General features: G+C 42.7%; 3 protein-coding genes and 1 long non-coding RNA gene across 23 annotated transcripts; 2 read left to right on the top strand and 2 right to left on the bottom strand.

The window, feature by feature from the left end:
• Positions 1-15,709: 15,709 nt before the first annotated feature.
• Positions 15,710-331,537, bottom strand: BRSK2 (BR serine/threonine kinase 2). 15 transcript variants are annotated; one of them, XM_056354309.1, is made up of 23 exons: positions 331,089-331,537; positions 174,928-175,022; positions 123,782-123,867; positions 110,694-110,834; positions 100,381-100,497; positions 90,170-90,203; positions 89,202-89,270; positions 86,120-86,266; positions 78,576-78,607; positions 72,964-73,128; positions 72,239-72,336; positions 67,005-67,155; positions 63,091-63,156; positions 59,090-59,113; positions 53,182-53,242; positions 48,591-49,203; positions 47,414-47,462; positions 42,531-42,654; positions 39,955-40,135; positions 39,188-39,277; positions 30,649-30,696; positions 18,981-19,045; positions 15,710-18,314 (listed from the first exon to the last, which is right to left on the bottom strand). In XM_056354309.1, exons 1-23 carry the CDS (start codon positions 331,180-331,182, stop codon positions 18,042-18,044), a joined length of 2,823 nt encoding a protein of 940 aa, XP_056210284.1. In that variant the 5' UTR covers positions 331,183-331,537; the 3' UTR covers positions 15,710-18,041. The 15 variants fall into 15 exon arrangements, with proteins under 15 accessions (XP_056210284.1, XP_056210286.1, XP_056210287.1 ...); XM_056354311.1 differs by having other exon boundaries at positions 18,981-18,997; XM_056354312.1 differs by lacking the exon at positions 30,649-30,696.
• On the top strand, positions 110,843-116,582 carry LOC130156109 (uncharacterized). Its single transcript, XR_008824326.1, has 3 exons — positions 110,843-114,358; positions 115,120-115,184; positions 115,269-116,582. It is a non-coding gene; the product is annotated as an uncharacterized LOC130156109 (long non-coding RNA).
• A 2,044-nt stretch (positions 331,538-333,581) lies between the features above and the next one.
• Positions 333,582-400,272, top strand: TOLLIP (toll interacting protein). 6 transcript variants are annotated; one of them, XM_056353887.1, is made up of 9 exons: positions 349,438-349,516; positions 350,089-350,240; positions 368,695-368,799; positions 382,640-382,789; positions 386,695-386,877; positions 387,981-388,133; positions 388,798-388,888; positions 392,662-392,682; positions 399,090-400,272. In XM_056353887.1, exons 4-9 carry the CDS (start codon positions 382,751-382,753, stop codon positions 399,302-399,304), a joined length of 702 nt encoding a protein of 233 aa, XP_056209862.1. In that variant the 5' UTR covers positions 349,438-349,516; positions 350,089-350,240; positions 368,695-368,799; positions 382,640-382,750; the 3' UTR covers positions 399,305-400,272. The 6 variants fall into 6 exon arrangements, with proteins under 6 accessions (XP_056209863.1, XP_056209862.1, XP_056209859.1 ...); XM_056353888.1 differs by lacking the exons at positions 349,438-349,516; positions 350,089-350,240 and adding an exon at positions 333,582-333,683; XM_056353884.1 differs by lacking the exons at positions 349,438-349,516; positions 350,089-350,240; positions 368,695-368,799 and adding an exon at positions 371,092-371,111.
• Positions 400,273-408,430: 8,158 nt separating this feature from the next.
• Positions 408,431-453,868, bottom strand: LOC130156221 (mucin-2-like). The gene is made up of 37 exons (XM_056354525.1): positions 453,796-453,868; positions 447,831-447,884; positions 447,183-447,444; positions 446,663-446,777; positions 445,944-446,034; positions 444,996-445,105; positions 444,588-444,804; positions 443,523-443,648; positions 442,940-443,057; positions 441,980-442,118; positions 440,856-440,966; positions 440,210-440,279; positions 439,231-439,368; positions 438,982-439,146; positions 438,429-438,523; positions 437,509-437,635; positions 436,495-436,747; positions 434,356-434,408; positions 433,870-433,970; positions 432,865-433,016; positions 432,305-432,443; positions 432,104-432,217; positions 431,399-431,578; positions 429,854-430,093; positions 428,988-429,144; positions 428,593-428,721; positions 428,139-428,265; positions 427,383-427,426; positions 427,084-427,294; positions 415,290-425,893; positions 414,181-414,404; positions 413,562-413,736; positions 412,370-412,422; positions 411,406-411,528; positions 410,686-410,808; positions 409,757-409,905; positions 408,431-409,269 (listed from the first exon to the last, which is right to left on the bottom strand). Exons 1-37 carry the CDS (start codon positions 453,866-453,868, stop codon positions 409,026-409,028), a joined length of 15,606 nt encoding a protein of 5,201 aa, XP_056210500.1. The 3' UTR covers positions 408,431-409,025.
• Positions 453,869-461,553: the final 7,685 nt, after the last annotated feature.

Below are 461,553 nucleotides of genomic sequence, written 5' to 3'. Positions count from 1 at the left end.
GGCTACCTCTGGCCATCCCTGCACAGGAACTGCCACTGCGTCTTTTGCCCAGGGCAACAGCCACCTTTAGCTCTGGCCTCAAGGCAGTGAAGCTGTGCGGAGATCACAGGACCAGCCTCCCCCAGCCCTAAGGGAGGTCCTGAAGTGGCAAGGTGTGAACGGAGCCAGACAGCTTCTAATTCAGCCAAGCAAAATCAAAGCGATGCCTTTCTCCCCTGAGAACTGCAGAAAGCTATCAAGCCTGAGATCCCATAGAGCATGCTCATTTTATATATGAATAACAACCTTTTAATCAACGCTCTTAAGAAAACACCTTGCTTCTTATGGAACACTGTTCTGACAAGAAAATCTGAAGAGAAAGAAAGAAGTATTCCGGCCCTGAGATGCCACCAAACATGCACATACCAAGGTGCCCCTGGAAGTGACGGGGGGCTAAAGGTGGATCTGCCGGGTAGCAATTAGCTCCTGCACATTAGCACAAAACTAAAAAGCCGTCACAGAAACAAGCAGTCCCATAAAAGAACAAGCCGATTGTGTGAGCGCTGACCAAGTACGCTGATCTCATGCATCCAAAGCCACACTTCCACGAACAAGCCCTTACTCACATCTGCCATGCAACGTGTCCCAGCCATCCTTAGCTCTCCACTTCAACTGTCAACAGAGACTTGAACCCAGACATACCGTTACCTAAACTGAGCACGGAGGAATAGGTGGCTCTTTTCTTCTGTTCAAAGCTACTAAACAAATGAAACGGATGTTTGTGTCTGTAGCACAACTGGCAACACCAGACAGTTTAAATCTAGTTGCAACGCCGGGGCGCTGGCCACGGTTACTGCGGAGTTCGGTATGGCCGCGTTACCCACGCTGCTGTGGCAATACGAGCGCCTCAATACACATCAGTACCTGGAGGGTGGAAAGACAGATCTGGTCTCTTTACAGGGTGTAGCTATATGCAGTACAGACAAGTCCCAGTATTTCCAAGGGAACTGATGATATAAAGCCAGAAAAACACCAAACAGCTGGCAAAAAAACCCTCACTGTGCTCATGAGGGGGTCTCCATTCTTTTCATGGACAGAGGAACTGTTCTGGTTGTGACAGCTGTCACAAACAATAAGGCTTTTTAAAGCTAGATTAGCATGTGACTGTCAGAGAAAACAGGAATTATGGCCAAGCACTCAGATGAGAGAACATTTAGAGAGCTTTGTCTAGCCAGAAGAAAAAAGAAAAAAAAAAAAAAAAAAAAGGAAAAAAGAAAAAAGGGGGGGAAAAGGGGGGGGGGGGGAGGGGGCGTCGCCAAAAAACGGGGGGGGGAAAGACTAGCCTCACTTCTCTGTCTCTGTGTTACCATCTACTAATTCTTTCCATAATATTTTTAAAAAAAAAAAGAAAAAAAAAAAAAAAAAAAGAGAGGCAGGCATTAAAATACTCAGATGCTTTCCCATACACCAGCAAAGATAGTTAACATTTTCCCACAAAGTGGTGCAGGCTCTTCCCTAAAACTCCTCCTTTTAATGGTCTCCGGGACAGTTCAGAAGAGGCGTACGAAGGCCAGCCTGTCCGCCCAGCGCAGCGGCCCTCTGCAGCAGCAGCTCCCGTACAGAAAGGTCACACGCTGCCTTGCAAAGGGCTCGGGCTCCTGTGAAACCACTGCCTCAGCCTGACACCAGTAAGGCTTAGGAGACACTTGCCCCAAAGCAAGCAGTGCCCACCAGGACCACTGAAGGGAACCAAAACAAGGAAAATAAAGTGGTCCTTGGCACCAGCCACTGATTTACCTACCGCCCCGAAACAGCGAAATGGCCTGGTGTTCCACCAGGAGGGTTTTAATGCTGCTGTACAGGGGGTTGAAGGTGAGTCCTCAGCCTGGTAAAGAGCAGAAAGGCTGCGCAGCTCTCCAGTGCCGCGCACGCACTGGGCCCCCCATAAGGCCCCAGCGCTTGGAGTCCTGTCCTGCTGCTGCCTGCATGGGCTGGATTCCTTTAGGAAATGAAAGCTCTATTCCCAAGCAGGTGAGACTCCTAAATTCCTTTATTGCCCCCTCTTAACTGCAATTGACCAAGTGTCAGACACAAAAAGCCGACCTCCACAGGATTCATTCCCAAAACCATCTCAAGAAATACTCTTTCTGTTCCTGAGTATCAAAGCTTACGGAGTAGCCAGGGTAGAAGAGCTAACTCCTGTAGTCTGTCAGACAGTGAAATAGCTGTTGATACAGAAATTCATCCCAATTCTCAGTCTTGGCCAGTGTGGGGGTTCTGTTTAGTTTTACTGCAAGCTAATGCTAGAGCCTTTACTGGTTCTGGCACACCAGCATGCGGAGGCAGATAGCATGCATAGTTTGTAGTTTTGGATGACTAAATGTAAGCGGTAATTTTACTTTGCAAGGTAGAAATACATTGATTGGGACACTGGTATTGCAGACAACCAGGATACACATCTGCCTACTAAAAGAAATTACTTTTATGAATAAGAAGAACCCTGAGCCCAGCTCCACTTAAAAAGGATAATCCAGGACAGAACTGGGAACTGACATTGAGTAATCTGAGATTTTTACAGTTACTTGAAATCTATATAAAACCTGTAAAAGAAAGAGCTCTGTGTCCTTTTCAGCCAGGTTTACTGACACTCAACAATTTGGGAAGGTGAATTTGAATCCTCATGGCTATAAAACCTGCCTTCTGCTTGTATTCGCTTCTGCTGAGATGAATTGTGCCTGAAGACAAGCAGTACCCACTGCAGCAGAACTGTGAAAACGTTACCTACTTTAAGATAATAATAATAATAATAATGATAAATATCTTTGAATAACCTTATCAGTTGTTTTGAACTGGCTTAAGTGAAATCTACAGATTTCATATATACAGAAAATACAGATGCTGTGCTGTGGTCAGAGTGTCACAGTCTGGGCACGTGGAAAGGACTGCAGCTCGGTCAGGTAGCTCCTAGCAAATCTTGAAATGAGATGTGCATCCAGACCTCGGTACTATGCATCATTGTAAAACTGTTATACCAGTGACACTCTCCATCTGCAGAGCCACAAAGACCCAATGCTTCCCTGAATTTGCACCTACTGACCCCATAAAGTTTGTGCACATACTACGTCCCTCATTTCGCTCCCAGAAGGATGGCATTAGGAAGGTAGTCAGGCACTGCAAAGCCACATTTGTCGGCATCCCGCTGTCAAACAGACATCACATTGAAGCCAAGACACTTGGGAAGAATCAGGTGAAATCTATAGAGCAAAAGAAAGCAGACACACCATTGCCAGGTGGACAGGTAAGGCTCCTTCCATGTGAGATTTTTCAACTGCAAAGCCGCTACTTGAGGGAGTAAGCCAGGCCAGCTGAAGCTCACACCGAGCTCAGCACTGAGGCACCAGGAGGCTGCATAGCGTCACCCGCACGGCACAGCACAGCCCCTTGCAATTACCAGCAACTCTGTGGTGGATGTTCAGCACGTTACAGGGCACGTTTGTACCCCACACCCCCGGCCACAAACTCCACGCTGCACGCCGTGACGGAGTGCACTTTGCCACTCGCTGGCTCATTGACCTGCATGTGCTCAGGGCTGGATCACAGCTGCCAGGAACCTGTGGGTGCTGCTAGGACTGGGTAGGACTCACATGCTGCTTCTGTGGACTCCCATCAGCACCGGGCTGAGAGCTGGTTTGACACCTTCACAAACCTGGCCCTGCCACACGGCTGTTCACGGGCCATTGTGGGCATCGGGTACCCTGGAATCACTTTTCTTCTGCCTACGTAAAACTATTAAGCTGAATTTAGTAACATGATGGCAACGCCGTGAATGAAGTTAAGCTTGTGGTATAACCACTGCTTAAATGTGAAAGCACAATGAATGCTCCAATCCATCAAGGAATTTTGATTGGATTAGAAGCCCTCTGTGCTTCATTTTAATCTCCCTGATGAAGGCAAAAAGCAAAACTACATCTGGATGAGAGATTAAAAAACCCATTATAACAGTTTAATTATCTGTTATTACTGGATTAGCATTCATTTCTTATCCAGGTGCTCCTCAGATAAATAGCTCAGGTGGTTTATAAGAGCATTGTTTTATTTTGCAGTGAAAGACTTCTGGTACATGAAACAAAAACACAGGGCTTTTTAAAGTCAGAGAGCTAAACCAAAGACAGCTTAAGCAAGACTCCATCTGCCTGTCCCTTCTTCTTGCCTGCGCCAAACACTGGAACTGCTGGCTGACTTCAACTAACCTGGGAGACCGGTGGGGGTTTCAATGCAATTCGAAAGTTTTTACAAGTTTTACAGAAGCAAGCAACCATTGGAAAGAGACCAAGCCTGTAAATAAACCCTTGAGTTTCCTGAGCAAGGAAAAAGTTGCAAGCTGTGCTCCTATGCTACTGGATACCAAGGAACCTGTGTGAGAGCACACACTCATAAAAGTCCCCAAACACAAAGGGATAGAAGAGCTCAGAATCAACCGCAAAAACCACAAATCATGCAAATCCAGCTGCTGAAACGTGTGCACTTGTTCCACTGCTTGCACAACTGGGCCAGTCTGCGTGACCCAGGCTTCCTCTGCAGTCTCTCTGTTTGCAGATACCAGGCTGGATCATAGTGTACACCACAAGAGAGAGAAGAAACGCCGAAACAACTTTTCTTTCATTATCAAGATAGAAATGTAGCATTTGCATCTGCAAAGGGCTAATCTGAAGTGATGTGCAGAGAAATGAAAGAACCTGCCTTTAGGGACAGGCCACCGCGGAAGGCTGTGGACCTGCCACTGAAACGTGCCGTTGCCAGGTTAAGATCTGGATTCAAGTTCCAGCCCAAGCCACAGAGCTCCTATAAACAACTGGGAGAATCACCAGATTGCTTGGCATCTCAGTTCCTGAACCTGCGTAATGTGGACAACCGATACCTCCTTTCCTTCTCCTTGTCTGTCACACGCACACAAAGCTGTCCCTTGCTGCACTACCGAAGAACGCAAGGGAACAGACGCGTAGCTGTCACGTGCTGCTGAAACAAGCCTCAACAACACGCTGCAGAGTTTATCTGCCCAGGCTTCTGTGACAGTGGGCTCTACTTGACCTTTCCCTTTGAGAACAAGTAGGTTATGCATGGTCCTTCCCCTCACACAAACGCAGACTCTGACGTTCAGCTGCGTCCCTGTCATACCGAGACTGAGCCCTGTCGTGTCTCTGCAAAGCTACGCAGAAGCCAGACAGGCTAGAGAGGGGCACGTTCCACCTCACTGTCATCCTCTCCTGCCTCCGCACGGCACACCATACAGCTTGTAAAAGCCTTTAGGAAGCAGAGAAAAGACAGCGTCTCTGTTACCCCATTCTCTCCGAGGAAGGTCCCATGTTTGCTCTTCTCCATAGTAGCTCTTCAGCAGGGCATCGTACGAGGCCCGGCACAGAGCACGCCTGATCCCCAGCTGCTTCACGGAACATCTAATGGGTGACACCATATCCTGCCTCCCTTCAGGACTTTTGCATGCTACAAAGCTCATCTGTTTTCTCCACCCCTCTCCTGTGGGGAGCAGAGCAGCAGCAGCTGTGGAAGCCATGGGTGGACTGGGAAGTTTATCTTCATGCAAAACACATTAGTAACATGCAAAACGCACTGTCTGTACTTTCAGGTGGCGTCACGACACTTGGTTCTACCCTTACCACTCACCGCAGGAGCTGGCTGTGGCCGGTGCTGATCTGCAGGTTCTGGCTGACTCCCCTACTGCAGCCCACCACCCCAGGAGATGGAGCAGGCAAGCGCAAGCAGGAACCTGCACAAACACAGCCTGGGGCCAACTAAGCAGAGACCAAGCACAAACCACACACATGGCTCAACAAGTAGTTAGCCCTTTCCATTACAGGGCAGTACAAGGTAAGGAGACCAAAGCCCTCTGTCCTCCTTTCTCAAATCAGGCCGTTGGGCAGCAGGCTGACGTGCTGTCAGGCTCTCCTCTTTCCTCCCTTCCTCTAAAGCAAACCTCCAGTGCAACTCCGCTGAAATGGGCGGTCAGGGCTGTGTCTGCTTTCACACCCCTGTATGATCGCGCAGCCCAGATATGCTGTGAAGTATCTGGCAGAGCTACTTTTAGAACTACTTTATTTTTAAATCAATGGCTGTAGCTGGCCCTTGGCTGGGTGACTAACCAAAACCGAGCCCCCACACGCTAGCAACATGGTTAAAACCAGAGCTAGTGCATCAAATTCAATTAAAACTGCACTGAAATTAAGAACTTTTCTAAAAGTTTTCGTTCTTCTCAAGTGTAAAATGCTCAGGGTAGGCCCTCATATAACCTGGGCTGAAGTTCACTGGTTCAAAGCAAGCCCACTTTTGTTTATGAGACTTTCAGGCTCATTTCAGGGTCAGGAGGGGACACTGCGAGCCACCGCTCTGAACTCCCAGGTACCACAAGGCACCACAACAGCCCCTGCGAATCCCTGATTTGCAGCATTGCTGAGGGAACTCTCCCTGAGCAACACCGTTTCCTTCTCCACTTGAAGCTGACAGCTAAGCCCCAACCCAAACGTTTTCCCTGGGGCCGTTTGATAATCCAGCAGCTGTGTCAGCTGCAGTGTTCCGAACTGGGCTGAGCACACAACACAGCACAATGAAAGAACAGTGGTGCAGAAGTGGAACCGGGAGCCAGAATTATTGCTCATTCAGGGTCAGCTCTACAGCCAGTTTAACCCAGCGAGGCCAATGGCCTTCTATCGGCTAAAACCAATTACTCATCTGTCTTGAAATATTTCCTGCTAAGCCCCCTTTAGTATGTCTGGCTACTATTGCCACGTTCATTTTACCAATTAAACTTACTCAGTCTTTTTTAATGCATAAATCACGGCATTATTGGTCCTCTTTTAAATTTCAGGCAGTACAAACGTGATTCCTCCATCCCTCAGGGTTGATTTGTGTCTCAGTTGCCTGAACCGACATGCGCAGCTCCCTGTTGGGGCAGTGGCTATGGGAAAGCCTGTACCGCTACTTCCTATGACCACCCCTTCCTAGGACAGGGCCAGAAACGCGCACACAGTCTCCACGTGCTCCTCAAAAGGACAGCACAACCCTGCTCCAAAGCTGTGTTTTTCACTGCCTCCTTTAAACCCTCGCCCTGGCCGACACACCTCCGCGGCATGCGAGAGGTCAGCATGCTGCAGGGGCACGCGCCAAGCCGGGGCAGCCGGTCTGCGCGCTGGCGAGAGGCTGCGGAGACACATACCCCGTTCCGGCCACACAGCGGGATCAAGGCCATGCCAGAGCACGGCACGGCTTGGCTGGGGCTACTCAAGCCAGAGTCTCTTCTCATAACAATTTTCTCCTCCGTCACTGCCTTGCAGATCACGCAAACCTGAGCTCAGGGCTTGGTTCAGCTGCTACAGTAACACGGCATTTTCAGAGGGTTTGAGGGTTGCTTAACTATGTTCCCATGGAACAGCAGGAAAAAATTAAGTCAGCACTTAAAAAGCTCAGCCGCAGTAGCTGGACTAACCACTAAAACCTCTTTCTATGCAAGGGAAGGTGCTGCAACTTCAAAGTTGGTGGAAATCCAAATGGTGCTCTCATACCACCTGATACACCTAAACAAGAGCTGACGTACCACCACCGCCTCAGCGGCTCAACTCGTAAGTGGGGATGCCGCGTGGTGAGTACACGGAGCACCGTGCAGCAGGACAGCCTGCAGCCATGCCACCTTGAATCCTAACGGTAGCAGGGGAACCTCCACCAGACAGAGAACTTGCTGGTTCTTTATCTGTGGGCCTCCCTACCTGCTGCCAGGACACAAACCTCAGGTGTGCCAGGATTTTACAGGGAACAAGACGACTACCGGCTGCTCAGACTCGCATATACGCCTACTGACCTATGCTCCCATTTGGTCCAGGCTTCTTATTTTAAACTGTCTTAGGGTAGAGTGAAAGACTGACTAAAATTTACCCAACCAAGGAGGAAGACACCTCCAAGACAGGGAGTATGCCTGCGCTGCCTCAAATGATACACGGAAACTTCAGCTCCTGGGAACTCTGAAGCAGTAGTGAGTGAATCAGTTCTGCATCACATGGCGATACCTGAAGCACCAGCAGATAAGCTGGCTCCCGGACTGGATCCAGTTGAGCTGCATTAGCCTGGCGCCGTGCCAGCTAACATAGCTCAGCCACCTCCCACACCCAAACCAGCTCATTTACAGCAAGCTCAGGCATCTCTAAGCAGAGGGCTGTTCCCAGCCTCTCAGCAGACACGTGTCTGTGTGCTCTGCTTTTGGCACCTACGCGAAAAGCAGCAAGCTGCCTGTCCTTACTGCAAGAAAAGGAGTTACCAGACTCACCACCAGATTTACTATCCAATGCTCAGGCTTGCTAGTTCGTTGCTTAGTGCAGTGATGAGAAATAAAAGATATTATGCAATATTTATTATTTGGATAACAGCAGCATTTAAAGTCTGCATCAAGGTCAATGCCAAACGTCATTCCCAGACTAAGTCGTAATCCCTCAGCAGAAGGATCAGACCAGTTGACAAGCCAGTCGAAGGAGGCAACATATAGAGAAAGATGATAGAAACAGAAGGGATGAAGCCGCCTGGCCACAGTCACCAAGCTTATCAGTTCTGGACAAAGAACAGATCTCAGCTCTTCCACAGGCCGTCTCCTACTTCAGCTGCACCCTCTGCATTATCAGTTATCACAGAACACGTGCACCGCAAACACTGCCCTTAAGAAACAGAAGTTTATCAGCATCTTTATCAGAAACATAATGACCACAATCCCCCTCTCTATGAGGGGCAGAAACTCATGGGACTGGTCCTCCAGCTCCATCCCCGTGGTGGGACCTGCTGTCCAAAGGGACTCACGCTGCTGCAGGCCTGTTTCTGGGGCTGGTGGAGGGGCTGCTGTGCCATCCCCAGAGCTCCCTGCACCCCACCACTTACACCGCTACATGACAGGATGAAGCATCAAGGGCTGCTCCTACCTCCTTCTCTCGCTGTCAAACCAGACACCAACGTATGCCTGGTCAAGATGTAGAGGACAGCATTTACCCAGTCAGCAACTGCTGAGTCATTACTTGTACATGAATGACAATCAGGAAAAGCAGAGAATGGGGGAGAGTGGATAAAACGCAGTATAATAGCTGAGGAAAAGTTTGGCAGGGGTGAATAACGTGATCTTGTGCTGTAAAGTCACCTGTGCAATATGCCACGTTAATAGTAATGTATTGAGTAGGGTTACCCTGGTGGTAAGCAAGCCACGTGCTAAGCAGGGCAGTGGCATAAGCGTCTGCCCTCCGTGTGTGCTCCCCACGAGGCTCTGCTCTTGGCTGGCAGCCCAGCACTGGGACGGCACCCTCCACAGGTCACCCCTCCCGGTGCAGGCGGCAGGGAAGGATCTGCCACTTCACAGGTGAAAAACACAGTTGCAGAAGAAAAAGATGCATTGGGAAGCTAATGGGGCAGCAAACAGGTCTGGGTTTGGCCAGGTGTTACCACCATCGCAGCGTGGCGGAGGCAACGCTTCAGTCTCAAATTGAGCACTGACTCCTCCACCGCTGACTGAGCACGGTTGCCTGCAGCGCCAAGCTCTAGCATGCTAAACTAAACCTAAACACAGAAACAAGGAAATAGCACCGTGGACCTTCACCTCCCTCTTTGAATGCAATTCTTAATCCAGCCAACCCAGGCCTCTGCCAGGTGTGGCTGCTGGGGCCCTCCGGTGGCCCTGTTACACCCAAGAGTAGTGCTGCCAGCAACAGCAGCGCCACCAGCTCTGATGGCACAGGCTGCACACCGCACAATCTACCTCTCAGCTTTAAGTTATGAACTATTTAGCCCCCCCCCCCCCCTACACTTACCGGGTTACACACTCAACACAAGGCAAGGGGCAGGGAAGGGAAGAGAGCTGTGCTTTCTCTCAGATGCCGGCTCTCACGAGCTCAGCAGAGCAAGAGGCATCCTTCTTTACTGCTCTTATCCAATCCAATTAAGATTTCAGCCATCCCCTCTGTAAAGTGCTGACAAAGCCGTCATTGCTGTGCCATCCAACTACCTGGCAAATAAACATCTTCACACTGAATGGTTAAGGTTAACTGTTATCTGAATTTACATTTGGATTCCCTATAGGAGAATAAACTTGAGAAATATAAGACACTTCCAAGCCATAGCGTGTGCCACAGACCCCTGTTCTGGGGCCACATCTCCACTCCAGAGATGTTTCTGAGCTATCTCAGTGCAAGCAAAAGAGTGTGCCCGAATCCCATGCGAAGTATAACAGCATCGGAATAGCTCACATCGAGATTCCTCTCTGAGAAGCCAGCAGCGTCAGGGACCCACGGCAAACTCGCTGTGTTTCAGACAAAACGTCAGCTTCCCATTCAACGCCCAGTTTCTGCTCCTCAACTGCAGTAAAACAGGAATGGTCTAACAAAATCACCTATTTCTTATACCACACTTTCAACAGTGATCCTCAAAGCTCATTGCAAAGGAGCTGCTGCTGCCTTCCTCAGCATCTTCATCTCTGCAATGGTGAGAAGGGGCGAGCCCGCTCCCACAGCAGGCAAAAGTGAAAGCCAGGACACTCTGCAGCCCCAGCCCAACCCTCTTTTCACCATCCTGTGTAGAGGCCCTGCTGCAGAAAGGTAACACCACCCATCAAAACACCGGCCTAAAGCTGGGTTGACAGAGACTGGACTTTGGGACAGATTTTAGTCCCAAGACTCTCAGGGTTTTTTTAAGCTTTTCTGTAAACACAAGCTCTACCTAGTCCACACAAACACAAGCTCTACCTAGTCCACACCCATTTCTGCTCTCATTGTGCAACCGGGTGCTAAAACTGCAGGCTCTTGGGCAGCAAAACAACTTCCTACATTGCATTTATGCACAAGGGTGTGGATCAGGAGCGCTATATGAATTGGAGCTCATAAGCACTCCCAAAAAGTGACATGAGCTCTCAGTGAGGACTCCATCTGTAACAGTCTTAAAAATAGCTTTTCGCATATCCTCGAAGCATCCCTAACGTATGTAGCTCCAATATATTCCCTCATGCATTCTTGCACCTAATCGTGAGCAGTGTGAGTCAGTAAACTGTATCAGAACCATGGAAATAATTTGCTTCAGACAGGAGAGAAATCAGTATTCACTGTACGATTTATATAAATAATAAGATTTGACCGAGCCAATTGCCACAAACAGCATAATACTGGAATGTAATTCCAGGTAACTCCAGCGTGCACACCCTGCTACCAAGTCAGGAATGCCTTGTTTCAGCTTAGTTTCATCCATTCTAAAACCCGATATTACTTTAAGAACAAGAATGTCCCGCAGAGGAACTATGCGGAACAGACACTGAGATGTGAAGCCACTATTTGAATCCAAGTACTTTTCAAGAGTATACGAGACTTTACTGTAAGCACAGCTGCTTTTCTGACAGCCCTTCTAGCTAGAAGTGCCTCCTATACCAAGGCTGGCTACTGCCCTAGCCCAGCCTGGTTTCCTTCTATTCTGGACAGCAGAGAATGTGCCACACTAGCAGCGCTGGGCCAGTACTGCCTTCTAGCCCCATGTACCTCCACATGAGAGAGAACGCTCAGTAGAAGCACAAAAGCCACAACAAAGAGGTCGTCAGTGAGAAGCTGAGAAGCAGAGAAATAAATTCCTCTCCTCTCCCCAGCAGCTGTTGCTGGAACAGGCTCTCCTGAGAGGTGGTGTGCCTCACCTCAGAGACACTGAGAAGCCATCCAGACAGAGCAGCAAGCAGCCAGTTTTGAGCAGGTCTCCAGAGGTCCCTGCCAACCTCAACTGCTGTGTGGTTCCGATTCACATCTAGACCCCTCTGCCCAGGCAGATGTCCCTGACTACACCAGCTACGGAAACAGCCTGACTGCAAGCAAACTCTTCCTTCTGCTAATGCTGTTGATGAAAGCTTGTCTTCCCTGACCTTGAAGCTGTGTTATCTGCTTTGGCTGCAAGAAGGCGATAATAGCTCCTGACAATGGCAAGAGTCAGCTCTGAGCCGGTGGAACAGGAAATCCCATTTCTCAAGCCCTTCAAAGCCTGCCAGCCTGCCTGGCACAGTTTCTCTCAGCAGCACTCAGTGAGATTAAAGCACTAAAAATAACCCACACAATAAGCTGTGCATTTAGAAGAAGAAAGGACTTGCCCTCAATGTGGGTTTCCCTTCCACTTGTGGCCTCAAGTATCCCCAGACAGTTGAACTGCTAGGGTTTTGTTCTCCAAATTAAACAGGAGCTGCAGCTGCTGAAGTGGTTTTAAATAAAATAAGAAGATTAAAGGGTACAACAAAGAACTAAGATACATTCCAGTTTTTAAACAAGTGTCTCTCTTCCCTCCCTGTTGTTTTCTATAAGAAACTCAGAGCTAAATCTGCTTCCTTACCAAAACACTCTGCTGTTCTATCATGAGCTCACATAGAGTTGGTTGTATACAGCCAAAATGCAGCAAAGGTAGGGGGGACCAGTCCTGCAGACCTCCGTACAGAAGACAATCCCTGTGGGCATTCTGCTGCAGTGTTTAAGAAAGTGTCCAAACCTGTTGGGTTAAATGCAACAGCCCCGCCCCGCCCCCCCCCCCCCCCCAAAAAAAAAACACAAACCAAAAACCAAGACATACCTCTTAACAGCAGGCACCCGAATTAGCACTACTGAGAGGCCTTACACACATTTTGGTGTCTTCACAAACGCTGGTCTTTGCCTATGCCTAGTGTGAACCATTAAAGCTCAGTCATTTGTATCAGATCACTTTCATTAAAGAGAACCTGACTACTGAGGAAATTTTCATGCATCACTTGCAAAGTCTGGACAATTTGCATTAGTACTCTCAAACAGAGCTGACTTCTTTCTCGGCCCCCGAACAGACGTACACTGACATGTGGCAACGAGAATCACCTTTATGACTACAGGCTCAGCTGCTCATTCGATGCATACACACTATTTATTGCTTATACAGCACATGTCAAGTACTGGCTCAATTAATAACAGTTCACCTTGAGCACAAATACATTTTTCATGTATGCATGTATCTAAACAAAGTTATTATCCACATGCACGCAGACAAACAGCAAGTGCCAACCACTCTCACACACTTACCTTCAATTTACACTCAGAAGGTCATACGCTGTGTTGTTTTACCCAGAGGAAATCAGACAGATGAACGTTGAATGTACTACATTTTTTAGGTACTGGGTCCAAGGGGCTGGGCTCTCCAAGAGAAGCAGAGAGCAGAGCTCAGAATCACAGCAAATGAGGCGCAGGTGTCATGGCTCACAGCAGCCACTCCTGGTTGGGGGTTTGGGCGAGGACAATAGCCACTGCCTGACAGCAGAGATAATCCAACTACCTCAACGACAGAGGCAAACCAAAATTCTCTGCTGCATTTACTACTTGCCTTTGGATTTAAGCTACAAAACAGGAAGGGTGTTTTGCAAAGAATACTTTAAACATAAACTCAACTCACCCAGAAGTACAGCTCCTCCTGCACACTACAGGTGATAATATAACACCATGGAACTAGAGACTGTGTTATAACATGGTCAAACAAGAATGCAGAATAAATGTGGGTAGGCCCTAAGCATGAGGTCCTTCACTTTGCAAGCTCATTGTTTTCTTCTTAGAGCTTTTGGAGACCATCGTTAGCAATTCTGGGGACCCTAACTGTGAATACTGCTAGGGACATAAAAAGATCATACAAGTTTATGAACATTTCTGGAAACATAAGAGGGAGAAGCACCTGTAGAAGATGCACACACCTGTTGCCATGCTGCTGCTAAATCCCATTGCCCTGTGTTACCCTCCAGCCCAGTGCATCCTCTGCCTTTCAGAGCTGCAAATGATACACAGATAGTTCCCAGTTCAGGGTTTCCAGTGTTACAGGGACCAAATTCTGCAGCACTTGTGATTCTCCTCATCTTTTGGTCTTTGTCAGCTTCTCCACTCCCCTCATGCTTCTCCTCCCTCCCCTTTGGCTTCAGCAGACCAATAAATCTCCTGAAGACCTCCAAACCACTGTCTTCTTCCCAGATAAGAGTGTATTCTGTATGAATAACATGCCTGATATTGAAGCGATTGTGCTCCTGTCCCCCTTCGCCCCTCTGACACGTGTGTGTGTCCCTCCTGCTGCACCCTGCCCGCACAACATGGCTGCCCAGGGGCTGCCAGCCGGGGCACAGCCACCACAGCTGTATCGGGCACTGTCCTGCAGCTGGTGTGTCCTTGCCAGCCCCCTGCCAGCCTGCCCGCAGAGCTGCCAGGCTGTGCCAGCACCTCCTATGCGGAGACCCGCAGGCCGGCGCGCCAGGCTGCGGGAGGTGTCGCAGGCCGCAGCCACTGCCACGATGCCCCTGACAGGCGATGGCCCCAGCGCCCCCAGGCCCTGTCCCCACTCCCCAGCACCACCACCCAGCACCCTGCCCAGCCTCAGGCGCAGCGGGGGTGGGATGGCAGCAGCTCTGTGAGGCCCTGCAGATGGAGGGAGGCCCCAGGCCCCCGCCCCCCGCCCTCGCCTCGCAGCCGCAGCTGGGTTGGCCCTACAGAACCTTCCAGATGGTGCCACCCACCTGGGGACAGTGCTGCCCCAGCCCACTGCCCTGCACTCCTGCAGGCCCACCTGCTCCTCACCGCCCCCTCCAGCGGGCTACCCCCGGAGCTGCCCCTGCCACCCGTTGCCTGCCCGGGGTCAGCGCTGCTGGGCGCTGCTGGCTGCGGGCTGAGGCGGGTGCTGCTGGTGGCGGCTGGGCATGGGAGTGTGGGGCAGGGGCTGAGTGCCTGTGGAGGCTGCTGGGGGCCTGGGCCAGGGCCTGCGCCTGCCATGGGCCTGCCCTGTGCCTGGGCCTGCTGCAGGCCTGGGCCTGCCGTGGGCCTGCCCTGCGCTTGGGCCTGCTGTGGGCCTGGGCCTGCCGTGGGCCTGGGCCTGCCCTGCGCCTGGGCCTGCCCTGCGCCTGGGCCTGCCGTGGGCCTGGGCCTGCCCTGCGCCTGGGCCTGCTGCGGGCCTGGGCCTGCCGTGGGCCTGGGCCTGCCCTGCGCCTGGGCCTGCTGCGGGCCTGGGCCTGCCGTGGGCCTGGGCCTGCCCTGCGCCTGGGCCTGCTGCGGGCCTGGGCCTGCCGTGGGCCTGGGCCTGCCCTGCGCCTGGGCCTGCTGCGGGCCTGGGCCAGCCAGGCCACATGGGGAAGTGCCCACACAGGCCTGGGTGCCCCTCTAGCCCACAGTGGCCAGAGCTCTGAGCCTCCCGGGCAGCGGCCAGCCCAAAGCTTGGAACCCACTGCCCCGGTGGGCCCCACAGACTGACTGGCCCCCCATAAACCCCCACCCAGCGCAGGCCGGGACCTACCTGAGGAGCTTTGTCAAATGTGTGTGACTGTTTCAGGCGGGCGGAGGAATCCTTCCTATGCTAAACCCGGAGGCACCATGAGCAGCTCAGGCTACAGAAAAGGTCACAGGCAGCAAAGGTTTGTGTCGGTACCCGCCGTTTCCATCCAGCTCCCATCTGTAATGTGGGTTAATTCACACGTTACAGCAGACAAGCGGCCCTGTGGGGCCAAGCGGCCCTCGCAGACAGGGTGGGTGTCTGTGCAGCGAGGAGATGGTGGCAATTCCACGGCCAGGAGGATGCTGCCCCATGTGCCCATCATCCTCGACTCCATCGGCGCAGGAAGGTGCGAAATGCTACTTACGGGCCTGGTGCTGGCCGGAAGTTTGTTTTCATGGACATAAACAGGACACTCCACAGCTCGTATCTTTACTGAATGAATTTATTGGTTTTTGAACTAAAGTTGCTCACAGTTATTTAACAAGGGATACATCAGATTTTTTTGTCCATTTTAAACCATTAAATAATGTCAGGTTGTGTCTGTATATGTGTGTGTGCGCGCGTGTGTGTCTTCAAAGTACAAAATAGGAAGGATAACAAGAGGTATTGCTTTCATTTATTCTTATATCTTGTGTAAGTAATCCCCTTCCTGCTTGTACCACATGGGTTTTGCTGATATAGGTATTTTTAAATTATTATTATTATTTTGTATTGAAATCCCAGCCTTTTGTAGAGGTACAATGTAACAGAAGCATCAAAATCTATACACAAGGGAAGAGAAAAGAGGGAAAAGAAGGACGGGGGTGATGGGAGGGGAGCTTGGAGGAGAAGTAGAGAGAGGGAGGAGGCAGGAAAGACAACGAAAGCAAAAGAGACTAATTTACAGCAATGTCATGCAATTAAAACTGCCCCCCTCTCCTGCACCCTTGCCTCCCCCCCTCCCCAGCCATCACCCCCTGGTGTCTGACATGCACACAGCAATACGAGAGAGAAAAGTTTAAGAATAGGGAAAATAAATAAATAAATAAAACAAGAAAAGAAAATAAATCCCTCCCATTTGGGGGAATGGGGAAACGGGGCAAAAGTCAAAGGTCTTTGCCCCAGTTGTGTCTTTTAAAAATTCTTTTTAATCTTCAAACCTATGTACAAGTAAAACTGGTCCAAGAAGGGGAAAATGATTAAAAAAAAACAACAACGACAACAACAACAAAAAAGAACTCATCCAACATTATCATTAAAAAAAAATAAATCTTGCGATACAACATACACCCATAGGAACCCAACGAGCAGCAATCGAAGGTCATAAAAGAGCTGAACACTAATGCTAAGCCTACATTCTTAAAATCTCAGTCAAGAAGTACTTCTCACTGTGTTTTGTCTTCCACGCGTAAAACCACTTTTTTTTGTTTGTTAAACCTTTGAACTTGGGCCAGAATAAGTTACACTTGGTCACATAACTCTTGAGGAGGGGGAAAAAAGGCGGCAAGTCTTCTTTCTCAAAGTCACAAGATGAACGCTTACAAGGTTTCTGTGTCTTTTTTCCCCCTCCTCCCCAAAATAAATAAGAATCAATGTTGCCTCTACACAGTTATTAAACAGAAGATATATCTAACAGCTTATTTTTTTAAATATATATATGTATATATAAATAACCAAGACCTAATAACTGAAACACAAAAAAAAGGTCCCCATCCACCCAAGCCCACCCTCCTCCCCTTCAAAAAAAAAACCAAACCAAACCAAACCAAAACCAAAACAGAAACAAAACAAAAACTTTATAAAAATATCTTGCAGTAATTTTTAAAGTTTACAGTAGCTTTGTGATTAAGTCTCCCATTGCCCTGACTCCACCTTGTCTTGCTCTGATGAACTAAGTGCCAGTGATTTGCACACACACACACACAGGAAATAAAACTCAAGGTAAGTCTCTTTACTTCCTCCTCTTCTTCTTTTTTTCTCTTTTTTTTTCTTTTTTTCTTTTTTTTTAAGAAAAAAATCACCCAAGCCAACAAATGAAACTGGTAACTTAAAAGAAATAATAATACTGATATCAATGCAGCACTAGCAACACAACAATTGCCTCTAAATGCAGGGTGTGGTGGAGGATCCAGCTGGTCGAAGAAGGTCCCAGCGCGGTGGCACAGTGGCAGGGAGTTGACAGGTGGGGAGGAAGGTGTCGAAGGAGGAGCAGCAGTAGCAGCAGTGGCAACTGTGCCTGGTGGCGGGAGAGACAGTCCTTGGCAGAGTCTTGTCCCTCTTCTTTGCTACCAGAAGTTGCCTTTTCCCTAAGTTTTAATGTTTTGTTTGTATGTGTTTATTCATTGAACCCCCTCTCCCTCCTAAGTTTACTCCTTTCCCCTTCCAGCAGGTCAAAAAGCAAAATGATACAGTATAAAAAAAACAACCGTTTTGTATATAGATGTATGTACGTATGCATATTTATATATAAATATACACACATATATACATGTATATATAAAAAAAGGGGGCAAAAGAAAAGGAAAAGGTGGTGGGGAGAAAAAGAAGGTTAAGAAAATCCCGTAATGAAGCTCCCCAATATTGTCTTGGTTCAACGCTTAGTTTTGAGTTGCTCCTGGCTGGTTTCTGATGAGAACGCGCTCTGGATTCATGAAACACTGCGCTCCCGCTACACCCGTCTCCTGCCCCGCACCCTCCCGCTCCGGGCTGAGAGTTCACCTGCGTGGACAGAAGTTGCCAAGGGTAAAGGTTTCACTCCAACAATTTGCAACCTCCTTTCAGCCCAGACTCTGCAATCCCATAACTGAGCAGATCTCTCTTGTGGAGCACCAAAAAAGAAAGAGGGGGGTGGGGCAGGGAAAGGCGTGCACTGGGGAGGTGTCTGGGGAGAAGTGGGGGAGAAACCCACTTCCTGAAGGGAGAGGGGAGGCTGGGAACCTCAAACAGGACTGGTCCTTGGACAGTCTACATCGGTTGCCTTCCGTCAACAAGTGTCCGCAGAGCACAGAAGGTGAAGCCGTGGCTGACATGTTAACTTTTCGGGATAATTCCTGGTAGCAGAGCGGAAACAAGTGGTGTCGTCAGAAACACAGAGAGAGCATGAACAGAACAAGAAACAAAACAAAAGAAAACAAAAAATAATAATAATAATAATAATAATAAAAAACCCAAAAAATCAGGAAGGAGGAAAAAAGCAAAACATTCAAAAAAAGGGAGGAAAAAAAAAACCAATTGAAAAAACCACAACCCAAGATCTGGTGAACTGGGTTTGTCATCTGTGCTACCTTTTCTTTTCTTTCTTTTCTTTTCATTCTTTCATTTGTTTGTTTTTGTGTTTGTTTCTGAGATATATATTATATATCATATATAAATATATATATGTATATATATACAGTCATTCCTTCATACAAAATTTGTCTATAGACAGTTTTGTACTGTTGTGGCAAGGTATATACATCCTTCTAGTTTAGAGGCTAGCTTGCTAAGGAATATTCTTTCATTCTTTCTTGCTTTTTTTTTTTTTTTTCCTAAGTTATTTAATTTTTTAATGTGTTTATTTAAGGTTGGTCTTGTAGGCCGACTGATGAGACCATCTTTGCCTTGTCTTTGCCAGCAGGGTACTTATTGTCTCCTCTAGACCCATAGTCATTAGAACCGGAATCGCTCCGCTTGCTGTTTGCGCTATGCTTGGTTGGCGTGCCGGGGGGATGGCTCACCTGCCCGTTCTTCTCGTCTGAAAAAAGTTGTTTAATTACGTCAAAGAAGTTACTCAATGGGCTGCCTGGGTACACAAAACAGAGGAGACAAAAAAAGAAAGAAAGAAAGAAAGAAAGAAAGAAAGAAAGAAAGAAAAAAAAAAAAAAAACGAGAGGGAAAGAGAGAGAAAAAGAGGAGAGAAAGAGAGAGAACAAACAAACAAATGAACAATGGGGTTTTTAACGAGAAGAACATGATGAGGAGATCCAGAGCCACGTGCGTGGGGGTGTGTGGGGGATGAAGACAATGAGCAGGAAGAGGAAGAGTGTTTAGGATGGGAGACCTACAGAAATAAAGAGGCTGGGACCAGAAAGCATCTAAGGAAAGGTCCTGGGCTTCTCCTGAGCGGGGAGCACTGCTGTCTCACCTAGCAGGAGGACACAGTATGGTGTGGCTGAAATAGGTCAGTCTATTACTTGGAGTCACTTGGCCACTCCACGCTGAAACGTCAGTGAATGTAATGCTGGATACAGGCAAATCCCATCTTACTGCTGCTGTTACAAACACGGGGCATTTCTACGTCATCGCCAATTGATGCTTTGCTAGACAGCCTTGGGCTCTAGCCTCTGGCTACACTGGGCATCAGGCTTTCTTTGCTTGCATTTCCTTTCTTTCTGAGCTATCTCCTTGCTCACCTTCCAGTCACCAAGCCTGAAGCACCTGAGTGCTCCAAGGGAAAGAGCATTTGAAAAATAAGCTACGGCTGACGTATTGCCACCTGCATGTACGGTTGTGGCTTGCACTTGGAAGCTTCTAAGCACCTTCAGAACCTTCTTACGAGAGGTACCTGGAAATGAAGATGCTGAATGCATGGTGGAAGCAGGCTGTGACGCATCTAGCTATTCCGGGACCTGCCAGCATCAAGAACTACTTCCCCACTGTCCTGAATTCACGTTCTTTCTACGGTACAGCCTCCGTGGCTCTGACACCCACTGTGGCAGAGCTGGAGGTGCAGGGCTGCCTGCCGGCACAGCAGGGCTCCCCTGACGCCAGCCACTCCAGCAGGCTGGGTGCTGGGCTAACACAACCTCTCGTGCCGTTTGCCCCGCCGGCAGCAGGGCTGTGTGCTGTTCATCTCGTCCGGCCAGGGGACGTGTGGAAGGTCACACCGAGGAAAGGCTCTGGGGTGCTACCGAGGGAAAGGGACCAGCTACTCCTGGAAAGGGAGCCTTTGGGGGGCATTTCTCGTCCCTTTTAATTTTCTTGAACTGCGGGATTAATCCTGATCAGACATAGGAGCGGTCACACTGAATTCTCTGAACACAGATATAGAAGGTGTTTTTTATCTAACACAGACCACGGAGGCGATGCCTGTGTGTAAGCATTACAACCGCACGATGCTTTTCTCAATATTATGACTGTTGGCTCCATTGTTCTAACAAATCCGAATTATTTATATCTCACCTAAGTAATTTCATTCTCCACCTCCCAGAAAGGAACAGGCCCCTTGTATCTGCCTTCCAACACTGTGGCATGCTGCGTAGAGTGGAACCTTTTGTCCCCAAGATGGGAACATTCTGTTGGGAGCAAAGGGCTTTCTTCATAGCAGAGATTGCCACTTATCCCCAGCTGGTGGCACGGGTGGCTTGGCAATTACTGTATTTCCCTTCACTTTCATTACAAACAGAAGCAAGCAAGTTACTGCGGCAGGGAAGTACCTTCTATGCACGGTAACTTGTCTGAGGAGCTTGTTGAGTGCTTGCTTATCCTCCAACGGAAAACGCTAGACAGACATCAACTGGCTTTTATACAAAGGAAGAGGAAATACATAGGATTTGTGCCCTGCAACACTAAACGTGTCACTCTTTGTTTTTCCAGCCCCACGCTGATCAGGTAGTTGCACCTTTCTCTGCGTGTGAAGAGGCACCGAGAAAAATCAGACAGCTGGCATATACAGCGAAGGATCTCAATCTTATTAATTTAATTCATTCCTTGTCTTCCTCTACTTGCTGCTGTGTGGTTAACTTCCTGCTAGCCCTGGTTCTGCCTGTGCATTCAGTTACACCAGTGCCACAAGAACTGGCTGTCAGCTTCTGGAAGGGCATCATTCAGCTGACTGACACCTTAGAGACGGGCCCAAACAGCCAGGCAAAGCACATGTCTCAGTTTCTGGCCAGGAAGAGAACGGCTGTCAAACTCTCAATCGCTTTGGGGTCAGACCTGCATGAGCTCCACCTGCTTCCTTCCACCTGCATGCAAATGCTTTGGAAGGGGGAAAGCTGTTCCACAGCTATGCCTTCTGTATCCAAGCTTTCCCCAAGCCTCCCTGAAACTCTTTTAGGTTTGTGGGCGCATGCTCTGCTCAGACTCATTCCTGCTTCTTTTAGGCGGATACTCTTTTTTTTCAGTGAAAAGAAAGAAAAAAAGAAAGCAAACACTCAGCCTTGAATGCAGGAATGTGGGCAGATCTGGTTCTTATGTGGCTTTGGACCCCTCATCTTCATAAGCAAATGGAGTCAGCAGAGAGAATGAAAAAAGAGCACTGAAAAAAATGCTGGAGAGGGAAAGACTGCTAGGTTGGGAGAAGAGGGGAGAGGAATATCTCTAGTTATTCAGCTGAGCAGTTTATTCAACAAGCTTAGAGGGAAAGAAGAGGGCAGAGTAAGCAGGGCTCTGCAGGAATCAGGGAGGCTTTTTGTTTTCATGTAGACAGGAACAGCAGACAAAAGTACAACTTGCAAGAATGGAGCAATAAAACATTTAAAAAAATATATTTATATATCTTGTATTTGCTGAGTCCTGATACAGGATTTTTAACCATCCTATTAAAATATGCAGCCCCTGTTTCATCCACCCTTTCTCCTCCCCATGCCCTACTGGCTTTCAAGTGCCTGGAGATTTATTGCAGCAAAAGTATTTAACAGTCTGCTTTTCTTTGCCTGTATCACCACTGGATTCCTTACAATCAGCATTTTCAGTTAAAATTTTAATGGGAGGTAAGAAATCCTTGGGGATGTTTAAAGAGAGCTACTGAAAAATAAAATAGGCCATTTCACTAACCCTTTCCTTCCTTTGCCTTTTGTAGTACCTGGTCTTGTAATTAAATACTAGGTAATAATGCTCTCCTACCCTGCAGTCAGGGAAGAACTGATCCTACACCAAGCAATACAGACCATCACTGCACTGATGCTGCCCATGTGACAGCTAGTTAGCCCACTCTCTTGGGCTGGCCTAGATGCTGGTCCTTGGATAGACAAAGAGTCCTCACATTTTTCTCTGGAGATACATAAACATGGGTCAGCTACGTTGGAAGCATGAAAATGGTGTGTGGCGTTGCTTCTCTTAGTTCTCAGTTCCCTTTGGGCTTATACGTCCAGTAAAACAAGACTTGAAAATGAAGGTGATGATGGATTAGAAGAGCTTTTTCAGCAATCTTCCGCTCCTAGCATTCAGTGCAGTATGTGTCATAGGCTCTTACATCTGGAAGTCCACCTGGGAGCCCCAAAAAGGCTGCCTCTCTTATTTCGGGAAGTGACATGACATCCCATTTCCTCTGGACAGGGATGAAGTTTTGGCTCACTGATTCTTCAAAACTTCTCTGGTGTTTCATGCATCTGTAACTAAGGTCTTCTTTCCCCTTGAGAGCAAATGTTCATCAACACAGAGCAAAGAAGGCGTGAAGGGTAGCAAGGGTGAGAAACCGTGAGAAGGATCAGAGACAGGAGGGGAGATTCAGGGCATCGGGTTTACATCTATTAGGAGGCGATGGATGTGTGCATTTTTGAGTTAGACCGAGGAGCTGTAATGCTGCAAGACGGGGAAGGGGAATGGTTTGAAAACAAGCACTGAAGCTTATGAAAGGGTCATGTATTGAAGGGATGCTAGAGAGAGAGATTAGGGAGGGGGTGCGGGGGTGCGGCACCTGTGGGTAGCACTGTCACGGCCAACTATCACAGAAGTCAAAACTGTGAATGCATTTGGATACAACAGGCACTAAAAGGAAGAAGCCAGGCTGGAAACAGACACCAAAATGTAAAAGGAAGCCGGGCAGGTGGCTTGTATCAACCCTCACAGTCCTCAGCGTTTCATCTGCTGTTCTTAGGAGGTCTGTCCTGACACTGACCTAGCCCCAGTGCTGTCTCGGTTTGAGAAGCTAAGTGAAAGTGGAGCACCCAGGGAAAAGAGGAAAGAGAAGATGAGGTGATTCACTCCAGGCCCCAGAAGTGACACCAGGAAAGGATGCACCTTGCAAAAATCTGCCCTGACCTTGCAAAGACCCGCAGAGTCCTCCACGGCAAATGACGGGAGGTGGTGAACAAGCAGCTTCAGGACAAGCCTGGAGGCTTCAGCCCCTGATTAGAGCCTGCTGTTTTGTAACATTTTAAGACAGTCAGAAAAGGACTTGATCCTCTTTTCTTTGAAACAAATAGCAACATTCCCATTGACTTAATGGAAGCAAACCCTGAGGCACTTCCTTCTCCTGTGAAACCACCTCTCTCGAGTCTATGTATTTTTAATGCACTAATCTTTGTGGTGCTGAACACAAAGTTGCACAAAACAAATATGCCATCTGTGAGATTATCATCTTGCCTTTCCTTTCTGCATAGCCGGAGAAATTTTGAGTTTCTGCATTTTTAGCTTAGGCTTTGGGAGAAAGTGACTGGGGAAAGATGGGTCTCCACTGGAAACAGACACTCTTTGTCAACCTGACTTCCCCTGTGCCTTCCCTTGTTGCTTTCACATCCTTCCTGACTGTCTTCTGCCCGCCTCTGCTGCTGAGGTTTTCCTCCTGTACTCACTCCTTTCTCTTTACCCCTCGTCCTCTTCATCCCTAGCTTGCTCTGTATTCCAATAGTAGCTGTGGTTTCAGTGAATCGTGTAACAAAAATCCAACTCTGTTCACACGGAGCATGGAAACACTCTCTTGACGGGTGATCATCCATTCCCTTTCACACGCATTTTACTACTTTGACAGAGTTCTAGCCCTCCCTGTGAGGACCAGGAAATTTTTGCCTGTTTGTTTGGTTCCTGTTGGCAGAGTCCCTTCTACCTTTGAAAACAGAACACTTAAAATACACAACGCACTCCAAGAGTATATGCTGTGAAAGGCATGACAGAAAAAATTGGCCCGTTCCTCTTTGTTTAGTTGTAATATCACGTAGGGGTCTTCCTCTAGACTATGGAGCCCCCAGCCTAGGCATTGTACAAATACAGATCAGAGAGGTACCTCAACAAGCTCACCGACTGCTGAAGAAGGCTACAGAAATATTTTTTTGTTTCTAACGCTGGAGGAAGACCCCTGCAGAAGACTGCAGAAGGGTGACAGAAAGGCCATTGCAATGCCTTGCTGGAGGCCACCACACAGAACCTCCTCCTGGTCTGTGAACCCATCCTAGGCCACCTGAAGTGAGCTGAACAAACTGCAGAAATGCCAGGATGGGTACTTGTCTAAAAATATAGGAAGTCACAAAGTGTTTCAAGACACACAGATGTGGTTTTTACCAGAAACATAAACTGTCACAACAGACTGACCGGAACAAGTTTTCCCATTTATGTTTCCCCCCCGCCCCCGTTAGTAACCTAATGGGACAGTTGTTCTGATTTGATTTCAGTTCAGGACTAGAAAATGGAGACGGCCAGTCCCCAGAACAACTCCAGTTTTAGCAGGACACCTGAGCTGCACCTGGGAAAGGTGACGTCCAAAGGTAACACCGGAGGGGCTTATGTTCCAGAGTCCTTGGACTCTGCCAGTGAAAGTGCCAACTGGGACCAGTGTTTGCAGGCACAGACTGCTGGTAGGAACTACTCAGATTATCACACACTGTCAGCACAGGTGTCTGTGCTACCGGCAGAAGGTGGGAACTTTCAATCACTACATACCCGGGCAGATCTGAACCAACCCGACATCCGAATGCACCATGACCCATCCTTGTTCTTACTCCCCTAAAACACCCCACCTCCTTTGCAGGAGGGTGGCCCAATATTCACGGCTAGCCAGATGCATCCAGAAGGCCATTCTGCCTCCACCTTGTACTTTTTCTCTCTCTCGTACCAGCACAGAGAAGCTGAGGTCAGTTCAGCCTCTCCTGTCATAGCCAGCGTAACTGAGACAGGGAGCTCTCGGGTAATGACTCAGGGAACGGTGCACACAGGCAGCAAAGACGCAGACAGCCGAGGCATTATTTCCTTGCTGCTGCCTTCTCAGAGCTAAGGCATGAGCGATGAATCGGGAAAGAAACGTGTCCCTCGCTGGCGAAAGCTCTGCCCGATCCAGCACCACCACGTAAAGTTCAGCGAAGGAGACTTGGTGACGGGAGCAGGGAATCATACATAGTTCGGACAGCTGGTGGCACTGAAGGAGCAGGCAAGGACTGCGGCGGGATGAAGAGATGCCAGATTCCGTTGGAATCACACTGTTCTGGCAAATTGGCTGGTAAAGGACTCGGCCCAAGAATTCTTTGTATTTCCCTGTCCTTTGACAAAGATCTGCCTGCACAAGTGTGTGCTGAGAGGGGAAGCTGGTGACCTACACTCGTAAAGCCACAGCAGATGACAGTATTCTGCTACCCATTCTCTCAGAGGCTACTGCTTGCTTCATTCCGATTTTTTGTCTTTAAAAATGTCAGAAATCTATTGGCACTTCGTAGTATGATTTTTTCCTTTCCTGCCAGATGGATGTTCAAGTATTATCTTACGGGTTTTAAGTTCTCTGACCTGTTCCAAAGGAGAGAAATGACCTGTGTCTGCTGGTGAAATGTTGCCTCCTCATTTCCTCTGATTCAATCCCTTCAAACTCTGACTCAATCTTCCAGGGAGGTCATCTCAAATTTAGCTTAGCACAGCAAGCAAATATTCACATACAGTATCCTGAAGCACTGCCTGCTATAAATAAAGTACTGTGATCCTAATTAAAAAAGATATCTGTGTTTTCTGTATTAAATATTATTACAGAGAAAGAGGGAAAGATCTTGTATTGGGCAGCACAAATCTAGCCATAGCTGCCCAAACAGGCTCTGACATGTACCAAATAGCTCAGTACATCTGGATTCATCTTCAGTGCCAAGTTGCCATTTTTGTTGCTACCTTCTTCTACAGTGCAAGAACTTCAGTCATGAACCGGAAAAGAAATGTCTCCCCAACATAACACTAGAATGAAGACGCATGATGACAGTGTGGGGGGAGCCATCCATCCATTTGGACCACCCAGGATACTAGTGGAATGGGCAAGGATAACTGGGAAACCTGGCTTGAGCTCAGGAAAATCTGACTTCTCTTACTTACCATGATCTACCCGTTATGAATGAATACGTGACCTTTCAGGTGGGTCTTCTTTCTTTAATCTCTCATTTGGGTCATAATTTAGACAGAAGAATCAGCCATGCTCAGAAAGACGAGCAGCCAGCACATTTTCCAGAAATGCTAATAAAAACCCCCTGTTCTGACCACTTCACAGTGCAACAGTGCTCACAGAGCTACATGCTGCAACCACAACTCAGGTCTGATGTAACCAGTTTTAAACTACAAAATGTACCCTCATTTCTTCAGTAGCTTGGGATAGGCTTGCATCTGTATGAATCAAACTGTGATTGCGAGGAGCTACGAAGAGAAGCCTTGACTGCAGTGCAATTGCTCTGTGCACAGAGGATGACTGGCCATAGGGGACAAGGTCAGATGGCTCTGAACAGGAACCTACGTCAAGTCCTAAACACTGGAAGCAAGAGATGTGAGTGGGATGCATTGGGAAGATCAGAGAATCACAGAATGGCTGGGGTTGGAAGGGACCTCTTGACATTGTCCTACTTGAAGAAGCCCTTCTTGTTGACCTCGACATCCCCCGCCAGATTTAATTCCAAATGGACCTTAGCTTTCTTTGTCGCAGCCCTACATACTCTGACAACATCCCTATATTCCTCCCAAGTGGCCTGCTCCCTTTCCACATTCTGTAAACTTCCTTTTTCTGTTATAATATGAAAGATCTGAAAGGCAAGTGGAGTAGTTTCTGCTTCGATCAGATCATTTTGGTGATGGCTGCTGGTACACACAAGGATCTGTAAAGCTTTTTGTTTAACTCTGGTGCAAGGAATCAAGGTTTTGAATTGTAAGCAGCAACACAGGATATTTACAAATAAACATTTGTTGTCCCAGGGTTATGGTCTAAGACTTTGCAGGAACCTACGTTTGTGCAGTGCCTAACATGATAGCGTGATGTGACTGGAGCTGTACTAGTCAGATGTACTGACCTTTTCCTCCTCTTACCATCATCCAGTTCCATGGAAGTGCCGCTGATGCAAGCGAAGACTCCCCTGAGAGTCATGAGGGATGGAAACCAACAAGCCAAGATTGCTTCACTTGGAAGTAAAATTAGCCCCAGACAGCTACAGCGTGGAGACTGGAAAGTTTACAGGCTCCCTGGTGCTTCTCGGAAGGTGAAGGTCAAGAACCAGGAAGGCTTCGCTGAGCCTCCTGCCAGCAGCCAGCCCCTTGGCAAAAAATACTGCCTAAGGACCCCCAAAAAGAGGGGATGGCTGGGAAGGGGAGCTATCAAAGGCCAGACACCAGCTTTACTACTAGAGTCAACCACTCCAAGAAATTCTCAGCTCACTACCTAAAGGACTTAAAGCCGTTAAGGTCTGTACAGACAGATGTTTTTCTGAACAAGGACTACTGAAATGGCACGGTGGGCTTCTGTGTGGTGCATCAATGGCTCCAGGTCCCATGTGCCCAATCTACAATGATGCTTTCTAATTCCCCGCTTCGTGGCTGAAGCTGGAGGGTTTTCCAGTTTGTGTATTATCTTGATTTTTTTTTTTTTTTAATGTAAAGGCTCTGCGGAACCTATTAGAACCTCATTGTCAATTATACAATGTACTCTGCAGTGAGACAGACATAAATACCAGATTAGATGGTAGTAAACATCTCAATCCTGCCTCAAAAGAAACAGAATCCAGCATGTTCTTTTACAGCTGTGTTGACTTTCTAAGGCTTAACTGCAGCACATAAGGTGGTAAAGCTCATTTGTCACTAAACTGATTTGGCTCTGAATACACACAAGGAATAGATCAGCAAAGTCGGAAGGCATCACTCCTAGAGGCGGTTTTCAGGTTACAGCTGCATTTTAAAGGTAAAGGTTTTAATTTTTACAAGGTAAATTTAATCTTACAAACAGATATGAAAGACTTCAGGGAAACCAGTTGAGTCTTTCTGACAACAGAAATGCCCATTCCCCTGCTTAAATGGGTGGAAACGTAGACTAAAATATTCCACCCCAATGTGCATTTCAACTTTATAACGAGCCAAATTATTTTCTACTGTTGTGAAATACTAAGAATTGGCAGCAGCTTTCTAGTGTGCACAGGTAAGGTTTGATACAGCAGCTATTACATCATTCGGATATTGGCAGCTCCTATGACATACCTCTGCTGCTCAACATTAACTTGTTTTTCAGTGCCAATGGCTATATGCAAAGTCACTTCTCAGATTGATGAGCGCTGCTAGCAGATGAGATAACGTTTAAAGGACTAAATAAATTTGCTTTGCTGTTAATTACAACATTCAGTGGTTTATAGTGGGTGAAAAGACATTCCGTATTCCCACCAGAGCTTTCCCATGGCTGAGCCAGGCATCAAGCATCTGGGCAGCTCTTCCTGCTCCAGTGTTAACTCTTCCGCAGGAATGACCCCCTGTGCTCACTCTCAGAATACAGAACAATGATGAGGTCAAAAGCCCCACACGGTATAGTTTTTCTTACACTATTTGTTGTTACTAGCTGAACACTGCATCAACTTCACGGGGGGTTCCCTGTCCTCAAAGCCATAGAGGACAGTTCACCAACAACAGGCTAATTGCTGGTGTCATTCCCTTTCCCTCCCCTGTCCACCTTGCGGGTGAGCTCTCCTGCACACAAAATAGCTCTTCATTCGTACGGGAGGGTGGAATTCAGCACGGTGCCCTCACCACTGCTTATGTCGCGTGTGAGCACACCAACAGGAATATGATTTAAAGCAAGCAGCTCCATTAAAGCCCTATAGCCCATCCTTTCTCTTTCTGGATGGATGTATGTGTTCTGTCTGTGCTGTAGCTGCCACTGAATAGTGTCCCTGCTGGCCTTCACCTTGTCCTCTTTGTCACTTGTTGGATTGATGCTGACACTGTGACAGCTGGAGGGTTTGCCTGAAATGGGAGTGGGCAGTAATGCTCTCTATTTAGAGAACGCAGAGCATTGGCTGCTTATCTGTACAGCTCAAATAACTTGCAAGCAATCAGCAGAATCAGCGTTTCAGTATTTCCATATGATGTGAATGCCTGATCCAGGCAAGAAACAAAGACTTGAGGGAGAAGAGGGATTTGCTGTCTGAAGACTTCAAGAAGAAGCTGGGAGGTCTGCCTACAACTTAAATGAGTTTTCACGAGGAGATCCGAAATAGTATAAGCCAGAAAACTCAAATCAGAAAGTAAACAAGCTCCTCTCAGAGCAAAGAAAAGACTCCCGCCAGCAAAGCTGCAACTTAAGGGAAAGAGATCACCTGAAACACAAGAAACGGGCCAAATCCTGCCTCAGTCACACATGCATAAACCTAATACTATCTCCACCGCGCCAACCTTCCTTTGTTGTTACAGACTCCACAACAACTCCAGAAGTTTACAAAGAGATGACACAGGAGCTGCAGGTCCAGCTGGAGAGTGGTACTAGCTCAGTGATGACTTCTCAACAGCTTGTGCTCCCTTTCCCACAGATATCTGAACTCTACCTAGGCACCAGACGGGAAACCTACAGAGAACAGAGTTCTCTTGTACAGAACCTTTCCGTACAAGAAATGAGACAAAAACCTCTCTTACAGTATTTGGGTATTGTATTTGGAGGTGTCAGGAGGGGCACAGGTAATGAAAGAAAGAATACACTCCACGTGTGGATAGAGGGGAGGGAAGGCAAGGGACAAGTTAACCAAAATTCACGGAAGTCCAAGCAAGTTGAGCTGCAAGTTTTGGAAGAAACTCTTTTTTTCCTCATTCCTAGCAAAATTCTGAATCTCCAGTAGGTTTGCTACTCCTCCAGCTAGAGACACAACATCCTTCCCCAAGCCCAGACTGGAACTATAACAATTTACACTAGCTAAGTGTCTGACAGATAATATGCAATGGGCCCTACAGAAGATTTAAAAGGGTCTTACCCCAAGGATATCTGGGGAAGAAGGGAGTGGATGCAAAATGGAACTAAATAACATAGCAATCCTGTCTCAATAAATAGCGGGAAACCAAGGGACACAGTAGCTAGCAGGGCAGCATTCACCTTCACTGTAGAAAAGGCACCGAAGAATCATGTATCAATGGCAGCAAGTAAACAAAAGAGGTAAAAAAAAAACAGGAAAGAAAAAGAAAATCACTGGCCTGGGTTACAGTGAGGGAGGGAATCTCCAGTGCAACACCACACACTTGTGCTATGAAGGGGAAAGCTGTGGCGGAGCCTGTGCATCTGTGCATGGATGGGGAGGAGCAGAAGAAGGGGTACAGGCTCGTGTCCACCAGGTCAGTGAAAGACACAGCGGGCTGTTAGGGGGTGGGCAGTCTTGAAAGAGCGTGGGGAGCAGGGGTAGGGAAGGGGAACAGGTGGAAGGGAGAGGACGGCGCATTATTATGTTGCTCAGCAGGGGCTGGGGAAGGAGAAAAGGCAGAAGGGAAGGAAGTTCTTACCACATTTGGAAAGTCTGCCAGTCATCAACTCCATACAGTTAGTGGTGTCTGGATCACAGAACGGAAAGAGGAGGGAGGGAGGGAAAAACATAAAAAAAGGTTTCCACACCTCTGTGCATAAAGTAGTAACTTAGCACATTATTACCTGAAGCAGGAAACATGTACACATCTCTGTCTTTACACAACCCAGGCCAAATTCTGCCACCCACTGTGCGCCAGTGCAAACCTGGCCCTGTGGCTGAGGGGATGCTGCCCCAGCCCCGCTGCTTCCACTCACCTCTTTATCGGAGCTATAGGTATCGATGAGACATGGGAAATACTCTGCCGCTACATTAGCAAACTAAAAGCCTCCAATACACTCTTTCACCTGGCCAGCTTTGCAAGTTAGCTTGCAACAGTCAGGACATGCCCAGCCAGCTGACCTACATGCACCAAAAACCCGGAGGGAGGAGGAAATGCAGCACTGTGCTGTTGGACGTGGAAAGAGAAGGCTACTTACGCAGCTCAAAAACATCTTTTAGACCCCAAAGGATAATGTGCAAGTATGAACAAAACTCTGCCTCTCTCATTCATGTGTAGTCTCTTACTCCTCTTGCTTTAAACACCGCTCTTCCCAGGCAATGGAATTACTTCTGGAAAGGGTGGCAGAATCTGGCCCTAAGACGTTACTGTCCACTTTGTGTATAGCTCCCATTGCCACAGCCTCTGAGCGCTACTTACTCAGGTGCGATAAGCAGAAGGAGCTCTACGTGTCAGCTTCGAAGCAGAAAGGACCAGCCCTGCTGGACACTTCCATGTGGAACCTGCTGGCAAGCCAGATCTGCGGCTGTCAGCCAGGATCCCCTCGCGTTTGGGGTGTAAATTGTTGTGTCCACGAGTGCTGGGTGAAGGGGAGCACTCGGTGCTGAGCAAGGCTAACAGTTACAGCACCCAGTGCGGTCTCAGGTTGCCTCTGGCCTGGCCTCTCGATGAACACTTTGGTATTCAAGAATTGGGCTTCTTGGAAACACGCACACATATGCTGAAAATCCCCACTGCTGGGAAGCTCTACACTCCCTGTTTGCTGAGAAGTCTGCAGGACAGAGGGAGGGATCCGCTCTCAGCATTCCTGCCCTTAAAAACCGAGGAAAGCAATACCGAGAAGGGGGAAGGGCTGCTCGATGCGCCCCGGTAAGCTGAACCCGTGCTAGAAGCGTGTGGATGCGTGTGTTTGCTGCTGCAGCCAGACCCGAGCCGCACAGACCAGCTGGGGGAACGTGGAGCGCAGCGGGCAGGTGCTCAGGCTGGTGATGCTGCTCCAGGCACCCGAGCAGCAACGACACGCTCGCCGTCCCCAGGGTCAGAGGCAGGCTGGTCGGTGGGAGATCATACCCACAGAAGGTCTCTCAGAAAGGCACAAGACTGAGAAAAAGAGAAAGGGGGGAAAGGAAGGAGGTGAAGGAGAAGGGAGGCTTCAAGAACTGGGACGAGGCATCCGAGGTGTCAGAGCCAGGTGCTTCCCTGCCTCAGAAATTCTTTGGCTGCTCTGACTGAATCTGGGCAGATTAAGCCCCCAAATTACATCTCTCCCTGAAGATGCCAAACAAGTTTAAGAAGTACCCACAGCTGCTGACTAAGCCAATGATCAGAAGTCGCGATTAGGAGTTTGTATTGTTTTTTTTTTTCCTTTAATAACTTGGAGAAGTTTGTGGCCTCATGCCTTTTAGTGGTTCCTGTCCAGCTCCCTCTGAGTCACCTACACTTTGCCATACCGCAGTGCAACACACGTCCATAGTGGTAGAGCTCAGGGCATTCACCCAATCATTAGCAGAACCTACGCTTTGAAAAAACACCCAAGAGCAAGGAAAGCCTCAAATATGACCACAAGATTGCTTCTGACTCCAACACCTGGAATTTCCCCCTCAAGCCTGTCCAGACTGACTGGCCACACAGCTAACTAGCAGTCTGGAAACAACAAAGGCAGTATTTGGATCATGTCAGAGCATGTAAACATTGTGACTGGTTTACTAAGATTCTCCTGAAATGGGTATTTCTGTTTTCTTGTTCATTTTAGCAAATTAAAAATCATCGTGTCTCCTTAATACTTCAGAATACCGTTTTTTTTCCAAGTCACTCGCAATCAGTATAGCTCTTTTTAGTATTTCATCTAAAGCTAACTGTGTAACAGGTCTACATACATTAATTGTGTGATCAGAATGCAAACTGACAGATCTACACCAGGAAAAAAAGGATTGTAACGTTGACTTTTTGACTGCATAACATCTTGGGCTCTGTACTTCATTTTGTTCCTAAAAACTAGGTTTGCAGGTTATAGAATTGGTTTTGATGGAGAGGGAAAAACACAAACCCTTTCTTGAAATAAAAGACCATGGAAAAATATCAAAGTAATGCTAATAAAACCTCTTATTTGTCTTTCTTAAAACTTCTAGACACAACTATAATTTGCATTCTCTACATTGCCATGGCCAGTCCCAGAAACTGCGAGGGAATTTATTTATTTTTAATGTCTTTCCAACCCATGAGCAGGTGGTTTTCCCCCCATTCCTAAGGCACAGCAAACATGAGCGCACCAGACACAGCAGCTCATGCCACATTGCCTGAAAGAATAACGGAGTTAATATGCCTTCAGCTTCTCTGTTATAATTACTTTAATACTTCTTTAATTTCCATCATATTGTAACATCTGCTTTAGTAAATACTCTTCTATATGATAAAATATTTCATCATTTTAAAGTAGAATTTTCATTCTAATTAGAAAGGCTTAGACTCTTGGCTGTCAGCTTCTGCTCATGGATAATAATCCATCACCCAGTGACTGTGGGATCCAGGTGTTCGGCGGGATGAATAAAGCCAAGGCCCAAAGGCTTTTAGCTGTCTGAGAAGTGTTGATGGGTCATCTAACTGCATTTTTAACGTGTGCTGTTTCATTTTTTAATTAAAGCATAGTGTCAGTGTCAGATCTCAATCCTTCTGATGACAAGGCAATTCCTTATTTCACAGAGATTGCTGGCAGTCACTCATGCTTTGGATTTGACCAAGCACCCTCACAAATGACACCCAGTACAGTTCATTAACAGATGGAAAACGCTTTGGTTAAAGCAAGACCTTCCTTCAAAAGGCTAAACAAGCTCTGAATCCATTAAAAAGTGCTAGTGTTCTGCTGAGCTTTCTTTCCCAATTTTCTTTTAATTTCTGTGTTTCTGTCTTACATAAATTTCACAATCAAGCTGCCTAGTTTGTGATGCTTCTGATATCTGTGAGACTGAGACTTGTCCCAGCCCAGAAAATCTCACCCAAACAGCTGCTCCCCTGAGATCTCCAAACACTGGGCTAGGTCCCAGAAAGCACTGAGCATCTCCTGCCAGATGCTCATAGTCCCCAGTAAACATTTCCATTAAGGGAGACGATGTCAAGGGAGCCACCAGCTCCTCTGGTCCAAGGCAGTTATCATTTAGTTGGAATTCCCCGGTGTTTGGGTGCCTATTTGAAATGCACTGCTCTCCTATCAAAACTCTGGAGAGCTTGGACTTTTTTCCACATGCTTCATTTCAGGACTATTCAGTTAATTTTAATGAAGGCTGTTCAGTATCAGTACTAAAGCTCTTTACCAAACAAACAGTGCTCTGCCAATCCAACCAGGCATTACACGGCACCTTTTGTAGGTGGGAACCACGAGAGCAAGATGAAGTGATTGCCCCAGACGCTACAAGAGTGGCAAGATGTGAAGGATCGCACAAGAATGCAGGAAATTATAAACCTGGGACCTGGATGAGCACCGGATAAAACTGACGTGTTCCAATTCCAAGCTGGCATTTGCATAGGTCTGTTTTGAGTCGGCAGCTGGAGGTTCACCTTGCAAAGCACTTCATTTGCTCCTCACTCCCTTTTCTGTCTTGACGATAAAACCCATCACACATTTAGAAACCGTATGTTTCTTACACATTTTTTGTAGCAAATTGGCCAGCCTAGACCCCTTGTGAGCCGTGAAGATGAACACCCAGAATCCACAGACCAATACCCTAGCAAAGTCGTTGGAGTCGTGTGAATGTGTTTTGCTTTCTGAGATGTACACCAGCACAGTGAGGGAGCGTGGGTGCGTACACAGGAGACACACAATGAGCAAGAATTTGCGCTGCCCTATTTTGAAGCTGGATATGGTCTCTGAACACTTGTTTCTGCTGAGGAAAGGCATTTCCAGAAGTAACACTGAGATGCTCTGAACTTTGAGACGCTAATGGCTAAAGTCTGAAAAGAAGCTACTAAATATAATAAAGAAACAGAAAACCTATTATGAGGAAGTTATAAAAGCTATTTCAGTATTGCTGATTGCCCAGAACATGAGAAAATAGGGAAAAATAAGAATATGCAGCACCCCACACTTAAAACCAAAGCCCAAAGAGGCAAGAAAATATTAGGGAAATAAAAATTGATACCCTGTGAATGATCACAGATGGCTTTTGCATGTCCCTATTCACCAGCTGTTTCTATTACTCTTTTGTGCAAAGGCATTGGAGGAAAACAGATTATGATTTAATGGAAAGAGCATTGGGCTGAAACAGGCACAAATCTGAGATGTTTTCCTCCATGGAGAGAGATCCTTCTATCTCACTAAAGGGCAGACCTGCCCAGGGATCACTTCGGTAGAGAGTACAAGGCTCCGGGACGGAGCTGTGCACGGACAAGACAAGCCCAGCTGCTCTCATGGACAGCAATCCTCGCTCTTGATGCAGAAGGGACCATCCTTTCACGGCCTCCCTGGGCTTATGGCTTTTGCCATACCAGTAACAAGAACACACGGACAGCTATTCCAGTTCAGATCAAAGACCAAAAGTGTCTAGTGCTCTGTCTCCACCAGCAGCTACACAGACGTGCAGGAGCGTAAGGGCAGGCGAAGCACAGGAGCGCTTCCTCCTGGCACTGCCTCACCCTCACCACTTTCAGGTCAGAGACCTCCCGAGCCTGCTGCGGCTTCTCTCTTTAGCAATCCTCATGAAGATCTCTCATCCAGGGAGTTGTCCAGCCTTCCTGTGAGTAAGAAGTACTCAGGGGAAGATGAGCATCTGGCAAGCTCCTCGCATTCGGAACCTGCTGCAGCGAGGAGTTCCACAGGTCTTACCCTCCATGAAGACACGCCTCCCAGTAATTTTTTGGTACAAGGATCCCACTGCTTTCATATGATGGCCTCTAGCTCTTTCATTAGGAAGAAAAAATGAACAACCAATCCCTATCTACTTGTTCCATGCCAGTCACGAGACCCAGTATTGTCGCAGCAGTTACACCACAGCGGATTTAACGTCCTGAAACGTTAAGGTCAAAGGCTGATATGTTGCACTAAACGTGGCCAACTGGACAGTGGATTTTAGAAGTATTACATTAGCTTTTGGGATAATTTCATTTATTTACACTTATTCAGGTAAGGGAGGGAAGCTATTTTCCTGCTTCAGAGTATGCCAGAAGAAATAAGCACAGCCAGTCTTAGGAAGGAAAAATGGAAGTGGATGGAGGGATACCCAGGGGGAAGGGAGATTGTAAGGTGCTCAAGTGTGACACAGAAACACACCTGCCTAAATCAGGTAGATACCAGGCTCACATACACACACACACAGATGCATGGGCAACACGACATCTACAGACACTGTTGTGAGCTGGAGGAAATGAGAAAGAGGAAAGTGTGTTCTGAAACCCAGGCAAGCCGGCGTAGTGGGCTGGCATGCTGCTTAACAGATCAAAGAGGGGCAGGAGAGAGAATGACTATCAGTGCCATGTGCTTATCAGGCCTTGCTTTACAGGCTTTATACTGTGTTCATTGAATCTTCCCCTTCTGCAGGCCTTCCTCTACATGCATGCACCTTTCACAGGTGGTTTTCATCACCCCGCCTGTAACACCATTGGAACTAGAAGGCCGGGGAGACAACTGCGCGGAGGATACACCTGTGCATGATGACCTAAGAACATCTCCCATGATGGGCCAGTATTGCTGGCCAGAGCCAGCAGTACCCTCAGAGATAGAGGAGGAGAGGCAAGGTGAGCTGCGAGCTCCTCCCGTTGCAGCAGCGGACTGCCTACAGCATCCTCAAACCAGGCACCTGAATAGGAGTCCAACCACCACAATTCTGTGAGGTGTTCAGGGCTGGGGATATGGGAGAAGAAGAGAAACAGAGAAGACTCTGCCTTGTTTCTAGTGAGAAATGCTGCATAATTCCATGGCAATTTCTAGGAAGCTCCTGCACACATCTTCCCAGCCACAGCTAAGCAAGGTGCTGAATGCAAACTCTTGCTGTCCCTTCATCCCTTTGTTTCCCATCACTCTCTGACTGGCTGGGAATGTGAACCACGGGGTCTCCCTACTTTGATACACAGGTGTATGTTCTTCGTAACAATCCTTTTCCCCCTTTTCTCGTTGTACTACGTGCTCCAACCTATTTTCAGGTTGAATTACTTCTCTCTCTTTCAAGAGACTTGCTTCAATATTCCTGATCAGGTCAGGTGATACGATACAGGATAGTCTGGCATCCTGTCTCTCCCGAGTATCCTGCCTGGATAACTCCCTAGCTGAGGGAATTCTCATTTTTAAGTTTCAAGAGACCACTTTGGTTTTGCTGCATGTGGAGTTGTCTGTTCCTCTGGTGTTAAAGATCAGGCTGGACCTCCCTTGCTAGAATTACATGCTCTCATGTAGCTTTAGGCAATAGAAAGAGATTCAGTGAAAATAATATGATTTCTCCATTCTAGAACCAGAACAAAACTAAGTCAGATACATTTGTCACAGCACAGTTTGCCCTAAACTTCTCCCTTAGTCAGACAAATGGGTTTTATTCCTGCTATAATACGACTGTCTTAGGGAGATGCCTTGCTTCACGTGCAAGTGTGCAACAAGGTCCAAGTCTTTCTAGAGAGCCTCAGTACCTAGCACATACTAGGGTGAAGAAGTTAAGAGAGATCACCGTCTATTTACTTAAGTTTTTTCCTCACTGGAAAGCAAGGGTACACTTCCTTCCCTATGAAACAAGGAATGCCTGAACATCGTTGATGCAGCAGGGGTAGTATGAACTAGATTTAAAGGATGCTTTTCTGTCTAATTTCCCTCACTCCCACTTGGCCCCAGCACTCCCCAAGAGTGAGGGCTGGCTGGCAGAAAACTCTGGTTGCTTCCTTGAGTTTGATTTAATTTCAGAAGTCCAGACAGCAAAAACCTGAATCAACCATAGTTCTCGTATCCTCACCTTTCCCGTTTCCTAACAGAATAACCCATGTGCTGGGCACCCTTGCAATCCAGCGTGCAGAAGGTCAGGCAGTGCTGCAGGGCAAAAGCAAAGTGGAAAACAGCATTTCCTGAACTGAGCGTACTTCTCTGTCATGGAGTAAGCATACACTCTTCTAGATGGAGTTTTTTATCTTCAGCTGTTAAAGCCCTACTGCTAGACCAGAAGGATGTAACCCATATGTGCAATGAGCCAAGGACACCTGGGATTTAACTGCAGGATGCAATGCCTACTTCATTCCCCCACTTTTGTCTTGGTTTGTTCACACAAAGGTCAAGCGTGGAATTTGGCTCTCACACATAATATTGTTACTACCTTTTCATCATCATACAATGGGAAAACTCTTCCCACTCCTCCTGCCTCTGTCTTCTTCCTGCAGCCTCTGTTCTCTACCTTGCCCCTACTTCTCCCCCTGTTACAGTCTTTCTGCTTCTCTCCATTTTACCCTCCCTGAAGAACTCCCAATAGCTGAGCTTCCTTACTTTTTCAATTTTCACCTTCTTCTTTGTCCTGTCCTTTTAAAGAAGAGTTAACACTGATAATTTTTCATGTGTGTGTGTGTGTCACCGCTCGTGTTCACAGTGCTACATAATGGAGGGATAAGGCCAGTTTCTGAATTATCAGTTCAGGCTTGCCTGCAGATTCACATTGATGCCATTGCACAGGGTCACACACGTAAGACTTTCTGGACCACCATGAGGAATTGAAATTTACTTTAAAAACAGGTAAAATATAGCTTCTGCAGAACCTTAGTATATAATTTGTGCTACCACAGTATCAGGCCAAGAATTTGATCACGCTGCTGGAAACTATTAGCCACCTTTTGACCACCTCAAAATGCTGCTGTTAATGGCTAAGTTAAAAAGTAGCTCTCAACTTTGTTCTGGGACCCTCTGAAGTTGGAGGTTTCTAAAGTGTGTGTGAAGGGTTTGAAAATTGGGTGTCTTCTAGAGCATGTCCCTGTTCTGGGAGATTTTGGAGCTGGAGAAAATCTGGAAGATCTATTGATGATGCAGCTTTGGATGGAGGAGTGGGCAAATGGCTCTTTGGGTGGGAGGAGGGCAGAAGCTGTTCAGCTGGGGAATGCACTGGGAGTACTGGCGTGGGAATGAGAGAGGGAGGAGCAGGGTGGGTGTGGGGAGTTACTGCTCTGTCTGAACGGAGCTCGTCGCTTGCTGTAATCAGAGGGATGGCCTCCCTCTGCCTCCTGGTACTGAGAGGCACTTGACCTTCCTGTCCCTGCTGAAGCGAGGTGCTCAACAGTAGAAACTACTTACCTGATAACTGCTGCACTGAAGGCTGGTCATGTGTGCTTAACAACTGTGCCTGAATGGTTTCTACTACCCTCTTAAAACGACGGCTCGGACCTGCGAGGAGAGAAGAGGCACAAACGGCCGTGAGAGGAGCAGGAGCCAAATCCTCACACAACCCAGGGGCTGGAGGGGAAGGATCACAAGCGTCTGCCCTTCAGCCTTGTCCCCAAGAGCGTATCTGTCCTTCGGGCAACGGCACGGCTCTGAGGAACTCTGGTGCAGCCCCCCCCCCCCCGTGAACAGGGACCGTGCTGTGCTGGAGCTAGCAGGAGGGAGGATGGCTTTTGTGTTCTTTGGTAAAGACAGCAAGGGGGGGTTGGTTGGCTGGTTTGGTTTAGCCCCATGGGGGGCCATGTGGCTACCCAGAAGAAAAGGGTCAAACCACAACAGGTGACTGCACGTTTCTGTTCCAGCGGCCTCACGGTGCCCAGCCGAGACACCGAGACCTTTGTGTGAAACAAGGAGACAGCACAGGGAGGGCTCAAATCCGATGCACAGAGCAGGCATTTTAGTGCTAATCACGGTGGCGGCAGCTTCACCTCTTTGGGAATCTCTTTCCCTCCCAGCATGATCAACACCATTTTTGTTCCTGACGTGCTTCTTGCCCAGTCTGACTCTCCCCCCAGGTCAAGACAAGTTATGTTCCTTCCCTGGCAGAGCTCTCTTTGCAGGTTCTGTCTCAGCAAAGAACGAGCCAGCCTGCACCCGCCGCACGGCTTTGCCACGGTTACCTGATAGGAGTGTGAAAGTGACAGAATAGATCCCGTTCTCCTTCTGCGCCTCTCCCCCTTCTGTGTATGTTATGTCCACCTGGAACTTCACTGGCTTCTGGAAGACAGCAGGACCTCCTGTGGACTTGTATTCTGCACGGAAACTTGTCTGTGAGATGACACTGTGACTGAGGCTTGGGATCTGAAACAGGTTGACAGAAGGAGATAGTAGAACCAGAGCACAAGGGGAACAAAATGGCAAAATTTGATTTAGAACACCACACGTTTCCAGAGTGGGTAAGATTTGCCAGACTTGCTTCTGGACTTGGATTTTTAATGCACAGAGCGTTCTTGTGAAATCCGTCAGAGTGTAGGTTGCTTGGCACTGCAGAAGAATGCACTGCTCCTCACAGGACTGACCCAAATGTAAAGGCTGAATATTGATGGAATACCCACCATGCTTATAAAATCACAAATATATTACATTATTATAATGTAAAATATTTTTTACATTATTAATGTAAAAATACAATTAATTTATATTGCACTACAGAATTACAATATAAAAATACAATGTTGCACAACTTCATACACTCAGCCTTCCTTTTCCTAGTCATCTGTCGCAGCACTCTCCAAACCATCGTTACACTCAGTCTCATAATCTGAAGGTCGTGACTTCGAGCCTCACATGGGGCAGCAATTGTCGCAGCACTCTCCAAACTATCGAGCTGCAACAAGGTCTTTTACCATCTCATCCCAGCACACTCTTCATGCCAGTCCCTCTGCTGCCTTCGCCTCATCCAGGGCACACTCACTCTCTCTCACTTTTCTCTGTTTCTTCCTCGGCTGCCCTCTCTTCATCAGCTGCCCAACCCCCTACCAGAACCAGCCACAGCTGCACCTTAGCTACGTCGGCCAACGCGCCGCCCCTGAAGCCAGCCCACAGCTGTATATTATCAGTGCTAATTAACACAGCTTCGTTCCTCTACACTCATCTACCAGTTCCGAGAAATGTCTTTTGCTGAATGAAAGCTGATACTAAGGAAGAAGGCAGAGAAGTCAGTGGGATGTAAGACTGGATATAAAAAACCACCTGAGTAGCCTGGTCTGATCTCACAGCTGATCCTGTTTTGAGCAGGAGACCTCCCCAAGTCCTTCCCAGCCTCAGTTGGTTGGTGGTTCTATGATATCAAATAGACATCAGGACACAGAGCAGACACTTAGACAAGCGCCTGGGATATCCACAGGGAAAGCATACCTGCAAATAACTTACCCAAACCACAACTCCTATCAATGTGTAAAAGAACTCTGAGAAGCTTTCTGGTATCAACTGTATCTTCAGACCCATGGTAGAATTTCATAACTGCCTAATTTTCAAGCAGTTACCATTCACAGTTCCTGCCAAAATGTAACATGCTCACGTTCTATTTATTGCTCCACAAAGGACCAGATTTTTTTAAAATATAAACTCAAATCACTTGGAAATCTGGCCTCTAATTTAGGAAGAAAAATGAAGACGAGTTCTTTGAGAAGCTGACCTTAAGGCTTAGGCTGTGACAATGCATTTAAGTTGACTGTAGGAGACGATTCATAGGGTTTGCACACAAATCACTACATCACACCTCAACCCCCCCGTGAGGGGTATGTACAAGATCACCAATATAGACAGCAGTGCACGCTACGCAGAAGCACAGCTAAACGCTCAGAACCGATGCAGTAACATGGCTGCTGCAAACCACTCTGAGATGGATCCCAGGGCCTGACGCCTGCTACTATACTGCATCTGCTCCTCGTATGCCTTTACAGATAAAAGGATTATAGCTGGGTTTTTTCTGGAAGAAATTCATTGCAGCACCAGAAACGCTAAAAAGGAGTGCAGTATTTTGTGGAAAACAGTATCAATTCAACAAATGATATAAGGAATTAAGTCTCCTTCTCTTAATTCTATTGAAAAAAAGTCTTAATTATATTGTCAGCTACCTTGAATTGAAAAATCTCTTGAATTAACTTTACTGTGCTGACATTTTCCTCATTGGTACTTCTAGATAGTAAGAATAAGGGCTTTCTACAGGAAAAAACCGACAATTTCCCTCTGTTTTCCTAGACTGTATATAAACAGCTTCTGCAACAACTGAAACTCCGGTCACCAGAGGAAATGCCCCTTCTTTCTGCCATACAGCACTGAAGAGGAGATATAAAGTAACAAATGCAGATGTGAGACAGGATTTTTGTCCAGCTACAGTGGTGGAGGGCATACCCAGCAGAGAGAGACCCAACCCGCTGTCCCAATGGTGACTGAAAGGTTAGTTTGACAAAGCAGCAAATCACTGTCTCGATGCCACATCAGCAGTGTGCTCCGACTGCAGCCGTATCCCAAGTGCTGGCAACCTGGAGACCCTGCCAAGGAGGCTGAGACCTTTTCTTGCTTCAAGGAGTACTATCTGCAGTTAGAAATTCAGACTGAGAGCAGTGGAGGCCCGACTCAAGAGGCCATGCAAACGAACCCCGCTGAGGATGCACTCGACGGAGCCGAGCCGCTGCCCTGTAACACGTGGCACAAGGTGCCCTGGCTCCAGCGGGCAGCTGGGGTGACTTACCGAGAGGAAAGCGTGGACGATATCAGCCTTAATGGAGCTTAGTGGTTTGTCCTTAATGACCACAAAAATCTGTTCTTCTTTCTCCAAGTTGATGAAGTTACCGAACCAGGATTTTTTGGCAAGCCTGACGTGATGAAAAGAAAAGAGATGGTTTAAAATATTGCGTGCTGTTTCTCACATACCCCCAGCTAGAAGGAAGAAATATTAAAAAAACACGCATGAAAGTTCTGATAACCCTCCAGATGTGATACTATTACTAACAGTGAGTAGAAAACAGTGTCGGAGACTATCCAAAACAACATTTCGCTTAGTGAAAACTGCTAAAATGATGGACTACCCTGCGTTAAGTCTGGCAGCATGTCACCAACAAAGAGAAATCAGGAACAATGGTAACCCTTTTGACTGAGCCAATATACCAATTAATACTGCGTAGATAAAGTGCATGTAAGGCAGGGTTATATAGTAACCTTAAATAAATAAATAAATAAATAACACATTTCTGGTTTGTCTCCGGGGATCTCTCAATTTCTTGTGACAATAAGCAGATGCTGGTAACACAGGGATCTAAGTTTCCCCCTACCCAATTTCAACCCCTTTGGTGTTTTAGGACTCAGAAAGTTCCTTTTCTGAAGGTGGCCTGTTGGGGTGACAGTACAATCACAGGATCTTGCTTTAAGTCAAGCTGTAGGCTTCACTGGACCTCCAATCTGTCAGTGAGTGAAATCCACGCCTATGCAGAGGGCCAGGACAAAGGCTGTCCCATGCATTAGTCCCATTCAGGGTGTCTGTATAACGAGTGAACTCCGGCCATCCCACAAAGGAATGAATTTTCAGTACTAAGGGAGAAGGTATCAACACCATGCACAACGCAGCCCAGGCTTTCCACTGACAGCAGTTCCACTTCGCAGTTCCTTTCAGCATCAGATGGTGGTTTCATCATAAAATGAAATTGCTCTGCTTTTTCACACTGATCGTACCAACAAATGTTTGATTTTGCTTCTTGTTTCACCATCTCAATGCACTTTGTTGACATTTCCTTTTAAGTAAAACAGGCTAAAGGAAAAATGCAGAGACATGAACGTTACTGGGAGACATTACCCAGAACTTGAAGGTGGCACCTCTGACAGGTATAGTTTTGATGGCACAGAAGACGCTGTCAGCTATGACATACAGCCAAAGAATTGCCGGACCAACATAAACCCAGGAAAAATTCCACTGAAATCAGCCATATTCTAGTAGGGAAGAATTTAGCATGGAAATGTCAGAAATAAGAAGACCCGCCACCAAGAGATCGCAGGTTTTTTCCTCCACAGGGTATTTTATAATGCCACGACAAGTCCAGTTTGCAGCATGGCAAGCAACAGCCTTTCACTGGTTTTGGCGGACATTCACTGCTGTGTGGAAGACAACCTCGGCAGAGAAGGGGAGCCATCTGCAGAAAGGATTGCTGTACCTCCGCTTCCCAGCAAAGCAATCAACAGCTGGAGGGAGTCATTAGTAGATTCACTTGCTGCAGCAAAGACTCGGAATGAGGAAGGGCAGAGACTAGGAGAGAGAGGAACAAACTAGCAAACTAATTTGAAGTCTAGACCTTCGGGATAAAGAACAAAGCTTGACTTCAGCAGCATCCAGCAATTTGCACTCATTGCTCCACGGATGGCCCAGCTGTCGGCTCACCGCCCATCTAATGCGCACGGCACAAAGCCCACCACCAGAAGACCGCTCCACTGTGCAAACAATCATTTGCTTCTACTTACTGCAGGCAACCCAAAATAAGGGTACAGGAAGATGCCCTTGCAATTTGGTAAACCAGTGCCCCCCACTCAATTAAAGTGGGCTGGAAAACTGTCACTCCCTAAAATATTCATAGGCAGCTGTAACTACGCCGGTGAGCCAGATATTAGCATAGGGAGCAGTAAAGAGAAAGGGCCTCTCATTTAAATGGGTCGTTAAGGAGCCAGGGTTAGAGTGTGAAAGGAAATTACATACTAATTAGCTCATGTGTCTCACACACACCATAACAACTCTGCAAGCCCCTGGAGAGCTGGGGCAATAGCTCCCTGCATGTAAAGGGTCTATGCTCATTAGTAAATTAGCACCTGGTTATCCATCTAAAACGGCTGGTTGTCTTAGGCTTGCGTGTGCCACGACCTGACCCGGGGCTGGCTATGGGGACTCCAGGGGCCCACGTGGGTCACACATGGACGCTGGGCCCGGAAACCGCGTGCGTATTTAATTGCAGGTCTGCCGTGTTAAAATACGGCTTTTCATTTTTCTGTTTTTGTTAACGGTTTTGTTGGTCCTTCACTTATAGGTCTCTTAACAGGTTCAAGGGAGCCTGGGCCACAGGGGTCTTCTCCTGCTCAGCTGGGAAACTTGGTCTGGGGTCTCCAGAGTCCGGCTGAGCTCTTCTCTTTGGCAAGGTTATCGCCAGTAATACTGACCCGGGAAGATTCACTGAGTCTGGGCTACGCTCCAGCTTGTTAATCACTGGAACTCACGAAATAATTTTGCTGGTGTCACATAAGATGGAATAGATGCCAGTGGCCTCTCCTGTTCCTGGAATGAACAAAACCAGGCCAGAGCACACATGCTTTTCTCCCCCCGAGCAGCAGAACTAGCTGTGCCCACACCTGGGAAACACGCCGCCGAAGAAGGGGGGGCAGCTGTTACGTGCTGCTGGCTCGGGTTAGAATGGGCATGCGCCAAGGAGCCTCGGCACCCTGAACGCGATGCTCTAGCATCTCACAAGATCAGGCTGTAAGCAGTATCAAATGCACTCAAAATTCACAATCTTCTCTCGTCATGGCAAACCTCCTAAGGGGGAGGGAGATGGGAGGTATGTGTGGGAGGCTGGGTATGTAGATTACTCTAGGGAATCTAATCAGGTGTCCAGTTGATGAAAAAGCAAATAGATTAGCATGAAAATGGAGGCTGGTGCTTTATTACTTCACACTGAATTTCTCACTGCTATAATGTTGTTCCTTTTCCTACTTCTGGAGCATCTGACTGCGTCGCCTTCTGGAGAGCCTCACTGTGTACCCTACCTGTTCCTGAGCGCCCGGATCCATAACCTCCAGAGGTGTACCTGCTTGGCGTAAATAACGGCATTTCTCCCCCAGCAAATGCAGCTCTGCAGCTTTAATGCAGCCGGAGCGATGTCTAAATGCCATCCCTAACGCATTCTCTAGGACTTTTCATATGAGGAAGCAGAGCCCTTCCCAGACATGTCAAAGTGCATTACCCACTCATCAGCCCCGTTAAATGAACGGCAGTCATCGCTGTACCAGAGCCGGGGCATGTATCTATCGCTCAACCATGAGCTCAATACAGCTCCTGATAAGGGTATCTTATTTCTTACAGAAAAGGAGAAAACACTAGAAAAAATAAAGACATGTGGAAGTGGGCACTGAGCAACAAGACATCTATCGTTAAAATATAAACCAGTTCATTATTTTTTATGACTTTTATTATGTTTACTGCGGGGTGCAGCTCAATTGAACTCATTAATATGGCAATTATACAGAAAAAGAAAAAGGGCCTTAGGCTTTGACTTGCATCCAAACTGCCTCAAATGACAGGCACTACTTCCCTACACCAGCTTTTAAAGAGTGAGTGGGAAGCAGAGAAGGCAATAAATTAACAGAAAAACTTCCACCGATATACATACATGAAGAGGAGAAAATTAATTCTGAAGATTTTCTGCTTTAATGGCCTTAAAAACATTTGAGATGAGAATATCATATATTTCTTTGATAAGGATGTGTTCATTTTATGAAATTCTCTCATGCTTCTCTAATAGCAAATGCTCCGAAGTGTTGGAAACACAATTTATTCCGTTTATCTTCCTGGATTTCTTTTTACTAACCTTTACTATTCCCTACCTCTCCCTCTCCTGAAGCCTTCACCCCCTCCATTCTGCAGCATTAGCTATAGAGTGCCCATCTTATACCAGATAAATGCCAGGTCTGGGGAAAGTTGTTAAGGCAATACCATTGTCACCAATTATAAAACTTTGGGCCCAAAATCTCCATCTAAGACTCATGAATATTTCACACAAGTATCTTAACAAAAGGCCAAATTGCCTTGGTTGGCAGGGTAGGTCTATGGGCACTGGGTGCACAAACACAAGCTGTGAAAATAGAAAGGAATAATTTGGCATCTGTTGCATATATTAGGAAGTGTTTGGAGCCGCACTCCCTGGCAGGGACTTCCAAACCTGCCATGCAGTGACGCACATTTGTGCAGCAAAATGGCTGAAATGTACGTTGACTTTTAGGGAATGAGTCTGGTGAATATGAAACAGCTTCTGCATGTCCCAGTGCCGCTGCCTAGAATTAACACTGCGTTTACTATTGCAGCCAAAGATTCCTCTGAATTATCTTAGCAGAGGCTTCTGCATGTTATCCTGAGGATGCAAACTCTCCTGTACTAAGAGGAAGACTTTTTAGTGCACAGTTAGTGCCAGTATAAGCCACTGATTACCCTCTCCACTCCTCAAGAGTGGTCTGCTCGACAACCAAATGAAATAAGAGAGAAGGAACATGTTACAAACCTAGTAAATTCAGCGAGCCATGAGAAAATGAGGTGGTTACTGGGAGACTGTTCCATCACCTGTTGACCCCACTGCCATTACTGAGGTATAGACTTTATCCAGGTCATCCCATCCCATCCCATCCCATCCCATCCCATCCCATCCCATCCCATCTCCATCCAATGGTCCTTAGCAGAAGAACCATTTCACATCTCTATCCCGTTCACAGGACAACAGGTTACCATCAGATATTGACCCAGAACAGGAGTATATTGCCCTATGACATTCAGGCAAGGAAATTACATTGGTATGTGGTGGAAAAAAAGTAACGTGCTGGCAAATTACTTACTCTGGGGATGATTCTGGGGTTAAATTAGACATCTCCTCTGGTGTAGGTACTGCCCATGCACGCACAGCCAAAGAGAGGGAGGGAGAAAAGAAATTGCTGATTCAGTAACCCTTCCATTTTCTGCTGTATACCAACGAAACAATTCTGGCTTTACACCCTCCTGCATTTGCCCACTGCCTCTGCAGACCAGTTCTGACATTTGAACATTGGCCGTACGTCTCTAGATCACTGTATCTAACCGAGTGCTGCATTTCAAGGCTCGCCCTACCCCTCCTTAAATGATGCTATGAATCTGACTGTAATCTTGCACTGGCTTCAGTGGTTTACAGTTCAGACCCAGCCCCTGTGCCAATCTCACTGCTTGACAACTGCTTCAAAGCCCAGCAGATGCAGCTCAGTCACTGCTGCAATCCTCTGCATTTCCCTGAGACAACGCCCCTGACCATCACGGTTCAAAATCTAACTCTTCCGTGGCTGTAATCCTCCTTTCCCACGGGATCACATCCCAGTGCCCTGTAAAACCACAGGGTGCTGGGATCGCTGCTCATGACATCTGAGGATAACGCATGTGACTTTGGGTGCCCTTTGCCTGAACGCAAAAAGCCACCTGGAGCTTGAAGCAGAAAATTTTGCACATCTTAACACTCCAGAGACTCTCAAAAACTGAAATAGGCCAGCAGATACGAAACCACTGATTATATTAAGGGGATTTTTATACCAATTACCAAAGGAGGTAAAAAAAGCATTAACCAAGATCAAACAAGCTGTGCTTCAGAAGGACAATTTCAACCTATTGCCACGGGCTAGTTTTTCTCAGCTGAAGGCTCAGCCCACGGCTATGGAGAGGCAGTGCACAGCCATGGGGGAAAACAGCAGAACTCCAGGTTCGCTGAACAAAATGGGTGGAGAAGCTGGAGATAAAATTTTCTTGTGTTCTAAGAGCCACAACAGGGATAGCAAGAGGGCTCAGGAGATGCTGTGGGAGCAGGTGCAGTGGCACGACAGAGCCTGCTCACATGTGCCTTGGGTTAGGACTGGCTGATGCCATCGCTCTCGTTTTCAATAGCAATATTCAGGCCTCAGGACCTGAAATCTGCAGAGCCACGGAGAGGTATCAACTCGCTGCCGAATGTCTGCCCAAATCAGAAGGACCCTGAGCGTCTGGGCGAGCACTCACCTTGCAATTTCCGGCGATGGAAGCGAGGAGACCCCAGGAAACTATTCTTGATTGAGTTGAGTCGTGTCCTCCATGGCATTCCTCCAATGCTGGGGCTGGATGGTGGTGTTGGGTTGGGTGTGCCTGCTGGGCTCTCCTTTGGCGTATGGACAGGTGTCCCCTTGGGGGTAGGGAGGGGACTTCCCCTTGGAGAGGGGTGAGGGGTGACCTGTATGATGGGGATAGATTTGGTGCTTGGGTCAGTACTAGAAGGGAGCAATCTAACAGGAGACATAGGGTTGGTCTGCACTTTAGGAACAGCCAGCTGTGGGTTAAAGCCGGCAGCAGGCGAGCGGCCCTGGGCGTTCTGCACAGGGGTGTTCTGGGAAGAGGGCGCGCTGGTATTGCTGGTAGGGAGTGGGTTGGATTTAGTAGACTGGAGTGGTTTTTCGGCCAATTTGCTCTTGGATGGCAAAGTCTGCGTCTTTGGGTTGGGCTGAAGTGCTGGCTTTGGTTGGAGTACATGTCCAGGCCTGGAGGCGTTCCTACAAGCATCAGGGTCCAAGGAGACTTGGGGTCGGGGAGAGAAAGGGAGGTCGGAGGTCTGAGGGGGGATGAAGAACTTTCTGATAGGCTACAAGACAGACGCAGAGTGTCCATGCACATCAAAAACAGTGAAATACGCATAGAGCGGGCGAGCAGAGAAAGGAAAGTCAGAATAAAATCCATCCAAGTCACAAAGATGCACCATGTCACAGGGAGACACAAGAGATGGAGGTGAAGGGGTAGTGGGGGGAGGGATTTTGCAAAGAAACAAAAACGAACAAACAAACAAAAAACAAAAAAAAAAGACATGCAGTTAGCTGGGAACACAGCATAATCAACAACAGCAGCAGCGGCAGCAGCAAGAACAACAGTGTCATAACAGGCTTCATCATATTAACCAACCATGTGTCAGCAAAGGAAAACAACAGAAAGAAAAGTAAAACAAAGGAAAAGTATAAAAAAAAAACAAAATGAAAGAAAGTAACCAAGAAAAAAAGAAGAGAGAAATCTCTCTGGGATTGTTCTGATTGCCCTGCAGTGAGAGAAGCACGATGCTGTAGGGAGGTGAGGAAGGGGAAGAAGAACCACTCAAGCCACAGACAAATTGAGATGTGCCAATGGGACCACCTCTTCCAGCTCCAAGTGCCTGTATGCAAACCCAGCAGAGAGATGGAACTCAAAACAGGTGTGTGATACACACGGGGTGGTAGGCGATACACACAGCTACTGCACACAGCGGTCAGAACCTCTTTCCTTCCTCTTTACCCCCGTCTTTGGCTAATGCGCACCCCGGCTGCGCCAGACATGGCAGAAAGAGGGGGCGAAGGGAGAGGGACCCCGCGTGGGCATCGCCTCTCCTCCCCTGGCCTGGCAGGTTAAACTGCTCAGCCTTCTCTTGGAGGCTTCCGAGCACACACCACCACGGGAAAAATACGAACTCAGGTGGTGTTTGGTTTGTCCGCAGCTACAGCCAAAACTTGAGTGAGGCCTGGCAAATATTTTGTTTATCTGGGAAGAGATGATACTTCCCATCAGACTTTATGCTTCTCCGGCAACATCCCTCATTGTACTGAAGGACAGCTTGACAACTGGAATTTCTGTCATAAAGTCACAGCAATATTTGCCATTAAGTCCCAATTCTATGGAGGGGGTGGGGTGAGCCATTGTTTTGCAAGACACAGTTTAAAAAGAAAAACACAACCAAAGTTCATAATCCATCACCGAGTTACCAAAATGGGATTATGATTTTTTTTTTTCCCAAACAAGAACATATACACACGTTAGAAGCATTTGGGAAACCAAACAAACAGCAATACACAGACTTGGGAGAATAGAAGCCTTTTAAAGGGATATTAGCAATCTAAAAATCACATTTAAAACAAAGGTCCTTACAAAACATTGCTGTTAACACCTTAGATTACAAGCACTGGCAGAATTGTAAAAATAGAAATCACTACTCAAAGTCTTTCGGTTTGGACTGTGCTCAGATTGTGAAGTCTAGAAATTACTATCCATTATAAATGATTTACCATTATAATTTTTATTTTTATTATTATTACAATTATAATTATCATTATTACTATTATTATTATTACTATTACTATCCATTCTTAACACCTACAAGCTGTAACCAAGCACTGTCCATACATACCATGTACACATAACGATGCCTCAAATCTCAGTCCCAGGTAAGCACACTCACTATTGAGTTTACTTTCTGGGTTTGATGGATTAGCCCAATGCTGTCATATTCAAAAAATGCAGAAATGTATTGAAGACTTAAGTCCTAAAATTGTTTGCATCAAAGCTGTGTAATTACTTCAAAGGACTTAGGGTTAGGCCACCAAGACTAAAAGAAAATCACTACATCAAAACATTTGTGTTAGGATTGTAAAGTTAAAACTAAAGTGTGCCACGTTGGTAATTCGGATAACCCGTGAGAAAGGAAGGGGAAAAGAAGAGGAAAGTGGTTAATTTATGGAAGTCACTATCAGCATCTGACAAGTCATCTTTTGCAAATGACACCAATGGATAAAAGTCAAAGACTGTTGATTGCAAAAGTTTCCTTGCAGTTTTTGTATCTTACATGTATGATGATTTGAGAAACAAATTTGAAAGAAAGTCGGTCAAATGCAGCTCCCTCTCAAGCCATTAAGAATCTGAAGGGGCACCCTTAATTACCACATTTTCAATAATGAAATAAAGAACACGATCAGGTCTGTTGTGCTGGTGCGATGGGGAACATCACTGAGATTTCAGAACTCCTAGTTGCTGGAGGATTCAATTCATCATAGAACTGAGCCTCAGCAGCACACAGAGTGGAATGTGTATTTGCTTTTTAAAGTATGTTCTCTTTCAATAATCTAAGGTGCTATTAGAAGCATAGGTAAGGACGTTTAAAAAAATATGATTTTTATTCCAACATTTCCTTTTAAGCCTCACATGTGACCTGCCTTAATATTCTTAAAAAAAAAATGATTTTTATTCCAACATTTCCTTTTAAGCCTCAAATTTGACCTGCCTTAATATCGTTATGATCTGCTGAAAATGCCATCTGGTTGCTAAATCCCTTTGAAGACTATTTAATCAACTGCCTCTTAAAAGAATAATGGTAAGATACAGCAACGATGGGACAGATCTTGTCATCCTTATTCTTTGATGTAGTCCTACTGAGATGCCAGAAATTGATCCCAAGAGATCAATTAATGAGATTAAGATTTTGGTTTGCTACACTGGATGCTTATTTTGTGCACACAACTGTTTCCATGCTCTTTTTCAGTACATTTTGCAGTGGTGTAAGAATTCTCAGGCTCCTGCTTCATTCCACTGACACCCAGGAGTCCCAGTGCAGAAACAAGGAAATGGATCTTCACTGGTTCCTGGCCCGTTAAAGATGCAGAGGAGACCACGAACACATTTATGCCAGTTGCAAAACAGCGTAACAACTGATGCAAACCCAGAATGTGTTTCAGAAAAGAGTTCCACCGAGCACGGAGCTGGAAGCTGTATCAGTCTATAAACTTACAGCTGACAGCGTGTCTTTATGCAGAAGAATTACACACGATGCTACTGGGGAATTACAATGTTAAACACTTGGAAAACTGATGTTACCTTCATATACCTAAGAACAGATCCAGAGCATCCGTACCCTAACACTGTATCCATTTCCAGTGGGGGGATGGCATCTTCTCCTGAAGTCATGAAAAGTGTGGAGAAATCCTCCAAAGACTCGGCCAGGCAACTGGGTAACCTGCACGGCCACAGCCCCCCAGGCTCCTTGATGAGGCCTCGACTTTTGTAAGCACTGCAGCCTTGGGGTGACTAAATGGCCTCGCCAGACACGAGGAATGCTCGCTCTTATCCCTAAAGAGTTACCAAGGAGAGGGACGCCTCTGTCACTGCACTAGGAAACTGTAGTAACTTTGCTACATGTGTACGGTCAAGCACGTTTTGTACTAGCTGAGGATCAGTACTGGCCGAGTATCCGTATTTAGCTGACTGTATACTGAACAAGGGCAGTGAAAGTACCTTATTTAGAGGGCTTTGAGTGTTCTTTTCTCATCTTAATTAGCCAGCTTCTTCCTCTCCTTTTAAATTTGCTAGCCCTCAAATTTGTACAGCCTATTTTCTCTGACTTTCTAATACAAGCTATTCTGAGGCAAAGAGCATCCAGCTGGCTGTAACCAGCATGGTTTGGCGCTCTACTGTGACCTGACTGAAGACAGCGACGAAACCCTTCCCGATGCACGGTCTGAACCCACGCCGCACACGGATCCCGGCTGGATCTGGCGGTGTTTAGTCACAGCCACGTTATCCTGCATGCTGATGAGACTGGAAAAGGGCGAGGGCACAGCGAGACCCCTGTAACAGCGCTGGGAGCATGTGAGAAATTCTCTGCTCGCATTTGTAAATAGCATTTCCCTCACCACTCATGAAAATTTACAAGCTGCCAAGGAAAAACAAAACATCCCAGCTAAGAGCCACAGCTCTGGAGCAACAGATGTCAAAAAGCATCAAGCATGTGTGAGTGAACTGGACTAACAGATCTTGAAGCGGCACCACTTACCCTTGGACTGCTGAGAGGACTGGTGGAGAGCCCAGACGACGCTCCGCTGATTGACCGAGACCTGGATGGACACAATAAGGAAAACAGCCCTCAGAACACTTGGACAGGTAAGAACCCTGAACACCAGCCACCACAGGCACAGGCATGAAGTGAGGAGGAGGAGGGAGGCTGTCACTGGAAAAGCACAGGACTCTTTCCTTTCACTACTGTCACCTTTTGCAGTTGCCCCACCCTCAAACCAAAGAAGCGCTGCTGCTCAGGGAGGACGCTATAATCCCTTTTCACTAAGGGAGCTGCTACCTTCTTTTTGGTCATCAAGCACCTGGAAGCTACTGCGCCTGACCTGTGCAAGCTGAGCTGCTGGATTCCAACAGGACTGTCAAGACATCCGTGTTGGTGCTGAGAATTCTCTCCCGCACAGTGCTGGTAAACACAGAATGAGGCATTCTCTGTCAGAAGCAACATGGAAAAGCACCGTCTGTACAAGGCACAAAGGTAGGGGATTCTTCCAGATATGAAGAAAAAGCGCCAGGTCTCCATGCCCCAGGCACAGAGTCATTTCCTACGGGATGAGCTCCCGTGCTGGCTTAACCCCTGCCAGCCCCCCACCGATGGAGCTCGATGGGGTAACCCCTGCCAGCCCCCCACCGATGGAGCTCGATGGGGTAACCCCTGCCAGCCCCCCACCGATGGAGCTCAGGCCTCCCCTCTCCAGCAGGACTTCCCACTGCCCGGTCTGCTCGATGGGTAACGAGTTCTGCTGTGGTTGGTGACCTGACTGCTATCAAGATAACAACCCAGGTGCCCTCAAAAAGAGGCCAGTCAAGGGAGAATAAACCCTCCTGCTATTTGCTGACAAGGTCACCTACACTGTAATGCTCTTACGCTCTCCAGCGAAGGCCACCTATGAAAAATATCAGCTGTAGACAATAAAATGTACGAATGGGCTATGCTAAACGCGCTGAAAGGGCAGACAGGCCCAACGCACAAACATCTCAGCAGCAGAAGTTTCCAGGAGGAGGGCTGCCCAGCAGGGAAAAAACCCGCCTGTGTGACTGTGCCTGAGTAAGCCCCAAGGGCAGCTGCCTCCTACCCTTTTCAAACAGAACGTCACCTTGAAGACCGAACCATCTGACAGCAGAGGACCTGGCTAAGAACCTGGTTGTCCAACAACCACCATGCAATGTCAACGTAGCAAACCTACCAACGTTTCACCTGCAGCAAGAGCCGTGAAAGCAATTACTTGCCTTCAGGTAACAAACATGAAAAGGTGAAATCCTCTAGAAGCTCGGAAAGCAGAGTGCCAGTGTGCATGTGTATACACATACATATTTAAACTTGACATAGGTCAGAGAGTTCATGTCAGTTTATACATAAAAGCATTGAGAACACAAATTGTCTCAGTTCACTCTCTTCTACTGTTATAGAAGAATCAAACAAAAAAATCAGTTTACAAAATGGTGTCCCTGATATATTGTAAATAAATTTGAGTAGTAATGTTACTAAAAAAATGTGAACTGCAAGGGGAAATATTTCCAAGGGAAGAGCAAGCTACAACTGAACACAATGGCTGGTCCTGTTCTCTCTGTTTGTATCCTCTGCAGAAACTACTCACTGATGGTTGTCTTTGTATCTCATCGCAGTCTGTCCATCCCAGTAAGCAGGTGAAACCCAGAAGCCCTGCCTCAGCATGCTTTTTTGCCAGATAAAATATAAATTTGCGCCGTGAAAATCTGGGGCACTCATTCTACGCAGAAACTCCCCACCTACGTTCGTCCTTGTACCCTGCTGCAGTCTGCCCATCACAGTGCAGCAGTCAAAACCTAGAAGCTCAGTCTTGGCATTCTTTTGCACTAGATAAAACCTAAATTTGTACCATCATGATCTGGGGCACTCATAAAGGTTTATGCAAAGTAATTTTGAGGGGAGAACCGTCTGCCCCACTTTCAAAAGGCTGTTTTACGTGCCTCTCCTGTAACTGACGTAGCTGAGCGCAACACAGATGTGTCATGCATATGGGAAGTCCATGTAGTTAAAGTCTTCCTCGTATGAGTCATCAGAAAAAGCTTCTTCCAAACCATAAATTACAAGAGGAGCCTATAGGTTATCTTGGACAAATGTGGAAGGCATTTAGGTGCCCAGCAATGCAGCTAAACAACCTGCTTAGGAGTTAAACTCCCACTAGGAGATGTTCCCACCAACTCTCAACAGTGGTGGGAAAGTCCTCTCTCACACTCACCTGAATTCCAGGATACTTGATTAAAAGTTCCAATCTGCTATTTCCTTTTTGCAATCAGGTGTTTCGAACAGTCCTGAATTCTCCCCTCCCAACCCCATTGCCTCCTATGTTTTTACAAAAACGATCACACGCATGGAGGGCAAAACATGGCAGGCCCCACCTCCCAACTCCCAGTTCCTTATTGGAAGCAATATTTGAAAAAAGAGTTGTTGTGTACTGTGTTTTCATCCAGCCTAGGAGCCTGAGGTAGGGGACAGAAGAGAGAGTTAGTGTGAAATCCTCCTGGAAATGCATTCAGTATCCACATGATTGCTATCAAACAAGCTTTATCTCTGCTGCTGATTTACATGCAAAATATGTAAGAAGTAAAGTAAGCCCTATAGCAAGTTTTAGTTTGTCCACACTGGAAATGGTATATAGGAGCAGTGGAAAGAGTTTAAAGAATCCCGGGTTAATTTTAAGTGTTGGAGTGAAAAGAGAGCTGTACATATTCAAAACTTTTCCCCTTTACCAGAGAGTGCTGGTATGGGATATGACACCCAGACTGAGGAGCTTTTCCTTGCATCTCCTTCAATTTAATAAATCTCCCATAATTTACCTTTACAAGTGGGACACAGTTCCCAAGCTGGCTATAAAATCTCAGTACACTGACAGGTTCTATACTCCAGTACAGAAATGCTAACGAGCAAAAATGACAGATTTGTCCTTCCCAGCAAGATCATCTTAGCTGGGAAACGCCAGAATTCTGGTTTTTTTGGGTTTTTTTTTTTTTTAAAAAAACACACACATGCACTGCTCCTGTATCTCAGAGTCAGGTGGACAGAACTGGGACAGGGCCAAAAGTAATGAAAACGTTGCATTATGCTGAAACGCTGTAATGAAAAAATAGAGAAAATTTAAATTTTTATCCCTCTCACCAGAAAATGAAAGCATGAGGCCCTACAGGCAGCACATTAGGATGGCAGACCCTGGAAAATCTTATGTGGGGAATGAGGAGAAAAATATGACATCATCTTATCTCTGTGGCTACAAACTACATTTATTCAGTGGGAAGTATCTATTAGTAAGTAACATCCTATGTGTCTCTATAGGCATTACATATCATTGGAAGCATTAAATCTATACTTATTCCAATAACTTAATACTAAATGCAACAATCTAGGAAACTACAAACATTGCAATGTGGCTCCTTTTTCTCTGTGTTTTGCACTGCTGCATGCTTGGGCACTAACTCGAAGGAAGCCATCAAAAAGTTGTTGAAACTGCAAGCAGGGAAGTCAGTGCAGTTGCTCGGATAAAGAGCATTCCCTCAAAGACACCTGCCAGGTTTAGAGACCCAAGAAGTGACTCTTTAGCCCCTTCCAAAGTGACACAGTTGTTTTGCCAAGCCTGGAGAGAGGAGTGGAAAAAACCCAAACAGAAGGGAGCTAGACCCAAGGCTTAGGAGGGGGAGGATGTAGAAGACACTCTAACCACAGGATGGGCACTGAGACCATTGCAGGCTGCTCCTCCCTCTCATGGACTGACAATAACCTGGAGACGTCTGAGCTATGAAAGAGAGAGGCCAAGGACTGACGAAATGTGCCTGTGTGGGCTGTGCTTTGTAGCTGTGATGATTTTATACCTTATTCAATCTGTTTGATACCTCAAAGTCAAAAGGTCCTTTGTTTTAAAGCAGTTTCTTACTGATTTTACCCAGCTGCTTGTCAAAGGGGAAGCCATGTGAGGCCCAATTCGTGTTACACCAGTGGTCTCTTACTGGTGAAACGGGGGAGCTGGAATCCAGTTTCCAGCTGGTTTCAGAGAACGGCAGCATTTCTTGAGAGCTGTGAGAGGTGAAGGGCTGAAGCCTCACGCTGCTGAGGTGCAGGCAGAGAGAAATACAAGAAGGAAAAGCGCAGCTGACCTGGCAGCCGCACCCCCCAGCACCCGTACAGCGCGCCCCTCGCTCCATCAGCGTCCAGGTGCTTTAACCAGTGCAGCTGCTGGTGCACACCAGGGCAGTACGAAGGCTTCACAGCCAGCAATTAACGTTTGCGTGGGATTTGGCATTTGTTTCTTCCTTGAATGACCGTCTCACAGAAATTTGTCTTATAATCAGCGGGGGGGGGGGGGGTCTGCGCTTGCTGCAGTCCCAGCAGAACCTGCTTTCACAGCACAGTTTTACCAGGACGCTGATACAGCCTCTTAGCTGGCCAAGCTGGAGCCATGCTTCCAAGGAGGGCAGCCTGCAGCATGCATGCAGCGTGCAGTAATGCATCAGGCTTGTGTCCCTGGGTGAAATGCCTTAGAAACTTTGAATTGGGTTGATTCCACGTGTTGTTTTGAAAGTCATTCCCAAAATATCCAGCCAACCTCTTATTTGCTTCAAGCATAAATTGGGTGGAATTTGATACTCCTCTTTGCTTGCTCACTCAAATGAAACCAAAAAATTCTAAACTGTATTGCAGGGTATGAGACCCCTGGAAATGACCTGAATTAACCTGCGATAGGTGAGCAGCCTGGCATTGCGTGTTACAGCATTTCATCGCTATTACTCTTGGGTGTCTAAAAGATACAACCTGTGCTTCCTTCCTCTCTGATCCAGGGAATACGAACAGAATACCTCTGATGGTCCAGTGACTTAACAGTCCCAACTGTGCAAATAATACTAACTGTAACAGCTCTTACTGGGAATACTTATGCTTAGGTCAGAAGGTCTACTCATGATAATAACCACTTGTAAGATGAAGCCTTACAAAGAGTACAGAGAAAGGACTTGCAGGTGTTGGTAACACACCTCTTCTTCCTTTTAGTGCAGACAGAGGGTGACGTTGAACAGCACCACCTTCCTTAATTGGCCAATTATACTAAAGTTCCATTTATAAGTGGTTTAGAAAGAATTAATAAATAGTAAAGCATGCTACAAACATGAGAAGCTACTGGTGCTAATTAGCTTTCTCAATATGTATCCTCTCAATAAGCTTTTGCTGGAGTCTGTAGTGATCTATTACAATGTTTTTATTAAATCATTTACTAATGAAATATTCTCCTTCTGTTAAGTACTTATAAATGGAACTTTAATTTGAAGCGTGACTGCATTCCTAGTTGTACGTATATCCACTTTATTGAAAGTAAAGACCTTTGAAGACGTGTGTGTCTCTAGGGCCATCTGTTCACCTCTTAAAAAAACATATACTAAAAAGAGAGGGAATACCCAGCATTTTTTAAATAACACGGATGGGATTCAGCTTCATCTTAAAAAAAAAAAAAAAAAAAAAGAAGAAAAAAGGATAAATTAGGATAAAAATTAACTGGAGGGTACCAAACAGATACAAAAAGTGCTAAACAGAGAAGGGGTTTTCATTCTTGGAGGGTGTCCTGGTACCTGCACAGTGTCTGAGGATAGTTCTCTGTGCCCACAGACATTGAGACATCGAGACAAACAAAAGAACAAAAGAGAACCCAAAAGTAAATTATATGGAGTGTGACTCCAACATAAAAGCATACAAACACACACAAAAGCACCAAAAATGCTTCTTCCCACATCTCTCTCTCTCTCTCTCCCTGTGTAACGCCTCGTTCACTGAAGTGTGTCAGCCTGTATTGTATTTGTAAAGTGCAAATGAAAAGTTTCTCTACAAGATACAACAGGTCCCGCAACAGGAATAATCCAAAACTAGAGCTTACCCCAATGGATCAGCACTCGCCATCCTCGGAAAGGGAAAACGGAGAGGGAAGGAGAGAGAGAAAGAAAGAGAGAGGGATGCGGAGGCAGGTGGAGAGAAGAGTAGGAAAAGCAGAGTGAAATACTGTTCGGAGAACTGAACGGTCATAATTATTGCCACCGGTGCCTACATCTTCAGAGACCAGGAACACTAGGGGGACAGTTTCATTTACCAGAAAACAACTTTTGTCCTGCTCATAATATTGCAGACACATCCAACTTTGGCACTGGGGAGTACGGAGAGGGACATACTGAGGCTGTAAAAAAAAAATTCCCAGCCAAATCCCAATTCAAGCAGTCAGCAGAGCAATGGGGTTCATACTTCATGCTGCATTTCTTTTCTGCCTCTCACATAAGGCACAGTTACATCAGACTGTTACCAAGGAAATTGTTCTTTTTGTCCCCAGTTTGCTCCGTGTTGTGTCCCTCTGTCCCCCAAGCTGGCCTGGTAAGAAGTACTTTTTTTGCCACGAATGAACTGTGAAACGTATTGGTTATTAAAGCATGCATTTCTGAGCCAGCTTGGGAGCCCAGGGTACAAGATTGTAGCTCAAGCTGTGAATCCGCTTTGAGACTGGCTTATTAGTCATGATGGCCTTATAGTCAGGAATTCAGATCAGCTAGAACATACCAGCTCAGCAACCCAGCACTTATCTCTGTGGATGCCATCTTGTGCTCCAGGATCTCATTTTTCATTTAAAATAAATTCAGTCTCTAGGTCTTAAAGGTTGCAAAGAAAATCTTTCAAATGTGAATGGAGAATAAATCAATGCTGTGCTGAAAAGAGTCTGAAACAGCAGCTCTGAAAGCAGAATGAATCTCTGGCATGTTGACTTTGAAACCTAGCGACAATCAAAAACTTCAGTATTCTTAATTTTTCACTACTAACCAAAGCATTCAAAATCAGAAAGAATAGTCAGGTTATTAAGTTTTCAGAGGTGCAGGTAAGCCAACTCAGGAAAGTATCACCACCTTTTCACATTAAGAAGGATCAGATTAGAAATAACAAAAATTCGGGTGTTCTTACACCAAATTATTTTCAAGTTGGATGCAGCGCTTTTTTTTTCCTCTCTGTCTCGTTCTCTCTCTCTTTCTTTCCATTTTCAGTAACAGGCTCCCAAGCTGCCAGAGCTACCTCTGGCTGGGTGAGGAAAATCCATTCTCCACAAGACGGTCACCAACAGAAATGCCAAATTTAATATATGCCCAGTAGATTTCACAGTTTCCTGCTCAGTGCAACTAGCCATGCTTCCAGTTACATCAACACTGCAAATGCTGGGCTGGGCAGCGCAAGGCAGTTTTGAGAAAAGTTAAAATTAAAACATAGTTAGAATAGAAAGAAAAAGTTGTTGTGCTACGCATTGATAGAGAAGTGGAAAGAAGCATTACATTAAGTTCTTTTTCATGTGTTTGAGCGACACTCCATTTATATTTCGGCCTGGAGTGCAAATTTGGGTAAGATCTAATTCATATACATACAAATACATATATATGTATATATTCAGGGACATACACTGTCCTCGATTGTACCTGTACAAATCTATCTACAGTGATGTAACTGAGAAGAGCAAATTGACACCCATTGTATACTGGAACGTGTGTGTATATTTATACAGAAAATACACCCATATTCACACATGCAGAATATTAAAACGTAAATAGAATGGGTGCAAGAAGGTTGATTAATTTTTCTTTCAAGTCATTTTCCCAACAGGGAAGGCACTGAAGAGGTTAACAAAGAGAATGGAAAGCAAATTGACAATAGGGAAAAGGAAAAGGGAAATGAGGTTTAAAAAAAATGAACAATCCCAGGACACAATAGACCCAGAAGCGCAGACATGTGCATTCCCTACAATACTGAAGCAAGTGAACTACGGAGCTGCAGCAACCCAGATACAGAAGAAGAGAAGCACTGAAAGAGGGGGTGAAAGAGAAAGTCAGAAAGAAAGAAAAAGAAAAAGAAAGGGACAGTGGCCTCAGCTACTAAGACAACCATGTGCATCTAGAGGGAAGGGACCCTTAAAGATGCAGTATTCCTTTAAAAAAGACATCATAAAGTTGGATAATTAAACACTGGCCAAAAATTTAATGGCCACCATGATTAGCTGGCCCCATTTTGCTGGGGTCCTCTTTGCTGCCTACCCCTTGCTGCCGTGTGGCTGTGCGCAGAGCCAGAGTCCAGGCCCTCTCACTTGCCCACCACTGAGGTTCTGCATCCTAACTCTTCAAAGTGGGAGGGAGGCAAGACCACAGCAAACGTGGTCCTCCAAAAGTCAGCGTGGTCCTTCAGAGAGAAGGACCTGGGGGACCCCTGTGCAACGCTCTAACCTTCTCCTGCCGGACTCTGACCAGTGTCACCTCTGAGAGGGAACACAAAACGTCCGTGTGTATTTTGAAGTTCCCCCAGCGGTTACTGAAGGGTCATTCCCTTTGCTCGCACCACAGCTGCAGCAGCTGCTAGAGAGGGACAGGGCGACAACAAATGGTGCTGGGAACATCTGCTGGCAGCCCCTTCTCCTGTCACAGGTATCATCTCTGCACTTCTCTTACTGGACCTGAGTTTTAATTGCTGTGGAAAAGCTCATCTTCCGAGGAGTCTCAGACTTAACTTTTAATGCAAGAAGTGCCACGTGGTCAAGAACAGGATTTATGTATCGGGGGAATCAGAGAAAGGAACAGGAATTCCTGTGTCTGTGGTAACAGTCCAGGAAAGCCCACACACGAGAGACTGTATCACCACGGCTTCTTCACGGCTGTGAAACTGGGAGCTTTCTAAGTTCGGGTCCAATGCTTGTTCCTATCCCGGCATCTTAAAGAGGGTGCTGGACGCCCCGCGCCGGGCACAGCCTCTCCTGCAGATGTTCTTCACCGTGGCGGGTTCAAGAACTGAAGCACTGCCCACAACGGGCTGCCCCAGCCTGCAAAAGGCCAACACAGGGGCTGTCCCTCACACATCCTACAAGTCTCCTGACGCTTAAAAGCCACTTTTTATATAGAAAGTTGCTGTTAGAAGGGGAAATGGAAAGAAGAATGGTTTGCCCGGTCCAGAGGTTCCTTTACGGAACCTACTGCTTCCCCCTTTTTGAATCATATGGAATACTCCTAACCATTCAGTAAGCTAAGTGTTTGTCCAAAATGTATAAGGATTACATTTTGATGAAGAATTATCCATTGGGATGCCAGGTTTTAACATTAGAGAAAAATTCTCTTCCCCTGAGACTCAAATTTTAGGAACAGGTCAACTAAAAACTTCCCCAAAAGTCTAAACTTTGTTGTTGTTGTTGTTTCTGGGCCCACATGAGTCCACTTAAACTCCTAAATCTGGTGGCCTGCGTGTCTTCCATTGTGCCTCTATTCACAGTTGGGAGTTACGCTTTCTGTCACTCTTTGTCTGCCACTTGAACTGCTTGATTGGAATCATCCTCCGAAATCTGTCTCTGGTCACCTTTTCCTCTGGTGTTCTCTGGTGCAGCTGCAGCCAGGGTAGTCTTAAGGAGTTTGTCTCTCACCTACAGGCACTCAGTATTGTGCTCTGCCGCGCAGGATTTCCCAAGTTTCCTACCATTGCTGTCACTGACTCAGTTGTGCTGCTGTTTCTAGTGCTGGGAGCGAGGCACTCGGGGCTTTTCTAGTGTTTTATATTCCAGTCGTTCCCAAAGCAGTCTTAGCAAATATGTCTTCTGCCCTGGGCGTCCTCGCTCATGGCAGAACCGAACCAGAGGTAGCAGTAGGATGAAATTTTAGGGGCAGAAAACGTTGGTACAGTCAAAAGCTGCATTTGGGATAGCCTCAAATGAATAGTGCTATAGAAAAATATATGTAGTGTGGGGCTGTAAGTATCCCACCCTCTGAGTTTGTCTCTAAAGAGAGAACGGCTGGGTCCCCACAGGGAGAAGGTAAGTACTGCATCTTTAAGGTCTCAGCAGTGAGGTAGAGGAGAGGAACATATTGTCAGTGTTTATACCTTTCTTCTTTGTTGAATTTGGGATTGGCTTCAGAGATATCCAGGCTTTTACTGAACATTGTTTTACTATGGCAGGAACAAAGCGAGAAAACAGAGTTACTGGTGTGGACATTTATAAAAAAGAGTCACCTGAAGCAATGCTGGACACCCAGCCCCCCAACCCCTCCTCCTCCCCTTTTTAAGCAATTCTCTGACAAACCTTTCTTTTACTTTCCAACTATGGCTCCAGCCTACACACAGTGCTGAAGTTCATTATCTCCCCCTGACTTCTGAGGTCTAAGATGACGTCCCCCACACATTCCTGCAAACTCTGTTCTCCTTTACACAACTGAAAACCCAGGTACCATCTACTTTGTCACGTTGTCCGGGGAAAATAGAACATGCCTGAAGGCACAAATTGCAAAGTGCTCATTACTCAGACTTTTCTAGAAGACCTCAACGCTAAGCACAATCTGGGAAAAGGTTAAAATCAGACCACAGAGCCTCTTAGAGGAACGGTAATCCATTCTGTAGTCTAATTTGTAGGCTCCATTACCACTTAGTCCCAACTCTCTTCCCTATACTCAGGGTATAGAGAAATGCCCTTCTTGGGTCTGAATCCCTGAAGCTTAGAAGCAAAATTCCCCGTGCTTTGCTAAAGAGGCAGCTCTCTGTAATATATTTCACTGTAATATGCTTCGCTGTTTCACAGAACACTGCTTCCTAATGTTAGCTGATCTCTCATGCAAGCTATCCACTTCAATAACCAGAAGAAAATGAATAGTTAATGAAGCCCATTTTAGAACAGTTTTTGGACTCTCACAGCAGAGCTGCTGAAAATTTCTGGCATATCCCTGGGGGAGGCTAGCTCCCATGGAATTCTTCCTAGTCTGTGTGGTTTTGGCACCAGGGACAAATTAGCTGGTATTGAACTAAGCTCAGAATCTACCTCTTTTCTCTTGACTTTTCAATGAAATACCAGACAGTCTGAGAGGCGTGGATACCACAAGAGCAGAAGCAACTAAGAGATAGTTATAAACCCGTTTAGTTGACAACTAGCAGGGAAAACCAAGAATTAACAAAACTTGGTCACCAGTTTTAGGGTGGCTGCTGTTTGTGCATACTAACTTTGCCTTGTACGAAGACCCAACAGAGAACACAGGAGAGGTCAGCACAAGCATTTCAAGGAGTCTGTAAGCTCAAGGAGCAGCCTTTGTGCTGAGTTGCCCTGCTCCATTAGCCAAAACTAAGTCACTGAAGGACCAAGTTTTTCGCTTCATACTTTCTCAGCCTGTAGGGCTGAAGGCTGCCAAGTTTCAAATCTCACTGGGAAGATGTGCCCTTCAACAAGCCAAGACCAGACCCTTGTTGGGTTCCCTCATGGCTACCAAAAGCACAGTTCATCACACAGACACATATACCAGAGGTCATAACATAAATCCCCATTATGCAAGCAAACATCTGTTTACTACTGGGAAAAAGGACAATAGGACTAAATCACAAGACACATGGGCGTTTGGCCCACTGGTTAGAAGAGTATCTCTGTCAGCTCAAGAAAGAAGCAATGGCTCTGTGTTTCTGGATGTTTACAAAAGTCATCTGTGTCTAAACAGGAGACCTGGTTCCATGGTCCACCTCCCTGTCTTCCCAGTGTTGTAGAATAAAAGCACTGCGGAGTCATCTGTTGAGACCGAAGAATGTCATTCTTAAAAGAGCACCCACCCCTGGGATCTAAGCCCTACTGCTGTAAAATCCATCGTCAGTGGGTCATTTCATGGACATAACATGCGACCAGCCATTAACGCCCCACCCCCTTGGTGGAAGGCACTTGTCATTTTGTTACTGATTGCTCTGACAGATGGTGCCCCATCAGCAATGCATCGTCCCCAGACAACCCCCATGCAGTGGTGTTCATTAATGAAGCCAGTTCACGTTATAAACGACTGTGCTGCCAGCAACACAAAATGTGCCGTTGTCATCTGTGGATGTGGATGGTATGAGTTATGGAAGCTCACACATGGAGTAAAATAACATCTTCCCTTTAACCCCTTCCAAAACAAGCACTACTAAACCCATCGTCATCAATCACGGTGTCAATACGTCCCTGTCTCCACCCTCCATCACACCTTTACGGCCAGCCCTGAGCTGTGGTATGCACTGCCCTGTATCTCTTCTGTGCCTGGCAGGTTTTGCTTCCTCCTTAAGCCAAAGTCCTTCTCTACCGATACGTAGCCTGGCCACGTCTCTGCTCTGAACCATCTCGGACCTTTTGACTTCAGTTGTTTCCTCGTGTGCAGAACTGAGCGAGACATTTAAAAGCAAAAGAAATACTTTGGACAGCAAGACACAGCGTTGCCTCTTCAGACTTCTGAATCCAAAGTGAAGGCTGAGAGCTGGAAGTGAAGGTTCCAGCTCTCAGCAAACTTGGGGATCAATCTAACACCCCCTGTTTGTTCCGCCCAGTTGGACACTTGCTGTAAGCTCTGCAGAGCGCTGAGCCTCGCAGGCAGCCTTGGGGAGAGGGAAAGTGATTCACCCTGGGTGGCTCTGGGAGCTTCACGGCCTGTGCACCTGCCAGGTACCAGCTCAAACGCTGCAAGCCCAGTAAGGAGGCAGCGGCTCTTTGTCGGTTTTGTTCATCCTCATCCCTTTGAGGCCCGTAAGGAACACTGAGCACACCCTGTCCTGAACATTTCCTTTGCCCAGCCTCCACGTCAAAGCAAACCAATTATTCAAGACAGGTTTCCAACCTACACTGCGATGAAAAATCTTTATGGCAGAGTATTTGAAGGCCACGTAGCTAGTCTGAAGTAAGTCCTAGCAGATTCTGGAAATCACCACTTTTTCCTCACTGTAGACAGAACTGTAACAGCTGCCAGCAAAACTTTCCAGCAATACTAGGGGCCTCTGGACATGAAATTATTTCACGTTTTTACCCAGTTCTCAATCAGCAGAGGGAGTTTCTGAGCACAGCAGGCTCTTTTTGAGCAGATCTTAACAGCTGAACAAAATAATCACGTCATAAAGCTGAAACAGAAGTTACAGCAGCAGCATCGTACATATACGTGAAGCGTTCTTTTATACTGATTGATTTATGCAAATATGAACCCAAATGCCTGTGCTTCCCTTAGGCTAGTCATACAGATGGAGGGAGCAACTTCCATGGTTCACAGAAGTGAACTTCCACAGTTCACTCACTCTCCCACAACCTGCCTTGAGGAGACGCTGCTTTCCTCTGCTGTTTCTCCACAAGACTGACACTTTCTTTGATAGAAAAGAGGCAAAAATATGTATTTTCCATCACTTTAGAGGCATGTGGTAATTTATGTGGGTCAGACGCATGCTGGCTCTGACAGCACATTTTAGAGGCATCCACAGATGCCTGGACAGGGCTTTCCAGATTTAAGCTGTTCTGATGACACAGAGGGTGGGGTTCATCTTATTTAAATTCAGGTGCCCAAAATCTAGGCACCTAATCCAAGACAGTCATCTAGATTCCTATTGTAGGCTACGGAGACAGAAAGGAACAACTGGAGGGTAATTTATCCCACCTAAGATTGCTGGAACAGAGGACATACGTATCTGAGACCTTCCAAAGCCCTCGTCTGTCCCCATTGCCTAGAGCCTGTATCACGAGCTTAGACCAAACGCCTGTGTTCTCGACAATTAAAAAGAGGTGAGATGAGTCTTGCCCAGAGGACACGGTGGTTTCCTGAGCAATAGCTGCAAGCGAACAGAACCCTTAAGCCCCTGGCAGGACTTCTGGTCCTGTGTGCATAAGTGCTGCTGGCTGCCAGATCATGTGGCACATGTGCTTGGGAGTTGTCATGAGTGCTAGTGCCAACAGAAGAGCTCCACAGCTCCTTTGTACGTGTAACACAGAAAGGGGCAGCAAACCCAGAGAGGCAAGACTCCTGGGTAAAGGAGAGACCCACCTCTGTCCGTGTTGTGCCATTTCAATAGCTCTGCGAGCAGGGACTGGGGAGCCACCGTCTGTCACGCTGAGAACCTCCATCGACTTCCTCTCCGGCCGCCGCTTCCCATGCCTGTTCAGCATTGGGGAGTCCACACGCTTCCTGGGGGGATCTTTATGGAAAGAAAACACCGTCAGCTGAATTCGGCTGTGACTTACCTCACACAGGTTGGCTAAACCCTTCCTCAACCTCACCCCCACACCTCCCCTTACGGAGACGGGGATCTTCATGACGGAGACAAACTTTTGCAGTCTCTCCCTTCCTCCAAATTTGCAAACACTAAGACCTAAGTTGCAATCCACCGACAGAAAGGAGCACTGCTACTGCCCTGAATGCACAAGCACTGTAAAATAAAGGTACCGCTATAGCGTAGCTCGCAGAAATAACCTTACAGGGCTTATAACGGTAATAACAAGATGACAGCATGGGCTATAGCACAAGCTGTTAGCCAGAGCATAAGCCATGTAGGGATCCCGCACATGTACTCGGGTTGCTGGAGCTTGCTTTCGATGTCCCTGCCAGCGAGATTAAATGTCACACAGGGACAGGAGGACACTCTGAACTCAGAATTGTATCCTCCTCTGAAAACGCCCTTTTTTGCATCTTTAAGATTAGATTTCAGGTTTCCCCCACTGCTTTGTATTTTTCCTCCCTTCGACATTAGAAATTAAACATACTTGATCACCCAAAATGAATCTCCAATGAGAGCTACTAAAATTTATCTCACAGGTCAGTGTACAGCTTTTACTGCTACAATAACTGAAGCGCTTTACACTTTTTAATGTGTAACATTTCTATGAGGTATTGAAGTGCTACCTTCACTTTACAGAGTGAAACTGAGGTCTAAGAATGACATATTTAAAGGCAATTCATTCCTAAAGGTGCTAAGAAACATTTATTAAGGTACTGAGGAGCACACCTAAATTGCTTTGAGAAGAGTAGATACCAGGCTGCATTGCAGAAGGGGGCTGGCCAAGCCATGCACACTTCCATGGTGCAGCAGGAACCAAATGCAGACCCGCTGAGATGTTTTATTACCGACATCTCTCATGGCATCAAAACAGTAAAAAGGAGGAAGGCAGAAAAAAACTACAGAAGGATTTTCTTTCCTTTGGCTGGGCTATTTCAGTTCCCTGTCTCTATTTATAGACACAGTTTTAATTTTAGTGGGGAGTGACCACCTGTAAAAACCAGCATTCTTCACCCCTGCAGTTAGACAAAAGCTCACAGTGCCCAGCCCCCAAGGCTTCTTCCTCCGCCAGGATTCCTTTATAAAACCTGAAACACCACACCTGACAGTGGTACTGCCTAGTCTGATGGTATTATTTTTATTATCCTGCCCTCCTCACCCCCGCCTCCCTCCTGCTTGTTTCTTCTCTCACCTAATTTTTTCCAGAACAAGATCTTTAAGGCAGGGCTTATACTTGAAACGATGAGCAGAGACGGCTCACATGCAGATGGGCTAGTGATAACAGCTGACCCCATCACAGTATAACCCAAGTATTCTTTGTATTCATAGTAATAACGTTCCTCTTAAAAATTAATTAAAAAAAAAGCAGTTGTATCTCACTCTATTTCAATCTATGTCCAGTCATAAAAAGGTAGTAGAAAATACTAGCAGGGGCAACGGCCTCCAGATTAGGAAAAATACATAGTGCATACAGTTGAGGGAAAAATAAAGGGAGATGAACCTAATAAAGCAGTTCTACTGGGTGACTTCAGCTGCACACATGGAAGTGGTCCAAAGGAAGCTGGGACAGGGTTTAAACATTTCAGACTCCGGCTTCTTCCAACAAGTTCGAAATATGAGAAAAGATTCATCCCACAGGACAACTGCTGGTACCACAAGTGTGACTAGAGCCATGTAACACAAGTAACGACAATGAATTACGTTTGGTATCAACAACGGAGAGCTGATACTAGTTTTGCAGAGGGATATCAGACATTAGAAAGGAAGGTGGAAGAGTGCAGTTTAAAAGAAAGGAAAAGGAGGCAGGAGAAGGGAGATGAAGAAAGCAGCTAATGTCAAAAGAACGGACTTGAGCGAACTCATACTGCATCCATCTTAGTTGATATTACAGTCCAAACAACAGAGATGGAAAAAGGCAAGAAAAGCATTTAACGAACTGATGTTTAAAAAGGCAATTTGATCCAAGCATGTTCAAAACAGAAGACTTCACCAAAGGGAAACTCAGCTGAGTGACACTTACAGAAGTGGACATTAAAAGACAGAGAAGAGATCTGAAGAAGAATTAACTAAAGACTTGAATATCAGGTTTTTGTACAGCCATCAGGAAGAGAAAGCTTGAGAGAAGGACAGTTGCCAGAGGGACCATGAGGGAATCCACAGAACAATTAAGGAGGAGAAGGATATCGCTAACAAGCTAAATGGTTCTTATGTATCAGCCCTTGCTGCTCAAGATGCTGGAAGATACTGATTTACAATCTGTATTTTAGACTATCAAAGAGACAGACTAAGCAAAAAGAGCAGGTGGTGAAACACACCTATAAATTCAGCAACAGCAATTCACAAGAAGTTTGATGGAAAATACATCCAGAAGCTTGCACAAAAGTGGTTGAGCTTTTAATAAAGGTATTTGATTCCTCTTTAAAACTGCCTACAGTCCTACACTATACATGGCTGAGTGTAGCAAGTAATACACATATTTTTCAAAAAGGTTTGAGTAAGAACTGACAGGGCACCAAATCTGTCATCCCTGTCAAGTCGAAAGATACTAAAGAAATAGTTCAATACACAGCCATCCTGCCATAAAGACTAAAATGGCATCATCATATGAAAGCAGCAGAAGATTTTGCAGAAGTACAGGAATTAAAAATCGGAAAACCTCCCATGTTTGCCCTTCTCTTCCTGACCCTGGAAATATTTCACATGGGGAAAAAAAATCAAGTCCTAGTCTGGATCTATGATAGTTTTGAGGATGCATTTTCCTCTTATTTCATATCAGAGAAATGAAGCCATTCCTAAGGATTTTTACCGAGGAAGAGAGAGTAATTTAGGTAATGATCCAATTATAAAGGCATTCATCTGGAAGGTGGGAAATAAAGGTTCAGCTTCCGAGTTTGGACGGGGCACCTATATCCTATACGGCTATTCTGGCCCAATCTCTTGTTCTCTGGTTTGTTAAAGAAACTCCACCCCACAAAAAGGTGTCCCCTCAAGGAGACATTAGTTGACATTCATTCATTTTAATAAGTTTCTCATTTCTGTGTTTTCAGGTAAAGAAAATGGGGCTGGACTTGAAAGGCAGTGAAGGCGGCCTTTCCCTGGCCCTTTGAGAAAGCTTCATATACCTCAGACAGGCAGAAGGGCCACCAGAAGAGAGTGCTAGTCTGAGCCTGCTGTATGTGTACCCGCATCCATCCTTTCTGAGAGCCTACATGCAAAGAAAGAGGAAAAAGCAAAGTACTCTGGGATGCACTTTTCCCCTCCCTTTTTTTTCCACAAGAGCTTGGGCAACACGCAACTCTTATGAACGTGGCTTCCTCAAGCTGCTATTATTAAATCTGTTACTTTTTCTCTGCTCTTCTTTGTGCAAGGCCACGGCTAATGGCTAATGATGAGATATTCATCAGAAGCAGGACTGCTCTTAATTAAACCTTGCCCCATGTTCTCAGAGACACTGCTGGGAACAGAGGCAGTGGAAACCTCCTGTGGAAGAGGAAATACAACCTACAAACACTCAATAATGCTCAAAGATTCTAAAATGAGCCGATAAGGCACAATGCTACATTCAGAGTGGTGTTTCCCTGTTGGGGAACATTTTCACTCCTCGCACAAAAAAATGCAAGAGTGGAGCATAACAGTTCAGTTCAAACCATGAAAACACTTTGCCACGTACACGAGAGATACAGGATGTATTTAGGGTATAACACTTACGTGCTGGATATGAAGATTCTAGAGTCACCTCGATTCTTTTCTTATGACAAAAATATTTCTAAAACAAGATGGTAGTGTCCTTATGTGGCAGGCTAATCTGAGTCAAAAGCTCATTAGTAAAGTGCCAGACTATAAACTGCACTGAACAAGGGGCTTTTGACCACAGGACCTGCAGCTGGCACATCTAACCATCTTCATCAGGATCCCTGCTAGTGTGCTCTCTGTAGCTCTAACCGGGGTAAGCTTTTAAAAACTACTGTGTTGCATAAAAACTTCCATCTCTTCTTCCATAGAAGAGAATTCCCTGCAAAATTATAGAGCCTGGAACCCGGATAAGGTAATAATCCAACAGAGTATTAACAAACTCACAGTTCAACATACCACTGCCCCGGAGGCTTGGGTGATTCCAGGTGAAAATAAAGAGCACTTTGCTTATAGCCTTCAAAGTGCTGAAATAAAATAACTTAAAATCACAACTCTACTATGTAAAAATGCTATTTCAGGTCATTGCTAGAAATGGACTAATCCTTTAGTAGTTAAAACTTTTGTCACTCTGCACAGCAAGAGCCACTTACACAGTTAGCTCCTTAGGGAAGCATTTTTCCTTTCGTCTAGATTAGTGGAGTCCTTGGTGATGAACAGTACCCTAAAATACTAACGAACAGTTCTTTGGGAACCAACAGGTATCACAAGAGCTTTATAAGATATATAATCTTACTGCATATTAAGCTTTTTAGATCTTCCTACGATAGTCTAAAAACATAGGATTTTGATGTGTGTACTATAAACAGGTAAGTGATATCATTCATACTTCCACCAGTGCATGCATTTGCCTACGGAAAAGAGCTTGTGTACCTGCATAACTCCTTGGGGATGCAATGCTACACAGTCTTCCTAGCTCAAGTCTAGAAGCATCATTTCTGCAATACTGCATGTAGATGAGTGATTAGAAAATTCCACCACCAGACGATGCTAATTCTAAACCTCGACTGCTTGCGCAGAGGCAGCCTGTGAGTCCACACGATATTTTCTAAGAAAAGCCCACATTCAAGATCAGATTGGATGTTTCTGCGCTTTGAGACAGACACACCCTGAAAAACGAAGCCTGCGAGTTTAATCACAGCCCCGGCCTGCCTGCCTCAGGCTGAGCATTCTCCAATGCTGGACACTGTTTCACTGGGAAGGTAACAGTGATGCTAGGGTTTATATTGATATTACAAAAAAAAAAAAAAAAAAAAAAGGTGAAGAGGAACTAGTTGAGATGGGTTCATGGTGACAGAGATCATATTTGTAGTACCTATTTCATTTCTGGGGGGAAGATCCTCATCTTCATGACTGGGATACCTCTCCTTCCGGTCAAGCAGAAGAAAATAAATCATTTTCTCTTGGTTTTCCCTGAAAAAAAAAAAAAAAAAGAAAAAAAAATCATTAAATTTGAAGAAAAAAAATCCACATGTAGATAAACCCTTCTCATCAAACACTCGGTTACAGTTATTCTACATAAGCTGGAAGGTTCACGTGCCTGCCAGCGAGATAAACAACCCACAAAGCCTTCGAGAACCTCGCTCCCCAGCAAGCCGCTCGTGAGCAGAGGAGACACGATCCCCACGTTACACACGCCGAACCGAGGCACAGGACAGAGGAGGCAACGCGTCCACAGAAGTCCAAGGAGGAGGGGCAGCCAGACAGGTTTCCTGAGCGTCTCAGCGCTCCTTCCACTATGTGGCCCTTTTAACACCTCAGGAAAGACACCAGCTCTCAGTATAAGCTTGAAATAAATAAAAATCTGCCAGCAAAGGCACAGCCAACAGAAATGACAGCGACGGCAGCTCCCCGCCCGGCGCAGGAAGGCTCAGCACGTGTGCCCAGCACCTTGCCGGCCACGGGGCACCGGGGGGGTGAAACTGCTGCTGGTCCCTCCCAGGAGAGACATCAGGCAGAGCACTCGCTCCCGCTCCCCAGGTTTATAAGCATCCCAGCCCGTGGACACCCAACTGATATGAAGACTGAGCAAGTGCTTACTCTTCCGACAACAAGTCCTGTAAGAGTTTATTTCGGTCACGGAAGCAGCCTAACGAGTGCATGCTATCTAACACGTCTGGGTCAATATCCTCCAAGGAAGGGAGAGAACGAATCTGCACCTTTCGAGGGATTGGTTGCTCTGGTTCTGGCTCGTTCTTACCCCCTCTGCAGAGGAAAGAAGATGAGAAAGAGAAAGGGGGACAGGGAAAGGAGAGAAAAGAAACATGAGTCACAACTGAACCCGTAGTCTGAAACACAGCCTGCAGCAACGGATGGAAACGGCTTGTTAAATTCCCACTGGGAGACCAGAGCTCCCGACCAGACAGATAATTCTTTCCAAAAAAAATTGCCGTGAAGGCTCAGAGTGACCAGCACCTTGTGGATTTGGGTCTTTAACGAGAAGTGCCTGTGTTCAGTCAGCAAGGCAGTAGGCACCTCACTTACCAGCACCTTCACAGTTTAAGCAGCTGCTCAGCGTCCTGATGCCAAATGTTTCTAACACACTAGGCAGCTTTAGAGGGGCTGGCCAGACCTCAGGCCATCAGGGTGAAAGGCACAAGCTGAATGATTCCCTTTCAAAGAAGGAGCTGCAAACAAACCGCCAGTGTTTGTCACCAATCCCGACTACAACGGGCATTGCAGCAGCTTCTTTAAAGCTTCCGATGGGGTTAAGAGACCCCAGTGTTCAGGTCCCCACTTGACACACTTTAAAAAGGGTTTTGGGGGAAACAAGTGGTTTATTTATGTGCCCTAATATCACAACCTCTACTTCTCTTCAGACATGCCAATTTGAAAATTGTGGCTCAAGCGTGATGGCCAAGGTCAGTGGCAGACCTCAGAATACACCATGAGTGGTAGAGCATATACTACTTTAAAAAGAGTTAACGCAGGCTTCCTGCATAATTAGCTCATCCCGTTCGCCAGGCTCAGGAAATATTATTCGTTGCAATTGAAGGCCCTGACTGTAAGAAACAGGTCAAGGTCTCAGAGTATCTATAACTGACCGACTGATGCACATTGCAGGCACCCTGAATAGCATTTCTTTTCATTTACAGTGAGCAATTTACGTAAACTCTACCCACCCAGAGAGGTGGGTTTGGTGTGTGTGTGGGTATTTTGGTTGGAGGAACTACCTACCCCGAACCTTTGCTATTTCTCAGTGGATGCTTTGTGCGTGTTGAGGTGAGGTCCTCCCTTTCCTTTATGTGGGGGAAATGTGTGACTGTTGGGTCCAGGCTCCCTGGGTGGGCAACAGGCATCAGGAGTATTTAAATTGCATCAGATGTCAACATTTGCTGTTTATGGGGTTGTGTTTGCGCAAGAGAGTCTTCCTTTTGATGCTGGCAGAAATCAGGCGAACACAGCTTGGGAACTTACTCGCACTGTTTAAAATGCTCTGGGCTCAGATGTGAGATATCCACGTGGCTACACAGAAGAACGAGCTCCAATTCAAATGCCCCTAATTTTTCTTGGGTAAGTTAGAAAGCAACTCTGGTAGGGGATACAGATGAGATCAAGGTCTCAGCCAGCGTACCAAAAGGAAAGCCAATGCAGATCATCTCCTCCAAGGTAAGAAGGCAATGCCGTCATTGCAGCCAGGGCTCTGACGCTGGGCAGGGCAGCTACATGCCTCACCTCAAGCACAGGAGATTGCTGGGTGCTACTTGCAATTTCTTTTTAAGCAGCTGAAATGCAGTTGTGAGGCATCTGCTCTGTTAACTGCGTTTGTGGGACGTCACTTGCAGAAAGACTCCTTGGAAATTTTCATTTTATCTTCTCTTGAAGCAATGAGAATGTCTTCAGCCCGTAGGGGATACATGCCATGGAATCAGACTCCGGTGTGCATTACAGAGGGTCATGACAAGATGGGTCAGATCCCTCTTCTCTTACTCTGAGCACTCTCACACACCCTGCTCAGTTTTATTCACTTTAGGAGGCTGGAAGCAGAATATACAGGACAGAGAAAGAATCTGCTCCTTGGGACTTGTTCCTATGCATCAAACCCCTAAAACACAGCTTCTGATGTCCTCCTGGAATCTTGCAGAAGTGTCTGTGTCTTCTGCAATGACACCATGGTCTTAAATCTAAGGGCTAGATTCAAAAATCCTTGTTCAACTAAAGAAAAAGCTTATTCCTTGAGTGCCCTGCTTTAAGAAGTAGCGACTCCTACCTCTTAGGATCAGGATCTAGCTCTCAGCAGGTAAGAAGCAATGATTAGATCATAACCTTGCACTCTTAAAGCCAGCGATGACCTTGTCAGTAAGATAAATTCTTGCGGGATGGACCTTTAGACAGCAGCTGAGTGGTTTTGGTTTTTAATGATCTGCAGTTCACTGTTAAAAGGTATTGACTTAATTAATCACTCATTATGTTACAAGCAGATGACCTTAAGGTAATTTAAAGAGATTAAAAAGAATTCTTGTTCTTGAAAATTTCCAGAAAATCCGGGTTCCCTACTAGTTGCCCCAGCCTACAGCAGAGTACCACCTGCAAGCTCTTTTTGTATCAGCCAGCGCGGGAGCCACTTCCAGAGAGCACAGCTTGCCATCTTCTGTAGCTTTTCCTTACGCCCTGCACCTGATCAGCCTCAGACCTAGGCAGGAATTTCCACACCTCCTCATCAGGTAGAAGCAAAACCTCCTAAGAGGCACCTCGGCGTTCGGCAGCGCGATGCCAAGCTTCGGGCAGCGGCACCCGCCGGCTCTGCACTGCGAGTGCCACCGCTGCATTGCCTGTGCCGTCTGCGTCTAGCAGGGAGTGATGAATGCGTGGCATTTCAGCCCAGAGAGACATCAAACAATGTCACACGAGAAATACTGCAAATCACGGGCATTTTTTGAAGGCCCACATGAATGTAATTGCTGCTTTGAAACCCATCCTCTCTTGTGTGCGTCGGCGCACGCCGCCGGCTGTGATGCCAGAGCCGGGCAGACTTCTTCAGTCTCTCCATGAAATTCCCTTGTGCATCTCACCAAGATGCACATCTGCATCAGTGCAAAGCAAAGCAGAACCAGTACAGTTTTTCTTTTTCTGGTTTTAGTAAATTTGGTACCTTCCCAATTAGGGCAATAACTCAGTGTTACAGGAGTATGTATTTACCATATCAGCTAATTTTATTTGCCCTCTTGCCTTATTAAAAATATGTGAAAATAACTGCTGCTTATTTGCTGATTAATGATAACCTGTGCTTGAGGTAAAAGTAAATAATTTCAATTACAAAGGCTTAAAAAACCCTTGCTGAATTAATTTGGGTGGGAGAGCAAGAAGAACTGGAGGTTGGTGATGAAAGGTTTCTCTTTGGTTTCTTTTTTCCTTTTTTAGGCTTGTGAATCATGATTTCTGCTTTCAAGACCTCTTCCTCTGTCTCCCGAGTCTGCAATTAAATCTTTTCCTCAGTTTTACAGCAGCCTTAATATCTATTTGAAGAAGTAAGTGAAATCAGTTACGTGTTCCGAGTACAACTTTCAGGTCAGTAACCTACATATGACAAAGAATGAAGATTTTACGTAGAATAGTAGTGTTCCATGAAATAAGGAAAAACATGAAAGATGTGGGCAAAACAGCCACAGAGTAAAACACTTCTAACCCCTCCTTCTCTGTCAGCATCAATATTTCGAGGCAAAATGAATGCAAAGAGGCTGTGAGACATCACCAGATGAAAGTAACTGAGTTTTGGAGGTGGCAGGGTTATTCACAGACTAAATTTAGCCAAAGGAGGTTAACCTCTTTAGGTCAATCCATGGCCAGTACAGAGAAAATGAGAAAGCGACTCATTAAAAAAGCTATTTTGAGCAGAAACTTCATTTTAGGCAATCTGAACAGACTTCTGGAAGAACCTTTCTCTCTCTATTGACTACACTCGGAGTGAGTCTAGGGGAGACTTGCTTTTGCAAAACTCAGTTTCCACTTCTGAAAACAGCCTCAGATGCTATTTCCATCAGGGTAAAAAAGCTGTTTACTGTGTCAATCATCAGAGCGCGTGACCTTCATGGAGAAGTACATGAAAATGTTCAAACGCTTATGTCTGCAAAGAAATAAATCTTCCAATTCTAAATAAATTAATGAAATAACACCTGCCTAATCGTGCATGTGAGCCTGGGACAACAGTCCTCCGACAGGTGGAAACTTCCAGGCAAAAATCTTGAGGAGGGTTAGAATAATAACTTAACTGATCGATGACATATCATTTCAGTTCCTATTCCAGTCCTGATCAAAGCACATAGAAAGTCAGCTCATTTCACTCCACGAAGGAACAGGGGGAGCAGCTGTCCAGTGTGATGGAACCAGCCTTTACTGCTGGAATTGCTAGTGAGACATTACAGGAAGGGCAGCTCAGAGGTTACAGTTAGAGATTTCCCCTGTCCCCTTCTCCTACATTTATCCGTAAGAGTTTTACAAAATAGTATCTGCAGCAAACAACGCTCTGATCCTTCTCTGGTTTAAAAAGGTGCCAACTCTAGCAACTGCAGAGAGCATGAGAGCGCCATGGGCAGAGGGCTGCCACCCTTTAGGTGAACTAAGAAAAAACCATGTTACTCAACAAACTGTCGAATGCCCCTCAGGTCCTGTCAAGGTCAGGTAAATCCAGAAGTGAACATTACCCACGAGACACAATCAGAGAAAACAAAACGAATCAGAACAAAGGTGTATGATTTTTTTTTTCCTGGTGATAGGCTTAAATACCAGTTCATATCATCCTCAAGTATTTCCCAAGAGCAATGACAGGATTATGAAGGCTGAACTTCCCTTATCGCCCACCTGGGGAACCTGTAGGTATGCTGACCCTGAGAAGCATGTATCAAAGCATCATTTCTTTGTTTAAGATGTGAAGTATTCACCTTAGTTTGATTAGGTTATCATCAGTATAAAAAATTACTTTATTTACTTAGGTTCCTTGAAATACTATCAATGCTATGCAAAGTGCAAGGTCACTTTTAAAAGCCATCAATCTTCCTTATACCCAAACCACTAGACAGGCGTGTACCTTTCCCACAGACCTCCTGTTTCACTGTCAAGACCGCTGCTCTTAATCAAGTCACAGAACTACTCTCACATCAACAGGTTACAAGGTCACAAGCAGCCTCTTAGCTTGCTGCAAAGGAGGAGGAGCAGGGATTAGAAGACAGAAAAGCTCTTGTTCACAGGTACTTACTTATCAATATCATCACTTTTGTTTCTACTTCTGAGAAAAGCCAAGATGCCAAGAAGTAACAACTGAAGGCTTTCTTGTCAAGAAGGTATTACAAGGGATTGTATGTAGCTCTTCGATGGAAAACTAAATATGGTTGGAGTTGGGGCTTTTTTTGCTGATCACCTGCAGGTATCTTTTCAACACAGCAAGTTGCTGGACTGAATGTCTTAGTTCAAACAATTGTTAGCCGCGGTATGAAAAGTTCCTGGCTTGGTATGTATATATCTACAGATGAAATTATATGAGTAGCAAAGGATAAAAAGAAAAATTAGATGCCTTCTGTCCTCTGCCACTTTCTCCACATGTGTGAAAGCTGCTTTCAGACTCCAGTATCTCCCTTCAGAGATCACTAGAATATTAGCTCCTGTAACAGAACCAGTAACGAATACATACAAAAGTGAATTTAAAAAGAGTTACTTACATATACCATATGTGTTTCTGAATATGTTCTAGCTGTAAAGGAAAAGAAAACAACAAATTAGTGCTGTAAAATAGAAAAGTTAACTCCACAAGACATCCTTATTCAAGGCTTATTCAAGTTAAGTCCAACATTCCAGAGATGGATCCGTGCAAACAAAAGGAACCTTATTTTGCATAAAGAGCACGCTCCTCCTCAGCCACCCCACTGGAAAGGAGCCTGTAATTCTGGACATAAGGAATCATTCAGGAGCAAATCCCAGGAAAATGCACACAGAACCCTAGGAAAAGTACAAGGCTTCACAGGGAAGTATTTTGGCAATGGAAGTTTTTCCCTTCCTAAGCCTTTCCTCTGTAAAACTTAATTGAAGCTTAGAAACTGCTCCTTTCTGTATGTGCATAACAGCTGATTCTTTACACCTCAAGTTCATTTCTAGGTTGGGGGGGGGGGGGGAGGACAGGGCAAGGGGACAGAGAGAGAGAAGGAAGGAAACAGAAACAGGTTCAAACATAAAGTGAATAAACAAAATACGCTGTGCATGTGATACAACCTCCCGCCACGACCCATTCCTGACTGGCTTCTCATTTATGAATAAAATCTGATGACCCACAGAATAAGGTTCTATGTCAAAATAATACCAGTTATTGTTCCAGGGCCTGAACACCAGGCTGCAAATTCCTTGTACTTCCCTCTTTCCTGTTTCGCACATGAGCACTCTGCCATGCAACGAGGGACCTGGCAGAGCTGAACAGTGGCCCTGTCCACCTGTGGAAGGCAGATCCCAGCAAATGTTACGTGATGACCATGTTTTCCACCAGTATGGGGAAAAGAAAGTCGCAGCCTTTTTCCAAGAGAAACTCTTGACCAGTAAAAGAGAACACACTGTTCACATGACATAGAGCATGTGAACCTTCCTAATTGTTTGGTTTTTTGTGTTCTTTTTTTTTTTTTGTGGTTTGTTTTTAAGCATCATCACAGTAGAAAATAACTTTTTCTAGATGCCCAGGGATTATTCATTATGTGGACAATATTTCTCATATTACTCGTTATGAAGCACCTTTGTATGTGCAGAACAATATGCACACTCACCGCACACAGGCTTGCATTTGTGCAACACGCAGGTGAGAGACAGGGGAGGGCTGGGAGGAAACTCAAGTGCTAACAGCTATAAGATGAAATCACAGACCCATTAAACTGGTCAGGAAGAACGGAGATAGCTGTCCTGCTCTTATTACTTTCCACTTCAATTCCAGAATAATAAGAATCAGAGAGAAAAGAAAAAAAAATAAAAAGAGGAACACACAAACAACAAAATCATAGAGATAGAAAGTAGGAGCAAGAAAGCTCAGAGAGCAAGGAATCCGAGACCTCTGTGCTATGGAACAACAGCTCCATGCCTGGGCAACCAGGGAGATCTGAGGTCGGCTCTGTATGAGATCATTTTTCAAGTGAGACAGGGCTTTTCCTGAAAACAAAGAAACAAGGGAATACAGCTTAGGAAAGCATGACAGGAGTCTGGAGGGATCTGTAGGAGACAAACAGCCTCCTTTAAAACCAAGACTGTACCAGCACCGTGATCAGAAGTGCAGCTGGTACTCACGTACCTTGCTGTCCTCTACCCAGCCCAGGCACTGGGAGCACCAGTACCCCCAGCACCCTCCCTGGGCTCGGGCAGACTCGCAGAGCTTCCAGCCGGGAGTTCACCAGAATCCCCCTTCAGCAGAAGGGGCAAGAGATACTATTCCTGTATTAGGTAGTCCTTTCAGCCCTGCCCCGCTAAGAGAAAGGTGGATGTTGCTGACATGCTGCCATCTCCCCCAGCAGCTTAACAGAGCGAAGAGACACCGTGGGTGCGCCCCCCCCTCCCTGGGATGCAGCCCCCTTCCTCTGGCTCTTTGCAAGCTGCAGCACAGACACAGCAGAGCCTGGTTTGTACAGTTTCCATGGGACGGGATTTTAGCGCGGTGTTTATCGGTCCCTAGCACCGTGAGGATCTGCTAAGGAGTGCACCCTACCTCCTCCGCTTGGTACAGGCACCCTGTGAGATGCGCATCTACTCGTTATTTCATATACACTGCACGGAGGGTTAAAGACATTAATGATTTCAGACAAGATGCAGATGATAACAGCTAAGCGATGTCCAAGCCTCTTTCATGCCTGTTTCTCCTGCTGCATTTTCTGTCTCCATGGGTCACATTGTTCTTTTGTGTCTGTGGTACACAGAAATGCCATGGCGAAGCAGACAACTGCACATCATTTTCTGAGTCAGAGAGGGGGAAGAAAGGCGGGTCACCAGTTCATGCCTTAGTCACAGAACCCCTGGGCTCCGTCAGAGATGTCAAGGAGAAATCCCTTCTGCCCATCCTTGCTGAGCCACCTCCTTCAGGCTAAGGGATCCCTCGCATTTTTCCAAAAGAGAAGCCCCGTAGCACCTTGACACACATTGGAAGGTGTGTGAGAGCCCCCACGGCTGCCGCTCACCCACACACCCGCCGCCAGCCCACAGCAAACCCACCGCTGTGAAGCGCTGGGACATCCCAGGTAGGAAAAGCACTCTGTGAAACCGATTTCTATTCCGATTCAAACATAATCGCACTGAAATGTTACTACAAATGTGCTTGCTGCTGCCAACACCTTCTCCGCTTTTTTAAAGGTAATTAATTAATGCTTTGTTGCTTTTCATCTGCATTAAAGTGACAGGAGGGTTATGGGAGGGCGATTGGTTTTGACAAGGAGAAGTCTGTACGCTTTTTACTATGCGATGCAGGGGAGGGAGATACACAGTGGGAGCTAATCTCACTCCTCCTGCCTTCATTTAAACACAATGTTTAAATGCATTTAAGTGACGAAGGCATTTAACAACCCTTCCCAGAGGGTTCTTCTTGCTGTTTGCACATGAGTTTGCCAAATTTAACGCCATTTTATGGAAGTTGTAAAAATGCTGCTTCCTAATATCTCCTAGCCACCGAAGGCAATTGTCTCATGATGCCATCTCTGAAACGACAAAACATGCTCAGATCCATTGCACATGCACAGTCAGAGGAGAGACTTCTGCCAGCTCAAATGCTGTGATGGAGGAAGAGGGGGAATTCCTTTATCATGGTTTTATGCAAAAATACTTCCAATATATATTAAACCTGTATACTGAAGCAGCACCTAGGAGCCCCGCTCACAGGTGAGAGACCCGCTGCGCTCCAGAGCTGTATAAGCTCATCAGAAAAGGAGGTCTCCTCCCCCAAGGAGCTTACGTCTGAATCCTGAGGCAGGGAACAACAGATGGAGACAGACAGGCAGATGGAAAACAAGACAGCACTGTCTACATCCTCGGCACTGATCTCAGCAGAGCGGTTGCCAAGCTAAAAAGTTCTGACCTGAAGAAAAACTTTCTCAAAGTCTGTGGATAATGGATGAGGGCTTCTGGGCTCGAACTCATGTCAGATTTCAAAATTCCCTCTCCAGGAAGGGAACAGTCTGAAATCCATCTGTGCACTAAAACAGACCCACACCTCAGATGAATCTTTCTCATTCAGAAGATCCTCTAGTCTGAACTTTAAACCTACTGTAGAGTGTCAAGAGAGAGGCTTTCCTGACCGAGGGATTCACGCTGGCAGCGCAAACAGCGCTGGTAAAACCGTTATCTGTGTCAGTAGTAGCAGCCGTCCTGTAGCAGCCTCCAGGGACCTTGACAAGGGCAAGGTATCACTGTGCTACGTGCACGGTGCATGAAGAGACCCTTGGCAGCCACAGGCTTACAGCCTAAATATATCAGCTGGACAATTACCTCCATTCCACAGGCGGTGAAGGGAGATAATTTAAATGATGTGATAGGCGCCTTACCATAAGACCCTCTAGAAAAATGAAGAAGGAATTAGATGAGTTTTCCCTTGTTCATTTTTTTTAACATTCTTTAGATGCCGTGGTCCACCATTAGCATGCATTAGATCCAAGAAAAACCAAAACCAAACAGACAGCGGAGAGGAGATTCTGCCAACGTGTGTAATTGAAGTTGGATAACATTCGGGGTCAGGTATTTCAGGGTATGTGGACACCCTACATGGAAGACCCTGGAATAAAATGCCAACAGTGGAACAGTAGCAGCTTTATCAGAATAGCTTATTCTGCAATATCTGCTCTGATACACCTTGCTCGACAGACAACATTTCAATAATGCTCATCCACCTTGAAATGGGAAGCGGACCAAAAGCTCCTTACTCTCCCTCTTTGCCTTTGTGTTTCTGTGGAAGAAAATATCAGCTGAGAATGCAAATGGGTTCCACTACAGGAGCTGTAATTCTCTGCTGTAGAGATGCTGAATCATTTGAAACCTCCAAGGAAAAAAAAACATTCATGTTCTGAAGAGCACGTAACTAAAAGAAACCTCAACCTGTGGTACTGCAGGCACTGAGAGCATTCATTCTATTCCATAAACCATCTCAAACGTAAAACTTAGTTCACTTTTCCCTTTGACTACTTCCCTACTAGGAAGATGCCCCAGAATATGGCTAAAATGCTTCTTCTAATTTCTAGCCTACTTTTATGTAAGGCCATTTGACATACATTTGGGTTTGTGCCTGTATCTTCCTTTAGTTTCAGTAATCCTTCTCTCCCTAGTAATTACCTCTAATGAATATGCAGACAAGCCGTACAACCTTTCTTAGACATCATCTGTGCAGACTACACAGAGCTCTTTTGGGCTGTGCTATTCAGACAGGCTCTCTGACCGCCTTTGTACTCTTTCTGGGTTTGATTTCATCTTTCATGAGTGCGAGTGGTCTGAAATACCGTCACCAGCAGCTAGCACCAACTTTTGCCATCTACTGAAAGAAAAACATGGGTTCTTTTATTTTAAAGCATGTTTAGTAAACCAGGCCCAGTAAAGGAGGGTGGTCAAGGATGTCCCATGAACCCTACTTAAGGCTACGTAATACTGGGTGAACATGAACAATATTCCGCTAAGACATCACAAACTCGGTTTTCCATAATTGAATCATATACAAAGAAAGGTAATGACTATTTCTTAAGGCAGGAAAGGGCTAGTAACAATAATCCCGAGTACCCTCCTCTCCATTAATCCTCTGAAGCTCTAACACTGAAGCCGAATGATGACAGTTAAACGTGAACGCTAGTTCTGTTTTTGTTGATCATTTTAACAGATGGACTGGGGAAGGTGTGGGTGTGCTGTGAAATGGCAATTACTGCAGGGAGGGAAATGCAGTTGGATGAAAAGGAAAAGAGATACAAATCAAAAAAAGGAACAAAGCAGAGAGAAAGGGAAAAATGAAAGAAAAAAATTCTAGTGACCTTACATTCCACTGTATTTTTCTGCTGAATTCACCAGTGAGATATTGAGGAAATGATCAGTAATGATAACAGCTACATCTGTACTTATTGTACCCAAGCCACTATTCCGCTCAGATCTTTGTAGAAATATCAAATTGATTCAAGTGAGATACTTTCTAGGAATGGAAGCTTCCAAAACCCCCCATATTTATACCCTTTTTGACAGGACACGGCTAAAATAGAATTCAGATCTCTCCTCAAAACGAACTGTCTATTCCCAGCTCCTGCATGGTAAACAAAGAGCTCCCTTCTGCCTGGCGATCCGAGCAGCACACGCAGTGACAGCAGCAGGGACAGCAAACCAAGAGACCCTCCAATAATGAAAATAAGATTGCTGCTAGTAACAAAGAGCTATCCTTTTCTCCTCCTGGCTCTCAGCTCTTGAGTATCTTCTATTTCAAATTCTTACTCACAATTCACTGGTTAGTGCTTGTTATTAACTACCCGATCTGTTTTTTTCCCTCCCTAAGGAAATAAGAGCTTAATTTTGATCAAGAAAAGGAGCAGGGGGAGTGTCACCCTGGGACCCTGATTTAACTTCACTGTTTTCTCTCTCATGCGTGTACATTCTCTGCTGTACTGCACCACTCAAAACATTTAGGGGCTGTGCTCCACGGAAAAACTCAGTTAGAACAATCTGGAGATCCAACCTCTCGTGACCTGCTCCCTGGCATACTCAATCCATCAGCACTAAAATCTTTCAGAGAAAAAAAAACAACAAACCCAACAGAAAACCCGTTATGTTTATATTATGGAAACTAAGCTGGAGAGGGACTCGGTGACTTTCTTGTCATGAAGAACAGCTGTCTCATGCCCCAGGGTACAGCCTTAACTTCTGCAGTGTTCTTTCCGTAAAAATGCTTGGGAAAATATTTTCTTTCTTTCTTCAAAAATCTGTTTAAAAAAGCCCTTTTAAAGTGCCTAATTTTTTTTTTTTTCTACTTATTCAGTCAGTGCTACTTATGTATTGCAAATGTGATGGCTACCGGGTTTGGAAAGGTAGGGACATTAGTAATAGCACGAAGAACTTTTCACCTGTGTCACCAAACAGAGCATGACCTGGTTTCGTACTGAATGAAAGCAAAACCAGCTGCAGCTGTCAGGTAATGCTGTAAAGAGAGTTGTGAAGGGAGTTTCAGTTCCCTTCTTAGCAGACAGGTGTCTGCATCCCAAAAGCACCATCACAGCTGGCACAGACTGATGCTGTTGTTAGCAATCTCAGCAGAGAGGCCAAGCAGTGATCCGAGAGTTTATTTATAAATATTTTAGCAGACTGAAGAACCAGGAGGAGTTTTAAATTTACATTTCTTTATACATACTCCCACCCAGAATCTGTGAGCTTAGTAAATCTGTATAAAATCATCACCACAGCCTGACAATGGGATTTACAAGGGCAATGTACCCATAAAGGCAGACGCCTCCACTGACAAGCAGGCAATCTTGCCTTCCAAAATGATTTTAATTGCTAATTTTTTTTAATTCCCCAAAACATTAACACAGTGTTAATGAAGGATACAATCACTACGCAGTGCTCACCCTTGCAGGGTCTCTGTGGTAGTGATGGGATGTACCCTGGATGCAAAGGCTCAGTGCCGAATGCCAGGAGCTCAGCACTGTGGGACTAATGGTGCTCAGGAACACGGGGCACAAGAGGAAAGAGCAGACGGGAAGACCCTCGCTCTGAAGGCTGCTGGAGGGTAATGCCGAGCAAATGCAAGAGGGAACACAAGGCAGGTTGTGTGCCACGAAGTGAGAAGCCCTCGCTTTTGTCAGGAACGTAAGAAAAGCATACTCTCTCCAATAGCGAAGCTCCAAGTAACAGTCCTAGCGGTTTTGACCTGCCAATGGTTCTATCACATCCCTGACAAACTGCGGTACCAGCTGGGAGAGCCAGACAATTCCGGCGGACTCTGCAGCGTGCTAACAGGTCAGCAGCACCGAGGGATTTCTCCTGAGTGCCCACTGTTACACGGGCGGAGAATTACGGGGCTAGAGAAGAGACACAAAGATAATCTGCCCTCATGATTCAAAAGAGAAGGTAACTGACTTCTTCCTAGACGCTCTACCACCTCCACTCATCCTTCGGTCAGGAGCAAACACACAGCAGTGGCAGCAAATCAACAAGCTACCTTAGTTACTCGACTGTAAACGCAACAAGGTGGCAAATGAAGCCTTGCTCACATGACTCACAGCAAATGCCTTCTTACCGTGAGACGTTTCGAGGCATCCACTTCAATCATCCCCCGCAAAAGGTTCTGACAGTCTGGGGGGATAAAATGTGGCATGTGGAACACTCCACGTTTCACCTTCTCCAACAGTTGCCGCAAGTTGTCGTCATCAAAAGGCAGGGCACCCTGCAGGGATGTGACAAAGTGGTGGATGGGAGAGACGAGCGAAAGGGAAATGGAGTGAGCAAAAGGAGAAAAGCCAGGATAAACGTGGTGAGAGAATGGAAGAGACGAAGTCAGCTCATAATGATTTATTAGAATAAGTGAAAAAAACTTTTTATTTACTGAAAATAAATAATTTCTTGGTGCTGCTATATTTTCTCCAACACAGGAAACAAAACCGAGGACAGTTTTTTTATTAGACCTTTAATTAGAAAATAACTACCAGTATAAAACATAATAAAAAATATGAAATTGCCTTTCCAGGCAAATTCACCAAAGATGCATGGATTCACTTAAATTCAGCTCAAGCTTTTGATCTTCTGGTATTCCTCCTGGGCATACTTTCACAGCAGCAATGTTTACCATCTCCTTATTTTTAATCTTCCCGAGACACATTTATTGCAGACATTGAAAAGGAGGTGAACAGCATTTGAGAGACTTTCCATAAAGAACATCCTCTTCCTGATGGAGCCGTGAAATGACACATCTGAAAGAAACCCTAACCAACACTAGCCTTTGGAAGCTGCAGACGTTCTACCTGTTTAATACACTCTATCCAGTTCTCATGCTGTGGTCAGGTCATCAGTTCCTATTGCTTCCCTACTGCAGCTCACTTACATGAATGGCTTGAGGTTTTTTTAGCGGAAATTACATTTTGAATAGCTCATCAGCTTGCCACAAAAAGTGGCAAAAGACCTACCCTTGCTGCAAGGACAAAAAAGAAAAAAAGAAGTTGAAATCTTTAGGATAACGCCACCAACTGAAGCTGATATCCTTTTATAGCAAGTCTGCACCTTCCTAGATATTCTCACTTCCTTCTTTCACTGCCTAATTCCAGTAAGTGCCGAGCTTCCTCCATTTCCAGGATGGCTTGTGGGAAGCTGCAAGCTGTCAGCTGCTGTGATAATGAAGCTTTAAGTTGTCAGTTCTGGCACCGCTTTTACTACAGTGAGTAGTGCATCTGTATAAGCAACCCTCTGTCTACAGCTTACGGACCAACAGCTCTGTTTACGGCCGCCTCAGAACACCCACCTGATGGACCCGCGGCTGGGCACTATTTACTGTCGTCTGTTCGGTCCAGCGGCCTCGAAGAGAGAGCCTCCCTTCTGCACCACCCCCTGCGCTACCTACTTCTGTCTTAACCCTTCCAGACTTAAAGAAAAATCAATTCTGATCACTCAGGACACTGGCTAACGCAATTTAAGCCCCGATGAAGTCAGCAAGGCTGCTCTGTGGAATTTCCTGAAGGTAACAACTACAGCTCTTTTATTACCACCACCCGCCGTTATAGCTTGAGACTTCTTGTAGGGTTTGTCCTGACATAATTAACCGGAGAGCTCCGCGCTCTCCATCTGTAATAGATGTATTTCGATCATCTCGCAGGCTCGTGTATCTACATAGGAACAGACAAAGATGTACCGACAGAGGGACACCAAATCTTGACAGAGAATCTCCCTGAAAATGAAATGCCCGCTCCTACAAACCCTAACCATCTTGACACCTTCTCTCTTCTACTCTTACGAACTCAAGAAGTTAATACTAAGAGCTCATTATACAGCTCTATTCTGTGATGAGCCATGAAAATAGCTGCTCAGGAGCAATAGATGACCGGGTGCTATGTAGTTAGATGGTTAAAATTCTTCCCTAGCAACATCAAGATAAAGAATCTACAACTTAAAAAATGTCAGTGAATTTTAATGACTAAAAAGAAAAAAAAAAGGAGTAAGCTCAGTTAAGGGGAATTAAAGCATCATACTGCGACTACTTTGAGGTATTTTGATTTGGGCCATTAAAAAATTATAATATTTTTTTAAACAAAAATCTTTTACAATTTTCAAGTATTTTAAGGAAAAATAATGTGCAGAATGTAACTCTGATTGGACGTTGTACAAGTGCTTTTGCCAAATAAAACATTTAAGTGAAGTAATTAGTTTTACTAGTAAATCTACAAGGCCATCCAAATTTGACTTCAGGCTTGTTATTTTTATAATTGTAGATGATCATCTCAACTATTATAGATATTAAAAACTTAACATGCATATAAAATCTATTTTCATATACAGTATTCAATCTGCACATGGAATACGCTTATATGAACATAAAGTATATTTTCCTACATTATACTATTGAAATTGAGAACAAATGCCAAGCCTATCTGCCTTCAGCTGGACATCCAGTTGCTGTATATTTAGGAGTATTACATTACCACTGCAAATCAGAACAAATCCCACAGAGAGCTGAAACTTTGATCGAAAGAAGGATAAGCTACAAGATACCACATTTTGAATACTAAAGAAAGTATTACTGAGCCAGATGGAAACTAATTTAAACTTTGTACTACTGGCTCAGTTTTATATTCCCAAGTGTACCAAATTAAAATGTAGCTCAATACTTGCATGAAGCAAAATTGTTGCACTCAAATCTTCTCTTGATAAAACACTGCAGTTAATGTATGCATATACCTACTGAAACACATCTATACATACAGCAGAAAAAACAAACGCTTCCCCGAACCAGCCATATTTTGGTCCTGTGAAGGACAACTTATTTGACACTCTCTGTATCCTGCAGCTGTAATCCTGCACATCCTTTCCAGCCAAAAAAATGTGCTGCAATATCACAAAACAGCAAAGAGCTTTTATGGAGACAAGTTTTTGATGCTTGCCTATGCTCTCCTGTGCAGGGCAGCAGCATTTCAAAGCAGCAGTGAAATATTCCTCCTGCTTTTCCTTTGGGACTGATGTAGAAGTAAGAGAAAAGGATGCAACTGAGAGGTACAAAAATAGAGGAAGTAAAAAAACCCATCTGTTCATGATGTCAATAGAATCGCCATTACATACAGCAGCATTTTTGGATTTTTCTTTTCTTTTTAAAGGATAGTGCAAGGAAGATGACTCACCACTAGCAACGCAAATAAAATGACTCCGCAGCTCCAGACGTCTGCTTTCCTTCCATCGTATTTTTCTCCCTGCGCAGCAATGACACAGAGGTTCAAAAGACTGCTCGCTAGTAAATGAATTAATTATCCTTGAAGAACATGAGAGGGGAGAATGGGAAACCCCACATTTCAATTCAGCTACGTGCTTCCCAAGTTGGCCTTCCCAACTAGAAGGCCATGACACAGCCCATTAATTGAATTTTTATGAACATCAGTTTACAGCCTTTTCTGGCATCTGTGAGAACAGGCTCAGAAGTAGGGAGCAGGGTAGGAATGGTCAACAACTCACAAATGACTAGACCTGGCACTCAAACAGTGTCAGAGGGGCATTAAGGACACCAAGAAGGTGTTTTTCTCTTCCCTGGTTCTTCAGGGAGCTTGTCACCAGTCATATTATTTGCGAACTCACAGCACTGTCTGGACAGTCTCTTCTGTACGCTCCCTGCTCAGCTTTACATTAAAGGTACGCTTTAAAAGATGGGAACCTTGAGCACTGAAATCTTGGGATACTGATTTTCAGAGGACAAAGGGAGAGTAGAGGGAAAGGATAGTTCGTATTATTTAAGAGAAGCCAACACCACTGACAGCCAACCCCCGTTCTACTGAAATGACAGCTACATCAGAGACAGGGAAGCGTAGGGGACTGCGTCCCCTGGGCGGAGAGATCAAGCTCAGCAAGGCTTCTGTGTTTCTGTCTGATCACATGGCATGAAGGGTACTGCGAGAACAACACACCATCATTTCCCTCATATGGTCGATGTGGCTTGATTCAGGGCTGAGCCAAACAAACAAGACCATAGTCAGGTTCTTGTGTGCTTTCCAGTGTTGTCTGCCTTGGACGGACTTGCTGTACAGAGGGTTCATCTGCGTCCTGGCAACAAATGACACTTTAAAAAATATATTTATACACACCAGTGTTAACAACTTACCCGAATGACTTCAGGGCAAGCATAATGTGGTGATCTGAAACACAAAATACAGTCAAATGAGCATGTAACAGCCTGGTATTTATGGATTACGTGCATTTCCATTTTGTTTAGCAGAATCACGATTGGCTCGCTTATACAGAACGCAAGTGTGCAAAACCAGCAGATTTTTCCTTAACTCAACGAGAAAACATTTCTAAGAAACTCAGAAAATGGTCAAAAACTAGCATAATTCACAATTCTGTGGCCCTACTATGAATTTCTTAAAAGCAAGGCAAGAAGAGAAGACGCGGCATATTCTGTGACTATATAGAATTCCAGCCTTCTAATGCCACCCTTGAGCTTGGCCTTGTATCTAATTAGAAGGAAGGCCCACGCTGGGTAGCCTTTTGTAAGAAAAAAGACAGAACAGTATTTTCAGACCAAACACATGCATCCATAAAGCACGTTTTGCATTTCGTCTGCTAAGACTGCTCTCAATTACTCCAGCGCTCATAAAAACTGCTGATTTCAAGACTTCAACATCCTTTTTTTTCTCTTTTAAAACACTAAAAAAGATGGAAAGTAGTACTATTACCTAGTGGGTTAATATATTCTTTTTGCATCCTTCTACCCATATATTTCCAGTTTGATTCCTCACTGAAAATAGTTAATTACTACAGCTTGCCAGGTAATCATTTTAATTCCTAAAGATTATAGCCATGGCTATTTATTTTATAGTCTTCATTTAAGTAACTTGACAAGTAAAAGGGATGCAAACTGTCTGAGATCTGTGTGCAAATCACGCTATTGTTTATACTGACACCTCCCAGCAGTCTCTGAGCCTGCCTTCATTTGTGCATTTGTTTCTTGTGACAAACGCAATCATGGCTGGGCAATACCTGTCGCACGAAGTAATGAGCAGAACAGAAGCGCAGTGAGGTTAGCTTTGTGCTAAGGTGCTAAAATAATGCCCAGTGAGACAGCCAATTAATTGAATTTCCATACACACTACATTTATCTTATGGCAAAATACCATCCCGTGGGCACGGAACGCCCTGATTTGGTATCACAGCTTTTGGCAGACCATGATAATAAACTCAGGGCACACTTGGGACTGCAGCTGCCTTGGCAGCAAAGCTGAAGCAGGGAGAGAGAAACGCAGTTGATCCCTCACCAGTTTTAGGAAAGATGGAATTCAGAAGTTTAGAGCAAAATTTAATCCACACACCCCCATTTAAGAGGTTATTGCAGGTATTCTAACCAGGTCGCCCTGCTCAGTAGTGATCCCAAGTGTCTTAATTTAGATTGGATTTTAAAAACCTCCATCGAGAGTAAAAGCAGACAACGAAAGGAGAGCTGCCCTCGGGGTGCTGGCCAGGGTGGGCTCTTGGGAGACCAGAAGGATGGACGTGTGCTCCGTGGGCAGGACGGACACCGGGGCTCTCCTGGCAGCTCTGCCACTGGCAGCCATATGGACACGATTACCTGACATTTGTAAAAGCTGCAGCTGCCCACAGTTTGGAAAAGGTGACCAGACCCTCACCACAAGTCTACTCCCCTGACTAAAGCAAGAGCAATGCCACCACAGCTCTCGTACCTCACAGAAGTCGGCGTGACTGAATTCACAGGGATTCGTATAAAGCTTTAAATTTTTACAGCAAAAGCTTCTGTAGTAACAACGAGTGTGATGGCAACAATAATGAAATAAAGCTAAAGCAGTCAGTAATGTTAAAAAAATTATTGCTTCTGGACTAAGCGGGGGCTGATTCAGGGGACTTGCAGCATACTGCTGGCCACTGCTGGCCACTGCTGGCGTGAGAGTGGGGCCACAGCGAGACACTGAATTCCTTCATGTTATATACGTGTTCCCAGCCCTCCAGTGTGTATCGATCCCTGTGAATTTGCTTCTTTACAGCAACCCAACAGCTACTCTACACCTCTTCTTTTTAATACCCCTGAGCCTTAACCACTAAAGAGTCATGTCACTGGACTAATACATGATTTCACAAGCTTTTAGAAGCCAAGTTAAATTATTCTTGTGAGCATGCTTGGCTATGGTGGTGTCTTTTCTTCATATCATAAAACCAGTGTATATTGTACAGGTCATCCTTAAGGTACACACAAATCGGAATGAAGGAGCAGCACCAGAACCGGGCCTGCAGCCCAGGCCTGGAGAAGCAGAGCCCGCTTGCCTTTCCTACAGAGGGTGACTCGTGAGGACACACGGTACATTAAACAGCTACTACAGGTGGTGTCTGCGGCTGAGCTAGAAACTTAAGCCAGCCCTCTCAAATCCTGCCAAGTATCCTGTACAGTTCAGCATCGTCCTTCAGCACAATACTTTTTGGGTGGCCATGCCATCTAGGGCGCACTGGAAGAGTCGGTATCAACTTGCAGCGTACTTCTGAGTGTTTATTTATATATGACGACTCCAACAAAGCTTTCAGAACGCTTAACTGTGGATGCTGAGCAAGGCAACCAACCTGACAGCTTCCTGTGCTAACATCTTTGAAAAGAAGGTGAGTGTTGGGAAGAACCAGGACAGGTATGTACCTCTTCATGTGTCCCACTAGCAAATGTACTCAAAGCCTTCACCCTGCTGAGGCCAGCTGTAGGGCAGTGGAATCTGCTAGGTGTCTTACAAGGCACAACTGAAATTCTGCTAAATTCTAGGAGAACGCGTGGAGAAAATGCTGTAATAAATCCTTTGAGCAAGTTGGATTGATTCAATCATTCAACAGCTGCACTGCAACTGCCCAGAGAGCACAGGTTTCTGGCACAGCCACTTGGAATTCCTGCCAGCACACACTAGCTAGGTATCTGCAGCATTGCCTTGGCTAACAGCTCTAAAAGGGATCCTCTGGCCAGCCACAATCCATAGAAAACTCATTTCCATGCTGCCAATCACAGAGCAACTTCAACTGCCTTAAAGAGAAACCTGAAATTTAATAAAAGATCTATTTATCTTTCTACAGAGTCATGAATATTTCTTTGGCTCTTATCACTAATTATTCAATATACGTGTGTCAAGAGCAACATTCCCTGCCTCTTCCCCTAGGCCATCCCCTCATCGTTCAGCGACATCTCTGTGCAGCAAAAGCCACAATCTGCCCTTGATAACAAATAAGTGTATCGCTCAGCAAGATCAAGAAGCAGTTGCTGCCTGCGGGTACTGCTGCAAAAAAAGCACTGATGCTGGCAGTGTTTATTTCAAGGGTGATGTGGATTTTCCCAGGCTAGTCTGCCTGGGGCAGGAAGGGCTCTCTGAACGGTCATTCACAGCTATGACTCTAGGACACTAATCTTAAGGACCTTGGGAGACCCTAGCAAAGCATTTACGTGGGATTTCAACCAGAGGAAATAAGCCAGAGTGCCATGGTGAAATCCAGGACAGCCCTGGGCAGGTAAGTCAGGCATTCAGAAAGAAACCTATATATCCTCGATGCATCTATCCTGAATTTCACCTGAGAAACTAGAAAAGTAGTTCTTGATCTGTGCATAGCAAGATACAGCGCAGCTACAGTAGACCTGAGACCACCGGGGCCACGTCTTCAGAGCAGAAGTGACGTGCCTGTGACCTGCGGGTCCCATTATGCAGGTAAGAGAGACCTGCACCGTGCACACACAGATCAGCTGCCCATGCACGGTTTCTCTGGGGACTGATGGCAACTGCTTTTGCAGAGAAGCAGCTGGCTGATCAGGAAGCACAAGGAAAGCTGTGTGATCCTACTCCACAGTGTGACAAATCATGTGTTACATTGCCTCATGGGCTCCCAGGTCCCATCAAAGACGAGTGTCCATGCCTGGGTCCTTTGGTCCTATATATAGATGGTACTATTTGAGGAAGAAGAAAAGCTTCTTTGAGTGCCATTCTTCAGGCCTCGCAGCTGGAGGCACAGCTTCTGCAGAGAGGGAGGAACAAGAAGTCGCCTTCCCTCTGTTTTTCTTATGCATGAAGTTACCTTGATACAGGAGGTTGTACAGGTGCACTGAAGTCCTCCCACGCCTCGCTGTTTTTGTTGTTGCTCGGATGCTGGAGTCCCTTCCTTCCCCCCTGTTAATCACTGTCTCCAAGCTGCCTTTCAGAGACAGGAGCTACCCACGAGCGTAAAAGGCTGCCTGTGCTTTCCCCTCACGCTGGGTAGCAGAGGGCTGAGATGAAGGGGAACGCCAGAGGAGTAGAAAAATAGATGAAGGGAATTCTTCAGGAGAAGGACATACATTAGAGCATCCTGAGTGGAGAAAGTGACAGCCACAGATCACAGAGAAAAGAAAGGGAGAGACTGAAGAAAGGGTTCCAGTAGCAGTGGGTAGTTAAGGCTGCAGTGAAGGCAGTAGCTGTAGGTAAGGCTGTAATTAAGGTAGCAGCTGTAGTTAAGGCTGAGTGCTATTCTGCCATTAAAGCTTCAACTCAGTCATTTAGCTTTATATGAGAAAACTCAGCATCTAGCCCTCAGCCATCTTACAGTTGTTTACTCCTTGAGTGCAATTACATTTCCGGGGAATCTGCAAATCAGTTCATCAATTAATCCATCAGTTCAAATTATTAAGACTTGGAACCTTTAAGAGATCTTAATTTTAAAAAATGAAACAGACCCCTGTATTAAAAGGGCACAAAGATTGCAAAGTTAAGTATTCAGAAGTTAAGACTTGCTAAAGCAAAGCTTGCCAAGATGACACTGCCCTCAGCGGTCAGCCAGGCGGGCCGGGGACATGCTGCTGTCCCCGACACCTCTGCTCTGCTCGTGGCCGACGTCGGGAAGTCTGTACAACGTGGGGAAGTTCAGCGCCATGAAGGACAAGCCTGGGATAGAGGCAGCTGACTGACGGACTGGAGAACCAAATTCTCTCTGCCCCTGCCACAGAACCCTTCTGTGAAAGAAAATGAACAGGTGCCTTAAACTGAGATGCTCACAGGTAATTATAAGTTGCAGGTTCCCCGTTTTCAAACTCACAGTGTGACACATCTGAAGTTTGATTTATGGTGTTCAGAAGTGTGCGGAGCCGCGGCTGTGGTCGGTAGGACTCTGCTCTCCCAGCAAAGGACTGTTATCAGGCCCTGAGTATTCTGATACCAGGCCCCAGAGCATCCAACTGGTTGTTAATTTTGAGTTTCATTTTGCAGAATCATGTGTCCTCATATAAATCAGATCAATGTGGCAAACGTAATACGAGAACAGTCTACTTCATATTTGTAAACCTAAGACACTATGATGAAAATCCTACCTAGCATTCATAGCAAGGCTTGAATGCAGTGAGCAGAAATTATGAATGGATCCATAAAATGAATGATGAGGAAAAATCAAATATTAAAAAGCTGTTTATTCAAAAAAGCACAGCATCCAAACACCAAATGAGGCAAAGATTTGTTGGGGAAAAGCTGTACAAGCTCGTAATTAATGGCCATACCCTAATGTGCATGGGCTAAGTTAATGTTATGCTGGCAATCTGAAGAATAGCACATCTTAAATTCTCAGTTCTTGATTTGGCAGACTTAAACCTCTTTTACCATACCCTGGGATGTATTATAGGGGAGGCTGGTATTAACAGTTATTAATAAGGTTGTCAGGTATTTCCCTTTATAATCCTCATTTTAAGTTGCTTACGACTTACAATCAATTTAACAACTTAACAACAATTTTCCTTGCTTTTCGTCTGCCTCAGACTGGTTTCATGTTTGTGTGTGCATGCTACCTAAGCCTAATCTAAATTAAATGTTTTTTCCCATAATGAAGGGAAAATTTCTATATCCTCAACTGCAAAGGGAAATCTTGAATATTTGTTTGCATCCTCTAGAAAAATGTACTCAAACTGCCACTAGAAAACTGCAGTTTGCATTTACTAGCTAAAACACTCTGCAGCATCAGGATCAAAATTCTACCTGCACTGTTAACACTTCACAGAACAGTTCTACCTGAAACCGACACTGTGAGCTGGCAGCTCGTATCACAAGGTACCAAACCTCAAACCAAAGGGAGTGCAAAACCAACAGGAAACAGATCTAGGATTGACAGCAACTGACCGGGACAACCAGGTAGGGGAAACTAGAGCTGGAACCTAAAAAGGATCTGGGATCTGAGGCCAAATATGGAGCTGAAATGACTGGGAGAAGTTGGCAAGACTGGAGTGTAAATCAGGGAAGGAGACGGAAACAGAGTGCTGGGAATCAAAGATCTCCATGAGATGGGGTAAAAAGTACTAATTCTGGCATTTCCAATTTTAAGAGTCTAACTTTGAAACCCTAACAGTAAGTGGATGCAGGACATCTGCATATGTTTTGGACAACATGCACCCATTTATTATAAAGGGGAAAGGATACAGAATCAATCATAGAATCGTTTGGGTTGGAAGGGACCTTAAAGATCATCTGGTTCCAACCCTCCTGCCATGGGCAGGGACACCTGCCACCGGACCATGTGCAGCATCTTGTCTTGTCATTAAAATCAGAAATGCTGCTTGGACACCGAGGTGTGTGGCAAGTGTGTGGCTCTTCTGAATTAACGGCTCATCACAGGTGTGCTGACACACCAAACACAGATGTAAGGGAATCTGGAGCTAGACGACCTCTGGTAGCATTTCTAACAAACACACAGTGCATTGGTTGTTATAAATACCCTGAGCTAAAAACGAGCCAGTAATCAGTCCTAATGAGAATATGTCCTTTTTCGTCTGATCGATCCAGGCAATCTGTGGGTCTGCAAAGTGCTGCTAGGAATTGCTAGGGAGAGCTGGGAGCAGGGTAATCGTGCTGGAGTTGGAAGTTGCTGTTTTCTGCCATTATGCCACTGACAGGTGCAAGGCTTTCTTCTCACTCTCAGTGAAATCCTAACCAGCATCGCTCATCCCACATGCACACAGCTTTCTGTATCAGGCCAGGGGTTCTTCTACAGAGACACCAACACAGGGAAACTGTTGCATACGGTCAGTTGTGGGAATGTCAGCAGTGGTCTCAGCCTCCCTACTGACTGCCTCTGCAGAGATGGGAGCTGGTGCTGGAGAAAGCTCCATGTTCATGTCAGCTCTGGCTGGCTCTTGGTCGGGATACGTTTGGAGGCAGGGAGCACAGAGGCTGGTACTGCTGTGGGCTCTCAGCCACCTGGCAGCGTGCAGCAATCTCCGTGCAGCAGGACTCAGTGTTTCAAAGTTGTGATGAGTGAAACAGAAGCGAAGAGATGGCAAAAAGGTTTCTGCAAGGGGCAATGAGGAATTTGGAAGGATCTTTGCAAACTCACAAGAATAGTAACTCAACAGTTTCCTCTTAAAATCCTTCATTTTAGCCACAGGCCCTCTTAGTTCACGAAAAGGGAACAAGGATCAGGGAATGCCCCAACCGTTTCTACTTTTCCAAGACTCCTATAGAAATGACTGCAATTTATGTTCAGAGCAACTTGAGCACTGCAATGACTCGCTAAGATGGAGAACTGAAGCAGAGAAAGGTAATTTATCTTGTCTAAGACCACCCTGAATGCCTTCAGCAGAGACAGAAATCAAGCTCAGATCACCTGGGTCTCAGTCCTGAGGTTTAACCATGAGGCACTCGCTCTTCTTGCCTAGTGACAACTCAGGATAGATTGGACAGTATCTACCATTCTGAAACGCTGCAAGGCAGCAGGCTGGGGAGAACTGTGGAAAGAGACGGGGAGTGTCTCTGCATGCCATTGCCTGGATGGGTGAAGAGGAGAAAAAGCCAAAGAGATCTAAAATACTAGCAGCAGCATCCTACCACATCTTCTGCTTCTCCCTTGTCCGCTGTTTGCTCGCAGACCTCCCCTGCTCCTGGAGGAATGCAGAGACTCACTGTGTTACTTTGGCATTGCAAGGACCATCGCTCCGTGAGACTGCCTCGCTGTGCAATGTCTGCCATAAACAGAATTATTCCCGCAGACCCTACACACAGCTCCTCTTCCCCTCAAGGGTCTAAAGCCACGTGTTTAAAATGATGGCTTATTCCTCTGTGCTGCGTATATGCAGGATTCACACAATATACATTTCCAGTAACGGGGATTCATTACAATCAAGGCCTAACGTGCAGTCTGTCAGTGACAAATTATGTCAATGAAACAGCAAGTCCATCCTTACCTCCCTCTCCTACACAAACACAACTGGACTGAACTTTTGATTGTTTCCCCCAGGTAGGCACCAGTGCTGGAGAAAGCCATGCAGATGCGAGGAGCAGCTCTCAGAAAACACTAACTCTGAGGTATGCAATACAGCATACTTCAGGCTACGATATTATCTTCACGAGGCCAGACAAGGCTCTATGGTGACCTACAGCCTACCCAAACTTTGGACTAAACTTAGCACTTCACTTGTGACAGCAAAGAATTTTTGACTGCACTGTGCTGCACTGACAAAGTTAGCTGCATCACATGGCTCAACCCCATCTGATCCTCCCACTCTGACTGACAGAAATACCTGGAGACTCCTTGTGTGACTGTCAATGGAAATGTTACAGTTTCATCTCATTATCAGTGTTCACAGCACAGATAAAACCATTCTGGAAATTAACTTCTGGGTGCACTGAGGAGCATCTCATTAAAGCTCTGTACCTCAGCCATGATTCACTCTGTTTTGCTCCTTTTCATGCTGGCTGAAAGTACCAGCTACAGGGGTAGGTAAAACTGTTGCCTTGAAAAGCTCTGAGGTTGGTTACTGTGTGTGCTCCAAGGGAAAGGGAGTCATAACTGGATTGCCTTTCTTTGTGAACAGTGCGGCATATTGTTATATACTCCTTCCTTCCTTCCTTCCTCCCTTCACCCCCCAAACCAGAGAGATCACAAGACACCAGTATCAGCCATGCTGGGCTCCATGCCAGGAGAATTAATGAAGTGGTGTAATAGCTCACACGGAGGCCTAGTGATTGGCACCACACTTAAAATGCATCTGCAAGGCAGGAGATCATAGCGTTGCTGCTGTGTTCTGTTTATTACAGGCACATCTCTTCCGTCCCATTGATTTCTTTACTAGCGCGTTTTAAGGCCGCAGTGTGGGGGCTGGCTCTGCTTGAAGCACGGAGGTTTGAATTCCAGCACAGCTTATGGGAAGGAGCTCTCTCTTTGAGACTCTAGACCTGGATGACAGAGCCCGGTGCTAACAAGAACAGGAACCCTGCCGAGAGGTTCCCAAGGAGTTTGAAAAATCTTACAGGGCAATGTGAGCCCAGGTTGGTTTTTATACTTCCTCTTGTTCTTTCCATGGAAGCAAGTGGGGAAATTTTCTGTAAAGAGTGTAGAGGCGTTGTGGTAACTGCAGGGAGGACTTCATTTCCTAATCTAGGGGGGAGGTTTGAATGCAGCTACAAGCAACAGAGGTGCAGACTTGTAGCTCCTTGCTTTTCATCTGTGTTGTTAAGAGGTCAAATCCTGACTTGACACAGACAGAAGGAACGGGTGGATCTCAGTGTACTCATCAACCAGCATTCGATCACATCATGAACTTAAAATAATTTTGCTATCCATTATTCATGACTCGGAAAGCAGAGCTGTGCAGCTCGGGACTGAGAGGCAGTGGCTGGGCTGTGCAGGGGACCACGATGGCTCCACGGCTGCCCCGGCTGCCTGGGCTCAGAGCACGGACTGAAGGAACACGGACTGCAACCCGCTGGGGCCGCAGCGGGCCTGGAGTCACCGGAGTCACCGGGCCGAAGTCTGGATGGGAGGAGGCGGAAATCTGCCGGTACTGTCTGCAGCTCCAGTTGCTGCTGGATGCTGTAGCAAATTCAGACACAGCTGAAAGCTGGCGCAGTGGTGCCAGGCTGCAGCAGCTCAGTGCAGCTGCTGCCCTTGCTACAGCTCAGCGCAGCAGCCCCCTGCACAGTCAGCATGGCACCAAGGCTCAGCTCTGGGGGGCTTAGGGGGCACGGTCCAGTGGTGCCTCTAGAGGTGATGGTGATGAGAGGGCACTGCCCTCAGGGAGCGCGTCCCCAGCCAGGGACCCAGGATTTGCTCAGCTCTTGGGCTTATTATTGCTGGCTCCCTTAGAAATACCTAGAAAGGTCTTGAATTGCCATGGAAATGTTTTTAGATTGCCCCTGCAATAATCCTCCTAGCAGTCTCGCCTTGCTTGTAATTGCAAAGGACCCTGCTGCAGCCATGCATCACGTCAACTTACTGTCTTGCTGGGAAATAACGATGCATGGTGTAAGTCTGCAGGTCTTTATTGAAACCGTTACTATAGACAACTTTTGTCTGGAAGCTATCACTCATTTTTGCAACATGTTCTGTGACACTTACCCACAACTGGTTTCTAACAAGCTGTCCCCAACCTGCAGTGATGCCATCCCAAAGTCTGCTATCCGGATGTTGTTCTTTTCATCCAGCAGAAGGTTTTCTGGTTTTAAGTCCCTGTGGCTGTAAAGAGAGGATCAAAATGTGAGTTAAATTATCCACGACAGCTTTCCCACTCCAAAGCTTGTTCCTTACCCAGCACAGCATCCAACCTATTACATTTTAATTGATTTCAGGTTTTTTGCTGTCCCAGGCAGGAGAACACACATACCCAATATCCAGCCTTTGCAGTACTCTAAACGCACCCCAAATGCCCACTCCTGATGAATGCAAGGCTTGAGCCTGCAGTGTACTGCCAGGAAACGAAAATCTTCAACTTCCAGCAATACCAACACAATCTGAGGGAGAGACTGAGAGAAATAGGTAGGAGGAGAGTTTCAGCTTGGATTTAGGGCTGATACACTCCATCACACGCCTTGAGGTAGGAGGCAACACCATCAATACATTCTGTCAACAACAGGGAACAAAAGGAGCGATATCTAGAGAAAAAAAACATCCTTGATGTAAATGCTACTGCAAAAAGCCCCTATTAGGAGTTGTTTACATAGGCACATGGCTTTGAAATAATTTTGGGTAATTAGGTCTGATAGAGAAATCCCTTCAGCCCAGCACTGCTTATAACTGAGGGCGCCAGCAGTGGGAAATTAAGAGAGAGGATTCCCTCCTTTCCATCAAAGCTCGATTCTCTTATTATTTGGTAACATGGGAAGAGCCAGGCAGCCATGACCTTCAGGATGGCAACTCCTGCTTTCAATCAAAGGTTTCATAATTGACTAGTTTATTAATCTCCATTATCCGCAGCCAACACCACTGTGCAGCCACGTCTGCTTCTTAGTACTCAAGTGCCTCTGTACAACTATAACATTTACATGATTTTATATCCAAAGACAAAAATCTCGCACAAAATTTGTGATGACTTTGCTTTTTCCCCCCTTTTTATTTGCAACTCTCAAAGAGTCACAGAGATGAGAGAAGCACTTTGAGCAGACTAAAGCAGCAGCTCTTTTCTTGGTTTTGCCTATGAGTAGGCAAAACGAGCCTTTGATGTCTTGCTAATAAAAGGTCCAGATAGGAGCACTGACACCTCGCAGGCAGAGCGGCCAGCTCTGGTGGCCAGTCCCAGCTGGAACCTGTGGAACATGGGCAGCTGACAACACGTGCAAGGATCAGGCAAACAACAGTCATTTGCAACAAGGGGTCACTAAAACCATCACCCTGACCAGAAACTGAACTCAGTAAAAGAACCAGCGTTAGGACAGTCTAGTCCAGTGACACCCACGACGCAAGGCAGCCTTATCGTCAAGCCATGTCCTCTTCACTTTTTAAGACGTTCCTCTAGTACTCCTCCTGTACCAAAGTGTGATAGTACCTCTACACCACTGTAAAGAAGGACAGTCTCTGCCTTCTCAGAGAAACACGAGAGGTACGACAATGTCTTGGAAATTATCTCCCCTGCTCTGACGAGAAGATGGGAATGATCAGTTAGAGACAACTGGTGAACAACGCACAGCGATTCTGTGCAAAACCAGAGCACACTGGAACAGCACAGCTGGGGAGTGTAACAGGTGTTTCCAAGGCAGACTTCCAGCAAAACAGCACACATTCAAAGCAGGCACTGGTCATTTACCTTATCACCAAGTCCTATGTTTCCTTCCCCCCTCACTTTTTAAAAAAGCATAGAATTTGGTCTCCAATCTTATATAAACAGGATGAACCCTGCATGTTAACGTGGCCTTGTTAACCATGGGCAGACAATCCAGTAGATAAGGGTGCCATTCAGATTTGCACATATTTTCATCTGACAGAGCAAAGGTGCTTTATCAAATCTATCTTTCTCATAGAAATCAAAGTTTCAAGGTAACTGGAGACAGTATACTTATTAGCCATATAATAACTATCAAGATAGTCATACCTACTTGACAAAAAAAGCATGAGATCAGTGACAAGGAGATGTTCCAGAGGCAGTGAATGACCAAAAGAACCCCTGCATGCCACCATCAAGGACAGCAGTCCTGGACAAACGCAAGATCATCAACATCTGCCAAATGTGAACACGCTGCAGCTGCAACAGTGCAATGGAGAGCTCACAGTCCTGAGGCAAGCTGGGCAAGCTGGACACTAATGAGACAGTAGTGTGTGATTTAATCTTTCCTCCAGCAGACATCCTGGACAGTTCTCATCTTGCAACTGGTTTCATTAACGAGGTGCTGGGAAGATCTCATCTGACTGGGGAGATGCCCTGAAGTTCTCCTGTCTGAGGACAGTGGCAAGGAACAGCTCCCTGTAAAGCGAGCAGTGCCTGTTTGATGTGATGAAACAAGAAACCTCCCCATAGCTCCGGTGTGTCCTTCTGCTGTGCAGTGTGTGGTTTTTCACTGGCTGTGGTTGGTTTCCAGTCTTGACCACTGCTCCTGGCTGACTGCTGGACAGGTAACATAGTGCAGAAGCTGAGGGTGCTGCTGTCTGTGCCTGTTCCACTGATATGCTGTTTGTGCCCCGACTGATATCACTCATACACGTTCAATCTATAGCAGGCATACTGCTGGCATGTGCCTTTTGTACCTAAAATTTGAAATTCTTTGCTTATACTAAACTCATGTAGCTCTTTTAGAAAGAAGAAAGAGAACTTGAAGGAATGATCAAGGCAGAGCACGACCTAAGTACAGGATGTCCACAAGCGTTTCTCCAGCCTGGATGCATGCTCACTATAACACATGTTATTTCAGGAAAATAGTGCAGCTAAAGGAAATGCAAAACTGCTCCCCTTCCGTGCCCCAGAGCTACCAGCCTTAGCAGACCTGCCACAGGCCCTGCCTGGAGCGGAACCTACACGAACCTTGAGCCAACCCCACTCCCAGTCCACCAAGAGGCAAAAGGAAGGGATGACACCTCTGAAAATGAGAACAGGATTCACTGGTGGAAAGGAGTCTCTGCCTCCCTATTTCATCCCGTCTTTGCATCAGCTGGGATCCACAGACAGATAGTTTTAGGCCTGGGTTATTAGGGAGAATCGAGTGGGATGATCAGGTTCCTATAAAGTGGTCAATATATTCAGGGTTTTTTTAGAGAGCCACTGCAAGGGAGAGAGGGAAAAGGGGGAGCCACCATCCACATTCCAAACACGGAGTAAGCCAAACCTCCTCTGCTGTGCGATGCTCTTCCATGAATGCTCAGCCTGCAGGGGCTGATGGTGGTCTTCAGGCAGAGGCCCTGACCCACCTCCCAGAGGGCATTCTGAAAGCTTTAAATTGGGACCTGGGGATCTGTGGGACTGGGATAGTATGTGTGAAAGGAAACCTGGGGTGGCAACACACCTTAAAGCTTTTTTTCTTTTTTGTCCTCTGGACACTCACCAAAATAAAAGCGGGAAAAATTATCAGCTCTCCACTATAGCCCACTGAGCAGAGAGGAGAGTGGGGACTCCGTCAGGAATTGTTACATTCATTGCTGACTGGGCCCTAAAATGCAGGAACTGTCATACCACAGTTTTGCGTTTCTCTGACCCTCCTCCACCCCTCTTTCAACACAGTCCCTAGTGCCCGGTACGGATGGTCCGCACAGGAATGTCATGGCAGCCTCAGTATTTGTTTTATATTGTGCCAGCACCCCTCTCAGAGATCAAGGTGCTGGTGGGATCAGGCAGTTGCTTGCACATTCAACCACAAGAGAATTTTATGCCCCAATGAAAATTTTCTTCCAGCTGGAACATTTCTCTGCTATCCATCTTTAGACCACTTCGAATTTGCCGAGGCAGCACCCTGGGGGGATAGAAGCCAGGCCAGGAGTCTGCACCACAGTGGCAGAACCAGCACCACTGCCACCGAAAATGAGACAGTGAAATGCATTTACATTTCCCATCTTTGTATTGCCAGCTTTTCAAACGCCAGAAGGAAGGGAGAGGAACATATGGGAATAGGGAAGGTTTGTTATAATTTACCTAAGAGCCCAGCAGCCTGGATAGCCTCATGCATTCATATTTGGGAAGAATTCTCTTGTGCCAAAATCAAACAAAACAAAACAAAACAAAAATCCCACCGTATGTGGTAATTACTTGGCATTAATGGAACATTGCAGAGTAAATGCATTTAATTTGGTCCCATTCCAGCTGATCTCTCTGGCTCTCCATGTCTTATATGACCGCATCAACTCCTCTCTCTGCAGGTGAACAGAGGACTCGTTACCCTTTCCTTGTTCGAAAGGCTCTAAAGCTGTAGGGGCTTTATCACATGGCTGGAAAATCAGAAGAGAAGAAAGCACCTTCTTTATTGACAAACACGGCAAACTCTCCTATTGAGCCCTGCATGTGCTGAGAAAGAACATGAAAGAGAAATGCAGCACTGCAGAAGCAGTCAGTGCAACCCTGATCGAGGGTGGCCACAGACTCCCAGAGCTTCTCAGCCAAGACAACAGAGCAAGAAGTTAGTACCAGGAGCCTGCGTATGGCAGGCTTTCGAAGGGAGAGCGCGTGAGTAGAAGCTGTGACAGGGGAAGCACACACCGTCAGCCTCTCTGCAACGTCCCTCTTTCACAGATGCCAGCAAAGGCTGTACAATTCTCTTGCAGAACAAGATGGATACAGAGAGAGGTCTGAAAAAATTGTCCCATGGAAATGGGCACAGTTCTCGGTGGTGATGCATAGAAAATGAAAGGCACACACATGCGTTACCATGTTCCAGCTTCCCGCTTACGCACCAGCCATGCTTGCTTTCCAGTCACTCCCAGCGATGCTATTCAGACAGCTCCTCTAGCTGCCTCCATCGCCTTTCCAGTCTGTCCTCCTGCTCTGGGAATACCCCCGTCTCTGTACTGCAGGCAATCGCAGCATACGTAAAAAAGAGAAGTAAAGCACTCTCCCTGTCACCCAGGGTTGGCAGAAGATTTTTGGAATCCAAGACTCCAGACCTTGGATTCAGAGGAGCTATGTCACCTGGCACGAGACGATGAACTAACCCATTATTTTAAAGTGATTATTGAGCTGAAACGTTCATATCAGTTTCTATGACAACTTATTGTAGGTCACAGATTTCTAACCCAAGAAACCTCCTAATTGGAGGAGTTGCAGGTCGTTTGTACTAATCAAATTGTTAGCTACTTTGAAAATGCTTTTCTTACTGACCCCAAACTCCCAGAAGGGCCAGACCACAGAATAATTGTTCTGTAGTATGCCTCTTAAAAGTGCCTGATGTGATGCAAATAATTTATCAGTAATAATTAATAGAAACAATATTTTTTTATTTTCCTGAGCAGAAAAAGCCTTTCATCTTATTTTTCTCTTGCTTCTGCAAATCAGATCCCAACTTTTACCTACCTACAGAAGAATCTTTGTTGAAAGCCATGGTTGCTATGCACAAATTTAGTAATTTCACAGAATTCTGCAGAAAAAGTAAATATCGTTATAGCTAGGAAAAAGGACAGCATCTATAAACCTATCAGGAGACCTGGAGAGGGTTTGTATGCATAAAACCTTGCTTACTTTTTAACAAATACTTCCACTATCTGTTAAAATACATTGTTTCTCCCTACCGACCTCAGCTGAAAACATATATTCATGTATTTCAATGCCGGAACAGACTGCCAGGTCTGATCACCACTACTGTACTTGCCAGAGAATGTCACCCGGTTATGCTTATGATACGATAATGCCATTTTTGACTTTTCAGTGGCTTATGTAAAGAAGTAAACTTACAAAAATACATGTTCTCTGACTTTAGCTGAGCTGGTAACTTAGCCCTTGGCATTGCAGATGCCGTACTTGATGGCTTTTCTCTGGTTCTCTGTACAAGGGAAATCTCAAAATTCCTCACTGTATTAGAATAAGTCTCAGTCACTGAATCCAGATCTGAAACTCCCAGATTTGGGCAATGATTGGTGAATCTTAGCTCTCAACAGGGAAAAAGGTACCCTTCTCGCTTCTAATGGTCCGAAAGAAAACTTGAAAACCTAAAGACTTGATGACCAGAAAAAAACAAACTGAACCAGAAACCAACCTGATTAAACACCACAATTTCTAGACCAGTTTCACATCTGGAGGCCTTAAGTCACGATTTTGAAGCGCCCAGCTGCTGCAGTCCTAAGCTCGCGACAGCCCATCCCTGCAGAACGCCCCAGCGGGCTCCTTACAAGCGACGCAAGGCAGAGCAGGGGTCCTGAGGGGGGTGGCACCACCTGACAGAACATGGCACCTGGATTCTTTGGCGTTCTCTGCTCCTTGAAGACACCCCAGGTTTCTCCCTAAAAGCCTGCTGGCAGTGCTCTGCAGCTCCTGCCTGCGGGAATGTACCGGCGGCGTTGGGACTACTGCTGTGAAATCCTGAAGCGGTATTTGATGAGAAGCTGTGTGCCCCCTGCACTGAGGGAAGAACTCAAGGCAAAGTCAAACCAAGCTCTTCCTCACTGCCTCAGCCCTCCCAGTCACACAACCCCCCTCCCAGTCACACAGCCCCCCTCCCAGTCACACGGCCCCCCTCCCAGTCACACAACCCCCCTCCCAGTCACACGGCCCCCTCCCAGTCACACGGCCCCCTCCCAGTCACACAACCCCCCTCCCAGTCACACAGCCCCCCTCCCAGTCACACGGCCTCCCTCCCAGTCACACGGCCCCCTCCCAGTCACACGGCCCCCTCCCAGTCACACGGCCCCCCTCCCAGTCACACATGGACGCTTCAGCCCTGTGCTACTCAAGCACAGCCCCAGGCAGTGAAAGGAGAAAGGACCCTCATAATTGTCATTTATCAATATTCATAGAGAACCTGCCTTAACCCCTCTTGTGCATGATCGGGGAAAAAAAAAGAAAAAAACCACCTCAAAATGAAACCCAACCAAAATAAAAATAAAATGAGCTAATCATCTGGCTGCTCAGTACCGCGGGGGATTTCCTTCCCGTGTCACCGCTGCCCCGCGCAGTAATTGGCATTATCTGTTATCTCTGAAGCCCTAATCAGGTTTGCCACGGGGCACTCTCTGTAATCATATTTTTATTTGTCAGCCTGCCAGCCGCAGGCCCCAAGCGCGAGCTGGGCCGAGGCACGAGCCCGCCGCCCCCCGCGCGCGGCGCCAATCCGGGCTCGCGCCGGTGATGTCACGCGCGGCCAATGGGGCGCGCGGCAGCCCCCGGCCCGCCCTCCTGCAGCATCCCGGAGGGGGGGGGGGGGGGGGGGCTCGGCCCGGGGCCGGGGGGCTGCGGCGTCCGGGGGGGGATGGCGGCGGCGGGGCCGCGCTGAGCCGCCCCGAAGGCCCGCAGCTTGGGAGACCGGGCCCGCGCCGCCGGGGGAGCGGCGGCCGGGGGGGACCGTGGGCTCATCGCCGAGGGAAACTGCCCCGGCCGGGGCGGCCTCGCGGCGGCGGCCTGGCAAGGCCAGGGGTGCTGAGCGCCCCGGCCCGGCGCGGCGCAGGGCGGGAAGCACCGGCAGTGGCGGCGCCCGCTGAGCCGGCCCGGCCAGCTCGGGCACAGCACCGTCTGCGGGAGCCCGTGGTGCCTCCGCACGAGGCGGGCTGCTGGCACCCACGGGTGCCTGCGGGTCCTGGCACCTGGTGCTACGTACACAGCAGTGGCCCTAAAGGGCCCCACAGCGCGTTGCCTATAAGCTTTCCCCCGTGGCCAACCTGTACCACAAAACCCTGGTAAGTGGCTGCACCTCGGAGCGAGGCACATCAAATACTGCCCCGCTGCCTCCATTAAATAAAGTAAGAACGCAAAGCTCATACTTTGGGAAAACTGCACACAAACAGACTAAGCTCCAAAGTGTATTCTGCTTCCTGGTCTGAGCTGCTTGCTTGTAAACACCTCTCAGACGCAGGCGATCCCTCCACGCAGTAGCAGCAGAAGCCTTTTACTGACGGGAGGATTGGGGAATCCTTTCTGATTCTTTGATCCAGGAATCCTGCTGCATCAGTACATTTTGAGCGCTGAAAGCTGAATGCGGTTACATACTGCTGTGAAAGTAAGCCACAGGTATTTCAGTGTTTTGGGAGGTCCGGGAAGAAGATGGGACAGTGACATGGGGCTGGGGACACCAGGCTATCAATCTGTTCTGCCAGTAGGTTAGAGGCACCCACGTTTAGTCATTAACCAAAGCTGAAGCCTTCATTTTTCAACGTGGTCATAACTGGATAACCTGGCTGATGAGATGATTTGTCATTTCACTGCCCCACGACAGGACAAGGTCAGGCTTCATTGCTTAGGAAAACACATTAACTTTTATACTCACACACATGCACACAACTATATTTATGCATGCTTTGATTTTTGAAAAGGGTTTAATGGTAACTGTCCAGAATAGAACACAGAGTCTAATATAACACAGACCACACAAGTCTCAGAGTGACCTGGAGGGAGGGAGAGCTTATGATTTACTGCTAATTTATTCAGCACAAGATGCTAGTCAAGTGGGAGCTGGCAAGGAGACAGGGGATTTACTTCTAAACAAGACTACTGCCCACAATCCAATATGTTTAACAGAGGAAAATGGGTTCCTCAGGAGAGATGTGCACTCTGTCTTGGAAATTGCACATATCGTCAAACCTGCAGAGGTGCTTGTCTGTCTGACAGCCTCACCAGAACCCTCACTCAGTTTATTAAAGTCTGCCACATCAAGAGGCATCCATCACATGCCCAAAGGACTAGTATGTATGCGTATATAATGCATGTTCTCATAGAAACTTCTATCCCGATGGAAATTCATGTTTTTCTGGAATATTCATTTGGAAGAGTAAATAATTTCTCTTCAGTTGTACTTCAACATTTCTGAGTCTTCTTGGATTGGGTCTCTAAGCGTTAAGCCAAGTAGGGAACAGAAACATGTCTGTATGCAATCCGTCAGTGCTTACGCTGCCTAGCCTACACAAAAATTAACAGCTGTACAACCTCCCAAGGATTATGCTGATTGTAAGAAGGTCATGATCACTCAATGCAGTTCACTAGCAGGGAGGAAAAATTGTGGAATTCCGGAATTAAACTTGACAGAGGTCTCTGCCAACAGAGAAAACTTAGATCCTCTGGGTAGGGCACGCGACCTGCCCTTGGCTCCTCTGAGAATTTCTCTGACCATGGTAACCCTGCCTGCGCCAGGCAGCCGTTATCCTCAGGACCTTCTCACCCAGATCTACCACCTCGGAACTGCATCTCTGGCTAACAGTATACTTTTCTTAATATATCGTCAAGAAAGGCTCTTACTTCCCTTTCCATTTATTAGAAACATGCTCTCTTTCAGATTAACATTTCCTGTTGAAATGAGTCAGAGATGTAGAGGGAGGGGGCTAGAAGACCAAGTGAAACATTTAGGCATCCTTTTTTGGTGCGAATACCTAGTTTGCAAGTTCTCAGCACAGAACTGGGGGTGCAGAGAATCCCTGTACAGTCACTGAGAAGTAACCGCACAGTGACCGTGCAAATCCAGCTCTGCAGGATCTGTCAGTGGCCCTCGGCCGCTTGGGGGGGGGGGATCTGTGGCCGTCTGGGGCTGTGGAGAAGCAGCCACACGGACATAATGCAAATGGTCTCCCTCCGCCAACCTCACTGCCAGGAGCTGCATTTCTGAGAAATAAGTGGGCGGTTGCGGGCCAGCCACTATACAGAAACTCTTGTGCTCAGACTGATTATAACAACTTGATTTCAGTATAATTTAAATTACCTAAACTTGCTGAAGATGAAGGAGAAACTGGTCCAATTTAAAACGCCACCTGAAAAGCACAGGTTAAACCACACCTGATGGTCAAATTGTACGATGGAGTTAGTGAGTATCAATAGCAGTCAGATCAAGGAAATTCTTCCCTACTGGAAAGGAAATTAAAGGCAACAGTGACTCAAATGCCCAGAAGGGACTCAGTGAAGGTTGCCAAAAGCCAGCAGGTTTCCAAAAACTGAAGGAAGCCACAAAATGACTTTGCTGTATTTGTAATTGTCCAAAGTTTCTTCAGGGATTCATTTTGATATAGTGCATGTAATTCTTGGTTATTAGCAAGTGCCACAAGAATGATGGAAATTCAGCTGCTTTTCCTTGGTGGTTTTGGTTGTCCTGGTTAAAGCATTCCCTGTGAACGAATTCTCCTCCAGCGAGAAATGACAATCTTCTCCATGAAATGTCTATCTGTGACTGATGCACTGTCTCACAGGTGGCCAAGAATCTAAAAACACATCAGCACTTTACACAATGCTTTTAGAGCTTTACAACATCAGTTACTTAAAAGTATCAAGAAATAAGAGCTCTTTATCCTGTGCTTTTATGTAACGGCTAGCTCCCGTTGGAAATGGCTGTACTCACCATATTGAATGACTATGGCAGAAGTCTAAAGCAGAGATGATTTGTCGGAAGAACTTCCTGGCTTCTTTTGGCGTCAGTCTTCCCTTTTTTACGAGATAGTCAAAGAGCTCGCCACCTGACACATGTTCTAGCACCAAATACCTAGAAAATAACAAAGCCAGGATTTTGTAAGCACATTATCATACCACGTCACTCACACAATTATACACAAACACACGGTCAAGGAGAACACTTCTGTAAAGAACAGGGGAAGAGAATCAGAATTTTAAAATCAGGGGTGATTAATATTTTTAACAGGGGTTCTGCAAACTTCAGGCATGCCACTGTTGGATTCAGTGTTCAATATAACAGTGAGGGATAATCCAGAAGCCAAAATTGCCTCAAAAGACCAGGAGGGGAAGAAGAGAATAATCAGGTATAAGCTTTCACAGCAGCTCTTAAACCTACAGTGGAATAAGACGGCATGCTAGGAAGCCTTAACCAAGCTGTCAATTCCTTTATAAAACTGTTGTGGTGAAGCTGCACTCACATACTGTTCTGTCTTGCTGAGAACCAGAGAGATGTCAACAAAATAGAGGGAAAGAAAAAAAAAAAAAGAAAAAAGGTGAATAGTTTAGAATATGAAAAAAGATAAGAACAACTATATGCATGCAGCCTATGTAAGGGCTTCAGCTTTTGCTGCTGAACAGCAATGATTTGCTGGAGTAGCTGCTCTCCCTTGCAACTCACATGTGAAAAATGTGACACTGAGTGAATAAATGTGGCACAACAGGGACCCAGGAGCAAGAGAAGAAACCTCAGACCTCACACAGCACTCCTGGCAGGCAGAGAGAGAAGCAGGAGATCTTCTGGAAGGAAAGGACTTGCCATAGATGGGCTATCTTGTTGTAAGTAGGGGTAATGAAAGGCAACTAAGCAGAGGAAAACTTAGTATAAATCTCTGGAATGTTGCCTAATAGTGGGAACGAAAGAGTTTCCCCACGGCAGTAGCAGGAACACCATCAACTGAACCATTTAAAAAGAAACCAGATATAATATGGACAAAGCAATAGGCTTCTGTTGGCAAGAGGATTGCTGGAAACCTCCGTGGACTTTTTCCATCTCTACTGTGATTTTGTGCTCTACTGTCTCCTTGCTTGTTTGCCCAGCTTACACTATTCTAATACAGAACGAAGAAATTACGCAGTGAGATTACTTAGTCAGAATCTGAAAGTATAGTATAAACAACAGATTATTATTCTTTTTACTGAAAAATCGCTTTTGTTCTTTGGCTCTGCTAGCTGGTTACACCCTGAAGGAGAGGCAGGAACCTGTACCCTCACTGCCTGACCCCCCTGATGCGAGTTACAGGGTCGCATGGCAAGGCTTGTCATCTGAAAGGTGCTTTCTGTAAAGCAAGAGCGCAAGGGGGAACAGGGCATTCCAACCTTTGGCAGATGGTTTGAGAAACATCACCAGAACACTTGCAAACAAGAATTAGGTCTTTTTCCAAATTTTGAATGTAATTCTCCGTCCCCTCCTCCAACAGCACAGCAGCCCAGGCTGGACATGATGTGCTGCGTGACCCCCATCCCTCAATGCCTTGCTTTACAGCAAGCTAGTTTCACTGCCAGTATTAATCCAACTCTTCAAATCTGTGTGGACAATGAAAATCATTAATTCAGGATACTGTCTTTTCTGTACCTGACGCAGTATAATCTCAGAGGAAATTTCTAAATTTGAAATGGAAAGAGGAGATTATTATACATTTGGGGGTTAAACTATTCCTTTTTCCCAACGTTTCCGAAAAGATGGAACAGTAGGAAGACTAAAAGCTGCTCTGAGGAAAGTAAAATTGTCTTAATGATGACAGCGTTAGCCTTGAAGTTGCAAAAGTGGGATGTGAGCTCCTGGTCCATCATCGGCTCCTGTGTGAGTTCCTTGTGTCAGCTCCCAGCCAGCACAAGGAAAAAGCACTTCCCTGCCTTACAGAAATGCAGCAGGAGGCAGACATTAATACTGTCTTGCCAGCTAAGTAGTACGAAAGCACAAAAAAGGGGGCAATAAAATGAAATTATAAACTTTAGGGAATTAAAATGGTATTTTCTGCATTTTTTTACCAAAATAGAAACAGTTACAAGAAATATGGTAGTATTGACATTTTTTTCATTAAAATGACTTAAAAAAAAAAGAGAAAAATCTTGACTTGAAAATCACATTTGGAATATGTGGATTATCTTCTCTCCAAGCACTGCCTACTGAGTACACCGGTAATTCAGAGATCACTGTTTATCCACACTACGTTTTTTGAGCAGGACATAGAACTGTGCAGACGGAAACCATGGGCACTGGGGTGCCCACATGTTCAAGTCCCAATCCTCACTTTCCCAAGCCTTGGCTAACGTGGTCTGGTAAGGGGGTTTGCTATATAACTCATTCTCCTTCGCACACTAGCGACAGATCTGGCTAACTATCCCATATGGCAGATCCAAGCCTGGCACAGAATCAATCCTAAAATTCTCCTTGACAGCTCCCTCTCTCGCTGTGCCCAGCAGAAGCTGGATACAGCAGTGCATCTTGCCCCCAAAATTCAAATTGCTAGCTGCTTTCTTTTTCTGGGAGCTATTTTATGAAGCTGATTGCAGTTACAGGCATACGAAACACCCTCCACGCTGGTTTCAAATGCTCAGTTTTGGAAAATTACAGACCCAGCATTTCTGTCACCCACAGCAGGAACTGCAAAGCAATTTATTTTCATCAACTTCATCTTATTAAAAACACTCAACAAAAATGCACTGACACGTTGTATGAAAAATAAAACAAATTGAAAGACAGGGAGCATTTACAAGGTTATTCATTTCTGCTTGCCACCTAGAAGCACCAGATATAATAATGGAAATGAACAGGGGAGAACATTTGAAAAAGATTTGTGCCTATGACAAGTCAAGGGACGCAGAGAAGCACAGCGACGATGTATTCTGATCTGACAAAGCCCCCAACGTGACAGGAGTGAGAAGGACGACAAACACATTTCCCAGTGGTCAAGTGCAAGAAATAAATGCTGCAGGGATCATTCCACAAGTACTATGTGGTTATGTTGCAGCTAGGATTTCTGAGTTTGGATCTGGAGCTGGCCACCTGCCAACCCTATTACCTCCAGTGCGATGCATTTTATTTTTTTTAGGACAGCCCCCAAGTAGAAGATTTTTGATTAAACAAGGGCATAATTCAGCACCTGCCTCCATCCCTATGCAAGCCAATGTTTTGCTGGCGCATTACATGGCACAATAGTAGTACACATGTTATTTCCAAACAGGCCAACAAGGGGGGTTTAAACATTTCCAGGTGTTGCACCGATTCTAACCATCACTGTGCAGCTTACACAACCCCCACTAAATGCTATGTATCTGTCCATCTGTGTACGTGTGAGTGTGTTTGAGTGACCCCATAAAAGAAGAGAATACGTGCTCTGAAAAGCCGAACAGAAAAAGCAAAGGAAAGAAAGAACATTATTCCAGAGGCTGGAAAGTAAGGCACACAGGCACTACGCCTTCCCTGAGAATCTGTGGCACAGAAGAGAATCCAGATCTCCTGAGTTCACGTCAGCATCTAAAATCCTTTACTTTAGCAAAGTGCTATAGGATTGGAAGTATGTCAATGCCAACTCTTGGAGGATCCAGGAGAAGGTAAATAACACATAGCCTGCAGGGGAGAAAAACACTAAGAAGTATTTTCCTGAGTTTCCCCTTACCTTTTATCTTTCCCAGATATGATAGGTTCTCATCTCGCTACAGTACTCCTTTTCCCATTTATGCTAAGGAGGTGAGTGAACTCTAAAAATCCTAGAACAGTAACCAGAACTAGTCTCCTTTTCCATTAGGAGATGAAAAGTAACTTACTGGTGAATTAAGCTTTTTTAAAAATCCTGTCTACATAAGATTGACAGCATCAGTCTTCCCACTGTAAAAACATAGGAATCCCTGCTCTGTAATAGCCATTGCAGGAAGGTTCAGGGAAAGGAAAGAGCCAGCCTCTGGCTGGCAGCATGCACGCTACCTGCTGTGATAATACAGAGAGGAGCTATATTAGGACAAAAGACTCTGTAAGAGCACTTAGCTCTCAAATCTTGGATGCTCTGGACACACACCAGCTCTTCTAATCCTTACATTTCACATGACAGAAGCTTTACACGTTATTAACCTCCTGTTCTTTACTGATAGGGAGTTGCAAAGCCAAGTGACTTGCCCAGGGTTACAGCCACCCAGTATCAGAGCTGGGATTAGCACCCATGGTCCCTTTTGCCTTCTGCTCCACGCTGTCCCCATCACCAATTTCCCCTCTGCTTGCTAGGAGACTAGAAAAGCAAGAAAACATGATGTTTCTGCAACTCAATATGAAGCCGAGTGCATGTGGTGTTAAATTCTCGATTACTGGCTTTCCTCACCAGATACATTCTTCAAGAGGTTGCAAAACTTTTCACGGGCCACTGACTGCTTTCAAACAGACACCAAGGTACACATCTTGCATCGTATCTCATGTCCTGCCAAGACGTGAACCTAAAAAACTAACTCTGGTGAAATTTTTTTAAATACCCAGGCAAATGATTCGGTGTTCTCACAAGACACCCTCCTGCACTTGGAAGAGCATAATTATTAATGACAGAGCTACATCATCATTTTTCGTCGGCTCCTTCCTGAAGACTGCTGTGATGCCTGACAACAGCTTGGACTCCCCCATCACAGGGTCTCCCGCAGCTGCTTTGTGTTTGGAGGGCAGGCTGACCCGGGCATTGGCTCTGTTTTGTCCCATTCTCATCCAGTGCCAGCACAGCAAGGTATGACCAGATTGCCTTTGCACTACAATACTGCGAAGACATCACTTAAAACAGCAACAAAGAGACTTTTGGTGATGATTCCTCCTTCCCATCTGGTGGACTATGCTACAGCTTCTTAAAGGCTGCCTTCGCTGAAGCCCTAGGGAGCTTCGAGGAATAACTCACAGAGCTCTCACCGAGGCAAGGCAGCTACATGCTACCTCCAAAGCAGGACTGTTAACAAAAGAAATAGGCTGGCTCTGAGCAATGCCTACAAAATGCTGTTAAAGAAAGACTAACTGGCACAAAGGCCATCAGGGCTATGCATCATGGGATATTTATGGTAAAATAACAACAACAACAAAAAATCACCCAAACAAAACACACCAGTTGTGATCTGTAAAGAACGAAAAGCCATTAGCAAGAATGGTGTGAAATACTAGAATTCTTGCCTGTCCTGGGTTTGGCTGGGATAGAATTAATTTCCTTCCTTGTAGCTGGTACAGTGCTAGGTTTTGTGTTTACTATGAGAGTAACGCTGATAACCCGCTGATGGTTTAGTTGCTGCTGAGCAGCGCTTACTCTAAGTGAAGGACTCCCCCGTTCCCCACGCTGTGCCATGAGGAGGTGCACAAGGAGCCGGGAGGGAGCAGAGCCAGGACACTGACCCGAACTGGCCAAGGGGCTATTCCGTACCACAGAGCATCACGCTCGGTACATACACTGGGGGTGGGGCTGGCTGGGGGCTGCCGGTCACTGCTGGGGGGCTGGCTGGGTGTCAGTCCGCGGGGGTGAGCAACTGTGTTGTGCACCGCTTGTCTTTCTTGGGGTTTATTTCTCTCTCTTTTTCTTTTTGTTACTATTATCATTATTGTTATGACTATTATAATATTTTGCCCTATTTCAATTACTAAACTGTTCTTATCTCAACCCATGGGGTCTACCTTTTCCTGACTCTCCTCCCCATCCCACCAGGAGAGGCAGTGAGCGAGGTTGTGTGGTACTTACTTGCTGGCCGGGGTTTAACCACGACACAGCCAGATGGGATTGCCACAGCAGCCCATCACCGTACACCCCAGTGTGGGTATGCGGCTCCAGTTTTCTCAGCCTTATAGATGAAGACAACTTATGAGACATTCACAGCTACACAAATGAGGTCCTCTGGGACAATACAAATGTATTTATTATAAAAGTGCTAAATGAATAGAGGTCTTTAGATGAAAGCTCATACTGGAACACAAATATTTCAGGTAAGCATTATAACTGCAAAAAACCAAGAGTAACAAGAAATACTCTCTGGTGCTCTAGGAATGGCAGTCAATTCACATAGCTTCTTGTTTTGCTCAGGCAGTAGAGGGTTTCCTCATACGGGCATGTGCTTAGCTGTCTGTTAGGGAACCAGTTAATAATCCATCTTTTTATTAAATGCTATGATATTTACACATATGACACACAACCTCTCTTAAACCTAAACGAGTGTGCTGGTCTTCTACATGAGCCCGAACATACCGCGGGGTACATCACACACTGCTGGGTGATGTTCTAGGACTTTTACTGTGCCAGAAGTCAGACTGGATATTCACGTGGCACTGGCCAGCTTTTAAGATGCCCAACTTCAGGCGTGCACTCCAGCACCTTGCAAACCCCAGTGCAGTTATATAGAAAGAGATACACAAGAAGACATGAAAAATCAGAGTGTTTCTGTTTGCTTTCTGTATGCTCAAGAGTTTACCGTTTTGTGATGCCTATGGCTAAGACCTTTCATGAAATGACCACCCCTGCTGAGAAGCTCAGGTACCCTGGTTTATCACTTAACAGTTGATACTTGAAAATCACGAGCATAACCCTAAAACTGCGGAACACGGCATGGCGCAAGACACTGCGGAGTTGATGCAGATGTCTAAGCAATTACCGAGGGCAGGGACACATATCAGGCAGGGATCTCCTTTGTAAAGACAGATACGTCTTTAGTTCTTTCCTGTGCCTATGTTTGTTAGTGCCAAGAGCTGTAAAAACCTCTTGAAGTTTGGCCACAGAACTGAATACTGATGGCACCGGCTGCCGCACAAGCGGCACGTGCTCGGCACTGCCACCAGTCCTGCTGCGCTCTGAACCATCCCACCGTAACCCACAATCCTCGGCAGATTATTCACAAGAAAATCACTCCTTTTGACCAATTCAGCGAAGAGCTAGAAGATTCATTACATTTCAAAGCTGTGGTGAATCAGCAAGGGATCTGTCTGGAGCAGCAGGCTGCCAAAGAAAAGCCTCTAGAAGAAAAAAAGTCCTGGCAATTCCTCTTCCATGCTACCACCCTACTTGCAAAATGTCCTTCCATACATATATGAAGGGATATATGTGTAGCAGGCGGGAGGTTAAAAGCTGCCCAGCCAAGACTGACATGTTGTAGTTCTTTTGACAGTTTTTTCACTGCGCTGTTTTCTATTGATTAAATAATCTCTATCAGATATTAAGCCCCTTGTTATTGGCGCAGCCTATAAATTATTCAGAAGTTATATAAATTCTTATGGCGGGCATGAATTTTTAAACCCTAATTTGGCACCAGGCCAGGAACTCTGGGTTTTTTATTTTATTTTTCCTCGCCTGCAAGAAAATGTGCATGCATTAATTTTTTTAATTTTTTTTTTTCAAAAGACAATTTTAACTCCAGTCTGCTTGTTTGAATGGAGATTATATTTGATTGCTCATTACCTTTGGACATGAACAGGTTGGAGCTTTTGGAGAAAAGAGAGGTAGGAGATTATGCTGGTGTGCTCTGTACCTTTAATTTACTGGGGCTGACAGGGGTCTGAGCAGCACCTTCATGGTGTGTAGTCATGCATGCCGTGGCCCTGCAGCAGCCCTCCTTTTGGGCACACGAGACTGAACGGCTCCAGCCGGAGGATCCTCAGCACAGGACAGGCAGAGCTGAGACAACACTCATCAGCTCACTGCTGCAGTTCTGCTGTTTGAGTTTCCCTCTTCAGAACCAAGTGGCCTTTCCCTTAACAACGACGGCCCAGACACACACCATCGCCTACTGCAGCCTGACAGAGAAATCAGGCACGTAACGTCCTGTGGCCCTGGAGCTCCATCCCCCCTTGTCCTTTGCTCACGTCACAGAATTGCTCCACTATGGGCCTGTTTTCTCCCAGGCCCAGCATCCTGGCCTGGATGGTGCACGAGCACATCAGGCAGTGAGCAGAAGACACCGTCAGGCTTTTGGGAAGAGCTTATTAAGACCGGTTGCGCAAGGTGTTGCATTAATCATCACCACCGCCTCTGTGCGAGCCCTGCTGTGTGCCGGCCGGGCATCCCTCCTGCAAGCGGTGCCGCCTGTCCTCGGCGCAGCGCCCTCTCCCCTTGCCCCCTCCAGCCAGCCCCGGGTCCCCAGGCCCACCTCACCTGCCAGCCTGGCGCTGCCCCCTCCTGCAGCTGAAGGGGCTTCCCTTGGCCACACCTGCTTGTGATTCATCACAGGGCTAAACCAAGTCAACAGCAGAAGAAAAGGGGTCAAAGTAGCTGGTTATGAATATTTCCCTTAATTCTAATCAAGGCTCAGGTGGAACACCCTTTTGCCTTCCAATTCTGTTCTATTTTCTTTTCCTGAATCCATGGCGCCTGACACCCCACAACCAGACTACCAAGAAGCACACCTACCACAAAATTAATTTTCAGCGCTGAGCCCTGGAGCTGCTCCAACTTTCTGAACCTTCCTTTTGCTTTTAGGTTTCCCTGCAGATGGATCGAATGTCAAAGTCCTGGGCTACCAATAACCAAAGAACACACAGAACCCTTTTTTCTCTTTTCTCGCATTCTCTGGCATCTCACAATCAGTTTTCAGCAAAACTAAACAGAGTTACAGGAAAACCCTGCAGGAGAGGACTGGCAGCACAAATGCCTCTGCAGACACCACCAGAGTGTAAGGCGTTGACTCCTGCTGTCAGCTGATCTTGTACAAGCCAGAAACGTGAGTTGTGCACAGGTAAGAGATACTTTAATTTTGTTATCCGGCTGATTGGGAAACACTTTCACCTCTGAAATCACGAGGTGGTGTGTTGTGTATATCGCAGTGAGGCTTGGGCACCTGCCCAGTGAAAGCACCGTACTGCTGAATGGTGAGAAAGGGACTTGTGCTTGGAAAAAGAGCCAACGAACGCATGGTGCATTTCAGAGAACAACATTCTGATGCCCACTCCTTCTGTTGAAACAAATGCTTGTTTCAAATGCTGATTAAGTTGGACAACACAGAGATTTAAAATAAATGCTCCCACAAAATTTGAGAATTGGAAATCTTCAGTGTGAAAATGTGAAAATTAATCGATATAAATCTAGACATATATATACAAATATCTGTATGCACCTATAGATAGAAATTTACATATATATATACACACACACTGACACTGATGGACAGGGAATCATGAAATACTAGTATAAACATCTGAAAGAAAAGGGCATGGAGTGGTCCTAGGATGTCTTTATTCTACCTCATCTCCACTCCTTGCCAAACCACCAATAATTTAAACCAAATAGCTAATCAAACGAAATCAAACAGATAATGCCACCCCTGTTGGGAGTTCTGCAATAAACCCACCGGTCAGCTTATCCCCTTTGGAAAGGGAAGGCCCATCTCCTGTGGATTATAGGATGGCACTTAAGCTGCCATGCTCACAACTCCAACAATGGGACAATTGCTTTTCTCAGATCAAATGGAAAGCTGAATTTACTGCATAGAATACAGTAAATGTACATATCAGAGATTTAAGAATAAAGCAAAAGATTGTTTCCTAGAAAAGACCCGAGCCAACCACTTTGCTCATGAAGGACTGGGCTTTGTAGGTTTCCTCTTACTTAATCCTCAACATGTCTGCTCATGAGAAGCTCGGTGCTGCGAGCAGCGTGTGAACCCTGCCTGCCTCTCCATTGCTACACCAACTCTGCCCAGGTAAGACCTTTTCTCTACCTAGCACAGAGCACAGAGGACCAGCGCCCAGGTTCACACAGTTCATTGCAGTGCAGGAACCGAACGACCAAAGGAGGGTTTCCCCTCTGATATGCACTACAGAACACACCAAAACGTTATGAGCTTTGTTACCACCTCGCTCATTCCCTTAGTTTATTTACATTTCCCTAAAATTCTTGACTGCTTGAACTTGGTTAGTCAAAATGACTGGTGCACACACAAATTTTGGTAGCTCATTGATCAGTCCCTATTAGGAACCAGCAATGTAAGTTCTTAAACAACTCTGGGCTTATCCCACACCAGCCTACTTTAACTCATTCTTGATCTTTAAAATGGGAGGATGATCCCCCCATTCCTGGATGTTTTCTCTATTAACATTATACGATGGCAGACAGGGAGGCACAGGTCATCTATAGCTACTTCTAAATTTCTTCTTACTGCGGACTCCCAATCTTGCTTGAAGGCCATCAAGTATGATCATCCAACAAATATGAAACACTTCAACTGTCAATAATATTGCTAGTTTAGACAACATAATGTATAGCTGAGGTGGTATATCAGCACACAGACAGAGAGCCACAGCGCAGCTGTGTTTTCCCCTATGCACCTAGAACTGTAGTCCACAGTTTTACTAAATGAGACAACTAAAAATGCTGAATAAATTGCTGGAAGTCTTAGAGCTCATAGCTATCTTCATCTCCCCGACCATTCTGGTAGAAAAAAACACAAAACAAACAGAAAATTACTGCTAGGCTAACACACATATGCTAACAGATTTTTATTTTTATTTCTTTAAAACTCATTTTCAGTGTTAAATAAACTGTGGAAAAAGGATTTGATTCATGGTTGCATTAGGAATCTACTCAACCAAAGCCCCTTGTCACAAATTAAATCATAAACCAAAAGTCAAACATGATTTGTGAAATTAACATTTATCGAGGAAATACTCCCCAGCGCTGCATCGTGATTAGTCTCTGGCTCCTGAAATATCACCCATAATTCATAAGCTTCTCTGAAACCATGCCACTACCATTACTGCTGAGATGGCACGTGTGATGGAAAGGCGCTTCCACAACCAGAGAGCAATCCCTTTAGCGATGCTAGTGAGAACTGGAGGTCACTGTGTCTTATTATTTGGGAAAGTACGTGCATGCACAGCTCTCAGCCCCCACGCACGTGTCACACCTTGCCCCTCCACAGGCACTCTCTTCCACCTCTTAGATTTATCCAAGGCCACGACTGTTTCTAATTTTGAACACGGAGGCTTGCCAGAAGCTCTGCATTGTGCCCTTTCTTTAAAATAGTGACTAATAAAAAATGAAACATAATTAACAGTCACTGGCTCTTTCAGAGTCAGTGCCTTTCAGCAGAGGGATTCAGTCAGTGCCCTGGCGGGGAGATGCAGACAGCTCAATCTTGCAGGCTGAGAAGCTGCAGCACAAACAAGACTTAGTGATTGTTGAAGGCTAAACGGTCACTGGCAAAGCACATTTTGGAGCCCAACAGTTTTTAGAAGCCAGGATAACCAGATATAACTTAAAAGATATGGGATGCTTCCCTTTTCAAGGTGATTTTCAGCAGGAAGATATTTTCCTGCTAAGGAATGCAGTCAGCTTTTGGAAATCTTGGTGTAAGGCCATCCCCACTGCTCTGGGCACTAGATATTTGTCACTTGGAACAAAACAGCCCCCCAGCCTTCTGGGGCAGTGAAGGAGAGCTCAGCTGAGCTGCTGGCTTCAGGGGCATTCAGAGCAAGAAGAAAGCTTCAGCACCTCTATAACCCATCCCCTCACTCCAAGTGACGATCACAGCCCTTCTCCTTCACGTATTCAGACATGGTCTCCACCACCCAAGTACACTACACCTGCTTGGAACACATCAGCTGCGTGCTCTGTTTATGCATGTGTGCATGTATTTATGTGTGTGTATACCACAGATTACACAACATACAAATAAGCCGGGATCACAAAGAAGAATATTCCCTCTTTCTTAACCAAAAGAAAGCCTGGGGCCTCATCCTACCCCCGGCTTTAAACCAGAATACAGAGGAATGTAGTCCTACATTTCAGGATTAAAGGAGAATTTACTGGCTGTAAATCCGCATTTCCCTTTGCCATCCTTCTGCATGCAGAGCAGGCTGCATTACATCTGGGCCTCTGTCCTCAGCTGGGGCAAACTGGGCTTAATGGAGCCGTGACCATTTATGCCGCTGAGGATTGAGCACTCGGCATGCAGCTCAGCGAACATCTGAGCCAGCCTCCATCCCGTGCCTGCCTGAGGTCACTCTGGTGACCGCACTTCACCGTGGATGGCAGGCTCTGCCCCAAAGGAGGATGGAGAATCCAGAAGAAATTACTGCCTGCTCTACTAAGCTACCCCACAGGCACAGAGGCCTCACTTCTCAGAACACACATTCATTGCTCCAGTAACGAGACCGGCTGAATAGTCCGTAAGGGACTGCTACCTCCATTCAACACGCTTTCTTTGGGTAAGCAGCCATTCCCTTCTTGTGTTGTGACATTAAGGAGAGGTCACCAATGGATGGTGGGCTTTAAAAATAGTTTAATTCTTTTTTAACCACTCTCCTCTGCTTGCAATAACCTGTTAAAAAGCTGAAAATAACACAGAGTTCCCTACTGGGTTGCCCTTTCCCATTTGGAGAACATTGATTTTTTTCCCTGTTGTGCCAAGATTAATGTGGCCTGCTTGTTTGACAACAGATTCAACAGATCTAGTGCCCTGTCAAGCTAAAATGACTCTGTCTGTGGGCAACATCCCTGTCTGGCACTGGCAATGGTGGGGGGTGGGGGTGGGGAGAAGGCTTTGCTACTTAACTGTTACTGCAGAACCATCAGGAGATTTCAGCAGCCCTTAAAACCAAAAAGTGTTATTGATGGGGCAAATTCAAAATATTGCTAGCGAGAGTCAGCAGTTTCAATGAAAACTATTAGGCAAGGGAGGTTATCCAAATTATCCACTGGAACAGTCTGTGACAGCTTTGATTCAAAACACTTCCAGATCTTACATGTACAGATCTTCTTCCCATCTTGCTGTTTTGACAGAAAAAGTTGGTTTGTCCTCTCTCCTCCATTTAAGTAAGAAAAGAAACAGCATATAAGTAAAGTACAGAGAAGAAAATGAGAAAAGCCAAGGAAATAAGGAGTGTCCCTTCCTCATCCAAGTACCAGATATCACATGGACACCAGCTGAGGGTGAAAGCACACCCTGCTCCATTCTTTCAGAAATGTTACCAAGTTCCAAAACCCTCTTGTCCCTCCCTTCCTTCCTCCTTCCCTTCCCCTTCCTCTGGCAAAAGCCAGTAATACCTACAAATATTTTTTATTTTCGTAAACATCATGCAGCTTTAAAACGTGGGGATGTTCTATCAACTTCAGGATGGCTATTTCCCGCTCCACCTGGAAGAAACAAAAAGAAATAGAGAAGATTAGAAGCTTGGTCTTAGAATACATGAGATATTGTCACACATTTTCTTCCCATTTATCCATTTTCCACTCCTCTTTATATGCAGAGGGTATGGCAACTTATAACAATATATCTTGTTTAGCACTCACATCATTTAAGAGCACTCCCTGCTCTGCAGAACACAAAACCAGCAAAATTTCAAGGTTGAAAGAAAAGTCCCAAATCTACCAAAGGGAATTAGCTGTAGGAGTTATATGAGCATTCAAGGCTGTTCCTGCCTCACAATCCAAAGCCAATGGCATATTCTCAAAGTACAGAAACTCCAAGATGTCACTTAGGGCTCTCCTGACCTCCTGCAGGCACCGGTGTGGCTGCACCATGTATTGTGTACTCAGTTAACATTAGAAAATCCTCACCCCGAAGAACCTGGAGTGTATACAGGGGAGACAAAGAGCAGAAGACAGACAGCAATGTGATTTTGTAGCTGCACAACTGAGGCACAGAAAAGGAAAGAAATACATGAAGTGATGTAAGAAGTACAAGGCACAACAAGAAATTAAACCTGATTACTGAAGACACGGTGTTCAGAGCCTTAAGTGTAAGGCTGCGCTTTCTCTCAATTCCCAGTATGACCAAGCATGGCTACTTCTAAGAGCATGTATTCAACACGGAGTTAACAAGTTGTGACTAAGTCCCTGTAATTAGTGCAAGCCCTGTTCTCACCCAAAATTCCTATCATAACTGCTGTGGTGCTTTAAACTTGAATTTAATCAGGGTATTCATTAGAGATGGAGGCAGCGCAATTCCTCAGCTGTGAGCAGAATCGCTCTGTGCTGCTTGAAGCCAAGCTGTAACTGCTGGTTTGACCTAGGCTAAGTCCAACAGAGTTAATGCAGCACTGTGGAGACTGTAGATAACAGAAATAAATTCTGCAACAAGACACAGTCTAAGCATTGCACTGTCGGGCATGACAAATTTCCAAGAATCCACAAAGGCAGGAAAAAGGCCTAAAGAAGCGAACAAGGAAAATGAGGTACGGTTCTTTCCAGTCCTTCGAATAACTGATTGTCCTGGAGTTGCTAAGCTAACAAGCAAAACACAAACAAACGACACCACCATCCCTTAACATCTCTCCTGCAGGGCCCAGGCGAGTAATTAGGAAGTCACCCCAGTACACATTTAGTTCTTGATGTCCTTTAATTTCCTGAGATATCACCCTCTGCTAAACCTGAACAGACAACTTTCCCTGAATGCCAGTAAGATACTCGGCAGGAAATTAGAAAGCGGTAGTTTTCCAGCGCTGTGCAGAGGAGGAAGATTTCCCGGCATGTTGGTTATCACCCCAGATCTCTCTTCCTCTGCACCACCACACAAAACCAGCAAAAGCAACTCTCGCACCACATCGCCCTTGGCCTTCCTCGTATATCAGGATGGAGAAAAGGGTGTTTGTACATCTGTCAGTCTTTCAAAGATGCCTATTCCTCCCTGCAGAGTCAAAAGTCATTGGAGAGATCCACTTCCACACTCGGGATCTCTGGGAACAGCTCCTTCAGGGAAGTGATTAATGCATTTAAACATGTATGTACACAGTTCAGCACTGCCAGAAGAGCTATGAATTCAGTGATACACAGTACTCGACGGTGACAGCTCTGTAGGCGCCAACTTACTCATGACCAGCACTTAGATGAAAGCCGCTTATACAAATAGGAAACAAAAGTTGGGTCGATTTCAACTGTACAGCTATTCCATCAAAAAAACAGGGGGAGCGCTAGTTTATTCCATTTTTGTCTCCTCTTCAAAAAGATCTGTTACTCTTTTCTCTTATAAGATGCACTGGTATTTGCAGAAGGCTTGTTCAGCCCTATAATTGATAAAGTTGGATTTGCTTCAAGAATGAGGAAAAACAAACCAGAAGAAGCACCCACTCCCATAACAGTCCTCCAACGGTACTGTGCTTCAGCCACAGCACCATGTACCACAGCTGCTCAGAAGCTGCAGCTCTGATGAACTTCCCTTTGAGTGGCAGAGCCCAGGTATTTCATGGGCAATTGGACCACTGCATGAGCTACAGCAGGGATCACCACTCACCCGTTCTCCCTCCTGGGCCATATCCTGCCTGTGAAAGATTAAATTCCCTGCAGGTGGGCTGTCTGAACCGCCTTGGCAATTCAGTTCTGAAAAACCTCTCGGTGGGTATGGTGGCAACGGATGTTCAGACCAAGTGAGTGATGGATGGCAGCATCCAGCCAGCGCCCTGCTTGGTTACTGTCCTAAAGCAGGAGAAGAGGCAGTGATTTATGAGTGCCACTTGGACAAGGGGATTCGGTCACACCACTGCATGGCCTATGATCGATAAGAGAAAATCAGACCAGAAAGCAAATATCCACTTACTACCTACAGATTTACACCAGGAACCAGTCAGAAAGAAATAACTCGAGTTACTTGAGTTTCATCATTTGAAGTGTGTGAGTGGGAAAGGTTCTGTGCACATTTTTAACTTCCTGGGAACTAAACCCGGAGAGGAAATACAGTTTTGGAGGTCTTGATTTCAACCCCAGGCATGCAGAAAGCATCCGCCTTGGTGTGCCTGGCAGCATTTCTCTGCGCTGGATGGGGTTCAGCGGCGTGTTGTGCTGCGCCACTCCAGCGCAGGCAGCAGGCAGCTTTCCACAGCCTGCTACCTCTCCTAGCTGTAAACCAAGGACAAAGCTAATCTACTCATCTCAGTAAGACTTTATATAATCCTTCAGGAAAAGGCGGTTTTATGAAGGAAGAGTGTCATTACTGTAGTTCTCATAGCCCAGGCCTTGGCCCCATGTAGAGGAGCAAGACACTAATGGCTGTATTATTTCAAGAGCTAGAGATTCCCAGCTCTCTAAACAGCAATCTGATAAAGATCATCCTCAAAAATCTTACAGCAGTGTCCTGCCTCTTCTCCCTTCCAAAGAAAAACAACAGTTCACAAAAATGTGCAACAGACCACCTTCTCAAAATTACTGCTGCAGCCATTACCGGTGGGTGACTCCCCCGAATCCTGCTCGGTTTTGCATCTGCCAGTAATTGATACGGGTTGGACACAGGCTGTAGGTCTCGATAGCGATTTTACTGACGCATGGCTCGGGAGGACCCAGCAGCCTCTGTGTCATTAGCAAAGGAGCGGTATCCGAACTCACCGGCAAGATAAAGGAGGCCTGAAATAGCATGCGGCTCTCCCTGCCGCCCCCGAGTTTCCCGGCCCTGGCATGCCTTTTTTTGCGCATCCCTGTGCTTGCAAGCCACAGAGTGTTGTCCAGCTCAGAGCTGGCAAGGACAGCAAAATGGAGAAACCCTGCAGGGTTGTTTGCTTTAATGCAGATGCAATTATCAGAGAGCAGGCCAAGCTCAGAATAGCCTGTCTAGGGAGGCTCAAAGTCTGCGATAAACAGGAAATGTGGAAAAAACATTTGCATAATAGTTAAAAGGGAAAGGAAAAAAGTGAGGCTTTCTCTGTCACACAAACATCAAGTCACATCATAGGGTCCCCACGAGAGCCAGGGTGGCCTCATGCCCACCGCTGGTTACTGACTGCGCAGCACCTTGGAGCTGGGGAGAGAGCTGTGGAAGGGTGTGCAAGGCAAATGGAGACACACTGCTAACTCCTCACCTTGCAGGTGCCAATTAGAGATTTTAAAAATCTATGCAGGAGGCTGATTTGACAGGATGCTCCAGTGATTCGGCTAATGAGAACATGCAACACAGGGGCAACGCAACCCTTTGAGTAATAATGCAAAACTCTGGTTTCCTGTCCTCCATCCCTACTCCACGCTCCTTCTCCCCCAGACAAAATGACATCTCTCTGCTTTAAGCCTGTCTCATCAGCACAGTTTTTCCTGGTGACAAGTGCTCTGCTCTCTCACCTCGTGACTCACAGGCACACCGGGTGCTAATTCACCTGGAAGGCAAGAAGGGCAGGTCGAGAGAGCTTGATAGTTTGTCTCAGTGATGAAGAACATTTCCTTTTCCGTTACATTCATTCGCTCAGTAACAATTGGGTCACCCGTCGCCCATGTGGTGCTGTGAGAACTTGAAAAATGAACCGGACATCCGTCTTGTATTACCAGGTTGTATTTTATCTACCAAATCTGTGCAAGCAAAATGCAACAGTCATTAATAGCAGTGTTTCTCAAAGAACACCTACATGCAAAAAGCTGAGGGACAGCAGATGATAATTCTCCTTGGATGCTTTGAAGTTCACCAGCAGCACACCACAAAGCTCTCTCTCTCTCCACTGACACCAGTGGCTCCCATACTGCTCACAACGCTGGCCTGAGAAGTACGGCTGGAGCTACAGAAGTGGCAAGGGGCCACGAAGCCCTGCAGGCTGCAAACGTGCTGGACTGCCTTTCCTACTCAGAGCAAAATGGTGGAGGGGGGATGGAGGTGGTAGGTGTTCATGCGAAAATCAGGCTCGCTGATGTCGACCCTACTTTGCTTTGAAGTAATTACTGAAATACTTTTGAGAACCAATGGCTCAGTTACTAGAAACTCAACCAGGACATGAACTTTCTTTGAGTTCAGAATTATTTAGATTCAGGATGAACTTCAAAGGATGAAGAGATTTGGATGCTCATCCAACTCCTAAGGCTAGAACTCCAGTTGGAAACCTTGTACCAAAGTACTAGTTTCTCCAGCGTCTGGCTTGCTGCGCAGTAATTTGCATTTCCATGATGAGAGCACAGAAAGCAGAGCATAAATCACTGTGATACTTCACTGAGTTGAAGTGGCAAAACCAAAGGTATCAGATAGGAAAAAAACTAATCTCAAGTTCTCTGGAAAGTCTGTGTTCCTGCTGTAACAGAAATATCACAGGAACAGACCCTGGGATTATATTCATTTGCTACTTTTGCTTCTGTGTTATGTGGGACTGAAAGTTAGAAATGGTGAAAAATTACTGGCTTTGGTGAAGACCATCTAAGTCACCTGCTCACTCTTCCTCATAATCACAGAATAAATAAGCTACTTTTGAAATGAGACAACAGCATTAAAGCAGAAATGGCTTTGTACAACAAGTAGCTGTAGGCCTACTATGTCCCGTAGGGTCAGCACTGCTGTGGGGATATCGGGCTTCCAAACAAACTTAAGCCATTAAGAAATCTAAGCAATACCACACTGCATCAGTTGCATCCTTGTTTTCAATGGGAGCATAAATCGAGTAAAAGTGGAAAAACCATCAGGTTTTAAAGGATTAAACATTAAAGTATCTTCCTCTGAATTTAGCTGATTTTTCACTTGAAGTGGCCTTTCATTACATATACCCCAAACCCCTTCAGCAGGCCATTCCAGGCGCAAATGGAGAACCACAAGTGTCCATCTGCGGAAAGGATTTCCTGCTGGCGGCACAGCCATTCGCGTCACACTGCTGAAGACAGGAGCCAAATTCAAAATGTGTTGAAGTCAACAGAAGACCTCAATTGACTTAAGTGGGCTTTGAATCAGAACTTCTAATGATCATTAAGTGGTATCTGGAAGAAATCTTCTATTACACAATTATGACTAATTAAATGCTTTAACATGAATTCAGGTTTTCTGCTAAGTACTAGTAATTACAAGAAGATTCTATAAAAAGTGGATAAATGAGGGGGGAAACTATACTTAGATCTCCACAGAATCAGGCAGCTAGACAATGCTGTACAAAATACTTAAAACAGACAAAATTACTGGAAAGCTGAGCAATTCCTCATTTTATTGAAAGCTCTATTATGGGCTCATTCCACCACAGTTTTTGTTTGCATGTATGCTTCTCAAAGCTATTTCCCCATAAATGAAAATGAAAATAGGTATGTGTGAGAAGCAAGTGAGATGCATATTTGATGTTAAAATTTGCATGTGCAAACTTCTACACCATGAAGCTTTAGTAGGAAAATTTATTTTCCACAAACTACTGTTACAACAATGTCAGTTTCTACTTGTCTTTATTGAAACAAGTATTTTTCCATATTCTTTCAAAAGTGCAAGTCTAAAGCTCCACTGAATTTCAAAATCTGCCATAAAGTCTAAGGGTATGAAGTCAGCTGAACAGACACTGTGAGAATTTTCATGGAAATCCTTTCTGCTGGTACCAACAGACCTCCACAAGAGGAGAGGTCTCCTAGCCTGGCCTGGCGTATTGATTCCAAGGACTTGAAGTGACAGGGCTTGGATCCTACGGGCTCTCTAATCATGGAAAATCCTACCCAGGAACTCTGTGGTTTAACTCGCTAGTTAACACCTGCAGTGTTCCCCGGCACTCTGCCATAGGCGACCGAGTAAACATGGCATTCAGACTTATCTGCAGCCTATGCTTCTTTAAGAAGCATCAGGGCTTCATGCAAGAGACAGTGATGGGAGCTGACAAGGAGTGGATTTATTCATTCAGCACTTCAGATTATCTGCTGCCTGGTGGTACACAGCTAACGAGTGACTGACACGCAAGTCTCTGCCAGCAGTCAGCAGGACTGGCCCCTTATACCAGAAGGCAAATAGCCTCCCTGTGCCTCCTGTCACCTTTGGTGAGTGCCACATCCTGGCTGCCATCACCGAGCAGTGCAGGACACAGGACACAAACCAACCTGATCTTTGACTGCCCTTTCCTTTTCCCTCCTTATCCTGGTTTTTAATGTTAATGCAGACTGTGATTTCTTTGACCCGAAGCAGAATGTTTGCACAGCTGGTTTGTTTGTTTTTGGTTTTGTTTTTTTTTTTTTTTGCTGGTCAAGAAAAACTAACTGATGTGTAGCCAGCCCAGTGTTTATGAGAAACCCACCACCCCTGACCAGCAGCCTTGCCAAGCCTGCTGAACACCAGCATCTACTGCTCCAAAGCAGCACGCTCAGACCCTCTTGCACGAGCCCCCCCTGCCATGCCAGACCTGCAGTGCTCACCCCAGACTTAGAAATACAAGCAATGCTGCAGGCAGTACTCCCCTGCCCCTTCCCCGTCTTGATGGACCAACAAACTTACGCCTGGCTTGTTTCAGGGCCGTATATGTTAAAGAACGCAGGAACAGGAAGCCAATGGACAGGCCCTGTGCCGGGAAGGAGTGTAAGTCACAACTCATTTTCCCCAGTAGAAATACTTCTGCTGAAGGTAGGAGGGGCATTCAAACAGATTTAACGCCTTGTGGGCTGCTATGCTCAGCTGTGGTAAAAGTTGCTACAGACTGAGAAGAAACAAGCTGCAAACTGAGGGGTATGGAAAGTTCAACTTCAATTAGCACAAGTGCATAGCTCCTTGTATTACTTGAGACACCACAGATTTAATATGGGCAGTACCAAAGACAACACTGGAATGTCTGAGCCAAACAGTGGATGGAGGATGCAAGAGATAAGGGAATATGGGCAAGCACAAAGGAGGTGGTAGAGCACAGCACAGCATAACACATTCTGCCAAAAATTTAGTGTAGAGCTTCTGAGAGCATTGGTTGAGGACACGATAAGGCATGAAGGGCTCCCAAGAGCATCCAGGAAAGGGACTGAGACAGTGAAGCAATGCTGACAGTACCATGGACTGGATGCTTAAGGGTGTCCACCATCAGTAGGAAGAGAAATTCAAAAGCACAGTTTTGCAAAAGGTCCAAAGGATAAACTCTCCACCAGTTCCTATGTCTTGGCTAGCCTCTTTCCCCCTCTTGCTCTTTTTCTCCATTAGTCACAATGGCCTTGTGTAGCTCTTTGGCATTGTCTTACACAACTGTCCTTTTCCTCCAGTACTCTTCCAGAAGCAATCGATAGGATTGCCGCTGCTTCCTTTTCTACATCTTTCCTTAATGGCCATCTCTGGTTGCCTAAGAAATAATGGAGGTAACAAATGCTCCTGGAGAGGGCAGAATAGCTGGAGCTTAGCAGAGATGGGAGGCAGGATGCCAGCCAGCCTTCATCTCTGCCTTGCCCAGCTCCACAACCAGCCTAATGACATCAATCATTTCAAAGAGCGGAAAACAGCTAATATGATTTTTGTTATTCTACTGTGTTCTCCTGTGCTTCACTTTTGGGTGCCCCTTGTCTCTTTAGATGGAAATTTATACGTACTTGTATATTAGGATCTCATTTCAGCTGCGTTAATAAACTCAGCGGGACATAAATGGTTGATACCTAGAAGAGATTCTCCATCTTGATAGTCTCTCACAGCTGGCAGTGGTGGAAGCAGACACTGAAGCAACCTACAGCTTTCCCCTTTGTTTCCCCTGTCTAAAGAAGCTGTTGAAGCTCAACAGCACCTCCCAGAGGGACATGGTCCCAGACAAACAGCAGCGTGGACCTCACCCAGGAGCAGTGGGAAGGCCAAGGGCAACACAGACTCGCCAAGTTCATGTTTGCACTTCATTCTGCAATGAAAGAGGGAGCCCTGAGGGGAGGCCTGGCAGCTGCAGGCAGAGCGATCACCAGCTGACTTTCTGCCAAACTGGAGCCAGTAGCTGTGTGCTCGGGGGGGGCGAGCAACCCTCCAGCCCAGCTCTTCTACCACAGCAGGACAGCAACAGTTTCCATCACACTGCAGCAGAAATAGCAGCTCCCGTCTGATGCGCACTAGCTCTACATTAGCACTTCTATGTCCATCCCATCTTAGGGATGTGGATCCCAAGAAACACTGTCCTTATCCATGATGTTAAGGTTACTCTGCTTTGTCCATAAGTGCTGTGAGCGCAGACACATCTGAGGAGCGTGCCTGTCCAACGTCTCTCTATAACAACATGACCATAACTGGTGTACCTCTATAACGATATGAACCAGCACTTCAGTTCCAAACATCCCTGCCCACTCATCTATATGATGATTATAACTTAAAAAAAAAAAAGAAGTTTTCTAAAAAGGGATTATAACTTTTTAAAGCAGACCCATGTCAACCACAAGCATGTCTCCTTATACCTTGCAGGACAAAACTGAACAGCACGGGAAATCAGCAGTGAGTGTCACTGCCTTCCTCCCTGGGCCACCCCTGGAGCTAGCCAACAGCAGATGGGCTAAAAGCCCCGTACTCTCAGCTCTTCAGTAACTCACACAGCAAAATCGGCTTTATGGGCTCAGCCTCAGTCCCAGGTCAGGAGTAAACTAGAGGTGGACAGTTAAATGCCTGTTTTGTAAAACTGTTCCCTCCCTTCAACAACCTACTGCACCTCAGCGCTGAGAGATGGCACAAGCTTTCAAGACGATGCTAGCTTTGTCCATGCGGTCTGACACTTCTTCCTTCAGCATCAGGGCTGCGTCAAAAATAGCAACATTGGCTGGGAGCTTGCCATCAGGTTCTAATCTACAAAAGGATGGCTAATAGGGCAGGAATCGTAGTACAAAGCAAGAGGCAGGAAGAGAGAGGGAGAAATACAAGTGTATAACTCTTGAGGCTGCCAGTGCTCACTCCCTGCCTCTCCTCAGGTTCAGCCGGCAGCAGAAGACATTACAGCAAGACTTGTACTCCCCTCAGTGAAGACATCGTCTTCCTCTGTTTTGTACAAGCAACAAAAGCAGCAGAAAATTAGTCGATTGCTGCCATCAGCATCCAGGATCTCTCACAGCTGGGAGTTAAGAGATCAAAGACAGCAACGAAGGAACATTTTGTTTCTCAGTTATTTTATCTCTGCTCTTCTTATATCCTTCCCATCACACACCAGTCCGTTATGGCTAGGGGTGCTGATGACATCTTGCAACCTATCAACATCAATATCAGGATCAAGAAACCTCTTGGCAAGGGAGGCTTACAAACAACACTGTAAAGATAGGCTCTCGAGCATCTCGGAACAGGCGATGACGGTAAGCCAAGTCATTCCTTCTCCGCATTGTCCAATGCTCCTTTAGAAAGAGGGCTCAGACATCTCTTGCCACGTTCTTGCAGATGGGCCCAGCATATTCTCTGGAGCTGAAAACAATTGTTTTCCACATCTTCCTTGTATTTTCCAATACATCATTCAGCCTGGTTGGACTTTCAGAAGTACTTAGCATTGGCCTATCTCTTCATCTCAAAGTTCACGGGACTATTACTACTAAATGAGACCACAGTCAGCCAGCAACAAACAACAAATTCCATCTTTTAGTTCCAAGTCCCTAGAGACAGGTCTTGTAACATGAGGCCTGTCTCACTATTTATGAAACTACGCCTTGAACATTACATCCCAGATCCCGCAGTATTCCTGAGCCCTAATGGCGAATTCTTCAGCTTCACCACACTAAACTAATGCCAAAAGCATTCCCTGTCCTAAAATAGATCATCTTTTCCACATAGTGACAATCACTTCTGCAGTACAGAAAACCTCTCCCCCGAGTTACCTGCGTTGGTCTGAAGCAACCTCGACGTTTATGAGCAGTGGCACACCGCAGTGCAGACGCGCCCACCAACATGGCATTATGGCATGGAGACCAGGGAGAGCTAAGAAATGAAAGCAGTTTAAACTTGAGGAAGGTGGTAATTTTCTTACTTCTAAAGTTGGTGTTGTGGGTTGTGCATCTTCAGAATAGTCACCTTTAAGTGCCATTGCTTACTTGAGACTCTTCCCATTCCTTTGTATCTGCCCTACACAGCACATCTAATACAGAGTTCAAAGCTATCTGGCTTCTGATGAAGAGCAAAGACAGGATGCAACACTTTGTTATGTCAGGTGATAATGCATTGCTATAGAAAGTGCTAATGACTCAAAAATTACATAGAGGAAGCAACAGGAAAGTTCTAACTATGAGCAAATTAGCTTAATTCCCTGAAAAGAGTGGACTTGACTGGACACACTTACTCGAGCTATTCCTGAAAGCAGCAGAGCAAGGATTCCAAAACCAGAAGACATTTGAACACTGGGCTTCACTTAAATCACAGCACCTTAGGCCTGTACACCTTGGGATGCTTTGGCACATACACAGGCATCCTTGCTTCACGATCCAATCCAAAACCCCCTGCACTTGCCAAATACTTACAACACTTACATGTGCAGATTTAAAAGTGCTCGCAAACATTTTCCTAGGAAGATGGCTGGCTAAATTTGAAACCAGCAACATTTGAAATGGACAGCTGGGCTACATCTACCCCCCTCCCTCCCCAACTTTTCAGCATTTTCTGCCAGAGAGCACATTCATCAGCCAGCTGAACCTTGTTCCCAGATGTTTGGAACACGCAAAAAACAACCTGTGAATCGGGGATTTTCCAAGACTCAGCAATATGGTCACAACAGAGTTTTGGAATGAAAAGGCAAGGGATGCTGTTCATGTTATCCTCTCTACAGAAAAGAAAACCAATTACATCTCTTCACAGCAGACATAATTAGCTTCCTTCTTTCCAATGGAGAAAGCCTTTCCTTCCATGAAAAGCTTATACTGCTTCCCACACAAACACGGGACAGACAAAAACCCTCCCAAAATCTTGCTGAGGCGGATGCCATGCTGAGGAGACCCAGCGCTGACCTCAGACAGGAGGGAACAGTCCTGTGCTGCCAGGCTCGTGTCAAATCCTGAGTGACACAAACATACTTGGGAGGAAAGTACCGCAGAGATGCTCTCCTTGCACCATACAGAACTCAGTGAGTTTGGATGTGAAACCTCAAGATATTCAGGGGCAGGTGATCGTTACATTAACAGATATATAATGGCAGGGATTGGAGTGCATCCTACTGCTGTATAATATGGATTTGTGTGTGGTCAGAATTTTCATTTGTGTACTGCCTCCTTCCCTTAACTCATTCCTGTACTGAAACAGCACTAGTCCCTATTCGGTGTCCCTCCTCTGAGCAGGAAATGTGCACTTCAGTTAAGGGATTTGCCTCCTGTGCTTTGTTGCTAGATGCTGCGGGACAGCAGGGCAGCACTTTCAGATGCTCTCTGCTGGGCACGTTTTGCCAGCTCCAAGGAGCTGAGGCGAAATAAAGACATCTGCCAAGCACCCTTGCAGGGTACCCTGGAAAGCTCTATGGAAATTTACCCCAGTCCCACCTCACATTTTTTTTGCCAGAGGAACACAGTGACGTTGACAAACCCCTTTTGTTTCTGAGAGTGCTGAAATTGTTGCTGGGTACCGTTCAGTGAGAAAGGCTGTGACAGCAGCTGATAAGGAATCCTGGTGATTTTAGGAGGCCAGCAGCATTCTCTGCAGAGATCCCCATACATAACTGTTAACAGAGCTGAGGCAATTTTCCCTCCCTCAGTAACAGTCTTACTCCACCCCAAGCGGACCACTTGAAGGTTATCTAGAGTTTTGTCATGTCCTTCAGTGTCATTCTGCTGCCCACATGTTCCTGTATTTAGAGCAGGGTAATGTTACACATCCAAACTGGGAGCCTGTTCTTTATTTTGGGGTAGATTCCTTATGCCACCACAGAAGCCACTCAAGAACAACAACGTTCTGCGAAATCCTAGGGACTGTGAGAGTTTTTTTCTGACTATTCCTCTTCTGGTTTTGCATTCTTATGCTTGCTAACATTTCTAAACCATTAACCTTTACTGCTCCATACTACTTTTTTCTGAGGGAGAAGTGATTTTCCTTGCAATTTTCCAGACCTTTTTTCATATTCCCTTCAGGGTGGCTGGCGACATGAACTTGTAGAAAACGTTTTACTTCCATTTCATCAAAGTGTTGAAGCGCATGCTTTGGTCTGTACCACCACTATATAGTCTAAGGTCTATGCATAAGCCACAGAGAGACAGCCAGATGATGAAAGAAGGTGATGAAAAAATTGCATTCTAACTTCTAGCAAACCTATAGGAGAGTAACACATCTAGTTTGAAAGCTCTTGGTGGCCAATGCGAATGTTTTTGGTGGACAACCAGGAAGTGGGGATAGTCCTTACTTCTGACCCATTAAACAGGCATTTTGCAGAGGTACTTTTTTGATGAGATTCCTTTGGACGTGTCTTCATTTAGCCAGGAAGCTAGGCACTGTCAACCCCCTTCCATCCGTGGGAACGGTGACCTGTTTGAGAAACCTGAGATGTCTCCACAGGCTATAATTTAGCACTCTCCAGGCACACCAAGACCCCTGAAGCACTGTTGTGTCTCTCTGATCCCTGATCTTGTTCATGATCTGCAAATGATCAGTCACGTAAAACCCACAGGAGAGGAGGTTGCTGCCTACCTACTGAAGGCCTGAGTTTGTCAGTTCTATCTCACTTAGGGAAAATACATACAAGTGTACAGTTCTGATACATTCTCGTTAGGGAAATATGAAGCAGTTCATTAAGTCTGAAACAGGAAATTAGCAAAAGATGAAAACCCCAACAAACAGCCCTCCCTTAAAAGTGGTCTGAATATTTTCAAATAAGACAGCATCCCTTGTAGAGGGAAAGGAAATGTGTAGTGCACAGCTGTGTTCTTTCCTCGATCTGAACTGTAGTGGCTCCTCTTCATCCTTTTCCATGATAAGTGTGCCTATTCTCCAAGCCTCCGGATGGGAGTCAGCACCTCTGTTCAGCTCTTCAGTGGCATCACGCTGCTGCTGATCTCCTTTAGACCTGAGGATTCACTAAACCACCCGGTTTGCAGCAGGTTCCTTCTTCTGGGGAAAGTGTCTGATGTTACAAGTGAACCCAGGACCTCAGAGATGAAACAGGACTGCAAGAATCTACAGAGAGTTTACATGAATGAATGAGTCTAATTTTCAAATTCAGGCCAGAAGCAGCCCACCCAGCCTAATTTTTTCTCCCTCGTACTGTTTATTCAACCAAAAGCATTTTCAGACCACCTGAGGGCATTGCTTTCATGGGTGACTGTGCATTTTACCCGAAGTCCCATTTGGCAGAATGACTTTTATTATAAGCATTTTGGTTCTGCTGCCCCTGCTGCATGCTGCTTTTCTCGGCTTTCTGGCTGTCTCCAAGTCCTGTGCAAACCTCCCTCTCCACAACGCACCGGGGATCCAGCAGATGCACAGACTACGTAGCTGAACAATCACTCTGTGCCTCAAGCACTGCCAAACGGTTTATTGTGCAGCTTAGGAGGGCATAAATATACTGTTGTTCTGCTACAGAAAACCAGGCCGCCTTTCTAGAAATGCCCTCGTTTTGCTGGAAACACCACCTGCATTTTACTGGAGTGATCCTAAAACAGCAGAACGAATCAGGCAAGGGGTTAAAACAGGATTTGTATTTTATTTTTAACCCAGGCTGGAGAATTCCCTTCTTTCCTTTTTCTCTTCCCCTTATGACACCTCTTTAAATAGAGTTGCTTTTTCCAGCCCCAAACCCACCTAATGCCAAGGGGTCAAGCTATGTTTCTCAAGTCCTTTGTTCCCTGGAGCAGTATGGGGGCGCGAGATAAGTCTTCGCCGAAGCCACCAACAATTAAGACATCAGCACCATTAAGAGCTGCCGCCTTCTGTGCAGTCAGCTCCCTGTAAGCCGCCCCCAGTCCCCTGTGGTGTCGGAGCAGCCTGCCTCTCCCTGGGGATCCCCCCAGCCAGCTCTGCACCGGGGCTTGTGCTCTGCTCCTCACACCAGCCTGCCTGCTCATTAATCATTCGGGATGCGACTGCTGCTGCCACTGCTGCAGACACCGAAAGACTGAAGATGTTGTCTCCTCCTTGCTACGCAAGGCTTTCTCCCTTCCCCAACTGCTTTTAAAGGGAAACATCCTTATTTTTTTTTTTCTTTTCCTGCGACAGAGGAATATAGGTTCTGACCTTAAAAGCAGGGAAAACAGTTGTACCGCAGTCCTCACGGTGGCTGTGGCTGGCTCGCTGCTACACTGACGTTCCAGCAGAGCCAGGCCATTAAAATCTATTCATGGAAGAAACCTCTCATGCAAAAGGCCACTGTAATTGATGCAGAGCTGGACTAAAGACTCTGTGCCAGTTTCCCACCCAGGTATGTCAGGGATACATGAAAGTGCCAGCTGTTGGTTGAAGCACAGCTGCTATTCTCCTTCAGTCCCTGAAGTACAGAACTCTGGGAACCAGAACAGAAGTCAGAGCACTTGTGAGGCTACTCTAACTTACCCTTAGAGACAGGAATATTTATCTCTGCTCCCTCTAATGCAGCAGAAACTCGAGAAAGCAGACTGTGCCCTTCAAGCTACTGACAAACATAACTGCTTGGCAAAATGCAGTATGTAACACCAAAAGGGAAGTCCTCTTTCAGTAACAGCTTTTCCAAAGCAAAGATGGGTCAGCAGCCAGAACAGGACTGCCAAACATTTCCAAACTGTAAGGCATGTTCCCTTTTTTCAACTAATCAACAGAAAAATGAGGGAGCTGCACATGACCTGATGTGCTGGTACAAAGCAGATGCAGTGATGTCAGAGCTCCTATTCCCTCTGCAGCACTGGCTGAGCACAAACAATAACAACAACCCCTTCACTGTCACAGATTGCCCTTACAATGTGGGTATTTTGTCCTGCAGGACAAATAGAAAGAAGCAGGAATCTAGAGAGAAATGCAGAAAAATGACTGCTTTCCACAGACTCCCCGGGCAGCTCTGATGCACTTGGGGCGCTTCTTCTACCTTTACACAGGACTTGGCTTGTACAACAGCTCCACTCAAACCCAGTGAGAGGATTTAATGTTCCTTTGGTATTAACATCCACCTGCATCTCTTTCCCTCCCTCCAGTGACCCCCACCCCCGGCCCGGCTTGCCCAGCTCTGGAGTGGCCAGGCGCAAGGTGGTCTTTTCAAGAATGGTCGTCATCCTTTTCTTGTCTTGTTCCTTTGTGCTTTCCAAACAATTTTTCTTCAGGACCCTGGAACAAGCAGTCACTTCAGAAGAGTGTCACTATCACATGGATGGTGGCCCAGGCCCTGCAGGGCACGTGTGAGCAGGCAGGCTGTATTAGAAAGCATCAGCCCTGACCACCCCGCTGGCAGGTTCTCCTCGCTGGTGCCTGCTGTCAGGCATGCAAAGCAGCTTCCTGCTGCGGGCAGAACCTGGCTCAGGCCCCTGACACATACTAGCACCCTTTTTATTCCCAAGAAAAATACTCCTCAAACTGAAGCGCAGGGGATCTTCTTACAGAAGGATTAAGGAGTTTTCAGTGTCTTCTTAAATGAGTTTTTTTCCAAAACTGCCATCATAATTTTTTAAAAAATCACCATTGAGAAACACAAAAAAGCTTTCTGTAATACTGCTGACAGTTAGCATTTGTTTCCCTCTGGGAATCCAGGTCCTGCCAGTGGGAGTTTCATCAGATGCTGACAACTCCCCCCATCAGGCGTCCCCCTAAGGAAGGATGCTTCCCCCTGGCAGCTCTCCTGCTGGTGACAGCAGCAGGTAATGCCCACGTTTTCAAAAGGTTCAGTAATTTTGGGTTCTCCACACTTAAGCACTATGGAGACAGATTTTCAGCTGCTGAACTGTTTGCAGCTAAGGTTTTAAGAAGAATCCCCTTTATGATTAGGTTATGATAGGATTATGATATAAAAATCGGATTTACAAGTTGCTCAGACACTATAGTTGGCTGGGTCTAATGGAAATCTGGCCTAACAATGGAGGTTGAGCCCCTCTGAAAAGTCCAGGCCTATGCCCTGAATTTTGGAGGTGCTGAGAGGCTGCTGCGGGGTCCCACAGATGGTGGGAGCAGTCAGTCCCATCACAGCAAATGTCTTCTATATATTCCTCAAGAAAGCACCCCAAATACTGGAGACATCTACACTGTTTTGTGTAAATACCCATATAGAACAGAGAGATTATTAAAATGAAAGAAAAGGTGAAGTACCTTTTACTGTATGTACATACATAGTTCCAAACTTGACTCTGAAGGAGGCCTGCATCTGATCCCACCTTTGGCATAACTCTCAACAAAATTATAAGCATCTAAAACCTGGAGGTTTCATGGGTGGGGTTAAAGTTGGAATGATTATCTGAAATGATATTCAAAGGAAGCCATAAAGCTGTCTAAGGATCTCATAACTTAGTCTGGATTCGCTGGGTCTGGAATGACTCTGGTAAATCTCTCTGGGAAATACCGTATCCATGCTGGCTTGCTCCGACAGGGACCAAAGGGGGGTGTGAGGTGCTGAGCTGGGATTCAGAAAGTGTAGCTTCACTTGCTCATTTTCTTGATAGCTTCTTTTGCCCTGGATGGGTTACTTAATCTATCCTGTCTTAGTTCAGTATTTAGAGAATGGAGGCAGTAAGGTATTGCCTTTTCCCACATTCTGCTGGCCTTTTCCATGCACCGCCTGTTCAAACCGTAAATGCTTCCGGTCAGAGATGGTCCCTTGCTTTGTTTTTAAACACAGCTACAGTGCCTAGTATGCCAGGACACGCGCTAAGACACACCCTCTGACAAACACAGACAAAAAATGATGTTCCAAATGTCACCACTAACTCAACTTACAGCCTGCGGAGAATGAAGCAGTGGGGGGTGAAGTCTGCAGTATGTCATATGGAGCAAAACGCAAGTTCAAAGCACGCTGTCACAGCCAAGCACCTGACTGTGGCTGATGCTGGTGCTCTTCTCTACTGCCCTGGCTCCATGCAAGGAATCAGGAGTCAACAGCTACCCTCACCTAAGTCAGAAGTAAGCAGAGACACTGCACCCCTGAGCACAGAAAATACAGTGCCTCACAAGCTGGGAGGGGGGCAGGCGGCATTACAGGTGGACCAGCAATAGTAGAGCGAGCTTCCTGCTGAAAAGCAGGGAATCTTTGTCATGACAACAGAGAGAGCTGTTAAACTCTACAACATGTGCAGGGAATGTAAAGCTAGGCAGTATTCTGGGTCTCCTGCTCTCAGCAGGGAGGAACTGGCAGGACTGCAGCAGTGAATGATGGTTTATTTTTAACTACAGTTTCTAAAGCTGGTGATTTTGTTTGTTTGTCACTTTTTATTTCATCCAATGCTCTAGATGGATACTAGCTCATTTTGCAAGATTTTTTTTTATATTATTATTGTTTCTCCCTGAAGCAGGGGCTGCAAATGCTGTGATAAGTAGACTGAAAGGTTCACTTAGTTTCAGCTGCAGTTTCCCTAAGTGCTTCTGTGTCCCCTGCTGAACTGCTGTTTTGTAACGCTGTGGAGGTGGAGCACATTTTGGAGATATTCCGCAGCTCTCCTCTTGCCTCCACCACACCATGGAGGAACCATTTTTCTTCTCCCTTCCCTTCTGTTAGGGGGGTAAGAACCACCAAGGAAGGAAGATGTACCACCGCCTTCTTCAGGCCTTTTTGCACTGACCAAAGTCTGAAAATCTAAAACATTAACGAAGCAGTTTCATGCTTTGCTCTTGCCCCATGTCCTTCAGGGTGTGTGAACACAGCTTGCCGCAGACTAACAAGCCACACAGCAAACACTTCACATCGTGGACTAACGTCAGGGGAGCAGAGGATCGAGAGCTGCAGCTCAGTGGTCTGAGGAAAAAGCTCTGCCAGTTTGTGCCCCTTAATAATGGGCAGCGAGCACAGAGGGCAAGCGTGACTAGGTAGGAGAGAAGAGGCTATCTAGGGAATCATGGAACACGAGTGCTGGGCTTTGCAGTCCGTAATAGGGGTGAGTCAGCCTCTGAATTGCTGCGCTGCTATCTTGGTTACAGTAGATGCTAATTCAGCTGGTCAGGTAAAGTGTGCTTTTAGGAGGCTAATACAAGCAAGCATATTGAGGCTCTGGGACTTTTCCAGGCTTCATCGCTGTTCTGCCTGTCCTAAAGCGAAGAAGCACTTGTGAAATGCAAATCCGCAGCAGGGTCTGCGACACTAGCCTCCTTCAGTTTGCTGGGACTGGGGATAACACAAGACTCTGGGCTGTTTGGCAGATCAGTGGGGCAGTTTATCCTGCTTTCTGGGGAAGGGCTCACCTTCTAGCAGGCACCTTCCACCAGCTTCACAAAAACATATGTGGAAACTTTTAAAAGACTGATTTCAAAACCCACAATTAACCATTGGGACAAAATGACACTGCTCCCTACCCTGCTTCTTAAGTACCCAGCACAACTTGAGGGTCTCCTCTGAAGGACGAAGTGCCCAAACTAAAGCCTACTGCACCCCAACTCAAAGGACTCAGGCACTGGATCAGAACCTACCAGGCTTTTGGACTCACACTGCCAAACCTGCAAACTCCTAGCTGGTCTTACTGCCTGGAGGGGAGGTGAGAAGGTAATAAAGAGGGACAAGACTCCCAAAGGGAGAGCTGACATGTAGCAAGGGGCCAGGTAGTCCCCTGGATGCTGCTGCATGAGGCAGAACAGACACAGCTCTGCCCTTCAGTAGCTACATGGACCTGCAGTGCTGACAGTAACAGCTCGTCGCTGTCAGCTAATGAAGCAGCTATGATGACGGCAGTGCAGTCAGAGCAGACCCAGGCAGAGGCAAGGGGCTGTTTTTAGGGTTATTTTATCCAGACTGGGACCGTGCTCCAGCCCCTTGGGAGCTGACCCTTTTCACTGAGCTTTCTGGAGGGAGCAAAGGAAAGGAGGTGAAATTCTAAGTCGAGACACCAGAACCAAGCTATTCTCTGAACCACTCTTTGTTGCCATCTCTTCGTAAGCCTTCAGCCTCCGCTCCCTCCTCCCCTTCCCAAAAATAAAGCACCATGATGTAAAAACATTCCTTTGGGGCTGGAGGTGGAAAAACTAGGACACCACAGTTCGGAAAACGCTCAGCACTGCATGAAATATTCACTATCAACCTAAACAGGTTTTACCCGGAGGAGGGTATGATGAAGAGGGAACGGGGAATCAATTTCACTGTCCTATGGTTTGTTATTCTGGCTGCTTCTTCTCTTCTCCAAATAAACTAAGCTTTTTGGAAGCTCCTGTCTGACCCAATTCTCATTCCCTCACTCTATCCATCCTGTTTTATGAGCAAACAAACATGCATCCTAAAGGCATCCTTGCCCAATCCTAAACACCGCTGCTCTCCAGAACAGGGCTAATAATGTAATGATGCATCAGAGGGAGAAAGAGAGCGCATGTGCGGCTGAACGATCCATCATCATCTGTGCACCAGTGGGATGGGGACCCAGCAGTGCCCCCAGCCCCTGTGAATGGCCTTCGTGATCCCTTCGCAGAAATGGCAAAAGCAAAACAAAGGCTGCAGGAACAGCTTTTCCTTCCTCTCTGCTCTTCAAATGTTGCACTTCAGGATTGGGAGTGAACCGAAATACTTCTCTCTATAACTGATTACCAGATTTTTCTTCTGGGTTTTTTTCAATGCAAATGACAGGAAGAAGACGGGGAAGTATTGGAAAGCAGGAAAAAAGACTCAGTGACATTGTCAGCCTCATGTGTTCACATTCCACCTGCTACAGTTATAGGTTTCAGTGCAGCCCCAGCCCGAAGCAAAATTAACGGGGTGACTTTGTGTCTAGGCATACAGGAGGTTCAGCCACGTCACCAGAGAGACAACATCCCGAGCAATCATGAGGTGTTCAGATAGTGTAATAGGAAAAGGGTGAAGATCAGGAGAGGTGATGAGAGGGATGACATGAACTACATCTGTGGCTCCCTGGGGGTATCCCAGGATGGGAAATCAAGGCGAAGCCAAAATGCCCAGGTAGAGCTGCAAGGAAGGAAGATGACGTTCCTCTGCCTGGGATACAACCCCCAGACTCTCATAATGCCTGACAAGAACTGAACCCCCCAGGATTTTCAGCACTCAGTGCATTCAGACAACACATATGGGAAATCACACATTTTTTTCAATGAGCTCTCGCAGAAAATGGGGCTTATACACAAAGCCAGCTCCCATACATCGACAGCTTCAAAACCCTACGACTGAAAACTAATCTGCAATGAATACATTTTCCACTCAACCGAACCCCAAACCTGCTCCAAAGGGCATTTTCCTAACGGCAAAGAGCATGCGCACTCGATACTTTTTCCATGTGTGAATGTAAGGAGCTGCATCACCCTACCAAAGCAGGGGCACCAAAGGGGGCTATGCTTGTCCCACCTGGCGCACGGTACCCTCTCCTACCCTCGCAGCTGGAGCTGCTTTGCTCGCTCATGTCGTACACTTGACGGGATACCCCAGGGTGTCCCTCGGAGATACCCGACCAGGCCAGTGGGCCTACAGCTACGGCCAAACAGCAGTAGTGTCTGCAACCTGGATGTGAATAGTCAGTCCCAAATTTACCAATGCCATACAAAAAGGAGGATTTAGGCACTCAGCTGAGTCTCCTTAAAATTTAATTCTCTGTGTTGATAAAATCATTTTTTTCATATTTATCAATTATCATTTTACTGTTATTTTGCTAAGGCCTCATTTAATATCATGCCTTTGTTTGGATAACTGTAAGTACAAAAAAAGACAGTTCTAGCCTTACTGAGACTGGGAAAGCAGTTAAGAGGTGGGCCTTAGACGAGGGGCCTGACTAGTCCAGAGGTTTCCCAGCAGATGCCAGCAGCCACTTCTTATGGAAACACGCTAACAAACGGAGCAACTGAGGAGCGCGTTTTCCCTCGTTTATCTACCCCTTTCAGCTTCTGGCAATCAGCAAGGACCATTTGACCTGGGACATCCACCCAAGGCTCTCTTTAACTCTTGAACCTATATGTGCTTTAGGCTCCCATTATTTTGCAGTTTTATGCTGGGGGCTTTGTTCATTTTAAATCCTCTACCTCAATCATTTAATTGATTCCTCACTTGTTCTGGCAGGTCATTCCCTCATCACCTCTCAAAACCAATGTTCTCATGATAGACCCATGGTCAACAGTAGCAAGGACAAGGACTCAAGATTTCAAAGAGTATTTGAGAAATGAGATGAAGGCTACCTCCCAGTACCTATTTTTCATCTTTTTCCCAGGAGTTCACTCACTTCAAGAATTCCACTTGCTAAAAGTGGCAGTGTTTTCTGCTCTGTTAAGTGAAACTACACAGTAAACGATTGTATATGGTTGTCTGTCTTTTTTCCTCTATAAGGACAAAGAAATCTTTTTCTACTCATTAATGGGAGGTTCCTAAATGCTAATGTGTTCACTCTCTTCACTGATGCTTTTCTAGAGGAGTAATCATTGGAAAGTAAAGAAGACTCTTTAATCAGTAGAATGGAATGAATGGATGGATAACAGGTAAATGTTGTGCCTAGCTTAGATGGAGGAAGAGGACAGGTGGAGAAAAGTCACAGACGAGTTCATATTTATACCAGTGAATTAAGTTGATAAGTATTTATTACTAACAACGCTCTGCAAGAAAGCTCTACTTCTTTTTACTACCTGCTGCTTCTGTTTGCTTTTAGGTATAAAGTTGGCCTTTATGATCTGAAAATTTGCTCTTTTACTGGAATTAATATACATAAGAACAGTTTTTAAAAGGATTCTCCTTTTGAAAAAGGTCGGTTCTATGCTGTGTCCCTAGAGGGCTGCAGCAGGAGGGGCTACTGGCGGTAGCATCAAGGAAGACTGACCAGCTGCATGGCAATAGTGTATTTGACGAATGGCCCACCTTCGCTGTCCAGGCAGACCTCTCAGACTAGGCTTCTCGCCAGGGGATGGTTTATTTGCTCTCTGTACAACGTCAGGAATATGAAGAAGTCACGTGGCCACTGTTCCATTCAGAATTACAGTCTCTGCTAGATACAAACAAGCAAAGCCTTACTACCTGCACGAACCACTACGCGGCTTGGTTCTGGTGGCTTCTGCAAGAAAAATCAAGAATGCTCCCAGGGGTGTACAAATTGCTTAAAGAGACACTGCCTAATTCCCACATACTCTGCAGGGCTTATTGAAATCCTCCAGGAGACAGCCACAAGCACAATTAGAGCTGGTTCCAGTAGCACACAGCTGCATCCTGCGATAAGCAGGGGATTGAGAGCATGGCAACACAATTTGACTCAGCCAAAACGGCTATCAGAGGGACTGATCACCGCGATCTTCCCCTCTCCTTGCGGTATGCTGTCACTGTGCTGGCAGCAACAAACTTCACAGGGAATAAGCACACCTGGGACAGGGCAGAACTTGGCAGGCACCTGGAACTCAGCAGATGTCAGGTGTTTTATATAGCATGCATTTTCCCTGGGAAGTCAATCCATTTGGATAAACGTTCACTGACATAAATGGGGACAGCAAGCCTGCTCTCTTCCACCTGCTAGCTGCATTGTTCGGGAAGGGTGGCCACCATTTATTTACTCAGGAGGAAACTTCCCTGAGAGCAGATCTACACCCTTTTGTCTCCAAGCAGAAGTCATCACTGCATGTTCCTTCAGGGGCAGCTGGTGGTTTGCCTTCATCTGTTAACTGCAGGCACAGAGACCAAGCTGAAACGCCTGTCTCGAATTCAGGACTCTGTCATTTCACTAGTCAAAATGCCCCAAAGTCTTTTGGGCCCTTGTGCAACCTAAAACCACTAGAGTTTGGGTTTTCTGGGGCAAAAACACCAAGAGGGAAGGTGAAGAGAACAAAAATCAGTCTCAGTCTTAGGGAAGGTTTCAGTGGATGGATTAAGCTTTATTTGACTTACGCGGGCCCCACCAGACCTGTGCCTCCCAGTCACTGGGCTCCTTGTACTCTACAGCGACAAGGTAATTTTCCACATAAGGAAGACCATATTAAATGTGAATAATGGCAGTCTATTGCTGACTGATTCCTTCCACGTGAAAAAGAGGAACGTTAACTCTGGCATCACCTAATAATAAGCAATCTGAAAGGGATCTGAAGTGAAAACCTTGAGGGTTTGTTTGCTTTTGCCCTTTGGGTTATTAACTTGTGTCTCCCTACAAACTGGGAACAATAATACTTAATCTGCAGGACTGTGATACAGTTTCATTCATGAATTCTTCATGGAATTCACAATGTCTTGCAAAGCAGTGTGAAACTCTACTGAAAAGCAGTGCTCACACAACGTGATACAGGGGAAATGCATTATGCCAGGAGCAAGACAACCTGATGTCTTCTCTGCCTCTGCCATTTACCTTCCACGTGACGCCAGGTACATCACCTTCCCCTGGTCTATCCTTCAACTGGCTGTTGAGAAAGTAAAGTTTTGGAGTGAGGATTGCCTGTTCCTATCTGTTTGTACAATACCATGTTCACACTTCAGCCAAGTCTATGCGACATAACACAAATAATAATTTCAAAGACAACATCTGCCCTGCATCATTCTGGTAACGTGCTTTAGATAGAAAAGATACTGGATTAGGAAGTGTCAATCAGAAATACAGAGGGCCAGCCCCTCTGCAGCTGCCCAGGGAGAGCTCTGGAGATAAATAGCTCAGCTATATCTAACTGGCATGTATTGTTCTATGGGATTATTAATGCCTGCTGCAAACTTGGCTTCCAGTGGGTGCCTTCTCTGGGATCAGTGGGTGTTCACAAAGCTTTTCCTTTGCAGAAGGTGTTAACAGCACTGCTTACAAGTAATATCCCCAGTGTCTGTATTGTCATGGGGATTTCTGCAGATGGCTCACAGTGATGACTGTTAGTAATTTATTACTCTTCCTTGCTCTCCTTGCTTCTTTCCCCTCTGTGCAGGCGCTTTCTAACATTGGCCGGCCTGCCTGCCTTTACCCGTAGCAGATAACCTGCAAGGAGCCTTGGCAAAGGCAGGACACTAGTCCAAATGAGACAGACAGAGCACCTCAGACAGGTGCACAGCTCAGGGGCAAGTGACAGCACAGCCTTAAGTCAAATACGTCAGCCCTGGATTAGATAAACTGGCGGCCAGCCGCCAAGAAAAAGTGCCTGCCTCTGAATTCAGCGATGTCAATTGTCACAAAGTTAAAAAGGGATGGAGGGAAGGAGAGCAGGGATGGCACAAGCTGGTGAACACATGCAGGTGAACCAAACTGGACAGAGAAAAAAAAGACAACAAGGACAACACATGATAAACATACTCCACTAGCACAATCTCTGTCCTGCTGACCTTGGCCAATGATTAATGTTATTTTAGAGCACATTCAGGTCTGCTCTTAACATGAATCCCTCTGGACTGGAACTGGGAAAAACGCCACTCAGGCTGCATGAGGGAATCTGGGAGGAGTGGAATGAAGCTTTAGTGCCATTTAAATAATTTTGTTCCTGCCTGAATTTCATGCTGTGCAACTTTCTTTCTCTGGACCAGATACCACATCTCCCTGTTACAAAAACAAATGGCACATCTGAGTCGGTCATGCTGCTTGCAGAAAGTGGAAGAAAATGAGGGTGGAGAGGGGAACTGCTCAAACATCCAAGATCTTTTCTTACTGTTATTCTTCCTGACAGGTTAAGATGCATCTACCAAGCTATTTGTGAGATGCAATGAGCCCATATCTTCATTTACCAGAAAAAATTGCACAATGCGAGTTGCTGGGGAGATTCAGAACTTCAATGAGAGAAGTCGAAGGGCTGTGGTAGGCTGGTAACCAGCAGCCTGGAGCTACAGGACCGAAGTCAGAGAGAGGTTCCTGACCCAGAGCCTGAAGCAAGGCCATGAGAGAAGCTGTCTGGAGGCAATTTATGCACCTCTGGACTAAGGTGTGCTTAGCTCTAGCTAAATCACAGACTGACCAAACATGCCAGAATATTTTAAAGGAAATTGTAGCCACTGGGTCTAAAACTTCCTTTTTACTTGCTTTTTTCCTGAGATTTGCTTTCACACACCTACAGCGTAGTACCTACTCTCTTCCCCTCCTCTTCCTTCTTTCCTTTTTTATATCACAGTTATAAGTAAATCATAGAGAATTGAATCTACTGAGTTCTGCCCAATCTATTTCTATTTAATCTCATAGTCTCCCAATATTCCAGAAAAATCAGGAATGCCCCAAACAGAGGAGAACAGATCTTTAAGGAATACAACAATAAAAAGCATCCCAGCGTAAGCAGAGCAGCCGTTCACTAAACTCTAGTCACAGCTGGCCACTGCCTCCCATGCAAACATGGCATGTGCCTGGCCTGAGACAAAATCTGAGTGTGCTTTGCCCTAGGGAGTGCTGCCATCAATTTCTGTCACTGTTCTCTACGTGCACCTGGGCACCAGCTATTTACACCAGTTGGCACTTTCAGTCATCCACATACTTCACATAATTCATAAGCCTAAAGCAGTAAACACCCACCTTCCTGCCATTTATATCTTTCCCCAGGAGAACTGAGCTCAGACACAGCATTAAGGTTTCTGCTTTTTACCCAATTTTCCAGCTGGGTTAACTGAGGCATGCTGAGGTCAAGTGACTCGCCCAAGGCCACGCAGTCAGCTGCTTAGCCAGCATTGCATCCCAGGCGCCACCAGTCCCGCGGACATTCGCTCCAGCTGCCGGACCGTGAGGCTTCCCTCTGCATTGTCATATGGTGCACACAACACCTACGGGCCAGAGGAATCTTTGTCTTCGACTTCCAGCGAGGAGAGGCAGAGGAAGGGAAGGAAGCGAGTGGGAGGCACTATGGTGGGGATGTAGCTGTAATGAGGACAGGCGCAGGTGTGGGAATTCTCATTTAGGAGACAAACAGCTGCTCTTGGTGACAGACAGAGACTATAAGTGATTAACTTTAATAAGAATGACACTTAAGTATGCATCAGAGCTTCGGACAGGCAGATCCATGCAGCTTGCTAGAGATGTGCCTTTCACAGCGCCCAAGAACACTAAGCATCAATGGGAAACTGCCTTTAGACTGTGTTGGGGACTTTTCAAATTGCTGACCTCAGTTCACAGGAAAAGTAGCTCCCACGGAGAAGAGAGAGAAGTAGAAACTGCATCACGCTGCAGCTACAGGGTTTATTAGCAAGAGGAATACTGGAAAAGAAAACTTCACAGACGGTGCTCAGAAACGTATCTTGCCTTTTGGGAGAAGCCCCGCTAAATACGTTCCTCCATTTGTTTAAAATATATAGAGCAAAATGTATCAAATAAACAGGAGGAAGGCTGGTGACACAAACTAAAGCCAAACCTGCTCTGCTCCAAGCAGTACTCTCCCACACCTTGTTCACTCCCCCAAAACCAACGACAGATTACAGGAAACAGCCTGCTCCCTCCTGAGGATAAACAACCTCATGGCCCAAAAGCAGTAGATTTACTAGGGGTTGTAACTGGAACTGCAGTCCTAACCCTTACCTTCACCTGATCAGCTTCTCCCAGCATGCCTTCTGAGCTTTCAGGCACACGTGAAGTGGTTGCAATCACACGGTTGCACTTACTATGAACTGAGAACGTGACAAGATCAGGCTCTGAATCTTAACCATAAAGGCCACTCATTCGCAACTGGAAGTGTCTATGCTCCTGTATCTTTGAATATGCCTTTGATTTCTTTGGGAGCTGGACTTAATTTTACAAAGCAGGTTTCTTTCTCCCCTAGAATTTACAGGGCAAAACACATTGCTGTCACAGCTATATGCCTGGTTTCTTCTCTATGCAAGAAAGCAAATTTTAAAAACAAACAAGTATTCTCAAATTGCTTTGTACAGGGAGCAAACTAAAACTTGTCTTTTCCCATTCAGCAGAGATTTGAAAGGGTATTAAATCCTATGACAAAACCAAATTCTTGGTCCAGAATGATATGTTCTACGTGCAGAGTTAGTTCTGAGGTGCTGGAAGAAGTTAACATTTCAACAGCTATTCCAGCTACTTCCCTTATCTACACAAGTCCTATAGGTAACCTCACAAAATTTCAAACAAGCCACAGGAGAAATATTGTTGTTGCTGCCACTGTGCCACACCAGGGATTAAAATACAGATCTGTGAGCCAAGACTCTAGACGGGTTTCTTTTTTGACCTTCAGAAAGGTTAAAACCCCCCAACCTTCCCCAAACCAGCCACTACTGAGGACCATAATGATGTTAGGCTGCTAGCACCTCCCTCTTACCTTCACTGGTCTGTCAATAGTGTCCACCTACCCACTTTACTCATCCTTTTAGTCTTTCAGCACAATCAACACAAGTGAACCCTGCACCTCTGCCACTCCCACTCCCAGTCCAGCATATCAATTTAAATCACAGATAACGGTAAGCTAATGTGCCTGATGGAGCCTTCTTTTCTGCCAGCTCTGCAATGGGAACAGTAACGAGCAGTAAGAGGATGCTAATATCTGCAGCCATTTGCTTAGTGCTGCAGGAGACCAGAGCCCCTAGTTCCACTTGGTGCGGACAGCGAAGAGCAGGCTGTGACTGCTGTCTGGTGTATTGGATTATCAGTAAAAATCTGGAGATTGTTTCTTTTCTCCCACACTCAGCCTCTCTGTCTTGGGCAAAATATCCTTCAAAAACATATGTTGATTTAGCACATTATGGATCCATGAGAGAAAGTGAAGAGCTGAGAAGCAGAAGTTTAAGACATCACTGCAAAGCCAAATGCCATCAGTAAGCATGTGACTGCAAGAGAAGAGATCTTAGTTCCTTCTAAGCTGCACGGTTCGTGAGCTACAAGGGAAAGCATCACCAAGCTTGTGCATGCTTCCAGTTTCCACTGTTTGTCTGGGTTTTTTATTACCAGACACTTTTGAGTGAGTGACACACCCCATTATTATTATGCAGGAATACAGCAGTCAAACAATGCCTGTGCAGAATCTACTGCTCACCTTGTTCTCTACGTCTGTGCCCCTTTCTATCTGGTCTTTCTAAAGACCCCCAGGCAAAGACGTTTTCTCATTGTCTGAGGGATTACATTATTTTCTGTGCCTACCCACTACTTATGTGAGAAGAAGGGCATGCACTGTTCATTATTTACTGTAACAACCTCTCCTCTCGCCTGTTTTAAAAGGTTACAGTCAGCTAATGAGAGGGTAGCCCATGCAACCAAGATAACAAGGGACAGAAACTAGAAACAGTGAATACACACCAGCAACTAATATAAATGGTTTTGCTGAGAACATATTTCTGAAAAATTGGCTTAGTTCCAAACGCGTCACCGAAATCCTGACAAACAGATTCAAGGAAGCTTCAGTAAGTTCACAAACTAGCATCCTGATCATGAACTTGGAAGAGAAACCAGACCTACATTTTCTGTCAAATTAGTTTGAAATGAGTATCATAACCAAATTTGCTGAGGAATATACTTCAGGGGACTTTGTGTTTATGTCAGCAGGAAAGACAAGAGATACCGGCAAGGCATTTCCCATTTCACAGTTCTTCTATCACCAGTGCAGTTTGAAGCCATGGGTATATCTACCGTACCTAAACACCACAGCGGGTATATTATAACAAAAGCAATGTATTGATTGTATCTCACTGATTGCCAAGCAAGGAGGGAGAGCCTGTTGTACAGAGCCCTCTAATACCAGCCAGTAGATCTCTGAAACGAAGATGGAGACCGTAAAGGAAAGTCTCACTGAGGGAAAGCAAAAATGCGTTTCCTGGAAGCTGGGTGCTGGCAGGAAGGGTCCTCAGTAGCGCATTCAGGCCGTGCCCAAGGACTTGGAGCTGGAGCACACAGGCAGCTGCAGCGATGTACAGCCTAGCGCAGCAGCGGGTGCAGATTACAGTCGTGCTGACGGAGGCAGAGTGACTCCTGGAAATGAGATGGCAGCCAGTACCCAGCAAAAGGCAGATGAAGGCCCTTAAAGTGCTTCAGATTGGAAATGACATCCTCCTTTGCCACATGAATAATTGTTTGGCTTCCATTAGGAATCCTCTCCATTTCTATCACAGTTTTGTTGACGTACAAACAATTCTTTTTTAACAACGCGGACATTTCCTCTCTCCACTAATGCTCTTAGGTTTACCCTTGGTGTCAAGATTCCTCCTGCCTGCTGGTTATGAAGTCAAGAAAAGGCAGTTAACAATAATAAAATGGAGTGGTAGACATGGCTCAAACAGAACCAAAATGCTTTGGAAATTAGCTGCTTCCCATGCAAATTGTCTAATACCTTCACTTGCATCACAATTTCTAACTCAAGAGCTCAAAGCATAGCAATTTATGAAAAACAGATTTTAGTTCTGAAGGCTCCTTGAAGTTAAGGCAGGTAAAATTTCTGTGGACAGTCTGCAAGCAGTGAGGTAAAGGCTGTGAAGAACATTAAGTCTGAATCTTGGAGCACACTCATTCAAATGATCGGTAATTTTGAATACCACCTATTTAAGTACTCAGCTATGAGATACATTGCTATCTCCCAGGATTAGTTACCCTTGAACATTTGATGACAAGTGACATATCTAAGAAGGCAACTGTGATTCTGTGTTGGAGCAGAGCATTTTTATAAGTGACTACTGTATTTGAACCCCCAGTCGGAGACCTCACTGAAGGTAGTTTTTGGACTGGGTGACTGAAACGTAAGATACAACAACTTCTGTAGAGATGTCAGGCTTGCAAGGCTGGACTCAGTGGAGATAGGCACACCTCCACCGAGGCTGCTCCCCTTCCGTCTCGAGGCTACAGCAGGATAAAAGATTGTCAACCATATTTTGTTCACTGGTTGTGGCTGAAGACGGTAAGAGGAGAGGGAGTGCAGGGCTCTGTAGACAGACTTCTGACTTTCAAGGTATTTCTTTTTACTGTCAGCCACTGTGGCGTAGGGCTGGCTAGCACGGTAAGGCCCTGTGCCATAGCACACACGTGGTAAGGAGCGGTGAGCGTGCTCTCGCACTGTCTATAAAGTCCACCTGCCTGGAAAGGTGGCACCAGGCTGCTGGATTCTCATCCCAGGCTTTGCCTTCTGCTCCTGCACTGAAGTTCATGGCTATTGTGCCTAATCCACACACATCAGAAGTTTACTACAAAGAGACTGATTTTTCTTTGTGAAACTGATAGAAAAAGATGAGTACTGCAAAACTTGCTCTGATACCAACTGGAGCTGAACTTACTGGCTAATTATTTTATTGCTGCCCATGTCAACACCATTAAAACTTCTGTCCAAGTGCAGGAAAGGATTTTTAAAATGCTGAACACAATTATTAGAATACATTTCCAAAGTTCCAAACGATCGTGAAACACATGTGCTAAGATGAATCATTTGCTACTAACAAGTCAAACTTTATTCAAACTACAGACAGGGCTCTGGACTACAAACGCTGCTTTTATAGGAACATTTTTTTCAACGGAGGCCAAATAAAAAAAAAACCCAAACCACCAAAACACAACTAACCATCAACATCATGTGTTCACTCAGCATAGCCAGAATGAAATAGATAGAAAGAAATTAAAAATAAATTTCAATACTATAAATTCAAAGATGCCACAGAAGGTATGCAAATTGTACGCCACAAGGTCTTGTTTTTTGTTTACAAAGAATGTGTTTTCAGTTTGATGGAGAGGCATCATTACGGAGGGAATTTGAGGCATTTTAAATAGCAGAAGCACTCATTAAGAATTCATTTTTAGCAGGAAGACTGGAAAAAAATTAAAATTAATGAGCAAGATGAAGTTGGGGGGGAACTTTGAAGATGGCAGCTTCTTGCTAAAAAAAGACACACGATATTAATCACAAGCAGCTCACATGCATTTATTACCCCCAACCCCACTGTCACATCTCCAGGACTAACTCACAGCTGCTTCAGGTTCACTTTGTGTTTGGCTACTTGGCGAAGCATGGTGTGGCCCCTCAGGCATAGTGGTAAGAAAGACAAGGAATACATCACCAGGCAAAGGACAGGGTATAGCCTGTTCTTTAAGTCGAGGTGATTCCATATTCCTGCAGTGGCAACTACACAAGACCCTCGGGAAGTGGTACAACTACAGTCTATACCAAAAGGTCAAACTGACTACAGCAGTTTCCAAGCAGGAAAAGCACAAGTAGTTTTGCTGCACCCACTATCATGTACCTTCTGTAAACAAACGGCATTTATCTGGGCCATTTTGTACCTGGCATATTAAAACACTATAGGACCTTTTAAGTCTCTTCAAACATCTGCCTGGTTTAGGACCTCATGATGTGGACATCAGAGAGATTTTCTCAAGCATTCTTTCCTATCCCTTAAGTCTTAAAAGGAGGAAAAAACCCCACAAGTCACCTTTCTTTAAACACACACACAGAGACAAGACTGCTTAACTAATGCACAACACCACAAAAGTTTTAAAACATTCAGTGTTGTGCAACCATCAATTTATCCTTCAATACCCTCACACAGTAAAATCAAGTTCCAATTACTCCTTCTGTACAAAATCTTGTTTGTTCCTTTAAATTCTTATATTCTTGACATAGGTTTTAGGGGGGGCTCTGGTTCAGGCTTGCTATAAAAAGGGGTCATTACGAAGAGATGTGGGCAAGCCTTTGCTCTCTCTGGATCTCTTCGTTTAGACTAAAAAACCTGAAGCTGGATCTGAAAGAGAACAGACTAACCCAAGCTGAACCCCCCTGGCAGTGGTAGTGTGGAGGGCAGCCTGGGCAAGCGTGAAATGCCTGGGACAGAGAGGAGCAAAAGCAGCAAAGCCGAAGTTACTGGAGTGAAGCAGGAATAACGGGAGTTTCATGAAAACGTTTGAGGGACTAAGCATTTGACTTCAGTTTCATTTCACACAGAGAACATGCCAGAAGTTCACTTCACGCTAAGCATCTTTCTTACTAATATGATGTTTTCTCAGTGTGATACTCCTCTGCGTTTGACCATTCCCCACTCGTGCCTGGCGAGTTGTTTCATCTCCTTCTGACCCTGCTGAACACCATGCAGAAGAGGTGCCCTGCACAGCAGACACGAGCACAACCCTACTGAGGGACAGCTTTCTGAAAATGATGTCCAGGTCTGTTCCAAAGTCCGCTTTGTGATCCAAAGATCACAGAGAGCTGTGGATCAGGCCTAGATAAAGCCTAAGCTCGTGTGGAGGAGAACTAAGACATTTCCATGCTGGGCAGAGATGTCTCAGCCAGCTCCAAACAAGCTGCCTAACGAGCCTACGCCGAGTACTGCCCTCATGTTTCTGTCCCCAGTGGGCACACTTCAGGGCTAACTGCGGCGTCTCGGCATGACCCTGTATTGCATCATGCAGACGTACCCCAGCTGCTTTTTGAAATTACAGCAGCAGCAACAGAACGGGCAGATTATAATTATAGGATTATTCCTTCTTAATATTTGCCCCTTTAAGATGTGGTATCTTCAACAACCACATCTGAAAATGGGTTGAAAAGACCGCATGAAAATTCTCCTTTAGGACTCGGCTGACCCAAATACACAGTTCTCTTGCTCTGAATTCCCCTATGTGGTGCAGGGAGACAAAACTGCTCTGTTTTCTCTCTCTCTCTCTTTTTTTTTTTCCCCTTCCATAATACTGCATTGCAGGACCGAATTTTCTGATTATCATGCAGTATCTTATTTTGATTGTTCTTTCCTTAAACAAAATGATTCTGGTATCCTCAGGATAATCAGGAAAGATCCGTCTCCTGCTCCAAGGGGGTAGGTAGTGCCTTTCTGTACTAGGTGAGCTTAAAAGCATACGTGCAGTCAGAAAAGTGGTTGCACTTCAGGGCGCTGCCAACGTGACTGTATCAGACAGTGGCATGACAACATGTGACTAAAAAAAGCCGTGACCGCAGAAACCCCTACCATCGATGCAGTGACAGCATGAAAACACAATTTTCACTGGTTTAGCTTGCCTTGCATAGGGTGAGGGTAACGAGCAAGGCTGTATACCCAACAGCAGTGCTGTGCTGGTATTGCATAAGTAACTTGACAGTGCGGTTGGCACAGCTTTCAAAAAAACCTCCTCTTGCTCCCTACTGTATATTCGGAGACAATTTTGCATAGCCAAATGACACAAACAAGGTTTAACGCTTCCATCATCCTTGCAGAATAAGCACAGCTGTGACAGAAGAAGTAATAGCTTTCTTGATCATACAGGATCCAAAGTAGTTAACCAACTAACCTTCAGGTGCAGAAGCTTTACCTTCAGGTATCACTCTACCAAGTAAGTGAGTTTCTGGAACCAGCAATTAGAAAATTCTTTTTCTCACTTGCAAACTTGGACATATTTGGTCTACAAGCCACGGAGAGAAAAAAACAGACATAAACCCCTAAAATACCATGGGTTTCTACAGACACATTTAGAAGCAGAGTCATACTGCAAAAGTGGTCTTCCAGTTCCTCAGCAAACCTGCACAAGCATTTAACAACTGCAAGAACATTCAAGGTCAAAGGCAAGCTCTTTTTGAAGATAAGTTGTCTTCCAGCTATAGTGCTAAACTCTGCAAAGTAGAGCCTGTATTGCAGATGAGATGACTGGGGGATCCCTAAATCAAATAGCAAGCTCTACGAACAATATACACAAATGAGAGCTTTATTGAGCCCTCTGCTTAAACTTCATATACAACAGGAGAACTGGAACGGGAAAGCTGGCCATTGCTCTGCTTTGATGAATCTCTACACACCAGCACCAAGCCTGCTCTTCTCATTTCAGCACAGTGCACCTACTCTAGATTTCAAGACTGAAGCAGCTGAGGGATAGGAAAGCACAAACCCCACCTCAGCATAGAAAAGGAGGAGAAGGCAGCACTGGTTATAGTTTACGTCTACCAAGCTAACTCTTTGCTGGCCCCTTATTGTAAGAGCTTTACAAAATGCCAGAAGAGCATGAGGAGAACGGTCCTGAACACTTGTGGGTACTGCCCGTCTATCCACGTGATTCTGGCTGAAACTCCTGCAGTCCCATCTCAGCAGTTTCAGTAAGAAGGCAGAAGGTAAGTGAGAGGTAAGAGCTTTCTGTTCCCAAAGTGCTGGGCTGATGTCTCACAGCAGTGTAGGCTACCGCTCCTTCTCCAGCCCAAGCTCTGGACTCCAGCGAAACATAGAATATTGTCCTACAACAACACAAAGTGTAGCTGTAGACAGTGGGAAACTGTACATAAAACCCCCAACAACCTGTTTTTGGCATCTGCTTTGTTTAGATTTTCTATGAAAAGATATATTGAGCCAGACTGTGAGTTACGCAACCTGCAGTTACTCGGCTGTTGACTGGCTTTGGCTGAAAACCTCCACAGCAGAGACTTCCCAGGCTGCTTAACACCGTGCAGAATCAGGCCTGGGATGCAACAGAATGGAAGGTGGGATCAGTCTGAGGTTAATAAATGAGGAGGAAATGCAACAAATTAAAATGCACTACTGGTAAATGAAGGATAATGAAACATCGGAAGAGCACAGTTTTCCATAATGCTGAGCACCTTAGCTGAGGTGGGACTGCAACATGAAGCCCAAGAAGGAAAAAAGACTTCTGGTAGCCTGATTAGTCGCTCACAGTATTTCTGACATTGTTGTGACATGAAGAACTACTTGGAAAGTCTGATCTGTTATTTGCACAAAAAAAAAAAAAAAAAAAGAGTAAGGCTAGCAGAAAAGAAGGAAGCAGTAGTCTGTCAATTAAGTATAACATTTATTCAACTTGGAACAAATGGATGGAGAATGAGAACGAAAATCATAGAAATCAGCTGTGGATGTGCTATCAGACTACAACCAGAGCCCAGGGTGAGACAGGGAGCAGATTTTTCTTGTTTCTCCTGAAGATATGAACACCAACAAAGCCATTTCAACTTGCCTGGCATTTTGCTCTCCAAAATCAAGGCAAAATAGGTAAAATGCAGTCTCACCCTGCTTCAAACCTGAAATGTGTATTGTCCTCCCACCAGCAGCTCCAAGTTTTCTTACAAGTAACAAGTAATTTATAATGCTGCAGCACAGGCAGGAGTCCCAACACGCAAGCCGAAAGCTGGCCCCATTTTCCACTCGTGCTAATTCATCAGCATAGGGACTAATAGAAAAAGAAATGCAGTGCACTTGCAGGTACTTAAGACAACTTTGCAGGACTGGGGAATGTAAAAGCACGGGAAGAGAAAGACACACAGAGCATAAGGTTCAGAGGCTAAACTGTTCCAGGAAGAAGAAAGGTTAGCCTTTGTGTATGATTAAGTGGTTGATTCTGCAAAGCTGGGCAGGTATCAAGAACTGGTTAATTGAGGGCAAGAGAGAGTTAGAGTACAAAGTGAAAACAGAGCAGTCAAGGGGAGAAAAACAGCTGCCACAAAGTCTGTTTTCCCTTAGGGTTTCTAGTTATCATTTGAAGATAAATATACTTTTCAACTAACCTATTCTGTGCAGCTAATTCTCTGGAAGTGACGAGAATCCACTAATACTGTTGCCTAGTGTATTCAGGAGTTGATGGGCCTGTACCTATGTAGTGTCCTTTCAGATTTTGTACCTAATAAAACCCCAAAGAACACAGCAGTGACGAAAGCATTGTATGCATATATTCACTCATCTCTTGTACCAGATGGCCAGCAGGCATCCCAAAGCAAGTGCTAAACTTATTGGGATGTGTGTAACAGTGAAGAGGAATTAAAGGCAGGTTTCTGTACAAAGAGGGGAAAAACGTGCCACCTCAGGTTTTGCAGCTGTGGACAGCTGAAGGACAACAGCCCCTCCAATGAAATAATTTGATCTTTGCCGCCTCCAAAGTTTGCTTTTCAGAAGGCAGCCAGATGTCCCCCCCAGGAACTGAAGCTATATATACATAGCATCAGGTATGACACACCGGGCATGTTTCATACTGCAGTGTATTTTGGGAGTCAAAGCACTTTCCGTCCCTCACATAGTGCTTTTTCAAAGGCAGAGTTTCTTAAGTATACGTACACATTTACAAACAACTGCTCAAAACTTATTCCCGTTCTACTCTGGTTTTCTGATCTATGTATTTTTGTGGCTGCATTGTACCAGCAGACCCATCGGGTGAATTCAGATCTATAGGAAGAGACTCACTCACAAACCCATGCCGTCCATGCCCTTTGGTGCTTTGTGTGAGACGTCAAGATCCCACAGAAACCTCTGCGTTTCTTCTCACATCACTGTGGCGCGCACAGAGAGGGAGGTGCCCAGAAGCAAAGAACATTTAGCATAATGACTCAGATGGGTGGTCAGCAGTTTAAACCAGCCACTTGATGTTACTATAATGAGGATTCAGTTTAACAGTTGTTCTGCATGCACAGAAATCCCACCCCACCCCCCATCCCCAGGAAATCACTTTAAAATAAAACGAATAAATATCGAATCATCTGTTTGAGAAGAAGGAGGTTATGGCTTGGAAAATGCATATAATGGGTGGAGCAAAAATGCCCATGGGTGAGTAAAACTCATTTCTCACAGCAAGAGGATCAGGGAGCCTTTGAGTTTTATCTCAGGGATGACACAGCATAAATAAAGCTCCAGGGCCAAATTCAGACCTGTGGAAAATAGCTGCAGTTCTGCTGAATCCAACAGGAGTAGAATCCTTTTACGATAACTCTGAGCTTAGGCCAGTATCCATTATACACATTTTAAGCCACAGAAATCTTGCTTAAAAATGAATGAAAGTTATTCTACGATGGTTAGCAGAATTACATCGTATGTAACTTACTCACCAAGCAACAAACACCTGTTCTACTACTGTCTGCTTAATCAATCAGAAAATTCCTGTCCAGCGTCAACACATTCTGATGCATATAGGATGAACCCTGACCTTTCAACTACTACATCATTAGCTTCCTAAATCTCATAATCACACCCAATTCATTAAAACTTACTCTAAGGAATATGCCCAGCCCATAAAAACCTGAAACACATTCTTTATTTCTATAGGGTTTAAGTACAGGCTTTAAGCTTAGGATATCTAAACATCTATATATGCATTAAATCTATCAAGCCATAACCTTTGTGCCAGGCCCTGAATTTTTCAGTTCTGCTCAGATCGCTCACATTCTCCTGTTACGCTGCGTGCTGTGGGTCTATATATTTGTAGTCCTGATCATAATAATGCTTAAGTTGTTGATATACACTGGTTGAAACACTGTAACTTTAAAAATTCATATCTGCGTATGCAAATGAATAAGCTGATACTTCTGACTGGCTATTAACAGCATTTTTTTTTAAAATCAGGCTGTGTTAAATTCTGTATTAAGTCATGTTGAAGGTCGCAGAGCTGGTACCACACCATTAGGCGTGATGGCAGGACATGTGGCATCTTATTTCAGGTTAAGAACGCACACAAATAGAACCTAGGTTTGTTTGAGTTCCATTAGTTTTGAAAAAAAGGTAAAGAAACAGCTCTTAAGGTACAAGGGTATTAGCAGACCACAGCTAAAGGCTGAGCTGAGGTCTGAGGGTACAGAACTAGCAGAGAGGTTATAACTACAGTAGCTGTAAAGGACGACAGTTGTGGGGCAGTCTGAATAGAGGTACACAGAGGACCCAGAATCAAAGCAGAGAAACAAAAATGTATTTGCAGTAGTAGCAGACAGACAGCTACAGGAAAAGGGGAAGAAGAAATTAAGGATGATACGAATGGCATTGCTGTTCAAAAGATGTGTAAAAATAAGGGGAGAGAAACCAAGCAACCCTAACTGGATCTGCACCTGGAAAACAAGTGGAAGAGAAACAGGAACTGTGATGAAAGGGACAGCTGGAGAAATGATATCAGAGGATGGAGGTCAAGCCTCTGTGAGAACCAGCAATTTGAGAGAGACAGAAATGAAAGAGTCAGAAATATCTAAGACCTCTTTAGAAGTGCAGTGAAGGTATGTCAATGTATTCATTATTTAATCTATTATCTGCTAGTCGTTCCTCAAACTACAGTTACAGAACTTTATATTTAAAATTTGATTTGTATCTAACACTTAAATCACAGAAATTGAGTAATCATGTCTTTTATTCCAGCCCAGTGCATTTATGATCACCGTCCAGTGTTGCCTCCTACAGATCGCCAAGATCTCCTCTCAAGACTCCAGGCAGGCTCTAGGAAAGCATTCCTCCTTTGCCTGCTAATGTGGTTGCTCTCTTGTCAGTACTCAAACCACAAACAAGATGCAGTCATTACCTGAGTTCCTTTAGGCTGCTTAAGCCTCAGCATCCCCTCAGTACAGCAGCCTTTGACCCAGAGTCCTAAACCCTGTCCATGCTGCTGCTGAAATGTCTGTTTTCACCTGCTGAGACCCCCATTCTCTGCATGCTAGTTTGTCGAGTCTCAGTTTTACTCATCAATTTTGTTTCCGCTGCCCCTTTTCATACTAAATTTTCCTGACATGGCTCTTAATTTTACTGATTGGTTGTTCCTACCATGAGGCTGCAGTGTTCAGTATTCTCCACAGTTGTCTGCAGCATTTTTTTTCCAACTTTGATAGATTTTTAAAAATTGTTTTAAGTCTGTATTTGATGACTGACACAAAGTTACTCATTACTGAACACCTGAGATAGCTGTCCAGTCTCTCTCCTCATATCTGCACTGGGGTTCAGGTTAGACATCAGGGATGAATTAAATCACTAGGAGTGTAATGCAGCACTGGAACAGGCTGGCCAGAGAGGCTGATGAATCTCAATCCCTTAAGGTTTTCAAAACCAAGCTAGACAAAGCCATGGCTGACCCTTGTCTGACTGGGAGACTGACTGTGTAACCCCTCAGCATTCTTCTTACTTCTACGATTCTACACATTTGTCCAATATTTCATTCCTGTAGCCAGTAACAACCTGGCCATCTTAGATTTCTTCATCCTTGATGAGGATGATGATGATGAACTCTTCCTCAAGCAGTATATCACAGCGCCAGCCTTGCCATTTGAAAGTCCAAACGCTGGTTCAATTTCTATTGCGATGCATTTGCAGCCAAACGGATGCAGAGACACTGAATCATTGCTGTCTGCCAAAACGTGGGTGACAGGTTGCCAGGTGGCAGGATGACTCAAGAAACTAGATGCCCTCTTGGTACACAAGCAGCAAGTGGCTGTAACCCAGAGGATACTCTGTCCTCAGTCACTGGTGACTGGTACCGCGCTCTCCAACACTAACTCGAGCAGTTTTCAGCAGTGCTTTTACGTAAAAGTGTGCTCACGCTATCAGTGGTGCTCAGCCATGCAGGAGGACAAAGGCACCTTTCCTCTTAAAAACAAAGGCTTTAAGGTTAACAGATGTCCGAGAGTTTTTTACAGGCAGTATTTAGATATGTTTCTACCTGTTGTTAGACTTCCATGTCAGCCCCAGTGAAATACATCTTACTATTCTGCTAGGCTACCAGGAGGGCCCAGATGCCTTGTCTCTTCTTGTATGTATATTATGGTACCATGGAGAAGTCAAACCTACAATGTGCACTGCGCTGCTGCCCAGAAGGGGTTTGCAGCTCTTAGGTATCCCCCCAAGACTACCTGTTGATCCAAGTTCCTCTGTGGCTGCTAAACTCACAACTTACACCCCTAGACGAAAAAGAAATGAAAACACGACCACGGATGACTGTGAGAACAGCTGTGTGCCGTTGTCCTGTGTCCAATGATCTTACCCATTTGTTCTTAAGTAAATGTTATTATTTTCTGGATTTGATAAATCAGGGATTGATATAAGAGGTGGAAATGAGGATAAAATGAATCCGTAATACCTAGAGGATAATATGCACTCTCCTACTACGTGCGCCTTTCCTTTCTGCTTGGCAAGTGCTGCAATGGATGGTGAGGGACAACAGGAGGTTAGCAAAGGACAGAAGGGATTTAGGAAGAAAATTCAGGGACAGCTGAGGGAGCAGGAGTGAAGAGAGGAAATTCATCAAAGAAAAGCAATAAGAACATTAGACTGAGGGGATTTATTTCATGGTATTAGGAAGGAAATGTAAGAAGAAAAATCTCTAAAAAATAACTTTATGCTAAAGTATTTCACAGCTGGGGGAAATTATCCTGCCTCTATTGCCAGCAAATTCTTTCTGCTGGACCTTCTCCACGCACACGAAGTCTAGGCACGCACACCAGATTTTTGCCCACGGAGCAAGAGTACATTCCAGTCTGTTACAAGGATCCACGGTGACAGGTTTCTGACCGACAAGTGTGACTGGATTTCAAGAACACCGTAAAATGTAATCTATCAGCAGTTCTTATAGGACAACTATATATGTGTATCATAACTTGAAAATCTGCTTCAGGTACAACGGAGAAAACTAGTAACATAACCCCCGTCTCCTGGCATGTTTATTATGACAGTTTTTGCATATTCTGGTGACTCCAGTTTACAACTTCTCACCTAGGTTACTTAGTTATATAGACCTGTACAGAAGGGTGCAACAAGCTATTAAGAACTGGAGGAATAAGCTAAAATACATACCCCATTAAAAGACAGGAGCATTCCTTACGAACAAACTGGAGATGAAACTAGGTGTTGCTGTCTTGTTTATACATGTTGCTATTATTTATTTCCTGTAGTTAGGCCTGCATCTAAGGGATACAGACGATGAAGAATGTTTCTGTCTCCTGGAGCAACAGGAAACCTAAAAGGAGAAAAAACCTACAGAGCTGCACTCTGTCATGTTACACCTTGCATCAGTGATGTTTCCTCACCACTTTCCTACTGAATGTGTAGAAGAGGAGGTACTTAGGAGAGCTGCAAGCGATGTAAGAACGTTTCTGCCTGTGCTGTATGCCGGGAACAGGAAGAAGCGATGACGTTTCTTACACCAGATCCTTCTGCTTGAGTGTTGACAGCTGTCGCCCCTGCCTTACCAACGTGTCCTAAAACAAGACTTTGAATGTGTTAATTTTAGCATAATCTGGAGCATCCGTCCCAAGCTTCCAGGAAGGGCAATGATTTTTGTTGCCTGACTGAGTTTTCACAGAGCATTCTTGAGAAAGCCAGCCTGCACCCCAGAATTTCTTGCCACTTTCGAAAGTCCCTATTTCCCCCAGGGGCAATGCATGATAACGTAACAGAGATGTTACTGAGCCATCGTGACAAGCTGAGAGACTGCAACAGATGCAGAAGTTCAAGATTAAACTCAATCTCTCCTTCCCTATGGTTTGTAGAGAATTAAGGTAACATCTCCATTATCCCTCACAGCACAAAGCCATTGCTGCTGCCTCCCCATGCAGCTGCAGAGTGTACCGTATCATATTACACCGCAAGGTTCAAGAATACCAGGTGTTCTGACAAAGCAGTGATTACTTCTCCCGCATCGGAGCAAAATCAACTGCACCATGGCTACAATTTTGCCACTGTGTGGTAGCTGGACCGCTAGAGCATGGGCCTGAGCTCTCTTAGGATTAGCACACCTGGATGATTCTCTTGGAGTTGGACAAGAAACACATTTTGAACTAAAACTCTGGAGTCTCCTCTATGTGAGATGTGTGCATGCACAGGAGGACAGCCGGGGAATGCAAAGACTGGTTTATTGCTATGGGAGTGCTCTTGACGAACAGACCAGCATATTAAATACGCGCTAACCGTGTCATGTCAGAATGCCAGGAGGCAAGGCAGTGAGTTCAAAGGTAGCACCTAGTAAAAGTGAAAATGCCCAAGTACCTAAAGACTTACCACTAGAGAGATCAATGTGCTCTAACAGCAGCAAAGCAAAGCCATGGCATATTGTATCCAGCTCCATCTGACAGCTCTGGAACGAACAGTTAATTGCACTGGGATTGAGCCTTCCCAGATTTTTCCTAAATTTGTGCCAACTACTTAATAGCATGAACTGCAGGGATAGACTGAGAGAGGCCTGGTTTACACTTAACAAATGATCAGCAAAATGTTCACGTTGGACAGAAGAATACAAAACAAACAAAAAGAGCCTGCATCTCCTAACTGACAGTGCAACGCCAGTCCTTGGCTCTCAGTTGTACCAGTTAAATATCCATTAGGTGACACATTTTGTCTGAGCTGGGAAACTCACAAGTTACATAGGGCTAAGAAATGCTTCTTAACAGAAAGGCACTGCTGGTGCACAAAGCACCACCCAGTTGTGTCAGCAAAAATTTAAGATAATCGTTGAACAAAGCCTTTGCTCAAACGGTTGCCTGCTATATACAGGGATGGACTGCATCCCTTAATTGGGATGAATCAGTATATTGATGTTTACAGTGCTTATTCTACATGATAGATGAAGGGTCAAACACCTGAGCCAATTCTGGTCTCGGTCAATCTACTTCAGCATTGATGTCCCACTACTGCTACAGCTCTTCTGATGGAATGCTGGTTCTCTTTTCAGGAGTAAAGAAAAAAAGAATTGAAAGGTTTCCAGACAAGATTTGGAATGTGAAATACAAACTAATGTAAAATGGAGTCAGAAGTATTTTCATCTGCAACCCCCCAAAAAAGAGTTTAAGATAGAAAAGAAAATATACAACAACCTAATCCACCCTTGCCAAGTTACTCTTGGTCCTCAGTAAAATCACACTGCAAAGCACACACTGTGTTGCAGTGCTGAGATCACAGCATCTTCCTCCTCCTTAACTGTTTACAAGCTTTTCCAATGACACCAAGCAAACACTGGCACAGCAGAATCATGAAAACAGGATATAATAGTCTTAAAAAAAACAGAATACATCCTGGCACAACACACACTCATTCAATTCCAGCATGCATGGTAGGATGAGGAATGATTTTTTTAAAAATCCTATACTATTGCTTTGGTGCTTAGAGATCTGGGTTTCATATGGTTCAGTCAATATTGCATTCACACTGCTGACTGTATCTGAGTTTCACTCTGAGCTTTGCTCTCAGTCCAGGAAGAAATAGTGCGAGCAAAGACGACCATTTTTCTATAAGGAGCTGCGTAACTCCAAAATCTCTCTGCAGTTCAGGAGAGAAAACATGCCCCCTAATTCTTTTTTTGCTTAAAAGATTTGGGAAGTGATTTTATCCATAATTTAAAACACATTTCCTATCTGTAAATGTGGCTAATTCTCCCCACGGCTCAACCAGAACCCTCTCTCCTGTGGCATCCTCTGCTCTCTTCAGACTGATTAATTAACCACAAAACAGAGCTGGTTGAAGTGCCCGTAGAAAATGTCAAAAGAGGTTTTAGCTTAAGTCAGACCAAAATCCAAATGCTTTGTAGCATTTTTCGTCAATTTCCAGTGAGTTTGGAAAAAAGAAGTAAAGTTTTAAATGCACCCAAGATCCTGCGGCTGCAGGTTGAAATACCTAAGCAGACCCAAGGTTCACATCTGGAGTCACAGAGACCCCAGCTCCAGGCAGCTCTGCTAGAGACCACCCGGCTGGGGGAGTCTGCAGTGTCAGTTCCCAGACCGACTGGGTGTCCAGCCAGCCAGAAATTCTGGATGTACTGCGGGATCTGACCAGAGGTAACAAGCTCTGGGTGCCTGTCTCAAGATTTTCACAGTCCACATCTCAACCCTACAGACTGAGCCTGGAAGCCAACCTACACCCGGGGCCCCCCTTGCCTTTCAGGGTGACTCCCACCAGTTGTCCCTTCCAGGAGACAGCACCAAGCCTGACAACAGCTGAGGACGCCGGTGCTTTCTGCCACCCCCCCCATGTAGCAACGCTTTTTAGGGTCACATCTCTCTAACTGGGGATGCTGGGTCTGCCCCACAGCTATGGACTCTTGGAGCTTCTCTCAAGCCTTCCTACATCTTGGCTTGATAGCCTGGGGCTCCAAGGTGGTGGGAGTCTCTGCAGAGCCTGGGCTTTCAGGGTCTCTGCTTTGGAGATGGCAAGTGGGACTCACTAACAGCCTGCTACGAATCCAGAGAGAGTTCAAAAGAAACCTAGTCTTTGATACATTGGGAGTTCACTGAGCCAAAGTTATTTCAGAGAAAACATTTTAGTGAATCAGCATCTTTTGATAAAACTAAGCTTTGGCAAAGGAAGAGGAGAATTCCCAGAAGCTTTGGTAGAGAAAGCAACATGAAGTCAAACCACGGTCTGTCTCACCCCAAGCACATGCATGGTGCAATTACAGCGGAAACAGTTAATGAGAAAGCTGAACAGGAAAGGTTTCTACAGGCTAATTACTGACAGCAGCTTCACAGGTGGATGAGGACTGGGTGGCAGAGCACATTTAGACATCTCGTCTCTGGGAGCAGTTATTTCTCTATCCAGGCATTATGGTTATGATCAAGTGAAATGAATGGAAAACACATTCCTTGACTTCAGCTAGCTCCGGCCAGGGCTCCTGAGGGACATTTGCTGCTGTACGACCGGTGCGTGAGGACGGCAGACTGACGGTGTCTATGTGTTTGCACACACAGGGCTGTCGGTACAACATGTTTGGTACAACAGAGGTTTGAGCCAGACTGCTGCAATACAAGTCTGTGGAATTAAAAGTAGGGTGGAAAAAATAGGGCCAATTATTTTTATAGCTTGCCCAAATGCCTCAATTGATCATACTAACTTTAGAAAGCAAAAGGCACTGTGAATACTTGACAGGTTTGCTCCTCTGACAGGTACATCATGTGCTCATGATTCCTGTTTAATTTCCTTCTTTAAGAATACCTCAAACTGTGTTCCTTGTGGGTGTGGTGGAAAGTGGAGGCGGAGAGTGATTCTTCTCTGAAGGAAAATACAATTACCAACTTCTTTAACTGCTCAAACAGATGACAAGTGAACAGGCTTTCAGTGCTCCCCACCAGCTCCACTTTAAAACAAAACACTCTGCATTATACATTCAGTAACAGATCCCTACTCCCAAACTCCCTATAGCAGAAGGGAGCCAGGGAAAAAAGCAGCCCCTTTTATTTTCCCTCTGTTTCTCATATTGCAAGGTGCTTTTTTATCTCTTTGAACTCCGAAGAGAGACTTGTACGCATGAAGATGTGCTGCGTTAACTGGGTTGCTACTGGAATACGAACTAGGGTCACAGAGGTGGGGGGTGAGTGTGTGTTTGTGCACTCACGTTCTTTGATGAGTGCCAATCATTCCTGCAGTTTGTTCACCACCTACGCACTGTCAAACATACACACAGAGAAGCGCACACTTGTAGTCTGCTCTCTTCCAGTGCTAAAAGCAGACAAGCATGTGGTAATTCTCCAGGTTAAAGATAAACCACCATGAGGGTGAGTGTGTTTTTTTAACAAGCACATGCAATGAACGATCCATGTAAGGGTGATCACATTCATTTGTACATTGCAACCTGCATGTTCAACAGCAAGTAAAAAATACAAGTATCAGAGAGTACATACATGTTGGGGGGGGGGATTTAATTTCCTTTATCCTTTCATCTTTTTTTGCCATGAATACAAGGTCCTCTGGGTTATTCTCCTCTCACAGCAATACGTCAATCAATTGGGAGAATAATAGATGAGTATCAGCAAGTTGGCACAGTGTTTCTTAATCAGGGAGTTCTGGGAAGTTTGATGAATGCTTTAAAACCTTTTCTTTGGGACTTCTGTTTAATAAATGGCAATACTTGCCCTCCTATTTGCTACTTTTAACACAACAGACTCTGAAATCTTGTGTGCCAGTATCCCAGATTAATTTAAACACATTTCACTGGTGAAATCATATGGTCTCATTTCTTTGTTCATTGGTACCCAGTGGTAAGGGTATTCAGTGGGGTTCAGCGGCAGCGTAGCACCATTTCCGCTGCTGTCAACAGTAAACCTCCTAAACACTGCAGCTGGAAAACAATTAGGCTACTGAATACATTAAGAAAATATTCTGATTTGGTGAAATTCAGTTTGATGTTGGTGAGTTGGCTTTGGTAATGTCAGGGAAACCGCCCTTGTTATGATCAAAGCTGAATTTGAACCAAGTTACACTATTCCATTCATTTCTGTCTCAGATTTAGCTTCTCCCTGACACTCTTCTGATATTCTGGTAATGATTTCTGTAGAGCAGGTCTCCAGTCAGCAGCTGAGGGCAGCTAGGTCAGCCAATATCATAGTCTTTTGTTTGAAAAGTCCAAAAAATAAGTATTCCAAAGCGAAGATGCTGCTCTCCAGTATTCTCTTCTTTAACTTTGCTTGGGGGAGCCTAAACTTCTGCTTCTGCAGATACCTTGCACAAGTGCCTCTCCCTGTGCGCCAGACAGAGATAAGTGACTTTGTACAAATTTCAAGTGTGTGATTAGAAAATCCAAGCTCTGGATTTTAAGACCAGAGAGCCTGTTGCATTAATCTAGTCAGAGATAAGGCACAGCATGGATCAGGAAACCATCCTCAACTATTTCCTGCAGCTGAAGCTGAACTAGGACCCAAGTTTTAGAAAAAACACAGAGCAGTTAAAGATGAAGTTTAATTGTCTTTCAGGGGGGAGAACTCACCAGAACTTTGGGAGGCTTGTTCCAATCAGTAACTTCATCCAGTGGTCAAACAGGCCTAGAATTCCTACATTTAATCTGCCTACCTACAGCTTACAACTACTAGTTTACAGTAAGATTTTTGCCCCAAGACTGTAATATCCTCTATTATCAACCGTTTATTCTCCTTATCAGTATTTACAGACCCTAATGAAGTTATGTCTTAACCTTTTCTTTAATAAACTAGGTAGATTGAGTTCCTTGAGTCTCTCATAAAACATGAACTCTTGATTCTTTACTTAGTCTCTCAGATAGTTCCAAGTTGTGCCCAATTTCTGAACTTTTTCCTTGAGGAACAGGCACCTCAACATGACATGCTGCATTTCAGCAGTTTTTGCAACAGTACAATGACAGTTATTACGTGACTTTTGGTAGCAAAAAGGGAAACAACAGAGATTAAAGGCAGAAAAAACAGAATGGGGGAGCAAAGAAGAATGAAAGGGGTTAAAACCAGGCAAAATAACAATTGAAAGAAAATGGAGAAGGAAGGAAAGACTCAAAAGTAGGACAAGGTAGTAAAGAAATCAGTAGCTATTGAAATAGAAGCTCAGGAAGAAGCAAGAGATGACGAAAAGACCATGCAAAGCAGTACCTATTTTTACAAGTATGCTTTCGTAAGTTATCCTGACGGTTCCAAGAGGCTGGCACTCGACCCTGCTACCTATCCCGCCACTTGATTATTTCAGGCAATCAGTAGCTTCCAACAGTAATCACTACACAATCCTCTCTGCTTATGAACACACACTACACTTCTGAGGAATTTTTCGCTAGCAGAGCTCATTAGCACCACAAGGTGCTAAACCAGCCAGCCAACCTCCCCGAACCCACCACCCAGGTTTCAGTTGAGCTCCGAGGGAGAAATGTGGAAAGGCCTGTGTCTCTTCCCTCCCCCACCCTGGAACTACCTGCCTCGCCCCAAGGCCAGGGCTGGAGGCCTCGGTCAGAAGAAACAAAGGGCACATACACACAAAGCACACATATGGAGCTCTGGGCTCCAGTCATCAAGCCTGGAACATCTGCGGCTTTCTCAGGATGCGTGTGCAAGTAATTAGTCCAAGGCCAGCTGTCCCCTTCTCACTCTCCACCCTTTATGCTCCCATTGCTTTCACTAACACTGGCTGTCCAAAGAGTATTTTATCTGACGGTCCACCAAAAGAGCAGGTTTTTCGTTGTTTATTCTTTGGAAGGAGGGAGTGGAAGAGAATTGGTGAGGTAGTAAAGAGGAAAGGACTCTTCTGAGTACGTCTCATGAGACACCTCAATGTTTCCAAACAAGCTTTTGCCACATCAGAGGAAAGATTTGCTTTAACCTTTATATTCTGAAGTTATAATCTCCAAATGCTTGTGGCTGGTACTGAAAATGCAACGATCAGCAGTGAGCCTGGCTGTGCAGGAAAGCTTACAGCTTTACAGACACATCCACGTCTTGTATTCTGGGCCTAATTTCCCTCTCAGTGATCCAGAAGTAATTCAGGGAAATTAATGAACCTTATTTCAATCTCAAGATGCTCCCTATAATGCACTCATTTCTGAAATCTTTCTGCTGATTTGTGCTAGAGCAAGCTGGAGGTACCACGGGAGGCAGGTCTCCACATCAGTGGTGCAGCTGAAGAAACCCAGCTGAAGCTTTTACCAGTTGTATGAGAGCAGGAGTGAGACCAGAACCAGCCCTTCTGTTCTCATCTGTGAAATTACATTTATAGCTTTGCCCCAAAACCAGGCTCCCAAAGAGGCCCAAGGTGGAGCTGGGGAAGGAGCACCGCTCCCCGGCCGGTGTGTAGCAGTTACAGGCATGACCAAGCCCAAGGCTCGCATGTGCATCGGGCAGCCCTGTCCTTCAACGGGGCAGCAAGCGCCTGGATGATACATTCCCCGCAGCTTGTGCTGCATCGTGCCTTCCCCTCTATCATCTCCATAGCAGCAGTTCTGCTAATTGAGACCAGCTGCTTCAGTTCCAAATTCTTCTCTCCAGAAATATCGATACTACGACGTTATGATTAGAAAGCACTTTACCAAATGCCTCTCAATTCTGCACAGCTCAGATGAAGAGCAGCTGCAGAAAGAAGGGACAGTTCCCTGAATGTACAGAATAAAACACTGCAAAAATACTGGAGAAATTAAGGCTATAAGCAGCAAGTCAAAATAGAATAATGATGGCAGAGAAAGCAGCCTGCTGTATATGCTTGTGCCTGTCATTTTAGATGTCAAAAGGACTGTGAGCAGACTTCTTCCTTATGCTCTAGGATAAATGGCCACAGCACTGCAGCGTTACAGCTTCATGTGGCAGGTGTGAGTATTTGTTGGATCCAGTTTTTCTGTCCAAGGATGGATTAAAGCAAAATCCTTCAATCTGGGCCTGGCTTGGGAGAGTAGTTGTGGTATTGAATCATTGGCTCCAGGGACTGTTCTGCACAGCCCACTGGCAAAGAGACTCACTGGAACTGATAAGCTAGTGGGAAGATTTGCAAAGTAGGAATGCCACCACACCACCATGACTTGGCTTCACTGTTGGCTGTTTCCCTGTGGCTGCTGACTGTACGCAGCAAGCTGTCAGCTGGATGCTTCGCAACGGCCACACTGGGACTGCCAAAAGCTGCAAGCATTTCTCCCCTTCAGGCAGGCTGGATTAAGCTGGCTAACAGTACAGTCAATTCCAAATTCACTTAGAAGTCACGGGCCCTGCTTGTGAGCATCAGACACAGGACATTCTCAAAAAGACATCTGGTTACTGAGTTTATGCAAGAACTGGGCAAACCAATCCCATCTGTTGTTCCAACCTCCTGAGCACAAAGAACATAAACCTTGAAAGAGAAAATCTCACCAAGAATGATCTGAAAGTGAGACTCACAACACAACACGTCATTTCCTCCTGAGAAGGATGCTGTGCCATCGTACAGAAAGCATGGCATGCTTCAGCACGCGGCTGTGTAAACGAGGGCCTAACACACCGTTTCGCTGCTCAGATTTCATACTACAACCAAGGTAATGCAACACAAATAAAGCAGAGAGATCACTTTGCTATGCTAAATGATTTGCCTCCTACTCTGAAAATCAATGAGGTAAATAAAATGTTTTATACAGATATCAGACAGTGTCTCAGCAAACAAAATGCTCATGTTTTTTAAAAATATTCCTGCGATGTTACCCTGGGAAATATACAAAGTGTTCAGAGCCTCATTCAGTTTTTACCATTTACACACTTTTTTTACTTTTGTGGTGTTCCACTTGTCTGCTGTCCTTTCAAAGTTGCAGTTTTCATATCTATTTCACTTTCTAACTTTTGGTCTATACTAGAAGTCTGAATCCACAGTACTGTGGGAGAGGGAATACGTCAATGAAATTCCAGAAAGGTAAGTCTGAACACATTACAACTGAACATAAATTTTAAGAATCCTTCTCTGAAGAACATAAAATTTACACTGTATAGATTGTCTGCATATTCTTTTAATCTCCATTTTCTTTTTGGTCTTAGTAAGGTTGCTGTACTTACTTGCTGCTGGAAAACAGCTGACACAGAAGTACGTATAAGAAGCAACAGTGTAAAGATATATGCTCCATGTGCTTATAGGGAAGTTACCTCAATAAGTACGCTGCATGCAGACCTGTTAGCGTCATTTGCAGGTGACAGCTTGATGGAATTCTGTTGATTGCAGCGCAGTTGTGTTCCCTCCCATCAAGCTGAATTTAGCCTTTCTACTCACCAAATCACATGAGTAAACTTTTAAGCATACATTTATTTTATTTTTAGGTTTCCAAGATCAATCAATGACGCTCATGTAAGGAGACTGGTACCACAAGGCTAGGAAAAAATGGAGTTAAGCTTTTCTGAACACTGGTGTCATTGGGACCATCAGGACAGACATTTTGTTGGTTTCCAATGGCACAGCTCTGTGGATTGTTACCAGAATTACAACAGCTTTAAACAGGCATGGACCTTGGCGCATCAGACCATAACAAACTCATGCAGCCGAGCAGGCAGTAGGAGTATTCAAACAACAGATGCACCGGCCTCTCTTAAATCTCTTCCTACTGACATTTGTACACCTCAGTCTGCAATGTACCATAACTATTACGCACTGCTGCAGTGGTGGAAGTCAGATGCCCGACACACATCTGCCCCAGCAGAGAAGCCACAGCTTTGCAGCTGACCATCTATTTTGGTCACAAAGCACGGGCATACTCCCATTTAATTTCAGCTGCCCTAACCTCCCCCATAACTAAATCATTGTTATTATGCTCCACATAATCCTAGTACTGACAGGGATGTTTGTTATACATAATTAAAGATATTAATTTTGCACGGAACAGAAGACACAGAGCCAAGATTTTTTTTTTTTAAATCTCCCATTAGAAAATTACCTTCATTAGCACCGACTCGCTGAGCTTCTCTCTGTTGACTATTTTTATCGCGACCTTCTGACACGTGACACAGTGAACCCCCAACTTCACAAGCCCTGCAGAAGAAACAGCAAAATAGAAAGGAAGAATTGGTTAGAGATAGTCACTGTTCAGATTTTTGCTATTTGCATGCCACCCAGCAGTTGGCAATTTATATGCAAACAAATCTTCACTAGTCCCTCCTCCAGCCAGATAAGGTCTTGTGAGTAATGAAGACCCTGAAGCCCACATGGTGACCATTTTGCAGTGAAGCCATCAACATTCTTAATGCTGCTGCCGTTTCTGCCATTAAAGCTGTATTTTTGGTGAAGCACTGTATTCCAGCTCTCACCACTCGGTGTATCCTACCAGTAAGAAGTGAACTTCTCCCAGTTTAACTGCACTAGGCTAAGGCTTTGGCTGACACCTGACATCAATGGATGCTCGGAAATCATCAAACTAGATGGTCAAATGTCGGCAGTGTAGAAATAGCCTCTACGTTTTTCTAGCTCCTTCCAGAGCTTTTATGATCATAATAGAAAGGTTAACACTGTGATGAATGGCACTGTAGCATGAAGGAACATCAACATATGCAGATACAATTCTAAGTTCTTTTAACTTGTTATTATTTACTATATCCTTATCCTCAAATAACTTAAGAGCGCTGTTAAATGATTACATTGGCAAAAGGATATGGATATCCCTGACAGGATCAGGATGTCCAAGTGATCACCAAAATACGGAACAAAACTCCCATGAATTAAAAGAAAGATGTGAGTAACATACACGAAGCATGAGCTTCTGCCAAATTTTGATCTAAACCTGCTGACCTGTGTGAAAATACCTTGAGATATCTCCCACAAGTGTGTTTATGACAGTCCCCCGAGCTCTCAACTCTATCGCCATTAAGAAAACTTGTACCTGGAAAAAATGTACTTTGTAGGTCTATTCGAGTGAGATCTTGTTTCCTTCAGCTTTTGCTCTTGTCAAACATACACCTGTAGCACAATACCTGGTGGGCTGGATCCCACCCCACTCTACACACAGTATGCTAAATTGCCATTCAATTTAATTCAGTCAGAACTGAAGTAAGAAGACATGGCACCTCTCTGGTGTCGGCAAGACCTGCTGGGCTTCACAGAGCATTTATGGGCAATGACACCGCACAGTAAGAACAAGCCTAGCTCAGCTCACCGCTCCTAGGTTGGGTTGCCATTAAGATCCCAACCTCTCTACTGATGCAAACCACAAACCAAACATGTTGCTTTATCTGCAAATTGAACACAACGGATCTGCAGTCCAGTGAAACAACAAACACAGCGCTTCATGCTTCGTATCGAGGGATGAATATGCAGACTATTGCCTAACTACAAACTGTCCCCAGTAAAGTGAACTGGAGTTTCATCAGGGACTCCAGCAATCTCCTGCAGATACTCGTCTATCTTCTTGCTACACAGTTAATCAGGAACTTGGAACCATTAATCGCTGGTTATTATGCTGAGAAATAAACTTCTGACTTGCTTCCAGTTGCATCTCTTTTATGGCATGCTCAAGTGTTCTGGGTATTTCTAGTCACATAATTTCTCGGTTTCATCTGGTTAAATGCTGACATCCTTACTTTCAGCCATGACATAAACAAGTCACAAAAATTAAGAATGCAGCACACTGACAAATCCATTTGCAACTGTGTATAGCAACAGCCTGTCCTCTGCCTGAAGCGGCTGAGCAGCACAGCCGGGGGAAGGTGCTGCCATGTCCAGCCAACGCTCACTCGTATGTCTGAATCTGGTCTGTTCAATACATTTACAATATCACCCGTAGCGGTACTGGCTCTGTGTTCACCGTTCATAGCAGCTGCAGACTTACTTATGCTGCTTCTCTTTAGCTTTGTTCTCTGTTTGGACAGTGGCTACTTGGCACCACCTTGTTGAAAATGTGCATGGTTTCAAACCGTGCCAATTGCTTCCTTCCTGCTTCCAGCACAGATCACAGCCCTGCGTCACTCACAGCACAACCCTGTCACTCTACATCATTCTTAGTTGCACTTTCAAATCTCAGCAGAACCTCTTAACTTGGTCCTTTGTACCTGGACTGCCAGGATCTGCAGCACAGTGCTGTACAGTAACACGCTGCAGACAAATTATTTTCAGAGGTCAATAAAGGTGAAAAACAACTACTCTCTGTAACTGGTCCTTCACCCTGAAGGAAATATAAAAGCTTCCAGTATCTCACACTTCAGGGTTTGATTTCAAATGTTGTTGCTCCCAAATCAAGACATCTGTTCCACTGAACCCAGCTGATCTGTAAACTGTTTTTCCTTTGTCCTCCCCAAAGCACCCCATCGTTGAGTCATAAAGGGTTTTACCCATAAACTTCTGGGACACCACCAGGCTGTACAGGCAAGCTTCTCAGCACCCTCTGTCCTTCTGGCTACTAACCTACCACAGACTCAAAAATTAAGATTAAACCATTGCATTTACTCCAATCAAAAAGTTAATCAGCTGTTAGAAGACACTGCAAACTTTGCAAAAACCACACTGATACCAAATCACACAGATTTTATGTTGAATTAATTTCATCAACCTCAAGAAGTCGTTCTTGATTTACACCACAGTACCAGAGGACAGAATGAGAAAACACGAGTGAGATTTAATGTATTTTTCCTCTCTTGATTTGCATTTTGAAAATCAAGGAAAAAAACGCACTGTCACCACTGTGTGTTCTGTGGAGACAGAACTTTAAGACAACTCTCTGAACAGCCCAAGACAGCACTTTTCACTGTATTAAATTCCGTGTAATTTTAGGATAAAAATAAAACAGGTCACTCTGCCTTGCCTCCTCCCCAGTCCCCTAGCCACATCCTTTTGCCATCTGCATGCCAGCCTAATAAACAAGTAATTAAAAATTAATTAAAAAATAATTTAAAAATCCCTCTTAGCAAGTCCATCTATAGCATAAGGCCCTCCTGCTACTACGAGGAAATCCTAATTGAGCTTGGTCAGGAAGGGCTTGTACTCAGGAGTGCCGTTTCTGTCCTGTAATTTCAGTCGAGGATCTTAACCCTTCAGAGATGGCTTACATGGGGATTTGAACTCCTGTGGGCTTCTTAATGCTTAGGAAGCCCTTCTACCGACACAGAGAAAATAAACCATTCAAGAGGCAGTACGTAACTGCTTAATGACAGACCCTTAGAGAGAATAAGAAGCAACGATGTGAGCAAACTGCTGAGGTGTTAACTGAAATGGAAGTGGCAGAAATGCCCACTTAGAAACAAGCGTCCAAGGTGCGCTTACAGCATTGTGACAGAGCCGGTGGATCTTCCAGTTCTTCCTCTCCTGCATATGCAGCTGTTCCAATCTATAGGAAACCGCCAATACAAACATGCCATTGAGTTAGGTACTGGTAAAGTTTATCTATATATTCAGGCCAGCACAGGTACCTGTGGGGTCCTCAAAGGAGAACAACCAAACCAGGCTGTGCTAAGAGGGTATTTTGCACTGCCTTGGCTTAAAGCAAGTCTGCCAGGCCACAAACAGACTTTGAACTGGTCAGCTTAATGAGTAATTAACCCCTCAGATGCAGGCAAGTAACCTTCAATAACTCCATCTGAGATGCTGTGGGAATCAAGCACTTGAAGTTCCCCCCCAGGCTGTCACAGGCACGGATTCCTTCAGGCACACTTCAGATTTCCCTCCGTCGGCGGCTCCGGGGGTCGCAGGCGCTGCCGTGCTGGCACGTTCGAACAGGCTGTTACAACCTCTGGGCTGCCAGCATTGGGCTGCTTTTGATCTTCGTCACTGAACTGCACCAGAAGCAGCCCTACAATTTCAGGTTGGGGAGTAAAGAAGAAACCACAAGCTTTTTGAAAAGCAAGGGGATGTGTGAGCTAACATTGTCTTTTAATTTGTAATTAAAAGCCACGATTTGAAAACCAATGAGCATGAGGAACCCCGGATGACACAAGGGAAAGATGCCATTCAAGAAAGAGCAGCAGAGGGAAGCATACAGGCCTGACAGTGCTGCAGCATTCGACCTAGTAACAACCACGGCTGCCCACTCTGCTGCTAGTAAACTCCCACTCTGCCACACTTAAAGATACACAGATCTTTTCTGAAAAAGACAGGAGCTTACCTGATGAGCAAGGGACAGATTTAGATCAGCTGGACAGCCCATCCTGAAGCACTACAGAGAGGAATCCTTTATTTTACCCAAGAAGAATGCACCATGGGGATGGAGAAACAAAAGTTTCCCTCCTGCTGAGACAATATATTTACTGTGAATCCCTGATCACAGCAAGTCATCTCCACGGCCTATATTGTAACCGGCAATCAACTCCATGACTTTTTAGCCAAGGACAGGATTTCAGAAAAGGCTGATTTACTTTCGCCTTGCATTCTGCGCAGTTAGAAAATTCTCTAACACAGACTGAATAAAACACAGAGTTCAGAACTGGTGCTATTTCATATCCACTTTACAGTTGTGTAAATAACAGCATGAGGGAACACAACTGTGGATAGTAACACCTCACTAATGATCCTGTTATTACAACTCTTCATTAAAGAAAGAAACGTTCTGGGAACAAGACAGAAATGTTTTTCAATCCTATCCAAACTTGCAGTCTGCCAAAGACACCGATCTGAAACAAATTACCACTTTGAGAGAGACTAATAAATAATGAAACAACATTGTTGTTTAAGTACAGCACTACTGGTATATTCATTGCTAATGAATAATGTTCCCACAGTTTTTCAGAAATGCTAAACACAAGTAACTCCTTCTCCCGATTTTTAACTTAAGGCCAATAACTGCTTCAAGAAGTGGAATGAAAAATTAGGTACATTTGCTACATTTAATACATATGATTTTTCCAATGGTAAATGGAAGTCTTTAATTTTCTTTTAAAATAAAACCAACCCAATGCCCTATTTGTAAGTAATGACAAATTTCTGTAGTAGGGAAACTAGCCACTGATTTCAGAAGACCATCTGCACGTTGCTTGCTCTTCATTCCACTTCAGAGTGCGTTGTCAAAAAACTTCTCAAAAGATCTGAGCAGAAAGCCCTGGTCTGGCCAGTAGTATCTATTTTGGCTGGATGAGCAATTAAAGGAATGTCTAGAGAGAAATATCACTCCTCTTTTAACTTGAGTTCGCTAATTGCCAATTAATTCAAGTCAATGAATACTCTGCAAATGTTAATCTAGGCACTGCAGGACACAAACGTTTGTGGTTTACTTCAGGGCTCAGACTAGTACTGGTAACAAACTATTTGGATTAAAGGAAGAACAAAAATCTCAGGCCAAACAAACTCAAAAGAAAGCTTAGTGTGTGTACACTGTCACTGCGTATGAGCTTTGGACATATGATCTTTACCTTATGAGTAATGTTATTTATCCCCACAAATCGGAGGTTGCCGTTGTAAATCTTAGAAGTACTTATGGATGCTCATTCCTGAAAACTACATATGCTAGCATTTGCAAGATCTGCAAACCTTCAAAGATGCCAGCTTAGAAAATCAATGCTTAAAGCAAACAAAAGCATTAACATAACTCAAGTGGAACACAGGACAATACCTAAAATGTAGTATTCTTGCTCTTTGTTCTCAACAGTTATCTTCACAAACACTGTAGTTTCAATTAGGGTTACATAGTTCAGTTACAGTGTCTAACTCTGCTGACTGCAGTGAAGTTGCTTTAGACCTACAATACTGGAAAATGGATTAAAATTTGGCCCATAGCAAGATGATTTCCACAGCCATAAAATAAGGATAATAACACTTACTTACCTTGCAAGGGCTGTAGAAGGATTAACTGATTAATCCTTACAAAGAGTGCTGAAAAGGGATCTAAACCCTATGGAAGTTTTATATATTACAACCAGGAAAACTGCATCTTAAACACAACCTGGAAAAAAAGCTCTAAATATTTTTTGATTAATAGCTTCCACTTCATTTCCCAATTCTTAGAGCACATAGAATTCTGGTCTCCTACAATATGCATCTTATGCTCTTCTTAGCTGCACTGGAAAGAACTTTGTTACTGAGCATCCTACTTATGGAAACCAATAATTGCCCTTAATTACTCACTCTTCTCATTGAAGAGCTGTTTATTTTTCTATAGCAATTGTTATCTCTAATTATTGCATTTAAATAAACAGAGCCTTATATCAAGTGACAGGGAAATTATACAGTATCAATTTATAATTGTATATGGGGAAAGGAGGTATAGGGTTGTCAAGAAATCTAAAAGGATGAGGATGGAGCTACCCACATTGGTAATGAAATATTTTGACCATGGGTTCTAATACAGAGAGATTCCAGTGCTACAAGGCTGTTCTGAGGGCTCATGCAATAACTGCTTCTAAATTGAATAAACTGTAATTACTGTAGGACTAAAGCCAGAGTTCAAAGGAGATGTTCATCAGTGCCAGGATTCACGTGCCTCAGCTCAGAGCGTAGGGAAGCTGCACACTGAATTGCTGTAGCCTGGATTTGTTGTCCTGAGCTACGAGCACTGTCAAATGTACACTGGCTCGGCCAGCTGAAGGGGCACAATCCTAAGCTCAGAGATTGGTGAGAACAATGCAGCAGCTCAGATGTGACTGGATCCACACGCCTGATATTAGAGATCAAGAGGCACAGACATGTATATGTACACACAGCAGCTCACCAGGAGCAGGTTTTACACTGTATGCCTCAGAGATTATGGTAGGATCATCCTCCAGGCTCAGCAGGATCAAAACACACAGAACCAACATCACCTCTATTGATTTTTACCTTGGTCTCTTTCTTACAATATTTCATAAATCAATATTTCTCAGAAACTCTTAGTGCCCCCTGAATATAGCAAAGAACGTGACTGCTGAGTCCCTTTGACATGCTCTCCTTCCCATCTCACCGTACATGCTCACGTGCCTAAAGAGGCCCCCTCAGGGAACCGGGACACAAACCTGGATGGGCACACTGGTTCTGTCCTTTGCAAAATGCCATTATTTCATCAGCCAAGCTCTAACAAACTCTCGAAGTCCTCTTGGATCTATCAGCAGCTTGTGATGTCTGGTGGGCTGAGCTCCTATTTCAGATCAAGTCTTTGTTCCCATATAACACCACTTGGGAAGCTACGCTTTCCTGGCACGGGAGAAGTGCAGACTTCAGCTTCCAAAGCGTACAACTGAAAGCGTTTGGGTAGCATCCCCACCCCTTGCAGATGGGGTAAGAGAAGAGTGGTTTCATTGTTTTCAAATGAAAAAGATAAATTAAATTAGAACAGATCTTTCCATTGATGCACCAGGAAAAAAAATAATCTCTTTTTTACATCTCTGCATGGGTATTAGGAAAACTCTGCTTTCGCCCACAACTCTTCTAGTCAAAAGCTTTTCTTTCCACTTTCCAAAAGCTGTACGTGTACATCTCCTTGAAAAACTCTTCTTGAGGAATGATGAGATCCATGTTCCCCTTCAGTTTTCATTAATCCTTTGTCAGGAGATGACCAAAGGTGGCCATTTTCAGGTACAGCAGGAAGCCAGCAGAGCTGTCTATCCTGCCTAAGATATCTTTTAGAAAACATGTCATAGTAATTAGGTAACATCTGGGTAATGAGCCAAAACATCTCTGCTTGGTCCAATCACCTATGGAGAAGAGCTGATGCACTAACAAGGAAGGAACACTGCACGGCAGAGGAAGAGGAGGTGAGGAAGGAGGAGGGAAAAGAGCAGATGAACTGCTCTTTATATGTGCTTTAGGCTGATGTTAATCCCATTTGCTATGCTCGTTCCTTACATCTCCCTTCTTCACCCTACCTTTCCACCGCCCCTCCATCAGGAAGTCCTCACCCCCTTTTGACCCTCCCATCAACCAAGGTTGCTTCAGCTAGGTTATATGTATATTAAGAACTTATATTAAGAAAGGGGGTTACCACGGAAAAAAAATACAGAAGGCAGAGGTCACACTCTTCACAAGATTAGGCTCCCCACAGAACACTGCATCCACCCAGCTCCGTGCTGATACAGCTTACTCTGCCCCCTGACATCTCTTAATCACCCGCTGACAGATTCCTAACGGGATTTCACTGACTGCCGACATGCTGCGCCTCAGTAACGGCCCACGGGGTGATCTGGATTAGCTGTATTTGCACCCGTGCTATGCACGAGGCACCAAACAGCAAGTCACGAGCACGTGCAGCGCATCCCAATTCCCACGAACTCCAGAAGGGCCTGCTGGTGGCAGTGGGGTATGGCCCGTACACAGCAAAGGAGAAAGGCGCTGGGTAGCCACTGCATACAGGGTTCTACAGCTACAGGTTTTTTTCCAAGGACAAATTGTTCTGTACCCAGTAGAGCTAATAGGGGCTCATCTCTTGCAGATCCACACCCTAAATTTCATTTCAATGTCCACCACAAAACCCTGGATCCTCTTCATGTTCCCTCATGAGATCTCCAGTCCCATGCCAACAGGTCCTCACCACATCTATGGACATCCTACTCTCCCCCCCAATGTCATAACATCTAAATTTCCTGCCATACCTCGTGCCTCTGCCCCAGTGTCTCTAGCTTCTCACGTCTCCTGCAGTAACACCCTCCACAGTTTTACCCATTTGTCCTGTGGTTCACTTCTCACTTGCACAGTTTCCTTCCACATAGCTTACTCTCTCCTTTCTCCTATGTAGATGACGACAGACGCTGTGGCTAGTCCAGACCTGTGAGCCCATCATGCTGTTGGTCAACCAGCATCTGCCAAACAGAAGAATATCTAACACCTGAGTTGTCCTTGTATTTCCCTCTCAGATTTGGTTCTTTCTCCAACTCCCAACAAAGCCTGAAAGGACTTAGTTACCTTTGATGTTTGAGACTGTGAGACCTTTGTTAAAGTCATTCCATATACTTCCATGAAGATGCTCCTGCCATGCGCTACTGTGTTATCACAGACAAGAGTGCCTATGGCCATACAATGCTGGGGTTTGGGTGGCAGCACAGCAGGGACACCTTGTCTTCCCCGTTCTGTACCTGGCTCCCACAGTATGGCCCGAGCCGTTTTCAAAACGATACTGAGACCTCCCAAGGCAGCAGTAGGCTTTGGAATTGAAACCCTGTTGGGTTAGTACCTGAATTCAAACCTCTCCCCTTGCTAATGCAGTTCCTCTTATTACAGTTTCAGACTTCTTGTGTTTCTGTTTGGAAGCATATCTGGATTATTTTTTTTAAAAAAATGTGGCTTCCTAGTGAAACAAGGTTAATACAGACACCTTGCACGTCTAGCTGTCTATACATGCTCCATCTCCAACAACTTTGGATCCCACTGGCCCACACCAACTAAACTGACAAAATCCTGCAGCTGGCTACAGAGAGACCTTGTAAGTCGCCCCAGTCCAGGAAAGGTAAGGATACAGATTAGCCTGCAGGCATTCACCTGGCTGAGATGGTATCTGGCTGGTCAGTCAGCAGGAGAGTGAACTCTTGAGCAGAGCCCAGTTGTACTGCCTTGGCTGCAGGCTAGACAAGGGGATAGGGATGGGGAGGGGGTGGCCCTGAGGCTGTTGGAGGGGCAAGAGATTGGGAGGAAGGCCTGGGGACTCATAACAGCAGACTTATGGACCTACAGAACACAGGTCCATAGGATGAAATGGAAAGAAATAATATTAGTAAGATTCTGGTACTTTCCCATGACTCCCACAGCCCTACAATGTGGGCCTACGTAGTATCAATTTGAGCAACTGTTCCAAGTGCTTTCTGTCCCCTCCAGTGCATCATGCGCATTGTAAAACGTGAGGGCAGAGATCTCACGACACAATTGTTAACAGACCGCTTTTCCCATTTTGCACTCTGTTCCTCTGTAAAAAGTATATGAAATGCCACATTTTCTTAATTGTACTGAATTTGAGAAACCCCAACCCCCCAGCTTAGGACAATAGAAAGAAAGCCCATATGAAAACTGATTAAAAAAGGGAAAGTTACAGCAAAAGAATTAAAGGTCAGAAAAATTAGACTGTTACCATTTTAATGAACAGAAACAGGCGTATTAAAAAAACAGTTTTCAAAAGTATTTCCTTTAACGTGAGAATAATGGCTCAGGTCACAGCATGGAGCTGAAAGCATTTATCGACTTCTACACCAAGAAGAGCAGGAGGTGCCTGCTCACGTAGTACAAACTTCACTGCAGCTGGTTCACTCTGTTCCTTACAAAGAGAAGAAAGCAGGGCGTCATATTCAGTGGTTGTGAAAAAGGCTCAAGCACCTCATTAATTTAAGGTAAGGTTCACAAGAAACAATGTAATACCTAGAGAGCGCGGTCAGCTGTGCCTCCACAAAAAAAGAAAGAAAAGTGTATTTAATTTCCTTTCAAAAGAGAAGTCATTGGATAAATACAAACACGCACGTCACAATCCACCTTCAATACGCAGCTTTATCACTTGGAAATGCATACCAAAGTGGCTGATGCTAAGCATATCCTGAAACAGAGTTCAATTTCAAACCCAGGCAGGAACTGGTGATTATAAAAGGACATTGGCACGAGAACTGTGCTGTCAAAACACATCTTTGTGTCCAGGATTTCTATGCAACAACCCCTGCCTGGGTGGCTGGAAGATCCCACAGTGAATTTTTCTCTTCTGGAAGAATTCACTGGAGAGGATGATGAACAACCCCATGGGTCTGATCTAAAGCCCACTGAAGTCAACGCAAAGCCTCATCTGTTTCAGGAATTTGCAGACCAGTTTCTTCATCAGCAGCTTACACCTATCCAAACCTTGCTTCCTCTGATGGGTGTTGCTGTAGAGAATGAGTTCGAAGTGCCGAAGAATCTGGCTGTAGAAGACCTTACAGCTATGCCAGAACCAGCTGTTCTTTACCAAAGTGTACAAACCCCTGTATACGGTAACTGTAACTAAGGCAAAACAGATCTGCAGGCATTGTTATTCTTGGATCTACAGCACCTTTTACTGTACCACTCCCACACACAGGAAAGGGTTCCACCTTTACTAAGACTGGTAATTTCTTAGTATCAGAATAAAATCCTTAAATTAGGCTCCCTACAAACACTAGTTCAAGACCAGAGCCACAATAAAGAAAGGTAAAGAGTGGATGAGTTTTCTAGATGTCAACAGAGAATCTAATCCCCAGGGCTTTTCCTCTGATTACTTTCTATTCTATTAATAATTCTATTTTTTGGCCCCACACAGTTAGAACAAGGTGTCTGAATACTCAGGAAGATTCAATTAAAAAAAAAAAATATCTTAAGAAGAAGGACAAGTTCTAAGCCTGGACAAGTTCACAGAAATAAGCAAAAGACCAATAAGTATCTTCTCCCTACAAGCTCCAAAGCCTGGGCAAAAGTTAAAAATACCATCCCTCAAGAACAGCACTCCCACATGAGGACCCAGTTTTCCCCGCACGTACACTACTGTGATCCCATTGGCTTCCCTGGAATGATTCCCAATTCCCGAGAAGAGCTGCAGCCCTCCCAGCCTCCCCAGGGAGGTGACACAACACAGCGCAGACTACAAACAACGGCCACAGAGCAGCTCAGTGTTGACTCAGAGGCGCTCACGCTCAGAAGAAGAGGCAGCTCAGAAATAATTGAGATTGCTGTGCCTGTTCAGTGTCCCGACATACACAGGGGGATAAACGTGCTAAGGTAATGCAGTACTACGCAGCAATAATGGCATTAGACAAATCACCTATCACTTTCTGCAAAGCCACTGGCCTTAAGGGATGCTGCCTGTAAAGAGCACAGAAAATAAGTCTTGTCCTGATGAACATTACACACACTTAAGTTCTTTGGCTGTGTATTATGAGCTCCTAAGTGACTAGAAACTGCTGTGGTATTTTTTACTCGTACTGTGGGGTCAGGCCACTCACACATTAAGGCTATGGCCAGGTCACGTAGAGGGGTATGCAGGAGTCTCTCCCTGAACACAAAAATCAGCAGCAGCTCAGCAGGACAGGTATCCTGTTGCAGCACTCTCCAAACTATCGAGCTGCAACAAGGTCTGTTACCACCTCATCCCAGCACACTCTTCATGCCAGTCCCTCAGCTGCCTTCTCCTCATCTCGGGTGTGCATTCTCTCTTCTCTTGCTTCTTCCTCTCTCTCTTCTTCCTCGGCTGCTCTCCCTTCATTGGCTCTCGACCCCTTCACAGAACCAGCCACAGCTGCACCTTAGCTACATCGACCAACCCGCTGCCCCTGAAGCCAACCACAGCTGTATATTATCAATGCTAATTAACACAGCTTCGTTCCTCTACAGTATCCCACAGAAACATTATTTGTCTGTGACCCTCTATGCTTAAGACACCAAAGGTTAGAGGTTGCAGTCAAAATCTTATTAGGGGAATAATTTTAAAAACTGTCAGCAAGAATAGAAAGAGACTCTCAAAGCAGGAACTCTAGCAATGACCAAACACAGAAAAGCCTCAGTCTTCACAGCTGGAAAGTCCAATTCTGGTAACTCAGCCTGCAAACCAACGAGCACGGTTCGGTCAGCTGGACAAACCAAACCAGTATGGGAAACTGTGAGCTGGAGTAACCTGCGTTCTGTCACCAGAAGGTGAATGGCAGTGCCATGCCCACAGGGTCTGCTTCCCGAGGGCCAGGCCAGGCCGCGGGGGCCTCCCGCTCGAGCCGGATGGCTGCCTACAGCCGCAACAGGAGTGCCTGAAAGCGTGTGTGCGGTGAGCCTCACAGTCGGCTGTGCAGTGGATCCAGCCCCACAGATTTCAACTGCACAAGGAGCTGCCCTAAGCTTTGTGAGGGACCATTTTTACTTGCAGATACGAGACTTCGAAAGTGCTTAACACTGGATCCCTTCCCTTTCATGGGGATAGAAGCCCTCACAATCTCCAGGAGACAGACAGAGGAACTACAGAAAGAGAAATTTACTTCTCAGATAAGGTTTGTCTAAACAAGAGGCTTCTATTCTAGTTGCAGTTGAGAAAACCAGAACTGAGAAAGAGCAAAGGTGCTCCCCTCTGGTCAGATTAAAGGGAATTAAGGCAAGTCTGTGCCCTTGTGTGATTACAAGTTGTTGAATATGATGGAGAAACCTTCTGCCCACAGCATCAACTGTAAATCCCCACTAACAATGATGCAAGAAGCCTAGAATAAAGATTCTTTTGAAAACCTTTGTCTCTCTTCTCTGCAGTGCACTCTACTCCAAATTTACCTCTGCAGCTGTATGTGAATGTTGCTGTGTACTGTACTGGAAAGAAAAGGAACCTCCTGAAAGCAGAGGCAACTGGGTGAGTAAAGCAGGAACATCCAGACTGCACTTGGTGGCAGATCACTGGGAACAGCATTAAGAAAATCAGGGCAGCAGACGGTCAGTTATTCAGCAACAGGGTTAAAAAAACAAGTCAAGGCTTCTCTAAACATTCTGCCTGGTTTGTGCTAGTGGTCCAGAATCCCCTGATGTAGAGAAAAGAGAGAAGAAAAACAAAAATCTAGAATCTGCTGTTCATTTCAGAGTCACAGAAGCACACACGTGGGGAGGGACCTCTCAAGATCACCTAGTCCAGCTACAGCAGGGTGCCCAAGACCATGTCCAGCTGCATTTTTAATACCTCTCCACAACCTCTCTGGTTACCTGTCCCGCTGTCTGACCACCCTCACAGTAAAAAAGTGTTTCCTTGTGTTCAGACTGAATTGCATTTTAATTTGTGCCCATTGCCTCCTGTCCTGTCAGGAGGCACTACTACAAAGAGTCACCTACCTCTTCCTTCCCTCCCATCAGGTATTTGGTCACATTGATGAAATCCCCTCAAGCTTTTTCACCAGGCTGAACACTCTCAGTCTCATCTTACAAGAGATGCTTCAGACCCTTCTCTTAATCTTTGTGGTCCTACTCTGGATTCACTCCAGTAAGCCCGTTTGTATCTTGTACTGGGGAAGCCCAGAACTGGATGCAGTTCTCCAGTCGTGGCCTCATCAGTGCTGCAAGCAGAGGGGAAGGATCACTTCCCTCGATCTGGCTGATCCTACAGCCCAGGGTACTGTTGTCCACCTTTGCTGTGAGGGTGCACATGCTCTTACAAGACACCCAGCCATACAAACAGCTCTCTTAATTCTTCCTGCACAGTAGGAAAGACACGCTGCTGGACTGAGTATTAATTTGCTCACAATAATAACTTCCCTTTTTCCTACCCCAGTGAAGTTCTTACCCCTACCTTCAACACTCCCAATAAATCCATTTTTGGGCAATTGGTAAGAGGAAGAGTAACAATACACATAACTGAAGGTGAGACTTCCTCCTCCAGAGACCTGGCTTTAAGGTCTGGTTGGTCTCATTCTAATTCCAAGTGGGGATCCCCACTTGCTGCAGATCCCAGAGCAACACGGTCTGTTATCCAGAGCCCAGAAAGGTCAGGTGAGCAGTAAGGTGCACTGTGAAGTAAGCAGAGCAAGCTCTGTACAGTGTCTGCCCACAGGTACCTCACGTGCTGTTGTAACTGTTCCCAATGAACTATTTAAAAATCATTTTTTCCTTTACATTTATTTTTAAATGGAACCAGCACACCTAGATAATAAATAATAATTTTTATTTTTTTAATCTAATCTCACTTCACTTTCCAAACAAACAGAAGTCGATGCAAGTTACCGATAAATAATATATATCCATCTACACTGAGTAGAAAATGCCAGTCATCAGTCTATTGTGAAACAAGAAATTATTAAAGAAAGCATGCAAATAAATGCACATTAACTACACTATGACTTCAGTGAATGTGCAGTGGTAAAGAATGTCTTCTCAACCACAGAAAAGAAATACTAAATTTTATGTAAAGAGAATTTTTTTTGCAAATCAACATACCTGGATGGCCACCACCTTGAAAATCAACCTTTTCTTAGGAAAATAGCCAAAATGTACAAAGGATAAGCAAGTATGGAATCAAAAAATGAAATCAAGATTTTGCCCTTGCTGATTTAAACCATAATAAAAAGCCATGATTTTAATTACCTTGATTTAAATATAAATGATATAAATTAATCAACACTGCTTTTCAGATGGTAATTCTCCTCACAGCTAGATCAGCCCCACATCAGAACGTAACAACAGTGCAAACAAGAATGCATTGCTGCGGCCAAACCCAAGCTCCTTGCTGGCATCCTCGCCACTTCTGCACTGACCCTACTGGCATTGAAGACATGGAGCCTTGCTCCATGGTTCCAGGTTCACATTTCCTAATCTGCTGTTGAATGTGGGAACTCAGCTGATCAAGACAAAAAAACAGGGATGCTACGGGAAGTATGTCAGACCTTGAGGCGTGTTCCAGCTTTAAGCAGAGCTTAAGCTTTAAGACAAAGTCAGATAACTGTCTACAATTTGATGGAGCTCGTGAGGTGAACTAGGCAGAATCAATGCCAACCAAGAAGCAAAGACATGTATTTAAACAGATCACAAAATCATAGAACGGTTTGGGTTGGAAGGGACCGTAAAGATCATCTAGTTCCAACCCTCCCGCTTTACATACTCCTATATATAGGAATTGGCACTCACCTGCCCACACATGAGCAGACAAAGCGTGCTTTACAATACATTTAACACAGTAAGAATAGGATGTGCAGAAAATAATTTTTTTTCCAGTCATTTTCAAGCCTCATGAACATACTTCAGGACTATGGAGAAATCTGTCTTTAAAGAGAAAATACCTAACAGAACACAGAACTAATTATACGAGTGACAGCCCTATGGAATTATGATTGCTGTTTATACTGAAAGACTCAACCCAAGACTAGGGCTCTACTGTGATCAGCATCACACATACACATAATAGGTGCTAGGCCCTGCCTTGGGGTAGATGTTTATGATCCAAACAGATCAGGCAGTCAAAGAGTACACCTAATTATACACTATTTTTCTGTGTAGAAGATAAAGACTTTAGGCATGAAGAAATTGGGCAACTTTCTGAAGGTCACACGGAAACCCTGTAGCAGAGCTGGAAACCAAGCACATGTCACAATCACATTTTAGGTTGGTGGGAGTTGGTAAAGTAAGAAAACCATTATTAATGTATTTTTGACTACAAACTATATGCTAGAGCAGAAATAATTGGCCAGTAGACCATCGTTCTTAGTAAATTCCAGATAATAAACCTCACAGCTACCCCCTGCTACAGCGATGTAAAAGGAGAATAATTCCATTTGTGCCACTACATCTGCTCCTGACTTACAGCAGAAAATCTGACAGCAGAAGTGGGGTGGTTCCTATGTTATATGTGAATGTATAAATTTGGTGAGAGAGCTTTCAAACTTATGATCCATTTAATGAAAACAACAGTAACAAAATTGCAACGCTGTATTTTAGCTAGGAGAAAGGTTGTTGTTTTCTAGCAGCAACGACAGAAGAACAGAATAAACCATGAAGGAAGATTTCTCTCACCTATCATTTTAACCACGCCGCTCTAGGAAAAAGACGGGTCTGTAGCAAAATGATAAGCAGCATCGATAAACCAAGCCATTCAAACGGAAAGGGTTAAGCTGCTGAATGACTGTGTTAGGAGGGATGTTATCATCAGCCAGTGCCCATATCATGCTCTCACCGGCGGCAGCAGAATGGCCGCCACAGCTCGCGTTCTGCTTGCTTAGGTTGGTTGAGTGTCCGCTCAACACAGCGGCAGGGCTAAGGCAGGTCATTGTGCTGCGTGTGCTCTGGGACAGGGAGGGCTGACGGGGATGATAAGTGCCGCTCCGCAGAGCAGCAGGAGTACCGACTGGCACATGCAGGGAGGTACAGTACAATAATCTCCCATCTGCACGGTATAGCTTTGAATCCCTTCCCTTACAGCTCAATAGGTGCATCTGCTGCCCCTCTGCTAATCCTCGACATTGTTTAAAATGCAGATCAGTGGAGATCATGCTTTTTTCTTTCCCATTACAGACCATAGCCTAATAAAAGAGCTTTAATCACACAGACAATATTCTATCTCTTGCAGGGTCTGCTGCTTCATTCTTTCCTCTGCCTTTGTTTGGAAGCCAGATCTTCACCAGGCACTAGCAGCCGCAGAATATAATTTTGCAATGCAAGGTTTGAAGCCAGTTGCAGTGACTATAACCTTTCCCAAAACTGTGGCATTATAATTAGAAGACTGTGACTGAAAAAGGTAAACAGCAGGGAACTCAGGTCATAGGAACCCCCTGAGAAAATGCATCCTAAACCCCTGGATATTTTGCATGATTTTAAATGTAAAAAGCAGCATCAGCAGACTTCTTTACTTGTCTTTGTCTTCCTAGCACTAATGCACTATGACATATTTTTAGATGTCAGAAAGTACAAGAGCTACAGAGGGAAGCTATGATTACTTATGAGACTGAGAAAAACGACTTTATTTCACATAAAGAACATGTACATGGACATACGTATATGTAAATGCTAACCTGAAATAACTAGCTCTTTCCAGGCCATTCTACAGCCAAAGGAATGAGCCAGTAAGCTGGAAAGCTGTTCTTGCTGTGATGAGAGGGAGATCATGCAAGTCGTCATTGTAAAAATAAGACCGTGAGATCCACTGTAGTTAAGCCCTGATCCAGCTGTGAATCTTCTGAGGAAGAGGTGACATCCCTCCCTCATATGGCTATTGCCATCAATGCATTTCAGAGTGAAGGACCAGCCTGCAATTCTCCTCATATATGCTTAACCTTAAATTAATTTTCTTCTCTGGCAACCTTAAATCCTGCTAATAACTGTAAAGCATAACACGATAAATCTTGTCTATCCCTCTATCTGTAAATTGGAGCAAGAAAGATAAGTAAACCCAATTATTTTACTGATCAGGATATGCCTGTCTTCCACAAACATACAACATATGGTGGAGAGGAGGGCAAAGGAATCCTTCCTGTGTTCTTACGTTCCAAGAAACACGTTCATGGCATGATGATAAAACACAGCACAGCACTTCCCCTACCACAGGGAGCAAGACAGATACTGAAGGAATAAAAACCACAGAAGGGATGTGGCTAAGAGGGGTGTACCCCTTGCCATTGATACTTCTAGAGTCACCAGATCCCCAAGAGACTGACTGAGGACAACTCACTGCTTGCAAGACTTCCAGATGCTATTTGGAGCTTGGCAAACACCAAACCTGCTTGCTGAAATACCAGCTGCTCTGCAGTGACTCTCTGCTGTAGCAGAGCCAGCTGGGCATCACAGAGGGTCTCGAATGGCATGATCCTACGGGCAGACACCGCCAAACCCATTCAAGCCATTCATTCCTCACCATAAACACATATGCCCGCTTGGGTTACGAAGCCTGAGCAGCTGCTGTGCTAGCCACCGACTTCCTAGACAGCAGGAAACCCAACATACTCTGCCCTACTTCCACATCTGTACGGAAATTGTTGGAAGCAGCAGTCCTGCCCGTCAGAGCCTCTTTTATTTGAACTCAGGGGAGTCCCTAACAGGAACTCTGCGTCTGTTAGATTTGCTGATCAAGGACAGCCCAGCACGTTGTCCTCTTCTGCCAGTTGCCATCGTAGCAATTAAAGGGAAAAAGACGACGGGACAAGTCATTTCATCAGTGCACAAACGCATATATTATTTGTCTCATTATGTAGACACAATGTGATTTTCAATTAGCTGTCCAATGGTATGATCGAACATAAGATACTTTAATTATGTATTTCATGGACATGCTTCAAAGGTGCTGTTTCAATCTCAAAATAATTAGCTGCATGCGCAGGCAACTTAGAGAGTTCCAGAGGGCCTGTGGTTACTTTCCTTTTTAAGGATACAGAAGAGATATTTAAGTTTCCTAAGTGCCGCCTGGTTGCAAGAGAACTGCACCTATGTATCTGTCTGGAATAACAGGTGCCCATGCATGTGTGGATGGCTGGGTTCCTAAAGAAACCCGGGAAGCAGTCGAACCAAATCCAGGAAAGGAGAAGCAAAGCTGAAGAGGGCAAAAGGTGGAGAAAGTCTGGAAATGAACCAATGAAGACAAGTCACCCTCACTTCCCCTCTCACCAAGCAGCGGTGCTGCCCTATAGTAGCAGTGTCTCATTTGGTGTTTGTATAAGCAGTAGTAAATTACTACCTCCTGGTGAAAAAGGTGAGGAAGATGCTATGAAACAAGTTTTCTCCAATTAACAAAGCCTCCCAGGACCACTTATACACTGTCCCCTCCTAATAAGGGCACCCCCAAAGTCATAATCCAGTTCTCCTCCATAATTAACATCTGTCATTACTAGTATACAACACTATGGATTAACTAACGGCCCTGCTCAGAACATTAAATATTTATATCTGCATTTTTGTGCATATTAGATGCAAAGCACGCAAGTTTCATAGCAAAACCCCCTTTTTTTTTCATACCAGATTTCAGTTTCAACTACTGGCTAAAGTATCTCAGTACTCCTAACAGAGTCTAGAGGGAAGGTTAAATTCTGGCAACCCTACACATGCATATGTGAATATGAATTCGTTTTCTTGTTACGAATAGCAGTGTCTTAAAGGACCCCACCTGCCAATGATCTCTACCAAGGTGACCAGATGACACATACCACCAATGTATCTAGAATATTTTGCTTAAACACCTATTCCAGAGTCACTTAAATTTGTGCCAAAAGTAATTAGGAGTATTAACTGAAAGGGGAGAAATGGCAAGTATAAATGTTGCCAGAGGATACTTATTGTTCCCACAACCAGAATGCCACATGACATCTCTCCCAAGAAACAGTCAACTTCTACACTAACCCCCAATAACTCAATTACCTGTGTCAATGTCAAGGCAGAGCTTTGCCCTTTCACATCTTTTGTCATATATATTTATCTCCTCCTACATTACAGCAGTCCTGCTGGCCTTATAAAAGAGATCCCTTGGTGGAAATGAGGCCTGACAGGAAAACAAGGCAAAGATTTTGAATGCATAGAGGCATCTTTTGTAAATAAGGGGTTTGGTTGTTTTTCCTGTAGGTATTTATAGAAGGTTTGTTTGTTTGTGAAGGGAAGCTACTAAGCTTCAGGGAGTCATTTCAAAATTGTTACTCCTTCAGATTTAAAGTGATTTTTCTGCCACTGAGTTCTCTGTAAATTATCACATAGAGAATGGAAGGACATAGTGTGTACCTTCAGAATATGTGAGATGGCGAGGGGTACCACACAGGCAGAAAACTAAAATTTGTCCATGCATCCCTGCATTCTGCCAGCAGAATTAGCTGGGTGATCCTCAGCAGCAGCGAAAATGTCAGTGAATCTTACTGACATCAGATGCCGGTTTCCATGGAGGATGGGTATTCCAGTACAAAAGGTGTATTAAAGCAGAGAAAAAATTGTTTACCAACCCCAAAATTTGGACAAAGTCATGTGTTGTAGTTTCATATACGCTTCAAACTCACAGAAGCTAACAGTATTGCTACAAGCAGCAGTTCAACCTTCTCATGTCACCTCCACGCATTTTCTTGTCCTTGTAGTAAACCAGCTCAGAGAACTGATGCAGGTGAAAGCCAATCCAGGAAGGAAAAAAAAAAAGGGGTTTAACTCACTCAGGTCTGTACCCAAACCCAGCACACCGAAGAACCACAGAACCTGCAGGGTCACTTTGCCTACCAGCAATGCCAGCTTAGCCACACTGACATGTACACACACAGTGCTGCAAGCGTAGCTCCATAACTTTCAAATTCAATTCATTTCTCTGTTACAAGCTCCCTTTGCATCATTGATTAATCAGTTTTTTCCCAAGCCTCAGTTGCCCATCAGTGACATGGTGCAACTCCTTTGTTCTTCCCATCTACTCGGAGCGTAGGGGCTTTAGCACCAGGGCGACAGGTTAGTACGATCTGTACAGCAACAAGTACAACACATAGCCAGTTCTGACCAAAAAGCGTAGGCACCGCTGCATTGCAATTATGATACAACAGTAAAAGAAGGAGAGCTGACAGCTCTGCCCCTTCCTAACTGAAGGCCATAATCACTTCATGAATGTGACACTAGTTCTTTTGGAACCCAGGTGAGACAAACTCTGTCTTGCGTGTTTGGTTCTGGTGTCAAGTAAGACAAGGCACTTTTTCTGGACTAAGGCTGACAACAAACAACTTATCCTGTTAAACACACAAGACAGGAACTCAAAAGACCTACATTCCCAGCCTTATGGAAACTATCCTGTGGGACCAGCTATGTAAGTGCACCACTGAACATGGACGTAACTACCTCAAGGTCTTTTTTAATCTGGGCCTCAATCTTCCTATGCCTTTGTTTTTTTCATTGGTAATATTAATCCTCCACACAGAAATACTAAGGATTAACGTACTCAGGTTTGTAAAAGGTCAAAAGTACTTTGAAGGTGTTTTTGTAAAGGTTCCTTTTCTTCCTCCTTAGAACTGAGCTGGAAAGATATTTGCTGAACTTGCTATTGCTAACTGTTCTGCAGCAGCAGGTGTACAGAAGCCATCAATTCTGACTGACCAGTCTGCACCTGTAACACATCCACCCCAAGTTCACATTTCAGTCTTTACATACCCCACTCCACCCTCCAGAATATATTATGCCCCTTAACACCAGAGTGGGTCAGCAAAACGGGTAAGCATAGGGGTCTCTTCTTGCACAATTTATGTCTTCACTTAAAGCAAATTACTTTTCTTCTCTTTCAAAATCACAGAGGTACAGCGAGATTCAACATGCTAAGTCAGGTCTAATAATCATACACATACCATTTGTAATCGCTTAGACTGATGGCTCATTGGCTTTAGGGATTTCTTTTCAAAGTTGCTTCTTAAAAATAAATGTATTTCATAAAAAGGTACTTAGTCTGTGCTGCCTAGCATGTATGAGCACATACTACTGCGAGACAGAAACATGCCATCTTCCCTTATCCTTCGGACACAGCTCTGAGTTCCTTAGTTACATAAACCATTACCACGTTGTGCAACTTACTATGACAGCAAATGTTCTTGTCATTTGTCCTTTACCATATATTCCCCTTTTCCGTATTACAAGTTCTCCTCCATTGTATTAGGAAATCAGCAAATGATTCATTTCCAAATAGCACACCAGAATTCCCAGCTATGTACTGAAGGATGTACCAGTTCTCATAACCTACATATTTAAGTTGGTGACACTGACAGCAGTAAAGCAAAGAGTTCAAGTCGATAAACAAAATAGGTGCAACTGAAGAAAATACATAGTCTGATCTTGGTTAAAAGCATGTGAACAAGGAGAAGGCTAATTGAGATTAGTGGAACTACTTATGAATCAAATCAGTATTAAAAAGGGAGGACTACAATCACCCTTTGTAAGCAACTGAGAACCCTGACAGTACTGTCACACTGCTCGACAAGTCGATAACTCATCTCCTGAGTGGAGGGAAACTATGCCAAAGATTTCATCCAACTGAGAAAGCCAAGGGGCTAAAAGGTGCGTGTATGCCATTCACCTACAGAGTGGGAAATCCACTTTTAGACCTATGCTTCCTATTGCTCAGCCTACAGATTAATTTTAAGCTTATTTTGAATTTTAAAAAATCCCAAGAAAATACATTTCAGTCTACAGAGCAGAAGAGCATCACCAATTAATAACTGGGATCCCTTTACTGGAGACAGTCAAGCTCTAAGCTTTCTGTCAAGGATATGGAGTGCATGCATACACACAAAAATATTATACAAATAAACCCTCATCAGATTATGCAAACAAAAATTACTCTGCTACGCACAGGCTCACGTTAGTCTTTATGACTAAGAAAAAACAAAGGAATGACTAAGAATTAACAAAGAAAAAAACCCATCTAAATCTCTGGCAATGTCCTCCTAGTTGTCAAGCACCAGGAACAACTGCCAGAAATTAAAGTAACTTAGGTGAGCTCCATTTGATCTGCATATTGTACTACACATGCATTGCTAAATCTCTTGATGTCCAATTCTAGGAAGTCACACTGGCAGGAAACCTCCCCTGCAGGCAAACATGGCTAAAAGACTTCAGCAGCGCTCAGCATCTTTTGGCCAAGCTACCAAGCTCAATGTTTTCTGTACCAAAGTGCCTAAATAATAAAAGCCAGTGAATGGGCAGCAGAGGCAGCTATGAAAACAGTTTCCATAGTGAAAAGCATCAAAAATGGCCCAGGAGTCACAAACTCCCTTTTCCTTGTGCTCAACTGGAGGCTGCCCATCTGTGCTTCCTTTGCAGAGACTGGCTTTTTCTGTCTCCCCTCCGTAACCATCTTGCTTCCAACCCCTACAACACAAACTTCTAACAGTTTCAGTCTTCCCCACTATAATCAGACACTAGTGCCTTTGCCCCAGTTATACTTTGAAGGCTTCTGGAGGGGCTTAAAAGCCCCCTTGAAAGAAAAGTGAAATAATAACATAAGGTTCTAAATCATACCAAGAAACTGAAGTACTGCTGCAGATCCCAATGAAAACAGAGAAGCAGAATACATTGCCTGAAACTCAGATTTCTTTAAGCCAAGGCAGAAATAAGGATTGCCTTCTGGCAAAGAGGCAGGGTATCTGTTCCACTGCCTGCCACGTAACAGCGCTAATCCACCCATCTACAAATCCCACCATACACACAATACATGAAACCTAACTAATAAGCAGAGTGTGAAGCAGAAAGAAACAATCTAGTTCAGTTTTCCAGGGAGATGAATGGCCAACTGAGCCATTTTTCAGGATTTTACTTTCCAAAGTAAAAAAGCAGTTCCAATGGTTGGAGGGGTGTGTGTGTGGGGGGGGTGTTGGTGTGTGTCAACACAGCAGATCAGCAGATGATGTTCAAAGAGATATCTTAAAATCTCCTATGAATACAAGTTATTCTGGTCTAAAAAGAAGACGTTCTTTTCCTATTGCCTCCCAGCCTCCTCCCAGATATGCTGACAAAGAAAGATGAATGGGAACTGCAGTATCAGAAAGCGCCTACAAGGACTGGAGTTTCTCAGGTAGAGATGCAAGATTGAGGAACAAGGGGGTCAAATCACCACATCATTTACTTGAATCAAAATTAAGATTAAAAATTCTCTCTCTGGACCTAGTGCCTATGTGAAGTAGAGGCGATGGATAATGGCAGATCAGCATTCTCAATCTTTTCCCTGTTCTGACCTGATACTAACAAAAAAAGGCCTGGGGACTCCTATGCACCGATGAGTGTGAGCTTAACTCAGCAATAAACTTAACCAAATTTCAATCAATAGTACTCAGAGATAAGCAGTCCTTTAAATGAAAAGATTTGCTTTTCTAAAATCAGAACAAAGAAGGAGATCTATAGCTAGTGATGGACAATGCATTTCAGCCAAGATTATTTTTCAAAATCCAATGTGCAGATTTGGTAACAATAAGATATTTTCAATTTCCTATCTTTCTGCCAAACAGTTCAGAACATTATTTAAAACAATAAATTGAAACACATGTTCTTTCTGAAATCTATTTTTGCATTTCTTTCTTCCGAGAGCATACTCATTAGTGCCACTAACTTTTCACAAGAACATTTTAAAGTGTCTAATTTTACTACTTTTCCATTATTTTTGCTTTCTGCTCTGCTTGACAAACCTAAAGAACAGCAGATGTGCAGGGAGAAAAATAATCTATATTGCTAGTACGGTGTCTGATAAAATAAAACCAACTCAGGGGACTTTTTTTCACCCTATAACATGCAATATGATTAACATTCTCCCTAGAAAGATGCACTTTTCTTCCAGGTCATGGGGCCATCTGACTAATTTGACTCAAAAAAACCTCCTCCAACTATGACCACCTTGCAATATAGTAGTGGAAAGCATCTAGGTCACACAATCCTGTCTCATCCAATGTGGATGTAGTTCTTCCAAGGATATAAATTCATTAGAAAGACAGACTGTAAACAAACACATACACACACAAGGAAAAAAAAAATGCAGACAGACTCTGCCTGCTTGCTCTGCATATACATGACTACTTGACCCAGAAACCAAAGGTATCACTTCTAGTCACTGGGTTACAGTCACTCACCTACATAACCAACTCAAGAAATTTAGCCTCTCTACCACCTTACAGACCATCGCACAGCATTTCGGAGGAGATTCTCATTCCCTCCAATTTATTTACTACTCAAAATTATCCCTAAAACACCAAGCTGCCAGTCTTACAATGAATTAGTGTTTCACCCCACTGAGAGGACACTGGGGATTCCTGAGGACTTCTCTTGAAGTACGATGGTAAGCAAACAGTGCTGGAGATATCAGATTCAGCTCTGGATTAGTTCTGAGAGATTTTTAAACACTCCACAGAGATCCAAAATAATTTGCAGCAACTACACAATACCCAAAACGCAGTTACTGGTTAGTACCATCAGCTGATCTCCTATAAAAGAGTAACTAACTTTCCCCAATCAGCTGAGCACAGCTTTCAAAATTAGAAGGGCTTAAGGAATGTCTGCGCCTTTGGACATCTCACAGAAAGCTACAACTTCATGAACAAGTAGAGATCAGTGCCATGTTAGGGATTTAAAAGTACATATTATTTTTTTTTTTCTTCTCTTAGTCACCTGTGTTTTGCCCAAGACAGGAACCGTAAAAACCAAGCAGCTATAAGATGTCTTCAACCAAGAAAGAATACAGATCAGGTTTTCTTGCAACTTCCAAACAAAATCATTCCGCATACCTGGGCAGTTGCAGCTGCAAGGATATTTCTGTATCACTACTATGTCCACGAAATTCCCTCCGTTCCAGGGCTCCCAGGGAGCCCCGATCCAACCACTGCATCATGCGCAACTCTGCCATGTTAAAACCTCCTGTGTGGATGAGTGAATTTACTGGTTTCTAATTTTCTGTCATCGCTACAGTCAGAGACAGAAATTAATTAATCGGGCATACACAGTGCTCTTGCTTATGCTGCTGTCTAGCGCAATTAATTACCTGTGCTAGGTTTGGAAAAGTTGATCGACCCCCTACTGCCTGTCCCACAGGAAGCGTATCACTCAGTGAATCTGAACACAGGGAAATCAACTTTCTGCAGTCCTACAGACATTTCATTTATGATAACAAAAAAGAAAAAAAAAGTGGAAACCAAAGCTTGTAAATATGTCTATACTAGTTTAAAGGTCAAGAAATCATTTAATTGAAGAGAAATAGATGTATTTCCTTAGTATATGCAGTAGTATCTTGTATTTCCTGCAGAAAATTCCTGAAACCTGCAAGTACCGATGTCTACTCAATCCAACCTATATTTTGTTACCCAAAATAAACTCCACTTCTCTGCCATATGCTCAAGGAGCGTAGGGAATCCTACACTGCCAACATTAGGCGTTCATCCGTTGTTGCAATAAGTCTGAGATATCACAGGATGCATTCCCATCTGCTTTTGAATTTTGCTTCGACTAGCAAGGCTAATAAATTCTCCAATTTGCCCCATCATTTCCCGTAGGAATGTCACACCCAACCCAGCCAGCATTTTCTGTCCACAAAGACAGTACAGAGCAGCAGGGGCACTGGGATGGATAGGAAGTGCCCAAGTTACCTGATGGGAGGACAACCTGCACTGCAGCCCTTGTCACAAACACTGCTGCTGGGAATGTGCCTCCGAGGGACGACGCTGGGAACAGTGGGTCCCTGCAGGCTCCAGTAACTTTGGGACTGGACTGTACCGATATGACCCCTTTGGGTAAAGGATGGTATTGGTTGAACCACTTTGGGAACCGGCCAACGAATCAGCCTTGGTTAAAAGTACTGTTTTCCCAATTCCCCCTGCTCTGACAAGAAAAACTAGAAATTCACATCAAGTACAGCGACCCTTTCCCTGTAAGCTCCTGGCTGGGTCACAGACCACATTCTCCTTCTCTGCACGGCCAGCACATTGAAAAGAATTCAGGCATTTAAAATAATGCCAGTCTGCTAGGTGCAAAATCAAGAGTAGTTTCTACTGCAAAGAAGCTCACAGCCTGAGTTCCACATCTCAGTTGCTTGCTTTCTTACACATGGACTAACGGCATATATATATCTACACATGTATGTGTATATAATTGCTCTGTTTGTCTTCGCTTGCATATCACAAGACAGATCCAGGCTTACTGGATTTAATCCAAAAAATGTTTTAAAAATATAAGATAAAGTAATGAACATAGGACAGTCCGTAACATTCAAAGGAAGCCTTCAAAATGCAATTTCTGTATGCTTTCCTAAATATAATTAAAAATAAAATAAATGCATATTTTGCTTTTTCTTTACAGTAATTAATACACTGGGGGCCTAAGGACCTTTATTATCACTATGAGAATTTATGGTTTTGGTAGAAGAGTTGTTCTTTTTTCCCCTTCAAAAAGATATTCACAAATCAGAGGAGAAATCCTTTGAAGTAGGCGGCAGGGACTTCTTCTGCCCACTCCTTACGCATAACTCTTCTAACGTGATCTGACCAAGACGCAGTTTCTCCCCTCCAGCCCTCAGCAGCATGAATCTTGCATCAGTCAGATGCAGAGGATCTCACAGCCCAGCACCTGGGATCCACTGAGGTAAGAGATAAGAGAATTGAAGCTCTCCAGGGGGTCTCGGCAATTCCGAGCACCATCCCAGCCTCCTGCACCACAGGTACCTGGAAGTGGAGTTCAGCCCCTCGTGTAATTTGGCTATGACACATCACAGGCCTTTTCTTCTTGACACAAGCCACATACATATAAACTAAGCTGGCAGCAAAAAGGTGGGGAGGGGATGAATAATTTTGCAAACGTTTTCTATTTAACTTTCACTGCAAATAATCTAGTTCAGAAACAGAGTTCAGACCTGGGTGGCATTTTCTGGAAGCCACTGAAACCGGGTGGCAAAGAAGTCCAAATAAATAGTTCTGGTATACAAGCATGGACATGGGGAAAAACAAGGTGGGCAGTCATTCCTGGAAACATGCTAAGTATCTCAAATGCAAATTTTAATGTTCATGAGTGACAGACACTTTAAAATCTGAGATCCTGCCCCCAGCAAAGGCAGAAAGCATTCAGGCCCTGATCCAGCAAAACATCTAGGTGTGTGCTGACCCTGGAGCACATGCAAGTCCGTGGCCATGGAACAACTCAAGTGAGCAACTGCCTTGGATCTCTCAGTGCTTCTGAAGTCAGCAGAACACAAACAGTGCAAGGTTAACTGGGATGACTTGGGGCAATCAGTACAAGATACAACTTCTGACTGGATTTTATGAAGCATCTTGCATTTCTTGTACTGGAGAGACAAAGGAGTAGCATGTGTATGTATACTCTGGATAGAGTGATGGCTTCAGTTTAAATGAAAGGAATTTCCTCAGAACAAGAAAACTGGTCATCACTGCTCACTTTAAAAAAACCCAGAGGGATTCACACAGAAAAATCAAGAGCAGATAAATCTAAGAGAGAGAAAGGGGCTTGATTTCCTAACTTGGTTCAGAAGGGTTATGCATATGACAGAACTTTTACTGGTTTGTCTATCTGTTACTATCTACTTCTGTTCTGATTAAATGTGACTGGCTTTCAGTCTTTCTCAAAGTGTGTTCCTTTGAGTGTCACGTGTCCTTTGAGGAGTGAACTAGAATCAAGTCCCTCCACAGGTGGAGGTCTGAGATCATGTGCTTAAACAACCTGGAGAACACAGCAACGTTACGCTAACATAAGCGTGCCAGATACGTGCAACAGGACTGTAAGAAAGCTTCAGCCTGTCGCATTGCTCCTCATTCTCCATTTCTGTCTAGCAAATCCAGAGGACCCTCTACCATGTTCTAGGGACCAGTTGTAGACAGACAGGGAAGAGCTCCAAAGCAGCATCAGGGCTGAATGGTGTTTGTGTGTTTATGGCCCCTCTTGACAACCATTAATAAATTAATTAAATAAATAAAAACCAGCTTAGTCTGCATTATTTCTGCTACAAAGCCTTTTCCTCACCACGCAAACACTCCCTCCCGTGAAGACAAAACTCTTCTGCTGGCAGAACAGTTCTTTTTTCAGCTGTGCCTCCTATTATCCAAAAAGGTGAGCACTGCTTCTGTGCAAGCAGTATTCTAAAAAAACATGGATTGCTGAATCAACCACATCTGGATTGCACTGGACCTGAACACAGACCTTCCCATACCCGGGTCAGTATCTTAACTCAAATTCTCCCACATCAGTTATAAGTACACCTCAGAAAACCGGAGCAGAAATAAATGTATATTAGGAGAATGGAACGGATTATCTTATCAAGCTGCCTGTGTAGCTCTTGCAGCTCCTGTAGGACACAACAATAGCTCTCCCAAATGGACTTTTGAAATCTTGGATTCCTATATCCTGGTTGGCAATTATGATTCGCAAACCTAAATAATTTTTTTGCTTGTCCTTGGGCTATTTGGCAACGACGTACGAAGCAGGAAGACAGAAGCCCAGTTCTCATGAGCCAGGTTGGTGCTTCAGGGCTGAGGGTAGCAGAAACTAGTTTTGACAAGCTAGCCATGCAAATATTATGCGCCAGTCATTGAGCAAGTATCTCTGCGCTGCTCCGCTGTGTCACTGTCACAGAGACCAATGCATTGTGACAATTTTCATACCCAGAGTTAAACTAAACTAATTTCAACAGTGCTTTGAAAGAGAAAGAATTAACACCAAACTTCCATTTGCTTCAGCAAAATAAATACTAACAATTTAGAGAAGCAAAACATTTATGAGCCAATCCAGATAGCCACCAACGTATGAATTGCAAAGCTATCTGTTCACCCACGCTAAGCCCCCCGGAGTCCTCATCAGTCCAGCACAGCTTTAATGTACCTTCCTGCATGTGCCTCCCACCCTGGGTGACACATGAAGTGCAGGTAAAGTGCTGCAGAACTTCAGCATTGGTTATGACTAAATAGGATCGGGGACACTAAATATGCATACAGCACCTAACATAACATAGCCCTGCTTCCTCCAAATGAATGTTTAGACATCATGATGATACGAAAAAACTATTATAGCAGTCGACTAGAAACAGGAATGAGAATCCTGCAAAAACTATATCAGTTTTTTATGTTATAATTAGGCATGTTCAGTTAAAATAAAATCCTGATTAATTAACAATTGCCAGAGGACCTCACCTCTCAGTGCTTTTCCGGCCAGTGCAGAAATCTTACAGCTGTTAGACAGAGAATGAAATAGGTCATTTGGGTCACATTTCCTCATAGGACACAATATCATTACAGACAACACCAAAACCAAACAGAAGCAAGGGTTACAGTGGTTCAACATCATGTACAGAGGGTAGAGGCCACATCACAGCCTCTCTGGTTTCCACCAAAGGTCCTTTTGGGTGAATGAAGTTGTAAAAGATTCATGCTCTGATTTTTCTGAACTTCTCCAAGCCCTGGCCGTTACATTTAGGCATGGAAATAACAGTCATACTTCTCACAGCCTTATGCACTTTACACACCATTTTTCAAGCAGTGGAGGCACATGCTACTTTTGGAAGGTCAGCATGGAGACTCAGTTGGATGCACTGCATTCTCTGCCCTTTAGAGGCTATGCTGAAAGCCACTGTCACCATTTCACTCTGTGATAGAGGGCAGATAACCTGCCACAGCCAGAAATCAGGCAGGCTCCCTCCCTGTGTCTATTAGTGACGGGCACTTAACTCCATTTCATTCAAAATGGGAAACAACCTGATCCTATGGCTTTCCACTTGAAATAGTAACACTCTGCATAGTAACAGCAATGATGTCAGCATCCTCAGCTGTGAGACAGAAATATAAGAAAGCCAGCATAATGGAAGAAAGTTTCCAAAGGAAACAGTATTTTTCATAATTTTATTTATGTTTTATTTACTTTCCAGGTTCTACTAATGGGAAACAGAAAAGCTCACAGAAGAACAACCAACTGTAATGAACTTTGAATTGGTGCGGCCTTTCCATTCAGAGCTTAGTATAAACATCCAACGTGCAGCGAAAAGAGGTTTAAGATACAGCCTTTACCAAGGGTTACATAACAGTGAGAAGTCTTTGTACCATCACAAGTTTCCATCCACAGTTCTCCCAGCGGGAGCCAGTAGCGGAGGCACAGCAAGAGCTGCCTTGACTCGCTGCCCAGTATCTGTCTGTACAGAAAGACTGATACTCGCTGTCCAATATCCTGTTTTTACAGAAAAAATGCTACCCACAAAACATCACTAGCAGCAGTAGGCTTATTATTTATACTATAGAGATGAGAGGGTAAATCACAAATGTATAAAACTTTAGGGCAAACCAGAAAATATTTTACACTGGGTGGTAAATTCTTCCTTCCAAACAGCTTACCTTTTCAACAGGTGTGAAAAGTAGAAAGTTTCAAAAGGAAAAAAATGCACGATAGGTTCTATTCAAGGAAAGAAAGGAGAGGGATGGAGGGCAAGTTTCCAGTTACATTAACCCCACTTCTTCTTCAAGGGTCTTTATTTTAAACTGTTGAGGTGTATTAGAAACCTCCAGCTTGGTTTGCCATTAAATTCTCCTGTGTCATTGCACGTAATAACACAGAAAGCTTTAGAAATGTTTCTGCTTTCATTATTTTCTCCTACTGGATGCCTAGGTATTTAATAACTTTATCATTTTACAGTTATTTGTATTCAAAATAATCTGTAAATCAAATTCAAATATAACAGCACAAAGTGGGGGCAGACAAAAACAATTATTTAGTATGGTCTGGAGTAATAACTCAGTTTAATGTGACAGAATTTGGCACAAGAAAATGCAGGTTAAGTACCAGGCACCATTTTTTAACAGCAAGCTCTATCAGACTGAAAAAAAAAACCCTCCCCGCAGAAAAATTCTTTTTACTTGCTTTTCAAACAGGACAGATGATGGCACGTATCACATGGAACCACCTGCAAAGGAGAAGTGACCTAAACCAGCTTCCATTTCCATCCTCTGAGAGCGATCCACAATCCAAAAGGTGAAGAAAACCCTTTCAGGAATCCATTATAACCCACCCCAACCAACTGGAAAGCCAGACAATCACAGCCCAACCACTGGCAATCCAACACTCGTGGAACACTACTAAGATCCTGAATTTTATTGTGCCCTGCTCCTGCTTTTTAGGACTCTACCTGGGAAACTACCCACACCATGAACTGATTTAAAGATCTGATCTAAATTTAGTGAAATTGCAGATGTTTACTCATATATTCATCTTAAGCTTGTTTCCAAGTTCTATGCCAAATAGATACAAACTTCCTATTGTGTTCTCCTGAACTGGGGCTCTCCTGTATAAAAAGCTTACAGAATTAACAACTTATTATACATATACATGTAATAAACATGCACGTATTGTTAGATTATATGCATTTGTTATTCATTTATTATTAAATATCATCTATTTGATGTAGGAGCCACGTTCCGTTTTCTGATTCATTGAAGAAAGGTGTCTACTAAAACCATTTTTTTTCAAACTGAATTAAATAAGTAAAAACATGTCTAAAATGAAGAATACAATGTAGTAGTCTCTCAGAGCAAAATAATATTGTGCTGTGAGTGCAACACTATCTATTTAAATTTCTCAACAGATTTTAACTAATTCCACAATAGCCATATGAATTTTCACCTTCATTTCAGAGGTGAGAACACTCAGGCTCGGAAAGATTAGATGTCTTGCCCAGTCCCATGCTCTAAAGCTAGCAACAAAGACTCATATGCGGTTAGGAGTGTATCTAATTTATTTCTATCTATGTTTTTATTACACTCAGGAGCGTAGTATTTCAGTCCTTTACAGTACTCGCAATCAATAAATCCTCGTATTTTTCCTGTCAGAAGGGATTTGTGACTTTCACCATTACAGAAGCTGAGAAATGAAGACACAGAGGTATGTGCTGACTTGGCCAAAGCAAGTTGCCCAGGGGAGCTGGTGCCTGAGGCAAGAACAGAATCTGGACCCCCAGAGTCCCAGTTCTTCTTACCTTCATGTTCCTCCTTTCCTATGAAATGTATGTATTTCCTTCTTTTGCTCTCGCTCCCTCTCCCTTCTGTCTTAAGTGGGTCAGTCCAGTAATCAGTGAGATTTTCTTGGAGATTCTCTAACTGTACTTTTCACCAAAAAGACATCAATATATACAACAAGAATTAAATCAAACTGATATTTGATAATATTGTGCAAAAATAGTCATGATTCATGAGGTAACACCACCAGAAAGGGGGGGGAGGGAAGGCCACAGCTGAAATACATCCACAGGCCATTAGCAGAACAAACCAACTTACGCTGAAGTTTTCTCTCTTACCTCTGTGACACACTGGATTATTTTCTCTTGTTAAGAGCCATGCCTTGTAGTTACTGGACTGCTTTGTAACTGAAGCAGCAGGAACAGGCAAGAGGTAATTCAAGATCTGTTTCCAAGCAGTTTATGTAAGCCTGTCACTCCACACAGCCACTTTCCACAGGTCAACGGGAAATGAAACCTGGACTACCAAGTTTTGCAAGACTTGTGCATCATTATATCACAAAGTGTTGCATTTACAACAAAACCCTTAAGCTAGCTGACTTGCACTCCTACAGCTTCTCTTTGTCTTGTAGGGTAAGCAGAAAAAACTCTGACACAGACAGACTTGGGGAAGTCTCTGCTCACTACTGCAGTGTCTCAGACACCACTTCCCACCCTCTGGGTACTAAAGTAAAGGAGTAAGAAAATCGCTACACAGTATTAAAACTTGACTTTTTTTTTCTTTTTTTCTTAAGCCTTTTACTCCAGCAAATAGCTCAGGGAACACCAAACTGTTTGATGTTTTAGTATCCTATAGCATCAGCTGGGTTTAGGGAACTAGCTACAGCTTCACTCAGCACAGTAATCAACCTTGAGCCACTTCATGCTGTAATGATGGCACAGAAATAGCATTAACATGTGGCCAGAGGTGCGTTTTCCTAACTGCTGATGAAGGGAGAAAGGCAGGCCCATGGGCAGCTTCCGGAAATGTCCGCGGGGACAGCCATATATCACCTTCTCCGAAGTGCCTGTAGTCAGGTTACACGTTGCACAGCTGGCACTGCAGCAATGAACCACCCTCTCCTACCTCTCTTTTAAACACCCCCCCCCCAGCCCTCCAAATCACCTTCTCGGCTCGGGGAAAGGCAAGGAACTGCTACTTCTCTGCTGTTTTAAACCTCGTACCATCACCAGCGTTTCGCAAAGCTGTAGGTGACAATGCAGTGGGTGAGCAGCCCCGGTAATGCCAAGGCATGCTTTCAGGTCACAGCTTACCCTGCTGTTTGGTCTCTCACTTCTCGCAGTTATTTCTACAATAGGTCACTCAGCAGTTGGCATCCACAACACTGTTCACCGGACACCGCATTCCCAATTTAAAAGCAATGCGACCTGAGCACTCACAGTCCTTCGCCCTGTAATCAACTGGTACAACACTCCTACGTGAAACTTCAACATCACCAACAGGCAAAACTCTCTGCTAAGCTTTGCATGAGGAAAGAGACGAAGTAACTGCACTTACAATAGAAATGGACTTCAGAAAACTTACTTATAAACCATGATTTAAAATACATGGAGGGTTTTTTTGTGGTGGCACAATGGCAAATTTGAGTAGGGATGTGAATCTGGAGAGATCTCAGTCACAAGGCACCAACAGAGTTGGTGTGCTGCACTGGAAATTCTTATCTTGGCATTAGAAAAACCAAAAACCAAACTAATCACGCCCTACTTGTAGGACCTGTACATGGCAAACTTTCAGTAGTGATGGATGTGTCACCTTCTGAGTACACCATAACTAAGAAAAATACAAAACGCCACCTAACATCAACATTTTGTACCAGTTTAACATCCCCCTTTGAAACAGAAGCTTTAACTAGGCATTTTCCCTCTATTTTTAATCTTTGGTCATTCGGCCAAAGATTAATCATTTTCTTTTAATCACTGGCATAAACTCTGAATAACTGTATTTTTTCAAAATTACTTCTTTGGTTGGTAGCGAAGCTGCTCTCATGCTGTGAGCCTCTGTTGGTGGTGTTACCTGCTCTAATTGTGTACTACAGGTGAGGGCAACCAAACTTTTACTGCTGTGGTGCCTGATGGGCTGAAGCCCACTTACAACATTACAACATTAGGGTTTTATTTGTAATGCAGTATTTTTATGACACTTTTCCAAACCACAAAACAATCTAACTATAAAACTGTCAGGATATGAAACCTGTATTTTTAAAATTGCTTTCTGCTACAACCATCCCATTACATTATCAAAATGGAAAAACTATTAAGATTAAATTATGCTTTACCATTTACTTGCTGCTAGTTGATTACTTATCATTTTCCCCCTCAATCTAGACAATGGAAGTAGGTAGCCACATTCAAGTTTAGATCATATTAAATTTTAAGCATTATGCTGTATTTTCCAGTTCTTCAGAGAAATACTTAAGACTGAAATCTTCCAAAATCTTCCAATTCTTTGTAACTGCCACCTATTTCCATACGCATGAGAAAATATGTCAAAGGTTACTGCAGAGTTATTTAAATTCTTAGTATGAAAGGACAATCCAATCTTGCATTTGATTACACAATAGAAAATCTGATAGTTAAGAAACAGGAACAGGGCTTTGAAGATCTCATTCTGAAGCTCAGTTTACTTTCTTTGATACTATGGCCAAGTTGGTAATTTTGTGATGCTTTTAGTTTCCCATTTATACAGGAGGGTCATGATACTTTTCTCACCTCCCATGCCTGCTGTCAGTATGTTCATGAAAAACCCCATGGGACAATGACCACCCCTTATTTTACATGAAATGGTCCTAACTGTATGTCTCTGGAATCTGGGTATTATAAGTATGTCAACAGGTACAAAGACCTTCCACAAGCCGAACAGTGCTCCAAAAATTCTTACATCAGCAATTCTTCATAAAATCTGTTCTAAAACTTTATTTCCCTAAAATCTATATACATAAAAAAAAAAAGCAACCTCTCATAAAATCCTGAGCAAACTGTTATCAACTCGGAAGTTATTTAAGCACCATTTGCCTTTCTCTCAAGTGTTAGAAGACTCTCTAGCTGTCCTGTCTTGGTCCCACTTCCAATGCTAAATTAATACTACAAGTCCCAGGATTTTAAGTAACATGCGAGTTTTTTCTATGCTTTTTTTTTTTTTTTCTTTCATGTTCTGTACCTTCCAAGCTTGAAAGCTGATGTCTAAAATTGAGGGAGAATAAAGCTGTACTTGTGACATCAGCCAGATTAGTGATTTGTTTAAATTGTTGTCATTGCAGAACAAAGTATCTATCCTATGGTAGATTAGCATTTACAAGCTAAAATTAGGTATTTTGCTTTCACTGAAAACACTCTTCCAACATCTTCAAAAATAAATAAAAATAGAAAACACAAAACCACCCTTTTTTTCTGAGAACAACAACAAAATTCCAGGACATCAAAGTGTTTGTTGTGGATTGGTTGAAGCCACAGAAACTACAGATTCAGAATTATGATGCCAACTCAAGTGTAACTGTAATGAAAACCTGTAATAATTAGAGGCATTCAATCCAGACACGATAAAAATAGCAGCGTGATGCAGACAGAGAAACATTCTGAGAGGTAACCAAGAAAATGAAACCCAAATGAAGGATTATTCTTGTTTGTAAAGAATCTATTCCAGTGAGAAATTGAACCATGACCCATGAATCCAAAAGTGGTGAAGGAACCTATTGAACTAAGATAAATGTGGGTTATTTTCCTGGCAAGAGATCTATCTGAGACCTGTGAACAAGAGAGTAGGAACAAAAGCTACATATATGTAACAGACCCCTTTTTAAACCTTATAGATGTCTTAGCCAAGTACTGTCTAGACCAGACATTGCTTTTCTTTTGCAACTAATAGAAACCAGAGATGCTCAAACCACAGTCTCATTCTGTCAGACACTCCTCGGCTCTTGCCTTTCACTTGCAGCAGTCTGCAGCTCTCCAGCATTGATATTCCCCAGACGACAAATGAGTGGTAGAGCCTAGCCTCTACAGACCAGCCACAGCACTTCTTAAGTATCAAGACAAGGCAGAACTGTTGGTATGTAATCTGGCTGCATGAAGTTCTTTGATCTGAAATTCTGTTAGGTCAAACTATTTTACCCTTCTCCATGTCCTCCTTGCTTCTTTCTATTTATTTAATGACAAACTTTATTTGTAAAAGGAAAAATTTTGCCAGGCTTTAATAGTACTAAGACCTCATTCAGCAAAGCACTTATGTACAGTCCATATACCCAAGGCTATAGTTAGCTGTCCTGTTAAATGAAGACCTGACAAAGTCCCAGAAAATAACCTATAGACAACTAGACCAGATCTTTTGCATATACCCCCCAATTTAAGAAAGGCATGCTCCATCCCAAAGAAGGTGGCAAGCACACGTGGGGACAAGGCTTCCTCTGCACTTTACTGCTAGCCCCTTCCAGCTCAGTAGTTGAAGCAACTTCCACATATATGCAAAACCCTGGAAGAAAAAGTTGTACCCAGAGGCAGTGCAGAGGAACTCCTTACTCATTCCTGTACATGTGCGTGGCTGCACAGTACCAGGTAAGATCTGTCTCTGAACAATTTTCAAACATATTAACAGGAAGGAAATGCGTTCATCTTCCTTCAGAATTACAATTCTGACATTTTCTGAGTTAGTCAAACCCTTTAACAGGAAAGAAAAAAGGAAAAAAAAATCACTCAAAGAAATTACCATTGCTGTTTTTAAGAGAAACAAGTTTCTCACCTATGCAGACCTCTACTTCTTGGCAGAAAGCACATATAAAGCTTTTAGCTTGAAAGGTATTGTTCTGGGAAAGTTGTAAATGACAGAGATGAAAATGCCGATGAAAATGCCATCTCAACCTTAAATACAGCGTTGCTACAGCAAGACTATAATGAAATGATAAAGTGGCTGCTGGCTGAGGAGAGACAGAGGATTGAGTCAGGTAGAAATGAGATACATGAGAAGTAATTTCTTTGCTTTTCAAAGATTTGAAAAAAGACCAAAAGCATTATTTCCCCACATGAAAGAATTTTGCCCCTATATAATAAATTTCAAAAGGGAAATGTCAATGCTACAAGTTCTTAATGCAGCCTCTGGAACATATTTAAAAATAACTGGATTAAGTTCTCATATGGCATGTTTGTGAGAGCAGGAACCACAGATAATTACTATTTACTTAAGGGCTGGATGTAGCACATTAACAACACTCACCACTTTGGATCCCAGAACTGTTAGCATGCCAATATTAATACGGTGAAACCCAGCAGGATATAGACACTGTCATTAGCACTATTAGACATGCTACATGCACTAATAAAGAGTTGTTGCTTTCTCCAGTGTAAAGCTGCCTTTGCCCACCATACAGCTGTGAGACACACTTTCAAGCTTTTGTCTAATTTTTGCATCCTTATATTTAAAGATTTCCATTCACAGTGCTTTGGGTATGTTATATCACTTTTTTTTTTTTTTTTTTTTTTAATTTGGGGTTGGTCTTTCCACTTTATAGTTTATCTTTTACACTAAGACTAACAGTTAAGGCTGGAAAGTAGCAAAGAAAACTTACTGGAAGTAAGAAACACCATAATAGGGAAGTGGTGGCTGCTACCACTATAGGCCTCCATAATCAAAGATGACACTTCCAGAGAGCATTCGAATGACTTTCCTTACTTGGAAAAGGACCCAAAACATACCTCTTGACAATGAACCCTTCTGCAATTCAATGTTAGCAAACACCCCCCTCTGATCCGCCCTGCCGAAGCCCCGAATCCTGACTTGCACTGCAACTGGGCCCTCAGGAACCCCCATCGCTACAGGCCTTTTGCTGTGGAAACACTGTTGATTATTTACCAAAAATTCCAGGTGAAACATGACTCTGCTTGCACACCATAGAGAGCACAGAAAAGTCAAAGGGACTATGATGGGTCAGCCTGTTCTTAGATGGTGGGAGGGAACAGCAGATAAACGCACAAGAGCCTAGGGACTATGCCACTTCATGTGGGACTCGTGTCCACACCAGCAGGTACCAGCACAGCCCTATTTCACTTGCAAACGTTTTTTTCTCCTAACTGAACTGCAAAATTCAAAAGTTTTGAATTATTTCATAGTCACATAAGACTATTTCAAGAACGCTTGCTATCCTACTAGCAGATGAGAGGACTCTGAGAGCTTCGGTGAGGGAAGGTTACCAATGGCATACACCGGCTGCTCTGTCCCCGCGGGTGTCCAGTGACATAGCTGTATGCGGTGGTCTTGCAAGGATGCAGAGCTGTTGCACCCCAATGCCAGTTTTCCTTTCAGCTCTTGGTGAGAAGACCTATGGTGTCCTTCCTGCTTTTCTCTGGAGCTGAAAAACATGTTGTTGTTCTTTTGTGTATTCCTCTACTTATTTTTTCAAAGGCTTTTCCCAGTGGGTTTCCATGACTAAAACAGGATGCTCTAAAAATTTGGATAGAGTCCCTTCACTGCAGGTAACATTTCAGTGCCCCTTTAGCCATCATATCAGAGGAAAAGGATCTGAAAAAAACCTACGGCTTTTAGACTGCATCAGTAATGAAAAGAAGCAACCAAGACATTTTATTCAAGCAAAACAGCAGAAAGAATTTGCCTGATAAGATACTTAAAAATATTTTATTAAGGACAACTTGATCTCTCTATTTTTAGGATACTTAAGGAAGAAGTTTCCCTCAAAATGATTTAGCGTATCTTTAAAATTTATTTAATTTGATAGGTTAATATTATAAATTAACAACAAACAGTAAAGAAATAAGAGTGACTAGTACAGATGATGGTCAAAATTATGTAAGGAAAAACGGTAAATAAGATTTCAGAATAGTTTTCCAATAGCACTCACGTGGACAAACAACCAAGGAAGCAAACACCTGTCGAGCTCAAGCTTGGCAAGTCTTTGGAAGAAGATTAGTTGGCGTTGTTGTTTGAAAAAGCAGAGGAGTAACTTCGGCTGGTAGATGGTTCCTTCCAATGTCTTGTTTTAAGCTACGACAGCGTAATGACTTATGGGGTCCTGTACCAACAGTAAAGCTGAAAACAATTCTCTCCCTGCTCTGCAAGGGCTATACTGCAAAAATCCCAAAGGAATTTCAGTGATAACCAGAACTTAGGTTTAATTCTCTCCAGATGCTGACAGTCTTCCAAGACAGGCATTTTCTGGATTTCTGCTGAAAGTCATCAACAGAGACAACTTTTTGTGTTACCCACCTACCTTTTCAGCTACTTTGAGCTCAAACATGCTAGGTCTGCATTCTTTAAGGTGAAGGACAAGGCATATATTAATTACACTGGTTAGAAAAGCATGTCTTTGTCAGGAAAATTCTAGAGCATCCATAATTAATATCAGCATAAAGATTTGAAGAGAGACAGACACAAAGAAAACCCAACTGAAAAGGATAAGAGAACTTCTGATCCTGTCAGCTCCACATGCAGACGGAAGACAGTGGTCAGGACCAGGCAAGGGCACAGTGCTGGCTCAGGGATGAATCGCCAGTTACCCCCCTGTTTCTAACCAGTGTGAAGAGAAACCTACACATAAAGGCTGCTGGTTATAAACTTATTTGCAAATGCAATAGTTGGATGCCAAAATCATTAACATGTCCTAAAATCCAAGTCACTGGGCTCTTAGGAAACACACAGGAGCCAGGATTCACTACTACTTTATGACTATTTCATTTAACTTGCTTGACACAAAAATCTACTTTCCATAGGCAAAAAGGGCTGAGACAGCAAGAACTGTTATTTTTAGATATATTTGCTTGATTACAGAGAACTCATTTTTTCTTGTGTTTTCCTCTGGAAAAGAAAGGGAACTGAAGGCTACAGAGAAAATTCCCAGCCCATCACTCCGCTTGGCTAGTTATCGTGAAATCCAGCTTCCAACCTTTCACTCCCTCGTTTTGGAACAGGAACCTTGTTTTTGAACTTCATAAATTCACAATAAGTGACTGAGATAAAAGATTCAAACTCATCACCATTAACAGCTTCTGGGAGATGTGAGCAAGAGTGAGCATGAAAAACCCAGCTGAGCTTGTTTTAAGATATGATGCTTTGAGGACTACTAAAGCTATCGCTCATCATTCTTCCACACACAAATAGGAAGCGATAGGAAAGGAAGACTATTCTGTGGTGGAAGAAATAAGGTTAAAAACTGAAATGTTTTAAGCAACATGGGACATCAAGAAGCAGGATACATTAGCTCAGGCCTTGACCCAGTGTAGCTTCTCTCCATCCCTCATTTATCCATCCAGGCAACCCGAAAAAACACATTACTCTAAGATGCTCTGCTGAAATTGCAAGTGAAGGAGTTGTGAAAGAATGAGAAGGGCAGGACTCATCCCTTGGTTGTATTGGACTAGACTGTCTGAGGCAAACTGAATGTTGCTGTTCTTCCACAATTTCAGTGCATTTACCCCACAGATTAATTAAATCTGCTATGTGGAGAAATAGAGCGTGGGATGATACTAAATGCTACTATCAACATCTGACCCTTGAATAATAAGAATTCCAAATAACCTGCCTGGAATATCCATAGCCACTTCATGCAGTCGATTTTATCTCCTGGATTCAAATAACCCATCAACAGGATCATGGGGTTTGTTTGTTTGGTTGGTTAATTTTAAGTTTGATTTTCAGTTGTGTTACAACAAGTGTTAGCTAAGCAATTTCTAATAACTGGAAAGATCAAGTCTTGTATAGCAAATTTTGTATTTTTTTCAGCAGAATATAACTATTATATCCTTCAAAGAGAGGAAAAACTCAAACAAAATATTAATGGTGGAAATCTGCTTGCCCAATCTTAGGAAATATAATTAAACACATAGCAATCGCTAATACGAATGAACTTGCCACCTTAAATGAAGATACAAAGGTATCACAATGAACTTCGGTCTGAACATTACAAACTCCTACCTTTATACCTCACTACGAGGCATAACGGTATTGAGGGACCTTTATTGCAGCAATGACCAAGCTGAACTTCCGAAGTAAAAATAATTGTCTGCAGTCAGCACGTTGTTCTCATAGTCACAGAAATTATTTCCTCTTCGAAAGGCTTTCTTTTCTTTCTCTTCCCAGACTTACCAGCCTCACTTTATAAACCTGTAATTCTCTATTGCATTAAACCCAAGGAAGTCTGTTCCTGGAAAGGTACAGACCATTACTTCTTTGTTTTCCATTAAAAGAAAATGAAAACAAACTGTGCTCATTCAAGTGTGTGGAATGGGAGAGTATAAAATTGAGGCAGAAAACACACCACCTCCTGCTCTTTATAGTTGGTGAGGTTCCTGATGCAGTTCTTTGATACTTATTACCTTTCAAATGAACTCTTGCTCTAAAGTTAGTTTTTTTCCATATATTTTTTTTTTTGTAAGAAGCCCTGAGGCTTCTAAACACCAGCGCAACACAACCCCTGTCTCCAACCCCAACACCACACGGACAGAAAGTAATCTTGTTTCCCTTACAGTTCAATAAAAATAAACTTGTTAAGACATATGAATAGGTACAAAATCTAGACACTTTGCCTAGTAGTGGCTGCAGAATTTGACATCTTGACTAATACTGCAAAGGCATTGTTTGGCAGATTTAATCATGATACTAGACTCAAGGGGCAACAGAGGTGTGAAGAAAAGTAGCTGCGGCCATAGTTCATTCCATCAGTTAAGCTATGACCAGCTGATACAGAAGATCACAACTCTCTCTTGACCCCAATAGAAGGTTTTCATATACCATAAAATCCTGCTGCGCTGTTCTTGCATAGACAGCAATTCTAGCAGAAACAATATTGGCTACTCTTACATAGAAGTTTCTCTCTCTGATGTTTCTATCTCCCATTTACCTTATTAACCTGCTATATCCTAATCACCTTGTTCTTTAACAACACGAAGTACTGAAATGCTACGGCACCCCAGAGTTCTTTGACTTGAATCAAACATGACATAGCAATAGGTGCTACAACAGAACCAAAGTTATCACGGTTTAGCTGTTCTGCAGTCCCAGCCTGCAACACTGGGAACGCAGTGTTAATCTCTCAGATGCACACATCCATTTTTCCGCAGCTTAAAACTTGAAAATTACAGCCTGTTCAAAGCCAGATACATAAAGGAAGTTACGTGAAGGATGTGTCAGTAAGGACCTGATCCTACAGTGCCCAGAGAACCAATACGAGAGTTTCCACACACTTAGTACAAGGATCAATCCTGAAACACACTGGTATCTGCTGAAAAGTGACAAATCCATCTGGTTGCCAGAAAAAGCCACAATGCTTCAGTGCAGCAGCACAGACGTGGAATCAACACTTAATGAAACAACAGAAAAGGTGTCAGACACTACTCAAGAGGAGTTTTTCATAGGAAGCCAGAGGCCATCCATACATATTCAAAAGGATTTGGATAATTTATTTGACCTGTGCCCCAGAATGCTGAAAGCTGCTTCTGGTCTATCATTTATGATACATAATGCCAAAACATCTCTACTCTGCACACTGCAAGTACAATACACCCTACTCAAACATTCTCTTTTTTCTAACAGTGGGAGAGAAGAAGAAACAGGAAGATAATTAAAAAATGGTAATGAAAATAATACAGAAAAATGTATAGGGCCTGGATCACAGCACAATTTCAAATGTAGCATTAGAAAGTGAGGAGGAGAGAGATCTAAAGGAAATGTAAATATGAATAAATAAAACCAAGCACTCATCGCACTAGCCGCTTCTAGCTGAGGAAAAGGTGCTGCTATACTACATCCTGATTCACTACTCTGTGTAATTACTTGGGGGTTGAACTTTGCAGTGGTCCAACACGTGCTGTTCAGGAAAAGCAGGACATGAGCAGACAGAGTAAATGATGAGTTCCTGCTGCGTGACAGGGCTTTAGAAAAGGCACAGAAGGGCACAGCAAAGAGATATGAATGTGTTCACCAGACTCAGCTCTGACGTCTCCCAGCCCTGCTGCTGGTGAATCCAGCAGCGAAGGAGTGTTCCACGTTAGCAGCGCTGGCATCACAAACCATACCAGACCGCAGCAGCGTGCAAGGTGGCCTCAGCACCAGGGAAGGGGGAACTGCTGCCCAGCTCTGACATGGCAGCAACTGCTCACCTCCCCCAGCGCACCCAAGCATGGGGAGTCAGAGCTCAGCGAGGCCACCTGCCAGGTACCAGCTCTGCTGTTATTAGTACAGAGACAGACATCTGGTGACTGACGAGGAGCCACCGATCCTAAACACTTTGTGTTACGTCATTCATCTTCTTTTACTCCCTTCTGCTAAACAGCACCACCTTCCAAACAAAGCCTTAGCCGGGGTTTGCCAGTCTGCTTTGCACCCAAGGGAACATATGTGGCACGCATGAGACAGACCAGCAGTTTGCAAGTGCTGATACACTCTGAAACTAAAATTCAGGCTCCAGCACTTGATACTGACAGTACCTTCCTGACACATTTGTGTATCAGTGCCTTCAAAATTGCTGCTGTTCCTCTCACTTTTGCTTGCTCACGCTCCAGCCAGCCTTGGAATAAGGGGTGCTCTTATAACAGTAGTCTCAAAACCCTAAGATTAATGAAAGCTACAAGCAAACATGAAGGAGAAGCAGAGGTGAGGTATTCAGACCCACTTGTTTCACTCAGCCAACGCAAAGGACCTAGGCTGTATGAATAAATACATTTAGTCTTAAAGTCTTAACCAAATAACTTCATCATCTAGAAAGATAAGGAAATGCTGACTAGTCTAAACTAGTAAATTCCCTAAACCTGACAGAGAAAAATACTTTCCCTATACAGTTCATATAAGCGGAAGAGGGACTTGCAAAACTGAAACCAGCACCTATTCTTACCCATTGCATTCTCCACACTGGCACAATGTCTTTGTGATTGAAGGCATGAAAACTAACTCACAGAAAACTAGTATTTAGCACAGGAATGAGGCTCTGGTTTCTCTGGAAAGAGAAATGAGAACTGACATCTTTGTGTCTTCTGTCCAACTATCCTCTAGAATGAGCAGCACACAGCCCATAAACAACGCTGTGAAATAAGATGAGAGACCAGAATGGTAAGGTAAGTCAATCCATGCTTCTCATTGCAAGAGGATTTGGTATTTGCTCCCTTCTGTTTTTCATGAAAAGCAAGTAAATATTTCATTACATGACTCTCGTATGCCCAGCAGCTGAGTGAAATAACAGTGATCAGTATATACAATATATAACCAAAACACAATGCCAAAATAGACTTCCATCACAAACTGAAACCAGAAAACTAAAATATGCTAAAACGATTTAAAAAAAGGTGTTTATGGCAACCTAGCAGACATGAAATTGGATGCAATGGTTTGTGGAAAGACTATATAAGAACAAAAAAAGCTGCCTGAATCATGAAAATAAACAAGGTAACACTTCAGAAGTGTTGCATTATCTCTCAAGGCATTTTCTGATGTTGAGCAAAGAGCAATTCTACATTTCAGAGAAAAGAAGTTGTGCTCATTAACAAAACTTCAGGAAACTAATTCCTACATCACTTCCTTTTGTGGTTTATTATTTCTGTGGTTATTAGTTGTTTACTGCTGACTGTTTCTCCAATGAAGTCAATTTCCACTACTGAAATCAGTAAAAAGCTGCCTGTATCAGGGCTTGCAGAAGTGTTCAAGCAGTGTGGCAACTGGCAACCTTACTAAAATGTATACAAATACCTAGAAAAAAGTTAATAAAGGCCTAGACCTACACAGGTTCTTCAAAATAAACTAACTGAAGTATTTATGTTTTTCTCTTTTCCTGAGTTATCTTTAATCATAAAATAAAATACTGTTTTCTGTAAAATACAATGCTTGAATTTATTCAGAATACAAATTTTGCAATGCATATTATCAGAAGACAGTGAAAATGACTGAGCAAGCAGCACAGTATCTCATGCAATTCTCATAACTAAGAACCAAAACCTACAGGAAGCATGCCATGCAACACCCAGGTACCTCACAAAGCAAACTGAAATGACAGCCTAGTGACCAATTCACTTTTTGCAGTAGCCCATAGCTAGCAAATCCCAAGCTCCTAAGCAATAACAGAAAACACTGACAAAGGTCCTATGCTCACACACAAAATTGTTTGTGCTGGAACTGTACTGGAGTACCTGCGAGCACTTCCCTGCTCTCCTCTCCCTCCTATTGTTTCGTTTGGTTTTAGTCTAGAATTTCCACCAAGTCACAGCCCGCAGAGTACGTGTAAGCAGAGGAAACTGAGCCCACAACCCATGGCGCTGTACAGGAAAGCTCCCTGGCATCTCAAGTGCTTGATCTCAACATGAAGAGAAGCGAAACAAGGAGTATAATGAGTATAAACGGACCATTGCAATTTATAGGCTGTATTAATAATTAAATGCTGGGTGTGCTGTTAGCACCTTCTCTTCATCCCCACCCACGGGTTCTTTAATCATCCAGCATCAGGGAACTTGTATTTCGAGGTATTTGTTCTTAATGCTTCGGGGCATAAAACGCTACCCTGTCCTGAAGTGCTACAGCCCTTGTTTCTTCAGTGTGGTGACGGGTTTTTTGTGTTGCTGTTGGAGTTTTGTCTTTCGGAGTTTTAATTGTTTAAAAAGAAGATCTTTCTATCTGGCCGCACATGCAGGGAAGAGGAGAGCTCACAGTTCTTTGCAAAAGGAAGTAAGAGACATGAGCAAACAATATATTTTTTTAACAACTGGTGCTCTTGTTTAGGACACCAGTTTTGCTCATAACAAAAAAAAAAAAAGCTGATACAGAACGGGGAATTAAGCCAAGAGAGACTTGCAGTTCTGACCCTCCAGAGTAAAACAGTCAACGGCCATTCAACAAGCAAAATTCACTGCTCCAGAGGGATGGAAAGTGGTTCAGACTGACATATTTCATTCCCTTCAAGGCTACCAGTGACCACGACTTCCCCAAAAAGAAAATCACCAGCTTAATTAGGCTCCTGTAGCAGCCTTAAAAATGGAGCTATCCATTCTCCCCCTCACCTTTGCAGCAGACACTTAAAGCACTTTCCAGGAGTCTGACAATGAAGGTGTTTGGCTTTGTGAGGCTTGCAACACAGCAAGAAGCCATCTGCAGCCCGGGAAGACACAGGGCAGCGCCTGATTAGGAATTCTGCGCAGGTTTCCTATCTTCTATCACCGTTCTCCCCTCCCCCTTCACATCCCTTAGGGAGACCAGTTCCATATTCAAAGCAGCCTGGGGTCTTCAAGCAGAGAAATGTGCATGATTTGTACTTGGCATTAAAGCAAGGAAAGAACTCCAAAATTATAGCAGCTGCATCCAGCCCCTGAGACGGCCCAGCACCGAGAAGGGATTCAGAGGGTCGCATAATTCATTTCACCTGCAGCAGCAGCATCAGGGGAGGTTAAATATGTCACTCCATCACAGTGAGGCAGTGGGTTGGGGGAAGCCTTCATCACTCATCCTGTCAGCTCTACACCTCCCTTCACCTCGCATCAGCAGGGGGAAATGGGGAAGATTTTCTATAAGCATACGAACACCACAGTGGGGGACACAATGACCTTATGAGTTTCTCCTTCTAATTCGTGAATTAATTGTCAACACCTGCCCTGCTCTACCAACTCCCCTCCCTGCACTCCATCTTTCTTACAGTACAAAGGGCCTGATCCTGCAATACCAACTCCAGTACATAAGCTCAGCACCCTCCTGGGACCACGCATGCAAACGACATTGCAGAAAGGTCAGGTACTAAAGGATAAGATGCCCCATCCAAATACAACCAACCACATTTAAATGACACAGGGACTTTGTTCCAGGACACGTACATCTTCCTTATTTGGCATTCCTTGTAGAAAAAGGTATTTTTTCATTATTTTTACTTTTGTGGAAACATTTTGTTGATTCTTGACAATTTGAGGGCCTAGTCTTTTCCTACAGAAATTTTTCTAAGCGGATCTTCTCCACAGCTTTAATTCCACCCAGGCCTAACACTACTCTTCTCTTTGTTGCATTGCTGGCCAGAGCTCAACTTTGAGCACTTCAGGAGAGGATGTCTGTCTTCAGGTACTGCACAAGTTCGTGGATATTTGCATTTTGGTACAATAAATAACAACTCCCCTGTATTGGGGTCTTTGGGAATGTAGTGACCTCAGCTCAAGATTTTCTCTAGAGAATTCAACTTTTGAGGTATTTCTGTGACATGTCAGTTGTCCATGATCATTGTGCAATAAAAGCAGAAATGATACCAAGATAAAGAAAGAATAAAGGCAACATTTAAGTTTTCTGATAAGATGCCATGCCATCACAAAAGATCCATTTGATACATAGCATAGATCATTGTCCTTTAAAAAAAATAAAAGGTGTTTAATTTTGTATATTTCATAAATGACAGAGTAAACCACAGAAGGACTTTGGTAAGAAAACACAAGCATTTAGATGTTTCGATTTCTGGTATAGATAAGTACATAGAAAAGTAGTACATTTCTTGAAAGTCTAGGAATTAAAAGGGATATTTTGAATATATAATTCAAGCACAGCAAAACCAGAGACAGCCAACTGAAATCAGTACAAAATTAAGTATTATTAACATACAAAGATTAAAACCCAGTAAGCGTGCAAGTCTTAATTTTTCTCCTTTCTGTCCTATCTCAGACATACAGGGCTTTATAAACAAATCAAAGTATTAAGAGATATACTCAAGTAATTTATGTACCTACAGTTTAAATCTTCCAGCACTCATGAAAAATGAAGAGCTCGTTCTGTTTCGCTCCAGAAGCTACACTCTTAAGGGAAGAACTAGCCCACTAGCCTCCTGCAGAAAAATTCAGCATAAGGTATTTTTTGATGTCTTGACAAAGATAAAATGCAGTCTCATTTGGTGCTTTTAAATTAAAAAAAAAAAAATCATATACCTGTTTCAAGATGTTGGTTTTGATGCCTTGAAGCTACGTTTTTGACTGGTTTTCACTGTGTTTTCTCCCCTGATTTGAGTTGCTAAACTTAGTAGCCATGGGTCTCTAGCAATCTGTTCTGCTCTGCCACTGGTAATGCTCCAAACACTACAGAAAAACTGCAGGATGAAGGGAGGGTTCATAATCAAATGCATACTGGGAAAAAGGTTTCTTGCCTCGGCCAGTTATCTACAGCTCATGTGTACCTATCTGTAAATTAAGTGATACATCAGCAGGTGAGTAATTCAAAGCATCCTTTACTTCTCAAACACGAGACTACAGAGCAGTAGGCAACTGAGCCCGATTACCAGTGGAGTTAAAAACTGATATATAGAGAGGGAAGAATAAAATGCCCAGCTACTTCATCCTTCAGAGACTATTTCAGCCAAGGGCTGGACTGGCAGTCTTGTTTAGGACACCAGTTTTGCTCATAACAGCATCTATGACTCACAGCTGGGAGTTGTTCGCTGAATTCCAATGGGATTTCCACAGGCCAGTGCGGAAAAGGAGTTCATGTCTTTTTCACAGCATATATACTTTTAGAGGGTCCAGACTGGCAAACAATGATTTTAGCCATATTATAAAACTATTTTACAACATGGGGCAATTTTCACTCTTTCAGAAAAGCTTAAATTACATTCCAGAAACTGAGGTGGCAGCCTAGGACTCAGCTGCTTACAGCACAGCAGGGTCACCAATTGCTAGAGCATGATGGCACGAATGGATACATCATCTATAAGCCATGCTCCTTCTGCAACACTCCTGCCTATATGTTTTATACTGCCAAGGACTCAGCAGCATCACGTATCACACTTCCAGAAGGTCGTGGGTCAACTGGCGCGAATTCAAAGGCGTATAAAAGAATCATAAAAGATGTTTATAAGGGTTTAAATTGCAGCAGGAAAGTTTCAGTCCAGGAAAACTTTTCTAATGGTGAGATCAGTTTAATACTGGAAAAGTCACAGAATTCTCCATGTTTGGGAGGTCTTTCAGAACAAGATAGGCAAAGTCCGCCAGAGATTGTTTGGATAAAGGATGCAACAGGTATCTCTTGAGGTCCTTCTCATATTCCTATCAAACCTCTAACAGCTGACTTGTGTAAAGTCTGTGATGGAAGGCAGTAAAATGGTACGGGTTGGAAGTTCTGAGCAGTGACCAAATAAAGTACTGTTGACTTTCATTTGCACTTTCAGGCCCACTTTCACAAGCACTGAAGCTGAAGACATTTAGAATTAGACTGATTTCATTCTGATTCAAAGGGAATAGAAAAACTGTAACCAACCAAATACAAAGTTGTTAATGAACAATGACCACAGCATACCCATCAGGGAATCAAGCCTCTTTTTCCCCCGTTATCCATTGGAAGTGCTGAACCATGTAATTTCTTGGAGCACAGCATGTACTACTAGTGCTGTCCCACAGTCTCACCTCTACTGCAACAACTGACTTTATTCCCCACCAACCAACCCAAACAACACTTTTCACACCCCACAAGTATCCCCGTACAAACCAGAAATATTCCAAAACCAAATCCCATTATATGTAACAACTATGGCTAAAGTTTTTTCAGGATTCCAGAAAATCATGTGCACACCTACATTCCTGAGCATTCTTGAAAATCCTAGGCTAAAACTGTACGGTAATAGCAATAGCTATCACTTCTGTCATTCAAGTTCAAGCTTCCTTAATTGGGATGAGGACCTCACTATGCAAGCTGCAGTATAAAGGCTGAAAAGGACAGGCCACTAACTTTGAAAGTTTAGAACTAAATCACAAAACAAATTAAAATAGAAGACTTGGATAGAGACTGAGAAGGAAGATGAAAATAAGGATAAGGTTATCTAGATCACCTAATCACAATCAACTGGGTGTTTTATCTTCTGTAAGGAGCATGAATAAATAAATACCATTAGCAATCCCTAGTCTGCTGCTAAACCTTGCCATCATTAGCAAGCTGATTGCTTCCAGACACTAAATGAGAGTCAGTCTTAAGGATGTCTTAAAGGAGGGAAGATGATGTCAGGTGGGCAACTGTGCATAAAGGACAATGTGCCACAGGCAGTGAAGACACAGACAAACACAGTGGGGGGGCACAACAGGAAAAGACAGAAGGAGGAAAGCTAATGGGCTCTGATGGTGGGAACCAGAAGCTTGAACTTGATACAATAAAAAAGCAGAGTAACTAGAGGAATCAAGGAGACTGTGACATGATCAGAGTTACAAGCAAAGTGGAGGTTGACAGAGGTGTTTGAGAGACCAGTGAGGAAAAGGTTTCTGTGATTAATAACCAGTGGGGTAGGGAGGGGAAGAAAACGGAGTTATGATTTTAACAACGTAGGCAGATACTGGGAATTCAGCTTGCAGCCAAAAGAAACTATTCCTCAGAGTTTAGCTGCCTGGATTTGCTTAATTATGCTCTCCAATGACAAACATAGGACATGTTAAAGAAGTTCCCTGTGCCGGGATCTCCTCACCACCTTAAGAAGCCTTAAGAAAAGCAAAACTTTCAATCTAAAATTGGTGGTAAGCAGACTACAAGAGCTGGTAGAGTGTTATCTGCTTCGTGGGCATTCTTTTTCAGGACTTCCTTTGTTCAGAAGTCTGAAAAACTTAATCAATAAACTTACATGTGAAGAACTGTTTCAAAATGTTGTACACAAACAAAATGCCTTTTACTCAAGCCTGCAATCTTTCACCTACATTAAATGCACTCTTCTTTTTAAGCAATGGAATGTGAGTAACAGCTAGAAGCAGCAGGCAAACATTGGTTTCTGTCCCATAATATGAACTTGCCAGAAAATGATTCCACCAGCAGTCGACCCAGTAGATGCACAGAAATCACAAGAACTGTAATGCTAATTTTGCAAAAATAGGCAGGTGCCATAGACACCTAAGATAGAAATAAGAGGGAAAGGTCTACTGGAATAATCTTTCAAGAAAAATTACTACAAGAGGGAGTCCAGTGAAGTTGGTCTGTTTCTGATTGCCTCTCCTGCTTTGATGGCACCTTTATTGTTTCTTCATTTTAAAACTATTTACTGTACTATATACTATTTACTGTGAGTGCAGTAGAACGTTGAGTTTTGCATGGTGTGTTAAAACACAGTACAAAGCCCTTATCAGATGGCTGTAAAATTCCTGTGGAAAAAACCAACAGTATTTTGACAGGCATAGAACAGTTGAGTCATTGGGTTATGTCCACTAGAATAACTTCCGTTGTGCTAAGTTTTCTGAATGCAAACCACTGCCTACTAAACTTAATCTGTTAACTTGGCTAAACTATTCTCTCTTGGGAGAGTTTGTCAGTCACTAAACTAAAACTGCCTTCAGCAGAAAAAACACTCCTCCCCCCAATCCCAGCCCACGAAAGCAAAGCAATGAAACACCCAGAAAAGCAAAAGAAATCCAAGAGAGGATGATCAATGTGAGTTTTGATCTTTTATCTCTCTGAAGCACTGTGCTTGATGCATTTGATGAAGAGAGGCAAACTTGCCGTTAACAGCTCAGTGATTTTAAGTGTCTTGTCTTAGGTATGTGTCTGGGACTGCTGCCTAGCATCTCTTATTTGTTTTTAAACCCATTTTTTTCTTCTTTCTGAAACTGATTTCTGAATGTCATGCTCACAATCGTCTATGTATCCAACCATGACTATGGATCTTCTGCACCAAGTGGTTGTTCAGCCTCCTTTAACACTGCTGATGGGATGGCATTTAAACAAAATACCAAAAGAATATCAGTGCACATGAGCACAGAGAGATTCCAATGATGAAGCAGCTAGCTCACCCGTACAACCCCAGGCAACAAGCCTGGGAACACACTTCTCTTGCTTTTCTCAAGAAGGAAAGCAAACGCAACATACTGGGCAGTCATCAGCCAACAATGATTCTAGTCCCATCATAAGAACTTTTTATTATCCCTGTTCTCCCTTAGCTATATACAAACACCTTCACAGGAAAACAAAGTCTACAATCTCTTTTACAGGAAAGAAAATTCAGGACCATACATGAAGTTATCAGCCTCAGCCTGGAGAGCCCCAGCAGGAGGTTTTGCACAATCTGGAGTTTTCAGCAGTATCTGGTGGAGAAAAGAAGCAACGTTCCTTGTACTGGGGGAAGCAGCAGGCTGCTCAAAGCACACCAGGGATGATGACCAGACTCAGGTAGCCCAGCCCACACTGCTATCAGATAGTAAAACGCAACTACAGCATAAAAGTTGTGGTCAGTGTGACCTCACTGCTTCCAACAGTTGAACTAGATGGATTAAAGCCAGCTTGGTTAAACCTGCCTGTGCTACAGCCTTACTGCAGATACTCGAAGGAGGAAGAAACGTAAGGACTGAGGACTAGCAGAGCAGGACACGGCAAAAGCGAGAAGAGCTGGAATCACAGTGCAGCTGCACACAGCTTTAGAAACAAATGTATGAAGTATAGACTGCTTGCAGACAAAGAAAGAGTATCAGAGGTTTGTGGTTGATTTTGGTAAAACAAAGCCAGACGTATGAAAAAAAATAAGTGAATTGATGCATTTTGGAAACATGGCGGGCAGAAGGAAAGAGGCTAGAGGACAGGGCTGAAGAAATTTGGTTGTAATACATGTTACAGTTTAACAGCAGCAGAATATAATGGATAAGCTGTGGCAACATAGCAAAGTCAAGAGTAAACCTGAAACAATGCAGCAGCTGTTAGTGTGGGGGGAAAAAAGTATGCATTCTGATAGAGAAGACCAGCCTCTGTTCTTTGTGCTTTTAAAGAGAGGTGAGAGCTTTGTAATGTGATTATTTACATCTCCATGTAGTAATGCTTACTGCTGCCAACTATAAATATAAAAGGGTAGAAAGTTTGCAATAGAAAGGTCAGAAAGGAGAGTCAATGGTAAAATTTCAGTGAATGAAAAATTTATAGTATGTAACTTCCTATCCTGTACAATGCATCCCTAGGCTTCCACATGGTGCCAGTTCCTACCCTAAAGATTAACAACTGGATTCTGGGGTTTTGCACTGCTGTGACTTTCACAGACACAGACTATCACTTGAGACAGAGTGTGAATCAAAATCACAGTTCCGTCCTATCCTGGCCAAAGAGTAAGACAAAACTGGGTCCTCCAAAGCACTACAAGAAATCACTTTTCAGAAAAGGCTGTTAGAGCAGGGCAGTCCATCACAACTCTATCTAACTCTGTGGAATTAAACAATGAAAGAAAATATCACGTATTACTATACCACTCAGAGTAAGAAGTGCCCCTCAGCTTCAAAACACAAGTATACAAGCATCTAGAAGCATTTGACTGAACTGTCACTCCCACTGTAGTGCCAACAGTGATTATCACGTGTCCCTCCACCATATCATCCTTAGCAAGAGATCATGGGTTCTCATGGCAACAGAGGCCACCATGAAAAGTCCGAACCTGACAGGATGTCCTCTAAACCAGCACAGGGTTGGATGGAGTGTTGGCATTTCACCCTGAAGTGCTTCAGCAGCCCCCAAAATACACTGCAGCACATAGCCTTCCATGAGCAGGACTTTGACCAGATGAATTAATCTAAATGTATTTCAACTCTAGTTTCCTGGAATTAACACCTGATTTGCACTACAACTCCCAAATTTAAGAAACCAAAAGCCATTTGTAGGGACAGAGCAGCCATGACATCTGAGGAGGCTACTCAGTAGCTTCTTGCACCACAGCAAGCCATAGTTACATAAAGATTCTTTTCTCATCCCTATTGGCACACTACAGCCCAGTAAGTACTAGTAATCAAACAGATGTGCATCTGGCTCAAAGCTGAGAAGTGTTACACAGGAGCCATCGATTTCAAAAGGGACAAGACCCGTGTTTGACATTCTGACAAGTCAAAACCATTCCTCTGCTCCTTTCTCTTATGTACCCAAGAGTGAGTCTATTCTACTTGGAGTTTCTGAAAAGCTCTTCCCTTATGTTTGGTTTATACAAGCCAGCGGTTTCACTTCAAGCATAGGCCTCCTAACCCTGAGTTTAATTTCCTGGTATCCTGAAAGTGCGTGCAATACAAATACCAGTGATATCTTGCCTGTGTTTCGTATCATTAAAAGTACTGGCTAGCAAAATTAAGTGAAATTTTAAGAGATATCCCAACTACAAAATTTATTCTATCTCACTTCAATCCCTTTGGTATACACTTTTGGTAATCTACGTAACCTCTTTACAACCCTGACACACAAGCAGGTCACAGCATCAGTGCTGGACACCTGAGTCTACTTTGGGAGCAATCCTTCAAAAGGACTAGAGGAGCCAGAGCTCAAACTGGCTGGACACTGAAACGGAAGGGTGTCCCTTGATCTTGGTACTGGAAAAGGGTGGCAGTGTCAGGAAGTCACCGCAAAAATCCTTTCTTATAGGCCACATGAATCTATTGGTGTTCCTAACTGACAAAGCTCTCCTCACTAGAACAAAAAGCCATGGAAGATTGTTTCTGCCTTCTCCGCACACAAATCAGAACAGGCAAAAAGTAGTCTGAAGGATTTTAAGCGTTCTCCAAAGTCTTATTCTGAACCACATTTCAGCTCCATTCATGCCTGCTTCAAAACTTTTGCTTATTTTTCTTCCATCTCCTCCTTCCTCTTCCCAAAGCCCCTGGAAACACAACATTAAGTGTAATAAAATGCCCATACCTATTAAACCAAACAAAAAAAATATTATTCTTTTTGTCTGGGATTTGGATTTTGATGAACTGGAGCCCTTCCAGGACCTCTGCTTTGATGTTTTCAGAAACATCAAAAGATTAAGCTTGTTATCAACATCATTAGCACGGCCTGAAGATGTTTAATACTCCAGCACATACAGAAAATGCAGCATAGAATCCCCCAATGGACTTTGCCTTGCTTTTATTCCTACTTTTTTGATTTTGTTTTTAAATCTGTTTTGCATTTCTCATTCAGAGCCATTTGCCTCTCTTCCACCCTGCCCCATCCTCTCATTAATTCACCAGAAGAGCTTTCTAGTGTCGACCTATTCCCTCTTCCTGAAGGGAATTTTACAAACTCTTTTCTCCCCTAGCATAACATAACATACAGCAGTTCTCCTGCAAGTGCTCACTGACACATACAAAACCATGGCACATTTCTTCAGTTATTTTACTGAAATGAGTCAGAAGAGGTTTGGATTTTGTTTTGTTTCAAGTTTTTGTTTTTGTTTTTGTTTTTTTTTTTTTTTTTTTTTTTTTACTAAAGGTATCATTTTCAGGAAAGATTTGAAGGGGAAATGAGGGAAAAAAGTAGAGCTTGAAATCCTCCGGAGGAAGAAGCAGCAAGCCTGTGATGCTTCATCTATTGATTTTGGGAAACCTACTTCCAAGCCACATTTTAATGACAACCATTAATTTAGACCAAACAGAAATTAACAGAATACATTGAGCTCACTCCACAGGTGTTTCTTTGCTATGAAACACACCATCCATAGATCAAGCCCTCAGCTGTTCAAAACAGACATGCCTTTACAAAGACTGTTGTTACAAAACCTAGGGAGTGCTCATGACACCTGGCTCTGCACTTTCTCCCTCAGATGGTGTGGTTATTTCACCGTCTACATACAACACAAGGGCCATTCAGCACACATACCTATGAGACTCCACAGGACTAAAAAGACCTCCTGCAAAAAAAAAAATTGTAGCTAGGTTCTGCAGCAGGTCACCACCAGCTGTCTCCACAGCCAGCATACATGTTGTGACACAGTCTGAAATGTTCTAAGTGAAGCCTCTTGCTTTTACTCTTGCAGGGCTCCATACTTCTCCCTGGGCAAGCACCTGAACACCAGCAACCTAACTGGTTTCTTTTTCTGAAACTGCCACTTTTTGCTGAGCAGGCAGCACCTTGTGCACAAAAGCATGGAGAGAGGCCCAATGATGCTAACTAAACTGTATGTATTTTAATTTAAAACATTGGCATCAGACTGAGCTTGTAGTTTGATGATCCCTTACTTTTGTAAGTAAGTCCTCCTATCAGCTATAAGAATCAAGCCATATTCTTTGAGGATTGGTCAAGCAGAGAGATTCATTCCAACACTACGAGGCTTCTTCTATTGCAAGCAACATCATTATAAAAATCTCACTGCATGAAAGGATCTACCAGTGACAAAAGCTGTATAGGCTGACACTGCTCTGCTGTCCTTGATTAAACAGTCTCATGTAATCCTCTGAACGAACTACTGCCTTCTCTACTCCTTTGCCATGAACAATGTATTTCATCTGATTCTCTTCCATAAAGCTATCAACATCTATTCGGTTATAACATGCATATTTGTATAGGGCTATAACTGCTTAAAGGAGAAAACAGAACAGGTCATCACATACCAAGCTAGACTGCACAGAAGCATGGAAAAGGATCAGCAAATGGATTCAAGCCACAACTTAGAGATTTTGTGGGTTACAATACCTCACTGTTCTGTCTAGGTCTAGTGTTGCTACATTTACATAAACTAATGAAAATATGGCTGTAGCACAGTCCTCACAGCCACATGCTCATTACCCCACTAGCCCCAGGAGGTATGTTGAGGTTGGCATGGACATACTAGCACTGCAAACATACTATTCACTGCCTACATCAATGCAACTCAGTGACAAAAGCAGAGACCCTGAAATATCTGAAACCTAAATGTTTTCTTTTCCATCTTTTGTTACAGAAACCCTGGATTCAAATTTACCATAGGAAACAATTCAAATGCATCTGGAAGGCACTGACCTGCAGCCTGGAAGGTGTGTACCTGTCATAGAATGGTTTAGGTTGGAAAAGGTTATTTCCTCCAATCCCCCGTCAAAGATACATACCTGTACATATCTTTCCCATAAAAGCATTATATATTTCAGTGTGAGTACTTGTTATGAGCACAGGCAGGACAACCAGGAGGGACTTTGCAGGTCCGGGGGGCAGTACACATTTCACAGAGCAGCATGCAGAGAAACTCAAGCAGTAGCTGCCTGCAGTACTATATACCTGACCTTGCAAAGACCTACAGTAAATATTTTTTTCACTTGGGATTATCCCTCAGACAACAAAATTCAACCACAATGCTTTAAAAAGTACAAAAGGAAAGACATATGAGATGGAATTTTTATTAAGTGATTAGAGGATATTATTACTGCAGAATCCATCTCTGTCACATGATTTTAACAGGAGAGCAGCCATGACTGGTATCTTCCTGGAGCACTGTATTGTTAAAGGTGTCTCTCTCAGACAGAAATAGTTCACTTTATAAAGTGTCTGCACTCTGCCCTTTAAGGACTGTGTTGTTCCTACTATTTGATACACTCAGTTTAATAGCACATTGTCCAGACTTGCTGAAGAACTGGAAGACTGCCATTCTTCACACGCCGCACAGATATTTTTGGCTGACAGAGCAAGCAGCAGCACTGCTCTGCTACTCAAGAGATGGGCCAAATTTTGAGCTTTTTTAGGCTGAGGTATACTGCCTGTTGACCTCCGCGAAGTCATGTGCCTGCATCCTGGAACGTGGGACAGCCTGGGTTCTCAACTGCTTCAAGAGCAATGCTGTTAGATACTTATCCTGATACCAAACTGAACGTATCAGAAAGGCCTATACAATTGCCTCAGCTGTTTGCAACACTGGTTAAGAACATACATATCCAAGCTATAGTAAAAATATACCTTAAAACCTTCTGGTTTCACAAGCAATGTGGCACTGTCAGTAAGCACAGAACACTAGACTCGAGACCTCAGCTTTATTCATGCTTCTGTCAGTGGCCTGCTGCATCATCTTTGTAATTCACTTCACTTTCCCTCCATAATTCAGTTCCCCTGACTGCCAAATGGAATTAACAGTATTTGCTTTCCATATTGAATGCTTTGAGAACTACCTTTTACAGCTGCTACATAAAAGCATTACTACTAAAGTCATTGTTCTGAGTATATTTAGGAACTCTCTGTGTGAAATGCTGAACCACACTTCTAATATCAGCAGGATATTAGAAGACCCCTTGTCTCACTGGAACAGTTTTAATGAGCTACTGGAAGTAGCTCCACACATGTTTCTACAGCCACAGTGCTGCATAACTTGTCCATACATCAAACAGTCTTGGAATATTTACCTTCTTTTCTCTGAACCCTCTTGGCTGTAAAGATACAAAGGCTATTCATATGACTGGCAATGTGCCAGTATGAAAATCTGGGCAGCCTAACAACTCCCTGCAAGACATGTGAAGGTAAGGTGGCATAGAGACAACAGGAGGCAAATTAAATTCCCCAAACTCCATCTTTCTGGGAACTGGAAATTAAAAGAATTGAGGTTTTGTTGTGCGACCTCTTTCCAGATCAAAGATTACTTGGCGACACAGAGGGGACAGGTTGCTATTTCATTCTTCATTACTGGTTGTCATAGCTTGATGAAAAGATTAAGCAGTAAGAATAGCCAAGATTGTTACTATAATATTCTGAAATTTGGAATATGCTAAAGCAATTATTTTAAACTGCAATGATTAGTGAGGCCTGGTACACAAAAATAATAATAATAAAAGAACACTTCTGTGACAATGTTGCATTTCCATTAGAGAAAGAAAATACTCTTGCCTGTTCCTATGCCCCTACAATGATTTGACACGGCAGGAATGTTTAGGGCAAAGTAAGCACTTACGAGAATCTATGAAAGGCTACAGGAAGTTCTCAGCCCATTCTAAGAGATCTCAGATAAAAACAATCCAAGAGATTTCCTCCTGTGTTACCACATGCAAGGAACAAAATTTCCACCTACAGTAGACCTCTGCAGTGTTTTCATCCAAACACCTTATTGACAGTGCTTTTGCATAGATTTCCAGAGCCTGACATCTCACAGAGTTTCTATTTATACATCTCCACCAGCTAAACACACACATGTATGAATACATCCTCAAGCAAGATAAATGGTTGGTTGCTATGTCAACAGCGCCTAACCAGGAGGGAGAAACAAGTACCAAAGGAGAGAGGGGAGGCAGAAGACATAATTAGCTACTTCCTCCTCTGAACACATCTACGGTGAGACTGTTTACTTATAAGATTCGGAAATGAAACAACAAACCTTTCATTAGCATTCAAAGATGTGAAATCCGAAGATGTCTTCGCAAAGCCTGTCAGTACTAACTAACCATCTGCATCTGCACCAGGAGCAAAACACACAGACACGAGAGGGGGAAACACAAACGGGATCCGGGATCTGTTTCGCTAGAGCCTGCAGGGGGAAGGACGGGCACATCTCCCCTGCAAGATGGTTGCAAAGACCAATTCAAAGGCAGCATGCCTACAGGTTCCCTCCCTCCAAAACCAGCCTTGAGGGGATTCTTGAATCTAAACAAAATCCATCCTTCCAAGCTGTTCAAACAGCACGAGCAGAAAGGAAACACAAAAATGGTGCCAAAATAAACACACACAAATTAAATGGAAATTACCTTGACAAAAGTTTACTGAAAAACATATGCAAGAGATAAGTGATAGAGGCAAAACCACCAACTTCAGAGAAATTACACCAGCTTAGACCAGCTGTGACACAAACCTAAGTGTGGAGAGAATGCATAGTTAAGACTGGAGCAGGCTAACAGCATGTTTTATGGGGTGAGGGAAAACACAGAGTGACAAAGGGAATATTTTGCAAAATACCTTTCCCCCCAAGGTCTCTCTGGCTTTGTCACTGTTACCTCCAGGACATAAACTCCATGGTCTTCTATTGGTAATTTGGAGAATGTAGTAACTTTACATAACTCCTCAAAAAAGACAGATAAAAATGCTGATATAAATGTAAAGAATTATTATTGTTGCCATTACTGAGGATGCTGTAAGCTCCCCTGATGAGTTATTAGCAAACCTGATCCTGTTTTTTACTCTAGTTAAGACTCTTTGTTTGGCCTTTTGTGCAGAAAACATGACAACACAGTATATGCAACCTAAGAAGAACCACAATTCTATTACAATTTCTTGGAAAACAGATCCTTTACTAATCATAGCAACTACTATGTGAAAATATGACAAAGTTCACTCCAAGCTATGGACGTGGGTCACCCATACAATCCTGTTACCATATGACTATGCAACCCTGTCAAAATTAGTGGATTCACACAAGCATTAACAGGATTAACATACTGGTTTATCAGCCACTACGCACACAATTCCCTAGACAACAAAGCATTCCCATCACTGGGATGAAGCATGGCAATCATTTAACTGTGTCGCAATACAACATGGTAATTTAAAAACTAGGATCGAAGGCTACCACATGCACAAAACTCCGCGGGAGGGAGTCTTGACCAGGCAGAACATACTCTCTTTGGATGCTGAAGTCAGTAACTCAACAGCAAACTTACACTACCTTTTGATGCCCATGAATAGATAGAGCCTCAGCTCGACCTGTCATTTAAAGTGCTGTGGCTCCTGAGTCAGATTGTCACACTGAATCTGTGTAAAAATTGCTGCCTTCTGAATCAGTGACCTCACTCCCAAAGCAGAGTTTTCTTTGATGATAGGTATTCTAAGCCACTACTCACCTCAACCAACCTCACTTTGTATACTAATTTTAAAATTTGAGGCTGTCCGCTCTCTTAAAAAGTACCACCAAATTTTAAACATCAAAATGCCACCAGAATCCAAAACCGTCCTGCCATAGACCTCATTCAAGGACCACTGCCCACAAAGGGAGGACTCCTATACTGTTCAAAAGGATTTTGGTTAAGCTCCACACAAGTAAAGCATGACTGGTAGTGAAAACAAGATCCCATTTCCTATGCATAATTAACACTACCATGAAGCTTCTTGGTGCACAGGAGGGACTGTCAGCTTGATTTCACCTCACCTCTGTCCTAAACTTAGACCTCTCCAGCCTTTCCACATCAGGCAGAGAACTCTCTTCCACTCCTGCACCCTTGCACCTAGTAGCTCTCTCTCTAGGCCCCAAGAAAAGGCATTCCCTTCTTTAGAAGCTCAAATCCCTGCCAGCAGCAGTATCTATTGCAAGAGTTCACAGAGTCACCTCTTTCCTGCCTTCTCAGGTCCAGCTCCTTCGAGGCACAGGGATGGAGTTGGTGGCATGGGTTAACCAAAGAAAAGGTAAGAGCAATAAAGAAAGGACAGAAAGAAGTGACTGAAATAGAGATGACAGTGGTACCTGATGAAAGCCAGGGAAGAAAAAAAAAAAAAAAAAAGGTAAATTGGAGAGGAGGGAGAAAGAAACCCTGAGACAACGAGATATCCAAGAATAAGGGAGGAAGAATGTGCAAGAACTGAGCTGGTAAGCAGAGGAAAAAGAGAGCTAACAATACTACTCCAGGCTTCCTCATGTTTTATATCTAACTATGGGAAAGGTATCCAAGGCTGCTTCCCAGGGGTTCATTCCTAACCCCACCTGCATAAGCAAGATACATGCACTAATGAGGTTTTTATGTTTAAATTATTTCTTTTAGAGCAAAATCAAGAATAGTGCTTATTAGGTTATAGTGACCTCCACTTACTGATCCAGTAACTTGCATAAAATATTCTTAAAAAAACAGCCAAACAGAAACCCGCAGATCGTAATTCAGCATTGTACACACTACAGCAAACTGTTTCCTAACACAACAATCAATCAGTTTTATCAGCTGAAAATTGGCAGAACTGCAAACTCTTAGTGCTCAGGATGGGAGGGGAAACACCAGGATTCAACCGACACATTGTTCCAGGGTTGTGACAGTAATCCCAGTACCAGCACAGGTAGGTTTCAGTGGCTTCTGGGGGTTAGGATTCCAGGTCACAGGAGCTGCTAACCTGCCAGTACTGCTCACTTTCCTAGGAGCAGCAGAGAGAAATTACAAGCAGGTATTTTGACTCTGAATGCCTCATTAGTTATTTTCAGGTAGCAACAACTACTGATTGCCTTAAAATCTTAGGGTTAGAGTGGGATTTTGGAAAGTAAGAATTACAAAGCTGAAGTGATTCTTTCCCTTTGTGTGACAGAAAACAGCAAGTAAAGAGCCAACATCAGCAGATTTGAATAATAAATTTGGGTCAGCTGTAGCAGTTTGAATTTATGTTCAAAAATTTACAATTAAGGTTTGGAACTGGGTACTACATAATGAATTATTACTAAATTTTCCCAGGTTCTCTGGAGAAAGATAAGGACAGGTGTCATTTTTTTTTTTTTTTACACTTGACCATTAATTTTATATAATCAGACTATCTAACTTACATTCACGCCAGCTATTAAGGTTCAGTATTGCAGAGTAAAAAACCTGGAATTATTATTTCATTTTAGAAGTTACAAAGGTGTGATTTTTATATTGTATTCTGAATACTGGAACACTAGTTGATACCTAGTTTACACTGACAGCTAAAGCTAGGAATAGGTTATGACACCAAGATGGAAAGGGCTGAAAACTTCCCTAAGACCCATACTGTTGTGAAGCTTTTAAAGTAAGCTGAGAACTAAGGTAAAATATTTTACATATTTTTATCCTAGATTTTAGCTTTGAGATGTTTTTCTATAAATTCAAGACTTGGGTTAGATTTGGGGAACAGGACAGTAGTGGTCAGTGTCTGAACTGTTGCTTTACTTTGCAAACATCAGAAAAAAGGCATCCACTAGCATCACTGATTTTTCATATGGTACTCAATTTCAGGATGCAATAAAGATGTTCTACTCCACAGAATTAATTCAGCATTAAGCTGCTAGACAATTAAAATTGATGTGAGTCTACAGATGGCATGCCTAAAATCAATTAAAAGCTATTACATCACATAACTGAATTTGGTTCTGTGTTTTCAAACCCATGGATCTTTGTTCAAGCTTTATTTTGTCCATTTGAGGAAGTGATTTTCAAACGTTTTATTTTTATTACAATATTGTACTGAATGTTCTTTTAAGGTTTTTTTTCTACTCAAGAGGTGTCTGGAATAGGGCAAATAAAAAAGGTCCCATTCAGATATTTCAATGAAGCTACAGAAAGGTGACAAGCAGGAGTTAAACAGGGGTGCCAGAAAAGACAGAAGCAAAATAAAGACTACCTGACTCTAACCACTGCTTCTGTAGGTGTCGAGAAATTCAATTCTGCACAAAACTACAGGAGTGCTCTAAGCTATTTCAACTGGCTTTGGACCTGAATGGATAATGGGGGAGATGACAGCATAGCAATTTCCTCATTCCTTTATACGCCAAACTACTTATAAATACTTCGGGGGGGATTCTGAAAAATAAGCAAACCTGAACTCTAGGCAACTTAAGAAGACAACAGAAAATGAATAAAAAATGCTCTGTGAGTGAATGAGGTCATACTCTTTGAAACACCAATTAAAGTCTTCAAAAGCTAAAAACAATGGTGTTCTGCTAAGAGCTAATCCTTCTATTGAAGAGGAAGAAGGCTGAGGGGTAAGACTGTTTGAATTATTAATATGACCCCATGTTAGTCTGCTACATTGGAACAATGAGATGAATTATAGTGAGGGCAATGTTACTTTAAATTACTCTCAGCAAGGTGTGGAGCACTTACTCATTTCCTATGGGTTGATGTTTACATGTGTGCATGCATTCCTCTCATGCTCCTCCTGCATATATGTATCGACCCAACTCAAAAATATTTCCTATGTCCAAAAGAAAAAAATAATTACTGAAAGAGCAGATTCACCCAAGAAAAAGAATCTTTTTACGGCAATAACTTGGTTACAAAAAGGCTAGAGCTCATAAGCCCTCAAGGCAAAGCCCTGTATGACAGGAGGGAATGAACTACTATGAAGGATGGTTTAGTAAATGAGCCATGGGGTTAGGATTTAGGACACCTGGGTTCAAGCCCTCTTCAGTTAATGGTTCTCTGTGTGACTTTGAACAAGTCGCTTAATTTATTACAGTTTCCTTTTTGTGTAAGGCAGATGATGGCTTCCCATCTCACAGGGTGGGGAGTGTATTATCTAATGATTCAATGATTCCAAGGCAATCAGATGCTATGGACACTATCAATTATTGTCAATTTTGTAATGTTAAAGAGGAATGTCGTTTCTGAATGACTTTTCCAGAAACATCGCCCGGGTATGCAATGTCTGTCACAACTTCTACCAATATGCTTTGCATTCCTCGGTATTTCTTATTCTGCAAACGTCTCTTCAAACCCACCAAAAAAGTCTTTTGGGAAGGATAAGCTGCAGGCTGAAATTCTTCAGATTTGTATTAATGCAGGTGAAACAAGAATCAAGTCCAAATCTATTTCCATCCTGAAACATTTTGAAAGGGCACATATATACCAAAAAAGGATCAAATGTTAAATAACAGCAGACATTGCTAGATGTGGTACACTACAAGTCAGACTACAAACTGAGACTAAATAGAGGTGTATTTCCTCCTCCAGTTGCTATTCAAGTTAAATGTATACTCTGAGCAATGAAAATAGATTACATTAAGCACAGACTGGGTCTCATGGGATCTGCATTCCTCTTGTGATTCTGCCATTAGCTTTCTCGGTGACTCCAAGTCACCCATCTTTCACACCTGTGTTCTCCTCAGAACATCTCCCACCTTTACCACCCAAAAAGCATAGCAATATTTGAAGTACTTTGCCTTGCAGACAGGAATACCCTAAGCACAATTATCTGAACCCCACAATAAACCCTGACGTTCAACTTCTTCTACATCTATAATACAAGCTGACTGTAACACAGATGAGCACTCCCTTAGCTTGGTTCCACTTGAGCTGACTTCACTTCCAAGGAAATGAGCTTTGCTGGCACAAACTCTTCAAAAACCAGTAAACAGTTGCAGTAAAAGTTGTATGGTTTGAGGGAAGAAAAAGCTGCTAAAGCAGTATATATGTGCAGTATACATTCCCTTGGAACAATGCACATTAGAAATAATAAATTCAAAAAGAAACAGTAACTTTTCAACCAAATCAGCTGATTATAAATGCAGAAGACAGCCTATGAAAATGTCTGCATTCATGCACCACTGCTTGGGCGCAGCAATGACAGGTCTTGCAGACACAGTCTCCGTCGTGTCTTAGAAACATGTAATCAGGTACGCTTTAGATCAGGCACCATGGCGGCTCCTGCAAACATCTACAGTCTCCCAGGATGGAGAAGGTCCAGGAAGCATCACTGTTGCAGTTAATGCAGCTCAACATATTTTAATACATTTTCCTTTGCTTTTCTTTAGTCCTCCAACTGCCAGCACATGATGCAAAGATCAAACCCAGCCATAAGCAGGCTAGGACTACACATTCATAACAGCGAAAAGGCAGCTCAGCTAGGAACCATCCTGCAGATCTACTCTGCCCAGCTCTCTTTCGCACAAGCACACATAAACGTGTGAGTGAGTGTGCATGTGCACCTAAAACAGATTTACTTATTTGATTTTACAGCTTCCGCCTGTGCAGCACATAGCTGTGTAGCCTGCTTCTCTTGCCAAAACACATATTGGCATTCTAGTGCTCCAAGCATTTTCCTTACAACAGCTTTTACATTTTTAATCTCCTTTTTGGTACAGTAGAATGGGTGTTAAGGTATGAGTCACATTCTGTACATAAAACATAATGTTCTCATCATTTCTCATCCAAACCAATGGAGATCAGAAATTTGCAACTTTTTTGTTTGTTTGTTTTCATCTGTACTCCTCTGTTCTATCACTATTTCTCCCTTCATCTCAACCTAAAAGGAAACTCAAACTGTGGCTATTAGCTACAGAAAAAACATGATTATTTATCACTTTCCAAGTCTGGATACAAAAAATAGCAACCATTTTCAAAACAGAATGTTGAAGCAAAGTATTTTCTTTAATTTATATTTTAGTATTTATTTAAAAGAAAGCATTTATAAAATATTCATAGTATGTTTTTGCAACCTGTTCTTTCCCTCCTCTGTTATTATCTGTACCTATACAAACTCTGAACATCTGCCGCCAGTGCAAAAATACGAGGTTTATAACTGTCATTCCATGTACCGAAAGGCACCTCTCAAATCACTATGGTCCATTCTCCCAGTCCTGAAAACAGGGGCCCATGATTCAATACGTTCAGGACTGCATCAATTCTAAGAATAAAAGATGACAAGAAAAAATGTGTCCTGAACTATAAAATATTACCAGAAAACTATTTAATTGTTTTATTATTTTGTTGCCATTTATTCCCCAAAACAAGCAAACACATTCCAAATTGTCCCTAACTAAGTGTGACTCCTCTGCCTGGGGCACAGCTAGGTACAGGGTGGTCCTCAGCTGCAGCCACTAGTCAGCCACAGCAGCTACAGACAACTCTGCAGCTGCAAAGTTCTGCTCCCTGCATTCCCTGTGCTGCATCCTGGGGGGAGGGAGTCCTGGCGGCAGAGTTCAGACGTGTACATAAGCATATGCAGGCCTCGCACACCACTCACCTAAAGCCACACTTTGCACTCCAGCAAAATTTTGACACGGCTGCTCCCTGCAGCTCAACAGCAGCCAAATTCTTCTCCTCTGCCTCCTCACCGCCTCCGTAATCACTGTCTCAAGGCAGGATCTGCCTTAAAGAATGGGGGTTTTCTTCCTGCATCTCCACCAAGACTGACTCCCTCTTAAGAACACACAATAAATACCTGGATAATACTTCAGCAGGGGAAGTGAAATCCAAGGCTTGCATAGGGTAGACGCATTCTGTACAACAGACATCACTATTCAGATTCAGATCTGTATTTCAATGAAATATAAAGCTGGGATCCTGAGTTTTGTTCAGTTGTGTTTCTCTTAAGCATCACGACCTAATGTTAACATAGAAAATTAAAGCTATCTTCATAATGTCTCTCCCACTATTTACCGATTCTTCTTTCCTCCTAAACCTCTGGGTAGACCTAACCGGAATTTAATAACCACTGATTGACATTACTTGGTAACATGGTTTCTGATAGAAATTAGAAACTTCTGCTTGAGAAACATCACTAAAGTGTTCTGTGGAATTGTGCCAAGCAACATCAAACTCCTTCCTGCACCTACAAGTGTGAACTTCATTCAATACAAGATTCATGGCAAAATATTGGACAACAGGCTGGCCTCAAGCAAGAATTCATATTTTAAAAAAGATTCTTCCAATGTTTTTAAAATCCATTATGCATACAGGCCTCTCTCTCATCCCCCTCACAACAACATTTTGGAGTAGATGCTCTCAAATAAATAAATTTTGGCTTTTAGTCTCAGTTTTCACTTGCATAAAGCAATAAAGGCTTAGGACTAACTTCTAAACTGAGAATCTCTGGTTTGAAAGAAAAGGTGGCTACAGTCACCTAGATTTCCTGCTCAACTGAGATTAATATCCTAGAAAGCACTGACAGTGAGCAGCCTTAAAGAATGCACTGCAGTATGTACCTGGATTTCTCACCACAGCTTCACGTGTGAAACGCGGTACAGGGACAAAGCAGAGTCACATATGCAGGAAAGGCCTGTCCTTTCCAACTATTTAAGGTATGACAGTGAAACTAAAGATGGACCACACACTTTGCAGTTCAACTACGCAAAATACAGCCCCAAACATGGCATGGTTCCAGTAACACAAGAAAACTTTCACTTGCTTCCACATCTCATGCAACGTTACTCAGTCGAACCGTCTTTCCCACTCCATATTCATTAATTATTACTTTCCCTCAAAACATGTTGTTTCTTTTGGGGAACAATTTTCTTAGGCAGATAATAGTCACATTAAATCCACCAGTTCAAAAAGAAGCATTATACCAAACGAGCCATGAAATTCATTTTACTTTTCTGCCACTAGTATGTCAGAAGCTCTGTGCCGCCTCTAATAAACTTCTCCAAATGAGAATGCTGATAACTGAATAACACGACATTCCTAACAGTGAGAAGGCAGAAAACAATTACATTAAGAAATTAAGGGGGAAGGGGAAAAGCAGGCTGGAGATATCTTGCTTGAAGTAAAATCTTGCTACCTTAGGATTTTACACTCTTAGGGGAAAAGAGGGCTCGTAGGCCACGCACCAAGTCTATGCTACTCTTAACGAGACTATCCTGATAATACAGGACAGGACTGAAGTGTGCCCCAAGCAGTATATCACCACCTGAAGGGCCAGAAAAATTAGCATAAAGAAGTGAAAATGATAAAGGTACTTGTTTAAGATGCTTCAGCAATATTCTCACTCAACAGGTTTGCTTGCAAGTTTGCAAGAAAAAAATGCATTCATACTGAAAAAAACTGTAACAAAAGGAATCTACTGCTGTCATGGAACGCAAAATTCCAAGTTGAGTACTTCTCATCTTTTTGGTCACAGATACCCTCTTTTCCTTCATATTCTCTTTTATACCAGCAAAAACAGAAAAGCAAACCTAAAGAAGAAAAAAAGAAAAAAATAACAAGTCCGCCACAGAGTGTAAGAGAAAATATCAAAAGTAAAACCAGAACAAAACCAAAAAAAACCTTTGAGAACAAATGGAACTAAATCAAAATAGGTATTTTCAGCTGGTTGATTTTTTCCATTGCCATTTCCTGTTTTTCAATCAGCTCTAATCCTTGGCTGGAGAATTCAATGGAACTGTATCAATTTATATTTGCTAAGGATTTGGCGCATCATATTAAGTATTTCCCAGTGTGATCATCTCTCTAAGTTAAGTAATTAAAACATTTCATGCAAATAGGGACAGAATCTGTATTTCAGTTTCTTGACTGATCCCAGCACAGCCAAAAGGGCTCCAATTTTCTCACGAGATGAACTGGAACATTTATTTGCACCCTGAGAGTTATAATGCCATACCCATGGTGCCTAGATACTTTTGTACACTACATATGCCCCCTCAAAATACAAGGGGAAGCACTAATAATTCATAACTGTGTCTACTTTTATAAAGTCATATAAACATCTAATTAAGCAGCCCTCTTCCTCTTGTCTAAGACATTGCAGATTATAGAGTCCAAGAGTCCAGACTAAATCTGTCCAGTATAACCAGATACAAACTTTCCTCCATTAGGGTTCATTTTTACCTGTCTGATACCTAAAAAGCAATGTCCACTGCAGAAAAGGAATTACAACCGCACAAGAGGTGATACGGCTGGTACCTTGATTACTATCAGTCAGCTGTGATTAACTGAAGCACTCTGAGTTGAACTTCACTGGAAAAAGAAACAGAGTGGGGGAGGCAAATCCATGTGTCCAATTTTCATTCTATTTTTACTTGCTTTGACTCTGTCTTGAGTGTCACAAAAGCTATGTGAAGAAAGTTTTAAATTTAAGACCACTGGATATACACATGCATTCTCACCTAGAATAGAAATTTTGTCTCTTCATCAAATTTGTTGAACAAATTACGAAGGGAATATCCATCGCAGATTGTTTTTCTTAGTTTACTCTGTGAAACAGAGTTTGCCAAGCCTTGCCTTGATAAAAGAGAGCCCGCACTTTGGCTCTGAAAAAAGAGGGTGGAGAATTATTTAAAAGGCAGATTAGTAGAACACCATTTTGCATTTCATTCTAAGCCACAGGAACCAACAGAATTATCTTCTTTTTTTGATAAGTGCAGCCTTGGATCCAACCCTTTATGAGATGGATCTTTAATGAACATTATATATTCAGTCTTTGTTGTTAGAATCCAATCTTGCTTTCTTCTCCTACCCATCAGAAATGTAGGCTTCTACAAAAAAAAAAACCAGGAAACCAAGGAAATTACAACAACGAGATGGACAAAGCTCCCTCTAAATATTACTGAAAGGATGCAGAACAAACCAGTAAGGAGAGTAAAGAAAATCATCATAAAAATGACAGGGATTGAAGAAAAATTAAAGAGTCTGAAATTTTTCTTAGGAAAGAAAAATATCTGCATCTGACAACAAATTAACAAATATCTTTACTTCAGTTCATGCTGGTGGCAATTTATTTTCCCAGTGTGTCCCCGAGGCTTTAATAACTTGATGTCTCAAAAGTTGTTTTTTTTTGTACCATATGTGTCACAGCAAACTCTGGCAAACTGTTTGACCACAGGAAACTTGTAAAACATCAGCACATTCAGAAGCACAAAAGAAGGTGGAGAAAATAACTTTTACAAACTCAGTCAAGGATTACAAATTACAGAACAGTAAAGATGGAAGAATGCATTCCCCGCTCCAATATGTGGAAAAAAAGACCATCAGGTGACTCAAAGCAACATCTCCAGTCTGGAGAACTCTGACCTCTTGCTGTTAAGGTAAGAATTTTGAGGCCAGAAAGAAATATTCCAATTACCTCACCCAACTGCCTGCATAACAAGCCTGCAAACTGTGGTCGAGACTAGAGACCACAGAATTTAAAGGATATCCGCCTTAATTTATGAGGGGGGAAACACCTCCTTATCAATTTGTACCACTGACAAAATATCATAACTGTATGAAGAAATAGAAATAAAAACCGCACCTTATTCCTAGTTCACACTTGTCTGACTGACTAAAGATAACCAAGACACCCATCCCAGCCACAGCAACTCGTTTATTATAAAAATGTGGTAAAACAGAAACTTTCACCTGAATTCATGTAGATAGCGGTGATTAATACTAAATGAGACCTGAATTCATACTCTAAACAAAAAATAAAATATTGCTTACTTTTTGGGCTAACTTCTAGGAGGAACAGAAAAAGGCTTGAGACCGCTGACACAGGACAAGACAACTCCTGCTCAGTTTACAGCGGGAAGAATTCTGCTGCTGTTGCCCACACTGCAGGGACGTCACTGATGTTCCCAGGGCACGTGGCAGAGCATGCCTCAGCACTCTCCTAGCTGCAGAGCCAGTAACAACTGCCACCCCTCCCAAGCTTGTGACAGTAAAACCTCTGCACTTTGCTTTGAAAAAAATATTTTGAACATTCATCTTCAAGGGAAGGAGGAAAAGCCAAGGCTGACCAAAGATACTGCACACTCCTTTGTCTGCTCCAGTCCATCCAAGGCAAATTGTAGAGATACCCGATTCCAGTTCTGCACGGATCATACTGTGCAGACCTTATGAATGAAATAAGCTCCTAAATGCCTACACAATTTACCAAAGATAGCATTCATTTATTATACTGCTCCTATAGAAACAGACAAATTGGTTGAGTTTTAAATCTACAAAAGGCTCTTTTTGGAAGCTTTGCAACTGAGCTCATTTACATACAGAAATAAATGTTCAGAGTACATAAAAGTAAGACACTGAGTTAAGGCCCCTCTGAAAATCTGGCCGAGCCATGCAATTATACCTCTGATCCATAAACTACGCCATGCTGTTCAACCACTCACCGGTAAAGTCAGTGTAGACACCGAGAGCTAAGCCCAAGGCGGAACAGCAGGACAGAATGTGCCTTTATGCACTCCACATAACCCCAATAGTTTCATAATCTTCCAGCTTTATACAAAGCTGCCAGATCTGGCTGCCAGATCCTTCAGATGCTGGAAACCAAGGCAGTGAAAAGAACAGGCATGTCAGAAGATAGCTGTGAGAGGACACTACCATCACTGCGTATTCTTCTACAGTGAAAAGCAAATTAGGAGACAGATAGAGAGGGATATGAAGGAAAAAGGAACCACGTGAACTACAACTGGGAAGCAGAAAAAAGCATAGCTGTTTTTCAGCAAGGAACAAGAGATTAGCATTCAATGCGCAGCATCAGAAAAGCACTGTATTTTGTGGTGAAAAAAAGAGATTGAGGAGGAGAAGGCTGGATTCATTGGTTTATTCCCATCTTTGTCACTGATACACTTTTATCTCCAGTTTTGATCCCACTGCCCTATGTCATAGCATACCCACCATTAATGGATATGAGGTCTGAATTTCAGGAGCGCTTAGCACTGCAACTCCAGATTCAGGCAACAGGTGCTACAGGTATTCAAATGGTCTGCGGGGGGCAGGTGGAAGAGAAACCAGGTCTCTAATGCTTACCTAACCTTTCTGGGATGTTGCGAGGATTAATTAACTAATGCCTGTAAAACGGTTAGAGATTCTCAGAGAAAATGCTGTAGACGTCAGAACAATAATTTGAATCAAGCATCACATAATCACTGAATGTGTTTTGGGGAAAAGCCCATGCTTGCAAACTACAAAGAAACAGAACGTTGGTAAAAGTAAAGAGGAAAAGAGGACAATCAAATGCTACAGACTTTGTTTCAGCAATGAGAAGAAAAGCTGAGCTATAAAGCTAAAAAGCTGAAAAAGACGAGTTAGCTTATTTAAAAAACTTAAAGACATTCTCCTCAGCTTTTGAAGTCAAAGTTCAGTGAAAATTAGAGGAATAAGACTTCTGGAGGAAAAAGACCTTATTTGCCATCATGGCACACAAGCAAGACAAAAGCAGGACCAAAAGAGATGACAGCAGCACCAGCTGCCCACCATTCCCACCCCCGCCCCCTTCCACACACACCCGCACGCACATGCACACATAGATTGCCATCTTTCACCCGATTAATCCTCTCCCAGGACAGATTAACGCTTATCTGCTCAATATCCATCTGCTTTGTGATTTCAGGAGATTGTAACCAATCCCAAGGCCTTATCAGCGCCTCTACCCCCATAGGCAGATGGGAAAAGATGGAAATCATCGTGTTCTATTAGCGATGGCAGTGACAACAGGCTAACACAGCTGCCTCTTTCCCTTGTTCCCTCATTCAGGCTCCTCAGCACAGGAAGATTGCAGTATGGCAACACAGGCAAAGCCACCTTCTCCCTCTGCTTGTCATTCACATGAATTAATGAGTTTACAGAGAAGAGCAACTGCTAAATGCTCCTTCCAAAACAGGTTTAATACAGGTGCATTTCTGTCTCTGCCCCAGCTCAAAGATCAGAATGGATTACGGAGACAGGAAGCAGAAAGGAAAGCCTCGAACTATTAAGATTTAGGCATTTCAGACATCTGTGGATGTGCAGCACAGAAAGCAGTGAACAGAAGTGCTACAGCAGTATGCTACTCTCTGGTCACCCACTCTTGTCTGTGAAAGGACACAGACCCATCCTCTGGACATCCCTACCTGAAGGTTCCTTTCTCCAGCTCTTCAGGGCTGCATCCACCCTTTAATTCAAAACAATTATAAGCAAAGAGGGAAAACAATACGTCAGGTTGCCCAGTTTATTTGCAAAGGAAACGTGTCTTCAGCTGTACATCCAAATGGAGCTATGGCCTTTACATTCCACAAATGAAAGAAATTGATTTCTGGCCTTCCAAGTTCCTCACCATTTCGTGTTCAGACTCTAGCAAGAGTATGGTAACGATTTGTAAAAATCTAAAGGAGGGAAGTGAAGGGACACAAACGTTTTTAAAGAAACAAAATCACATTAAAAATCTCACTGCTGTTTAAAAATATCTTACACAGTATTGCCTGAACTAATACCCAGCCTCCAATAACCAAAAGATACAGAACAAATGTAAGGGTGAAAGAAAATACTCTTTTTCCCTCATTTACTTTTACTTCACTGTTAGAAGTTCTCCTGGTAGTATGTGTTCTTCCCATGTTTCTCTTTATTCACGGGAGCCCACACCAGTACCTGAAACTAGAATTCCATTAAAACATGTAGTTAGGCAAGATAAATCCCACTCTAGAATGAATAAAGTGATTTAAGCATTCAAGTAAAATTACACAACCTGATCAGATTTGGAATACTGAGTACTTTCATCAAACTGCTCACAATCCACAGACAAAGCAACGATTCTTGATGTGCTAACGCAACAAGCAAATTCGTACTGAATATTGTTTGGCTGCCCACTGGCAACTAATTAACAGAAATATATATAATCCCAGAGCACAAACATGGCAATATTTAAAACCTACATAAATATATTCTTAATCAGTGAACAAAGATCTCAAATCCAGTAGGATGTGTAAGCCTGAAGTCATACCTGGCACCTCTCCTTGGAAACAGGACAAGTTTTCTAATTCAAAGAAGTGGTTAAGCAAACCACTACAGAGACAAAACATGTATTTCTACAGGATCTATCTGAGCAAATCCCAAAGCACTTTTCAAAAGCTTAATATAAGACTGGTTTTTTCTACCATCGAAATGTAGCGTCTTTTATGCTGAAATGTGATAGCTCTTTACTAAAATGGGGCAACAGTACAAAACTGCTTAAGACACAGAGTCAAAGACATAGTAAGTAGATGCGGAGAAGAAACTAACAGAGAAAACCGTGATTTCCCAACCTGGAATTCTGCCCAGAAAACCAGGTCTAAAATCTCTTTCATTAAATGAGTTGATGGGCTCTTTAATAACTCCAAGTGGGTGAGACAAAACACACAAAAACTCGGTGGTAAATGTGCTATTTGAATAAACAACAACAAAACCAAACAAAAAGAACATAACAGGCACTGTACATAAAGCAAACATGCACTGTCTGAAGAAGCAAGAGAGAGCATAAGAATATATTACATTATTTCTAAAAATGTCTTCTGGACACATAGAGAAAAGCTCTTTTCCCAAAAGGTCACCTGCATTCTGCACAGCAAAGCCCACAAAATATAGGAAACATAATGTTTTTAATAATGTAGAAGGTCACAGTATAACAGGTCAACAATCCATTAACTCTCCTGTGACAGTCTATTGTTCCAGCACCTTATGAACTGAGGCAGTAGCTGGCTGAAACAGTGTAATAGGGTATGATATTGATCTTATACTGTTCTTCTAATAAATATGGACTCCTTGCCATTGCTAGGGTAATGGAGTGCCTTACAATCTTTATTATAATTATGTTCATAATAAACATGAAATAGTATTTACTCACTCTTTCACAGATGAGGAATGAGGAGTTTTAGGCAGCTGAATCTCACTGTTTTCCATGGCTGACAGATACTTAAATGTCTTTCAAGGTCTGAGATTTTGTGAATAAGAGAAAAAGAAGAAAAAAAAAAAAAAAAAGGGAAAAAAATATCACAAAATGGATCTGCTGGAGACCAGGGCATGCGGATCCCATCCACGGGCACAGCTCTCACCTGCTTCCTAACAGTCAGTGCAGACTGAGAGTGAAGTACATACACTATCTCCTCCTTCGTAACCACAGATAGATACAAGGAGCAAAAGGATGACCACTAAGGAAATGAAAAGTAAGTTCAAAGACCTCTCTGGAATCCTGTGTTGTGGGTAATCTTTTTCAGAAAAGTCACAAAGGAAGGAATCCTATGAAATCTAGTCTCAGGGTGTCTGTAACCTCATGTGACATGGTATATAAAGGGAGGAAGAGGGAGGTATAAATTATTCACCATGGAAGAGAACCAAGCTAGACATCGCCTATGTGTCTAGAAAGAACTAACCCTAATTCCATGATTCTATCCTAATTCTGTAATTCTGAGAAAGACTCTAGATCCTTTGTATGAATAAAAAAGCTGTGCACAAGGCTTGTCTTGATTTAGAAAAAAAACCTCTTGGCTTTTTTGTGAGTGCTGCCCAGCTTCTGTTCCAAGACGAAAAGGTGCTGCTCCTTAAAACACCAGCCTAAAAAATAAAGTACAGCTCTAATGCCAGCTACGAGACTTAGTATTCCTGCCTAACATCATCTCTCGATCACAGAGAAGGAAAACAAAGTCTCATGGTGAGGCACTGCTGCTCTCTGAAGCACAGAGGACATCCTCTACAACATAATCACTAGGTAAGCCTCCTCACTATTAACATTCCACAGTTCCCCACTTCAAAGCTTGTAAAACAACCGTAAATATTGAGTAAACATATTAATACCTTTTTAAAAACAGTCTGGAAAAAGCTGTGATTTCGTAGAATGCAAGAGGAATGATGAAAGTAACTTTTGCCACCTATCTTTAAATGACATTTTAAAAAAAGAAGATTGAGCTGAAAGATGAAAGCTACTCATCTAGAGGTCAGTGTTCTCAGCTGCAATGCTCAGTGCTGGCCAGCATATCCCACAGCTTTAAGGAAACATCCCAGCCTTTCCCTAGTCTCTCACTTTCTGATGCAATGCTCATTTCAGGCACTTGCAGGTTATGATCAAGTTGTGTCACGTTATGATCAGTTTATGTCAGGCTGACAAGTAAATATCTGACTGCTTTTGCCTACTATCTCACTGGTAAACAAATGTACTATTTTTTTCCCCCACCTTACAGTCAAGATTTAGTTATGAAGAATTATCAGCATATCTGCTCTACATAGGCCAACACCTTTAACATCATCTGCCCGGTTTTTTGTTTCTTTGCTTGATTTTTTTGTTAGTTTGAAATTTTCTGAAAAATAGTTGATGGATTTTTTTTACCCTACTTCACTGGAAACAGTTCCACAGTTCTGTCAATGGTCTCACTAAGAGCCATTCTGCATGATCTAACATGGTTCTTTTCTAATACTACCTTGCCTTTTTGTTTGCTTCATGTGGAAAGACCTGCAAGGTACAGATTCAGATGCTCCAATTCAGTATGGGCAAGCAGAGAGTGTTTTGGATTACACCATGTCTAGAAAATAATCCTATGGTGAAATCTATTTCACACCTTCAGTGAGCGCTTTCCATTTGCTTCTCACACTGTATGCTCTCCTCGCGCTGTTAATTGACTGCGCTCAGACAATACTCATGTAGCACAATATGGCTGACACAATGAAGTTCTTGGTTACAACTTTCAGAATCTGCATGACGCATCTGGAACAGAAATTTCAAACCTCCCCAGTGTGCTTCAGACTCTCTGGAGAACCTTGTGAAGACAGTGGTCAGTGCTCCAGGGAAGCAGTGACTTGCATTATGATCACGCCTGCCTTCTGCAAGAGTGTTTTTCCTTCTTCTTTTTACCTCCAGCTGCATCTTCAGTCATCTAAATTGACATATTCTTCCTCAATGATATTTTACCCAAGCCATGCAGTAACTATCATTCCACAAATACCTGACAGCTGGCAATAGTTAATCCATGCCTTCTTATCAAGCCTCCACCTATTCTGCATCTTTCATCTCCCTTCCTCGCTCTTTCTTTCTTCCATCTTGGGTAGCACAGCTCAGTAAGAGTACAGCTAGCTATCACACACAGGGTTCTTCCCCTCTCTTTGTCCCCTTATTGAGCACCTCAAAAGGTAACTAGCCCAACAAAGACTTCTAACTTCAGTAACTGCAAACACTGACGTTGCTCACGTATGTCTGTTGCCTCAACTCCTACCTTTAGTCTATCGTCTCCTCACAGCCTTTATCCATCACAGTCAAACTACCACCTCTTTACACAGCTAGTAACACTACACACAAGCAACAGCTCTCTTTATTCTCATTTTCAGTTCACAACCATGCAAGATGTACAGCCTGGTGCACTGCAGGATTTGTCAAGTCTTCCTGGTCACAAGAGTGTCCTGATTACAGATTGTACAAACTGGGCACCTGTCAAATTGCCGCAGCCATCAGATTAAGACTCTCTTGTTTTCCAAGAAGCAAAGAAGATTTTTCAGATGTCAAACATTATATACTTAAATGGTAAGTCAAGGTATTTTAGGTCTTTTCCTCTACTAGATACTATACTGAGCATTATTTGGTGGCTTTGTCTACTGGGATCCCTACTCTAGCTGATTTCACACTGGTTTTTTGGCATAGAAACCGAGCTATAGGCATTGGTCCATATTTCCTACTCTCTCTGAGAACGGTTTGTGCTTTTCCATCTGCTCGTCTGACTGGATGGATGTCTAGGAATAGTGATGGTTCCGACTCCTTTGCCCACATCCTACATATTTTAAGGTTTCACTGGGGAGAAACGATGCCATTTTGCACTATTTGTTTCACAAAAAGCTGCATCAAAGATAGGGTCAAAAATGGGAACGCAGCAGCTGGCTAGTCTCTTCAGGAGTTTGGCTGTACTATTTTCTCCCTCGTCTCAGAAAGTGCTGAATGTAGATTTTTACTTCAACAGGGGAGGATCTGATAATCCCCTGGTGGGCGATACCATCTGGCTGCTCAGGGACACATCCTTACATCAGAGATACACAGAACAGTATGATACACAACGAGTTCTGGGCTCCACGGAGCCCTCACCACTGGGCATCCACCCCATGGGGAGTGGCCACACTTATAGTCACTGCACACTTATAGTCACTGCTTTATCTTCTGGTAGCAAAATAATTTACAGAATTTCAGTCTGTTCCTGTTCACTGAAGTCAACGGGGTGGTAGTGACAGAGTATTGTCACTACAATTGAAGTATGGACTAGCTAATTTCTAGACTGATGCAGAATTGGGCCCCAAACTGCAAATCCTTGAGGGGTCTTTTTGGAGAATTGCTATTCTAATATAGTTCATGGAGTGAGGAGGTGGAGCTTGGAAGAGAGGCCCAGAAAAGAGGTGAGGGCAAGGAAGGAGAAAGGAGGTTAACATTCTGCAATGACAGCTATTAAATCTTACTTCCCGAATAGACATTTTCAAGTGTATGTTTAATTGATATTCTTACATGCCTCTGGCTAAAGCACTTACTACTTCACTCCATTAGGACTCCTGGTTTACAGCTTTACACTGTATAGGAAGATAAAACAGGTAGAATTCAGAATAATGGAATAAATCATTCCTGCCCTCCTACCTTTCCTCCTGTCTACATGTGACAACACAATTCTTGTTTTTCTGTTGCACTCAGTACATCACATGTCACCCTTAGGACATTTGCAGTAACTTTTGGAGAGGAGAAGTAAACTTTCCTTTACCACGGAGCACAGAGATACAATGTTGTTTAGCTCACCCACGGGGAAGAGTAATCAATAAATATATTACAACAAAAATATTCACAAAGGTCTAATCACTAGAACTTCCAAAGTACAAACTGCAGGGAAGTTTGGACCAGTAAAGGCTTTTTACATAGCTGGCAAAAGAGCTGTTTAATAGTGGCCATCCTTGACAGAACCCAACAAGAGTCAAACCTGCATCATAGGAGTCTCTTTGAGCAGTGCCTCAATGAAGCAAGCGGACGGTTGCTCAAAGCTTTGGAGCTGTTAGTGACTTTACTGTTTTGGTTACTGCACATTGCAATGAGAAGCTGTAAAAGGGAGAGCCGGTCAGCAGAACCCTAGTAAGCTTCATTTCCCAGGTCAATGGGAAAGGGAACACATCCTGACTGTAAGTAATAGCTACACCCAGCAGCCTTTCCAAGCCCTTTGTAGGAACTAGGGAGTCCAAATCAAGGATTTCTGTTTCAGTGGTCTTCTGTGACGTTAAATGTGAACAAAGTAGCAAAAGCCTAACTTTTCTCATTGCTTATCTGAGGCAGAGATAAGTAGCTTTTCCAGCTCTTCTAAGACAACTTCAATTCTGCATTTCTTGTTTTCCTATTTGCTATTTTAATGTTTTAAAAGCAATTACTGGATACACACATGTAACTGGACAGCTACAATGCATGTGCCTATAATGAATGTGCCAAAAAAAAAAAAAAAAAAAAAAAAGAAGTGTTGCCTGAATGACCTTGAGATCTACCAGTCAGCAAGTCCTCTCCATCAGACTCACACCAGACAACCTCCCCTAAACCCACAGGAGCTGCAAGCAAGAGGGTTTCTGCATCTCACAGGACAGGAATGTGAAAAAGCCAAAGTTTTTTTAAACTGCTCCAAAAAGGAACTGTTTGCTTATTTATTTATCTGTGTACCTTTTGGACAAATACTGTTGCTCAAGGCTTCTGATTTTTTGTAAATAATAAAGAGACATTTGCTATAACCTTCCTTCTTGAAACAAATGTTTTCTAATTATATACACAATGCACAGGCAGAAAAGGCAAGTGGAGAAGAGAGAAAAGATGCAGTAACTTTTCACACTGCTAAGGTCATGGCAACCTTGAACGCTCCACTAAGGAAAGAAATGGCATCCTTTCTTTAAGAGCCTTATACATATCACAAGGGTCTACTTGCAGTTAACTCTCTGAAAGTCTTCTGTCACCCAGTACCAGCCACTACAGTGCAGCACATGTGCAACACAGGATTTGCACAAGAGAAGGGAACACAGCGAAGGAGGGGTGACATGAGGAACAAACGTACAAGTGATTTTCAAAATGTGCTCAGTAGCAATGAACTTCACTGACATACCTCCAGCTCGAAGTCTGGAAAGCCCCAGCCCCTGCTGCTATGATCTGTGCTGCCTGTACGAAAACGAAGCCAGGGCTTGATGCTGCAGACCCATGGGAAGCTAAGTGCTACTGTGTAAAATTGCTTTGCAATGCACGTGTCCTGCTCAAAGCCGACTCTGCTCCCTGCACCTTGAGCATCAGAAGGGATTTAATTTCCCTGCAAGGGCCCATGAGAAATGAACAATACAATGTGCACAGTGGGCATAATCCTTGACTCTTGTTGACGCCACACAGAAATCCATTCTGTCTTCTTCTAATCCTTGCGCACAGCCGAAGCTTGCATGATGAAGCTGAAGGGACAGGAGCTATTTATAGCCTTTAATTTCATCCTGCATCAGTGGATTTTCAGGCAAAGGAAACAGAGCTTTTAGCTTGTTTCCCTTTTTAACCTGTTCAGTGCTCACAGCTTGGAGAAGTCAAGTTAGTTTTATTTCAGAGTCATTTAGCCGTTTCAAGGATATAAGTATCCAAAAATAGGTTGAAAATGCTAAGTGGGTTCGAACCCGCTTTTAGTCGCAGCTCAGGAGCAATGCGGGGTTTCCCACTGCTGCCCCTACAGTTCTGTAGATGTAGAAACAAGGGAATATACAAAGCAACTACGTTAGCTCGATTCAAGGGCTACGCGGGCACGCAAACAGAAGGGCGCCGCTAGCCCCTCTCTCTACCCTGCTTGGTCCCCGATTCCCATTTGCTGGTTTGTTTTCCGTCTTGCTCGTTGTACCTGTAAAGTCTCCTGCTCCACTGGCACCCTTTTTAATGTGGTCACACCATTACAGCAGATGAGTTTCGCGCAGGTACACAAAGCAGGGAGCTGCCTGCATGAGATAGTAGACCTCCAGAGAGCAGCAGCCTCTTAAATCCCCTAATCCACAAAGCACGCAACACTGGCCTCTTGCAAACAGACCTGAGTGAAGAACTCAGAACAACTAAGACATTTCATGAAGTCCACGCTCGCTGTCTGCGTCCTGTAATTTTTACAAGCTTATTGCCTATTCAGTGTTTTTCCTCATTATTTTTGTTGCCTGTGATTTGACATTCCAAATCCAGGATGTGATCTATTTTGCTTTGTTAGGCATGACTGATTCAGACACAAGGAATCTTTTTTTTTTTTTTCTTCCCATGTGCAGGAGAATAAATTTTGTGAGCATATTTCTGCTAAAAAGCTGTTGCTGAACTGGAATTTGTTTCATCTTTGTCTACAAGCACCCATTCTACTACAATAGCCTAACATGCCTTTGTAAAGCATATGCAAAAAACCCCCACCTTGATTATATTAAAAGGCAAGAAGAAATTCTAATAAACATTCAGGAAAACATCAATAATTTGAAACCAGGCAGCAAGAAACTAAAACACACACCAGGGATAAATTTTTTTTTTTTAAAAAGGCAGAAATACAGGTGATAAAATCACGTGGTTAAACTGACTAACATGTTAATATAGCCACTTCAGTTAATACTTCTATACATAAGAAGTGTATCTATCCCAACGATCACTCTACATGGTCATCGCTGCTTGGCTACTTCATGCAGTCGATCTGGAAGCAGGGTTAGCACAGGGGTGACGGATAACTGTCCGAGTTTAAGGAGTACACTTTGAAATGTACGAAAGTACAATGACATGCAAATGGTTTAGCTGAACTATTTACGTAATGAATGGAAATCCCAAAGTAGCACTGTGCTAATGCATGGGAAAGCAAACAAACAAATAAATCAGTAACAAAATCCAAATCATAAGGCAAACCCAGGCAGTACAAATCCCTTTAGCAGAAGACTAGCAGCACACCACCACGAGTGACATGCAGAAAGCCAGAAAATCAGAGGTGGGCAATGGGTGTGCAGCAAACTAGATGTACTTTTGCACTAGCTAGAAGAGTGGTGCTTTTCTAAAATCCCCAGAAAACCTGGAGACCAGTCTTTGGGACCTCACGTCCCATACTGAAAAAAATTCCAAAGCTTTGTTGTGGCTTCCTTTTTATTTTTTTCCAGCCAAGAGCATGGGAAGCAATTCTAATGTCTGAAAAATACCAATACATCCTTTCTTTTTTTCCTCTTTCTCCATTTGGACTTCTCCTCTCCTTGATCTCCTCTTCATTTTTGAAGAGACTCCGTGCCAGTCATATTTTAATTTTAAAATTAAACTTACTAATCAAATGACTGAGGGTATAAAGCACTGCAGCTCCACTTAAGCCCACAAAACTTTACCTATTTGAATCAAAGTATGTTATTCCTTTTCTTTTTTTCCCACCCTTTGCTAAGTTTTGAATCAAATCTCTTTTACTAAAGGTTATAAATTCGCCCTTATTTCCTACCCAAATGTTAATATTCGCCCTGGGTTAAGATTTTTAAATCACTTTAAGAAAACTAAGCAGACTATGGCCATTCCCTTCAATAACAACCAATACCTTAGTCCCTCAGGAGCTTAAAAAACCCCATAGGTAGTCAAATCTTTCTCTCAATGACACTGGTAAAGAAGTGGAGTTATTCAGAGGGGTTCTGCAGATATGTCACTGATGAAAGTGAGTTCAGATTTAATTTCCGGAGAGCAACATGTACAATATACCTTTCCTGACCTGCAACATTTGAGTATGTATTGATCAGATTAAACTACTGGATTGGAAATATGAGAGGATTTTGAAGAGAGATACATGCGTACATGCACATATAAAAATAAAGCTATATAAAAAATAATCACCTTTACAGTTACTATACTATGCTATATAAATGGACAGCACTTCCCCAGCAAACAGCAACATACCTCAACGTAGCTGTTCTGATGTTCAGTTAACTTGGAACATACAGTATAAAAGAAATCTTACGGATCGCTCCTCCACCCAACCCAAATGTGGACTGCTGTGAGTCCTACATACTCCTCATCACCTGGCCCTCAAAGAGACCATTTATTTATCCACTGAATAAACAAAGCAAGGAGCCCGATGAATCTGTGGGAGAAAACTTGTTCTAATACAGAAGAAAGCCTGGAGGGATGAATTCGTTTGGGGAGGAGAGGGCAGCGTGATCAATACACACATATATAGACTCCATGACCAAACTTGCAAAAATAAATAAAAAAACCAATTTTATATGAGCTTCTGGTCTGAGTCTGTTGTCAACTCTTCTATGAAAGAACCAATAAAATTTAGATAAAGGCTTAGGCTTTAATAAAGAATGTTCTCTCTCCTCATCTACCTGCCCTATTAATCTAGCCTCTTCCCTCCTGCCAGATCTCCTAAGAGGTCATAATCTTCTAGCTGTGACATCAGTGTCTGTTGCTGTGGGGAATGGTTGGCAATATCACTAATACTGGATTATAATCAGCATGCTGCAGTGTATGCCAAAGCAAGCACACAGATGTGGGGAATGATTTTGAGCTCCATCTAAATGCTTACTTCTATTCAAGCTCCCCACTGGAGTAATAGACCACACAGGGCTGTGGAACAGCTCTGCAGGGAGACGGTGCCTCCCCACAGGACTAGCCATCCCACCAGCACCAATTCCACATGCACAGTTGAAATCCTGCATGGTTTCTCCATCCAGTCTCTTCTCAGAAGCAAGCTGGGAAGGCTGTCCTTGTTGCAAGCCCTCCTGAAGGTCTGTTCCAAGTCTCTGCCTGACCTCTCTTCATCATTATCTTTATTTTCCTATCCAATATATGCATACCTGAAAATAGATGGATGCCATCAAAGCCACTGCTTCCTTATTTATTTAACAGACTATGCCCATAGCTTTACTGACACATTTATAGAACAAGATATTGAGAGGGAACAGAATAGTTTTCTGACAGAGAACAAACCCACTGAGTTCAGTATCCAAAACTGAACAGCCTGGCAGATCCAGCCTGAAGATTTTACATAAAACTGGGGTAAACCTCAGCAACACCTTGTCCCTTCACCACACAAAAGCTAATTCAAGCTCTGCCAGCATAACCCTTCTCAATGCATTGCATCTCTGACATGAACACATCACCTACGTCTGCAACAGAAGCCACTTGAATTCAAACCTTCCTGCCAAGGACAAAAACCATACGAATGTGACAAGTTTCACTATGGGATCTCAGATTGTACATACAACTGACAAACAGGAAAAGCATATTCCAGTTTCAGAAGTATAAACAGCACATCATTTATGCTTTGGAAACTACCCCTAAAACTAAAAGGCACTTTCAAAAATCATTCAGTGGTCAACCTTTAATAGATCTAGTTATTGCCACTGCAATTCTCTCTCCACTTCCAACAGAATTTTTTTTTTTAAAGTAATTTTAGGCATACATAAAGCAATAACAAGAATCACCCCAAAAGAAATTTCCTGCTCTTGTCCACAGTCCTTCAAGGAATATTCTCCTTGCCAGGTATTCATTTATACAGTTGGTTATAAATGAGTAATGATAGTAACACAAGATACATTTGGGACACTACAGACCAAATCTTCATTAAGTAGAGAAACACAAGTAGGCAAAATGAAGAGCAAAGCGGTTCCAAACGGCTTCACAATCTACACTCCGAGATGCTGTCTTTCTGTCTGTTACTGTAAACCTTTCCAACATAATGAATAATTAAAAGCAGCTAGATTACATGGTATATCACATTAATGACCAGAAAACAGGGGTTTATATCATCTGTCCATTTCTCTCTTTTATTACCTGTAGCATTGTTGACCCCGGTCACCTCCTGAACATTACTCCCATTTAACCTGCTCTCTGCAGCTTGGAGCCAAAGGGACTAATGACACACAGCTTAAACCAGAAGTCATCAGCAATGCCAGCAGCGCTCTCCAGTTAGAAGCTGCAGCAATACTGCTTTGTAACTGCACCTTCTCCAGCGACTACATGGGGTCTGAAAAACGTATTTCTCAGGGTTTTTTTTACCAACAGCATGCTCCTTGGCACAGATCAAGGATGGGAAAACTTAATCCCAAATGTAACACATCTCACCAGCTTGGGGAAGTGTGGTCAGAACAAAAACTTGCTTTGCAACTCTGCACACAACCAACATTCACTGCGATCTGTCTTTATCTTCTTTTCAGAAGATACTCACTGAAGAACAGCATCAGCCCTCACAGAGTTACCAGAGAAGAATGAAGGAAAAAAATTTAAAAATGGAGAGACTTTCAGTGGTAGGGCAAGTTTGAACTTACATTTGCTGTGGAGTAGTATGCATGGTATTCACAGTAAAGAATTCAGCCTAAAGTCACTTAAGCCTCCAATTAGTTTGTGTGGTATCCAAGTATGATGCCAATAAGAGAGTAATATGTTGTCAAGAGGAAAATTATCAAGACAATTGGCTCAAAAATTATTTAAGGGAAATAATTTTTCTCTAAAAACTAACTTTATCTAAGTTACCTAAAAATAACTTAGATTATCTTATATATTATAATAACTTATAATAAAAGTTATCTAAAAACTATATCTAAAAAATAACTTTTTTCCTCTAAAAAAGTATCTGTCTTGTTTCTAGCGCATGCCAGCCTTTCTTCGAAGGCCTGTTCCCCATTTTCTCTGGCTGTATACCAAGAATAGCCAAAAATATCACAGACTGTAATTTCAACTATTTACAGCATAGCCAATCGCACAAAAACACATGTGTATCCTGCACATCTGCCACCATCCTGCAGGCAAAAGGGGGGGGGGGGGGGCAGGATGGAGGATCCAAGACATGCAACAAGATTTCCAGCATGTGAGTTGCAGTGATGTATTTGCAACACAGCACATCATGGCTACAAGCAGCCCTAGAGGGGCACAAGCAGATGGCTTGATATTATTCTCCAGACCTTGGATTGCCAAGTGGTAATAGGGTTGTAAATCATTGCTGTAAAAAATCAGAGACTGGAAGTGTAAAAGCGTGGTATTATTTCTCTGTCAAAATGTGCATAGTGTATCTATACCACTATCAACTGTATAAATATTTTCTTCTTCAAGAAGTTCTTTATCTAATGTTTTGGCTCCGCAACAGACCAGCCTCCAGTAGTCAAGAGAAGTAGTACTTGGCTGCAGATATTAGTCAGAAGTACAAGCCACACTTCAGAAAGAAGAGACTGGAGATGGATTGAAATTCTGTAAATGTTGAATGAAACAGTTCAAGATCACCTCACATCTCAAACTATCACAATCCTATGAGATACTCTCCTATGAAATACCATAGAGGAAACGGTACTTTCTCTCTGCTTCTCGAAACAATGAAATCTCTGCCTAACCCCTAAAATCTTCACTGCTTATACAACAGTCCAGGCTATAACTCACTCCAGACTTCCACCACTGCCAACTACACTTTGCTAGCTTGTCTTTGCCCACTCCAAAGACCAATGAAGTCAGTAAAACACTATTTAGTGAGACCAACTGCTGTGGGTCAGGATTTGTAGATTCCACAGAAGCTATACTTAAGCTCAGATCTGGTATTTTCAATTTTCCCCCAGATTAATTCAGACCACTGAATCTGAGAGGTTTTAGATAATACTGCTGTCAGTCTGGGGGGGTGGGGGGAAGGGAGAGGACCCAGCACTGAATAATTATGCTTAATTACCCTACTAAAAGATTAATTATTCCATCTCTATCTTGTTATAAAACAGAGGATAGAATGCAAAAGGATTGATTTCAATAGGTGCTGCTGGCAATATTTCACAATTGAAAATTCAAAACTATAGAAACAATTTTTTTTCCATGTAGGATATGTAAAAAAGTGAACATGATAAATTCTAATATGTGGGACAATGAAGAACCTAAAAATAGAACTTGATCACAAACTGAGCAAACTTTTGATGTGGCGAGGGGAGAGAAAACACTACCTCTACACAGCTAGAAAGATGACGATATTATTCAACACAGGAAAAAATGGGGCCCAAATTCAGAGTTTCTGTAACTGTTGATATATCTTTATCCAAAAGATATATTACCTTTCCTTTTTACTCCCACTTCCTTGCCAAGAAGTATAAATATCACCTTCATTTCCTTCTCTGTCTACACAAGGCCAGGGAGCTTTACACCCTTCTTCCTGGGATGCCTCCACAACATGCCTGTTCAGCACACTGCCACACAGAGACCATCGATCTCTGCAGTGGCACTGAAGTCAGAGGACCAGAAGCAGAAGTCCTAGTGTTGCAAGAAGGTACCCAGCGTTGCAAGAAGGTACTACGGGCTGACAACAGCCCTATAAGAAAGAGCTGGTGAAGACTGCTCAACTAGAGGAACATAACTAGGCAGGAAAAGTATCTGAAAATATGATTATGGAAGGAGTTAGAAAATCATTCCTTAAAAGAATTTTGGGAAAGAATGATGCAAAACAAGAATGCATACTGTTTTGGTGGCAATAAATTCAAAGGAAAGAGACTAATAAACAATTCAGTCAGCATCCAACTTGGCTCCAGGTTAGCCCAACAAAGGACGAGATTGCCTGTATTTCAGTATGGGTATTGTAACAAGCTTTAAGCATGAGCCCATCAAAAAGTGCTTGAATGCCTCCAAAGAACAGAAAATGCTAATGCTAAAAGGCCAAACAAAAAGCTTCTGCTAGCCAGTACTTAAATCTGTTTCTTAATCTCTCCTTAATAGCAAATTGGGTTTTGGAATTCTAGTAACTTAGACTCACCAAGATTTAAAATACTAGCCTCGAACGAAAGACGTCTGAAGATATTCTTTGCTATTAAATCTACAAATAGAGTAAGAATTTAGCCTAGTTTTTAATTCTCATTGATATGCCAAAGAGGACAAAGTATTCCTGCATCCCTAACTGGTACAGACACCAAAATCTCCAGTCAGTACATAGCCACTTCATTAGCACATTCAGCTTAGGAGTTAGGAACAATTGCTTACTTGAATTTTACCTGGCTTAGTCCTCATCTTTTTCAGAAAAGCTAGCAATTAAATGATTAACCTAAACTAAATGCATATATCCTTTTGCATTATAAAGTCATAGGAAAGATGAAGAGACCCCTTCAGAAGAAAACGTAGGAATCACTGACATTTAGAATCACCAGCACCATGTTTCACTGCAATCAATGTAAGCATGAATCTCGGAGAATTATTCGATGAATCAATAAGTGAACAGATGGATACATCTTCTCAATAACACATTCAGGGCCTCCATAACAATAGAGCACCCTGGATTTTCAGTTTAGTAAACAAAGGGAACAGGCAAAACAAGAGTTGTAGGTAAGGGTGAGTTCAGGTTAGGAGTGAAAGGCAAATACAGATTTATCTCACAGTCACAAACAAAAAGCTCAGACCTGACTTAAACCTTCTCATTCTTGCATGGATGACATTGTCATATTAAACAATAGCCAAGTGTATCATGTTGCACATGGAATTTGGCCTACCCAATTGCATTAAATTTCTGATTCAGAACATTTAAGATTAGATTTATAATCCATCCTAAACAGGCTACAGAAACCCCATCAAAGTAAACCCAGAGGCTTTGACACAGCTCTACTAATAGGAGCACAACAGCAACAGTAGTTCTGTGTCAGATAACAAATGACATTTTTCAGGAGCGGAGAGGAGAATGAGCGGGCACATCCCTGCTTGCTTGAGCAGACAGGCAGGCACATACACAAAGACACCAATCTATCCTTGTGCCAGCAGTCACAGCTCTGCCTTCCTGTGGAAGCTACACCCACTTACGCTGATTTGCTCTGTAGATACTTTTAGAACCAGATCAACCTGTGCAAATCCACAGAACCTTATTAAAACCCAGTGGAGCACTGCCAATTTGCAGCAGAGGAGAATCTGAATCTTGCTGTACTTTTGGAGCCTGTTTGACTGAAGGGTTTTACGAGGGAGGGAATTCCTTTTCTTTCATCTTATTTAAATGACCTGCAGTTACTATGGTTACTCTTAAGGCATTTGAAATCCGCCTGCATGATGCAATTGATGAAATGACAAGGCACAAAAATTGATGTTCCTGTGAAACACGCCGTTTACCCAGGACAGAAAACCAAAGGTTGTAAATAGCTGATGCAGAGGATCTCATATTTAGCACATTGGCTCCACCTCAAACACTTTCAGTGCTATCAAATTAGCATTTCCACTGTAGCTCTCTTGGTGACATGGGGCACAAGTGCCTTTGTTTCAACAAAGCCCACTGTGTAAGTTCACTCCACTGAGGCTTTAAGACAATAGAGAAGTGTCATTCAAAGAGCAGGAAACAATGAACTATTATCTCTCTCATTTATCTGGCCTATCTATCGGACAGGGAGCAAGAAAATCTTGGTTTCTTTAACAAATTATGTCATAAACTGCAAAAGAGACAGCAAATACACTCCCTTCTTGTCCTGCTAGGGTTGCATCAGCTGACTGTTAAGGACACTTTCTCTGAGCGTTTGTGCTTGCCCATTTTCCCCTATATGCCATATCAGAATACACACTAACAAAAGCCACGTTAAACTGTAATGAGTTACTGAACAGAATACTGGAATCCAGAAGCAACCACTCATCCCTCTCCAGCACAGCTATTTATACAAACACCAGTGTAGATATATTCAGTCCAATAAAACCTGTTATTTTAAAAATGCAGAAAGTGTTGGTGTAACTTTCTTTTTTTTTCCACATGCATTTTAATTCACTAACCTGCCCCAGGCTGACTACTCAATAACTTACCATTTCTTCTTCATCCTTAGCTTGGTACCATCTGTGACTACGAAACAAGGAAAATGGCAGAGGGAAAAGGAAATGTGTGTTAAATAAAGTCTAAATGAGGGATTCAGATAGTTGTTTTCCATTATTAAAAAATCGAAGTGTTGTTTTTCCAAACCACAAGTGTACAACACTGTACACACAATAAACACAAAACAAACGCAAACCAGAAAGACAGTCCTGCTTCTTTAATTCAGCAACTAAGAACTAGATTGAGGATGCCCATGCTTTGCCCTGTAGCAGAGGCTGACACGATGACACCTCCAGTAAGGCAAAGACTTGCCATTTCAGGCCCTGATCCTACATCAGTGATGCGCCTGAGAGCCGGGCCACTGACTTCACGGGTCTAAGAATCAAGCCTTTAGGTGTTAGCACAGTTGCTACATACCACAGAAGAAACACTCACTGAAGGGTTCTGGCAGCAAGGGACACCAAAGTTCATGGTTAAAAGCTGCTTGCTCAGCCTTCTAAAGCTTCCACTTTTCATATCACGTCTCAAGTTGCGTCATGTGTTAGTGCTTGTAAATAAATTTGTAATCAATAAGGTATCCACTGTCCCCTCAAACATAAATGAAAATTTTAGAACCCAACCAAAGATCTTTGAATGGACTCTCAAAAGAGACATGATTCAATGTTAAGTTACATGTAAATAAAAATCATGTCATCTCTAGGATTCAGAAGCTGCACTCCAAAGGACAGGTGATCTTTTCGGACTCACCATCTTCAGTACACATCCTTAGATCTCCAAACACTTTTTTGATCTGACACTTTCAGCTTTAACAGCTGCTTCTTGCTAAACCTAATTTAGTTAACCCCTCCAAAATTATCTACTTATGTCACCATTATTTTAGAGCCTTGTTTGTAAAAACTCCTTCCAAATCACCATCCTTGAAGGACTAGAGGCACCTAATTCCTTTTTTACAGCACTTACATCAACAGCAGTGGCAAGGCCAGAATCCACGGACAAAAGCCTTCTGCTCCACCAGTCTCTGCAGTGCCAAGAAACATTTGTACTATTCGGTTTCATCAGATATGTACAGCTGCACATAATGAAAAGTAAAATGCACTCCAGCCAAGCCTTTGGACGGCAGATTTGGGATGTAACAACATTCTGAACTAGGCAGCAAAGCATTACCTATATCCTTAAACACATCTCCCACTCCTCTGGTTAGCAAGGCCCCAAACCCTTTGCATGCTTAATGTAGGGATCTTCATCTCTACATATACAGGCGATGTAAACACGGGAAGAAGGGCTAAGTGAAGGGGCCCTAAACAATTCTTCAAGCTTTTGCATAGCATGCCGTATTGTTAAGCAGCAGCAAGAGTATGAATACCCTGGATGTACAGCAGCTGTTTGTGTTTCAGCAGGCGGGAGATGGCTGGCTAGGCTACAGAATAAGCAGCAGGAATCCTTGCTTTGCCAGTCCAGTCTTACCTTACAGAAAAGGAGATGAGGAGGAACTGTCTCCATTCCCTGTGCCCTCCAGGTTACTGCAACATGAAGACTGCACTCAGCACTTCACAGCCTGAGTGATTCTACTCTGGAGGGCAGCTGGCCAAATGACAGTCCAGAAAGATAAAGAAATGTTCAGGGAAATCATCACAGAATGAAATCCTGTTTCTAATAAAAAAAAAAAAATATGGTATATTAAACAACTTGCTGTCACTCTCCTGCACCAAGGGCCTCACTGTGACTCTCTGCATTTGTATATCCTCTGGCTTACAAGAGTTGAAGTCATTCTTTGTGCAAAAATAGGAACTGTACTTCCCAAAGGACCTGGCAAACCACCACTGTAAACACAACAAGTATATCTGATCACACAACTTTTAGCTATAGCATAATCCCTCATGCATTCTAGTCTATAAATCTTGCCATACAGTCCCACAGGCTCTTCCTCAAAAGTGTTATGTTATGAACACCAGGAAAAAAGGGCCGGGGGGGGAGGACAGAAAAATTCCCATTAAAAACACATAGTCTGGAATGCCATTTCAGCAGCTATCAAACAGTAGAATTAATAGTGTGCTGACTTAGGGCAGGTATTTCCAAAGGATTAGAGTCAAAGTTTCCATCTTTCCTAAGAGCTATTCAGTAATTTGAGAGCTAAAGCTGCTACTTCTGCAACCCAGACCAGTTATACTTTAGCTTCTACATCCTCTTCACAGCAGTTTTATGGCTAGGACTCCAGGATACAATGGAAAGGCCACAGCAAACACTGAAAAAAGTCCTGAACTCATTCATCCAAGGTGCTACGAAATTAAAAGACTAATCAGCAGAATATTTCAGAGGGGTTTGTATCAGTGAACCTGAATACTGCTGCTGCCAGACTGTATGTATACTGTTCATCTACATCTGTGTATGGTTCTCAACCTGTAAGAAGAGTGGATAACCTATCATATCAGATATATTTCTGATGAAACCTTAAAAAAAATATTGTACACCACTGGAGTCACCAGAATGGGAAAATAAAATAGCTCTACATTCCATTTGCTTATTTCCTTCTAGCTATTTTTAAAATTAAAATAATACTTATTCCTACAGACCAGTAACTTCCCTGTCATGTTGCACAAAACTCTATTCACGTGCTGCTTCTGTGCTTCTCAGATTCACTTTGTTTACTCTGGCAAAACTCATGTTGGCACAACTGGAAGTTAAACTCACATAGTGACTACAAGCTTAAGTTCAAGATTAGTAAGATCATTTCACTGACATTATTGAGAAATAAAAGACCCAACAGCTCCTGTACATTCTCTCATTTCCATCGAGTGACGTCAGCAGAGAACATTTTAGTATTACCCTCAGAACAAGAGAGCAAAGGACACTGACCCACGAAAAGGCAGGGAGTGGATGTAGCAGGCAACTGGCAAATCCACCCAATCAAAAAGTTGAAGATTTTGACAACAGTTCCATCCCTCATTTATCTCAGTCTGCCCAAAGGCCTCATCCCAAATGCCAATATCTCAATTAACTAACGAGTGTCTCATGAAGCTGAGACGTAACAGAAGGACAGAGCATCGAGAATACCTCAATGTTAAAACTCGCCCACTCAGATGATGTTAGAAACCTAGGCATATCTGATCTGGGAATGTTCTACTGCAGCAGTTTTGAAAAGACATTGAAAGCAAAGGTTTATTTCATCCCTTTCTTAGAAAGCCTGATAGTTAACTAAAATCCCTCTGGACTAACACATATATCATAGGTATAGATTATAATAGACATATTTACATAATATATACAAAACAGATATCCATTAACTTATCTCTAATTACATGAGCTCCCTACTAGTACACCACAGGTGCAGAATAAATGACCATGCACACAACACCAAAGACTTTAGGAAATACAATAATTACAAATGAGAATCAGAATATTACTTAACATTTCATCTTTCCTTCTGATTCAGGATAAAAGAGATCAAACTATCCCTCCACATACATGTGTACAGGCACATGCAGATACTTTTCCTTGCCTGTCGATAACAGAGAGATGTCTTAAGAAGGGCCCTTCAGTACCCTGACAGCTTTGACAGCCACTGTCATTACAACTTATCAAAAGGAGGACATAGCATGATACCAGTATGTTAAAATCCCTTCCCCACTTCTGCCCTTTCCTTGTTATTTCTTATCATTTGCTGCCAACACTGCTTTACATTGCAGGATTATCACTGACACCCATCATTTCAGAGTAAAATTTATAACAAATTAAAGACCTTGCTCTCTTCTGTCATCTATTAATTCAGAGAAGCATGAGTTTCATAAAAGCACAAAATTCACTAAAGGTCACATCCACTGTCCAAGTAAGTCAAAACTGTATTTCCAATGGATTAAAATCTGATGAGTCTGGATGAAACCCTAAAATTATAATAGGAAACATATTTCATTAAGAGACCACTTAAGAAGATCACCACCCACTTTGAGGATTAATATGAAAGGTCTTTATTTTAAAAGACACTGTATGGTACAACTAGATTTTCTAGCAAGTTGAATGGTCCCTTTGAGAGATTTTGCCTTGCATCTTACCCAAGGGTGAAGCTGCAATGACAGAAGCTACAGAGAAACCAACCACAAGCTGGGTAGATCTGTGTTTACAGAAGCTAGAAAAGTGCAAACGAGGAGAGCAGAGGTTTTCTGGTTTTAGCTTTAAGTCTGGCTTGATCAGAATTGATCTTTTAATTCCCCCTTAATTCTACCCCCAGCCCTGCCTTTTTCTGTCTGAGTAGAAATGAAGACCTAGAGAGGATCCATACTTGAGGACCCAAGCATGCCTTTTGTGAAAATGAATAAATAAGCATTAACAAGCCACAAATCCTGCTTGATTTTGGGCCAGTTACTATCTCCACAGCAAATCAAGCTATATGTGAGTTGGAATAAGAGCCACTGTCTGCGTAATCCTGCCATCATCCTGCAAGATGTTTTGATAACACCAGTTCTACTTCAGCAGCAGCAGGGTTCGCGACCAACTTTTTAGTCCAAGCCTGAAAATGAAGAACTACTGGCTTCTTAGGGATGTGTATAATACACAGGAACATACCTGAAATGTAGACACAGATACCAAGCTGTTAGCCCAGAAAAGAAAGCAGCACTCAAGTGCTGACATGGTTTAGCTGGAAAAGGTGAAAGCATCTCTGGTGGCATCATCTACATCACACTCCTCAACTGTACCACAATCCATGAATTAGTTACAAGACAGCAATAAGTACATTACCTTGAAAGCTTGACTCTTAGTTATGTGTTACTTTAGGAATTTAACAATTCATTTTGAACATTCTTGGTCCTCTGCACTAGAAGCTGTTTTTAAAAAAGCTCTAAAGAATGTTCTGACTTATTCTCCCAAAACAAGTACTTTGGTGGGGCTTTGGTTTGGGGGTGTGGGCATGTGTGTGCGCGCACTTTTTTTTGGTGAGTTTTGTGGGTTTTGAACAATTTGTTCTTCATTTCAGGTCAAATCATGCCCCAAAAACGCTGCTTATTCTTCTTTTTCCTTCCAAAAACCTCAGTTTACAGAGCTGTACCAACAGAGCTTGGACAAAGGTTGTCTCCTCAAATGAAAAACAAATCATTTAACTGAACTTGGTGCCAATTTGGGTGGTGGCAGCCTTTTAGCACACGAATAGAGTCTTTGAAAGGATCAGAATAAAAGCAGAGACCAGGATCTTTCTTTATAATTATACAGTGTAAAATCTAGGCTGATAGACTCTCTGTGGCACAGAGACATGGTAAAGCTAAGGTGAACTTTCACATTTACAGATATACAGCATTCGGTGGGTCACCAGGTCAGGACTGCCAAAGACTCACATCCTGCCACCTCTAGAACTCTTGTTCTGTGTCATACACATATCCAGGGTTCAGAGCAATGAAGGCATCCAGAGCAGGGAGGTGCATTTCCACTGGATACTGGAGGAAAAAAGAAGCTTTGAAGATCTCCAGTTCCCAAAGGACTCTAAGGTATATTAAACAGCTTCAGTAAAATAGGATACAAGGTAACTGGATACAAGGTAACTCCAGGTGTTTTATTTCAAGTCTGACAACATAGTCTCCCTGCCATAAAGACTTTGTACATTTCAGTGATAATTCTCATGACAGGATGAAGCCCTCATCTCTTACCAAGAAGGTGCTCACAATCTCCAAGACTGGCTGCTACCTTTCAGCAAAGGCTTTTTTTACTATTTGTTGTGACTAAAAATTCAAATCTGATTCAGTGACAATACTGTAAGTCAAAATTGTTAATGTTTCTGTCTAAGGCTTCTAATTTACAATGCTGCTAACTTTCCTCTTTGCCATGAGGGTTTTTTTTATACTTTGCTTAGTGTGACTGGATCAATGGAAAATAAATGGACATTCCACTAAGAACTCTGTGGGTGTGAAGTTGTGCACTTAAAAAAAAAAAAGTTGTGAGTTATTTCAAATTCAGATTAGTATACACATTAAATTGGTTCTCTTAAACTGGCCCCAGGGATCTTTGCCCACCTCACATGAAATTCCCTCAGACAGGCAGAACAGCTTTCAACTCTGACATGGGATCCATTTGCTTCAGCAATGGACAAACTAAGATGCATTGGCAGCTCATACCAATTTCACTATTTGCTATAAATCTCAAATATACTTGGGTATTAAGTTCCACCAAAATGTTATTTGTTAGAGAGGATTTAAAAGAAAAAGATCTACTTTCTAGTCCATGCATGACTCTAAAGCCAGTCTGGCACACTGATGCTTCAGTGATGAACGCTCCCCTGGTAAAAAAATGATACGATACGGTTATTAAAACAGCACGCCCAGACGCAGAAGTCTGGGAGTTCAACTCACAGCTATGTCACACACTTCCTTGTTAAGTCTGAGAGGTCATTTAATCCCTCTGTGATCAACATATTCAATAAAGCTTATTACTATTTTCTTTATACTATCCGTTTGGAATAAACACATTTATGTACTTACTAAACTAGAAAATAGGGCCTGAATCACGTTTCAATCCCCACAGTGCCACTGTAGTATTGAGTTCTGACACCAATTCCTTGCCGTGGAAAGCCAGCTGGGAAAGGAAGCTGTGGCTAAAAAAAAAATACATCTGCAAGTGTCCTGCTAGAAAACCAGTTTCAAACTGGTTGCCCTATCAGTAAGAAAGGGATATACTGAGGTCTGCTGAACAATTCCCTGATGCAATCCATCCCTGTAGCCAAACAAGGTAAAATTCACAATGCCATCACTATTTACCCAGCGTAATTCATTAAGTGCTGCTCAAAGGGCAGATCTGTAAGACCTGAAGACCTGGAGTCCATCATGCGATACAGCAGTCATCAAGTGACAAGACAACAAACCAAACCAGTAAGCAGTAAGAAAAGCACCTATTTTCAACCAGCCATCCAAAAAGCATTGTTTCCTCCCTGGTGCATCACAGTGCAAATGATTACAGCGTGAAAGGACATTAATTCTCTAAAACCACCACAAAGGCAAAAGAAAGAGAATCCTAATGATTTGATTCTGCATAAGCTTGGTTCCAATGACAAGAATTGTATTAATGAAATGCCTGACAGTCACATAGATGTTGCACTAGTGTCCACAGGGACAGCTCTTTTCCAGGAACGTTAAGCAGCTGGCTGATCGCAGAGCAAGTAGGACCATAAGAAAAGGAAATGAAGTCAGTTTTCCTATGGGTTTGTGTGCCATTTGGTTTCCAGCAAGGTGCAAACCTGAACTTTAAGTATCACTTAAGTTACTATTTTCATATCAGAGTTTTTTCACTTGTACTCTCTGTCTGTAGTGCCTAGTAAAGGTTATTCCTGTGATGCTGTTTTCTCAGCACGCACCATGGGCACCCCCACTCCTGCACTGTGGAGGCTGTTACTGTTCTTATCACTGGCCAACAGGTCCACAGCTGGAAGGGGAAAAAAGATGGAAGACAACCAAGGATGGTAAAATCGTTCACGATCACACAGGCCTTGGTCCCTCATGAAGGTTTTAAGATGCCATGAGGTAAACTTGTAGCATTTTTAGCCCGGTAATCACAGCCCTTTTCAGAAAGCCTCTACGGTTTCCAAAGTCAGTTGGATAAAGTAAGAGACATATACAATGCAAAAGTGGAAAATGAACAGCAGGGAGAGATGATGGGGAAAGGATAGACTTCTATATAAGCACAGAATTAGTGCTCTGTACTATTTCTGCCTCAGCATGTTAACCTTTCTCTCTCTGCCCTCCGCTTCCCTTTAGTTACTCACCATGAAATAAGTCTTTTAATTGCTATGTAACTAAGGCCATCTTTCTGGCAGATTGACTGAGGAGGCCAAGCTGCTGTCTAGGGACTACAGGCCCTTTGGTGACAGTTTTAATTCTGGCCAGAGTAGAGAAGTCAATAAATCATTCTTGCAGAAGTTGTTACTGACCCTGAGCAAGCCCTGGCAGGAGAGATGCAATGTCTATTCACTAGGAAATAAAGACTTGATAATTTTTATTTTATTTTAAGTTTCAGATACAGAACAAAGAAGATGAAAAAAAAAAGGGGGGGGGCAGGGGAGGGGAAAGAAGTTCGAGAAAGGCAGGAAGTGCAAAGCACAGCTTTCAATGCCCAAGTAAAGGAGAACATTTATTAAGTTCTGTTGCTTGACAGACCTAGTGCTGACTCACCTGGAGCACAGCTGCATTGCCAGGATTTCAGGATATTGACCTAAACATCAAGAAGGCAATAATATACAACAGTCCTCTTGCATTGTTCTTGTGGGTTTTATTTTTGCTTGACATTGGTCAAATTAAATTTTTCTTTTCTTTAGAGAGTCTGAAAATATTTTGGATAATTAGCTATGACATTATTATTTTCATGGAAATGTGCTAATTAATATTAGGTAAGGCATTCTTTCAGAAAGTGCAAATAAATACTAGTTCATCACATGATTCTCCCCCCCCCCCCAAATCTCTTTGTAGTCTTGGTGACAGTGGCTGTTACACCTCCAGCCTGCTTTGATATCCACATTTATACTGTGGAACTTCACCAGCCTTTGTAAGACTGTACTTTTAACTGATGGAACATTTTAGCTTCCAACTTTATTTTCTATTATTTAATGAAGTTTTAAAGTGATGCTTTCATCAAAACAGGGAATTTATTCAGAATCCCCAGTATGTCAGAAAAACAGGAAAGGAAGGATTAATGGCCACATGGTTTTAAGCAAACACTGAAGGGAATTTAACCATGTCCTTTGAACACAACAGCTCAACACTTCCTCATTTTTGCATTCAGGAGGCCAAAAATGCGTATCACAATATGAGCATTTGTTTCATACACACACGCTACACAAATCTGAAGTTAATGGTCTTCAGGTGAAAATGAGTAAGCACTAGACTGAAAACTCTCAGTACCTTTCATGACAGAACTATTTGACAAGCAGCAGCTAGCAAGTGCCTTCTACAGGCAATCCGCCTTACTCGGCACATACAATGTACCTGTATATAATGTTACAGGACACTGTATCTGTACAAGCTACAGGTATTCTAGTTTTTGCAGCATGGATAAACCACACTTTTCATCAGCAGGTTGGGTAGTACAACTTTCCAGTGCCAAGCAAAGTATTCTCAAGATGCTATCATCTTAGTACCATAATGACAAGACTCCTTCAGAAATATCAGCAAGTAGATGAGCAACGTTTTGTCACACGTGTAAAAACTAACATGTTCTGACACAGTTTCATACTCACATGGCATTTATTTTAGATGTTTGTCTCTAACCTTCCCTTTGACCAATATGAATTTTATCACTGGCTTCACTGGAAACAGGAATAAGCTCTTTATGATCAAAGATCCAAAAAGACCTTTGTATGATGTAAGAGGAAAAACTGAAGTGTGGAGGATTCTCAGCACACAAGTGCTAGCTACAAAGAATAAATGCAGCAGCTAACAGCAGTTATTGCTGTAATCCTACACTGTTGTACTGGAGAGAAATATTACTTCTCCACTGCACTTGGCATATCTAAAAAAAATTACAATGGCATGTTGAAGTCACAGCAGAGGTAAAGAAAACAAACCCAGCACATACATGCTCTATTATCGCTTCACTTCATCATCGACTAGAACAGAGGAAAATCAATAAGAATCCCATACGAACACATCCACCATAATAAAATATGTGGCTTACATACATCAAATCCTAACAAGTCTGCCTGCATGCTCAGTGGAGAAAATCACTTCATAAAACAATCCCAGGAGAGAACTAAAAAACAAGAAAGGTTTCTAAGGAAGAGACAAAACTGAATTATGTATCCAGAAGATAAAGAGATAACAAGAACTCTTCATCAATATACTGGACTTGACAGGCCAATGTTTTTATCCATTATTCTAAGTCTTAGTTAACTTCACACCTTTGAAGAGCCACATGCATTTTTTGCGTATGCTGGAATTGGTGGACTGAAGTGACTGGTGTCTGTTTATGTCCTCTAATTCATTCGGTTCCTTACAGAAACAACCCATGTTGAACAGCAATGACTACCTGTTCAGGTCTCAGTTGTTTCTCTGTAAGGAGAGGGAATGCACTGCATCACAGTGCCTGCTTCCAGAATTGCTTTGGGAAGCGCAGCTGCCTAGAGTTGGAAATTTTTCACAAAAACTCCTTCTAGTTTTGAAGTCCTGCTAATCTCCAACCATTCATGTAAGACACGCAAACAAGTCAGGTTCTTTTACACAATGCAGGTTCAGGAAATACATGGAATAAAGCCTAGAGTTTGCCCACAACTGTTTTCAGTTATTCTGATTTGTCATGCTAGCAATAATTTGCTCCTTGCCCTGTACCATAATGAGTTTCAATTTAACTGAAGAAAGGATTTGTCTGTTATTTGAATGTAGATTTTTAACAGTTTTTTCCATGTTGACATCTAGTATTCCAACCCAGGATCTGTCTCAAGCAGTTATCTATAATATTCTCCAGATTTAGCTTCTACTGACCTCCAGTAAGCAAGCCAAGGTATTGAAAAAGAACTGCATCAATTTGAAAATCACATTACCCCAGGAAAGTTAAAAAATTATTCCTGTAATTATGAAGATTATTGACCATGAGAGAGCAGACAAGTTGTATTTTGTTTGTGATTTTAAAATCTGTTTTATTATCTTGTCTTTTATTCTTCAGTTCATTTGTTTGGCATATTTAGCAACTTCTTCTGTGTAGCCAACTATAACATTTTCTTTGGTAGCGTGTAACCTTTCCTAGATATCAGGAAATAATTTAATAAAAAAGCACAACCGGCATAACTGAGACAGAAAACATTTTAGCAAGAAAGACATAATGAAGAAAAACAATGAAAGAATAGGCCTGAGAATCATCATGGTATCGTGGCTTACATACTTTTTTAAAAGACCTAGCATAAAAAAGAAAAAAATTCTAATAGTAAAAAAAAAAAAAAAGTTCTATCATCAAACTGCCCTTTACTATCATGTTGTTTTCCTAATCAGTTAAAACACAAATTCAAACTGAGAATGCTCCTTGAACATTCACCTATTCCAATTTCCTTGATCTTGGCTACTGCCTATTACTCCAGATTGCTTTTACAATGTCCTTTTATTGATTTTTTTTTTCTGCTGCTGTCCCATAAGACCAGAGTGACTTCTCAAATCAATTCACAGTGCACCTGAATCAATTTCTGAAGCCCACCACATCAAGGGAGCAACCTTTTTTGAGACTAGAGCTGGTCATATGAGCGTCTAGTCCATTGGTTAGATTTCTCCTGTAATTCAGTGTAAGGCTTTAAACCCAGTACAGACAGTAGATAAAACATATGCTTGTAAAAAAAAAGAGTAGTGTGTAAACTGGCATTACAGGTATTATAGCGAACATCCGACACAACAGTTCCCTTCTACTTGTGAAAACAACTGAATAGTCCCAACTTCTCAGCAAGAACCTGACATTTGGACATAACTCCCCACAAAGCACATCGCTATGAATTAGTTTTGTATCACAGAAATAGGACTTGAAACTTTGATAATGGTATTTAAAGATCAAGCATTAAACCCATAAGTTTCTTGGATTCAGAGTATGATTCCAAAGTCCAGAGGATTAACTAGTATACCCAGGAAGATGACCTTGTTTCTGTACTTAAAAAGGGGGAATGACATATAATTCATTAACAAAAGAAGTCTAGAGAAACTCACTGCTCTGTGACGATCTCCTAAGATCTGTACTGGGCATATTCAAATCTTGTTGAGAAACCTTGCCCCCCAGGGAAAGGCTATTAGTCCCACTCTCACAATTCACATCTCCCCAGTAGGAAGAGCAAATGATGATGATTTAGTTTCCTCTCACAAAACACTACTTTCTGAGAGTCTACTCTGCGGATGCTTATTCCTGAATATGCTATTATTCATTCTCTATTTTTCCCAATAGAAGTCATATTTTTGCTGTATTTACTATAACAGTCTCAACAGATTAGAAAAGGTATCATATTTGCCTCTTTCCTAGAGCACTTAATTGTAAGACCCAGCAGTTCTTCCCCACTTATTACCACCACAAAAGTGTCATTCCTATATCCAATTAAGAAAGAAGGTACTCCAGACTCGTGAACAGAAACTTTAATTACACAGCAGCTTTCAAATATTAAGAAGATTAAATCTATGTAGAGAGATGAGCCACTCCCAAATAATTTCATGTGGACAAAACAGTACCTTTTTATTACTGTCACGTTATTTACCAAATAAGTTGAGGGTCCATAAACATCGCAAATGAGTGCTGGTTTGTGCTCAGATTTTGGGTACTGTTCATAAGTCACATGCCTCAAAACAGTATTTAATTAAAAACACTTGGGAACAGAACAGCAAAATACTTCCAGAAAGTATAATAAACAAGGTGTTGCATTTACCTATTCCTGTTCACAGTTCAGTTTAGTGCAAGTACAGTAGTTCTTCCTTTTGAAGAGCTCCAAATTCTCTTTTCCCACTAACAAACAAACAAGCAGTTCCCAAATCTTAAGTTTTCTTATGTTAGGTGAATGTGTTTATAGTCATATACCTAGATTTTGTATATGTGTGTGCATTTAAATATACAAACATGTACACATTTATCTATGCAAAAGAGAGAGAAATAGGGGAAGAGGTGCATGGATAAAGACCTCTTATTTCCTTCTTACACATTTCTAGCACCATGCTTAAATGCAGTGAAAACTGAGCTTCTAAAAATGGCTGGGTATTAGTCATCAGTATAAAGTTGATGCCTGTGTAACAGAGCAGACCCAGAAAAGAACGACAATCAAAGGGGAGCCATTTTCTCCCCACTCCCCAACCCAAAAAAGCTTTTGCTTCTTCTTGGAGGTGACACAAGAATTCCCAGTTACCTTTGGGGAAGTTTTGTCCTCCTTTTTTAAAGGTGCTGTTAATGGCAGGTCAGTCTGACCAAAGGATTCTGCTTTGGAATGAAAACAAGAGGAGCCTTTCCTGGTTCTTCTTGTTCAAAGCTCAGCTGGAGTCACATTGTGGTGGTTTTTAAACCCATTACAGCACAATACAAAACACAGAGAGAGAACCCAGAAACGTGGACAGGTAAAACTGGTGCTGTATGACATGTGTCTTAAAACTCATCTTTGAATCCATTTTCAACTAATGCCCCGTTTTAAGTCTCAGAAAGACTATATTGCTCTATCTCAAACACAGCAAACCAGAAAAGCCTGCTTCTAGTAAAATATAAGGGAACATCTAAGGCTGCATCATTACATCTTCACCATTCAACACAATGATCACTGCTTCCCAAACTTCATGTTTCCATGAAGAGACATTATCACTGAAGTCTCTACTTCCCACTTCAAAAACTTTTCACAGTTTGTAAGCAGACAGGCTACATTTTGCAATTTCGCTGTCCTCATATTTTCATAATTCTTTTTACACAAAAGTAACATTATTACCTCCTGCTAAGCTTCACACTTCACTGGGCTCTCAGTAGATTAATTCCCTTGAAGTAGGCTTATACACACCGGAGAGCCTGTGATTCTCTTTGTACAGGAGAGTAGTTACATTGGTTTGTCAAACGCCTTCCTAACACCCAAATGCTGTTTTCTAGGTTACAGCAGGGAGGCAATCGATCACTGCAGAGTAAAAGGATACCTCCTTCCTCTTAAGGCAGCTTATACTAACACCAGTCATTGGCTATAGCTTTCTCCTTTCTTTGTGCTGGTAAACTCCAAACCCAAACAGGGTGAGAGGATAACTGCAGTGAAAGTGCAGACAATGGAACGTAATATATTGGAGCTGAAAGAGTTTGACAGCCCATGCAAGCAGGGAAAGAAATTAAGAGGACACTCCTGGCCAGAAGTGACACAGATACAGTGAAGAACAAAACCATTCATTTCTTCCCCCTTTCACTTACCAAGCAACTATTGAGCAAAGCAGGCAGCCACCTTACAACCTTTTTATTACTGTTAGCAACATTAAGTCTTTGAACAACTCTAATGGCAAACTCTATAGTTAACAGGAAAGATTTTATTTCTGGGACAGTTTTAGCTCCCTCTCTGCCACCTTGCTCCTTCTATTTTTGCACAAAAAAAAAGAAGGGATGATGCATAAAAGAATATGTCTGGAAAAGTACATGGAGTGCTATTGGCTATCACCCTTCTGGTGGTCTGTGTCACGATATCACAAAAGCAAGGTACAAAAACAGCAGGAAAACCAGTGGCTAAGAAGGTGACTTGAGGAAGGAGAGCCATATTTCTCACTCCTGGCATGCAGCACTAGTTCCGTTTCACAGATGCTGGCTGGCCTAACCTCAAAACTCCTAATTGTTTCCAAACTATGCCACATCTACTCCCCTGAAACTTTGTTTCAATACTTCCAAATACACTCATATTTTAACTCATGAGTGAATACTCAAACATATCTGTAGGCACTAGGTTGTCAGCGTACACAGTATTGCAGTTATATTAATTTGGAAAAACAGGAGAGTCACAGCTGAAGAATATTATGGTACTCTAAAAAGATTAAAGAAAAATTAAAGAGTGCCCAAAACACCTCCTAGAATGAAGTCCTGCAACTTTTATCCATGTTCAATATTCATTACGCACAAAATCCTGAGGAATTCATGTTTAAGCACCACACACACCAAGGATCCCAGAATCAGACCCAGGAAGATATGCAAAGGTAGCAACTTCCTTTTTCCATGCCCAATTACAGTCTTGGGTGTTTTAAAAGAAGCAACCACTGCAAGGACAGATATCTTTCTGCATGCAAAAGAAGTATATAGAGAGGTGAAAATTTGCAATGTCTTATAAGCACACAGAAATCCAGTAACCTGGGAGGGGTTCTGGACGTAACAGGGTCTTCCCTCAACCAAAGTGGACCACATAATTCAGGACCAATTGTAGGAGAAGTTGCATACATCACAGCAGGGGGTGCATGGGATACGACCAAACAGTACACACCACAACACTTTCCTTTATACAACTGCATTATACCTACAGGGCCATAAATATGCTTAGTGTTTTAAAAAAAATATATATAATTCCCCCATCTCTAGGACCTTATGTTTCAGGATCAGTAATGTGATAATACTTCTTAGAAATGTTAAATTTACTATAGCTATTTTAAAAAGTAAAGAAACCTTAGAAAGCAAGAGTATAGAACAGAACCTTGCAATGATTCAAAATATAATACCACTTCAATGCTTCTTGGCATAGCTGAAGGCACTTCTAGTCCAGTAAAAATAAAAAATAGTTAGCACTTCACCAAGTGTCTAGAAGCTCTTCAAAAATTCAATGCTGCATATGCAATAGGCACTTCGATTGTCACCCACAACAGAAATGTTATTGTATATGAAGCAGTACCTGACAGCTATTTCATAACATATGGCATTATGCAACAATTTGTTTTGGTTTGTTTATTTTTAAGGACTGATTCAACAGAAACTTGCTCACAATTACAAAACCAAAACTAAGGTGTTTGAGCAAAAATTCACTGAAGACTTTTGTCCACTGACACCCATAAACTGGGCTTTCAAGGTGAAACAATGCACGAAAAACTGTCAAATGATAAATAATTTAGAAGGTGGAAAGAAGGAAGGAAAAACAGATAGGTATTGTTGAGAAGATAATCTTAAACTTTGATACTCAGCTAAAGGAAAAATTTATGAGCCACATTGCTAAATCTATAGGAGACAGCCAACCACAAATAAGACACAGGTCTCCAACGTCACTTCTAGTGGTAGTTACAAAGTATTTATTCTTGGAGTTCCTAAAGGTTCACCAAAAGATGGTTACAGTGTCTCCTTAGAGTGCTAGGCACTCTGCAAGTACAGAAACGTAGCTGGGATCTCTCCCATAGTCGTAACAGAGGAAGACTAAGCAGGAGAGAGGAAAGGCTGAAGATCCACACAGTGAGCACAGCAAGGGCTTGTAACCATCTGGGCAGTTTGAGGAATGCGGGGCAGGGGGGGTGTTTACTTCGAAGAGGACACCTAACCACAAAGGGAAGGGAGGAGCTTGGAATAAGGTGGTGTAAAGTGAGGAGGGTGAAAACAGACAGGACTGAGGAAGAGAGACTGAGGTAAATTTGAAGCACATCACCAGTGAGCAGAGGCAGCAAACGCCTGGGCCAGAAGCACAGGCCGCTTTTGCAGCTGTTCCTACCAGCTGGTGTCTCTGGTTGCTCCCAGAAGCTGCTTCCTCAGGCCGAAGAGCCAGGTTGTGAGGGGAAGAGGCCCAACCACGGTCCTAGTTCTACCTGCATAGCCACATCCTGGGGCTGCAAGTCCCACAAAGAGACTAGCAACACAGATCAGTTGAGCCTGTGTTTGAGACTGCCTGGAGTCTTTCATCTGGTTCCAGTCATTCCACTCCCAAAAGAGATATCAGTTATGGAAAACAATACCTACTTGGAAGGACTATTCTGTAGATATTTAAAATTAAACAAACACACACAAAAGGCTGGATATCCAGAGCTCACCTAATAGTGAATAAATAAGAAATTATAAAAATAAATATAGGAAAACATACACATCGATGATGGAAACTAATTACTGTAGTAAATGCAGGTATGAATGACAGTTAAGGAAAAATAATAAAAAAAAAATAAATAGAAGAATGTAGCGATGCAGACCACTGTAACATCTAGGAAAGGAACAGAAATTGCAGAACAGTCTCCAGAGCAAAAGAACAAAAAATTCTTAAAAAGAAGCACAGGCCAAAAAAATGCTTAAAAAGCCAAAAGAGAAGTCTTAAATAGTGTACAATACATAACAATCCTCCCGTGAGAGTGTTGCATGGATAACCTAAGGCAGCTTCTCTAACACCTCTTTGCTGATTACACTTTGATTGAAAATACATCAGTATTTGCTAAGACTTTAGGTTAAACCCTCTTACAAATAGTGCTGTTGAATAAACTCAGAACTTAAAACTATCTACATACAGTAAACTGGAGCACTCAAAAATTAATACACACTTACAGTCCATATTTCAAAGTTGAGAACACACTCCTGAAGAGGAATAATGGTACTATTACTACTATTATTATATTACTTCAAAGTTCCTAATTTGATGCTTCCCACATAACAAACACACTGGATGTTTATAATGTTCCCTTAAATGGGCAGATTAACAAAAAGAATTCATGATACAGGCCCTGTAACTTACTTCAACATCATTATCTATTTCTTTTATAGCATAGCTTGATTAAATTATGTGGAAGATTAAAAAAGAAAGAGAAAAATAAATCAAGCTCTATAGTATAAAGGCTGATACTAGGGATTTTTTCACTAACATAATGAGATCATACCATTAAGGCTCTACTGCTTGCAACTTACAAGTAATTTTCTTGCTTTATGAGATACTGTCCTTCATTCATACACACACTCCATTATGCACTATAGATAATGTATATAGGAGACTAAATGGAAGAAATTGCAATAAGCATTTCACACAAGATAATGGAACGGATATACGATATAAGGGAGACTCAGCATGGATGAAGAAATCCGCTTATCAGGCCCTCCACAGTATTTCAGCTATTTATGTAAAGTTTAAGCATCATTATCTGGAGAAGCGGGGAAGAAGGGGGGATTCACAGAGGAACAAGGTTATTCATTTGCTTTAGTAAGCCTCTGTGATAAACCATTACGCACATTCCCCATGCCCATAACTTTCAAAGACTTACCTTCACTGAGACTCTGGGCTCTCTTTTGAAGTTTTACTAACAGTAAATGATGTGGTTGATGCCATTACTACATAACATTGTAAAAGTGCAGGACAGAACTGGGAACAACAGTGAAACATTTTTAAAAGCATACATTTACACAGGGCAAAGATATTTTACCATTACAAAATCCACAATGCTGTTACAGTTCTCTTTACTGTCAGCTGTCCGCAATTCCAAATCCAAGTTCTACTGCTCAGTAATAAGTAAGGAAACCTCCTCTCTGGAGCAATACATACTATTCAACTTTTTTCATCATGGGAGGAGTTTAATCCAAATCAAAGCATTCTGGATCTCCAGTCCCTCCACTGAATTTAATAAGATCCAGATAAGGCTTCTGGAATTTAACATAATCTCACAGGCTTAGCCAAGACAAGAATCACTAAAATTTAAAGACTAAACTTGCCTTTGTGTGTGAGTTATTACTCAAGGGATGTTTTCCTGGCAAATTAGGATTCTGGACTGGGTCTCCTTCTGTCAGAGATTCATTTCCACTATAATTCCCAACTCTTCAGTCTGTAAATTTCAAGGAGGTCTTCAGTACTGAAACAATTTGTGGGGATGAACGGAATCCACAAGTAAAGAACAGAACCCTAAAGCTCTTACCTGTTTTACCTGACCAGAACAAGTTCACCAGCAGACAGCGAGACACACAGATGTTCCCACTTTTCGTTACAATTCTCTCAGTAACATCCTGGTCACAAAACTCCAAAAAGAAACTTTCAAAGCAATGGCAAAACATGGTGAATTGCCTTGGAAACCAGTTTTAAAATACTGTTCTCAGCAAGGTTTCACAACTTACAGAAAAAAGCGTTTCTTAACCACTGACTGCCAGCGTCTCCATTTTTAATACCTGGTTTATGACCTTCGCAGTCACTCTGACATGCAGGCCAAGCAGCATGTTACCTTATTATGTCAACCAGTGTCCAAAACACGGGTATATCTTCTATGTAGAACTTGCTCTTGCATTCACTGGGTTTTGCTACTGATAACAGCAGCACTAGTTTACAAGCCTCTTTAACCAGTAGTTGCTCTCCACAGTTCTTTTTATAAGTGTTGTCAAGTGCAGACAAGTTTAAAAAAGTTACTTATGTCAACACTGCCTCCCCTCTTCTCCACACTCAGGTTTTCAACTGCAATGCATTAACACAGCACCCCCAACAAAAAAAAAATTAAAAAGATATTGTCATAAATAGAACACACATCTATAACTAACTACTGAACTCTCCAAACCCCCTGCCACTTTAAAATCTTCTGTTAAGTGAAAAATTCAAAAGGACAGCAAAGGTTACAGCACACAGTGGAGGAAATTATCTCCAGAACAGCTCTTCCAAGTGAAAAAAAAAAAAACAAAACCCAAAAAAAATCAACCCTTCCATTGGTTTCTTGATTGTTGCTGTGGTGGCATTGAGGACCTTCAGGTAGCTGGATTGAATTCATATACATAGTAACAACCGTGAGTAACACTCAGAAACAACAAAAACTCTCAAAAGATTATTCCAGTTTCAAATTATGTGCATCTCCATTTATAGACATTGACACAAACACAGGGAAAGAAGGATACATAGTTGCAAAAAACAGGTACGTATATAAGTGAAAGTTAAGAAGAGATACACAGAACAAATGAAAAACCTTGAAAAATACAGTGGTAATATCATATACTTGTACATAGTCCTTTTGAAATAAAGAGATGCTGTATTTCATGAAAAGAAGTCTTTTAAAAGCAAAGAAATTGCCTTACAATTGCATGCTCCATGATTTTGAGTGTCCCTATACCATAGTCTCTTAGTTTCAGGGTCAGAAATCCTGAACAGAGGTAGTTAAACAAATGAGACAGACTGCAATTAATAAGACATTTTTCATTTTCTAGCATCTATGCAAGACTTCCCTTCTTGGAAAGCCACATCCCTTCTGGTGGCAACAAACCAGCAATTAGAAGTAGGCTAACTAAACCCCAAGGGATTATTTTACATTCAGTGTAATTTGTAATATATTTTTTTTAATTGCATCTTAAATATGGGTGCAATTAGGATTACAAACGATGGTAACCAAGACTGTCAAAAATAGGTGCAGATACTTACTTTCCTTAACTGTAATGTTTATCTCTGGAATTTAGGTCCCAACTTACCTGATCACCCAAGGACATGATCTTCAAAAGCATTTCAGCCCTCTACACAGTGCCTCCTTTCAAAATCTTCACCTTTCAGAAGGTTCTGGTTTTAAAATGGTTTTGCCATCAATCCACAAAGATGCAAACTCCAACGCTCATGTGTATCCCAAAGCAGCACTACAGCTTTATTCCAAGTAGTCACTGTACTTGGAGATAATGTCCTGTAAATATGAAGCCTACAGGAAGGTCACAGTCTTGCATATATATGCTTCATCAATTTACAAACTGAAGACAATTCTGCTGTTTTTCCCTCCCAACACAGTACAAAGCTACTTGTATATCCTCTCAGAGCAAGGTGATCAAAATATGGGACTGATGAAAACAAGGAAGATCAATTAGCATGACCAGATGCCCTTCAGGTTTTCCTACGTGACTCCACATTTCCAGCTGAGAGGCAATGTCATTCTGACCCACGCACCGAGCTGGAGGTGAAGCAACAGTTAAAACATGGAGCAGGCAAGACAACAGCAGAACCTGAAAGCCAAAACGCTGGTGCCAGAAGAATGCTTTAAACAGCCTTAGATCTTTCTGTTGCTACATAAAAGGGAACTCAATAGACAAAACCACCAAAACCATGCAGATTGGGTGTCTCCCCTGCCACCACTTAAAATCAAACCAACAACAAGTTTTGTTTTATTTACACTATTGCTCCAATATTTCAGAAGCAAGCAGGACTGCATAAAACAGAGACTGTGTCAAGAAACCCCACGGACACACGAGTCTTTTTATCTCTTATCTAAGGATGCCAGATGTGGCAGCAAATTAATTGTTTATTTTTCCTGACTTGAATGCAGTTTACTAAAATTTACTAGACGAGTCTGCACAATCTGTGAGCCCTGAGACCGAATCAATCTGAATGTCCTGTTAATACATAAACTTACAAACATAAGGCTTCCCTAAAGAGCCAAGGGGAATGCCCATCAGCATGAAGATGACTATCGCAAGATGTCCTATTTTTTGTAATAGCTCCAGCACAAATTACCATGTATGGCTTGGCTCCTCAGAAAGAATCTGCAAGTTCAACACACATACAATCATCCATAGCATGGATTAAGTCTGTAGGGACAGAGTGGAGATTACCTGCACACAAAGATTTACCCCTCCCACCCCATCCTTTCTCTCCATTTACAAGGTAAAGAGAAACCACTCTGAGTGTGGTGTGTGAAATCACGCCATTTATGGTATTACCCTAATAGGTAATCAAAGAGAAAAAAACCCTGATCATGGATACAGGGGAAAAAACATTACTACAGACAGACTGAGGACTTCTGATACTATGCCAGAACTGTGAACAGGCCAACTTCTGTCACAACAAAAAGAAATCATGTCCTACAGATTTGCATCTCTCAAGAAACTGCTCCCCTGTCGAACAGCCTTCATGCAGTGCTGCAGCACAATACTAGCAAGAATGATCTCTTTTCTGAAGAAAGATCACTCTTACCTGACATGGTCCTCAGAGGTTCCCATAAAGCAGCAAATCCAGGACCAAAATTTCTGCTTCCACACCAGCTGGCACATAACTGATCACTTACACTCCAATGTCTGTATCAACTTCTTGTTCTAATTTCTGTTCACTTCAATTTTGTCTTTTCTCAAACATTTTCTCCCTCAATCTTTATTATATCTTAGAGAACACCAAAAAGTAAACCAAAATGCCCTATTAATGCAGCATTAATAATCAAAAAGTCTTGTTAAAACACCTCCATAGTTTATAAAAGAAAGTACTTACCAGGCCTTTCAAAGACTGAATAATGCAGGGTGTTAAGCCATCTGTGAAAGGTGTGACGACTTGAAATTTATTCAGTAGCATAGCAAGAAAACAACACAGCATACTGCTAAGCCCTTGTGTCTTTATATGTTCTGAGATTTCCAACAGAATTTGTTTTGCAATCACCAGGCACTAAAAGATTAGATAGGTCATATTGTGTTCAAGGCATCTCACCTTACCTACTTAACTAAAAAAAAAAAAAATATTAAAAAAAAAAAAGGAGAAACATACTGCTACTAAACATGGCTGAATTAAAAATTTTAGCTGTCTGTGTTCCTTGAGGGACCGGGGATAGAAGTATAAAAAAAACCCCAAACTACTCCAGGATGTTACTTACAAAAAACAGGAATAAAGGGGGAAAAAATTCTGAACAATCCCAAAAAGCTACAACAGTTGCAGCGTATGCCTCCTCACATCACCCCTTACTATCCTCAGCTCAAACTACCTTCAGCCAAGCAAGGGATGGAACCTCATACAGTTCCTCATTTTGTGATATATACTTCTTATAGGTCCCACATCAGGTACCATGGACCCATGAATCCAATTCAAAACCATTTTGGATTGAGACAGCCTTCTCATCTTAATAGCATTTCTTAATTACTAATTTGTAGTTACCCTTACATATTTCTGTAGTTCACACAATCTGTAGTCCACTCACAGGTTAGGCCTTTTGCCCTCCCTCTGAGAGGGCTGGCATGTTCTTACTCAATGGAATTGGGTTTGCATGGCAAGATTTTTGTAGTAGCAGGGCTACAGGGGTGGATTCTGTGACAAGCTGCTAGGAGCTTCTTCCACATCCAGTGGAGCCAATGCCAGTCAGCTCCACGATGGACCCACCACTGGCTAAGGCCAAACCCATCAGCAGCAACAGTGGTTGCCCCTCCGGGATAACAATATTTAAGAAGGGGAAAAGAAAACAGCACCACAGCAACTGCAGCCAGAGAAGAGAGAAGTGAGGATCTGTGAGAGCAACAGCCCTGCAGACACCCAGGTCCGTGCAGAAGGAGGGCAGGAGGAGCTCCAGGCACCCAAGCAGAGATTCCCCTGCAGCCCATGGTGAAGACCCTGGTGAGGCAGGCTATCCCTCAGCCCATGGAAGTCCAGGGGGAAACAGATCCCCATCTGCAGCCTGTGGAGGACCCCACGCTGGAACTGGGGGGCATCCAAGAGAGGCTGTAACCCTGTGGGAAGCCTGTGCTGGAGCAGGCTCCTGGCAGGACCTGTGGCCCTGGGGGGAGAGGAGCCCAGGCTGGGGCAGGGTTGCTGGCAGGGCTTGTGACCCCGTGGGGGACCCACGCTGGAGCGGGCTGTTCCTGAAGGACTGCACCCCATGGGAGGGACCCACACGGGAACAGTTTGTGAAGAACTGTAGCCCATGGCAAGGACTCCTGTTGGAGAAGTTCATGGAGAACTGTCTCCCGTGGGAGGGACCCCATGCTGGAGCAAGAGAAGAGTGTGAGGAGTCCTCCCCCTGCAGAGGAAGGAGTGGCAGAGACAATAAGTGATGATCACAGTCCCCCCTGTGCCACTGCCCAGGAGGAGGTAGAGAATTCGGAAGTAAATTTGAGCCTGGGAAGAAGGGAGGGGTGGGGGAATGTGTTTTATAATGTCTTTTTATTTTATTACCCTAGTCTGATTTGATTGGTAATAAATTAAATTAATTTTCCCCAAGTTGAGTCTGTTTTGCCTGTGACAATAATTGGTGAGTGATCTCCCTGTCCTTAGCATGACCCACAAGCATTTTGTTTTCTCTTCCCTGTCCAGCCCAGGAGCAGCTTTCACGGGCACCTGGCAGCCAGCCAGGGTCAACCCCCCACATCAATCCCTTTGCTTATTTGAAAATATTCAAATCCAGTGTGCTACCTCAACTCATTTTAAAGAAAAGCAGCACATTAAAACAGCTGACTTGCTTGCCAGTAACACTGCAGTTCTATTCCCTCCTTAAAGAGAAAGAAAAAACATTTGAAATCAATAATACTTCATGTATCTGTTAAATACCAATATATATCCAATAGATATCTAATCGACAGATTAGATAACGTATCTATCTTTAATAGACTACAGTTACAGTGGTGGCATATACCACAAAGGGATAAAGAATTTTTAGGAGGATTAAAATATCCCCAAAATGACATACAGCAAGGGTTATCTGAAATAACACAGCAGATTATTCTTGCCTAAATACCACAAATACTTTCCTGCTATTTGGATAAACAGTTCTAGGGACATTTTTCAAAACACTTTTTAACGGTCTGCATTTGTTTTAAGTAATTAGAACTAAAAAGTAGGGATATTTTAAAGATAGAAAAATACAACTTCTGTGAGGATTCACAAGCATAATTTCAAGGATCACTTTTGAGAATTCAGTACTGACCGAGATTTATTTAAAAAATGCCACTAAATCTCATTTATACTGGTTAGAAATCAAAATCACCATCTCTATGGTATGGCATACATTACAGATCTCTGGGTCTCAATGGCTTTCTACAGTCACCTACAACTGTTGTAAGCATCCTTTTACACCTAGGCCTGCAACTCCTAAATCCTTCTCTACAGCAAATCCTCCATTTTCATTTTTTTAAAAATTAAAAAAGTATATATCCATATATAAATAGAAAGTTAAATAATCCTCCAGCAATCTCCTAAACATGACAGTGCAGATTATACTACGGTTCCCAACCCTGCCCTGCCAGGGAATTATTTTAGTAATAAAGATATGCTACAGAGAGCATCTAACTCCAGCAGATTGTCTTGATGGCAAGGCTTGACTAAAGAATAAAAAAACCTTGGACAAAATAGCAAAACACAGCCAAATCCTTCAGAGAAGTACTTGGTCACAGGAAAGTTAGCTTTATTTGTGTGAAATGCAATTACCAGAAACTCACATGAAACCAGTTGTACTGGATAAATGCATCAGTTTTCAATTTAGTCACTAAAGTCTGAATGTGTGACTGACATAGAAATCTTACTTAGCATACAAATACAAGCACGCAGCCGGGGCTCCGGCATTGCTTTTTCACTGAGGGAGAAGCAGAGATCTTGGAAGAGGAGGCAGATTCAAGCAGTGGAGGCTGTATCCCCCCATCTCCTACAGTTGCTCAGTGTGACGTGGGTCAGGTTAGGCTAGACTTACCTTTGCAAGTAAACTGGTGCAACAGGACTAGATAACTAGATTGAAGCATTTAATGCCAAGTCCCTGACACATCTACACTACACAGAAAATTCAGGCATTTTATTTCACTATAGTTAGTCAGGACCCTGAAACAACTGCCACCGACACACAAGCAGTCTGCAGCTCTCCGCAGGATCAGCCCTCGATTCAGACCCTCTAAGACCCCATTAACAGTTGTAAATCAGTCTTAAGTAATACCTCCTTTATGCCTAAATATTTCAAGATTCCTGAAGGAAAAGTGATTATCAGTCCTGTGGTCACACTTGTATGCTCACATTTAATATTATTCTATCTTCTAATAATAGTTAAGTGGTGGCTAGGAACAAATGTGAAAATTTGTAGTAAGATCATGACTTTTCGGACATGCACACCCTCAAGAAAAACCAGCATGTTCAGATCATTTACATACAAAAATTACACCAAAAGTGCAGTTGGCTTTCTGCTTCAGAGAAAACCTTCAATATGAAAAAGCTTCTGCATCCTGTGTGTACACATAGACTCAAATAAATCACTCCCTACAAACTTTCCGTGCAAGGCAAAGCTTATAGTTCCAGAGCCTGTTCTTATAACTGGGGCCTTCAGTAAACTAAAGAGAGTAACATCCGGTTTTACAGACCACTCATGGTGAAGTGAGAGAATTTCCAGTTTTATTTTGAAAACAAGAAGCAAAAGGAGAGAGGTTTGGTGGGCTATTTTATTTTTTAAACCTGCTCATAAACGTAGTGCTTATTTTTTTCTGCAGATGTTTTAAGGTGCAGCTGAAGGGAGCACAAAGTAAAATAACCTTGTGGATGCAGAAAGCACGTAGCAACTAGGTGATTTCTTTGGGGACATAAGAATTACCACACTAAATTAGGCCAGTGGTCCAGTCTGACAACAGCCAGTCTACCAATCAGAAAAAGGAGCTAGAAACACATATTCACTGTATTCTTGATCCCTCTGTATTTGGCTTTGTCTTGTCACCTGTTATTTCAGCATCTGAACACATTCCATCTCTTCTGTATATGCTAGCAACATAAATTTCTTGGAGACCTCAGGGATGGAACAGATAAAAGTGGTATATGCATGCATTTTTCATTAGAGGATAGAGGGCTAACTGATACTGTGAACACTATGCTGGTAGAAAAGCTTTAGCAAAGTAGAAAGGTTTGCAACACTTCCTACAAATAGTTATACTGGATTTATATAATCTCCTCTATGACTCGGTCCACAGCCATATACACATCTGTCCACAGCCACATACACAGATGAAAAAATTCCTTTAGTATTTTATTCTAGGATTTAGCAACTACAACTTGCCAGAGAAGAGCATACATAGGCTGCTCCGTAAATCTTACCCTGTAACAGAGTAAGAGATTTGTCCTATCTGTCTTGTTAATGATGGGCAGAGCAAAGATCTCATAAATACAGTGAAGCACTGGAACTCATCTGTGTGGTATATACAGTGGGGAAAGAGAACATTGCTTTGCATCAACAAGAATTTAAGTACGCATTCGCTTTCCTCAAACACAGTAGACATTCCTAAGAGTGGAAGACAAGAAGGCCCTAACAAATGACAGGGTTTCTTGGTCCAAAAGCAAGTTTTCAGCTTGAAGGCAATTTCCCATACACACCTCCTCCAAAATGTCACAGAAATCTACACCTTCGCCTGATTCCAGTGCAAACTTCCATCCTTGTGATCAGGAACATCCCTTAGCCACACTGCTTTGTGGCCTCATTATTCTGTACTAAGGGAAGTTGTATTGATTTAAAGGTAACTGGTTTGGTAGGGCTTTTTATTAAATTTTGTCTAGCTTTTTTTTTGTTTTGTTTTGGGTTTGGTTTTTTTTGAAGATGAACAAGCCCAACCACCACAGGGAGCACTGGCAGTGAAGATGCCAAGAAATAGATTTCATATGCTTCCTGCCAAAGTATATTTGCACACTACCCTTCCACAGCTGACTTGGAGCTGCAAAGATCTGTTTTCTTTGGCCCTTCAAAGTTTGGTTGCTACTTCCCATATGAAAGCTCAACAGGAAGCCAGGCTCCTTGTGGCAGTTCTTGAAGACACTGGCAAACCTGCACACTGAAACCCTGCACCAGTGGGAAACTCCCACAGGCCCACAGCTACAATAGCAACATTGGTATTTGGAAGACCTTCATGCAGAATTTCTTTTCCTTAATTATTGTAGGGAGCTGTAGTGGTGGGCTTTTTAACGATTTTTTTATGCAGACAGTCAAGAACAGAAACTGCAACCACCAAGCCTCAAAGGATAAGTTAGAAATATTTAGGTGGGAAGAGATGATTTTTTCAGACTGTCCCAGCTTGTCTCCAAATATGCAAGCTATCCCTATAGCTCCTTGGGAGTCTCCGTGAGTAACTACATGCTTGAATACAACAAAGTGTCACAACCAAGAGCAACTGCTGATCTTCCTTCATCAAAAATCATGAATTACATTTGGACGCTATCCAACAGGCACAACTCCCAACCTTCAGAAAGCAGCATGAAGCTTGTATATAGCATTTCTTTCTGTGTTACGATAGTGGGCATTCCTAACTAATCCCAGCATCTTTCTTAAGGACCTCATTCTTCTCAGATCCAACATGACACAATCAGAAAAAATAAGCAGTTACTACCTTGGAAAACCGCCTGAATGTTTACAGAGATGGGTCAGGTGCTATACTGGATCACATCAAACTGCCAGTGTCCACCTGCTGTCGGTAAAAAGCAGTTAGGTGAGCAGCACAACTAAAGAAGCCTGCTCTCCCACAGGTATTCAGTTCGTACCAGATTCTGTGGTTTCTGAAAGGGGTAAGCTCACATCAGACTTTTCTGTAGGTAAGCCATGTGAAGCATCTCTCTTCTATACAGATTTTCTGGTACCTAGAAAAGGCTGAGCTTCCACTGCAGTATTTCCCTTAAATGGAGCACTAACCTGGTTTCTTTCCTATAAATGACAGTCTGTTTTCAACAAACTTTTAAAAAACTCAGTTATGCATAACACTGCTGCCTCTCTATCCTCTCAGTGCAACTAGCCAACATGTTTATAACAGAGGTACACAGAAAGGTGTATTTCTTATACTGAATCACTGGTAAATATTTCAGAGATGTCACAGAAGTCCTGGACCAAGTACTACAACTACATTAACTGACAAATAGATTGGAAATGACAGGAGTAAGATGACAGGAAAGGAAATTTGGAAATGACAGGAGTAAGATGACAGGAAAGGAAATTTTGAAATCCACGAAATGATACTGGGCAAAAGCAGCTGAAGTGCTATTTATACTGGGTAGCAATAGGTATTTCCCAGATATCATCACAAGTTTTTGCTTACACACCACTAGCAGACAACAAATAAATTTTTATCACAGGCACAATCACCTTGTTTCAGCAGCACAAAAGATTAATTTGATCCAACACTGCAACACAGCTCATGCTAAAATGATGGCAGGAATATGCAGCTATTTGAGTCAACAGTATCATCCACGCCCTTACATTAAGGTGCAAATTTTCAGCACTGACATCTGAAAATGTTACATTGACTGATAGAGCCTCTCAAATGCCAGTGCATAGAATAAACAACATAAATTGAATGCTATGCTGTCAACAGAGTGGTACTAAATAGGGTGTGTAATTTAGCAGCACACAAGTGCACTAAACATGGTAAGTATACCTGAACTGTTCCTTTCCAACACTGATTTATTGCATTTCTTAATGACACTGCAAAATAAATCTGCTCTATTAAAACGTGAAGCTAGCTAACAGTCCTGATTTTTTAAATATCTAGGAAAGCAGTGGCTCTGTAAAAGATAGGACAGGCCCATTTGTACACTCACTGGGTAGCAGCTACTAATAGCCAACTCGACTTCCCCACATCCTGCCAAATAGTCAAGTTTCATCCTATTGACTCGTCCTGTTTCTCCAGATACCCAGACACTGCAAAACAGAGGGGGGTTGGGTTTGGGTTGGTTTGTTGTTTTTTTTTTTTTAACTCGATTTCCATATACTCTGCCAGGAGCTGAAATAAGAACTCTTACCATTGTGCTCTACATCTCGAAGTTGTTCTAGGAACTTTGGACAAACACCTACACTAACTGCCATAAAATGCAGAATTCTGCCCTCCATTTCTCTGGTTGTCAGTAACCTTTCATCTTCAATAACAAGTGAAGAAACTGGACAAAAGTAGTAGGGAGAGGGAAGAGGGAGGAAAGCAGCTTTTTACAGATAGAGAACTCTTCTGAAGGATCCAAGACTGAAGAAAACCTGCCTTGTTCCTGCAGACAAAAGCACCAGTGCGCTGCTCAGTCAAAGGTGTGATTTCTAAGTCTCCAGCACCACGAGTAGTGTAAGGTGCAAAATGAGAGCCAGAAAAGATTCACTACTTTCTTTCTTAGATTCATTTTCCTCCATCCATTTCATTATTTGTGTTATGACACTATAAAAGCTTCACTCAAAATCAGATTTTCTTGCCTCTAGTCATTAAGAAAACATACAAGCAAGAGAAAGGAAGCTTCATTTACTTGCATTTTACAGACTGGAAGCTAAGATGCACAGAATGATGGACAAACCCATGCAAACAGAGCTTGCAGAATAGACAGAAACCTGAATGTAGATCTGAGAGAATCAAAAGAAAGGCTGCATTTCCTATGTCATTTTGCTGCATGAAGTAGAAAGAATTTTGACAAAGCAAGAAACACTTTTGTTAATTAGTCCACAGATACTACTTGTGCACTAGAAATTATTTCTGTGGTAACCACCAATACTACTTTCAAGTAAAAAGTTAGGAGTTTTTTGGTTTGTATGGTTGGCTTTAGTTTGTTGGGCAGCTATTGGGATGTGGAGGAAACAAGTAAGGAGAACAAAATTAAATCCAGTTCAGTTCAGAAAATGAAGAATTCAATCCCCATTCAAGAAGAAATGAAATGTAAGTCTTTTTGTCCTGTCTCAATCTACCTCTGCTTCTGCAAAGCTGAGCAAGCACCTTCCAGACAGAACTATACTTAATTTTTTAGTGTAATGCTCAAGATTGCAAATAAAGTTCATGTAAAAGGTTAGAGAGAGGTAAGTGCATTAGGGGAAGGGGAAAAAAAGCAGCAAGAGCTGTGTCTATTTCCTACCACTTCCTGTAAAAAGTTACTGAGATACCAATCAATGATATTACACAAAGGACACCACTTTTAAGCAATCTATTTGCTTTCTGAGCAGCTGTTGAAAAGGGTCTTGGTTTTGTCTGCACAGCTAGAACAAAGGCTCAAAACATTCAGATGATTACCTGTCCTCTTTCCCTTCCAATCTGCGCATTCTCTAACATCAGGTGGGTTTTGAAACATAAAAATCTGTAACCATGAAAAGTGACTGTTTCAGAAGACTTGTAAGGTAGTCTAAAGGTAGGGTAAAAACAGAAACCTTAGGGTAAACCAGGATTTTTGTTCAAGGCTGCCCCATCACAGAAGGATGCTCAGTTTTGTGGATACAACACTGCAAAGAAACTAGAAATCTATGACACAATTCAAACACTTTCAACTTTAGGTCAGATCTCTAGGTAACATTCCTAATTCCTTCACCAATTTCTGTACATCCTGCAGCAACTCAATCTCTCCAATTCAGTCTCCCCACTTGCAAAATATGAATAATTCTATGTACTTTATCTGAGTGTTATCATGAAACTAAGACTAACATTTCTACAGCGCTTTGAGATCCCTGAGTAGAAGTTGCTATAGAAACATACCTAGTGTATTATTAATTGTGATTAAGAAACTGAAAATGTAATGACTAAGTATTCATGCACAGAGCAGGAAGTCCTTATCTGAACTCAGTAACAGTACAGAAATAAATTAATCTCATATACACTTGTATTCACGTAAGATATACGTGATCCACTTGTGATATGTTACAGTGCGAGTCTGTAGCAGTAGATTAAATACTGTAAATGACTGTACTCAGGTTATATTCAGAACATTAAAGCTCTAGAAACCTGCCTTTTGCTCAAAAAAATCCCCACACCTGCCAACCACATACTACTGATCTCACTATCACTTTTTATCAAAGTAGCCATCACTAAAAACTGTTCCAAGTCCCAATTATGGTTAACATTGCTATACAAAAAACTGATCACTGTAAAACAGGGTTACTCTCTCTTTCATTTCAGTACATGGATGGACCCGAAAACGCAGTCGTTTACACTCAGAACTGCTCGCGCTCTACTGAAGAGCTGAAATTAAAAACATGCCCATTGCCACTAATAACTGCAGGTTTATTCACAGGATGAAAAGTCTCAGATTATAACAGCATGGATACAGTGACATTGTATTTGGCAGCAAAATTAAAGAGCAAAAGAAATAAAGAGGAAAAACACAGAGACAAGATTAAAAGGTTCTGCCATTTTTATAAGTACTGGGCACCTCTGTTCTGATAATTGCAGAGAATTTTTCAGTGCTCACTTTTGCAATCCAACATATGGGCAAAGTAGATGAGTACAAGTTTCTTATATGCATGGAAAACTGATGCTGAGACATATCAGGCACAATTTTCAAGGTCTATTATTTTCATTTATTTAATTCTAGGTACAAGTGCTCCAAAGGCAATCAAACGGAATGTTAATGGGATACAATACAAACTCCTGTGCCTGAAGGTTTTTAAAATGTCAAAGTAACTTAACAGCAGAGAAAAGAATAAAACCCCAAAAAGAACTTCCTGGATCTTTATTCCAGTTGTTAATTCCCTTGGTTCCTTGGCTTGGAGGCTGAAGTCCCAATTAGACTGTGAACAGTGGAATGGCTAAACAGACAGCAAACTTAAATGGTTAACCACAGCTATTAAGATTCCTCCCTACTAGCTCAGATACTAGCAGATCAGAATGAAAAATGACTGACACCAAATTAGAAACAGATCATCCAAAACAGAAAAGTTAGAACAGACACAGTCCTACTCCTAACAAAGCCAACAACAAAAGACACCACTTAATTTCAGAAGAACAGCAATTGACCAAATAATTACACGTTCTATGTTCACTAAATTGGATTTTTTGGCTAATCTTTTCTGGCTTAAAACCAAATTATTTTTTTCTCCCCAAGTCCAAAACTGTATAGCACACCACCACTTAAAAAAACCCGAAGACCATCAAACTTGCAGAATGACCTAGCAATGTCAGATCTCACATAAGTGACAGGTTCATGCTGTCAATTAGAATTTCTGGAAAAACAGGTGGATTTTCATGGCTAAATATGGACTTGAGAGCCCAAGATTGCACACATAGTGGAAGAGCTACTTACTATTATTATATATAATGAGGAGCCTCCAGCCTTCTCCCTGGTATCTAAAGTCCCTTTATATTATGTAAACATGGCACATCTTGATACTAATAGCATTTATTATACAACTACTGCTGAACTGCACATCTTACTTTTATCTGTTATATAATAACTGATGCTTCCTACAGTAATCAAATTAGAAATTAATTAGGCTTTCATATATACAATAAAAAAAAATCCCAATGAAATTGAGATATTTTAAAAGCAAATTTGGAATAATTTAAGATTTTATTCTTTCCCTTTACTTGGAAGTAATTTTTAAGGTCACGTATTAAAAAGTTACTTCTAATCAAAATCAAGTTTTACCTAACTTCTTATAAATCCTGACAACGGGGCAGAAGTTTTGTAGAATGCCAGGGTCATAAATTATCTGATCAGTGAGGCTAACCACAAAAACTTACTGGCATCTCTGGTTCAGTCATCATAATTAGTATAAAAATAAAAAAGTTAATCTCCAATACAGTGCAGTTATATGTGTTGTACTACCATCAAACTGTGGAAGGGGCTTCTGCATAGCTAGAGAAGCAACGGTAATTAGCCGAATGCTTTTTTTGGTTCACTAATTAAAATAACAGTGTTCTAAAAGATGGTGTCCCATATGGAACTGCAAAAGGTTTTCCAAGAAGTGAATAGAAAACTGGCATACAACACTCAGCATCTTTCCAAAAAGAATTTAAATGGTTTTGGTAGTTTTTTAATTTTGGTTGGTTTTTGTTTTTAAGGGGGTGGGTTGTGTTTTGTTGTTTGGGGTTTGGTGGTTTTTTTTGGAGGGGGTGGGTTGGTTTTTTAATTCTTGTAAGGCTTTCACGATGTACATACAAGTATCAAAATTTCAAATTTTCTAGCTGTGCTTTTTGTGTAGCAAAGACCCCCTGAAGTCTTTGTATTATTGTGACCAAAACCAGGCAGAATGCAATCTTAGCTAATCCACTCCTCCAGGCAATAGGCTACATCTATATATCAGCTTTCTGCCCCTGCCCCCCCCCCCCCCCCCCCCCCCCCCCAAGATTGATGTCACAAGCAACTATCTAGGGAGCAGCAGGGAAGCCAAGCTGGTGACCATGTTCAAACGCTCCAGTAGGTTATTGAGCAGTGCTGTTAGGTGCCACAGTCCAACAAATCTGTTGTTTCCCTCTATGTAAACCAGTGCTTCAGAGCGGTTCATCAGGCAAACAGTACAAGGCTGCTTCTGTACCACCTTCCTTCAGAAAGAACTACTCAAAGGTCAGCAAATCAGACAAGCAAAAGTCAAAACAAAAAAAAAAAGGGGCGGGGGAGAAAATAAAGTTACCATCATATGATGCATAGATCAGAAAAAACATCAAACTCTTCTCAACTAAATGTTCTCTATGGTCTCTTTTTAGTATTTTAGACAGTCAGACACTGTCCTCACATGAGCAAAATAATGAAAATTCCCTCTTCCTTTCTTGTGTTGTGCAAGTATCAATTGCTCTAGTTACTCATTCACTCAAGTACCACCAGAAGAACAGTCAAAAAAAATATGAGAAGAAAATGTGACAAAGATAGCAATTTGCACTGCTGAGCCAGAGAGGGCAGTAAGGAAAGATTTGATAGCTCTACAATCAATAACTGATAAAAGTATATTCAGTTTCATTCATAAGACATAATCTAGACCCTACACAGTCAAGTAGGAAAATTTTTACAGATTGCATCTGGCTCCAGATCAGTCTCAGGGTGATATAGATCAAGGACGCATACCCTAATTACAAAGCATGCTGAGCACCACCTGCAAATCACTGGCTAGACTGAACTTCCAGTGACTTCAGCGCAAACAGCAGATACCCAGAACCCCATAAAGCCATCTCCTATGCACGAAGCTGATGAAAAAGTCTAGCAGAATGAAGCTATGAATCAACTCTGACTCATAAAACATAGCTTGCACATCACAGAGATAAGGAACCATACCTTTGGCACGTCTGCTGCTAAACGACCCTTCCTTCTTACTAAAAAAAGTGAGCTGATCTAAGGAAACAGTAACAACTTCGAGTACATCACTGTTTCAAGCACCTCTGCAGAAGCCTGGTGAACCTCGCTGGCCTTACAGCAGTTCTACAGATTTGTGCTTGTGTTTCCTCTGGTTTGGCTCAGTCCAATGCACAGGCGGTGCTGCTTAATGCTCTCCGAGAGGCTTTCAGTTCTTGCTTAACAAAGCTTTCCTCCCACATGTCATATGTATTCAGGCTACAGCCTTGTTTATCTAATATCTCCCTCTTTCTCTCTCCCCCTCCCCCTCCTATCCACCCCCTCTTTCCCAGAAGAGAATAACCATAATGTGCCTATCGCTTGCAGAAACAGACAGCTCAGCTCCCCCTTGCCATCTGGTCATACTTTGGTCTCTCAGCTGTCGTCAACATATGAATCCCGTTGTTTTGACTAGTGGGGTCCCAAGGAACAAGCAACAGTGCAGATTGCAGGGAATCAGGATGCCCTTTTCTCTCTTCCTTAAACCAAAAAGCAACCCACGTAATTAGAAAGTGAAAGAGTGCTTGTGAAATGCATTAGAAGTCACAGTTCTTCCACCTTTGCTCATGTGATGATCCTGCCAGCAACAACAGGCTATTCTGTAACTCTGCAAACTAATAAATTTACATATTGACTTAACTTCAAGACATGTTTTGCTGCCCTCATCACCAGCCCATGACCATGCTGTCCTGCTTACTCTTCAACCTTTTATCTCTTTAAAAACAGAGAACAAAAATCAAGCTCCCACAAATGGCAAAGGTACATATATAAGTCCTTAATCCGTAAGGATTTATCTTCCCAAGATAGGAGATTTTAAAAGATAACTCAAAGTTTGTACTGGCTGGTAGAATGGGTGGGGAGGAGATTTTAAAAAAAAATTGTGACTTAGCTTATGAAACACAGAAATTTCTACAAAAGGGAAATGGTCAATATTATTTCTAGGCTGTAACAGCATTAGAAGTTTATGGTGTATGTTGATTATAAAATTAAAATGTAATCTTTTTTTTAAAGTACAAAGAACCACAGTTGTTTCATCACCCCATGTGCTTGAAATGTAGTGGAAGCAGCTGGGTCTGAACCGTCTGGCAGCATTAAGGAACACAACCCCACCGCAGGTCTCAGCAAAATGACCAGCTCACGCTCCCCCTCTTGCCAGAATTGAGTCAGTTAAGCTCCCAACAGGCATCCGAATCCCTCCGTGAACAATTCTTCAGTGGGTTCAGAACCCAGCATCCGAGATGCACAAAATGAATCTTTATGTTTGGATCGCAAAGAAGGCATAACTTAGAAACACGCATTTAAAAACTCACATCGGTGTCTTAGTAGTAAGTTTGAAAGACTGCTCTGTTTTCCCATAATTCATCTGGGACAGCTTTGTGAAAGCTTCCTAAGATCCGTTTCCAAATCCTATACTTTTCAAAATTCAGGTTTTATGCAAACAATGTTGCGGTTCTCCCACTGTATCACTAAAATTATTCACCTTGTCATGTTTTATTCAAGTAGGAGTGTGTCTTGTGCTCCAACAGTTCAACACATGCTTGTTAGTCTGGCAACCGCTACATAGTTAAACCTTCGCCTGTGAGTATGTGAAAAGATGTTATATCACAAAACATATGCAAATGGAGAAACAAAGCAAAAAGATAATCTTAAATTATATTCACATAAAACACTCCATTTTCTCTCACGTAGCATACACACAAAGGATATCATGAAGGTTTGCTGGAACAACAGCTGGGTGGCACAACAGGTCTCCCTCCAAAGATGCCCTTTGTCTCTCACACCTATGCCTACACAACCAAAGTTATCATCACAAGTAGCTGTCAGCTTCCAGGATTTAAAATGTGGTCAGAATCCAACTTTCAACAAGTAAAATTGTGAGACTAGCATCTTGCATCTATATTGTGGCAGGTATCTGCCTACTTGAGCACAATTACAATAGCAGCAAGTCAAGACAGCACAGGCCTCAGCATTGATTAGGTGGTTTTTGATCCAAGTCCTTAAGCTTCTGGGCAAGTTTATCCAGCCCAGGTCTGTAATGCCATTGCTTCACTCTATAGGTTGTTCACCTAGTAAGATGAAAGACACCTCAAGAATGCCTACAGATCAGTCATATCTCCTATGGCACAACATAGGTACCGCACATCACAGAAAAAGCACTAAACTTTGCAGGACTGAAAACACTGTGGAGACTACAGGTAGGGAAACAAGCTTAAAAATGGTTTGGCGTTTTTGTTGAGTTCTTTTTGGTTGGTTGGTTGGTTTTTGTGTGGGGTTTTTTTTTTCAGATTGCTCCAATATATTAACAGGGCAGCAGGCAAAAAAATTATACTACTACTATCCATATTGTACCCGTTTTAGAAGTCACATGAATTCACTAAACAACTGTCACAACTACTAAAGTTTAAAACATGAAAACTTAAAAACCATATCAAGTATTATCATCTTACTAAGTGCAACAAACAATGGGTAGAGCAAAAATATGTATCTTCTGAATTCCAAATACTGCCCAGGGCTAGAGGTCTGGTGTAATTTACAGCAGCCCAGAGTTCTGGCAAGTTCCTACCACAGATCAGCCTGGCACTGAAAGAAGTCATGCCATCATGCAGGCTGCCCATGCAGGGGCCAGTTCTACAGCCAAAGGGCATACCCTGCTCTACATTCAGCAAGATTCCATAACACACCTACATTTAATTTCCCACAAGAAACATTGACAATGCCCTTCATTAGTACAGCAGTACGACCTTAATTCACATAAAATATATATTAATGTATATTTACTTACATCCATTTATATCTAACATATACCTCGCTATAATATTTTTCAGAGGGTTTTTCTTAATCTATGCTGGTTTATGATTAGCTGTAAATCCCCTAGGATTTTTTGATCTAAATTAAATACACCACAAGTCTGAGAGGAACACTCCGTCTCCTTACAGATAAACCCCACTTCTTATCTGCCCAGTGCAGCAGCCTCTCCCAACCTTCTGTACAATCAGAAAATGTATTTCTTATCTGTACAAAGTCAAGCCTCTGACAAGGCTCTCCCCCTTTCAAATGTCACCACCATTCCAGTCACCTCCTTCTCCCTCTCTCCCCCTGCTCCTTGTCATTTGCTAGGGAAACATTCTCTGAGAACTATCAAAAATTGTTGTGACCCAAAATTATACACATGAGTAGCGCTATTCTATGCTTTTAGTGGTTCCCCACTTTCTCACCAGCACCAAACACAATAATGAACCCTCAGTCAGTCTGTCTACTGGGCTAATTTGTGGGTGGCAACAGTCACACAGTAGAGTTGGCTATCTTCACAGAATCTAGCCATAGTAATCAAGACAGTTTCACAACTCTTTCTTAGGACATCCTTCAACAAGCAACCAATTTGCCTCAGACTGCTGTGGTATAAACCAACATTTTTTTTGGTACAACCCCCACATTTTTAAAAAGGGAAGTAAGTAAGATCCAGGGAACTACAAGCCGGTCAGTGTCACCTCAGTGCCTGGCAAGATCATAGAGCAGATCCTCCTGGAAACTATAATAAAGCACATGGAAAATAGGTGATTGGTGACAGCCAGCACGGCTTCACCAAGGGCAAATCGTGCCTGATAAAGCTGGTGGCCGCCTGTGCCAGGGTTACAGCGTTGGTGGGTGAGGGAAGAGGGACTGATGTCATCCACCTGGACTTGGGCCAAGCATCTGGCGCTGTCCCGCAGGACAACCCTGTCTCTAAACTGGAGACACATGGACCTCACAGATGGACCACTCGGGGGGATAAGGAACTGGCTTGGATGGTCCCACTCCATTTGAGTTGCAGTCAACAGGTCAACGTGCAGGTGGAGACCAGTGACAAGGGGTCTTCCTCAGGGGCCCATACTGGGGCTGGCGCTGGTCAACATCTTTGTCAGTGACATGGACAGTGGGATCAAGCGCACCCTCAGCGAGTTTGCTGACAACACCAAGCCGTGTGGTGCGGTTGATACACCCGATGGCAGCGATGCCACCCAGAGGGACCGTGACAGGCTGGGGAGGTGGGCCATGTGAACCTCAGGAAGCTCAACAAGGCCAAGTGCAAGGTCCTGCACCTGGGACAGGGCAACCTCCAGTATCAATCCCGGCTGGGCAGAGAATGGATTGGGAGCAGCCCTGAGGAGAAGGACCGGCAGTGCTGGCCGATGAGAAGCTCAACGTGACCCAGCAACGTGCGCTCGCAGCCCAGAAAGCCAACCGTACCCTGGGCTGCATCACAAGCAGCGCGGCCAGCAGGTGAGGGAGGTGACCTCTACTGCCCCTCCTCTCCACGCTCACGAGACCCCACCTGCAGTGCTGCATCCAGCTCTGGGCCCCCACGCAGCCTAAGAAGGACATGGACCTGTTGGAGAGAGCCCAGAGGAGGGACACAGAGATGCTCAGAGGGCTGGAGCACCTCTCCTGGGAGGACAGGCTGAGGGAGTTGGGGCTGTTCAGCCTGCAGAAGAGAAGGCTCCGGGGAGACTTTATTTATAGCAGCCTTACAGTACCCAAAGGGGGCTGACAGGAAAGCTGGAGAGGGACTTTGTACAAGGGCCGGTAGCGATAGGACAAGGGGTAATGTCTTTAAACTGAAAGAGGGTAGATTTAGGTTAGGCATTACAAAGAAATTCCTCACTATGAAAGTAGTGAAGCACTGGCACAGACTACTCAGAGAAGTTGAACACTGGCAGGGATGGGGCATCCACAAGGCCAGGCTGGACGGGGCTGGGAGCAACCTGGTCCAGTGGAAGGTGTCCCTGCCCGTGGCAGGGGGTTGGAACTAAATGATCTTTATGGTCCCTTCCAACTCAAACGATTCTATCATTCTATGATTTTATTGCAGGGGCTAGAAAACACGCTATTACCAAAGGAACTCATAACATGAAAATTTAATGTCAAAGCAACACATACAATTCAGAACGACTAGAAGGCTATTGTTAAAACACACCAAGGATCAAAACGTGTGAACCAAGCTACTTGTCAGTCCTAAAAATAAGCAAAAATGGGCTCAGACTGTTTCAGAAAATGTGGTGCATTTGGCAAAGTACTAATGGAAACTTTGCTTTTCCAGCTGGCTACATGACACCTGGCTCAGATGAGGTAAGCAGGAAAGGGGAAAGGATTCTAGATTCCAAAACTGGCTTTAACCATTCAGGATGACAACTCATCACTTATTTTTGAGCACTCAGAAGACTTTTTCCTCATCCAGCTGTAACTTACTGCAAGTGAACGTAATCTGTAAAGTAACACAGCAGTTCTGCACCACCTTTTCCAACAGCAATACATTACTCCCCACAGTGGGGGTGTCTATCTTTTTTTAAAAAACAAAAAAACAAAATTATATTAAGTGTAGAGATGCAATCATAAAGACTGTGTTAGTGATAAATTTATTACCCTCACTGCTGCACAGGTCAACAAGGAGCTCAGATAACTTGGGAAGATATGCTTCCACAGGGGTTACATTATTCAGAGACTGTTGCTTCAAAGCAATTGCAGAGTGAGGACATTTGTGCCATACAACTCAGACCCAGGTGTGATGACAGCCTGATACGCTGCAGCAACTAGCAGCTTTGAGATCTTTAGGAGATTTTTGGAAAGTCAGTAGATCTTTAAAGACTATTTGCAGAGTCATTCTGAACTAACAGCTAATGGCATGCTCCCTTCTCCTATGATAGCTCTTTTATAACTGGCTGATGAGAATCAGCTGCAAAGGAAGAAGATGATTTTATGTCTCAATTTTGAAAATTTTAAGATGTTTTTTAATACCAAGCAAATCAATAATCTGAGTATTATGTCCCTCTTCTCGGTTCCTTCCATCCTGATACTTTCAGCTGTACCATAATTTAGACAAATCTTTACCATTTAGTCTGAATACCTAGAAGCATTACAGTTTATCGTTGCCATTAAAACCAATTTTCTTCATTTCATATCCTTTCACAAACTCAAAAGTTTTTGGAGGGTTCATGAGGAAATGCAGAGGTTAAACCTTGCATCACTTCTGCACCACAACTGCTAAAATTAGGCTGCAAACAGTATTTGTCTTTGTGCCTATCCACAGTCTGTCTCAACGTCACAGAGATATACAGATATATAAACACACGTACCCTATGCATAGAAAAATATTTCATAGATGAGAGGCTTTTAAAGCATTGAAAGACAACATTAAAAGCCACTTCACATTTATCAGTATTTTAATGAATTCAGCTTGAAAAATGCTGGACAGTTCCTTTTGTTTGCCAGAAACAATGACTTACCATTCTCAATGGGTTTCCTCTAGCAAAACATTATATAGGTGGGTTAATTCCTCAGAATCAAGATATCACTGGAGAATTGGGAGTTGAAGAAATGCAGCATAGCCCATCACTGTGCTAAGAATCCATAAACATATGTACAGTGTCACGTTATACATTTAGGTCAGTTTTAAATAAATACGAGTACACAGTTGGTATTAATGCTCTGTATGTACTCAACAAGGACCAACAAACAAACGAAGTCTGAAGGATACATTGCCTGTGAAAAATGGTGAAAAACTTTTGTGTTCTGCTGGACACTCAGAATAGCTGTTGCAATTCAGAATTATTACTGAATAATGTTTCACTAAGGCACAAAAAAAGGATTTAGCATACACATGCAATTTTCTAATGCATTTTTCAGAGTACTGATGCTCCTGTTTCAAAATATGTGAAATGAAACAGTAAAGAAAGTTACTTTAAAATTGTCAGTTATTTGTATCATGGAAATGTTTAGTACAGGAGTGCATGGATACGTCAGTGTTGGTTTTTTAAATATATATATATAATGTTTTGCAAGAGTAAGAAATACATTTCTTTTTAAATGACTTTTTTTGGCCTCTGGCAGTACTTAATATCCATGAAGTTTAATCTTCAGAATGCAGATTTCTCAAGGCAGCAACTGCTCGCTCAGCCAGGATGAAGCTCCCTAAGAGGATGGCTCTCAAGGTATTTATATAATACGGAAACAGTAACCATAATCATCAGATGTTTATCTCAGCTTAATGAATTGATTCTGGATCTCTGCTACTTGAACAGCTGAGAAAATGGGAAGTGTTCAAGAATGATGTGAGAAATGAAGAAGTAATGACTTACACTATCAGCCTGTGCAGAGATATCCTTTAAAATGATAATCGTGTATCCATGTTACTGTATGATTTGCTATGATCTCTCTATACAATGCATAAAGTTGATCGGAATTTTATTATAATCACATTACAGAGCTGTGCTCTAGCTATGTTAAAAACAGGTGTCCAATTGTTCAGTTTCTGATATTCCCAGAATACCAAGTAACTCCTACTTCAGAAAGGGTTATATACATCCAGCAAAGCTGAGAACTGGCCCCAGGGCTGTAATACACTTCAGTATTACCATTTCAACATGGCTTGCTCCTATCTAGAGAGGTGCAAAACCAAAATTGCTTGTATTTTTGTCATTTTGGGAAGTCCATATCTACCACAGAAGCACAACTTTTTGGCCTCACATAATTTTTCTCCACATATTTGCTTTGTTTTCAAGACAGCTACTGCCCCTCATCCGTGACATATAGTGAAAAGCAGATTCTCCCCCCGGCTATCCAAACTGAATGGAAGTGTGATTTTTAGGAACCTTCATAGACTTCCTCCATCATTTAAACTGAAGTGAAAAAGAAAGTCAACCTGCCTTCCACCAAGCCCTGCCATAATAACAAATAAATGCTACCATTGCAGGAAGCGATAAGGGTCTCAATTCAAGAACTACATGTAACCACAGTTCTTGCAGTTGCTACCATGGACTTCAGACAATGCAGTCAACATGAGCAGCAACCCTGTGTTTTGTCCTATACTATTTCTAAAGAAAGACGACACACAAACGGTACTTTGTAGAGATTTAAGTGTCAGATTGAAAAGGGTATTCTGATGGCTTCACCAGAGAGATAATGCCATAAAGTAAGAAGGAAGACTTTACAGGAATCTAGGTAGTATTTATGCACCAAAAAGAGAAAGAGTCAAAAAGTTTGCACAGTGGTATAAAACATCAAGAAAAAAAATATTTGGATGTAATGACTGAGTACAGAAGAGAATAGAAGGGCAAATTCTAGGAAAAAAAAATAAATCACAATTTCCCATTTTGTATCACCATAGTTGTTTTCAAGAGGAGGGTTATTTTTGAATGAAATGACTGATTCAGCCAACTTTCCCTACCACACAAGGAGACAGCACAGCTCTGCTTGGAAAAACAGTTCATCATCATTGAAACTACTAAGTGTCTGTCTTGAAGGCCAGCTTCTCTGTTGTGGCTTTTCTCTACTTCAAGAGGAAAATAAGCCACACAGAGAAGTCACCTACAGCTCCCTTCCTGTGATAATCAGATTGTGATAGTGTAGACAAGAGCAGGAATTGTTCTCACATATGTCACTGAATCTTTGGGAGACCTTGTATTAGTGAATGACTGGCATGGCAGTTCTCTGCTTCAGCACATTTTTTCATTCTACGACATATAATACTGGGCCAAAGTGAATAGCAAGGACTGCACAGGAGCCACCTCCAGTAAGGGGACAGTGCTACTGGAAGCAGAGACTTCTCACTCCCACAGGAAACTTCCTGTTAGCCAAAGAGAACTGAAATTAGACTACTTCACACCAAACTCAGCAGAGAATGAAGTGTTTTGATGATGCTTTAGACCCTCCCCTTATACTCACTAAGGAAGAAAAAGGAATGGCTAAACCCTGAAGGTCTTCCCAATTCATAGCTTCAGCAAGTCTTAGGGGCAGAATCAGTAGGTCCAACATGACATGCAGAAAAGGTCTCATTAATAATGGCTACATTTCAGGTAAGACGCAACCCTTGCAGAAAAATCAGGTGTTTTTTAACATCAGGTTTGGGTGCTTCTTTAATACTTCTTTTGCTGAGCTCATTTTACATTATATAGCTCTCACACTGGCCTCCTGTTTCCACTTCATCAGCCACTCATCAAGTCCCTGTGTGGCACTCCAGTGAAGCTGGGAGGCATTAGCCAGAAGCAACAACCCTTTCAGCCCTTGCCAAGTCTGGAAGCCCAACTCTGACACATAATGAAGCACTGTATTTCAGTCAATGTCAACTAAAAGAGATTGGCTTCAACCCTCTGATAAGGTGTTCACATTGGTGGGAACTCATTTCAAAGCTGAAGCATGATCAGCACAAAGTTTCACAGTGCAAAACTGGAAAATAACTAAAAAAAGTTACATCATGATCCCATTATAAATGAATGCATCACCTCAAATACCAAGCCCTTTAGATCTTGTTTTTCCAACCTTAAATCTCTACATACAAAATAGCATTTCTAGATTATGAGCATTTGCACTTAATCCAGATGTTGCTGTTCTCCACTGCTGAATCTAAAACGTGATCTTCAGTTCTGATGACACAACCACGTAACTGATTATGATGTTGACACAAATGAGCATGACCTGTTTCAGCAAGCTGGAGAAGGTGGTGATTTTGGAAACTGAAATGCAACTTTCACTTGGCTCTCCATCTAGCATCATAAATAAAAGTTGAGGTAAAAAGGTGACTGTAAGTAACCCAAACTTAGTTTAACTAGAATAGCTTAAGGCATAAGTGATTTACTGAGTCCAAAAGTTTATTTGTAAGGTTCTGAACTGGCTTCATATCAGATTTCTTGCAGCTCTGCTTCCATATACTGCCCACGACTGCCATGTACCAGCATAGCCTGTAAACTGTTTTAAGCAGCATACATGAGCTATTTCCTTTCAGCAACAATTTTTCCTTATTCTGGGGGAAAAAAACAAACAAACAAACAAACAAAAAGATAAATGTTTTCATTTTCTTCCTAAACATGACAAGGGGAAAAAGATGCTGCAGAAGCCTCAGACACAGCACTTACTGGTTTTGTGCTGTTTCACCAGAATGTTTAACTCATGATGACATGCAGGATAGGCGAAGACCTTCTGATATGCAAGGTCATTCTCAAACCACAAATAATATCAAGAACCTTAAAGTCCCTAAAATGTCACGTCGGAAGGCATCCATCACTACTTAAAAGGAGCTGTGGATTGCCATTTAAAGGTTCTGTTTCTTTCCTCCTTCCCTGCAACTCCAAGAAGATTAAAAAATAAAGGTTAATAATAAAACAATGTACACAATATCCAGGGTGGGCAGTGGGTAAACAGCCTTACATAGATACTGAAGCGAGCACTTTTGGGGGGGGGAGGTGATGGTGGTGTAGGGATCAAAACAAATGAGAAAGAAAGAGGGAGGTTGCTCATTAAATAATTATGGGGTTTAGTCTAAATTGCTAAGTCAGTCACCGCATGTTTAGCAGATGTTACTGTGTAAAACTAAATCCAATAAGATATCAGCATATTCCTCTTTTTCTCCTTGCTCTACTTCATAAGCAGGATTTCCATGACCAGACAAGCATCCACTGAACAGCTGGGCACACTTCGCCAATTTTACAGCAATCAGTAATCACTGAACCCATCAAGTTCTCCTTCCAAACCAGAAGCACCAAAATAACAATAATAAGCTTGCAGAGATGAAAAACATCCTTCTATCTAGTCACGTTTTCATACCCTTTATACTGCAGTTATATTTTGTTTGGGTATTTTTGGGAAGTCGGAAGAATAATCATCTTCATGGCTTTATATTTTCTTCTCTCATTTTGGGAGATATGGAAGAGAGATGTTTTATTTGGTATTTCAAGTTGCTGATATTTTTGGTGACCAACAGAAAGGTAAATCAGACATCAGAAAATCCTGTTACATATTATGATACTCTATACTTCAAAAAAATTCTCTAGGTTTTATAGTACACTGAGTCTTCAACTTTCAAAGCAGCTTGTGAAAGGAAGATTATCAACCTTATGGGTGACAAAACAGAAGTGTCCAGAAACGAGTCTCAAAATCAGAGATAACTAAAGAAATCAAACCTCCTAAGCTTGAGTCCAGCCATTTGCTCACACATCTAGAAAATCCTTCAGGAAACACCAAAGAAGAAATGGATTTTCCTTTTATTAAAAGCAAAAGGGTAGATGGGCATAAATCAGTCACTTCTTCAAAATTCCACTTAATATTTTACGCTTTGGTGGAACCTTAAGGACTTGCTTTGAAAAAAAGGCTATGTTACAAATAGGAGTGACAGAAGAAAACCCCACAAATCTCTCAACACCTGGATACACTAGTTGTGACCTTTACAATCTCAGGATCTCTCAAGTATCCAGCTATCCAGCAGACTGCTACTTCTGTATTTCCCCTGTGGTCATACTAAGATAGATCACCAAAACCAAAAAAGATCATGATACATAAAGTTTGTGGTGCACATACTAGATATGGCACCAAAATTTAATTCAGTTCTGAAGGGGTTAATAGGGAAATCTGATCCTTTATATTGCCCTAGGAAATAAGCAGTACATCCCTGATGAATGTGACAGGATGCATCAGTTCATAAAGGGTGAAATTTACCCTTGCGCAGCAGGCTAGCACAAGACCAATGTATTCCTTAACTCCCACTTAAGCACTGAAAACAATGAAATATCAAAGCTTGGTGGATAGACAGCATGACTATAGGTGAAATTCAGTGTTGACAAATACATAAGAGAAAGAATGTGAACTAGTGATATACATTTGACTCCTAAGTTAACTGGAGTAATTCAAGAAAAGAGTTACCATTACTTTGGATGGCATATAAAAATACCTGCTCAATGTGCAGAGGTAATCAAAAGTGACAACAAACTGTTGAACAATGAAATCTAGAATTATACTTGAGAATGAGATAATGCCAATGTATAAATCAATGATATATCCTCAGTTGGAATAGTGACCTCGAAAACGTGTAGCAGAAATAGGTAACACTAAGAGACATGCAGCAAAAATGATGAGTGCGTGAGGATTGTATCAGAGTAGAACAAAAATATGCAGATTGCCAGTTTTGATTACCAGAGTAAAAAGAGACACACTAAATAACATTAGGCAAACACAAGATGATGAAAGGTAAAGAGATGATATATTCAGAATGCCCCCTTTTCTTAATACCAGGATGTGTTTTATTATGATAAAGTACAGAGGAACAAAGTTTTAAATGGAGAAGGAAGTAAAAGGAATAAATTTTTTTGGTGCTCCTTTTCAATTCATTTGGGGGTTTGTGCAATATACAATCACATATATCTGAAATACAGATGGATATTGGGAATAGATTCATATCCCTATATTAGAACAAAAAATAATCAACTGATAGATAAGCTTTGACACATTCAGATAGAAGGCAACTACTAACCGACAGGTACTGAGGACAAAAAAAAAAAATACTCCTACTATTGGTGATTCTGAAGTCAGCTGCTGCAACATTTCTAAAACTAACCACTGAACAACATCTACGACACCATACACAAGAGAACACTGGTCTGATACAAAAACCACTGTTTTATCATAAAGTTCCTGCTGTGTCCATCAAGAACTAAGTTGTCTGAATCTGATAGCAGTGTAGAGTAGAGATAACCAAAACACTTCCAAATTAGCAAATTCAGGTATCAGCCTGACTCATCACAGCAGTCTGGAGCCCTCCTTGCCTGGTTAGTAACTGCAGTGTAGACATACACAAAGTTGAACTAGGCTGATGTTTGGGCTTGTCAGTGCCAAATGGCATGAGATTTTGGACAACATCCAAATTGCTTGAAAAGACAGGCCCTCTTACAGTTTTGCATCTTACTTAGATGAAAAATTATGTGGTTACGGACAGTTCTGGAAAAAAAAAACATTTTCCTACAAACATTGTCCTGAAATTCAAAGATATTTAGACCTCAGATTTGTAACCTTACCTGCAGCCAACAGTATCTCTGTTTAACTATGCATGTTTCACTTACTTGACTATTTATCAATGGGTATTAATGCAAAATTAACAACTTTAAGCCTTTTAATGAAAAGGAAAGGAAGTGCAAAACCTATGAAGACTGATGTGAAGCCAGCTAAGTATTGGGAAGCAACCAAATGAGTAAACCTCAAATGAAGGACTATTGTTATTTTCTCAAGGATTTAATTCATGCAAGGAATTGTACAAATGACTTCCCCTTCCTTAACACCTCCTATTGCCAACAGTCAGACAAAATAAACCTAGTTATATAGATATTTTTTATCAAAATCTCTTGAGAGAGGAAGAAGTAATTTTCCAAACTAGAGGTCAAGCATAAGAATTTTAAGCCCAAAGGTCAATTTTCTGAGACTTGTAAGTACTTGTGGACAGCTTGGAGCAGAGACAATATCCAAGCTGTGGCTATTACATCAACAAAGAAATATAGCTGCTATAAATTCAGAGATCATTTACTTACAGAAAGGAAGTAAAAGGTATAGGTTATGGAAAAGCTTTTTCAGAGACAGAAATAAACATGCACATCTTTGCACAGAAAGGGTGTAGTACCTAAAACTTCAGACAGTAAAACCTTTCATAACATGTGTGGGTTTGTATTTCTTTCAAGTAGGAAAGTTTGAAAAGAGAGAATCCAACATCCAGACCCTTTCCCAAATTTAAAATTTATAGTCTCTGCCTTTACACAGAAGGAAAAATCCATAACCAGGGTAAGTCAGTCCAGCAGCATGGAGTCCAAGGCTTTTAACCAAATAGCACCAGCTGAGGATCTAGCCCATAGTCACAGAACCTGACCTTTCTTTCACTTACACTGGATAAAAAGAAATCAACTCCCACTCAGGTGATGGGACACAAATTCAGACTGTTACTGTAGTAAGAATGCACGGTTAAATTATGTTTTCTGAGCAGCAGTGTAAATCTGAAGACCAAATAGCCTCAGAACCATCATGCCATTTCTACAACAGCATAAGAAAAGCACCAATTTGCCTGTGGAGAGAGGCAAACTCTGGGCTTCTTGATGATCTCATATAGCCCGCTTTTACAGCCTGTCATTATAATAAATACCCTTCAGTTTTTCATAATGGTGAGTGAGCTTACAGTCAATCACACTCCACGGTGCTGAGCCTGCAAAGCAGCATGGATCAAGATCTTTCCGTTCCCTCTGAAATCCAAATCTGGATTGCTCCAGCTTGTTTTTCAATAGAGCAGGTTTTTTTTCAAATGCTACAGTTCGATTTTACACTGCTGCTGGCAAGGCTGGGAATCAAGCTAAATCCAGATGCATCCAGCAGGGAAAGTTGCCACAGGGAAAGAGTGAAAAATCAAAGGGTGAACACTAAGATGATCCTATACCACTGACTTGCTGAATGCCAAAGAATCAAGGTTTAATATAGCATCAGAAGAATAAGTAAACCTAAAAAGTTACCTCCAATACTGTCAATAGTTGTTACTATAAGAGTCAGAGAGAGGCTTTGTTGAAAACACTAAATGAAAGAAAAAAATGCTGCTGCATATGTATTGCTTGTTAGTCACCCACTTACATTTCAATTACTAAATGCTTCTATTCAGCAATATATGTCATTTAAAATAAGCATCACAGTTCACAGTAAGAGAATGCAACAGGGGTTTTTTTGGTACAGCTTATAAACAAATTGCATTTGACTAATATTTCTATCTATACTCTTTAATGCTTATGGTCCGCTCTGTTGAAGTTGTTTAGCCTACATCTAATTCAGAAGGAGCAGCTACAAAATATTCTCACTTAGAACAGCTTTCTGGCAGCACACATTTGCCAGCTTCAGTGTGGTGACTCTTGTATGGACATGTCAAAGAAATTGTCAGTGAAGCACTGGAGTTGCAACAGGAAAAGTTAAAAAAAAACCCAAACCAACCACAATTGCAGAAAGAATAAAAATCTGACCCATCATTATGTGAGAATTTTCTTGTAAAATACTATCTCTGAACAAAATAAAATGATACAGATCTGATGACCAGGGAGAAGTTTAGACTCATGTAAAACAGCCTGTTACAACCAGGGGAAACCAAAAACTTCTGGACAGAAATGTGTCACTTTTAAACTGATATATAAACAGTATTTTGCACATTAACTGGCTCACATTACACAACTTCCAAAAACATGGTGAAACAGCACATCTATGCAACCTCACAGCATGACAAACATTAGGATGGCAAAAAATTACCAAGGTTGCACGACCAAACTCACGCAGAACAAAACCACAGCCAGTAAGAGCACAAGTGAATTTTAAATACTTGAAATCTCAGTACTCTGCAGGTTAAGAGATAAAAGGAAATTGAAGAAAATGTGCATTTCAGACAGGCTGCTGACACTGTAATCATAGCTGCTTTTCTCTGTTAAGGCTAGGGAATAAAGTCTTGGAGATTTAATTCCTCCTAGGATATACATGTAGCTACACTGGAATCAAACCAAAAGTTTCACCAAGTTGAACACCCTACAACTCCAGCAGTGGCCACAAACCACCTGAATTCATTCTTAGGCTGGAAACAATCATAATTTGAGATTTTCACTATACTGAGTATTTGGAACAACCAAGATGGGGTGGAGGTACTTTGCTTTTCTCATTGAAATATGACTCACTTGCACCTCATCCCCAGCCTAGTAATTAAATTTTAAAAATAAATGTTACAACAAAAATAAAGGAAATACATATATATATATTTAAAGGTTTCAACTATCATAGGCTGTGGCAAGACAGGGCAAATTTAGTTTTTTTAAAAAGTGAATACACTTGTGCTAGCTTTTGCATTGTTACAATGTTTATGGATTCAGTTTAAAAGTTTGTAACTCCACTGAATGGCATAATGTTTAGCTTGGGCCTCTCAGAACCAATTTGAAAAGCATGTTGAAGAAAAATGATACAAAGGGGCCAAGGTCTTTTTTTTTTTTTCCTTTTCTTTTCTCTTTTTAAGCCATGCCTGAGCAAGCAACAATCTTTATTCTGCCTCCCAAAAATGACCAGCAACCTACTGCAATGTGTGTTACAACACTGTATGTTTTAAATCACAAACAAGAAGTCAAATAAGCAAATATAAAAACACGTTTTGGAGGCTGTGGGTTAAGAACTAGAGATGCCTTGACCTCTACTACCACTCTCTTTTTATGTTTAAAAAAAAAAAAGATAGCTCTAAGGTGACAAAAGCACTGAATTTTTAACATTTAGAGATGCCAAATCTCCCCTTTCTTCATCTTATTTTTACACTAACTTATCTCCAGTCTTCAGTGGATTTACTCAAAAATGTATTTCTTTACAATTAAGAGCAGGAAAATCACAAGTAAGCTTTCAGTTTTAAGATCAGTGACAGGGTAACTGGGCAGGGGGATGGGGAGTTTTCTTCTTTCTAGCTTTTCCCTTTCACTTTGCTTCCTTTTCACCCTATGTTAAGTGCAAGAATTAAAATTCAGAAGTCGACACTATCCCTTTAACATAAAAGCTACAGGGAAAGTTCTTTGCATGGAACAGACTCTGACCCCAAACTGTGCAAGTGATGCTTGCTCTAGGCTGGACAGCCTTCATAATTCAGCAAAACTGGCAAAAAAAATCAAGACTTCCACCCCTAAAAGTATCGTGGCTGAAACAATACTTCTGCATCATACATCTTAGCTGGCATAAACGTCTTTTGATAACTGTTAGCAATTATATTACAAGTGATCTGAAGCACTATCCAGTAAGGCCAAAGATTTCTATTATCTGCTGTCCACAGTATAAAGTACAACCAAATACTGAGAAAGGCTCACAGGCTACAACCACTGTCTACCATTTAAAGTAACAGAAATTATTCTACATCTTAATGTTTTCTACTTAGTATTCCCACTAGCCTTATTTACAACAAGTAAAAAAAACTCAAAAAAACCCACAAAACAAAAAACCAAATACACAAACCTAGTCAGTAACTTTAGTTTCATTTTACAGACACACAGTAGATTTTAAACCCCACAGTCAAAAAATCAGTGCATTTTAAAACAACTAATTTTAACTGGAATTATTTGCCCTAAAACCTGAAGCTTCAGAAATAATAACTGAAGCTGCACAGAATTAATTTAAAAGTTTGGGGTTTATTGTTTTGTTTGGGTTTTTTTAAAATACAACTTCAGGCTTCAATCATAACAGAATTATAAGTCTTCCTACAGAGTATTTACGCAGTAACATAGCTGCAGATACAGCGTGATTTTGACATTTACTGTAGTCCTGGAAAGGGAACAAGCCAAATGCATCCCTGGCACAACTTTAATAATTTCAAAAAACATTTGCACGTAACTCTGACTTAGCATCTCAAAAAAAGTAAGGAGTAATATTTTATGTTATCTTACTTTCTGAACTCCCATTTTTACCTCCAAGTACATAACTGAAATAGGTCTTAAGTGGGACTCAAGTGATAGCTAAAACTCATACCAGCAAAAGGGCAAAATTCACTCCTAGGGTACAGATGAGAAGATTCTCCTTCCCCATTAACCGAAACATTTTTTTCAGGCAGTAACTTGCAATATAACGATCATTAACACCCATATAACAGACTAGTAAGGTCATCGCTTTAAAAAATTCTTTGATATTTCAATTTTCAAGTTCATCAGCAGCCTCCTCAGAAATGCCTGCATTCCTAACAATTCAGCCAGTCTTAGAATAACCCGTTAAGCCTTGCCACCCACTTCACATCGACCTATACCCTTTCCAGGCAATAGTTCTGGAAGCTGAAGCTTACTGAAATAGCGTTTGGTAAATATCATTTTGCCAAATAAGACTGTTGGTATTATCAACTGGGTTTATTTATTAATCTTGCTTTGCCTTTTACATTCTACTTCCAAATTTAGGTGGGGGTGGTGATGAGGTGAAGATTGGAAAGGAAAAGAGAGGAGATATGGGACTATGTGTCAGCTTAATTTGAAGCATTTTTAAAGGCTCCTCTGAGTCTGTCAGAATTTCCAATGACTTAAAAAAAAAAAAAAGAAAGAAAAAACCCCACACCACCAGAGGGCTGCTGCCTGCAGGAAAATGAAACTGCTGCATTTTACCACTGCAGTATAATTCTACCAGCTCCATGGGAGCATAAATAAAAGTGACCAAGTTATAAATCTTTTGTAAGTAGAACACACAGCATCATACAAACATAGTTTTACTCTGTGACATTTTGTTTGCAAGATCAGGGACAAATGTCCCTAAGGAAAGAAGCAACAAAAGTCAGCATAGCCACAAATTGTCAAAATGTGAACATCAAAGCAATTTTTCTATTTTATTAGATAGTTAAAACAACTTCAGTTCTAAATTGCAGCCACAGAGATTTCAGCATTTATGTATCAATATTACAATAATCAAATGGAGAAGCTATGGATGACAAATACAACATGAGAAAGCCTCACAGGTATCATCACCTGGACAGATCAGGCTGTATGGTCCAGCGTATCCTCAGGAGACGAAAATCCACAGAGGTACAGTAAATAAAATGAAGTTACGAAAACTAAATACTAGCGAAAAAACCCAACAAAAACTGCAAAAACAAACAAACAAACAAACAAACCAAACACACAAACCACACACAACACAACCACTAGGCTTAAACGGTAGGATTATCCCAGGCCTTTCCATGCTGCTTTTTCTTTCTGAAAAAGTTATCAATACTAGCTGGCTAATCCCATCAGTCCCAAAAGGGAAGTCAAGCATTATCTTAGTTTTACAGCAGGGCACCATGGAATTTAAAAAAAAAAAAAAAAAGAAAAGAAAAGATAAATTAACTTGCCAATGGCTCCACCCCAAGTCAATGGCTGAGCCTGTTAGGGCCAGTGAAGACTAGATAGTTACTGTTCCTGAATATCTGCCTTGTAACTGCACAGTGACGTGAACAGAGCCTGTATTGTACATGCCTCTATTACTCTTTCCCCAAGAAATGACCCAGCTAGGACTCTGCAGCATTCGAGAAGTTGCATACCTCTAACCCAACAGGCCTTTAGGGTACAGAATAATCTTCAACATCAGAATGAGAACTCTACAGGATCAAGCACAAGGTTGGCATTTTGTATATAAAAAGTCCAAGTCTGAAACAAAGACACAGATAGACACAGTGTACAGTGCATTGCATATATAAATGCTCAGTTTATCCACATCTGACATACCATATTGATTTGTAGCTGATGCAGGGTTTATCAAGAGAGCAAAACAAGGCACAACTGGTACATGTTAATAATCAGGTAAAGATGGGGATGACTGGACTTCTCCACAGGGCAAGGTTCTTAAGTGCTCTGGAACACTTCTCCAACCATCAAGACAGGCTGCACTGCCCTATTTTCACCGCTGCTTCTGCCAGAAAATAATAGTGTTATCCACCGGTGCTAGAGTTCCAGCTCTGACTGCAAGGAAGACTTAGCCTTTGATCAGGATACTTTGCCTTGACACGTTTTCAATTCCCACCAGTTCAATGAGGAGAAAAAGGCCTATGACTCACAGTTTTCTCCCCTCTCGTGGACTCCTCAGGAATTTGCAGTAGACACCTGAACAGTACACATGATGTTAAGCTTGCTATTCTAATCTATTTTTTTATGAATTCTTGAGAAGTAGTCCACAGACCACCTGGTTCCACAGTCACAGGTGCCAAAACACTAAGAATAAATAAACGTTGGTGGAGCTATAGAGGCTCTTGGCTGTAACTCATCTGATTCAATGGTGATAACAGTAATGGTGATGACAGCACTACGACACAGATCCAGAAACCATGCCTATTTTTGCAGCATTTCCTTTGAGCAGGAAAAGCCAGCTGGTAACAAGATGGCAAATGTCCCAACCATGCTAGCAGCCTGGTTGTTGCTTTCCCTAGCAAAGATGAAGTTATGATAAAGGTAAAGACATTTTTTTCATCCTGAAACTTAATACAAACTGGTCAGGTAATCTCGGCATATGTAAGTGCGGAATACAAGAGAAGGATTACTGCTCAAAGTATCAAAACATTTGCTTGCCTTTATTTGTCTCATAGCTGAGCAGGACAGACTTCTGCTTTAAGGACTAAAGATAGTAATTTGTAAAATGCTGGGCCTGTATTTTCAATTTGAATTGAATTAGTTTACAGTTTCATTCCACTCTGTGCTCTAATTTGCTTGAATATTCACTGCAGAGATGTATTCCTAGGCTGCTCTTAACTAGAACACTGCCGGAGGTCTGCCTCTACTGCCATCAATGAGAAGCTTACTCACGGGTCAAACTCCCCTCTCAGATAAACTTTAGCAAGGCCTTGAAGTCACTGGGACTACATAGATGTAACAGAGTGGGGAATTTGACTAAGTAATGACTTCAGCACAGTCAGGAAACAACCAGAAGCAAGAGAGATGTGCTTTCATAAATATGAGCAGTGAAATAAACCAGAGACCCAGAAGAAAAGCAACACAGGACAAAACCCAGAAATACTAGGACAGATCTTTGTTGTTGATAATTACTGATTTTAATCAAGTTTACTGATCTATAGGAGTGGAAACATGGGAAAAAGTATAGATTTAACTAGTTTGAAAAGCTAATGAAAAAACACTTAAGGCTGGTTCTCACAAAGTATAAGGAATCTTAAAAGCTGTGCCACTCATAGCCATGTCTTTTCATCAAAACAAATGCCTGCGTTTAATAGGGCCATAGTGCTTATGCCATTGCCAAGTCCTAATATAATATGTGGCTTTGTCTTTGGTGACGATTTTTGTTCAGACAGGCATTGCAAACACACAAACAGCTCTCAGTCTTCCTCTCAGCTTTCTGCAGGAAAGGACTACTTCAAATACTGCCACTGCACCAAAATGGATACATGGAGGAAATGCAGAGAGGGCTCCCTTCTTCCCACACTCCCCAATCACTGAGCTCAGCTCACAAGCAGAAAGGACCATGTTCTAGCTGCAATCCTCCCTGCTTTGCACTGTTCCAGCAGCAGAAAGTAAGCAGGAATCCAGCCTATCAAGCTGACTGGGGATTACCCCAGCATCAGGAAATCACCATCTGGTTTAGCATCACTTTTTCCTCCTAACTTTAAGAGTCCTCAACCAAGGTGAGGACAGTATCTGAAGAGTAGCTGTTTTCCAGCAATCCCAATCTGCCATAGCAACATCTCATGGCCTTCAAAACCAAACACAGATTATAGAAGTTGTGCTGTTTAGAACAGCTTTGCTTCAACCTGATTTCTTAAGGAAACAAAAATCAAATGTTCAGGCTGTCTGTCTGCAGTTGCCCCATAACACCAGAACAGATTAGCAAGTTTCAATCAAGTCAAAGGGCAAGGGAAGTCCCTAAGATTCTATATATCTCATGGAAAGTGCTGATATTTTTTTTTTTTTTTTTTGGGGGGGGGGGGGAATAAGAGATTCAAACTATTGCTCCCACAATGGAAAGAATAATGGTGATTTAATCCTTAAGGTATTCCAAAAGAACGAAAAAAAGAGATGGACAGGCAGCAGACAGCTCCAGACGAGCCACAAACACTGTCTTCACCTAGCCCAAGAGACAAAGAGAGAGAACAGGAGGAGGAGGAGAATACAGGGTACATAACTGGAGGAAACAAGAGATCCATAGTTCCACCATTCACTAAATAAGTTATGGTTTACTTGCACAGGATAACACAGATGAGTTGAGGCTGGAAGTGATCTCTGAAGATCATCCAGTCCAACACCCTTGGTCAAAGCAGAGTCAGCTAAAGCAGGCTGTTCAAGTCCGCATCTAGTCTGGTTTTGAATATATGCAAGGATGGAGACTTGGCAACTTCTCTAGGCAACCTGTGCCAAGTTCAACCCACCCTCACAGTGGAGAAACCTCTTCCTGTGTTTAAGTGGAACTTCCTATACACACACAAAGGCCCAACTAAGATTAGTGCCTTACCATGAAAGGGATTATAGGCAGATAACGTAACACAAAATTTCTTCTCAGTTCAACAGGTAGGCAAGACACATGAAATGTAGTGGACACAACAAATATAAGAGAAAAATAATTCTCCAAGGACACACAGTCCATCAGTGCTAATTTCCCAAAGACAGTGCATCTGTAAAAGTAGTGGGAGAAAAAAAATCTTAGAAGTATCTTATTTTTCAGTCTAGCATGACCATACAGTTAAAAAAAAAAATAATCTCCAACAGTAACCTATGCTTATTTAGAAACAGGCTATTTTCTTGCTTAAGAGTATTTTTACTAGCTCTTCTAGCAATAACCATCAACTTAATTGAACAGGGCTGAAATTATTAAGGGGCTCACTCTTGGAACTGTAACATCCATAGAAGTTTTCTGAGAATACCTCCTAAAGTCTTCATTCATTTTTTGTAGGAGATTGCAGCTGCAGAAAGAACTTAATACCTGTCCAGCATCCTCTAGATTAGGATGCCAATCCTTGACCAGTTTCCAGTTTGAAGGGTCAAAACAACATGGAAGTTTAAAAGAAAACCAACAAAAAAACAAACAACCCAAAAAGAAACACACACACACACCCCAAAAAAAACCCCAAAATAACCACCAAACCAAAACACAGATGACCAAAAGGAAAACCTTCAAAAGTAAAACTGTAGAGCAATCCTGTACCTGCTGACAGCAGGTCATCTCAATGTGACAGCCAAGCTACCCATCATTCACAACCTGAAAATGAGAGCTTTGCAATAGAACACTAGAAGAAATTAAGAGATTCCAATAATGTAAAAATCCAAGAGTTAAATCTATTCCTTAATCTTAAGGACAGGGCACAGTTATTAAAAGAAATTCACACAGTCAATGAATAAAACTTACCCAGGGTGAATGGCTGGCATAATGAGTAATTCAACCCTCAGCTGGCAAACAGTCAGCAAAAAACATGAGAAACTTTAAAACATCCCACACAGTGCATTTCATACAACAAGGATTTGGAATGAAAAGTCTTCTTTTCCTACTTGACTTTGCTAAGACTAGTGTTTTATTGCATTTGAATTAAACCACAAGTTTTTGTCCTAGCACGGCTCAGACTTTATCAGAGCAGAATATTGTGGGGTTTTTAAAATAAAATTTAGAAAAAAGGAAATCATACAATCACCAGGTCATGTTTAGCTGCAAATATGTTATTGCTGGTCCCACTTTCTCATAAATTATACTACCACAGAGCAGAAGAACCAACATTACGAACCTGGGCTATGGTGTACCTAATCCTGGACCAAGGCAACAAAACAACCACTTTTCCAAGAAGATTCTCTGTGTAGAAATCTAGCGCCTATGTGGCTAGCCACATATAAAATAATTAAGAAAAAGAGTTAAAGAAGGTAAAGAGCCAAGCAATTACATGAACATTCCCTGCTGGGTCAGTATGAAGACCTGGTACACTCTCACCGGCAGCTAAAGGACTGCTGTTCAACCTTTGGCAGACTGAAACTTGAGAGCTTTAAGAGTAGGCTTTAGACAGACAGTAGAAATTAACACATTTTTGGTCCAGACCCCTTTGCTTCTCCCAGAAACCAGCTCCTCCATTATTTTTGTTCCAGTCAATAGTGCTTTTAATAGCTAAATGACAAGGGCAGTCAGTTTATGGCACATAAGGCTGAACACACAAGAGGAATGACACTGCAAAAGCAGAGCTTGTTAACACGTATGTAATGTAAACATTATTAAAAAAAAATCACACTGATTATTTTTCTTCCACATTAAGCATATACTGCCAAAGACAGCAAACTAAACAGCAAGAGCCTCAGGATATAGAGTATGTCGTTTTGTAAGTAGAAGCAGGCAGCCAGAAGAGCACTTTCTAAATGGATGCCTGAAAACAGTTTTCCATCTACTTTTTTATTTATTTTTTAAGTTAAGCACTTCGCTGGAAATATCATGCATTCCCACATCGCGTTGGAATACTAAAGCAAAAAAAAGGAAAAAAAAAGGTTGCACTTGCATACCCTAAGCCACTTGATTCTGGTTTCTCTCCTCAATTCTCCCCTGCACCCTGTATTAACCCATTTACCGTCAGGTGATGTTGCAAATATTGGCGCAAAGCTTTTACCAGCAATAATCTCTTTTTGTCCTTAAGTGGCAAGTTATCTACTTTTTTCCAAACTCTTTAATTATCAAATCACTGATTATCAATTAGTGGATGTTAGATAAGAAACAAAAAAGCAGCCCATTACCAGCAGTAAGCCAGAAAGGAATGGTCCCTTCCAGTCTAACCTCATCCCTTCCACCACCCCAAGCTAAAAAGATTTATTTGAACAAGAAATTAAAAAAAAAAATATCTTTTCCTCTCAAGTATGCAATAACCTTTCTTCAAGAAAGACAGAGGAGGAACAGCAGAAGTCCAGAAGGCAGAAACTGCCTGGCACAGCTATGGGATGCAAAACAGTAAGCTCAGCCATTACAACTTTGTGAAAGAGTTATTTAGGGCAGCTTTAGGGCTACTTTAATTTATGTCAGTTGACAATGATCTATGTGGCCTTCAGGAAATAATGAAATAATTTTATCAAAATAAAACAGAGCGCTGACAATGCAAGGTAAGTATTCTATTCTACCCACTCCAGCACTAACTATCCATCAGCTACCTGCACCAGCCTGAAGGTTAGTCTGCACTACCACGAAGGCAACAGCACCTGCAAGAGAATGTACCTGGATTTGTTTAAACACTAGCATTTACCTTCTCTGTCCATATTGCTCTTTATCCTCAGTCTCACAACACACTTCCATTTATTATCCTTTAAAAACTGTATCCCAAGGTCATTGCAAAAGCAGCAGTATATTCCTGTTTATACAGTCCACAGGACTTTGGCGATTGGGTAGGGATCTCTGCCACAAATGACGCATTCAAGAAAAAAAATGCTTGCAGCTACATCAATAGCAATTAATACACGTTTATGAAAGGAACCAATACAGTTTCCACTGTTCCACCTAAACTCCATTTAAACCCAATTTTCAAAAGCTATGAAGCAATGAAAGAAATCTTCTAGGTGGATTTTTTCCATGTTTTTTACCAGAGTTTTATCAGTAATGTTTCTAATCTGCAAACAGAATTAAATTAATTAATAAAAATGTTATACCCCTATTCAAAATTAAACATAGAATAATCAAACAGAACTGGATGAACACTAGTAATACGCTCTAAAAGTACTCATGTGAAATTAAGTAAGTTTGATTCGATCACATTTGTGTGCTTTTTAAAAAACCCTTCTGGAAAACTTCACGTCTTCCAGGCAAGGGTGCTCATGGGAATCATGTCCAAACTGTCCCGGAAAACTACATTTTCAGTTTACGCTCGCAAATATTTATGTTGGAAGTGCTCGTACAACTATCCCAGTAGAATGTAATGCTCTTATGCAGCATATCCAACAGACTACATTCAAGAGTACAATTTAAATCTTTTGATATAGGTAAAGTGCACCCAATCCATAAGTGAGGTAAGAAAGTTGGGGAAAGGAGATAAAAGTAGTCATTTACCAGAAAAATCCAAAACAAATAAGAACTTAAAGAAAATCACTCTGCATTTACACACACCCCAGTGAAGACTGTTCAAGTTCGTTAAGAACACTATTTACAACAAATTATTCATGTTACTCTGCAGATCGTTATGGATGTTTTGGAGAAAAACAGTACTGCTTATGCATAAACTGAAAAAGGAACAATCTCCTCGTAACTCATAAGCAGAATGAACAGTATTATTCACTAGGCTTGCTAAACATTTTGGGTTTGTTTAAAAGAAACCAAGGAAATTTCTTTGGGATATTTCTTAACAGAACAACCCATATCAAACAAAAAAGTCCACCCTTACTTATTTATCATGGGCTTATGATCTTTCTATTGAAGTCAGCTCAACTTAAAACACTGACTGACTTCACAAGGGCAATTTACAGTATCTCAGCATTTGAAGAGGAGCACTCCTTGAACATTCATTTATGTCTCTGCCTTTACGTTCATGGAAATCTGTATCTAGGCTTCCACCTCTTCTTATTTTGACTGTTCTATGCATTATACATCCCTCATGCAATGTCTCTAACTTCAGAGGGCATTACTTCCAAATTTCTCATTTCCTTTCAAATTTCTACTGAAAGCTGGGATTCTTTCATCACCTACATTTGTTCTCTATTATCTACCTAATAATTTTGAGGTTGATATTTATTATTGCCACTGAAATTGCTGTTTAACTCTCTAAAGCACAGAGTTTTAAAGACTTCCCAAAATAAATATATGGAATAAATGTACAGTATACTGAAAAATACTGCAATGTTAGAGAATACAAAACATATACTGGCTGCTCCACTCAATTTACAACATGAATTGCAAGAACCCACTTTAAATGCTATGTTTGCTCTTCTCAAGGAATCACAGGTTTTCTAGACATCAGAAAGAATTCCTTTCAAGAGGTAAATTCTACTGAGAAGCTTTTTTAATTTCTCCAACCTCTCTCAATATTCTAATGCAGCCCTTTGCACTGTAGCAGCATGACATCAGAGCAGTGATGGAAAGCAGAAAAGTGCTTGAGCAGTGCGAAAACACTATTTGTAAAATCACTGCTTCTGTAGCTTGTGCTTGTGTCTGAAATGTTGGTATATAAATAGTCATACAGGCCTACTCATTTGACAGCATCTGAATTTTAACAACTCTTGGGTGAGAAAGCTTACTGCGCTTTACAAAGAAAAACAATCATTCAGAGCCTACTCCTATCTCAACAAGTTCATAATGATTTTGCTACTGATATTGGGGTAAAGGACTAATGGCATGCCTCTGCAAAGTTTGCAGAAAGATGGAAGCTAAAAATCATTTTCACTGTAGTTAGCAAACAGGAATTTGCTTTTAAAACAAAAAAAAAGTGAAAATCATAAAAGGGATATCTTTGCAGTTCAGACATGCGGCCTGGTAATACTAGTTTACTCCAGTCAGTAATGTAGGCAAACTACTTCTGAACAATCAGATCAAAGGTCTATAAAGGAAAGACCAAATCTCTCAAAACTCATAACCGTTACTGGAAAATCCATCAAGTCTAAGTCACTATGACATAACTTTTTTTGGCAAAATTTCATTCTTAAGACCTCTACTGCCCACAGTATTGCTTGCAATATTTTATTTCTATGATTAATAATAGTTTAAATCTTCACAGACTCGTCATGACAAAGGGTACCGATTTGCTGTTTTGAAGGAAACTTTACAAAGGAAATTAAAATACATATATGAAAGCATTAATAGAACATATACTGGTTTGTTGCTTGCTTGTTTGTTTAAAAAGGCCATGGGGGGAACTACAATGATTTACACCTCTATAATGACATATTCATCTAGACAGCTGAACGGAATAAAGTTGTACTCCAGATTCTCTCTAGATCCAACACACTGGGCCAGACAAAAAAAATTCAGTACCATGAATGAAAAGGATATACTTTGTTTAGCCTACTTACCCAAGGAAACCAAACTTCGGAGATCACATTGTCTACCAAACCCCCTCAAATAGATCTGAAGCTTTCAATTTCAACCAAATTTGACAAAGACAAATTAAAAAAATTAACAGATTTCAGTTTCGGTTGATGTCATGGAAACAGGTGGTTAAGGCTGTAAAGAAACATCCAGTTTAAGCTCTCACCAAATCAAATGCTATCAAATTCACCAAGACTCAAATTTAATGATTCCTGTTCTTACATAACCCAATAGCATACTGCAGAAGACCTCATTGATGGCTCGTATATAATTAACATGTTATACAGAAAAATAACTGCAAGTTATATGGTATAGAATGCAGTAAAGGGACCCCCTGCATCTTTTTGTGACGGTTGAACTGCTGTGAGTTTCAAACAGGATTCTTTGTATTGAATGTCTGCAGGACTGGCTTAAAACAGAATTAAAGGAACAAGACAAAATGGATCAGCAACAAGAAATTTTTCACTGAGTTTATTTCAAAGTGAATAGGGTAACTCCCACTTAAAGCCAATGTCTTATTGCTTGTAGACAAAGCAGCATTTTGGAAATTTCAACTAGACATTAAGTCGGTGCCATAGCAAGCAATGATGCTGAAGCCTGTGCAGCGACTATCACACGAAAACACAAGAAAACCCTCCCAGACACTGAAGCCCTCCACTTCAGTTCCTCATCTTTGCACTCGTTCACTATAGTCAATATGAATTACTCTTAAGAGTTTCAAGGGTAAAACACAGGTTAATAAGGCCAAAAGAAACACATAACAAAGACACGTGTGGATTTTTTTTTGTAAAAAAAAATAAAGCAAGGAATACGCAAGTAGTGATTTCACAGAGAAGTAGTGGAAAATGGAGAAAAGCCTCTGTTAGATCTAACTAAAATAGCGTTTCATGATCATGCTGGACTGGGGTTTCTCAAGGCACACTGTTTCCACATGTGTTACTGTAACATGACACACATCCTTTGCTCATTACTCTTAATTACAATGAAAGCCTCCTATAATTAACTGTAGAAGAATGTATCAATGAAACTTAAATAAGCCAACCCTTTCCCCAAACATCCATGTATATATAATAAACTTTCACACTGACAGTTCTATAAAATCTATTTTTTTAGTACAATAATTAAGATTATGCTGCCTTTTGTATTCTTGCAAAATCATCCAAATATAGATTCCATGAGCTAGTCCTTCAGCTGCAGCAAACGAGAGGTGTTCTGAATTCAACCTACTACAAAAGCAAACCATCTTACTACAGTACTCAGATTATACATTAAATTCATATGTTTCATTATTAAAAATAATTTTCCTTCATTTCTCTACCATTCCCACTACCAGCAAAGAGCTAAGTGCAGACATTTTTCAGCACTGCCCTGTGTAGCCCTTTTCCAGCTTCTCTGATTAAGAGGCCATAATCCTCTCTGTGGCATCAGTCACCCTCAGCAAGCTTGACACACCAGCCCAGAAGGCCGTTCAGGACAAATTTGGTATACCTGATTTTGAATTCTAATCAACGCTTCCAAAAACAGTTGTTACCCCCCAATTCAAACTGAAGGCTTTTCTGCATCAGTTTTGCCCACCCACAGCCAGATGTTACCAGGTTCCACTAATGTCCCAGATAGAGCAACTGGACTTCTTGGAGGGACCAGTAGGCTGCTGTTGGTAAACACTTTTTCACAGGTACTAAGGTGGCAATCAATGAGAACTTCACAGAGAGAAAGCCAGTGAGAGTTCCACTTGCTGTTAAGTTCTCCCTTCTTGGTACCCTTTCTAAGTCTGCCCTGAACTATGAACCCACGCTCCTTCCCAAAACCCCCTTCTTTTGATCTCAGTAAAAGCAGGTAAGAGTGACTAACACATTCATATAATATTAATGTATCTGGGAGCAAAGCTAGACCTGACTATCCCAAATAACTTTAGAGAATCAATAATTTTTAATTTAAAATAAAAACTATGAATATGAAGATGACTGCAAAACAGATAGGACTCTGCAATGCAACTTACACTTTCTTTCTATTCATCATTATATTTTGCCAGATTTTATTTCTCACTCTTCCCCATCCCCTTGGGGGAAAAAAAATATTCCAAGCCATCAGCTCTTAATCTTGCAAGCCTTAAAGTCAAGCTCTAAAGGAATTATTATAACCACTGTTTTCTTCAGCTGTACGCCACTGCAACCCAAATTCAAAGTTGCACACCATGACAACATACTATGGTGAATCAGGCCCTCATACTGCGCTTGTTGTCCTCTCCCTAAAATGCTGCAGGTTGCCTGCTTACCCTCCGAAACAAGCAGGATGAGGACTAGCTACGTACCACACACTGTTCATGCCATTTTGCATGCTCCGAAATGTGATTAGCACAGAAAATGCGAGAAGACCAGAAGGCATATTTCCATATTTAGCCACATATGTTTAATACAGAGCTAGATTTCACCTCAGTGCATTATTCCGTTAATCAAGGGTGAGCATAGCAAGGAAGACATAGGCTGACATCAGCTACTTTTAAGATCTCTCTTCCTCTTCCCCCCACCTCCAGCTTCTATGACACCATGCATTGTGCATTTCATGTGCATTCATGTGTGCAAACAGCAGAGGCTTATCTATAAAGATCAGGTATATGGTAAAACTGCAAAAGGAAACTTTCACCCTTGTCTAGCTGGTTGAAAAACTGCAGAGGCCAACAGCAGCAAGCCTCTAAATACATCCTCTTCTCCCTCCACCCCCACGTCTCTAATCACTTAGGAGGAAGATAGGAAGATTAGCAGAGAGGAGAAAAAATAACCAAAGCTGCAGATAACCCTTTAGGACCACAATGTCAGGCTACAAGACATGGAGCAAGAGGTTAATGCAGCTGTATTTTCAGGAATCTTCAGATACAATTCTATCTAAAGGGGAGGGAGGGGTGCTGAAAAGGTGAGGAGAGAAAAAAAAAAAGGAAATGGTGATGAAGACAAAAATGAATTTGTCATCCACAGTGGGCTCTTTGATCACCTGGAGTACCCAGGAAAGGATTACTAGCAGAAATAGAGCAGTTTTGTTACCAATATACTGCAATTTTTAGGTAAATTATTTTAATTATCATCATCACAACAGATTTTAGTAAGAACACAGCTGCAGAAGTAAGGGCTAATTCAGCTATGCAAAGAATAAAGGTGGTAACCAAAACAGTGACAGAAGCTACCTTCAGCAGCTGATACACTGAAGAGATTTGAAAAAAAATGGAATATAAATAAAAGTCACTTTCACTAGAAGACAATGTCATCTTCATCCATGTCTCTGAACGGTTGCTATGGGGTTGTGAAGAGGAGGGGAAGGATGGGGGGGTTATAATCAATCATCTCAGAAGAGCATTGCTTCTTACAGAGAAAGATCTGGATTTTGACTGTGTCCCTAAGAAAATTGCGGACTGCAGAGCTGCTGCCACGCAGGGCAGTGAGGAAGCAGGCAGAGCAGAGGCAGCAGCTGGGGATGGAAACGCCTATTAAATCCTTTAGACAACAGATGGGCAAAGCTCGGCTGGGTTATTAAAAAAAAAAAAAATACACCACAATGCATCATGTTTTATTGTCCCACCATAATGAACAACACTTAACACCCACATGCCCAAAGAAGCCCCCCTATGGCTGATCTTCCCCTTTCCCTAAATTATAATCTCAAGTATCAATCCACTTTCGGGGGGCTCCCAACCCAATGCCATCGCTTATTTCACCTGTTACTAAAAAAAATAAAAATAATATGACAGACATTTGGGCTTCTTTTCAAGGGTTTTTCTTCCAATTAATGCTCCCCTGCCCTTGAAGTGAATATACTATCCAAGCAAGCAACAGTAAGTCCAGATCTTGAACGCATTTAAGGGATCTAATTATGTCATGTAGGGCAGAAGCACCTGCTCTCTGCTAATTCCCTCCACTCTGTTTCCTCTTTTTAATATTTCTTACCATTGTTCCATTCAGAAAAATCTGCTGGGGATGAGTTTCATAAACAAGCTTTAAGAAAAATAATTAAATAATCTCCCCTCCCCCCCAATCCCTCCTACAAAAACACAGCATAACCAGAATGAATTCTGCCACTGATCCTCTATTTTTCTTTTATTTCAGACCCTACCCACAAAAACCACCAGCCCATCCATCCATATTTGCTAAATACCCACAGCAGTCAGTACCACAGACATACTGTACATATTTCCCCCCCCACACACCCCCCCCCCCCAACTGCACCTTAAGGACTACACCCTTTTCAATCATGATGTCATGAAATACTGCTGGTGACTCCCCCACTACCACCACCACCACCTCCTCGGTACTACAGGCTGTGAACCTTTCATTTCGATATAATATGATTAAAAGAAAATGCTCCTAAGTAGGGCAGCGAAGAAATTGATGTGAAAATTCACCACCAGCAGATCATCTATCTTTTTCCTCTGCATGCACTCTGGCTGTCATCAGAACAACACCCATTAGCAGGAGTAATGCATAAAGCATCTTGGGCTTTTTTTTTTTTTTTAAAGAAAGAAAAGAATTAAAATTAAAAATAAATAAAGGCAAAAATCCCCTATGAATATTATCTCCACTAAAATAGCAAATGGGAAAACCTGAACCCTCAAATATCCCATCCCCAGCACCTCACTGGCTGCTACAGCACCTTCCCTCTAGCGCCGGTGCTGCTGCAAAAGAACCAACCTGTCTGTCCTTTTCCTAGGGTTTTCTCCAAACGATAGGGTCCAACATACTGTGCATGTTGAGCTCCGCTGCCTTCTTTCCCTGTTGATGTCATTTCTACCTGGATCTGTAATTCTGCAATGTGTATGTGCTGATGAGCTGGAATTTCTCTCTCTGCAGTTCTTTAAATTCCCACTTTGCAGCTGTGCAAGCAAAGCACTCTTTTTCTCTGCTTTAGTCCACTTGGTTGCAGATTTTTTTCTTCCTCCTCTTTCTTTCCTCTCTCTCTCACGTGCGTCTTTTCCTGCTGGGTCTGCCTGGGACACTGATGGACGACGGAGTTATTTCAATGTTCAAAGAGGGGGATCTACGATCCAAGCCCAAGGAGCATGATGCTGGTGATCCGAGCTCCGCACGCCTTGTTCTCTCTAGGAGCTGTTCAAGGGAGAGCCAGAGCTAGAGCAGCGGAAGAGCTGGGGCCCGCAGCTGTGACTGACATTAAAAGCAGCCAATCCCTTCGTCTCCCACCTCCTTCTCCCCTCCTCCTTCCACTACCTTTTCTTTTCCATCAGCAGCAGTTACTGCCTCTGCCTGCTACAGAGCATCATGATTAACGGCAACAGCAAACACCTAAGTTTATCGGTCTATTGATAAGGCACAATTAAATATAGTTTAATATGTATATTATTTTGAGACCCAAACATACACTTTTTTTTTTTCCTCCGAATTATACTCCACTATGCAGCTGTACTTGCAGAGTATTAAAGAAAGGCTGAAATTGTGGCAGGAAATAGGAAAGAAAAGAAAAAGAAAAAAACCCACTACTACTGAAAATGGGCTTGAGAAATTAATTGATTCTGTTTGATTCTGGAGGACCTACATACTCTGTGGATTTTACCCTTTAAAAAGACAGTCTTTAGGGGGGGCAAATAGGAAAAAGATAGGAAAAAACCCAGGGCAAATCCTGTAAATACTGAACACAGTGGGACCTGCTTTTGAGTTTGATGGGAGCAAATTGACTTCAGGTCCTTAGATGACCAGATCAAAAATTGTATGGCTACTGTCTTAATTGGAAATACAGCAGAAAATTCAGGGACTGGATGGCAAAAGGAACTAATTCCCAGACCCACAGGCTCCATACTAGCAGTGTTAGAAAACTTTCACTGTTTCTGTCCAGGTACCTGTGTTTAACCTTCAGAGCTTAAGGAGTTGAATGAAATAAAAGATTCTGCAGATAAGCTTCAGGTTTGGCACAAGCCTATGTACTTTCTGGATTCAAGACCATACAACAGTTTCAGACAGACTCCAGGGCTATCAAGCTGAAACCATTACCATACACAAGTTCCATTTTTACCTTCTCTTCTCTGCTCCAATCCAGACAGAAAACTGGTCAAGATACTCTTATCAAATTGTAACTGAGACACGACACACAACAAGGATTCTTCAGTCAGAGACGGAAGCCTTGACAAGCCTGTAAAAGAAAGTGGCTGTAAAGAGAGGGCAAAACTTGAACAAGCCTTATCATTATCTTTTGCTCATTGAAAGAAAAGCCTATGTCATTGTTTGGGTTTTTTTTTTTAAAGAAGGAAATTCACCTTTTTTTTTTAATACCTGTATCTACTGATGGCAGCTGCTGATGTAAATGGGAGTAAAACTAGAAAATGGCTCTTTACCTGTATCACAGGCAACACAACTACCCAACAGGTTTCAGAGGAGTTTACAAGATGAGGAGGCCAGAGGAAACCAGGCCAGCGGATTGAAACCTCCCGTCTCCTCAGGTAATAAAACCCCAACACTTGCTTTGACCTTCCCCTGCTTTGCTCTTTGTGGTTCACCTTTACTCACTTCCAGACTATGCCACTGCAGCAACCTGCCCCCAAACTCCAAAAAACCCCAAACCACCCACATTTCCCTGTGTCCCCCTCCAGGCCTCACCCGGTGTGCCCATCCCACCGAGACCCCTCTGCTGGGTGGACTGCCTCTGCCTCCTTCCAACAGCAACTTCTGCCCCCACCGCTCTTTCCTCCCCTACCAAACTCAACTCCAAACTGCCATTTCTCCAAGCTCCCTCCCCAAAATCTTTCATTAAGCATTGTTCTTCCCCCACCTCATCGCAAGCCTAACAGCCGCTCCTCTTTCAGCCTCGCACCCCCTCACACTCCCACCCAACCCCTGTTCCCCTCAGAGAGGCGAGGTGCGTCACCTCACCCTGCGAGCCCGCAGCCCCTCACCGAAGAAGGGGGAAAGGCAGCTGGGGGAAACCACCCCAACAACCGGGGCTGCGCTCCCCCACACCGAGCTCCCCTTCCCTCTGCCCTGCAGCTCCCGGCGGGGGGAGGAGAGAGGAGGCAGCGGACCCTGCCGGCAGCCCCGGCGGCACGGCTGCGGCGCGGCACCGCTCTTCCCGCCAAAAGTGTGTGTGGGGGGGGGGGGGTCGTGGCCGGGCCGGGCTGCGTGGAGCCCCTGTGGGGAGGCGGGGGGCGGGCGGCGGGGCGCCTGGCGCCGCCGGACGGGCGTGCTGTGGGACGCGGGGCTGGCAGCGCGGGCAGGCCGCGGGGCTCAAAAACCCGGCTACGAGGCCCAGAAACTTCAGGGTGGATTCAACAGGACGATCTGGTAAGTCTTGCGACCCAGTTAAAAAAGAAAAAAAACTCTCAGGAAATGGAGGCAGAAGGCATCTTCCCCACACACCGTGGCTCCGGGGCCCTCCTCTCGCTGCGGCTGCCCGCCTGCGTGGCGCTGTGCCCCGTGGCAGCAGAAGCGCTCTCCCCGCTGGGCTTTTGGCCACAGAAATCAAGGTTTGGGGGGAATCAAAATGTGTCATGTTCTCAGACCTTTAACTGCCCTTTCCGTGCTGGCTGTCTGCTCCTCTGCCACCCTGCTGTTAGAAGGGCCCTGCACAGCCAGCAAGGGGCAATACTGAAGGGCAGGAATGTCACCGTAACTCGCAGAAAAAGGAAAAAAACCTGTTTATTTGTCTAAATTACCAAATTATCCACACCACTGTATTAATACAGGGGGTGAATATCAGCATAGATCTTTACACTTAACATCTTTTTAAATGCCAAGATTTGTATTTTAAAGGGCATTTAATAGGAGATTATGATGTCTGCACGTAGATAAACCATATCTGGGTCATGATATTAATACAGAGATGAGCAGTCGGACAGTATTGTCCATCCAAAACCCAGCTTGTGTATTTTAGAGTTCACTCCATTGGGGAAAATGAGTTAACAGAGCCATGGATGTTACAATTCCCCACTTTACGCCACAAAATATGTGTCAGCGACATGGGTGGAATAGGACCAAAAACATGGTAAAAAGCACGTGATCCTGACTGGAAGATTGGGGAGTTTAAAAAACAGAACAAACACCAAAAAAATGCACATAACCCCCCCCCCCCACACACCCCCGCAAACACACCCCCCCCACACACCACCACCCCACACCAGCCCCCCAACAAACCCCAAACCCACACCTTTTGGGCCTCTTGGTTACCTGTTTTTTTGATTCCATAGGAATATTCTTCTGTATGACCTATTGCCACAAATTTGACCTTTCATCCTAAAGTCTTTTTGAAAAAATGTTTGGACACTTCCTGATTTCTGAATAATCAAATGCTGTTTATTTGTTCATATAGAGCAAAATCCCATTTATCTGTACCCCTTTGATCTGAAACTCACTCCTTTGAATCTAGGTTATGTCCCCCTGGTGTGAATTACTTATACAATAACTCCCTCAATTATTTGAAGCCCTGTTTATCCAAATGTTTTGATGTTCCAGAAGTATTTTTAATAAACAGGGCTCTGCTGTCATTGGATATATCAGATGTCTTTGGGGATGCATATAGGATGATTTCCCCTGACCTTATTCTGTATCATCTTGTGCTTAAATGAACAGGCAGTGTAAACTTAAGGGTATAGTTAGAGTATTGGCACCATCTTCAGTACTTTTGCTTCTTTCCCCATTAATTGTTTTTCTTTCATTGTTCTCATTAAAGGACTAAACCTCAGAAATTTCACTCAGGAAGGACTCAACACAGATGCCAGCAACAGTTTGCTTGAGTAAGGAGTGAATAAAAAAAGTAATGATCTATAATTTTGCTTAGTTTTGTCGTACTTCTGAAACAAAGCAGAGCAAAATTGTTTGCATTTTTGGCATTTTTCACCCACTGCCATTGACAGTAGCTTGTGTCTAATGGAAGTCCTCAAGTTCATTTGTTTTCTTAGACACTTGCCATTGTCATTCTTACTCCCATGAGAATCTTAAGGGTCAAGATGAATCATGAAGTGATGAAAGAAGCAAAAGGAAAAAAAAACAGGTCTATGAGGACATTTTGGTTGGAACTAGATGATATTTAAGGTCCCTTCCAACCCAAACCATTCTTTGACACTTTATTCAGTGTCTTTCATTTGTTCAGTTGAGTATGTTTGTGGAATTAATAATAGAAAGTAAAAGAAGTAAGTTTAAGAGTTCCAAGAAAAGGCACCAATAAACCAGTGTAATGAGCATGGAATGAATCAACAGTCTTCTTGTGGTAAGAAGAGTTCACATAAAATAGGAGATTGCCTCCAGTTGGAATAACCTAATAGATAGTCCCAATGATAAGGATATACGAAGGATAAGCAGGACAAAAATACTCAGCATTTGCAATGTCAGAGTCCATTATCCTGAATTAAATGTTCTATCCACATGCCTATGGACACATTACACCCCTTTGATAAGTGGTATTGGAAATAAAATATTTTGGGAATTAACCTCATTATAGAGATACTCCATAATAAACTAGGCCAGGTATCTGATGGACATTAGGCATCAATACTGTTGACAAATGGGTAATACCTATATTGAGGATAACTATTACCAGTCTGCAGCATCTCCAAACAGATGCTAACAGTCTAAAATTGAGAATTTGTCCCCTTTGCATTACATATGTACCATCTTCCTAAGAAGCGGAGGCAGACCCTAGGAAAAGAAAGGATGTGATTTCAGTAAGTGGATCATGTTTCAAATTCTTAGAACACCCGTAGAGTTCAGACACTTTTCCTACTAGCCAGCAAGTGCTGAGGAACTTGAACTAGTTAACACTGGTTACTGGAAGACAGTTCTTCCACAAAGACTGTCACATTAGCAGCTCCTAAAGTGGTCCATGTCACCCAGCAGAGGTATACCATGATAGTATTTAGATAGATACTTTGGATGTTTTTCTGCTGTCATTATTGCTGGGTTTTATTTATTTATTTAACTATTATTATTAGGATTCTTGGCATTCTGAATATTCTAGTACCTCATTGTTAATATTCACCCAGTAAAATGAACTGTTGGATCATCATTGATGCATCATCTTTGTTTCAAGCTGGTTTAAGGTAAAAGCTTGTAAAATCTTTAAGAACAGAACAGATAACTGCTTTCACAGTATTACTTCCACTGGACTGTGGAGTCTGTTTATCATTTTGGAAATACTAATGTCCTTTTCTCAAGCTTGCTGCTGTCATTACCTGTGCCTCACAGAACTGTTAAACTATTAAGAAACAGAAAGGTCTTTCCAGTTTAATAAGGCAATGTGAAAACCTCTCTCTAAGTTTTTTTCATACACTGAGCTTTGTATTTCATAAAAATATGAATACTCTATACAGACACATAGGTTCAATGTGTGAAGTTTTTAACTAGGTCTTGATGGAAACCAAACTTGAAAGGAATCAGACACTTTGGGGTAAGGTAGTTCTGTGATAACTGACCTCTCTGAGGTACAAGAGACCAAAACGATGTTCCTCTTGGGTTGTTAGAGCAAGTGTCTCCCTACCCTAATATCATGTCTCCAGCGGTGCCTGCAAACACAAGCTTAGAGAAGAATTAAGTCCAGGGCAAGTGTGTATGATTCTTCCCTGCAGTACTCTCTCAGGAGCTGATTGTTTTCAGCTCAGGGACTTCCTAAGCCAGATGTTGTTTCTGTGTATGCTGTAGCCCTCAACAGATTTCTTTTTCCGTGAGCTTGTTTTTGTCTTCCCTTAAAAATTTGACACCATGACAGATGGCCAGCTATCTCTTCAGATTATGTGCATACTTCTCAGAAGACAGTGAATCCTTGAGACAAGTAACATCCATTGATCAATGCTGAAGAACTCCAAAAAGAAAATAAAACTATGAGTGAGGCACCATTCTTGAAATCGTGCAGCTGTATGGAACAGTTCCAGCTGCAAGGTGACTGCTCAGGAAGCCTAGAAAGAGTAGAGCTGACAGACCAGAGCATTTGGTGCTTAAGATGTAGAAAATAGGCATGTGAAAACAGAAACACAGTTTCTGGCTGTGCTTTTTTGTTGTAGAGTAATTCTATCCATTCAGCTTCTGCTACAAAATGTGTGTGCAGCCTGATCACAAGCTGGCGGACTGTATCATAAAGAAGTGACTGTTAAGCACATATAAGCAACTATCATGGATGTTTTATAGGCACTCTAACAATGCAGTGAAGTGTGATTGTGATGTGAAATACACTGAACAAAATAGATTTTTTCACAGGTGGTTCAGTGGAACTTTCAGTCAACATCCTAGAATATCCCTGCATTTCTCAGCAGAGATGTCAAGTAGCCTAAAAGGCTTTGACCGGGATGAACAAATGAAAATATTAATTCTCTAGACCAGGGGTCCTCAAACTATGGCCCATGGGCTGGATACAGTCCCCCAGGGTCCTCAATCCGGCCCCTGGTATTTACAGACCCCCCCCGCCGGGGGTTGGGGGGGAAACCAAGCAGCCGCAGATGACCTCCTGCCGCTTAATCCACGCACCAGCCCCCTGTTTAAAAAGTTTGAGGACCTCTGCTCTAGACCACAGGGGAACTTTAACCAGAGAAAGTAAGAGGTACAGTTTGAGTTAAACATGCACCACCTATCTACATGGCTGGACACACAGTTCCTGGACAGGCACTCAGAGCAGTCATGTGAACACAGGTAGAGCTGATGGCCTTATCCTGCTCCCCTCTCTGGCTGAGTCCATTAGTGAAAAATAAATAAATAAATAAATAAATAAATATTTGCATATTGTGCATGCACAAGGTGGATGCCTCCAGCAACTGGACTTACACAGTCAGTCTACCCAGTGGCAGGCCCCTGGGTCCCAGTCTGCTCAGTTGCTGGCACCTGTGCATACAAGCCAGTGAGGCCAACAGCCCCACTCCCCCCTGCCTCCCCTGTGCTCTCATGGCTAGAGATGCACAGGTGCTCTCACAGATGGAGCTGGCCCTTTGGAGACCCCCTCACCCCCTTGTTGCCAGGTCACTTCACCTTCTCACCATCCCTTAACATGTCCCACCCCTAGGCAGTGAGCCCCTTAGTCCGAAAGCTGACGGAGGGATCCTTGATTTGCGTTCCTGCCAGCCCCTGTGCTCATCTCGGCTTGTGATGATCGCCTCTGCCATGGGCCTGGGAGGAGACCGGCAGGGTATTATTTGGGCACCTCTCTCTTGTTATTCTCTCTGAGCTCCTTCATGGTCTTTTGTCACACAGAACTGTGTGTTTTGCTGTTGGGTAATTTGTCTTTTAACTACAAAAAACACTTTGATTCTTGGTTACAATAGCTTGCCATTCCTACTGCAGGGAGAATTGTAGAAATGACCCTCAGACAGGAATTGTCATACAGGAGGCATGCTGTATCTCTTGGAAGATAAGGCATACCTGGCATTTGACACACAGTGGGAAATCGCGAAGTGCACACATTTGTAGTGATTTAGCACCCGCTGGGAATTTGAGAAAAGGACATCCAGCCCTAGGTTCCCACAAAATGTTGGAAGGAAGATTTAGAAGTAAAGACAGGCCAGCAGCTGATGGCAATGGCAAAATGATGAACAGTCCCCTGCTCCATAAAAATACATTATCCCAGGTATTTGGTAAAAGATAAAGAGATTGGCAAGGTGAAAAAGTGGGACTTTGTATTCACAACAGTCTCACAGAAAACAAAAGGCATTACTCAAAAACAATAAAAGAGTGCCAAGCTGAACAGTGGGCAAATAGAACAAAGGAGCCAAGATCCTGAGGCCACTATGCACCGGTAGGCAGATCCATATCTGTTCATCAAATTGCCACACATAGCAGTGGCAAGTGCAAAAGATAAGCTTTAAGGAAGACAGATCACAGGATGGTAGTTGGGATGAAGACTGCAAGTCAGGTGTAGGTTAGCAACAGCCAGCACACTTGACAGCAGAATCAAGCATAAACCAACAGGAAGAGTTTCATCTGATGAAAGTAATTAAAGAACTGAAGAACACTTGGAGGGGTCAACAGGATATTGCTCATCAAAAGTAAACCAGCTACACGATTCTTCTACTGCTAGTTGCACAGGCGAGGAGGAAGAGGCTGTTCTGAAGATTTGCATGCTGAGGTCTATTAATTGGTGCAAGTGGTTGATTATATTGCTCAAAATGCTGGGTTTTCTTATCACAAAGGAAAACCAACATCATTTCCCTTAAAATGTATTTGCTAACTGCACCAATCGTTTGTTCATTTGGGAAAAAAAGCCCAACAAAAGTAACAAAAACCATACACTGTAATACTAACACCTTCCTCAGTAATTGATTTTCTCCAGAGCCTTTCTGTTCAGTGACAGACCCAAACACATTCAGAGTGGGAGCACCAGATACTAGATACAATATTTATAAGATACTAGAACAATACGTGGATAATCAAGCTATGCTTATGCTGCTAACGTAAAAGTACAAAAACAACAAAACCTGAAAAAGCCAGCTCCAGAATCCCTGAGGTATTGAACAGGGCAGTCCAGAAGGCTGAAGCACTTTCCCTGCCTCCCCAAAGAGCAAAGAATTGTAGGAGGGGATTTCAGACTCTCTAAAACCTATGTTTTAATGACTTTAAAAAAAAAAATAGAAAAAAGTAAAGGAAGTTCTGAAGTTTCCCTAGAACCATTCAAACACCAGAAGGTCACAGTTCCTAGCTCCATAGGTGATGCAGCTTTTCAGAGAGAATGCCAGCCTGTTGGGAAAGCCTCTGGTAAAATAAAACAATACTCAGATGAAAGTTATGAGGATGACCAAAAGATGAACAGCGAAGTGCTTTTTAAATCCCCACCTGCTGGTGATATAAAAAGCTGAAACAAACTATAGCATTGTAATGATTAAATGATTCAGCTGGAACAGTAAGAAAGTGTTACAAACTGGTTGAAGAAACAAACTTTGGAAAATAGAACTCTGCCACCTTACCCAGGTTTTGCTTTTGGTTAACTTCATGAGCTTCGGCAAGTAACTCTGACCAAGAATTGCCAAACTAAATAGTGAGTTTATGTGTCACAGATACTAGTCACTCCACTGGCACTCCTAAGTATCAGTCCTATTAAAATTAGTTAAAAGTAGGCAGCCCAAAGTTGAGATGTCTAAAATCCGATTATTGCCTTTAGCTTCCTTTACTTTTGTTTCATTCCTTCTCAGAAAATACTTCCAACTCACCTGCTCTTTATGATATACTTTGAGGTCTTTGAAAAGGGTCCTTGAAAAATCTGAGATTCTTGAAAAGTTGTATCAGAAATGTATTCTTTGCATATTACTTTTGTTTTTTTCACCTGCCTAGAAGTGAGAACTAACACTCCAACCACAGGACTGAAGGATCTTCTTTTTTTTTAGTATGGTCAGTTTGCACTGACCATTGCAACAGTTCTGCTGAAAAGCTGGGACACAACTGCTCTGAAGAACGGTCCACGAACCCCGTGGGAGTAGCAGCACACACTATTAGCATGAGTGCCTACTTCAAATCGCTCCTGCCAAGGCAAAAGTTATTCTCTCAGAAAAGCAGTAAATCAGATCACCTGCTCTTTTTTTTCACTGTGGTTAGTAGGTCACATACACTTAAGGATAGATTGAGCCCTCTAGGCATGGGCTTGCCTCGGTTAAGGTACAGCATGTACTATAAGAGGAGAGTCCCAGAAAGTGCTTTTTTTCCTTCTCTAGCCTTTTCCACCATGATTTTTTCACATCTTTCCTCTGTGTCATCCTTTTTTGAGTGTCCAGAATTTCAGGAAATGCTAAGAAGATGGTCTCGATAGAGATAACGTTTCTTTGAGGGCTTCATAACAGCCAAATTCCAAATGCCATCTTTACTCTTTATACACCTAAATGTAAGAAAATGTCTACCCAGTGATTCACTATTAAAACATCAGATAAAAACCTATGGAATTTCCAGTTTGTCATGAGCTGGACAACTTTCCTTTCCTTTGCATCTTTTCTTTGCACAGCCCCTGAGATGGAGCTAGTTGATTGTAGAATGTCAAGTCTGTAAAATACAAAATTAAAAAAAATATATATCCTGGTGAAATCCTGAAATGTTTGCTAAATCTACGGTATTCATTATGGCAAGGTAGAAAAAAGTCTTAAGGGCTTCTCTCATGACAAGACTTGCATGACACTTGTTAGTAAAGAAAAAAGAAAGTTTGAATTCAATGTATGCCGTCATCAGCTCATACACATAGATCCCATTAATATTGACGAAAATCACATGGATGCACCAATGGGACAGTAGACCCGTAGCTGAGTTAAAAGTGTCTGCAGGAAAAGAGTAGCAAAATGATAGTGTCTGTACAATGTACCTCTCTTTCTCAGTGCTCCGGAAGATGCTTTTACATACCCTAACTCAGCAGCAGTTTTGTGCTTTTTTACTGATGGGAATTTTCAGACCCCAAGTTATTTCATTAGGTAATACCACCCATATTTAAAATGTCAGACTCAAACTGCATTTCCCAGTGTGAACGCTGAATACCAGTGCCCGAAGGAAAGTTTTATAGCATCGATTAACTGCAACCATTTGTAGAACTGACAAAGCGCTGCGTAAAAGGTTTATTCTGACTTTTAGATGTGAGTATTGTGCATCATTTTTATAACATGCAAGCCAACAATGATGTACTTTGTTACTGCAGGTCAGAAAAACTTCACCCCAGTGGATAAATCGCAGAGACTGACATTAGCAATCCCAGCACTTGCAAGGCACAGGATGAGAGAGACCACAGAAGAGGTATTTAATTGGGTTTTCCTCTTATCCCACTTCTGGTAAGAAAAACAAAATATACCTAAATGAAGAACACACAGCTCATGTGGGAAGAAATACCAGTGAAACAGGCCTGAACTGGAATGGTAGAAGTAAGCAAAATACCTGTAATGAAGTTAGATGAGAATAGTGTTGTATGTCTTTTAAAAGTCCAAAGACCAGGTCCTGAGCAGGTATAGGTAAACTTCTAAAAAATGTACCAAGTAAACAAACATCAGTGGTGGTGAAGTCAAGACCTGGCCTTAACACTGTTTCCATTCTGGTGGCCATTTTTACCAAAATTAACACATTTTTTTTAAAGGGCAATTACTGCTGCATGTATGTTCTTCATATTAGCATTTAAATATTATTAGATGCTATGCTACAGTTTGATGTAGATGTCCAAACTTGAGTAAGCGCTGTATCTTAAGAAGTACTGATCAGACATAAGAATGTGACAATCCTGCTCCCAGTGATGACTCTCTCCAGTTCACAAAGACAGGCATGTGCTACAGAGAAATAAAATAATTTACCCAGCATCGTTTGAGAGGTCTACAACTGAAACAGGGTTGAAAACAGATTTGGAGTCCCAATTCAGCAGCCACAAGGCAGCTTTTTTTCTCTATCTCTTGCCAAAAGCCATGAAATCTTTGAACACCCAAAAAGCAAAAAAACACCTAAAATACTTTCTGCTAAAGCTTAGAGACTTAGTATGGGGTCATGAAGTCCATCTGATTATTGATGATGTGAAATCAAGCTGACTATTTCAAAGGAGACAAGTAGAAACAACTTTGCCTGAAAAACAGAAAGAATCATGAAGAGTTTAAAACCACAAGGGTCAAATACTGTTGTTGTTCCCATTATAGCAAAAATTGTGTGATCAGTGACAATAGTTAAAGATACTTGTGACTCATAGGCACTTCGGATAGAGTTCTAGATGGCATAAATAGGAACAGGGACACACAGAGTAAGAAACATGACAGTAAGATATATAAAGACAGGAAAAGATTTGAGTCTGCAGATACTGATACAAACGATACTGAATCCTGCCATTTGAGAGATCCTTCTGCAAAATGGACCTGTTTATATGTGACAGACTTCTGGCTCACTTTTTGACAAGTCAGTTCTGTGTGAACCTAAGTCAGATGTTTGAGTACCAAGATCACTTAAAAAAATTTCCACTCCACCTGTAAAGATTTGGATAATTGCAAGTCAAAAGCTTTTTGCCCTCTCATGCGGAAATCATGGTGGTAGCTCTGCCAGCATTAGTAACAGTACAATGCATTTAAGTTACTCCCAGCTACCTATACAACTGTGGAAAAGAATGTAGCACATTACCTTTGTGTTCTGTATTGTCTAAGGCAAGGTCTTGAAAACCAATACACACGAGTGACGTCAAACATGGAATTTCACAGATGGTTCTCCTAGCTGGTCAATAATTCTTGATGTCACAGATTCACAGTAGTGAATGATTGTCTATGCAGTGACAAGTGTATGGAGGGCACAACACACTTAAATTGGTGAGGTCTGGCACCTCCTGTCCGTACACCAGGTTTCCTTTTTATTTTCTCCCACATTTTAATCCGTCCTCCTGTTCGTGGGGCACCTAGTGCAAATGTGTGTTACTACCCTCTAGTGGTCAACGTCGCAAAGTTGAAAGTCCTCCTACTAAAGACAGCTGGGGTAGGGGGCCCTGATCTCAGATTGCAGGCAGGTTTTGTAGATAACACTATTGAGATCCACCCCAAAAATGCATTTGTGTGGCAGAATTGAAGCTTGTAAGCATGTGAACAAATCCATTATACACAACCTGGCACAGGCTGCCCAGAGACACTGTGGATGCCCCATCCCTGGATGGGGCTTGGAGCAACCTGGTCTAGTGGAAGGTGTCCCTGCCCACGGCACGGGGTTGGAACTAGGTGATCTTTTAAAGTCCCTTCCAACCCAAACCATTCCATGGTTCTGTGGTTCTGTGTGTGTTCTCCTAGCCTTCGGGGGTAGGCTGGGTACAGTGGAGTTACAGGTAATAACTCTAACGCTAAAACAGGCCAGAGTTCTCTTTGCTTACATCTGTGGCTCCTCAGAGAACAGAGCCCCTGTGAATGGCATCTCCAAAATTCTTCTGGGTCTTCTCTGTTGATTGCTTAGGTGTTTACACAACAGATCCCTATGGCTGCATCTAATCATAACTCAACTGTCAATCACTTTTCAGCATTGGGAGCAGTGATTTTCTATTATCAGTTCGAACTCCTTTAGGTATTAGTGTAATATATAGCATGGCATGAATACTGGGTCTGAAAGTACAAACAGACAAGCTCAGATCTTCAGCTAATGTAAATTAGTATCAGTACCACTGACCTCATGGATCATATTATTTGAAGTGAAGAGGAACTCCCCTGTCCAGTGAACTTTTAGCTTTCTATTTAAGCAGAGCTGCTAGTAGTTTGACACACACTTCATTTTTTAAAACTTTAATGACGATTATGTGCAATTCCCGGAAATATTTAAACAGCACATTTAAGCCTCCTTTGATCATGAAATGGTTAAACATGTGAAAACACACTACAAAAGACTTGAACAGAGCTTTCTTGACTGGACTAATGCCAAAGCTATAAACCAATATCTTGATGCTGAAAGCTATGAACAGCTACATGAGTGGCTTAGGATTGCATCTTAAGAGCAATTTGTATGCATTATTCTGCATAACTGTACATCTGGTGACAATAGAAAACATGGTGCATAAACAGGCATAGCCAGGGTTACAGACAATAAATTCAGGCAATCACTGGCCTTTTCTGTATCGAAGCTATTGGGGTTCCCTCTAACAGCCAGGCTATCCTTGATAAAAAAGCACTATCAGAGCCTTCTAGGGCAGACAAGGAGTCAAAAGCCACAAACAAATTTGCTTTACTACTTTGGGGAGGAATGGGTAAAGGCTGTGGAACAGAATAGCATCTGTGGGCTCTCTCACTTCCCTTCAACCCCTATTATCTGCAAGTAACAAGATTTTAGCTTTCTCGGTCACTGTCACCGTGGAGACCATGGTTCCCTCAACTGTGCAATGCAGCCAGATACCCACCTTTGTGAAACTGCAGGCGAAGTATCCTTTTCAGCCTGCCAAAGCCACAGTGTGGTTGGCAACACGGGACAAAGAACCAAAGTAAGAAATAATCACGGGAAAATGATTGCAGTAAAGTGATTTTTATGCTGTGGTATCCATTTCTAGTAGTAGAAAAAGAAGTCTCCCTCCATAACATGCACTTCATGAGTTCCCATTGCTGCCGAAGGTATTTTTTTCCATAGAAATGCAGAAACACCAGTTTCTGAGGAACTTTGATTGCTCTGAAACGAAAGCATTCTGCTTACAATGCATAAAGGCATTTCATGGGGAGCCCTGTACTGCGTAAGTCAGAGTGCAGGATGGACACCTAGAGAAGAAGCTTTCTTTTAAACAAGTTGCACTGAGATGTTTCATTTCTCTTGTTTCTTTTTTTTCCCCAAAGCAACTTCTTATTTTACATAATGAAAATTAAAGTGATACTGTGTATGTTCAAAAGAGTTGTCTGTTACTTGTAGTTCTGACGCAGCTTTAGCTTTGGACAGGGAGTTGCAATTAGCATATGGTGGAGAGTCTGATGTTTGAGCTGTAGGTGGTGGTGTTGCGTTATGGGAGTTTAAGTTCAGTGAGGGTGGACTACTTAAAAGGAGGACATAGAGGCAAATTGGGGTAGCTAATGAATCAGTTGCCTTCAGCTGCTTGACAATAATCAGCTTTCCTTTATCCTCAGTTGCCTACGTAACATCTTTTAGAAATGTGAATAAATATGCAAGTCTTACATTTCAACATGATTTAGGAACAGAGGTAGCACAGCAATGCAAGCATAAGTGGACAGATGCCAGTCAAATAATGGGAGAGGTTATCTTTATGAAGAAAGTGCTTAATGACAATTCTGTTCACCATTTTGCCATCTTTATGTAAACTCATTCTTCAGTAATGTGGTGTTTTAGATTTCAAAGTACATTTTGCAGTAGACTTTTTGGTTTCAGTCAACATAATGCGCAATTTGTCTTGCAGGCAGAGTCTAATCTAACACCCAATAGAGATAATTGACTTGAGTGAGATTTGCATACACAGGAATCCCATTGGTTTAGTATTTGTATACAAATCAAGGAATTAGATCTTACATCTCTATGAACTGATACAGCCACTGTTCCTATTTACAGGAATTTTGACTTACCTTGTGGCTTAGAACTTGTACGTAAAAACATCCATCTCGCTTCATTAGTAACTTATTCTTTGTTACAACACTGTATTTACACTGATTTCCACTGGCAGAAAGGAGACAAGCACTGAGGCCTCTGCATTTGCTGCATGAAAAATGATACTTTCAGCTCCAGCCCATAAACTGGTACCAGAGTGGCTTCCTTGTGTGGAGTCGAACTGACAGACACGCAGGGATATCGTCATTCTCTTCCACATAGCTGTTGCTAGGTGCCTGTCGGTAAAGCTCTCAGCCCCCACCATCACTTGTGGGCAGATCTGTGGCCAACAAGTCAGTGATAAACGGGAATAACTGCCCTGCTTCTCCCCTGCAGTTGTTGATATGAAACCGTATATGAGTTCATGTCATGCAAAAAACCCTTTCCAAAATCCCCCCGAATAAAAAATCTTATTTGGGACCCCCAGCACGTGAACAAAGGATTTTTTCTATAGCCTCTGAGATTTGGCAATGGGCTGGTGTCCCCCTGCAGCATTAGGCAGGCATGGTCCGTTCTTTGCTCAACACAGCAACTTAGCCACAAGGGCATAAGGTATAGTTAGCTGAGTCTTTGCAAAGATTTGCAGATGGAAGATGCACTATGGAAAGAGTGAAGAGAAAGCAGGAAATACTGAAAGCAAACTGGAGCCCCTTGGTCTTTCAAGAAAGAATGTCACCTTCACCATGCTTTTGTCTAAAGGTACCTTAAAGAGCAACAGCCTGAGAAGGGTGAAGTTAAACAAAAATTTGAGGCTGAGAAATTACTCTGGATACAGAGAGTCACAGGCACAAATTCGGTCATGCATTTAAGTGGACGCTTAGAATTAAGCAGTTGGAGTGCTTACTTAGAGCAATTTCCAGACAAAGACGGTACTTAGACGTCACTCTGGGGACATTCAACTCAGACTGTGCTTAACCTAGGTTTTTCCTCCTTCATCATGCTCTGAGGAAGCCTGCATTGCTCCCAACTCTTCTGGGGATATGGAAAAGTGAATATGAGGATATTGGTATGAGAAGCTGTCAGTCTCTTAGGCTGTAGTTTTGTTTTTCTTCCCTGGTGACAGAGCTTTCTGTGTCCTCCTGGCAGACACTATTCAGCTTAATCATCATTTAAACAGCCGGTTCATTACTCTCATGAGTTTTCATGCCAGCTAACAGTTTTAGAGTCGCTTTTCCCTGATCACACTAAGACATTCAGATCCCTTCTTCATTTTCCTTTGCTTGATCTCCACAAATGCTGACACATGCTAACTTGACTCAAGCTTGTTGCTAACCCAAATAATCATAACAATTGCTAACCTCCATTTAATGTCTTCAAAGAGGGGATTTTGGTAGTTTTTTTGCTATCTGAAAAGTTGGATGTATCTGTGTTATTTGTCAGGAAGGTCATTCAAGTCCAATTCAAAAGTGTCACAGATGACAGATCTCTGGTAGGATACTTTTTAATTAATTTAACTTAATCTACTTAATGGATTTACTTGTAAGTTATCAGAAAATTCACTCAGAGCTTATGTGCTGTAAGTTTGGGGATGATACATGGAGTCTTTTTGCATACTGCATAGAGGCTGATGCCTTGTTTTTGTTTAAAAAGCAGTGTTGTGGAAATGTATTCAGCAGTGGTTTTGCTGTTTTTCGTATAACACTAGCCTCATCACTAAGGTTTCAAAAGCCAGACAGCTTTAAAGTTGGGAAGTTCCCAAGTTTAAGCTGATTGTAGTGTAACACAATTGCATGTCAGAATTACATTATTTTTTTTGTCTGACCATACCTCTTTTAGTGCAAGAGTGTTTAATTTTAGCTAACAAAATTAATTTCATTATTATTGCTAAGTGGTTAGCAGACCTTACTTATTTACTGAATATTAATGGAATCCTTATAAAAAGACAATTACTGATTTCCCCTTTGGTTTTTCTATGGTCGTCATCACTGTAGTGTGCCAGAACTTCACACTTTTTTCCCTACAACATTCTTGTTAGCTATTTTTATTCATATTTTCCAGATGGAAATTGAGACAAGACTGGTTTAAATGGAAATTGTTTAGTCACTTTGTGTTGGGCATTGTAAATTAAATAGTTCTCATTGATGCTAATTTTAGCTGCAGATTCTTAGTACACCTGATCAGATACTTAAGGAGTAGGAAGCAATTAATGAGCACATGTCAAATATGTGACTTCTTATCTTGCAGTGTGTTATCTGAGGAGTATCACAGTGGTAGGGAAAGAATACAGTTTCCCAGGGTATCAATGATGACCTTAGGCATGAGCCCATTCTGTCCTCTTCTTAGCATCCCCAGCTCCATTTGCCTTGGCAACATCCCCCACCTTCCAGCCTTGGTAACAAATGGGGAAATATCATGTGGAACCAAGAAACAGCAATGAAATTTGAACTAATATATATAAAGAGAATGGAAGCATTGGAATTTAGTTGTGAAGAGCCCGGAGGGAATACTTGGTAAAGTTACTAACAACAGACAGACTCCTTAACTGCCCAGATACTTCATATGCTGTCCAATAGTTGCATTGCCAAAAAGGGGCTAGGTCTCTGCTGGAATTGGTATATGATATCCTTTGAAACAGATGCATTGATTTGTGCTTCATTTAGGTTTGTGCTGACAGTGAGAATCTGTCCCAGGAATACCCGACTCCTGACTTCCATCACACCCTTTGAGGGCTACTGAATGCACAGCAAGACAATAATTAGTATTAATATTCTCAGTGACTAACTGGAGAAGAAAGATGGAGCAGGGTTGTTGTGTTGGCCGGAGAAAAGGAACCTAAGTCAGTGAGAACTGGGGAAAACCTAACTAAAATAAACATAATTTGGACTAAATTAGTGAAATACAAGTAAACCACTGTAACGATGGAGGGGTGGGGGCTGCTTGTTTTCTTTTCTGTTTTCCCTGTGAATTTACCAAAAAATAATTGGTGAAGAAAGGAACTGTGGCAAAAGTAATTCAGCATAAAAAACACGGGACTGTGTATACTTCTCTAATTGATCATGGTTTACATCAAAACCTAATATTGTTTATACTCAAGTGATCTGGGGCTTACTATTTCATGTGGGTTTAGTATGACTGTCTTTGTGTTTACTTTAATGGAATGTGGAGCTTGACATCTTTACAGTGCTCCTTCTTCTGAAGAAATTGTGAAGTGGAAGGTGAACATGCTCAACTATGTAATGGAATTTTTTTTTTTGTTTTAATTTCTTCTGTTGTTTGTTTTGAAAAATCAGAAGTATATTGCATCCCAAACATTATATGAAGGATAACGTGGAGGTACAAGTAGTCATTTAAAAAAGCTTTTAAAATGAAACTAATAGTAAAATATTGAACAATTATGCAAAGCATTCAAGATTGATCTAATTCATTGCATGGAGCTCATAGTTCTGTAACTCTGTCTGCTTTATGAAAATATTATTATTCTTTACAGCAGTTGTCAACATTTAACTAGCTTGGATTTTTTGTAAGAGCTTTTTCTATGGCTGTTCCTTTTCATAGGTCTGATCTAGAGCCACTGAAACTAATGGGAATTTTTCAGGTGACAGTGCTTTGCACCAGAAAAGCATTACTCTGCCTCTTGCCCCAAAAGAACTAAATACATAGCAATTACTAAATGGATATGTTTGTTAAAGGCCCTGTGCAGAGGAGACTCATGCCCTGCTGTTCATTCCTACCCTACGAACTACAGATATGTGTAATTTGTAGTAAAGTTGCACTAACCAATTTCTTTCCCTTTTACGAAACGCAGATTTTATCCAAGTGTTTCCAGTCCTCACCCCATCCCTGTGGAAAGCATTCTGTCTGTGACCTCTTTGATTTATAGTCAGAGAATTCCCACAGAAGCACCCCTAGAAATCTCAGCCAGGACAGTTTCAAAGGAATCAAAAGGCAGTCCCTCTGGTAAGCATATTCCATAAATTTAGGGATTTACAGGTTGATCCTAGTATTTTAAACTCCATTTAGAAACCTAGTGGCAGCTGCTACAGACCCAGAAATATTGGTGTCATAATAATTTTGTCATGATGGTGCTTTGAAAATTGGTCATAGAATTGTTCCTCAGCTTGAGTTTCCCAGGGGCACTAAGATAAAGTGTAATGCAGCTAAATAATCTTGAAGCAATAGAAGGAGGGATTACTCTGGCAGAGATTACCTCTGGAAGAGAGAGTTGCACTCTTCTCACCAGGTACAGATGAGAATATTGATAATAAATCTGACTGAGAAAAGCTTTAGCATCCTTCTCTTTTATCTAAACAGTAGAATCCAGCTGATATGTTTCTAAGCTAATGAGGCCATCATATAGGACACTTTTGTGGTGGCTATGCAGCACTAGAGAACCTAGCCTGGTGTTTAGATTGTGTAAATCAGCTCTGTTATCTCCTCACTAAATTGGCAAGTACTGTCATTCCCAAAGCCTCCAATAGCTTCAGGAATCAAGCTGCCATCCCTAACTTTATACCTCTGCTTCAGGACAAAATGAAAGTGCTTCTCTTAATACCTAGAAATCCTTTGTCCTCACCCCACTCATTATTACAATGTCTTGAAATTCAGCTAGAATGCTTAAGTAACTGAAGAATAATCTCCAGAGATTAAGAGATCTGCAACAAAAACAATAGGAAAGTGATCCCTAGAGTAGGGGGCTTTGTGATTCTTCTTTTGTTTATGTAAGTCCATAGCAGCTTCACAGAAGTTACAGCAGCAGAAAAATCAAATGACAAGAGCCTCCAGCCCCACAATTACTGCTATTTAATTACATCTTTTAAAATGAGGATTTTCCAATGTAAAAGGGGAATTTGAAAGTGGAGGGAGAGGCTTGTGTGAGTTTTTCACAAAAGGCCCTTATATTTCCTGTTACCTGCTTTTGTTGATCTGCTTTTATATCAGTTTTTATGTTGTGTTTTGTTGTTTTTTTTTAAACTTAGTGACCTACCCTTATCCCATATGAGGAAAAGATTTGGGGGTTAGTCTTTTTACTAGACCTCTGTAAAACTAGAAATGATGGACACATGTTTATAAATCTGCATAGTCTTCATAGACTTTTCTTCCTTACAGACTGAGAGCTTCTTTACCTGTTTAAGTATCATCAGGTACAGCTCCAGAGATATCTGCACTATCTCTGCAGACAGCCATTTGGTTTCCCCTTTCTTGGCAGTCAGTCATTTCACTGTTGTTCTGGGCTGAGCAGACACATAGGTCTTGGATTTGCCCAGGCCAGAGATTAGATCGCATTTAAGTGGCACTGCAATTATAACATTTTCTTCTTTCCTCTCTTCTCAGCTTCCAGATTTGCTTCCTATGCTGCCTTCTTCAGCTTCCAAAGTGTTAATTCCTTTACTGTTTCAAGTAGCCCAGCCCAAAGCATCTTCCTTTCCATAACCTGTTTCTTTCCTAAACTGACAGATATTTTTTCCCCTCTGAATCTTTTGCAGTCTTCATTTTCTGTCCATCATGTTTTTCAGTCAGTCTGCCTGACAAATCCTCCCTCACTGTGCTCCCAAAAACTTGGCTTTTGATCCAGTGTTCAGCCATTTCACCTCTGGGCTTCCAGTGCTGTAACTTGGAAGATACAGCAATAAAGCAAGCACAAGGAAGACTAATCCCTGAAATGGACTAGGTAGTTCTCCTTCCTATTCTCCCCCAAGGCAAACACATTGACATTTGGAGTTAAGTTAAATTCTGACTATATAAAAAGAAACTCCAGCTTACCTATAAAGTTTCTAATGGCTAGCACTGAGAGTCCCTCAGAGGGCAAAAACTGGGGCAGAACTTGCTGCAAATTCATAGTAAATTTCTCTGGGTAATGGCAGGGAAATCATTCTTCCTTTATATAAGCAAATCTTACTGTGCTCAGGCACTCTAAGGAAAGCTATTAATCCTGGGCCTGATCTGTCTTATACTAGTGTAAATCAGAAGGAAATCCCCTGAAGTCAGAGAAGTTACAAAAATGCATAAAATAATCTTAAATTATTACTAAGGCCAGGAACCCTGTTATGAAAATATGGACTAAGCCTCTGCCTCTCCATGCAAGTTGGCACTTCTAAACTTGCTAACATGAGGAGCAATGTGATCTAGCAGGCAGAGCACAGAAATAAGAGCTGGGAGGCCTTGACTGTATTCCTGGCTCTGACAGTGACATATTAGGTGACAATGAGCAGATTATTTTACTTTTGTAAGCCAACACTTCCCCTTTCACCCTTGGTCTTGTTGGTCTGTAAATTCTTTGGTCTCAACAGGACCTTTTAAGTCTGTCATAATGTAAGTAATAACGAACTGACCCTTGCGAAGACTAATTCTGAAAGAAAATTAAATGGGACTTAGATATACTGAAGTTACTTAAGAATCAGAAATAACATATCAAGGTATTGTTTATTAGCACTGGGATTATATAACGCCAGAGCAATGAGGCTGTTTTGTTACTGCAAGACTCATTTGTCACAACAGTCACAATGTTTTCTTAACATGACAAGAGATCGGTCTATCTAACTTGCAATTAGGGACTAAAAAAAAAAGCTTGACGAAAAGATCTGACCTTAATTTCAAAAATTAACACTGTGACAAAATACAAACGAAGTGCATTTTCAGTTTAATTAAAATGCCACAATTACAATGTAAATAATTGTATTTTATTAATCATTGGCATTCAAGCTTGAGACTGGAGCAATACTAATGATAATTAAGTTGCTGGTGCAGAGTATGGTGCCTTAATAATTACATAGTAGTTGATACAGAGTGCTAACTAAAACTGGGAAGTTCTGCATAGCAATTATGTTATCTAAGGCTGCTAATTAGTTATGTTAATTTAGAATTACTTTAGTTTCCTGTGTAGACTGGGCTTGTTAAACTGCAAGTCCCCATTGTCACTTCTGTCATACGCAACAGAACTGTTGCTCTCTTTCCCTTTCCATTGAAGTTTACACAATGACGTTTCACATCATCAAAGCATTCTCTAAGGGAGATGATTCTACAGCATCTTATACTGTATTTGTTAGTTACTTGTCTGGCATGTGCAGGTAGCAGCATGTTTATAGCTCAGGATGCTTAATCACGAAAAGGGCTCTTCTGATTGTTAGTGTCAAAGCGGAGTCCACTTTCAAAAGTCATTACTAGTCCTTTTTACAGACAGAAAATAAAAAGGTTATTTTAAGGGATATCAAAAGAATGAGGACAAGAAACTAAGCTGGTCCAGAGACAGAATTAAAGCAGTCATTGGTAATTCCTGCTTGCAGTTATAATGTTGAGGACTGTGTTTTAAGATCTGGGCTCCTGAGTCAAGATATGGGCAAGGAGCTGTGAAGCCTGAAATGCCAAATCATTTGAGCTGAATGTAGTGTAAAGTAGACGTTGCAAATAGCTTGAGTGCACTAGGTCTCAAATGTAAAGAGAAATTGAGAAAATACCCTGCAAGGGAAAGTGAACTGGACAAAAGGCCCCACTTGTCAATTTAAAATTCTCCAGAAATATAGACATCAAATGGAGGAATATTAATGAGTACTTTCCTTCCATCTGCAAGGAATGACTGTTAGGAAAAGGAAAACAGAGGTGCAGTCGTCTTTCAGATACCGCTTGAGTGGCTGGGAGTCAGTAACCAAGTGTCCCAACTCCTTTTACCATCCCATGACAGAGTGGTTGTCCCCCAGTTTGGGAATGGGTGACATTTCTTCTTTACACCTTCTCATTGGGTTGTTACAGATAGCCATAAGATCTCCTCTTTGCCTTCTCTTCCTAAGACTACAAAAACCCACTTCCCTCAGCCTTTCCTAATACCTTTTATGTATATATATAAGCCAAGATCCACAAGGGCATTTGGGCAACCCACTCAACTCCATCACCTAAATGCCGTTATGCATCATGGCCTGATTTATGAACACCAGACAGTCTCTTTGTTTCTTAGACAAGTAAGTTGCTTTGCCCCTTTTGTGGAGTAGCTTACACCCACTGGAGGCAAAACCTTCTTTAACTGATCCTTCCATTCCCTGCCTTTTTGATCTTAATAGAGAGAAATACATACTCCCTATGTATTCACACAGTGCTTTAAGGGATAGGGGACGATGGTGACAAGTTCCTGCCCGGCGCAGCAGGTGAGTCTCTTCCATGACTACCCCACCTTCCCGGGTGCCCTTGTGTAATAGGTACAAGGTTCTGCAAGTGGAACCACACCGTGGTGAGGACGATGGTTCATCTAGGCTGGAGCTGTCTTCGAGGTTAAGTTGTCCTAGGCCCTACATCAAAACACTTTATTAAAAAAAAGAAAAAGAAAAAAAATGGTTTGTTGTCATAGGACACCCTCTTCTGAGGGGAACAGAAAGTCCAGTTTGCCTTCTTAGGGAAGTGTGCAGCCTTCCTGGGGCCCAGGTTAAAGATGTGATGAGATGAAACTTCCTACCCTGGTATAGCCCTTGAATTATTATCCATTAATGCTTTTTCATGTAGGCCGTGATGAAGTTGCAATAAGAAGTCCAAGAACCATCAAATTAGACTTCAGGGCCTTGAGACAACTGGTTAGGGGATCAGAAGCACAAGTAGTGTTCTCCTCTGTCCTTCCAGTTGCAGGGAATGATGAGGAAAGAAAGAAGATGACCTAGCAGATCAATAACTGGCTCTGAGACTGGTGTCAACAGCAAAATTTAGGGTTTTTCAATCACAGGTTGGTCTACACGACACCAGGCCTGCTGGCGACAGGTAGGGTACACCTGTCTCAAAGGGGAAAAAGGATCTTTGTGCAGGAGTTGGCAGGGCTCATTGGAAGAGCTTTAAAATGGATTTGTAGGGGGAAAGTGATAAAACCAGGCTTGCCAGAAATAAGCCTGGGGGCAGCAAGCCAGCGTTTGAGAGATGGTGTGCTAGCAAGGTCCTTCAGTCTGCCCCATGATGTGCTGAGTACATGAGAGCACATCTGAAATGTCCTGTACTAAAGTGTGCAGCATCCCAGCCATCTCAGTGCAGGTATGGGATGGAGATCCACATGGCAGCAAAGACGCAAGGGTTGCTGATGTGTTAGAAACCATGTAAGCACCTGAGAACAGTCGCATAGGAATTGGAGCTTCTCCCCACAAAAAGGTGTCAGGATCAATAGCCCAACGTAAGTGTGTCTACACCGGTCTGTGCAGCAAGGGCAACAAAGAGGAGCTGGATGCCATTTGTGCAGCTGTAAAACTGTGACGTAGTTGCTCTCACGGAACCATGGTGGGATGACTCACACAACTGGAGTGCTGCAATGGATGGCTACAGGCTCTTCAGATCTTGATGATCTTAAGCGTCTTTTCCAACCTAGATGTTTCTGATTCTATTCCTTCATGTCTTTAGAGAAACAATCTGAGTGCGGCCAACATGGAATTGCAAAGAATGTGCCTTTTTCTTTTCTCCTTTCTATTGGCAGAGTAAGGGATACAAATCAACATTTTGTGCTAATGCAATGGCAACATCAAGAGCTTTAAACCCTGTTCTTATGTTTTCTAACATGTGCTCTTCTTTGATGTTGACTACTTATATTGTGAGGATAAGTTTCTAATTTTCAAACATGTTGCTCTGAGCTTGTTTGAAAAGGTATTGTGGCTATGGGGAATCTCCAGAGATGATGGTACAAAAGAGTCGAATGCCTCCCTCTTCGCTCAGCTTTTCTGCATGCAGGAGCTATTTTTAATATTACAAATTAATACATATGGGGAAACAGTTCCTCTCGGCATTAGTGTCAGCAGTATCTGAGACTGAAAGATACAGAGAAGCAGGGCTGGCAGCTCTGAGGGCTGTGTTGCCCCAGGCAAAGCAGCAAATCTCCCGTGTGGCATCACCCACACATCTTTACCGGACAGTTGGCTGTCCCTAATGTTTTGCTGCACTTGCCAACCCCAGTGATAGGGCTAGCCTTGCAAAGAAGTTAAGCAGATCAGCTTGCTCAGAGACACTGTATCCCACAACTAGCAGTTCCATGAAGAACTAGCAGCTCAGAGCCCTGCTTATCAGATGTTGAAGGTGTGGCTGCTTTTACTTTTTTTTTTTTCTTTGGTGACTTTATTAGGTTTTGATCTAGGCCTGAAGTTTTAATTTGTGTCTGTATGTTTTCATAAAACATCTGATTGAGGACCAAATTCTGTTCCAATTACTCTATAATATGATTCAAAAATGTTACATGGGAATGGATTAATTTAGTTCCACATAGGGACTTTAGGGCCTCATTATGAACTTTGGAGTCCACATAGGAAATCATCAGGGCTATAAAAGAATGATTTTTATCTTCCTTAGAAACCTGCTTGAGTGGAGATGTGAAACAATTCTGCCAGTTGAGGTGTGAAACTTAATTCTGTTGTTATTTTCCTAGATTTGTTTCTAACCTAAGCAAAATTGTTTTTCAAGGAGCAAACACTATTCAGAGAGGCAGACTTCTGTTTTCTGTGGACAACTTTTCACAGTTATATGTAACTCCAGAGGCACTGATACCCCTCATTCAAGCTGCTTAGTAATTTTTATGACCCCAATTTTACAGAACATGCAGCTATCAGGACAGGCTGAAAAACTCGCATATGCTGCCCTATACAAAAAAAAAAAAAGTCTTGCATGCTTGCATGTAGCCAGTAACATCCTTTGCAGTATCACAAAGCATTTTTTGAACATAAACCAATTATATTGCCCCAGCATGGGTATCTCAACTGCAAGTTCACAAACAAGGAAACCAAGATGGAGAAGGTTTAAGGAACGCAGTTAACAGGAGGTTTGTGGTTAAGACATAGACTCTAGAAATCTTTACCAAGTTCCTCATGCTGTAATTACTGGGCTGCAATGCTGAAGTGCTTCTCCCTTGAAGCACTGCTACTTTACAGCCGCTCTCCTGGCTATCTCCTGCAGACCATCCAGTCCCTCTCTGAGTTTATTTGGTTATTTTCATTACTGTGGCAGTGTCAGCAGAGGCAGTTCATCTCTTTGTTCTGCATGTGCAAGCTGGAGGGTCTCTTTTAGGCAGCTGTCACATACCACTTGCTAGCTGCATGACCACCACAGATATGAGCACTTCTGTCCAGGAAATTCTGAGGTGAGCCACTTAGCAAGCTGCCTCTGTATGGGAGCTTTGTTGAGAAAGCCAGAATGCAAAACACTCCAAGACCTGAACTGCCTCTGACAGATGAGCCATTTCCAAATGCTTTTCATATACCACAGGGTAAGAGCAATTAGCACAGTTCAGCTGATGTGCAGCAAGGTCGTGCCTGCTTGTTTCAGTATCTTCAGCCCTAAGGTCCCAGCACAGTATGCGTCAGGCCATTTCGAAAATTTGGGCTTTTGTCTGAAGACAGGTCATCCTGCATCTGCTTCTCCTTCAAATCTCCCCCAAAGTACAGACATCTGTACTTTGTTTCAAAGACATGGAAGGCAATTTGGCGTGCAGCTCCAAATGTTTCTCAAAATCTTCCCCACAAACCCTTAGAAAAATACAGATCCCTGTGCTCATGCTGTTCTCCATGTGATGAAATAAGTGGAATTACACCACTGTAAGACAGAAGTGAGGGGAGGAAATGGCCCCGTGAGAGACCCTTCTGGATAGCAGTGGTGAAAATGAAGCTGTTAATCATCATACTGCATGGTGATGAGACACTGCTGCCAGGCTAATCAATACTCTGATCCAGCATGGTATGGATGTGCAACCAGATGTGTTCTTGTCTGCCGAGGCAGCAGAGGGATTTCAAGGTCCGTAGTGGGTCTGCTGGAGACAGAGGAATTATTAACAGTGTTAGCAATTTGAATAGTTAAATTGATGGGGGGCTCAGGGAAAATGTCAGTAAATTAAAAATCGTTAGAGACATTTTGAAAAGCATTAAGGTTGAGAATTTTGTTAAAGGACGTGTTTATTACAAAGATGACTGAACCCTGTTAGAAATGAAAATATCACTTGACTGAAAGAACAAGGGCATACATATGTCTAAGTACACACAAACACATTCATACACACTGGCAAGCTTTTAAAAGAGCAAATTTCAGACACATAAAATGAAAGCAAGAATTTGAACAGGATGGGGAGTTGATATGGAAGCTTTTAATTGCTTCCTGATTTCTTGGGTCAAGTGTTGAATATGATAAAAGGGAAAGCAGAAGAGCATGATTATCTGTTTGGTTCTCCTGCCTGCTCTTCTGTGATTGGAAGTGGTGAAGCACTGAGGAGGGGGCTAAGGGAGACTGGTCTGGAGAGAGGAAGGAAAGAAAAGGCTTCTCAAGACTGTCTAGTTTTGTGCATGAAAAGTTGGAAATATTGTAAAACTTAACTCTTTTAAGAGAAATGCACTGCTGTATTGTCTGAATGTAACGAATGCTTCTTTTTTTACCATAATCAGCAGAAATCATCCATCTCTAGAATTTTTCTAATGTCTTGATTAGCACAAAGTTAATTTGGTACTTATGAGTCCAAACCAAGGGGAGCATAATATTAACTTAGGGCCAAATCTTCATTTCCCTCCTTCACCAACTTCCTTTTGACATAAACGGTCATTTTGTTGAATAAGGAATAAGCTTAAAATATATGAGGACTTTATTATTTCACCTGTTAATAGAGTATTTCCATGTTACTCAACACGACATTTTTCTGTTGTGCATTTTATTCCTCTCTCCCCAAAACCTTCTGAATACTCCCTGAAATACAGCAGGTCCAGTTTGGTGTAGCACTCTGGCTTTCCAGCTTCCTTTCAAATAGATAACTAGAATTTGGACTTTCATTCTAGTAATACCAATAGACAAATTGATGTTGAATGTAAGTACGTCTTTTCCAGTTTTGTGGCAAGCCACAGTGGTCTAAGGGGTACCTTCTTTTGGTTTTGAAGGCTGAACATTTTTATCCTTCTCTAATTGTAATATTCCCACACTGTTGTCTACGGGAGTTTGTCTTTCTCTCCTGCATCAATATACAAGACAGGCAGGGATGCCACACTTCTAAAACAGCCACATGGAGTCTTTCAGGAGGCAGCCTAAAGCTACCTGAGGAGTCATCAGCAGGGTTTTTCAGTGATTATCACTCTCTTTAGTCTCCCTTGGGTTTTGTGCAGCTGGTGGAGTGCGGCTTTAGTGTGTGGTTAGCTGTGGTGCACAAATCCTGTATGGGTTAAAATAAGCTGGGACATCACCTCATGTCCTCCTAATAAGGTTTTCCTTCCATAGAAATTCATAGTACATTTCTGAACCTCCTTCTCTCTTCCCCCTCCCTTTTTACTTCTTAGTGAAGTGTGTTTTAAAGGGAGAGTGTTCAAAGATGTTTTAATAGAAGCTCTACATGCAGAGCTGCTGCATGTCCCACACTTACTAAAAACAATAAGGATCTTCCACCCTGAAAACAAGGCTAACAAGCTCAAACTTTACAATGCAAAACTAACCACAATCTTTCTTGCCCCTATTGCCTTTTCTCCCCTTTGTTCCCTGCAAGATTAGTGGATGCTCCCATTTAAGAGACATTTTAAAAGGGCAGTTTTTTGAGGCCACTTGGAATTGACTTTCTTGATACACCTGATATCTCTACAGAAACCTAATTTGCAGCATGGGGCTTTGTAATTTCATGCTAGAACAGCATAAAATGGAAGAATAACTCATCCAGAAGGAAGGGATTATGTAACAGTAGCAAAGGAGAATCAGGAGAGACAGTGCAGATCCTTTGGAAAGTGAGGTTGCTGATTCTGCAGTGCTATATACCTGCTAATTGGTTTCAAACAACAGGGAGATACATGGCCAACAAGCGGAAGAAAAGAGAGGGAAGAAAAAAGCTTGGTATTAATACAGCTCACCTAAATTCACTCAGACAAAAAGGCAGAGATCACGGTGATGTCCTGACAGATTTCTCCATACTGGGATAGTAAAATGTATCAGAAGTTAGATACATTAGATGTGAAGAATATGTTTGGAAATGAGACGCATTTGGAATGCTTGGAAATCAGACTGGTATTGAAGGAGAAGCTGTGAGCAAGAAAAGCTCTGAGCCCACCAGGTAAGGAACATACTACAACTCTACAAGTTCAGGGAAGTTCAGAGGAATTGCATTGTGCAGATGAAAGGATAACTGGGAGAATTAGCTGCACTTCTGGCAGTAGTGAGTGAGAACAAATCCTGGGCATGCTTCTCCTTACTGCATAGGTCTACTGAAGCCAAACTTTGGGAGGACTGTCTCCTTTTGCTTAAAACCCAAAATGTCTTCTGTTACATTTAGAATATCTTAAAGCTCTTGCTGTTAGTAGCAGTTTGCTTTGGACTTCTCAGTTACTATTTTATCAGCAACAACATTCTGCTATCGTTTTGTGGGTATATTTAATATAGTGGTGCAAATCTTTTACCCATGCTTCATTTTTTAAAATGAAGGATTATTGCCATTTTAAGAATAGCTATAAAGGCTCTGCAGAGCTGTCCACATCAGTTTAGTAACCTCCATTTGTACTGGTTTTGGCTATGACAGAGAATTTCTTCACAGTAGTTTGTATGATGTTGCATTTTGGTATTGTGATGAAAACAGTGTTGCTGACGCAAGGATGTTTTTGTTATTGGTGAGCAGTACTTACACAGTGTCAAGGCCTCTTCTGCTTCTCACACTGCCCCACCAGTGAGCAGGCTGGGGGTGCGCAAGAAGCTGGGAGGGGACACAGTTGGGACAGTTGACCAAAGGAATATCCCATACCATATAATGTCATGCTCAGCAATAAAACCGGCAGGGAGTGGAGGTTGGCATGGGCTGCTGTTGCTCAGGGACTGGCTGGGTATCAGTTGGTTGATGTTGAGCAAGTGTTTTCCTGTGCATCACTCATTTTTCTTGGTTTTGTTTTGTTGTGGGGTTTTTCCCATCTCTTTGTTGCTTGTACTTCCCACCCCCCCCCTTTTTTTTTTGTAAATTATTAAACTCTCTTTATCTCAATGCACCATTTTCCCTACTTTTACCCTTCTGATTCTACCCCTAATCCTGGTGAAGGGGGAAGTGAGCAAACAGCTGTGTGGTGCTGTCAGGGTTCAACCATGACACCCCTTCTGTGTGTTAATATATGAGTTCATATGCTTTTTTTTTTAGATATTGAGTAAACTTTAGGTTCTGAACATAGTTTTCTTTTAATCAGAGTGTTAACTGTGAATATATTTTATAGTGGATAGCTGCATGTAGTAAAAACCTAACAGAGAACTTGCTGCCTCAGGCAAAGGATACAAAAATACTGCAGTTTGTGCTAATCTGACTGAAAGTGGGCGATGTGCAGTGCTCCATCCTGGAATCCACTTCCCTATTAGACTGCCAGCTTCCAAGTTTTTTCACCTATGGGTCACATTGCAGAGTATATCTTTTCTCCAGACTTCAAGAAGAGCATGGAGGAGTTTAAAGATGTGGGTGGATTTAGTATGTTACTTGCAGTTTGCTAAGAAGAGCTTTCATTAGTGGACACTAATTCAGGCAGTGCATATTTACATTTGGCTAAACCCTTTTGTTTGTGCATCTAGAGACAATAGGCACAGGAACTTTTAAAATACAAATAAATAAATACATGCCATTTTGTGGATGGAAAGTTAAATCCTAAAGACCTACGTGGCAGCTGGCCAACTGGTAATCATGTTGAGCCTTCAGAATTATCCCTGACATTTGTGCGTAAAGCAGGTAGATGAATCTTGCCAGGCAGGAGCTAGCAAACAAACAGTACACTGAACAAATATGATACAGGGAAAAAAGTCTTAGACGGTGAAGGGAAAGCTGTGATTCCAGGACATTATTTTCACTGTAGCTTGTAGCAGTGGCAGTGAAGGAAAATTCCATGAAAAAGATGAAAAGCCTAGAATAACCCCTTAATCTCCTTCGTGCCTGTCCTATGTGACAACTCACCCTTTGAAAACAGAGAAGATACACTCTAGAATAGGAAAGTTTGAGCATAAAGAGATTGGGCAATGTTCAGAAGTAAAGTGAAGACAGAACAAAGAAGGTTTCTATTTAAGATGCTGAACTGTGACTGAGAGGAACTGAATTTTCTTCCTGCATCCTTCTTCCTTTTCCTCTGGCAAGTCACTTAATCTCTCAGTATCTCAGTTCTCCAATTGAATAATGAGGCAGTAATATTAAATAGTGCATTTCTTTTCATATTTGAGAGCTTTTGTTTGTTTTAAACTAGAATAATTTTACAGAACTGAGGTAGGAAATGTAAGTAAATGGTTGAAAGAGAAAAGTGGAGGGGGGCAGAAGAGAAGGAGTTGTGGCAAAGGCTGAAGGTAGGAGTCTCCTACCCTGGATCAACAACATCAGTCAGAACAGTGTATGTACACATAAAAATGGTTTAGTCAGAGAAAGTGCCTGGTACAATTAGGTCCCCATCTAAACAGAGACCTTTGAGTACTATTGTTATTGGGCAACAGTAGTAACGAGAGGGGAACTGCCTGTAAGGGGTGTTTGTGACAAAGTAGTCTGAACTGTACTGTCTGACAATTCACTGACAATTGCAGCAGTGCAAAGCCAGGCTGATGTTACTTAATTCTTGTTGCCCAGTGCCACAGGGAAAGCTATGAGAAAAACAAATGTTCAGTGGGGTCAAAGTTAAAAAAGAATCATGGTCATGAAGAAAGGTTCCCAGAAATGTGTCCTGAAGAGAGTCACAGAGGATAACTCTACAATGGGGTAGATCGCTTTGTTGCCTTCATTTTTCAACAGACCTTCTCAACTAGCTTCAGTTGCTGTCCTGTACACGTAACTTTGGTGCTGTGCTCCCCCTGCCCGGCCCCATCCTGATCTTTGTTTCTGTGCAGACGCTCAAGTGATAACCACCTGTGAAGGTCCAAATGGATGTGTCTGGTCCTGGTGGCTGTATCATATATATGACATGATAGCCAAGGGCTAATGTGAGCAATGTGCCTACCCTACCCAACAGTGCTGGTCAAGGTCTGATTCAAGCCAACTTTGAAAGAAACTTAACTTCTGTAGTTGATATGCAAAGATGACTTGACTCCATAATTAGTGGACAGCCCTGGGCCTGCTGAGCTCTCCTGCATGGCAGCAGGCTGCGTGACAGGAACTCCCCTTGAGGAGAGATGCCCCCCCAAGGTTATTCCTTGAGGCAGAGAAATTCCTTGTCACAACAGATTCTCGGTAAGTGATTAATAGCATGATAAAGTTTGAAGTCTTAGCTAAGTGGTATAAAGGATTGATTGTGCATATATAATCCTTTAGATATAAACCATTGACCAAGTCTGAGACCGAGTCTGGATCTAGCCACATCTAAACTCCCCTCTGAGAAGGAGCTCAGAACACAAGAAGGAGCTTTCTGAACCTCATGACTCAACGGGAGAGTCTTCCTAACAGTTTTGTCTGACCCTGTCCTCTGTGCAGTAAATACTCAAGTGTACCTTGCCATCAAATCTTGTTAAACCACTGTTGCATTTACTGTGCTGTTTTATACCAATAAACATATTGCTGCTTGTCTCTTACGAGAAACTTCAGAGGCTTCTGTAGGAGCCAACAGCAGCATTGCAGCTTGCAAATGCATTTACAGTATAAAATTGTTACTTCAAATGACATATAAATACGTGGTGAATTCTACTCAGATGGAAAACAAATCTCTGTTGCTGATAAACTGTTTCAATAGCAGTATTTACAGGCCATACAAAATTAAGGTTGTTCTGTTAAACCAGGGATAAAGAACCAAAATGAGGCAAAAAAAATCACATATGCAGCACTGTCCTTTCTACAATTTGCAATCTTCGTGAATGATGTATAGAGGGCTCAGATAATCCTATGATGGTTCTGTCTTTCCCATCTTTATTTTAGGGGGGGGGAGGGAAGAAAGAAAATTATGTGCTTGGTTGTCACAAAGAAAAAGCGAAGTCATATTTTTAATGCACATATTTTTCATGTTCTGAATATAGCTGTAGGGCTGAATTCCTGCAGGGAAAATGGGCACAATTACAGTCAGGTGATGCCACCTTTGCATTGGAGACACCATATGTGCCAGAAGGTTTTACACAATGCTGTAAGCATCAGAAGGGAAGCTGAGCAAGAAGTGACTTGAAACAGGTATGTGAGCGTATGTGTTATACAAACACATTACACGTGTGTTATACAGACTTTTGCATTCTTTAGAGTTTATTAAAACTTCAGTTAAAACCACAGTTACAGCAGCAACTCATTGCTTTTAAACAGCAGTCTTCTTAGCCTGAAAACTTTACATACAAAGATAATGAGAACTAGCTTTTTCTTACCTGCCTTATTTCATTTTCACTCTTTGATTTGATTCATTACCTTTCCTGGCATTCATTCTTTCCATATGTATTCTAGCGGACAACTTGAGGTAGGTATACATGAGGTGTCATGAGAGTTCATATGCACACATACTTGGGCAGTTATCCTAACTATAAGACCATTGTATGTCAACAAGTTAGTGATATATGGAACAGTTAACCCGAGAAGGTGAAGGCTTCTTATTTGGGCCTGTGGTGTGCTGCACAGATCCTCTGGCCCCAGGGGAAACCTAACCTGCTTATTGTAATGAAGGAGCCTGTTGGCAGCTCCCATGTGGCACCAGTGATTACACCACCTGCGTGTCCTGTATCTTAAAACACACTTCAACACATTTCCATTTTTCTGCATCTTTCTCCAGCCTTTTAGAAGATAGAAAGGAACGAAGTACACTCTCTTTTAAGTATTGGGTTTGTAATTTCTTCCTGTAAATTACGGTATGTATATTACATATTGCAGTAAGTGCTGAAGACCATGATCAAAAGGACCTTTTGTGCTAAGCACTCTGTGTGTGTTCATTGACACGGAGATCCTGCCCTTGAGCATGCAGATTTGTAACGCACAACAGGTGTGTTAGTATCGCCTGTTTGGGAGTGGAGAGGCAGTGTGGCAAGATCAAATTATTGAGATCACAGAGCCTATGGAAACTGATCCTAGATCTTTAACGAGTCTAACAAGATGAGTATTGCTTTTGCGCTTAAAGCAATTAGCTTTAAACACAAGACCAATACCTCATCAGAAGTCTCCCTTGTAGGGAGAAAATTAATTTTCTTCTTCACTCAGATACTTGTGTACTGAACACTAAGGTGACACCTAATGATCAGTGAGCAGAAGTAGGAGCTGGGAAGTGTTTGATGTATTTAGCTACAAACTAGACTCATCCAGTCTAGATGTTTGAGAACTCTGAAGCGACAGGTGACTCACTATCTAGTTGGTTTTCCTCAGCACTGTCTCTAGTCCCCTAAGAACTTTGAGGTTGTTGGCAGAAACCTGCTACAAAGTTGCCAAATGTGCTGCATTTTCAGAGGCACGGCGCTCCTGCAGCTTCGGTTGACTTCCCTGAGGCTGAGGGAAGGCAGCTCTGCAAAGCAAAACCACTGTCCCTCCCTGGGCAGAGCTCCAGGCTCTCTTTGTAGGTTGGTCATGACTTTAAAGGAGGCTGAGGATTTGACCAGAAGGAAACCAGAGCCAGTATGTACAAGAATCCTATCACTGCATGCACCAAGTGTATTTCTGTGCAATTTACCCTGTTCCCCATAGCCTCTCACATTCAGCAAGAAAAGCTCTGGTGGAATGATGGGAATAGTAAATCAGGCTATTGTATTATTTGAAAATAATCTTTTTCCAAAGGGAATAACAGGCTAGGGACTTTCAAGAAGGTGGGACTTTAGAGCTGACAAGTGTATCTAGCATGTTGATGTGGTAATGAAATTAGTTCTGCACTGTTTGGTAAACAGCAAACTTCCTTGCAAGGTTTGTGATTAAACATCTAACAGAAAATACTGATTTCCTTGCAGGCATTTAGGCACCAAATATAAAGAGGCACAGGGAGAGCCAACCAGATAAAGAACCTGCTAAATACTAGAATTGAAAGCCACTATTATCATAGAGTCCTCATAATATTCACTGTTAATTATGAAAACTAATAGCTACAAAATTGAAGTACCCAGTGGGAGACAGTATGACACTGAACTTGCAGAATTCCTTCCCCCTTCAGTCCTTCTACACAGGCAAAAAATTGGTGCTTATTCTGTAAAAAACAGCAGTTAGAGGAGGGAGATGGCATATTGATTTGCCTCTGTATCTTGTTATTGAGGAGGAGCAACAAATTAGCTAAATTATGAAGGAGAAAAACTGTGTTTTGCTGCATATAAGCAAAGATTTCTATAATGAAATACATTAAGTAAACAGAAGAGCAGTTTGCTTGCCTGGGGATGGAGTGGGAGAGAAAGACTTTCTGCCCATTACTATGAGTGTGGGGAATTGTACTTTACCTGAACCAGTGGGAAATGTTTGTTATGTTAAGCAGAGATTCACAGTTGCACTACTTGTGCCTACACAAAATACTAGATCAAATGAGAAATGTATGAGCAAATCGAGTATGCAGTATTTGGAAGAAATCTGAAAGAAATTTGGGCTTGTTAGCATTACTCTAAAATAATATCCTCAACTTCCTGAAGGAAGTTGTTCCTTCTTCCTGTGTTATTTCACTTATTTTTCATTGTTTCACTCCTTCCGTGTCTTAGTTTGTATTTTGGTGATGGGAAATCTGGTGAGTGGACAACAGCAATTCCTTAATTTTTCTATATACTTATTTTCTTAGGGAAAAAAAATAGAAAAAGAGAAAAGAGGAGAAGAAAAGAGCAAATAAAAAATGGAACAACTATATGGAGAATCTAACAGCATATTAATGAGATTCCGACAGTATCTACTCACAGACTGGCATGATGCTGGGTACAAATACAGGTATAACAACTGAGAACACTGCACATCCTCCTTCTGTGAGACTAGAATGCCAAAATCTAAATTGCCTTAGTTTTTATCTTCAAATAACGACTTCTGAATTCTGTCTTTTTAAAAATGAGGCAGCAGGGAATTCTCCTACTTGAAAAATAATCTAGATAAAAAAGGATAATCTGATTCAATAAAAAAGATGTGAAGATTTAATTTGCTAGACTTCCTCTCTAGAGAAGAGAGCAGCTTCTTTTTAAATAAACAAGCATGTTGATTTATGCCCAATTACTGTGGGTAGGTGGTTTTGCCAATCAAACATAACAGGTATACATTGTAGAACAACTTGAGGAGTTGTTGAGAGCATGCAACTCAATAAAAACAAACAGGTCACCACACTTAAGTAAGAATAATGAACTGCAAAAGCACAAGGCAAGGAAGAACAAGCTAAGTAACAGCATGGCAGAAAAAGATTTGGATGTTAACATAGATCATAAGCTGAACAGGAGTAAACAATGTTACGCTGCTGTGAAAAAGGCAAACCTTTGTTGCAATTTATAGCCAATGTTACAACCTACAAACCATTTAGTAATTTTTCAGCTCTCCTTGGAGCTGTCTGTGCCCCAGCTGGAATGCTGTGTCCAATTTTGGGTACTTCAAGGAAGGTATGGTCCTGTTTGAATAAAAAGAGAGGAAGACAACAATTATCAGGCTTCATAAAAGTATACTTAGAGGTGAAGGCTGAAGGTATTGGGTTAAGTCTGAACAGCTGAGCTTCATAGAAAAGAAAACTAAGAAGTAAAACAACAGCGGTTTTCAAATACATAAAAAGTATTTTCGGTGAGAGGAACAAGCTGTTTTCGGTGCCTGTAGTGGACAGGGCAGACATTTTCCTCTCATAACTGTTTGCTCATCTCCTTTGAAGTGCTGTCTGGAAATTGAAGTGTTATCCAAATAACAGTAAATACAGTTTTTGCACTGCTACAGTTTTCCTGGTGCATTAAAAATACAGTTAAGAAATACAATTCAGGAAAAGCATGGTGGAACTGGAGAAAAGGGAAAAAATCATAGGAGATTGCACTTCTCCTCTGAAGCAGCTGCTGTCTGAAATTGTTTTCAAAGAACCTTCTCCTCACCTCTGTGCTGAGTGAACCTTCAGTAAATCCTGGCACAAGCTTGATTTGAAATGAAATAACTCCCATTTTGGAGTGGACTGTGTGATGAAGATGTAGTTATAAAATAAATACTGATTCAGCTCTAACTTTCAATTTTGTCCTCATTAAGTTGCTCAACCAGGTGTTGAAGCCAATAGAATTCGCTTTTCCTCTGTTGGAAAGCTATTTTGAGTGCAGCGTGACTGAACAACAGCCACTTATTAGAGGCTCGGCAGTGCTCTCGGCTTTTCTGCTAGAATCCCCCGCAATTGCTCGAACAACACTTTTGCCAATACTCATCTAGCTCAATCAGTAGCTATAACTCTGGAGTATGAAATTATGCCATAGTTGAGATGGTGGTAAGTTGCCTGCTGTTTAACATCTCTGTTTCATGGCCTGGTGTCGGGAGGGATGCAGTGCTGATTTTGAGCTTCAGTTTGTATGTAGTTCTTTCTCTCTTGTCTGTCCAATTGAATTCCCGTGTAGTTTCAGTGCAGTATGCGTCCTGGCTGGAATTCCTGTGTAATGTTGTTGTGTCTTCTTACAGAGTTGCCATGTTTCATGCTGGAGCTATCTTTCCTTCCTGATGAGGGATGTAATCCTCCTGCATCCCAACTGGACTGTGAGGATTAATTAAAGTTTGCACTGCACTGTGAGTACCTTGCATGCTATTGAAGTGGAAATTATTGTTTATTACAGCCAGTCTGAATGCTATCTGGGATTTCCATGTTATTGTTCCAGCTCTGTTGTACATCACCAAGCTTGAGCTGGTACTGTGAACAAAAGATTAACATTGTGCTCTGTTGCTGTGTGTTTGGTGCTACATCCAGCACCTACATAAGGCCACATACATCCTGAGAAGCTGTGCTCAGCACACTAGGACTCTGAGGGCTTTTCTGTAGCTTGAAGCCTGCAACATCCCTTCCCTTTTTCTGCACTTCTGCTTTGGTATGGGCTGGATCCACAGAGCAGTGGATCCCGTTGGCCTTCTCCACTGTCACCCTTGCTTGCTATTAACCTCAAGCCAGCTTTGGGGGACTGTGTAAGAAATGATGGTAGAATTGGGCTCTGCATTTTGCAAAAGATGCTTTTTCCTATGCAACAGAATTGTATCTCGGTGTGTCATCTAAAGTCCTATGGGGACATGGTGAAAAGGGCTGACCTTGCCTGAGACCCAAGCCAGTGTTACAAGTGATGCGTAGCCATCCCACAATATTCTTGTGTGCTTGTAGCATCTACAAAACTTAACTGAAAACTTGTTTTGCTAGTTCATGGTGAGATCCTTCATTGGTCTCTGCAGGGTCAGATGGATAACTCTGAACTAAACAAATCACAGCCATGATTTTTTTTACTCTGCTTTTATGCACTAGCTTAGTCAGCTTAGTTTAGCTATAAGTGCATTTAAAAAACACATTCCTGTGACTTCGCTGTCTTCGTAAGCCATAATAAACAAACAGGGTTTAAATGATGTGGGAACTCCCCAAGTATCATGACAGATACTCATTAGTGACATTAAAAATGGCATAAAATGTAACCACCCAATTCACTTGTGAGCTTTCCCGGGGGAAGAGATCAGCTAACAGTTAAAAGGTCACTTTCTGGCTGAAGGATTCTATTATGTATCTCACCTAAATAAACTGGGAGGCTTGACCTTCCTAAAGGGGCACGATTTTTAAAGAGGTACAAATGTATTCCTCTCACGACACTAATTACTGCTGTCTACAATTTTGTAGATCTGACAGGTTAGACCCCAACACTGAGCTGCCAAAATTTAGTTGCTGTCCCGTGGAGCGTTGTGTTCCGTCACTCCTCCCATAGTATCAGACTTTCCACAACCTTTCAAGTGTCCCTTCTGGTTTTGTGAACAAGCACAACGTTAATTTGGCAAGAATTCTGCTGTAACTGTTCTTCGGTGAGGACGGCATCCTGTGCATTACTCTCCTCTGTACCATGAGACATCAGTTTCTGGTTTTATGGAGAAAAGCATGGGTGGTGTCTACACTTTCAGATTCTGGAGACGGGCTAGGGAGCAACGCCTATTTGATAACTTCCAAGCAATCACTATATATGGACATATATTTGTTTCTCTCTACACCTCTCCAACCTGTTGTCCAATTTCATTCAGTTTTTACTTAACTTCTTCAGAGATAATAAGCTCTTAGAAATTTCATAAAAATAGGTAGCTGGTTACAGAAAATAAACCATATTAGTGATCCCACCAGTCAAAGGTTTCAGCAAAGGTAATTGTCATCTTTGGCATTTGGCCTCATATTGAGGAAACAGCATGGAGAGCTCGGAAATGTGTTACCTCTTACCCAGCCAGCAGCTGGGAGCAAGGAGATGAGTTTATAAAAAAATGTGAATGGAAAGCTCCAGGTGAAATTTCAGAGAACATGGGGCTTATGACAGATCTGTAGAAGCAAGTTTAATAGAAGATGTGGGAGATGAAAGAGAGCATCAAAGCAAAAGAGAGGATGGAGAGGAGGTGCAAAAGGGGTAGAAGCATTTTGGAAAGAACAGATGAGGCAATGGAAAAGGAGAGATTCTGGGAGGGCCAAATGAAGAACTGGGAAGAACAGAGAAAAGACAGGGAATCAGAATGAAAGGCTGATACAGGAGAAACTGACATCTAAATTTTTATTACAAGATAAACGCAATTTATTGTCATTATGGCTTCTTTAATTACCTTTCAACCTTTTTTTAATGATGACCATATGCTGCAAATAACAGGGTTTTATGACTTGTTCTCTCACCTTTCCCATGGCTTACATTCACACTTTAATTACTACATTGACATCAGATGTCTCGCTAATGTTTTTGCACCGGTGCTCCCTATTTGTGATGATACCGCACTTGGGGAAGCAGAACCACCTGTCCCTCCTGGGCGAAGGCTGTTTGCTGTGTCGTGGATGTCCACCAGATGGCAAAGCCGGTATTTTTGTAGCGTTTCCAGGCCACCTTCAGGTACTAATTTACCCTAGGGAGAGTGGGGGCTTATTTAACCGCAAATCCTTTGCTGCATAGTTTAAAAATGGTGATTAAAAATAAGTGTTTAGATTATCTGTGGATTTCCTAGGAATAATAATAAAACAGGAAAATGAAAGAGGCAGTTAGAAAATGGTGGTGCTGTCAGGAAGGCACAATGTTCACTCTAGTCACTGCCTATCTCTGGATGAGCAAAACCTCAGGAATCTCTGAGGCAGTGTTACTACTTTTTTCTGTTGATATAAATTTTATAGGGACAATAATTTTGTCTCATGTCTAACTTCTTTGAGATTGTTGTGATTAGACCAGGTCTTAGAATGAAATCCATGGTAAGTAAAACTACGTAAGTTACTAAAATAACTGCCCATGACTTACCTAAAACTGATTTCCTAGCTTGTTAGATGTAAAAATAACAATGAGGCTTGTTAATGCTCTTTTCCCTCCAACCTGCCCTGATGATGTCAGGATTGTAATTATGGAGATGAGCACTGATCTTCTTCTGTTACCTCTGTGGGTTTTACTTACCGTTTTAACCGTGTTGGCTCAAGAAACAGCTATCATTTAACCATCAAAACTGCTGGATGATTTAGAGTTCATGAAAGAGGCTACATCTGGGTAGCATCTGTTATAAATTAATGTTTGTACAATGCTAACTGTATTGGTACAGAAGGTTCATACAGACAGGGCACATATCTGATACTGTAAGTGCTGAATGTTCTTAATCATGTGGCTTAATTTGACATTGCATTGCCCCTTCATACAGAGTACTGTCTCTGCTGAAAGGCTTATACAAGGGGCAGTGAAAAAAATCTAGTCCCTGTAGCTTCGCCAAGCAGCTTAACCCCTTCTCCCTGCAAAGAAAAAAACCCCAAACAACCTACGTCAAAAGGATCTTTCAAGACTTAAACTAAAAAATACACCCACCCACCCCCAAAAGAAACAAAGGGGGGGAAATTACCTTTCTTTTTAAAGAACCCCTCCCCCCCAACGTGTCTTTTCAGGTTTGGTTTCTTTTCTGGTGGCAGGAACAAGGGAAGGATGATGTGCTGCTTTAATGGTTTTGTAGGCTGACCTGAATTCTGCTTCCAGCAGAAGAGCGTGGGCAGGGGTGCGGGGCGCTGCAGCCCTTCTCTTCTGCTGGCTATTGGCGTTCAGCTGGTTCAGGGGCTCCCCATCACTCCTGTCGGCAGTACGTGTTTTTCTGAGTATCAAGACACCAGTAAAAAGACGAGGCTGTTCCTGCTACAAGTAGATGCTAGGGTAGTGGGGGAAAAAAAGCTAGTGCTAAATTTGGAGCATTCCTAATTGCACTGTTCTATTTCCAGCTGCCAAAATCTACACTAGAATTTTAATTAAGGGCTAAATTCATACAGCAGATCCTAACAACAGGAAAGAGTTATGTTATTTAAATAGGCTTTGAAATGATCAAATTTTATCTCCCAGAGCAGCACAGGGATGAACATGAAAGCTGCTTTTGTCCGTGCAGGCAGGGCCGCGCTGGATGAGCTGCGGGGCGGGGCGGGCAGCGCAAGGCGAGCGGCCCTGCCAGGCACCCGCTGCACCCGCGGGCCGAACCGGGGTGGGGGGACCCCGCGGACCCCGGGCCAAGCCGGGGCCGCCGGCCGCAGCCCCCAGGTGCCGGCTCCTGGCCCGCGCCGCGGCGCCCCCCAGCGTCAGCGGGCCGCGCCGCACCGCCGTGCCGGCAGGGCACAAGGGCGCGTGCGCGGGAGCCGCCCCGCTCGCCCCGCTCGGGGGTCGCTACGCGCGTGCGCGGGGGGACCTGCCCGCGGCGCCCGCCCCGTCCCTGCGCGCCTGCGCACGGCGCGGCCCTGGAACCCGCCAGAAGGGGCGGGGCCGGGTCAGCTGACGCGGCGGCAGCGCTGAGTGACGGCTGGCGGCGGCCGCGGAGCCCCGGCGGAGCGGCGGCCTGGCGGGGCGGCAGGAGGGGTCTGGGCCCGAGCCCGAGCGAGCCGCTATGGCCACCACCGTCACCACTCAGCGGGGCCCGGTGAGTGCCGCGGCGGGCGAAGGTTCCCCCTCGCTCCTGTGACTGCGCGGCGCCGGGCCGGTGAGGCGAGGCCCGGCTGGGGCTGCGCTGGGCTTCGGCCCCCGGCCCCGCTCCCGCTCCCCTCGGGCCGGTGCTGCGGCGCCGCTCGGCGGGGGCGGGCTCGCCCTGCTCGTGTCCCGCCCGCCGCGCGGTGGAGCGGGGCGAGCGCTCGCCGCTTGCCCGGGATGCGGGGGCGGGGGCGGGACAGCCTGCCTGCCTGCTGCTCCTCCGCCTGGCGGAGAGCCGCCGGGGAAGGGGGCGGCAGCCGCTCCTGCGGGGTGGGGGCGGCTCTCTGCCCACCCTTTGTCCGCGGCCTTCCGAAGGGTTGGGCGGCTTAAGCCTACCCACAGCTGAACCGCTGCGGAGCGGGGCAGAGCTCTGCGCCCTCAGGGGCCGGCGGGGCGCGCAGAGGCGGCCGCCCCCGGAGCGGTCACACGGCGGCGGGCCCGCGGTGCCGGGGTGGGTGCTGCCCCGGGCTAATGCTGCCCCGCGGAGGGGTGCGTGCTGCGGTGTAACATCAGCCCTCCGCTGCTGTGCTGTCCCTGTCCCCTGCTCTGGAAGGATCTGGTAGTCCTTGGCAAGAGGAGGTGGCTCTGCAGGTGACATAAGGTTTCTTAAACAATTTAAACGACTAGAAGCAGCAGGGTTTGCGTGTGCGCCTGTGCAGCCTCGGTGAAGCGCCACAGCACCGAGTTATTAAACTGCTGATCTTGGAAAACCGCATCGCTGTTTGGTGCTATCTCCTGGCAGTAACACTACACGATCATCGATTTAATTCCTTAACGTGCCTTATTTGTCCCGTCTTCCAGAACAGAGTCCTTTTACAAGGATTGTGGTAATAGTTGTGGCGTTGGAAGAAAAGTTTTAAGTGGAAGATTAAGGTAATAAAGTGTTTTGTTGTCTCTTGATGGTGTCAAGAGAAGACACCAGCGGCTGGCCCCAGAGGTCCTGTGCAGCGCTGGGGGTGCTGGCACCCAGGTAGGATTCTGTCAGAGTGTACCAGGTTTTACTCAAAATAATATAAATTTCTGGAAAACGGTCAGAGTTTGTTTAAAAGTAATTTCACTTAGTCTTGGGTTTGTTGGAAGGAGATGGGGGAGACTGAGAGAATTGATGTGGGAGTAGGGACAGAAGGGACGGGTAACCAAGTGGTTTGGACAGAAGGGACGGGTAACCAAGTGGTTTGGACAGAAGGGACGGGTAACCAAGTGGTTTGGACAGAAGGGACGGGTAACCAAGTGGTTTGGACAGAAGGGACGGGTAACCAAGTGGTTTGGACAGAAGGGACGGGTAACCAAGTGGTTTGGACAGAGGGGACAGGAGGCCTGGCCGCAGTCTGGGTTTGCGGGAAGGTGAAACTGCAGATATTTCTCTCTGCGATGTAGTGGCATTTCTTTTTGAGAGAAGTTTTACTTGCCTATGGTGCTAAGCACCTTGTTGGTATTCAGTGAAGTACTTTGAATATCTGCTTGGTTTAGGTTGATGAAATATTCTTCCTGGGCTAAGATTTTAGAATCTTCTTGGACATGGCTACAATCTTACAGATGTTTGATAATCATAACTGCCTAGCCTTTCTGAAATGTTTTAAAGAACGTGTATCACAACACTTGGAATGTTACTCTTCTAGATGTCTTATTTTAGAATTAACCAGGTGCTCCTGTATAAGCTCTTGGCAGTCTTTTGTTACTTAAAATTGATTTGAGTCTGACAATTGGAAAGGCATATGATGATTTATCTTGTACAACTTTGGCTTTTTGGTTTTAAATTTTTTGGGGTTTTTTCCTATATCTTCCTAACATTGTTGTGCACTCTTTTCTTCCTTGTCTTAACCGCTTTAGAGATTGGAGTATTTTTCAAATGACTTAATAAATTTTGCAGTATTAAGCTGCCATTCACAGGTCAGGATGTTGATAGGTTACATGCCAGCCTTTCTTAATTCTCTCTAGAGAAGATAGAATTCTACTTGTTTTTATATATACAGCTGCGTTACAAATGAATAGCCACTAAACGGTGCTAAAGGATTGGGAAACATTTTCTCTTTAGTGCTGGAGAGAACAGTTCTGTCCCTTTCTGTTTGAACAGGTGAGAAAACATTCAAGGTTGTTTTGTGCAGGTAAGAAAATAAAGTATGCTGCTATACTGTTGCCAGTCTTGTTCTTACACCTGTGCTTTCCAGTTTATGATGATGCTTATTTGGTGAATAATTAAAATTTCTGTTTGCTGTTAAGTTTTTCAGAAGAAACAGAACTGGAATTCACCCTGTCTGTTACTGGTAAATATTCTGCTAGAATACAGATTTCTCTGGCTGTTTTCGGGATGTTATGGAATCAGTGTGTTTCCACATTTTGTGATCTTTTGAGGACAGACTTGAAATCTAAACTGTGGCTGAATATATAAGGGCTGCTAAATGATATATTTTTCCAAGTGAGAGTTATTAATAATTGGTTTGATCAGGCTTCAGGTTAAATCTGAGACACCAAAACCTTGTATTTGTGATTCCTTAGCTAGCTAAGCAAATCCAAAATTAGTATCTGTGATTATTGACCATGCTGGCAAGTAGGTCAGATCCACCAAAATTAGATCAAGTACCAAACTAGGACTACCTGGATCTCTGCTCCCAATTTCCCTAATAATCACTACTCAGATGATTGGAAATCTTCTAATGGCCAGGCTATATTTATAATGACTTCTCTCATCTTGTCCTAATACTGTCATTTAACTATGTTAGTTTTGTTGTCTCTGGTATTACTGGAAGTTTTGTCGCGACTCTTCAGAACTTTGTTATCTTTTTTCTGAACAAAGGTGGTGAAGAAGCAATTCCTGTTTGTATTGTCCAGTACTGATACATGTTATGCTGTCACACAAGCAATTTTGAATACAAAGTCCTATAACCAGAATAATTGTGTTGATAATTTCGGGTATAATTGAATATTTTATTAGATATTTTGTTTCTTACTAGAATGTGGATATATGTACTATTAAAATCTTGGTCTATGAATATGGAAATCTCATTAAGACACATTGTTGCAATCATTTCAGATTCCAGAAGTTGTTCAAAAAGTTGAGGGAGTAAGATGAAATTGAGTGTTTCTAAGCAAAATGTGAATTAATTTTTAAGTGCTGTGATCTGGTCTTTGGAGCATGTTCCTTTGACAGAAAATGTTGAGGGCAGCATTGATGATGCTTTGAAGTTCTTGCTTTCTACCAGGTAAAAGAAGTACCTTAAGACACTAAGTGACTTGTTTTCTGTTGCATTCAATGACATTTTCTTGTAACTAGGACTTGAAGGAAAGAAAGATTTGTACTGGTATGTCTAGTAGTAGAGTAGAAAAAAACAGAAGTCTGTTCCTGGAATTGATGGCAATTATCCTTCTTCTTAATGATAATCCCAATATGAATTTGGGGTTTTCCTTGTTTTGAGCTGTTTCTGTGGCTTTTCCCGATGTTATTCCTGTTACCTTGAGTGCAGTCCAAATGCATGAAACTCAAATATGCTATAAATGCTTCTTGAATTTCAGATGTCTTATGGACACTCACTCTATCTGTAATTTTTAACGTCTGTTTATATACAGTAGTTCCTGCCATACTCTGCAAGATTTCAGAATTATTGTTTTAGTGAAGAAAGGAATCTCTTTTGATTATAATCAAATGGTTCATATTGATTTCTTCTTCAGTAAAACCAAACTTTCTTTATTAACAGTGATGCTTTTGCACGGTGGAATGTATTTTGCAAATATTTAAATGTTAGTGTCTTGGACTAATTTAGATGTGCTGGGAAAATCCAGAGGCAGCAGCTAGTGGCAAAATACTTGGTTGGCAGTAAATATAGGTGGTGTACTAGGGGGAAAGGGAAAATCCTATTAAGGTGATGACTGTAGGATCATAAAGTATTTACAGGTAGGCATATGGAAACAACAGAAGCAACAAAATAGATGGAAATTTTCTGGCAACAGGAAAAATCATAAGAACAGGAGAAGTGTCTGGTACCTTGCAGTACCTGACACATTTTTTGGGATGTTTAAAAAAAGAAAAACAAAACAACACTAAGAAAGCCAAAACGCAGAACCAAACAGCAGAAATCCATAAATGTAGTAAACTTAATTGCTGTTATTTGTTTCTGTGTCCATCTCTAAATGGAAATGCTTATGTAGAGCCTTTGAGTACAGTTCTACAGGAGTATAACCAGATGTGTCATGCTATAACATGAGTTAGGTAGAATCCTAGAACAGTTCAGGGTAGAAGGGATGCCAGGAGTCCGTGTTGTCCCACCTTCTTCTAAAAACATGGTCAATTTTTAATTTGGGCCAGGTTGCTCAGGGTTTTTTCTGGCAGGTTCTTCAAAATCTCTAAGGTGAGAGTTTTTGCAGTCTTGCTGGGCAGTTTGTTCCTTGCTGTGGTTGCCCCTGCAATTAATTTCTTTTCCCTCCTTATTTAATAGCAAACATCCCCTGTTTCAGTTTGACAGCTGAAGTCTCCTTTCTTCTTGCCTTGCATCTCAGAAGAGAACCTGGCTCTGTTTTCTTAATGACCTCCTCATAGATACTGGAAGCAAGGTGCATCCCAAGTTTCTTCTACTCTAAACAAATCCTCAGTCTGTCCTCACAAGTCTTGCGCTACAGCCCTTTTCATGGGCCATCCTGGTGGATCTTTGCTGGGCTTACTCAAGTTTATCATTTTTCATGTACTGCTGGCCCCCAAATGGGTTGCATTGTTGCAGATGTGGTCTAATGAGTGCCGAGCAAAGGGAGACAATTGCTTTCCTCAGCCTGCTGGCTAGGCTTCTGTGGATGTAGTGTAGTATGCTGTTAGGCTTCATTGTTGTGAGCGTGCTCTGCTCATTCATGTTCAGCTTGCTCTGCACAAGGATCCGCATGTTTCCCTCTGTAGAGCTGCACCCCTGCCAGTTGTTCTTTAGCCTGTGCTGGTGCCAGGGATTTTTCTGGCCAAAGTACAGGACTTTGCACTTGCTGGATTTCATGGAATTCCTGCCACTGAATTTTTTCTGTCTCTCTGGTTGTTGGTCCTGTCCTGAAGTATACCGGTCATTCCCCTGCCCCAATTTTTGTGTTGTCCTCAGAACTGATAAGGGTACATTCTGTCTTCACCTCTGGTTACTGATAAGGAAAAATATTAGACACATAAGTTAGTCTCAGCACAGACCTCTGAGAAGCTTTGCTTTTAATCCACCTCCGGCATCATTAACCACTGAACTTGTAACTTCTGAGCTCAGCAACCCAGCCAGTTTTTTCATCCGTATTGTTTACCAATTCTATTAATTTTATTGTATAAGGCAGCTGGAGTAATCAGGCTTTTTTTCTTTTCAAAGCCTTGGCAAGGGCTGGCCATTCCTACTCCCTGCTCTTTTCCTCATGTGTCTAGAAATGGCTTCCATAAGTATTTGCTCTATGATTTTCTTACCGACCAAAGTGAAGCTGACCTGTCTGTGCTTCCTCAGGTCATCCTTCTTGCCCTTTTGAAAGCTGGGTATGAGATCTGTCTGTCTCCAGTCATAGGGAGCTTCCTCTAATCTCCATGACCTTTTAAAGATGAGAGAGACTAGCCTTAAAAAATATCAGCTAGCTCTTTCAGGACTTCTGGATGCGTCCTATCTGGTGCCGATTTTTCATTTGGTGTGCAAAACATAGAATAATAGTTCAAAATTCCTGCTCATTCACTCACTTGTTCTTACTTAGTGAAACCATTTAAAGGAGAATGGTTAGAACTTTTCTGAGTAGCTAGGTGTTTAAAGCTCTTTAACATGAAACTTGTTTAAACCTAGTATTAGAGTTTCTTGGTAATTGTTAGTGTGGAAACCTTATTTACAGTTCCCTGAGTGTGCTTGCCATGGCACATGGTTTGGTAAGTCAGGGTGCTTGTGGTTGTCTGGGGCTGTGTGTTCCCTTTCCCTCCCTGATGTATGTACTGGTACTCACATGATCAGTTGGTGAGGTAAGGGTCCTGATGACTTCCCTTTATCTCCAACATTTGTTTCATTTTCTTCTGTCAGCCCTCTGCACTAATGCACTTTAAAATTGCCTTGGCACCATTGAATGTTGTGCGAGAAATGAGGGTGAAAACAGGAAGGTGAGACTGAGACAGCCCAGTTCTAAATGAGCTTGAATAGCTGTGGAACATCGTGCTGCCTTCAGTCTGAAGGAGTTGAGATGCAGTTTTTATACCTGCAGTGTTTCACTTCGAAGATTCTCAAAAGTAGCCCTTAGGTGGTTGTAGCTGATAGGAAGGGCAATGTTATTGTGGTTTTAGATATTTCATATTTTTGAAAGGCAATGCTTGAAAGTTCCAGTAAAATTCAAATCTTATATTGAATACTTTTTTTTGTTCTACAGCTAATGGCAGAGCAGGTTTGAATTTCATGCTGTTTCTTAAAAGTTGTTACAGTGAGAGAAGTGCATTTGATGGGTGTTGAGTAGGATCGGTGATACAGGCTTGCCATTTAGGTCCTCCTGGCTTTAAAAACAAAAACTGTGGCTGAACTCTAGTTATGTAACTGTGTATTTTTGATTCAAGTTTGGAGGTGGCAGGAGCTTTTAAATGCTTCGAGGAAGACAAATTAGCCTGTTTTCTTTACAGATAAAAAGATGGCACACTACTGGTATGTCTCCATCAATATGGAATGAACTGATAATTAGCATAAGACCTTACTGAGTTGTGGATTTTCCTCAATAAGCACCTATCACCGGGACTTGTGTACCAGATCTCGGTCAGAGCTGAATGTTCAAGGTGGGAGCATATGGATCTCCTGTTCCCTGCTCTTCCTTTTGGAGGGGTTTACCACTTGGATCTTTTGAGGACTTAATTACACCAGCTGTTTTCAGTTTCTGTGTGTGTGCTTTGCAGTTCCAGAGTTACAAGGTAGCTTTCGTTGAGATACATGAATCACTTAGCTTAGATGCTGTAAGTAAACTTTGGTCTCCGTTACAGATCTGGGGTCCAGAAGGGACAAAAAAGTATAGAGACTAGTTTATATATTTTATTTTGCAGCAGTATTTGGGTGACTTAACAATGTTAGAGTTCTGTTGTCCAATCTCCATGTTAAGATGGTGGAAATGTGATGCGTGCTATCCTGTTTTCTGAGAAGTTGACAGAGGGAGCTTGCACACGCGGGAATGTGATTTCAGGGCTGCAGGCACCACTTCTGACTGTGGGAAATCTTCATGATGCTTACTCTTAGAGATGTTGATAATAGCAGATTTGAAACTTCCTAGAGGTCAGGGGCTGGAGGGGACCTGCTGTGTTGTAAATGGCACTGCCTTGCTAATTCTAGTGCCATTCCAAGTCTTTTGTAAATGGATTATGTTTTATTTTAAAACTTAACTCATTTTTTTATAATGTGTGTTCTACTGAGAAGGCTGTTACAAGACCCTGTCTAATTTCCAGCCTAACTTAATTAGATAAGCTTTCTTTTAATGTCAGTGCTATCTTTTAGCTTAGTTTTCTCCTTCTCCACACCTGGTTTCCCCCCTCCTACTTCTTAAAACTTAAACTACTTAAGATCTTAATTGCAAAATCTTAAGATGCTTGTAAGCAAGACTGGTTCCCACTTCTCCCTCCCAGTAGCCTAGCAGCAGGCATTCAGTACTTCCTTAGCTTTTTTGATAAACTTCCTTTCTGGCATGTAACACCTACTGTTGCCAGGATCCTGAGGCTCTCAGCAATAGTCACATACAATGTGATTTGGCAAGAGCTGCAGTTCCTGTCTCCAAGATGCAATCTTTACATGCAAGTGCTGTCTGATCTTCAAAAGCTATGTCCTAGAGGCCTGTTAACGTCTTAAATTATGTTCTGTAGGCTTGCATCTGCCGGAACACAATTGAGTAATCCTGCCTGGGATTGCAACATAAGCAATTGCACTGTCTTTTTGTCTTGATGCAGTGGACAGGTCTGTATTAAATATGTAAGCAACTCTATAGACAACAGGAATGAGTACAGCGTGATGATAGGTTTTATATACCACTTTTAAAATGCTTTATTATAGAATGCTTGTTATTTAATGTGATGGTCTCACTAAATGTGTTATTAATAATGTGCACTGAGCATTTAAAAACCTAGAAACAACCCAAGTTGTTGAATTGACAGGAATAGAATTGACGAGTAATAGGTAGAAACTTCCCCTTCTCTTACCATAAAGCTAACAGAAAATACACAGTGGCTGCTGATTCATATTGGCACAGGTGACTGAATTCCTCTAGTGTGCTTCTGCTTTGAACTTTTCATGATGGTTCTTTCTTGTGATAAACCAGGTTTTGTATTCCTCCATTATTGCTTTGAGTATGGTGGAATTTTGTCCCCAGGGTTTGTTGCAGGCTGGCCATGCTTAACACTGGAAAGCATTAGGGCATCTTTGTTATGTTGAAGAATTCTTGGTTATTGTCCTGGTTTCAGCTGGGATAGTCAGTTTGCTTCCTAGTAGCTGGTACAGTGGTGTGTTTCTGAATTTAGTATGAGTATAAAGTTGGTAGCACACTGATTATTTTTTTTTTTTTTTTTTTTTTCGCTGCTGCTAAGTAGCGCTTACTTTAGGTCAAGGACTTTTCAGTTCCCTATGCTTTGCCACCGAGGAGGTGCCCAGGAAGCCAGGATGGCTGACGGAACCAGCCAAAGGGCTATCCTGTACCACCGAGCATCACGCTCAGTGTATAGACCCGGGGGAGTTGGCTGGGGACCACTGATCACTGCTCTGGGACTGGCTGGTGTCGGTTAGCGGGGGCTGAGCATCACTTGTCTGTCTTGGGTGTTATTTCTCTCTCTTACTGTTGTCTCCCTTTTAATTACTATTATTATATTATTACTGTGTTTTATTTAATTTCAATTATTAAACTGTGCTTATCTCAACCTGCAAGTTTTACCTTTTTTCCGATTCTTCTCCCCATCCTACCAGGGGGTGGGAGTGAGTGAGAGGCTGTGTGGTACTTAGTTGCTGGCTGAGGTTAAACCATGACAGTTATGTTGAAGAAATGTCCATATGGTTATGGTTCTAGGAAACATTGTCTTTATGATCTGTCTTGAAGGTGACTGTGAACGTGACTTTTTCAAATGACAACAGTATGCTGTTTTGTCACAGGAATGATTGGATGCAACATGAGTGATAAGTGAAAGAGCTGGGTGCCATCAGCTGGCTTATGTGAATGGGTTAGAAGACTTGGTAGCTCTGGCTGTTGTATGGACTACTTACATGTTCAGTTGCAGAGCAGCCTTGCTCTGCATGTTGTACGTTTTTCAGAGGATTATGTTGGAATTTCGTGGTTTTGAAAGTATGAGAACATTCTCCACATGAGTTGACAGTTTTGTCATTTAACTAGTTCTTTGTTCATGCTGAGAGAACTAGACAAAATTCTGTTGAATGTTTTTGCTAAGCTTTTATTTATGTTCTGTCTTTCCCGTTATGAAATTGGAAGACTGAAGTTTGAAGGGCTTTTTTCTTTTCCTTCTCTTTTTTAAGGTCTATGTTGGTGAACTTCCTCAAGATTTTCTTCGCATTACCCCAACGCAGCAGCAACAGCAGATCCAGCTGGATGCCCAGGCGGCTCAGCAGCTACAGTATGGAGGACCAATGGGTACAGTGGGCAGACTCAGTATCACTGTAGTACAGGTATAAGCAGTACCTTCTTTGTACAATTAAATAATTGTAATTAGTTAATACAACTAATTTTTTTGATTGGTGGCTACAAAAATTTGAGTTACTAAGTGACTTTTATATAAGGAATGAGTAATTTTTAAAGACTTTGTAGCTATGTGTTACTGTACATCAGCATTTTGTCCAGCTTCATGTTTCATAACTGCATGGTGCAGCAATTTCCTGTAAACCTTGCTATTATAGCACATAATCAAATAAATTTTTTTTTTTACAGAAGGCTTCTTGTAGAAACACTTAATATTGGAAGAACTGGAAATTTTGAGAATATTACAAGAAACTGCAGTTGCCTTACATATTTTTCCTGAAGTGACTGCTCTGTTCCATCCCAGTTTCCTGTAATGCATTTGCTGGTTTTCTTGGGGGTTTTTCAGGCTTTCTTATTAATCACAAGTGCATAGTCCTAGCTCTTTATTTTCTACCTCCTCTTTTCCCTTGTTACCCTTCTTTCTTCTATTGACAGTACTGTATTAATGCATTCATTATGCATAAGATTTCAGGTTTTGAAACTTGTCTCAGCAAAATTCTGGTTGCCTACATTAACATACCAAATGTTCTTCATATTGACTTAACACACCACATCTACTTAAAAGTGCTCTTTTCAAGTCATTTTCTAAAAACATACCAACGAGATATTTAGCCTCAAGTTTTGCACCAAGGCTGGAGTAATACATGTATGGTTACAGCTTCCATGGTGAGGTCCTTACTGGGGAGCAAACCTATACAGGGTCTCTCAGGAAAAGAGGGACTGATCCTTCCTTTCTATGCGTTTCATTGGTCAGTTTGTTCCTTCACAGCTGATATCCGTCCTTTGCAACCTGGGGTCATGCTTTTTCAAAGTCCATTACTTCGAATGTCTAGACACTTGAACTGCATTCAGTTGCAGCCCTTTTTCTAGTTCTGATGAGTTTCCCAATCTGTGTTCAAAGAGTGTAACACTGGAAGCCTCTTGTGCAACTTTGATCAGCAGAAAAATGTTACCACTTCTAGAGCATAGTAGAAGAAGCTTTAGTATATTTTTTTTTTTTTTGCAGAGGTGGGGGTAGATGTTGCAGGTTAAAGCTCAGGCCTATAAGGAAATAAAACGTTTATCAAGTAACAAGTCCTGTCTCTCTTGACTCTCTAGCAGTTTCTAACAACTTGTATGCTACTCCATAGGTTGTCCATCTTTGGCTATTTGCTTGGACAGCTTAAAGTGGTTTTTTATCATGGGATGTTGCTCCAATCAGTATAGATGGTAGAAGTTCCTGTAGCAGATAAAAGGGGCAGACAGTACAGTGTTCAGGAACAAGGTTTGCATCTCACTGAGTGGCTGTGTACAGAAACATCCAGATCCCTGTTTGGATGGGTGAACTGACGGAGCTGATATTGGTCCTTATCAGGTTCAGTCCTTGTTTATTTTTAGGTGCTTATGCAGATAAGAAAAATCTTTGTTTTGCTTAAAGAATAAAGCCTAACGGCTGTTCATGATGTCATGCCTGTAAGTAACCACTTGTTACAGAATCACAGGATAGTTGAAGTTAGAGGGGACCTCCTGGAGTTTTAGTCCTGACTTCATCCCATCCCTATCCCACCCTGGCCAGTGCCTTAATCAAGGATTAAGGAGGATGTTACGTACAAGAAAAGGCTGAGAGAGCTGGGGAACAGGCTGTTGGGGGAATCTAAATGAGTAGTCCCCACCATCAGGTATTAGCGAAGAAGACAGCTAGGCTCTTTTCAGTACTATTTAGAAGAAAGGCAAGAGATGCAGTAAGCACAAATTGAAATATAGCAAACTCTGTTTAAATACATGAAAAAACATTTTACTGTGAGAGTTGTCAGCCGTCAGGACAGGTTGCCCAAAAGTATTGTGAAGCTTCCATCCATAGAGACACTCAGAACTTGCCTGAGCGTTTGATCCAGCTTTGAGTGGGGAGCTTGGGCTAGACATAGTCTAGAGGTCCCAACCAACCTCAGCCATTCTGTGATGGCTTTTGAAGTGAAATCTTCAACTGTATTAGTGGCCCTTTGCTGGACTTGTTCAAGTATGACCGTGTCTTCTACTGGGCAGCCCAGAACTAAAGAGAACAGCACTCCGTATATGTTCTCCCCAGTGCTGAGTAGAAGGGATGATTGTCCTTGACCAGCCAGCTGTGCTTGTCCTAGTGCAGCCCAGGATGCTGTCTGTTGTCTTTGCTGCAAGGGTGCATTGCTGGCTTGTTTCCAACTTGGTGTCCACCAAGACCCCCCGGTGCTTCTCTGCAAAGCTGCTCTTCCACCAGGTAGCCTACAGCCTATAGTTGTACATGTGGTTATTCCTCCTCTGGGCAGAACGTTACATTTTCGTTTGTTGAACTTTGTGATTCCTGTCTGTGCACTTCGGCAGCCTGGCCTGGTCCCTCTGAATGGCAGTACAACCCCGAGGTGTCCCGAGAGATAGTCTTCTGTACCTGTCTCGGAGTTCATGGCAAGAAAGCTGTGGGAATCGTGGCTGTGTATTGAGGCATGTGGCATTCTGGATAGGAGATTTACTATGGCTTAGTTAACCTGTGGAACATGAAAAACTGGTTGAAGTCTTTTGTATTTAAATATGTGTTGATAAAGCATATAGAGCAGCATGCCTTAATGCTGTTACTAAAAAAATGGCGGAAGATGAGAAAATAGGTTTGGGAAGGTACTTTACTGCTTTTCTTCCTTGCAGATATATAGGAATGGTGGTGAGTTTATCTAAGCACGGTTGATTGTGTCTTTCCTTTTGGTGAAGTTTGATAAACTGGTTAATCTTCATTATAAACTTTTTTATCTTTTATGATTAAACTGCTAGACTTCAGAGTCTAGAGAGTGAATAACCTAGGTGCCAACCTTCCTACTTTGTTAAGCTCACATTTACAAGAAACTGTTTTGAGGCCTTTCTCACCAGCTCTAACGTATAAATTACTGAACCAGCATGTTCCCTGAAGGAAAAAAGGGCTTTCCAGGCCAGAGCTTCATCCATTGTCACTAAATCGTACGCAAGTCTCAACTGTTCCAGTTCTTTAAATGTTCTGTAGGTGGGAGGCATCCTAGGCACTACGTTTTGTCACTTGTCTTACTATAAAAAGAGCTATAAGCTGCTTAGTACAAGTCAGGGAAGCACCATGTCCAAAAAAGTCTGATTTCTACTTTGCATATAGCTGTGCAGCAGTACTCTGTGCTGTCTTCAAGGCTGTCATCAACTTGGTTTGCTCTATTCCTCTGGTGTTACAGCAAAAGGATCTTGGTTATCTTTTTGATTCTGTACCACATCTCTTTTTACAGTCAGGGAGAACTTGAGTTGCCCACTGAATTAAGTAATATCAAATGCTCACACTGAATTAAGTAAGTTTTTAATCACTTCCGAAAGTATGATCTACTAGATCTTTACCTCAGTTAAACTGCTGTTGCAGTTTGTGCTTTTGTATTGTGTGATATTCTTGAAGCTACTGGATTTCTGTATTTCGTCATTTAAAAGTACTTCAGGGACAGGCTACCTATGGCAGTAAGTTGATTGTATATTGGAGAGCCGATATCTAGACAGAAATTGAAGTTGTTGCCATTTCCTTGTAATCATACAGCTTTTGGTTTGGTATGAAGTAACTAACCTTCAGTTACTTATGAAGATGTGTATTTTCTACAGCAGTCAAGTTAACTAGAAGTTCCCTTTTCAAGGTCTCCCAGACATTTAGTGGTGTCATTGGCTTATGTTTTAACTCTGAGTGCTGTTTTTCTTGACATTTTCTTTCCTGTTTACCTCATAATTGAATCTAGTCCTTTTTCAGTGTTTGATTCTCTTTGTGAACTAATATTAATTACCTTCTCAAGTTATGGTTAATATTACATGCTTACAGGCTTTCTTCTTTTTCCAGGCAAAATTGGCAAAGAACTATGGAATGACCCGCATGGATCCATACTGTCGAATACGGCTGGGGTATGCTGTGTATGAAACTCCAACAGCACATAACGGAGCCAAGAACCCCCGCTGGAACAAAGTGATTCAGTGCACTGTTCCCCCGGGTGTGGACTCTTTTTATCTAGAGATATTTGATGAGGTCAGAACTACTATATTTTTCCTTCCTCCCCATCTCCTGTGTTTGGACTGAGGTTTGGGTGAAATCTTGCAAAAAAGGATTGAGTTACCAAAGGCTGTTTCTTAGCTGTGCTGTCTGGGAGATGATAAATTTTTTTCAGAATCCCAACAGCAGCAATCCATAAGGCTTTACTCTTCCCCAGGAATATCAGAGCTGTTACTTTGGTAGCTGATAAGGGGCATTAGCAGGGTTCCGTGCAAAGGAAGAGAAGCAAAAATGTCTTGAGTGGTGGTTAAGCTCCTCTTCGCTATCAGAATGCCCTGAAGCCTTATATTCTGTACTGTCCCTATTAAAAATAGCTTGTTTATACAATGCTGTTTTACTTGGAAATTCTTCGGTGTTATTCTAACCCACAAGGAGCTTGGAAGCTTTCCCAAGTTCAGAAATGCTGAGAATATATGTCAAATATAGACTGTGTGTAGTCACTAGGATTTATTTGCAGAAACTTAAGAGTCTGCAACTGATGCTGAGGTCTGTGGTTTGCCTCTTTTTTTTTTGCTGCCTCTCTTACTGTGTGTTAAAACTTGACACTGCAGCAGCTGTGCAGTCATTATGCAAGTGAGGCTTTTGGATGCTATTTCCTGGGCTTGGTTGATGAGTTGAACTGTCTAGTTTCGTGGCTGCAGCAGGAGTGGCAGGAGCAGTACTCGTATCTGCTCTTGAATTACTGGAGCTCACAGCCTTTCATAGTGCTGTGAACAGAAGCTGTTTACATTCATTTAATGGCCTCTAATACGATGTCGCTAGATTCACGCAGGCTATGCTGATAAACATATGTTTTATTTCTAGAATTGTTCTGTTCTAGGTTTTCAGTTTTTTATCATTAAATATCTGCAATCAGTCTATTAATTCCACTCTAAGTATTATTCATCCTTGTTGGAAAGGAGATGGCTGCAATATTTACTGACACTTCAGTAGTTTCAAAACTAATGACTTGAAACCAAAATTGATAAAATTAAATAGCATAAAACTGAAGTCAAGAATAATTTTAAGATTATTTTTTTCCAGTATAATTAAGTTGATAATATGTTTGGGTTTTGTTTTTTTTTTAAATTATATCCCAGCGGGCATTTTCAATGGATGACCGTATCGCTTGGACACACATTACAATACCTGAGTCTCTGAAACAAGGAAATGTGGAGGATGAATGGTATAGCCTGAGTGGAAGGCAGGGTGATGACAAGGAAGGAATGATTAATCTGGTTATGTCGTATACGGTAAGCTGAGCCTGGAGTGGGAGTAGGAAGGGAGAAAAGCTTCTTGGGTTGTGAGAGGGAGATACTTTAAGGTTGAAGTAGAAGTAGTTCCATAGCACCTTACCGGGTGTTTGTGTGTACTAGTGTTTAAAATAATATATAAAATTATACTGAACTTTGTGATTAGCAGTTGAAAATATTACTTAAGGCAGTAAATACTTTTTGGTTAGGTTGTAAATGGGTGTTTATCTGGTTTACCTAAAAAATAATTGACTTGAATTAAAATTTGCTGCTAGGACCATTCAGGTTTGCTCTAAGATAAAATTTATGATTAGTATGTTGTGTAGTCAATTCTCAAGAATAAGATATGAAAGCTGATTAAACCTCTGTTTTGAAATAATTGGCTTCAGTGAGAGAATTTGTGAAACTGCTGCAGAACGAAAGTTTGACATGATGTGTTTACATTGATTTATGGGCAAATTAATTGCCATTTAAAAGGATGGTAGTTCAGTTAATTTGCCAGAGATTTTGCTTAATATAGTTTAGCACTTAGTATAGTCATATTGTAATATTGAACCTGGATTTGCAATGTGACGCTTTGAAAATACTGCTTTAATTGTTTTAATTGCTGGTTTTGCTTTGTTCTATTTCTTGAGTAGTTCTAATCTGTGTTTTCTGTGTCCAGTCTTTGCCAGCTGCCATGATGATGCAGCCGCAGCCAGTGGTCCTGATGCCCACTGTGTATCAACAAGGAGTTGGATATGTGCCTATAGCAGGTATGTTTTCTTTCTGTGAAGACTCTTAAAACTTCCAGATGAAGGGTTTTGCAGAAATAACTACCAAATTTCTCCTATTTTTTCAGAATGGGAAGGAAGCTATGAGAGATTTGTCCTTAACTGCTTTTCCCATTATATGTTCTTGGGAGGGGAGGAGTGAGTGAATTCGGTGTAGGTCTGCTTTCAGTATTGTACCCTGTTTAAGGGAGCTGTGTCGGTTTGATTGAATGGCTTAAAATGACTATCAAGTTGGAACAAGTAACTTGAAGGCTTCTCTTTTTGAATATTTATTTTAGACTGTCAGGTCACTGAATAATTAAATACCATCAGGCTGCGCTCTAATGTGTGCTTATTTAAACGGTGGCAATCCATGTATGAAACTCTTCAGACATCAGAAAGTGCCCCAGATGACTTGTGCTATCAGACCTGCAGCTTAAATAGCCCGTAAACAGATTGACTCTTCTGTGGTCTTTGAAGGTGCTTTGTTGGAAGCTTGCTACACAGCATGGGGAGTGTGTAGCACAGCGAGTGAAAAATGTTAGGAAGCTGAGATCGTTAACGTAAATAATCAAGAAGAGCTAAAGCAGGTATTGTCAGTTCTCTTGGTCTGTGCAAAGTAGGTTTTGGACTTGTATAGAAAGATGTGTTAATTTTGGGTTTGTAACTTTTCTATCAAAAATGAAAAGTTTAAAGTATGTAAATAAGCTTGAATTTGCCCTACTTACATAACTGATAAGTAAAGTTCACTTGGGTTTTTTGTGTCTTTCACTTACAGCTCTTAAAAACTCCAGTTTGCATGGAGATTTATTCAGTTATATGCATACTTCTTAAATAAAACAAGATACAAATTTACATATTTTGAATTTCTTTGCATACAAGTGCATGAATGAGTGATAAGAGTGTGTGGGACCTAACTGTGGTGCTGGAGGCTGACAACAGTTCTGTTGTGTGAGTTTTTTAAAGACTCAATTTCTGATTGAATTTGAAATTTCATACTCTGTAAAGGATCATACCTCCTGTTTCATTTGTACAGAGCTAAGTTAGAGCAAAACATGGAAAAAATCGGTTACATACTTCTTTTCCTGGATGAAAACATGCAGTTTGCTTCGCTTGAAGTGCTTTTATCCCTATAGCTTAATTATCAGGATTTAAGTCTTGCTTGCTTTGCCAATGAACTGGTTCCAACTTATGCGTGCTTCCTGAAGTGTGATGCCATTGTGGTAAGCCAGACTTATCTGTAGCTTTTCTGTGTTTGAATTAGATACCATACATTTTTTGCTTATAGATTCATTGCATCCCTATATGCTGAAGCAGTTGGTGAACTTCAAACATGCTTAGCTCGTGTATGGTTGAAAGAAAAACAATAGCTGGGGTGGTACATATAGCAATGTAATAGAAGGTGCTGTAGAACTTCTTGAACAGATCAACACGAGAATATCCCTATTGCAAAATTACTGTGCCAGCCAGAGTACGAACAGCAGAAATGACAAAGAGAGTACTTTCAGGTATAATTGAAAATAGATGTAGAACTGAACAGATAAAACTGATATTAGACCTTCAAAATGGAAAAACAAGTACAGTGGTGCATCTTGATGTTCAGATCTTATGTTCTGCAGATTTTATAATTTGGAGAATATTTTTGGTAATACTTCATAAATCTATTTGGACAAGTAAAGCAATAACTAATGTTTAGCAATTGACAGTAGTGCCTGACATTCTAGCATGTAAGAATTTTCCTTTATGTGCCAATTTTATTGATCTGTATGTTGGAGCTGTGCCCTTCTGCAAAGTTCCAGCATGTTTGTTTTAATTACTGCTATGATAATCTTCTGTATTGAAAATTCTTCCTGATTCTGTGACTTGTATTTGTAAAGCATTGCAAAGATGTACCCTTGGATTTGAACTTTTGTTCTAGGAAAGCTTAAATGTACTCCTTTAACTTCATAAATGCCAAACTTACTACGAGCCACCTTTGACCTATTTTTGGTGGTTATGATTTTTTTTTTTAATGTTACTGTGCTTTGAGTTTGCTGGTTTAGAATTTCTGTGGGCACCATCAAAATTTCTCAAAGCACTGTGAGTTTTAGAGCTTTTGCCGATTCACTAATCAATGACCCGCTCATAATAATTAGATGGATGGTTAGGTTTGGACTTTGAAAGTGACTTGACTTCAGAATACTTTTACTGTTTCATACATTTAATGGTATGGCTTAATAAAAGTAATTTCAAATTATAAAAGGAACCAGTAGTGCATCTTGGAAGACCCGGAGTAATGTCAGAATGTTCTCTGTATATGAGCTAGGGGCTGCTCCTGGGTTCTGTATCGTCTTGCAGCAAGGCGCCTGCGAGCTGCTGGCCCTCCCTGCCCAGCTGAACCGATCGTACCCCGGGGGGAGCTCTGCCGTACGCTTCCTTTGGAACCCTGCAGGGTTGTCTCTCTTTTTGAGGCTGCCTCAAGAAGAGCAGTGGTAGAACATCAGTATGAAAGGAGGAGATTCTGCTGTTGGGCAAGACTGTAAGAGTCTAAATCTTATCTATGATGGAAGTACAGTGAGTGGACTAAAATGATTATCCAGACAGTCTGAGTTACTTGTTAATGTCCAAAATAATTGTGCTGTAAGAAGAGATGGCATTAAGTTAAATTTAGCAGTGTCACAAAGGCCAAGTTGTTTTTATGTAACAGAAAATTTTTGTTCAAAACCAAGTATACGTAACTAACCTTCTAATGAAGGTTGAAGCAACTAATTCCTCATGCTTATCATGCAAGCTGAGGTAAATACTAGGAGCAAGCACTTAGTCACTGTGTTAAGCACATGAAGCTTGAAATGCCAACACAGGTAATGTTCTTTTCCCCACATTTGATGGTAGATGTTACAGAGCTGTGGTGAGAGCAGAAATGGCCACAGAATATTCTTGCACCATGTTGATTAATTTCAGAAGTTTTAAAAATGAAAAACTTGCTGACAATAGCACTAGTTGCTACAAACTGTAGTTGCCATAGATGATACATCTGTGGATTGTTTCGGAAAATTTGAACTTGTCAGTCCTGTTGCTCTTATGGAAGTTATGTTTATCTACCTGTTTGCTTTTCTAAAGATTACTTAGTTTAGGCTGTAGAAGGTTGTGGTATACTAGTTGCTTACAGTCCAGGCTGATCTTGATAGCGTATCAGAGACAGTAAGCTAAGAAAAGTTAGTTCAATAATCAAGACATATTTCTTACCAGCTAAGTATTCGTGGGATAAATCAGCAATCTATTTGTACTTACCTTACAGACACCTGTGCATTAAAACCTCATGTGTTTCAATGCCCTATCAGAGTCCAGAATATCATTTTTTATTGAGGCAAAGGTGTGTGTGTGTGTACACCTTATTTTTCTAGGTGTCTGTATTGAGTTCCATGGGTTACTAACGTCACAAACTATTTGTTGAGAAAACCATGGATGTGTGTTGTCCTTTGTGGGCTATAAAATATAATCCTTGCTGCAGACACCTGGTGGTTTACTTATTTTGAAAAGATTTCCTCTGTTACTTTTGTAAAAACACCACATTTAGGAAACTTGTTCAGAGTGCTGAAGCAAATTAGTTGGTAGACTGAATCCTAGCAGCATTTAGTTTTTGATATGAGGTAGTTCAGGTTTTACCCAATTGCCTCAGTTTATCCAACTTTCACCTTTGGAAGCTAAATGATTAATTTCCTTTTGAAAATAGATTAATATTTCTTTCCCGTGTCTTATTCCTTCCCCCTTGCCCCTTCATTTTCACCTATCTTTAGGGCTTGAGTACTTTGCTCTGGGTAAGTTTCCAAGCTCTTACCTCACTCCCATCCTCATTGACTCGAGTGTCTTTGCATGAACTCATCTAAACAGCTTTATTTGTTACAGCAGACTGTATCACAAGGTATTGCCACTGGGATGTCACAATAGAACAATTCAGGGCATCTCCTGGAAATTGTTATAGCCCCTCTAACCTCTTGGAAAGTCTTAAAAGGCATCTGCTCAGCTTCAAGCTGTAATAGTTAAAGTAATTGGCGGTAATGGTGTGAAGGATAAAATGTGATTTGATGGTTCTGAAACTGTTCTGTGTCAGAGAGCTGGTTTCCTAGAAGAGAAACTGATCTTGAAACTGTTCTGCTGCTGCAAGGTTTGGGGAGAAGCAGGTGATGTCACGACTTTTTGTAAACTTGAGAGTGAAGAAAGAACTTGGTTCTGGAATGACATTGAGAAGACAGGCTATCAGTTGCCTTCTGTTAATCTTCAAATAAGCCTTTTTTCAAAAAGATAGCACTCTCTTTTTTTCATCAGTGTATATGTTTCGTGCACATCTTTGATCCATGTCAAGTTAAGCATCTGTCTAGAAGTCTGAAGGCAAATTATGTTATAGGAGATCAATTTTCCTTCAATTTAGACTTACTTTACTATGACATCTTTGATTTTGAATTGTGCAAAGATATTGTGACATCCTCAACTTTGATAAAAGCATTGGTGTTCAATCAAGTATGTTCAGAAAATTCTAGAATTACTCCTTGCAAGATAAAATGCCATTTCATGATGCTCTGAGTTTTAGAAATATGGAGTAAATAAAACTGATGTGGTTGTCACAATTTGGTTTATTCTGAGCAGTGGAACTGCAGAATTTTTCTGTGGGTCTGTACGCTTCGCTGTTCTAGTAGTTTGCAAAGAAGCAACTTTTTTTTTTAAAAAAAAGGAATGGTGGTATACATATTTTAGCACTGATTTTCCTGCAGCAAATATCATTAAGTTCTATTTGTGTATTTTTAAAAAGGATACCGATTTCTTCATTTAAATGGAAGAATTAGTGTTGAGAATGTTCCCGAGTTTACTTTGAAAGGGACTATGCATGGGACAGAGTAAAAACGAGTGAAGAAATTAAACACAGGGCACTGAACCAGAAAAGAAAATAAAAAGTGTGTAATGCCTTGTGTGCAGGTAGAAAAAGTTTACCCTGTTAATTCTGCTTTGATGCTTCCATTGGCGCTCACAGCGATTGACTTGCTGTTGTACGTGCTTGTTTCATGTATTGGAATGTCACTGCTTATGTCAGCATGTTTGCCATTGCCATTTCACTGAACTGGAAAACTGCTTCATTCTTCTGATTTATAACACTTACCTAATATCTGAGAGCAAAATGGGAACGTGCAATTCCATTGACAGTGAATTCTTACGTGGTTTAGTTTGTTTTCACCTGTTAGGGAAATGAGGTGCTTAATATGTAAAGCAACTTTTTACTGAACATTTAATAACTTTAGCAAATTATATATATGCAGTCATTAGAGAAAGTTATAATAAATGCCAAATTTTAGTGTGTAGTTCCTTCAAGCTTATGCTTAAGTCTTGCTTACTGTTTTATAAATCAGAAATTATAGATGCTTTTAGCCTGAGTGTGGAACAAAGCAAAAAACCAAGGGACTCTTTACATTGGTATTTGTATAGCTTGAATGTTATGTTTTGTAACAAGTAAGCATTTATTATGGAGGGTTTTGTTAAGAATCGCTGTGATAGTAACACCTGTTTGTATATAGTGTAGTTGTAGACAGCATAAACTAATTCTAGAACTGTTAAGAGCTGAGAAAATAGGTTTTGAAATTCTTCAGTGGAAAACAATGCTATTAAGAACTTTGTCTCTAAAATCAATAATATAGATTAAAAATAATACTGCCTGTACAGCTATCTAGTTTCATAATTATCTTGTTTTGGTGAAAGCAGTAAGAAAAACTGTGCTGATCTAGATTTATTTTTTTAATATTTTTTTTTTACATCTACAAGACACTGAAACTATTGGTAAGCTGTAGGATGCTGTGGTACTCAGTGAGCCTCATGTTTCATTTGGATTAATATTTTTAAAGTGACCAGTATGGGCAGTTTCTACACAAGTTAGGCTGATAGTTGGATAGTCTTGGGGTGCTGGTGACTTACTAAAGAATTTTAGGAAACTTTAGATGTAAAACACAACTTCCATTGCTCTGTTCTTTCAGGTACTTTGCAACTTTTTTTTTTTGAGGCCATGTGTCTTTGTTCACCTGTTGTAAATATCTAGATTTTTTTGTAGGAAATGTGAGGAAGGAGTTGAGACTTGTTGAAGCTATGGAAGAGGCAGTCTGAAATGCTGCTCGATACGATTATTGGGTAAAGTCCGTTTGCAGTGTTGAGGAGGACTGCACAGTGGTTTGACTCCAGGGTGCACACGTGGTCTGATTTGCCATATGTTCAAACACATAGTGCCAGACAGAATTCCAGGGGCCGTAGTCCAAATGGCATAAGAAGCTCTAGAGCTAAATTTTAGGCTGCTGTGGAAGAGGCGATAGGTGTCCTGGTGGTGTGGCCTGGCAGAGACGTGGTTCTAATGTGTAGGTAATAAATGTATGGTGAGAAGGACACTTCTTTTAGTTGCCAGCATGAACCATTTCAAATAGGTGCAGCCTGTACATTAGACTTAAAGCATCTAGTTTCTTTTTTGCCTCTAATAAAACTTAAGATGATTACAAGGGGAATTTTAAAATCAAAATTGGAGAACATTGGTGAGTATGGAGGTGCTTACAATTCAGTAATGCATCCCTTCAGATAGGACAGAAGTCCAGGGTGAGGAAAGAAATAGCAAAGAGTATGTTAGGTAAAATCACATTTGCAATGTATGCAGTCAAACTATATTCAACTATAGTACCTTTTGAGCCAGAACTGATGTAAGTTAAGATGAGTTTAGCCGATACAACCTTGAATGTGAATTTTAATACAGCTTATTGAAAGAAGATATTCACTGAGATACTAAAATTATGTATGTTAGTGAGCATAGACATTTTTAATGAAATACATCAAAGAAAATCTGGAAAGGCAAGGTAAGTATTGGAATTGCTCTTTGCTTTTTTTTTTAGGAGATACTAAGTCTGAGTAAAGTAGTACAATGTAGTCTCAATGTACTTGATCACTTAAGTACTTGCAGTCATTATGCTGAGATGAGGCTGCAAAGAGGCATACTTGAAAACTATGTTGGTTGTAGGTTTGCTTTATGTTATTATGCTTTTTGAGCAGTTAGAATTCCAATAGAAGACAAGCAGCTTTTGATCTACTCCTGAGTAATATATGAAACCTGGTTCAAAAAGTATCTTATTTTGAAGATGTATGATAGTGGTGACGCTAACAGTTCACCTTTGTTTAACTTAAAAAGCAGTAATTGAGATTAGCTTGCTTTTTTTTTTAAACTGGTGTACTAAAAACTATGTAAAAAATGTTAGCTTCTCAAAGTAAATGTATGCCAGATTTAAAAAAAAAAAAATTCCCTTGCTGAACCCTAGAAAAATCCTCTGCTGTACAACAGTAAAGTGGTTTTGTGCCAAAAATTGGGACATCTGCCCGAATAAGGGAATGTGAGAGAGTTAAATTACGTATTAAATCTAAACAGGTAATAAGGTTGGATAACAAAGCTTTTGAAGATCAAATGTGTAAGGAGTGTAGAACTATTTATGTTAAAGAAGCAGAGAACCTAGAATCGTTCAGGTAATTAAGTGACTCTAAAGATACAAGTATGTAAGGGAGTACAAAAAAAAGCCGTTTGGAACATGAGACCATAGCATGGGGGAGGAAGAGACACATAATTGTTAAGATGATCAGTAAAAAAATGCAGGTAAGAGACATTTGTTCCCAGTCTTGCATTTCTGATACATTTTTTTTTTTTTTTACCAATTGCAGTATGTAACCTATTGCTTAATTAGCCTTGCATTCAGAAGACTGGAGGGTAGCAAACTGAGAATTCTTTTATGAACAGTTCTGAGGTAACTGTTTCCTATTGCGTAGACAGATTAAAACCTATGGAGATTAGAAAGAGCTGATTAAAACAACTAACTAGGTTAACTTTAGGAGAAGGGGACATGGTTAGGTAGGGAAAGCTCATACCTTAGAAACTGTAGGTGTATGAGTATGTGGGTAAGGATCATGTGGTCTGTGCATATCATCTTGCCAGCTGCATTTTGAACACGTTATTTGCAAGGACTCTTCCTGTCATATGATGCTCTGATACAATAAAGGTCCTCTTGTGGTTGTAAGAGCTATTTTGAAAAGCTGATGAACAGATAAAGATAAGTAATGAGTCATCCCCTAATGGAGGGAGGCCTTTGGTCTGGGGGGTGCATCATATTTTTTAAAAAAACTAATTGAGGGAAGGGGGCTAACAGGCAGTTTGTCAAAACAAAAACTCTTAGCAATTTATGAAATCTCTGACTGCAGCAGGTTGCAGAAGGATCTTACAGTAGTAAATGGGAAATAAAATCACATAGTAAGGCTGGTGTTAAAAGTATTATATGTAAAGAAAAAACTAACATTTGGTGGTGATTTCTTGATTGGTCATTACACACATAAAGATCTTTGAATTACTGTAGACTATTCTGTAACAATCATGGAACGGTCAGGGTTGGAAGGGACCTCTGGAGACCATCTAGTCCAGCCCCCTGCCAGAGCAGATTCTCCTAGAGCACATTGCACAGGATTGCATCTGGGCACGTTTTGAATGTCTCCAGGGAAGGAGGCCCCACAGCCTCTCTGGGCAGAACCGTCCCAGCGCTCTGTCACCCTCAAGGTGAAGAAGTGCTTCCTCACATTCAGAAGGAACCTCCTGTGTTGCAGTTCGTGCCCGTTGCCCCTTGTCCTGTCGCTGGGCACCGCTGCGAAGAGCCTGGCCCGTCCTGTCGGCACTCGCCCTGGAGAGATGTGTGTGCATCGATGAGATCCCCTCTCAGCCTTCCCTTCCCCAGGCTGGGCAGGCCCAGCTCTCCCAGCCTGTCCCCATACGGGAGATGCTCCATGCCCTCATCACCTCTGCAGCCTCTGCCAGCCCCTCTCCAGCAGCTCCCTGTCCCTCTGGAACTGGGGAGCCCAGCACTGGGCACAGCACCCCAGATGTGGCCTCACCAGGGCAGAGCAGAGGGGGAGGATCACCCCCCTCGACCTGCTGGCCCTGCTCCTCCTGATGCCCCTCAGGATCCCGCTGGCCCCTTGGCCACACTGCTGGCCCGTGGGCAACTCCCTGGCCACGGGGACTCCCAGGTCCTTCGCATACCAGGTGGATAGTGTTTCAAGCAGTGGACAAAATGCTCGGGTACACGTAGAGAGCAAACACAAAGGCTTTACCAGGCGGCTGTGCGAATCGGCGCGTGTTTGTGCAGAGGTGCACGTAGTTCTCCTTGGCACCAGCATGGCAGAACTGGAAAAGCCACCCCAAAGGTGTGGGACTACAGCAGTCAGGTCTGGAACTATTTAGACAAGACGTGAAATACAGCATTTTCAGAAGTGATAACAGCTCTTAGATGTATACTACAGCTGGTTTTAGTTTTATAAAACCAAAAGGTATTTTCAGCGATGGATTTTTGCATAATTGTAAAAGTTAAGTGATGAAAAGGGACTTAAGTCTAATAATTTCTTTTAACAGGAATTAGAAAACTCATTTCCTAAGACAGTCTTTGTAAACTGACAGTGCTTTAAGTTTTCACAGATGTACAAGAAGTTCGTAAGTGTCAGATGAATGTTGTCCTCTGGCAGCAGCACAGGTTGGAGCAGTGTGTACCCCTGTAGGCATGAGAGGAATTGCTGTTCTGCCACTTTGTGACTTTTGCAGGCTGAACTTGATGGAACTTTAACCAGAGAAAAATACTTGCTTAAAATTTGCTTATGAGTGTCATCGAGTCTTCTTGTGAACCTAAGTACTTCGCTTTCCTTTGAATGCAGCGGAGCTTGCATGAATTGAATGTCTCAGTATCAGTTCTGCATATTGCTGGTGTAAAATCATCTTTTTCATCACAACGTGAATACACTAGGGGCTAAAATATGATGGGGGGCAGCCAACCACACCTTTCTGTCATGCGCTTAGTGTTTGGTTAGTGATGTGTATTCCTGGTTAATGCAAATCATACCTAATTCTTGAGCTGTACCTGTTGCCATACTGTAGTTTAGCACTTCTGGAACATAACTTGGGCAGAGAACCTGTTCCAGTGTATCGTGATTGCAACGGTCTAGGTCTAATCTCTGCCATCCCCCCCCCACCCCTGAGTACATGTTTAAAAAAAAAAAAAAAAAAAGTTGATGACTTGGGATGAGTCATGAGCTGCTTTCTTCTTCAAAATCATTGATTTATTTAATTTAATTTAATTTTCCACTCATGTATGTTTTGCGGTTTTTTTCTTCTGTGTTTTGCCCGCAGGGATGCCTGCAGTCTGTAATCCAGGCATGGTGCCAGTGGCAATACCACCTCCTGCGGTCAACCCTCAGCACCTGTGTAATGAAGAGGACCTGAAGTCTATCCAGGACATGTTTCCCAACATGGACAGGGAAGTAATCCGCTCAGTGCTTGAAGCTCAGAGGGGGAACAAGGATGCAGCTATCAACTCCTTGCTTCAGATAGCTGAAGAATCATAGATTCGCACTTCCTGCATAGTCCTTGTCCTCGATGCCACTTATTTTTACTTGCCAAGCCAGGGATTTAGCTAGAGGAAGAATGTCCCAGCAGCTTTCTGTTAGCGAGCGCATCCTGTGTGAAAGATTGTACCCCTTTTCTCCTTGGACATTTGGATCTTTTTCACTTTCTTTCTCAATCTGTACATACTCAGTTTAGCTTGTGTCCTACAATGCAGCATTGAAGCATCTTTACTATCAGCTATGCCCTGTGTAGTTATGTTCTGATGGGGTGGGGAGTAATGCTGCTGCTTTTTTTTTTTCTTTCTCTCCCCCTTTTCATAAACTTGTTCTTACAAAGTAACTCTATGCAGTACAGGATTTACTACTGTTTGTTAGGTTGGAAAAAACCTCCCCCCCCCGCCCCCCCCCCCCCCCCCCCCCCCCCCCCCCGGAAGGCTTGCTCTTTAAACATAGTTGATCTGTTAAAGTATTTAGGTTTCATCAAGCAGCCTGTGTCTGCCGGAAATTAAAAGAAAGACCCTTACCTTGTCCTGTGGTGTTTAGTTATTGCTGTGATATATTCAGTTGTTTCTGATTGAAGATTTTTTGTTTAATAAGCAAATTTCTTAAATTGCGCTGTTGGTGTTTGTAATGAGCATCTTCTATTCAGTTACTCATCATACACCAAAGCAATATATTACCTGGTGTGCATTTGGGGCTTTATCCTCCCATACGGTGTTGCTACGTATCTGTAAAATCCTAACAAGTAACTTCTAACTCGTACAGTATGTATTGCTGTGGCAGAGAGCGGGACTGAGCCTTAATGTACTCCCACAGTTAATTGCACTCTACCTACTTCTGCATTCCCATGGCTGTTTCAAAGGATAAGTGCAGAAGGCGAGATTTTTATTTTCTTTCTACCTGGAAAGTTACTGAAGCCGTAAACAATTATTTAAGGTGTTGTCTTACATTAAAAAAGCAGAAATCTATGATCTGGTTATAAGGCTTCTTTCTTTATACCTTTATTTCAGCAAAATTACAGTTTTGTATTAGTGGAAAAATTGTGTATTTTCCTGTAATCTGAAATAAGAAGCACGAGTAGTAGCTTCAGAATCTTTGAATGGCATTATGAGTTACTCAGTGGTTTGTTAGACTACAGCTGCTGTAGTCAATTTATGAATATTTGATGCAGATGGAAATAAATTCTTTGCGAGAGAAAATTTAACATATCTGAGTTTATAGCCTAATCCTCAGAGGAGGCTGGAGGTTGCTTGTATTTATTGTTAGTGTTATTTTTTCAGATAACAGTTCATTTTGGAGCTGCGGAATCTTACAGTATGCACCAGTTACACCCGCTGGATAAAGTTCTGCGGTGTCCGTTTTTGTAGATGGTAAAGTAATGCACTTTAAATAGTATGCACCAGTTTATTTTTCCAGTGATGTGCAATGTTGCTGTTTTATCTTTGTGATGTTTGATTTCAAATACTTTCTACAATAGCCATAGACCTTTATATTTTCAAGAGTTGGAATGAATGTACACTTGAAATCTAGGCTCGTGAGTGATTCGTGAGAACATTAGAGCTGGGTTTGGAATAGGGAAAAGGGACCCATATTCCCTTCTTCCCCACGCTTTGTCTCATGTTCCACGATTAAAATATTTTCTTCATTATCTGCTGAAAAGCTGATTTTATTTCCTCCCCCCTTGCATTCAAGAAGCCGTTAGGTAGCACTGGCAGTAGAGCATTACTATTTATTTTTTTATGATTAAAAGCGATACTGAAACTTTAAAATACAGCACCAAAAATCATCCCAGCTTCTGAGCTTTTAAAGCTCTCTTTTCATAACGTATGATTTTAAGTTTTTAATCCCTAATGAATCCCTTACCACCTTAAATTTACTGTTGAAAGGGTAAGTGTCTTCACACATCTTCCAATTGGCTTTTCAATACTGAGATTCAAAGCTATAGTTTGTGTCCTTCAGTTGTAGAGTTACCGCATTTTATTTTCTAAAATAAAACGGGTGTTCTTCAAGAAGTTAGTCTTGCCCCTTCCCTACAATCATGGTAAATTTTTTGAGGTGTTTAGTCTTTATAGCACAGGGATTTGTGACATTTTCACCCAAAAAGGGTAAATCTTGGTAAGGATTTAATGCTTCGATATCTCCAGGAAGAGTGTCTTGCTCTAACTTTTACACAGATAACATGAATTGCTAGGGATGGAACAATTCAGGGAAAATGTATATATTTAAATTTTTATATTAAAACGTTGGGATCCATAATACAGCTTTTTATAAAAGCAAATGGTCGTGGTTCAACTTAATGGCTGGTAAATCGTACTGCATCCTATTAAGCTCAATTGCAAGCACAGAATAAACGCCTTTCAGTCCTAACCACGGGAGGGGTAAGTGCGAATGTTGGGGTCGCCAGGTTTATTCATAAACTGGGCTGGGGCCTCTGGGGGAGGCTCTTGACTCTAGAATTTTTTTGTTCTGTTTAAGCAAACATTAGACAAAACGGGGTGGATGTGTGAGTTGAAGATGGGACGTGTAGGAGCAGTATGGCCAGTAGGTGGATTTCAGCACGTTACACTATACTTAACTATTTGTTCTGGGGAATTTTTGTCTTGATTTTAATTAAGCATTATAGCTGAAACTCTTACGTCAAGACGTGCTACTTTTATCTTTTTAAAAAGAACAGAACACTTAACCATAAGCCTGTTCAGCTTTTCAGCATATATATCCTCTCAGTCAAACTGTTCATTGTCAGGTTTGAATTGGAGAGAGGTGAAAAAAGGCAGGGAGCGTGTGGTTATCTAGCGTCTGTGGAATTCAGGTGTTGGAGCTGAAGGTCTGTTTCTTGATTTAAAACAACGAAGTTGTCACCCGCTATGACTGTAGCTTTTGACAAAATGCTAATGGGATAATGCTACGTTCGCTGCTGCTCTTCTACTCAACAGCTTTCAGCAGCTTGGAGCCAAAGCCAGCTGTGTAAGACAGGCATCTGCTAAAAGTCAGTGCTCTTAGTACTAGTCTGAGTCCTGCCAAGAGCCTAAACTTGCTAAAGGTAGGAATGTTTTTTGTCTAGCTAGATCCTTGCTACTTTCTTCTCTACTGCTCTTTGCATCTGCTGATGGTACTGAATGTTTTTTCCCTTACAAATGTTACTGCTTGTTTGGTTGATATGTAATACCATACAGAGGATGTTTTTTGCTGTAATAATTCTGAAGACATTGTTTCTCTGTATTGAGGTCCAGTGTCCAAATGTGTTTCTTGCACTCTAAAGTACATTAACTTTTTCATTCTAATTTAATAAATATATCATCTAAATGAAAGTGTATTACGTCTCTGTTGGAGGGCACCACAATTTGAGTCTTCGTCTGTAGACTGGTCTAGAATTCAAGTATCAGTTACTGTCTTACTTTGGTCTTTTGCTTGTTAGTTAACAAGTTACGATGGTTCATACTGTGATCATCTGGTGGGACTAGGATGGTGAGGGCTGGAAAGTGTTGAAGCGTTCCTCTGGGCGGGTGCCTCTTTCTGCCTCGCCTGGGTGCCGCACTCAAGGAAACGTTACGGTGTCAGAGGCCCGGAGGGTGGAACGAGGCCACAGCAGGGTTGTGTTGGTCGAAGGACAACGTTGGAGGGCAGGGAAGGAGGGAAGAAGAGTGTGTGGGTATGGAGGAAATGCTCTGCAGCGTGAAGGGGCTGAGACGTCTCCAGATGACAGTGGTGTCCAGGTGAAGAGTTACAAATAGACCTTGTCTGTGTGCCGGTTTAGCTGCAGTGAGAGCTGGCTTTATCTGCTGGTATATAACGAATGAATGTTAAAGATCTGGTTCACATAGCATCTCTGACTGCAGAGCTGTCTTGGCAGTTCTGACATGGTGTCCCTCCTTCCGAGTTGTTGCCCCTCCCGCGTTCCTGCGGCCTGTTTGCTGCTCCCAGCTGTTGGGCTGGTGCCAGCAGCGGGCTGTCCGCAGCGCTCCTGCTCGCGTCAATACGCGCCTCGGCGTGTGGGGCGAACGCTGCGCTGAGCCTGTGCAGGGAGGAGGGAACCAGCCAGGCTGGGGCGTTCTGTGATGGCGCGGAACCTGCTCTTGCAAGTGGTACCGGCCGGCTGGTGTGGTGCTGCCCGGGGTGGCCAGAGCGGCCGCTTCTCACGGCAGGTGACTAACGAACCTGATCATTGCAGTCATGAGGCGGGCGTTTCATGAGGGAGGTTCTTCATTTAAACAACATCATCTGCTTCTCTCCATAAATGTGAGGTTTGATTCGGAGCTTCCTGATACCAGCAGGAATATTTTCACTGGACTCTGGTTTGGATCAGGCTCTGCTTCGTTGCAGGTCACACGGTAAGTGCTGGCGTGAGAGAGGCTTTGGGTTACTGTTCCGTTTTCAGATGTCTTTTGTTCGTCAGCTCTGCGTTTCCTTGATCGTTAATTGATCACGTATATAAAGCTTTAATATACATTTATTTGGATGTTTCGATTTGATTCAAGTCCTACTAACGGAATAAGCTATTGGTTTAACCTGTATGCTGCTGCTGGCAGAGATCGCTGCACAGAAGATACTCCCCCGAGGTACCTGCTTGTTGGGTTTTCAGATAGCACTGCTAAGAAGTCGTGAAGGGGAGACTGTTGATTTTTTTCAGCTCAAATCAAAGATCAGCATATGGCTTGTAGCAGGATGACTGGGAACTCTTTCCCTCTTCATCCTAAGTAATACATTTGAAGTGCTGGTTCTGTCCATTCGCAAAAGACCACTTGAAGCTACTAAAATGTGGGCGTCTGAATGACAAAACCTTGGTAGGATGATGCCAAAAGAAATGATGATTTTATTTTTCGTCTATGGCACAGAGTATTATGTGAATACTTTAAAATGATAAATTTAAATACTCCTGTTGAAACAACTGGTAAGACAAATCTGGTAACTGCTTTGGGGCACACTTTTTTTTAAAAAAAAAAATTAAAAACTGGAAAGATGGTTTGTGTGTGTCTTGGAGGTTTCAGCATCTTCACACAGCATGGAAGCAAGAAGTGGCTGAATACTTCCCACCATGCTTCAGGACTTCAATTCATGTGAGCTGGAGCCTCATTACCTGAGGACCAGGAATATTCGAGGGAATGTTTCAAAAGAATTAACGTGAGCTGGGTCTTCCCTGCTAAAATACAGGAGAACCGCTAAAATGTACCTCAGGAGTGGCTCAGCCTGATGGGCTAATCTGAGTATTTTTATGTTGAAGGTGATCCGTTGCTGCTGTCTTCAGTGCAGGGAACAAAACCGACAGTGAAAGCAGCTGGGAAAATCGGAGAAGCTTAATCACTGCAGTGCTGCGGTGTCAGCTGTCAGCGTGACCGTAAGGACTATGTTGTTTCTGTATGAACAGCCACAGTGCTGCTGTGATATTAGATGTTAGAATGCATTGTGGTTTTGCTTCTTTGATTGTCAGTTTTGTGTTTGAAATAAAAACGCTTGTTTTGCTGTTACGTGAGTTGGGTTGGATGGGGTGAAGGAAGCTTATGCAAAAGAAATTCTCAATCCTTTTCTGCTGGAGGCAAAATCCAATTAAGAGTCTTTCAGTACCGCAGAGGCTTTAGAAAGTGGAATAAATAAAAATGGGTTCAAGGTCTGCAATGCTTTGATTTTAAGATCTCAATCAAAAAATGTATGATTTCTGTAACAAATATAAATGGAGTGTGATTGGTCGTTTAAAGGAGGTCAGTGATTTCCTGTCCCTTCTGACATTGCAGGAAGGAGGTATTCTTTGGTTTGTAGCCAACTCCTTGTAAAGTTCTCCGTCCCCAAAATCATGAAGATGTCAGGGCTTAGTGCGATGCTCTGCATCAGGCAGGCCCTTTGGCACACACCTCCCACGTTCAGGCTTGGGGTAAGTGAGCGGTGTGCGCTCCTGTTCGCTGCCGCTGCGGTAGCTGGGGAGCCTCGTACGCCAAATCGGGGACTGACCTGACTTTGTCAGCAACATGATCTTGAGGCTCAGGAAACGAATGTGTGAAACCAGGAGATGCAGAAGTGAAGGTATCCGGGAGAATGTTCTGGCGTAACTCGGGGCCAGGAAGCGCGTTGCCTCTTACTGAATGGGATCTGCGTCAGCCGGTGGTACCTTGTTACCTGCAGCGGCAACAGCAGCAGTGCAGGAGCTGCGTGTGTGGGGTAAGTAGATGATATGGGTGAACATGTCAAATTCTTTAGACGTAAAGTTGGTGTATTAAAAACATGGGAAGTGGTATCAAATGTGAATAGAGGGAGGGAGGTGAATGGAGTCAGGAGCCAAAATCAACAAAAGAGCTTCTTAAATCACTGCCTGGAGGTGCCGTTTCAAAAGATGAACTGGGAAAAGTTACACTGAAGGTGAGGAGGAAAGAGAAATGGTGTAAGGGGAGGGGGGCGTGTATTTATCCTGGTGTTTAGTATTTCTATATTGTGCAAATTTTTTCAAAATATGCTTCAGACCCAGGGAAAGATGGATAAATAAAGGCCTACTGTTCTTTAACCAAAATGATTTGGAGCTGTTGTTTCCCAGCTTACAGGATAGTTTCATTCAGTCTTTCAAATGACTTTTACTCTGTTGGGCTGTTTTCCAGTTCCCCACCTGATTGCACGTTGGCATTTTCTGTTTTGGAAAGCCTGGAGCAAGCACGGGCCGGTAACGTGTTTGGGAGGTGAAGGGCCCTGCACGAGGAGTGTTGTGCAGGTATCTTGCCCATGTGGCTTGTTAAATTGTACTAAATTCTGTCCTCCAGCTGATCAACTCTGGGTATATATTGTAGATACTCATTTAAAACTTAACAGATGTCTTTCATGTGATTAAGTATTACAGTTCCACACATGCCCTGACTTTCACAGGACAACAGCATTTCCTAGGTATTCACCCAGCTTAGATCATCAGACAATAAAACCTGCCAATGGTTTTATTTGCAGTGGGACGTTTTAATCGGTGAGCTGTTTGAGATTCTCAGTGTGGTTGACAGATTTGTTTAGAAGAAGTTGTATCGACACATCAATAAACACTATGGGCAGTTACACCATAGATACGTGTATTAGTAGGTAACGTTCCTAGCACAGTAGTCCCCGTGATTGACTAGTTAGTGGAACAGGAAAAGGAGTGTTCCCTTCCCTGGTGTAGGTAAGTGCTTTTCTATGCTAATTCTTAATGTTCAGTGAAGCATCAGTATATTTGGTCGTGGTAAATACCATAGGATGAGAAGGCAGCACTTTCTGATTGGTTTGACACCTCATGGAAATGACGGGAAAGAGCTCGGGTTTTATTTCATATTACATACTGTTTCTTGTTTAAAATATTATCCATTAACTTGGAGCTCTGTGTTTTGCTGCTGTGATTGTACGTATAACTATTCAGAAATTTTGCTATAAAAATAAGGCGTACATGCATTTTCTCATTCAGGTTCTAAGGAGCTTGATCTAGTACACAATAGCAAGAGATACTTTAACATCAACGGTAACTTCTTGTGTATCGAACAAATGTATGTCTTCATGTTTTCTTATTTAGCTGATCTCTGTGCTTTCAAGTAATTCCTAGAGGTCCCTTGGACTTGTAATTGTAGTTTGCTCCAAAGAGAAATCTACATGCTTGCCTCCTCCTGAATCCCATTTACTTAAAAGTGTAAATCCCTCAGGTTTTCTTCTGTGTAGGCTTGAGGAGAAAAAAAAGGTACAAAAATAGATTTTCCTAAAAAAAAAAAAAATAAAAAAAATTCAAAGCTGTATTTTAAGGAGAGCAGAGAAAATTCAGTGGTTTTCTTTGCAGTGGACTGATTGAAAAAAAAAAAAAAAACCACAACCAAAAACACCACATGCAAAAAAAACCCCACAGACCGACCTCCTCCCCCCCCCCCCCCAAAAAAAACAAAAAAAACCCCACACAAAACAACTCAAACAAAGACAAAAACAAAACAAACAAACAAAATACCCAAACCTCCAAAAACCCACTAGTCAAGATTCTCTTCTAAGCGGTGAGTTGTGGTGCTGATCTGGCTGGTTTTTTTCATGATCACAATACTTGGTCTGTAGTTTTGGATTGCAGTGCCATCTCCAAATTAAACTCCCAGGTAAACTATCAGCTACCTGGCAATAATGTGGTATTCGGCTTTGAGAAATAGCCTCTGCATCTTCCCTAATTGAGGAACTGAAAATTTAAAAGTAACGTTATGTGCTAATATAATTGATGTCTGGTGGATGAAGGTGCTCTGCAAGGCTTAGTGTTCACAGCAGAATTAAGAGTAGTTGCTGGTTCGGTTTTCTTCAGAGAAGCGAGCAGTGACCGTCAGAGGGCAGCTGAAGCCTTAAACATCTTAACCTGGTGCTTAAAGGAGTTGAGGAAAACCTGCACCAAGTTTACAAATCTGCCTAATTGTCCACACTGCTTAATCCTGACGTGGCAGCAGGTCTGGCAGCAGGTCGTGCCTCTGAAGGCACGATACGTAGGGATCTACTGATTTCATTCCAGGATCGCATTCCACTTCTAAATAAACGTGTATAAAACATGCAATTATTTGCTCAGACAGTTACCCTGTGTTTTTCAGCCGAGCCTTCAGGGCAGATTCCAGGTTTTGTACTGTAACATCTACTGACAAGGTAAACGCTCCAAGCGGCTCAGGTAAAGGTGATGAGCTACCGTGAGAAAAGGCAGCCAATATTCTCACTGTGAAAATCCATTCCAAATCTTTTAGGTAGCACAGGAAACAAATGTGCAGTTTAAAAACATCCTGAACCTCTTTATGAATATTGTTAAAACTATGGGCAGGAGAATTTTCTGATTTTACTGAGTTCATTGACCACACTTTTAAGAAATCTTCAAGTAATAGGAGCTTCCATTCATACATAGATTTGTTTCTTCAGCTGAAGTGAGCGCTGATTTCTACAGCCAGGTGCGTTTTGATTTAGATCATGAAATGGTAGTGATGGATGAAGTTTTCCCTTTTTTTTTTTTTTTTTTTTTATACTTGTCTAGTGGCCCCCTCCACTAATTACAGGGGAAACAAACTACAGCCTGCCTGTTCCCTCCATCTGGGCAACTAGGATACAGCGAGCAAACGAGAGGGGCATTTATCTCCGCGCCTTTGACGCCCGCGTGCAGAGCTGTTAGGACCTGTGTGAGGGGATTTAACCTCACCCAGGAGAACGGCTTTGAGAGCATCTTTGTTCCCAAAGGCTGCTAGAGAATATACCAGGTGAGGTAACGCTCTGATGCCACTGGACTCTGTCATTTAGGCAATGGAGGTGGGTGTCAAACCGTCACCAGTCACAGAAACCAAAAAATAAGAGACAAAACGAAGAGAAGAGCCTTCTCCCTGTCACTGTGATGTCTGTTTGGCCCATTACATCCGTAACAACAACACACAGTAAAACTTCCTCTAGGCACAGGAGTTAAGTGCAATGTAGCTACAATTTTTTCTGGTTTGTTTTTTAGAGACCCCTTAAACCCCTTTTTTTCCCCAGAAATCCCCAGTTTTGTGATCGAAAGGAAACAATTCACCTATTTCTGTAATTTAAACAAGAGTATTTCAGTCATCTATTTTTACTCTTGTCTATTGTAGCACTTTAAAAAACCCACAAAACACACAAACCCCAAGATTTAATTATTTGACTGATATTTTTATTATTTTTTTTTACAAGTAAGAAATGAGAAAAGGTGATGACAAACTGATGTAGGAGCCCTTAAAGAAAGAGCACAAGGTATCCTGGGGAAAACAGGATTCCAGCTTTCCTAGGGTGCCTGCTTGCTTTTCCATGCGACCTTCTCTCTCTTCTGCTGACTTTTCCCTGGGGAGCCAGGCGCTGCGGAGGTTTCTGCAGTGCATGCCGTCATACACAGGCATTGCTCCACGTAGACATAGTTATAATTTATGCTTGTTCCATTTTGGCAAGTCAGGGTCACCTCTCTTCTGTGGCTGCTGAGCTCCTGGCAGCAGCTACACTCATGTTGCATCTGGTTTGCTTCAAAGGAGTATCTGTGTTGCGCCAGGGAAAGAAAATACCACTTCTCATTAAAAACCCGACACAGAAAAGCCCCCCAGTGACGCTTGTCTTGGGGGTTTGGGGTGTGTGTTGGGGTTTTGTTGTACAGCCTCCCACCCCCTCCCTCGAATGCGATTTTAATTACCTGCCTCTTTAGTAGTGCAAGTTGCTTCCATTGAGTCTGATTCTACTCAATGGAATCATATAAAGGCAGTAACTTCCTTGCTATTCTGGGATCATAGAATCACGTAGGTTGGAAAAGACCCTTAAGATCAGCGAGTCGTGCCCTGCATCCTGCTCCCAGCCCTTGCGGACGGGTGTCCCGTTGGGGACCTCCCCACGTTGCTAGGGCCACCCATGAAGGGCTGACAGTGGCTCAGTGAGCACTTCTGTCAGCTCCCTCGGTACCCTGCAGTGGCTGATTGAGAGACCAGTATTAATGAGGCCGTAGAGATGCTGAATTAAGTGTTTGGAACTCACATGGAGAAGCCAGGACAAGTGCCTTGGCAGTAGGCCAGCTCAACAGGTTCGGAAGATTCGCAGTCACTGTGGTGGATCACAGTTGTTTTGCTGTGAACTTTGCAGGTTTGACCTTCGTAAAAAGAGAGGGGTGGGGGTGGAAATGGATACTTCACATCACCAGTTCAGAACTAAATGAGTGCTAACACAATTTTGAAGTGCGTGATGTCTGATGATTGGGATCGGCAGTGTGTGACGGGGGCGGTGGATGCTGTGTAATGTATCTGGAGTTTTCAGGTTGTCCCGTCTCCGCTGCCCGGTGGCTTTGGAAGGTAATGAATGCAGAGGCTTAAGCGCTGGTGCTTGGGGTTGTGGTGTTTAGTATCAGGAAAACAAATCTGCTTTTTCCTTTTTGCATAGATAGTGAAACACAGTGTCTTCATAAACAGAGTAAGTGAAAACTTGAGGGGGGGGGGGGGGGGCGGGGGGAGGAATCCTTCCATCCACTTAAAGATAGAAGTTGAATACAGTGCTCTTCAAGTAGAAAACGTGAGTACAGCATTACTTACGTTTGCATATTTTGCAGCAGCCATCGGGAGTAGTCTCTGTTTCATCCTTTGCAAAAATAAGGGAGAAGGGTTTGTGTTAATGCACAGATGACAGTCGTGAATAAGAAAATGAATTACCATCACCGATACTGGGCAGAAGGCTCCTCTGTGATGAATGAAAGGATGGATCGCTTACTGTCGTGTGTCCCCCCCCCCAGAAGTCTTGCATCTTTGTAGCCACATGCAGAAATACTTAGCTTTTCTTATTACTAACATTACAAGATTAATTTCATTCTGAAGACATTCCTGCAACTTTAGCAAAAGCAATTTGTTGTGTTCTTCCTTGCCTCTCCTTGGTCTTTCAAACTGCTTTCAGTCAATGAAGAATTGATTCAAACTTACAGGATCGCACTCCTTGGGGTTGTACTCGGGGCATACTTTTTTAGTTTGGACTGCAACAAATTGATCTTCAATTTTTTCACATTTGTAATGGCTGCAATGATCTAGTACCAGGATGTCGTCAACCTAAGATTTCATAAGAAAAGCAAAGAATTAGGTTTTTTTCACTGTAATCAAGTATAGTATGATTACTTAAAAAATGCCTGAGCTAATTAAGCTGTCACACCTCAAAGATTCTAAGATGCTTCTGACCTTTCAAGCAGCAAAAGCAAAATTTTGCAAACTAGCTGGCTTGGAAGTTGAAATCCTGGATCTGAACATTCATACTATGGATTAAGAACCATTACCCAGTTATTCACGTGTATCAAGAAGTTATCCCTAGTGTTCAGTTCAGAAAACTGGTGTGTTGTTTTCAGAGTATTTCAGTATTAATTAGACTTTTACTAGTAAGAAACGTGAGTTGACTCTTGGCCAATGCACGTTAGAAAAGCTAATGGAGAGATCTGAAAACGAAAGGAATACTTACATTGAGCACGTGGATGGTGCCGTTACCTAGTTGGATGCTGCAAGCAACTGGAACGCACTTCCCGCAGCACTTTCCATCCTCAGTCGTATACTGATGACCCTGCTCACGAGGATACAAAAGTATTTTGATTTGATGATGGAGAATTCTAGTCTTCCCCTAACTGAGGGCTGACGGCAGCCTAGAGGAGGTGAACTCACCGGTGGGCAAGACGTTTCACACTGAACTCTCTCACAGCGCATAATATTTGCCTTAGTCACCGGATCTTTCTCAGAGGTGCAGGTACAATTAACGCATGAATCGTTTACTACTGACATTCCAACCTGGAAGACGGAAAAATAATTCAAATGGCAACTGTTTCTAGATGATGTATAGGCAGAGATGAAAGCATTGCTGAGAACCGTTAAGGTTGCTGAAATGCCAGTGCAACGGAGCTGTTAACTCTCTTAGAAGATAAAGTTGTTTGGCTTTATGCCTTGCAAGAAAGGACACATTAGGAGGAAACTAATGGAGCAGTACAAAGGGGAAAAGTAAATTAATAAAATACAGGTAAGACTGGCTTGTACGGCCTCATTATTGTGCCAGCTTTTTAGTGCTCCATTTATGAGGTTTTTTCCCCTGTATGTCATGTTATGTGGTTATAAAACAATTATAACTTAGAAATGGAGATCAAAATAGTTGGATTTGTATGCAGATACATAAGCAGAGATACAAATTTACACATGGATTTCAGTCTTTCTGAAATGTGTCCCCAAAAGACTTCAGTGCTAATGTTTAAATTTTGACTAAATGATCTAAGTTTACCAAGTTTAGCAAAAAAATTTAGGTAACAAATAAAGCAAAAATCGTAGTTTTATGTTTGAAGCTTCTCTGGGCTTATCTCAACGAGTGGATGAGTCTGGGCTTGTTTGGAAAACTTGTTGATTCCAGAAGTAAGAGAGGGTTTAAAAAGAAAGTACATCACTAAAATGGTACACTTGTGTTTCACGCTGTGTGTTGAGGAAATCTTCTGTGGCAATTTTGGTTTTGACATTAGAAAAAAAATATAAGGACTAGAGATATAAAACATGTACTGGGAAAAGAATGTTCTCAAAGGCTTATTTTGGTACAAAGGGTGTACATTTCACTTTCAGCAATATACCACTGTAAGTATAACATTCTTACCTCGTACGGTGTACCGTTGTGCACGCAGCTGTCATTGAATGGTTCTGGAAAAACTACAATAAAAAAAAAAATCTGGAGTAAACAGAAATTGTGAGACTCCTAAGTAGTCAAGATGTTAGCAAGTTTTGTTAGTAGCATGGAGATTACGGAAAACTTGCATTCAATCCCCCTCTGCATGCTTAGACCTTGTATCTAGTGTAGCTGACTGTTTAAGTCTCATCTTTGAAATTAGCTAGAAGAGTTGAAGAGGAATGGTTTCAAGCTTGAACGATGCGTGGAAAAAGTCCCTTTTTTGCTTTTCTGATACTGGGTTAACCGCAAATTGAGTCAGCTGTTTCTTCTTCAAAACCTAGAAGTCTAGTAACCTTCAAAGGTGCTTCAGTGATTGATTCTTCATGACCTCTTAGAACATGGCTTGGATGGAAGATTGACTCGGAGTGGGGAAAAGGGTATTCTTACTGTGGTAATAGAAATAATTGGACAATGTGGCGGAGCCCGTTCATGCCTTTCACAGAACTACTTCATACTTGGCTGTTCCATTGTTTTCTGTTTTGAGATTTAATTTATGGCTACCTTTTTATTCTTTTGTATAAATATATGTATAAAAATATGTTTATAAAAATTATGTACACAAATAGACATTAAACTTGGATTTTTAAGTTTTCGTGAGCATTCAAGAGCAGCATAATTATTGTTTCGCATACACTGACAATTCAGTTACTGATTAACAATTCACTGATCTATTGCTTTGTGTTACTTGCTTTTGTAGTTAAATTTTCTGCTGGCTTATTCTTGTGTTTATGCATCTAGTTTAGCTATGGTTAGGCTGATGTTAACATGCTCCAATGTTACATTAATAATATTAAATAAAAGGCATGAATAATCTTTATGAATACAGATACAGAAATAGTTGAGCAACATAGACCACTTGAAGGTTTAAAGTAGTATTCTTCTCTCCCACCCATTCCAATCCTCTCAGCAAACTTCATCAAAAATAGCATTTTGTTTTCAAACAAACTTATAATGCATATTTAGCCAAAAACGGGTGCATGTTCACTGAGCCAGAATAGTCTAAGGAAGGTTTTGCTGTTACTGTGATACCGAAAGAACTCATCTAGATATGAACGGAAGTGCAAATCTAATTTACCAGAGTCTGTGGCCTGGTATTTATATATGTATTTTTAATACTTACTGCACTTAAATTCAGGACAGCATGGGTCTTTTGGTGGTTTTACAGTCTCTAAATAGAACCCCAGTTCACACTCTGGTGGCCGAACAGACTGGCATAGGACCGGCTGGCATCGTGTGGTAGCAGTGTGGGGGTCGCAGACACACTCCTGGCATTCACTTGTCCAGTTCTCTCCAGGCTAAAAATATGGAAATGGTTTATTCTTAAGTGCTCTCTCCCCCTCGCTGCTCTGTTTCAACATAAAATAGACTCTTAAAATAGGTAGGGAGTTGAGATTAGAGTTTTCTTAGCCTATGTTTGCAGGCCTTAAGAGCAGGCAAGCTAAGATTGCAGAATTTTCTTCTGTATAGAAAGAATGAGAATGTGACACTTTCATTGCTGGTCTACTTATTTCTATGATATTTAAATGTTTTTTATTTAAGAAAAAAGTCTCTGCTGTGGTATTAGTGAGCTTTTCCATCTCCAGATTACTTAAAAGCCTAGTAATGCCAGGCTGGAGAATTGTGAGCTATCAGGTCATTTGTAATGTTACCAGCTGTGCACTGAAATACCTACAAGTTGACTTGATTTGGCTGTTAGAGGACAGAGATTGGGCTGGCGTTGCAACGGTGATATATTAGAAAATAATGAGGGGAACCACCTTTCGTGAAGGATTCACATCAGTACAGTTTCTTCCTGCTGGAGTTGTGAGGGTTGTTGCTGTAGTTGTTCCTGGGGTGGTTGGAGGACATGGCCCCAGGGTCGGGGCAATTTCACATTCCTCGCTGCAAAGTCCATAAACCTTACAGCCAGCCGCGTCTGTTATGGTGTATACCAGTTCCCCTGGGGAGGAAAATTGAAGGAGAAATTAAAAGACCAATGAAAACACTTAGGCAAAGAAAACAAGAAAATACTGTGAAAATGTACTGTATTCATGTATTAAAAGTTGTATATTTGATGATTTTCACTGGTTATCTTTAATTAAATAGAGTATTAAGGGTCTATATTGCTTATGAAAATTTTTATAACTGTAAAATAAGACACTTACCAGGAGAAAATAAATTACCATACATGTGACAAAAACATGGAGTTGTTCTGCTTGATGTAACGTATGTACTTGCTTCTGTTGTGACAGGCGTGCTGGGGGAAAGACTGGAGATGGCCGAAGTGTTTGTTATAACGTGACTTGATTGTGATGTACCGGTTGTAGCTACTGTTGAGCACAAAACAAACACTAGTTTACAACACAGGATTTTGATCTCATAATTTTACATATTGGAGAGAACTGTGCACCGTTCCATCCAACAGTTTGGTTGCCCTCAACTATTTGACCTACTGCTAAGTGGGGACTGTGAAAATCCTTTAGCTCTATGCTAAATATCATCTGAGAATTCACAAATATTATGACATTTAGCTCTAACATATTCAAAAGTTTCAAACTCAGCACTGTCTCCCTCAAGCTCAGGATAAGTTGTATCAAGGCATGGGCTTCACACACATCTAACAGCTATTAACAGCAGAGGGAAATGTAGATGAAAAAGTGGTTTAGGTACTGGAAGAAATAGTGATGATGACAGACAGAAGAAGTCACAGAAAACAATGATATGAATTTTGTCATAGTGAAACAGCTGTTTATAAGCTTTCCAGAAGTAAAAAGTGACATATCTGGCCTGGCTGTGGTAGTGAAACGTCTGGGGAAAACAATGGAGACACCACTTCATCCAGTAGAAGAAAAAGATGTTGGAAAAATACCTGTACGGCCCCTTGTGCTTGTAGTTGCTAACTGGGTGGAGGCAGTAGTGGGTGCTGTTGGAGTCTTGATCGTCACTATGGAGGTTTCTGTGTGAGCAGACATGGTCATTGTTACTGTGGTGCTTCCTGGAGTGGTCCTGGAGGTGCTGGTGGTGCGTCTGGCTGAGGTGGGCACTGTTGCTGTGGGTGTGCTGGTGGTTGCACCTGTTGTTGGAGTGGGAGAGGTCCCTGTGGTGCTGCTTGTGCTTGTAGGTGTGGCAGTGGGACTGGGAACAGCTGTGGTGCCAGTGGTGGTGGTTGATAGAGTGGATGTGGTGGAGGCTGTAGTGGTGGATGTTGGAGTCTTGCTTGTCACAGTGGAGGTTTCTGTGTGAGCAGTCGTGGTCATGGGCGTTGTGGAGCTTCCTGGAGTTGTTCTGGAGGTGCTGATGGTGCTGCTGGCTGAGGTGGGCACTGTTGCTGTGGGTGTGCTGGTGGTGGTTTCACCTGTTGTTGGAGTGGGAGAGGTCCTTGTGGTGCTGCTTGTGCTGGTGGGTGTGGTGGTGGTTGTGCGTTCTGTTGGTGTGGCAGTGGGACTGGGGACAGCTGTGGTGCCAGTGGTGGTAGTTGTCGCTGGTGGGTGAGATATGGTGGAGGCAGTACTGGGTGCTCTTGTAGTCTTGCTTGTCACAGTGGAGGTTTCTTTGTGAGCAGACGTGGTCGTGGGCGTTGTGGTGCTTGCTGGAATTGTCCTGGAGGTGCTGGTGGTGCTGCTGGAGGAGGTGGGCACTGTTGCTGTGGGTGTGCTGGTGGTTGCACCTGTTGTTGGAGTGGGAGAGGTCCTTGTGGTGCTGCTTGTGCTGGTGGGTGTGGTGGTGGTTGTGCGTTCTGTTGGTGTGGCAGTGGGACTGGGTACAGCTGTGGTGCCAGTGCTGGTGGTTGTCGCTGGTGGGTGAGATATGGTGGAGGCAGTACTGGGTGCTCTTGTAGTCTTGCTAGTCACAGTGGAGGTTTCTGTGTGAGCAGACGTGGTCGTGGGCGTTGTGGTGCTTCTTGGAGTTGTCCTGGAGGTGCTGGTGGTGCTGCTGGAGGAGGTGGGCACTGTTGCTGTGGGTGTGCTGGTGGTTGCACCTGTTGTTGGAGTGGGAGAGGTCCCTGTGGTGCTGCTTGTGCTGGTGGGTGTGGTGGTGGTTGTGCGTTCTGTTGGTGTGGCAGTGGGACTGGGAACAGCTGTGGTGCCAGTGGTGGTGGTTGTCACTGGTGGTGGGGGCGTGGTGGAGGCAGTCGTGGTTGATGTTAGAGTCTCGGTTGTCACAGTGGATGTTTCTGTAGAGGAGACTGTGGTGGAGGGGCCTGCGCTGGTGGTTGGCGGTGATGCTGTTGTGCAGCCATCACGGTCACAGCACAGCACCCTGATCTCGTAGTTGAAGCACATGGGGTACTTTTTGATCTGGTCCTTGTTTCTGCACACAAGCCCAGCGTCAAGGCTGCACTCAAACTTCTGTCCCAGTTTGTCCAGATCCCTGTCAGGGTAATCTTTAGCACGGCACTCGATGCCTTGAGGCTTGTCGCACAGGTCATAGCCAGCGGCTCGGATTTTGGCAAACGTCTCTATGTCTCCATTTTCACTTCCAGGTTGAGGGGAATCCACGTCAAACCACTGGGTCCAGGCACAGCAGCTCGTTGTGCTGTGGGGGATGTGGGAGGGACTGGTGGGTGATGTGGTGGGCACTGTTGGTGTGGGTGTGCTGGTGGTGATTGCACCTGTTGTTGGAGTTGGAGAGGTCCTTGTGGTACTGGCCGTGGTTGTGGGTGTGGTGGTGGTTGTGCGTTCTGTTGGTGTGGCAGTGGGACTGGGGACAGCTGTGGTGCCAGTGGTGGTGGTTGTCGCTGGTGGGTGAGATATGGTGGAGGCAGTAGTGGTGGATGTTGGAGTCTTGCTTGTCACAGTGGAGGTTTCTGTGTGAGCAGACGTGGTCGTGGGTGTTGTGGTCCTTCCTGGAGTGGTCCTGGAGGTGCTGATGGTGCTGCTGGAGGAGGTGGGCACTGTTGCTGTGGGTGTGCTGGTGGTGGTTTCACCTGTTGTTGGAGTGGGAGAGGTCCTTGTGGTGCTGCTTGTGCTGGTGGGTGTGGTGGTGGTTGTGCGTTCTGTTGGTGTGGCAGTGGGACTGGGGACAGCTGTGGTGCCAGTGGTGGTGGTTGTCACTGGTGGGTGAGATATGGTGGAGGCAGTACTGGGTGCTCTTGTAGTCTTGCTAGTCACAGTGGAGGTTTCTTTGTGAGCAGACGTGGTCGTGGGCGTTGTGGTGCTTCCTGGAGTTGTCCTGGAGGTGCTGGTGGTGCTGCTGGAGGAGGTGGGCACTGTTGCTGTGGGTGTGCTGGTGGTTGCACCTGATGTTGGAGTGGGAGAGGTCCTTGTGGTGCTGCTTGTGCTGGTGGGTGTGGTGGTGGTTGTGCGTTCTGTTGGTGTGGCAGTGGGACTGGGGACAGCTGTGGTGCCAGTGGTGGTGGTTGTCACTGGTGGCGGGGGCGTGGTGGAGGCAGTCGTGGTTGATGTTAGAGTCTCGGTTGTCACAGTGGATGTTTCTGTAGAGGAGACTGTGGTGGAGGGGCCTGCGCTGGTGGTTGGCGGTGATGCTGTTGTGCAGCCATCACGGTCACAGCACAGCACCCTGATCTCGTAGTTGAAGCACATGGGGTACTTTTTGATCTGGTCCTTGTTTCTGCACACAAGCCCAGCGTCAAGGCTGCACTCAAACTTCTGTCCCAGTTTGTCCAGATCCCTGTCAGGGTAATCTTTAGCACGGCACTCGATGCCTTGAGGCTTGTCGCACAGGTCATAGCCAGCGGCTCGGATTTTGGCAAACGTCTCTATGTCTCCATTTTCACTTCCAGGTTGAGGGGAATCCACGTCAAACCACTGGGTCCAGGCACAGCAGCTCGTTGTGCTGTGGGGGATGTGGGAGGGACTGGTGGGTGATGTGGTGGGCACTGTTGGTGTGGGTGTGCTGGTGGTGATTGCACCTGTTGTTGGAGTTGGAGAGGTCCTTGTGGTACTGGCCGTGGTTGTGGGTGTGGTGGTGGTTGTGCGTTCTGTTGGTGTGGCAGTGGGACTGGGGACAGCTGTGGTGCCAGTGGTGGTGGTTGTCGCTGGTGGGTGAGATATGGTGGAGGCAGTAGTGGTGGATGTTGGAGTCTTGCTAGTCACAGTGGAGGTTTCTGTGTGAGCAGACGTGGTCGTGGGTGTTGTGGTCCTTCCTGGAGTGGTCCTGGAGGTGCTGATGGTGCTGCTGGAGGAGGTGGGCACTGTTGCTGTGGGTGTGCTGGTGGTGGTTTCACCTGTTGTTGGAGTGGGAGAGGTCCTTGTGGTGCTGCTTGTGCTGGTGGGTGTGGTGGTGGTTGTGCGTTCTGTTGGTGTGGCAGTGGGACTGGGGACAGCTGTGGTGCCAGTGGTGGTGGTTGTCACTGGTGGGTGAGATATGGTGGAGGCAGTACTGGGTGCTCTTGTAGTCTTGCTAGTCACAGTGGAGGTTTCTTTGTGAGCAGACGTGGTCGTGGGCGTTGTGGTGCTTCCTGGAGTTGTCCTGGAGGTGCTGGTGGTGCTGCTGGAGGAGGTGGGCACTGTTGCTGTGGGTGTGCTGGTGGTTGCACCTGATGTTGGAGTGGGAGAGGTCCTTGTGGTGCTGCTTGTGCTGGTGGGTGTGGTGGTGGTTGTGCGTTCTGTTGGTGTGGCAGTGGGACTGGGAACAGCTGTGGTGCCAGTGGTGGTGGTTGTCACTGGTGGTGGGGGCGTGGTGGAGGCAGTCGTGGTTGATGTTAGAGTCTCGGTTGTCACAGTGGATGTTTCTGTAGAGGAGACTGTGGTGGAGGGGCCTGCGCTGGTGGTTGGCGGTGATGCTGTTGTGCAGCCATCACGGTCACAGCACAGCACCCTGATCTCGTAGTTGAAGCACATGGGGTACTTTTTGATCTGGTCCTTGTTTCTGCACACAAGCCCAGCGTCAAGGCTGCACTCAAACTTCTGTCCCAGTTTGTCCAGATCCCTGTCAGGGTAATCTTTAGCACGGCACTCGATGCCTTGAGGCTTGTCGCACAGGTCATAGCCAGCGGCTCGGATTTTGGCAAACGTCTCTATGTCTCCATTTTCACTTCCAGGTTGAGGGGAATCCACGTCAAACCACTGGGTCCAGGCACAGCAGCTCGTTGTGCTGTGGGGGATGTGGGAGGGATTGGTGGGTGATGTGGTGGGCACTGTTGGTGTGGGTGTGCTGGTGCTTGTGCCTGATGTGGGAGTGGAAGTGGGAGAGATACTTGTGGTACTGGCCGTGCTGGTGGATGTGGTGGTGGTTGTGCGTTCTGTTGGTGTGGCAGTGGGACTGGGGACAGCTGTGGTGCCAGTGGTGGTGGTTGATAGAGGGGATGTGGTGGAGGCTGTAGTGGTGGATGTTGGAGTCTTGCTTGTCACAGTGGAGGTTTCTGTGTGAGCAGTCGTGGTCGTGGGTGTTGTGGTGCTTCCTGGAGTTGTTCTGGAGGTGCTGGTGGTGCTGCTGGAGGAGGTGGGCACTGTTGCTGTGGGTGTGCTGGTGGTGGTTGCACCTGTTGTTGGAGTTGGAGAGGTCCTTGTGGTAATGGCCGTGGTGGTGGGTGTGCTGTTGGTTGTGCGTTCTGTTGGTGTGGCAGTGGGACTGGGAACAGCTGTGGTGCCAGTGGTGGTGGTTGATAGAGTGGATGTGGTGGAGGCAGTAGTGGTGGATGTTGGAGTCTTGCTTGTCACAGTGGAGGTTTCTGTGTGAGCAGACGTGGTCGTGGGTGTTGTGGTCCTTCCTGGAGTGGTCCTGGAGGTGCTTTTGGTGCTGCTGGAGGAGGTGGGCACTGTTGCTGTGGGTGTGCTGGTGGTGGTTGCACCTGTTGTTGGAGTGGGAGAGGTCCTTGTGGTGCTGCTTGTGCTGGTGGGTGTGGTGTTGGTTGTGCGTTCTGTTGGTGTGGCAGTGGGACTGGGTACAGCTGTGGTGCCAGTGCTGGTGGTTGTCGCTGGTGGGTGAGATATGGTGGAGGCTGTAGTGGTGGATGTTGGAGTCTTGCTAGTCACAGTGGAGGTTTCTGTGTGAGCAGACGTGGTCGTGGGCGTTGTGGTCCTTCCTGGAGTGGTCCTGGAGGTGCTGGTGGTGCTGCTGGCTGAGGTGGGCACTGTTGCTGTGGGTGTGCTGGTGGTTGCACCTGATGTTGGAGTGGGAGAGGTCCTTGTGGTGCTGCTTGTGCTGGTGGGTGTGGTGGTGGTTGTGCGTTCTGTTGGTGTGGCAGTGGGACTGGGAACAGCTGTGGTGCCAGTGGTGGTGGTTGTCACTGGTGGTGGGGGCGTGGTGGAGGCAGTCGTGGTTGATGTTAGAGTCTCGGTTGTCACAGTGGATGTTTCTGTAGAGGAGACTGTGGTGGAGGGGCCTGCACTGGTGGTTGGCGGTGATGCTGTTGTGCAGCCATCACGGTCACAGCACAGCACCCTGATCTCGTAGTTGAAGCACATGGGGTACTTTTTGATCTGGTCCTTGTTTCTGCACACAAGCCCAGCGTCAAGGCTGCACTCAAACTTCTGTCCCAGTTTGTCCAGATCCCTGTCAGGGTAATCTTTAGCACGGCACTCGATGCCTTGAGGCTTGTCGCACAGGTCATAGCCAGCGGCTCGGATTTTGGCAAACGTCTCTATGTCTCCATTTTCACTTCCAGGTTGAGGGGAATCCACGTCAAACCACTGGGTCCAGGCACAGCAGCTCGTTGTGCTGTGGGGGATGTGGGAGGGATTGGTGGGTGATGTGGTGGGCACTGTTGGTGTGGGTGTGCTGGTGCTTGTGCCTGATGTGGGAGTGGAAGTGGGAGAGATACTTGTGGTACTGGCCGTGGTTGTGGGTGTGGTGGTGGTTGTGCGTTCTGTTGGTGTGGCAGTGGGACTGGGGACAGCTGTGGTGCCAGTGGTGGTGGTTGTCGCTGGTGGGTGAGATATGGTGGAGGCAGTAGTGGTGGATGTTGGAGTCTTGCTTGTCACAGTGGAGGTTTCTGTGTGAGCAGACGTGGTCGTGGGTGTTGTGGTCCTTCCTGGAGTGGTCCTGGAGGTGCTGGTGGTGCTGCTGGGTGAGGTGGGCACTGTTGCTGTGGGTGTGCTGGTGGTTGCACCTGTTGTTGGAGAGGGAGAGGTCCTTGTGGTGCTGCTTGTGCTGGTGGGTGTGGTGTTGGTTGTGCGTTCTGTTGGTGTGGCAGTGGGACTGGGTACAGCTGTGGTGCCAGTGCTGGTGGTTGTCGCTGGTGGGTGAGATATGGTGGAGGCAGTACTGGGTGCTCTTGTAGTCTTGCTAGTCACAGTGGAGGTTTCTGTGTGAGCAGACGTGGTCGTGGGCGTTGTGGTGCTTCCTGGAGTTGTCCTGGAGGTGCTGGTGGTGCTGCTGGAGGAGGTGGGCACTGTTGCTGTGGGTGTGCTGGTGGTTGCACCTGATGTTGGAGTGGGAGAGGTCCCTGTGGTGCTGCTTGTGCTGGTGGGTGTGGTGGTGGTTGTGCGTTCTGTTGGTGTGGCAGTGGGACTGGGAACAGCTGTGGTGCCAGTGGTGGTGGTTGTCACTGGTGGTGGGGGCGTGGTGGAGGCAGTCGTGGTTGATGTTAGAGTCTCGGTTGTCACAGTGGATGTTTCTGTAGAGGAGACTGTGGTGGAGGGGCCTGCGCTGGTGGTTGGCGGTGATGCTGTTGTGCAGCCATCACGGTCACAGCACAGCACCCTGATCTCGTAGTTGAAGCACATGGGGTACTTTTTGATCTGGTCCTTGTTTCTGCACACAAGCCCAGCGTCAAGGCTGCACTCAAACTTCTGTCCCAGTTTGTCCAGATCCCTGTCAGGGTAATCTTTAGCACGGCACTCGATGCCTTGAGGCTTGTCGCACAGGTCATAGCCAGCGGCTCGGATTTTGGCAAACGTCTCTATGTCTCCATTTTCACTTCCAGGTTGAGGGGAATCCACGTCAAACCACTGGGTCCAGGCACAGCAGCTCGTTGTGCTGTGGGGGATGTGGGAGGGATTGGTGGGTGATGTGGTGGGCACTGTTGGTGTGGGTGTGCTGGTGCTTGTGCCTGATGTGGGAGTGGAAGTGGGAGAGATACTTGTGGTACTGGCCGTGCTGGTGGGTGTGGTGGTGGTTGTGCGTTCTGTTGGTGTGGCAGTGGGACTGGGGACAGCTGTGGTGCCAGTGGTGGTGGTTGATAGAGGGGATGTGGTGGAGGCTGTAGTGGTGGATGTTGGAGTCTTGCTTGTCACAGTGGAGGTTTCTGTGTGAGCAGACGTGGTCGTGGGTGTTGTGGTGCTTCCTGGAGTTGTTCTGGAGGTGCTGGTGGTGCTGCTGGCTGAGGTGGGCACTGTTGCTGTGGGTGTGGTGGTGGTTGTGCGTTCTGTTGGTGTGGCAGTGGGACTGGGAACAGCTGTGGTGCCAGTGGTGGTGGTTGATAGAGTGGATGTGGTGGAGGCTGCAGTGGTGGATGCTGGAGACTTGCTTGTCACAGTGGAGGTTTCTGTGTGAGCAGACGTGGTCGTGGGTGTTGTGGTCCTTCCTGGAGTGGTCCTGGAGGTGCTGGTGGTGCTGCTGGGTGAGGTGGGCACTGTTGCTGTGGGTGTGCTGGTGGTGGTTTCACCTGATGTGGGAGTGGGAGCGGTCCTTGTGGTAATGGCCGTGGTGGTGGGTGTGGTGGTGGTTGTGCGTTCTGTTGGTGTGGCAGTGGGACTGGGGACAGCTGTGGTGCCAGTGCTGGTGGTTGTCGCTGGTGGGTGAGATATGGTGGAGGCAGTACTGGGTGCTCTTGTAGTCTTGCTAGTCACAGTGGAGGTTTCTGTGTGAGCAGACGTGGTCGTGGGCGTTGTGGTGCTTCCTGGAGTTGTCCTGGAGGTGCTGGTGGTGCTGCTGGAGGAGGTGGGCACTGTTGCTGTGGGTGTGCTGGTGGTTGCACCTGTTGTTGGAGTGGGAGAGGTCCTTGTGGTGCTGCTTGTGCTGGTGGGTGTGGTGGTGGTTGTGCGTTCTGTTGGTGTGGCAGTGGGACTGGGAACAGCTGTGGTGCCAGTGGTGGTGGTTGTCACTGGTGGCGGGGGCGTGGTGGAGGCAGTCGTGGTTGATGTTAGAGTCTCGGTTGTCACAGTGGATGTTTCTGTAGAGGAGACTGTGGTGGAGGGGCCTGCGCTGGTGGTTGGCGGTGATGCTGTTGTGCAGCCATCACGGTCACAGCACAGCACCCTGATCTCGTAGTTGAAGCACATGGGGTACTTTTTGATCTGGTCCTTGTTTCTGCACACAAGCCCAGCGTCAAGGCTGCACTCAAACTTCTGTCCCAGTTTGTCCAGATCCCTGTCAGGGTAATCTTTAGCACGGCACTCGATGCCTTGAGGCTTGTCGCACAGGTCATAGCCAGCGGCTCGGATTTTGGCAAACGTCTCTATGTCTCCATTTTCACTTCCAGGTTGAGGGGAATCCACGTCAAACCACTGGGTCCAGGCACAGCAGCTCGTTGTGCTGTGGGGGATGTGGGAGGGATTGGTGGGTGATGTGGTGGGCACTGTTGGTGTGGGTGTGCTGGTGCTTGTGCCTGATGTGGGAGTGGAAGTGGGAGAGATACTTGTGGTACTGGCCGTGGTGGTGGGTGTGGTGGTGGTTGTGCGTTCTGTTGGTGTGAGAGTGGGACTGGGGACAGCTGTGGTGCCAGTGGTGGTGGTTGTCGCTGGTGGGTGAGATATGGTGGAGGCAGTAGTGGTGGATGTTGGAGTCTTGCTTGTCACAGTGGAGGTTTCTGTGTGAGCAGACGTGGTCGTGGGTGTTGTGGTGCTTCCTGGAGTGGTACTGGAGGTGCTGGTGGTGCTGCTGGCTGGGGTGAGCACTGTTGATGTGGGTGTGCTGGTGGTTGCACCTGTTGTTGGAGTTGGAGAGGTCCTTGTGGTGCTGCTTGTGCTGGTGGGTGTGGTGTTGGTTGTGCGTTCTGTTGGTGTGGCAGTGGGACTGGGCACAGCTGTGGTGCCAGTGCTGGTGGTTGATAGAGGGGATGTGGTGGAGGCTGTAGTGGTGGATGTTGGAGTCTTACTTGTCACAGTGGAGGTTTCTGTGTGAGCAGACGTGGTCGTGGGTGTTGTGGTGCTTCCTGGAGTTGTTCTGGAGGTGCTGGTGGTGCTGCTGGAGGAGGTGGGCACTGTTTGTGTGGGTGTTATAGTGATGGTTGCGGTTGGTGTTTTAAGTGGGGAGGTCCTTGTGGTGCTGGCTGTGGTGGTGGATGTGATGGCAGTTTTAATGTTTATTGGCAGGGCTGTGGGACTTGAAACGACTGTGGTGCCAGCGGTGATTGTCATTATGGTCTGTTTGGCTGTGGAGACAGAAATGTTTGATGTTATAGTCTTGGTTGCCATAGTGGAGGTTTCTGTGTGAGCAGATATAGTCTTGGACATTGTGGTGCTTTCTGGAGTGGTCCTGGAGGTGGTGCTGGTGCTGCTGGAGGAAGTGGGCACTGTTGGTGTGGGTGTGCTGGTGATTGCACCTGATGTTGGAGTGGGAGAGGTCCTTGTGGTACTGGCAGTGGTGGTGGGTGTGGTGGTGGTTGTGCGTTCTGTTGGTGTGACAGTGGGACTGGGGACAGCTGTGGTGCCAGTGGTGGTGGTTGTCACTGGTGGGTGGGATGTGGTGGAGGCAGTCGTGGTTGATGTTGTAGTCCTGGTTGTCGCAGTGGAGGTTTCTGTGGGAGCAGGCACGGTCGTTGTTATTGTGGTGCTTCTTGGAGTGGTCCTGGAGGTGCTGGTGGTGCTGCTGGCTGAGGTGGGCACTGGTGCTGTGGGTGTGATGATGTTGATTGTGGTTTGTGTTTTAAGTGGTGAGGTCTTTATGGTACTGGCCGTGCTGGTGGGTGTGATGATAGACATTCTGGTGGGCGTGATGATGGTTGTGCTTTCTGTTCGCATGGTAGTGGGACTGGGGACAGCCGTGCTGCCAGTGGTGGTTGTCACTGGTGGAGGAGATGTGATGTACGTGGTAGTGGGTGTTGTTGTAGTCTCAGTTGCCAGAGTGGAGGTTTTTGGTGTTATTGGCTTTGTCTGGTAAGCTGTTGTTGAGACTGCTGATGTCTTTGTTGTGTGTGAAATTTCAGTTTGAGGAGTTGGTTCTTTGGCTGGTGGTGTCTGGGTGTTGTTTTTTTGTGATTCAGTTGTAGTTGTTTCTGGTGTTGGTTTTATTGTCTGTGTAGAAGGTCGTGTTGCATTTACAGCCGTAGTGATTTTTTCTGTGGTTCTTGGTGTTGTAGGTTGTATTTCAGAACATGGTATGTAGCTGCAGCATGATATTCTGATTTCATAATTATAGCATTGCTTAGATTGTTGGTCTGTGTTATTGCATGTTAATCCTCTGGTTTGACTACATTCTACTGTTTGGTTAAGATTGTTTATGTCTATATCTGGGTGTTCTTTGGCTCTGCATTGAACAGCATCTGGATGTTCACACACAGTGTGTCCTTTATTTCTGAGATTTTCAAATGTTTCATAATCTCCACTGTCCTCTCTGTTTTCAGGCTGTGTGCAATCATACCATTCTGACCATGCACATACTTTCTTCACACATACGGTTGTCGTTACTGTAATTAAAAGGAGGAAATATAAGTCTTGTCTGTTCTTGTTAAAGAAAGCACCAGGAAAAAATTATTCATCTTCCATACACTTTAATGTTGCATGTAATATTATATATTATAATGTAGTATTTTAAAGCTAATTAATTTGTTTTGACAGTCTTGAATTTCATTTCTAAGGTAGGTTTTGATATCATGTCTGTATTATTTTTCTAGTGGTACTTTATATGACATTTATTAAAAGATTTTGGTTTAACATAGATGAAATTATATCCTTTATGTGGAATTCATATATAGCATGATTACTATGGTATAAGTAAGAGGAGGTTAACACTTAACTGCATAACCACACAGGCTTTAAAATGTTTTTACAGGTAATGACTTTTCTAGTTATTTTAAAATTATATATTGAAATATATTTATAAATATAAAAATGTATGTAACATATATATTTGGTATATAATACATTATAATACGCCATACACATAAAATTTATAATCTAATATTTCTTTTCATATACTTAGCATTATGAAGTTAACCATGTGGAATATATACCACTTCCTTCATATAAATTTTATATACTAGAAGACTTAAAGTTTAATTTTCAGTTCTTGCTGTAATATTGTATAATTTTGTGGAAATATTTCTCGTAATTTCTCAGAATTATATGGTGACAATAAGGATGTAAGTGCAGGAATAGTACAGAAGTGTCCTGCAGGAGTAGAAGGAAACTTTGGTTATTATATACGATTGGGAAAGGTTCCAAAGAATGGTTTTAAATAATTTGAGCATTCTGTCAAACTAGATTTCTTATTTTCAGTTTGCAATAATGTGGTCAGTAATTTTAAAATGGCAGTAATTTTCTTTTGTGTTTTCAGAAGTTGGTCTAGAACTGGTGGGGTTTGTCTGCAAAGAAATTAGGAGATTCACCATGGTGCAATGATTAGTAAGGTCTATTTTTTTTTCCCCTGGAAAACCCATGATGAAACAGTGGAGACTGAGCTCGTAAGAAATGCTGTTCTCATTTCTTCATCCTTGATTATGGTCATCTACAGGAACTGAAGCTGCCAGATGAATTGGTGGCTCCAGTAGAAGTCAACAGTTTTAACTAAAATGATATGCCACTAACTGATGAAAGGATGCTCCCTTTCAGGCAATTTTCAGTCCCTTCCAGAGATTATTCAGATATTTTAAAGAGTATTCATGCATACCTGAAGTAGTAGTTGTGGACTGAATTGTAGAAGATGGAAATGGAGTTGTTGTCTCATTCCAATATTGGCATCTAAAAAAATTTCTGCTCATTGCTCCATTGACATCACATGTTGCACTGAAACACCATCCAGTTCCATCTGTGGTGCTGTAGATGAGTTCACCATATTTATATGTCTGCCCTTCATAAATGCAGTGGCATGCTGTAATTCAGAAATTTATTGTCAGGCTTTTATGAAAAGATAATATCCAGTATTTCATTTTCTTAATAATTCTTCTTAGCTGTCTTACCTTTTTCATCAAACTTGCACTGTAAACCTTCTGATGTGCATTCACTGAAACAAAAAACATAAAAACCCACTTTTTTTTTATTATTATGTGATTTTATTAGTCATCTTTCTGCCAGATACTAGCTAGCATCAAAGGACAGGACACTTTATTTGTGTTTATTTCTTGAGTGTCCAGTTCATGTTGGCTTCTTTTTTGCTATTGTTTTCCAGAATCTTCCTTTATATTAACCCCAAACTTACTAATAGAACTGAAGCTAAATATTATGCAAAGCTACAATAGAAGTCTTAAGGAATATTATCAGTCTTTCTTCCTTATCACTTCCCTTGCACTTGCAATGTGTTTGTACTAAAAAGCAGGCTAAAAAGGCAACGTGTCTAAATGCTGCAAGCATTATAAGGATATAATAAAATCCATTGAAGTAGTCTCCTATTAGATATTTATACTCCTGGAACAATATTTTTCCTGCCATAGGAATAGGAAATAGAGAAAGCCTGGTTGTAGAGGACTTACTGTTCTCTTTATGTATCTTTATGCTGAGGATTTACAACAGAATCAGGAACAAATTCAACTAAGCATAAAATCACAGAAGAATTTCTTACTACTAATGTAGTAAGAAAACTGGCATTAGATAGTAAGGCACTATTTTTACACGGGCAGCATAAACTAGTCCCGGCATGTAACAGGAGCATGCAGTTTCCCACCACTGTTTTGATAATTTTGATTTGTACACAATTAGGCTGGTATGGTAAGTCTTACCATACTTTACATTCATCCCTTCTGTATATCTTTCCATCTTCAGTATCATAACAGTCACAGAGACTAACGCACTTCATCTGATCCTCATGAAAATATGGCTTTTCTGGTGGGCAGTTAGGGTAGCAGCCTGAAGGAAGGAAAAGGGCATATAGAAGGTAGAAAAGATGAGAATAAGATACGGTCATCAAAAGTTCTATTTGTGCAGAATGTGTTTGCAGGTCTTGCTTTTAAGTCTAGGAAGTAACGTAGAGCATCAGCAGAGCCCACCCACAAGGATTTAGTCCTAGAAATATTTTTAATTCCAGTTTCCATACTCTGTCTCCATTCAGGTGGATGCAATGATGTTGAAGAAAATTGAATGGTGCAAATGCAGCTGATGGGGGAAATACACTTCATTAAAGACCGTTAAAAAATATATAATGTACCACTTAAAGGTACTTGCAGTTCTTTTTACCTTCTAAACCTGGAAAGTTATGGAAGCATTTTCCACTTGGGTTCCTGCAGGTCTTCATACAGGAAGCTCCACAAGGCTTATAGTGCCATTCACATTCCCCTTGTTGATTGTAGTAATCACAAAACAGTGCTAAGGAGAAACAGAAATGTGAACACATTCGGAGAAAAAAAGCTTTTTTTTGACTCATGTCTGTTCACCGTATCCCTGCAGTGCTGCTTGAACAGTCTTGAAAACCATGAATGAGTAGGGGAAATTGTGTGATAATCAAAACAGCTTAGTGTGGAAAGTCTGTGCAGTGAGAGTATACACATGTATAAGATACCTGAATGTGTGTTCAAGGACATCAGCAAGGCACTGAACACTCTCAGAAGAAATGTTTATGATATAAAACTCACGACAGATTGATGGGGTTCTCCAGGCTATGCAGGCACCAACTTCACTACACGCTTGAGCGTAGGCAGCTACTGCTGTACAAAAGCAATCACAGTCTCCTCCAGTGTCACATGCACATGCATCTGTCACACATGCTTGGTAATATTTTGCTGGTTCAACCTGTTATTAAAAAGAAATGTAATACTATACATCCTGCCATCTAAATTTTCTTAGCTTTGGTAGGGTAGTTTTCTTCAAATTGTAGTATCTCAGAAGAAAGACCTACATCAGTAAATTCTTTTCCTTTTGTTTATATACACAAACACCAGAGGTGATGCCAGATGATACATCCAAATCACATATTGACAGATATTTAGACTCCCAGACTTTTGTCATAGTGGAAGAAGAGATTAATGTTACCAAGCAATATTAGGCAATTGCATTTCAATATGAAGGTCTTTGCCAGTGGCAAGAGCTACGCTAACAGGATGAGCACAGTCACCCTACATTGTGTGGTATATACTTGGTGTCAGGTAAAGACTGTGCTGATACTTCGTTCTATGTTATTACTTCATTGACCTTGTGTTCTGTACATGGTTTGTAAGAATTTTTATTCAAGTGACACTACAAGAAAATACCTAGTCATTATGAGATTATTATTCTCGCATAATAGTTCAATATTTCCTCTGAACTAAGTGTCTTTTTATTACTTACAGATAGGGACTATACGTCTGTTCCATTGAGCGGGAATCAGGTTGAAGTTTTCCTGATGCAATTCAAAGTGAAACATGCTAATGAATTAGGCATACATGTTAAAATGTATGAGGATAGCAGCTTCAGTAATACACAGACATAGTCTTAAGAAAGTAAACTTCTGCCCTGGTAATACCTGAGAGTGACAGGCAGCAAACACGTTGCTATTGATGATGCTACACTGCTTCTCTGACCAGGACTTTCGATAAGGGTTGGTAGAACATGGGTCCTTTATGTTGTTAGCATCAGGACAGGTAGAGGATACTTTCCAGCTGTTTCCAAACTCTAGAACATTCTCTACCACAGACTGACTCCTTGTAGTAAAATCATTGATGCCATTGCCATCATAATTTCCACAGAGGCCACAGATCTGGCCCTGCAAAAGAAAATATATAAAATAGTAATGGATGTCAGAAAACTTGAAACAGCATCTGAGACTGAAAGAACACTTGAAATTCAGCTCTTAGAATGGTGCCATTCCATTCTAACATTCCTGAACATCCTCATCCTTTGTTTCCTCAGCAACAGAACACTGACCACTAAGGCTAGAACGATACTGCTGTTGTCTTATTTTCTTTTAAGTCTGAACAGTAAAACAGTCTTTGTCATTGTAACCATCTGTCTTTGAGGTATGTCTTTAACAGGGAAACGATACTCGCAGTTACCTGACTAAGCTTTTCATTTAAGCCTTGTTTTATGCAATAGATGTACATATAAAAAAACAGTCTTACAAAGCTGTCCAGTCCAGGCACGTAGTCTACTCATTGAGTCTTTAATGCTGTGAATGCTTACAGATATAAAAAGAAATGATGTTTTCCTTGCACATCCAGAAATATCCCTCCTTCTAAATTTACGTATCTGTAAGACTGATAGGCTACAATAGATGCTATGCTTTCTCTATGAATCTAAGGTGCGTACTTTCCTTATTACTGCTATTTTTATAAAGTGCCAGAGGGTGAGGCAGCAAAGGAACCTATAATACTGAAATAAATTTGTATATTTATTTCTAGTTCTAGTTTACACCTAATTTATATACTAGTTCTGAACTAAACCTAATTTATATACCTAATTGAAATATCACTGTGGTATACAACAAGATAGCAAATTCCTCATTTACTATGGTTTTTAGTACTTATGTATCAGAAGATAGAATATGGGGTATGACAATAGGAATACATTTTCCTTATCACTGTTTAGAAATATATTTGCAAAATAGATGGTAGCATTTTACAAGAGGTTTTCACTCATAATATTTCACTTCCTTGTTTGTGAAGTATAATAATTTCATTTGTGTGTCAATGAGAACCAGAAACAATGAATTACTGTCAGGATCCAGACTACTCATTTGATTTCTACACATGTAGCTATGTAATTTTAATAAGGTCTGATAACCTTTACCAAGGTTCAGTGAATAATTTTAACAAAGTCAAGTCTGAAAAAACAGTTTGCCAACTCAAGGTCTGTTAGGACAAATGGGTACTGAAAGCTGTCTTCAGAGCTCGGAACAGCAGCAGGATAATGACACGGCTTCCTGAGGCACCAGGGGAATGAAAAACAATATGGGATGTCCTGCAGGAATGCTAGAGATATCACCTGTTTGAGATCTTGGCAGGCTCTCAACAAAATTCACACACAGTACGAACCTGGACTGTAAATTGCCATTTAACTGATAGTTTCGCACCTTAAAATTGGGGCTGAGCTTGATGAAGAGGGTGGTTTTCTTGTCCCACATGAGGATCAGTCCACTTGTGGTCTCAATTACCAAGTACATGCCCATATAGCGGACTGTGTATGGCACCTTACCATTCTGACCTGTCTTTACGACACTGACATGCTCCTCACCAAGTATGAGTTCATAGCTCTGAAACAGGAGAAAGAAGTGATTAGAAATTCACTGAATAGCTGCATCTGTGCTCTTAAATATGTTTTTCTGATTTTTAGAGTACTAAAAATAGTTTATATAATGAAAACAAATAATCCAAATATGATAAATCAAGCCTATTTGTTCAAATCTCAGTTCCTGAAACTGTAGTAAAAAAAAGTGTTTTAAATGGTGTAGGTCAAAAAAGGGTGTTTTGGCATCATGGGGGAGCTACACTGCACAGAGTAATTTTCTGACATGACAGACTGATTTTTGCTAAAGACTGTTTTCCTATAGATCTGTAGTTTGTCCAATAGTGGTATAAGACAGTGTGGGAAATGGAAAAGATAGAAAGCTGGGAAGTTCTATCAAATATTTCACCTGAATTTCGTTTAAGCTTAATTTACAAGTTGATTTGCTTTTTAAAATATTTTTCTAACTTCCTTGAAGTGATGGATATCTAGGCTTCTCCTAAGCCCTAAACAGATTCAGAACAAAACTGGTCTATACGCAAAACCTTCTTACCTCTAAGAAAACTTTGATAGATTTTGAGCAAGTTGTCCCAGTGTTGCCACAGGGAATATTTTCAGTGATAACCCTGAAGGTTCCATTGGCTCTGCCACTCCTCCCACAGTGGTCCTGGGTAGAGAATAACATTTTAGAAGTCCATTGTTTTGTGGACATGATCAAGGTTACATCTCATTTACTATTGCTAATTTTCAGTACCTGGACTAGTGTGTATTCACAGTTTCCATTGAAACTGAACCTTGTGTCATCAAAGGTGTTATAATGACCATCTCCATAAACAGCGCAAGTGCCCAGACATTGATCTTCAGTGCATTCCCACTTTCTATTCTTGCAGAAACTAAGAATGAGAATAGAATATTTTAATAATAAAACAACTCACTGTTTTGTGCAAACATATCCCAACAACTTAGCATTTGTTTGGCAACTCATCCCTAGTAAATGTTATATTGATTCTGGGGGTAAAATAATCTTAAATTTTTCATGTAAAGAATTAAAGCACAATTCTGTTCTGCTACTCTGAACTGCAAAATAGGATAATATTTACCGAACACTGTAGTCCCAAAGATTTCCTCCCATTCTGTGCTTTGGCCATCTGCCTACATCAGAACAAAACCTGCTTGTACTGTTTAATCCAAAACTAACAGACCCATCAATTGACAAAATGTGCAATCCAAATCTTCCCTTACTGCTGAACTACTTAAGATCTTAGGAGAGGCAAATGATGGAACCAGGAATGATACTTCAGAGGAAATATTTACCAGGTGTTACAGTCAACAATGATCTTTTCCCCAGGCTGATACATGGCTTCATTGTGAATACATGGACATTCCTCCTCAGGAATACAACCACCATTCCCGTCTGATACAAGCCCGGCTGGGCACACGCAGCCAGATACACATTGCGTGCTATACTGGAAAAGTCAAGAGGAAGATAGACTTTCAGGATGAAGTAATCACAATAGAAAAAAGAAGATTAAATTATCATAAAATGTGTTTATATGATCTTATGGCTGCCCAGCTTAAATGGGAGAGAACTACAAACTACTTACAGGAAAACGGAACCAAAAGGGAGTTATTAGCTATTAATTTAATAGAACATCAATCTGTTAAAGATTTTATGTAGGTTTTATGTATGCCAATTCTGATTGCTCTGCTAGAGTCTGTGGAATTTGAAATACATTGAATCTTAAGTCTTGCTCTGTGTTAGCTGAAGAAGCCTTGCACTTTGTAGTGGGTCACTTGTCATTGAATGGAGCTTTAAAAAGAACATTAGTAATTTATTATTTTTTTTTCAGTTTGGTTGAGTTACATTGAAACATGTTTATCTCATGTGACACATTCACTAAATGGCATGTGGCTACCATGAACCTAGGTGAAGTAGTATAATTAGATATGCAAGAATTTCACAATAGCATCATGGTACCAGAACAAATGATTTCTCCTGGCCAATTTATAGCCACTAATTTTTTACTAAAGAAGTAAAATGCATGGCAGAGCCCTAAATATTTTCACTACTAATTACTTTATCTGTATTAGCTGAAGATAGGTAGACACTAATCTTACAAATCAAATAGGTTGTCACTTTATTATACTTTGGTCTAAAGGTCCCATTGTTAATGCTCATAACATGGTTTTAGGCTTTTGCTACAAGAAATAAGTATCTGTGTTGTAGATCTGGAGCAGATCAGATAGATCAATTACTTTGGCACCAAAAGCACAGACAAAACCTGGAAGCACCGTTTCATCCAGGCATGACATACTTACACACTGCATATCCAAAGTCTGGCAACTTTTTTGACATTCTGCTCCAATTGTTCCTGCAGTGGTGTTTGTACAGTCGAAGTAGACCATAGGAGATTCACAGACTAGAGGAAGGAAAGAGATGAGAGCAGTAGGAAATGGTGCAGGGTTTACCCCCACAGCTGTAGCCATTAAAGCCAACTAGAAATTATGTGGAAATTGTGTATTTCAGCTAGCAGGGATCGCTGTCCCTATTCAATCTGCTAAATAGATTCACTTCAGAGCACTGAATTCCCAGAAAAAAACCCACAGTATTTAAGAAAAAAATATTAAAAAAGAGGTGTTATTAATCTAGGTTCACTCCTGCATTTTATGACAACTGTTGTACTATAACTCAATGAGAAATACTATTATTTAAAGATCAATTAAGAAAAAACAGTTCTATAACTATTTCTGTGCAAAACCTGGCACAGAGAAAATGGTAGGTAGAAGATTTATTTATTTTTTTACCTGGATTTGGATTGGGTGCTCCAATGCAATTCAGTCTTCCCTGAATGCAAGTGCTGCAAGAGAGGGGAAACATTTTTATTTATTTTTTTTTTCCTCTCAAACCATGTACTGAGACCAAGAGCTACTTCTCTCTTGTCAGGTTTCAGAATTTTCAAAGGAATTCCAGAATGCTGTTTTGAAGTCTCGGGAAAGAATTTCCCTCAATACCACTACTAGTGCTGCTTTCATATGACAGCCGTTATTGCTTAACAGGAAAAATCATACGTTGAAATGAGTATGTGTCTCTGCTTGTTACTTACTTTCTCATAGTATCTCTCCTTGCTGGTGCAGTCATAGTTTTATGCTTGAAAAATCATGGAATTAAATAGAAAATGCACCTAAATACAGTTGCTTTATCAATCTGGAAATACCATGTTATCATAGAATCATGTAGGTTTGAAAAGACCCTTAAGATTATTAAGTCCAACCACTAAATCATGCCTTTAAATACCACATCTACATTTTTTTTGAATATTTCCAGGAATGGTGACTCCACCACTTCTCCAGGAAGCCTCTTCCAGTGCTTGATAACCCTTTAAGCGAAGAGATTTTTTTCTAATATCCAATCTAAACCTCCCCTGGTGCAACTTAAGCTCATTTCCTCTCATTCTATTACTTGTAACCTAGGAAAGAGACCGATACCCACCTTGCTACAACCTGCTTTCAGGCAGTTGTAAAGAGCAATAAGGTGTCCCCCGAGCTTCCTTTTTCTTGAGGCTAAACACCCCCAGTTCCCTCAGCCACTCCTCATAAGACTTGTGCTCTAGACCCCTCACCAGCTTTGTTGCCCTTTTCTGGACGCTCTCCAGCACCTCAGTGTCTTTCTTGTAGTGAGGGGCCCAAAACTGAATGCAGGGCTCAAGGTGCAGCCTCACCAGTGCCAAGTACAGGGGGACGATCACTGCTCTTGTCCTGCTGGCCACACTATTTTAGTTAGATATAAACCAGGATGCTGTTGGCTGCCTTGGCCACCTGGGCACACTGCTGGCTCATATTCAGCTGGCTATTGACCAACACCCCCAGGTCCTTTTCTGCCAGGCAGCTTTCCAGACGCTCCTCCCCAAGCCCGTGGCATTGCATGGGGGTGTTGTGACCCACATGCAGGACCTGGCACTGAGCCTTGTTGAACCTCATACAGTTGGCCTTGGCCCGTTGGTCCAGCTGCACTGCAGAGCCTTACTATCCTCCAGCAGATCAACACTCCCCCCACCAAGTCAGTGTCATCTGCAAACATACCAAGAGTGCGCTTGATCCACTTGTCCAGATTGTTGATATTAAACAGGTCTGGCCAAAACACTGAGCCCTGGGGAACACCCCCTGTGCCCAGTGGCAGCAGGATGTAATCCTGTTCACCACGCCTTGGGCTTGGCCATCCAGCCAGCTTTTTACCCAGTGAACAGTACAGCCACCCAAGCCATGAGCAGCCAGTTACTCCAGGGGAATGCTGTGGGAGATGCTATCAAAGGCTTTGCTAAGGTCCAGGTAGACAACATCCACAGCCTTTCCCTTGTCCACTGAACAGGTCATAGAAGGAGATCAGGTTTGTCATATGGGACCTGCCTTTCATAAACCCATGCTGGCTGGGCCTGATCACCTGTATGTGTCACCTGATGGCATCAAGATGATCTGCTCCATAACCTTCCCCGGCACTGAGGTCAGGCTGACAGGCCTGTAGTTCCCCAGATCCTCCTTCCTGCCCTTCTCGTAGATGTGCATCATGTGCTAAGCTCTAGTCAACAGCGACCTCCCTGGTTAGCCAAGGCTGCTGATAAATGGTTGAAAGTGACTTGGTAAGCACTTTCACCAGCTCCTTTAGTACCCTTGGATGGATCTGATCCAGCTCTATAGACTTAAGTATCTCTAAGTGGTGTAGCAGGTCACTAACCTCTTCCCCTTCGGTTACAGGGGCTTTGTTCTGCTCCCTGTCCCTGTCTTCCAGCTCAGGGAATATGTACCATTCTTAAAAGATTAAAGTTGAAAAAAATGAGAGAGCATTGTATTGAAATTCAGGCGAGGCAGTGTAAGACCAGTTTAAATGTAGCAGATTTTGATGAGAAAATATATAAACTATTACTTGAGTGATTTGCAAAATATTCTTACCATAGAAGCCCATTTTCATGGACAACTCCAAATGGTATGGGAGATCCTTTGTAGTAGCAAGGGCACTCATGAGCAGGCACGCATTTGCCACTGTCATCCATGTAGGTTCCATTTACGCAGGTGCAGCCATCAACCGGGACAAACCTAATGTTGCATATGACGTCAGGCTCACTCAGAGATCGACAAGTGGGTTGACAGGAAGAGATGGTATAGCTGTAGCTTAGGGATTTGGGACATGAGGTGGTGTATTTTGCTTGAAAGAGGGAAATAGAATAGGTTTGTTAATTCCAGATGGTAAATTCTCGTGGGAAAATACCCCACATAGGCAGTAGAAATAACACAGAAACAATACTAGACGCCCCTACCTATGTTGCATTTTTCATGTAAATGTATTTCTGAATACTTCCAGAGTCAGACCTGAAAAGCTACTGTACATGTGGAGTAAGCAATGTATGCAAAGAAGAAAATATTTTTTCAAATGAAATTTCAGAAAGAAACCTCCATTTGGCACTGCCATTCATTGCCGAGACTTCTAAATCCTTTGAAGTATAAGACAAGATGTCTCCCTGAATGTCTCCTGGTTGCTGAAAACAGACTTACTGGATTGGTGGGACTCAGCATGCAGCTTCAGAGACCTTTCATTTGCAACTGTTCTGATTAGTAGTTCTGCTTAGTATTACTACTACTGTTATTTTAATATGCCACATTTTCTCTACCATAATTTGTGATACATAAAGCTGTAGTGAAATTCAAAGTTGCACAGAAATAGGTGGAGGCACTTCCATAACAACGGTCTCTTTCCTAAGCAAGCTATGCCTTCTATCTATTCATATTCACTCTTGCTAGCAATGGATTGATTCTAAGGGAACAGCAGAGAATTACTTCCAGGAGTGCACTTAAAATCCCTTTCTCTACATTCACTATATTTGTTTAGGAATCAGTATAAAATGGTCTCTGATCAGCAGTTTTTATTGATTTGTGTTCTTACGAAAGGTGATAGTTAAGAGTACTTACAGCAGACATCAGTCCTCCACCCGTGCAGCTGGATTCCTTTCGCAGCACAAGCTCTCACATAGGAAGACAGGGCTGCACACAGACAGTCCTCACTATTTGCACAGTTACATGTGTCAAACATGCAGTTCTAAGAATGCACAGGAAAAAAAAATTCTCAGCGCTGGCAAAATTGCCAATCCAAAAAAAATGCACATTATCTTTCTGGTCTTATGCACTAATCTTCCTTTAGATATGCTTACTTATAGACAATGCTAACACAGCTTTATCACTTTCCAGTCTTTGTCTAAGTTTCCTGACAGGGGAGAATGAAAGTACTGGAAATTCAGATTATATCTGCAGTTATTATTGGGAAACAATGGTCTTAAAGTCTGCTATACATTTAACAGCTTCATGTTCCTCTGAACCATATTTACGAATATGCTGCACTATAGCATACAAAGCTGTATTCACAGTACCAGTCCAGACATGTCATTTCACCCATGTCCATACCTGGATGATTCATCATGATAAGAAAGACTGGCAACACATTGATAGCAGAATGATGATAATTAGCTAATGGACTTTCTGTGCCGGGTAGTTAGTAATGACAGAGGTGGCTGATGAGGCAACAATTCACTGATAGTCAAACAAGTATTTGACATGCCTTTACATACACTTCCTACTACATGTATATATCCATCCCGGAGTAAATAGTTGCCTTCTCATATGCAAGCAAGTCAGGATCTTGAAGCCAAGACTGACAATCGAAATAAGGTGAAGTTACAACACAAACAGAAACACGTGTTGGAAGAAGGAAGTGCTGCAGTACAGGAGTTAAAATACAGGCATTGCACAAAACATGTCTGGAACAGTCCTTTTCTGGTAGCTAGTTGTAATGGTCTTATTTCTACTGTTTCTAAAGGGAAAACCAGTTTAAGTACCGTGTGGTAAACAGAGGGATTCACTGCATAGTGACAATCAGCAAAAGGTCCTTTGCTGTCTGTTAGTAGTCCACACCAATGCTGAGCATATTTTTCTGTGAAGAGAACAAGGTAAGTGTGCATTACTCTTGTATTTCATTATTCACAAAACCACACTGTCCTGGTCTATGAAGCCAGTTCCGAAATTGTATCAAGTTTCTCTGTCTCTTGTCCTTTTTTCACCAGCTTGTGGGCAAAGATTCCTAAAACCAGAGAAAGGGATGAATAAAAGATTTCCAAAGAGACTGCTGCCATCCGCTCCTCTGACACCATGCTGTCAGCTTAGACATGGTCTCTGTTCTCAATGACTATATAGTTTCCTTCAGTTATGTTACTATGACTCTTCCTTTACTTTGTTACTTATCCCTAGTGCTTTCATTTTAATATTTGTTTCTGATTTCAGATGTGTTTTTACCAAGTATGTAAGTCTTTATCCTCTTATCTTTACTTTGCAACATATGTGTTTCCTTTAGGGACAAGCAAAAAAACCCTAGAAAAAATTCTAAACACTCACCATTATCAATGCTGAGTGCACAAGGGTTCTCAAAGCTGTGCTGGATATTAGGACATGAAGCCTGAGTTTTCCATGTATTAGCAAATGCTGTTGCTGTTCCTTCAATTATTCCACTTATGACCTTGAAGTCATCAGTTTGGATATTATTGAAATTTCCACAGAGACCTGTTGACAATCAATGAAAAGTTTATACTGCTCATACTAGACACAAGACATTAAGCAAGTTGTTCTTTTATTTCATTCACTTACCACAGGTCTTGTTTTTGAAAATAGGATCCAGTCGCACATACACTTGCATGATAGGTATGATTTGGATTTCAAGGAGGACACCAAAGTTTGTCTGGATGATGATGAAAAATGATGAAGGTCTGAACACAGTGGCATTAGCTAGAGATGAAAAACAGAATGATCACTTTCTGAATGCAGTCAAATGCTGGAAAAGGTGCATCATTATAGTATTCTTCTTGAATTTCTGTTGCAACTGTTGCAAATTCTGAGGTGAAATAAAGCCAATCTTTATGAAAATGAATCAGAAATGTAGATCAAAATTTACAGTTCAGACTTTGCTTGTAGCTACCAAGTTGTTAGCTTGATTTGCTGTCTCAGCATTAAGCAGTTGGAGATTACCCCTTCCAAGAGAATAAGAAGGAAATACTGTATGGCACTGAGTGTTAAAAAGAATACTTCTATTTTTGTTTCTAAGCTTGTACAGCATACATTAGAGCCCTCACTCTGCTGGAAAGGGAGAATAAGCAGATCTGGAGATCAGAGATATCACATGGAATCATTAGTTGCATAGAATTATTAGTTATTAAAACAGAGAGCAAAAATCAAATTTCTGTCTGAGGAAGTGTAAGCACAGGGGTGGTAAGTTAAAAAAAAAACAGAAGAGGTAGAAGAGGTAAACATATGTCTTCTGTGTTCAATTTTGAAAGGTGAGAAGGAAGTCTTCTGTGTTCAATTTTGAGAGGTGAGAAGGAAGTGAACCTTAAAGTGATCAAATCAGGAGAGTGTAAATGCTGTTTGCTTTTGTTTGAACTCTTATCTATGCACCAAACTTCCACTTTTACTTGTATGACTCAGGAAATATCCCAAAGAGAACCAAGCTGTGAACGTGCAGGTTCTGAACAACTCACAGTCCTTTTATCTCCAATAGTTTAAGAAAATAAGCAGATGTGGAGCTGAAGTTCAGAGCTTATTGCTGACTGATTGTTAGAGAGAAAAATACCTGCTGAGAAGGGCAGATGGGTGTAGATTGAATTCACAAACACACCACCATCAGGTCTGACCTCGATGAGCTGTAAGGAAGAGGAAAAAGAGGCAACTGTGTGAAGGATAACTGTAGTCCAACAAGGAATGATAGTGATGATGCCAGTGATATTAATTAAAAATATATTAAATAAAAAGTGTGGATGTTTTGCAATTTCACCTCCTCCCTCTTTTCACTTTGTACACTTTACTGGTTTTCCTTGCCATAAAAGAATTATTCTTGAAGAGACTTTCTCAACTCTTTAGAGAATTACATCATCTTGGTTTGAACACATCTTTGTGATGAATTACATCCCTTACTGTTGTACCTGTAATTTCTAATCTAAAATCTCATGCTTTTTCCATCGAATTGGCAGAGAAAATAGCTTTCTTCTGCTTTGTGAGTACAATTGGGTTTCTTTATGAACTTCCACAAAGGCAAATCTATGGCTCATCTGACTTTTGTAACAAAATCAGTTTTTTTTCACTTGATTAAGAATAACATGTGTTTATCTTATATGCTGACCATATGAGAAAGAAATGCAGTTCCCTGACTGATTAAGGCCTAGCTTCTTTGTTCCCCATATATTTAATAGTCATTTCCCATGTTCATTTTGCATTCTTACAGTTTGTCCATTATTCATGCGGAGGGTCACTGTCTTCAAACACGTCTCAGTGTCTGTTATGCCACATTTGCGTAGTTCTACCAGGATGGTGAAAGTTTCGTCTTTACAATGCTGAAAAAAAAAAAGCCAAAGGTTATTTCATGGAAGGCTGATTACAGAAGCTTTCCCTGTAAAATTCTCTCTAACTCTGAAAAACATATTTCTGTTTCTGGAGAATCCCAAATTCCTGGCCTTCTTTGGCCTAAAATTCAGTTTTACCTTTTGTAATTATTAGGAAGAATGAGAGAATTAGGATTTGGTTTTGCATTTTGTTGATTATATTCATATTGGGGATTTTTATTCATGCCTATGTCTAATGTTTGATTCAATTGTACTGTATCTCTCATCTTTCTGTAGCTGATATCAATGCTAGACAAAAATTTCAGATAAAACATTTTTCAGGAGAACAGTACATACAGCATTTTTTTAAAACTGAATTGTGCAGATGGGGAAAAAGGAAAGCAAAGAACAAACAGGAAAAGTTCCTAAAGGATCAAAACATTTCACTTGCACATTTCTGTAAGTAAATACTTTTATTATAATTAACTTTCAATTTTTCTATTTCTTACAGCTTATTTTTAAATTGGTTTGGAAAGGTTTTAAATCTAAATGAAATATATCAGTTGACTCAAACTGATTTTTGGTATTTGAACTTCCCAAAAATGTAACAAAAATATTAGTCCTATAAATTAAAAATAAAAATTCAAATTGTTAGTGTAACTTTTCAGACTTGTACTATTTGTCCAATACCATATAATACAGTAACATTGCAAACATACTGCAACTCAGTAAGAAAGCTGGATTAATAACTCTGGAGAATATAGACTAAGCAAGTTCTTAAAAAAGGCAATGCTCTTCAACAATTAACTACATCACAGAACTGGAAATTTCTCAGTGAACACCATATACTTCACATGACATCCTAATAGTTAACTGATGATTGTCACTTGAATGACAGCGTATGTTCTAGGAAGCATCTGGCTAAGAGGCAGTTGAACATCTGTATGTTAAAAGAGGTGATTGAAATTACCTTTTCTGTCTATAAACGTGTAAGGCTTTATGACCTAGTAATTTCTGATCCCCACCTTAGAAAGGACATAAGTGCAGTCTCCATGGTGATCATAATGTTTTTTATCATATGTGGAAATGTGCGAACCTCCCTCTACTGAACATGTTCCTGGACATGACATGTCTTGGCAACTCCACTGGCCTCCATTACAGGTACTGGGGGAGAGAGAATAAAGTTAGATGAAATCATTAACAGTAGTCCAGAGTAAAAGGAATTTCAGCGATGTTAGGTTCAGCTACTTTGTTACTGTTTTTCCCTTGAAGCTGTAGTTTGACACACAACAAATCTAGGTTTAAGACTTTCCAAATCATCCAACACGTGATGCAGTGCATTAAAAGGAGTGACTCTGGTATGCATTCACTTTGCTTATTTAGTTGTTTTCCTTCTTTGGACAGGCGAACTCTCCAGCAACAGGTATTGGATGAGTAATTGCTTGGGTTTTGCAGCTAACATAAACCAAAATGACAAATTAAAATCTCTTCTGGTTTATTATACAAGTGGGTCAGTAACTAACAGAAATGTGACCCCACATCTGCTCCTGATGCAGAGCATATCTGTTTTCTAAACTGATGTGGTAGTGCACAGGGACAGGATTAATAATTGTGAAATCGAGGTTGTATTGTGTCATCCCTTGCTTTCTCCAGAGAAAATAAATATTTGCAAATACATAAATGACTGCAACTTTATTCCCCTTAGAGCAGTCCAAATGTTTGAACAAAATAAACAAAGAAGCATTTTCATTGACTGGTGAGAAATCTAAACATTGTAAAGCCTTGCTTTGATCACATTGAGTTAGAGTACAAAGCTAGTTAAGGCTGTTGCTAAATAAAACAAAGAATGTTCTTTAGGGGTATTTTGGAACTGTAGCGGTCAGTTAAATACACATATCAATTACCAATGATGTAATTGCATATAATAAGCCATTAGACTCATGAAATATATGAGAGGAGACAGTGAGAAAAGTAACAAAGGTTACCAGGAATGACACTGCTCTGAAAAAGAAGTTCCTGGAGCATAGGTGTTGCCATTGTAAACACAGGAGCACTGCTCATGGGGAATGCAGCCAGAATTGTTGACGTCATCAAATACAGTCCCTAGATTAAAAATAGACAAAACCTTGATCAATTAAAGAGGCATTTCCTACACACCATTTTTGTTTTTTACAAATCCTAAATATCTTCTTAGAGACAGATCTACAGCTATTGTGAATGGACATATCTATGCTGAAGAAAGTAGGACTGCCAGTTTGCACAGTGAAGAATTCAACCTTTGTATTCTTAAAATCCACCTGCTTTGAAAGAGGGACTTATTGTAGCACAGGTGGCTTGCTGAGAGACTAGTCTTGATCTGTTTGCTGTTCTGCTTTCCTGCTTTCTGAATATTGCACATGCATTGGCATTCAGGTATCTTTTCTCAGCTGAGACATGACAAATGCTTGTCACTTGCAGCTATGCAAAATGCAAATATAGGAGGCTCAAATGCCATGGAACCTGCCCAAACCCTAAAGGTAAGCTGTTATTGTTCTTTGAGATCAGAGATGTGAGTACATATGAACTTGCCTGGGGGGCAGAAACAACCATCCATACAGTGTTCTTCACAAAACTGAGATCGTTCAGGATTGGTGCAGGTGTCAGCACAGGGGGAGCTGCACTCTTGGTACTGCATGTTGTAAGGACACTTCTTGGCTGAAATTTTAAAGGAGGAGAGAGTTTTTTTTCAGTCAAAAGTATTGCTAGTACACTGTATACGAAAATATATTTATTTACATTTTTCAGCTAGATGTAAAACCACACTAAATGGCAGATTGACCACCAGCTCTCAAAGCTGTCAAATTTAGTCACCTAGATCCGTATTCTACAGTTGGGATGTGCTTCCCATGACTGTCTGGTACTGAACGGGGTCAATGACTGGATTTCTGGGGACAGCAAGGTAATAACCCCACAAAGTCAGCAAGGCCTATGTTTCTACTGAAGGCACCTTTCTTGCAAATACCTGTATTGCTAGTGAAATGCAAGACATAAATTCCTGAAGATTTAATATATTTGCATTTTTTAGATACCATTAGAAGGGCAAAGAGTACCTCATGGGCTTTTGTTTTGGAGCAAATACTGTGACAGTATCAACAGCTACACCCCATGATCTAGTATGTCTCTAATTCAGTGCAAATCTCTACGAAGTTTAGTGGTGCAAACTCCTCACTAACAAGCAAGAGGAGATAAATAAGTTTTTAACCAGCTAAACACCTATGAAGACCCAATCAATTAATAATTCAGAATAAATCCTGCTGTAGCCACTATGAGAAAACAGAAATACAAGCGAGCAAGTACACCTCATTCTTTCTCCTTTTTTTTTTTTATTTTATTTGCTTCCTTTACTGTCCTAGTACATTAAATAACACTTTGACTCTCAGAGTATCCATAGTGATAGTGACTGTCTTTAATCCAGTTTGCATTAAAACCCTTAGCTCTTTTGATGAAGACTTCATGCTTGAAATTGTATATCAGAACCCTCTGGAGAATACAATTAAATGGCCTGTAATTTCTCATGCATCCTCAGCATCATTGGAGAGCTTGTTGTTTGCTAATTACTGAACATAAAGTAAGGCTATCTCCAGTGATACTTACGGCACAGTTTTGAGGTTCTCCAGTTCAGAGGATGCCCACCAGCATGAGCACACTGCCGGGAGTATTCAGCAAAGGTATGACATATGCATGAAGCATTTTTAGATTTTTCAGAGCGGCACAAGTCATCTTGACAAATCATAATGTACTCTCTAACATCAACTAGGTCATTACACTCTGCGAATGGAGAGCTGGTCAGTGTTCTCTGGCATATGTCATCCTTGGGAGAAAAAAACAAAACAAAACTTCCAGAAAATAGAATGGAGCAATTTTTTGGTATTGTTAGTTTGTATAATTAATACAATCTTATATTGCTTTTTAAGTTGTTTTTCCTGTTGACCCACCTGAAGCTGTAGAAGGGTACAGATAAATTTGAAAAAAAAGTTTAAAAGAATAGTTAAACATGCTTACAAAATTGTCAGTGCAATTATTTGGCAAGGTAGAAGTGGAGTCTTCACAGTATTCTGTTGGCCCATCCATTTTCTGCATATTCCCAAACTCCAAGGCTGTCATCTTAATATCTGTGCAAAAGAAGTTTAATAATGAAGGTTGGGGGGGGTTTGTTCAATGCAACTGCCTGTTACCTTTTTCTCCTCTCAAGAATTCTGCTCAAGACTGGCCAAGGCACACAGTTCCCTTAAGTCTTTAAACCTGATCATCACCAAAGGAAGCAATATATCACTGTCTCAATTTACCTTGCACAGCACCCTGGAAAAAGTAAACATGAGAAAACAATTCTCAGCCTATTGCACCTAGTTGCAAACTGAGATTTTTACCAGAAAAATAGCAAACTGTTTTCAGATAATGTTGAGTCCATGCAGGGAAGAGAGGAAAGAATCTAAACAGGGATTTGGACAATGGAGACTGCTGTGAGACAAGGTTTAGGAAAGAGTTCAAGCTGGGAATAGACAAAATGATGAAGGTAAGGTTTTACTAAGATTATGCAGTTCAGCAGACAAATGTGGATATACCAATTTTAAGACAGAACAGAAACAATAAATTTACTGACTAGACAAATACAACTGCATTGGTTTATTGAATCTATTTCTATATTTATTTATGTTACTAGTGAAAAGCTGACTCATTTTTATGGAGTTAGCTGACTAGGTAAATAAAACCATGGCATACAAGAAATATGTAACCAGTTGTTAGCACCAGTACTATATTTATACTTAAAGTATTAAATTACATTATCTGATCTCTGTACTACATATTTTTTAACAGAGATGGAATCGTATTTTCTGGGTAAATCATTTAACAGGATAGGAAAAGCAATGTTGATCATGTTAGAGTTAAAGGAATAAAAAAATAGCATGTTGGAGACTTCAGAAACCATTTTTCATTATTTAAAAAACTTACTGTTTGAATAGAACTCATTGTAAATTGGAAAGCCATTGAAGTCCCCACAAAGTCCACAAGTCTGATTGACATATTTCTCATTCAATTCCAGCTAAAATGACAGGCAGTAAATTGATAGACTTTAGTCTAAACATTCTAAAATACATTCAAGACCACTGAAAGTACCTGCACCTGCTGCCTCTAAGTACTTTTCATCGGCTCTGTGTAATTTTGTTCAGCAGCCTAATTCAAACCTGAGGGATAGAATGAAGATTTGGCTTGGATTTGATTTACAATGCAGAGTCCAAGCTATTGATGCTATTGATGCAGACTTAACTTTTCACTGTAATATCTGTCTTGTTCTCAGCCTCTGTCTCTCTATTCATTCTTAAGAAAGAAAATCAAATCCACAGCAAAAATCAAGTCCTAAGAGAGTGAAATTCTTACAGAAAATGATATTTGAAGGGGTAAGTAGGCCCTGTAACAATGGCAATATGTTAATGATATAATGAAAATGGTTTTTCACCCTATTTTAAGCAGATGTCTGCTATCCACTAGATGTAAATCTGTGTAATTTTCTTTAGGACTAACTGGATGCAAACCTATGTTTATTATGAAAGAATTGCTCAACACTATGAGATGAGAAGGCAATAGTAACCCCCTAAACAGAGAGGGACTGGCCTTATCAAAGATTAGCTCTCGGCTCTGAAGCTGTAGACGGGTCCAGGAGAAGTTCTTACCAGGATACTGTCATCTTCATTCCACATTAGCACAATACCCATTTTGCTGACAACTTTCACATAAATGCCGCTTTTCTCTATCAGAATTCCAGATTGGCTGTATGGCAGTTGAACTCTGGGAAAAGGCAGAAAGAATGCTAGGTATTTTCTGATCCAGATGTTTGAATAAGAGGAAAAAAACCCGCTTGTGGTATCCAGCATCTGTAGGGATTCTAAAATAATGCAGTTGTGTGGAAAGAAAAGCAATTAAAATTTAAGATGGTCCAACATTGTCAAATATGAATCTGAATCTGGATCCACCTTCTCAGGATTTTTCATCCAAATTTTATTTTAGAGGTAATCTTTAAGGGAAGGATTGATTTACTGTGAAAGGAATTAATAGCAACTTCTTCATTATTTTGGCAAAGTTGTCAGATCTATTGAAGAACACATAATTTCCCCCACCCAAATACACCAAAGTACTTGGCAAGTTTTAAAAAAACTTCTGTCATTACCAAACAAGTGTTATGATTAAACTTACCTGTTGCTGTTGATCATGACAACACCCTTTGTTAGTTCAGCAGCAACACCTTCAAGTTTCATAGTGATGCGGTTGACTGTTACAGCATTTTCCTCCATTATGCGCCTAATCTGGATGTTGAAATCCTCATAGGGAGCGTTGCAATGGGATGAAAAAACGTAATTACAGAGTCCAGGGAAGGAGAATATGTCTCCATCAAAGGTCTTGAAGTGGAAGTTGCCCCACGTACTGCACACGCGGCCATTGTGAGCAGGATTGGAAGCTGTGAATTAATACTAGCTGTAAAAAAATGACTTAAAATTCCCAGTCTTAACATAGTGAAAGTCAGCTTTTCCAAGGCTTCATTGAATAGTTTTTGCCTGCCTAGCTCCATTTGTTGTTTTCTGTCCCTCTATCCCTTATAAAACTGTGTATCCATTCTTCGCTCACCTTATACCTGTTACTCATCTTATATATCCCATAGTTGTAGTTATGTACAGCTAGAGCTTTACTAGTTGTCCACATTTCAGCTAAGATAACAGTTCAACATTATATTTTTTAATCACCCTCTTTCTCCATGATTTCCTTTACCCGTGCCTTTCCCTATTTGTATTAGATTCCTCTGCCTACGTCCCCTAAAATTGAAAACTTACTGAATACTTTACTTACGGGTTATTACTGGATTTGTCAGCATTGGCTGGATGATGTTCACCTTAGATGAAACTGTAGCAGAAGTTAGAAAAAAGTAAGAAAGAAACCAGAAACAAATATAATAATATCAGAATTTGCACCTTGAAAGGACTAGAAAGTTAATATAGCAGATCCAATGAAACAATGTTTAACCTGTTTTGTTTTACACTGGCCGTGGATCAGGTCAAAAGTGCATACTAAAATTCAAGATCAGGATAGTTAAATCGTAAGAAATTGCTTTCAACTGTGATGATCTACATTTTCTACCTTTTAATTTTGACTCTTTTATGAAACTCTGTATTGTGTTAGGAGAGGCAGAAATTCACGGTTCTGCATATTGGAGTGCTTCAGACATGTCGAACAGTACAAAAGGTTAAGCTGTATTAAGCTAGTCTGTTACTGGTACAAAAGCATAGTTGCCTTCCCATTACACCTCCTCTTTCTAAGGAGGGAATAAAAACTTTAATTATCCACTTTTTTCTCTGTTTAATATTCTTCTGTTAAGGGCTTAAAAGTCCTTAGAAATTACTGCAAATCTGTTGTACAGGATGATCGCAAATCATTACATGGTAAAAATCAATGAAGTTGCATTTTCATCTTGATTTCCCAACATCAGCCACTGACTTTACAGCTTGCCAGAGTGCTGCCATTTCCTTGTTTTATAAGGAACCAAACGTCCTGCACTTTGATTTTATATATACATATTCATGCACATATGCATACAGCCTCTACAAACACACATCTGTTTTCTTAGTCACCAATTATTATACAAATATAACTGTAATGTCTGTGTTTACTAATTGGTATTTAGTAAATATATTGCTATTCTTATAGTGAGAGAGGCTTTTAAAGATAAATTTATCTTTATTTGACATTACTGTCAATATACTAAGGAGGTTTTTAAGGCATTTTTATTATTTACTAGAGATGTAGCAAATAAACACAAAACCAAATATACGGTATACATGAACATACTATTTTGTTTCTGCTGAACAACCTCAGTGTCTTTGCTTCCTGCTTCCTGTTGGATTTCTATCTGGGCTCCTGTGAAGAAATTGTAAAAAGCATATTAAATACAATATTCTGTGTCTGAACTTTTAAAGAAAAGATTTAGATAGAATAAAAGGACCCAGATACACCTCTGTAAGACAAAGGGTAGAGTCCTTTATCAGATCAGGAAAAAATGAAACAGGCCCCCAAAAAAGGCAAAATGTCATTGTAGAAAGAGGCTTTCTATTACAAATACACAGAGTTTGAAATCTAAATAACATTTCACGTGTGTCTGCTTTTATTTTCTCCCCTTTAAAATTCACTATAAGGGATTCTAATGACTGGATCACAGCCCTTATTTCACTGCTGCACTAAATCCCACTAATATGTGAAACATTTACAGGAAAAATTCACAACATCTAAGAGAGTAATTTGTTAAAATTGCTGTGTAGTAGTTAAGAAAAAGTAAGAAAAGGCACAGGACTGGTTAAAAGAAACAAGGGACTTAGGGCTTCATCCAATAATGGCTGCAGATCTTTATATGCCAGTTTCTTTAGTACCTAAGCGTAGGGCCTTTTTTCCTGGAGCAAATCTAAAGCCTCAGTCAGGGATTAGATTTGCTTTACAGCTGGAGGCAAGAAGGTACCTCTGCGTGATAATACAAAAGCCCATAGCCTGAGCAGTAACCCAGCAGAATAACCAGAAGAACCACGTATCCTGTTCTACCCCTCTTCTCAGTCTGAGATGGTTCAAACTCACATCTCCTCTGCAGAAAACCTTAAGCATCATACTGTAAGTCTATTTGACCAGGGGTTCGTGCTACCCCAGCTGAAGCTGAGACACAATGCTGAAAGCAGTGGGACAGTGACAAAGGAGGAAAAATAGGCCATAGTCATATGACCACATGATTAGGGCACTCAGCTACATCAAAACTGCCCTATTCTTGTGCCTTGCTTCAAGGATTATTTTTGTACCTCCAGTTACATGGTTACTGGATCAACTATGTGAACTGTCTTCCAGATGAGTTGTCCTCTCTATCATGACTCCGTAAGTTTTTTAATTCTTTTCTATGCATGGCTCATCAATACCATACCAGAAGAGGCATTGGCAGACTTCTGAAAGATGACAAATACTGACGTCCAGAAAAAGGCTGACCCTGAGCTTCTAAGTCAGTGCTCTAAGCTCTAGTCTTTTATAAGTAAATATGGCAGGCATTTCCTGTAAAAGAAAAATGGCTAAAACTTTATTTTGTGAAGGATGGAATCCTGTCAGCACGCGATAACCGTGCTTGGAACATGTTGACTAACATGTACCTATAACCTGCCAAGTTTAAATCCTCAAAGGATTTAGGTAATGAAATGACTAATAGCTGAATACTTATCAGGATTATGTGAATGAGCACTCTAGGTGTCTAAAGAATTTCTCAGTCAAAGAGGAACTGCCTATGTAATTTAGTCCTAAGCTAAGTCCCCCTTTTCCTTATATAATAGGTGGGAAGAATTCACTGACTCAGAACTGGATCCATAACACCCATCTCATTGAACAGGGAGCCACACTGGTGGAAGAGGGGGAAATGTCAAAATCAGGGGTGTGTCATAAACCAAAGTCCCCTTTCATAAAATCATAGAATGGTTAGAGTTGGAAGGGACCCTAAAGATCACCTATTTCCAGCCCCCCCCATGGGCAGGGACACCTTCCACTGGGCCAGGTTGCTCCCAGCCCCGTCCAGCCTGGCCCTGGACACTGCCAGGGATGGGGCACCCACAGCTGCTCTGGGCAGCCTGGGCCAGTGTCTCACCACTCTCACAGTAAAGAATTTGTTCCTAATATCTTATCTAAATCTACCCTCTTTCAGTTTAAAGACATTACCCCTTGTCCTATTGCTACATGCCCTTGTAAAAAGTCCCTCTCCAGCTTTCTTATAGGTCCCCTTCAGGTACTGGGAGGCTGCTATAAGGTCTCCCTGGAGCCTTCTCTTCTCCAGGCTGAACAGCCCCAACTCTTTCAGCCTGTCTTCATAGGAGAGGTGCTCCAGCCCTCTGAGCATCTGTGGTGCTTACATTCCTTGCTGAGCGTTTCTCCCAAATTAAGATCCTCAGCCTAGATACCTCCATGAAATCTGGACAACTACATTTGCCTTAAAAATAACCAGATCAGGAACACATCATTGTTATTATTATTATCATTATTATTATTGTAATTATTACTGTTGTTGTTATTGTTATTATTATAATTGTTATTATTATTGTTGTTGCTATTGTTGTTGTTATTATCATTATTATTGTTATTGTTACTATTCTAATGTAACTTCTGGCTGTGCCCATCATGTAAGCAGAATGAGTACTTGATACTAGAGCTGAAGGATCTTTGTCTGAAGGGATTCAAGCCCGGGAGACTGATGGCTTTGGAGGACAGGATTCTGGGCAGCCTCACCATATCTAGAAGTTGCTGCAGTGCCTGCAGGTTCTTTCAGACTGAAGCTTTTAAATTTTTTCTCACTAACTTTATGTGTGACAACTAGTGATATAAAAAGAAGTAACTTAAGACAGAGTTTAACCATTTTCCATTTCCTGTTAGTCTTTCAGTATCACAGATAATACCATTATCCTCATTTCCTGAGGGTACTGAGGCAGCTGGTGGAGGAGCTTGCCAAGCCACTCTCCATGATTTATCAGCAGCCCTGGTTGACTAGAGGAGTCCCAGAAGACTGGAGGTTAGCCAGTGTGACGCCCATCTACAAGAAGGGCCAGGAGGAGGATCTGGGAAACCACAAGCCTGTCAGCCTGACCTTGGTGCTGGGGAGGGTTATGGAGCAGATTGTCCTGACCACCATCATACGGCACATGCAGGACAGCTGGGGCATCAGGCCCAGCCAGCACAGGTTTATGAAAAGTAGGTCCCACTTGATGAACCTGATATCCTTCTAAGACAAGATGACCTGTCTAGTGGACGATGGAAAGGCTGTGGATGTTGTCTACCTGGACCTTAGTAAAGCCTTTGACAACATCTCCCTCAGCATTCCCCCGGAGAAACTGGCTGCTCATGGCTTGGGTGGCTGTACTGTTCACTGGGTAAAAAGCTGGCTGGCTGGCTGAGCCCAAAGCATTGGAACAGGCTGCCCAGGAAGGTGGTGGAATGACCATCCCTGGAGGTATTAAAAAAATGCATAGATGTGGTTTTTAATGACGTGGTTTAGTGATGGACTTGGCAGTCCTGTGGTAACAGTTGGACTTCGTGGTCTCGAAGGTCTTTTCCAGCCTGTATGATTCTATGATTCTATGATATGGTTAGGTAAATGCATTCATATCATTATAATTGATACTGATCAGGTGAGACAAATTCCTCTGTAAGTCTTACAAAAAGGTCAGAATTTGCTCTCAACCAACACATCTACGGGAATCTCAGCAGGCACAGAATCATAGAATGTTTGTTTATTCTAGCATGAGAACCTTTGTAACAGAGAAAAATAGCATATACATGTATTCTCGGTCTGTTAATTTTTCTCAAGGAAACGGCAGGGTCTTTTGTTTACTTAGCAAATACATATTTCCCAAAGAAGTTCTAGCTGCATTGGTTTACTTAGCAATTGCATAATGCCACGTTGTTGACCATTATAAAAGTAAGTGTCTTTCAGTTGTAAGAATAGTCAAGATAATTTACTATTTGATAATTTGGAAACTGACCTAGTTATTAAGTATTTCTGGATGCACCTTGCTAAGTCTATATCCAGCTGCGAATAGTCAAGCACAGAATGTTTGTGGAGGTGGCATGGGATTAGGCCAATATCCTTTAGTCACTCAGGACATCTGAAAATACTTTCCACAGAGTGTGATTCAAATGAAGAGGAGTTTTCTGGACACTGTCTAACACACACTTTTCAAAGCAATTATCAGGTAACATTGGGTAGTACAAATAATGTTCTTGTTCAGTGAGTGACTGAAGATGCTTTTGGCTGACGCTGCGTGAATCTAAACGTAAGCTTATACTCTTAAGTGACTGTTGTATTTTGTGGTTAAATCAACTTGCCCGTATTTTAGTGTTTATTTCACAAACTATAAAGGAGCCTAAAATTATATTTGCACTTGTCAACCTTTTGAAAATGATAAGCAAGATAAATTTACATAAGCAGTCTGAAGATTTAAAAATGTTAGTTGACAGGGCAGTAATTGCTGTAACTGAAAGGGACTGACTTGGCAAACGGGCATTCATGCAAGTAATTTCAATTTGAGTGGTCCCATTGACTTAATAGGGCTACTCATACTAATAACAACTGTCAAGACCAGCCTGATGGATATAATATTGACAGGAGAAAAACCACATACAAAATGACGGATTGCATGTGTCAAATAAATCTCCCAGTCCTGCTCACACTCAGTATCAGTAATTTATATAAATATTTGGCATAGGGTATTATCAATGCACAATTAGTTACTGAAAATCATTGCCACGAATATTCCTTTCTGGTCTATTTGCAAAAAGAAGTTGCAAGAGATCTTGAGGAATCTGGTATTAGCTCCTGGTAGATGACAAGATACTGGGAAAGACTGACCAGTGGTCTGATCTTGCAACTGGAAAATACAATGTTTTAAATTTCATAAAAAACCCAACATTCATAACCATTCCTAATACAAAATGCAACAGGAATAAAATGCTTTTGTAAGGCATAAGCGATATGAAAACCTGGCATTTTAAGACATGATTAACTGTTCTTTTGGATTTGATCTTCAAGGTTACCTTCCAAATGTAGTTCTACGCAGTAGTTTGAGGCATTATTAAATTAAATCAGTCCAGTTAATAGACAGACATTACATATTTAATGTAAACTGAAAAAAAAGATACAAAGAACGCAACCATCTGTTAAGTGAAACAATAAAATTAGTGTAGTTGTTTAAAATATATTACTATATCTAAAGAGAGTATTTTTATTTTCCCAATAAAAAAGAGAACTTCTTACCTATCTGATGGATACAGCAAACTGCTAACAAGAAAGCCCATTTTTGTACCCATATCCACCTGCCAAACCCCATTTCGAGTGGAGTCTGGCACAAGGATGTTGGGTCTAAAGTTGGTCAGGAGGAACAATTCCCTTGTACTCTGTCAGTCTTATATAGTAGGTGACTTTGGCTTCAGTCCCAGACTGATTCACAGAGTCTAGAAAGGTGGGGTTTGGGGGATTTTAGCAAATGAACAGGTAAACAGAGGATGCTCTTCCTTCCTCAGAAAGTGGCCAATGGTATTTGCATTTTGGGCCGAGTATATATGTACATATATTTTGTTAAGGTTCAGCTTAATGAAGAAACAGAACATGACTGCAAATGAAACACAACTCCTCCTCCACAAATAACAGGCCCTAGAACAAATTTAATTTGGTGCTGCTTTACAGTTATGCAGATAGCACGCAAGTAACTATTACAAGTTTTTCAATACTGTAACTGATGCCAGGCAGCTCCTTGGCAAAAAAGGATTTCTGAAGTCTGAGGAGGCATGGAGTACTTCATATGTGGGGACCCAGCATTAGGAAGTCACTCTGTGCCTCTTGGGGCAGCTAATCTTCCTGTAAAAAGAACAGACTAAAAACCTTGAAGGGTCCTGCGCTATGACACGGTCACACTGCGTGTAAGCCAGGGAAACTCTTCTGTGTGGCACAGACGAGCATTAGGCACCTGTTTGTGGAACATTAAGCCAGCTTCACCTAGATTATATCCTACATTTATTACAGGTGGGCTTAAACCATGAAATCTACTTCTGAATTCTCTGTATAATCTGATTTTGCCTTCTTGTAGAAAATACCAGTAGTAATTTCAGGCAGCCTTACACTAGCTTTGTATGGAAAAAAAAAAGAGTTAGATTGATTATGGCCTGTAACCATGATAACATTGTTTCAGTATCATTCCTGCATAATTCTGTTTACAACCATGGACTTACAAGGACTACAACTTAGAGAAACAGGCAATGATTCAGGCCTGTAAGACTTGTCAGTAGATGTTTTAATGTACTTTTTTACTGAAGGTTGCCTTTTTGCAGTTCTACTGGATTATAATTTCAAAAGCAGGACATGTCACTTTATCCTTCTTTTTTTGGTTTGGCATTGGAGATAGGTAGGATGATTGTTCTGGGCAGATTGCTGTCTCTTTCAAAGGTCAGTAGACCTTATGGTAAAAGATGGACAAAAATGTTCAAAGTTAGTGAAACCATTATTTTAAAACTGCTAGATATGGTGAAAACAACGCACAGTCCAGCACTTGGTATACACATAACATTTACCCTCGGTTCATCTTCATCTTCAGCCTCCTGCCAGTTTACAAGAACAGCTGGTGGATGCAAAAATCTTCATCATAACAAATGGAATGAGAGCTGCTGCTCAGTGAGGGTTTTAGCAAGAGGTACATGGGTAGTATAGTTGGGGTGGGGGAGCCACAGAAGAAGCAAAAAAAAAAAAAAAAAAAAAAAAGTAAAAAAGTATACTAGAATGTGTAGAGATGCAGAAAGGACTTTTTTGCATAAAATGGGACAGTATTATCTTCTGCCTGTCTGGTAAGATTCAGTTCAGCAGTCTCTGCTGATGTTTGCCATTTCTGCTGAAGCAGGGGAAAGAAACCAAGTCAGGAAGGTGTCTTAACTGTAAAATGTGATCACAGCTGATTGCCTAATTTCCTTGGGTTCTTAACAAAATCCTACCCTGCAATTAAAATTTTTTAAATATTTCCGTAAAGGAATAGGAGAGTATAATACAATGTTCCATTCAGGTGTTACTGAACTGTGTCAATTTTTTCCCATTTATTTCAGTTCAGCCCTTATTTCCACTTTTGTTTAGTACTAAATATATTAGAACCGCACTCATTTAGTATTATAAAATGAACAAAAATGAATTCCTTTATGAAATATCTGGATTTGATTTTTGGACTGAAATCAGTGGTAGCTTCCTATGGCAAGGTTGGGGTACTTTGGCCTGCTGTATCATGAAACATGTTCCCTGTCAAAATATCCAGGATGTTTAATGAAGTTACATCTCCATAATCAGCAGTAAGCTGTTTACACACCTTAGATCTGTATCTTCATGCTTCAGCAGACCAGGAGAAAAGATTGGATTTCCTGTCCATAGAACGTTGTTTTATTCTGTGCTAGTACTGATAATAAACATAAATTCATCGGTACATAGTGAAGGCAAATGATATCTTGTTTACGTGACCAGTTAGCTGTATTAAATATATATACACTAGTTCCACGTAAGCAATTAAACAAGCCATCCAACAAACTAGGCTTTCAGCAACTCGTGTGTGCATACCTTTAGCAATGGGCGACATGGGATGGTCAGAAGTAGCAGAGCTTGCTTCCCTTCTCAGTTATACCCACCCCTACATGAGGAGAGTAACAGAATACCAGGATTTTCTTGTGTTACTTTAAAATACTTGGAGAGAGTTTCTTGTTTCTCATTGGGTATACTAGAGCAAGGGACTACTGATAAAGGGAGGAGTTTTCTGAGGGGGCAATTAGTGCTTCTGATACGTGGTGAAGTTGAGGAGGGTGTCTGTATCTAAGATGACTAGGTATCAGTGGGGTCAAGGCTATTCTTTCTTTTGCCCTGTGTCTTTTTTTGGAGTTGTTGTCAAGCAGAGTGCTTGTATCAAATGCTTCTTTCTTCTAAGATAGTTTTTTGTTTTCACTCATTATAACTCTTTGTGATTAAAACAATGTAATTCAAACTTGAATATGCTGCTTCACTAAGCATTTACCAGGGCATGGTATTATAGAGCTGTTGTGAAATTTGTCCCAGTTGTATTTGAAGGTGTTCTTCAAAAGCTGTCGCTCAGATATTTTTCTCAAAACTTTACATATTCTGGAGGTGTTGTGATAGCTACTGCTGAGACTGAAATTTTTCACCTCCAGGGAGTAGTGGTATTGAAATGATGTTCTACTGTTCAGCTTATCTAACCACACAGCCTCTTTCTCTTCCTCCCTCTCCACCACAAGGAGTGGGTGAAATTGCTAATAACAAAACAGGTACGGAAGAAATTCAGGTCACTCTGTTAGGTAGCTTATGAGATTTTTAGAAATTATCAGGCTATGAGATTTTACTGCTTGCTGGGGAAATCATATACATAGATGAGAATATCACAAAACCCAGAAGGGTTTAAGTAAAATTGTTCATTGATCACATGGGTAATAGCTCCAAGTAGTTCTTGTAGATTAAAAATGTAGCGGGAGGACTTCTGAGTTTTCCAGATGGTACAGTGAAAAGAGCTTACCTATGCAGGCAGGGAGAATCAAGCTCTCCTTTTCAGTTGCATGAGGGGAAAGAAACCCCAGAAACAAGTCCTGAAGTATGTTGATAACAGGAACGGAAGCAGCTGTCTTTATTGTTAATGTAAACCACAAATCCACTAAGGGACCACGGTTTTGGTATTGTCTGGCCATAAACCAAAGCACTTTCATTTGCAGGAGGGAATGTTCAGGGAGGTGTTGAAGGCATTTTTGTTTCTTCCTTGGGTTTTTTTCTGTTTTTCTCAGGTTTTAATGTGTGTGAAATCCAGAAGCTTATATTGACATCTCGGTGTCAAAAAACATTGAAATTAATTTAGGATATTGTTGGGTTGATATAGACCAGCTCATTTTGTAGGAGGTTATTGGAAATTAATTACAACAGTTAAGGATACAGCTGACAAATATTCGTCTGATTCTTATTTTCAAAAATCTATACCAATGGATTGTTCACTGAAAGTGCCTCTTGTAATAGTAAATCAAATATATGTGTTATTTGACCCATAATTCTGACAATGGGTATATTCTCTGCAGTTTTACCTTTTCATCTTGGTTTCTTGCATAGAAGTATGGCCAAGATGTGAGACATTGCTTATACTACTTTAATGTAAAATTTTGAATGCCACATAAAATGTGAATATCATATATACTGTGAATACTATAATTACAACTTGAAAGTAGATCATATAATATGAGGGTGGAAGTTAGAAAGTGGTAGTATTAAGGCATTAAGAAAACCAAAATTCATCTGCCTTCTCTCTTCAAATTACAACTCCACTAGTGTTGAGAACTTCTACCTCCTCACAAGTATGATAAACCAGAGACAGCTGGGACCTGGGAAAAGCTGCATTGTGCCTCAGATTTGTGAAGACCTTACTTGCCACGTGAACTGGGAAAATGAATGAATAGTTGGATTGGCCAAAGAAGAGAATATTTATTGTGGTGTGGAAAGTAAAGTAATGACAGCCTGCAATTAACGTAAACCAAGTTGGCATTAACTTAAGCAGAGAATCCGGCACACCCTTTCCACCTAGCTCTGTAGAGGTTTCGATGCTCTCTGTGGTTTGCCCTGGTAATGCTTTTCTCAGCTTTCTCTGATTGCCTCAACTGTTCTTTCCTTCCATCAGTCTACAGGTGACTCACCAGGGTTTTGCTTTCCAGCCCTACCCAGGGGTTCAAGCTCACTTTCCACCCTTTTTTTTTAATGGCTTCTTACCTTCCCGCTAATAAATAAATGCACTGCCACTGTGGAAGAAAATGGTGGACACACTCTGGCCACAGGTTCTTTGCCTGGTTCTTGGAATAGATGATGCAGTCTGTTTTCTGTTTAGTACAGCATGTCACATCACCTAAGAATTATCTCAGAGAGGCTTCTCTATGGAAAACAAAGCTGCACATAGCCTCATGGTGAAAAGCACATGGAGCATTAAACTTTTACAATGAATGGCAGATGAGCTCTGTGTTGTATGTGGCTGTTACTGCTTTTCAGTTTGTTACAGTAACTTTAGAACTGGCTGTGCAAGGTACTGTGGGACACAGAAAACTGGCTGTGGAGATCAGATCATTTAAATGGAAAACAAGTGAGAGAAAAGCAAGAGGAGTGAAGGTTAGAAGAAACAAAGTAACTTGCCTCATTTGTCAGTGACATTAGTCATAGTTTCTTAATTGCAGAGTGACACCTTAAGTGCACAGTTGTGCTGTCTCCCCTTTTCTTGATTCTGTTTCAAAGGATTTGGAAGAGAACCCTGTAACTGGTGTGTTGAACTGTTGACAGTCAAGGAAAAGCAGAGCAAGAGCTCTGCTCACTTTAACTAAGGCAAATGAAAGATGCAAGGAAAATAAATGAACATCATGTCTAATACCTTGGCAACAATGGCTTCTGTGCATTTCAAATTGAAATTGAATTAATGAAATGTGGTAATTTGTGTTGTGGTTTTCAAATATAATAGCTCTTCTTAAGCATGCATCTTGCTTGACTTCTACGCGGTCAGTATATAATCTACGTGAGCTCAAACCTTCTTTCTCATTGTGATTCTTGCTCCTGGGCTTTAACTATGTGAGTACCCAGCTGTACTGGCTGAATCATTTTTTTAGCTAATTGCCATCCTTGAAAAATATCTGGAAAAACATTTAATAGCTTTGCTGGCAGAAAGCTGCTATGTCTTGGCTTATCTCAATATTTTTGATTGTTGGGTACTATTTTTTATAAATTGGGAAAATGTATATATCTATGTGGAGAATCATTTTTACCAGGTTTAATGTCCTTAGGTTCATCATGCACTTCATTCAGCTGAAAACATAACTTTTCCATTGTACATGCTATCTGAAAACTCAGCTGGTACATTTTCACCTTCAGTATTTGCTGGGTTCTCACAGTATTGGGGTGGTGTTTATAGCTCTCATTTGGTTTGTCTGGCTGGATTTCAGTTTTGTTTTCCTCTTCTGCATAGTGCTGAGTGAGCTTTTCCAGACTAATTTCACCACTGATGCTTTGTTATCTGTTTGGCATTCACTGTCCTATATGTTGTTATGCTTTTCCCTTGCCTGTGCATGTTTTCTTCATCTCATAAATTGCTTATTCTGTGTGATATTAATAACATATATGAGCCAAATATGGCCTTTTGAATCCTTGGTGGGAGGCTTAGATATAGTTCATTTTTTCCCTTATTTTTCTTCTTCACGAGCTTGGCATAATTATTTCTCCTGCTCCAGTAATTGCATGTAGCCCCTTATTTTAAAGATTTTTTTTTTTTTTTCCTAAAGCACTCTCAAGTTTTCATTTGCATTTCTTTGCCTACTTCAGAATCTGCTGTTGATCACATTTTGGTGTATTTTCCTTGTATTGTGAGGCTTTCTCGGTGATAATCGATGAATCATTTCTGCATCTGTTACACAAAAAACTATTCACATTTGAGTATGTTCATTACCGCTGCACTTATCCTCAGTGCTTGACAGACTAAGTTTGTGCCCATATTGGTAGGTAACTTTAAGTCTGATGACTGAATGTGGGGACCAGGCTCTTGGTTTAACTCCTGTCTGCAGTGCTGACTGAGTTTAGAGGCTCAGTTGAACTGCTGAAGGAGCCAAGCTTTTCATCCCTTATGTCCTTGTCTGCCCTAATCTTCAGATTAATGGAAGTTACCTGGCATCCATCCTGAGCAGACAAACAACAATGCAACAATTCAGTTTTCAGTTCATGGCTCTTCTGCTCCTTCTTTCCATGTCTGTCTTCAATAGAGAGTACAAGACCAATCTACAAGTTGAGAAAAGTCTTATGCAGTCCAGTTAACAAATAAAAGCTCAGCATAGATAGTCTTGTTGTGGGCTACCAAGTGTGCAGCAGAGTCTGCCTGTTTTGGGATAGCTGATGCTAAAGACTATCATGGTAGTTGCCACGCTCTCGGCTCTGTGACACTCTGTTCTGCCCCATTAGTTAAGATGCGATTCCCAAGCAGTTCAAACCCACCTAAAACAGAGCTGCTGCTATCACCTTTTCCCCGGCACTGGCTACACGTCCACTTCCTCCCTAGCTCCAGCCTTGGCACTCTTATGGCCCCCACAGTGAACCAGGTTAGTGAATAGCCTGCCTGGCTCCAAAATTTCATTGCCCTTTTCTGCAAGATTATCCAGCATGACTTTAATTATTTTCTAAAGTTTTGACAACTATAGAAATCAATCATTTTTTGTGGCTTATTATCTATTGTTTCTCCAAATTCTTGAGTACATAAACTGAAAACACATCTTTTATAGATAATGTATTTGTGGCTTGAAATTTTTTGGAGGGAGCTTCTAGGACTTCGTACAAGCCCTCCTTGTCTTCTCATAACACATCTAGATGCTGCAGGAGCACCTGTAAGCTTTTCCCTTTCCTACTAATTCTGTTTCAGTCTTTCTTTTCCTCACTTATTTCTATTTCAATTTCAGAGCTCCACTTTAACGTTCAAAAATCACCATGAGATTGCTAAATGTGCTCCTGTCTGCTCAAGGCTAGGGAACCAGTGTTCTAGTTTAATTCCTTTTTCTATATATAGTCATCTTTCATCAAATTCTTCCTAAAAGTAGGATTTTCTGGATCCCTAGGCATTGTCCTATACATAAGACATCACAAGGGCTTCCATGTCCATGGATAGGCTGTGAGCCATGTAGCTGTGGCTATACTACACTGTTACAATGTTCTCTGAATGCTATCTGTCAAAACGTATTCAAAACACGGTCCAGCCTGGCTGTGAGTACAGCACCTGTGCTCTGTGTTCTTATCTAGCAAAAAGAATAAGAGAAGCAAAGAATGGATGTGAATTTGGTGTTATCTTGCCCCAGTCTAATCAGGCAAAGAAGCTAGGCAGGAATAGGTTTAAGCAAGCTTCTGCTTTCCACAGACTGAAGCATCATCCTTTATTTTAGGACCAAACAAAAATTATGGGACAGCAAAGTGCTGCCTGCCACTGCTGGGGTA

Source organism: Falco biarmicus, chromosome 10, assembly GCF_023638135.1.
Source record: "Falco biarmicus isolate bFalBia1 chromosome 10, bFalBia1.pri, whole genome shotgun sequence".
NCBI lineage: Eukaryota > Metazoa > Chordata > Aves > Falconiformes > Falconidae > Falco > Falco biarmicus.
Note: the sequence above shows the minus strand (reverse complement) of the source record. Positions and strands in the feature narration are given on the sequence as shown.

Bases quoted from the DNA above. Each gene is read 5' to 3' on its own strand.
- LOC130156221 (XM_056354525.1), bottom strand. From the start codon at position 453,868: ATGGGGTTTGGCAGGTGGATATGGGTACAAAAATGGGCTTTCTTGTTA. The intron at 446,778-447,182 runs GTAAGTTTAATC...GCCTTTTCCCAG, and splicing joins GTCATGATCAACAGCAACAG to AGTTCAACTGCCATACAGCC. The intron at 427,427-428,138 runs GTAAGACTTACC...TTTTTGTTTCAG, and splicing joins AGGGATGAATGTAAAGTATG to TGAATGCACATCAGAAGGTT.
- TOLLIP (XM_056353885.1), top strand. From the start codon at position 373,108: ATGGCCACCACCGTCACCACTCAGCGGGGCCCG. The intron at 373,141-382,639 runs GTGAGTGCCGCG...CTCTTTTTTAAG, and splicing joins TCACCACTCAGCGGGGCCCG to GTCTATGTTGGTGAACTTCC. The intron at 386,878-387,980 runs GTCAGAACTACT...ATTATATCCCAG, and splicing joins ATCTAGAGATATTTGATGAG to CGGGCATTTTCAATGGATGA.
- BRSK2 (XM_056354309.1), bottom strand. From the start codon at position 331,182: ATGACATCAACAGGGAAAGAAGGCAGCGGAGCTCAACATGCACAGTAT. The intron at 40,136-42,530 runs GTAAGTCACCCC...AACCTGTTTCAG, and splicing joins TCGTCCACGCTTTCCTCTCG to ATCCCAAGCCTCAGTCACAG. The intron at 39,278-39,954 runs GTAACCGTGGCA...CTCTCCTCGCAG, and splicing joins CACTTTCACACTCCTATCAG to GTCCGAGCCGTCGTTTTAAG.